This window comes from Falco rusticolus, chromosome 14, assembly GCF_015220075.1.
Source record: "Falco rusticolus isolate bFalRus1 chromosome 14, bFalRus1.pri, whole genome shotgun sequence".
In the NCBI taxonomy this organism is placed as follows: Eukaryota; Metazoa; Chordata; class Aves; order Falconiformes; family Falconidae; genus Falco; species Falco rusticolus.
The window spans coordinates 20,382,752-20,946,944 of record NC_051200.1 but is presented as its reverse complement, the minus strand read 5'-3'; the positions used below and the strand labels follow the sequence as shown (position 1 = coordinate 20,946,944).

At 38.2% G+C, this 564,193-nt stretch overlaps 2 protein-coding genes across 5 annotated transcripts; one reads left to right on the top strand and one right to left on the bottom strand.

The window, feature by feature from the left end:
• Positions 1 to 37,968: 37,968 nt before the first annotated feature.
• CHM (CHM Rab escort protein) lies at positions 37,969 to 108,361 on the bottom strand. Its single transcript, XM_037407967.1, has 15 exons — positions 108,022 to 108,361; positions 95,753 to 95,819; positions 86,875 to 86,947; positions 85,549 to 85,673; positions 80,885 to 81,260; positions 78,915 to 79,031; positions 78,120 to 78,240; positions 75,469 to 75,694; positions 60,132 to 60,209; positions 54,127 to 54,231; positions 53,005 to 53,068; positions 51,980 to 52,076; positions 48,226 to 48,318; positions 44,729 to 44,895; positions 37,969 to 40,042 (listed from the first exon to the last, which is right to left on the bottom strand). Exons 1-15 carry the CDS (start codon positions 108,344 to 108,346, stop codon positions 39,848 to 39,850), a joined length of 2,229 nt encoding a protein of 742 aa, XP_037263864.1. The 5' UTR covers positions 108,347 to 108,361; the 3' UTR covers positions 37,969 to 39,847.
• A 19,769-nt stretch (positions 108,362 to 128,130) lies between these two features.
• Positions 128,131 to 438,982, top strand: DACH2 (dachshund family transcription factor 2). Of its 4 annotated transcripts, none has more exons than XM_037408398.1 (12): positions 128,131 to 128,725; positions 287,690 to 287,805; positions 337,382 to 337,513; positions 366,347 to 366,502; positions 369,298 to 369,470; positions 381,039 to 381,174; positions 383,113 to 383,193; positions 419,707 to 419,852; positions 420,382 to 420,529; positions 424,514 to 424,633; positions 427,697 to 427,762; positions 438,108 to 438,982. In XM_037408398.1, the coding sequence occupies exons 1-12, from the start codon at positions 128,247 to 128,249 to the stop codon at positions 438,143 to 438,145; spliced, it is 1,791 nt and encodes a 596-aa protein (XP_037264295.1). In that variant the 5' UTR covers positions 128,131 to 128,246; the 3' UTR covers positions 438,146 to 438,982. The 4 variants fall into 4 exon arrangements, with proteins under 4 accessions (XP_037264295.1, XP_037264293.1, XP_037264292.1 ...); XM_037408396.1 differs by lacking the exon at positions 438,108 to 438,982 and adding an exon at positions 435,752 to 438,101; XM_037408395.1 differs by lacking the exon at positions 438,108 to 438,982 and adding an exon at positions 435,752 to 438,101 and having other exon boundaries at positions 424,514 to 424,657.
• The last annotated feature ends 125,211 nt before the right edge of the window (positions 438,983 to 564,193 follow it).

Here is a 564,193-nt window from a genome sequence, read left to right as displayed (position 1 = left end):
CATAACAGCCAAATGATAGTCCTACCAGCACAAGCATTTTTACTGAATGTTATGCACTGTTTCCCACACTTTGCAGTGGTGTTATATTTGTTATTTAGAACAAGCCCAGATTGTTCCTGGAACTGTGCCTATAGAAACTACTGCTGTAATGTGTTTATATGATATATAATTATAGGCATGCTGTAACCTGTCCATAGCCACTGCAGAACAAGTTGCATTATCAAAAACATAGACCAGTCCCTGGATTAACTATTCAATCTGATATATTCCCTTTCTTCAGTAGCTAATGTCAAAGAAATTAAATGCACACAGGTTATATTTTTGAGCTTCAGTACAAAAGATGGTAATTATATAATATTACAAGCCAGTAATATGACATTCAAAACTACTGAATACTCCCTAATGCAACATGGATTTCGAGCCACTAAGTCTGAAGATCAGGCCAGTTAGTTAACGTCAGACACTTGCATTTGAAAATACTTGCCAAAACACCAACAAGATGTAGGAAGAAAGATGGTACCACTCACCTACCAATGGAGTGAGTCACAGCATTCAAGTAGTTAAGCCTAGGTGCACAAATACAAGTACTAAAATTTAGTTATAAACCTACCAAACAACAGATTATTATAGGTATTACTCTAAAGTACTGGGTCCAGATAAATAAATCCATATCTTTATGTACTGTCTTTAGTACATATTACCTGTAGGGAGAAAAATCTTTATAGAAAAAACATTTGAGTTAAACAGAAAAGCGGAGTATATGAAAGTTTAATTATTATTATATACTTTGATGTACCTCACAGGTAGACTTTAATAACCGTTTAATACCTGGTACATTATATTTTTCTGACATCAAACATCTAAACTGCTATTTTCTTGACAAAAATTGTAAATATATGCCTATAATTTTCTGTTTATGCATCCTTTTTACCCAATGCTTTTATTCAAGCCAACAAGTGCTCGAGAAGAATTTTAAAATCATTGTAATACTTATGAAAACTTTTTATCCCAGATATTAAATATCTCTTTCTTACAGGATGTCTAAGAGATTTATAAAACATTGCTTAAATAATATCTAATGAACTATTTTTTATATCTTATTGTATAGCCTGTTGCTATATACATACCATAACAACAGAGTTAAAAAGTGGTTCTGATAGTATTTTTGCATTTGCTCTCACATTTACAGATAAGCCAGAATATGAAGTGTAAGAGCCACTGCATTCAAAGTGGAGAAGGACAAGCAGGGTAGGATCTGGTGTTGCACTCTGATATTTTATTTTTGCTTTACAAATTTTATTTTGGATTAGATCCAAGCCTAAAAGATTAATTCTGCAATTATGAAATGGATATGGTCAAAATAACACAAGAACAGCTGGTCTCACTAAAATGAGTTACAGATGGCAGAAATCTTGCAATGGCAATCTTAGAAAATTTGGGGGAAAAATTGCATGATCTGCCTTATCAATTCTCCGATTGCATTCCTGCAGATGTGGGGAAAACAACTTCTACTCTCTCATATCTGACAACTTCTAATTTGTTAGTCCAGTAATATTTGTGTGTGTGAATTAAACATGATTTTTTGATTTAGACTTGCTCCACACTTATAATCAAGTGCAAGAAATAATTATACAGTATTTTTGTATGGAGTTCCCATAGTGTTTTCTGAGACATACAATAGTATTACATCATGGCATCAATAAAGATTATATAATGAGAAAATACAAGCTGATATCTTGTACTGAGTGATAAAAGTGGAAGAAGGAGGAAGTAAAGAAATACACCAAAAAAATATCTTACTGAGGTAATCATAATTATAAGGGCATTACAAGACATGTTTGATATTTATTCTTCCACAGATAAATTCCAAAAGAATTGCACAGTAGTACCTCAATTCTGTGCTCTTATAGCTGCAGCTCTTCCTTCCAGATTCTATGTGGACTGTTATAATACACAAAACTACATGATGTTTTTGTAAGGAAAATAGCTCCATCATATAACTCCTTTTTAAAAATTATTTGTACCACTGCATGGTGTTCTTTTGAAGGATGTCTGTCTTGCATTTTACTATTAATGACATTTGAACCCATATAGGAAGTATAATGCATGTAATTTCACTAGAGAATGTTACTTAATTACAAGTAAAACCAATTATCTCTTAATTACATTATTTTCTGTTTACAAACATGGTTAATACTGTCTATTTAACACATCTAGCTTTATTCTAAACATTAGTAACATCTCAATATGTAAAGTATTATAAGCCGTTTCTACCAGCCCCCCCTGTTATTTGGGTATGCCAGCCGGTAAGCATGGTAGGGCCATCATTACCATCGTAAGACAGTGAAGATTCTCTAGCTGATAGGAAAATGTGTGTATATGGGATCATCCTTTTTTCTCTCCAGTTCTGTTATGAATTTCAGGTTCTCAAACTAAAACATTTCTATCTACTCCCTGCGCTTTATTACAAAGTGCAGAATTCCATTTCAGGAAGTCCTAATAGTAAACTATGGTTTCTCATATAACATGCTCTGGGCAGAGCTGATCCCACCGCATCTCAGTGCCTTGAATTGGGTGACTTTTGATGTCCTTTTTTCTATGATGTGGAAATATGTAAATATAAATGTATGTATGTGCAAGTATGAATTTTTAAAATAGATTAGGCAAATAACTTTCCGAAATATTCCCTTCTCCCCATTACAATCTTTGGCAGTGTGATCTTCTCCCAACTCTTTTGTGAGTGTTTTCAGGTCTGAGGGGGCACATTCTGAACTCAGTGACATGGCAGTAAATACTGAGTAACTGCCCTGAAGTTAATGGAATTACTCCCATCAGAACAATGTAAGTCAAAATTTTGTCCCTTCACCATTACAGAGGCAACTGAATTTTACCAGTCAAGTGAAGACAGGGACCTCTTTCTAATTATGTTTTATACCACGAATACAAATGTCGTGTCCTCCTGGTACATCCAGAGTATTTAACAGCAAGGTACATTTGTTATATGTACTACAGGAATAAAGAACAAAACAAAAAAGCCCACCTCCCACGTTCTTAGACGCAAGTAGGTTAGCAGTGCTAAAGCTGTCCTGACTTTCTAACTCTGCCCTTTGAATAATTCTGCTGACATGCTCCGAGGGTTCACATGAACAGGGATACATAGTGTTGGCCCTTCGTGTAAAGGCATATTTAGATACAAGGTCATTCAAGATAATTCTGCTTATGAAGACGACTGTTCATTTGAGTCAACCAATTTTATAATTATGTGTTACTCTTAAAGTGGAATTTTGGATGTTATTTTCTTTGATATCTTTATGACTCATACTTCAGTTGAGCAAAGCAAGCTACAATTTGCTAATGCAAGTGTGTACAAATTTGAAACTGGTTAGGTTGGGTGTGTCTGCCTATAGAAACATACATTTTCTTACAATTTTCAATAAATATTACTGGTGAAAAATTATCTGGCTATATCTAAAAACTTCATCGTTTGAATACCATTCTTTAAAAGTTATTTTAACTGGGTAATAGCTGAGGTTCAGAACAGGAAAACTGCATTAATTATGAAAAAAACAGTAACTGAGTAAGAAGTTGTCTATCTTGATCAGGTCACATAGGTTATATAACCAGTTGGCATCACTTTACATACTTTGTACATGCAGGCCTGCTTTCCCTATGGAAAGCAGGGGGCAACTGGTTTTCATTTGAGAGAATGAAGAAATTACTCTTTTGTTTTCCTTCGGGCTGTAGCTCATAGTTTGGAAAGCTCCCTCTACCATTCTGCAAAGACAAAGGGGAGCACAGCCCACAGCTCATTTCTGTTGCTGTGTGGAACGCTGCCAAATCATTTGCAGGGATTCATAGTCCATTTTACGTAGACATTATAATACAAGTTAGACAAACTCACCAGATACAGCAAAGACTAGTAGCATGTAAACAGTTATGGCTCTGCTCTCCCATTCTGTGCTTGTGGGGCTTGGCTCAGGCGCTGGAAGAACAGACAGGGCACTCCTAATCCGAGAAAGGGCATCTCTGGAGCGTAAGTAACATGTATAATGCAAACTGCTTTGGTTTGGCAAATTGTAAACTGCTTTGGTTGTGCTAACAGCCAAACAAGTCATCAGCAATCCCCAGAAGGTGAGAAATAAAAACGTAGTTTGATCCAAATCTATTAGATCCAAGTAGCTGTCTTCTAGCCGAAAACCTAGACTGAAATCTTTCTGCCCTCCCCTCTAAGCTGTAGCCTATTACTAATTCACAGCTGGAATGCAACTGTAGTTATCACTATAAAAAACAAATTCAAGACTTTTTGGGGAGTCTTAGCAACAGACGGACTTTGGGGAAAAAATACAAAAATGCAGTTTGTATCTAAATGTAGGGAACTATCCCCAGTGCATTTACTGGTACTGTTTGAAGTCCCAAGTCATACAGTTGCAATATATTATATGAGAAAAATAAGGCTTACAAATCAATATGTCAGCTTCCTAATTCACTGCTTTGCAATATAGTTTGTTTATAATTTGTAAATTTATAAATATGTGGAAAATAATTATATCATTTGCTTTCTCAAAATAAATATGTTTTTTCATCTACCAATCCAAATGTTTCTGAAGAACTGAGTGATTAATATCATATCTAAAACTGTGATAATTTTAATAAACATAAAGCAAGATATTGGACTGAGTATGACTCCAACTGTGAGTGATTTATAGTGATAAAAATACACAGATGCCATCTGTACCAACAGAAGAACGCTCATCACAAATTTGTCTTGCGGTAACACTTCCCTTTCATTTATACTGAAATGAGCGCTATTTTTTTTAAATGATCCTGACAGTAAAATATGGCCACTTTTAAAATCAGTAACGTAACTGTAGGAGGAATACACTGAAAAACTATGAATTAAAATACTCATTTAGCTTGCTCAAGGCTTCCATGGTGTATCATTGAATGCTTACCAAATATTAAGCTAACTTTGCCAGACTAGCTATGCTAGCTTAGTAGCTGCTTCCATACTAAGTTTTTCTTGGGTGTAACACCCCTTACCCCTCCCAAAGAAAATCAAAACAAAAAATACCTCAACCAAAATGGCAAAAGCTTTCAGTTCAGAACCCAGCCTAAGTCATTAGTCTGACTTCATCAGCTTGCCTATGATACGTTTGCCAGCATCTTTGTCAGTTCAGCATTAAGCAAGAAGGCCATGGGGTATGCACCAGGGAAACTAGGGCAGGTAGTGAGAGCAGTGATAAATATCAGTCAACTTCAAATACTAACAGCAAGATCAAAAGAAAAGTAGAATTTAAATAAAATCTGCACACAGAGAACTTCATTAGCAGCAGTTGCAGAAACAAAGATATGATACCCAAAGCATTATTAATTTATAACCATGCACCAGACCAAGAGTTTTGAGAATGGTGAGGATTACCAGCACTCCTACAAGTGTAATAAACCGATAGCAAGTGCAGTACGCAGGATGGGCTCTAGCCTGGTCCCCCTGTTGAGGACGCACAGCCACAGCTGTGCTGTCTTTGCCTTGCACTCTCAGTTCTGCCTTGACTTTGACTTTCACTGGAACTAGTGAGGAAAGCAGATTACATATGTCCACCACATTTAAAAACATTTTTTACTAGCACTGGCCTTAAGGTAGTGCTATTCTGCTTTGGGTTCTAAAATATGGCAAGAATGTAAATTAAAGAGCAAAGTAAATCTGTATTTATTTCTGATTTTTGTTCTGCAACTGTGCTTCCATCCCCACTGCTGGCAGTGCTCCAGCCCTTCAAAATTTCCTTTGTATCAAAAGCTGACAGATTTAACTCCTGAAGACTACAAGCTAGTTTTCTTGTTGAAATTTAGGAAAACAGAACAGCAGTAACAGCAGTCATTCAAACATACTTCAGCAGGTGGCAAGCCTGTTCACTTTCAAATGTTTATTTCCCCAAAATCAACACTTAAATGACATGTCCTACTGACACGTCATAAAAAACACATTCAGATCTGACAGACACGTGGAACAAACATGTGCCAGGGCCTGAGGTTCCAGAGTTCCTACACATCTGATGTTTAGGATATTTTTAATATCTCCTTCTTTACTGTTTTAAACTGTGCAGAGTTTCTTGGCCTAGTGGTCATTGTTAGTCAGGTTATGTATTTACCTCCTTGGAGTTAGACTTGAGAATAATTCCACCTTAAGCAATTCACCACATGCAGATACAGCCAACAGTAATGGATAAGCAGCAACTGTTGCCACAAGCTGAATCACTGAAGCTGCCTCTTTCATGCAGATTTTACGATTCTGGTGTCCAAACAGGACCCATACTAGTGTGCTACACTCAAATCCAAGATCTTTTTCCTCCTTAACCAAATTGTGACATTATGAAGCATTCACTTACCAGCTGGCCAGTACGCCTTTGTTCATGAGACCATTTGTTCATAATTTGACATTACTGTGAAGGTCCTCAGTAAATCTCCTAAAATGAAGTGCCCTGAATGGAACAGAAAATCCAATTTATCAAGGATTAGGGAAAGATGTAGTTAAAACTCAATTCTTCATAGCTTTTTCTGTAAGATACCTAAGAGCTTTTAGATTCCTTAGAGATGTCACAGAAATGCAAAATAAGTTGACTGTACTACATAGAAGACAAACCTCAGCAGTTTAGTTTCCATCATTTAAGCCTTGCTACTCATTCTAAGGGGTAGATTTTAAATTCAAACTTTGATTCATTATCAGATTTTCCGCACTAGTCAAATACCACTTACAGGCTAGGAAGACATGCAAAAGTAGCTGATACGAAATTATTTTCCCTAATGACATTTTCTTTCTGGATGCAAATAAAAATTGTGTAAAAAGGTGTATCTGTATAATACAATTACATGGCTTGTATCAAGTAGACATGATAAGTACAATTCTAAATTAAATAACTGCACATGAAAATTCTATGAAACTATAGTCCTGGTCTTTAATAATCCTCATTCACCTGTCAGTTAGCAACCAAGCATTATGGACGTTTCTCCATTTAAATGTCAAAATAATGCAAAGTTCTCTCTAAAGTAGAAAGCATTTACTCAGCATGGTTGACAGTTGATTTTTTACTAATGTTAATGGAAAAAACCCCAGCAAGCAGTAAACCTTTTTCTATAAAAGGTGCCTATATATGCTTTCTATTGATGAAGGAAAAGTTGCATAAAGCTTAATGCTGTCTATGCTGCAAAATGCTTTCGTCTAAACTTTTTTCTCTTGTGAAAAGGGATGGAAGATTGCTTCAGGTATCTGCACTTATCAATACTCCCATACTGAGAACAATATAGCAGGAATAATTTACAAATGTGTCTGAAGACTGGGAAAAAAATGCTAATTTTACATTCTCTGCTACAAATTTACAGAGATGGATTGCATCTGTGTACCAACAGTTTTCAATACTTTCATACCCCCAAATTAACAGTATTTGTGTGAAAACATCTGTACAGGAAAGAACAGACACTTGAAAATAAATGCTACACTATGATTTGCATGTAAAACAACTCATACCTTGAAGAGTAAACAAAGTTAACAAATAGTTTGTTTCTACCTTCTGAAAAAGCAAAACAAATGTAATAATTTGCTAATCTATAAAATTTCATTATAGCACTCGTTATAGGTATGTAATTCCATGCTATTATCAAAAGTTATACATCTCAGAAGTACTGCTGGGTCTCAAATCTTGTACCCATTTTACATAAACTTGTACTTGCTTGGTTACTCCATAGCTCCTACAGACTTCACCTTTTATCAGCAAATGGACACTTTTAATACTTCTGTTTAAAATCTGACAATTTTCATTTACTTGAAAGAAAAATGCCTAATCAAAGCACCGAACATAAGCAATTGTGACATATGGCTCCCCAGCTGGGAAAGTGTCTGACCAACGTATCAGCAATTTGAGAGACAAACAGCCCCATCAAATACCCTTTCATCAAGGGACAGGTGCACTGGGACAGAAGCCAAAAGACCATGCTTCAAAGACCCAATTATTGAGCAAAACCATACGAAGGCAGCAGGTATTGTTCCCCCATTTTACAAACGAGGTTACTGAGAGGTTGGGACAAGAACCCTTTTGGAAATAGCTGGGAAGAAATCCATATGTCTATTATGACAAAACCTATTTTCATCCACTTAACTGACACTCAGAAAAAAACTCATCCAAATGTATGTTTCTGGTTACGCAAGGCATGCAGACATTTACACGTCCATCACCAGCCTCTGTAAATATTTAGCTTATCACAAACTTACAGTTTTTCTGTGAACATTTCGTTCAGGCTGGCTGGAGTCTGTCCTCGTATTTTAGTTGAGTTTGAGACCACACACCTTTCAACAATGTGATGCTACTTCCCTCAAGGTTCAATGAAAGCAAACCTGCTGTTAGGAAATATGGCAAGGAGATGGTAGAGAGGAACGTGAATCTGAATATGGCAGTGGTTGGTAAGAGACCGTCACAAATTAAGTGTCGTTGTTTGTGGGAAACTGTGCACAACAGAGAGCAAACACCCATGAAGGCACAGAAGGCAGGGACAGGACAGGTGTGAGAGAATGAGACTGCAAGCCCTGAAATAAGGAGTGTTCAAAAAAGAAAATTATGTGCAGAATAATGCAGGGAGACTGTAGGAGAAAACAAAGTGTGGGCAAGATGAGGGGGAAAAGAATGCACTGGATTGCTGGGACAATGAAAGAAAAGGAAGCAGAAGAGGACAGTGAAAAGGAGGGGAAAGAACTGCAGCTCAATACATCCTGAGATGTATGACAAGCATACAGAAACCGGACCTCAGAAGCTGCAAGGAGGCCAAAATTTGGAATTGTGTTAAAAAAATGAATATAAACTTCAACAGTAAATGTAAAAAAACCAGAATGATCACAATTTTTCCAGAGACTCGAAACCTGGAAAACACGCCAAAATCAGTTTCATTAAAATGTATGTCTTAAAATCAATCTTAGTATGATTTTTTGAATTTATGGAACCAGAACTGTCTCCCTTCAAATGTATATAAAGCTTTCCAAGTAACTGAATAAACACATTCAAATTCAATCCCGGAGCATATTCTAAGTATCTTGGACACTGTCAACAGTCTTACAACTTCTGCTTTCAGACACAAAATGTTTAAAGCACAATGTAATAATTGTTGTATTCTGATATTATTCAAATCACATGGTAAAATTGATTTTCATTGCATATATCAGAATAGTTGCTAGTTAGAAAGTTAGAGAACACCTCCCTCTACTGTTCCTTTCTTGTAAAAAATATAATGCTGCTTAAGTAGTTTTAGATCACAAGCTGAAAGTAGAAATACATTTAGGATAAGCAAAAAGTCTGTATTCTTCATGTGACACACTTTCTGTAAAAAAAGCAAAACACTAAGTACACTAACCTCCAACTCAGCAGTAAACCATAATCAGACGGAAGAATTTAATCTGAAAAGGAAGAAAACAACCAAAAGGCATAGTGAAGGGCATACTGTCACCTGGATTTGGATAGAACCAACCTATCAACATAGGCAACATAGCACCATCAGTGCATGAGACACTCAGGTGGAACAGTCAATGTTTAGCTTGTATTAGTACTTCAGAAATACACGTTACCGTTCTCTTATGTGCTTAAAAAAAAAAAAAAAAAAAGTGCACTTATTTCTATTCTGCCCATGTCTATGTTTAAGCTTTGGATTTTAGGGGTCAGCCAGCCAGCTGTATCCCAAGCCCATAAAAACTCCATTCCAAGCTACAAGAATTAAGCTTCAGGAATTAGTGTAATCAATCGAATAAGGGCATCGGAGAACTGCCACATTGCATCTATCTGAGTATCTCATCTTTATAATGCCCAGCAGCAAATCCTTAGGGAAAGAGTGAACAGAACAGGTTAGACAGTGGTCTTTCCTCAGGTACTCTGCCCTAGCTTCTGACCAATATTTCATGTAGACTGTTGTGTATAAGAGCAACTGCTCAACTCTGGCTTCATTAATTTTACCAGTCTGTTTTGGTCCTTTTAATCCTTTTAACCTTAATCACTCTGTGCTAAAAGTTCCACCATTTGTGAAAAAGTATTTCCTTTTCCTTGTTCTAAAGCATCACATTAATAATTGACTGCTTTTTTGGTTAAGTGAAATAGTGAGTAATCATCTTACATTTACTTTCAATCCCTTCTTCATTATATCGAGCGTTACCGTATCCCCTTTCTGTCCTCTCTCTCAGGCTGAACGACCCTCAGCCATTCATGCTCTCCTCATACAGAAGGCGCTCGTTCCGCTGTTGGTCTGTATCGTGCTCTGGCTCTTTTCCGGTCCCACTACATCATTCTGAAGCTGAGGTGACCAGCATCAGAGTGTTCAACATACAGACACACCTTAAGCAACTCCAGTGGCACAATGGTGTTTCTCAGTGCTACTCACAAAATACATTCTAAGTCCACCATTGATTCAGCTGGATCTGAAGTTCACCACAAATGCTAACTTAAAATAAAATCTGAATAAAACATCCACACAATTTAGATGTCTTTTTCAACTCACATTTAAGATCAGTTTGAATTTTATTTTGCTTGTCTATACCTATGCTTTGTCTGTGATCAAAGTCAGGCCTAACTGTAACAGTCCCTGAGCATTCTCTCTCTTTCCTAGAGGGGTAAGGCATGTTCCAGCAATCTACAATTAACCTTGGGCAACAGAAGACAAAACTGTAAGAGATTAACACCTATTGGTACAAATTAATGATTAGTTTTTCCTGTAGTTATGATTATGTACCTTGTAATTATACTTCATCTTAAAATTCAAATATGAAAAAAAAATAAATATAAATACCAAAAGTAAAGGCCTGCTCCCCCCACATTGGTTATACACTCTAACAAAAATGCCAGTTCCTACTTGCAACAAACCATTCTTTGGTATCAGTAGGAGTTTTCTTTTTTTTAAGACATTATGTTTATTTATTTTTGAAATCACAATATTAGAAGTACAATCTTTGCATGAGCTAAGGTAAGTGCAGGCTTCCTATTTAGGACGGTATACGCCGTCTCACTGTCAAAAAACAGTTTTGAAAACGTGTAAGTGCTACATATGCAGGGTTCTTTTTTTTTTTAATTAGATTTTTATTCAGGATGCCCAGAGGCAACTCACACTTATCAGCTGCAGTATCTGCAATCACCCAGTTATTCTGCTAACTAGTAGATTACAAAAGAACAGATTTTGGTCAAGTGAAAGTGCAGTATTAAAATCCTCTCAGTTCTGTAAGTGCAAGCAGGCTGGCTTCTGCTGTGCTAAGCATTCTCAAAACAATTTCAAAAATAAGCCAAAAGAAACAGGATTTGCTGTGTACCTTCAGGGGTAGGAGATGACTCATGTAAAGAAACACAATCAGCAGCGATATAGGCAGCTCTTGTCACAATTTTCTGCTCCAAATAAGCAAAAATTCATCTCTGGATAACTGGAAGGATTTGTATTTTTTTTCAAAAGTGAATGAGAACAGAACTTCAGCAACTTTACCTAAATGTTCTAAACAGTGGCATTACAGATTGATAATATTCTATGATTGAGTTGTGGTTCACGAGTAGTTAAAAGCTAAATTACAATACTTGTCTGCTAGCTTTTGCTTTGTTGCTATGTTAAGGAAGGATATAGAGACCTGTTCATCATCCTTAAAGGAAGCAAAGAGACTACATTTAAAAGCCCTTCGAATTCCTGGTACTTTCACTTGTGAGGTGCACAGAGCACAGTGAGGAGTTACTGCAGGCTGGTTTAGCGGGCTGGGACGGGAGGGTGCTGTACAGCTCGGGGGGTGGGAGCGGTGCAGCAAGCCCAGGAGGCTGTGCACCTGCTTGCGTAGAGGGAAAAAGGAGGTGTGCAACTCAGTGGCCTAATTTTCTTGCTTTGATAGCACATCTATGTAATAATCATTGCTGTTTCATAATGCAGAATTCCTTGTTCGTATATTTTCAGACATTCAAGACAACTCTTACTAAAGAATAAAACCAAAATTTTGCCCTTAGTTATTTTTTCATGCCACTAGCTAGCCCTTTCAATCTGATTATTTGCTGTTGAAAAAGTTAAAAAGCAGTTTTCAATATTCTTTGTGTCTGGTCCAACTAGTTTTTTACTACAGTATTCACAATTTACTTTATTGTAAGAACTCCATTAAGGATTTCTGCTTGCTCCTAAGCTTTTCCATGGAGATACAGAGGATATAGTTGTACAATGAACTTATGACTTGTGGCCCACAATGCAATAAAGACCCTTTTTTGATATTACGTGACCTAATGTTTTGTCAATTTTGTTTCAAAAATCTATTTATAATTTAGTCCCTTCAGTTAACTATGGACTGAATTTCAGTCAATAGACTATGGAACTAAATTCATCATCGGATGTTGATAGTTATTTCTGCAAGAGGTAAGTATACACACTGAATGTTTTTAAATTATCTATGAATATCAAAGAGAAATTTTAGTCTAATCGGTGCTCAGTCTTTCATTATCTAAAGCATTGCAAATTAATTTGAAACACTGCTACAGAAAATAAAATCAATCATCCCATCTACCACAGCCAGACAAGTAACATCAAAAATGTTTTAGGTGTAATACATCTAACTCACATAAAAGCTCATCAAAGCCCAAGTTACAATTTTTTACTTACTTTTGCCTTTAAAAAAACCCCTCAAACCAACCATAAAAGCAGACAGTCACAAATATCAGTGTAAAATGAAGTTCTTCATCCTCTAACTACTGAAATATTTCAAATGTACCACTTGTAGGTCATGCTTAATTGTCATCACTATAATACACAAAAGTAAATAAAAGTAAACACAGAAAATAATATTAAAAGATACACTGAGTGCTATATAATACAGTGATAAATGTGTAGGATACTGTTTAACCTGTGTTTACAAGGAGTTACATTTTCTGTGTGGTTTAAACTTATGTCACTCAGAAATGTGTGCTTCTTCTCACAATTCTCTGCAGAAGCCCCTGGCCCCTTCCCGGCAGGTGTCAGTGTAAGGCAGCGCTGCCAAAGGGAATTCAACCTCTGCTGCTCAACTTGGAAGAGCAGCAAAAGCAAAATAGCAGGAGATCGCCTGATTTCCTGGTAATGCACAACTATCAAATACATTAACAAAGAGAAGCACTGATTTATTGATAAAGAGCATACAAAACTGAGCCAGCATTTGGAATAACTGAATTAAGGCTATATAGAGCTGTAAGACCAACTAAGGACCAGAGATCATCCAAAGGTGTGAGGGTATACTTACAAATTTTCCCAAGATTTGACCAGCTGTGTCCAGAGTCCCCCCTTGCCCCAGAAGTTCAGTCATTCTTTCCCCTGCTCTTTTCTTCGTATGTATGAGGGGAACCCCTGCACATACAGATACTAACATTTCATGTTAATTTTCTTAAGACAATAAACTATTCAAAAACAAAACCTAAGCAGCAGAACAATACTGTACCAGCAATGCTAATTTAACTTTCTTGTCTGTACAGATCATCATTCCGTACTTAATGATGTGACCTCTCCCCTCCTTATTAGAGCACAAAACGAAGTGTGCTCATTGAGGCAAATATTCAATATTTCTCTCAGTCTTTATTACTCTGTATGAAATTCCCTACTTCATTTACTCCATGCAAAAACTGAGAATAGAACTGTCCATTTCCTTGAGGTCTTTTATTTGGAATTGATTCTTAACGGTTTTCTTAAAAGTACTAATTACCCTATACACTCAGCTCTCCCAGAATATAAATTACATTATGAATCCCATTTGATAAATAAATTGAGGCAGAGCAATACACCCCAAAACACAACAAACCATTGGCAAAGCAGAACTGGGACTCATGTTTACGTTTGCCTCTTTTCAGAAGCAAGTATTTACAACTCGGACTAAGTTCATTTGCAGGCCCAAGAAGTCTAGCACTGTGCATCTCCCAAGACCCCTAACTAGATTGCTCTTTTTCTAGGGGACAACCTGCCAAGGCTGAAGCCTTTGCTGGGTACCCTATGAGAAGTCTGTTACAAGAGGAGGACGTGACAAACTTCCCTTACAGTCCCTCTGGGGTTGCTGAGGGTTGTTTTTTTTTTGGTTTGTGTAGTGCGCTGGCCGCTTCCCCGTAAATACAGGGCTGTTCTTACAGGCAACAAACTTGCAGCATAATCCATCTCTCTCGCTGAAAACTAGTTCCCTGCACACAGACTAAGAAGGCCCTGTGCTACAAGGTTCTTATCTTCACCTGTATTAACAGAAGGAAATAAACAATGCTTATACAGACATTTCCCAAATAACAGCTGCTGAACTCTGCAGTTTAGCCTTCTAATAGGTTGGACTGTTTTTATTAGTTCTTTCATTTTTTTTAAAACCAAAAGCATGAATAAATCCACCAAACAAAGCATCTTTATCAGGATTTAAGACGCCGGGTTGATAGCCTTCAGCCTTTGTATCACTAGCTCAGCAAAAGTTAACTTTAACCTGTTGGTCCAAATGCTAAAGCGGGATACCCCAGTAGCCTCACATGAAAGCACAGCCAAAGACAAAGTTGTGGCATGTTCCCTGTTAGATGCAGCATGTCTTGTGGATGCTGCATGTCCCACCTCTCAAATGCTAACTGGCTTAGCAGTTAAGTAGCCAGGAGGCCAGCTATTGGAGCCACAAGCAGGGGCTCTGTCCGGCCAGCTTTGCTCTTTCTTGTAGCTGCAGTGGTTTGGTCAACAACTGGATTCTGTCTTTTCCCAAGAGGTGCTGGTTTGCTGCATGCTGTGGATGCTGCCTTGGTAGGCTGACCACTTGGGGAACGCAGAAATTTTGCCACGCTATCAGAATTACACTGAACACCATGAGAGTAGCATGAACAGTGTCTTTTAACCAAATAGCAAGAAACATCTCTCTACACTTTTTATCACCAGGATGGCCTTAAGGTTAGGGCACATCAAAGGTAGAAAAGCTCTTTCATATTGGAAAGCTCTTGAAGATTACCATCAGCTTCCCTTATCTGCCAATAAGTGCCTGATGACCTATTACCTCTCCTTGATACTGTGTGCTTAACTAAGAGCTGCTCTTTTTGGAAAAGCAAGTTTGGGGCTAGTTTTGAAAAACTGCTTTTAGGACTGCCAGGCCAAAGAAACCATTAAAAAAATAATCCAGGGGAATTCAAAGGCAGGCAGTATCTCTGTTGTTGTTTTTAAACATTTTCCAAGCCACAATCTATAATCTCCTTTCCTATGACTATCTCTCACTGGATGCAAGATGAGAAAACACAGAAAGCACTGTGCTATGCCAAAGCTTTTGCAATTAAATGATTTATAGATAATAAAACAATAGATAAGTTATAGATGTTCAAGAAGTTACTTTATGTTAGCTGATTACTTTACACAGCCTGGTCAAGATTTACCATTTCAATGGTACTTTTAAATAAAACTAGGACTTCCTTCTTAAACTCTTTCCTTTCCTTGTTATAACCAGGAGTTTAAAAAAAATTCTTCCAGTAAATATGATTATAAAACAAATAAACACTTTTTAAAAAGCCCTTGTTCGAGTCTATGATCAAATGTGGAATAATTACATCAAATGAAATTATGACTTCACTGAATCCAGTATTTTTTTCTATAGGCCTTTTATGCTTATATGAACTAACTTTAGTGTTTGATAAATTTTCTTTTCATATAAAACTGTGGCAATACTTTCAACATTTTTTCCATTAAAGCATTCAGAATAAAGTATATGTTTTTAATGTTATATGTAGCATATAAGGAACAAAAATCGTGCAATTTTGTGGCCTTATTTCTACATAAAATTTAGAATAATTTATAGGATTTATTAAGACTATAATTATTAAAAAATCAAGGCAAGCTCAATTTTAAACATTTATGGAATGTGGGATCACACTGCCTGTAGGTAGCACACAGAAATATTTATTTTGTGAAATCTAGTAAAAAGAGTTTGGAGTTATTTCTCAATGCTAACATTACACAAAATTTGCAGTTCTGCAAATAAAACTCACTTTTTTATGTTGTATTGCAAAAAAATCAAGACACACATTGTGAACAAGACTTTCAGACCAATTAGGCATACAATTACATGTGCAGAAGGCATGCACAATTGTGCAGCTAATTTGTGCATGAAATTACTTTGATTGCACATACTAATTGGATAAATGTGTGTGCAAATGCCAGTAGTCATTTGTGCTAGCAATTATCCAATGTGCATACATAGTCATGGCAACTGCATGCATAAATTAGATGCAGTCTTGCATACCTAACTGGTCTTGGTTTTTAATCAGAACTCTTTTTATTTATTTTTTTTTTCCTTCTACCAGCTCACATGGACACACTATTTTTGGAAATTTCATACTTCTTATCCAGATGAACCAAAGCAATGAACATCAGCATTACCAAGTAATCTGATTTTTTAATGAACAAGAAAAGGAAAAGAAGGGAGTTCTTTTCTAGTGATACAGCACCTTGTATCTTCCTTTGATAAGGGAGAAGATAAGAGAGATAAAGTAGTATAAAACATAACAGGAACATATAAGTATACTTCATGACACTTACCTGAATAAGAATTGCAAAATTAGTTTGTAGGTTGTAATTTAAAAATTAAGAAAACGTGAAAAATATTCTGTATTCACATGGAGGTTTTAAGTAATCCTTCCAGATGTGACTACCATGCTCGCACACTTAAGTTCAGAGTTCACAATCTTCAATACTAAAATTAAAAGAGATTCTTCCATTTAAAAGTAACGGATTGGAATTAAAATACATATCCATACATACATGTAACTAGGTGTCCAGATCCTGAATCAATCCTTAAAAGAAACAGTTGTTTACATTCTTCCTTTCAAATCTAAAGAGCTCTTTAAACATACATAGATAGATAGTAGGAAAATGTCTTTCAATAAGAATGGGCTATTCAAAGGAGTCTAGTGGAGTTTTAAATTCAGTGGGAGAAAAGTTCCATAAAGTACTTTACAGCCTTGGAAAATCCTAATCTAAACAGATATTAAGCAGCAAAGGGGGAAAAGAAAAAAAAAGAGTGTAAGGGTGAAGTCTGGGGAAAACCTCTATTACAAATCTACCAAAAATACTAAATCCACAAAACTGTTTCAGGAATTTTAAAGGGATTTTTTTTTTTTCTTTAGTCAAGCACGTTTATTTTGCTAGTAGAAGGTATGTTATTATGAGTCTGTTTTATAAATGAGTAAGCCAGCTTCCTCCCTCAATCTTCAGATCTGGTCATACTCTTTTAAAAATAAAAGAGTGAATGTACAGAACAGACCAAAGGGTTCTAGAGAAGAGCAACAATAATGATCAAAGCTACCAAAAAAACCCCACCAACCCCAAAACCAAAAAGTGAAAAATAGGACATTTTTCTTTAAAGTTGAGATGAGTAAGAGAAGACATGATTAAGAGATGAAACAGCTAACATTTAAGAAGGTAAATTAAGTGCTTCTGTTTAGTTTCATAATGGAAAGTGAAAATTGAAAGGAAGTGTATCTAAAGGTAAAAAACTCCCACTCTTCTTAAACAAAACTGAACTATAATTAATTTGGGAAATTCATTGCCAACAGATATCACAAGAAACAAGGATCTTACTAGTATTAGCATGGAACTACACATCTCTATAAAAACTGCTAACATCTGCAACTGTACCAATTAATTTTTAAGAAGGTTTTCTATATTTTCCTAAAATGAAAAAACCTACATCCTTTCAAGATAATTTTTTTCTTAGAAGATGATTGTAAGATATCAGTTTAACAAAAGCCATGCACTTAATAGAAAGCGTTTCTCTGAAATGTCTCCACACAAATCCTACTGTAGGTGATCAGCATGGTAGCTCAGAGGAAAGGTATCTCCCCAGCTAAGACTTTCAGAGAGCTGTGCATCTGATGGGAGACCTTGATGTTAAAAATAATGTGTCTTCAAAGTATTCACAAAGATCCATAAAGCACCTCTGCAGATTTCAGTATGGAAGCATCTGATACCAGCTGTGACTGACAACAGGATAATACAATACATGAAAGATTCATATAATCAAGAATGACAACTGTAATCTACTAGCAGTTTGTCTCCTCTGCAACTTTTTCTTTTTTTCCTTTCCTTCTAAATAGTGGCTATCTCATAGCACATTCTCCCCTCCCTATTTCTAGCCTCTTTTAATTCTGTCTCCCAATGTTGTCTGGTAATGTTCTGCCTAACACAAAATTATTTATTGTACCTTTAAGGTAATAATAAAACACTCTCTTTTGGTGTTAACTTTCAGGTCAAAGAAGTTAGGGTAGGCGAGGCTAGCTTATAATCTGATATAACACATTTCCATCACAGTCTGTCAACAGTCCTTATGCCTAATATGTGGCAGTTTGAAGATGCAGACATATTCCATCTTTTTATAAACCACAGCTTTCAGCATCCCTTCATCCACTCACGTTTTCTTTAAAAAAGATGGAGAACTGAACCAAAACAAAGTTTTCATCTTATGGGTAGATGTCACTAAGTCTAAAGTTTCACTGAAAAATCACTCTAATCCAATAGTGATTAAAGAGTTTAAGAATTCCAGGAACACACAACAAGTTTTCTTACATGGAAGGCTATATGCCGTTCATGAGGGAAAAGTGACAATTTTGGCGTTTGACAACTCAGCTCAAGAACAAATCATTTCATTGCTTAGTTTAGTACAGTAATAGCAGTGTTTGAATCCACTGGAAAAGCACTGACCATAAGTAATTTGTCTGATAATCATTTGGTGGTGATCAGTATATCCATACAAGATTTATTATATTGCTGTACGTTAGCAGAGAATAATAGTTAGCAGGTACTTACAGCAATTAAATATTCTTGTGGTTAGGTTTTTTCATTTCTCTGAATTAGTAGTTAAGGACACTGTAGCTGTCATAAAGATTTGAAAAAATACAAAAATATAATTATTAGCTAGCTATCATTCCTAAATTCCTAAAAAAAAATATGTCATTACAACTAGATCTAACCTGAAAAGCTTAGATAATGCCTCTTGTAAACTAAGTGAAAAATTGTAAAAAAACCCCCAACTCTTACATAAGAAATACTGAATCTGGGTTTATGATCAAGATTCAATGCATTAATATTCCTAGCTGTCACTGAGGAAGGAAAAAAATGTATCTACATTGCTGAACAGCTTTAAAATTCTACTGTTAAAGGCAGACAAAAGAACTAGAAACAGCTTAAAACTGATTGTCTACTTATATTCTCCTGAGCAGACCCTTATAATTATTCCACTTTGCTGACTAAATAAATAGCCACTACTTTTCTGAAGGGACAAAAAAGCCAAACCCAAACCCAAAGCCAAACCCAAACCTCAACTGAAAAGAACCCAATGTCAGTTAGATATATTAAACTCTTTCATGCCTGATAATGCCTTGGCACATTGTTCTCTCTTGTGCTATGAAAAAATAACTACAAATTGCTCTCTAAACATTTCTCCAAACCATTCTCAATGCTACAGGCCCTCTGCTATGTCATCCTGCATGCATTTCTTTTGCAAGCTGTAGAGTCCGGGTCTGTTCAGTCTACCCTTGTAAGGAACCTGCTCCATACTGCAGATTATTTCCCTGTCATCTTACAACTTCTTTGGTTTTCCAAAATGCTTTTGGAAGTAAGGGTATTTCTGAGCCAACTCACATGTGAACTTGATAACTAGAAAGGACTTACTTCAGCAGAAGAGTGTCTTCATTTTTTGTTTTCTGTTTCTTAAGTTTTACATTTCTCTTTCTGAGTGGCCACTGGGCATAGCGGCAACACTAGGCTGACAGTTGGAAAGAACTATCAAGACCTCAGTCTCGATGGTTAGAACTGAGTTACAACTTGCATCCTGAAAACGTACTTAACGTTTTCCCTCCCATGCACAGTTTTTAGTTCAAGTGTTTTTTCCTTAAGTTGAAAACTCTTGATTTTATGGGCTACGCAGCGATAAATCTGTGAACTAAGCTAGCCTCAGATACCTACGATACCTATATCTTACGTGATTTTGGGCAGGTCACAACCTCCTTGTTGAGTTTTCTGTCCTCACAAATTGGGATATTGGCCCTATTTATGAGGTCTGCAAGTGTGCATCATCCTACAGATGTGTACTAACAACAGTATTATAAAAACTCTATCAAACTAACAAACTATGCTATGTATTAAGCTCCATAATGTTGAAAGGAGGTGGGAGAGGAGGTATTTGGATTTTGATAGCTTTTATATCATAATAAAGATGGAGAGATAGCAGTTTTGGAACTTGTTGATATGCATGGAACTCCAGAAGCTCCTGTTCTTTCACTGCATTGCATCTATCATGGCTATTCTCTTCCAAGACATAGAAAAATGATTCAGCAGAAATTGAAGTTCCTCATTTCTATGCTGCAAGGGCTCATATTCATTTTCAGGGCAGTTCACAGCCTCAGAAAGATAGTTATTGTTAGCACGGACCATTCGTGAAATCTGAGATGCCCTGCTGAGGACACTCCATCAACAAAATCACAGTTATCCTGCTCTTGTGTAAGTGATGCCCTGCTGTCCTCACAGCCTATTAGATTGCCCCAAGAAAATGTGTCCCATGTCACTTAGTGAACTCTGAAATTTTCAGCTGTTTGCTGCCATCAGGTGTAACACAGTTCTCTCCCTTTTTTTTCTCCAGATGGCAGTGTTCCCTGCGTACAGTGAAGAAAGGACTCTAAACTGGTCTGTTACATCTCTACTGGTAGAACGAGCCCTTTAAAGTGTTCAAAATGCTTATGCCTTTACTCAAAAGTTCAGTGTTACAACCACCATCCAGTTCTAGCAGAAGCAGGAAAGAAGAATTCAATCCTTCAACACAGATTACAAGAAAGTAGTGGTTTGGGGTTTTTTTTTAAACAGATTAATTTTTAACATTCCTTCCATGTAAATAATGTGAAACAACAGACGTAGTTAAAATAAATGTCACAGATAGATCTTGTGACTGTTTACAACTACAGCTGCAGACATTGTTTTTCTTGAATTTTGACCTTTAAAGTGCTTGTACAGAAAAGACAAGACTAAGTGTCTTGGGTTTAGTCCTATGTTTTCATCAAGAAGACCAAAAGACAGTATGGAGAATTTGAAAGCAAAATGAAGTAACTATGACAGTGACCAACTGCAATATCTATCCCCCCTTTGTTTTGTATTCAGAGAACTTTGTATTTCTCTCCAAGTGTCAGCCCTGAGCCATAATTTTGTATGTATCCAGCTTCAAACCAGACTATACTTCAATTTGATATTTTTTTCCTCTGGAAATATGTATTAAATGGTATAAAATGACACAGTTGTCATCAGAGCCAAAAGCCATCTACAACAGTACATACAAAACTTCTAAAAACATTAAAACAATAACTGATATAAACGCATATTTTTCTTACATTCCAGTTTAGGAAGAGCTTGCTTCTTTAGGCAATCTGACTGGAAAGAATAAAAGGAGAGAGGAGAGGGCTATGTTTCAGTTTAGCTTCACTTCAGTGACTTCTGTTTCTCATTTAACAGAAAACCTCTCTCAGTTCTGCTCAGTTTCTTGCGCTCTTTTATGCCCATCAGCTCTTTCCCAGTCTAAGTAAAAACAGTTTTGCAAGTTGTTGTAAAAGAGATTAAATCACCACAGCAAATAGTTTGGGCATTTTCCCTTCAACTCCTCCAATTTCTCCAGAGAGAACTGCTGTTTCAAGGCACTGTTTTTCTGCACCCATTTTTCAACATACCTCTTCAGTAAATGAAATTCCCATGTATTTTTAAGAGCAGAATTTCACTTTAAACGAGCTATTCTGATTTCTGTGTCACAGTCACTGAATTTCAGTCTTTAATTCCAGAAATGTATTATATGCCTTGGATGGGCACATACTTTACAGTAAGGCAATTCAGACTTCGAAGACTTCTTGAGAAAGAAAAGCCATCACTCTGTCTGGTTGCTTTATTTCACAGTTTTCAGTTACGAATTTACTTTGCTTGAGGTTCTAGTCCTTGCTGTGTTTGTGTTAAAGAGACTTAAGTACACAAACCTTGATCCAATGAAGTTATTTGTACTCTAACAGTTATCCTATTAAATCCTTTTTTAGTAGCTCAGCAAGCCAACCTTGAAGTCTCTAATTTGCAGGTGTTCCTCTAGCCTGACTCATATTTGAAGCTCTTCTCTACATTCTGTAAGTTCTTCAACACTGTTTACAATTTAAATACTAAAATTAATGAGAACACACTGCAGAATCAAAACTGAAAACATACTAGCATCAGCAGTGCAGAAAATAATGTTTGTAGTATTATCAAATTTATCCTATGTTACATAGTATTTGCTTGGAGTTTCTGTTGAGTCGTTTACTACCATTATTTTTAAAGCCTTTTCAAAGTCACTTCCTTCCTGGACATAGTGTCCATTCTGTAGTTATAACCTATTTTCTCTGTTCTACAAGAATACATCTGACTACAGCAGCATTAACATCTAGTTTATTATAATGGCCAATGCTTACCATTACAAGCTGTATTACTATGCGTAATGGCTCTGTCCTTGTCAATGCTTATTAAGCCATAATCATTTTGTCAGTGGCAAATGTTCTGAGTGGTAGTACAATATTTATGTTACATTATTGATAAGAATATTGAAGAACATAATACTTTTCTATCCTACCAAAACTACTGCCTTTCAAAGACCATTTCCCATTGTTAGTGCCTTTGTGAGGTCTCTTAGCTGATTTAAATCCATTCTACATGTATTCTATTCATAATACTCTAATAATTTGTTGTGTTCTAGCAAAGCCAATGACTTGCATCTAAAATACATATTACATCTGTACAAATACCTTTATGAACATTAATATTGAAGAATGATATAAATTTAATCTAATCATCCGTGTTATCACTAATACAATGCTGACTATCAAAAGGAATGGAAGACAATTCCCTACAAACTTTCTCTTTTCCATTCTTTGCCTGGGATTAGTAGTTAATCAGCCTGTAAGTAATTCCAAACCAATCACAAACTCTACTATCAAACAAAAGCTAGAAATTAAGTCTGGTAGAAAAAGAGCAAATAAACACTTAAAAAATACCTAATTTACAATGATGGGACTCATAAAAATCTGAAACATTATTGCTAAATATTTATTTCTACTGTGTATATATTAGATTTTAAACAAGGTGCAAAAATTAATGGATCACAGTAAAGCTAAATTTTATAGGTTAAATTTATATGTGAACAGTATTTCAGAAGTTAAGAATGCAACAAAAAAAATATCTGTTAGAAATACTGCAGACAAGACAGGTTACATGAGAATAAGCAAGAAGAATTTTGCAAAAAGTTAGAGCAGAAGTAAGATTTGAAAGCATTTTAAGAATAGAACAAGCAAGCTTCTTCCTAAAAAGTTCTACACATTTCAAGAAAAGCTCATTGAAGCAAACTCACTAAGCTTGTTCTAAAACCAGAATTGTATACAGGCAAAATGGGTACTACAGATAAAATACAAATTGAACTACTACAGCACTTGTATATGCTATTCAAATAAATATAAGCAATTAAAAAAAATATTGAAAGAATTCCTTCTTCTATTTAAGATGTAACTTTCTTTTTTTGACCAGCTTTCAGTTTTATATTAATCCTACTAAACTACTGCCACTTAAATGGCTGTGTGGGATGAAACAAACCTGGTGCCCCGACTAAGAGATAATATTTTCATATAGATTAAAAAAAAAAGTAATGCATTGAAAAGTCTGAGAATTTTGTGGTATTTTTCTGAAACATCTAAGTGTTCTTTTTCATTATCTGAATACTTACAAAATTGCTGCTGAAAAACAGAGTTAGCCAAATCCTACCCAGATGACACTACACATACATGTATTTTCTCATTCTCTTTGATGAACACCAAGCAGACAACGCAGCCATCTGGTCAGGGAGAAAGAAATTGTGTAAAAATGAGATATGCGTGTGTAAATAAAAGATTGATGAATGAAGCCCTGAAAGCTGAGATGAAAGTGAAGCAGAACAGACAGGTAAATCATTCTGATACTTATGTTAGTGCTGAAATTATGTTCCTCTACTTTCTATTTTTTTTCTGCTGACAGCAGTGCAGGTGACAAAAAATACTTTCAATTTTGCTGCTGACACAAGTGCTGGAGGTTAGCAAACTGGTTTAGTTCTACTGCTGAGAAACATGCTTTAGTCAGGAAGAAGTGAGAAAGTTTTGTTGCTTCATTTTTAATTACTTGTGATGTATCCACACATTAGTGTGATGATGGGTATTCAGCTATGAAGTTTCAACTTACCAAAGAGCAATCTAGGATGCTCTTTTGCCAAAACTGAAGCTGAGTTTAGAAAAATAAAACTGTTCTTCAAGTTTAGAAAAATAAAACGGTTCTTCATCTCAAAGGGCTAAATCTATCTTCTTGTACAGAGTTTCAGAAATGTTTTTAAGTTAGATCTCTTCTCTGACAAGTCTCTGGTGTTAAAAGTATGTTTAAACAAACATTAACTTCAGCTAAAATAACACTGAAAAACACCCAAGTAACTCTTTACAGGCAAGTTTCACCTAGGAGCCCATTAGACTGAAAATGTAATTAGAATCTGTTTTTTCACATGAAACCCAAATTGATATAGTAGCTAATGAACAATTAGCTTAGAACCTGAAGAATCCCACTTGATGTAACTCCTATTGTAGCAGGAGATAAACTGACTCTAACCCCCACCCACATTCTTATTCATCATGTAACTCAGTGTTTCCCGATCTTCCTGTTCACTACAAGTACTCTGCAAGTTCTTTTAAATGGTAGTTTTACATTTGGGCAATGAAAAAAAGATGGTGGTATGCAAAAAATGCACTGCAACTCATTTTTCACATAAATTGCCATTGTCTGACATTACAGAAAGCTTAGTGAGTACACCTAGAACTACATCACTGTAAAGAGAAATAAATGTTAACTACTCATCTAACATCTGAAATACCCACTACTCAATTTGTTGGGGGCCCAATACATACTCAATATATTGGACATTGTATGAATTTAGAGCCAACAGCAGTCTCATTTCAGTAATCTTTTGCATAACTTTCATGAAGTAGACTAATTTTGTAGATCAGCAGTATTAATCTTAGTTTATTATGTATCTTATACTGTGTTTGATACTTATTGTAAATTATATAGCCATGCAAATCAACACATTTAAGAAGTTAAGCCTTTTTGATTGACATTTTCATATTCTGTGGATATTGGTTCCCTTATAGTTTAGGATAAAAGACATTTTTTGAAGAACAACTTAAGCCAAATCTGTACCACCTACAATTTCAAAGACGTAGAAGTCTGAAAATGAAGGTACTCAGAACTTCAGAGCTGTAAAGTGACAGAATTCAGTCCTTCTGGCTCAAAAATCACAGGCCTCTAACATTAGAAAAGACTTTTCCCAACAACTGTCTGCAGTAGCACATCTGCTGCAACTGAGCAGCTCTGAGTCAATTAAAAAAAGCAAGAACATATACTATGCATATCACTTCATTTGCTAGAATAGTTCTAGGGGTAAAGTTTTCAAAGGCAGAAGCAAGTATTTGATACCAGCCTCTTCTCTGACTGAAGTCAGGCATCTACTTATAAATTAGAACTTTGGAAAAAAAATCTTGTATTTTATGTTTTTTACATATTAGATTACAGCACTTACTAACTATATTAATTATATAAAAAAAACCCAATTACTGACAATTGTTGCTTAACAAGGTTATCAAGATGACCAAATATATCATAGCTAAGCCTATGAATAACTTAAAAAATATTTCTTAAACTTACAGCAGTAGTAGAATCACAAAAGATTCAGAATGCGTACAATAGTTTTTAAAATACACTGTTATAGCAATTGTTTGTAAAAACATTTCAGTAAGGAGTGCATATTTCTTGACATAAAATGAATAAATGTTATTTCCTTAGAAGCACTCATGTAACGATGATCATAAGAAGAGGGCTTAGCTAAAAACTCAATTCCACCTGTGCTTGTTATATACGCTCCAAACTATATACTACCAGTAAAAATGGTAAACTTCAGAATATGAAACCAGCATTTCTATCCATACATCCATTCTGAAGGTATTATGTTCAGAATACAGTATTACTTACGAACAAGAAAAACATTTTTAAAATTACTGTTAACGTTGGCTAGAAGAGTGTGTGTGTATATATATCTCTATCTCACTGCACAGAATGTGATAGTGTTAACGAATCCACAATGTGCTTGAGGAAGTTCACATATGTTACCAGCACCACACCAAGAAGGAGAAGACCTACTGTTAATAGCTTATTTAGTGCATAGAGCTGCTTACTCAAGACCTTGGCACTGGGGAGAATTCTGCATCCATTGTAATCACTATCTATTTTTATTTTGAACTGTTATGAAAGAGACAACAAAGATAAAACCATGCAGAAGCTTATTACTGAATGAATTGATGCTATGGAACAGTGAAGGGCAGCTGTCACATTGTACTCCTTACTGACACATACAACAGATAGCTGTGGATGACATTTAGCAATGCATGAAAGGCCAGAATCACAAAAGAAAAATGACATCCATGGATGTCAATCAGTTACTGCCTCCTCAAGTTTGTATTTTCTTTTAGGGTTTTTAATGCATTTTCATCTTACGGTAAATATCAAATGTTGTCTTACTTTTTAGACACAACATGCATGCTCCTTTCATGCTGCGTCAACAGGAAGCATAAATCTCCCAAACACTAAGAAAAAATATGTGTCCTCATGAGTAATTGTTTAAGCTTTTAAGTACCAAACCCCATGTGCCTTAAGAGTTCATTCACATCTATGACAGGGAAAGAAATACCCAAGTATATACACGCTCCCGTGCTTATGATCGATACTACGACAGCTAACAGGCTTTACCTTCTTTTCAGTAGCTCCCAATCCTACCACACATGCTGCTAAAAAAACAGCTGAGAAGCCCCAGAACCCTACTGCAAAAGCACAGAGTCCCTCTTTGAGCCATGGCTATGTTTCTGTCCTTGCCACAGCTTTTCCAAAGTGTAAACATGGAGTAACATTTCCCCCCTAAAAATAATAAAATACACCTAAGATACATCAGTACAAATAAACACTACAGCTGGTTATATTTAAAGAAACAAAACAACCTATCAAAAACATTTTACACTTGGGAATAGATATTTACCATACTATCTTCCATCTATGTATTAACGTCTGTGGTAATGGAAAGCTCTTCAGTAAAATGTACCAGAGACTCAACCTTGATAGAGAAACGCTAGAAGTTCACACAGATTACTATAGAAACGAAAAGTATGGAGTAACTTATCTCTAATTTTAGCTAGAAGGAAAAACCAGGAACAATGCTTTAATGTGGGCTTTATCTATGGCCGTAGGGAAATCAATTAACATCTTCAATTTGGTTTTGCTAGTTATAAACCAGATACTGAAAATCAGTCATCACATAGAGACAAAGATCAGAAAAATGTTAGAAGTAGAAAAGAAGCATAATTATCATTAATTTTGTGGAACGAAAAGAGAATACTCTCCTGAACTTCCTGAAAACAAAAATGAAAATGATTATTTCTTTTGAGAAAAGAAATGGCAAAACACATAATTAACCAGTCACATTATTGAATATAGCACCACAAAGTTTACTAGACATTACTGAAACAAAGAGACACAGTCACTACCCTGAAGAACTCAACACAACATAACCAACTCAAACAAGAGGCAGGCGACAACTGAAGTAGCAAGGGCAGGTGGCTGCAAAGCTGCAAAGTTATCATGTAAGGACTGGAACACAGCACAGGAGGAGTAACTACACACACACATACCCCCCCACTAGACAACACAGTAAAAGTTATATCTAGTTTAGTTCATATCTTGAATTCAGACACATAATTATACTAAAAAAAATTAGTAATCTTGTGAGTCAGTTTTAACAGGGTATTCAAAGCTTGGGATAACGCATGAAAGGAAAATGAAGAAAAAGGATGAGTTGGATCAAGCTAGCGTGACTACAACAAAAAGAATAAGCAAAAGCACACAGAGCATACAGGAACGGGAGCTGGACCTTGCGCAAAACTTAAGAGATTTAAGTGGCTACGTGCCAAGAGGCGGGAAGCAAGGCAAAGCTTCGCAGTCACTTCTATTGACAGTAACGAAGCACCCAAAGACCTGCATTCAAACAGCCCAACTAGCCAACACACACGGTCACAACCAAAACACGCTGCCATCCGTATGAGCAAGAGCCTGAGTAACAGCCAGCCATGCTTTGAAATCAAAGGGTATGGGTAAAAACAGTGTATTTTTTGGTAAAAGGAATTGTACTTCAAATGTATTACATTTCAGTCAGTGGCAGGACCTCCAAGACACCAATTCTCCAATTCAATCTTTTGTGCCCCTCAGTCTCCCAGTTTGAGACCATTCACACAACTGAAGGTCCTCTGGTTGGTCCTTGAAGCCTATCCTTCGACTAGGAGGGAAAACTTCGAAGAAGCATCTAGGAATAGGGCAAGGGAAAAGCAATATAAAGGTGACTGGAAGAAGGAATATATTAAACTAAATGATACTGAAAAGCTTGTAGCTAGACAATGCTGAAGAAGAACGTAGGCTAACGGGATTTATTTAGCCATTTGCAGTCTCTAGGATGGCAGTGACTACAGGCTGAAAGTGGTTCAGCACTCCTTTTGCTCTTCCTCTGAGCACTGTGTTCAAACATACACTAAAAGCAGAAATGAAGAATGAAGGTGTCCTCTTTCCCTTATTGGGATTTCTTTCCTCTCTGAATCAAAGACAATTAAAAAAATGAAAGTCAGAACACATGGACAACCAGCAGCCTGTCAAGTCTTTTGCCGTTTTCTTTTTCTCTGACTTCTCTTATCCTCTTTTTGCTCACAAGCACATGAAAAATTTAACAGAACCACTATGAACAAGACTTGTTTATTTATTTAGCTTTTGCAGATTATACAGTAAGATGAGAAGTGGTCGAGAAGGGGATGCAGCCTGGGTAGAAGACCAAACAAGCAGAAAAACTAAACATCATAATCTGATACTGCAACAGTTTCAGATAAATGTGTTTTGATTATTTTGAACAACTGCTTTCAAAACAGGACGGGTTGTTCAAAAGGATGCTGTAAAAATGTATTTTACATTGAAAGGCTTTGCGAAATTATATAATCTGTAAAAACTGAGAAATTTGGCCTCTGTTTGCTTTCCTTCCGTTCCTCAGTTATTATTGCCTCATTATACATTCATTTGTAGAATGTTTTGGCAGACATTTACTATTGCATAAATTAAAGTCACTGAATCTAGTTTTGCCTACAGGTCTTTATGAAAATACCAGCAACATTTTTATTTGAATGTCAAAGTTTGTCAACCATTAAACTGATTGATTTTTCATTATGCAACTCAGTAGAAGCAGCAATCTCTAGTCTGGATGCAACATTACTCTGAGAAAAATACACATTTTTGAAAAATCCTTCCTACTTACTGCTTATTCTTTTTTTTTTTTTTAAAGTGACTTCACAAAGGAACAATGTTTTAAGGCTGGCTTCATACATATTGTTAATTTACCAGCAACAGATATGATGCAATGAAACAGAATTAATACATCTGTGGTAATCCAAAACTTCCAATAATCCTTTAAAAACTTTTCCAAGTGGCTTTGTAAGAAAAGCATCTATTGATTTCCATAAGAATAGGCTTAAGCCCTGCAGTGTGTAGCTACCAGAGCATCCATAACCTCAACCAGGCTCAACACTAAAGGAAGCTCCTTCAGAGAGCAGCACTGCTGAAGCGTTCCTGGAGAGAGCCTCCCAGCCCAGCACCACAGAGGTGCAGGTCCAGTCCACAGAACCATTTTCTTAGCTTAATTCTTACACTTCTTTTCAAAATCATCAAAGATGACAACCACAGAAGTGCCTACAAGGAACTCAAAACTCACCTCATATTACTCTAAAAATCCGCAGAATTCCAGGCTTTGCATCCAGAGTTGTATGTAGATTTCCCTGTGCAGGATGAGCTGGTCAAGGCCGGTTCATCACCTCAGCTCCCATGGCGCTGAAGACTGTGGGCACAGGCAGAACCCCCAGTGCTGCAGCAGTACTTTTTGCTTGGCTGTGACCATCCGTGGCCAGAGAAGCCATTATTTATTGACTGCAAAGCTTCAGAAGATTCAGAGGAGCCACCCAAAACCCCAGGCCTTCACTTACACCATCCTGCATAGTACTGCACCACAAATTTACTACTGGTTTACTACTTCGTATTTTCTCAAGAAGGAAGTGGCAAGGTCAGGCATAACCACCTAGGAGGACGGGGGATTATTCCTCCCTCTGAAGGAACCGAATATGTACGGGACAGAAGAAGCCCCATGAGGGTGAGGTGGATAGGCGAGGGGTGCCATGTCCTTCAGCAGGGCAGCCGAGTGCCACCCTCCTCAGCCCAGGCCCTCCTCAGCGCTGCTGGCAGGCACGCCTGCCCCCCCTCACAGGGCCTGCCCCCCGGCACAGCCAGGCACGCCAGCCCAGGGCCCCTCACGGCCGGACACGCCAGCCCGGGGCCCCTCACGGCCGGGCACGCCAGCCCGGGGCCCCTCACGGCCGGGCACGCCAGCCCGGGGCCCCTCACGGCCGGGCACGCCAGCCCGGGGCCCCTCACGGCCGGGCACGCCAGCCCGGGGCCCCTCACGGCCGGGCACGCCAGCCCGGGGCCCCTCACGGCCGGGCACGCCAGCCCGGGGCCCCTCACGGCCGGGCACGCCAGCCCGGGGCCCCTCACGGCCGGGCACGCCAGCCCGGGGCCCCTCACGGCCGGGCACGCCAGCCCAGGGCCCCTCACGGCCGGGCACGCCAGCCAGGCCCCCCGGCACAGCCAGGCACGCCAGCCCAGGGCCCCTCACGGCCGGGCACGCCAGCCCAGGGCCCCTCATGGCCGGGCACGCCAGCCCAGGGCCCCTCACGGCCGGGCACGCCAGCCAGGCCCCCCGGCACAGCCAGGCACGCCAGCCCAGGGCCCCTCACGGCCGGGCACGCCAGCCCAGGCCCCCCGGCACAGCCAGGCACGCCAGCCCAGGGCCCCTCACGGCCGGGCACGCCAGCCCAGGGCCCCTCATGGCCGGGCACGCCAGCCCAGGCCACCTGGGTCGGTGAGGGCAGTTGGTGGCCTCCAGCCCCGCCTGGTGAGCACCCACCGCCAGCCTCGCTGGGAGGAGGCCACAGCCTCTCTGTGCGTCCTGTGAGCCCACGGAGCACACACCGCTTCAACACCTCTCACCAAACTCCACTCCCACCACCAGCACACCCCCACGTGTACGTAATGGAGGGAGGCAACCAGCAGCACCTTCTATTCATCTTCTTTACCTCCTATTATTTCCCACTTATTCAAGTATTATTCACTGGCCTGGCATCATTAAACCTCCTTGATCACGTTTGACTCACAGATTAAAGAGTGTAGAGTACACAATGAAAAGACCCGTTTAATTACACTGGTACACGTTACAAAGCCTGGAAAAAGAGGCCTACAGGCACACATAATTCAAGCTGTAAAAAGGGGAATGAAATAAGAACGTGCACAGTATGTTTGCTGTATACTTACTGTATCTATAAGTTACATACGAAAGGACAACAGGTGAAATACTATCCAAAATAAGGCCATAACACAATTTTAGGAGTTCCTTGAAGTGTACTTCATTCACATTTTTGTCCGCTTTTATTTAAAATCCTTTCTAGGAAAGATCATTTATGCAAATAGGATATTACCAATGCTTAGAAAAAGGCTGTGTAGAAAGAAATCCGTGGAATTAGTTGTCCATACTAAAGAGATACCATGGAGTACAGAATTCAGCGGTTATGTTGGACTTTATAATCACAGATAAAGCACACATCCATATTTGTGGTAATAAGCTGAAAGGTGAAGCGCTGCCTAATTACCTGATTTATGAGCAGTATCACAGAATAAAATTTGGATAAGATTTTGATTACTTAAATTCAGTGTCATAACTCCAAATGGTCTTCAAGGAGGAAAGTAATTTCAAACTTCAGATCTCAGTTTTCTGAGATTCCTGCTTAATTCAGTCTATTTCTTTTTTCTTTCTCGAAGGAAAGGATGAGTTAGGCTCTACTAAAAAAATAATAATTGATAATTAAAAAAACCAAACTCGTTTAGTGCGTGTAGGAGTATTTTTCAGATTCACTGGACTATGGACAATGAAACTGAAAGCTAATGCCAGGTTACAGTAACTTTATTTTTAATTTAATATCAGTTGAAAGCACCTTACTATAAAGAAGTTGTGACTTCCATTATGTCTATAAATAGGCAACGTACTGAATTATCACATAGAATGTTAATGACATTAGCATTAAGTCCTAATTAAACAATGAAGCAATATGTATTACAATCTGCCAGCAAAATATGCATAATCAGAAAAAGATTTCAAGAAAAGGTGTAATTTTGTGTTATTTTTATTAAGTGGTAAACAAAGAGTTTATACTGATTGGTGAAACCTTACTTGTGAAACAGAAAATGTCAGAGATGGAAAAAGGGACTTAGCTGACAGAACATCTGCTATCCCAGTCATGCTATAATAGTTATATTTGATTTTTTTTTCTCAGAATCATTTGCACCTCAAGTATTACTGCTATCCATTTTTACAGTTATCATTAACACTGCTCATTTTCTTTCTCAAATACATATTACTTTTATATTTTATTGACCTCTCAAAAGGCTTCAGAAAATACCTGTCACCATTTCACGTCTTTTTACTATGACATTAAAGGGAGATGACTCAACCAGGTTCACTGAGGAAACCAGTGCCAGAGCCAAAAAATACACTCATTTGTCTGAAATCCCAAGTTGATACACTACCCACCGCTCGCTATTACTCTTCATTTGAGTACTGCTTAATCCCCTCTTTATTACACTTGTGCACATGCACGCATTTACAGACATCACTTCAGACATTAGACTGGAATAGGCCATCTGAAGAGATTTGATGCAAACCAAATCCTTAAATGTATACTCTATGCAGTGTGCATTTCAAGTGTTATCTTAGCAGAGATGAGTATGTCCTTAAAATGTAACTGAGAGGGCTATTAGCTTTTACCGTGCTCACATTTTCATTTTAGATTCAGACAGAGTCTGGAAGGTAACCTAAGGCTTCCTGGCTTAAAACTTCTATGGAATGAAAATGCAAGCATCAAGTACAACTGTCACCAAAGTAAGTTATTTATCCTTAATAGCAGATAGCATTTTTGTTGTTTTTCATAAAAGCCTTTTATTTTTCTGTCATAAAAATATATGACATAATAAAAAATGTACCATTTTAAAAATTAAGTTTTATCTATTATTTCAGCATCCAAATATAGGGCAGGAAAACACCACATGACTTAGGTAATAAGTTGCTCTAAGAATCATAGAGTGGATTCTCTCCAGATAATCTATAATCTAATAATTACTCACTGAAGGTACTTAGCTAGGGTTTACACAGATTTTTGCACAGGACAGAGACTGAATTCACTGGATAATTTATTCACAACAAAGGACTCAACCATGACTTGCAGTGACTTTCACGGTACTGAAAAGTTCCCAGAGCAGAGAAATGTTTCCTTACATTGGTCTGACAGCCGGTCTCTCATCATGATTAAATGGCTTTCCCTTGGGTGAGCTCCAGAAATATGCTCAGGTTTGAAACAGAATAGATTCTTTAAAATTCCACATTGGCTGTTTGAATGTTTCTTATGTGCACACAGTCTGAACAGGAGTACAGGACTGTTTGGATTTATGATTTCTTAAATAAAAGCTTAATTTTTGGGGGGGTTGTTTCTGGTTTTTTTTGTTCTTTAAGAGAGAAGACTCTTGTAAGCTATCTGTTTCTAGGCTCAAGTTTCCAGTATGAGGTCAGCCAATAATTAAAAATCTCGTTCCTCAATCTGGACATTCAATTCAGGTACAGAATACCAGCTCACTAACAAGAAGGAAGTGGTTTTATGGCTTGTGAACCAGACAGATGAGCAGTCTAGCATGATGTTATCCAGATGTTTTATCATTGTGCTAATACGACTTACTAACCCCAATAGCTTCAGGATAACCCCAATAGCTTCAGGACGCAGACAACCACCACTTCCAACAGAAAAGCTTTTTTAAGTCCAGTTCCATGCTTAGAGCAAAAGAAAAGGAATGAAATAAAGCTACTAGTACTCAACTACAGAATAAGCTTCCTGAAGTTGGAGAAGCAAAAAAGCGGCTATGAAAGCTGAAGTCACATTCATTAGCCACCAGCAGTGTTTGCTATTATGCAGTAACACCTCAGAAGAGAAGCCTCCTATGTTTCAGAGGACAGGTGGAGTGTCCATAGTCTTTGGCACGCACCACTTACTGAAGTCTTAACCATACAGACTAGAGGAACAGCACTAAAGCCTTCTCCAGAGACCCAAATATACTACAAATTATGGGTTGGCACTCCAGAAATAAGTATGAGATCCTGAAAATCTGTATCAAAAAATGCAGGTTTTCTGAGATTTCCTAAAAATCAGCATTATCTGTATGTATTAACAGCACAACCTCCTCGCGCCATGCCTCTCATGGTAATCAAAAGATTAGACTGTCACTAAGAAAGCATTTTAGTTCTACTTAATGCTTACATCTTTTTGAGTAAAAAAATTTTTTTGACAGGTAATAGGAAAAACTAAAATCAAGTGAAGACTTATACCTCCAAACTGAGTATACTGGCCAGTTATAAAACTTGCAACACTCCCAAAGCAGCTTTTCCCCAAGACTGAGAAGACACCTACATAAAACTGCCACTTGAGCAGCATTATATACACTGGAGTCAACCACTGTCTATGCAACCATTGTTTAGTCAAATACATCTGGGTCTTGATATACACTCAGGTTGATACCTTCCATCTTTTTTGTCAATATATGCAAGTAGCTTTAAATATACTGTCTGTTAGAATTGTGACAGGAAGAGTATTTTCTATTAAAGTCTCCTCTGATCAGAACTCCCATGCAGTCAACAACTGCATCTTCCTGATACTTCACTGTCAACTTTCTAAATCTCAAATGTCATGGGGATTTACAGCATTCCTGCCTGGCTCCCCCATCCAGATTTTTAAGAACCATTCACTCTTACAAACAGGAACTGGCAGCTTGTAAATAAACATAATGGTGGAATTGCTATTAAGCTCTATTTCTACCAAAAGTAATTTTTTGCTAGATATGAAGCTGACAACATGAATTCCACATGGTTGACCACTTCCTACTACTTGCCTCTACAGCTAAAAGTATCCCTCTATGGTAACTTTTTATCACATTAAAAAAGTTATTCTTGAAATCATACAAACCTAAGCTAAGATTTCCATCTGATTATTGAAGCAAACTTACTATTAAATTGGGTTGCAATAAACGAACATTTTGTATCAGTGTCTCAAACTTCCAGTGTCACAACTACTTTACATCTTACCAAAGATACTTCGCATTAGTGCTTACCCAAGGAATGCAAGCAATTGCCCTGCCACCACAACTCTCACACACATTTCTGATAGTTTTGGTAACAGCAGGTAATTCTAACTTTTGGACATTTTACAGTGGTTCATTTCTGCAAAAGTTTAAATGATAAACTTTTATGAGTTAAAAATTTTGTCGTAAGATTATATAGAGGCACACACACAAAGTTAATTAATACTATTTTAAAAAAATGCTGTTAAAAATTGTACACACACACAAGTAAATTAAGTTCCATGACGTGATCCCAGTAAATTGCTCCCTTAATTGGAAAATTAGCAACTGCATTAATTGCAGTCACAGAATCCTAAGTAAAAAAAGTCAACAGCAGACAACCCACCAGAATCTGCAGAGCTTATTGATAATTAATGGGTGAAGAAAACATTCATTATGGCAGGAAAGCTAGGAGAGTTCTCTGGAGCAGCTAAGTTAGTTCTGACACCAGAATTTTTACTTTTTAAGGTAAAGATTTACTACTGATATAAAATTGTCAAATAGGTAAGAATCCAAAACGTACTGCAGAGGATTATATAAAAGATCTACTGTAGTACCTGACTGAGCAACAAAGAATAAAGAATAGATAAACATATCCACAGATAAAAAAACCCAACCAATACTCTTATTTGTACTGCCAAGTCCTCAGTGCATGAGCCAGGTGTTACTCCACTTATGTCATTCCAGCCTTGATTAATTGTTGTTGCCTCATTCCTAAAAGCACCTACATATTTTTTTATCCATAGTCCATAAACTGTTAGAAATTGTGTAGAAATCTCACATAGCAAAATGGGAAATAAAAGTGCAAGAGTCAATTGATTTTGGAGCATGAAGGTTATGACAAACAGCCTCCATTTCATCCTCCCTCCCTGTGTAACAATCTTGCTTTAGTTATTTCCATTTGTCTGTCTCTCTTCTTCCCACCACCCAAGGAAAGTGGGTAGTTCACATATTTTCCCACTCCCAGCATGGAAAAGTGTTGTTGAAATTAATTTTACCCTTTTAACAGATTATGGATTGTAAGTGACCTAGTCTCTTATTGTATGAAACCAGTATTTTAATACTTCTGAGTTGTCATTAATCAATATTTCACTTGCAAACTGTTATTGAAATTAAGCTGTTGCAACTCACAATGCTGACGTTAAAGGGTCTGGAGGGGAGAGGGGCCTAAAATACAGCGAGATCTGAAGCAAAAAGAGCCACGCAACCTCCTGAGTACAGAAAGTGAAACTGATACTAGCTACTTCAAAAGAATTGTTAGAAGAATCTACTCTGACAAGACTTGGAAGTGTATGGAAAATATAAAACACAATATAGAAGACTTAACCCCTGAAAATTCCCCAAGTTCTCTTCAGAGCATTTCAGTGAAACGGCACAAAGCAAATGCTCCACCATATTTCCACATAGGGACTGACAGCGCTTGGACATTTCTGAATCAGCAAGTCTAACATGAAGATATTTTTTTTCAGGGGTCAATTTTCCCATTGATGCAAGGAGGATTTACACATGCAAGTCCCATTAACATTAATAGGAGTTACCTACATAAATCCCCCTGCAATGATAGGAGAAAAGACCCCATAGTCTGCAAGGATCCAAGTTCTAATGATTACCTGTCAAATGGTCCTAAGCATCATCATCACCAAAAAAAGCAGACGTAGCAGCTTCATGGCTGAAAATACTTCCAAAGGAACAGTAACTAATTGCAGTCCCACAGATAAGGCAATAGAACAGCAGAAGGGAAAATGGCATAAAATTGACTCTTTGAATATTAAGGGTTAATCCAATTAACCAACTCAAAAAGAAAGTACTCATTAAAAAAGGAATTCAAACATATCAAAGCACGTCTTAGAAAAAAAAGGTGTGAATATTGTATGAGCTCCAAGGTGCTTGAAGGATAATACAGCTACTTGTTTAAAAATTCAATTAACCTTATCTTTCTTTAACTTGATTTATTAATAATCCTACTGATAAATTGCCAGTTTTTAAAAAGTCATGTTATCTTTTGAATACATCCTGTATGACAAGCCTTAAAAACTACTTCAAGTAAGCCTAACCCTTACACTGTATGCTTAAATAATTTAAAGTAAGAACAAAATGCATTTCAGTGCATGATTTCTGTAAAATACAAAGATCAATAGTCTAATCTACTGCTATTGCAAGTGAGCTATTGGGTACTCAAGTACCATAGGAAAAACATTTTATGTTTCCATTCACCATACGAACAAGACATGAAAACAGTTTTTAAGCAATCAATGTAGTGTAAAGTCATAGCCTACAACTTGTGATTATTCCGTCTTATCTAAAATCAAATTTGCAATATTTTCAAACTTTGCTTCACATGGACACAAAGCACTAAGATACTACTTTATACACACATGCTAACTTACATCAACATACTGTCACACATATAAACTTCAATCTTATTACAGATGTCAACATGATGAAAGTAGACATCAGAATTACCAGGAAATCTCAGCTAACAAATGAACTGCTTTTCTTGCGCAATTGAAAGAAAACACAGAAAAATGCACTTGCAAGCAAACCTTTAATTTTCATCAAACGATTTCCTTGTAAACATAGAAGATGAAAAATTCAACCATGATCCCTATTATTGAAAGACAAACAGGGACTAGGTCCTCCACTTAGCTCTTCAACAGATCTGTAGATGTTTGATACAATTACCATATACTCATGCTTTCCAGTACACATAAAAATTACAGCTAAATTAAAAGGCAGTCTGCTTATTACTATATATAAATAACTGCTCAATCACAAGCATCCAAAGATAACTGTTGTTTAACACTGGGAACATTTCAACGACATAGTCTTCTGAGGACTTTGGGATTATACATACAATGGTACCTATCCAATAAACAAAGAACGTAAACACTAAGAAACGGGTTTTGAAATGCAAATTGGACAATGTATTATGATGCAAGGCAAAGTAAAGTTAACAGTATCAGTTATGCTGTAAAAAAATAAATTAACCTTTATGGCATGAAGCTATTTTAAAGGCAGGCACATGCAATGCGAAACTGTACAAAAGCCTGGGTGTGTCAAGTTCAGGCAGTGCTGAAAATTGATTACTCAATGGCATTTTTTATTTACATACAGTCTTTACGCACTGCTAGAATATCTACGTTCGTGTATCAGTTTAAACCCCGACTCATCAAAATCCACCGATCTCTTTATTTAGATAGTCTGCTGAACTACTGGGTGTACATTTTAAAGTAAATCTTTAAGTAAATCCTGAATATTTTTCATCATCTGAGTACCTCATTTCAAGCACTGTTCAGATGTGCAAGTTTATCATGGTCATTTACAACAGCTTTCTCATTTTGTAATTTTTCATATAAACTACTTATAAATACTTCAATAAATTTTATTATATAAATGGTTTATGCTTTATCATTACAAAACACATAATTTACAGCTACTACGCTAATTTTAATCCTATTAACCAGGATCAATACAAAACTTTAGAATGATCAGCTGAACCCTCCTCCTCCCCACCACAGAAAACCTCATTTAAGGATCACCTGAACTTCTCAGACACCATACTTCAAAAAATTAACCTCTGGCTTATTAAAGGCCCAAACACTGCAAGAAGTCCAGGGAAACGTAACAACAGGTACAATCCATTTATGATTTTAAATTTTGTTGGGAAATTAAGTTTAAACTATGCTATTTTCCCAACTACAGTAAATTATGTCACTAATGATCTATTAGATCTTACTGAAAAAAAATATGATGTAAAGTAGTTTCATATGAGGAACATCTATTACATTATACTTGCTTTTTATATTATGGCATCAGTTTCAAAACCGTACAAGAAATTCTTCATTATACAAATTAAATATTACACCTACTACATATTCTGAAGCCATTCCAGAACCGCCAGTATTATTGCCTTTAAGTTCCATTCATAAAACCACTCTGAAGGACAGGTTGTGAAGCTCACCTTCAACTGTTTAATTAGCACAAATCCAATGATTTTTAGCAGAACTCTGATACGTAGTATCAGAAGATCATCTTCTGACTGGTAAGCAAACTTGCACATTTTTTTTTCTTGTCGGTTTAAAAGATGGAGGATTTATTCCAAGATGTAAATCAAAACCAAATTATCTCAGCAAATCATGAATCCTATTTTAGCATTTTAAATTCAAATGCTTTGTTCTGTGTTTATTTAGCTACAAACACCCCACGATCTGGTAGACCTAGACTATTTAGAAATGTCTCAGCTATCAATGAAATTATTAGATGAAGAAAGATTATCCAAGCTAAGGAAAGTAAGGCAATTGCAAATAATACGGCTATGGGGTTTTTAAATCTCATTTTCTTACCCTTCCTCCCTTACATTTTAGTTTGGGTCAACCTCCTGTTCTACTAAGAGAACAACGCTAATTCATTCTTCGTTATCTTCCTTCTTAACCGCAGTACCACCTCTGTTACTGCTTTCCTCAGTTGAGGATTCAGGAGAATTACTGACTCCAGACTCTTCTGATGCAATCTCATCTTCATCATAAATAATATCTTCTGGATTTGGTGGTGGTGGGCAAAATTCCTCTGTAGGAAACATTTCTTGGAAAATAGTCTCAGCCTATTCAGGAAAAAAAGAAGCGTAAAATAAACTTTACCTTGAAATGTAATACCTTGCAGCAATAGTTTACATATATTTAAGATTAACCTCTGTTCTTTCAAATCAATAGTGATTTAATACTTCGACAGTATTGTAAACACAATTACAAAAGGAAGTCCACTCCTTCTCGCAGTCCTCAAAAAAGAAGCAGCAATCTATTTTTTTACGTTGTTCTACTAGGAAAGGCACAGCATAGAGCATTAAAAAATGCTGGGTACTCTACATTGTATTGAGACCAACGAAGATAATTTTTTGCCAGCAAAATCATCTTTTCCACTATAAAAATATCCCTAGCTGAAGTCAAATGCAAAGCATGGGAAAGATCTTGCCTCTTTTCTGGGAGAAGAATCCATTTCCCATAACAAGCAAACCCTGGGTGTCCATCTTAAATTTGAAAATTAGAAAACAATTTCCATTTCTTTTTTTCTGAACAGCTCATACATAGCTCAGCTGAGAACTATTCTCTTCCAGTGGAACATTATAATTAAAAATATATACTTGTATGCAATACATTTCTAACTTACTCAAAAAACATGTCTATCATTTCAACGTATTCTGTGCATACACCTATGTGCACGAATTGTGCCTTTCTGAAAAGAAATGCATAAGCAACTATTAGATAAAAATTCAGTTACTCGTTAAGATATAGCTCAAGGATTTAATTTGCAATGCCACTTAACTCTTCATGCCATTGAGGTTTAGAAATTAAGTACACACAAAAAGTCAAGTTTTCTGACCACTGCAATGAAAGATGTTAAAAAGAAATGTGTTCTTGATAACATCAGGGTAGTTATTACAACATATAGAATACAACTACAAAACCTGGGAGAAAATGAACCAAAAAAATGCCTTTAAAAAAACCCACAAGAATGCAAGGAGCTTTGTTAAAGGCAAAGGAATATTGCCTCTCGATTTTGTCTGTTCAGTAAACTATGCCCTAAAGACGACCTGTGATGAGAGCTCCCACATAGGCAAGAATACATTTAATCTTTATATTCATACCGCTACCAGACACTGCACTGAAAAAGCTGACAGTAGGGTCAGTTAATGCCAACTGCAAAGGCTGATTACATGATGTGGAACCCTGGACAAGAGGGAATTGTTTTCAGATTAATACATCATTGAGCATGTACCAAACAGCTTTCTGTGATAAACTTCACTGCCCACCAGCAGTGGATTTGTATCACCAGCACATGGATGTAGGACTCCATTATTAACTGCTTAAACGACCCTGTCTACTCTCAGTTCAATTTAATTTTTCATTCTGTGTCCTGAATGTCACTCTTCCATACCCACTTAAAACTCTTTTAAAACTATTTATATTAGTATATAAAAAAATACAAAAAAAAATATCTATTCTCTACTTCAAAAACACGGTTTTGTAATTTCAAAACCTTGTCTAGTAAGTCTAAGGGCCAAGGAGATAAAAATATCCCGCAGAAAGTATACAAATTAACTTTTTCAAGGCAAGAGAAAGACTTTCTATTTCATGTCTGCACTTGTCCTTGAGACTCCGAAAATATACTTCAACTATTATTGTATTTAATAGAGTACTGAAGAAAAGTGTCATTCTACACTACACGTGTGACAAACTAGAGCAGACAAAACATTTCCTAAGTAGTTCTCAACAATTATTTGAACTCCAATTAGTCAGCAAATATCCACTCCAAAAATAGTCACATAATTATGAGGTGGAACATGGAAATACTCAATACGTTACGCAGGACATCATGGCATTCATTATAACTGAGGAACTTCATAGTACAGAGTGCTTTCAGGTCTACCAATTTTTGAAGTTTTATTCAGCTGATGTAGAATGACCAATAATAATACAACAGCTCCTTTGTTATTACACCTTGATACTTATTGTAACTAATTAAGTTAGTAAATAGTTCCTTCAATATTTGGTAACTAAGTGTACCAGCTTTCAAGTGTGTGGATACTCTAATTTAATAACTGTTTGAATTTGAATAAAACTCTGTTTTGTTACTGGTTTACTGTATCCCAGCTACATACCCTGATGGCATGCAGACAAGCTGTATGGGCATTCATAGCAACTTTTACAGAGAACACTACCAGACTCACAGTAGTTTGAAATACAACACATTTTACTAACGCCGAAATCCTTCCAGATATAGAAAAAAACATAAACAGGTTAAAGGACAAATATTGCCATGCCAATTCTATTGCTTCCTCTTATGAACATGAAGATGCCTCAGAAATCTGAACTCCTTCAAGGAACATACTACTACTTTAGGACACAATAATTTGTGCCAGCTTGTAGCAGCTGAAAAATAGAAAACTCAAAGTCAGATGCTTTACTTGACCCATACATACAGAATTTAATGGAATCGTAAATGGCACATTTTATTTAGCCTATCCTCAGAGTAAGTAATTGCAGAGATCAAAATTAATTCAATATTTTACTAGCAATTTAACACTAGATTAAAATAAAACAAGAATCAAGTAATTTCTATACTGAGCTGTAGATGGCTAATCATCTGTAAAAGTTGTGGCGTCTTGCCTTCTAAATAATGTCTCATCAATACAAACAAACAGCATGGCATATAGAAGTCAGCAATACTAATGGTAATGAAAACGTAAATCAGGGGAAGTATCATTAAAACAGTAAACACAGAACTGATTAAAGGAAAATAATTCAATTTTCCAAGGTATCTCCAAGACTAACACACACAGTGATTTTTTTTTATTTTTTTTTTTAAAGTGTTCTGATACATGAGTTTGTAAATATTTAACGTCTGAAGATTTCCATCCCATTGCTAGGAAGATGAAAGTGATTTGGGCATAGAAGGCACATCAGCTTACATGTGCTTCCCTCCTTCAGCTGTCTAGAAGGTACATGCAAGCTGTGTGGGAAGGGTGTATTCAAACTGCAAGTTTTGCTTTATCTTCAGCCTGTCCTTCACTTGGTTCTCACACACGCCCCTCACTTTTATTTTCCCTTAGGACTTTAAATTATAAAAATGCTGAGATTAAAATATTTCTCACTCTAGTGACAATTTGTTTCAAAATTTAAACCAGGTTCAAAACCATGTAGCCTCTACCTGCTCTTTCTGATTGTTCCTCCTCTGAGATCTGCTTAACATCTATCTCACTGATGGTCAACAGATTTAACGCAAAGGCTAACTACAGCACCTAAAACACAGCTTGATCTGCAATACCATTACTCACTGGAAAGAAAAAGAGCTCTTAAGGTAAGACAAAGTTGAATGCTAGGAAAGGTGGCTGTAAGAATTAGAAATAGGCTGGGTTTTGAATGTATTTAAACAGCTTTTAACTTGCACTGTTTTAAATAACAGAAGATCTCATTTAGAAAAGAACTCATTCACCGTTTAAAACTGCTACCATAATAATTGTTTTGCATTATTTTTTGTTTTTACAGTTCTTTATCCTCTTGGGAGGCAAATTATTGCCTTATAAAGCAAAATGAAGGGTACTATTAGCCCTTAATTATACTGTTCTGACCCTACAGTTCAAGCTATGTCAGCCTTTCCACTTTAAAAGCTTATTTTTAAGAGGTTTACGACTTTGTCATAAAAAATCCTGCAACTGGTTAGAAGATGGCATGCACATTCTCTGAACATGGTCATTAAAAAAACAGCTTTAAAAATGACTAGTGCCAGTTAATCCTACAAAGATGTAAAAGTGTTCTTGGGTTAGCTCTGAAAGCACCCTAACACCGCAGGGACTGCTGTGGTAGATTTGCCTAAGAATTTACACCTTCATTACCAAGATGGATCTCTGAATAAAAGAGCAATGGAGAAGCATTCCCGTAGCTGCCTTTTGTTGAACAAGTTGTGAGCTACATATTCTCATGATCGTCTTCAGCTTAACAGTAGCAGAGAAGGCACAATGAGAGGTACGATATTAAGTTCTTTGTGAATTTCCACATAACTACCCTTGAAAACCTAGTGTCCCTGCAGATTCTGCCTATTGCCAACACAGAAGGTGGCCATTTCACATTCGAAGCACCAGTAGTTTAAGTACTGCTATGCTATGCCTGCTACTAGGCAAGCTGCCAGTAGTTTTCAGCTCAGGATTCTAGTTAGCAGGAACTAGCTATGGTAGACACACGCAAAGACTGAGAACTAAAAATCAGAACCGAGTGTGATTTGGTGCCAAATACTATGTCAAGGTCACAAATAGAATGACATTCCCCTCAGCTCCTTCAGAGACACAATTACACCCTAGTTTTTAAATACAGTGATACTAAGGCAAAGAGAAGGTAAACTCAGACAGATAGCTTAATAGACCAGATTAGTAATTCTGATGGGTTTTTTCCCCCAGTAAGTTTTAGGTTTGTGACTATGTGCTGTAGGTATTAAAATACTCTGATGATTTTTCCAACTTGAAACTGCAGACAGGCTTTTCTGACCTTTAATTTTGTACCGCTTCTCTACTACTGCACCCACTCTTTAACCTTACAGGTGAAAGACTACATATTCTGGGGAGTTATCATCTATATTTCCGACTTATTTGACTGTTTTCCCTTTCCACAGAATTACAGCAAGTAGCCATTCTACTAAGATCATCTTCAGGTACTGCTGTCTTCTAGGTTCCCTTTATTTGACTTCCTTAAGTCTTTAAAATTCAAGTTCTGCAATCAAAAAAAATGATCTGCCCAACCTGTTTGACAGCACAGTCATTTCCTAAAGCAGAGTCTGGTCCAGAACAGATATAAACATTTGAAGGTAAGCCATTGTATGATTTTTTCTCAATTCCAGAAGAATCTCTCATGTTGAAGTAAACTGCCCAGAGGACTCTAGGTTTTTGCAGTTCTTCATTTTCAGTCTCTGAAAAGAAGAAAAAGTGTTTCCTGTTATCATTGTCCAGGTGTAATAAGGAAAATATGTAATCCAGCATACTAAAAGTCAATTCATTAACATGGAATTACTGTAATAAAGTAAATTATTTTTCTTTAAAAAGCCAATTAATTTTGGTTTCTTTTCTGAGGTAGTCTTTCATCATACTTTTCTTTTACAGCTACAGGTATGTAAACTATTTATTCTGTACAGACTATACCACATAAGAACCAATTATCACCTAAAAGCATACTAACAAGAAGCTTGGTCTAAATTTAACACCTTTCTACTTCATGTTATCTAGTTTACTCTGGATAAACTCCATGAGCATATGACAGTCTGAACAAGTCCTCCACAGGCTGTGCCAACTTGAGGCTATTGCATTCCATGCGCAATGGTATTTTTGATGTACACTTTCCCCTCCACCCTCATTTAATAGTTCATCTTTGTATGGGAACTCTTCTCATAACTGACCTTTGTGTGCTTTAGGATTGAACATCTTCAGGCCAATCTAAGGAGACTAACTATTGCTCATGGATTAAATAACAAGAAATTTTAAAGAAAAATCCACAAAGAATACCTCCCCCTCAGATTAACTGCAAATCAAGTATTACCAAACCCCAGAATTACCCTACTTGAGATGTGTGATATGCAGTTTGTAGAATCTCTAAACTGTGGAAATACTGCTAAATGAAAAAAAAAAAGATTAATTTACATTTATCTACATTTGTTGAGGACTTCTATTGTGCTACAAGACTCATTATGAATACAAAATGGTCATAAACTACACCTTGCTTGTTCACCACCTGTACCTTCTTGCAGTTACTTTGCACATTCACACAGCCCCTCTGTACACAGGCAGAAAAACCCCTGGGAAGATGAAGGTCACTTTTTAATGCTGCAGAATGCAATGGAGGAATACACAACATAGATTCTTAGCTTAATAGATACTATTTGTTTGGCGTATTTGCTGTCCCCTTTTTGGTATTTTACTTCCTCTAAAATAAATGAAGCTTGTAAAAGACCTTGCAAGATTTACTTCTTTCCAAGGAAGAAACTTCTAGATAACAACGGCATTCAAAACAGTATTTTAAAGCAGTTGAATTAGAAAAAAAGAGGTAAATCTATGCTATTCCTTCAGTACCTTTTTATAACTGTCAAATATTTTTTAAAAAATAGGTGCTAACCATACTGAACAGTTTGAAATATAAATTAAATTCATCAGCCTGTGAAAGCCTGAGCCCTAATACAGGGCAAGATGCTCTTTAATATATTTAAAAGTTCACATTGCTCATAAAAGTTACTTCTTCCTCATTTAGGCAGGAAAATGAATGGAGTCCTCTTCTCCAGGTGACTTTGCCTCTTTGACCTGCCATGGCCCAGTGCTCACTTTATCTGGTGATTCATTTTCAATAACTCCAACAGTATTTGTTCTGACATTTTAATTAAAATACGACCACTACCTCATCCTGATGATAAAAAGGCCTATGTGTCAGTGAAAACTAGCTTTTCAGTGCCTCAGTGCACCTGAGGACCCCTATGATCACAGAGTTTCTACAGAAGAATTTCAGTCAGGTTCTAAACAATATATCATTTCAAAATTGGATCACTTTAAACATTAAGATTAATGCTAACCCCCTCAAATGATCAGAAGACACTAAACTGCAAGCTAATCTTTTCTTCACCAATTGAGTCTTTGAAACACATGGCACTGTCTTGAACATTTAAGATATATGATAAATATTAGAAGTTGGAAATTAGCAGGCTTTAAATTAGCAGATATAAACATGAAAAGTGTTTGCAGCTCGTCAGTGTAATAGTTTTCTATTTACAAACCCTAGCTGCATTCTACATATTTGTTTTTTAAAGGCTCTTGTACTACAAACCTAGTAAAAGATTTACATCTTTGAGACGTCAAAGATGCCTTTCCTGTAAGCAAGCAAGAAAGGAAATGCACGTTATTTACAACTTCCTACTAAAAGCACTTTGTTCTCTAACAAAACCAGTAAGATATCTGCTTTTTCATGAAAAAGTAGAGGGGAAAAAAAAAGTAAAAATGGAAAAGAACACAGAAAACCAAACTTGTGAAAAGCAGAACTCAACACTTCATGAAACACTGTTCTTGGTTACAGGGCCCTGAGAGGAAAAACAGAAAATTCTATCTGAATTCATGTTATGTCTCATGAATGAAGCACAACAGCAAATATTATAAGCAAACCAATTACAAATATTATAAAATACTTCCACATCTTATCAACTTGTGTATATACAAACATAAACACTTCCACTGACAGCTAAGTATTGTTTTCTCATAGAAGAACTACGACTTACTGTATTGAAGTATGTGCACACTACAATTAAAAATGCTCTGCCAGGGTTAGAACAGAGCAACCTCTTCTATGTGAATACTAACTATTCCATGAGCATCTACCAAAAATGTGATTAAATTTCAAAGACTTCTGTGGAACTTGCTCAAAGTATCTGAGGGACAATTTCTTTCTAGGCAGCAACTGCTTTCTTTGTCAACAGCTGCTTTCCTCTGGGACTGTGAAATTCTCCATCTTGAGGTCAAAGCTCATGCAAGTAGCTGGTAAGGTTTCCTTCAATTTAGGGCCAAACAGTTTATTATTGGAGATTACCAGTGATCTATCTTCCTAATAACACTGCAGTGTGTAAGAACTTTAAGCTTCTACTGCTTAAAGCAGAATCCAGACTATTTCAACTAAAAACAGCATACAAGGAAGCACCTGAAGGTAATAACAAAAGGATGAGCAACAGTCTTAAGAGTGAGTGAAGACAAAAGAAACCCAAGAAGCTTACAGCACTGAGCACATCTGGCAGCTGGAGGAGAAAAGCAGTTCACCAACTTTTGGGGGTTTGATCACTTTTGTTAGGGATACCCAAGTGATAGAAATCACTAAGAACAGGACAGCATAAAAATCCAGATTCACAAGTATTTCATTTCATTACTGTACCTTTGGAAAGTCATGCTGAGAAGCAAATATGATTCCATGAAAAAAGCCTGAAAAAGTCAAAAGTTCCTAGACACTTACAGCCATGGCCCTTGTACACTGAAGTTAAATCACAGCTTAAGAAGACTTGGAACATTAGATCATGAAATACAAAAAATCTGACATCTGTCTAATCAATCTCACTCTCAAAATAGATTCCTTTACTTTGAAATGCTAATATCTAAATAGCAGCTCACCATATGCTGACTCTGATGACAGATTCAGATGTTCAGTAATAGATACTTTAGTTACAAGGGTAAAATGATTTTTTGCAAAATAATCTCTTAATGCTTTAGTTATTTATTTTTACCTTTTTCCATATTTAGAATGAATAACTTCTGTACAACAGGCTCTAAATCTTCCCTAGCAGTTTTAGTTGATGGACAGGTTAAATGGACTAAATCTGTTAAAAGAGAACACAAATTACAATCACCAATATACACATATACAAATATCATTTATTACAATTTTTAAAAGGCACAGCAGGCTTTTAGAAATCACCGCTCTTCATATAAATTGCTTGCTTTAAGCCAGAGGAGTACTGTATTATGGAAACATGTATCGGAAAATGATGACACGAAAAGATTTTGGACCGCAAGAACAGATCTGTGGAACTATAGAATCAAAATTCACCTTACAGCATGGGCAAATCAATGTCACTAAATCCAATACTGTATTTGTGAAAATCCACACTTTTGCTTGAATAACGCACATTTGATATTAAGATTTCTTGCTCATATACATGTTTGCATGAAATTAAAGTTGATAAACAGATTCCTCATGGAACATATTATTCCTTTATTCTGTTTTTCAAACTATTGAAGTTGCTGACTCCTCAGAAAAGATAATCATGTGATGCAGCTCTTAACCTCTTTTCTGGTCCACTGGTCTCTATTCAGATAGAGAACCAGCTACTCTGCTGCTTTATCCACCTGATTTTACATCCATTCATTCAGAATGTAAAAGCCTCATCTTAAAGCTTTTCATACAACCACCTTACCGGACTCATTTGCTACTGAATGGTCGTCTGGGAACTTACCAGCAGGTAAGTATCTTTCAGAGGATCATGAAGACTCTGTACAAAGTTTAAGCCAATTAATTTTTAATTCATGACCACACATTTCTGACCAGTTTAACAGCAATGTATAGCTATGGCGTTACTTTCATAGAATCACAGCCTGGTTTGGGCTGGGAGGGAGCTGACAGCCCCCCGAGCCCCAACCCCCGCCAGGGGCAGGGACACCTCCCACCAGCCCAGGTTGCCCCCAGCCCCGTCCAGCCTGGCCCTGAGCACTCCCAGGGATGGGGCACCCACACCCATATTTTAACTCCATATGACATTTTTCTCCTTTCACTCTGAAGCCTGGCTACGTTTGTGTCATTACCTACAAGTACATTGTACATATCTTGAATGACTTCCTGGCTGCAGTTATGCCACAAAGTTTTGACACTGACTCCAGAAGAACAAGAAATTTAACACTTCATGCTCCTCTTCTTTCAGATTACACACACAGAGATTATACTCAGATTTTTTTAACTATTTAACCGAAGCCAAACCTTCTAAAAGGAATATGTACTAAAAAAAGTAAAAGAAAACAGGTGATGATAATGAAAGCCTCCCTGTAACCTTAACTAAATGTTAATAATGGCAAACATGGTAACACAATCTATTCTTTCCTCAAAAAAACCAGCTATAAATCCCCAAAGTTCACATAATTTACTTTCTATAAAGTCTTTTTTATTATCTTTAAGGTTATGACTATGAGTCACAGTCATCAGTATATATTTTGATTATATTTGATTTACTGAAGTATAACTGCATTAGTTACAGTGGTTGCCAACATTTGTCTTCAAGTAATTCTTCTAGCAAGAAGAACGATGAGTTTAGTCCATGATTTCATCATTACAGTCTCAATTTTTAGGGCAAGTGAAGGAGTTTGGTTCCACTCAACTGGCAATACAGATTATGTGCCTGTCATTTATGCAGTGTGATCAAAGAGTAGATGTATTTGTATACTTATCTTAAATAATTGTTTGAAGGAGAAATCAGTCAGGTTAAAACCCATTTACAGATAATGATGTAAAAGTTAAAAAAAATTATGAAATATGCCTTATAACTAGAACTCAGCTGTACCTACAAAAGAATTATATTATTTCAATACATGAAGACAAATTTCATTAAGGAACACAGTACCTTCTCTTCTGAAATGAAAAGAATTTATGGAGAAAAGTAAATAACAGAAATCTTAATTTTTCAGCACAGCAGAAATTTGCATGAAACTAATAATTTATATCTACTTGAACATCAATCCCTTAGTTTCACTTCCTGCTGTATGTATTTTGTGAACCCTTAAATAACACGAATCAGCTATTTAAAGGATAAATATTAACAACATGTTTTATAACACTAAGTTCTTAATTGCAGATTTATCTTTTTTTATTATTTAAGTATAAACTTTGAATGACTTAATTAGTTCCCTCTTTTTTCATATGCAAAGAACTGAGTTCAAGCCTAGGTAACAGTAAAACAAATTGGTTAGTATTACAGTTGCTTATTTTTTGTTAAAAAGCATTATGTCAGGTAACCTCTAATTCTATCTATGTTCCATAGTGTCCCAAATTGTTAATCTATTTAACAGCATTCAGAAGAAGAATTTGCAAAGATAAATAAATACTCAACAAGAACTTTTTTTGCTCATCTGTTTCAAGTTCACATAGAATACCAACAACAGTCACAGAAAACTGTTAATGGAATACTAGAATGTTCCTTCTAGAAAGGTGATCTCTCATATTTTTAGAATTAAAGAACCTAATGCAGTAGACGACAACAACAAAGTTCTTAAAGAATTTCTGTAACTTCACTCAAATATATCATGATGCATTCCTTTCCTCCAGATCTCATAATGGGACATAATCCCAGCTCTACCAAAACTTTCAGAAGATAAAAAGCCCCCAAATACAGTGTACTTCAGGTACTTCAATATAATAGTTCAGCTAAGGTAGTTTATTTTCAAGAAAACTTGATGACAAACTACCAGTAAGATTCACATACTTTAGAGTATTTTTTAAATCTACTGAAGGAAAAATGCATTATTGTGTAAATGAAAATAAGTCTATTAACCTAGTTATTAGTTGTTCAGTATATGCTGATTAAGAAAAAAGTAGACACTGCAGAAGAAACAAGAATATATGCTCCAAAATAATCTGCTAGAAATAATACTGAAATGTACTTGATGCTTATATTGAGAACCTATCCTTATGAAAACAAAAATCTGTAGCATTTTTCATGAGGCCACACAGTCCTACAGCATAAAGAATCTCTTAGGTTTCAAAGGCAGTCTGAAAGAATTAAAAAACCCCATGCATCTATGTTAACTAAGATCCCGCCTTTTTGCTTACAGTTTTTTTTTCAGAAATTATTTGAGAAAATACTTTGGTGGGTTTTGGTCATTTAATTATAGCGGTAAGTGAAATTCTTGGCAGAAAACTTTACAACGAAAACATTTCTAAATGTTAAACAAAAACCTTAATATTTTGTCTTGAAGACACAACCTTAGCTAGTTATAGTGGGGAAGAAAGTCTGCTACAGCTCTCCACTAACCTTATCTGCCACTCTACTAAAACTTCGGTTGTCTTAATCTTGTAGAATAAAAAAAAATGTTGAATTCTAATATTTTATCTACAAAATAATACAGCAGTCATAACAAAAAGCTCTTTGTTGGTGCTATTTTATAATGACTGTACAGTAAACAAAATACTGTCCCAGTACTAGTAAGACTACAACTATCAAGCTTATTAGCCACATAACTGTTAAAAGGAACATTTGATGTTTGATTTGTTTGACAATAAACAACAATATACTTTATTACTATGAAAATCACAATAAGACTCTAAATAAATAATGATCATATGTAGTTTAAAAAAAAATGAATGCAAGAATTGTAGTACGATCTCTACACCATATGAAACAGCTCAACTGCTACAGAATGAAGACAATGGACTCTTCCTCTCATTGACACAGTCAAAGGGAAAAATAGTTATGATTACATACACCTTGTACTTACAAGTGTCCTTCATGCATGTCATGGTTGAGGAACACAACTCAATGATGCAAACTGCTGGTTTCCCTAGATCCACTGGAGGCACTGTCAAAATGGAAACCTATCAGCCAGAAAGAGTGGCTTATGTTAAGGCAGAGTAACACGGAGGATGAGTCAACCAACACAACTCTGAGTAAAGATGAAAAATAACTGCAGTTTCACAATTTTGTTTTCTGGTTTATTATAACAATTTGTGCAATCAATCCTGCAGAATTTGAACATTCAAGAATTTCTACCCAAGTCAGCAAGGGCACCTTTGTTAGGAATGTCTGCAGCTGTGGACCAGAAAGAAAACCTCCTATCACAGACCTTTCCAAAAGTATGACTGTTTAGAAACTCAGTTGGCAAAGAGACTGTAAAATTGTGAACACTGGGCAGAGGAATGTTAGGTGGGGACGACTGGAGTGCTTTCATGCAGGGCTGATAGTGGCAAGACAGGAAGACCAGCCTACCCTGTCATGTGTGTTCTTACTTTGTGGATCCTGCTTAACCCTTAAGAATACAGGAAGTGTACAGAAGAAACAACCCAGATTAAAATCCTTTAAAATTAAGGTCTGCAAAGACTGATGAAGCAGAAACACTTAAAGAACGATCTGAAAGTATACAGTAAGAACTCTGAACATCAAAAGTGAATGTTAAAAAAAACCAAAAGAACTTTGAACGAAGTTTAGACAAGTAAATAACAGTTAACAGAATACTAACGGTAACAGTTTATTAAAAAGCAAGCAAAATGAACTGCCTTTAAGACAGCAGCTTAGAAACTCTGTTAATTAATATAGTGAGAACCAAACAGGGAAATGCAAGTAATTGAACTAAACTAAAATAAAATTCCTGATATTTTTAAAGAGATTAAGGAATTAAACAATTATCAGTACAGAGAGCCGACTAAAAAGCTGGATTCAAGCAGAAACAAAAGCGTTAATTCCTACCAGCTAAATATTAATACACAAAAATCAGAAAGAGGTAAGTGATACAAAATTGATACATACCTGCTGCTCTGAATCTGTGTTTAGTACAGACTGATCTGTAATGAGCACTGCTCTGGAGATCTGCCTACAAGAAAATAAAATAATTATGGAATTTCACAAAAACATAAAAAAATGGCAATTTGGATTCAAACATGATACTGTGGGAAGGCTGTTTAACCATATAATCTTTATTAGTATGATCGTTAGTGGGATATTTTACCTGTTGCTGAAGCAGGAACACATCTGGAACATTAATGTAGTATTTTCAATGACAAAAATGATGATGAATGAATGAGCCACTGTAATTATATAAAACTACCTGAATAACCTTCTAATTTTTTAAAAGATACTTGGTTTATCTGATCAAGATTAGTAGCAGCATATTACATGACTTTTCATGTTACAAACGTAAAACCTTGTGCTCTGTGCAGGTTCTGAACTGACTGCAACAGAACACAGATGCATGCATTTTGCTCACAGATTCAATATGAAACATGGAAAATGTATTTTGATTACCATCTTCCATAACGTCCTCTTGATGGAGTCAGAGCAGCAATGCCTACTGCAAGGTTTTAAAATGTTTGGGACACTTTGGATTAAGGGGAAATACACTGGGACGGAGTTCATGAATTTAAGTTTGTAATCCTCCATTGCCTGTCATTATTTCTGCACTGCACCTACTACTACAGTTTTGCTAATATTTTATCTGCAATATTTTGAAGACAAAGGCAGTACACATCCAAGCTTTTGGCAAGAACAACAACAAAAAAATCACGGAAAACAATTAATTTTAATACTTTTCTAAACCTGAAGAAATTTAAAGCAAGAACCACAATAGGCATCTCCACCTTCCAAACACTTTTTGAAAAAATATGAAATCCCTAATGCACTTAGAGCTATTGGATTTTTTTTTTTTAGAAGAAAAAGGGGAATATGATTTAGAGGACAATTTAAGGAAACCTGAAGATAGAGATTATACAGTACATCCTCAAGTATATCGTAGAAGAGAAAAACTAGGCACAGAACCAAGCTGTACTGCGAAGATAAAGCAGGAGACAATAATCTCATAAGAGTTTAACTTGCAGGGTACTTTACACACTATTATTTAAAGACATTTACTATGTCTACTGTTTTATTACATACCTGTAACACACATTTGTGCATATGCTCTCTGAAAGGTAACTATCTTCCACAATAAAATAGTTAGCATTTATTCTTTGTCCAAAATGATCCACAATAGCTTTGCATCTGTAAAAAAAATAATTAAAAAAATTAGTAAATTTAGATATAAGGTAACAAAAGCATATGTAAGTTTTCAAAATTGAGTTATATAGCACATTGTTTATATCTTTCAAATAAGTTAGCTACACATTTCTTTAACCTGTGAACCCCTGAAACAACTGAAACTGATAACTAAATCCTAGATGTATACATTCTATGGGGTATATACAATCTCTTACATGCAATGCTATTATAGATAATGATATCAGAACATTAATAGATCTATCACTTTATAAGGAAAACTAAATATAAGCTAATAACACTTGCATTTGCTTTTATGTGAAAACATCATATGTTTCTTACCTCAAGATACATGGAACAGCAATACTGTGAATTATTTTGTAGATGCTACTCTATTGCAGTGTTGTTTTTTTCCCAGTCAGCAAGCTTTACCAAAAACAAGTTTATTTTGACAATAATATTTGACAAATGGCAAATTAATTTAAGAGATGTAAGGAAATGTGTGCATCAGACTGCTCCAAGAGAATTTCTCTGAGCTTCTATACTTGTGCTTAAATATACTATTTACCTCTAAGTTACAAACAAAAGGATTAACTAAGGCACACTACTTTAAAAGCAACACAAACGTTCTTGATAGGGTTTGTCTTTGAATATATACAAATTGTAACCCAAACACGTATCAGTCTGCCTCAGGCAAAACTTCAAAAAAGTAAAAAAATAAACAAACACCACCCCCCCAAGACCCTTCCTGAAAAATCTTTCTCAACGCAAAGCAGGTCAGAACAAAAGGAGAGTAACTAAAAGTTGAGATACTGCTACAAAAATTTTCAGAAGTGTAACAAAACAGACTAACGCTCTTATAAATGGAACAGAAATGCAAACCACAGGAAAAAAGTAATTCAGAGAGTTTAAAGGAGAACAGGACACAATTTCAGATTTCAATGGGAAAAATCTCTCTGAAAGAACAAACTTCAGATGTGTGAGACTAAACCATACACACAAGAAATCAAAAAGGAGGCTGCATACAGATAGTAACTACCTAAAAACTACTTCTGTTGCTGATTCCTATACGCCTTGATCAGTGTTCTATTTAATTGCATGTATTTTCCTCAAACCCAGACATTGCAAACATTTTTAGAAACCCCTACAGGTTTCAAGAGTGCCTATCTTAATGAATACTTTTCCTATCTAAAGTGCAAGGAAAACGCGTGCACTACATTTTCTTTCGTCATGGCTTGTTTCCATATCCTAAGAATCTTTAAGGCCCAATACAGATTTCTAAAACAAGATTTTAAGGTTTTCTACAATATCAGAACATTTACTGTATAAATAAAGCAAATTATCTTCATTTAACTTTTACTGCTTGGTGTATAAAAGTTACTGCATTTTTTTTTAAGATTAAATTCTTCTGAATCAGTATGTCAATGTTTCAGTCAATTTAATACACAGGATTCGAACCAGTAAATTCTCTCGCACACGTTTACACACACATGTGCGTGGGAACTTCAAAAGAAACTAAAGGATGCCCAAGACAGAGATCTCTTACAGATTTCAATGTGGTTTATCATAGTGCAACATTATGCCTGTATCAGTAAATATCTGACATGCAAGTTCTGCCTTATGAATAAACAGCATTTCTGTAACTTCCAAGTTATTCATTAGCTTCTGTGATCAAAACAATCTATAGAACTAGTGAAGATGAGAACCAAACCTAAGTAAGTAAAAGCAATCAGCTGCCACTAGCTTCAGTAAACCAGTTGCTTCTGTAGCCTGAACTGAGACTTGAAAAAGGGTGCACACATTTATAAATTTAAGAGGTTTATGACAATTAAGCATGTTTTTGTAACACTAACTTCTAATGCTGATTTCATAGGAATCTGGATACTGCATGTATAGCTATATTCAAATTCAACAGAACTTGGAAACAGTACTTAGGAGTCTAGTGGTACAAGCATGGTTTAACTTTGAACATGTAGTATTCTTTTTACAGTTTCAATGACACTCTATTCAACATGTGTTTCACTTCCAACTTTAAGAAGTTTCTTCATCATGTTAACCTAACTGACTTCATTCTCCAGCACTCATTTGAATACTGCAAATAAACAAGGAAGTCAAGCTGCTACAGTTCATTTCTAAAAATAACCTTTCTCATTGTTTATGAAACAATTTCCCCTGCCACCCCCCTACACATTATCTAAGGGGAAAGGTTGATTAAATGTCATGTTGCATCACTCAAAGCCAGCAAAAGCAACTACACACTTTTTATTTTCCTGTTAAGTGCTGTTTCCTCTCCTTTGTTCAGGAATAGCTATCAGGTCGTATGTTTGATAAGATTTTAAACAGAAAGAGAGATAGCACTTTTAATTTCAGTCTCCACTTCACTTCAAAGGATGATGCTGAGAAAATTTCTTTCAAGTACTGCTTCCAAATATGGAAAACACTTATGCACTGACATTATCAGGTCTCTGTCATCTGATATGTGTTGCGACAATGAATCATACAGAACCCTCCATTGACCTTCTTTCAATGTGTCTAGATAAAAGGATGAAAATTAGAATCCATCTCCTTGCAGTGCCACGAGTTATAAATGTACTTTATAGGGCTCATTATCCAAACTAATGGACTAAGGGCGACATCCTTGAAATGGACTTACCAGCACTGACAAAGCCAGTATGCAATATTTCAAGAAAGATATGTAAATTACTATGTGTTTGCTATATCTTTTTATTACAGATGTATAAATTTCCATTTATCATATCTTTCCCATTTTTGAGACAGAATTATGTAATTGAAAACACATGTAAAGTCTGACCAACATAAAATGCCTACCATGATTATTAATGTGATCCAGGTAATTTAAAATACTTTAAATTTTATCATATGTACTCAAAAAGGTGACCTACAATAAACACGGAGAAAATAATAACAGAAAATTATCATGCATACATTCACTGTGCTTCTTCCTCAACCTAAGGAATATGATGTGGTTTTTATTTCCTAACAAAGCAGAGTTCTACCAAGCTCTACCAAGAATGCAGGATGTTCTGCATACGTGTTAAAACAGCAGACCTAATCTGATACAGTATGTAAAGCAACAAAAATTTTAAAGTGGATTACCAAAACCTTAAAATAAGTTTCTCTAAAAGTTTCTATGCTTTCACACTGTCTTCCTGATTCTTATTTTCATAAACTGTAAAAACTACTATGGTAGAATGATAAAAACAGTTGTATTGCTGGGGATGAAATCTACTGTTCTCTGTATATACAGTTATGAGTAGTAAAAAAGTGAAAAAGCAATTCAACTAGATATTGAATGAGGGTTTATTTATTTCTTTTGTGCTGGAGAGAACATTAGCCATGTCTAGAAAGGATTTGGAATAAATTTTGGTGATATTTAGGGACTTCAAATTAAACTGAACTAACACCAAATTTTAGAAGAAAATCAAGGTGGTAGCTGTAAGCAAAATTTTCCTTAGATCAACTAAAGCAAGAATATTAACAACAGTGAAAAATATAACTGCACTAAGGTATTGATGAAGCCTGGAAGCTTACGGAAGATGCTTATAAAATAGTAACGAATACTGCACAATTTGACTAAATTTCTACTACTCTAAGTTTAACCTACTTGTAACCAAACTGCCTCAAACTACAGACAGAGCTGTACTGACGACGAGATAAGAATTTGGCTATTACCAACTACTATTACCAACCTGTTGACTCAAAAGCTCAGTAACTCATAAATATCCTCATTATCAATTTGATAGCTAGTTTTTATTAGGCAAAACACTGAAGCCCAAAGTCAAGGGGAAATTAGAGCTGGTGCAGGGAGGGAAAACACAGGAAGAAAAGAGGTAATACAAAGAAACAGAATGAAGGCCAGGAGACCGTGATGACATTAGCAACAAACTGGACAGCTTGCTAAGTAACGATCTAACAAAAATATTTAGCAAATAAAAGCAGTTTTGTATTCAGGTGACCAAAAAGAAAATCCAGAGAAAAAACTCAGCTTTCTGAGTGACATTTTTGCTCTGGTGAAGACGATGTTCATGACTTTGTAAACTTACTAGGGAAGGAGTATGTTGTACGATCCTTCCTTCACTGCTGAAAATGCTTTTTAAAAAAAATGTATTTTGAGCTTGCTTGTGTTATTTTCATCATCTCAAAGAATTCTGACACTTTCCTTCTCTTCTATACATTTTTTTTGGTGCTTACTTTTATTTTGATGTAGAAATGCTACTTGGTAAAATACCTGCCTTGAAACTATGGGAGACCTAAAGAGCGACAACAGAAGCAGGCAGGTGGTTCGGAGGAAAAGGCATGTCACTAGACTTGGGAAGCTGGATGTGTTGTGCTTCTTCATATTCAGCATCAGATAATGACATTATTAAAAGACCAATGCTTTTGGAATAATGAAAGTCTCGTTAAGTCTTTTAAAAATATTTCAGTAATTCTCCACCTCAAAAATCTATCCTTCGGTTTTAAGCAAAAATGGCGTAAGTAAATCACTAAAGCAGCCTAATAGCCTAAAAAAGACACCTGAAACCTACCTGGAACCCTGCAGAACTTAAGAGTCAAAACATAAAAGCCGGCTAAAGGAAAAGCAGCACTCCACCTTTTTTGGAATACATATAACCTTAACAAAGAAAATATTAATTTCAAAGGTCTTCAGAATGTGCAAAAGAAGCTGCCAACTGGAGCAACCAGCATCATTGGCCAGTTAAGATCTCCATAAAGCTGTTTGGAAGTTGCTAACAACTCTAAGCTTTGTCCCTCTAAAAGAGCACATTAAATACTTAAACATTATTGAAAAATACACTGCCTACAGTAGAAGTTAAATTATTACTGTTAAAATAAACTAGATATTGTCAAAGGGGCATAATTCATTTGCACATGAATCATGCACTTAATACCACACATGATGAAATACTATCACATTTGCATTTCGAAGTCTAAAACTGTGCAATGAATTTCAGAACCTTAAGGAACTGAGAGAAAGATAAAATCCGTTGCTTATAGATTTCAGGGAAAACAGACACTACGTGACCACGTCATGACAAATCTAGCTGCAAGTACCATGCTCAAAGAATCAAATGTGCAGTGCAACTGGAAAGTAAACACATTACACTGATCATTTGACTACTAATTTTCCTAACAGAATGTTACTACCCATTTTTTAGCTTTATTTCCAAAATTTTCTTCGGAATGTTTTGAACTTTTCAATTACAAAACCTAAGCTGAAAACAGACTCTTAAAAGAGCTGAAGTCTGCAATTAGACTAATAGCTGACAGAACGTACAGGACAGAAACCATGACAATTTACAGATGTGAAAAATGCCACTATGGGAAAAACTATGAGTTGATTTTTCTTAGTTCAACTTTAGACCTGCCTACAGGCCTGGTATTGTTGTAAAAGAATTTATCCTAGGGTAAGAGGGCAGCATAGTTTATGACAACAATCTACCTAAAAACTCATTAAAGTCTTTTCTCTTGGAGTGACATGCATTATCAGCAAAGATTAATCTGATGAGTCTTTAGGTGAGCTCCATTTTTAAAAATGCAATAACAGAGGGCTTTGTTGTCATCTGATGAAAATCAATTAGAGTAGGTAAGGCCACAAGGAAAACTAACATCACTCATCACCAGCCCCCCGGCAGCTGAAATGATTTGTCTTCCAAGCTTGGGTGATCAGGAGCTGTAGTAATATCACAGGGAAATTAATTTAGTTTCTATATTCTAGACCCACTTTCCTTGTTCTGGAGGACCTATACACAAATTACTTTTAATCAAGGTTGATGTGTTATTAATACCAAGGAGGATCTTTGAAGAATCATTTTTTTTAAACTGACTTAACACATCTTTCATCTGTATTTTGTACATAAACAGAAGGTTACTTGTATTACCCTTACCGTCCAGATTCTTTGTCCACTACAAGGCACTGCACAGGATGTCGGAGACAATAGATACCACCAAATACAGCACACAGCCTAGAAACAGATTAGGAAAAAATAAAGGTTACTCCTGTCATGACTAATTGTAATCAACGCATGTTTCATAAGCAGCGCAAAGTACTGGTCACGCTGTAGTACATTTTTAATGACACGTCTTAACCTCTGAATCTGACAATCAAAAAATAATAATAAAAAAAGCACATCCTATAGTTTCTGTAAAGGATATGTTGTTAAATTTTTTCTGCATTAGCATTTATCTTAGTCACCTAAATTGTTACATTAGCTTGAGCACTCATTCTCTGTTACCATCTTCAGTCATTCAGGACGGAAAAGTACCTATTTACTGAAAACGTGTAGAACACTTTCTGATACTGTGACCACACTACCTTGGCACATGGTGTAGATGAGAATGTAAGAATGCACGATAACCATACCAACCTCCTACTAGGATTCCAAGTGTGATTCAGAATTTATTTCTCTACTCCTACAAAACATACTGTGGGAAATTCCTTTACTACAAGCAGCTCAAATTGAGGGCATTGAGAAGGGCCCCAACAGAATGAAGACTTCTTAAAATCTGAAGATGGCCTTTCACAAACAGTAATTCTTCCAGGTTCTGCTATGATACAGTTGCTTAAGATATTCGGTGCAGAGACCGAAAACAAAAAAAAATTCCTAAACAAAAAAAGGAACGAGCTTCACAGGTCAGTTTTTCAAAAGCTAAAGAATACCAAGCCATTTCACAGTTTTCCACTTACAAACAAAATCCAATACCTAACCCAGAGAAAATTATGCCACCCAAACATAAAGCCAGTATTGCAACTCATTTGGTTTTAAATTCTAAGGAGACACAGAATTTGAAGAAACTAGATTATTACATTTAAAGAATAAGGCCCCCACGTGAAGTCAGCCCACTGCAAAATTTCATCACTAGCCAGGCTGTATCATCAGCCCCTTGTAGGTATCTCTGACTCAAACTCTTCATCAGATGAATCTGTCCCATGCACAAATTCTGAAACTGCTCCAGATGAATCTGTCCCATGCACAAAGTCTGAAACTGCTCTCCCGTAAAGCTACCCAGTAAAAGTTCAGCTGCTCTGCTGATAAATGCGGTCCCATCTTAATCCCCACATCCTAACTTTCCGTATCTGCCAAACCCCAGGCTTAATCCCTGGGGATTACTTTTCTGTTGATGTCACACACAAGGTCAATTAATTAAAAAAACCTGAAAGTTTAGTTTCTGCAAGTGATGCCTAAAATTTTTACTGGACCCACATTAACATTGAAATAACTAGTGATATCGCTACATTTAACATTTTTTTTACTTCTTGCTCCTGAACATTAGCCCGCACTTCAAAATGCTCTCAAGCAAATATAAACTACCAATAATCTTTTTGTTATACTTAAAAAAATCCTACTCTTAAAACTTTCTGTGAGAGCATCACAATGCAGAGAAATTCATGATCTTACAGAAACAGGATACGCGTCAGGGATTCTCAAAGACAAAGCTGTGAATTAAGATAAACTTCAGTCAGTTTTTTGTTTACAGTGCATTATTTCAGAGGTATTCTTATTATAAGAATAATACAAAATGAAGAGGATAGAGTTCTCTAGAACCTGGTGCAAGAAAAGGTAAACCAGTGAGAACACTTTCAAAAAATATTCTTAAAATTATGTTAAAAAATAAATAGTATTTCTCTTGAAAACTTCCAGTCAGCATGGAGATCACTTAGTGGAAAAAGGCAAAAAAAAAAAGATGTGTCTGAACCCTTACATTACAATTGCAAGTTTGGACTGTATGCAATGTCTGGTCTATTATGGGAATCTTTAATGTATTTATTTATTTATTTATTTACTTATTTAGGAACTTGCAGTGGTTCATTCAGATCAATTAGCTATTAGTGATCTCTTCTCATGTATGCTGAAGAGAAAGATCAAACATAATCTGCATACTGACATAAACTGCATATCCTTTTCTCAGAACTGCTCTATAAGAGAGAACTGTCAAATGCTATCCAACGAAATTTGACAATTCTTCCTTTCTTTTACAAGTTAAATACATCTGTGTTCTTCTTGTGGTCCCCATTATTCAAAAGTAAATAGCTTCTTAGAAGTAAATCATAAACCAGCCTGTAGCACATCCAATACAGTGACACACTGTTCCATTGTACCCTGTTGGAGAAGGACATTGAGTTTTCTGAGTTCCCGTGATTCACCTGAGCTTCGGTGTGACCCAGCCATCTGATGTTCAGCTCACAGATGGAAGGACAGAGCTGAAACTGGGAGAGCATAAAAATTAAAAATTACACCTGCTATTCCATTAATAGAGTCTGCCTAGGTATTGTATTTAAAATAAGAATGTGTAATTTTATTTCTCTTTTAGTAGAGTATACATGGTAAGTTAACAGATTCATGTGACTACATTTCTAATACCCGCCCAGCATGAGCTAGGCATCAGACTAGCTAAAGCAAGCAGTATGAGAAAGGCAGGCTGGTTTGGTGGAATATCGTTCTCCCAGATTTCTGGGATGACAGCAGGATTTTCCTACAGGTTTTTTTGGTTTGGTTTTGGTTTTCTTATTGATTATTTTATTTTGAAGTTAAAAACCTTCAGGTATTGCTTCATAAGTGACGAACTTGAAAAGAAAACTTTCATTTTGCAAACCTGACTTCTTAAAATGGAATCCATATTGGCATTCAAGTGTCTTACCAGGTAGTTCGAAGACAGTGCAACAGTACCTTCTAAACTGCATGGATGGTGAAGCATGACAAAAGGCTTAAGTGCGTTACCAGCTCACATCACTTCTGAGTCGTGCTCCAAAAAGTTACACTCTAAGGAAATGTCAGCAGTATCACCTACTACCGGCTGAATTGGAAAATCCAGTCCCCCAGAAATACCTCTTCTACCCTGCAAAAGCAGGGAGAATATACACCATGTTGAATCCCAACCCTGGTTGTCTGGAGATTGTTGAAGATGACACAAAGGTTAAACATCCACTGAAGAGTTATTATAGAGCCTTGAGCTACAGGCTTATTATCTCTAATGCTGCAATCAATGGCTTCTTGCCTGACAAAGCATGTATTAGGATCTTTTGAACCAACTCGGATGAATTTATTTCATATGTTGTATATAAGAACAGCACTATTAACTTAACTGGAACTAAGATTTCTTTGTTAAAAACTATAAATTATATTTTTCCTTTGACTTCAACCACAGTCAAGGGCTTTTTGATAGATGCACTTTATTTTTCTAGCACGCTTCCAAAGAACTTTGCTGCTTGGCTGCGCAAAAACATGCATTATTTATTTTCAAGACTAGCCTGCTATCCACTGGAGGAGGGCATGACCTGCTTTCACAGTAGGCCAGAAGAAAACTTCTCTTTTTAAATGAAAATGGAAAAGATTTTTGATTGTGTTGTGTTAAACAATTTCAAAAAGCCAAAATACTTATTAAAACAGCCTAGCATGAAAAATTACATGATTAGGAGGAACTTGCCAAAATGATTTAAATATAGAAATTGAAATATTAAACTAAATGGCACCCCAATAATTTATGACAGAGTAAAATCATTGTGCTAACATTACTTTTGTACAATAGGCTACTTAAGATGATTTGACTGTACTTCAAGTACAAGGCAACTCTTTGATACCATTAACCCTAAATGAAAGACATTTAAACTGATATTACTCTTAATTAACTGGCAACTGCCTACACCAATAATTCAAGTTTTGCTGAAAGACAGCAACAACACTGTACTCAACTTCAACTCTGCCCTGGTGACATCAAATCATATTACAGCTAAATTAAGAGTTGTGAAAATTTTTGGCCTAGTAGCCCTCCATCATACGCAGCCTTTAAAATGCCATTTCAGTTCCCATCAAGGCAGGAATCAGCAGTTGTGATTTTTAATACAGCTGTGAAACAATAGGACATATTAAAGGCTGAATTTTTGACAGCATATTCATGATGATTTATGAGTTTGTATATAATTTGATTATTCTATTAATTTTACTGATTACTGATTCAGCTAATACAGTGAAGGTCACTTACAAAATATATCTTCATTACATTTCACAGAAGTAACTGCCTCCAACTAGGTGTTTTCTTTAATTAAACACTAATGTAACAAGAGAGAAAATAGGCTTCAGGGTTGCTGCGTCTGTTGATACAAGAGGAGTTTATTGTTTTGATGTAATGCTCTCTGATATTAATTGAACAAAAATAGAATGTCTCTCCACCTGACATCCTGATTTTCAACACAGAGATACCAGGCACCCTTACATTACAGACTTACCCTTAGTTCATTCTGAAACTACACAGAATTGGAAAACCATATCACGCAGTTTCAAACCAAAAAAGTAAGTTTTATTTCTAGCATACAGTTTGTCTTCTACTTTCTAAAATGGATGGAGCAATTAAAGAAATTAGTATTTTTCTCCCCAACTGTACAGTCTTCTGTAGTAAAAAGTATTTGCTTTTCTCCTTAAAGATTAATCCTTCATGTACAGCACAGCAAGGTTTGCAAAAAGATCAAAGAAAAACATGTCAAGTGCTGAATTAATGAATTGTTTTATTTCCATTTATTTTTCCACACAGAGCAGGCTGTCACCTGGTTCTTACGTTAAGCTCTGTTTCCTGAAAGGTCCCTAGAACTTCAGCATTTCCTACAGTATTGTTGTATGTTCTAAAAACACTGACAAGCAGAATACAGACAATCAAATCAATAAAATGGCTACAGAAAAAAAACCCTAGGTAGTTAATTTTCCCAACAGAGTTCCCATAAAAAAAGTCAAACCTCAGCATGTGCACGTGGATAAAGACAAAAAAACCCCACCCAAAAAACCAAGGAGCAGCACCAAAGAAATAAAGATGATGATAATTAACCAGAACTGTCCTGGTATTTGGAGAGCTATTGGAAAGGATAATATGTATAATAAATACTTAAAGAAGCAAATCAGGAGTCAAATATTTTGACTTATTCTTGGAGACTGCATTTGGCGCTTCTGTGAAATGTAAAAAAGGTCCTGAAAAATTACAGAAATCAGCTTAGTTTCTAAATCCAATTAGCAAAATTACGGTTTTAAAATCATCAGAAAGTTCTTGCACAGTTATTAACTGGAATTTAGTTAACTTGCAAATAATATTTCACAGGAGTCACAATTGTGATGCCTATACTCATACAGCAAGATCATTTCTTTCACCAGATCCTCACTTCTGTCCTAGCATGGCAGAACAGAAGGGCTGCGACTGGCTAAACAGAAGCCCCGTGACTGCGAAATGCTGCAGAAGGGGCTGCTCTAATGGCCGAGCTCCCAACCCACACAGTGGTGGAGCCGGGAGAACAAGGACTTCTGCTTATTTCAGTGTCAGCGAAGTCTTTTCATGGAGAAAGACACAGCAGGCAGGAACAGAGACAGCCCACGGAGGAAGTGCCACGGCTGAGAGAGGGGTTGACGGAAAAGAAAAAAAAAGTAGCTCAATCAAGTATCATTTTATAGCAGATTTCATATTTTCTTCTAGGGATTTAAAACCCAGCTTTAATTTTAAAACTAAGAAATCGCTCATTTCTCTTGTATGAAATTTAGACAGCTACATGTAGAAATATACATTCACATACTGTGACGAATTCTAGTAGAGCATATAGTATGTGACAGTAACATAGGTGACAAGATAAAAACTGGTGTACTTGATTTTGTTTAGAGCACTAAACTCAAGAATCTGGGTAATAAACCTACTTACCACTTACCTCAACATGCATTAGACCCTCTCTGCAATTTTTCCATAATTACAAAATAGGGATAATTTAAATCTATTTCATCAGAGTCTGGCAAGGATTAATACTTACTATTATTATCTGAATCGCCAAATCTGCAGTGAAGTGCAACTATTTCAAGACTTTTAACATCTGAGTTCCTATTAAGTGATATGCAAGTTTAGGGGTTTGGTAAGTCAATGCTGCCTTTTATAGGCTCAAGATTCCAGTTCTGTTTTCTGAAACTCCAATGTTAGAACACATTGCAATAAAAACCTTAGCTCATCATACATTTTTACGTTCCTAGACTTCCAGTGTCGTTTCATGCACGTCTAGATTTATTAAGGTGTTTCTAAAACCTGAGAAACTTCTGTTCACAAAAATAAGACCATGTTTAAACTCTCAACAAGTTTAAGCTAGTGCTAGTTTAAGCACTTAATCTGTTAGCAATTTAAGCACCTACAGCATTAGCAAGCCAATTACTAACACAAGAGCCATGTTACTACAACTCCTGTAGAAGAGTTGTTTAGAGAGTCTAAGTGGTGGAAAAGTAGCTTAGTTGTATTGATTAATACATTCTCAAATAAAAAAATGAAAGAGACCAGTTTATTAATAATGCACTTGAAAGTCATTAACACCACAGAAATTTTCTGTAGATACGCACACTTGTTAGCCATCCTCCTCTACAAGCATTCAACTACAAAACTAATTTCCCATCTTCCACATTTAGAACAGAACAAAAATCCTTGTTTAAGAAATACTGAAGTTGCACAAATATGATAACAGCAAAAATAAAAGTGCCAACACATATGTGCATGGTATTTTACAAAAAAATTGCTTTGAAATAGCAGCTGCTTTATGCCATTTCTGAAGCAGAAGTCTACTTCTGAAGTACAGCACTGACTGTGAACAGAAGAGTTCTGGTTCAACCCCACCCTCACCTGGGCTTCAGCAACGCAGCCCGTTCAGCCTCTGCCTGCCTGAAGCGTTCTGCAGGCTGTTCTACTGCACACAGCTGCTGATTCAGCAGATGCGACATTCTCTTTTTTGTTATATATCCTTACTTTTTGTAGAAGGAAAATTTGTAGAAGTAATATCTGATAGATTAGACCTGCAATCTGTGAGACAGCGTACAACCCACCCAACTTCAGCTTCCTGTAGGCTCCTACTGCCGGTGAGTAAGGAAAAAAGATGCTAACTTCATGGGAAGCACACAGGGATCATACACCCTTGAGAAAAACCCTCTCTACAACAGGAAATAAAAGAACCTCTGCAGCGAAAAAAAAGAGAAGACATTTCACATAGGATTTTGAAAGCAAATGTTTTTGCAGAAGATTAACCTAATTTCTTGGTTTATGAGAAAAAAATATTAAATGTGACATCCTACAACTTGGAACACTTAAGAGGGTGAAAACGTATCTGTGCAAGAAGTAGGTCTTCCAATGCTCACGAGGAAGAAAAACTCAAGCGTGACCACAAACTCCTGATGACTAGATTACTTCCTGGTAACAGGTCTCTTGACCAAATAAATGGGGGGGAGGGGATCAGATTTCTGTCAAACTTCAGATTTGCTCTCTTGAACACAACTGCTCTATCCAGAAGAAAGTGTGTGGTGTTTTGTTTGTTCATTGGTTGTTTTTTCTTTTTTTAAATAAACAGTTGGGGATTTAGCCTTCTTGAATAAAGTATTTAGAAAGAACGATAAATTTGCTTTAAAGCTTACCAAATCAACCTAACAAGTTATTCATAAGAAAATCTCAGGAGAAGTGAAAATGAAGAACATATTAGCAAACATAACTCACAAAGAATTATGAAAATTTATTTGAGTAAAAGCATAGCCAGAAAACGTCCCATAGAGCTATCCAGGGAAAAGTACTGTTGCTTGTTGAAGCAACAAGTGATATAAGTTCTGTTTTAGAATAAATTTATCGTGCTTCCAGAAACTGCAAAGTAAATCCAAACACTATTCAAAGATGATGACTGATGTGATAACATATGAGGCTACTGTCTTCTCAGCAAAATTCAAAATCTGAGGTAAAAAATTTGAGACTAGGTCTAAAATAAGTAGTTCCAGAGCCATGAAGTTTTATCAAGATTGTGAATCACAATGTAAAAAGTGCCGTTTCTTAAAATAATGATATTGTTAATCCTAAATAGTTTGTTCAACACATTTACTTAGTACACTTGCATCTTGCTTTACAAAATGATATAGAAACAGATCTCAAAGTGAAGTTGCTAGAAAATTAACTTGCACTTCAGTTGTATGGTGTATTCTCAGCTGAGTTTTGGGCAAAGACCTGAAATGAACTAGAGGATAAACATCACATTTAACCATACTGTAGCTGTACTAGCATGGCTGCTTAAGGAAAGTTTACCAGGATTTGAAAGAAAAGTTGTTTCATACTGGTTTATTAAATGGGAGAATCATACAAGTATTTCTCAAGGATACTGCAATTAACACTGCTTTGCAGTGAATCTAGGTTAAGAATCATTCTCTGGGATGCTAAACTCAAAACCCCCAGGTAATTTACATGAAAGTAAGGTGAAGATCCATCAGACAACATATTCCAGTACTTAATTAGCAAGTGTCCTAGAAATTACACCTAAAGCACTGTGGAAATTAGAAGAAATTACTACATAGCAGGAGGGGAATAAAGGAAAAAAAAAAAAAAAAGAAAACCAAAACCCAAAAGAAGTTCAGTGTATTCCACGCTACTGTGATGGCAGTTAACTACAAATGCATTCTGAAGACTGATGTCTATGGAACGTGGAAGTACGAGACCTCCCTGCTCTAAGTTCTATCGACCTCGCAAGAGATGAAGCTGTTCCTCCCACAAGGTCGTTCAGCTGCAATTATACAACAATTCTACTGTCAAAGAGGAGCTTGGAAGATTAGGACCGTAGGGCAGAGACACAAAAATGAGTGACTAGAAACCAGTCACTAAGCATTAGCTCATCTATAAAACCCATTTATGTGTTCTCTGCCTCCAGAAAAGACATAAAGATTCCAGTTATCTTAACCCACAATGAAATTCAAGGACTATTTTACTAATTCAGTAAAGTTTTGGAAGCTACCTCTCTCTGTCTTCTACTTTAATGAAAAAAGACTCTGCTAAATTACATTTGCATGGACATCCCAGATCTGCTCCAATAATAAACATTCATATCATTTCCATGGATCTTCTGATAAAGCTGTAACATATTTGCATGCCTGAGTCATAATTCTCAGGAAGAATATGTAAACCAGAATCTGCACATCCCCACACAAGCAGAGAGTAATTTACTTGTGAAGAGACTGTTAAGAGGTAATACCAAATAATGTATGAGATATACTTCCTTCTATTATTATAATCATCTTAATTATTAAAGCAAATAATTACTGAAATACCATCTCATTACAGCATTTATACTTCGTGCTTTTAAGTTCCAAATATGCTCGTAAAATGAACCATGAATGACCAAGAATGAGAGTAGGATAATGTAAGTTATTTTCAGCCTTTTTTAATATGTAGTGCTATGTTTATTTTTCCTATACCAGAGGGTATAGTCTAACCCCTATAATACAATTTCTTGACTGAAAACTTTCCCATCCCTACTTAGGGACCTGAATTCAATATACTTTGACAACATTTGTATGATTCAGAGTATCCCATGTGATATATTCTAACAGTTGAAGGCCTTCACAAGGTATAAACTTCTGAAGAATGCTGTGTTTCTCAACAGTGAAATAATGAGCAGAAAAGCTCTCATAATGGTAAATATTTTTTTAAACAAAGAACTGACAAACATCTCACTGAAAAGATAAGATCTATAATGGGAAGGTATTTTCCACGTTTCATACACTTAGAATGTATTTCACAACAAAGCTTAGTTCCAAATTAAAAGTCTTTCCCTGTCAAATTCTGAGAAATAATGTGGGCAAGGACACAAAAGCATTCCATAGCTTTATTAACGACAATGCTCACTGATCTGTGAATAACCTGAAAAAAATGAAGATTATTGAGTTACTTTACCAATCTATCCATCCATCACTAGAGAACAGGTCTCAGAATGATGGATTATCTCACTTCCCTGATGTTTATCCCAAGAAAGAGTTTCTCCTTAGAGGGAAAAACAAACAACTGATCCTACAAACAGTTATGCTAACTAAGCTTGCCCATTTTGCATTCATCTGCCAACACAGTGAAAAGAAATATATTGTTTGTCTTAAGATCCAAACTACATAAAAAAGTTTTATTATTTCACTGAAATGCAAGTGAAAACAATTAAGAAGAAAGCAGCATTGCAGCTACTCTTACCATTCAGTCTTTTAGTAAAAAACAGGTAATACAGCAAGCTGTTGGTAATTTCAGATTAAATTTTCAGGTCCAAAGAAATGGAATAATCCTAAGTGATAAAATATATATCTGTCAATATGAAAATTATGTATTTTAAAATGTAGCACTGAAGTAATAACTCAGATACAGCCTATGTTTTTTAAATCACCTATAATTCTTTCACACTTGCACCAAATTGCACATATACTAAGACTCAAATCTGTCATATCTGATTGTCACAAGGAATTAACATTGCTTGAATTTCTCATTAATATGCCAAATCATACAATTAACATACAGAAAAGTCATGCATATTGCTTACATATGGAGACATGATACTCATGCATAGACTCAAATGAAAAATATGTTGCACTGAATTATTAATTTATCAATTCTAAGTGCTTCTTGCAGTCACGCTTCCTGGAGTCCAGTCTTGATTTCAGAACACTAAAACCTTCCTACAGATTATAACAGGGACATAACTGGAAATGTTTAAGTACCTGAGACTACCTCAGAAGCTTCAAAATCTGCAGCAGGTAATAGCTCAAATATAAGGATAAAAATTATTCATTTTTGAAATATATACAGGAACCTTCCAAATCAATCACACAATCCATCATATCTCAGCCTGAACTCTTAATCTTCTTGTAAATATAGGGACTGAAAGAGATGAACCGTCTTAATCAGATCTTTCCACCATCACAAAATTACTACTGTCATTGTCACAAAATGACTAATTTCAGCTAGAGTCTGTAACAACTACTAAAAAAAAAGTTAAATTGCCCACCGAATACATACACAATGTAAAAGTTCATAACCTATTTATAGGAAATATAAGTCATTAACTGGCTACCCATAAAAGTCAGTGAATCACTAATTCCTATGACAAAGCATTCTACCGCCTCGGAACCTACTACCACAACCACATCTGTTAATTATTGGATGACTTAACAAAGAGAAAAAAAGACACTATGTGTAACCCCCTAGAACATTTATGAGAAGGCTGACGGCGTATGTTCCCCAATTCCCTCTAAAATTTCAAGTGGGAAAAAAATGCACTATTACTTTTCAAAAACTCTTGTTTCCATTTGGATGTTTGTATTTGCAAGAGTCCATAAAAAAAGAATCTGAAGCCAAACTGAAGAGAAACTATGCACAGTCTCCCCCAAAATTCAGTGTGCTCACAAAGCAAGCACTGGAAAACATCACCAAAGTGAGGCCCCAACCTACAAGTGACTTCTCAGCTGTCATTCATTAACCAACACTGGTCATGGGTGAAGAAATGCACAACTGAAAGCTTCCACAAAGATTTCCCTGCAAAGGAAAACTGAAAATAAGAGGCATGTTTCACTGAGGTGAACCAAGTGAACTATATGAAACAATATTTGAAAAACAGCACTTGCAAACACTTCTCAAAACCATAAAAACCTCCAGTTTTTACTTCTGAAAACTGCAAAGGAGATTCCAGTTACAAAAGAGGAATTTTGTACAACATGCAAAAGCAAATACGTGCTTGTATTTGACAGCTACTTCAGATTTTTAAGTCAAGTATCTTCTTTTCCCGGTTACAAAGGAAATTTGGAAGCTGATAATTTTAACATTAACCTCCTACATCAGAAAATATTTGGGCTATTTCCTAATATTTTCTAAAACAAGACCAAAACATCAAAATCACAGTAAATATTGTAAATGCTGCATCACAGGGACTTTATAGTTTACAATGGTGCCCAATTACAGTTTTTCTTTAGTAACATTTTTCAAGAAAACAAAAGCTGTATTACAGATTTGCCACCTACATGCTAACAGCAAACTGCAAAGCATCTATTGATTTCCCTCGCTGCCTTACTTATTGAAGTTTTGGCATCTTATGTTCACCATATCGAATGTAAAGGCTGCTTTGATTTTCCTCAAGAATGAGCTATTACTATATTTATTTTTACTAAACTTAACACTACTACTACTTCACTAGAAAGTAAGAGACATAACATTTTATACTAAGAAGTCTGAACCAAAGGAAGCTGTTATACAGGCCAGTAAAGTTTTGCTGCTTGTCAGCTCAGCACAGCGTGAGGCTTCCAATGACCTTCCTTGTACCACGAATCCAATTTATGGAGACAGAAATCTCACATCTGTAGCTCGACATATTGGGAGGTACATTACAGCGATATAAAAGTTTAATTTTCTCTCCTAAACCATACCTGTTTAAACCAATAAAGAACTAACACCGCTTTTACTCACTCAAGTGTCGTCAGTAGTTATAAAACGTTGTACTGTTTATGCAGAATTCATTTAGAATGCAAGGATGTGACTTACAAATGTCTTTGACTCATTCACATAAATATGCATGCATGCCATTTATAACAGTAGCCTTGATGAGAACACACAGTGTAACTGGCTGCGAGAAACGCTTAAGAGGTTTACATTAAAACAGAATATAGAACAGTGGTTAGAAATCACAGAACAGGTGACACCTTACTCTGATAACCTGGTGATAAAAACTGTAGGGTATGATGTATAGGTTGTGGCATTACTTTACTATACAGTCTCAACAGAACCGCTCAGTTTTAACAGGGCATAATATCCAAGGCAGACCACATATAAAACCTGATTAATCTCCAAAAAACCTAAAATTGCCTCCTAAATTGTTTATTTAGAAACAAAGACATCCAGACTTTATTTTCTATTAGAATGGTTCTAATACAAACCTTTTAAAAGTATGATTACTTCTTGGGATGTTAGAGTAATTTGTTTCAACTATTATAATACTGTCTTTATTTTAACACTTACAATTCAGCAAGAAACGCTTAAAATATAACAATTAATGGACATAAATAAAAAGTTCTGGCCATCTGAGGAATTCCTGTGAGCACAGAATGATTTTCTGGTAAGAATATTTATAAGACTTCTAGACACCATTCCTACTAACTCTTGAAATAGACTGCTGTTACAGACCACAAAATCGCATGAGCTGGCTAATAAACAAAATAAAGCCAAAGGGCTTTCAAGAATGTGAGAAAAATTAGATTGAGAAGAAACTACAGTGGGAAAAAAAGTAACTACCATTCTACTTACAGCTTTAATTATTGAATATACTTTTTCCCCCAGGTACTTGAAGCCAAAGATCTAACCACAAAACTTGTGCTACTCTAATGGCTCTGATAATATTTGGATTTTTCAATCTGTTGGTCACGTACCGACATCTGTACAAATACAGTTTAAGGTACAGATGAAAGGCTATTGACAAAAGATGTTACCAAATAACATCTCTATTCAATGTAGTACAGAACAATGCCTAGTTGTCTAATGAACTCATTGAAACATTAGGTAACATACACATATACATCATACAGGACAATTCCACATGGCCTTCATTAGTTGCTAAGGCCAAATAAGACCTTCCACAGTACGACCAGCTGCTGGTGCCAACCAGCTACTTTATAGATGCCTTCCACAAATTATGACAACTATTCCAGAATGTTTCTATCTACATACAACTGCATCCACCCTACACACTGCCAAATGGGCTCAGGTTGCTAAGGCCATTCTTCCAGCAGTAACTTAAGTACCATTACAGAGAAGAAAACCAGAGTCTATCATACAGACAAGACAGGAAGATAATCATAGATTCATCACCATAGAATGGTTTGGGTTGGAAGGGACCTCACAGACCATCCAGTTCCAAACCCCCTGCCAGGGGCAGGGACACCTCCCACCAGCCCAGGTTGCCCCCAGCCCTGTCCAGCCTGGCCCTGAGCACCCCCCAGGGATGGGGCACCCACTCTGGGCAACTTGTTCTGGTGCCTCACAACCATCACAGTAAAGAATTTCTTCCTAGTATCTAATCTAAATCTAGTGTCTCTCAGTTATAGCGTGCTGTAAACCAGAATTTCTTAATAGTAGCACACTAATAAAAAGCAGAACTTGTCTACCAACCAAGAACAAAGCAGGTAAGATTTTGCACCGATTATTTAAATGAACGATAAACAAATACATCACTCATAACAAAATGGCCTCACCATGTAATACTGCTTTTTTAAATAAAGCTAATGTTTACTTCAGACCAACAGGTTACTACATTATAAACCCACATAGAGCAGATGGAAAGGCTGCTTGCCAGCAAAAGAAATGATTAAAAAAAACCCTCAGCCTTTTAAAAGCCAGTTGAACTGTTGGAAACAACTGAAAATTAAAACCGCCCACCCTCTGCACATGTATTCTTGATGGTCCCCAAAAGCATCCATCAACAGCTCCTCTGCTAGAACCACAATCCCTCGCACACCTCAGGAGTCATGCTAAAGACTACATTATCATTGCACATAGTTCAAGTAAAGGGGATGAAGTGGATGTTGTTTTATCCTGGAATCAATAGGGTTTTTTTGTTTTAATTACTTTCTAGGGCTCAAGTAGTAGAGAACATATGGCAGCTCTAAGAGGTTAAGAGGTTAGAATGTAAAACTGCAGTCTGTATACGGCTCAGTGTGAGAGGGCTTCATAGTCTTTTCTGCTGTACAAGTCACAAGTGGAAGCTTGTGGTCTATACAGATTTACAAAATGATGCCAAGAGAATAAGGACATGATTTCACATCAGTTGCGCTGTTTGTGTAAGTCTATGATGTAAAAAAAGGTGAAAGAATTATGTATTTTTTCATTCATTTCATAAAAGGCACAATTCTTCTTCTTTCAGAAAAATCCAGTTCATTATTAAGTATCTACCCATGAATGGCAGATGCACTCTCAACATTAATCAGTAACACATTGAAAACATACATCACCCTGTAACTTCCGGAAGAGTAAAACACAGATCTTCTTAATCTACCAAAATACAGTCGTCATCCTTTTGGAAAGACATCACCCCAAGTCTCCTCTGACAGTTTTAAAAAGGGATAGCTACAAGTAAGTTAAATTATCCTTCCAGTTTCCTAGTACTTCCTACCACAGGCACCCACTACAACAGCCAGCTGTTACAAGCTCCATTTGTCATACAATGAAAATTGTTTCAAAGTATTAGAGGAGCATAATTTCCAACATTTTTCTTCTTTTTTTTCCTTTTCTTGTGGGGTGGGTGGGGGCGGGTGGGGAGGAGGATTTCATAGCCAATGAAAATGTAAAGCGAGCAAAATCAAGATGCAATTGTTAACATGAAGATTCCTACTGAATGGTATCTATTAGCATTAGGTTACCAACGATTTTATTTTTGGAGGACACTATTAGAACAGTGAAGCTCACCTGCAGAAGCACTGCGGGATCTCTCCTTGACCATACAGAGGAAACAAAAATGGTGTATTGCCATAGCGGCCAAGGCACTGAAGAAATTTTTTTGTTGCCTGAAGACCCTCAAGAACACTGCAGTCAGTCTCCGAAACCATTGCAATAGAGTGAAGAATGAAGTGCTGCAAGCTGGGTGTTAACTTTCGTGTTCTTAAGAACTGAGCAAATGTACTGTTCTCATACTCTGAGGAAAAAATAAATTTAGGTAAAGGGTATAGTATAGCATTTGTATCTTCTCATACACTTTAACTTAAACACTTTTGTATTTAAACAAAAGGAAATGAGTTTTTCAAGAAACGTCTTGCTGAAAATGGATAATCTAAATCAATGAAAGTTTAAAAATGTAGTCCCAGAAAGTGAGTTCTGAGAAGACAGAAATATCACTCCATTAAAATATTTCAAAATAATGCAAACCCCTTGTAATGGGTCTCCAACAGTCTAGAAGGCAACCTCTAAATATGGCCTCATCTCTTCATTGGTGGAATTGATCTAAACCCATTTCTCAAAGATGTGAGAAAAGTGAGCAACTGTGGACAAAAATCCTCAGAAGTGCCTTGGGACGCAGTTGCCTGTAAATTACCCCAAATGTTATACCTGAATGACAGCCATTCACGAACAGTACTGCTGCATCCATACTGGTATGGTAAGAGTGTATATGTATATGCAGCCAAGCCATTCACATGAAGTTTTAATCCAAAGATGAAAAGGTAAAATATTTAGTTCTAATTGATGACTTGCTCCAACAAGCAAGTATGGATCAGACACAAAGATCACAGGGATGAGGAAGCGTATCTCCCCTTTAAATTAATACTATTGCTGACACATTTTGAAACTGAAAGAAACACAAGCCTTTTTGAAGATGTTCAACACAAGTATCGTACGCCATGGATACATGTCTGAAAAATTCAGTTATCTTAATAACTAAATAAACTTTTTTCCAGGAAAAGACTGTATTTAAGCAGTATCATACTTTCACATTATTCAGAAATCTGCTTTTAAGCTTATTTCAGTCATGGATAAATTCATAGGTAATTCAGAAACACTTCTATCAATGGTGGGCTAGTCTTATCAAGTTATATATTCTGTTCAAGATTCAACCACTGTTTTATTACAAATGTACCTTGCTATCCTGTGTGCAGCCATGCAGCAAGTCATAAAATCACAGGGTTTTTTTATCACGCTAAAAAAATTCTCAAGTTTTTCCTCACTTCAGACTTTTCACATAACTCCAAATTTTACAGAAAAAAGCTTAAAAAATTTTTACACTATCATGAACTCTCCCTATTAAAAGTCTGCCTTCCCACGAATGTAATGATCTCGCCGAGAGCAACTTTAAATTTCTGAAGTCTTTACATTAGACTAATCTAACTAAAATTATTCCCAATTACTTGCCAGGCTATTTTAAAAGGTAGGAACAAAATCTGTTTAACTATCTCTGCAAGTAAAATAAATTAATGTCATTTAGGTACATGAATCAATGGATTCATTTAAAATTGATGTGGCGTCTCCTTTTTTTACTTAATAAATTTTCTAAACACCACCTATATTCTCACGCTGAGCACCTCCATTTCTTCCAGTGGCAGCAAACCTGAAATTACTTGTAATCTATAAACCACTTCAGCCTAATGAGTTTTTTTCCCCTTCAGGATTTTCTGGAGTTCATTACAGACTCACTTTCTCCTAATCTTACAAGATTGTTTTCAGTACTGACCAATTGTCTCTTCACATGCTTAAAATATTTTTCTCTAACGGTTTTACCTAATCTAAGGGTCTTGTTTAAGTAATCAAACCAGTACGTCAACAATTATTTTTTTCTAACACTAGATTCTTTCAAAAATACTGCCTAGCCAAGCCACCATCAAACTACAAAAGCACCGATATATTTCAGTCTGAAACTTATGTCAATAGTTTTAACTATTTTTCTTCCCTCATTATTTCTTTTTGACAGATTTTTCTTTTTTTGGCTTGGTTTCCTTTCAGACTCCAAGAACTGAGAAGAACACTTCATCCTTTGTACCCTGAAGTACATAAACCTAAAGCACCTTTCTTCTGTTAGCCCATTTCCCTCTCTGACCTGATGCTCATTATTCTTTGCACATTGCAGCTCAAATCTATTCAGATTTTCTCTCGTTTAAATAAGCCAAGAGTTGAGAAAGGCACTTTGAACTAGCCCTCTAAAACTAAAAGGCATTAAATTACATTACTTTCAAAGCAAAAAAAAAATTCATTTTCTCTATTTCTCATTTTGTGGCAACATATTGTGAAGATTCACATATTATCCAAAACCCCAGAAAAATCAGATACATCACACCATGTTAAAAAATACCTGGGAGTGGGGACGAAACACCTAAAAATGTGCAACCATGTTGCAATATATAATTTTGCTGTTAAAGAAAAACTTAAATAATAAATGATGTGGGAACTAGAAGAGCATGTGCTTAAGTAGAAGAATTTAACATTGAAGTGAAAAGGTCATAAAAAGGTCAAAGCATACTTTGAAAAAGAATCCATAAAAATAAATTGCATGAAAACACAGGAGAGTTATCAACATTGTGCACAACTGAATGAACTCGTAAGAAGAGAGTGTACACTGTTCAACGAAACACTACCTTGGTATTCATCAGGGTGTTGTTCATAGTCCAAACAAAATGTCAAAAATTTCATTAGCATTCTCTTTTCCACCATACTGAGCTGTCTGCTGTTGAAGACATCTGCTCTAGAACAAGGCACCTGGAATATATTTTTTAATAATTTCAGATACTTTCCATACTCTGGATCTGAAAAGTATCAAGCAACATTACAGATTACCTAACAAATATTTTAAATTACTATTTTTATTATAGTTATTTTCTTACATATTTATTTCCATCATTTCCTATTATAACTATACTAAGTTACCAATTTTCCACAATAAAAATATTTTTAAATCTTTTTCAGCCTCTTCCCATTTTTATTTCCCTTCAATTTCCCTTGCACATCTTACTGCAGAGTTAATCAAAAGAGTTGCAATAATTAACTCTGCCAAAATCTTTTGTTGCCATTATCACACCAACGACATCTCTTCTAAGTAGCAGAGACGCAAATCAAGCCTATCCTACAAATCTTAAAACCTAAACCCTACAATTCTTTAAGAATTAACTGCCAAGTCAACCATGGTCAAAATATTTGACATGAAGCAAAGATTTATGTCAATAATATACTGGAATGGACTTTCTTATTTTAGATTTTTTTTTAAATTATATGTAACACATAGAAACACCTTCTCATTCCAGAAATGAAATAAAAATCAGAATCTTAACGAAAAACACTAGCTTATTATTACAAAACTCTCAAGAAACCAATTTCAAGTTTCTTGACTTGAAAAAAATGGTATTAAACATACACAACACATTGTTTTACAATACCTGTTCTACTTTTCCTTCTCGAAAGGCAAGAATTCGTGTCGCATTTTTGAACTCCGCATATCTGCTAACATTTGACTTAATCAGAAGGTCAATTAACAGACCTCGGGAGTAAAGCAACTGCACAGTGAAGAAAAAGAGAAAACAGTGAGTAAAGAAAAAGTGCTTACATTGGAAGAAAACAGTGATACCAACAGTATTCATTTGTAAGGTGCTTTCTATAGCTATTTACAAGTACACACCGTGAAATAAAAACTGAAAAAAGAGCTTCAAGATGTAGTATGTGCAAAGTAATATTAACTGAATGGAAGAACCATACAAATGGAGGAGACAAAGCAGTGCACAGCAGAGAAAGGGAGAAGGTGTCAGCCTACTGCTCATTTAGTTTTATTAGTCTGGCAGTCATAGCCTGGGACAATTTTTTGCATTGTCATTGTGGATAATTTCTTGGTATTGTATGCTACATATCCTTGAACACCGTATTTTATAACCTTCATTTCCCAATATCGGTGAAGTACATGACGCTGTCTGCGTAAATCATCACCAGCTGTTCCTTAAATTACCTGAAATGATAATGCCACATTTTCTAAATGTAAATTCCTTAAACATGCAGTTAAGATTCAGTCTTAATATTCTGTTATATTAATTTATATTCTGTCTACCTTTACTCTTTCTATAAGCTACAGATATATTATGTAATACTGAAGGGACAGAAATGTAACTACTAACTCAAGACATACGCCTGAACTGAAAAGCACTGGAGATTAGTTTAAACCTGCTTCAAGTCTTATGGCCTTGAGTAACAGAATTTGCACAATCACACAGGAATTTTCAAGATAAAGGCTTACTGGAACACCAACAAGGACACTGCGAGGAAGTCTGTCACAGTGCCAGAGAGAAACCAACACCAACTACTAGTCTTGCCCTGATGCCCACACTTCAGTCAGATTTTCTGGAATTCATTGCAATTAACACCATGTAACACAGTGGCACCAAAAAAGCATAAAAAGGATACAAAATAGCATTATCTGCTAAACCACTATACACTCACTATTGTTTTCATGATGTCATTCCAATGGTGCATGGAAGAGTTATGTACCTTTGGAACACAGAGACAGTATTTGGAATAGTGCATTTTGTACTGTCTCCACAAAGAATTTAGTAAGTTATCGAGGAAAGGCTTTTTTTCCACCAGTTTCCAGAGGTTCGCAAAATTGTTTCGTGCAGAATATGAAAAATTCAGCATTCAACTTTGAAAACACTTCACTGTACTGCAGAATACACAGATAATCTAAAGCACAGAAGTTAAGAAAAATTTCCATTTAACTTGCATTTGCTTGGCCATATTCATATACTGTGAAGTATGTAAAAGGCAGATTTTACAGTTTAAACAGTATGACATTATGTCAGGTTCTCAGTAAAATGCCCACTAGTAGGAATAACTCACTGTAGTCAGTGTATCTTATGGATTAACTAATCATTTTTTTTTCCAATATTACTACAATTCCGTGCTTTAGTCTGGGTATAGAGAGGAGAGATAATAAGTTTCACAGGAAACCCTAAAACCTAGGAAGCACTCCAACAGAAAATTATTTTTCATTTTAAAGACATCAAAGATCTAAATGTAGATTGATTTTTCCCTGCCTAAACATATAATTTTTTTAATGGTACTATTTTGCAAGTGCAATGTTGCAGGTATTACCATAAGTGCTAAATTTCAGGAATTTTATCCTTATGGACATAATTCTGAGCTATGTTTCATGGTCTCTTTGGTTATAAACAAACGCTAAAGAGCATATATGAAATAGCTCCTGTTTGTTTTAAGGCTACCAATTCTTGCTTACTTCTCAGGAGTGTCTTTTTTGCCTCAAAGATACTGTGTCAGCCGTCCTCAACATTAATGATTTTTTTAAAATTTCAGTATTTTAAGCAAAATAAATGAACTTACATGAAAACAGTCATTCAGTTCCTACCTTGGAAACTAAATCAATATTAAACCTTCTGCCTTCTCTAACAATTTGGGAATATGTAATTTTCTTGCGTTCTTGGGCAGGAATTTCTGAGGGTGCAGCTTCAGTTTTTCCAAATTCCAAAGCGGACTCGCCTAAAGCCACACTGCGAGAACTTTCATTCTCAGAGGTTATTTCTGTATCGTTCCCTTCCACTGGACCTGCAGGCTCAGTGCCTGTAGCCTTTTCTGGTCCCTGGCTCTCAGGCTCCGGTACGGCACTCTCCGCTGCTGGGCACTCTTCCTCCAGTTCCTGAGCAACCCCCTCAGCACCAGAGGCTCCAAAGACAGGCAACTTTGTCAACGCACCAGCTTCTTCAACATCTTCAGCTGAATCCTGACTGATTAGAGACACAAGGGGAAGAAAGGGGGGGATGGGTTGGGGGAAGAAGTCTTTTAAAGGGTCTTAAAAATTTGTTTAAAGTTTTGAGACAGTGCCAGAATGGAAACCTCAAGTATTTCCAGGAAAAGCATTAGAGAATTTCTTTATTCTGGCCAAATCAGGTGTACCACCCACTACAGAATTCTGGTTCTTTGATTGCAAAGCTGTAATTCAAGTGAGGTATTTTTATTAAGCAGAAAAAGAAAACAACCAAAAATGTGGGTTCTTACTTTACACAGACTCAAAAGATGGAATGAGCTTATGATGAAAATCAAAACTCATGTGGGTGAAACACAATACACAGCTACATAAAAAAAGAAATACAATATTTTAAAACTGAAACAGTACAGCAATTTGATTAGGTTTTTCCTGTGGATTAAAAAAAAAAGCCCTTTGAAATTGAAATGCAAAAATGCACTACTAAAGTCATTAAGCTCAGATATTTTAAAAACCAAACTCATGGAAGAAAACAGAAGTGCTTTATACAACTGAGCCTACTTTGCCTCATACTCTCATAGCAAGTCTGTAAGAGAAGCACACAATTTTGACCTGAAGTTTAAGTAAAACTTTCAGATTACTTTTTCAACTCTGACCTTGCATTCTAATTAGCTCTTCTAGTAAAAGTCACACAGAATAAAGTTCCCTTACATAGCAATGTTATTTTTATGCAAGTGTTACAAATTTGTGCATAGCAGATGAAGGCAGCCAGTCCAAAGGAGGGACATAACCACAAGCTTAGTCTGTATAGTCCATTTGCTTTCCACAACACAATTTTTTAAAATTCCTCTTATAAAGCAGATCTCCACTTTTAATCTCATCTACTCTTTTTATCTTGAACTTCAATGACATTTACCTTAGAAACTGGTACTTTTGAACTTAGGATTTGAGTTTATACTACCAGCTGAGATGAATCAAATCAACGTCATTGTAAGTGAAAAAAGTTCAGCAGCAATTTCATACTATCTTTTTATCTTTATACTACAAGCCATTAATGCACTGAATAAACAATTTAATCTTGGCTGAAGACTAACGAACTATGATTTTAAATGTGACCTGCAAACATACAGTACAAAATTTCAGTAACTAACAGGATGGTTAAAATTCACTGAACAGCAAGCAATTACCCAGTATACATATAAAAAAACGCTCCCTTGCACATCTGTAGCCTTACAGACAGAAGCAGGGGGCAGGATAACGAAAACCCTGTATCCTTTAGAAGTTGCTCCTCACTTATGAACTCGGGGAGCTCACGTGGGCTCATGAAAATAAGAGTTTGGAATAGGTCTCTCAGCTTATGCACAGCCACCAGGAAGCGTTTATTCATGAATGGGGTAACATATTGCCCTGGGAAATACAGGAACTACTATAAGGAAGCACTAATGAAAGAGGTCTGTACATCTGTTTCTGTACATTAATTATGTCTTCTTGCTTCATACTGCAAGCATTAAATAACTATAAAATATCAAAGAAAGATAAGCGCTTTGTCAAATGTTCTTTAAAAAAAGCAATCTCTACTAAAAATACAAATGAAAGTCAAATTTTGGGGTTCTGTTCGGATGTTGGGGTATTTTTAGGAATTTGTAACACGGCATTTCTGAAAACTGCCAAAGCTATTGCCATTAATGCAGTAACTAAGAATGTAGCTTTTATTTAACCCATCCTGAAGTTTTTCGTAACACAAAAATTCAGAAGCAAGTTTTCTTTCAACCTTCAAAGCTCAATGACCAGTTCAATCTTCTATCAAACATACTTAGTACTTTCTAAATAAAAGTAAAATTTGGATTCAAAATACACTGTATTTTTTCTACATCACTCTGAAAAGCAGTATAACAAAAATGTTGTATTTACATATTTTAAATCTCTACTCAATTCCCATTAATGAATACATAAATCTGCATGATTTGCAGCTGTACACATTTTATAATGAAAGTCTAAAACCAGTATATAATCTAAATTCATGACATCCTTCCTATAGGAACAAACATCCCTGAATAATGCAAGAACTGTCTATAAAAATTACTCAAATTGAACTTCTGTACAGACAATTCTTCTCCTAATTCAGAAAAAAATAATACATCTGCAGACAAATTGTTGTGTAAATTTAGAATATTATCTTCCACCATTCATCAATTAATGGTACTAACAAAGGAATATCTTAAAATGAATGTGTCTTATTAATGCCTTGTAACAGCAACCCCTTCAGATAGGTCAAATGAAAAATTGCCAACCAGCTGGTTAATTTATTCAGCACAGGTGTTCACTATTTATTTTTCAGCCATTTGCCTTTTTTCAATACAGCTTGTTGTAGACACAGTATTCTTTCCCTTTGATGGATGCACTTTGTTCTAAGGCCATTCATTTCAGATTTGCACTGTGTATATTATACTGCTACCCAGCTGTTTATTCTTTCAAAATAAATGTTTAATGGTTACTTCATAGGAGTTATAAAAGTTATGCAAAAACAACAGAATCCAGCCAGAACGTGTAAATTGTCAGAAACACAATAATTGACTCTTTCAGAAGTTTTAAGTTACTTTGGAAAACTTTTTCTTTGCTAGGCTTATTAATCTTACCATTTTACCTCGTAGGCTTTTGCATTTTTTTGGTGATAATCAAGAAAGACAGCGTTATACTGCCAGCCTAAGTTAAATGCTTGACGGCAGAATCTTCTACTTTGTCCTCACTCAAGTATTATGCTCACTTCCAGAAAGTGTGAAATCTCAGTGCTAGAGGACTAATTTTTGAGCCAACCTTCAGTCAGTGTTGCATCTTCTCAGGAAAATCGTATGCACAGTTAAGAGACAATGAAACCTTTAATCCAATTTAGTACTGATTCCGAACAATATTTATTATGCAACAGGATTCCAATTACAATATTCAACTGATACTGCTTTAAAAGAAGCATAACATTTTATCTGCATGACAGTCAAGCAGCCATTACTGTGCAATATAAGTTAGGAAAATTCTGAGTCTGTGACCTTCAGATTGTATTACTGTAATTCAAGCTGTTTTTTTCTCTTCCTACCCATGATGTTTACAGAGAGCAAGACATGTTTCTGTATTCGTATCTGTCAATGTTTCATTTAGCTGCCTATAATATTATCTAAGGGATTCAAGGTTAAACTTACATTAACTATCCCAGAGAACCTTTCAGGAATTCAGAAGAGTGTTCAGATCAGTGCAAAATCCAAAAGATAAAAATTATTAATAAGCACAAAGAAATAGTTCAGTTTTCAATTAAGGCCCATAAAATTTCCATTCATTGTTACTATGCTTACGCACCGTTCAACGCTAGTGCTTCACAAGGTTACTTTCAGCTGTTCCTTGGGTTTTCAACATGGCATTGTGAAAAGCTTACCTTCTGCATGACTTATCTATAACAAGCTATCTTACTTCCATTTCAAAATCTAAACAAAAAAAGAAATTTGTATTCTGAACTTCTGCAGATGCAGATGTACCTCTATGAATAACTAACTAGAAGATATTTACCACGTATCAGTCCTAAGATGGCACGCTATTCTTCATGTGCATACGCAACAAATCTTCAGAAAAACATGTATTTCAAATTAAGCATGTATTTTTTGCACACTATATGTAAAGAGCTGAGTTACCTTACTTCAGAAACAGAACAAAGGTGATAGCCCCAAAAAGCTAACTTATTACGTTACCGGAGCCTTTGACCACGCATTTCCTTCTAAAGCATCATGGGTAAGCACTGCTTGGTGAGAAACTTAAATCCACTGAATATAAAAATGACAAAGCACTTTAGCACAATTAAATATTTTATAGTTACAGTACCACTGTCCATTTGTGTTCCTATTCTTGTGTATTTAGTTCATTTTACATGTACTTATGAATTTAATTTTTTACTATGAGAACAGCAGCTTTTAGCCAAATTAAGAATGGAAAAATTTAATATATGGCAATGCATAACTTCCTACTACTAATAATATCTAGAAACACACTTGTGTTTTCTGCTTAGAAGAAAATTATCAACTCACCAAGTTGGCCAACAAATTGCATTGCATCCCGATAAGGTCATTTAAGAAGCATCAGTTAGCTTCAATGAAGTGCAAGTGATTTCAATAAAAGCAAAAGGACATTAAGAACATTTCAGAGATCATGGTTACTTTTTGAAACAACATGCAATATGGCATCATGGTGAAATGCTTGACACTAAAAGTACAATATGATTATTCACCTCTGGGCATATAAAATTATTTTTGTATTTCTGTATTTATACTTACTCGCCAAAACAGAAATCTTCTACATGTTGAACAGTTTTATCCTTCTTGCTCAGAGGAATAGCTTCTTCATTCTCAAGGATCAGTTTTCTCCAATCTTCACATTCATCATTGGTATCTGCCTTTTTCTTACAAAGACAAATTATAAAATTACATTTTGTACTGTGCTAGCTGCTCTTGTACTATAAATCTCTGTACTCTCAAATAACGTGTTGTACCATCTTGTATTAAAAAAATCAACCAAACAAACAAAAAGAATGATCATAACTGTCTTAATGCTTTTTCTATTCAGGTTTTTTGAGTTACAACAGTTAGAGCTGGTCACTTAATTACAACATGCCAACATTTTTACTACATTACTAGCTCTAGTAATCCAAAAATACAGTGTTAAAAGGAATATGTTTTAACGGAGTTGAATATAACTTTGAACACAATCCAAAAGACACGTTTGCCACAGCCAGGATAGCGCCAAATTTTGTCACAAAATTTTCAAACAGAGACCATGTGAAAAAAATATGGTGATTTGCACATTATATTGATTTGTCCATAGAAGAATCTGTAAATTATACAACAGAACCCTGAGAATATTAAGTTCTGACACTGAGCAGCTCCACTGATTACACCACAAGGTAGCACTATGTAATAAAAAGGCATGAGACTGAACTGAAAAAGTTCCATCTTCTCCAGACCAACAGGCTTGTAACGCTTCAGTAAATAATACGAACATCCATTTGCTAATATAGTCCAAGTGCTCAATCTCCTAAATAAATATCCTCTTCAGAAGATTTCTAGTGGACTGTCATGAATTAGATAAACTTTGGTCATTGAAAAATACACTATCAACATTAATCTTTTTGTCCTGGTTATAGGACATTTCAATACAAGGATCCAGTAACTACCTTTGTCCCAGTTAAAAAGAATCAGCTGAAAGCACACAAGAAAACCAAAAGGGACTGAAACATCAGAGAGAGGGAAATAATCAAACAGGAAATGGAAAAGACCAGCTTATCATTTACAGAAACTGCTGGAAAAGGAATCGAAACAACAGTTCAGTTGCTTCTATATAAATTCAGGAACCCAAAAGGTATGACTGAGCACTAGACTGTTTGGTCTCAGATAACAGTATTAATAAACCAGGCATATCAGTCTTAGAAAGCTAGGCCAGATGGTTAAGTCTTAACCAGTAAAGTTGGAAACTAGAAACCTCTTTCATCTGTTAAATTACCAAAGAGAAGGAGCATTGTGGTAGTATGTCTCGTAATAAATTATGCAAACAAACAAGATTTAACGTTAAGTAACACCAAAAGAAATAATTTGGGAAATTTTTACCTGATTTTCTTTAATCCAGGACAATAATCCTGAAAAACTAAAGCTGGCCCAGTTTCCACCATAGTAATTTCTCCTGTAAAGAAAAAACAACAGTGAAACTTGATGGACACAAAAATCACAGCTCTTCCACGTTTAAAAGAAAAAAACAACCACGTTTGAGACACTCAAAATGTTTTCCATGACAGATTTTACAGATACAGAATATAAAAATGGGTATAACGTTTCACAACTCTTCACGAGATGTAAAATTTCCATTTTCACTCAATTGTATGCATCTCTGACCAAACAGACTATCATCCAAAATCAAAGTATCTGCAGGGTAAAATGAATAATGCTAAGAAAAGCACACAGGATGCTATGAGTAAAAGAAGAACACAGACAACACTGCTTCTTGGCCAGGACTGACTCTACACCTCTAACTCAAACATGTACATCACTACTTATGTCTTTACTTAGTGTGGAGCCAAGCCAACAAGTCTGCCAGTTTCAAGTGCGTTCTCAGAAAAACCAGTTCAGGTATTTTGCATCCATACCGCACTCCAGAGGTTCAGCTTCAGGCAGGACCTAACAGCTTTGTCACACCAGCACAGCTATACTGCTTCTAATTGAAGCTGATCTGGAAGTTAATAGAATTGTACGGCACATCACTTCTAAATGACCAGTGCTTCATCAGGTGGCTATGCAAAGGAGGGTTAAGTAAACTGAAACGAGGTCCAGACAGTGGAAACCGCATCTCTCTTATCCACTATGTCAAATAAAGGAAAGTTCACTCCATTATTTATCTACTGCTTACAGAATAGATTATGCTTATTATAGACTGTTAAGATGCTCTGGCAAAATTCCTATTAAACTGCATATACTGTAGGTGGAGCCAAAGGAATTGATTTGTACAAAACGATCATACCACCCCGAGTAATTCTCAGTTTATATTTACCAGCTTCTTTCTTGAGAACTATTAGTTTATTTCTTTTGAATCACATAAAATTAATAGTTCTTCTGTTAATGAAAGACTCTGTTTTCCCTTTTAAAATTTTTTCTATCAATATTTCTCTCAACATCAGTTGGATTAATTAGCTTTTGTTATCATGCATAACACATCTTAAATATTTGACAACTCTGATAGGAAAAACTAATAGAGCAATTACATTTTAAGAAAACCACTAGTTCTTGCAAAATAAAAAAAGTCATTTCAGGATTTAAGTGTTTTCTGGCACCGTATGCTGGCACTTCAGAAGCGTGAAAGGTATCAAACATATCCTCCTGAATGGATTATGAAGTGTTACTGTATACACTACACTAAAACGAAAAACAACAACAAATTTAGGGAGGAAGTTTGTATTTTACAGAACAGTGTGAAAACTGTTAAATTAAGTGAACTTAAATCTTATCATAACCTCCTCCACAACTGAATTGTAGAGATAAGTGTGATAAAAGTGAAAAATTAAATTCAGGTTTGATTCTACTGTTTATGATGGGATGGTTTTGACAAGGCTTATCTGCACTGACAAAGACTTCATTAGGAGTGTCAGCCCCTTTACAGTACAAGAGGCTGATGCTCTGTACCATGTTGCTTACTTAGCATATGAAGGACAGATGTCTGCTAAACAATGCCTAATTGCTCCTGACTAGAAACTGACCTAAAAAAGTCTTTCAGCTACTGCAAGGCAATAGTGAAGAACATAAATAGGACATCTTTTGCAAAGACAAACAAAATCCAGCATCCACTGAATTAAGGTGGCTTCAACAACAGAACATGGTGCTTCAGGCTGGGAACTGGGTGGACTGGGTCCATGCTGCACGAGAAGGCAAGCAGTCAACCCTGCAATTTGGATATTCTAAGCAGAAGAGCTCCATGGGCAGATCCCTTAAAAACCAGAAACTCCAATCATCTGTAAAAAGGAGTCCCTTCTTAACGCTTTGTATGAATAACATGGGTGAGGCATACAAATTGCTGCTATTGGTAGCATACAGGACACAAAGCAATGAGGATTAAATATATTAAATGCCTGATTCTGTCAGATTTCAATCTGTAAAACAGTAACTTTTAGGAGCCAACGGTGCAGTTAAATGTCTTGATTCTTAAGATTTGACTGAATAAAAAGCTGAATATCCATATATTATCTGCGACTTCTGGGATTTCCAAAAAACACAGCCATGAAGATTTATTTTTAAGGAAATCTGCTGCTTTAGTCACAAGTTTCCTTGAATATGGAATACAATCTGGCTGTCAGAGCAAGCAAGGCCATTGATCACAGAAATCACAGAAAACACCTGCCTAAAATTAGGACTGGGTTTCTTGAATCTATACCAATATAAATTCATGCATATTTAGAATATTTTAAATTAAAACTTTCAGTAAGAGAAATGAATATGTTATTTTGACAGAAAGTTACAGAAGTTTATTTGTGAGCTGTCAGACACCTTTGATGTAAACATTCCTCTGTTCTTCAGGTGGATTTTCCTTTGAAACTACTTTTTTTAACCACCATTGACGTGAATCAATCTTTTCAACAAAGCACTCTGTAATGCTGTGCTGAAGCTCAATCAGTTTTGAGAGGATGGTATGGCCTTTCTCAAATGGAAAATGAATCGCAGCTGTCCTTCCTTTCCTCTGGCATCTGAGCGCCTTTCCCAAGTTATGCTGTAGCACCTCAAATATTAATCTTCTCTTGAAGCATCAACTTCCAGATTTATTTCCCCTGGAATTTTAATTAGTTTACCCCGCATTACATGATGAATCAGAATGGCTTAATTTTCTCATCTGAAAACACTTACAGAAATAGGGTATACCATACATTATTACCGACACAATGAGCAAAGGTTTTAGAAAAAATCTTGAAGAGGAATTCTGGAAAGAACTGACTAATGGTTTTAGAAGTATGAGTCCATCATAACCAAAAAATTTTGTTGTAACTGCCCTGAAGATGAACTGAGGAAATCCTTAAAGTAATGCTCAAGTTCAAAGCCTAATTAAAGCTAAAATACCACCCCAGTATCTCAAGGACTAAGTTCCTCTCCTCTCTTTCTGTACTGGCCAACTAAAGGATGGATATTTTCTCCCTTTTTTAGGGCTATAATTCTATTATATGCTAAGTAAAGACATGAAACATTTTCAAGGTGTAACAACAGCGTTAGAAATCAATTTTTCTACCAAGTTAGAGCACACATGTTTTCTTTTTCTACCATACATTATTTCCTAGATAGTATTTGCTCAAAACTTCTACTGTATTACCTGGACTTTCACAAAAATTAAAACATTGCTGCTTTTAGTTCATACTCTTCAAATCTTGAATCTGTAGTTCAGAACTGCTGAAGCCATTTTTACAATGTTTTGGAAGTGTAGCCCAAGTACAGTTTCACCTCAGCAAATATCTTAATTCTCTCCTCTCTTATATTAGTTTGTGGGGTTTTTTCTCAGTTACTAACACCATTTTTTCTTCAATACTTCGAAAGAATTAGCAAATCCCAGTCCAGAACACTGAAATTGCAAATTTTTTCCAACTGATTAACATTCTTGGAATCCAAACCAAGAGAATATCTAACACGGCCTTTTGAAGACAGACTCCAATTTGAGAAATTGAAGACTTAGGAAAGCACAGCATACACAACAAAAAGTATTTCATGGACTATGCCTGTTAAAAAGATGGCCTTTTCAGTGCCGTGTCTTAACAGCCACGGTATAGCAAAGCTGGTGATGTCTGAAGGAAAGCTGCTGATACCTCACAATTGCTCCCAAGAGCTCCTGTATTTGTCTGTCCTGCATTTGATCTTTCAGTAAGAAGTCTTGAACCATCAGAGTAGCTGTCTTCTCCACAAGAATTTACTGCCACATCGATTTTAAGGATCTGAACACAAAACGACTTATGTTTCAAACCCATACAGTTTCACATGCTACCTATTAAGTACACAGTCACATGTATGAAAAATTCCCATTCTGGCACAGAAGTCGTGTCTAGGAGCATGAGAAGTGGACTATGCATTCTTGCCTTCCAAGAGGAAGGTTTAACTCAAAGTTCTCTTGAGATCCTTCTGCTCAATAAAAGTGATGGTGGCAGTCACTTGTACTATATTACATTATATCCTGGGATATGAACATGACTAAAGGTAATTATCATGGACCAGCTAAGACCACGTTTTACTCTCTAATACTTTTCTATTAGATAACACCCCAAAACAAAATAAAAATAACAGCAACTTTTTCAAAAAAGGTCAAAATTTTTGCCTAGGTTTCCTTACTTAAAGGTAAATAATTTTATTTTCCTTGCAAGAAATTGACCTGCTTTGAGAAGCAACCTTCTCATTATCTGTTTGCTGTGCCTACACTGCTACCTCACTTCACAGAAGTTAAAGATCAAAAAGAAGGCTGTATGAAGACACAGGTTGTATTACATCATATATTTTACAAGTTCCGAAAAGAAGTCAGACAGATTGTCTAGCAAGAAGTGGAACAAACTACAAAAGCAGGTATCTTGGAGGAGGGAGGTACAAGGAGGGTGCCCAGTAGGCTTTTGGATGCTCAGACGGAACAGAATTTAGACACAAGGAACACTCAAGTACTCTACAAAATAAGGTCAAAAAATAAAGGTTTCAAGTGTCAGGAAGCAAGACATGAGAAGTAGACAGAGCAAAGTGGGCACAAAAAAGGAGTTACAATCCTGGATCTTGACACTCCTTTGCCTTTGAATTATGCTCTACATGGAAAGATAAATAAGTCAACCAGGAAGGATGTAGACAAGAAAACTAGTCTACAAATGCTATACTCTAGATGCTGAAAATTGAGTAAAAAATGTAGCTAAACATACCTCACCTCTAATTGCCCCATCCTCAGTAGCCAAACTAGTACATAACTATATATGCATATAATTGTATGAAGCAAATAAGCAAAGGACCAAAAGTAGAAAACACAGCAAGCTATCAGGAGGAAGTCCTATGCATATGAACAATTAGTATGAGAAGTATATTCACTTCAAGTAATCAACTTTTACTCTTGATCTACCTTTCTTCAGCAACTCCAAGTTTAAACTAAGTGCCAATCTCCACATTTTAAATTGCGAATTACTTTTCTAAATCACTTAACAAATATCCTTGAAATTTCACATGTCAACAGCTCATTAATATCTACAGTAAATGTAGCTCTCTGAAAAGAACCACAGATTTTATGTTTATTGAGACATAGCTGGCACAGAGAAATAGAGGTCCTTCAATTACTATTTGGCAGAAGCTAACTTTAGTTTAAAATCAGTCTACAGGAATTTATGGCAACACTGCAATGAAGTGACTATTTTGAATAAGATTAGCTACTGTTGATGGTGATGCTTGGACAGTGTTTATAAATCAAACTTAGACCTTAGTATTTTATAATAGGCCACTTCAAAACTATCTTGCATAATCACCTATGCAGTATATTATGATAAATTCAAACATGGCTGAAGATTAAAAGTAATAAAATGATATACACAAGGTAACGAGTGCAAGTAAACTATAAACAAAGACTTTATCCATATACATTTTCTATACCTTCTAACAACTCAGACCTTTGCAGAGAACAAAAGATGAATCAAAGTAGCACGCTTAACGAAACCAAGTTTTTCAGTAACTCCAAATCTTATTTTTTTACAATCTGAAAAAAAATTAAGCTCAAAATCCTTCAAGAAGGAAACAACTTACACTGCTAAAAAGTTACATTCTGAATAGAAACAGGTTTTTTTCTTGATGAATTTTCAATTATACTGTTACTTTAGTAAAACGAAACTTGAAAATTCATCTAGAAATTAATATATTAAACTAGACATATAGTGGATAGAAATAAAATGTTTTAATCCAGATGAATCTCTGGCAAGCTTTCTAAGACTTAACTTTTGACTTCAAGCTCAAATGGCATCAGGGTGAGGGTTTTCCATTGGTTTTGGTAGGCTTTTTTTGCAAGAGTACTAACTTAAACAGGAAAAGCAGACGGCTTGAAACGCTTCCCTATTTATGGGGAGGGGGTTGTACAGTATAAACATTTCTTTTTCTCTTTTTTTTTCTTTTTTTTGCCAAGATATGGATTCTAGACCATGATTCAGTGAGCACATACACCCATTAAAATGGCAATTATTAATATGAGAGAAGAACACCTCTGTTATGAACACCTTCCCCTGACCTTAGCCTGCATTAGAGTTGGAAAAATAACTCCATAGGAGAAAGGAATCAAATGTGGAAGCCTTCATTTTCATCATAAAAACAAAAGCATATGTGAATATAAATAAGCATATTTAAGTGAAAACAGTAATAAACAAAATATGTATTCCACAGTTCTAATTGCCTGCTTCTCTGAGTTTTCTGAAAAGCTCTTCACTATAGCTAAAAATAGGCATGGATAAAAGAAATCAAAATTCCAGTGGCTAACCATTATTACGGACTTTGATAGCCAATGAATACAAAAAAATGATGAGAAATGGTTCATTTAACAAAATCTATGTAGTCTACCAGTAATACATGCATTAAGCTTAAAATCCAAACATAACTATTTTACTCATTCTATATCTGCTTGTTTTAAAATAAAGTGTTTAATATTTTGGTTAGCAATCCCATAGCTGATTTAAGAACTACCATACCCAAATGTCTGACATTAACATACCCTTACACATTATGCATGAGGTCTTTATAGTAACTTCAGTATCACTACTATGTAGTTGCATACTTCTTTAAAATTATTACAATCTTAAGAGCTGTCTGTTTCAAATGAATCATTAGTTACATTAAGTATGGAGCATAAAGTACTGTGTACTATTTCACTGTGATGTAAAATACGAGAATATTAACCCATTTAAAGACTTTCTTCCTTACAGTTCCAAGGAGTTTTCCATAGGTTCTGAAAGTAGTCCGTAGTGCCTGAAGATTCATTAATGAGTTCTTAATCCAAATGCCCTCCTATTGATAAAAATGACTGACTGAAGTTAATCTCCTGTCCTTACTCCAGTCCGAGACAGGAAGCCAGAGACTTTGTGGGCAGCACAACAGCAAGCTGAGCAACTGCAAATTGTATTTCACGCAACCAAGATAGTGAGCTAGTCTTGCAAATCTTGAAATTGCATATGATTTCAAACCAAAAGTTAATGTCTGAAAAATGAATGGGTCCTTTGAAGGGCTGTAGGCAAATGAGATTACAGAAGTTTAATCTTGAACCGATGATGTTCAGAGAAAATGAACAGCAGAAAGCATATCCTTTTTAAGGTTTTGGTGCAATACAAAAAAAAAAAACAACCCTAAACCTTAGGAGCTGTACACAGAAGTACGCATCATAAAAATTTTCATAGAAGAAAAAGCTCAAAAACACGATGTAAAAATAAAACACTATGCCAACCTTGCAATCACATTGCATCAGAATCATTCAGAGAACATCTAAGCTCACAGCACTCTTGCTGCTACCACCAAGTCAGAACTGCCTGCCACACTGCTCTGCTGAAATCCAGCTGGTTTCAGCTAGAGAAGAGATAACAGGTTGACTGAAACTAGTCTCCACATAGACTTTTACTGGTTGTTAACAGTTATGCAGAAATTTGTTTAACCTTAGAAAATTATTATTCATTTTAGGCTATGAAAACATTTAGTGACAGCAGCAGTGCTTAGACGCACTCCTTGCTTCCAGCTTATGACCCTCTCTCAAAATGCTATTAGGCCAGCAAACCACATAACTGCACTAACAATGGGACTGGAAAAGTAGCAAGGGCACAGGAGCCAGCTACAATAAAAAGCAGTAGCAAAGATGCAAAAAAAAAAATTAAAAAAAATTATCTGGACAATCATAACTTCATCTGACATAACGAACTACAGCAGGCACAGCGCAGGTGTCTAGTACAGAAACCTCACAAAATACATTGCATTTGTTATCTTCTAGAAAAACACAGACAGTAAAGCAGCCTCAAGAGCTGCTTAGTAAAGATCGATTGTCTCAAAAGAGTTATGAGACAATCAGAGTTTTAAAGTGCTATAGGGGAGAAAGGGGTATTTTAAGAGTTTGTCTTGGTCAGCTCAGGCTCCAGCATTTGATCTCAAGCTTGCCTCAGAAACCAGAGCTCTAGACTTGAGTCATGCTACTAAATTTTGCTGAGCAAGTGTACAAATAAGCCAAGGTTCAAAGATCCTAATTTTTTTTTTAAAAAAACAGTGTGCATTGTAATGTACAGTTACACAGTTTATAAAAAAAATTATTTTAACTTTTGCTAATAGGTAAAGTGAAACATTAATCTCTTCAAAGGATGCAAGGAAATGTGCTACTCCAAGTGCTTCAGCAAATTCTTCCATTTCGAAGTTCAACAGAAGTACTTTCTGAATCAACTGATTTCAGTGGTATTCGATACTCTTCCTAGAAACTGCTTTAGCATGGGATAGAGAGAAGACAGCAAACAAAGAGCAGCACTGTGTTCATCTCCTGGCCTTATCGGCCAGACTTCACTCATCTTCATTCTGATAACAATTCAATGCAAATATACTTGTACTAACTTCTCTAGGCATTGACAACTGATACAAATGAACTACTATTAAAACATTTTGTCATTAAATGATAATGGCTCAGGTAAAAATTCTCACAAAAGCAGAATGGGATAATTTCTGTCAGGAATGATGATAAAAAAGGCACTAAACCTGCAACCATTCCTGTCCATACAAAAGGAGGAGCCATCCTTGACCATATGTTCCAAATTACTGAGCTAGCATGCAAAAACTGCCTGTTTTATTGATGGGAAAGAAATCCCCCAAAATAAGGCACAGACAAAAGTATAAGATCCCTTGATGTCAGAAGAACACAAAACACAAGTCCTGAAGGGCACGCTGACATAGACATAGATACATTTCTAGCCAGTTTAACTCTTCAAAAGGAAAATTATGAGTAACTTACGCATCAACATGAAGAACTCTCTGGCCACTTCTAGCACAGGCCGCTGCAATAATAGATTCAGGCAAACCTGAAAGGACACATGTGATTTTTAGGACTTAGTATGCTAATATATATTAAAAAATGAAACAAAGTTAGAACTTGGTCAGAAAGAGGCAATTCAAACACTGCAGTGAGTCACTAGAATTGTTAATACTCTCATGCTACTAAAATAATGAACACTATTTTGAGCTATTAACATTTTGCTATGACCCTCCTGAATGCAACACTTTTTTTTTTTAATAATTGTATGGCACGTGTCACTTGCAGACACTACTACCTCTGAATCAAAGTTTATCACCAGTGTCTTCTCTAGACACCTTGTTATCATGAACAGATTGAGTACTTGCCAGCATAACAATACCCAAATTTTAATGGGATGGCCTTGTAACTGTATCCCTCCTGATAGGGACAGGTATTATCTGATGGTATTTTTGTGTATTTTTATTCACTTCAAAGTGGCCACATAATGTGGAGACTGTGTAACAACCCATCAAAATGGTGTTTTAAGATTAAATATATGATAATCTTAAATATAATATTTAAGATTACATATTACGATTGGTATCATAAATATACGATAAATATACATGCTGCATGCCCTGGTATATTGTCCAAGGATGCACTGGAAAGTGTGAGGGTATAAACCTGCTGGGATGGCATTAAATGACTGCTGAGGCATCACGGTGCAGTGTCCTCCAGACCATCTGTTGGCAAACATCTCTAGCACAAACAGGTCTCAGAACTGTATTTGGACTTTGTTTCTGATTGAACTAATTGGTTTGCTCCAAAGGAGTACCCAGGAACACACTCAATATTCTGCATGCAGACTAAGACCTGAGTGTAAACAGAAAAGCTAAGCCGACAGCACAGGTGCACTTTCACTTCACTTTTATGGGTACTGTTAGGGACAGAATGAATGCAAGACAATTGTACTTGAAGTAGTACCCCTACCAACATCTCCCACGTCCTGCAATTATGCTCGGTCAAATCAGTATGTTTTCACTATACGTGGAAAAGATATACAGTAAAAACCAAACAAACGAAAACCAACCATCCAGAAGGTTAGTGACATTCCTCTACCAGCAATACCTGCTTGGAATGGCACACAGTTGCAATTGGAAGTTTAATAAATAAATGAGCCTGTTCTCTTAACTTCTACTCCCACTCACCAGATTTTTACATGCAGAGTTAGATGACTTGGATTTCTGACTAGCTTCAGAAAAGAAGTCTAGCTTGCTATCTAAAAACCTGTATGGCACTTGCTTTGCTGAAATCTCCTTTTAAATGATCTATTGGCTGTTTAAGCAGGTAATTCAGTAAAAGTGATTAAAATTCTAAGGGATTGGTATTAGGAGACAAGCTACATATTCCATTAAGGGATTAGATTAAACAATGTGAAAGGAGTGTTTCACTGATACCATTCACAGCTCAGCACCAGAAGCAGCTGCACTAGCACAACTGAAGAGAGACAGAATGGAAAGTAGGAAAAGCAGACACGGTAGGGCACAAACTTCTTGGCTAGCTTTACGTCAAACATCATTTTTGTGAGAATCTCAGGCCTGCAGTTGTCCGTTTCTTCAGAGAGAATACTGCCTTTACAAATTAATAAAATGGCAGCATGTTGCCAATCTGATGATTCATTTAAAACACAAAACGCAATATACTAAAGGTTACTGGACAGCTATTCACTACTTGTAAGGTATCAGTTTTCACTTACCTAGAGTAACTAACTGTTAGATTTTAATGGGATGTTAAGTACAATTTAGCACTCACAGAGACAGAAACTCAAATGGTTGAGCTGGTCTTTATCAATTCTAGAAACTGAAATGGAGTCCAGAAAACACCTAGAGTGACTTAGATACACAAGACCGTAACTCCTTAAGCCAGTAAAGGCAAACACCACCACCAAAATGAAGAGATTCAACCTCTCTACCCTTATCTTTGGCACTCCTGACCTCCTTTCCATGTCAAGTAGATGGTCCGGTTTTGGCAGACCAGCTCCATGGTGGTGTTGATAGTCCAAAAGTATAAATGTTTGGATCAACTGAAGGAAGGAGGTTTAAGACAGGCATGACAAATCTTCCAGGAAAATAGCTACAATTTCCCTGCAAAGTTTTGGCTTCTAGCACTTAGTATTTTGAAGGATTAAAAAAAAAAGAAAATCCCTTTCTGAACTGATAAAACAGAAAAAGATACAATCGTTTTGCATTGCTGACCTTCCACAGCAAGTGAAGGCTTATCATGGAATTAATCGCTGGAAATAATGCTTTCAAAGAGGGATGAACAATTGCATCAGTTCCTGGGATGTTTGTTTCACAGCCTAGATAGGTTGATAGTCTTTTGAATTGAGATTTTGAAGTAAGAACTCAAAACACAGACCATTCTGAACAAAGAGACAAGGAGGAAATACTTAACTGCAGCACACACTTCAGGACTGTCACAAGATCCTGAATGCAAACAGCTTTATTATGTGAACGCAACTCCACATCCAGCTGCCCACCGAAAGTGTTTATATATACACTTCACTTCTCTCCGTCTATAAACTATCTGGAATAGAATCTACAACTACTATTTTGTGTGTAGATCCTGAAAAAGTTTTTCTTTCCCTCATTTGGGCACAGAGAATATTACTCTAGAAATGGAATTGAGAAACTTGTTTCTCCTTCCTTATTGAGAAAAGCCACTGAGAAAGTGTTGTAAAACATCACCATTGCTGCCTGGCTGACCAGGACTGGAGTTATAGCTACTAGGGCATAACAGATTGCTTTAAGCTTGATCCAATTGATACCGTGTTGGAGGTCTGTTCTTCCATTAACCTTGGATGAAATTGTTCCCTGAATTAGCTTCCTCGCTCTTGAAAGCTGGTATCAATTTTCTTCACCAACCCTTTGCTTCTAAGATACTGTGGCCCCCTGAGTACCCACTGAACAAGGAAGTGTAAGAAAGGCAAGGCCCATGCATTTTAGCTTTTGGAGAGGCTCTTGCAACACCATTTATTATGTGACAAAACCTCAGTAAACCAAAGAAATAAGACTGTGCCTTGGCACCAGTTTCTGAATTCTCTTCTCCAACGAAATAAAAGCACATGGAAAATATGTAGCTTTGTCAATGCAAGTTACTCCTACACATGATCTGGACTGCACCATGGTTACTTTACAAAAGCCTTTTCCAAGACAGAAGGCTCTGGCTCTGGTAAACAGACCATTGTAAGATAGTTACAGTCCCCCTCTACTTAAGAAAAAAACCCCCTAACTTGGAAAAGCCTCCTTAGAGAAATGGTAGAGGTTTATTTAATGACAGCACGTGAAGCTGAACTATCTCCTACAGGATACTGACACAGTTGTGCAAAAACAGGTTCCCTTCTATTCAGTATCAGAGAAATATATTCTGTTTATAAATTGTTCCTATTTGGAAGCAGTTTCCAATTCTGAACTTTGATTTGTCAAAAACTCTAAGATGGATTATATTCAACTTTTGAAATGAGTTCAGATCCCAGCCACAGGGGAGAGCAGACTCCAAAACTTCTCACAATTTGTTTTGAAGATAGAGGTTACAAATCCAAACAAATTTTAGATTTGCAATGGTATTGGCAGGAAATAAGAAGTCGGAATAGGAATTGCATGATCCAACCACAAGAAAGCAGCAACAGATCCAGACTTCAGTACGTCATACATAAACATCTGGCAGCATAAAAGGGATTTACACAGAAGAATAAGGAGTCCGTACAATTCTTGTATCAATTTAGTATGCTGATTCAGAAGTTCTTTGTATTTGAGGCAGAATCAATTCAGAAATAGCAGTGCCTGTTATCAAGAAGTATAAACACCTTCTGAGCTTCCCGGCCCTTTCATATCCCCCTTTGCATTATGTTTAACGGTCCTGCACCTCATTTCTCTTACCAGGAAAAGTAAAGATAAAGAGTTTTCCTCCATGAAGGAAGACTCATTAGTACCAGCTGAAATGTCTATCACCATTCCTTAAAGCCACTGCCTTCTTCCTCCACTCACTAACATCCATTTATCAGACACAGTATTAGGTAAACCAGCCTCTCTGGCCTTCTCAAGGAAACATTAATTTAAAATTTGAGTGAAGTAGGCCATTACATCTGCAGACAGATATAAAAATAAGTATAAAATTAGAGATTTTACTCATTAGTGATCTCTGAGTCACTAACGTCTCTTAGAAGGTAGAATTTCATAGGTACTTCTTGATACCTATCACAAATGTGATGCATTCGCATGAATCCGTGACACTGCCTCATTGAAATACACGTGCGAAGTCAAAGTGAACCAACTACCAAGTTTTCCTAGTATTGGTCTGCGAAGAGTGCCGACTACATACTTGCCCTTCTGGGAAAAAAACAAAACCAAAACCAAATGGCAAGCAGATGAAATTCTAACAAGCTTGCCCTAATTAGACTAACAAACATTGTGTCAGGGCTCACTTCAGCATGGTGAAACTGAAGATAGTCCTACAAACTTTTTTGTTTCTTAGGCTATTCATATAACACATTGGAAACCGCTGCAAGAAATTCCAGGACTATATCAGAAACAGTTGCAGCACCAGAATGAAGTAACCCAGCAAGCAGACAGTATAAACACTAGGTTCATGACAATCTTATGATGAAGAATACAGTTCACTTTTGATAGCACTAGTTTTCACTGCCAGCTGTCTAAGCACTCTCTCTATTATAGCCTTCTTGGATACATAAGAGGCAGATTAATCTCAATAAATCTTACAGATGTGCCTGCTGCAAGCTGACCTTGGAAGTCTACATCTCGTTGTTTCCAGCAACCTCTGACCAAGATAATCTCCACTACACAGATTTTTGGACCCTCCCTAGGAAGCAAAATCAGTCATACTTTCATTTTCAAGAATAACATGTTTTACAAGTAAATAAGCAAGACATATAGGAATTAGCTACACATTACATACAGTCATCAAGATACCGATTCTACTTTAGCTTCAACATAGCAAAATTAAAATTAGAGATAACTGCTAAGATAATTATTTTCTTCAGCTTTAAAAGCCAACTGATTTTAAAAGCTTTACAAAATAATGAAAAGTTGCAATTCACCTCTGTGTAATCAAAAATGAATTTCAGGCTTACACATTGTGCCTCTTCTGATTAGTGGCTATACATAATGCTACAGCGATGCGCTGTCTCTTCAAGTGACTTTAAATGGATACATTCACTGCCCCAAGCAATTTATAAACTAAACAGCTTCATATATGTGGAAGCATCTTGGTTCCCAAGTTGTTCACTGTAAACTATTTCCCAGTTGTCCGGCTGATAAGCTTTTACTGAATTACACAAGCTTCATCTTGAAAAGGTTTAAATGTTTAATTTGCTTCACTGCATCTACTAAATAAATCACAAGTGGCTTTTCATAATATAAAATGTTGAAGGGAAATATATTAAAAAAGCTGGAACATAGACAATTTCAAAACAATCTCCTGGAGTCAGACAGCTGACCAACTGCAATAAATTTTGTTTGTATCTGAACTTCTAAGAAGAGAAGAGCAGCTGACTGGAGAAGCTCACTACACAATTTTTGTGATATGTTTCTGGTATATGTAGAACATAAAAGGCATTTTATAATTTAATTGCAAACAAAGTTGAACTATTTATTGTATCTATATTTTAAGTTAAAGCTAGCTAATTAAAACTGTAATAGGTTTTATTAATTTTATTACATGCTTGTATTGTAGAATATTAGAAAATATTTCTGCATTACAGAATATGGTAGTGGGATAGAAATGACAACCCACTAAGACAAGTAAGAAATCACAATTAAAAAGTTTCTTCTCCTAAACTAGTAATTCTATATAGTTATCTGTGTGCCATCAGAGGAACATGGCAATGAAAAATAGCAAATCTCACAGTGCAAATAAATGTTTAGAAAAGGAACACAGACACTTATGCTCCAAATAAAAATTTAACTTGCTACTAAAAATCATGCTCAAAGCAAGCAGTGTCCTCTGAAGGGGGGTGGGGACAGTGCACTTTCTGATTTTGGCTCCAAGTTACAACAACCCAGGAAAATTAACATCAAAGGTACCAGAAAAATAAACATACATGAGATCTAGACAACAGCATGAATGCAACACAATTTTAGTTTATTAATCACTTACATAAAAATTGTATCACTGGATGAATCACATCTTTGTGTGGCAACGTTCTACCTATCTAAACATTTTGCTCATGGAACACCTAAGACACTGAATCAAGGTAACAGATTAAAAAACTAAAAAAAACAACCTGGCATACCACTTTCTGAACTACAGGTGTAAGCAGATTACTTCAAGGTGAGGAATTCTGTTTACTGGAAAGCAACAGCTGCTTTACTTTTCACATTAGAGGCCTACCTTCCAGTAGGAGGGTAATTTTTGAATAAATATCAAATATTTGTACTGTTATACAAACACATATTAAATACATTTCCTTAAATTACATATATTAAGGAAGACAACAGTTAAAATCCAAATGATTCTTCGTGTCTTAAAGAAAAAAAATGTATTTAATAAAGAGGGTTTTAAGTAGACTTCCCTAGCACATACTACAGCTATGAGACTAATCTTTGGTTTACAACCGATAGCAGGAGATAAATAAAAAGCAAGGCACATATATTAAAAGTTCTGTATAGTAAGACACACAGAAGTTTTATTTTTACCCAAGTCTTCTAATACTTTCACTTCTTCTTCTGCCTCCCCACAGGAAGATAGCTTGTTCTCTTTGCTCCTTATACATTTTTAAACATTTCATAAAAGAATATTTAAGAAGTAAAAAGTTTCTCCTACGTTAATAATGCCATATAGTTATCTGTATATCAACAGAGGCTCTTAAAAAACGCTCAAAATGCTCTGCTTGGCTCTAGAGCAACCTCTGTGCACCAGTGACTTGGAAGGTTTGAATCATCAGCTTTATGACCATTCTCCAGACAGTGGAATGACATTTTCTACTGAGGACAGACAAATGTGTCATTTCAACTAAACCTGACTCAGACTAGAATTTCAAAGTACCTTGCTAAGACTTTTTCTAAAGGAGTTTTTCACCTTGATATGCAGATGACCTACCCTGTATTTTTCACAGTAGGATCACAGGAGTACTACAGTCTTTTATTTCGTTAAGATCAGCAATATAATCAGGAAAACCTGAAGAACATTAACGGGCTGAGAAGGACAACAGGAGGTACATAAAACAGTGAGTTTTCTTACAAGAGCAGGGAGGGACATTCCACAGTATCTAGAAAAGAATTGTATCTGAGACATCAGTAGGAGTCCAAGCCTCCAAGAAGGCTATCACAGCAGCTCTGCTACACAGAAAAATTCAGAACAGAAGGCATGCCAGAAAACAACCCTTCAATTTTAGTCAGGTTAAAAAATAAGTCAGTAAGAAGATAAAGGCATGTTTACATTTAGAGAATACTAAAAAAATAAAAGTTGGGTGGGGAGAAAATTCTGAGTCAGTGTTCATTTTGTTTGACACTTACATGGACATGTAATGACTTATTTACAAATTATAATAATAATAATATGGGTCCATTTCCTCCTTCCAGATATCACCATTATATAGTCAGTGCCACTATATTAGTCCACAACAACCACTGACATAAAAAACTATCCATCTTCAGCTGGTTTTCCATCTAGCTTTTATTGTAAAACTCTAAATAGCTGCTGATGTAAACAGACTGTGTATTTATATAAGATAACGTAACTAAAATATCAGCCCAGAAGGTGTATTAGAAAACATTTTAGGTTCATCCAGCACATCCTAAAAATATCCTGCAACAATAAAATCATTAGGAATTATTCATTTTTCCAATTCTTTTTTAGAATCAATCTTCAATCTTAACTTCATAATTCACATACATAATATTCAGTTTTTTCATGGTATATTTTAAAAATTGTATTAGTATCTGGAAGTGATTTTTCCTAACACTATACTTACATAAGATAAACATAAAGTACTTACACCACTCCCAGCATATCGAACAATAAATAATAGATTCTCCTGACAGGACTTTGATGACCTGGCAAAGCCCGAGTGCTTTCAGCCAAAATCATATGAAACCATAAATCACTCTTTATTTTATAGAATATTTCAAAATGGATCCCTGCTTTCTACCTTGAAAGTCATTTCATGTGTTATTTATAACCACTGAAAACCAGAATGGAAAGAAAATTGCATAGAACCAGAAAATTTACTGTGACTGCTTTTATAAAGAATAACTCCTTTTTAGAAAAAAATTAGAATTACTGGTAGACAAACTCGTGAATACAACCACCCTTTAAAGAGCCATATCCTTCATTTTACAACTTCACCAGCAGTTAATACAGGCCTTCCACAGTACCAGAGACAAGTTTAAGAAGTTAAAACTGAATAAAATCCAATCAACAGAAAAAATTCAAAGGTGAAGATGACCCTGCATCGTTATCCACACCACTTATAGATATGCACAGCCATGTTGCAAATCTTTGCATTCACAATAGTCCCTGCCGTAAATTCAACATTGCTGAGTGTTCTGCCTATGAACTTTCCTATCTGACAACCGCCTAAAGACAAAAGCTTTGCCACTGCCTCCTAGCTCTGAGTGTCATTCTCACATAGATGCCTGTTTTCTGAGATAAATATCAGGGAACTCATAATGTTCCCTCTTCCTACAAACATACTACCATTTGAATGCCTGCACTAGTTTAAGAGTTGACCCCACAAAGGCTTATCAATATAGAACTCATTTAAACGAACACGAGTAATGCCCACCTTGAATTCCTCAAGCAAGCACTTACATCAGCCCTTCAAACCTAGATCCTACAGGCTTTTAGACAAAAAAAAAAAAAAAAATAAAAAAAAAATCACTGTGTTAGCACTTTCCAAAGAACAGACCTTCCAAAATACCAGAACTGTTTTGAGGATTAACGATACTGCGCAGTATCTGCTTTGGCAGACAATTATCCAATAAATCCATTCCCGTTTGGTTAGTGGGCAACTTGACCATAGTACTACACTCAAAAAGTAGGAAAGTAGGGATATGAGAGGGATCTAAGAGTGACCTCAAATCTGCCACAAAGGGGTGGAACAAAAGAACAGTATCATAACAGCTTTCACCCTCATACTGTGCTACCAGCGAAAACCTTAAGCTATGCCCACCATTTTTATGTTACACGATAATCTAGTTTTCTTTAGAACTATAAATTCCCTGACGGTAGTGAAACTTTTCCTGCTGAACTCACCAAGCCAAGTATTTTTATACTACACATCCATCTTGCTCTAAACTTGCCCACACAAGAAAATGTTTAATCTGGGTTAAAGAGAAGTAGTTTCTTCAACAAGCGAATTTACTTTTCCCATAGAAATATTGATGAAGTAATTGAACCTAAGCATTAAATGGAGCACCAATGACTAAAATTTAGTGTGAGGTTCCATTTTCATTAAGCTTACTATAGGAAAACAGTTAAATGAGCCTGAAACAAAAACAAATTCAAAGCTAACGTTACCACTCAATCTAATTACTAAAATTAACAGAAGCACAAAATATAAAACCAGAAAAGGCCACACATGCAGAAAAAATATGCAATTACTACCATGCAGTTAAAAAGATCATTAACACAAACATTTCAGTTATTACAATATGACAATTAAATATCCATAGGTACACTCAGCACTGGTTATAGCATTTGAAAACACAGAGTTGAAGACAAGGCTAAGATATTCCCTCAGGAGTCATTTCCCAGAAGAGAAGACAGATTAAAGTTTTTCTTTAAATAACTTCCATAAAAAATAAAAAAGTAGTCAACAGCATTAGTCACCATTTATGTATGTTCTTAGCAAAAAGGAATGCAAAGAAAAGACAAAATAACTCCTAAAATGCAGAGTTCTGAAAATCTTGAGATTAGGTACAGTAGTTGTCTCCACAGGTAGGCACAAATGCATCCTTTAATATAAATCCATGCCACCACCACCAAATCCAGCAATATTTCAGAGGAAAACTTTAGCTCTAAGAATTCCCTTCCCCCAACATCAAAGCTCTAGTATTATTAGCTCATTCTAAAGCAGGGAAGACTGTATTTGATGGCTGTCGCATGACCAACTCTCGCTGGAACAGACAGTTCAGCCAAAAGTGCTGTTGCTGGCGAACTGCCAGTTTCAGGTGAATTCTTCTCCCAACATGCCTAGGCTTGCACAATCTCGTCCATCTGTGACATCCTACCACCAGTCACCGCTCCTCCGCAGTGAGCAGCCTGGTATTACTTAACACACGCATTCAGCAACTGCACCATACCATGGGCCACGAAAGACAGCACACACGAGCAGGCTGCCACTGCCACGATGCCCTTGGCCTGCACTCTGTGCCTGCGAGACCCACAGCACGAGGGCTGCCAAAGCAAGCTGGATTACATTCTACCTTCACCAAAAATTACAAAAGCTCCAGAAACAAAACCTGGCAGCAGGTTTTTACTTTTCCACTGAATCATGACAAGATGAAGTTTTACTTTATGTAAGTTAGAGTCAACTCTTTTAAAGAGGTAACACCCTCACTAGCATCCTTAGTAGCTAGAATAGGTACTCCTACTCCTTTCACCTGCTAGTTTCCTTAGTAGCCAGAATAGCTAAATAGCCTAAAGTTTATACTGATTTTATAAACCTCTGAGTTTCCTTTAATTCTCTGTATCACTGCATCATCTACATAACACTATTTTTCTCATGACAGTAAAGACTGAGTTGTCCTCAAAAATAACAGAACTCATGCAATTTTTAATATTTCACCCTTTTAGTTAGCCTTTCATTATTTACCATTCTTCTCACACACTCAAAATATTCACAAATCTGAACACATGTGAAAATGTCAGATTATTAGGGTTTCTGCTCCATACAATAGGGTTAAGAACAAAGAAAGAAATCTCTTAACTTGCTCAAGAACCTTAACTCTGCATTTTTAGTAGAGTTATGGCCAACAGTGGAGACAGTATGTTTTTAGAATCTCTCACAAATTTGAGAACCATATCAGAAATCCTTTGAGTAACTATACATACACTGTAAGGGGATAACTTCTTTCAGGTAAAACATTGAAAAGAGCAATTACACCAAGAAACTCACTCATTCTATTCCAAATCTCTAGAAAAGTAGTCCTAAATCTGAAGGACACAATTTGACAGATCAGTGAACTCCCAAAACACAGCTCCTAATTTCACAAAGGAAAAGAGTAACATTTAGAGAGGTCTTCCCTTTTGTGCTCCAACCAACATCCTGAGCTGACCACGGGAGCTCTTCATAAATGCAAACAAAATCTGAGTGTAAATTTTGGACCTATAAACATCAATGTGTTTTAAACATTTTAACACCAGAGCTCAATGCTGAATTTAAGGGGAGGAGCTGATGAAGACCAGGTCAAGCCAGGCCACTGCCACTGGCTTCTACAAAACATAAATCAATTTCAGTACTTAAAGATTATTATGATATGCAAGCAGCAAGTGTCTTCCTTCTGAAGCAATATTTTAAAATTTGTCTTGTAGTTACATGTTGTGGTATGTTTCAGTGAGACATCTCACATCTCCACCATTATTCACCTGAACTCAAAACAGGATGAACCTGTACAGAATAAAAAAAAGTGCGGGCAGCTCCAGAAAGTTCAGTTAAGTCTTTGATACGTGCACTCATTCCTCATATACTGAGAAATACGCTTTAATGCGGAGGGCTCAAAAAACCCCAATGTTTTGGGTTATTTGTAAGCAGGCATAGGGATTATCAAGAACTTGTACAAGAGAAAAGTTCTTGTATTATAGAATACAATAACAAAAAAATTATCAGCATATATGATATCTACTGCAACAACATGGAGTTTAGCTCTTCAAAACTATATTGTGTGCATAAAACCAAAGCGGGCCGGCAGGAGCCGCGGCGAGCACCACTGGCGGTGCGGGGGGCCGGCGAGCCTGCCCTAGCGGGGGCCGGGGCTCACGGACACCCCGCTCGAGGCGCAGCCCCGGACGTGCGCTGCCTCCGCGCCATCTCAGTTTCTCACCAAATCCTGACACTGGAGTCTCAGAAGCGAGCCCAGACCGGCCTGCAAGTCCCCCGAACACTGCCCGCGCAGGTACCCTCGGCAACCCCTCGCCCCCCTCGCCCTCGCCCCGCCCCCGGCGCCACTGCCTCCTCTGCGGCGCCGGCATCCCGCCACCCCCCGCCCCGGCAACCCAGCGTAGCCCACCACCACCGCGCCATCTCCTACCGGTCCCTATCACCACCACATCAAACTCTGAGGGAAGGTTGTCCGCCATCTTGGGAGGGGCGCGGTCACGTGCCCGGCGCTGCCGGAAATGGAGGGTGCCGCCCGCAGAGACTTCCGGCCGCGCTGGCGAGGGCTGCTGGGAGTTGTAGGTCGGGGCTGGGGGCTGAGGGCGGCGGGCCCGCCCAAGCGGGAAAGCTTCCCGGCAGCGCTCTCTGTGGTGGCATCCTTCTTTCTGTGGTCTCACAGGGATGGCTGTTTGCTGCCCTTCTGTATAAGCGTGCGGAAAGCTCCAGTCTGCTTCTGGCCTGGGCGGCTTTTTCCCCATCGTAATCTTTTCAGGTAACATGCCACAGGACAAGAGGGCATGGCCTCAAGTTGCACTAGGGGAGGGTTAGATGTGATATTAGGGAAAAAATTCTTTACGGAAAGGGTGGCCAGGCATTGGGACAGGCTGCCCAGGGACGGGGTGGAGTCACCATCCCTGGAAGCACTGAAAAAAATGCGTGGATGCAGTGTTTAGGGACATGGGTTAGTGGCGGGCTTGGCAGTGCTGGTGGGCTGATGGTTGAACTTGATCATCTTAAAGGTCTTTTCCAACGTAAAGGATTCTATGATTCACAAAAAAACATGGGTGAAGGGCCACCACCCCTGCCCTGGGTCTCACCCTGGCAGGGCGGCTGTGCTGGTTGCTCACTCACCAAGCACCAGGCCTTGCCCTCCAGCCCCCCCGTTCCTCCAGCCCGGCTCCATCCTGCTGACTGGCAGTGGGTGCACAGGCCTTACCACAGCCTGCCCATGCTGACATGGGCCATGCCAGTCACAGAGCTCCTTGCCACCACCACTGGGCCGATGATGAAGGCATTAAGCAGCAGAACCGAGCCCCCTGATACAGCACTTCCCATGGGCAGCCTGCATGACCCACCAGCCCCTCGGCCTGACCACTCACCCAGTTTCTTACCCATCTAGTTTTCAGCTGACCCACAGAGCAAGCCCTTACCTTGGATACAGGAATACTGTGGGCAACAGCAGTGAAGGCATACAAGCTCCTAGCATTGATGAATAAACTTCTGAAATACAAGGATATGGTTGTATTCCACCTACTTCAAATGCAAAATTCTCCAATGCAAACACCTGTATATTTTGTACATTTTATGTGTCAATTCCACTGAAGTTTCTTGGATGAGCAGTTCTTCAGAAATTCAGAATAAGTTCCATTTTTGTTATTTCCCCCTGCATATGCAGTGTTTCTGAAACTATTCTATGTTTTTTTCAATCTCACTGATCACTGCACTTTCATTAATATATGCAAGGAAATATTTCCCTTACTATTTAAAAAGAAGTCCCCTTAGTCCCAACTGTGATAATTTCTTTCCTTTATCCACCATGTTGAAGACAGGTTTTAAAAGAGTGTATGAGTTCATCTATTTCTAGTCATCAGTCTCGCGTCCTTCCTTGTTAATTAACAACCATGTTGGATGTTGGATGCTACTTCATTCTCTGCATTCCAAAACCTCTCTTTTCTCAACCCATCAATTAACACTTTTCTTTCTTTCCCTCTCATGCCTTAAGTCACACTTGCTTTGCCTTTTCCTTCGCCTTGCAAGGAAATGAAATGGGAATCGGGGTAAAAACCAGAATCTGCTTTTCCAGAAGAGCCCCTCCTGCATGACCAGTCTGAGTGAAAAAATAGCAAGAATAAAAAGATGTATTTGAAAAAGCCAGATACAGCAATGCAGGCAAAATAACCTAGCACAGAATACTTGTGCCAGAATACACTGGAAATTTCTAGAAAGTTTTGCTTTTTATTTTGCATTTAATGGCTTATATGGCTTTAAACTAATCTCTTAATATTATTCATTGTGCGTGATTATATTAAAGTCTTAACACCTTAAATCAATAATAACAATAAACCAGCTAGCAGACTGTTAACACCTTATTACAAGCTCCTTGTTCACATAGCAAAAGAATAGTGAAAATAGTATAAAGTGACTAATGGAAACCAGAGACTGCTTCACCCCCACGGTACTGCCAGACGTGCTAGCACAGAGTGCAGCACAGAAAATAGTCTAGCAGGAAACATCAAACAATGCGAGAACAAAAAATGCATAGATACAAACATCAGTACTTGATTACCATGCTAAAAAATATGTAACGGAGAATATCAGTTCTTATGGATTCAGATATAAAAGTAGTAAAATCAAATCTTATGTTCCTTATATTTATGCTTTCAACCATGGCACTGAGATTTAAAAAAAATAATTCCATTCTGCAGCTTCTCTCGTGCAGTTCTGTAAATGAAGCTGTCGTTTCTACTTTTAACCTGTAACAACAGAAGTTTAGCTCCAGAATTCTGAACATGCTGGATCATCCTGACCTAAATGTCTTCAGATGAAGAACAAAGCTTCACTGTATTGCTTAGGTCAGATAAGACAAATTCTCCTTGCACACCCTTTTCTTACTGAGGCAGGCATACTCATGAAAATATAATTTCATTGTGAAAACCTTTTGTTAGTGTTTAGTATAATTTTAGGACTCCACCAGAACAGAGGTATTTCACTGTCAATGTCTTTCTGTTTCTGAAGTGCTGAAGTATTTATCCCACCACAAAATGCTGTTGTTTGGTTCTTTGAGTTCCTGTTAGCTTCATTCATAAGATGCAATCAGTGCAATCCTATTTCGTGATGACAGTCATTATCCACTGGACCAGAAATTCTTCTTGGTACTATTTATTTGACAAAAATGATTATTCAGGATCTTTAACCACAAGGTTTGTCAGCCCTATACCATACAAAAATATTTCTCTGTACTTACAATTTTAATGGCAGCAAATGTAGAAATAAAATATGTAAGTATGAATAATTTTTATGAGAATTTCATGGACCTTGAGAAAATGTCTTACCATGTTTTTCTCTTTAGCTATTTAATTGCAATGTCATAGTAACAGAAAGCAGCATACCCAATTCTGCATGGATGAATAAGCACATTCAATAAAGAAGATTTAACAGAGTAAATCAAACACTGGATTAAACATTTTCTGCATAACAGACCACAAAATGGGCATTCATTTTACCAATAGATCCTCTACATTAGAAACAAATAGAAATGCACACCAACGTAATTAAACTGCACATCCTGTGGCCTGATTACAGAATTTCCCTATATTTTGTTAAACTAGGTCTCATCAATCAGAATTGCCAAAATGCATTCAAAGATGCATACTGACAAGACTAAATGTAATTTTTAAATCACTTGTATTAAATACATTTGGTTTTCTATGTTTTATGAAATAGTTCGCAATCCTATATATAGCGGAGAATTCATACAGCATTTTTAGCAATAACAGTTCAGAAAGACACATGCAAAGATCAGTTTTAAGATTCCACTTTTAGCAGTTCTAAATACTTCTGTAAGCAACTTTTCCTGTTTACTTTTTTCTTTGTCCTTTTTTTTTTTTCTCGCCCAAGCAAAACCTCTCATAAAAACATGGGGTTTTGCTTTATAGCTTTGATTTGTGATTTTCACATATTCATAGAACTACCTTTGTTACTTTGAAGTCTGTGTAGTAAATAGCTAACTTTATCAAAATACTTTTCGGAAACATAGTAATTTTAGCACATGTTTGTGTGTTGCTGAAGTTATGCATGATTGTCATATAGTTTGCTGTTATGAAACTGTCACTCAAGCATGCACAAAGTAGATTGTTCATTAAGTACAGAAACAGCCACTCTACATTCAAGTTGTTTGTAAAAAAATTATTTGTTTCCAAGTTTATTCTATACTCTGATACACATTTATTCTAACATCTTCTTCGTTACCACTATCTGCATTGTTCTTTCTTCTTGTTGCAGTTTGCAGTGGTCAGTCCCAGTCATGACCATAAAACACGTTACTTGTGTTTTATTAGTGGCATTAGACCCTGAACTGCAAATTCTCAATTGTATGTAGACACTTAATTCCCATGGATGGTACGAATGCTCCTTTGATACAGTAATATTGGCCTTGGTAGATCAGTGAACTAAAACATATTTTAAAAACCCTGAGTAATTAATTCCACATTCTCTACCTAAGGAGCACTGAAACTAATTTTGAAGTTGCCCTTTTGATTACTAAGATGTGAGTAAATTACAGGATTGTTTATAGAGAGACAGGGAAAGAGAATCACATTTCACTCTCCTTCTGTAAGCATGCAAGGCAAGAAGTCTATTTTTCCAATCTCTAATTAACAACATTATGCAAAAATTCTGTAGTTCTCTCATTGCAGTCAAAACTTTCTTGTACAAAGTTAGCACAGAGGAGAGAAAAAACCAGGATCATAGCTTTCATTAGGCTGTTCTGCCCAGCGTAACTGGCAGAATATGGAAAGAAGGCTGCTCTACAGCTTCATTAAGGCCTGCGTATGAGTTGTTTTACAGGCTTCCTAAACTACAGATGTGCAGGATGAAGGAGATAGTCTTTGATGTAGCCCAAAAGTTCAGTTATTTTTTATGCTACAGGCTAATATTTAATGCTTAAAATAGCTGATGAACCTAGGATGATGACTAATATGCTGCAGTTTTTATTGCTTGTCTCTTAGAGATATGAAGGAAAAGCTACTTTAGGAACTGGAGACCTGGAGAGCTACTGGTAGCAGAATCAGACTGTATCTTGAGTTACATTGACCTAAAACCATGTTATTAGTGCATTATATGCAATATATACTGTCAGTTCATTTTTTTATTTGTTCATATTCTCTCAATGCTCTGTAACAGTGGCTAAAATATTTCAGTATAACACATGAACTTTTATTGCTCTATCTTCTTTTATAGTGGGGGGTTTTTTAGTAGCATTTAGGTATGTTTGTAAAACAGCCTTTTACCTTCCTAATTTTCATTCTGCATCTTTTTTTCTTGATAAAGAAGTGTACTTTTTAGGACTAGCTGAAATACAGACAGAATGGTGTAAATTATTTTTGAAACTGAAATAATGTCAATATACTTAAACAAAGGACCAACACTTCTTTGTACATGTTCAGAAAAAAAATAATCGGGAGTCTGTGACCGTGTTTTGGGTTTATAAATTTTAAATTTTTAAAGGACTGTGTTCCTTTTCATAAGCTTCCTTCACTTCCCCAGTGGACCAAAATGTGTTCTTTACCTATCTAGGAGGTCCTTGAGAAGACACAGTGGTATTTCTGGCAGACGTTTCCCATCACTTTTTAACACTTTTATTTCAGTCTTTACACTGTATATAGATTACCAGGTTGTCTTATTCAATTGAACAAAATAATATGTAACTTATTACCATTGTGTCATCATTTTGTAAATGACAATTTAATTGATCCTTCAAAGTACTAGAAGCCCCAAAGTCCAGATTGGTCAATAAGATGGCAAAGTCAGTTACCTGAGAAAATGCTTTCCTATGCTGATGTCAAGTTACTCTTTAAGTGGGGAATATCCCCACTGCATATATATATAGGAATGGGCAGCAGTCTGTTTCTGCCCGGCATCAATGAAGAGGCTGATATAAAACCCAAAAATGTGACCTAGAAATACTGTGGACTAATGCAGGGTAAGTTATAGGAGAAAGCAAGTGCCAGAACTTAAAGGTACTTGAACATACATAGCTGAACCTTATCTGTGCTAGTAAGGGTTTAAATTAAAAACTCTCAGAGAATATATGCATTTTGTATCTGTACCAAAGTATGTTTGTAAAGCTTCATTACATGTTCTAAGAGATAACTTGGCATTTTTAAAATATTCTTTTAATAACCAATGTATTAGGTGTTTTCTCATCTGCTGAAAATAACAGAACAAAATTTGACATCAACAATGGCAGTGTAAATTGTGACAATTTAATGAAATTCTGCCATTATAAAACAGGATGTTACAAAGCAGAGTTTAATGCTTTGTGTCCTAGAAATTCCATTATTTGTATATTCCAGCATCTAAAAGTCTTGGTCAATTACGGTATTTCAGAAATTGCCAGCAAGCAACAGACAAAAGAAACTGATTGGGTATATAGGACTGCTATATAAAGTTGTGCAATAAATCAAGATTAGTAAGTATGGACAAGTGTGTCTAATGGTATTCAGTTACTGCCTTATTTCATTTGCAATATTACTTGAGGCAGTTTTTATTGCATAGTAAGGTTTTCAGACTTGTGTTCTCAGGCTTTAGGAAAAATGTACCTTTTCCAACATCTGGAGACTGTAGCTTATGTAAGAAACTAATACCTTTTCTCTGGAAATATTCCTGTTCTTCCATATATTGCACTTCTTTTAGTCATCTCTTTTGACTTGTTGCCAACTTATGAATACAGATTCTTTAGCCATTAGGCCACACTCCTACTTCATTATAGTCAACAGAAATTTTACCATGCGAAGTTCAGCCTCTCCATCATGGTCTTTTCTGACTGATTATCAAACAATAATTACGGTTAAAGGTAAAATGTATATTGCTTTAAACGTGAGAGAGGAGTAATTATATCATGTCACTGTATATATGTATTTAAAAACGTGCCCATACAAATACTGAAAAAAACCCAGAACTGATCTGGGAGATGTATAATACAGCATATGAAGAAAAAAAAAACCCTCCAAAAACCCAAAAACAAAGACCCCAACAAGCCAACCAACCATGGAGTGGAAGGTTGTAGTTCCTTGTTTGAGGAAAATGGCAAATGTAAGATTCTTGAGTATTTTTTAAACAGTAGTATTCTCTAGTCCTGAAAATCGTAAATGACACATGGCTGAAAAGAAAAGAGAGAATAAACCAAGACAGTAAGTTCTGAAACTGATAGAGCTCCCTTAGGAAACTCACCATAAATATTATCATATAATTAAAAGGGTTTAAACTAGTCCATAAAGCTAAGTGAATTGATGTGTCTCATATGCAGTATTTTTACCTAGACTTCACCAGAGAAACCATAAACAAAAGACTGTAAAGGCCTCAGATGAAATGAGTTCTTGCAAGCTCGGATTCTTGTGAAGACACTCTTATCACCAAGGTCTCAAACATGAAACCGTATCCAAGAGACACCTAAAAGTTTGGAGTGATAACAGTGAGGGACCCATTTTCAGGTAAAGCAAGCTGTCAGTGACAAGCGTAAGTTAAAAGAAGGAAATTAAGTATAATAACTACATTTGAAATTATGTAAGCAGATGAATAAAAATGATAAAGCAAACGTTATTCTTGCTTCGAGAAAGTTTGTGTTTGAGGCTGAATTTGCCTCAGTTCCAGTGCGCTGGGTCCATCAGTGCTCCACTTGGAGCTCTACATTAAGAGCACAGATGTAGTTCAGGCTTTACAGCTGTAGTGGTGAAAACTTATTAATGTTACATGAGGGTACATACAGCCAGTGGAGGAGCTGCCAGACCCTCTGACTATTTCCCTTTGAAAGGGCATATATGAAAATAACTGTCACTTGTAGGAAGGTGATTTTGGGAGAAATTTTTGGGTTTAGTCACCGTAAATAGAAAGCCATCAGTTTCTACAGCCATCAGTCTTGTTTGAAAGAAACTGGAATATGCGTGATCACCTCTTATTTTTTCATAAGTAATTTTACTAAAGTCATATACAGCAAAGGCCTCCTTATGAAGCATTTCCCTCAACGCTACAGTTAAGTAAAGTTTTGTATTTAAAATATTCTTTTTAGGATTTTAAAGCCAAAGAACAGCAGTAGTGGTCCACTGAAGTGTTTAAGAAATTTAAAGTCAGATTATGCTCAGCTTGCCTCACAGAAATGAGAATAGGTCTTGTTTTTCTTACAAAAGTTGTAAACTGGTGCTAGACTATATGTAGTGATGCTTTTTAGAAGTCAGAAAGGACACTTATGATTTAACATCTATTTTTCATTAATCCAAACATAGTACACTCCATTTAAATGCTAGCTCTTTTTGTGCAGAAAATAAGACATCCGCATTGTACTTATTAAACTTTAATTAAACTTTATATGACTAGGAAAAGAATGTTCCTACTGTAAACATTATGTGGGTCAGCTATATTAAAGTATTTCATGCTTTTTTATAAGATGTTTGCGTTTTAATCTGGTTTAGGGGACTGCAATTGAGCGTTTCTGTAACCTGAATTGCACCACCATTGCCTTGATAACAGGGTGTTCTCCTGTTTATGCATTCTTGGAGTGATAATGCATAAAATGGAAACAATGGGAGGTCAAATCTGGTTGTAGTCTGAGTGAGAATTTTAGGTTTGACTGTAACAAATCATAATGCATAGTACTAATAAGAAGACTTGTATTAGTCTTAGCATCACCTTTTTAGGGTAAGATCTAGGCTTGGTGGCTTATGTAAGAAACTAATATCTTTTCTCTGGAAATATTCCTGTTCTTCCATGTATTGCACTTCTTTTAGTCATCTCTTTTGACTTGTTGCCAACTTACGAATACAGATTCTTTAGCCATTAGGCCACACTCCTACTTCATTATAGTCAACAGAAATTTTACCATGCGAAGTACCAGCGAAGTTGTCAGTCTTAGCAAATGTTTACATCCTAGATCCACACAACACACACCTTACAGTTCTTTGAGAAGGTAATTTCTCCAATAGTGGAATTGCTCATTGTTCCCCAAAATCTGACTATTCCTAGAACTATAACCATCTCTCTCTCAGGGCAATTCTGTATCACAGACTCTCCAAGAGGAGGGAGGAAGGCTTTGAGCCATTATAATTGACTTCTGCTCTGTCCCTAAAATGACTCAGAAACTCTAAAGCAGAACTAATGGGAATGTAACGTTCACTCCCCTTTTTTGTATCTACTTAGCATCTTGTGAGTGGCACTACCTGCTACATTTGATTAAGTAAATAAAAGGAAAGAATAGGCCATAGCTCCTTACATTCTGAGGGTGCTACGTGAATATTAATTCTATACAAAGTATATAGACCCTTATATCGACCCTTCAGTTAAGCCAGAAGAGACAGAATTTTTTTCTACCACTTCAGAAGAATGCTATGCTGTTGTAAATGTTGAGGCAGATTATTAGGAAGATTTGCAAGAATAACTACTTAAAATGGTCACATTCATTTTAAAGAAAAGAAATATAATTGGTATTTGCATAGAGGAAAATGGATGAATTTAAATTTTGGTTGATTATAATTATTGTCATCATAATCATCATCATTATCTTTGTATGTCTAAATGACTGATTCAAAGAAGAATTTTAACACATTTCACATGTCAGTGTAATTCTTTTCTGTTTTGTGCTTTACTGCTTGGGTTTTTTCATTTGCTTTTTTCAGTCTGAACTTCTCATGGAAGCTCTTATAATCTTTTTAAAAGGTGGGAAAATGTTTCAAAAGAAGTAAAATCTAGGAGTATCACATATGTATTTTTCCCAATAAAATTTAATCAAATTGTACAGAAAAACTGATATATAGATACTGTGTGATGGTACTTCAAAATGCTTTTAAGTAAGAGATTTAAAACAGTAAGGTTCTACTTGAGTCTGGACTGTTTGACGAGGTAAGGGATGATAAACAGTGACAGTTACAAATTAGGAGGTGAACTACCTCAAATGGTAGTACATTCAGATGAAGATACTCAAATTAATAAATCAGAACTGCATTAGTTAGACATTGCGCTCCTAAAGATTTTCAAAGTTACTAGTATTTTTTTATATTTCACTACAAAGTATATCGATACAGCTGATATTTAATTATGTATTCCATGTAGTAGTTACTACAGTAAAAAGTGTTCATTCTACTAGTAAATCCGTATCGTCTCAGTTTATCAGTATTGGCAGTTATGAGGAGTTCAGATCCACAAAATCCATTGGGGAAAGCATTTTCTTTTTTACTGAGTTTATATCACATCAAATCAGAGATGAGCAACCAAGACTGCAAATGCCTTATACTGTGCTTAGCAAAATAAATAAAAGTTCTGTAATTCCTATTTCCCTGGTAACTTTGACATTACTATGAAAAGCATGCATTTTGCAACAGAGGGATCATCACAGCTGGTGATAGCTACAAGTCTTGATACCTGGCATCTTTGAAAAACAGGACTTTGTTCTCCCGTAACTTAATCTTTAGTGTTAATTCATTTTATTTGGTTCCTTTACTCTCTAAACTTTAATCGAAACTACTATTAACATGAAGAGAACACTCTCCTGAACTAAAACTTGCCTCCCTAGCACAAAGTAAATCAACAATGTGATTCTCCCTTGTTTTACATCAGTGTAGTTCTTAGCCCTGTGTGACCATGCAAGCCGGAAAGCTAGCATTTGATTTTATGCTGTCTGGTACAAGGCACGAAGTGTGCAGTGGCAAATACACCTTTATTATCTGGAATTTAAGCCTCTGTTATACAATTGTTTATGTGCTGTGCACATCTTTCTCGGTGGTCTTAAAAGTCTGTAAGTAAACAACAAAATTAGATGCAATATTGCTAAAGAGTACATTAATCTCAAGAGAATACCGTTATGTGCAAGAAGAATGATTTAAATCAGCAAAGCGCAGCTCCAAAAACTGCTTTTAAGCCTTCTATTAAAATGGCTGGTATGAGTAGCCTCTTCCACAAGGACTAGTAAGCCAATTCTTAAGAACTTGATTCTGACCAGGGTTACCATGACTTGTGAAAACAATTGCTCCCTGCAGTCTTGCAGATCGTAGTGTTTCCTGATAGTCTGTTTTCATGTTTTCCTGCATGACAAGTAATTCCCTAAATAGGAATAGGGAAGATATATTCTAGCAGAAACCTTATTTCTCTTTGTAAAATTAAATTTTAGTGTCTTTTTCTTATTTCCTTGGGATGAACCGAAGTATATTCATGCCACTACACAGAAAGACCCTAGCAACTTTTTAAAAACCTGCTTTGAGCTGTAAATAATCACAGAATAGATGCCACTGACCAAGATACGGACTGAGTGAGAGAGAATCTGTTGTAAGGATTTCCCTGAACTGCCTGCTATTGGAAAGACTCACAACTGATGAGTTGCAGCACAGATACGTAACACCTCTGGCCAAAAGACAAACTTCAAAGTTTTGACAAGCCTTCTGTTTCCTCCCTATGCCCAGGAATTTGATTTTTTAACATATACTTTGTATGTAAAAGGACTGCACTACAGGATACTGGATTCAAGTAAGTTTCTCTTAATGGAAAATATCTAGCAAACCCAAAATTCTGGGCTTACTTCATGCACTGAAGTGACAACAGTATGTTCAATCAACATTAATTATTAAAGTTACAAAGAATATTGGCATCTGAAGCTCATTCTTGCTCTATCACTTCTTATCAGTTTTATTTCATTCTTTTGCTTACATCCTTACTTGGAGATTAAACAATATCTAAAATGTAAAAGAATTCACAGTCCAAAAATATTTTTTTAATTTACATTTTAGAAAAAAAATTATTTAAATTCCAAGGTCCATATTAAACTATGCTTTATTCTATACTGGTAGACTTTGTGGAAAAAATATGGACGATCTTGTCATAATATATTTAAAGTAATGATGGGTATAATTTAATCAAATGGTAAAACACTCCTTTAGAAAAAATTCTGAAGAAATGTATTTGCTTTACATATTTGCTTTACAGTTTTCCTCAGTGCAAAATACCCTAAAATTCATGGCTTTGTGATGGTAATGAAAGATATCAGTAGTGGTCTCATAGGGTACTGAAAGTTTTCAGCGTTATAAATATGAGTAAGGATAATATTTAAGAACTCAGACTACAGGAGTGTTATTCATTAAATAATAATGCTCACAGGTGTTTCGACTTGTACTTTCAACTCGTGGCCTGATCATACTTATGCCTCCGCAAGTTACCAGTAATTCCATCAGAAAGCCAATGAAGTTAAAGTATAGAAAGCCAGTTTTCTGTATATAAGATCACATATGTCTTCGTAGGTTATCAACATATGTCACATCAACCTTGACATGGAAGTAGGGAAGAGGAAAAAAAGTAGAGAAAGTCAATAATGTCTCCTGAAGATGAAGACACATTTTTCATGTGACTGTTTTTTACTTTATCCAAAACCCCACAGAACATACTGAGAATTATTTTGAGAAACAAAAGGTCAGGTTAAAAACAAACCCTACTCCTAAATATTTGATTCTGATCCCACTCTGTATTCCTTTGACCGAAATTCAGAGAGACTCAGTTCTACAGTGGATTCAGTCTCTCCGCGTCATGCTTCTTTAGCAAGGGTGAAATAGTAGAACGAGTCCCTGATGAGGTCTTTCCCTCCACTTCCTAGAAGGAACGGTAGCTACTTTCATGAAATAGTTACTTGTATTCAAAAAAACCCACATTAGGTTCATTATATTTTCTTTCAACCTACTTAAGAATTCTGAAAAAGCTTGCAGACAGTGGCAGTAAGGCTTCAGGACTAGGCTCACTCATTTGGGAGTTGAAAAATAGATAAGAATTCTGAGAGAAAGGCTTTTGCAAAGTCTACGTGAAATCAGGATTTGGTAGTTGTACAGATTACTGGCTTTAAATTCCCTGTATCTCCTAGACTGTCTTCTAAGGAGTTATTTAGTTTTTTTTTTTCTTCTAAGAAGAGTGGGAAGTAGAACATCCTGGACTTGGCTGCAAACAGTTTTCAAAATTAAAGCATTTACAAATTGTTACTGTGCATTCTAAATGAAATGTCTCTAACATTCTTAGGCTTGTGGTTTAGGGATCAAAGGTTCAAAACTGTGTGTACCAGCTCAACCAGTTTGGACCAGTTCCATTGATTTTTACTTAAAACTCCAGACTGATTTGAATAAGAAATGGCAGCATAGATTGATAAAACTGTATGGCTTTCAGAAGAAATGCAGTATACAGTACCATAAAGATTGATATTAGCAGTGCAGAATACCCATTGATGCCAATTTCTGTCAATACAATTTCTATAATTTGAGGACAGTAAAACACTGAAATGTTTAGTAGTATCTGAGGCAAAAATACCATTCACTTCCATGGAAACAGAAGCAAGCCCAAATTCTAAATACTAAAATATTATCTGTGTCATGGAATATTTAAATCTTTATTATTTCATTACTAGTTTAGACATAAAAATATCAAAATATCTATGGCATTTTAAAATACGGCAATTTCTTAATATTTACTCTCAGACTTCTGAAAGGTATGTACTCCTGAGTGATGTAAATCAATTATCCCCATATGTGTGAAACGCTGTAACAAGATCAATGAGACCTGAACACAAGGAGGCATCTTAGGATAACAGCTGCAGATGCAAGCATTCTCTGGTAAAAAACCCAAACAAATGAATACACACTGCTCACCCTTATGTTTCCCCATCCCCTGTATAAAATCCCTGCATTATCCTTTCCAATTGTTAAGTGCATAAGGAGACAAACAAGTAAGAAGTATCAGTGCTGGCAAAGTACAATAAATGGTCACTCTTAGAGCCAAGGTAAAAGGAATGCCTTACATTCCATTTTGAAATTTGTTTTTGATGGGACTTAATGGTCAGAGTATACCTGCAACCAAATACTGTATAGTTAATGGCTGTATGGAAAACTGCAAAACTGTCTAAAATATTGGTTTTAAAGATGAGCTCAAGATAATTACTTTGACAATAATTCTGCCAATTGGATTTCCACAAAGTAGATTCAATAAAATACTAAAAATATTTATTCAATAAATCAATTACACTCCTGACTGAGTCCGGATAGCTATAAATTGTTTTCTCATTGATAAAATTCTGTTTATGAAAACCTATTTTCATGGAGATGACTCAAGGTTTTTATTGGGAAATGCTTTGCAGTTAAACAGAAAACATAAGAACTAATGAAAGGTCCACGTGAGCCTTACAAGTTTAAATAAACAAAAAAAAATATTACTTTTTTATTGTTGCTTGAAGTAGAACATAATGTCCGTGCTTTAAAATACCAACAAATGTGAAGAAAAATTAAGTACCTTCTTATCCCACTAGATGGTGGTGCCTTCAGATTAGGGCTGAGATGCTCAGACAGTATGGGAAAACTTTTGCTTTCTTTAGCTGACCTGCAAATACAGAGAGTGAGGGATGAGGTTATTCTTGTTCCTCTGGGGACATTAACAAGCATTCAGGTAGACTGACTTACTGAATATATTTGAGTACATAGTATTGTGATCATAGTGGTTTGCTATAAAGTGTGGTTTAACTTCAATACACATCTAATTGTATTAATTTTTCTTCCAGAAGAAGAAAAGGTGCAAGCAATATTGAACCTTAATGATGATTGTACCTTATGTAACACAGCCTTATTATACTAACGTCCTGCTTTTTCAATTTTACTGCTCGCAATCCTCAAAATAAAAATCCAGGTGAAAGCAGCGTATCATTAGGAACAACTGCATCTTGTGTTCATCTGTTTCATTTGAACAACCTTAAAAGTCTCACATTTTTATACAACAAACGTACTCCTCACTTTAAGGAGAAAGGTATTTACACATCATTGAGACGGAAAGTGACAGCGTCTAAGCATCGAAAGGCACATCTCTTCAGTTAAAACAGTCAAATGAAATTTTAATGTATAGGAAAAGTAGATGGGACCTTGTTGAGAGTATTATTGTGCTTTTCGCAGGTTCCGATAGTATATGGTCAAATCCTTCATGCCTCAAGTAAAGCTTGAACCGTTGAGTTCAGTGCAGATGCTGTGAAGAGAAGAGCTTGTCTCAAAGGCTGTGTCTGTTGAGGACTGTCCCAAGACCAGGCTGAAAATCGCACTATTGTGCAATAAGGAAGCCTACAGACATAGGCTTACACCCAGCTGGAACATGATGTAGAGCATACAGAGTATTAAATGTATAACCACTGCCCCGGGGCTAGCCAGCCATCAGTCACGCCCAGGCAGGAGGGCTGCAGTGAGCCTAGAATTTCCTGGGGACATGGCAAGCCGTGTGGACAAATCGTTGTATGCACATGGCTGCTCCAGAGACCATGCTCTCAGATTTTTGCAAAGGTAGTCAGTGATCAGTTATAGCAATTTGTGAGACTTGCACTGAAAAGAATAAAATCATTCTGAATTGGTTTAATTTTCCTTAAATATTATGATGTACATTGTAGTATGAAAAAATTAAGATTAAAATTAAAAGCTGTTTTCTGGATTAAGAATTCTGGTAAGTCCTAACATGAGACTTTCCAATTTTTCTTTTTAAAGGTGGTGTAATGGTACAGAAGAGTTAAGGATGTCTGTAAGTGTCTTGGAAAAGACAGCATTAATCAAGAATCCCAGACCTCTATTGTAGTCATTAGTTGTTGTTGCTCAGTGTATTTTACTTCACATCACCCTGCTCCTGGGTGATCACCCAGTTTATAATACCTATAGCCATCTAAAAAATAACCTTCTTTCTGGCATAGTTTGATTCATATTTATTTGCTGCGTGTTCCCTTCCACTTATTCTATTTATAGAATTACAGAGTCACAGAAGGGTTTGGGTTGGGCTGGGAGGGAGCTGACAGCCCCCCGAGCCCCAACCCCCGCCAGGGGCAGGGACACCTCCCACCAGCCCAGGTTGCCCCCAGCCCCGTCCAGCCTGGCCCTGAGCACCCCCAGGGATGGGGCACCCACAGCTGCTCTGGGCAGCCTCTGCCAGCGCCGCCCTCACAGGGAAGAATTTCTTCCTCCTGTTCTACTCTCACTTTCCAATTCCCAGATCTGCAACTTCTACTCTATTTCCTATTCCCTTTGCAAGCAACGTACAACAGTATGAGTAGCACTGAAGGGCTGAGGTATGTCAAATCAGTATGATTTCCAAGCAAAGATTACAGAAGCAATAGTCCAGATACTTCCGCGTAAGAACATCACAGCCAAAAAAGGCTTCATCTGCGACTTTTTGATGAGCACCTAGCAGGGAAATTCCTTTATATATGCAGAGGACTGAGGCAGAAAAATGGATATAGTAATGGATGTGGATGCTCGGTTCTTTTGTAGAGTGTTAATTATTTTGCATGTTCAAATCTTCCCTGACGGTACTGGGGAGAGAAGATCCCCTCTTACTTTCTAAAGAAAGTTGGGTAGGATTTTCTGAAAGCCTGAAGCAGCAATATTCACTCCAATCACTGTTACTCACTGCCATTAAGGGTTGAAATGCAGCATTTGCAAAGAGTGCAAGTTCCTTTATTTGATCTTTTTGACTATACCAGTATAACTGCCAATCACAGGAAATACCTCTAATAACTATTCCTTTTACTTAATAAGGAATACCGCATCTTTAAAACATTAGAAACAGATGTCACTGCATTACTTCACTGCTGATGTATGTAATAGAAATGACACACTAATTAATTTAATGCAGTATAAATGTACTGATTATTTATCATGGCTGACAATAAAATTATGAAAACATTCAATTACAATCACTGGTAATTCATTATTTATTGATTCTGCATTATGCACACATTAATACAATACATTTAATTGCGTAAGAGAAGGGATCATTTTTCTATTGATACTTAGACATTTAGATTTATCAGTTTTATTTAAAATCCTTGATGTTTAGGTGGGAAGTTTTAATCCACTATTCCAAAAAAACCTCTGCTGAAATGTCAGAACTAAATTGAATACAAGTGTCAAGTATTAATACATCTAGAAAAATGTGGGCAATAAGAATGACATAGTAATTTCAGTCTCTTCTTTTTCTCAACGTCAGTGGCCTGCATTTGTTAATCTAATCATGGTTACTCTTTCCCAAGTAAACCAAGGCATCAAACACTAAACTAGCAAATATTTAATGATGTTTTTACTTCCTTTTCAAACCTTTACTCAGAATTAGCCGTATCAGTGGTTTGCTGATGATATAAACTCAAAGTCACTAGGGCAAGTTAAAATCTTTAGATTGGGCCCCATGTAATTTTTTTGCTAAGGACTAGGAAATTATAATTGTCATGAGGACTCCAGTCAGGCTGGAATTCAGAAATTTCATGTTGCATTTTGCTACGACTAGGGTGCATTATAAATGCATCTTTCAGTTATTTTTTTCATCTTTCATTTTGGGCCCACAGTTACCTCTGACTATGTTAACATTTATCTCCCCCCCCCTTTATTTTAGTGAAGATCCAAGTTCTTCAATAAAAACAAGCATTTTCTCCTATAATCTACTCACATTGGACATACCTATATCAGGTCTACAGAAAAATGTCTTTATACTAATAAATAAATAAATAACTGCAAATCTTTACATCGCAGTATCTGTAGAGTTCCTTTTTTTATTATCCTGCCTGATGTTTGGCTACAAGTAGGCTGAGCTAAAACACCAACATCACTATTAAGCTTTCCAGTCTTCTAGAAAAAAAAATTATTTTTAATTAATTCCCTACTACTTTACTTTAAAAGCTATCACTATTTTTTATCATTGTCACCTCCTAGCCAATTGTGACCCATCATTTTCTCTACAGGATCCCTGTCAGCCAGTAGCCACATTTATGCCACCTGACAAGAAGTAATTTCCAGAACGCTGTTGACTGGCCCTATTTGGAATGAATGGGGCTTTCCTCTCTTCTCCTGTGTCAGAAAAGAGCTCTTTCACATTTCACTCCAATGGGGCATATGTAATGATGACAAAACTAAACAAATATAACAGAACCTTTGCTTGACATTTTGCCATACAAACATGGCCCTTTTTTATATAGGGCTCATATAGAATACACCAATATTTATATAGCTGATAGCGTCAAGAGAGGATTTTGCATACCAGTCTAAAAGGAGCAAAAATACTGAAACTTTAATTTTAAATAAATATTCGAAAATACTTATTTCAGCTATAGGGAGGCTTACTAGTTTGTACACATTCAAATTGCATACTGCTGGACTCCATTCAAATAAACCATCTGGATACTCTATAACTGACAAGATATTACTCGATGATTGTTAAGCTCTAGTAACTTTGTCTTGTCTTTAATAAAATCAGAGAAATAATAATATTCATTGATATAGTTGATTTGTATATGCTTAGTTGAACTGGACAGCTGCCTGGTATTAATTCTCAAACCTTGAGCATTTTCTTAGTTTAAGAGCAGTTCTTCTGTCCATGGATAGTCACCTCTCAAGGGTACTGTTTTTACTACAGCCTTTATGATTTTATATTGCTTCATGCCACTCCAACTTGCTGGGTGTTGATGCGCAAGGCTTCCTCTGGCCTTGCAAAAATTCAGTCTTATTTAGAAATATGTTTAGCTTATGGAAGACATTAAAGTCAAAAAGGAAAAAGATTTCTCACGGTGGAATTTGATTGTCACATTAATCTCGAAGCAAAAAATGTCTTTAAAAGGGCAAAGCCAATGAGAAATGTTTGAATCTGATTTATTAAATCTCCTAATAGCAATTATGTCCAGAAAATTAACCCCAAAAGTTTCTATCTGAAGCCAGTTATTTGTTATTTCTATCATTTCCAGTATATAAAAACCTCAGATGAGTTCAGGGCTCGATTGTATTAAACCCTTTACTGAAGTAGATAGATTGGAAGCTCTGCGGGACAGGGGCTAAGATTTTGATCCTAGAAAGATGCGTGAACTAGTTTAGGAAATATGGACATTCTTAAAGAAAGTTTTTCATTTAAACCTGATGTGAAAATTCTGCCTTAGTTTTAGGCAGCGAGGGTAGGTGCCTAAAAAAAGTGGCTAGTCTTAGAACACGTGTATAATCAATGGAGAGAAAGTGAGGTTCCTCCAGAGTGTAATTTCTATCATTTAAATTAACAAATATAGCAATTTAGTTAGCATACAGTCATCTCCCCTCATCTAAAATGGGATTACTCATAATGCACAAATATTATACTTTGCATAAAGGGTGCCTAAATAAGCAAGCTTAGCAAAAGGAAGAAGATGGCATACATAAAGAGTGCCATCATGGAAACAGTTGAAACGTGCTGTTGATATTGCTTATTTAGTATTCACTTGAAAAGTTTTGTTTATACTTTTCTGCTTGCTTTGTTTAGCCTGAATGCTTTAGCAGGAAGCTAACAGAAACCCAAACAAACAACTAAAGAAAAAAAAACCAAACAAAAAGGGAGTGAAGAAGTTAAAGGACTAGGAAAGAAGGAAAGATAAAAGGTGGCTGAAAAAAAGTGGAAACAAACAGGAAAGAAGGATGTCGATGTAAAGGAAGAAAGCGCAAAGGCTAGGAAAATAGGGTCTAGTGTGGGCACACGGGGAGAAGCAGCCAATACCCAGCCTAGCCAGCGTGTCCTGCCTGCCGGTGGGTGTCTGTCTGTCCGGCCTCAGCTCCTTGGTACCGGACCTGTCTGACCGTCTTTCGGGTCCACTTGTTCAGGGCACAGGGATGCACGAAGCTGAGCGGTTCTCCTGCCAGCTGGCCTGGTTTGGGGAAGGAGCGGCAGGGTCTGCCCGGCTCCCGGGGCCGCCGGTTTTACTTGTCTGCAACTGCCGGAGGGGCCATCTGGTGCCGCGGGAGCGGCCTTACCGACGGGCGCGGGCAGGGCCGATGACATCGTACCCAGCACACGACCGACGCCGCGCTAGAATCTGGGAATTTCAAGCAGTTACAGCCAGACCTCCCGAGGCCGGAGTCCGCCGCCTGCGGCCCAGCACCAACTTCCAGCCCCCGCCCCGCCGCGGCAGGGGCCGGCGTGCCGCGGCCCGGCCCCGCTCCGCCGCCTGCTCGCCCACCGCGGGCGCCGCGCCGCCTGCCCGTCCATAGCCGGGCGCGTTATGTACCTGACGGAGACTCGCACCGCTGCCGCCCTCCGCCCCGCCCGCCCCTCCGCTCCCTGCGCTGCGGCGGGGCACAGGTGCTCGTAGCGCTTGGGCACGTAGCGGAGCGCAGCGACCGCTAAAAACTCCCTGCGGCCGGGGGGCGGCCCCGCACCTACAGCGGGCCGGCCGCGGCCTTGCGCTGCGCCCCCCGGAGCGCCGCGGCACCCCCCGCGCCCAGGGCGAGCCCGCCCAAACTTTCCCGGGCCCGGGCGCACGAGAGGGAGTTTCCAGCAGCCCGTGAGCGGCGCGCGGCGGGCGGGCGCCCCTCGCGCACCCCGGCCCGGCCGGGCCGCCCCGCGGCCCAGGTGCTGCGGCCGGCGCTGCCCCGCCCCGCCCCGCCCGGTAGCCACTCGCCGAGGCCGCGCTGGAGGCGGGCGGGGCGCATTGGCTGGAGGGCGCTGTCACTCTTCCCCCCCGGCGGCGCTGGGGAGGGGTCTGGGCGCGCGGCTGGCGGCGGCCGCTGCGTGTGGGAGGGCGGGCGCGCGGCTCTGTTTTTAGTAGTACCGCACAGCGCGCGGCGAGAGTGCGCGCGCGGGGCGCGGGGCTGAGGCGAGCGAGCGCCGCGGCGGGGAGCCGGGCTGGCCATGGCTGTCTCCGCGCCGCCCGTCATCGCCGCAACTTCCAGCGGCGGCGCGGGGGGCTCGGCGGGCTTGTTCCGGGCGGACCCGCTGTACTCCAGCCCCGCGGAGTCCCCGCGCCTCACCAACAGCCTCGTCAACAGTTTCCTCTCCGCCGGCAGCGGCGGGGCCGGCGCGGGCGGCGGCGGCGGCAACGAGTGTAAGATGGTCGACCTGCACGGGGTGAAGGTAGCCTCGTTCCTCGTGGAGGGGCAGGAGCTGATCTGCCTGCCGCAGGTCTTTGATCTCTTCCTCAAGCACCTGGTGGGAGGGCTGCACACGGTCTACACCAAGCTGAAGCGGCTGGATATATCGCCCGTGGTGTGCACGGTGGAGCAGGTCCGCATCCTGCGGGGGCTGGGGGCCATCCAGCCCGGCGTCAACCGCTGCAAACTCATCACCAGGAAGGACTTCGAAACTTTGTACAACGACTGCACCAACGCGAGGTGAGCCGCCAAACTTCGCTCTTCCTCCGCGCCGGCCGCCCGGGGCCGTGCCGGGGGGCGGGGGGGGGCCGCCGCGTCCCGTCTGTCGGTGTCCCCCCGCTCTCCCCGCGGTGGGGGGAGGGGGCGCCCCTCGGGGCGCCGGGCCGGGGAGCGGGAGGCGGGCAGCCGGCCCGGGGAACGTGCCGGGCTCCCCCCAGCCCCGGGGTGGCCGGGGCCGCCGGGCAGCGGAGCGGGGCCGCACGCCGCGCTCGGACTTGTCCCCCGGCGGGGAAACCGTGCAGCTCCGCACGCTCCGGGGGCGCCGCAGAAGTTTCCTCCCTGGTCTTCCGCGGACGCTGCCGGCTCTCCTCAGGGCGGCCGGGGGCCGGGCGCGGGGGGCCGGCGCCGCTCGGGCCAACTGTTGCCGGGGCCGTGCCGGTGCGTGCCCCGTGGCGCTGCCCCCAGCACCGTGGCGGCCGCAGCCCCTGCCCCGCCGGTCGGCCCGCCCGGAGCGGGGTGTGCGCCCGGGGGGCCCCGCTGGGCCCGTACTGGGGTCACAGTCCCGGCCCGCGACATCGCAGCCGCTGCCTTTGGAGATCGTAACGATCGCGTGAAGGCGGGCGCTCCCCCGGGGTTCGCAGGAGCGGGGTGTGAGGGGTGGGGGCACCGTCGGGCGCAGCGCCGCCCCGCACCCCGCCCCGCACCCCGGCCGTGCTCCTGCCCCTGCCCGGCGGAAAACTTGAGCGCAGCCGTGGTTCGGCAGCGCTTGCGGTGCGGGTCTGGCGTGCAGCCCGCAAGTGTGCAGTAACTTTGTTTTTTGCGTCACGAGGTCTGACTGCTTAGCCTGGACGTGTTGGGTGGGTTGGTTTGGGTCTTTTTGGGTTTGTTTTTGATACTGTTTTTAAATAACACCTTCAGTACGTGCTAATCTGGGGCCTGATCCTGTCCTCGCTGCGCTGAGCCCAAGCAGAGCTGACGGCCACTCGCCCATGGCGGTGTGTGTTTTGTTTCAGATCACTTTATGTTACAGGTGACACTTTAGAGAAGATGCTTGCGCTCGGTTCCTAGATCAGTTCATTTGAAGTAGGTGCTGCCTCTCTGCTCATGTTGCATTTCTGTAATGCCTTCTCCTGCTGCATGTTTATCTGGCTGCCGTGCACCTCTGTGACATCACGGTGCTGCCTTGTTAAAGTGATGGCCTTATGAGTAAGGTCTGAGACTAAAGTTATTTGAATAAAATTAATGTAAGGTTACTAAGGGACACGTTAAGCATGCAAGTGCTTCTCTGAAATGTTTCTGAACTGGACTAGCGTGAAAGTTAACCGTTGAAGAAGTCAAGTCAGTTTCATTCCTGTGACCGTGCCAAAGTTTCTCCTTAGGGGAATACAGGATCTGATTTAATGATCCAGCCTTTAGGTGCAACCTCATGATTTCTGCTCTCTTACAACCAATGATTTAAGATCCAGAAATGCTGAAGTGTTAAGTGGTTAAAACGTCTATTTCATGACGTCCTGTCCGTGTCCGTGTCCCGTCCCCCCCCTCCCCCCCCCCCCCCCGCCCCGCATTTGACAAAGACTTACGGCCCTGATAGGATAAGAGAGTAAGTAATGAAGGGAGGCCACGGGAGCTGCGAGTGAGGAGCCCAGTGATGCTCCGAGAGGGTCTGAAGGGAGCAGTCAGTGGAACGAAGACCTTGTCAGAGGCTGAAGATACGGCGAGAGCACTGTTGAGGGGGGATCTAATAGGGCAGAAACATGTCTGAATGGAGTCAAAGCTCTCGACTGAGAACGTGCATTCAACACGTGTGTAATCACAAACTCTCCCTGCCTGGTTATGAAAACATTGTGTATTTTTACCTGTTCAGGAATAGCAGATCCCTTTACATTTACTAAAATATTTCTCATTTACTGAAATACTGCTCAACCGTTGCGTCTGTCTCTTGAAAATGTCACTGGTTCAAATAACGGACCGATATCAGTGTATTTTGCATTCACGGTTTCAGGTGTAACGTGTGATAAGTGTTATCAGCACATATGAAACTTTTCTCAAGTACTGTAACTTAACAATGTTAATTGTATCCCATCATGCTAATTGAATGCTTATTTTTTTTACATTTTATTTACAGGTTATTTTTTTCCCTTGAACAACCCATACTTAATGGGAGAATATGTTGGGTAAAAATAGCTGAATACATGAGTGATCTAGGTTTTGTTTGCTGTGAAGTGACCTGGGAACCACTGCAGTGCATGGTACCAAACAAATAAAACATGGCATAACTGTTTCAGCTATACATGTGGTATTGAGGTTCTGTACCTGGGATGGAACGTCTTGAAAAAATGTGGTCTTTTAGAAGCAAAGCCTTCGATGTGTATTGTTCCACCGCATGGCTCGAGTATTACTTTCAACTCGGAATATCATGCGTTGCTCTTGCAATATATACATACATCCATATCTGTTTGTTTAATTTATTTATAGAGATTTAGGTATATATTTGAATACTGTAGAAATACTGCGTTAAACTCGAGAGCTGCCAGAAAAAAGCAGTAAGAAATGCTGGCTATCATTGTTCTCAGTGTTAGCTGACTTCTGAAAGTCAACATCTCATATGTTATTGTACACTTTTAATTATATTTTTAATTGCAATGTGAACCATCTAGAACTGAAATAAAGAGAAATTCTGCTTAATTCTTTGCATTTTTTTTTAGCTGGGCTTGTCTACAGAGCGCATAAGAGCTGCAGAGATATACCTGCAAGCGAAAGTTGGGTTTTTTTGTATGTTTATGATATAGGTGACTAGTGTAACATACATCTGGCATCTTTGACCTTTGCATTTTTTTAAGGAGCACACATAATTTTCACTTATGTGTAAACCAAATGTTCCTAACTTTGGTTGTTGTTAGCCATTATCATGTAATCTAATTTGGAAGCAAGGTTTGTAAAAGGAAACTAACCGTTTGTTTCATTACAGGTAGCATCTTCAAGTGAATATGAGTACAACATATTTACAGAATTTGGTTAATGATTTGCAATACCTTAGATTATTAATTATGGACGTGTGTTTAATTTTAGTAGTGAAGCATAACGATTACTTAAAGTGTAAAACTATAATGAGGTTTTACTGAAAGATGAAACTTAATGCTGTAGTGAGAACATTCTTGTGATACATCACTTCTTAAAATCGGATTTATATGACTATGATTATAACCTGTTCTACAGGGTTTCTGTGTCTGGTGGGTGCTGCTGGTTACTGAAAAAGCATAGTATTGGTCTGGATTATTCAGTAAATAGTAAGAATATTTCCCAGAAAACATTTTTTTCAGTACATGGCTTATTTTTTGTGCTTTAAAGTATCCAACTAAGCTAATATTTTTGTATTACACTGGCTATTCACAAACAGTGAAAGGCTTTGGAAAGGAATTTAAGCAGTAAACGCAGACATTTTATTTTATGAGATAATGAGGGTCTAGTCATGTTGTCTATTAAAAGCTATCCTATAGTCAGCAATACTCTGTCTTTTATTAGGAGAACGATGTCAAGATTATAATTAAAGCAATCCAGTCATGTAGCTCTGCACAGAGCTTCCTTGTGTATTGATTTTTAAATGTGGACATCTGATTATATAAACTTCTTTGACAAAGTTAATATTAAGTATGTGTTCAGACTTGGCAAACTTGTGAATTTTTGAAGTGCTAGCATGTTTAATTACTCCCCCCCCCCCCAAAAAAAAAAAAAAAAAAACAACCCAAAAAAAACCCCAGTTTCTCAGTTTCCTTTTCTTTGGAGAGGAGACTCACTTAAAACGTTCTCGAGAGAGATCACAAACACCGTGGATTCTGCTAGAGATGCAGAAAAGAATTTTTCCACTCTCAGAGCAGATTAATTATACTTTTGGAAAAATCCCTTTCTTTTTGGACATCTTGAAATCTGTGCTTGTACAAAACTACTAAAATACTTGAATATTTTCATCAGATGCATATGTAATCTGGAGAACCCTTGATTAAAATTCCCTTCTTTTTTCATAGCAATAGAGCTCCCCATTTGAAGTGTAACATGCTTTTCCTCCAAAATGGAGTATTTGTATGTTTCCTGCATGTGTATATGCATAATACATATGTAATTTTCTACTGAGACTTCTACAACTGAAAAATACTCTGTTTTTGTAGCAAAGACAAAAAAGCTAAACAATTAGGTATTAATGATATTCTTGTTGCATATTCAAAAGGTCTTTGCAAGCATTTCTTCTCCTTTTTTTCTTTTCACCATTTCAACCTGCAGAACTCTTCACTGTCACTTCAAATCACACAATTCTACAAAGATAAAACAACATTTAAACTCATTTGCTTTGGGAGGGAAATTGAGCATTTGCACCCAATAAGCCTGATTGTGGAACTGCATGCAAATTGTGTTTTGATTTATCTCTTTTGCACTTTTTTCCATTTGAATTGATCTTGCATTAATTTTGCCAAGCGGCTCTGTGAGGCTGCAGATGTTGCCCTGTGTTTAATAAATCAATGAGACAGATCTGAATGAATCACTTCAGATGGATTCTCTGCTCGGTTTGATGTCTAGATGTTATTCTTAGCTTGTTATCATGACAGATGCATTAATGTTCCCATACACTGCCAGCAATGTCAAAGAGATTGAAGCTTTTAAAGTGGCGGTATCCCCTTTTCCCCTTTCTGTTGGAATAACTAAATTGCCTTTAGGAGTAGGTTGAAATACAAATTTAATCATGGCATCGTTGTGGGGAAGATGCTAAACTTCTAATCATATTATAACACAAAGCCAGGCAAATACAGTTTCATACAGAATGATTAATTATTCCAAAAGAGTGGAGATCAATATTAAAATCTAAACATAGGATAGCTCCTTAATAGAGTAACCACTTTCTCAGCATTAATATTTCATTGTAATAGGAATGATCCGAATAAATAATATAGCAGTAGAACATGTTAAAAGTGTTGCTATAAATAGAATATCATTGTATCCAAATTGATTACAGGCTGAAGTAAGGCTTTCTCTTTTCTTTTATTTTTTGTAAAAAAAAATAAAAAAATAAGTTTTCTTTTTAAGTTAAATACATCTGGATTCAACATCTGTTAGGTTTAAAATACAATACTTGGTTTTTATGTTTCTGTTACTACTTACCATTTAGTACTAGATATGTTAGAAAAGTTGTCGATCACCATCAATTTCTGATCTGTATAGTCTGGTATCCATTATCTTGGAGCAGAACCTGTGGAACGCAAATCATAAAAGAGACTGGAATGTGTCTGTGTGGAACAGTTCTAAATTCTGGAAAAGATTTCACAAAGTGTGAAGTACTCTGCCATGAATAATGAAGATCTATTTCCCATGTAGGCTACGCACAATTTTTAGTGGCTTTTATTCCTTAGCATTTATTAAACCACTTGTAATCTTCCTTGTTTTTCTTCAGAAGATGAAATAGTATTCTGTGAATTGCTTCAGTCATTTTGTTAAACCTAATCTCTTTCTCTTTATGACACCTTATTGTAATGTTAAAAATTGTCGTGAATATTCCTTTTCCTTATCGCTCCCCCAAACAGAAGAACTTTGACTTTTTGTCATTAAGGCTTCTGAGAATAAATTGGAGAAACTGGCTGTAACAGATCTAGATTTATGTTGGCATTCTTGGTATTCTTGCTCCAGTAGTTCCAATTTGATAAGGGAAACAATATATGTAATAGAAATTCACAGTTTATTCAAATGAGTTTAAGCTTTAGCATTGTTACATTTGCCTTTCTTTCACCAATATATCAATGTGTGGCAATAGCATTATACTTAGAAAAGCTCCAGAAGTGACGAGCTCTGTAGATGGGATGTAGTTCTCACACTGGGGCTATGGTTGGGCACGCAGCCTCTGTGTGTTTGTGCGCTTTTGTTTCAAAGGCAGGTGAAAATCCCCTTCGGTAGAAATGAGGAACACGGCGAAAATCACCGAATTAGAACATAGTGTTACGTTGTGTGGCAGTGACATTAGAGTGAGAAATAGTATCTACCTTCCTTGGTATTTGCAGAAAGTATTTAAAATGAGCATTCTGAGATGTTTTGCAGATTTCCATCTTGTTTATTTCATCACTTACAGGCTGGAGTTGGTGTTGTGTAAGAGCTGTTTTTCAGTGTCAATATTAAAAAGGTGTTCAACACTGGGCCGTGAAGTCCCTGTTTTGACTTTGCTGAGGTGAACCTTTCATGTCAGTGGAAGTTTGCCAGAACAAGGGCAAAGAACGTATGTTTCTAGGATCTGAGCCCTTCTCATCATAGGTGGGACATGTTTACTTAAAACTCGCGTTTGGAAGAATTATGTTCCTCCATACGTTTTTGGGTCTAATCTTGTTCTTGCTGAATGTAGGATCTTTAAACTTTTCTGTGCCTGTTCCAGAAATGATACTTTTGGATCTTCTGAAGTTAGGAACAAAATTATCCAAATACGTAGTTTAAAATACCTAGAAAGTTCCCATCTAGTTTCTTTTATAAATTTTTGTGTGATTGTCAGTGTAGTAAAACCCTGTAGGTGTATGTAAATGCAACACTTTATAATGATTATTTACATAAACAATACTAATAGCAAAACCAAACATAATGAGGATACTTCAGAGTTATTGCTGTCTGACATGCTGCTTTGGTGTAAGTTAAGGCAAGATTTTTATATGTTATAATTAAGCATGCATTACCAAGCACAAGTACACTAGTTAGTAATGATTCTTAGTAATTTAGATTTATCCTGCTAGATATTAGAACTGCCCCTTGGGGCTACACGATTTTGATCTTTGTTCCCTCTTGGTCAAGCATGGTTATCCGAAGTGACTTGGTAATGGGGTTTCCCTTCGCCCCTCATTCTACAACCTGTAAGAAACACCGATACCTATTAACCGATGCACTTTGATACCTGCCCCAGCAGTTGCCAATATCTGAATCCTGTAAAACACGAATTCATTTGCTTTCTTTTTGGTAGCACAGCTATGTTGTTGTGTTGTGTGTGTGTATGTATAAAATTTATTGTCGCTAGCAAACATGAGGAGATTATATTTCCTTGTCAGTACATCTTGACCTGCTAAGCCCATTTTGCTCGTTAAAATATATTGTGTCAGAGCCTTTCCTGACTCAGTTACAAATACCACTTCCCCAAAAAGTAAGAACCTGAACAAATGAATAGTGCTTGCTTTATTACTGTACAGTGGCTTAAAGTTTCGTGTTTAGCAGTGTATATTGTTGTGTATATGTTAAGGTATAAAATGTTTGATTGCATTTGTGTCTGATCTTATCAAGTTTCTGGAAATTGATATCTGGTAACAGCATTTAACCTACATCTAGTCTATCTGCTGTCTATGTGATGGGCTAAAAAGAAAAAGTAGTATTGATCTGTCGCTGAATTAAAGTTTGAAATCGGCAACAGCATGAGCACAAAAGGTTTTTTTATGACTTCTCAGCTTGCCATTGATCTACCAGTTTTATTGCATTCATTATTTATTAAAAGAATTTGCAAGCTAAACATAACTTAAGCTAGTTTGCACACAGGGACTGCACTTAGGAAATTGAATGGAAATTGCATTAGAGATGAACATCTGTGCTATTTTTCCACTCGTGTGTTTATGGGTTTGTATAAAAGGTGTATTGGATTAACAGTTATAACCATTATAGCTTGCAGCAATATGTTAGAACCCTAAGCATTTAGTAGTTGTTTAGGAGGGAGACTCTTTTTACTTATACTAAAAAGTATGGTAATGCCATCACAAACAGTTCTTTTATTGGATTATTCTTTATTAATGGGATTTTTACTAGTAATGTGTAAAACTTGAGGTATCTAGCTGTATTATGCATGTGTTCTATTATCTATGCTACATAAAGCTCCATTAATACTGTGATTAATTGAAGGTTTCTAGTGACAGTATTAGTTAAGGATTTGGCACAGACACTGAAGTATTGAAATGAAATGTATTTTATAATACGCGATAGGAATGTAAGTACTGAAAAGATCCTTAGCACATGTTCCTCCAGATTTTTGATAGCAATTCAACTGTCTCTGTCCTTGAGTTAGATAGTTCTCAGTCCTTCTTGAGTTAGATAGTTTCTGTGATGTGTCAGTGAATCAGGTGAAAATTTTAAATACTTTGGTATCTTTTTCCACTTCAGTTAACAAGTTCAGTTGCCCTCCCCACTAGCTGTAGTTGTGTGTGACACACATAGTGTAGGGTAAACCTGAAATTTTGAGGTCATCTCCTGTATTGATTTTAGATTTTTTAAATTGTATTTTATTTTAGTGCACTCTTCCTATAAAATAAATTATTTTGCTTCAATACCTGATGGCTAAATAGGGAAAAAGAAAGGAAAAATTACTTTGGGGGTTTTGGGTGAAAAGTATATTTTTAGAAGCAAGATGTTACCTATTTTATTTGGTCTAAAAGTATGTACAGTCTAGTCTGTTTATGACTAGAATGTACTGAAGTATGTAAAGTTCTGCATCATCAGTGCACTTTCAGTTATTCTATTCAAAACTCAACCTGATACATCTCGCCAGCTTGTAAGGCTGTTAAGGGTTTCCTGTGCTGAGAAGCAGAAATGTTCCTCATGCCCGAAGGTTGTGCTTACTCCTTTGGATGCCACTTCTACTTTTTTTGAAAACTTTTTTTTTTTTTTTTAAATTAATGGTCTCGGTAGAATGAACCCATTTGACTCCTAATAGTATTTGAATAGAGGTAGGTCTGATTTTTAGTAGAAAGAATCTCAATACTATTTTTCCATATAATTTTTCACTCACTTTTACATCTTCCTCACTGTTGTTCCCAGCCATCGGCTCCTGTGATCATAGTTTCCTTTCAGCTACCCTGTAAATAGAAGTTAGATACGATATGGGATTTATGTAATTGATACGTACGCACACATGCTGATTGATGTAATATACGTGCATATCTAGTGCATTTTAAGCTAAGTTTTGCTATTATTCCAAAGCCTCTCTCCCAAACCATGGAAATAACTTCGATTTTTGGAGAATTTTGTATACATAAAGTGAGAGGCTTTGGACTAATCCAGAAATTTAGTTTAAATTGCATTTGCTATCAATATGAACTAAATTTCCTAAATGAGCTTACATGGCTATATGAGCTATCTTGCTGCCCTTACTTAAAAAGGCTTGATTTTTTTATTATTATTATTATTTTTTTAATACTTGTCATAGCCATGTAAGTGAGTAACATTCTGAGCATGTAATTTTATTTCTGTCTAGTCTGTGGCAAGAGAACTTCTAGCTTGGGATGCCATTGTGGTACTTTCAACCAACACAACTCGAGTCATTTTCCTCTCTTGTTTCCAAACCTGTATGGGCAGTGGAATTAGATCGCTTTATTTAAAAAGTTTATCAACGTTATTTCACACTATATGTGTACAGCGTTCCAGATCTAATGTGTTTCTCAGAATCCCAGAACTGCTGAGGTTGGCAGGGTCCTCTTGAGATCATCTAGTCCAACTCCTCTGTTCAAGCAGGTCAGCCTAGAGCTGAGTGTCCAAAGCTGTGTCCAGTTGGATTGTGAGTATTTCCAAGTATGGAGTCTCTCAGCCTCCCTGAGCCACCACTTTACAGAATAGAAATAACTGTGCTGAGGAAGAGAGATTTTATTAGCATTTATTGGGATGACTGGATTATGTGGGAGATGTTGAAGGTACGAGTGGATGTCATGGCTGCCCACTGACATGGCCACTGCCCCACCACCGAGTCGCTCAAGCAAACCAGTACAGATGGATACTCTGCTGCTGTGTTTGTCTTTACCCGAGCAGAGTGTGAGTTGTAACCCGCTGAGCTGGCCGTGTCATATTCAGATTTTGCTTTCTCTGTCTCACAAATGTTTCCTGAAATCCTATATGGGTGTGCTGATGGGGCGACCTGTGTTATTCCTTACTGCTATCTGAAAAGGAATATTTGTTTGTCTGTAATTTAAATAAAAAGAAAAAAAGTGTCTGTAAGAAAGCTCTTAGCACAGCCGTTGTGCCAGTAGGGGGATTTAGTTACCTGTATGTTACAGTAATTTAAGAGTTGCTAATTAAAGAAGGTCAAGCTAGTTTAAAGAAAAAATATTTTGAGCTTCATTTAGAACTCCTAATGAGTATATTTAAAATACTACACAGTATGCTTTTTCATACACATGTAATGGTTGTTTTTGCCTAGTAGAAGTTTTATGTGATACCTAATAGACTGCTTTTAAGTTAATCAGAAAATGTCCTGTGTCTGTGAAACGTTATCCCTGTTGTTTTTTGTGGAGTTGATGAAGGCACTTTGCTTCTGTGCTGCAGGTCTCTGGAGCTGCCTTGTCTTGTCCTCAAACTGTTAAATGTTGTGTGCTGAAGGAGAGTCTTCTAAAAATCTTCTGAAAAGATCTGAGATAATGCTGAAAAATAGAAGTAGGAAAAAAGTCTTTCCAATGAGACTTAATACCGTGTTTAAAAAAAAACCACCCAAACCCAAACAAAACAGCAGCTCAGCCCTCCCCACCCCCAACAACAAAAAACCCCAAACAACAAGGTAGTAAAATGCTGGTGGGTAGAAAACAGAATATGAATACTGAAATGGGACCGGTGGTAATGATCTCACTGTTGTCTTGTCGCTGTTGCATGAGCTTGTTACTGAAATAGGTATTTGTAGGTCTGTGGAGTGTTTTGTAGGCTTGTAAGGCTTTATTTGGTGTTTTTTATAGGGCAGTTTATGTATCTGATAGGTGTCATCTTAAAATACTTTGAGTTGAGCATATCATAATTAAGAGATCATTTTTACCTGCTCCATGGTAGTTCTGACTACTTTGGAGAGAATGAAATAAGAAAGTGATGTGTCGGTGCACTTTGTGCTTTTGTTATGAGACTTGCTAAGTATTCCATATGTACTTCTGCTCCCCTGCTGCATTGCACATGTATGTGGCACAGCAGCGTGCTGCGCGCCAGCTCTGGCTTTACCTTTGTGGAAGGGGTGATGCACCATGCTCAGTGTCGCAGCCACAAAAGTGCTTCTTTTGGAAGGAGCCCTCAGAAGAGATTTGGCTGGAATGGTTACTACAACATGCTGCAAGCCTTGCTCTCCCATAGTCAGAAGTGCTTAGGAAGCTTAATTGATCCTGCTGTTGTACACTAGAACTAAGATTTCTTGTCTTGGGTCAGAACCATAATCACTGTCGCTTCTTTCTACTCAGTTTTTATAAATTGCCTTACTTGTTGCACAACTGATCTTTGGTTCAAACAAATCTGTCTATTCCTGCTGGAACTCCAGGAAGTTTCTGTCTTGCAGTTTCATAAAACACTTCCTCTTGCATGTTAAGCTAGAGGGCTTTTTGATCATTCAGTTATCTTGCCTTTTTTAAATATATTTTCTTCAAAATCTTACTCTCCCCCTGGCCCCAACCAGCAGTCCTCTAATAAACTGTTTGTTCCACCTTCTCAGTTGTTAATCCTTAAAAGTTTACAATTTTAGGTTTTATTGTTACTGACTGAAAAAATTAACCCTTTTATATACTGGGAGAAGGTATTAATGTCAATGTGGAAACAAACCCCCCCGCATTTGTGATATATTTATTGTAGACATCTCTACTGAATAATGTAGTGACTGTTGCAGAGTGTTTCAGAGTATGGCAATAGGCTGTTAAATATGTTTTTCAGAATTCTTGTTCTCTGAATTAAGATACGACAAGTGGCTGAGTTCTTAATGCTGGTGTATTCTGATCCAGATAGAAACTCCTTATAAGAAGTTTTTTTATCCATTCATGTGAAATTTATGATAGTATAAGCTCTGGATTTTTGGGGTATTTCCAGACTTAGCTTAACAGAAGCTTAAACGCCTGGCAGGGCTGAGCATCTCTGCTGCTAAGTCTGGCATGTCAGCCAGCTACGTTAGGGTTTTCCTCTACCAGGACTGCATTTGATTTAAATGGTGTGTTTTATCAGATTCCAAATCATTTTGGTTTGGTTTGGTGTGTGTGGGTTTTTTTTTTTTTTTGGTAGTTAGATAGGTCTTGTTGCATTGATTGGTTTCTCTTAACCTACAGCAAGTTGGTCTGTTTCTGTGTACTTTTCTGATGTTTGTCAGCCAAACAAAAGTGAGGAAACTTGCTTATCCTGGTTGTCCTGTACGTGCATGTTACTAAAGGTATGTGAATGTTGTCATGCTCCCAGTGCCTCTCAGTTTGCTGAGGTGGGTGGATGGTTTGAGGAGGTGCGGGGATTTGTCTGTGGCTGTTGTGCTGCCAGTGTCAGGTAGTAATAGGTGCTCCATCCATCTGCTTTCTAGGGGGGACGACAGGGAAAGACACAAGAACATCACACACAGCATGTTGAGCTGACCTGATGCTGCTGGCTCATGGTGAAGTTGTGTCTCACAAAGTGTAAACCCTTAATAGAAGCTGGTTATCGATTTGCAGGGAGAAGGAAAGGAGGAACAGGGAGGCTGAGTTGGTAGATGCAGTGTTTGGGATTTCTGAATGTTAAAAGGCTTGGACTGCAGATAGTGTGCTACAGCAATTGTCCTTCAGCACCTGCATGGTCAGTCGGGAAGGGTTGAAGTTGTTATGCATTGTGTGCAATAGGCTGGTATAACCAGAACGTGTTAGGATTGCTGCAAGAGAGCTGGTGACGTGTATGCTGCATGCAGCATACCTTGAATTTACTGCAGAAATCCTTGCTGTGGCCATTCTGTGATTATCTCCACCCTCCCTGTCCTCTGCAGCCACAGAAATTCTCTTTGACACCTTCAGGTACTTGTGGAGGTGTGGCTACACCACCTCATTTTTCATGTCATCTAGCTTGATCTGTCATTGACGATAACAACATGATAACTAAATACATATAGCATTCCATTGTAGGCAACTGCAGGTTTCATTTGTTGTGTGGAATGGTCACTGAGTTGTCTTTCAAGTGTAAAATGTTCCTTAAGATATTCTTGACTGTATTTTGATAAGAAGGTTTAGTAGATCCTCTCGCCTTGTAAACATATTTTTTTTTCTTCTTTGTTTTGGTTTTTTTTTCACCTCTGAGCACCTATTTTGGGGAAAGTTGTTGGTTTGGAGGGTTTTTTGATGCTGCTGCTCATTTTTCTGCTTGCTGATTAGAAGTTCTTTTTTGGCATCCTATGAACACAGAGTAGTTTATCTGATGATGTCACGTCATTTCCAAAATAATCCCCTTTGATGTCTAGTGTTACGAGAATTTGAGTGGTAGTAAACAAATCCACAGACAATAAGTGGGCAAAGAACACTTTTATTTAAGTGCTTAGGGTGATTACTTGACTGTTCTGTTACTTGACTGTGGGAAAAACTGGAATCTAACTTTTCCCGCTGTTGATTTTTCATAATGCCCTATTCCAAAACAGTGGTTTCAGCCGGCCTTTTTTCAGAGCAGATAGTGTTTCTGTTCAGTTCATTGTGTACCTTGGAGTGATGCCGTTGAGGGTCTTAAAACATAGCTGGTCAATGGTGGTCAGAAACTGACCCAACTGAGTCCTGGGATAGAAAGAAAAAGGTCCAGGAGATTTAACACTGAAGGTACTTTAAGTGTTTTTGACTCAGTTGAAGAACGTGTTAATATTTGGCTCTAAGCTTTCTGTGCAGCACTACAGAGGAGACTGAATAAACGTGAAGGCTTTGGATCTCATGGGAAGGAGGAGATTGCTTTGTCCTTTTGACCTCATTGCAGATGAAATTCTGCAATGGAACCGTTACAGAACCAGAGTCTTTCAATTGATTTTGGTGGTTTTGGATCAGGAGCACAGAAAGCAATCAAAACTTAAGTGCATATCCATGAACTAATCTTTAAGTCACTTTGGTCCACACCAGGAAACATTTTCTGCAAATTCAGAAGTGGAATAATGCAAGAATCCTTTGGAAACAAGTTGTATCCCCTGTATATAGCTAATATCATGTTTGAATAGATTTTAATTACTCTCAAGTCCATGTACTCATATAGACAATAAGCACACAGAAAGTACATAGTGGAACCCCAAAACACTCAGGTAAAGAACTTCTGTGTATTTGAATTCTTGTGATGAAAGGCACTACGCAGGCTAGAAGTAGTAAAGAGTCAGTAAATGTGTGCTTGTGTTCCCTGGTAAACTCTTTCCAAGAATAGGGGATTACAGGGGGTTTATGCAAAACTGTATAGAAATTTTCACTTTTCTCATTGTGGAATGTCTTCACCAATGGTGATAAATAGAAAATATTTTTGGTAGAGTGAATACTATGAACTTATTTACTGTGCATATGTTGTATGTTGCTGATATTCAGAAATCCTTTCTTAGTCTCCAGTATATGAAATACTGTTATGCTTGATTTTTATTATTTTTAATCAAGGAAGCGGAATTTAGTATTTCAAGTAGAGGTGACTGCATGTGAAGACTAGTGGAGAAAAAATACTACGCACCTTAACTTTTTAAAAAGTAGGAAACTGGTAATTATTATGTGCTTAATAAGCATGTACATATTATAAAGTTTACAGTATCATAGGTAGCATCCTGGATATTCAGTCAACTCTTGATTTATCCTTGCAGGTACAATTCAGAAAAGTCTTGATTTTTGATAGTTATTGATTCAAGTTCTTGAACATGTTAAAATCAGTTTGTTCTATGGTAACCGTCCAGTTGAAAATGTATTTCAGGAGAGTATTTGAAACGAGTATCTAAGAGACTTTACTTCTGGTCAAGGCCTGTTGATTCTGTGTTCCAAAGCAGTAGCAGTCTTGCAAAATGCGAGGAACTGTTCATCACTGGTATTCACTAATGGAAGTAGAAAAACTTTTAACTTTTCTCAGGCTGAGACTGAAAACGTGATAAAGGGTAAACCACCAAGTACCTGTATTTATGAATACTGCACAGGTTTAAATCATGGTCAGTGATTAGCACTTTACACACGCACCTGATTTTTCTGGGAAATGCTATGCGCTTTCTGAACGGGAATGGCAGTTGGTGGACTATTTATTACTCATTCTGGTTTTGGAGGAAAATTCGGCCTTCTATGTCATTTAGACTTTGTGACATATGTAGCCTCCCAGGGCCTAATGACTTGTCTGCAGATGGGCTGTTATTTATTACAGTCATGTAGAATAAAATTGATTGTCTTCTAAAATTAATTTTTCATTTGCCTCCAGCTCTGCTTTAATAGAGGACACACAGTTGCCTGTTTGCAGAAATACTGTTTAATCACATTAATATCTCAGCCCCCCAGGCCGGTGAAGATAATTGTACAAACGAACAGCAAAATCTGTATCTTTAACTTCTTTTTATGATTAAATTATGCAAATGACTTATCTCCTGCCCTTCTAAGCACTAATCATCTAATTAGGAATGATGTGTTAAAGGGATGGTTTTGAATCAGGAGAAGGGGAGAATGGAGGAAGCAGAAAATGGGACCTGACAATGAAACTGCTGAAGGTACTGTAGTGGTACAAGATAAAGCTGTGTATTTGGTCAAAGAGCAATAATAAAGGCTTGTTGTGCTATTTCTAGTCTTGCTTTAGTGATCTTTTTTTTAACAGTTTAATTCTTCTGTCCAATCTTTGCCCATGATTTTCCATATTAACTTGAAATTAAATGATTAAGGTTCAGGAATTTAGTCACTTACTATGTTTTCTTCCAGTTCTCATAAACAAGATAGCGCAAGTGTGTCTATTTGGCTTCACTAGTAGTGTGGTTTGAAAGACAGAATGCATGTATTGGTAGGTGTATTTTTATGAAAGTACTTGTTCTTATACTTCCTAGGTGTCCTGAGCCAATCAGATACTTCTATTCACGTATCTCAGTCTCTCTTTTTTGAATACTTAACTGTTGGTTAAAACCCCCTGAACCCTTGTCTTCGAATATGAAATTGCAAGAAGTGCCCAGCTAAACAGTGGCCATATTTTTGGTTAAGTCCTGTGCCTACTTTGGGGATTCCTTTGAGATACGAGTGAGACTGCTTAAATTTAGATGTTTAGATGATCATAAATTTATATTGAGCATTTGTATGCAGCAGAATCATGCCTTGATCTCTCCAAGGGCGTACAGTCTTATTTTCTATGTTTTCTATTTTGTGAGTTGATTCTGTGTGTGTGGTGTGGGGTTTTTTTGGGTGGTTTTTTTTTTTTTTTTTAAGTCATTCCTTCGTCAGATCTTCCTGCTTAAGGTGCTTTCCCACAGTGGGTTCAAACTATTACTGTGTTACTACTGTTGCTAAAGGTACGAAAAACCAACTCCTGTATTGGGCAGTAACACTGAGAGTTTGATAACATGTGACTCGTGTTTTCCCTCTACTCAGTTATCAATGTGCTTACTGTATGTGATTAATTATACTAATAAAATAAGAATGTTCTAATATTCTAGAGAATAAATGAAGTCCTGAGTATTTCTACATGAGAAAGTATTAATTGCTTTATAAATATATGAAAAAGTATTAATTCATGAGAGTATATGAATTCATAGAATACCTCATACATAACCAGAAGGTCCACATTCCCTAAAAGCAGGTTACAGTCCGATCTTTCAGACAAGATACATCCTGTAATTTTTTCTACAGATCTGGTAAATGCCTTCGCACAGTCAGCTCTTGCCCTTTGGAAGTATATATATGAAGCAGTGGGAAAAGGTTTACTATTTATGACATGATCAGTTTTGAAAGTTTGAGGGATGTGTTACTTTAAACATATGCCTTATTCATTAAAGGAACCTCAACTTCCCTGCCTGTATGTATGACTTGTGCTTATGTGCTTGTATGCGTATACGTACATACACACACAGGTGTTTACTGATATCATCTGCGAAAAGTTTAGTAACTTCCCCAGGAAGGTGGGAAACACTGTTTTAAAAAGGTGGGTACCCCACATAAATACTGAGAGGCCAAAAGCAATGATGTCAAAATAATCTTTTTGTTAGTGATTAGGTGTATTTCAAAATGTATGTATGTGTTTTGTTGTTAACAACAACAACAACAAAAAAAAATCACACAAATCAAATCTGAAAGCAGTTAAGATGGTGGTTGTGGTAGATAATCTGGCTTTTTGGTGTTATTTTTGGAAGGTTCAACATAAAGAATGCAAGTTCGAACACTGCTTTCATTTGTGTGACACATACATAAATTGCTGGTGGAATGTGTTCATAAACACTTTGTGGTTGAGGAGGCTGCATCTCTTTCTGTACCTTCCAGCAATATGATTAAATTAAATCAGTTCACATCTATCTTCACATGTATTTTCATCATTGTCACCCAAAAATTCTTCACAAAAGGGAAGATGAGAAGACCAGTCCTTTTGGTGTGTTAAATGTTGGGGCTTGCTTAGAATGGCTAATTCTCTGTATGCTGAGATGGATGACAGTCACTAAAAATTCTAGCAGCCTTTCTTAACACAATGCCCCAAAAGTGATGGTTCATCAGATTGTGAAGTCTCTTAAATGTGAGAGATTTTTAGCCAATCTTGACCTATCTGCGTGTTCTCAAAACTGCTTACTGCCCATGCATGGCATATTTAGAAAAGTTGAGATGAATGTGTTTCAATTACTAAATTGGTCTTGTACTTGATGAATGAAAGGATTATACCCAAGTAAAAGGAAGGACAGTTAATACCTACTTCTTTTTTAATCTTCTTCCTTCCTTCTTTTTTCTTTCTTTGTTTCATAATAGTTTGATACATGGAATAATCCACCCTAAACAATATTGATGCTGAAAAATGGGACAGTTGAACTAGGCATTTCGTTTGTATCAGTGAGGAATATTTTGAGGGAGAGTCTGTTGGATGGCTCTGATTTTCTGTGTCTCATCTTGCGTTATTTCTTGGGTTTTGTTTTGTGGCAGTGATTCTGAATGCTAATGAGATGATGGGTGGTCTTACCACAGCAAGTAGTTTTCAGGTGACTGTTTAGGGGGAGAGGGAAGTTGCTAACATGAATTCACAAGCCTGTAAAAGCTTTTTGCTTCATGTACTGTTTGTACCTCCTGGAATGTTTACTGCTTTTGAGGAGGTTATTCTTAATCTGTGTGGGATGTACTGTCTTTACCTTTACGAGCGTATGTTCCTCCAAAGGAATGCTGTAATAGAACCACCGATTAAAAGATCTTTCAGTTGTGCTTGGGATTTATGCACTTAAAACACTATTCAATAGCTGCTAATTTCTCTCATGCTAAGGGAGTTCCTGCTTGTAACAGTTACACAGATATAATAATCTTTACAGCAGTTAAGATAAAGGCTATTTTAATATTAATCAAGTTTGAGTTACATATTAAATTAAAATAAATTATTACACAAAACACTAAGCCATTATGCAGCTGCAGTAGTATCGTAAAGCAGGGTCCTCTATCAGTGGTAAGGTCTAAGCCAATTGTGACATTTGGGAGCAATGAGGATTCTTACAGAGGAATAGTCTTGAGTAAGTTGCTGGTATGTCAGATAATTTCAGGTTAGTTTAGTCTAGAAATCCAGATGCGTTCCCCTTTTGTGGTCTTATTGTGGGTTGTGGTAATTGAATATTTTTGGAGAAACATAATTCTGTCATTGAAAAGAGGTTTTGGCAAATGTTGAGAAATAGTAGAATGTTTAAATATTCATGGCTCCAGGCTGTCAGTCTACAGTATGTGATGCACAGTGTCTGGAATCATGGATAATATGGTACAAAGCCATGTTCGTCAGGTTTCCTTGACTTCACAAATATACTGGGACCAATCTGTCTTTACCCATATGGGTGAAGCTCCAGTTTGCTATACTGAAAACTATATGGGTTTATGCTTTCCATAGCAGTAGGATGCATGCTTCTTAATCTCTCTTTTCAGAACCTGGTAGTGGATGAGTGTGGAAAGACACACTAAGCATATTGGTGTGATCATATTGATGTATTTTCCATAGCCTGCTGTTTCTTAAAAGCTAAAATCTTTGATCTTGGTTTTCCATGAACTGCTGAACTTCTGCTTTCAGTGACTTGGAAACATTGAAGAGGTCAGCTTTCTTGACTGTGGACCTGTGATTAGCTGTCTGTGTGTCGTTATTAAAATTGTAATATTGAATGGTTTTCACATTGCAGCTGTATGAAAATGTTGTGGGAAAGGTGGTGTGGTGGGACCCAGTGGGAACACTGGGAGGATGTGTATGTCCCCTTTAAACTGTAGAGGTTGTACATAGGTTACCCTTTGAGTATATATTCTGCTGAATTAATCTCTCTTGGTCATAGTCTGCATATTTTAAGAGTCAGGAGAAATAAGCAGTCGTTAAAATAATTAGTGAAGCATAAGAAGGTAAAGTTGGAATTGCAGCTGTACAGATACAGACACATGGGTTATACCTGTTTAGGAATTGTTCTGGTTCCTGCAGTGCTGTAGGCTTCGGCATTTACAAACTCTTGTTTTCAGCCATGTAAAATGTAAAATAAAAAAAGCATCAATTGAGAAAACTGACATCTGATATTTTTGAAGTAGAAACTTTGGCCAGTTTCTAAGTTGGTACGCTCTTAATAATTCTTTGTATGTGCAGAAGATACTTAGTATTATTATTAATATCACAGGAAACTAATACCTAATTTTGGCAGTGGACAGAGTGATTGATTAGGGGGTAGTGAGACCATCTTTATGAAGCGTGTGGGTACATGTGTCTTTTATTTAATTGGTTGCTAAGCCTTCCAACCCTCTGCTAGTAAATAGGATGAAATAGTAATGGGGCACATCAATTTTGGATCCATTTAAATATAAACAGATTGCCTGAGGGCTCTTTATGTACTTTTATTCAGAAAATACTGGTATTAGACATATCACAACAGGATCTTGTCTCTTTACCTTTGAGATCAGGCTCGCATTCCTGTGTCTATCAACCTGTATAGGCAGCCTGCCTGTAAAGTTATGTATTTGAATAATTATCTAGTTAGCAAGGATGTAAATTATCTGTTTTAGTATTTCTTAACATGGAGCAGTCAGAAACAAGTGATAGGAATTATTTGTAAAGTATATAGAACAAACAGAAAAATGTCATGTGACTGTAGATTCAAGGTGCTTTCATCTTGGGTATGGTGTGATTCTGGTCTCCTTCCAGCTGTCTGCCAAAGGACACAGAAAAATAAAAATCATAGAGGGAAAAAGAAGAATGATGAGGATGATATGCAAAGAGCAGCTCCCATATTGCATGAGGAAGGGTGGTGTAAAGCTGTGTGAAATGACAAATGGCATGGAGAAGGTGAGTAGGGAGTCATTGTTCATTGTTTCTGCTAATGTAAGGAGGACATGTGAAATAAACAGACGTTAAACCAAACAGAAGCAGGTGGTTCCTCAAATACACTAAACTCCAAACTCTTCACTACAGGATGCTGTGAATGCTCAAATGTGCACGGATTTGACAGGCTAGACAAATTAGTGGAGGAAGATTCTCTGAGAGGCCATGCACAGAGATACTACTGGTCAAAAATTTCCAGTTACTTAGTGCAGGGAAGTGTTGATAAATGCATATAAAGTTTGTGTTCTTCTCTACATCTGCAGTCAGCTGCCTTTAGCCAAAGGAGGAGGGAGGGGAGATGCATTTTTGCTTCTTAGAGGAACTGCATGTTCTGGATTTTTTCTCGTTACTAATCGTGAGGTGCTCTTGAAAATTTTGGAGAGGACTTGAGGTTGCAAAGTGAGGTAATTGTGTTGAAATGTAGCAAATCAGAACAAATGCCAGGGAAACAGGAAACTCATTAAATGTGAAATGCGCTGAACACCCACAGAGCATGGGGAATTTCTTTGTGCGTATGTGCACATATGTGATAATGATGCTGCCACTCTAGCAGCCACTGACTTTATTTTCAGAGTATTTGAATAGTATCACTTGCTTCAAGAAGACTGGCTATGTGTTAGTGTTTTGCTGATTTGAGGCCTAATTTCACCTGAAAGTCTTTGCAAAACCACCCTGGCTTCCAGACTGAGATGCTTGCCTCTTTGTGAACATTGTAGATACCCAGCAAGTCATCCTCAAAAATGACTGTCCCATTTATGATATAATAGGTGGCAGAATTAAAATTGTCATGGAAGAAAATAAGTTTAAACTAGGCATGTTCACCTGTTTAATTTGTTGGATGATAAGCATTATACTGAATGACATGGGTAATCCTTGTTTGCAAGCCTTTGGTTCCTAAATAAACAAAGGTGTACGGCTTGCCTAACTAGATGTAGTTGTTAGCTCAGTATCTGGTAGATACCTGTTCTGTAGTGAAATATGTGATGTCAGCTCTCATGAGTTCCTTTAATCCTGCATTTCATTTGCTTTCTCTTGCATTTTTAAGTAACGGCATGGTCCTCTTAGCCAAAGCTGCTAGTTAGCTTTAACGAGAGACCAAATTTCTGTGAATGACAACAATGTAAATTTTAAGATAAATCAGCTGTGACGTATGTGTTATCAGTTGTAGGAATTAGGAATGCAACATTTATTTCACCTGAAAAAAGTAGTAGTAATGTCCATCAGAAGAATAGCATGATTATTGGCATTGGGTTATAAAACTTACTGGTGGGTTTAAGTGTGTGGGTAACTGAGATCTAACTGTCTTTCAAGTGGCGAAATCAACATAATTTGGAAATAAAAGTTTTCTTAGCTATGCCCTTTACTGTGTAGTGGAGAACGTAATAATAGACTTCACTAGTGAAAGCTCATTATATAATGAGACATTCTACTTTCGATCTTAAAATAGGTCAGTGAGTTCATTTTTTGGGGGGGTGAAAATAGAAGTACCACAAGAGTGGTATGGATGGAGAGCCCCTGTGAGGGAGAGGTGAAGCCTTTCAGGTGCCAGTGCTTTGGTAGCTTCGGAGGGTGCAGTTTAGCACCCTCAGGTGAGAGAGGTTTGCGCGTTCCCATTCATCTCCTCCTCCTCCTCCCCTGTCTCCTCCTTGCTTCCACTCTTCCCTCCCCTCCTTCATTCAGAAAAATTGACATCAGTAAATGCGATGCTTTCCACCCCTTTTAGGGGTACACGCCCTCACCCCCTTCCCCTGCCAAGTTTGTTCTAAAGTTCAACTCTGTCTTACTAACCAGACAGCACCATATGGATCACTCAGGTCAGTAAAAACAAGAAAGCATTCTGACTAGCTTTTTAGGAATCTATTCCTCTGTAAGTAGTAGGTTAAGCTCACAGTATTTAAACATAGCGGAAGATTTCTATTGCTGCATTTGTGTTTGTTGAACAATCAGCTTTGTGCTAGTGATACTCTTCGTTAAACTGCAAGGAGGTAGAAGGACTAGCAGGCAGGAGAAAGCATTTGACTTGTGGTCCCAAATGTTAAGGATCCCATTTTGTTTATATTATTTTTTCTAGTATAACCTTAAATTTGCTGCTTTCTAAATGATCTCAGAATAGTTGGGAGGACCTTCTTTGTAAACGTTCCGTTGGGACTGGCATTATGCATGTCCAAGAAACAATTTTTTAGTTTCTTTGATAACTTCAATAAATAGATTTAACTCTTAATTCTGCTACCCTTAATCACATAAGTGATAGTGAGCTACAAGAAGTAATGAGTATTCAGAGTCCAGTGTTTTATAGTGACTACAAGAACTTTTCTTCGTGTGTGGATAACTGTTTCAGGACTTTTCGTAGGCAGTGTTTACTTCCGCAGTTTATGGCAGGGAGAATCTAAACACCGTCCTTTGAGGCTTTGATGCTCTTGCTGTACATATCCCAGGTTGGTGTTGGGATGATTTGAACACTGGTCCCAAGATCCTTTTTAATTAGAAAAACACTTCAACTCTGCTTCACAATCAAAATGAAACCAGCAATCTGATTAGTAAGAAAAGCTTGAAAATGATAAATGAAATCCCTTCATAAATGAAGGTTGTAGCAAAAGGAAGTAAAGAATTGAGCTGCAGACAGGCATAACTGCTTGACTTGTAAGTGGCAATTTAGTGTTTTGAGCTGGTTTTACAAATACATCAGATTTGTCACAGAACCATAGAGGAGAAAAAAAGGAACTTCTGTATTCTGGAAATACAGTAACGCTGATTAATATAACAGCGCAAGAGGGTAATAGCAAAAAGCAGGAAGGGGAGTGAGGAGAGGCAAAACCAGTTCATGTTTACTTTAGCAAATGCACCTGACATAATAGAAATTCCCTTGTGATCTAGTGTATGGTACTTTCTTGATCCTGGTGAAGCAGGATGGAATAGAACAACATGTTAAGAAATATTAAGGAGAAGGAAGCAATGATTAGAACAAAAAACTTGTAACTCGAGGTTCTTAATCTTGTCTTCTGATTTTTGGAGACTTGGAAGCACCGGCTGGTCAGTAAAGGAGAGCTGGAACGTTGGGTGTCCTCGGCTATAAAAACACAAGGCTTCTGCGGTCCTGGAGGCTGGCAGAGAAGGGGATGGGGGTTAGGGATTGTGGTTTCCTCCTCTGCGCTTCTCCTCTGCTTTACATCTGTGTCCTGTGAGGAGCGCGTATTGCGGCTGTGACACGGGCCCAGGTGGTACAGAGAGCTTGGTAAATGGATGCTGGTGGGCATGCAGGGAACAGCTCTGTAAATCTTAAAATCAGTATTTGCCAAGTGGTAAGATGTTATTTAGAAATAAAAGTAGACAGTGATAATTCAGTGAATTTTCAATCTTATCTGAACAGACATGGTTACAGATTTAGCAATGGCAAACTGAATCATTTTTTTGCATTATTAAAAAAAACCCATCATTTAGGCAGATGATGCATGTCTGAATTATAGAAAGTGGAAATGAAGAGAAGTGGTGAGTGCTTTAGGTGCTACTGTAGTAAAAAGTTTAAAAGAAAGGATGCAAAGCTATCTGGGAGTGTCGACAATGTGATTTATTTTTTTTTTAACTGCCAACACTGAAAAATTCTCCTTTGACAGGATGATACATTCACCTTCAGTAAATGATTAAAGTTATTAAAAAAAAAAAAGCAGCAACCACTGTGTGTGTGTCTAATACCATATATAGTACATACATAATAATCTAGAAAAGTAACTTATGTCTTCCATGATGCAGTCTTTTGAAACTGGAGTTACTCAGAACTTGGTTTAGACTTCAAAAATAATTTCTTAGCAACAGACTGATTTTTTTAATAGGGCAAGATATGATCTCTAAAAGGAACAGTGTATCTCCATAATGTGTTTTCTCAATGAATTTCAGATAATCTATTTTACTGAAGAGAGTTGGAGACAATAGGTCATCTTCTTTCTTCAGTGCTGTGGTGGATTTCCTTATGTATTCCTTACAAATTTTATCAGTGAGATTTTTTTTTTTTTAAAATATGTATGGAATATATGTAATGTGCAAGGAATACATTCCAAAACTCCTCTTAGCGGAGCAACTGTCCTAGAAGAGTAGTGGGAAGGGTGTACAGAGGGTGTTTAGGTAGCCTGAACAACGTTGTATCATTATGTGTCCTAAGCCCACAGCTAATCAAGCATGAGCTAGTTTGATTTTTGGTGAGAAACCTTGTAAGAAGGTGCTGTGCCTGGTAGAAGCAGTGATTTTTGTTTTGTTTGAATCAAGGCAGAATCAGTCTTGCTTGATGGTCTGGAATGTGGCTAATAGAAGTATCTTCTTTAAGATTTGCAGAACTGAAGGGAGTTTGATTATGGTAATCAAAGAATTTTTTTATCTGTAAAAATTCCGAGAAGTGTGGTATGCCTAGACAGAATGGTGTGGCATGGATTGTTGTGTGATAAATTATTATTTATTTTAAAATACATGCACTATATTTATGCTATGTATGTATAATTCATCATATAAATTAAACAGTTCTTAAAAAGGATGTTCATTAAGCGTAACAAAGTTTTATTTGCATTTCTACTGTTGCAGTAATATCAGGATTTCCCTGAGGTGTTAATCCTCTCTGGGTACTGTATGTTAAACTGCTGAGGTAGTTCATGAATCTCGAATAACAATTTTCAGGTACTTGACAAAAAGCATGAAGATCAGATAACCACAGATTCAGATGGAGAACTATCGAGTGTTGGGGCAAGATGTGTGTTTCAGTGGCTGGGCTTGAAAACTTTAAGACAGAGTCGCTCAAGGTCAAAGGGAAGTTCAAGACATCCAAGAAACAAAACCTGGAGAGGTGGCACTTTCTCATACACTGAAAATACAACTGTGTAGACAGAGAAACTTTAACTAAATAAATCTATATGGTAGCAACTCTCTATTATGATGGTACCAAGGTGAAAAATACTTTCCGGATTTATGTTTTCTTATGTTTTCATCATAACAGTCTTACATTTTACTATTAGTAAGGAAAAAATAATTTAAAATCTCTTTATTCTCCTGGTACTAACAGACTGTAGCTGGGGCTGTTGTCTTTTTCAACCTCTATTATGCCTGAGAATCTAAGTGTGAAGCATAATGAGTTAGTAAATTCAGTCCCTGAATCTTTCCCCTGAATTAGTGTTTTCAAGTATTCTGACTCTTTATTATATGCAAACTCAATTGCAATTAATAATAAAAGGCCAAACAAATTGAGCTTGCCACATCTGTGGTCAGATTAAAACAGGATTTTACTTTATGATATTAAAGCAACAAATTATCGATGCGTTTATAGAACAGGCAGATCGTCTTTCGCTGTACATTCTGATTTTATTGTTTATAGTTCCGTGACTATCCCTACATAATTTGCATTCTACAGATGATGTAGACTTCTGAAGATTTTCAACCTGGAATTTGTATTTTCTTTTAGTGGTGAGAAGCAGAGAAATAGGGAACAACCCTCATCATTTATGTATCATGACCCAGCATCTCGGAGCCTTGGGCTATTATTTCAAAATCCAATATATTCAAACTTTGGCCTCAGAGAGCAGTAGGATCAGTACACAAGAACAATAGAGTGATAAATATAGATTTTTCATTAAGGAAAAGACTATATCCTGTCATTTTTGAATCAGTGTTCAAAAGAGGATCTGAGAATTCATAGTCTCCTATAGGCTTTAACGTTATTTTTGTTGCGAAAAAGGGCTTAACAGCCTTTTCATGTTACTGTGAGTGAGGCATCAGTGACACACAGAAATAAAATTTTAATATATGCTAAAGATCCACTAATGCTGTGACAGTAATTTAATGCAAGTCAATTTTGAGCCATGCATAATTACAGGTGTGATGTGGAGCACCGCTCCTTCTGAAGGGCGGCTTGCGTAGAGTGCCGCAGATCCAGTTGCAGTGTGGTTGGCTCGCTGGGGTAAGCTTCAGTTTCGGGAGCTGGGTTGCCTTTCTTCACTGACTTCTGAACTAGGAATTTGTTTTGGTAGTCAAATTATACGTAGTATAATTATTTGTAGCACTGAAACTGCGGATTTCTAGTACAAAAGTTAGGTTACTGGATGGATAGCATATGCTTTTAGGCGTATGCTGTGTAAATGTACATATGTACATGTAAGCGCACCACCCTCACATAAGAACAGGTGGATCTGCTTAAGTTCTAGAAATTGCTGAACTTCTTGTAGCTGTTAACACATGCTATATTCTGGGAGACTTTCTCAGATTGTTAGAAGTGTTTTTTGTTTTCATTTAAACAGATTTTTCAGTCTATTTTCTTAAATAGAGCAGCTGTGATAGTGTACAAACAATCAAAATTTATGCTGAGAAGTAATTTTTGTGCTGTTTGTTTCACTCTCAAGGAAACAATTTATGTTCCTGTTTTGAAGCCAACAGCCTAACAGTTGTTATTGGAGAAAGCACCAAACTGCAAAGTTTAGTTTTCTGCAGTAAATCTAAGAACCCCATGATTTTCACTGGGCTCAAATAGCTCAAAAAAGGCGATTGATCCCATATGTTAATATCTGTGTACCCACTTAAACACATGTACTTCAAATGTTAATGTAAACAGTAATACTGGGAAGGGTTAGGTATGTACTTTGTACATATGTGGTGATTATATATTGCTGTTGTACCTTTTTTAAGTTTACCAGAAGAGACCTGTGTTTGATTTGGGGGGGGGGAGAGTGGAGGTGGAATGATAAACTATGGACTTGCCTTCAGAGTCCTGACGGGGTGATGCTTTATTCTGTATTGTTATCAATGCGAAAATAAAATTACAAAAATAATATTATTTCAAAAGTTTTCTGCTTGCTTTTAGTTGACAGGTCTCTAAGTGGATATAGCTTTTTCCACCTGCAATCAAATGTAATAAACTGTCTTTGCTGCAGAAGTCAAATTCCTGGAGAAAAAGAAGTTGGAAGCTCACACTTACACCATAAAACCTTGTTTATTGCGACCATCAGTCTTCGAAGATATGCCCCACAATGGGGTTTGGTAAAGCCATTACAAGGTGCCGTATGAGTTCCATTTGCCTACAGTAAATAGAATGTCAGAAGTGTCAGGGGGAAATAAATATCGGGCTGGTTAAAAGGGAGCAGAGATGGCTCAAAGCATCATTGAGAGGATTGATTTATCTGGCATGCTGTAATGACTGCAGATGTGGATCTGTTATTCTAGATGAGCAATGAATTTGATGAGCTGATAACACAGGGCCAGAGAGGCCTGGTTTTAATTACTGATGAGGAATTTATTTGTGAAGCACTGTGATTTACTGAGGGTTTGTTCTGTTATTGACAGGTGACCTTGGGGCTTTTCTCTTTTGATGAATAAAAAAAGCGGCATTTTTTAAAGGAAAACTGTTTTATCAGTGCTGTGAATACAGCGAGGTCATTTTAGATAGTGTATTGTCTTTCAAACCATCTTTATGTATAATTATTTTTTGTAGCAGTTGTTAATTGCCTCTTTCATTGAGATTCTTGTGTATGTTACACTTGCTACTTGAGAGAGAGTAGTTTTGGTGCAAATCATTGCTAGCAAGCATACGTTGCATAGAACTTTTGTGGTAGAGATCTTAAAGCAAAATTATCCAAGTATATGCTACTGGGTTGTTCAGCTTTTCAACTACCTATCTCATCGAGCATGCATTACTTTTCTGATTTTCCTTACAGGCCACCAAGGGGAGGAAAAATAATCTGAAAATTGTAATGAATCAAAGGGCTTTTCTCTTCAATTTTGTTTTTGTGGGTTTTGTTTGGTTTTTTTTAGGTAAACATACTGTCTTAACCTTTGTAAACAGCAATTTGTTTAAGTTTTCATCAGGATAGTCTTTTTTTTGTTGGGTAGAAAATTACTGACATAGCTATTATTTTTATACACTTATTTCACTTTATTTTCTCCCATAGGATATACTTTTTGATCTGTACGTGCAATGGGAATTTTAGTATTGACTTCTGTGATTATGCTCTTAATTCTGTAGCACACTTGCAAATTGCAGCATATTAACATCAGGATAAATCGAAGTAGTTTCTGTCTAAACTAGCAGAGCTGTGTGTAGGTACTGCAGATGTTTTCCAGTTTGTATGTATGATTTGCTCTTAAGTAAACATTAAAAAACTCAAACAACTAAATAGGAAACCATTTGGAGTTGGTATTTGGTACATGATGTTTTGATGAGTATATGTGATAATCTTCTCGTATGTCAGGAAGAGGTAGGTACTGGATCAGGGAGGTACTAGACCTTCCTTTTCGTTTTCCTTTTGTGAGCTTCACAACAGAAGTGGTACTACCCAGAAACATTTTTTTTACAGCTTTACTGTCAACAATTTTCTAGTAGGGAGAAGGCTGTTAATTTAGTGTTTACATTCAACATGGTTTCTGGAAATAAAGAGACTTTTCTGTCTTATCTAACCAAAACCCATTATTCATTTGACCCATTTACACCACATGCTATTCAAGCTACTTAAATGTTACTTTCATTTATTGAAGCAGGGAATCAACAGCTAATGGAATAGGTGGGGGCAGGCAGATGTAATACCTGTTTTGATCCAAGGGTGAGGAAATCCTTTAGCAAATAATGCCAATTAATCAGAATTTTCTGAGGTGGAAGGAAGAAATGGGAAGATCAGTAAAGTCTGCACTGTGTACTAATGGGCAGCTAATACTGGCTGGAGCTCTGAAACATCCACCCAGCAAAGTATCACTTCTAGTGAGCTGTATGGTATGAACCGAAGGAAGTACAGTGGGCTGGATAAAGCATTATCAACACTGTAAACAATGAAATTGAATACAATATTATGTGTGCTTTATTTGTTTTAAAAACATGAAATAAGTGTTTTCAAAAAGTGCTTTTATTTGGGTTTTAGTTTCTTAGGCTTGTTTGAATTTTGTTTGAATTTTTCATATCAAAACCATATTAGAAATGGAAGAAAGGAAGATAAAGTAGAAAGAAGAGAGGAAGAACGTTCCTTCATTTTTATATGAGGACTTCTTGAGATGGTAGAAAAAACAAAAGAAACAAAGATTACTTGACTAAATGCAGAAAAAACCAACCCCAAAACAAACCCACCAAAAGCCCCAAACCCTTTAAAGCAAACACCTTCTCCCCCTGCTGCAGTTTTTCTCCCTTATTCTCCCCTTGCCCCCTTGCTTTTTCTGTGTTTTTTTTCCAGGGAAGGGGAACAGTTAGCTATTCATGAATAACACGTGTCTTATTATAAAAACATGCAGTGTTTAGCTCTAGGGATAGTATTTCAATTAAACGCATCTGACAATTTTAGATCTACTCATGACTTAAATATTGCAATTAAGCAAGCTGCAGTTAACAAGAGTATTAAATAATGTTCTGTTTTACAGATCTACTGGTTTTAGGTCTTTTTATAAACCCGATGTGTATTTTAAACCAATTAAGTATATTTAACCTGTAAAACTGAGTATTTGCTTAAGTAACAACAACAAACATTATCTCCACCTTTTTTGTGGGACTTGGTTTAGTTTGTTTAGAGAATACTTTGTGCATTAAAATGTGCGTAGCATATATTGCCAGTGGAAATACTGGATTTTAGGCTTATGCAATGGCTTAAATAGTAGACAAGGGCAATGCAGGGTTGTAGGAGAGGTGATTTTTTTTTTTTTATTTTGTTTATTTATTTACCAAGAAAGGTTTGTGGTTAGTATGCTGTTGTTTACACTATGGTTTCTCAGCGAGTGTCAACACTTGCAGATACTGTTAGTACTTTAACAGAATTAATACAGCATTAAGCCTGAAATATTTTGGGTCCCATTTCAGTTTCCTGATGTTGTGTTTTTCTTTTGGTTTGTTTTGTTTTTCCCCAGTTTTTATGTCAACATTATTATTGAATAAAGCTGGCTTGTATTTCGTCTGCCCCTGTATTAGGTGTCTTCTGGCGTTTATGGGTGAAGAATGGCTTCAGACCTCTGGAAAGCATCTTTGAAGCAAATGACAGTACATTTCGTTATCTTCTTCAGTTAGAAGCACTGGCTGTATCGTACGAAGGGGCTGCTTTGCCAGGTGTAACAGCAGTGAGGAATGGTGGTCACTGACAGATGCATGGAAAGTAATGGGAGCTGCATGAATTTCTAGTATGTTTTGCAAAGCAATCTTACGGTTAAATAGAGAGCTAGATACAGGCTCAAGAGGTGGAATCATGTCCCCAGACTTGCTGTGAAGTTCCTGTTGAACTCTGTATTGTGAAATTGTTATCTTTAGGGAGACAATGAGACTGACAAGGTTTCAGTGTTCTGGAGTTACATAGTTCTTTGTTTCTGTTCAGTGTCCACAGCGTTACCCTGGGATGCAGGATGGTCATACTAAAAACTGATGGTTTGACAGAGAAGCACAGGATGCTGTAAAATGTCCTAATTATCTGCTAAGCAAGTAATATACTACTTCAGAATAGTATGTGGGACTTCCCTTGTGCTAATAAAGTTAAGAAGTGTCCGTATGTGGACTTTCAGCAAGGATTTGGGCTTTTACGTAGAGTGATTGCAAGCAGTTTGGCCTGGTACGGGTTTGTACCTGCTGAGATCAGTTGATTTTTGTCATTGATTACAGCAGGAGATGACTGCATCCCATGCTTTCAAGCAATTGCGATGCTATTTATAAAACTTGTTTTTTAAACGCAATTTTAATGTAGCATCTTAACATGCAGAATAAACATAACAGATTTAGCTGAGTTGGAAGTTTTTACAGCTTCTGTGGGACTAGGCTGAACTTCCAGACAATGCTCCAGAAGATGCATTCCTTATTGCTGCTTTCCCCAAGTGCCAGTCTGTGTTTTGTGTCACTGTAAGTGGCAAGGATGGAAGGGACAAATAAGCTGTTGCACAGAAACTCTGCTCGATTAGACCAGGGGTTTGTTTACTCCCCCCCCCCCCCCCCCCCCCCCCCCCCCCCCCGCCCCGGATCATTAATGTAGTTCTTACTTCAAGGTTATAGTCTGCTTCTGAATTTTTTCTTGCTCTTGTAGGACAAGTTCTGTGATAGTTGTGTGTGTGAAAGTAATTTTTTATAAATTTGGCATTGTAAATTACCCAAGATTTTTTCCTTATTCCATGCCCTTCTGTAAAAGCCATTTTACTCTTGTGTCAATACCTGTGATCCAAGCTGTTGGTATAAGGGAGTTGGTGCCTTAACTCTACTTTCATCTCTGTGTGGCCACTTTGTGATTAGCATTTAATGCCTTCAGCTTCATTGTGTGGATTACTGACGCCATCAGTAAAACCAGCAAAACTTGTGAATTCCAGGCCGCTTGGTAGAGTGTAAAAGGAAGCTGTCTTTTTGAGAAGGAAATACAAACTCTGGTCTGACTTGGAGTGTCTGTGTAATGACTGGGTTTTTTTAATTTTATTTTTTGATGTTGTTGGTTAGTTCTCGGGTTTTGTTGGTTGGTTGGTTAGTTGGTTGGTTGGTGATAGGGCGAAGCTGAAATGACCACATGTTGCTGTTTGCCACTACAGTTTCCTGGCAGCCCTCTGATGGAGTGTGCTGCTCTGTGCTCCAGGAATTGACTTCTGAGGAAGAAAAGGTCACATTTTTCTTGCATTAAAAATACTATATGTTAAAATGCTAAAGCTCACTTTTCTGATAGGCTGATCTTAGGGGGTGTGTGTGTGGGTTGTGTGTGTGTGTGTGTGTGTGTATATAGTGAGTGCCCTATTTGCTAGGCTGTGCGGAGATGTGTACCAATGTGTAAACTTACGTTTTTGAATTGCCCTCTACTGTTACTGCATGACAACGTGCAGGATGTAGCAGATGCAGCAGAGGGCCTGTGAGGCAGATAATCAAAATGATTTGGAATATTAATGTCTCAGTAGCAGTATCTTACTTGAAGACAGTCTGTAAATGGATATAAAGACTCTACTATGAATTTTAACAGTTACTCTAAAAATATTTGTTTTCCATTTGATTTGAAGTTGTATTACATTGTATTTTGTTAGATGATTTTTCTAATGTTCATATGCAATTTTATATACACACACACTCAAGGTAATCTAGTGAAGAGGAAGCAGTATTTGCTTTTCAAATGTTTAGCTCACAATTGCTGAAGTCTTGCCTGGCACCAAGACAGATTGGGGATCTGTCTGTGCCTCGAGCCAGTTGCAATCAGCCATTAATGCAAGTTACTGCATTTGTTGTAATTAATGTAGAAGCCACAGAACAGAAATTAAAACTTGAAAAGTGTGTTGAAGCTAGAGATGCTGAAACATATTTAGCTGTTAATATTTGGTGGGTTGGACAGTGCTGTTTGAACAGCCAGTTGATTTCAAGATGGAGTTATTCTTGGTGATCCCTTTGTCCTGTGGGATAGAACAGTATTTCAGTTTAGCAATTCTCAGTATTTATATGAAAACTGTGAATCTGGAAGCAAACAGTATTATCTCCTGCTGAGAGTGGTGAGAGTTTAGGTAGTTGGAATGAAGAGTGCTCATCCCATTTAACTGAGATACGTAGTAATGTCTTAGTACAAAGCAGGGTGGCTGCAAGATACAAAGTGCGTAAAGATAGAAAGTCCATATTTAAATCAGTGTCAGGTAAAGGACTAAGTGCTCATTTAAAAAAATGTACAGCAGTACTTTCTTTAAGAAGTTGTGATTAATCTTGCAATGTTAACTTTCTGATTGTATGACAGTATGGTAAGGCACAGACATTCTTAATCAGCGCTGGTATCTGAAAGGTACCATGTGCTCTAAAAGTGCTCCAAAATGAGCAGCTGAACTGTCTTTTCAGTTACATGTAAAACTAGTTCTGGTGTGACTCTGAAGTCACTGGTGGCTTACCAAATCCACAGTTGTACAGAGTGGAGCAAGTATGGCTCATGTTGTCTGTGGAGTTTTATTAACACGATAAAACTTGTTTCATCTGGTTTTGTCAAGATTTCTGGTAACTTTTGTGAATGGTATAATTTGAAAAAGGGTACAGGAGTGCTACTTGCTTTCTAGCATTACCTGATGTCCTCTCACGTTTTATTGCTCTATGGGTAGTTGTTTTGTAGAAATTCCAAAATACTCTTATTTGCACAGTTAATAAAACTAGATATGTTCAACTTAATCAAGTTCTGTATCTGATTCAGAACAGTGTTGAATATGAAATATGTGATTGTAGTTCCTTCATTGTTACAAGATCAGATTTTTATCATCTGAAGGGAATAGTGACCTTGCCCAGTGTAGGGAGAGGAGCTGGGTTGCAGTCTTCATAGCTTTTTGATCTCAAATTGAGTAGTAGTACATGCTTCTGTACAAGATACTGGCTTCTGTAACACACCAGTAAGTAATTATAGCACTATATAGGCAGAATAGAGTCAGTTCTTTATAAATTAAATCAGTAACCGATACTTAAAGAAATCATCAGATGTGGCGCCGTACAAAAGCTGTTTGTGGTGTACCTGCACTCAGGTTTGAGCTTCCTTCTTGCTTCTGTTGAAGTGGAAGGTGAATATTTTCTTGATTTTATAGTCCTACTCTAGTTCTCTTCTTACCTGTATGAGACCTTGATTTTTAAATGTTACGGAGATTGTATTCGTGTACCTTCCATAGAGGCAGAGACCTGCAGCTGATGTTTTTTCTTGGTGCTGTATTGATCATTGGTATTGTTAGAAGGTGTGCAAGATCACTTACACCTTCAAATGTTGCTTTATTTAAAAAGAATGTAGAAGCTGTGCCTTGATGACATTAACTAGTGTGTTGAGGGGACATAAACTAGCAGTCTAGAAGATGATGGGTGTCTGTGTGCTTGCCATTATGATCTGTCTTTTTTCCACATGAAGATTGCATTTATTCACAGGTGCTGTGTACATACCTGGCTTCATTAAAACTGGCATGGGTTCAGCATGTGTGGTTTGTCAGGAGATAGGTTGTTGCACTGTCACACATCGGTAATGCTGTTGTAGTGCACGTCCCAGCCTAGTGAGGCATTCTAGAAATTGATATTTAAGGAAAAATCAGGTTCAGGTTTAGTTTGAAATTAATGTTCAGACTCTTGGTGGGGAGGGGAGAATGGGGGGTGAGAAGCACTCTAACTGAACACAAATGTGTGGTGTAACTGGGTTAGAGGTTCTTTTAATTCAGTTTACAGTGTTTGTAAAAGAGTGGTACTTAAGAAAAATAGGAGAATGCTTATTTAGTTTCTCTGTTGATAGATTTCTATAAATCTATGTCATGAAAAAGAATTGTAATTGTTTTTGGATTTATCAATCTATTTTACCAAGCATACCTGTAAAATTATATTGTTCAGTGTGGTGTTCTTTTACATAATTTGAAGTGAATAGTAAAACATGCAGTTTTGCAGAGATCATCTTTTAACTCTGGTTATTGGCATCACCAGTAACAGCTCAGATGGGATAAAGCAGCTCTGTTTATAGATACTCTCACACTCAACATAATCTCATGTTCCACGTTTTTTGTCACTACATGAAAAGTAATTTTTGGCTGGTATCATTACTTTGAATTTCTTTTAAGTATTTTTTTTTTCCCCTTGTGGTATGATGAAATAAATGCTGTTTGAATAGTTGAACTTTGCCTGTTTTTGGAAGAGGAAAAATATGTCAAAATTTCAGGAGCAGTTTTGATACCTTTCTGGAAGAGAAAACACAGAAATCTATTCCTTTGATTTATGAGCTCATGGTGTTAATGTTTGAGCAGATACTGGATATTTGTAGAAATATCTGTAACTCTTGAAGGTTTCACAACTTCCATCACAAAACTGTGTTACTATGGAAAAGTGGTGTTCACTCCTTTGACAAGTGTGACACTTAACCAAGGAATAAAAATAATACAAACCACATAATACACAAACTGAGGAGGGAGTTGTCTTGTGCAGACAGTTTGTTGACACTTTATTGGAAAAGATTTCTCTGATCTGCTTGTTGGGTAGAATCAAAAATACATGTGAATTGGACAGAGTTGTGAATATTTTGTTGGGGATGTTGCTACATATACTTACTTTCTAAATTGAGGCATAGTTGTTTACAGGTTCAAGGCCTAAATGTTAAACAGATAGACTGTCCAGCCCTGATGAAATGCCAGTAGCTTGTTGGAAAAAACAGAATTCTGACAGTTAAGCATTTTTTTTAGAATGGATGTCTTTCTTCACAGCTTTCCATGAAGATGCTAAATTGTAAGGTGTGCAGTTCTTTCAAACTGGAAAAAATAGCATGTCTCTATTTTTCTTTTTCTGTTTAAGATTGTTTTCCAAACATGGATGCAGTGAAGACAAAAATGTGCATTTTTTTTCTTGGCATAGGCTGTCAGAAGTGACATTTGTGAAGGTTTATTTCTGCAAAATACAAAAATGTGCTCATAAATTTCCCCCCCCTGTTTAGAGTTGGCTGCAGTTGAGCATTTGGTGCTTCCCCCCCTTCCTAAAGGTTTGAAGGCAGGGACATCAGTGTTTGCATATAGGGTGCATATCTGGTACACCTCATGTAGAAAATAGCCCAAGAGATTCTTCCTTTGTTGTCCTTTTCCTTGTGATGGGGTCTCCGTTTAGGGCTGTGAGCCAGGCCAGCTCAGTGTGGATGTTTTGGAGTCTTTTGGATGTGGACATGAAGCAGTTTGCCTGTCCTTTGCTTTGCAAGAATTCTCTTTTTAAAAAACAAAGCTGTAGCTATGAAGTAGCCTGTTTGTCCTAAAACTTATGAAAAGGAGGGGGAGGGAGTGCAGGGACCCATCTTTATAACAACAATCAGCCTTTGTAAGGTTTCATTCCAGGCTAATGGCTGGTGAAATTGTTCTGGGTAGTTAAAATGAAATGAAATGAATTAAAGAACATGAAGGAGAGCAAGCAGAATGGTTTATTGCTTTTCTTTGAAGGCACAATAGCTATACTCTGTCTCTTTTTGTTACTCATATCTGTGTGGCGGATATTTAAAGTCAGGGTTTTGAATAGCATGATGGCTAAATGAGGGCTATAAATCGAGGGCTATGGTGCAAAATTCTAGTGCTAGCAAGTACTAAAACACAATACCGAAGAGGCTGGGGTCTAAAATTGTTTTAGACTGATGAATATGCAGACATAAACCTAAGAAAAAAATATATATTCCCTCCCAAAAAACCTCTAGAAAGCACTAATGATCAATTTTTTAAAAAGGAAAACAAATATTTTAAACACGTTAATGCTTTCAATTTATGCTGGAATGTTGCCGGTATTTCTTTAAAAGCCTGAAAATCCATACTTAAGAATTTTAATTAAAAGTGTGAAAAACATGTAGTCAGATACTTTTATTGATGGAAAACGTGAAAACTTGAAGAAGCTGGTGTATAGTATTTCACTTATAAACCTACAAATTTAGCCAAAAGAAAAAAAATATTCTTTTAACGTGTTAGCTTGCTGATAGCAACACAAAAGTTTCTCAGATGGGATAATGCAGCTTAGAAAGCACCTGGTTTAAGACTGTTGTTACACAGCTGAAAAAATACAGTGTTATATCAGGTTGGGGTCACGTTTGTCTAAGAAAAACTAACAAGAGGATTTCTATTGTCAACACAGGAGATGAGCAGTACGATAACGGCAAATTATACTCTCTGATCCACCCCTCTGTTATAGAAGTGACTAGAGATTAAAGCCTCAGCCAGGAATTTCATTACTTATATACATTTTTCACAAAGGCAATATTTGCAAAAATACTGGTAAAGCAGGGTCAGAAATTTTCATGAAAGCATGAGATCATTTCTGACTGTGTGTGCATGTGCATATATATGTGTGTACTACTATAAGCATCTTTAGAACCAAAAAAGATACATAATGCATCTTTTAAAGTTAGTATATGTGCCTAGGCCTTAGGTTCCAGAATGTGAAAGTGGGTGTTTGCTAGTATTTAGTTCCATGTTATGGAAGGTTTTGGTTTTGGTATTATTTTGTTTTTGGGAGGGGTGTGTGTTTGAAAACATAGTCTGGGAACTTAATTTTTCAGGCTTTTGATAAGCGGTATTTTTTGTAGTTGAGTCTCCATGAGAAATGGGCTGCACCGAGTCCAGCTTGCTCCTTGTCTTCCCCTGGCGAGCTGGGACCTCTGGTGCTTCACCGCTCTCCTTGTCAGTCCCAGAACAGGTGCTCTTGTGTTTCTGCTCTGAAGAGGTTTCTCTGCTTCCAGCTGCTGTCCTTGCTGTGCCCGGGGCTGCGGACCTGGCTGGGTGCAGCTGACCTGTCGCAGAGCTGTGAGGTGCCTCTGTGCTCCAGTTTCTCTAGGTGTTTGCAAGTCCGTGAGCGTTATAACCTCCATGGAGCCTGCTGGAGCTGAGCTGCTGCACTGGAGTAGACGGGTACCATCCTTCCGGCTGTTGAGGTCACTCAGCAGTGTGGGTGGGCTTCCATTCTCCTCACCTTTTCTTTTCTCACTGAAATTAAAGGCATTTTTCCTAAACGCTTTTCCTTTAGTATTTGTGTATTTAATAGTGACTGTGTATGTCTCCAGTGAAATGTAGATGTAGCTAATCTACTTTTAAGTGAGCTAGATAGGCCCTTTGCAGCAGCCGTCCTGCAGCAGTTCATTGCTCAGGGCTGCAGTACCCCTGGAGATCAGGGAACGCGTTACTTTGCCAAGCCGTGGGTACGCTCAGGCTGCTGCCTGCACTGGCTGAGCACCATAGCTGTGGGTATTTATACTGGTACTGTGGAGTCACTGCAGTGTGGACACCGTTCCCGTAGAGCTACTATGTGTGCTCAGAGAAGGAGAGGAAAAAAAAAAAAAGGTGGATGGAAGACAGACCTAGTAAATCATGGTGTGGTGCTGCGGGGTGTCTGGTACTTGATAGCTCTTGTTCTGTTGTGGGTGGACAGCCAAGCTGAAGGATGCGATGTGCTCCTGGGTTATGCTGTCTAGACTGGCCTGTCAGCGTGGTGAGAGTTGTCCTGTGAGACTCGGGTATGATGGGTGGCACCGGAGAGTGATTTTTCATCTCTAGGGTGTGCAAGTATATCCGTCTTAGGTAGAGAGCCAGCCAGCACCGATACCAGTTGCCTTCTCTTGCTAAAGGAAGCCTACTGAAGAAAGAAGATAAACTCCCAAGTCAAGTTGGGGCCCACAGAAGTAAGAGCAGATGTGGCATGTATGACCAGTAAGCTAGATGAGAGCTGAGCTGCACCCCACTTACTGTACCTCAATTACTGATGAACTGGTTTTAGCTTCTCACTTCCAGGCAGAGCATTAGGATGACCTATCCAATTTTATCACCAGCAAGTATGATAAACTTTAGAGCTTTGTTAAAAGAGTAATTTGGGGAGTAGAAAGCAGGAATCTTGGTTGTAACCTGAGTGTTTTGCAAGCATGAACTGCTGCTCAACTTGATAGAAAGCAGCACTCATATTTTTATTGTGTGTTAAGGAAGTTCATCCATCAGATTTAAGGGATGGATTAATTCCTACCCTCTGGCTTGCTGTGAAATTGCCATTTGGCATTACCCATCTATTATTGGAGAACACTTATTGCTGCACCTGGCTTTGTTGTTTCCTTTCCTCAGAAGTTACTATGTAAGGTATTTATTTGCAGATGCTTTATCATCAATAGGAAGTATCAGAATGTGACTTCAAAACAAGGGATTGGCTTTGTGTTTGGTGGGTAAGGAGTTGGCACACGTGCTTGCTGCCATGGCTGAATACTGGCATTCTTGTTTCCTACTTGGGGAAGCTTTTTACAAGTCTGAGGTGTGGTAGGTGACTGGCATCTGCTTAGACAGACACCCAGAAAGCTTTCTATAGTTATGCACTTAAAATTTTCAAAGAACAGTAGATACGGATCCATGAAAATTTTTATTACATCCATACAAAATGGCTCGTTTTTTACTGACTGCTAGTGTATTTCCATAACAAGTATGTTACATTAGGATTGTGTTTACTTTAATAAAATTCTTTACTGCTTCACTCTGTATCTGATCTTGGATAGGAATAGTTTGCAGGACAAAATGAATGAGTAGCTTTATGCATAATACAAGAGTATCAAATTAATCAAAACGTAAGGTGCTTTCTGCTTTTTAATACTGCAAGCAAAACATTTAGTCAGAAGTTAGTTGCGTTGGCTGCTAAACAGATTGTTATATTAAAATGTGTGTCTCCCCCCCCCCCGCCCTCAAAAAAGGTTTGCCTTGTTTATAAAAAAGCCCCACCTCCCCCCACCCTCTACGACAACCCTGTTAAGATCATGTAGCTATGGGAAGAATGCAGTACTAGCTTGTATGTTTGTGAGGCTTAACTCTGACTTGGGGAAGCTGTGACAAATACTGAGGGCTAGTGAAGACAAGGACAGTGGCTCATGAGTTAGGTTTCTTGGGTTTCTAGCCGGATTCTTCATAAGTGAAGGACATTTGACCCATTGAACTAGATCATTGTCTTCCAGTTTTCATTGCATCTGAAAGCTATTGCTGATGTTCTGAACAGCTGGTGGTGGAAAACTGAGCCATTTCATACTTGGGTGCTTTTTAAAAAAAGAAATAAAAATGAATAAAAGCTTTCTACAGACTATTGAGCAACTGGTTTGGTAGTATACACCACAGTAGTTAGTGGTACTGTACTGCAGTGTAGCACTGTACAACAACTGATACTTTCATTTCAGTTAAGTGAAATTCTTGAGGGAAAAATGCAAGTAATACATGGATTAGGGTCTCCACCTCTTCCTTTTTTTTCTTTCTGTTTTCCTTCATATGCTTTGGATTCTTGTACAATTAGTCTTTGTTCAGAAACAAAAAAGACCAGGATGCTGCTGCCTGCTTCCCTGAAGTTGCTTGCCATATTGCTGGTACAGCTGTTGCCTGCTCTGTAAACCAGTAACTGAGGTGAGAGGCTGTTTTCTGTTCTCTCTGTCCCGAGCCATTCAGGCTTTTCAGCTGTTTTATTGTTGAATTTTGTATAACTAAGAGCACTATTGCCAAAATATTTTTCTGATGTGTTCTTACTGTTGATCTCTACATTTTGTAGGAGTTTGATAGTTCATAAGTAAGGACAACTGTGATGTAGTGTTTGGCATTAACATTTTTAGACTATGGTTAATGATGAAATTCTGTAATGCAATGAATTCATAGTAATTTAACGCGGAATAAGAAACTTACAATATTGATCTTTCTGGGTTATTACATTTGCTTTTAAAGGTAGATGAAGCATTAACACCTGAGACTGCAACATTGATCATAACATTGTCACTGTAAAAGCCTAACGGCTGTCAGTTTACTTCAAAGATAATATAAAGAGCAGCCTACCTTTAAATCAGGTGATTAACTTGCTTATCCGTGCTGAGGCTGGAAGATTGTTTCCACTGAGTTTCAGCAAAAGGAAGATTCACGAATGCTGCTTTGACCACGCCACAGGAGTTCGCTAATGTTGGTGGCATGGATTTTCTAATCGGTGAGTGTTTCTCAAGTAGGCTTCCCATGATGAATACTCTGACCTTTTCTTAGGTGTCGTGTTGAAAACCAGTTTCAGAAAATCAGTTTGAGGTGTGTAGGTATAGAGGTATTTCCAGATTTCATCTTTAGAAATGTTTGTGGTGTGGAAGACTGACTTGTAAATGTCACAGGTTGCCACTGATGCCTTTCGTTAAAGAAAAAGTTACGATGATTTTGGGCTGGGCAGATGGGCACCTGTAGGGTGGAAAGTGTTGAGAAGATATCTTTTGTAAGTAAGGCCTATTTTCAGTGTTGCAAATTTCTTTTTATGAAAAGTCACTGTTTGCAGGTGGAAACCTTTGCTTTAGCTTTGTTATATATTTCTAATTCTGCAATGATTGTTTCAGTTCTGATAGCCTGAGTATGTTCCTGTACTTCCTTAACTGTCTTTCAGTAGTTTTACCTGTTGATTTCAACAAACAGAAGAGTTTGTGTTTTCCTTGATTGCTATGTTCTTGATAAAATAAAAAAGTTTTTGAAAACCTGTCATAACAGTCTGAGGTTTAGATTTACATTTGTAATTAGCTCTAGGAAATTCTAAAGGAACTTTGACAGAAGAGGTAAATACTAAATTTATATACTGTCTGCTCAAGAATGAGAAGAGCTGGGTTTCAGTGTATGACTCTTGAAGGCATCTCCCACACTCTTCTGCTATTTTTTTTTTCTTCCTTGTACTGTGTTTGTCTTTTTTTTATAAGTAGATATATAATGAATTTAGGGAGTGCTGGGAGGGCAGGAAACAAGCATTTAATACTGGTAGTAATACATATTTTGTATGCGAAACCTTCAATTAAGATGCAGAAAGTAAACTACATCAATGAAAGAAGTTAGTTTAATACAGGATTTGAAAATGGCTGATGAGCAAATATTGTGGAGAATTTGTGATTTCCACTCCTCTTTTGCCTGTCCTTCAGGAGCCCTTGAAGGTACGTGACAACCTTTAAGGCTGGGTGTTGATTTTTAGTATCTAATAATGCAGTAAAAATCTAATACAGTAAAATGGGTTGCATAGTTTAATTTTTTATTTTTTTTTTTTTTTTGCTTTTAAGGAGTTTAGCAGAAAGCAATTAGGAGAGCTCATTCTAGTGGCTAATCAAAATCATAAACCAAAGCACAAAATAAAGGCAAAGTATAAATTAGTGCTGCTGAAAAGATGTTCCCAAACCAGCTGTGCTTACATACATCAAGTTTACATTATTAACTACACCATTTCTCCAACCAGTATGTTGTCAGCACAGTGGAATGAAGCCTTCATCTTAACCCATTATTTCTTTTCATAAAAACTAAAATAACTTCATCATAAAATAAGATGGAAAATAAAGTCACGTAAGATGCACTGTTGAAAATGTGCAGTTGCATTCAAATGTATTTGTTTAAAAAAAAATAAATGGTGAAACTGCATTTGAAGAGTTTGTTTAAGAACTGCAGAGCTTGCTGAGATAAAGATGAAAAATGTGTGTGGGAGGTGGCGGTGCGGTTAGCCCCCGGGTTGGGGCTGACAGATCAGTCCAGAAGTGGCATCAGGGCAGGGAGACATCAGCTTCAGTAATGGAGAGATGTCTGGTGGAAAGATTGCTCTATCACGGTGATGGGTTCCTCACATGTTATAAATCTAAGATTGTTCTTTCCTGCCGCAGAAATGAGCAGCTCTTTCTCCTTCCTAGAATGAAATGTCGAATAGTGAAAGGAACAGAAATGAAAACGAAAAGTGAGGAAAGTTATCTTTTTAACATAAATCTCCTGTGGAAACAGTATCAGACCCATTAGTGATTTGAAAAACAGCACTGTGCCAATCTTCTCCCTACGCAATGAAAGAAACAAGCTGCTTTATGGTATCTCCTCTCTCCCTTCCTTGGTGCTTTTAATCTAGGTGCAGTAGCAATGGACTGCTCTAAATTTCTGTGTGTGAAGACAGGTCCAGAAGAGTGGTGACAGCTCAGGGAGCCACCACCTGTGCAGCAGTGAAAAGTTGAGAAAAGGAGATCCTGTTCGCTGTTTGCAGATAGCGGAATGGAGTGAGCAAGGTGTGGTTGTCCAGTCCCTCCTGCCCCCAGAAGAGAAGCCCATGATCAGCAGTTTCCAAAGAAGACCCAAGAGCAATGAAAAATGATACTGTGGTACACACCGTGCCTTATCACATTGCTTATCTGCTTGGGTGTCTTGGCGGATTTTTAGGGTTAGCCTGTGGCATGTAAGCAGTGCCTATGAAAGCTAGCTCTGAATGCAATCAAGGTTTTTTTTTTTTTTTTTTTTCCTCCCTATTGCTGCTGGTTTTGCATCCTTTGTGTAGCTTAGTTTCATCTTGTACTTGGTACAAAGAAAGTCTGTAACAGGGTTTTCTTTAAATCCTTTTGAGTTCGTTCAGAATGTTACAGAGCCCTGAAAATAATGCTTGTGGTTGTGTTTTTCTTAGATGGAGGCAAAACTGGTTAACCGATAGGTTTTTGTTGCCCTAGTGAGAAATTACTTGGATCCTTCTTATTCCTCAATAAAGACAGATACACAAACATAACTTAATTTATCTTGGCAAATTTATATGAGGTTTGATTAAGCTTAGGTAGGTTGTCAGTATAGATTTCATAGTAGGAGACATGGATATTTATATGTAATCACTTATCTAACTTCCAAAGGGGAACTGGAAACAAAGTCTGTTATATGTAATTCAAACCAGGCGGAAAAGTAGATAGTTAGATACAGTGTAATGTGGTTTTCCATTGGTAGTTTGTGCTAAGCTGACTTGATAGTTATATTTGATAAGATTACTGATTTTTCTATACACAGGAAAGACTGCCTCTGCTATCTGGACTTCTGTAGAGCATGTAGTATAGGAAATTCCTGGAGAGATTGTAAAAATCAGGGAAAAATGTTTAAGGATATAAAATTTGAAATTTATCAGGCTTAAGGAACGTTACTGATTGCATTTTTAAGGATTGTTTTGTGGCTTGGCTTATTAAATATTTTAAATGGTCACCCCTGGCACAAAGAGTGAGTATGTAGTAATGCAGTTTGACAATTGTAAGAAGATATTGTCAATATATATGAGAATAAAAAAGACAGTTTGGTGACTGGAGTCACAGAAATGCGATAAAAATTAGTAAACTATAAGACTGCTAAATCTGAAACACTAGGCCAGAGAAAATGCTGTAGTTGGTGGAAAGAGAAAGACTAAGAGACCAAGAGACAAGTGAGAGAAAGCATCTGGTTCCTATTAAAACTCTGATGATTAAAGCTGTTCCAGGTAGGCTCTTGCTAGTGTCCTGAGCAAAGACATCAAGACTTGTGTCTTTAAAAGAAGAACCACTCTTATCTAGATTATTCTTGTTACCTGGGATTATATTTGGCTTTTTATGCTCTGCTTGCATCGGTGACTTGCTGTCAGGTTGCAGTCAGTCAGTCGGTAACAGACGATGTGCGCCTCGATGAGGGCAGTGCAAAGCCTCGGAAAGAGCTTGGAGCACTGTGTTGAAACGGTTGTAACTCGACCTTAACAACTTTTATCAGTCTTGTTAAAGGTTTTCAGATATAGTTCCTTACTGGTTTTTCTTCCATACTTAGAAGTTTTTCTGCCTTTTTTGAACCATGTGTACCATCTGTTCTGTTTTAGTCTCTTAATCGACTGTATTGCCTTCGTCTCACCTGGTGTTCCACATTCTTGTACACACTCTTACTTGTTCTTGCCTTGATAGTTTCTTATTTGTATTTCTTGTTCTGTGTATTTATTTTTACATTGTACTTTGTCTTTTTGTTTGTATCTTCTATATGTTCTGGCTTTTTGACAAGTAATCATTTGAATCCCTTCTGTGCTCAGTGGGATGCTCGGCTATGTTAGATGTGCATGCACAGTCTTTCGCCTCCAGACTAAACCTCGGAGTCCTCAGTGACTTGTGTTTATAGGGGGGGAGGTTTTGTTTGTTTGGTGTTCTTTGGGTTTTTTTTTTTTCATTTTAATTCCTCAATACAGGAGATGAACTCTAGAATATTAGCACTATGTTGTTTATCTTGCCTTCGTACTTCTACCTGCAAAAGAGAAGAGGAGGAAGCACTCAAGTTGTAGTGAAATAAAGGGACAGCTTAATTCCCATCGGGCAGCATCCCAGGATGGTGAGGGTGAGGCCATGCATTCACATGCAACCTCTTGATTCTTGTGGCTGAGGTTGCATGGTACACAAATAAACCTGAAAGGTTCCTCGCAGCCACCCAGCAGATGAATGTAAAGTGCAGGGAATGGGAAAAAGAGTGTCACAGAATGGTTGGTGTTGGAAAGGATGTCTGGAGGTCGTCCTATCCAAACCCCTGCTCAGGGAGTGTCACCCAGTCAGGGTGCCCAGAACCATATCCAGACAGCTTTTGGGCATCTTCATTACAATATTTCAATTACCTTTACTCTTAATTTCCCTTATTTTATTTATTTGGCAATGCATATAGTTCAAATTCTTCACGGGAGAGGAACAGCTCCAGTGTAGAACCTCCTTCTCCATTGTTTCCCTCGTGTTTTTGGGGAATACCTACATTGAAGCATATTGCGTCTGCATTTTGCGGTGAATGTTGTAATGATTTGTACAATTTCTCAAAAAAAAAAAAAAAAAAAGTGGTGGTGGTGGTAAGTCCTGGAAAAACCCTGTAAGAATCACTTACAAATTGGTGATGGGGGATGTGCATGTGTGTTGTTTTCCTGCAGTTCTGTTGCGTTCTGTATTCGAAGTCACATACAACGAAATTACCTGCTGTGAAAATATATGGGTATCTAATTTAATGTAAGATTTGACTCTGGGAAGTTGTGATTGATTACACCAATTGATTTATAATTCAGAAACATTCCAGTAGCTTGTTGTGTGTACTGTCCGCTCTGTTCTCTGGATTCTGCTCCTTCTTTCAGCCATAGGACGTAGGCTGCAGGCTGTTACTTTTCTTCTTCGTGTACCTGATACTGCTAAAACTGGACAAACAGTGGTGGGTGAGAAATAGTGAATAGTAAACAGCAGCTTTCATGTTTTGTCTTTTTAGACAATTGTTTTAGAAGTATTAATCTAACTTCTGAGATCTACACACAGCTGGGGGTTGTTGAAATACTCTGGAAATAAAACCAGCCCAGTTCTGCTTTGTTCACCTTTCTGTTTGCCAACCTCTGCTGCAGCTGATCAGCCCTCCTTTGGCACGGTTCCTTTCTCACCAGCTTTGGGAGGTTTTCCTGCTCTTCCCCCCAAGTTCTCAGGTTAGTAATGAAGTGTTGTCCTCCCATAAAAATGTCATAATCCTGGAATGATTTAAAGTGCTTCTGGATCTGAGATTGATGACACAAGGAATAGTTTGCTGTAATACAGTTAAAGGCATGGTCTGGTTGCCAGAACTAGGAGTCAAGGAACTTAAGCCTCATTGCTGGCCCTATAAATGATTCGTGCTGTGACCTTGGACAAATCACCTAATCTCTTTGTGCCTCTGATTTGCTGGTTGTGAAATGGGTATACTAATGCTCATGTAGCTTCATCAAGCACAGTGTGAGGAGCGCTGTGTACAAAATAAATTTGCCGTGAGGGGACAGCTTAAGTCTATAAATTCCATATGAAGTAAAATTTATCTGCTTATCCGAGTTTATCTTTACTGGGAGCCTGGGAACAGAAGTGCATAAAATTGTGTGAGCTTTGTCATTGGTCTTGGCTATTTCAGGATCTCTTCCTGCCCTGGAATCGGAAACATGATTCCCTTGCAGTGTGCATTTTCCATTTTAATCCACTGGACTTCACTTGGTGTATTTTTCAAATTTATAGTGCCTGTTAAGCAAGCAGGTTTGCCCAATGGGCCAGTTGCTGTGTTTTAAAGTACATATTTATTATATAATCGATTTCACTTTGCTGTTCTAATATTCAGCAAGGGTTCATTTTTCCTCTGTTATGAACCAGTCTTGTGCTGGTCTCCTGCATGGCAATTGTATATGTAGGCTACCTATGTAGACCTGTTAGAGGTAAAAAAAAAAACCAAACCAAAAAAACCCCACTCAGGTTTCATAAGCAAACAGAATCCCCTTTACTTTTGTTGATTCTTAGGGAATATTTGTTAGTTTCAGTAGCTGAGGATCCTAAGAAAAAAGTGTTAGTATTATGACTTTCAGAATGAAGTATGTGTCTGGCTGCAACAGGTACTCCCGATGAATGTTACTTACCTTGTGCCATGGAATCGATGTATCTGTCTTAGTTGCCTGAAGGTAAAAAGTTTCCCTTCCCTTTTTTTTCTTTGTTAGTACCTTACTGACTAGCCTATTGGAAGCTATAAACACACGTTTGCCCGTGTGCTGTCATGTAACATCTATTTTGGTTATCTTTTGAATACATTCCAATTTTAGCACAAAAAGATCTCTGCATTGGTGCTAGCAGCTAGGGAACTTTCATGATCCTCCAACTGGATCCCCCCTTTTTGTTTATTGGAAAGGACTGGAAATACACAGTAATGAAATTAGATGTAGTATTTTAAGGATTATGTTCAATTTTTCATATATCAAAGAACTTAATCACAGAATTTAAGATAAAATGAAATTATTTTCCTAGACTATTGAGGAGTTTTTGTCTAGACTGTAGGAAGATTTTTATTACCGTTTAACCTTACCATTTGAATCTTTTCTTCTTCACGTTTTCTTTTAAAAGACACATTAAGAGGAACATATCAGACTGAGAATGGACATGACATTCAGGTTTAAAAGCGGAGTGTTTAATGGAATAATGAATAAATGGAAACAGATTTGTCTGTCAAAAATTAAATAGGAGTATTCTTTGATTAATATCAAAATCTAATCTAAAATAGTTTTAGCCATTTCATACAGGTGACATCTGTGCTTAAATATAATTTCCTCTCCCTGTTCTGGCATGACTGTTAATTACTTACTCAATGTAGTTCAACATTTAGTTAATAAATATGTCAAGCTTTTACCATGGTGTTCTTTTTGCAGAGTTGTGAATTTGCAATTAGTTTTAGATTTACTACATGGTGACAGACAGTGCTGTATAAATAGAGGTTAAACACACAATTTACATATTAATTTCATGATTCATTTATTCAATGATTTATGTGGATATAGATTGTATTTAATCTCTGTGCTGTAGTTGTTTCAGGCATGACGAACAGAATCACTATACTGGCGGAGAAGTAATGATGTCTGTATTGAGGTACAGAAAGTAAAGAGGAAAAATAAGAGATTTTTGAAACCCAATTATTCATTAATCTCAATACTTTTTGAGAGGCTAGTGAAAAGCAATAATAGGTTTCTGAAGCATGTATATACAGATACATATACATGTGTACACATGCACATACATATACACTGAAGTGTTTGATAGTCCATCTTGTCTCTGTAATAATGCATATTATTATTAGGTAATGGTTTGTGCCCAGTTCTGTTAACTCTGGAAGCCAGGAGATTAGTCACCATCTTCTCATTCTGGGGTTTACGCTGCATGTGTCCTAATGGGTGTCTGTTTTTTTCTGACATGTGTGCATGTGTGCTTATAATTAAATGTAGGCTTATTATTGGCTTCTTCAAGTCTTTGTATCTACTTCTTGTGGTTAATGTATTTGCAGCAGCTTTCTCCATTTATTATACTGCAGGTCCAATATTTTTTATAATTTTAAAAGGGAGTTTAATGAATATTATTTTATCTGTAGAAATACCTTTTTTTTTGATCCATTGCTTTTAATTTTGTCTGTTTTATTGAAGGGAAGAGTGATGTGCTCATAGGTGAGATGAGAACTTCAGAAAATTCTCTGCATGCTCCCATTTTATATTTGCCTATTATAGATACACGGATACATAAATTGGTAGAGGAAGTATTTTGTAAACATCATTAGGTTTATAATTACTTGAGCTTACAGACATGTATTTCATATTATGAATTTACCAATTTAAAGCATATTTTTGGTTGAGTATTGTTTTCCTTGCTGCCAGTTGTGAGAGTATAAAGGTCTCTGAAGTGAAGATAGATCTTTGACCTAATTTAGCAGATTATGGCCTTTAAATGGACGTGATACACTTAAAGCACTGTTGAATTAAATCATATCTGATTTTGGTGCTGTGCTTGGTTCCTGTTCCCCCACTGCACTGTGTGCGTAAATCCTGCGTGCCTCTTCTTCCCAGGCTGTTGTGATGCAGGGGGGAGGCTCCACCTTCAGCGCGTTCCTGAGCCCCTCTAGACAAACGGTGATTGAGCTCAAAAAAAAAAGTAGATCATAATTGAAACAAATAAACCAGCGTCGTTGAAAACAGATTAAGAACCTAAAACTAAAGACATAATTACTCCTTTAATTCATTAAGATAAATGGCACTTTATTAGTTGCTTTTTGAAAAGATAGAAACCTTTTCCCTGGGAATGCTCAGGGTACATCCTTGGCTTCCTTTTCTCCTGCTCTCTGTGCTGTGCTGTCCTCCCGGCATGTTCACGTACATGTTGCACAAACATTTCAGTTTATTGTTTTTGGAATAATGCTTTGATTTTATTACTTAAGAGACTAAAAAGAGGCGATGATGAGGTGAAAACAATGTATGAATGATGCTTTTATTCTGAGGTAACTAGGTGATGGAGTAATAACTACTGTCAGTCCAAAAGACTTTAATTTCAGAATTTGAGGGGTGGGGCGAATCCCGTTTTGCTGCAAGGAGTTGTAGCAGTGTGAGTTGTCTCCAGTCATTGAGCAGTGCCATTGTAGTGGGCTCGCATGGCAGGGTTTTGGTAGCCGGGGGGCTACAGGGGTGGCTTGTGTGAGAAGCTGCCAGAAGCTTCCCCCATGCCCGATGGAGCCCATGGCATCAGCTCCCAGATGGACCCACCAAGGCCGAGCCCGTCAGCGATGCCGGCAGTGCCTGTGGGACAGGGGATTTAAGAAGGGGAAGAGGTTACGTGCAACGGCAGCTTCAGCTGGGGAGGGGAGTGGGGCTGTGTGAGAGCATCGGCCCTGCACCCCCCGGGCTGGGGCAGGGGGGCTCCAGGCACCGGTGGGGCAGGCCGTGCCCCCAGACCGTGGGGAGCCCGCAGGTGGGGGGCGGGGGCGGCAGGGACTGGGTGCGCTGAGCTGTCGCAGCCCCGTTCCCGTCCCCCTGCCCGCTGCAGGGCAGGAGGGAGAGAAACCAGCAGTGAGGTTGAGCCGGGGAATAAGCGAGGGATGGGGGCGAAGGTGTTTTAAGGTTTCGTTTTATTTCTCCTTATCCTACTGTGATTTGATTGGTAATAAATTAATTTCCCCAGGTCGAGCCTGTTTTGCCCGAGGTGGTAATGGCTGGGCGCTCCCCTTGTCCCCATCCCGCCCCACCTTCCGTGCCATCCCCTCTGCCCTGCCCGGAGCACGGAGCGGCGGTGGTGGGCAGCCAGGGTCAGCCCACTGCGGTGACCTGCAGCGTGCCCATGGGGGAACCACGACGGAAACCTCAGGATACCTTCCCTCCTTCCAACAGAAGTGGGAAGCATAAAAAAACCAACCTTGAAATTGAATTGTTTTGGATTAAATGTCAAAGAAGCTGCACGGGGGAGAGCTGAAAACTTTAATCTCGTAGGTCCATGCTTTTTCTCACATGTGTTTTTCTGTGAATTTATGTGTACCTGAGCATTCAGGCATGTGCAAGCACACACATTTTGGTAGTATTTCTATTTACTTACGGAAAGGGTTGCAAATGTGTATTGAAGCAGCCATTTCTGCTTTTTAAACCGAGTCCCTGAAATATGTTAGTAGATGCAGAGTGCTGGAACCTCACTTCTAAACCCCTTGAAAGTGTAATGTGCTGAGTAGCTGACTGCAGGGAGCAGGTGTCAAACAATATTTAAATGACATTCTCAACAAAATAAATATTGAGCTGCCCTGTCACTTTGGTGGGAGAATAATCTGCTCAAAAAAAAAATCCCATTCATTGTAAACTGCCTCTGACATTTGTTCTTCAGGAATTATTTGCAGTTTATCTTCTGAGCTAGAGCCTTTTATCAGCGCAGCAGTTGAACTGCAGTGCAAAAAAAATGGTAATTGAGTATTTTATCAAACGCTTCCAACAAAACGGACTTTGCAAGTCGTAAATGAAGATTAAAACCATTGTTGGCAGGGATGAACAAATTGGAATGATTTATTATCTGAAACATCAATATGTCACTGCTCAGAAATAAAATAAAAAGAAACAAACAACTGCCCCCCTTCCCCCAAAATGTGCACTTAGTCTCAGCCAAGGGATGGAAGGTAAATACATGTTTTAATTATTTGTGCTAGAGAGGCTGTTTAAAAAAAAAAAAAAAAAAAAGGCATCATCATAATGGCACAGCTGCTGTGGGACATTATGTGAGGAAAAGAGACGGTAATAAGAGAACTGTGTCAAAGGAAAGCAACTCTGAATTGTGTACTTCAGCTCTCCTGATTACAGAAGGAAGATTAAATATTATAAATGGGGCAATTTGACAAAGTGGATTTACTACTTGGTTTTAACACCTAAGGAGCCAGTGTTTTTAAAAGAGATTTCAATTTTGTGAAATACCTTTAAAAATAATATGAGAGTATGTTACATAACTGTCTTATTTATGGAATATAAATAGTTGCACGGTGAGGACTAAAACAAGCGAATCTGTTACGAGCTCTGTATCAGTTTCAAATTACAAAATGCAGGCCATGAGAAGAGTCTTGCAAAGATTATAGAGTTCAGGGATTTTATTTTCTGTGTATGTTCGTAAACCAGGAAGCTACATAGGCTTAGTCTAGGGACTCGTTGACCCCAGTTCAGCAAAATTCACTCCCTTTGGTAACACAGTTGCTATCTCTGCAGTGTGTAGCTGGGTAGGCATCAGTAAGGTACCAGGGTTACTCAGTGATGCCATGTTATTACTTTTTCTCTCCCTCCCTTATTTTTCTTTATTTCTTTACATAGACATCTTGCTCCTCCTTCAGCTTGCACCCAAGTACAAGGTTGTAAGCAGCTCGGGGTGCAGCCCTGTCTTTATGGCGCTGCATATGGAGCTGGCAGGTAGCAGGCACGTCATGGTGGGACTGCAGCCGTGGGCTGGAGGAGGCAGACTGGCTCTGTGGGGATGGGTGCTGCTTGCTCAGTCTCTATACACTATAAGGTACCTGAAGCTTAGGGAAGGTAGGATTTTCAGAAATTGTAATATATACTTGCGCAATTTCTAATTTGTTCTTAATCTCCTGCAAGCTATAACTTTTGTGTTTCCCAAAGATCTGTCATTTGACCAAATTTAAGGTCAGTGCAAAAATATTTCCAGAGACACAAGTTCTAGTCCCTGCTGCAAAGAACTGTAGCATTTCCAAGTAAGACAGTTGCAAAGTTTTAACACTGGAAAATGTTCTTGAATAGAATTGCAGTTTTTTCATGAATTTATATTCAAAAGTGAAAAGAATTTAAACTGTTAGTATTCCCAGTTGGATGGAATTGTATAACCAATTGATCTTATATAAGAATGATCTTAATATGGCATTTCTAATTGTGGTGAAAACTGTTAATGGATTTATTACCTATTAAAAAGAAAGAAAAAACATGTTCTAAGATTGCGTCTGGGATGAGTGCACTTTTTCTTGGCACTTAAATGCCATAAAATCAGGGAAGATGGTATGAGTATAGTCTTTGAAACTATGGTTTAAAACAATTTCATCCCTTTTTCTTACATTGGACAGGATCAGAGGATTTTGCTTGGATCCTTTGTTTATAAAATATCAAAATGGTTAAGGAAAATTATTTTCTGGTAGCTTACCAGCTGCTATTTCTATTTCTGAAAGGTAATCACACCGTTGAAACTTTCTGTATGTTAATAGATGTAGAGTCATACTCTTTTTACATCTCTTCTTTTTGTTTTCTTGATCTTCTTTCTCAGTGATGTGTTTTTATATTGAACACTGTATTTTTAAAGGAAGAAAAAAAGGCATATGGAGGAAAAAGTTAAAGGTACTGTTCTGAGAACAGGTTTGCCTATTGCTGGTGTGTTTTTATTATTTGAGAGGTAAAACTTGTGTGCTAATATTCTGTGTATATATTGCAGCTTCTTTTGCATTGAATAAAGGAGACAGTTTATAAACAACCCCCCCCATAAAACTAAAGCCACACACAGATAAGCAAAACAGTGGGTGAAGCCTTGCTTTAGCTTAATTTTTGACTCAAAACTACATGGTTCTTGCTTCTTCAGAGCAGCAGAAGTCTATGTTTTACAGAGGCAGAAGGTGGCTGGGGAAATCGATCTGACTGTGCCAGAACAGAAAATTATGTCGGAGAAGACTTGACTGCCTATCTCACACCTTGTATGCGAGGGAAAAAGCCATGGGCGAAGGAGCATGAGGCTGACTCTGACGGGCGTTCATGCTGGATAAACCAGGTGTAGCTATGTGGATATCCTCCAGGTTCATGCTTTAAAGTGGAGGCTTGGTCTCGAGAATGTCTGATTCCAGAGAACATATTAATGAATCATTTTTCCTACTTCATGATTCCCGAGATGGCAAAATGAAGAGATGAAATCAAAAACGTCCTTGATAATAGTAAATCTTGTTCCCAAGAGTTCATTAAGAACGTCAGGTGTCAGGGTTGGTCAGAATCCACCTAAAAGCCAGTGGTAACGGGAGGAGATGCACCGTTCCATGTGAAGCTGTCTAGCAGAGCAGCTCTCTTTGGGGAAACTTGCACACATTTTCAGTTCAGAGCGTGGGGCCGTGGAGCGTTACGACACAGGTGTCAGAAATGTGCGAGGAGTGCCAGGTGTGTCGGTTCATCTCACATCTTGATCTGCCATCTCCAGTGTAGTTTGCAAAATCAGTCTTGGTGTTCTGGCTGTCGTTCTTTATGCATTGCTAATATTTTTAAGAAATGACTGAGTAGTAGAGGATTAGCTGAAAGAAATACTTGTCTACACTTTTGAAAGTGTGGCTGTGATACAGCCTAAGGGCAAGTGAGTGATTAAACCTTTCTATACTGTTTTCTTCCAGTACAAACATTGCTTTTTTTTTCTGTTATCAGGAGTTTGCATGTGTGATTTTCTTGTGTGTATTCAAGGAACAGACTCGTGTCTGTTCAGCATGATGTTGTGCACCCATTTAACAAAACTTAGATGTATTTACGCCTGAGAAACTGCTTATTTTGTTTTATTTTGTTTGTTCTGCATGATGCTGATCCTTGTGGGCTGAAGGATCTTTATTCTAGTATGACACATCAGGAATCTCTTGATTTTTTTTTTTTTTTTTTTTTTTTTTTGCTGGAATATTTAGGATTTCAATACATGAATGTGCTTTTTGTGACAACCTACTTTCTGTGGAGAACAAATTTGCCTTGAAAAACAAAACCGCTGAAAAACTGTCCTGCAGAATCAGGCTCTGTATCTCACCAGTCAATCTCTATAGCTGTTTCACTTCAAAACCGTTTTGAAAATACCCAAAACAGGATGACTTTTCTCCTTCACAATACATGTATTTTAAAAATTGTTTTTGTAGGCAGATGGGACAAAGTATCTTCTGCAGGCTTCCCAAGTTATGTACGGTACTCTTAATGTATCTTCTGGTCATTGTTTTAACTGAGAAGCTGAAGAGATTTGTTAAAGATAGATATATCCTGCTGTTCCTGTATGTTGCTGAGGATATAATAAGAAAATAATGTTATTAGTTTAAAAAAAAAAAAAGTTTTTCAATATGACATGGCTGCCTATTGGTTATTACTGGCTTGATAACTGTACATGCTCACCATCAAACTCATAAGTGGCGGAGAATAAGAGTCCTCGAAGTGATGAAAACGGGGGGGAAATACTACTGAAGAATATAAACCAGAGGGATTTACTGGGTTTATGGGAGGAGAATGGGGAGGTGCCAGGGTAATTGAGGGGAGACCACCAGTGTATGTATAGTTTGTGATGTACCTGACATTTTATATCTGTAGCTTGGTAAATGTGCATAATTAATAGTGGAAGTAAATAGGAACAATTCCCATGTAAGTTAGGCACTGGGAGGGAAGGATGACAGAAGATGTCATGTCTCTTATTTATTTATTTCTGCCTGTCACAGAATGATTTTTTGTGTTAGATTACTGTGATGGTAGTGGTAGCAATTTTAGCAGCATTAAAATTCTCTATAGGAAATACTGATGACAAGCTTTTTTCCTTAGCGTGCTGTGTACAGAGCTAACGTGCATCTGTTTACAGCCTAATCCTTTCCATAATAACTGAGTTGTATCTACCAAGTTGTTGCTTCTCAGTAAACCTCTGGCATTTTATAAAGAGATCTAGGTACCTTTCAGTACCTTGCAGTAAAGGTGGTCCCTGGGAATTGCTTGCCAAATAACTCCTCGGTATACTGTACATATTTTTTATTTGTTGTAATAAAGGTGGAGAGGCTGTGTACCATCTGTATGATGTTGGTTGGAAGTTTGTTTAAAACATCATGTTCCAGAGCCATTTGGAGTTCAACAGAGATAATATTCCATCTTTGCCAATTAAAAATAAATAAATTTCCAGTAACGTAATATTAAGGTTGGAAAGTATTAAGCTTTTAGTAATTGGGCAAGTGCCAAATTTGGGAAATATGACCCTTCACATACACTAGTTACGCAACTGGATGATACTTTCTTAATGAAGCTACTCTTCCATGGATTTCTGAGTGACATGTGATGTGTGTAGGGAAGCTGTGCCTGTTGAAGTTGGTGTGCTTCAGGAGAATTGCCTGTAGTGTCTGCTCTGTACCTTGGCAGAGGGGGCCGGAGGGCTGTCTTGTCAGGACCAGCCCTCTGGAACCAGTCCAGAGATGGAAGCAAATTGTGAGTGCTGATCTCCATCCGTAGTTGGCCCTAGACCTCATAAAAAATAATTGATTCCTTAGCAACCATACTTAAAGTATGGTATATATACTTGCAGTGTATATTGTGAAAAGGTCTACGTTGCATCAGATTCTGCACTGCTACTTGCTTCATTGTTTAGTTAAAGAAATGTCTTTGAATACTGACAAAGACTTGCTGACTAAGGAACATTTTGTGTCTAACCCTGTAAATTCCATGTGTTGTAGCCATTTCTACATAATAAATTGTTCATATCGTAGAGTTAGAACAGTTTGACAGGCCTGTATGTGGTGATTAATCTTCATCATCACCTTTTCCCTATTCATAAATTTAGTGTAACATAGTTTATATGTTGGTAGAGGTTTAATTGTTACCCTCCAGAAATTAGAATGGGTGAACTCTTAACTTCCTATCCCACCTATACAGCTTCCTATACCACTAGCTTAAAATACACAGGGGGAATAGCATTATCAAATTCACAAGGCTCGAGGCATTCTATGAATAGTATCAAAATGTGTTATGCTGGCTGAATATAAGGTAGCTTTTGATTACATTTAGCCCTTCTGAGTCAACATTTTGCATCGAGTTCTAATATAATATGTAATAAAAGAAATGCAATTAAAATAAATTTTTATATACTTGTTTCTTCAATCAGCATTTTTTTTCTTGGCCCCTAATGTCGCAGTGACCTTGAATTTTGAGCAACTAAATAGTAGTACCCATTAAACTTTATTATCTTCCTCTGCTACCCAAGCTTAAATCAAGTGCAGGATGAAACTGAGATATTCTGCAGGCTAAATAAAATCAGGTTGTTACTTAAAAGTTTTAAGGGAGCTTCCTTATTGTTCACCTTCTGATGTAAATTTTATATAAAATGTGCGATAATTAGAACATACATGTTAGGGAAAAATAGCATTTTATGATCTGGCTTAAACAACTCTGGTCCTTTTTGAGAGCGTGCTCAATTATTTTTGGGAAGTTAGCTTGGTGTTTTCCAAAATCAAGAAATTATTTTTGTCTCCTTGGAGAAGAATATTCAAGAATTCTTTCCATAGTCTGAGTGGCAATGATTTTCTTACCTGGAAGAAAAAGCTTCATTCATACTTAATTGTGTGATGCCCATAGTGCTCTAAGAGCTGTTCTCTTGTTGGCTTCTCTTGTGAGCCTGTCTGCAACAGTAGTAGGTTAGCACTGGTTCTGTTCATGTAAATTTTGAAAAAGCTGGACAGAATCTGTCAAATTTGGTCGTCTTATGCATCCAGGTCTCCTGATCTCTGTGGCATACTGCTAAGTCAGTCTAATATTAATTCTTTGTCAGAAAAAGGTGACATTGAAATAGTTCTCCCTAGGCTGTCTGTGAGGATGCTGTTCTATGAAGCAGTGGCTGTGTGTGTGTCTTCCTCTGGATTTCAGAGTTGTGTGATTTCCTGGAGGCAAAATTTATGGTTATGCTGTTGGGCAGAAGGTGTCTGAAACGCTCCAGCTTCATGGTACCAAACCATCTTCAGACACGAGTGACAGAAATTCACTGAACAGGTTTGATGCTGAACTAGTTACCAAAAGCTGAAGAAGTTCTTGTATCCCCAGCTGAGCCTCATTTTTCGAAAACCAGGAGGTTTCTTTTTTTTTAAAAAAAATCGATTGTAGCCTTAATCTAGTGGACATCATGGAAGAGAGTTAATATAGCAGTAAATGTTGTGAAACTTCATTTTATTATGCAGTATATGGATGAAATAAAACCCTGTGTGCCACGTTGAATTGCACTGTATAGCTGCAATTTTTACCTTTTTTCTTTTTTCAAGGTAGCCTTTTATTAGCTGCTGTAGGAAAAGAGGTAATTGCTTGAGGGATCAGATTTCCATACAGACTCCTGTATTCCAGTGGGAAATGCGTAAATAAATCTGAGACACAACAGCATCTGGGATAATATCAGGCAAAATAAAATGGTACTGACTCCCCTGAGTCCAAATAAAAATGCAGCGAACAGAAATTCTGTTGTGTAATTGCTATTAGATGCTCTCTGTGGTGGTGGTGTCTGTGTCCGTAGTGGTGCTACTGCCCTCAACGTAATACGGCAATCAGTATTTTGTAATGTCCATATGTGTGTTCAGTGTTGAGTAGATGTGAGGAAACGATAATTTTGTATTTTCTGGCGTAAGCAACGTGATGCTAGAGCTGGAGGTCCACTGAAGCCCCAGACCCGCTGTAGGACACTGGTGAGCAGCTGGGGCGCACTGGGAGGCTGTGCGCCGTGGTTCCCTGGGGAAGGTGCGTGGTGGGAGCAGGGCTCTGCTCTGCCCCCAGGCAGGCACCAGCTAAAGGGCTTCGGGACAGGCAGTGGGATGCCTGCCAGGGGAAGGCGGACAGTGGAGCTGTTACACTGCTCCTTCTCCCTTGCAGGTATTTAACCTCCACGTAATAGATTAATATCGCCTCTAATGAGACTAATAAAAGAGCAGACCTTTCCTGATTTTTGTCAGAGCAATGCTGTATGTCTAAAATGATTTATAAAGTGAAAAGAGATATTTCCCCTTTATTACAAAGATCTTAGCTCTCCCTCCTGCAGAGTCTTCAGCATTATTCCCCCCAGGTGCGTGCATGATGCCCAGCCACCCCAGCCGTTCCGAGGCGAGCCTCCAGTCCTGTTCCAGACACCCTACCTCAGTTTTGAAACAGGCTCTTGGTAGGTGATGTTCAGTTAAACGAGAGGTCGCTGCTTGTGCTGGAAGCTTCACTCAACCAAAAATATTTTTCATAAGTTGGACTGGGCTACAAAAAAAGACTCAATACTTAATAGCTATTTTTTACCCAGTTGGGAACATATTAAAAAAAAAATAAAAATCCCCAAAGCTGAATTAGAGCAGGAGTTGGAGCATGATTTTTCTTCTCCTTGAATAACAAGACCTCGTCAGGTCATTTAGAAATGATAATGCTAATTGTGTTGATTCAGGCTTAATGTATTGAGGACTCTTTAAACACAGCTAATTCATATTTTATTATTTGCTCTGTAGGTGGTATATATGTATGTGCAGAGTAATCACAGGGGTTTTATCTTTTTTTTTTCTTTAACTTTCTGAAGTAGAAGAAAGGACATAAAATTACAGTATCTGTAGATCTCAAAGGAGTCATTTGGGTGTAGTATTTCTACTGGACAATGGAAAAATGTGTGTTCCTAATTTCTGTGTTTTCCATTGGTAATGTAGAATGTCAGTTTCTATATTTGTACTCTAACTAGTACGAGGCTGCTTCAATTTCATACTTAATGTCATTAAATACGTGGAGATTTTCAGAATTTTCCATCAGAATATGCTGGTAGTACAGAAAACACGTTTAGGTGGTGTCATATTTTTGTAAATCTTTCAGAAAATAGAAAATTCTAGACAGGTAGAAATCTGAAAGTTGCAAAATCTGTGGTGAGGTTGGAAAATCATTTTTAAGTTATGGACATGTTTAATTATTTTATACATTTGGTAGCTGACTCAGATCACATTTGCACCAGAGAGTAAGTTACTCTGTGTTAACAAGTATACAAGAGAGATGGATTTCTTGAAGTAGTTACTGGGTCTTTTGAAGTGAGAGAAAAATCCATAGGGAGGGCATGAGAATGACCCTGTGCCAGGAAGCAAACAAACTAATTGCTTGATAATAGTGATTTTGGGTCTTGGTTGTGCACTGATGTCTCTGTGTGCTGCCACTGATTGGCATTGTGGTAATGCTCTGTGCTCTCTAGAAGACAGAACGGAGGAGGCTGAGTGAGGAGAATGGTGGATATAAAAATTTAACAAACTATCCTTGCTGTGAATTTTTAATGGTAATTCTTCTAATTAAAGCCTGTAAACAGCTCAGGTAGGTCATTTACAGACAGTGTGTATCAAAGAGCGTTATGCAAATTGCAATTTGAATGTGAAGGGTTTTTGTGTTGATGTTGGGAAGAGAAGTCAAAGGTGGCCTGAAGAGAAGTCAACCAGCCAACTCAAGGACTTGAGGTATATTTTGCACCTTTTTTTTTTTTTTTTATAAACTTACATGCAGAACATGGTTGTTATAAGAATGGCTGTGAAGCTAAGTCAGTATGTTCCATACCCAGAGTTGGGTCCTTGGCTTTGTGGTAGCTTACTTCTGATGGTCTTCATCTTTTCTCCAGCCACCTCCAAAAAGGGCTTTTGTTTTCTCTTCTGAGAAATTGTCTCCAAGAGCGCATTTTACTTGGAAAAGGCTTTGCAACTGTCCCTGTTGGGTATTAGAAAAGCAGATGATGCAGGGAGGCTCTCTTCCTTTTCCTTACCTCCCTGTGGTCCCTGCTGGGCAGGTGTAGCCTAGCTGACAAACAGCAGTGCCCAGCAGGTCCAGGGGAGATGTATACGAGATTGGTGCGGAGACAGGACTGTTTTATGAGCAGTACAGTGAAGGACATACTCATTTTTATCAGTAGTTCTAGTACCATAATATTTTTGATTAATGGAATTGGTCCTGGCTGCTGCTTGAATCTCAAGTTTGAGTGAAAACTCTGTGTGGAATGTGAGGACACGAGTAACCAACCATTTTATTTCTTGCAATTTTTTTGTCTGCAGCAAAGTTAAAAAAGCACAAGGCACAGGGTAAAGACTTTATGCTCTTGCAGTTGTGCAGAGCAAGTTCAAGATGTGGATGATACCAATTTATAAGGCTGTCAGTCAGACATTGCATTAATTACAAATAGGCAAAGATTTCACAATGAAACAAACAAGGTCTTTGACATAAATTATATCCTATCATTAAAATATTAAAATATGTGTAATTATGGTATTTAGCAATGTTATTAAAATTATAATTAATAGGAGCCTCAATAATACTACCTTTTCTTGAGTGACTTCACATTTTGAAATGCTTTCTTTTATCTTTATGTGCATTTTGGATTTAGATATCCTATTTAGATATTTTTATACTCTTCCTTCAGGGATCATTATTCTAGTGCATCATGTGCGGAAGTTTCAAGGTCAGCATTACTTGAACAGTTGTAATAGTCCCAACAGAAAGATAAATATATATTGACTAAGGCTGGAGCTTCAATTCTTTCAGTTGCTGAAGGTCAACAGCCCCTCTGAGGTGCTCTCCAACCTTCAAATGTCTATAGGTTAAATCACTGATGAATTACTGCACTTTCCTAAATGAAGGAAACATATTCTAGACAGAGGCAGCTCATAGCATCATGCCTGTTGACTGATACAGTCTCAAATAACTGAGAGGAAACGCTTTTCTCAGACTTCATGGAAATAAGTGCAAACCTGAATGTCTGAATTTGGTGCATCAGAGCTATAACGGGGAACAAAGCTGCCATTCTTTTTCATATTAAAATCCTGTCCCTTGCATGCTGTCTACATTGAAGTGCATTTATGATAAAGTCATTTTCACTAACTTTGAACTAATTGGTAGCAATCACTGAAAGCATCAGTAGCTCTGTCATCGAGAGTCTGCAGTGACAGTATTTTGTCTCAATATTCAGAGGCGGATTTCCTCAATGCGCTGCTCTTCCTGGCGTCCCAGGCACAGGAGAATATACAAACGGGCCATGCTGTAAGCGATGCACAATCTTCTCCTTCGCTAAAAGTATTTTGAAGGGTGGAAGTAATCCTCTTACAAAGCACTTCAGACCGGCACGGTGGGGTATAGTGAGACTAAATGAGATATTTGGCTTTGCAAATATTCCAGCAGTATTCCAGAGAATATGATCTGCAAAGGTCAGCTTGAGATCGCCATGGGGGAAGAATAAAGAATCTTATGTTGTAGCTATGTATTTTACCTCTTAGCCTTTTACATAAGCAAGCAGTGTCAGATTGGGATTTGGACGTTTCTGCAAGTTTAAGGGGCTTTAAAGTGTATTTTGATTTAATAGTATCTTAAAATGTCATTTCAAAATTAGATACTCTTAAATACTTCACTGTGGAATGTAATTTGAGGCACGTTATCCTGGATATTTTCAGTATTTTAAATTTCAGTTTGATGTTTAGAGTATGCATACAGTGAAACCCTTACATAAATTTTAAATTAAAATGTTACCTTTCAGAAGATCTGTCTTAAAACAACTTCTGAAGTCGGAGTTGTTCCACACAGGTTTTCTGCTGCAGTTTTAATAGAGCCTGTATCGAGAGGTTCAGGTTGACCTGTAGCTGGTCTAGAATCAATTGGTTTTTTTTTTACATAGACCAATATCTATGCGTATATGTGTGTGTATATATATACACTTTATAATCTACATAAAATACTTTATATTGGGATCTTTTTTTATATTATTATTTTTATAGCAAGCTTGCTTGTTTCTTAATAAAGTTGAAAACGCTGATATATTTATCAGCAGTGTAAATGTGTTCTCAAATATAGACTGACTATGTCTTATAGCCAAAATTTTGACATTTAGGGAAGAAGTTAAGCATTGTAATGTCTGTAATATTGAGCAGGCCCACAAGTTGTTTGGTGACTGTTTTTCATGGTAACTAGTAATTTTTTTGCTAAAGAATTTTAAGACTTTAATGCTTGACACAACAATGGACCCCTTTAAAAATTGTGGTGACACTGCCCAACGCTGCAACTGATGACAGCCTGTAACACAACACCTTGGAACTTTGGTTGTTGTTGGTTCGTAGTGTACACGGCTATTCCCGGATCTCCTCTGTAAATCCCGTATGAAACTGTACGGGCTCCTTGAACTCTGTAGGCTTCATTTTGCCTATTCCTAAGGAAGTGCAATAACATCTTTCAACTGGTGAAACATTTTAGCATAAGAAATCTGAAATAAGGTTGGTGACTTCTGTTTGGAATTCCTATCATATTCACATGTGTGAAGGTGGCTTTTAGGTTCCTGATTTCCATTTTCCAAAATGAAAGTGAAATAAATTTTATTTTCGAGAAATTTTAATTTTCTAATACTAAAGTTAAATTTCAAAAGTAATGATTTACCATTTTTAATGATTTCATTGCATATTTATGTAAATATAGCTTTTATGTTGTTTCAGTGGTTGAACAAAATACAGCATAAGACATCTCAACTTTATGTCGACCATAAAATTACACAGTATACTGATAGGTACATTGCATTTTCTTTACTGTCCAAGTAAAAACAACCTTTTACTCTTTTTACTGCTCCAGTCTAATTCCAAATTGTGTTATTTTTCAATCTTTTGTCATTTGATCCTGATGTGTTATGAATTTGAAAGTTCCTCTTTTACTTGTCAGTATAATCTCTCATTTTCTTTTGTTGAAGCTTTATACTTTTTACACTGAGCTCTCCCCTGCCACGTTGCTATGTAATTAATAGCAAACCAGTTGCAACTACAGTATTTGATACGTAAGTTTTTCTTGTGCAAGCATATATATATTTAATATAATTTCTGCAAGAATAGGTATTTGTAGCGTTAAAACACTATAAATTTAATATGGAAAACATTTCAAGAAATCTAGCTGTTCTGATGGCAAATGAAATTCAGCTCAAAAATACAAGTCAGTATAGCCATTATTATTTTGTGGTTCAGAGGAATTTTATATACAGTGAAAAACTGCAGAAGCTTACCCCACATAAATGATTGTAACATGCTGGGCACCATTGTTATACTTTCAGATTTCTTTCCCAACTTTTCATTGTGCCTTTTATTAAATGCCCTCATTATCTCAATACAACTCTTGGGGTTTGGTCCAGCAGTCTGTAGGAAGATGTGTTGCGGAAATGAGAAAGGGAGGTTAAAAAGAATTGGGTATCAGCAAATAAATTTTTAGAAATGTTTACATTTAATAAAAATCAATGTCACAATTTTATTTGCATTCAGTCTTCTGTTTTTTTTTTTTTAAATGAAAGTTGGTTCCTGTACATGTACAAGACTCTTAGATTTGAGAATTTTAAAAAACATCATATACTGTGAAATTTATGAAACTACTCCGCACATTGGTAACGTAAGTCTTTGATAAGATTTGGATTGCAACAGTGTACCCATAAGGGGAAATTAGGAAATACTGAAACCAAAGAGTGTGTGAGCAGATAAGTATAACCTTCTGTTTGTGCTTGTGACCGTACATTATTGTCTCAACTTCTGACTCATTGGATTCTTCCTGAAAGATTAAACCGCAGGCTTTACAGTTTAAGTGACAATTATGTATGACTACTAAAGACTTGTAAATGCTGCCCAGTCCCATTGAATAATTTGGTACTAAACGTAGCACAAATGGGAAAGAAATTATATGGTTACAAGCTGGGTTTAAAACATGCTTCCAGTGTACCTAATCTGTGTGACCTTTAAGTTGCTGTGGAAAGCCATTGTTTTATTTTATTACCATTAGATTTCACTATTGTTGTAACTTGCTGCATTTCAAAGGATGTTTCATGTTTTATTAAAATTTGATTTGATGTGTCAAGAAGAATACAATCTTCATACATTTGTTTTTGGAAAGGGTGTTCCTCTGTTATTAACGTTGATCTTTAAAATTTACACTTGTTGGGGATAAGATCCCATTCAAAGGGAGGTAAAATTGATTTAATCCTGACGTTGCTTCCTTTGTCCTTCTGAGCTACAACAAAGGTTGCCAGAGCAGAGAGGGATGAAGTGGGGTTGGTCTGTCCTATTGCACGATTCCATGGAAGGGCAAAACTGAAGATGACAGTGGTGGTCATGAGTGTTTCTGATGGCTTACAAGCATGTCCTTTTATGAAGGATTGTCCGCGAAAGGTTGTTTCACCTTGCTGTCTTCAGAAAAAGCTTATGTTTGGTGAAGAGAATAGGGTTGCTGCTCTATGCCCTGTCTCACTGCTCATCTTTGTACCTTTTTGAGATCTTTTTGGCACTGGTGCCCCTCCAGCCTCAGTTTCGCTGAGGATCTGTTGTGCCAAAAGACCATCTTTAAGGTGATCTATGATCAGATAGATGATAATTCATGTTGCCTGTTCTTTTAAACCGGCTGTAAATGGGGTTTCTGTTGAGTTCTGGGAGTCTTCTGCTATGTGGTCCAAACCATCAGAAATGGACTCTTTTGAATATCTCCTTAAACATTCCTATCAGTGGGATCTCGTTGTAGTTACCAGTATTGATTCTAAGCATTTTTATTATCTTACAAATAAAAAACTGACATGAAAGGGGAAAAAAAACCATAAAATCAAACCAATTTATTTCTTTAAAGACCTAAATGCTAATAAAGAACAGCATAAACTCCTTTAATCAATCAAAGTTGTCACTTAAATGCAGTAGCTTGGGCAGAGGATAATGTGATTTGGCAGAGTTTTCACTGTCTTATAAGTACCAAATATAGATTAATATATAGTTCAAAACACTTTAATTTTTAAACTCTTGTCTGTCGTCTTCACTGCTGAAAAATTATTCTTGAAAAATAAAGAAACTGCCCTGTGGTCAAAGATAGTCTTAACTACCTGTCAATCAAAAGGAGAAGTTTGTTGAGACATTTAATTACAAGATAATGTAGTCATCAAAATCTCGTTGTGGTAACTGACAGCTCATTTTGGACTGAAAGCGTACAGCTACCTCCCCTGAGGTCAGAGATGTTCCGAGGTTAACGTAGTAATGACAAGTCCTTTATTATCACATTATGACATTGAAAAAAATGGCAATTATACTAATAAATTAATAACAGTAATAAAATGACAGTCATAATTGCATAATATACATGTTGTCAACGGCATTTTTGTTACATGGCTGGAATTCATATTTTATCTGCATATCTTTACACTATATTAAATTTTCCCAATGCAGTGCAGGCAAGCAATGGCTTCTGAAATTTCTGAAAGCCTGAGCAGTTAGAGTAACTGCTGTAAATGAGACTTTAAGGCATGAGTTGTTTTTCACTTTTATAGATTAGAAAAAAATGATGAAATTGAAGAATTTCATGTTTGACTATAATTAAATGTTAGGATTCGTTTTAGCCATATCCCCTAAAGAAAATATAATGTCTCTTACCAGATATAATAATAGATAAAAAACCTGAATGAACAAGACATGAACTCTGAAACTGTTGCTCCTCAGTTCCTAAAAAGAAAATTAAACCGCACACAGTTCAAGCGTACGCTGTAGATCAGTGTGGAAGAGGGCCGGTGCGCAGGACCGCGATGCTTTCCCTTGCATCCCGGGACCGGGGCAGCAGTTCCCCTTTTACTTCCTAGTGAAGTCCAAGCCTGCTGGCCTGGGGAGTGAGCTGGAGGTGCTTCTGGTTTCCAGCAGACAAGGGAGGTTGCTTTTCCTTTTGTAAATAGGGAATATCATGGTGGTTTTTTTTTTTTTTTTTTATTATTCAGAGCCTCTTTAAATCTTTGCCCTAGAGTGGGGTAAATTGCCTATGGACAGGACCGAAGAAAGAGGGTGGGATTAAGATACTGTTGTTTTTATTTCAGTGTTGGTGAGTTTTCGTGATGCTGATACAAATTAGGTATCTTCCAATATGATATTTACCCATACGTTTTGTGTGCATATACCCTTACTAGTTATACAGTTACCCTAGTAAGCACAGCTTCACCCATTTATCAGTCAGCAGTATGTTTTCTTTCAGTCCTAATGCAGCTTTTTCTAGCATAATGCTGACATCTCTGTCAGCTTAAAATTAATAGATGGCTCATACAGTTGCAGCGGGGACAAGTGCGCTTTGTGTTTTGGTCTCCTGAAGAGCTCGTCTGAGCCACTGGCTCACCTGTTATTTTGCCCATGTTTTCATAACTACTCTGCTGGTCATTGTGAACAATTTTGAAGTGATGCAGACGTTCAGGCCTTTCATCTTTTCCCCGATACTGCAAAGGATGTTGTCCTGACATGCTGTATTTGTTTCAAAGTGTTTTAAGCTCCGTCTTACGGGTTTTTGTGAATTAAGCTCCTTGTAAATTTCATCTCCACTCTCTTCCCTTGTTTATTTTCTTTTCACAGCAAAGTGTGAAAACACTGTGGGTTGACCTGCAGTTGTTCTTTGATGAATTTGAGCTGGGCTAATTCTTGCTTCAATTCCCCCCCTCCATCCCTTTTTCCTTCTGCTTCTTTCCAGATTTCCTTCCTTCCCACACTCCCCCGTAGCATCATCAGTGCTATGAGGAGAGCTATATCCTAAGCACACTATATATCCAAGTGATTGATTATCTTCTTTAGGTGCTGGAAAACTTTTTTCTTTCCCTCTCCTTAATGAGAGCTGTCCTAATGCTGGCATTTCTAGCTCCATGGACACATACTCTGACCAGTGCAGCTGTGGACTGTGCAGGAGCTTGTACTGGTAAGAAACAAGTTGCTGAGTGCAGTTCAGTGAGAGCTTGTAACAGGATTCTGGTGGTTGAGATCGAGAGGGAGGATGTCTCTAAAAAGCAAAAGTAAGAATAAGGACCAGGTTATCTACAAAAATAATTTGGTAAAGAGAGAACATTTGTATGACTGTAGTCCTTAGATATGGACAGCTAAACTTTCGTGCATGAATATTAATGACAGCTGTTGTTCACTGCGTTTTATGCAACTCCTTTTGAGCTGTGAATGGCTTTCAAATTATTTTCATTGTCTGTAGTTAAATATTTTTATTTTATGTTTTGCCCAGTCTGTGCTTTATCTCGAATTTTTATCTGTAGTTCTGTATTACAGTTTTAGGGTGAGAGCCCTACAGTTGTTCTGCCCTTCAAATTATTTCATGTGAATACATAAATACACCTCTTCTTGTACAGTTACACAAAAAGTAAGGAAAGGCTTAGGGTACGCTCACAATAAGGCACTGTTATCCTGAGAGAAATCCTGAAATATTGTTGTTTTTCCTTTGATTTTCTTTGGAACCTCCTTGGAAGGAAGTAGCAGATAAGGCACTATCCGTGTCCCATGATGTGACATGGAAATCTGCTGCTGTTCCCTAGACTGTTTGTTCTATGGGACTGCCTGGAAAGGCAAATGTAATTTGGGTTTAGGGGTTTTTTTTATTTATTTAAAATTTATCTAACCTAACAAGGAAAATACAAACTGATTTCTATCACATATAATTTTTTGATAATTTAGTTAAAAAATAACATTTAAATCAGATTTACTCAAAAGCTTAAATAATTTGATTACGTTTTGGTGAACTTGCAGAGGAGTCAGTATGTTTCCATAACTCAGAACAGAAGTTTCTTGGAAGGGTTCAACCTGCACTTACTTGAGTGTGGGGAGATGCTAAAGTTTTACAATAAAAGACTTGCATTTTATTAATATGGGAGAAATAATCTGTTTCCCCCTACTTTCATCACAAACTTAAGATGGGAGCAGACACCAGATATGGAAAACTTTGATTTAAATTAATACTGATTTGCAGATATGCAAAATATTAACTGTATGATAATCCTGGTATTTCTGTAAAAGGACAGGATCTTAATGATATTGTTATCTACAAATATGTTGTGACAATATTGCTGTTAAGCAATATGTAGTATCAGAAAAGCTGTGCAATGAACATGTAGCCTGTATAAAAACTAATTCTGCTCCAGACACAAAGTTTTAGTTTCTTTCTTCCTGTTCTGTATTTGAGCAGACCATTTTCTTTGGTGGCATCTGTCCCATGCCATTCCCTTTATGCCTTGTGTGCTATGTCACCTCTTGGGTATGCTTAAGAAAGATCACCATCTGTGTACTGGGAAGGAGGGGCTTGCCCTTAATGCTGAGTTTGAGATGTTCCAGTACCAAGCACAAACGCAATACGGCAGTAGCCAGAGAATAATTCATTGCTTAGTTTTTCATGTATTTGGAAGCAGTCTGTAAATAATATGTAACAGTCTGTACTTTTCCCTTTTTAGTTTTTTTTTTTCTGAAAACTCTTACAATTTCTTCTGAAAGGGGTAGTATGTTATACATGAAGAATCTCTAAATGACCCATAGAGGACAGCTTTTACTGTGGCAGAACATATTTTATTTGTAGGTGATCCTCACCCTGTCCTTCTTTAAGAAAGTCCATCAGCTGTGTTATACTGCTTCATTGGAAATAAATAATTGACTGTCACGTAGAATGAATAAAGGTGTGTTTTGTTGTTTGTTTGCTTTTTTTTTTTGAGCTCTGTTTAAGAAAAAACAAACCCCAAAAGGAAAAAAGCAAACAAAAAAGTGAACCAAACTAAGCTTCTAATGCAAGTTAGGGTTGGTGCTGAGTATTTTATTTTTTGGTTTTTTTAAGACACATTGGATTCTTAAATTTTGTTGCTTTTCCCTCTAGCCAAACACATTCTGCTGAATGGTTTTTCAGAGTAAGAACCATAAGTTACTCTTTTCCCTTTAATGTTGGTGAAAGTAGTTTTTGAATTAGATAACATCATAGAAACCAAGGAATTTAATGCTGAAGTTACATGAGTTGTAAGTAGTATGTTAGCTATATAATTCCATATTATTTAGCTCAACAAATTATAAAATGCAAGGAAAATGAAAGTTAAAACTATTGTTTCATTAATTTATTAATCTAGTTGTGAGAGTCTGACATGTTTCAACAATTCAGGTACAGTTTACACAATATGGCTACTATTTTACTGTTCATGTGTGTGTCAGTAATTCTCTGGAGGTACTGATGAATATCAAGTACTTAATTCAGCTGAGAATTTCTCTCTAGTAATGGGTAATTTGTGAGCTTAAGGGGCAAGGTTTTTTAAAAGAACCCATTATTCCTAATTTTAGTTTGTATCAATGACGATTTCCTATTACAACAGAAGTTAAATGTGAAAGGTCCTTGTATTTGAAAGATTATCCGAGTTCAAAAGGAATGTAAATGCTAAATATTACTGAGATGGCTGATATTCATCCAGTTAAAGAAAATGCAAAAAACCCATACCACCTTTTAGCATATGAAAGTTGGTATCTGCTTTGTATTTGGATGTATTTGCTGTTGGTAAGAAATCTGTGCGTAGTTAGTAACAAATAACTTTCATACCCACTAATGCTGGACTATTAAGCTGCAATTTTCTGAGGGTAGTTTGTTGATGTGCCGTGTTCTGCTTTGGCTGTTGGTGTCTCAAGTGAAAGTAGATTTACTTTTTATCTCTTTTGGTTACACCGTACTGCAGAGGTTATTGCTGCAGGAAGGGACACTTGAAAATGCGTAAATGACAGGTAGAAAAAAAACCCTGAGAAATAGGACACTTACTTGAAGCACAGGATACTGATACAGATAATGCCAAGGTAACTGGTTTTAAGTGGAAGAAGTACATAATAGTTTCTGAATTTATGTCAAGGAAGATAATGTACATCATTTAGATTACTAACGGAAGGCCAAGATGTTTGGAGCATGCTAAATAGAAGTTTTGTGAGGAATGACTAATAGTTCAATAACTATAAAGCATAACTAATAATTGCATGGCATCTTTTTATGCAGTGATGTGATACAGATTTCGGGTCTTTTTAACATACCAGTGACGTACACGTATTATTTCATGTATTAAGACTTCAGACATTAGTGGTGCAGTTATATTTACAGATGTGTATATAGAGAGATAATTTTGTAAGTCTATATAGTTATAAATGTATTGAATCTACTGGGATTTATTTGTGTCTGGAAGGACTTCAGTCAATAGACATGATAATATTTTTTAGATGCTATTCTGGGACTGCGTTGTTAAATACGCTAGAGTAGGCAACCATAACAGCTTCCCGTGGCCCGGCTGCCTGGGGCTGCAGGCGTTAAGCCCTGCCTTTAGCACTCGGGGCAGACCAAGGGCGTCCTGTGCTGGGCGCCAAAAGGCATTTGGAGTTCTCGGTTGTTATAGTTTAGCCAGAAGTTGACAAGAGCCCATGTGTTGTGTCAAAGTCTGCTATAGGGGGTGTTTTTTATCTGCAGGGTGTCGTACATTGCAGAAGATACCCGTTTTTAACTGGGGAATACTGAAGTTCTCATATAATAATGAAATGCATGGAAGCAGATCTCCACCTGGAACAGACTGGGCACATCCTGAGCCTCATATTTCATTAATTTACATTACTGAACCAGACTGTGATGTCTGCATCCAATTTTCATAGCTGTGATGCACTGATAATTAAATGTAATGTGTTTTGGTGTGTGTTTTTTGTTTTTGGTGGTTGGGGTTTTTTTTTGTTTACATCAGTTTTCCATAGGTACAGTGATTACATAAGGGATGTGGCAGCACCATTCCTGGCATGTGCAGGGTGAGTCACAACCTGTGCTTTTGCCTACATCCTTCTCCTGTGTACAGGTCATGCAGTAACCAATTAAGTGTGTAGAATCTTGTTCGCATGTAAAGTATGATTAGTTTCTTTAATGATTTTTAGTTTCTTTAAATAAAGGAAGGTAATGTCTTGCTAGTTTTACACAGACCTGTTATTGCAGATCTTCCGTTTCACGAGAAAACCAGTTACCAGTTTAATGTGACATTGCAACAGTACTCAGAATGTTTTGTAAGAGAGAGCACGTCAAAGGCAGATAAACAGAAAGCTTCACCCAAATTTTAATAAGCATATTTTTGTAACTGAAGAAGTCAAAGGTCACATGCACGTATAGGCATTTTGTGATACTTACTAGTTTTTCTTCCTGTTGCTTTTTCTTTACAATAGAGCTTTTGAGGACTTTATAAGAGTATGTTCTGATTTTAATTGTGGAATTTGCTTTCAGAAAACTTGACATTTGTTTTAAACATTCTGATTTAATACGGTAAAGAAATTAACCTTGCTCAAGACTAGTTATGTAGAAATATACAGAGGACTTGATGTTGTATTGCTGATACTTCAATCTACAGATAGAAGAATTCCATTGTAGGTGAGAAACTTGGTGTTTCTGTCAAATGTTTTGTCAGGCTTCTGAAGTCAGTGGGTGTTAAACTCACAATTCTTGTCATCACAGATTCAGAAGTTTTGCAATTATGTTTATCGCTAGCATACCCCATGCAGTGTCCCTTTTTCCTGTTCTATTTTTCTGCTCTTTAAAACATTTATACTGCAAGAGCTTATTGATCTTCACTCACAGTATGTGTGTATTTGTCTTTTCTGTATTTGATTTTAAACAAAATCAAGCACAAAGCTCAGAATTTTAGAGCTTGTGACTTTCAAGCTTTTAATCTCATGTGAATGTCGCAATGATACATGTCTGAACTGTTATTTGAAGTACTTTGTGGCTTTAATGCTTACATCTCTATGGAGAGACTACAGAGTGCTTATACATTAGTGCTTCTCTGGTTTGCTTAAAGTTACATGCCGGCCTCGTGCTCGGTCTGGGCATGTGTAAACAGTTACACAAGGGGTGAAAAAGATGCAAAAGTTATGGCCTGTTGTTCGGATTTTTTAGACTTATTGGAGACAGCTGGCCACCTTAAAAAAAAAAAAATAATGAACTTTCCTTATGTTTATTAATAAGTATGAAGTTACTCATTTTTACTGTTGTAAGTTTCTTTTTGTGTCGCCAATTTGCTTCTCTCCATGCTGGTTGAAGCGGATGTGTTCCTGACATTGCTGGTCCTGTGTTCACGTGGGTCAGCTTCAGATGAGGCAGAATTTTCCATGGCAGGTTTGGGGCTGGGGGAACCTTCTGCAACAGAATTTTCAAATAAATCTGCTTTGTGCATTTTTTTTTACTATATTGCTTCACTTGTAATGGGAGAAAAAAAACTTCATAAAAATTCCCTTATTATATTCTCACTTGTTATTATATAACCATTGTTTTACTTGGGACTTATTTTATCCTTGTTACCTGCATTCCTTTCTGTCTGATCTTAATCTTCCAGGATGCCCTTTTGTTTTGCTTTCTTATTTTGTTTGCTTCATTTCCTTTCCTTCCTTTTCAGTTTCATCCAGGTAGTCCTTTATTTAGTGAACAAGGTTTGATGATAGTGTGAAAAGTCTAGTCCTTGGAGCGCACTGAAAGGGTGTAGGACTCATCAGCAAAGGTGCCCTGCTGACAACTGAGACATGCACATGCCTGGCTTCTGCAGGGGGGAGTATGTGGCTGGTGAAGTAAATACTGGTGAAATTGCATGTAAACCAGAGAAAATAAAGTTTTGAAGCTTAACACTTCATGTTCCCTTTTCAGCTTTAATTTTTAGAAATGTTGAGAGACCATGGTAAGCATCAACAAATCAACACTACCTGCCCTGCCCCCCCCCCCCCCCCCTTCTTGTTTTGTGGTTGTAATGCAATCTTGGTCGGTTTTCATTTGAGTTAGAAGATGGGGACGTTATGTGCTTTTGCTTAGCTTTTGAGTCATTCACCTCTGATTTCTGAACTGCAATTAGAAATAAACTTCTTTCTTGCCCCTACTTTTCTTTTTGTATTCTAGGGTAGCAATTAAGAAGAACTGGGTGAAGAGGTTACCATTTTATCCAACTCTATTACTCTGACTGATGGAGCTATTAGATAAAGGCAAACTGTAATTCTTTATTACCTGCCTGGCTCATTTCTGCACTTTGCCCTGGAGAAGAGCTGCATAAAAGATCAGAGTGTTATTGAAAACTCCTGAGCAAATATTGAGCAACTTGCTTGGTCACTCAGGTAATGACAGAATTTCATGGAAAGGTAATGTGCACATGTGGGTGATGCCCATTTGTTTGGGTAAATATGTGGTGAGAAACTGCTGGCATGGTGTAGCTGAAGATGGCTGTAGGAAAGAATAGCTGAGAACACTTTGTGTATGATAAATACGCTTATAATTAGTGAGATCATTAGCATGGACACCATGTACTTAAGTATTCACAAAGAAGTCTTTAAGCTAAGCAGTTAGCTTCACAATGAAGGGAAGAGACAAAATGAATTATATACAGCTGAATAAGCTTTTCAGAATCTCCAAGGAGGTGACTTGTCTGTTGATGGCCAGTGGGGGTCGAAGAGTGAAATAATTACTTAACAGCGTGTAAACAATGTGAGATGTGAAGTGTGCATTTTTTTTTCCTTTTCTTTTTCTTTTCCCTTTTTTTTTTCTTTTTTCTTTTTTCTTTTTTTTTTTTTTCATTGAGAGAGTTTCTTGTTGCGATGGCTCCACTGGGACAAGCAGCAGAGAAATTTGATTAAATGGATGCCTGGGGTCACGACCCTGTCTAAACATGCTGCAGCTCTCAGCATTAATCAAAGAATGTTAAAAAAAAATTCTGACCTTGCTGCATATGAGTATTGGTGAGCTCTGAATGCAGCCGTAGATGGATAGAGGGCTGTGTGTGGCTGTGTGAGTGGCCTGCTTACAAAGAAGAACGGAAGAGGAGGCAGGTTTCAAGGACAATGGCAACCCATCATGTTGTTTTAGTTCATGTTATGGGACTTTCATGTGATGATAGACCATCAACAGCGGTGAAGTTTGGAGATCCTATTAGAATGCAGTTGGGAATGCAGCTTTTTATGATGAACTACTGCTGCTTGAACCCTGTGCATGGAAAATATTTATAGCTCAGCGATACTGTGAGACCCGTAGGTTCAGAAGGATTCTTGGCCGCCTCCCCTTAGTTTAACGGCTCTGCAAGCACAGAGAAAGCAACTCTGCTTGGTAGGAGCAGTCAGGATTAGTATTGTGCTTCTTGTATATGTGTGCATTCTTAAAGAGTTCTTGTGGTAGCATGGTGAAAGGTCTTGATTTTTACTGAGCAGATTACATAGTAATAGGAGTTACAATGAAACAGAAAATGAGATGTGGTTCTAAGTCCACAGGTGTTTTTTTATTATTTATATTATTCTGGATTCCTACCTGAATACACCTGATCCATTTTATTTAGTTCTCAGTACCGGCAGTTCTCATTGCAGGCAAGAGTATTTTGGGAAGACAGTTGTCAAATGGGTTGAGTCTCATTAATGTCCAGTTTTGAAAACAGTCCAAGGCAGGGGTAGATCTTCCATTTATTTTTAAATTATTTAACTGGGTGTTGGAAGTGGTGTAATCACAGTAGCATACAAATTTTTCACCTCTTCCCCCTGCTGTAGAGTGGGTTGCTACTTCTCTGAAATGAGTTTTGCAGTATTTTGTTGTGGTTTTTACTTCTATCAGATGTGAAAGACACTACGTAAAGAACAGCATTGTGCATAATATTATAGGCTGTGAATCAGAAGCTTGACCCTGATTAGTAGAAGTCTGTGTTTTGAATTCTACTTCGTCCTCCTTTGGACAAGTATTTAGAGAGTGCAGTCTGGCAGTCTAGTGCAGGTGAACCAGGTAGTAAGATGGTAGAGATGACACCTGGAAACTTAACTTCACTTAAGAGGTAAAGGCACATCAATAGGTTTCCAAGGCACATGACTTAAAATTTACTTTTCAATGACATCCGAGTTCCATTCTCTACAAGGATTTTCTTGGATACTTCTTTCTTAGAGAAATTGGTAAATCAGGTGGAAATTACTTGCGCCTAATCAGAGTATGATTTAAGAGCAAATAATACGCTAACATTGATGTTTCAGGAAGGCGAGAGGACAAGGGAAACAACTCCATGTTAGAGGAATCAGTTTGGTCTTTCTTCTGTCTATTGTTCTCCCTAACGGTGTCACTATTGGAAAAGATTCCATTAATGGAAGCAGCTCCCATATATTTGCATGTTGGATTCTGGTCAGCAACAAATGCCTGAATTTTACAAATGAGAAATTATTAAACTATGAACCGGTGTAAATACAGTGAATATATGTGTAGAGCATCTATACGAAGGAGATAGCCCAAAGTTTGGAGATGCCTGAAATAGCTGGATAGGGAAAAGGGGTAGAAGAGATCGCATTCAGTGCTGCAGCAGGAACAACAGATGCACAGTGTGAGCTGTAGAAACCTTCAGCTGAAATTTAAGTTTATTTTTAAAGTGTACTGATTCATTGTGGAATTCCTCATGGAACATGGACCTGCATTCATGGGTTTGAATGTCATAGCTTTGCATGAAAGGCCTAGCAAGGCAGTTTTCAGTCAAGCTGTGCTGTACAGCATGTTGTTGTGATAGAAGGGTTGTAAAAATCAAGCTGAATACTTGACTTTCAGTATTACAGAATAATAATATATGAAAATCAGTTTAAAAGATCATGTATGTACTCTCAGGCAGATTGCCTCTTCTGAGACCTAGCAAGAACCCCCAGTTTTAGAGAGGTTTTAAATGACAATGTAATCACTGATAATAAAAACAAAACCTAGTCTAATTGTTGCTGATTTCTGCATGGCCTTGTGCAACTGAGACCAGTAACATAAGAGTGTTTGTTACCGTTATTTTTGTTACTGCTCTTGGCCTTCCTGGTTTAGTTCCTACCTTCTTTGAAATTCCTTCCTGAACAACTAAATAACACTGTCTTAGCTCTGGACCTTCTCGTGGGCAATAGTAACTTTTGGAAATTCACCGACTGAAAGAAACTTAATGTTTGAACAATACCCAGCAATGCTAGTGACTTGGGTGTTTTTTGGAGTGGAACCATGAAGAACTTTGAGAAGCAGAGGTGCAATTTTTTACCACGCTACCTTCAGCAGTTTGGAGGGGCAGTTGAGGTTTCACACAAAGGTAGCATCAGCTGTGTATAGCTGTCATCTAGAACGTGGCAGCAGGCGTACTGTACTGCAGGGACTGCTCTGTGGGCAGGCGTAGGAGCTGTTACGCAGCGGAACACGAACGCAAGGTGAACGTGACTCGGAGCTAGCCGTGTGCTAGTGCCAGTGCCTACAGGGGGGTGTGTTTTAACCCCAGCTGTGACTTCCCTGTTTGTGTAGGCAACACCTTCCTGTCTGGCCCTCCTATGCCATCGTCTGTACATCGTACCCTTCCAAAATAAGCTGTGTCTCCATTTCCCTGCTGGGTTAGAGCCAGTGTTCTTGGTTCTTCTGCTTGCGAAGGGACCCAGACCTCTTACGCTTCCCTGTTCTTCTTGTGTGTTATCTGACCATCTCTTCTGCAACTGAAGAGTAACGTTGAGCTCCAGGTACAAGACCAGCAGGAATTGTGACACAGGGTGGATTGAACTGGTGGTTTCACAACAGCTCTAAACAATGCTCAGAATACTGTACAAAGAGCTTAGGGCTTTGCTTGGCCATGCAGGTTGGAGTCAGAAGTCGAATGTTGCAGCAGGTAGTCTTGGGTTTTCCAAAGAAAACCAATCCGCTTCCATTGAAACCAGAGGTAGTATTTATGTGATGGCTTTCTTAAGAAAAGAGTTAATACAGCAGCAGGTGTTTTTCAAAAATCCACCTCCGTTTCCCACCTCCTCAGCCTTTAAGCCCTTTTGAAGTCCTTGAAGATATATGGACAATTTACGATAATAAAGGCAAGCTTTTGGGTGTGCCATGATGGACCCCAGTATTTACTACTGTGAGAAAGAATAATTAAATTTTAAAAAGTTTCTTTTATACCAGTATCATAAAATTCATTGCAACTGTCAAGTGTGATTGTTGCTTGCAGTACCCGGGGGACCGTTACGTATGGAGCCTTCTGGGGGGGACAGAGTTCAGCTTGGTCAGATAACTTCTAACTGTGCACTTCTAATGTATTTGATTTGGGTGCAGTTAATCTCTGCGTTTCTTAAATTACAGAGCTTCTAGGATAATTATTTCATAATTGTAACTGTTGAGAAGTTTTACATTATTGATGAACATTCGTGATGGTTTAGCTTTATCTTATGCTGTTTTTCAGCTGTGATTTTGGCTGGTACTCGTTACATATCTCTGTATTTGCCTGTATTTGTCTTTCAGAAATTGCGCAGAGGGTGACTGCTGTTGAACTGAAGGTGACAGCAGTCATAGCGTTCATGTCAAGCTGTTTGTATTTTTATAATTACAGTGCAGAAGAGTTTTGTTCATTACAGAGCAGTTTATTCATATATAAATACCTTTCTGTAAATGTGTCTGAAAAGGAATTAAAAAAAAGTCGTTGGACATCAGTGTCCTTTTACCATTACCCTATGACAGTCATACCACATTATGCCATAACTAACTCTTGTGGACTTACCATTTTTAGAGATTTTTTTGAAATAGGGCTTATATAACTTAAAATAATAAAAAATATTTTTGTTACTCACTTTGGAAGTGGTGTTTTACATTCTAAAACAACTGAAATAGACAGTGACTTTTAAATACCTTTATTTGGCTATGTTAAATGTAACTTGTGTTACTAAGTTGAAAATTCCTTTATCTAACACTGAAAATTCTTTGCACAAACAGAAAGGTGCTTACTTTTGAGTAATAAAAATAGAAGAGGAGAAGATGACCAAGTCTCAAGTTGTGCACATGCATTTAAGGCTAATTTAATGTGATTTTTTTAATTATTTTTTTTATTTTTTTTTTTTTAGCAAAACTAGTAGCTTGGGTAGGAGTTGACTGGTTAAATTAATACAGTTAGAAAAGTGTTTGTTATAGGTTAAGAAAAAACACAATAGTTATCAGTAAAAGTTTATAGATGATATTTTTCAGAGACTAGTCTTGTGTATTCAGTGTTTCACATCATTATATTAGGCTTTGAAGGCTTACTGTAAACTAAACTTGTTTTTTTCTGTAAAGGTGAACCGAACGAATGTGTGGGTGGGGTTGACATACCTGCAGACTGCAGTCCCCAGTTCTGCACAACGCGCTCTGTTGTAGCCGTACTCCAGATACATGGGGAACCGTTCCAGGGTTAAGAGTGGATTTTTCTGTTCTGCCTCTACGATGCTTTCTCTGTAATGAGCTGGCCAAGAAGTGTGCTGGTCATGGCTGAGGTACTTCTGATGGGTTGTTCTGTTCATTCTGGGCTGGACTGACACTGCTGATTTTTTTCATTGGTCTTCAGACATCTGCCTGATGGTAAGAAATTTTGTTTTAAAGTTACACAGACCTATACTTCCAACTGAGGCAGTCTTAAAATGGTCTCATGATCTTTGCTATTGCTTTTTGCTGCTTGGGTCAGTACTTCCTCCGTGCCCTCCTCTACTTTCATCTTACTCCTGCAACTCTGCTTCTGTTTGCTGTGTTCTGTAGTACCGTCAGAAGTGCAGCATGCAAATGATGTTTTGTTGGTTTTATTCTGTTCTTCCCCGCTCCCCCCCCTCCCCCTTGACATAACATTTCATGCTATTTTTTTTGCATTCTCCAGTCAACTGTGAGTGTCAAATGGGTGATTTTTTGGATATGCAAATAAAGAAGATGGAGCACAAGTACAACTTTTTGGTCCTCCCCTGAAAGTTTTTAGCCAGGACTGAGTCATGTAGTTAGACTCACCAAGGGAAGGACATTGTGTGACTGTCATGAGAAGAGGATGGAGGGTTCCATGTTGCAGATGTTGATTAAAATAAAGTGATTCCTCTAAATATTATAGTTTTAGAGTACAAATAAGATCCATATCTGTGTGTCTTTGTAATCTCTGCACACATATTTAAATACAGAGTCTGGAAGCCATGGTTTGATGGCCTTTACAGGTCATGTGTTTTTTCAGATATTAAAAGGAACTTAATGAACAGCATACTTTTTAACAAAATATTTTGTTAAATAGAGTTAAATTTATTCATCATTCTTGCTGAAACAATTCCACAGTAAATATTTTAAGTACGTTTCTTAGGGAACACAATGGGCCATCTAGACTCAAGTCACACTGACAACACCAATAGGCATTGCTCGATTTATGAGAGCACTGTTTACCCAAGAATGTAGAAATTTCCCTTTCTAAATGGGACGGCCTTATCTTTATTATTCCAGTGCCTTTTAGTTTACAGTTCTGCTGTAAGCAGTGTTTCAGGAGCTTATTTCAGAATTCCTAAATAAATGAACAGACAAAATTAATGCTTGGTGCTAGCAATCTACATTTTATATATTGTGTGATTGAAAGTAAGCCTTGCTGAACAGCACAAAAGAAAAATGACAGTGTACTATATTTATACAGTATTTATGTGATAACAGAAGGTAAATTGAGCTTCTGAAAATAAACCTTGTTTACAAATCTAGGTGTTTTCTTTTAAAAAGGCAAGCCAAACTGTGATGGCAATGAAAATCCAGTTCCAGGAACATCAAAGAAACCTTCCCTCTTCTTTTTAATCAAATTTATGTCAGAATGGATATAATTGTACATCATGTTTACCCAATTTATGCAAGACCACTACCAACCTGCACATATTGTAGCTGCTTTGTAAATGCTTGCCTGTCACATGAATGGGAATAAAGCCAATTTTTTATTTGCAAAAAGCAGCATTCCGTTGCATAAACCAGATAGTCTAATGCTAATTGCGTTGTCTTTATCCGGATGTCCCCAGGAAGTACAACTTCCATGCATTAATACGGATGCAGGGTCTTTGTGTGCAGAAGAAAAGTTTTCATTATGTTGTGTCAATAGTAACTAGAAAAACAGCTGATGTGAGTTCAAGCACACAGCATTATTTTCTTGCTAAAATAAAATTCTACAAAGTATAGCAGCTGATGGGAGCTGGAGCGACGTGTACTGTTTCCATCTTAAGATAAGAATCTGATAAAGAAAACAGCTGATGTAAGTTAAAACAGAGTGTACTATTTATATGCTAAAAATAACATTTGGAATGCTTTTGTGTTATCTGTGCTGTCTTAAGCAGCAATTAATAATTTATTCTACCTTTCTTAATCTGATTTTCTCTCTTTATCAATGGACCTTCACTGGGAAAAAAACATTGTGACAACTCAGTAAGATTCTGTGATGGGATATGCTTAGGTCTCTAATTGCTAGGGTGTTCTTATTTTAAGCATGCTGCTACTGCAGTACCTCTCTCATCTGCAGCTGAAATGTTACTTGATGTGCTTTTCTCAGTTCTGTTTACTTTTGCATGTGACTGGTTCCCTATCCCACCCCCTTCATCAAACAACCCATCATTCTCGAGGGTGAACTCTAAAAAAAAAAACCAAAACAAACCCAAAACACCACACACACACACACCCCCCCCAGCAAACCCACAAAACAACCCTAATGCTTGCTGAACAAAATGGATGCTTTCAGCTGATTTAGGGAAAGTTTTTGGTCGTGGAATGTATATCCTTAGCCACACTTTAGAGTGATTAAACATGGAAAAGCTTTCACCAAACTTTTTAATTTTGTGCATTTTCTTTATTTTCTAGGATGTATACCAAAAGAAGAAAATTACTAAAAGATTTCATGTTTTCCTAACTTGGCTTTTTTCCCCTCAGGAGTGCTTGTGCTGCTTAAATGCATTTTGAATTTTCCCAGGCTTTTGAAACAAGCGATGAATCAGCCAGTGCAACAAGGCGTGCATTTAGGACTCGTGGCAGCCTCCCTATCCATTCCCCGCGTCCTCGGCGCAGGGACGCGCTCGCACGGTCTCTCTTGTTACAGCCTAACTTCAGATGTTTGTCTTTCCCTAATTAGATACACGTAATCTATTCACCGGGTTGTGACGTTCTCTCTCCCTTGTCCTCGCTGTCTTCGGCCAGACAATGAGCACAAAGATACAGTAGGACTCGTTTTCTCATTATTGATTTCACGCACCAGCTGGCAGCTGTTTTAGCTTGTTCGTTTTTATAACCCTCTGGGCAACTTTTTAGAAGTACTTTTCTTTGACCATCTGCTAAATGCAATTGGTTTAATAATTAAAGACTTGCCATCCCTTTTCAGATAAATACAAATGCTGTTTCTGCAGCTGAGAGTTCAGCATTTTTGTTTTAAGCCTAGGTGGGATGTTTGTTGTCAGTGCTGGGAGTGATGCAGTTGCTCCGCTGATGCAGTCACAGCTCCTTCAAGGATCCCGTCTCTCATGTGAATAACAGGGGGGAAGGAACATTTCTGGGGGTTTATTTCACAACACAAACTGAGCGCAGGGTGTGGGAAGGAGGGGGTTGTGTCCAAGCTCTGCCTGTTTTTAAGTCCTGAGAATTCCCAGTTCTTGCATCTGTGCAGATTCAGGGAAAACCTCTCCACCAAGTGCGTAAACAGTGTATTTCAGTCTCAATTGTGTCTCCAGTGCGGGTAATAAGGAGCAGAAGCGTTGGGAGGTATTGTGGCTGTGCTGGTAACAGCAGGCTCTGGTACCACCGTCGTCTGCCCCTTCCCTGGCTGGGGCCGGGGTGGCGGCAGGAGAACCCTTTCTCAGCAGGAGCTGGAAATTCTTGGAAACTATAAAAGCTTCCTAAGTTTTCTGGTACATTCAGCTGCTTTTTTTTCTCTTTCGTTTGATGAAGTGACAGGGAGTGAGACACTGGTGTCTGTCTTACTGGGACTAATTTGAGATACACTAATATAAGCGGTATGCTAAAGTTGTTTCTAAAAAAAAAAAAAAAGTAGTACTTTTATAAAAGTAAAAGCAAAGAGCATAGGACACTTACATGAATGGGTCCCTTGGAGCCCTTGTTTTTTCCATGTTGTGTGCTTCATAGGCAGGATGTGTAAAAAAGATCCAACCTTAGTTTGAACTCATCTTTATGCTGTGATTAGATCTAAACTTTCCCAGGATTCCTTCAAAAAGGGCTGCTGAAAAATCCTTCTGTTTACCAAACAGTTTACCATTTGTTTCAGATGTACCGCAAAGCTGACCTGTAGGATTACTCTCTTGAGAGGTGAAAAAGGGTAATTCATTTTTTATGTTCCTTTAATCTTGGAATTCTTTCAAGAACTTGCAGTGCAGGAATTGCAGCATTTTATTTTGCTGTGGCATCATTTATTCACCAAACTTTATTTGCTGCACAATGTGTCCTTTACAAAATTGGTTGAAAATTTGTGTGGAAGAAGAAAGCCTATCTGAATTTGTGAGGGTTTTTAAGTACAATTGAATAATAGTCTTTTCTGCAGAATGAAAAAGGAAATAGTCATATGTTTTCTTAATAAGATGAAAGATATCTGTGTTTGCTTTGAGATTTTTATGTTTGTTTGTCTTAAAAGTATTCCCATCTTTAATATTTTTGTACTTTACAAACATAATCTTGTTCCAGACAGCTGTGATCTCTGGTCTCCTCTAATTCCTAAAGTAGACAAGAGCAAGTCAGATTTTCCAGAGTATCTGGCTAAATATCCCCTGAAATATAATTGAACTGAAAGTGAGTGCTTACAGTAAAAGTTCAGATTAGAGTGCAAAGTTTGCATGAGAAATTCCTTTCTTGAACTTAATCCTGTGGTGGTTTTCATATGAAACATTCTCATCATAGATTTCATGGTTGTAGTATTTTTTTAGATTGCAACAAGTATGCACTAAGCTATATAAACCAGGCTGTGCTTTGCATAGGTATTTTTCTTTCAAACAAACCTCCACTACTCTTCATTTTCTGCTGCTTAATTTCATGACCTGACTCTTTTTGTGAGGCTGTTAATTACAAGCCTGTCGAACTACATATAAATGTGGAACGGGCAGAGGAGATAAATATAATTTCTTGTATTTTTTGAGATAGCAAAGTTGACAAAATCAATGACAGCTGAACAAAGCACATTTAGGTCAAAATGATGTTTCTCTTTAGTAGGCTAGAATTATTCTTCCTTGAATGCCCTAAACCTCTTAAAGGTTTCACAATACTTTGTATAGTTCCTTTGAAGCATCCTTTTCCTGTGCTAAGTTTAGTTATAAATGAACTGCAGACTGACGAATGGTTAATAGGCCAAGGCAGGGAATTCAGCTCAGGATCAGGCCACGAGCTGTGGTGCCGGCTGTCTTGGGCGCAGCTCTGCTGTGGGCAGAAATCCGGTCCAGTCCCACCATTCCTGTGACGGTTGCAGGAGGCGCCGCATTTGGTTTTATCTAAATACGGTGGATGCTCCTTGATTTGCTGCTAGATACTGTTTACATTAACTTACTCGGGAGTGAGGGAGAAACTGCTCATCCTCTTCCTCTCAGCGCTCATCTATGCAGACAACGGAATGCTTCCTTGTTCCTCCTTTGTAAAAGAGGTTAGGAAGGAAAACTTTTAAAACCATATATACCCTGGGTCTGGCTGACTTTTCCCTGCTTGGGAGACGCACCCCTTTCCCAGAGAGAGAAGGGCAGAAGCCCCGGGTGGGGTTTGTGGAGCAGTGCTCTGTAAGTCTAAATCTTGTGAACAAGTGGGTTTAGTGGGGTTTTTTGGTAGCATTTTACACCCAGCTTTCCTCTCTGTTGGAAGGCAAATTATTCATAAAGAATAATGCAGCCCAGAAATGAGTTCAGGGTCTGTAAATGGAACAGTCATCATAAAATGCGTTTGTGTGTCTGCAGTTCCCAGGATAAATATTTTTGTTTGTGCTAAGTAACGATGTAACATTGGTACAAATCCTGAAAGCAAGAAAAGATGTTTCATAAGTTATTTTTTTCTTTTTTTTTTTTTCTTTAGAAAAACTTACCCAGATTTTTTTTATTCAGAAGTGGGTCTTGTGGTTGCTGGGCTGTGGGGTGGTGTTTATGACAGGCAAGTTTCTTTGGGCTGTGGCTATAGACAGCTGTCTCCTTGTGAAAATGGACTTCTGGCTCTGAGAGGCGGTTTGAAATGGATGTCGACATGTGTAAATTAATCCAGTTTGTCACGTACATTGGAGTGTGGTAGAGAGGGGCGCCCCCCACCCGTCGCCCCCCAGCCTTCCTCTTCAGGCTGTCCCCTTATATAAAAATATAGGCCGAGTTTTTATTATGCTACAGCTAGAGTCATTAGGTAATTACTTAATTGATCCTGTATGGGAGATGCCTCACATCTCTGCTGCAGGACTCTGCATTGTGGTTCAACATCAAAATGTGAAAGGATTCATTCTCTGCTAAAATGTGCCTTTTTTTGTACCGTGCCGTTGATTGCTTTCAGATGGTGAACCAGAAAGGTTTTACATCCTACCGCACTTCTCTCTAAAGGCTGTCAGTAAAAATGGGATCTGCCTGTGAAAATACAAGTCCTGAATAGCTCCTGTGCTTTGAAAACTGGGATACAGGCTCTTGAACGGAGGAAACCATTGATGATGCTGTATGCAAATACACTAATCGTTTGGTGTCTCTTGGTTTGTCTGTAGTCTAATAGTAACATTAGTACTTACAAATAGGATTTTTTATCTTATTAATGGCCTTCAATGAATTGAGCTCATTAAGTGATGGTCTGAAATAGGTCTGATTTTGCCGGCTTTGTGCCTGTCTCCATGATGGTGCAATACGTTGTGTATGCCCTTGTTTTCAGTCGTATGGAATGACTGATGCTCTCACCTACATCTAAAAACAGTCAAGCGTTTATTGCAGATATAACAAGCTGGATTTTTCCAATCTCACCTCTAGCTTGTAGCATTTCTGCAAGCAATTTAAAGTTGATTTTGGTGAGATTTAATTGTACAAAGAGTTCCTGTAGGCCAGAAGGGGAAAATAAACACTTTGGACAGGAGGAAACATAGATGGTCAGTACTCTGTGATAGAATCTTAGAGATAATATGAAATAAATAGTGTATTGAGGAGTTTTCTAGGGAATGTTAACACTGTGTTTTCATGGTTTTTTTAATTGCTCACTGCAAGTAAATTGTTAACTGCAGTTAAAGGCCCGTTTTCAAGAGAGAATTCAACTCAAGTGAAGAACCCATTGCTCAAAGTAGTTCATGTAAAGATTTTATTATATCAAAGCATGAGGAATGCTTTTTTTCTAAATACTGTACATTTTGATGTATTATTTCAGGAAGTTTATGCAGGTTCAGTTAAATTAGTAAGTTCTGAAGACCCTTTGGAAAAAAATGATGAGCTGGAAAGACACATAAATAAACCCCTCAGTAATCTTTCAGGATAGAAAGAACAGCTTATTTGTAGATCCATCACTGAAGTTCTGTAACACTTTAAAAAACAAACAAAACCAAAAAACCCCAACCCCCAAACCAAAACCAAACCACCTTAAAAAAATTCTAAATAATTTATTGGCATTGTTGATTCTTCCAAGTGAGCAAAGTACATAGTGGAGAGGAAGTCTAGATAGTCGTTATTTGTCTTTTTTTACATGCTTCATAATTGAACAAAATAGTTTCTTGAAGATTGTTTCTATTTGTTTGCAAGTTATGTCAAATACAGCAAGATTTATAGGTGCCATTATAAATCCATATTGATTTTCCCAGTCAACTGGGAGTTTACTTGAAAAGTCAATCATTAGTTGAATGAGTGTCCAAAGCATGTTCTAGTTTCTATAAGGAGTTCAAGTTTTTAAGCAAAAAAGAATATTTCAAAAAGAAAATGTGCTAGGTTCTGAGTTCTGGCATGTGAAGTTCCATATTTTTCATTCAGTGCTGCTGATGTAGTCATGTGTGTTCTGCTCTGAGTGCATACCTCTGGAAGCAATGCTTGAAGCTTCATTATTGTTCATGTTTTAATTCATTTGGATTCAGTCTTGGAGCTTTCCTTGTATGCAATCGTTTACTGTCTGACCCTGAGTATATTTATATTTAGCCCTGCAGTGATTCATTGCATTGTGCAGCGTGCAAACACCGATGAATCAAAAACTCTCGGCCCTGAGGAACTTGGAAACTAAATGTACAAGACAAGGGATGATAAGGGGAGCGAGGTTACATGCAGAGTGAACAAGAGAATGGCTGGTAATCGTAGTGCCCTTTTCCCCTGCTAATGCCTGCAGTTAGGATTTAATTTTAAGCAGTTAGAGGAGCAAATGAGATGGGAGACCCAGACAGGAAAGATGCAGGAGAGGAGGGTGAAGCAGGGGGTTTGGTGAGTTTAGGCGACTGTACTGCAGGGGACGGAGTGTTGGAGGAGATGGCCTGTGGCACCAGGGAAGGTGTATTTGGAGGCTGTGGAGAATCCAAATGCTGATTTCACCCTTCATGCTTAACCTACTGTACAGCTGTGCTACCTACTGCAGCTCTTTTGGTTTCTTTGTTTCTTTTTGCAAAGCAGCATGGTAAAGGAGAGGGGAAGATGTTGTGCGGAGGGGGAATGATGTAATGATTCCCATTATCCCATCTTGCGTCCTTTCCAGTTGGGGTAAGGCTGGATTTGGGAGACTGGAGGAGCTGAAGCTTTGCAGGATGTGTTACCTCCTCCTGAGATGCAGTCCTGCAGCTTGTCCTTGTGCGTGCACGGTGTCCTGGAGCCGAGCAGAAGGTTTTCGGCTTTTTGTCATGATTCTGTTGACAGTTCCTTTCTTATGCTTCAGAGAAGAGATTTCTGAGCGAGGAGGTAGCACCATATCCACAGGTTGAGTAGAATGGTTATAATTAATTGATGATACATTCTCCTTACACTTACTTTCATGGGCACCTTATGGGATATCTACATTAATGGATTGATCCCGTTTAATGTATATTAGTAATTAAAGAAAATACATTTTTAAGAGGCAAGGATATATTTAATTTTAATAACTACCTTTCCCTGAATCACGAAGTCTTTGCACAGAACTCTAATGGGTAACATTAGTCAAATGTGTGATAGATCAAATTGTTAAGTATGAAGGGTGTTGTTAATGTAACACAGAAGAGAAATCTTGTGAGGTAACTCCGAATAACACACAGAAAGAGTGCATTCATCATGGTATGCTGACAAAACATCTGAGTAATGATGGCCATTAAATCTTTTGTCATGGCTAAGACATGAAAAAAGAAAACAAGTTAAAGTGTGAGCCATTTAGAAAAATTGCCATTTGACATGTAAACCTTTCTGCCTCTGTGTATTCATTTTTATATTACTGAATGAATTCGCATTTTAGAAGGATATTCGATTTGCCTAGCAATTAAGGGGGAAAAAGGTGGATTTAAATCTCTAGTTAGTCAAACATTTAAATGGAAAGAGCAGAGCTTTCTTCCTTTTTTTCCTCCCCCCTCCTTTTTCCCCCCTTTATCCATGAGTTTGGTTTTAACACAGTTTAGAAGGGGAAAAAAGAAACCCACAACAAAACCACCAACCTACAACATTCAAGAAGATTTTACTTACTGGTTTATTTGTTTTTGAAAAAGCTCCTGTGTCCTGCCATCTGTATTGCCTTTGTGTGACCTTGTGTGCGAATAGGTTTTAATTGGGCCGCCTTAAAGCTGGGAGAAGGGAGTGACTCAGAAACTGCTCTTGTTTCCTCTAGAAATAAACTTGCAGGATTTTGTTTTATGGCATTGAAAGACAACTTTGAACAAAATTCAAGCAGAAGTGGTGTCCTGAAGTACAATTTCAGTGATTGTACACAACTGTAAATATCCAGGCCTTGCTGATGCTTGTGTTGACAGTTGACGGTCTGTGTTTATCTGTCTGGGCACGGATGTTTTTGTTGACTGAACTGTGAGTTTATACTTCAAAGGCAAAACCTAGTCAGGTTTCTGCTGTAGTGAACTTTCACCAAAGAGTTGTTGGGAAACAGTACATCATTAGGCTTGGTCCTCTCCGCTCTTTCTTAATACATCTCTGTAGATGACAAAACAGTGTGAGCCCTGAGCCCAGAGGCCCCCTCCCAGACTTTGCACCCCCCCAGCAGAAAGAAGGTGGATGGTGTGAAACCAGCCTTTCTGGAGAGGAGAAGGGACCAAACCGGTGTAGTTTATACAGCTCTAAACCTATATATGGATTTGTAGAAGATACTGTTTGTTTTTTACAGGGAGTGTGTCCCTTCCAGTTTAAATCTCAACTCTGGCCCAGGAAATATTTTTATTGGAGAATAGCAAAAATAGCACAGATCCACCAAATGAATTTTCTGTAGCGTCAGAGATAGTTCATTGTATTTGGATATGCTGTCAGGGTATTGGATGTAAGGTGTGAAGTGACCCCTGTATTTTTTTTTTTTTATGGTTAGATATAATCTCTACATTTTTAAGTATGGATGATGTCTTTAAGTTATACTTACTTTACATCTTGAAAGTAAGAAAAGCCTGTAAAAGCCTTTCTGAGCAAGGTATGAGATGCTGGGAGAGGATAGGATATCTGTCCTGTCGGAAAGCGGTGGCCATCCCTCTCCATGGCACTTCACTCGATCAGTGATATGTGGCATTTAGTGGAAGGCATCTTACTCTTTTGGTGACATTGCTCTTAATTGCCCTTTCAATTTTATCTGGTATAGGTCATGAAAGACCATGGTTCTGACCAAGGACACAGCAATGGCCAGAAAAGTTGTAATTTGTGAAAAAGCCACTTTTTTTTTTTCCCCCTCTGATACTTGCTTGATGTTCCTTTAGCTTACTTGAACACGTTGCTTTCAAGGAGAAAAGGATAGCGTTTCAAGTAGTTAAAGCTAGGAGAATATATATATAATATCACAGAAATACTTTACTCACCAAAAACAAAAGAAAGTGTGCCTAAGCAGTAAAAGGCAGAATAGTAGCAAATATCCCTTAAAAGATTCTGTTAGACATAAAGAGAAACAATAGCAACTGAAATCTCTAGAAAGAAAGAAAAAGAATTTTGGAGAATCATGGAATCAGATTCTCATTGTTTTCCCTTTCCCTCCAAAACCACGTTACCCCATCTTGCATTTTTGGACTGCATGTTGGTGTTAGTAGCCATCGATGCTGAGCAGGATGAGTGCTTTGGTGGAGGTCTCTTCAAAGTTCGGGAGCCGAGGAGCTCACGGCTGTTGTGGTTCAGTGTGTGTGCCATAGCTGCTTCTGTGGTATTTTCTGCTTAGTGTCCAGTCTGGCCGCTTCTGTGGCATGTTACCTTCACCTGAAGAACAGGAATACTGCGGAGGGTGTTGACGTTTCCTCCAATAAATGGCTTTTTGTGAAAAGAACATCCATAATGAACCAAGACAGGAAACCCATGAGAAATTTGAGTTAGGGTGTAATCTTTTAAACTCAAAACCGATGCCTGGCAGCACAGAGTAATGTGGTGTGAGCAATGTCAGAAGTTGAGCTGCTTGTGTACATTAGGATATATTTAGAGGAACTGAATTACTTCTAGAAAAAGTTTTAAATACGGAACTGCACGAGAAAAAGGTTTGGTGTGTTGTTTTTTTTTTCTTAATTGAGGAGAATATAAACTACTTAAGCGTAAAATTAAGAGTGTCTGAGAAATTAAACCGGCAATGCAGTCAGTGTGAAACTAGCAGCAGATGACAGACTGTGACTGCAACCGTCTCAGAAGTGGGAGACACTGGGTTGACCAAAGTATTTTGGAAAAGAATCGGGGCAATGTTAAACCTCACTTTCCCTGTTACCGTATCTCAGCTTTAAGGTCTTACACCAAGTGAAACGTGCAAGAGGATTTCAGGAGATCCTTAGATGTGCTGGTAAGGAATAACCAAAGAGTACCCTGAACGGTAGGTTGTCCATTGTTTCCAGGTGTTGTTTGTGTGGTTAGAATAGGAGCTTGGACAGGTGTAAATGCTTGTGTGATCACGTGTGTGAATAAAGCAGTGAACTGGCAGTATTAGATGAAGTCACTGCAGTGCTGGGCTCCCCAGTTGAGGAGAGCCAGGGAGCTGCTGGGAGGGGCCAGCGCGGGGCTGGGAAGATGATGAGGGGCTGGAGCATCTCCCCGGTGAGGGAGGGCTGGGAGAGCTGGGCCTGTCCAGCCGGGAGAGGAGGCGGCTGAGGGGGGTCTGACCAACAGGTACCAGGGGCCTTCAGGGCGGGGGCCAGGGGGACGGGGCCAGGCTCCCGGCAGTGGTGCCCAGCGACAGGACAAGGGGCACCGGGCACAAACTGCCACACGGGAAGCTCCTTCTGGACACGAGGAAGAGCTTTGTTCTCCTTCGCTGGGGCCGTCCCCACCCGCCCGGTGGCCATGCTGTGCGGCGCCCTGGGAGGGCCGGGGGCAGCCGCGGGCTGGGCTCGGTGGGCTCCGGGGGCCCCATCCAGCCCCCACCACCCTGTGACTCCCTGTTAGTCGGTAAGAGAGTATTTCTGAATTACTATAGCAGAAATAAGGTACACTGAAGAATTACAGTAAGAGAAGTAAAACCGGGAGAGTGCCCAGTTACTCTGGTGCCCAGTTACTCTGGTATGGTGGCTGAAAAGCCAATGGCTAGTTCTCTAGATTGTATGAACTTGAAAATCATCGGTTGCCGTTTAGAGGATGTTGGTGGGATTGGCATTTTGTAGCAGCTGGTTCCAATATCACATTTTCATAACAAGATAAATAAGAAGAAAAAGGTGATGTTGAAATAAAGAGTGTGTGGTGAGACATTCTGAAGTTGATAGAAAGGTCTCTCAGGTCACCAGAGTGTATCCACACAAGCAATGTTCTGTTATTATATTAAGAGGAAATGAAGCAAATTACAGTAAAAAATACATTTAGCCAAGAAAGAATTTGTAGCAGAATTGTCCAGATGGTGTATCTTAACCCTGACAGCAAAATATGTTAACCAGATTATGAATTTAGACATCAGTGATATAGGAGGGCCTGTTTGGAGCAATACTTCTGTGGCTCAGAGAGCCCCTGTGGGAGAGATGTCATCCCAAATGGCGTAGCTGGTGAGTCACTGCTCTGAGACAGCCCAAACCCATGACCAGCACTAACCCTTTAGTATTAGTAATTAAATCATTATTGCGTGTACGTTTGGAGAGAGTAACCCAACCAATAACCTTTCTCTGGAAAGGAACTGTTAGGTTTAAGAGAAACTCCTGTGGGGGTGGTGCTGAGAGGGGGAGCACTGGTGGCCCTGCTGAAGATACTGGTGTTGTGCAATGAGCAGGCTGATTAGAGATGACAAAAGTGAGCAGCCTTTGGGGAATGCACAGTCCTGCTTGAAAATAAAAATCTTCCAGATGACTTTGAATCACTCCAAGTTATACACCGTATACAATCCGATAAACTTTGCCCCTTTGCACAGCTGCTTATTAAAGGTCTGGTGGCTTCTCAGAACAGACCCTGCGCTCTTCTGGCTGAGCCACAGCGTTGGTGAGTGTCTGTGCTACTGAGCACAGTGGGACTCAGTCATATACAAGTCGCTTAGGCTGTCCATCGATGCCTGTGCTTCTTTCCTTGATTTTAAGCACCTACCAGTTTAGCTCCAATTGAACTGAAGTCAGAAGAAGAGGAAAGAAAATAATTTCAAATTGCCTTTACAGGTATCTTCTTTCAGGTGTTTTCTTTTATTCTGATTACATAAAATGTATTTACCATCTGGTTTTCTGTCGAATTTTTTGCAGTAATCTAATACTTTTTTCAGTTAAGTGCTAAGAAATTTATACTATTTCTGGCAGATCCATGTGTCTTCATCTTAATAGGGAAATGCAGCACAGCTTTGCAGTAGGTGGGTTTTTTTATTGGTTGCTTGATAGAATTTCTTTAAATGAATGGTCAAATTTTAGTGGTGCAGGTTTTATTTTAATGAACACAGCTTTTTCAAAAACCTGAATTTGATATATACAACTTGGAAACAATTGCAAGTGTAACTCATTCAAGTTTATTAAGTTTGTTTTAGTGTAATCCCTTCTAAAAGGAAACTTAAGATAGCTTTGAAACATCAAACTGTGGTATTTCATTAGCAGTATTTATGGAGTAAGGAAAGAAAGGCAGGCCTGGAAATTCTGCAAGCTGTTAGAGCAGAGTAGCAGCCTCAGAAGAACTGAAGTGGATTGGATCCATTTAGGATTTTGAACTATAGAGACATCAGCAGAATAGCTGGAAACACACATGAAACATGAAGAGAGGAAAAAAATGGAAAGGAGAAGGGGTACGGTAGCCAGTAATGGAATAAGAATATTAGGAATATCGGTAAAGGTTATGAAATCTTCTGACCTCACTTAGGATATTGTTTTTGTTCTGCTTACCATATTCTTTAAAGATGTAACATTTGAAAAGGGGAATTTGATTGACCTTATGACTAAAGATAGGAACTCTGAAGAGAGGCTAAAATCATGAATTTCTATAACCTTTAAAGAGCAAAGGTTGAAAGGCATTTAATTGAAAAATATGAAATCTCCTGAATTATATATCAATATATAACTCTCCTTCTTTTATATCAGAAATTATTATAAAAGGAAGACTATATGTCAGTTGAGGGGCAAGTAACTCTGCAACCTCTGCGCGCTTGCTCCTTTTGCCTTTTCTTTTTCAAGCACAAGGTCTAAGAGGCACAAAGAAAGCAGGCTTCCCTTTCACTTTTTAAATTACCAAAGCTGATTTGAAAAAATATATAGAAGTGTTAATAAATGAATGTGGAGGGGGGAAACATCTGAAAAAGTCTGAAATTACTCTCAGGTACTCAGTCTTACTGATCCTCACTGGAGAGGGTTGAGAGGATTCTTCTGAGTGTGCCAGGAGTGACAGTGTTGGTCAGCCTTTCTGGAGCATGCACAGGCGTTGAGGATAGACCAGAGAAGTGTCAGGGGACTCAGAGTATATTTTTTGTGTGTTGTATATATAATGTAGCTGTTTTCCTTCCAGTAGGACATAAAAGGACATTGAGGATGTGGGGGTGTTCTGATGGACCGATGTGAAGTGGGTGCCGTCAGAATGTTGAGGCCAATGCAGAGGACCATGACTGCTGCTCGCTGCCGCTTTGTTCGGTGGTTGCTCTGCGTTCGTAAATGTGTGCCAGACAGGGTTTCGGTAGTTGGCTTGTGGTCTTTGACAGGGACCATGGTGTAACTTCTCAGGAGAACTTGCGGGATTCAAAGTTCCCAGGGCAGAGAGAGGTTCCACACCCACTGGATGGCCACGTTCAACTGTTTGCTCCTCAGGAGAAATGCTGCAGTCTGCACGCACATGGCTCGCTCTGTCTGCGAGCAGAACTTTCCCTCTGAAATGGCAGTGGGAGATGAACCAGCTCTGGGGAAAGCTTTGCATCACAGTTGTAACCTGAAACTGTTCTGGAACTACCAAAACACACCATTTAATTTAAAACTCATTACGCACTAAACAGGCTTTCAGAGATGGTGTAACTAGATGAGTTTTACAATTGTACTATTCAAGAAGTATTTTGTCTTATTATATAGTATTTTAGCTTTATTTAGTCACTGAGGAGATCAGCATGAAAAGATAGGGTGGTAAAATCGAGGATGCCTGAGTCTTTGAAGGCAGATATACCCAGAACCCCAAGATGTATTTATGGCCTCATGTTTGTAATTTAATGGTTCAAACCTGAGAGTTTGAACTCCAGGTTTTTTCACATGTAAAAACATGTTCTGTGGTTACTAAAAAGGAACAGTCTTTGTGGTAAAATGCCCAGGCCCAGGTCAGTCTGCGTCCATCTGTGACAGATTATCCATGAACCGTGTTTTATAAAGTAGCTGGTAAAAATAAGAAACTGCTAAAAGGGAGGGTAAGCAGCAGCAGTGGCTCATCTTACTTAGTTTGGTAGTCATTCCTCAGCAAGCGACACCAAAAAAGAACTGAATCTGCTTAACTTTGCTGTTACCATGTAGAAATGAAAATGACTTTTCTAGGAAATGAAGAGCTCTAAGTGCATACACTCGGTATTGCCCTTTATGTTTGATAAACGTTGTTTCTTGCACTGTTGATTTAATGGAGTTTTTGCCACCGACATCACTGTTTAGATATAAAATTTAAACATGGTCGTATGAGTGTAAATTGGGCAGCTTTTAAATGCAGTTCTAATGTGACCTAGTGCTCTGCAGTAGCTTTCTTATTTGCCTTATTCAGTATGCAGCCACATTATTTAAATGTTTTATGCCAAGAGTGTTAGGATGTTTTTATTGTTTTGTATTTGTGTAAATAACTACCATTTTGAGAAAGATGTCTGGTCACTTGAGCTCGTGTATTGATTGAAGCTTACTGTTGAATAGGATCCATGAGAATGTTGAAGGTCCCATTAGAAAATACATAGCTTGATTTATACTTGATGAGAGCTGCATTGATCCCATTCACACACTGAAACAATTATTGATGGAATCTATGATGAACAAGTCATTCTGGTTGTGATGAACATTGGCTTCTAGCAGACATTTGACACTAAACCATGAGATTCTTCGTTGTTACGGCACATCTGAGAAAATCATTAAGCTTTTTGAAGCCTTTACAGGCTGGGTCTAGGAGTATTATTTGCATTAAGACTCATCAAGTTCCTTTCACGTCAGTTTTGGTTTTCTTACAGGAGTGCATTAGCAACTTTGTGTTATCAGTAGCCGTAGCATATATTACAAGCAGAAGGATAAATGCAGCTCACCTAATCATCAGCATGTGCATGTTTTCCCTTTGCTGACACTACCGAAGTACCCTATGAAAAAAAGCAGAGCATATTTAAACTGTTAAAAATGTGCTTATAGTATAGTGAAGGCAAACTGCAGCAATTCTAAAGAAAAGAATTGGAAATATTTGCAGTTACAAATTTTAAATTCTTCTCCTGTGTTCCTCTTGTGGAAAGGAGGGTTGAAAGTCAGAAAAGAAAATACCTTTCTAGGGCTGTTTTAAGCAGGCTTATGTGACTGGGAAGAATGTATACTACCTATTTAAGAAAGTATGGTTTTGTGTATTTTTCACACTGCAAGTCGCAGGATTTAGCTGAGAGTTCTTACAGTGGAGGCAGATTTTCAAGTATTGTAACAGTTTTTGCAGTCTGAAATGAGGAAAACTACCTGTTAGATTAAGCAGGACAGTCAGTAAGCACTCTCCCGCACTGTTCAAGCCATCGAAACGGTTACGTAATATTCTGTAAATGATACTGAGCTGCTTGTAAGCAAGTATTTGCAGCCCATTTCATGTCATGGAACACAGAGGAGAGAAAGCTGTCCTTGCATTATTGGTGAGTTTGTTACTTCTGTCCATAATCCAAAGTATTGTCAGATATACCTGGGGCTGTGAAATCTGCTTCCAAGAGAAAACAGGAAGATTTTGTCACCGCCCATAGATTACTGGAAGACAAAAGCTAGTAAAATCAGCAATGCAATGGTTAGAAACTGGTCCAGCAGAGGAATATACTTTGTCTACTTAAAGATCTGAATTGATTTGTGTAACAGCCTGAATAATGAATGCAGATTTTTATTTCAGTCCCCTGAGTGAATGATGCTGTTGCACTCACTACAAACTCTTTCTTTCAGCCTTGCTTATGATCTTTTAAGTTAAATTTGCTGGGTATAATTTTAGATTCAGGAAGAATGAAAAAATGACATCTTAACATTTTTTAATAGTCTTTTTTGAAAGACATTGGTAATTGGTATAATGTTATATGATGGAGAATAGCTTGCAGATTTACTGCCATTCTAGTATTTAAGTCTTCGCAGGTCTCGGACCCAGTGTGCTCTGGCATGCAGGCTTACTGTCAATCCTCTTGACCTTTTCGCACTTGCCATTTTCTTTGTTTTTTTTTCAGTAAAGTCATGTTACATCTAATGAAATAGATATATAAGTTAATACTCTCTTCTTTCCAAGCAGAGTTACTTGATATTTTGCTCCTGAAGTGCATTTAAAAGTCTCTTATGCAAGCAAAACAGTCATACTTTGTACTTCACATGCTGGGTAGCTGAGCTGTGAAGCCCCTTGCCAAGAGGTGTTGAAGGACAAGCACAAAACTCATCGTCCTGTATCTTCCATGTTCCAAAACACACACAGACGCACATTTTTTCCAATATTCTTAAGGACCAGAATTTTGAAAGTCATGAAAAATGGTCTTAATGCTAGTAAGTTTTGCATTGGCCTACATCAGAAATGCACGAGGTAAAACACGTTAAAAAGGATTATTCAAACCCACAAAACTTTCCCATTAAAACCAGCTGTGTTCAGCAGTGGTTTTTGCTCAGCATCACTTTCATTAGGTAACCACTAGGGATGTACTACATGCAGAAGAATCAAATTGACGGAGCCGACTCAGACTTGGACTTGCACTGATGCATTTGCAGGATGTAGTTCCTGAATAATTTAGAAATCAGTGGTACAGAAGAGATGCAGCTCAGTAATACAGAGTGCTGAAAAAGTTACAATTTTTAAAATTACTATTTTATTTAAAACTTGGACCACGCCTAATTTTGAATATTTTCTGTTTTCTTTCTTCTGGTTCTTCTTTTTCTGTTCTTCTAGGACAGAAGCTCTGTGGTGGTGGTGGTGGGGAGGGGAATCGTGGAAAAATACTACTTCAATGTAGAAGATGGAGTAAAGGACTAAAAATATCCATTTTTCTTGCAGTACCTCTGAAACCTGCTCACAAGTTTTGTTTAAGTGAGAATGTTTTGCAAAACTTTCTGGTTTCAAAAAAAAAGTATTATTTTAACTAAAATGAAAAGAGTTCTTTAACTTCATGTTTTCAAAATATTTAGGATTTATGCCGTTTGCATAGCAAACAGTCAGTTCAGAGGGAATTCAGGGACTGTGTGCTCTGAAACTCATTAAGTTGGCATGTTGCATACCTGCCATGATGGATAAGAAATGCATCTCTGGGTAGTTAGCAGCTTGCTCTGCTAGTCTTAGATTATGTGAGTTTCTGCTGCTAAATGCTCAAATCTGCCCCTTCCCCCAAAAATGTTTGGAATAACTGAGTGAAAATCTCTAGGGAAGCTGCTTTGGTGAGATGTGGTATCAGTACTAAATGTGTTGCAGTCTGTACAGAATGCCTGTTAAAAGACATGATAAAAGCAAAGTGGAAATGCTAGAGGGTTTTGAAAGAGGCATCTTTTTACACATTGTCACTCAGCATTAAAGTGAGCTAAAATACCAGTATATTATTGCAGGATAAAAGTTGTGGGGTTTTGGGTTGTGTTTTTACTGTTGTTGTTGTTGACTGAGCTATTCCTGCAAACACACTGCAGGTAAAATGGTGCTCCGTTAGCTTCCTGCGCCAAGAGGCAAAGCAGCATTGGGTGGTACTTGGCAAATAAAAAGTGAACTTGCATTTACTACACTTCTCGCAATTTTATATTGTATAGCATCAAGTGAGTGTTCCATATAGATCTTTTCAAGTATATATGAAACTAGAATAAATTTAGTGATGTTACTGACATGACCATAATAAAATTGATGAGAAAATTATTAAAAAAATTGAAGGGTGACATTGGTGATTCTCCACATCGTTTAAGCAAGAGTAAATACAGAGGAAAGAAAAGTCCAAAAAATAAAGTTCTTCAAGAAATAGTGAGCTACTGGGTGGTGGTGTGGTGTCAGGGGAAGTGTACAGTGTGAAATGAAATGTTAGATTTGAAGGCGTTTGGACTTCTGAAGTTTTTCAAAAGAAGAAGTTCCTTAGACTCTCAGCTGTTCCTAGGGAAGCATTCTTGGCATAAGTGAATTAATTTTGAATAGTAATAGGAGAACATTCCCATCGTTAGGGGGTTCAGCCTTGCAAAGAGTGAGCCTTTACATATCTTTAACCATTTGGAAAGACAGATATTAAATGCCATGAGTAGGCTTCTATTTGGGTAGACTATGTAGAGAAGAATAATCTTAGTAGGACCCACCTGTACTTTATACGCTTCAAATTTATGTCTGTTCATCAGTGCTGCATGAATCAATCGCCTTGAAGTATTTTAATACTACTTAGTTACACTTTTCTTCTAACACAGAAGGAGAAGGTTCCAGTGTGCTACCAACATTGCAAATGAAAGTCTCCCCTTCAACTCACTGCTGCTGCAAAAGCAAGTAGTATGTTAGAAGAAAATATTTTGAGGAAATAAATATTATTCAATTAAAGGTGCTACTTTTTGTTTAAAGTACGTGCAAGTTAGAAAATATGTAGAGTGTAATACACACATGCCTGGAAAACGGAATATGTGGACTGTCTTGGCTGATTTCTCATTGCACCTATGTCCTAGTTGGAAATACTGTGCAGAAGAGTTTCTGTGGCTTCCTGCATCTGGGGCTGGCTCTGCCCTGGTGCTGGAGCCTGGTGCTGCAGCCGTCTCACCTGAGGACTGTGCCCACAGCTGGTGAACTCCAAGGCTGCTGTATGACCTCCCCTGCCGTGTCTGCCCCATCGCTCGGAGGGGTGCGGGGAGCGGCGTGAGTAACAGCTGCTGCGTGAAACTCAGTCCGCATTGCATGGTGTCCAGAGGGGATAACGACCTGTGTAGGGGCGAGCTGTGTAGGGGCTAGTGCGTCTTCGGTAGCATTTTGGTTTCAGCATTTGGGTTGAGCGTGTGTGTACGGATGGTGTTTTTTTTCTGCAGGAGTGTTGTCTGGTTAGAGAAGGTAACCTGCAACAGCAGTGTTTATCAGATTTTCCAAAACTAATCATTTTGATAGGGCATTGAAATGTAGCAGTGCGAGTCTACGCAGTGTAAAATGAATGCTTTGCTTTGGCTTTTTTCAAGGGAATCTTTACCTGCTCCCCGTTCACGTATTCAGGTTTGTACCACGTGGGCAGTGGGGAATGACAACAGATGTGATTTCTAGGGAGAGGTTTGATGAATGAATTGAAAGTTTTCATGTGCTTTTCTTCTTCAGCGTTGTTTAGTAATAATTTTAATAGTCCTATTTGGGAGTGCTTTATTAAGGGCTACAGAAAAAGTGTCACACTGATGATTCTCAATTCTAAAGAGAGTTTTCAAATATTTTTTCATATTAAATAGCGTGCTAAATGTTATGGAAAGTGAAACATGTCATGTTTAATTCAACAACGCAGCACTATTCTGCAAAGCAGGATCTTCTTCTCGTCCTTAGCACTGAGAGTTTGTTCTCTGGTTTCTATGCCATGAGATAGTAGTATTGTCGACTTGCTACCGCATGAGCCGTTTTTTGCTGCAGTTTAATTATTTACACCCCCACCCCCCAAAGGCAAGAGGACAGTTCATTCCCTCTAGATGCAGGACATCTCATTTCCTAATTACTTAAACTCTCTCCCTGCCCCTGCCCCCCGCCCCCCCCCCCCCCCCTTGCATTCCAGATGCTCACAGATGAGAGGTCTGTTATGCGATCAGGCATATTTGTTAATAAGAAAGTAACTTAAGTAGTTACCATAACAGAAGTTGATTTGACCTGCCGATATGCATTTTTGCAGAATAAACAAAGCCTGTTATCTGAGATTTTATTTACAAGGATCTGCTGAAGTGATCTGAGATCCGCCTTGTTTGCCTGTCCTGCCCTAGACCTCAGTACATAATCTCACTGTACTGCTGCCCTTTTGACATCCAATTGCCCTTTCCATCAGCATCCATCCAAAAGCATATTTGTCTCAAAAGGAAACAATTAAATTCCAATCTCATACAGAAAACCTTTACTTTTCTAAGAAAGCATAGTGAAGTCACAAAGTCGTACATGACTGGGAAGCTTGGCTAAATCAGAACCATAAGTCATTAGGCCAGATTAAGCTCCTGCCAAAATAGACACCAAGTCACTGATCTCGACGGTATTTTGTCTGTTTGTATTAGTAATATTATATGCACTTAGTTTATATTTGTTTTTCCATTAAATCCTGTAGTAAGACCATGTCATAATGTATGTGACAAGTATCATCAACATGCAACAAGTATGATTGGTGAATGCTGAGATATTTCAAATATGAAATGATCTACTGGTTATAACTAACTATGACAATGGGCTGAAATGACTGAATTCCATGAAATTCAGTTTAAACAATTTTATTCTTACCAAATACCTCTGTATTTTATTTCACTAGAATCTTCAGAGTTGCGTTGCAGCGTTTTTTCAAGGATGGCAGTACACTGCTGTGCAAGTGCGGAGTACTGCACAGAAAGAGTAGATCTGCTGCTTTCAGTGTTTGCACATCCTTTTCTGTTTATAGATCTCCAAACCATCCCATCTGGGAAGCATCTTTTTTCCTTCACACAGAGCACTGAATTTTGGCTGTAGTCACAGGCTGCATGGTTTTGGATAAGTTTTGAACACTGTGTTTTCCATTATCTGTGACTGCAAAGAAGTTTTAAACAGCTACAAATAATTCATCATGTATAATCAGTAGTGTAATTGAGTTACGCTCTTTTAATGTAGGTTTGACAGGGAAGCAGTCCCTGCATCTTATCTGCAAAGTTCTTCATGCTGATGAATTTACTAAAGGGAGTTTTGTCACGGGTGGCTCATACTAACTTGCTCCAGGAGCAACCAGGTAAATATGCAGAGTGGGGTTTTCCCAGCGAAATGCAAACTCGGCTTTGGGCCCTCCTAATTAGCATCAGCAAAGAAGAAAGATAATGGAGAAATTTGTGTGGTACACATAGAGTAGAAAGTGGTGTAAAGTGAAATATTTTTTTTGGTTTGGTTTTTTTTTACCTTTAGCTGTTAATATCTAGCTGTCACAGTTGTATCTGTTGATTATACACTATAGATGAAATGTTGATTATATTATCAGAAGTAATGTTACCATGAAGAAGAATTCAAGTTTAAGGGACTAATGGTTATCAACACTTGTTCTAGTGTAAATGTGTACTGTATAAATATATACAGCTAACAACGTCACAGTTTCTTCCTTGGTTTGCTGTTTAAAAATGAAGATGTTTGTAATTTGACATTTGGAAGAAGAATGCAGCCTGGATGGCCACTGACCAGGTTATGAACTGTGTGTTCCTACCCACACCAGTGAGTCTGCAGCACAAAATGGGGAGTGAGCTGGGAGCAGGCTCGTGGTTTTGCTGACAGCCCACGTCCTCAACAGCAGCAAGCTGAAAGTTGGCACCGACAGATTTTACTCCTGTAGTTGTTTGGCAAAGGCCTGTTTTTATCAGTGAACTTCAAATGCACTTCCTACCTGAGAGAACTTGAAACAGTGTAGTTTGTCATTAATTAAATCTCCTACAGCTACTGTTTAAGATAGAAATGACTGAAATGACATTTCCAAGGATCTGGTATGTCAGTGACATTTCCCTGGGTACCACTTCTCTGCAGGTGGAATTCCCAGGAATTATTCAAGGCCCATTACTGGTATGGCTAGTTAAATCCCAGTCCAACCTGATTTTGATACTCCTCCAAGTATGTAGGCTTGAATGCTTGTGAATTTACAGTGTTTGAACAACTTTGGAAATGTCTAACTGCTAACAAGAGTTACTCTGTTTTACTGAAAGGGCATTACCTGGTGCGTTCCAACCCTGCAGAGCTAATGGACTTGTAAGCTGTTATCTGCTAATTGTAGGATTGCAGCTTGCTCACCTGTGCAGTCTTTTTGTTCGCTTTAAGACCAAAAAGTGTGCTAAATCTTTGGTGGCTGAGAGCTAGACAAGCAGCAGTATCAAAGGGAGCCTGCCGCTACAACTGGTAAATTCACTAGCGGTAGCTTAGCTGGTGATGCCACATGAGGTACCATTTTTTCCCCTAGCAGCATTCTTTTCGAAACATATGTAGGCTGAGAAATATCTGTGTGCATATAGTTATTAGGGGAAAACGTTTGTCTGTTTAACAATTGAAATCACAAAAAAGAATATAAGTGCTTTCCTATTTTATATTCAAAGGTAAAGCAAATTCAGCTAAGTGAATTTAAAAAAAAATTGGTCTTACAATAATGAGGTTAATTTTTCCCAGCTCTCTGACTGACAGTTTAATGGAGATTTTATTGTGTTATGTTAATGATGTCATTGGAATATATATTTCTTTGTTTGCATCTGCTACTAATAGAGTTAATTAATATTCTGCTAGTTTCATATAGCTTTTTGTACTAAATGAGTTTCTTTTATTCCTTGCTCCTTTGGCAGCTGAGTCCTTACAAAGGAAAAAGTTTGCAATGTTCTGACCAACTAAAAGTCCCTACAAATAGAAATGCACTTTGCTAGTGATACCTTCTACAAAACAATGCTAAAATACTGGTGTAGTACATAAGCCTTTTACCACCCTTGAAAACCCAGCTTGAACCTTGAGCTAGTCATTTACATGATGTTTCCTTGGGATTACCTACATTCTTGTCCACTTTGACCTTGTAATTTTGCTCACAGTTGGAAATGTAATGCAGAGTGACTAAGATAATGTTGTTTACACAGACTTTAAGTGGAGTGACATTATAGTCAAGCAAGTGTCACATCACCCAAAGTGAAGGAAGACTTAATTACCATAATCCTGTGAATACTAAAATTCCTTAGCCATGTGTAGCATAATAATGTAATGTTCTGTGTGTTACATTTAATAACCTGAAGGTAGTGTATTAACTCTCTGGGATCTTTTAGGTTTCTTAAACTGAAAGCAAACAGATTTACAGCGGGTCAGGAATAATTCTGTGGTCGCTGTAGGTCCTTGGTGTGTTGCATTGCTAACAGTGTACCATCTTCCTTTAAATGTATAGTTTGACAGAAGGCAAAACAAAACTGAAGTGACTCAGCATCTCTGCCGGTGTCCTTGTTGATCCAGTGGGTATAGTCTCTGCAGGTGATGAAGGCTAAAGTTCATTAAATAACAGGAACGGTAGGAGTGAGACAGTAATAAAAACATGCTGTGTTATGGCAAACATAACATGAAGTGGAGAGGAGTGTTCAATACCGCAAGACTGGAACAATCCATTCCTTAAACCCTCCAACGATCCTACCTTTTTGCCAGTAGTCAGTGGACCAGCCTTACGTACTCAACCAGAATAAAAAGTGAGATCTTAAATGAGTATATAATCATAAAAGGCAAATCATGAGCAATTATCGTGCTTAGTGAAGAACTGAAGTATTTGTCATCTTCTCTTCTGAGCAGTATGTAACCATTTTATAAAAAAGGAGTTATTATTCTTAATATATGTTGGTTTTATTTCAGTAACACTGAGTAGTACTGCACTGCCTACTGCATGCCTCCAAACACATTTATCCTCAGAATCAGACTATTTAGCAGCTGAAGGAATGCCATTTAGACAGTCCCAGAGTACGGTGGATAGGTCTCTTTCTTTTACTACTTCAGAGCTCAGAAGGTTCTCCAGATCCTGCCTGGCCCATCATCCTGTCGTCTGGGCTCTACGCTTCTGTGGCCAGTAGTCAACAGTGATAGATGGATTCAAAAGCACAGAATAACCCAGTGTGATTTAGTATTCTTTTAAATGCAAGTTTTAAATTTGCATCTTACTGAGAGTAGCAGATATGATGGTGGACCTTTGGAAGGATTATGTGCTTCTAAGCAGAAACTGCTTTTTTAAATACCTGCTAGCGTGTAGTTCAATGTCTAAGTTTAATGTCTAAGGTTTGGTTCTCTGAGGAAGGGAAAACAGTACAAATTTACAGGAAAATATGAAAAAGTTGGACATGAAAGAAATAGTATGTGCTCCTAGTGTAAAATACTAGCGTTCAAACAGGCAGAAGTGCTTGAGTAGTGAGTTTATACCTGGAGTTGGTTTGTGGTGGCACAAAAAAGCTTTTCACTTTACTTACACCAGCATGTTACCTTGATGCAATTGCCTTTAATGGAATTAATTTTATTTGTGGAGAGGGGATGGGAAAGGAGGGTTTCTGTGTATTTGTAAGGATTTTTAAAAATGGTTGTTAGATTTAAGGATGCCCTGTGGAAGGAGGGTGCAAACAATTGTTGCATGACCTGTGTTAAGGTATTACAGCAGCCTTCGAAACATGTTCCTCAGAAGTGGGTTCCCTTCCCTGGGAAATGAGATGAGGCTGTAGGGGAAGACAAGACGATACCCTGGTGTCATCTCCTGTGGTTGTCCAAGAAGGCATCTGCTTCTGAAGAAGCAGCAATGTCAAAAGGAGCAGAGGTTGCCCTTGGGTGTGCAGCACGTCATGCTCCCTCCTCACTGAAGCCCAGCCTGTCCTTCCAGGCTGGTGTGTGCTGCCCCTTCGGTTCTGTGCCCCTCATCACCTCTGTCCTGTGAAAAACTGAAGGGGGAAGGGGAGGATCAGTCTCACAAGTATGTCCACAGTAATAGTGAGGATCAAATCCTCTACGTGCTTCCAGGAAAAATGAATCAAAATTTTGAAGAATGAAATGAGTACAACAGAACAAACTGTTGGCAGTTGTCCTGGCGCATAGGGGTCCTTTGCTTACTGGGGTGGTGTTAGTCATACGTGTGCACTGGAGGCATGCTAATATATAATAATTTTCAAGATATCTCTTTTTCTCCTGTGTAGTTTCCAACCGTTTTGTGTGTTCAAAATACAGTGCTAAATGTCTGATCAAGGAAAATAATGTAGACTTGCTGTTTCTCAGATTGTTTTTGTAAAATTAAGGTGTGCTTATTGCTGCTGATTGCTAGAGGTCTTTCCTTGCCCTGTAGTATCCTCTTAGGGTATTAGGAGCTAAATGATAGAAGACAAAACAAATGCAAATCACAGAGAATGTAGATTATGCATGAGAAAAGTTTTGTTGTTATGGGTTTATTTAAAAAAAAAAAAAAAAAAAAAAAAAAGGAGGAAACTTCCACTGTTAGCAGCAGTTGCCTGAGCTGTGCTGTGCTCATTTATGCAATCATGCACTCTCTCTGTTGGCAGAATAGGATGGTCTGGGGCTGCCACTTGAATATCTGAAAGGGGGCTAAAAAGCTGTGGAAAGCAGGAGCAGCATTTCATTAAAAGCCTCCTTTGCGGAAACGCCTCTCCCAGCCCGCGCGTGGTTCGGCGGGTGCTCCTGCTCGACGCCTGCCTGTGCGCAGATTAGTTTTCATCGCTTCAAGCTGACCATATTTCCCTTTGAAATCAGGGCATCGGAGCTGTAACCTTGACACTGTGGTAATGCAGAAACCCTGCTGCACAGCCAGCGAGCTGGTGCTGGCGAGCGTGGAGCACCTGTGAGCACAGACTGTCGGGCTGGCGCGGGGGCCCCAGGAGTGCCGAGGCTGCAGCTGCCGGGCTGAGCGGCAGTTGGAAGCGCTTCCTCGCTCCTTCTCGCCAAGCCCCCCGAGACCCACTAAAGGGTTTTAACTTTCTTTGGATGTATAATTTTTGTTGATTAACAGGAGTTCTGGGAAGGAGCCCTTTTGTAAAACTGATGACAAGGAGGAGCTGCCTGGGGCAGAGGCTGTCAAATGATCTCCTTTGTGACTGCAGTAGTGCAAATATTACAGAGGAACCAAAAATCCCTTCCCGCTCCCTGGGGGCGGCACTGCTCGAGCATGAAACTCTTCATATCACCAGAAATGAATCTTGCAGGTTCTGTCTTCGCCCCCCCCCCCCGCTATTTCAAATTACAGAGTTTTAGAATATGCAAACTTGACAGTATCGTTCTTTGGAGCAAAAAGGTCAGAGACTATTCTGGGTATTAGGATGCTGGATCTTGGCTTTCATCACTGCTCAACCTCAGACCTCAAGTAGGTTTGTTTTCCTAGGTGTCTGATAGTCACTGCTGTCATGGCTGGGAACGTTTTGGGTCCAACACATCTTGGTTTTCCTTGTAGAGTTTTCACACAGTCTCCTGTATTGTTACAGAACGGCAGAGGATGGGAAAGGGTTTTTTTCCAAGGCATCCACAAGTGCTGGTCATGAAGACCTGGAAAAATGGTCCGAGTGGTGGCTGCTCGGGATGTGGTAAACATTGTGTTGAAAAACATGTAAAGTTCAGTTTGGATAAAATCTGGTGATGCTCCTTAAAGGAAGCAGTAGAGGCTTGACTGGAAGGGCAGTGTCTGGCCGCTGGCGTGTCATCGCTCGCGTCCGTTTTGAGGGGGAAACGTGCAGCATTTCTGTTTCAAACATTGCACAGTATAATGTGAGTTACAGTAAAACTGAACCGTTTTTTCCATCATTTCTTTTCCTTTCCCATAAAAGAACCCTCCCAATCGCTTCAAAAGAAGTATTTTTGGAAAAAGGGAGATACAGGTACGTAACAGCCTGATTGTGTGCCATGCAGGGAGGGGAGTGTGGAGTTTGGGGGGGCAAGAGCCCCGGTCGGCTGGGGGGGGGAGGGGGGGGCAGCGCTGCCCACCCTGCCTGCGCTCAGGGGCGGCAGCCCTTGCAAATCCCTGCAACTGCAAAACTAATTAGTGAAATTAAGTTGAAAATGCTGTAAACAAGTGAAGTTGTTATTCATTCCGTGCAGCGCTACAAATGTGGGAGGACATGTTAAATGATAAATTAGGCATGAACTGCTTTAATCTGTAAGCTGAACATGCTAGCGAAGGGCCTGCATTTGTAATTAGTATTGGGGGCCACAGGAGAGTGGTGCCTCTTTTAAAACAGTGACAGGGAATTGATCAGTTTAAGTTGCCGTGGCAACCAGGAGCCCTCCATCGCTTTCCCCACGTTCTCCTATTATGCTGTCCCCACATTTAGAAATATATTTATGAACTGTAAAGATAAACTACTCAATAATGCAAAAGAAGCTACGATGCTCAAATGCCAAACTGATGGGGGCCAAGTGGATGCCTGACTACCCGATAACAAGCTTAAGTGTTCTGTGGTTGTCATGACATTTCTTTTACAAAGCAAATGATGTCTGCAAAAAAAAAATATCTTAAAATTAGCCGAAAATGCAAATCTCTTTATGAGGCTGTCACCTTCATAATAACAGACAATAATTGATGATTTATGAGATGCCACCATAGCAACCAACTCCTTTGGCACCCCCTGGTTCCTCTTATACAATAGGCTTGAGCTCCTGTGAAAAAGTTTCCAGCGCAAAGCTCAGGAGATCTTTCAGCGTCTTACTCCATTCGATCTTCCTAAATGAGATTTGCAAATGTTGCAGGGATTTTTGCAGTCATCCTACACATGAAGGGACTGAAGTACCTTTTGTAAAAGCTGTGAAAATCATGGCTGAAAATAGGGTGGTTTTGATCAACACCTTTTTAAAGAAATCAATAATTTTTATTGGCTAGTCAAGTTAGAATGGAAGCTGGGATTAGGTCTGTGCTGTATGCTTGGCTTTAGTCCTTTGTCTAATATGCATATTTAAAAGTATTGGTTACATAAATCAGACCATTTGTTTGCCTACTGGTGTCTAATTTAAACTATTACAGAATAAATGATGTTTTATTTGGATTGTAATTTAAATGACAGGAAACGGAAGGCTTTTATTTACAAATGTATGTTCAGATGTTTGTTACATTGTGGCTTGTTAATCTGCGGTGTTCTTCGTGAGAAATCAGTGCTTTAAAAAAAAAGTGTTTAGACTTTATTACTGTCTTTTGGAACTGATAAAATCAAGTTCGGGAGAATTGGGGTCAGTAGGCTTGGTTGAAGGTCATATGGCACTAAGAGGCTTCAGGCTGAGCAGTGTCTTCGTGTCCAAAGGCCGTATTACTTGCTCTTCTATGCAGGACTGAATGGCACGAAAACCCTCATACCACAGTTCTACATCACTTTGTAAAATGCGAGTCCCTAAATTCTGTCCCAAGAAAGACCAATTTAATGTTGAGGGAGAAGAACTGATACTGGCAACTTCTGCTTAAGCTGGGTTTTTTCCTCTTCAAAATTCCTCCCCTCTCCCTGCCATTAATAAATGGAGGTTCCAAATATGCTGTTTTTAGTGCAGTTCTCTTTTTGTATTGTATTGTAGCAGGAAGAAAAATCCACCGATAAGAAAGAGCATTCAGAGGAATACTTTAATTTTCAGCCCATATCTGAAGATCCATACTCTTCACAACGGTTCCAAAAAAGTAATAGAAACTTGTTCAAGTTAAGAATTCATTAGCTTTCCCATTCTTTTTTACTTTGTCAAATATGGCAATTAGAGCTGTTGGTTCCAGAAAGTGATTTCTGGTAAATAATGTCTTTCAGTCACCCTGCTTGGTATATAAAGAATAAAAGAGTAAATAGATGGAGACCCTCTATGTTGTTACTGGTTATATCTAGGCGGTCAATTTTATGTTCACATTTTGATACTTTTTCCCATTGTGTAATTGAAAATTTTTGTAACTTCGTATGGAATAGCTTTTATAGGATTAATTTCTTTATATGTGTGATGAAAAATACATGGGTGTTTCTTTAGGTATTTAGGAAGAAAACAAATAAGCTTGGTGGCTCCCCCCCCCCATTGCTGTGTCTTTGCCTCCTCACCCCTAACTTCAGCAGAACGTGCTTCTCTTCTGTTTCTGCCGTTGACTGCTTCAAACCAATAGATAGACAAAAAAAAAACCCAAACCCCACAACATCTCCTAACTTTTTGTGGATAACTAGGTTTGAATGCTGTGAAGAAAATACGGAGTAAGAACAGGGAGTAATAAAGGCTGTTATCGGTGGTGGTCAGTGCAAAAGGGGTACGATTTCTGTTGCTGGACCCTGGAACACACAAAAAGGAGGGGTTTTTCAAGTGTTGATGTAGTTTCAGGAGTATTGTGGGCATTTTCTGTGTTCCTCTGGAACTGGGCTCGGTGCGGAGGTGTCCTCATTAGCATTTTACAAGCATTGTGTGTGCAGCAAGTGTAGAAATTGCAGTAAAATTTTTTGCAGTGTATTGACCTGAAGTGCATTTGAAGTTGATAAATACCAGCTGTTCAAAGAGAAAATTAAATAAAAGCAACTCAAAACTTACTCTGAAGTAAACAGGTGAACAGTATGTAAGACAAAGCAGTTCCCCTAAGGCATTTTTAGTACATGGTCATTATTTAACTCCTGACTGAAAATAAACAATGCTGACAGAGTGTGTGTTGGGGGGCTATGATATATGAACAATGTCAGTACTGTAGGCTGATAACCTATAGCTTGACATCCTTATCTATAAACTTTGACAGATATGTCAGTTTGTTATTGTCACTTTATTAACTTGCTTCTATGATAGCAGAAGATAATCTTTCACAAAGTGTAACACAGCTAATACTTTGCTAGGTAAAACACTTGGAAAAATGTCAACAAATTTTGTCCCCCCCTGCCCAGGAAAATCCTTTACAGTTCATTACATATTGAGACAGTATTTTGCAATATGGAACAGTTGTTTGCATAGCAGCAGCAGACAATAAACTGTTTTGTCACATTAAATTATTTATGCCAGAGTCATCCCGACAGTCTCCCTTAAAAATATATATATATATTTATATATATTGCTAGGAAATGTAGTTGTGGCTGCTCAAACTGAACACTTGCTTAATAAATTAATATTTTGGTCTTGTGATTTTTAATTGGAAAATAACAGCTGTTCCTAGTTGGAACTGTCTACTTTGTCTTCTGGTGGTTTACAACAGAGCTGTAATAAAGATTTCACAAGCCTTCTCACTCGCTGCATCCCACTCCCCGCTACCCTGCTGGTGCCATGGGGGTGAGCGAGGGGACAGAGCTTGAGCTGAAGTGGCATCGCAGCATGTACAAAAATGGTTCTGACTTTTTTTTAAACTTCTCTCAATCTTACTTCAGCATGTTAGTATGAATTATACTTCCAAATGAGCATATTTTTTTTATGTTCTAGGAAACAGTTTTTTAAGATTTGTTTGAATCTGTAACTTTATCCAACATCTGCTGCATCACTTCGTGCCAGACTTCTTCCTCTTAACTCCTTGCCCCGTCTATCTTGCACTTAACAACGCATTATATTTTCAAGGCTGTATATCCATGTGCATTTACCAATGAAGGAGTTAGAAAATGGTCCTTCAAATGCTCATACATTTGCTTATTTCTATACAAAGCAGTAAGGGAAGTACCAGCAGCTGGTGCCCACAGCACGCTGTCAGTGTACATCCAAGGAGCTGTGGTCCTCTGGGGTGGGTTGGTGGGGAAGGGGAGTAGTTAAGGGCAGTAACAGGACAGCAGAACTAAGTCGCACAAGCAGCCAAAATTACATGGTTTTGGGGTGCTTGTGTTGTTTGAACAGCGGTCTCTTAACATCACTCTGCGTCTGTGTGTGCGTGCGATTACTTGAGATTTTTAGACACAACATCAGAACCCTCAGAACTTCTGTAATGTGCAGCCAGTGTTGCCCATTAGGGCCCTATAGTTACTGGACCGTCCAGACCTGCCGTAGGGCCTGGTGGAATACTGTAGCTACAGCATGCTGTGGTCAGCTGGGTGAGGCAGCGTTGGAAAGAGGCGAGCGCCTTGGGCCGTGCTTTTCGTTGATGTTGCTGCAGTGGAAATAACCGAGCTACACTTGTCTTCAGAGACACTTGTTTTCTGCTAGTCTTTCACAGCTCACACAACAGGCTTTTCTTCCCTTCTCTGCTCCAACAGCAGTGCTTTACTTCTTTCAGATGCCCTCATCTTTCATCTTTTTCAGATTTGCTTTCCAAGTCCTAGTTTTCCAGTCCTGTAAGGTCTATTCTTGCTCCTCTGTACTCCAGTTATCCTGAAATTAGACCTTTGTTCCCACCGTGGTTTTTAATCTCACATTCCAGTCGTTTCAGGTGTCTCCTTCCCAGGATGCGATGCTTTGTCCCCAGTCTGTTTGCAGACCCACCTCCTCGGGGTCCTTGCCACTGCTGGCTGTAGCCTCAAGCTGAGAACTTCACCTGCTTACCTTGAACGTTACTCTGGTTTCTTCTTGCCTTGGAAAGGTTGGCAGAGGTGGGAGATAATTCCTCCGTGTCTTGAAATGTTCCATGTCTTCTGCAAGCTATGTTTCAGGCAGGGAGGAGCTGCTGAAGTTAACACTGAGAAGCCAGAATAGATTTGGACAAAAAGGGGAAGGCAGAATTAAGGTGACAGTGGGTTATGGGGTTACTGTTGATGTAAGCAGTAATTTAGGAGAGGAGGAGGAGGAGATCCAGGCAGAATTTAGACTAGTTTAGGTAGAAGGCCTCAGTGCGCTTTGCTGTGTAGAGGGAGTTGACAGTGCTAATTACCCATGTGTAATACTGGGAACGGGCAAGGGGTGTTAATAAAAAGAAAGTTCAGTTTAGGGAATCCCAAATCAGGGTGGGAAAATACAGAATTCCAGAGTCTGACAGCTTTTCAAAAAATAGGTGTTGTGAAGGTGCCCCAGACCCAGATCTATTCCTGCTGTGTAGAAGTCAGTATTATGAAACATGGGAGTGGTAACAGAGTGTATGTAAAGAAGATGCTGTCGCTATACTAGCAAATGACAGTGTTTCTCTCTTGCCTCTTTTTACAGAGCGGTTCAGTGAGGTTTTGTCAACATTTTGTTACTGATTTTTTGTAAGAGACGCTGCAACCAAGCCTGCCCGGGCTGTATTACTGGAGCTTACAAATATTTATTGTTTGGTTTTGTTATGGTAATGGCATTATGTAGTGTAGCATTATTACTTCACAAATTAAATAATTTGTGTTTCAAGTTAAAGCTCTACTGAGGAGGAAATAACAGCTTTTATAAATGGTCCTGTTTTTTTAAATGAATTTGTATATAGATGCTGATATTTTTGGAAAGTATGATGCAGAATAAACTCTATTTTTAAGGAAATATATATGGCATCAGAGAAAAATCTTGTAGCATAACATTTGGTCTCTTTCTTCTGTTCTTAATTTAGGTAAAAGTAATGTTCTTAATTTAACCAAATACAAGCTTTGTATGGCCTATAAAAAATTAAACCATTACAGAGGAGAAGCTCCCTGGTTGAGTGGCTGTAATGAAACATAACTTGAGGAACACAAAATCCTAATTCCTCTTAAACAGACAGAATTCTGTGTTATGTTGGTAACGAAACAAAAGGGTCATAAGCAGAATAAGAAAGAAGTTTAAAATAAGTAAAAAATTGTGATTGTTGATACTAATATCATAATGCATTGTAATCAGTATAACTCTTTAGATATTTTCCCTGACTCTGGCTATTTCTAGTGCTGCATCAGTTCTTCTGCAGCTGCATTGCAGACATGCTGCCAGACAATTTTTGGTAGACCCTTGATGACTTTACTACTATATCACAGTGTCAGCTGCATGACAGCAGCAGCATTCCTGGATCAATATTATATTATGTCATTTTGTGCTGTGAAAGGGAGCTGTATAAAACTTCTAGATTTGGTTCTTTGGAAATGTACAGCTGAAACTAAAAATGACCTGATAAGAATCTGCAGCAGTAATGGTGTATGAAAATGAAAAGGGCTGGATGAGGGAAGCAAGTGTATAGGAAAACAAGAGGGTTGGGGCTTTTTGATGCGAGATAAGAAAAGGTAACGCTGCTTTTACATATTGGGTTATATCGTTGCATTCAGAGATTTTAACAAACTGTAGATAAGGTTATCGTATCTTTGAATCCACTAGATTTTGTGGCATTTCTCAGGTAGAGTGAGACTGTGCACAGTCTGTTACCAAGTATTCATGCAAGAAACAGGGCAGTTATACCTATCCATGTCAGTTTAGTGGATCAGGAACTCTCTGACAGTATGATTTGGGAACTACTTTTTTTGTTCTCCTGATCTCTTCCTCTTTTAACCTGTTGTTCAAAACAAGTGGAAGTATTAATACCAGAGGTAAATAATTGTGTTCACTAGAATGCACATCCTGAAAAAGCTGATGTGCATGTTTACATACTAGCTTGCTAATGTAGTCACAATGACTCTAAACTAGGATTAGAGTGGGATGGCAAAAACCTGGAGGTTAGTATACATAGCAACAACTGGTCAAGCCTTTGCAAAACCAGCGCTGTGAAGTTACTGTGAATGTGTTTAAAGCAGGTGGAAGCAGCAGGCTGGTGGGTTGGTTTCAGATTACCTTAAAAGTTGTGTTGTAATCTAAGTAGGACAGAGAAAGAAATGGGAAAACTAAGAAAAAAAAAATTAGTGTCTGAACAAAATTTATGAGAGTTACGAGAATATAAAGAGAGTTGATCAGATAATTCACATATCTAGAGTATTATTGTAAAGGATATGGCTTGTTCAGGAAGCAGAGGAAAGAGATTTTGCCTTACAGAGCGGGGCACGTGCACTTGCTCGGAGGTCCAGGCTACGGAGGGAGCTGGCAGGGAGAAGAGCCCTGGGTAGGACGGTAGCCTGCACTTAAAGGCCACCGAAGCAGGAGGGATCCGTGTGGATTCAGGTAGAATAATCCAAAGCACAGGACTTTGTGGTAACGGGCAATTTTTCCAGTCCAGACATTCCAGTATGAGCTAGAATGCTTTATAAAAGCTCTTTTTAACATACAAGATAGAGAAAGCAGCTTTAAAGCAAAGGGTTTGGGGTTTTTTGTTTTGTGGGGTTTTTTTTGTTTTAAACTCAGGTTTTCGTGGTTTAACCCTGGCCGGCAGCTAAGCAGTTCACAGCTGCTCACTCGCTCCCCCCTCCCAGTGGTATTGGGAGGAGAATCAGGGAAAAAGGTACATCTTGTGGGTTGAGAGAAGAACAATTTAATAATTGAAATAAAATAAAATCTAATAATGATAATAACAGCAGCAATTGTAATGAAAAGGAAAGAGAGGGAGAGAGGAAAAAAACCCACGTATGGACAATAGAGTGGCCCACCACCTGCTGACCGAGGCCCAGCCAGTCCCCCCACAGCGACCGGCTGCTCCTGGCCAACTCCCCCTGCTTTACATACTGAGCGTGACATCGTATGTATGGAATGTCCCTTTGGCTAGTTGGGGTCAGCTGTCCTGGCCATGCTCCATCCCAGCTTATTGTGCACCTCCTCACTGGCAGAGCATGGGAAGCTTGAAATGTCCTTGATTTAGAGTAAGCACTACTTAACACACTGATGCATTAGTTGTTGCTATCAATGTTTTTCTCATGTGAAATCCACAAGTGCAGCACTGCACCAGCAACTAGGATGGAAATAACTCTGTCCCAGCCAAACCCAGGACACAAGTGTAACCAAGAACCAGTTGAGAATGTCAAAGTGTAATGGAAATTGGGTGAGAGTGGCTATGAAATAATAGCGCTTACAAGCTATAAGACCAGTAGGAGAAGAAATAAATGCAGAGAACACTGCCCTAAAATTATGCAGGCTGATGTATTAGAATTTGTAGGAAAGAACTCCATGGCAGTAGACAGGTAAAATTTTCAAGGAACCTTGCAATTCCTTTAAATAAAAGAATATGGGCCTAAATACAAGTCATTCCATCACAGAGGGAAAATAGCAACTATAGGAAGAGGTCAGGTTTGCTAAGTTAGGAATCTTTCTGTGTGCCTCAGAAGCAGTATGCTGAAGAGGGAGATCAGTGGAGGCAGTTGAGTTAGAGCAGGATAGCGTGAACCTGTAGGGGCAACTATCAGAAAGGCCAAAGAACCAAGTGAGATGCAATCAGCAGATGCCTTCCAGAGTAAAGGTAAATCATTCTACATGTCTGTCTTGGGAGGAAGAAAGCGAGGGTTGATGTGCTGCACTGTGAAGGGAAAGGTAGCAACAGATGGTGCTGGGAAGACACAGGTCTTTCATGTCTTCAGGTCACCTGCAATTAAATGTCTAACGCAATTAATAGCCTTGACAACAGTGCAAGATCTAAACTTGAGTCAGAAAAGAAGTGTGACAGAAAGCTTATTTAGGGTAGATGCTTTCAGATCAGCTGGGTCTGCTATAATGTAGGTAAGGAGTGGTGGATGAGGTGTCGGAGTGATTAATGGCCAACTTTGAAAAGTCATGGAGGGATGAGTGAGGTATCAGGAGAGTGGAGAGAATGTAAGAAGAGGAAATGCCTTGGAAATTATACACCACTCAACTTTAGATCAACGAGAAAAATACTGCAACTAATAAACTGTTTGTGAGTGCCCAGGAGGTAACAGACAACATGGATTTGTCAAGAGCGAATTATGTCAAACTAATCCAATTTCCTTTTATAAAAGAGTGACAGTCCACAGAGGACAAAGGCGAAGCAGTAGATGTGATGTCCCTAAAGTGAAGGCTTGTGATGGTGTCTCACATAGTGTGGAAAATGCAGTCTAGGTCAAACTAACAAGGATGGATGCAAAACAGGTATGAAAATTGTACTTGGGAGAGTACTTAACCAGTACTCTGTCAAAATCAAATGCAGGGGGAAAACTGGGAGCACAGCAGTTGTGTAGATGATCAGTGTGCCATACACTGAATACAAGTTGACAGTTTTGTGGCAGTGTATTGGACCAAATCAAGGGAATCCAGTACAACATGCATCACAACTGTAGAACACTTCATGTAGAAAAAAGCAGGTAGTAAACCAATTAATTTCAGGTATCTTCTCAAAACTCATGTTACCTTTACTAGTTAACTAAGTAGTATGGAGTTCTGCCTCCATAATACTTTGATATTTAGTAATACGTTGAAATTGAAGTATTATTTCCTTCTCTTCTGATGCTTTACTTTTTCTACTAATGAGGGTATTACTATATTCTGCCATCATAGTTCAGCTCCTTACGCCCATTGTAACTCCGGTTGTCAGGACCACTTGGGGCTGCTCCGCCTGGGGAAGGGAAGGCTCCGGGGAGACCTTGTGGCACCTTCCAGTACCTGAAGGGGCCGACAAGAAAGCTGGGGAGGGGCTTTGTACGGGGGGGTGCAGTGACAGGGCGGGGGGGAATGGCTCTAAGCTGACCGAGGGCAGACTTAGGGCAGATACTGGGAAGAAATTCTTCCCCGTGAGGGCGGCGCTGGCAGAGGCTGCCCAGAGCAGCTGTGGGTGCCCCATCCCTGGGGGTGCTCAGGGCCAGGCTGGACGGGGCTGGGGGCAACCTGGGCTGGTGGGAGGTGTCCCTGCCCCTGGCGGGGGTTGGGGCTCGGGGGGCTGTCAGCTCCCTCCCAGCCCAAACCGTTGTGTGATGACTGGGATGTATTGCTCTGATGTTAAGCACAGTGGCTTCATGATCTCTCAAAACTGCTCTGCATATAGCAATCTTTAATTTCCCTTTCCCAATCCAGGGTGGGAGAGGGAAGAAGGAAAAAGAGAGACCCCTTCTCTTCCTGACGTGTTTCAGGCCTCACTGTCTAATACAGGGCATAGTGACGCTCACAGTGTTAAAATAGCAGCTCAGGAAAAACGAGCCTATTAGTTCTTTGTGGATGTTTTATTCAGAAAACACAGCTCAGTCAAGGTGCTAAAACAATGTATCTTTTTAAGAATACATAACTTTTGTTACTCTCCTTGATTACTTATGTTGCCTAATACTCAAGAGGAGTCATTCCACTTAATGAAGATTTTTAATAACATTAAAAGACTATTCATTCTTCCCTTAATGTGACAGGTTTTTACCCCTAGGGGATGACCGGGTATAGATTAGAGTTTAAGGGCAAGTTTCTTTGCTAGGTCATCCTTCGTGGAAGGACCTAGGACACAGAGGAACTTGCCCCCCATGTTTGGTATAGATGCCCACTGGTTGCAGAGCTTGGCGAGTCCATTGGGTATCCTTTCCCAATCATGTGACAGGAATGTGTGTGTCTGTCTAGACTGAAGCTGTAATTAATTCTAATTATTTCCATTCCAAATTTATGAATTATACCAGCCAAACTGCTTTTTTCTTTGTGCCAAATGCTACATGTCGTAAATATTATTATTAGGGCAAAAATGAATCTGTTTGCACTACAAAGGAGAGTAGTAGCAGCAGTGATTAAGGTAGGGTAGCACGATGAGTTTGTATCCACGTGTTACTATTTGCACGGACAGGATAAAAAGGAGTTGTTACTGAACTTGTTTTGAGAAAGACAGGATACTTACAGTACAGATACTGCGTAACTTGTCCAGGCTTTTGTCTTCTTGTGTGCAAAGGCTAGCAGTTATGTAGAGCTAAGCTGTGACCCAAGGATTATGGCTCACACTCAGCACCTAGGCTGAGTTTTGGATGTTTATTTCCTGTTTACTTTTCCTCCAAATTACAGCCAATATTTTTTTTTTTTATTATTATTATTTTAATATTACAGCTTAAAGTGTTGCATTGCCCAGGACAGTATCTTAGACCATTTCAGCTTGATTTTTTTTTTTTTTTTCCCCCCACTAGTGGCTTTCTATGTTTATAGTCTGTAGAAGATGTAAAAAGAGGAGGTTCTCATTTTCATTTTGCCACCTTTTTCCAAGGGAAATTGCAGAGGACTGTGCTTGTTAACAAAAGAAAGAGTCTGATTTTAGGGGCTGCAAATAATTCCGTAGGATGGGATTTAAATCACTGTCAGTGGAAGGAAAGTGTGTTTATAATAACTAAAATCCCACATGTTCATAATTGACAAAATTAGAAACTATATGCACGATTTCCCTGTAGAGAAGAAAGATAATGATTTTGAAACCTTGTTTGTTAGGGCTTTTTAATATACTGTTATTAAAAAGGAAAAGGAAATCTGGTATTTGCAGCGGTCTATACTCTTACTCATGTGGGAACTTCAGATAAAATAGTGGCTTCCTTTACATGATTTGTACATCATTACAAATCATCGTGCTGCATGCTGTTTCACAAAGGCTGGTTGGAAAGCATGACTTTTTGTCGGGATATATTTGGATAGCTTCTTGATTTATCTCCCAAAAATTAAGTTGGTGTTGCTGGAAGTACTTTATTATGTTGCCAGGAATACATATTCTAGATGTAATATTGTATTGACTTACATGCTTTTTCCATAAGTTTCCAAATCTAATCTAAAAGAGCATGATTTCCTCAATATTTAGAATAGGAAACCCAGTATTTTCTAAAAAGGAGACACTCTGTACCTACTGTATTTTTAATGCTGTCTAAAGAGATACACCTCTACTCCTGCTGCTCAGTCCTAGGAAAATACTAATTTTGTAGACTTTCATGCACTGTTGTTGAAAACACTAAAGGGGAAATAATGCCATCCTGTTGCCAAACGTTGGTTACAGGCATTAATATGATACGACCATTCTGCAGTCGGCATGCTGTAGGGACACCAATAATAGGTAGCATGCAGGTGATGAAATAATACATGTCTTATGTTTTCAAGATTTTTCTGCAGCAGTCAACTTCAGTAAGAGTTGATGCAGTAGGAACCATGGACATTTCAATTTGCTTTCTCCAAATGGTAGTTTTTGTAATAAAAAGTGAATTTTAATGACCAGGGAAAGCTCATTTGAAACAAAGCAAGCCGTCTGTTAGTTTTATTTTGATTGACAAGCGTGCCAGGGATAAACTGTTGGCTGACACTAGAACATGCCTCATCAGAGCAGTCTACAATGTCCCCAAAGTCGGCTGAAAACGTTAAATAACATAGAGCATCAGGATCTTGGAACAGTTTGAGCGACAGGAAACAAACTGTTTTTTGTTTTTCATTTGGTCTGTTTGTAGGTACAAAGAGGAATCTGGTGAGTGTTTACATCTTCCCATGACATTTTGCACTAATACTGTTGCAAACAGATTACAGAGTAGAATATTAAATAAATACCACAAAAGGAACTCCTGGTTTTCAGTTTCCCCTAGTGCTGAATGACAGTAATCCCCTCTGACAAAAGAGGGTTATTGCCATTAGTTAATCCTGTTATGTAGTTCTCTAACAGCCTTAACACACATTGATAAAGACTGGGAAAATCTAAAATGTCAAACTAAGAGGCCACTGATCATCTTGACCATAAGGCCGTAGTAGAAGCAACCCAGAGCTGGATGTCTGTACCAGCAGAGTATTTAACTCCCACATCTAAGCTGAAACGATGCGTTTGAGTTGTAGGGTGCACGTTGTTGTTAGCATTCCCTGTTGGCACAATGAAGGGAGATTTCAGCCACCTTCTGCGAATGCTCTGTATCAACCGGAATGTAGGTAAGTAACAACAGGCAGGAACTAAACCTGTTTAGATGATTTTTCAATGTGCTAAGCCCTGCCAGAGCACATGAAGTGAAATCTGCAACATGCAGGAGTTGTAGCTGAATTGTTGGTGTTAAAAAAACAGTTTTGACGACTGTGTGTGTCTTAAGTGCTCCCAGTAATACTAAAGGTACAGGTAAGTCACGGGTCAGGTCATTGTTTTTAAAAGAAAAAAGGAATGGAAAAGAAAAAAAAGCATCTGTGAACAGTTAGATCATCGAAGTTGGGGCTTGCAGCGAAACACTTAATCTTTATAGTTAATTTAAAATTATTTGTTAATTTGTAATCTTGTACACTAGTGCAGAAGGTCTGTTTTGGTCAGTAGAGCCTTGTCTCTCATGGCTGCCTTCAGTTAGCAGCTAAGACACTGGAGTCAAGTGAGTCAGTTACCATTAATCATCTTTGCTACCGTAACGAGGAAGAGGCAGTTGCTTTGTTGATCCAGTACTGTCTGCTGCTTCACAACGATATTTCCTAATAAATTAACTTCACATGAGGATGGTTTAAAGCGTATCCACCATGTACGTTACGTGGAGATGAATGTTTTAATTCCATCCTGTGAGGTTGAGGATGCTCCTCCACTTACATTGTGACTTTGAACTTAATTAAAATTTATTAAGATTGGAGTGATTTGTGTGCTTTCCCTGTTTCAGAGCATGTGACAGGTTTTTTTTAAAGTTGTTGCAGATCTGAGTGAAACCTCAGCAAAACTGCTTATAAGTATATTGCAGTGGCAAGAGAGACTAATTTCTCTTTGTTTTGTCAATGTATGTCAGTGCTTTTCAATAAGAAAATACAATGGGAAAATTGCAGGACAATTAGAAATGTTGGGCACTGATATCATATGCATATCTGTCAGTTCTTTGATAGCTAATATTTTTCTAACTAATTTTCAATAATCACAAGTTTGGCTCAACTAATTTTCACAGAACAATAGTGAAGTTCTTATGCAGCACATAATTTAATATCTAACACAGTAAACTCATTAGTAGGTGACCTAAACATTAAAAATGCATTTATTTCTGGCAGTTTTGAATGCATGCAAATTATTTTCAGAATATTTGCAGATATTTGGAATAGTAATTTCAAAACGGAGTGTGTCTTCAGACCTCAAGTGTTTGAATCTCTTTGGGGTATCCAGTAGGAGTAGTTTTATCTATGTTAGTCTGGGTTTTTTTCTGAAGACCACATGATGTGTGGTAAAGGAGAGGCAGTTATGTTTTAGTGATCTAATCTATCAAATCACACACTGATTTTTTTTTTCAGAATATTGGAAAGACTTTAATTACTCTGCTTTTTCTTTTAAATAAGCCCATGCTGAAAGCCTGTAGCTCACGGTGCTGCTGCTTGGAGAGTGGCTAGCCATTTATTTCTAGTCATAGCAATTGAAATCCAATATTTATTCATTTACCACTCAGTAATATATTTGACAGATGTGTTGAATAACTGAGTAAATTGCTGCCTTTAAACTGCTAGACTTTTTTTTTTTTTTTTTTGGCATTCACAGTCTCTAGAAACCCTGCTGATAATATAGTAGTTACAATATCTACAAATTAAAGTAGTTGAGATGCTGCTTATTGTTGTGATTATGGCTGCAGGTTGGATTTTTTTTTTTTAATTGCTGATTCAAATTCACCCTGAATCAGCTATTTCTGAGAGTCAAGTCAGTTCAGTGAATTATGTAGAAGTCAAGTCCATAATGTTACCTTTCTAAAGGGCAGTTGACTGGGTGTTTTGAACCTGCCAGAACTTTAAGCTTAGAGTGATGCAAGTAGGAATCTCAGAGTTAGCTCTCTTAGCACTTTGTACAGATAAGGTGTGTCTCAGTTTCTTTTCAAAAAATCCATTCCTGCATCCCAAATATCAGGATGCTGTTCCCTGTAAGGTCTGCAGGGGCGAGCTCGGGTGCTCTTCTCTGTAAGGACTGCAGAGGTGAGCTCAGGGTCTTCGAATCAGACAGCAGCAGGACCCATGCAACCTGCCCAGTGTCAAGGGAAGATGCAGTGTGGTTAATGGAGGACGTAATGGAATGAAGAGAGAAGAGTATTGGAGGATGTTGGTTTTTATGAAGTCAGCCCTGTGATGCTAGTTGAAGAATGCAATTTTGTCTTTTTATTGTGAGTCAGATATTAAAGATACCTGTATAAAAGGTCTCAGGACCACAGACTGCAAGATCACAATCATAACGTAAACATAGTGCACACTTTGGTGTTCAGCTAGTTGTAAAACTGCGCTGTGTTTTGTATTTGTGTTATTGATAGAGAAATTGTAAGGTGGAGGAAAACGGTGTAAGAAAACCTTTGAAGTAACTGATTGTATTTATGGAAGTTATTCTCACAGACTAGTGGAAGATTGATTTGCCATGGTTTTTTACTGGGTGTCTTACACCACTGCACCTACATCTGCTTCCTTTTGGTTATAGGTACTCTGTAGGAAATACAACATAATTTTATAATTCAGTTTCTTGTGAAGAAACTTGCACTGCTGAAACAATTCTTGGTTTTCTTGAGTTATTTGCCTAAACAGTGGATTTATCCAATCTCTGTTGACATTTTGTGTGAGACTCCTGTGATGGGGTAACCACATGAAGGCAACAGGAGCTCTCGTAATGGGAAGATGCAAAACTTTGCAAACAGTTGTGACAGATTTGTCATTAGGCATCGCACTCTATAACCATAGCATTTTTTTAGGAATATTTCTTGCTGTCCTCTTCATTGCAAAAATTAATGGTCTTTAAGAGAGGTGAAAGATTCCTTATCTTGTTATTTTTCCTGGAAGTGTTAATTCATCACTTCTACTTTTTCAAGACATAATGGTAAAATGGAGAACACCTTTCCATGCTGGCTTCGTTGCCAGTCTTCTGTAACCAGCAGAACTGCTGCAGAGTAGCAGGCATAGCTGACTTTGCAGGTAAATGGAAAGATGTAACGAATAATTAGTTTTGTAACTGGATCAGCCAGTAGCAGAAAACTGATGAAAAGAGTTTTTTCAAACTTTGATTGTTCTTACTGAACTATGATTAAGGCCCTTCCCAACAGTGAGACCGTTGTTAGCTGTTCTCAAATACTAAATTGATGTCAGACAGTAAAGTCTGAAAATTTAAATACATCTTAACAGTGTGCTGTAGGCCACGTTTATCTAAAGAAGGGCTTCCAATGAAAGTGTTTTACTTGTCTGCATTCCCTGTTCGAGAGGGAAATTGGGAATATCAGCTTACCTTCAAAAAGATGTTAATCTGAAATAGACTGGTTTGGTTTTGTTTTTAATCTGGAGGTCATTTTTTGGCTCAGATGATGGGTTAAGAACATTAATGGCTTCTGCCAAGCATTAGTAGAAACAAAGAGAACACACAAAATGGGAGTGAGGTTCCCTTTTCCTCCAGGAGTGCTGCAGGTGATCTGTTCTCACAGCGTTTTGCAGAAGCACAAGAGATGCAAATAAGTGGGTGCTGATGAAAGAGTACATTTTATTTTCTCACTTAATCTCCTGCCAGAAAAGCTTAATGGTATTTTAGAGTTGATATTACACCTCAGAAAAGGGGTAATGCATCTTTAAAAGCTAAACTACATCTTCTTTACTTTTATCAAATTCTCTATAAATCTTTCATGACAGTTTATTTAACAAAGTGTCATTGAAACTGTATAGATGATTGATGTGACCCATGTAAGATCAACATGAAATGTTTGTAAATGTCAGCAAAATGTGACCATCTAGAAGCAAGTAAGGATGGCGTTGCTGTGAAAGTGAAAAACAAACAGAAAATGTTTATCTTATTCTTTTCTTTCTGGCATGAAATTACAAATTCAAAGAAGTAGTATTATATGATTTTTCTTGGAAATCATGCCATGAAGCGGGGAGGAGGATCAAAATTTGTCTTGACATTCTGTGCTTTTACTATCCATTTCTTTTACAGGGGATAATAGTTTCTCACCTATTAAAAAAATTTCCAATTTCACTTCTCAGAAGAATAATATTAATTTGGATAAAAAAAAGTAATAGAAATTTGACCAGAGTCTGAATAAACTAGCTTTATTCAAGCAGCTCCTGTCATCAGAAGAGCTGGAAAGAAGTCGAGATTCCCTCAACCTGCTGCTTCTCTGAAGAATGCTAATAACACAACCCCAAATCTAACGGTACATGTGCATTGTCACTGAAAGTTTCTTGAAGCTGTTAGGCTGTTAACTCTGTACCAGTGCCACACGTTTGATTCTTGTACAGTTAATTAAAAAAAAAAAAAAGGATTATACTGGAATCCTCCTGAGAAACTAATTTTTGGGGTCACCTTTTTGATCTCCTTTGTTCTGACTTACCTTTTGCCAGGATCCATGGGATCCAGAAACCAGTGACTTTTAGGGCTCTTCAAAGCACTTTGAATGCCCTGGGGCCTTGTATAGTAGCTCATGGGACTCACCAGCATTTAACGGCTCATCCTTCATCCTGCACAAAATTGCAACATATAGCATCATATGCCCTGCAGTTCTTTGTGGTTTTGGAGGGTGTTTAGAGACAGATAAAATTCTGGGTCCTTTAGGATGTTTGCAACAAGAAACTTCCTGCTTGTTACCTTGCCCTGAGAGGAACTACGGAGAGGTGCTGCAGCTGAGCAGTGCTATACCTTTCCGCATGAGCCAGTGAGCTTTAGGTCTTTTTTTACCTCTTTTGGTGCAGCAGGTGCCAAGGTACAGCCGGGCTGTTACAGATCCTCTGGAGGCAGTGGGATACCCGCCGCCATGCCCAGTCCCCTCTGGCTGTACGGCACGTGCGGTGCCACTGGACACTTCTTACCCCAGCACTATGTACGGAGCTGCTCTGGGAGCAGCGCGCTCACCTCTCTTCAACGTAGGTGTCTATAAAACATCTTAGAGCTCTGCCATCAGACTTGCAGCTGATGCCCAGTTCTGTATGTTCTTTATGGCAGGTATGATCAGCCCCTAGAATCTGAAGGACCCCCCCCCCCCCCCCCCCAGATATATCGGGAGTTGTAGGCATGCAGATGTCTATATGCACGTGTAGTCCCCAGTTTGTGTCTCAGCTCGGTTTTAGTGCAAAACACCTAAGATCTTAGGACCCAGGCAGGGTCTCTCTCTTCATTCATAACCGACCAAAACAGCTGTAATCCTTGTGAGCAATGCTGCTCAACATGCTCCAAAGGAAGTTCGTGAGAGCTGGAGATAAAAACAGTTTTGGTCAACAGCCAAAGAGCATCTGAGCCTAAGCTCCATGGTTTTTATAGTATTGCAAAACTTGCCTGTTTGCCAAGACCTTCCCACGGTAACCAAAGACAAGGTACAGCAGCTCACAAACATATTACAGAAAAAAAAACCTGAAGGTGAAAATAAAATCCATTCTGGTGTCCACGTGGACAAAAGCCTTTGCAAATTACTGTAATGACGTGATAAGATACTGTGGTGATAATCTTGTAAATCAGGCATGTTTGTATTGCTTTTAAATTAAACTAAGATGACATCAAAGGAAGGTGATTGAAAAATTTAATATCTAAAGTGGGAGACACAAAATGAAACTGAAGGAGAGAACAAAAATCAAATACCATATGCTAATGCATTTTCAGATGCTGCACGATGAACTAAGCGTGTAGCACAGACGCTGTCGTCAAATTAGCCAGTATTCCCTTACAGTGTTAGCGATTTACCGTGTACTGCAACAGCGCCTCATTACAGGCCGTTGTAGGGTAAATGGAGACTCTGCCGCATTTCTGCGGTAAGAACAAGACTATGGGCTGTTACAGAAACCCGCTCATGTCAGAAGCTCGAGTGTCAAGTGGCCTTACTGGGTAACAGGAAGCACTCAGCTTGTACTGGTGCCGCTAATGACCGCAGTGCCCTGCTCTGGAAGGGAGTACTTCAGGTGCACTTAAACCATTTTAAAAGATACTTGAGTGCTTTTGGAATCGGCATTGAAAAGTTCTGGACCACAGTTTAGTTCTGTGTGAAGGTTCGTGTGTGTCTGCATAAACTAATTTAAATGGAAGGTTGCTTAAGTTCAAGTAAGCATGTTTGTGATAGATAAATGGTTAGTGAACTGTGAGAAAAGCAGTGTGTCTTCGTTATTTGAAAATTGTCTTCCTTTCAAACTCACCTACATTTGTGAGTTAATTTATTTTAAAATCATAATTAAATGATAATCTAGCATATAGTTATTAAAAATACAGTAAGTAGCTGGAAGATAAGAAGTGTGGAGAGTTTGTGAGTTAGTTTGTTTCACGCTAATATTATTAACTGGTAACTACTAAGAAAGGTATAAAGAAAGGAATAAACTAGAAAGGATTGCCTAACAATTTATAAGTAAATACAGAAGGCATACTGTTGGAAGTTTGAACAGGCAATCAAAGGAGCTTTGGTGTTGCACAGTTGTTTGTAATTATTCAGCTTCCCTTACTTCCCTGCCTTTCCTCCCAGTCCCAGTCCGCCAGAGGAACGCCTCTCTGTGCACCAACTGGATCCCTGCATCTCACTTGCACAATGAGAGTATGGTTATTTCTTATAACCGTGGTAATGAATATGCAAATATTAAATTAATTGGCAGTTAACAGTTTTCTGTGCTTTCACAGCACAGAGAATTCTGAGCTGTTAATAGAAAAGCAAAGAAACTGAGGCCCACAGGCAAACAATATAAAATTACACTTTTTTGCATTTGTCCTTGGTGCTGTATTTCCTCAGTATGATTGTTTCATGTGCTCATAATGTTTTTCTGTGAAGCTCCAGGAATCTCTTACAAATTCACTTTTGACACAAGTTCAAACAAAAAAATCCCAACAAACAAACCCCCACATGCGTTCCAATAGCAGAAGCTTTGCTAAGTCTACGGAAAAGGAAATGATGGAAGAAAATCAAAAAGAATTTTCTTTTTTCAAACATCTTCAGTATATGGGATGGTTCTGCTCACTTCCGTGGCTCCTTGTACTTTAATGTAAGGTATTGGTATAGAGGTGTAAGGAAGATTTTGCTACCTGGTTTTATGTACAGGTATGCACACACACATCGTAATAGTAAGTGCCTCAAGCCTTTTCATTTTTCTGTTAAAGCCTGCAGTCAAAAGTAGGGTTGTTATTTAGTCCTGATTATGCTCCATTACCAGGAAAAGCTCTGATGTTTTTCCTGCAATGCACACAGTGTGTGTCAGACTAACACAGGTCAGAAAGCTGCATAATTAGAAACAGGTAAAGGGCTGTCGTGGTTGTACAGCATTCATGTATTTGGGTGCATTAAAAAATTGATGTTTGCATTTAGACGTGGCCTTTTATAAGCATCCGCTGCCTGACTTGCCACTGGTGTGCAGTATATGCATTTCATTCTTTCTTGAGTGATTTGGGAAAAAGATAAAGCGTCCTGCGTACCGCGGAAGCAGTGCTGGTTTTTTGGTGTTTGACCATATATATTTCTAGTACTTCTAACACAGATGAATGGTGGGAATTCTTTTTTTTTAGCATGGATGTGTGCCCAGTCCCAAAACCTTAACCTTTCTCTAAGGGAAAAAGGGAATTTGATCTCTAAAATCCCACCTGAGCAGTGGCTTCCTATTGCACTTAGTTTCTCTTAATTATATAGAGCAGGTTGTCAGTAATATTTGAATAATAAAGATTAATTTCTTTAGTTTTTTCAGCTAAAGGAATAAGTAGAATGAATGAATGGTTGTGATGTGTAATGTGTGGTTCTGCTGTGTCGTCTTATTACTTTCTCCATTCCATCCTTTGCATACATTAAACATTAAATATGTAGAAATTGTTCTAAAAAGTGACTGCATAGTGTTTTTCCTCAGCAGAAAGGAATACTGATGGCTTGAACTGGCAGCCAGCCAGTTCAAAATCTCAGTGGAAATCTTATAGCTAGCTTAGACTTTAGTCTTTAATCGAAAAATTAAAATGTAAAATGTGATTGTTTGAATCTTGAGAAAATTGAAATAGTTACAAATATACTTTCTTGTCATGGTTATACAGGTAAAATGACACATTTCTACAAATTATTATTGTTGATGTAAAAAGTACGCATAATTTAGTGACAAGTAGTTTGGACGTCTCAGTTTGGAGAGTTACTTTGAAGGGTACCCATGGGGGTTGAACATTAGTTGCGTATTTTTTTTCCTGGGAGAGAAATACTGAAGGTGAAAAGCAGCAAAGCTTTTTGTGACAGAAGCTCCAGGATGATGTACTTCAGGAACCAGAGGAGCCGTCTCCTCTGATTTGAAGTTATGGCTGGAACCATCTGTCTGTTTGAACTATCAGAGTGAAATTGTAGATGTGGTTTAACATTATTTAAATTTAAAAAAAATCAGTTTAATGTTTATATAGTAAAAATCCAAGGTGCATTAGCGGATGGAAAGCTATTAATTTGGAACAGTTTTCATTTTCTGTTTTGAAGCCAGATGTTTGTAGGTGTCACCTTCCAATCTAATGAGTGCTTAAATGGCTTTCTCCCCCGTCTTTTAACACCACATAACTTCATGTGAAGAAAAATCAATTCCCAGAGGCCTGCGACACGTGGACGTGTTTGATAAATGAGAAATAGTCAGTGTCACTTGCTCATAACACACCTTCTTGCAAGTGTTTAAGGCAAACAGGTATCATTAAGCTAACAGGGTGATACTGATCTTTTTGTGAAACACCAGATTAAACTGCCTGTGATTTAGTGACTAGATGGGGCAGCCGCAAGCATGGGTGTTGTGTTCACCAGGGGTAGTGAACAAGGAGTGAATTTCCCAGAAGTCCGTTATTTTTGGTTAGGAAAAAGGGACGACGTGAACATTGAGGAAAAATGGAAAAACCAGGGTGGATCTAGGTAGTAGTGACAAGATCAGCGCTGCCACCAGCTAACGTGTGGGATGGGGCGTGTGGGAGTGATGTGGGTCAGAGCTGAAGATGTCCCACGGGCAGGGGATGGAGCTCCCAGCGTGTTTGCTGAGCTCAGGGTTGACTTCAAAGGCTGCTGCCTGCCGAGGCAAGCTGAGGGGTGCTGGGCAGTGACCTTTCTCTGTGGTTTTCATCTTTAACATCATTTGAGAGCCATGATTGTTTCAGTTCTTCCCTGTTAAACTGTATGCACTATTCACAAGGTTCTCTTACTGGGTGCAGGATGAATGGAGCTCTCTGCCAGGTTCCCGTGCGCATGCACACACAAGCCAGAGGATGCCAGCTTTCTAAACTATGTCAAACTTTAATTAAAATAAACTAATTATTTAGTAGCTACTGTGGGACAGATGTTCTTGAGATTTTTTGCAATGAACTGTACAACAGCAAGTCAGGGAGACTTTCAGGACTGTCAATATTATTAATTCAATTAATGCATAAAGTCATGTAGCATTTAATGCTGGTTTTGCCTCCAGTGTATTTGTAGCCTCTCTGTATTGATCGTCTTACAGACTGATTGTAGGATATGTTCTGTCATCTTTCAAGCAGTGTATATAATCACATTTTAATAGTTATACAGATAAATAAAAACAATTTGTTAGAAAAATACTTTTCCATTCTAAATTCTTCACTGTTCCTGCTAAGTACAGCTGTTCCATAAGCCGCAGAGCTGTATATGAATATCGCGTACAAGATGAAGGTTTCTGGAGGGGTAGGGGAGGATGTCATTGCACACTGTGACTGACTGCGCCGCTCCTGTGTTGTGACAAGTCATCATGTAACAAGCACAGATAAGTGCCCCGCCCAGAGTGAAACGCCATTATTATATATTCTGTTTATAAAACACCACTAAAGAAAAAGTGTCAGTCAATCAAGAGTAGTGACATAACTTACTGCGATGGATGGGTTGGTGGAGATGCACCATGCGGGGTGCTGTATGCATCGGAGGAGGCGACGGGAGGCAGTCGCATAGTGAAAGGACTCCAGACCTCCCTGTGTGTAACAAGTGGGAGTTTTCATGGGTTTCTGCCTATTTAAACTGGTTTCTTTAAAACCGTTTCTTACACAGTGTATAGCATCTCGTATATTTTTTTCCCCAGGACATTATACTAGTACTATAGAAATCTGTTTGTGGGTTTTTTTGTTTGTTGGGTTTTTTTTTCATCCTGAGGTGTAATATTTATAGTCTTGAAGTGATGACTGATGTTGAAACAATTACTTTTCCTTCCGACCCAGCAGTTTCTTTAAAATTCAAGTTAAAAGAGAGTTAACAGAAGATAGAAGGTTAAATCAAGGCTGTTAAAAAGTGTGAACTTGAAAATCTCTTTCCCAGCAGTCCGTTATGTCAGGGTTGCTTTCTTGTGATTTTAACAATCCCATTGATTGTTTAGTTGTCAAAAGATTTTCTGAAGAGGCAGGAACTGGCTTCTAATATGAAAAATAAGCACAATAAACCTCCCAAAATAATAAAAACAAAGCATCTGAGTCTATGGAAGAGGACTTAACTGCATTTTCTTTTTCTTGTCTGGGTCTCCTTTGAAAGAGACAAATAGCTCAATATGCAGGGCATATGAAATGTTGAAGAGGGATATCTTTGCATTGTAAAAGTGAATTTAATGCTTGTGAAGGATACTGGAAGGATGCTGAAGTGTTCTGTTATTAAAGAAAAGTTAATAAATGGACAGCATCGTGCTCCATGATTGCCTCGGTACATCTTAGCTCTTCAGCAGAGGGGTTTCAGAGGTGTGAGATAACCAAGTCACTTCTCATCGGTCAGAGAGTCATTGAGAAGTTGGTGCTAACAGCAACTGTGGTATTTATCCTTTGTTCTGTTAACTCGCTTTATGCAAACTTCTAAAAAAATTAGGAGATAATCACAAATTTTTATGCATTTATATTTTACGCAGTTGCTTTAGTAGCAACTAATAGCTAAATGGAAACTGCTTAAAGTAATTTTTTAAAACATGGAAGAACATAAATAATAGGCTAGCTTTAATAACATAATGAGAAGAATACAATAAATGGAGCAAAGACTCAATGACTGTAAGAGATGAACAGTGGCTTGGTAACAAGACAGGGTAACAAGTGGGTATTGCATTAGCCTTTCACCTTTTGAGATTTGAATGTAAAGCCCAGTTGAGGCTGCAGTTAATGAAGTTGAATGGTTTCACGCATTTTATTTGGTGCAGTGATCAGTGCTGGCTGTAAAAGGTCTCAGGCTGGTCTAGCAGGTGTGTTGCAGGTCAGTGCTTAGTTGCCAGAGCTGTGTGGAGTAACTTACAAAACGCTGCCTTCCCTTGGCAGGTCTGTCCCTTGGTACGTTTGTAAACAGTGTGTTAATTCAAACAAAAAGAACCCAAAATACATTTCTAGGAAGAACAAACAGCCAGAGCAGCAGCGTTGTATTTTGCTGTTGCTCTTACCTGAAGCTGCTGCCATGGCTGTGGGATGTACGGGAAATCATCACCGAGGGACTGACAGGGAGGCGCGTTCCAGAGACTCTGTGATCTACAAATTAGAAAATAATATGAAACTTTGACTGATAAAAATAAATACGGAATGGAGGTTTTATTGAGTCTCCCCCCACCATTATGACAAACCATTAAAAAAATTAATCTAATTAAAGCTACATATATTTAGCCGGTTGTTTTTATTAAAAAGTCTCATATGAAAGGAAGAAATGTGTTTCACAGATTAATTTTCAAGTCATAAGCTACCTTGTGTTCGCAGTGTTAGATGCTTAATGAACATGGATTAAGCCTGAAAAAAAAGAGCGTAAAACTGATTTAGAAGCAGGACATTTAAGTCAGTATTGGGTTTGATTATTTTTTTCATGTAGTTTCTGAGCCTATAATTTGCATGTAGGTCATGTTCTCATGGTTTCTCAGAGGAATTCTTCATTGCAGCCATAGCCATCCTGTCATCGTTTTGACTGCAGGTGTATGAACAGGGAAAGTGATACCGGGCTGTGATGTATAGATACCCATGAGAAAGTAGCTGTGGGGCTGAGGGGACGTGGTTCGGAGAGGCAGGCAATGTCAGGCGTGTTGGGGCACCGCGGCGTGCCTGCTGTGCTCCGATGCGGGTACCGCTTCATACCAGTCCTGCCGTTGGGGTATAAAGCAGTTGTAAATACATTCCTATTGAGCTGTAAATAGTAGTGATGGTTTTAAAACAGAATGTTCCATACGTATATATGAGCCTTACTTATCTAAGAATATTTTTAAAAGCTCGAGAAAATTACTGGGAGCATTTCCTAGGCCTGAATGTGTTACTATTTGAGAATATGCAGGAGAGGGGCTTGGCTGCCTCCAGCAGAATCAGGTGACTTGGTGGGTGTTGTGTGAAACTTCCTTCCATGGCATGAAGAATGTTGACTCTGATCTGGTTGCTTGAAGACTCCCCAGAATGATCTTCTCTAGCTGACAGATTGAGCTGAAAAGAATCCATCATGTGCAAGCTGGGTGTCTGTAAGTGTGCTCGGGGCGGTGTGTGACGGCAGAGGAAGATCAGCCATATGGAAGTGGCTTTCTCCAAGGGACCAGCGGGTGCAGTTGGTGTGTCTCGGTGCGCCTGTTGGCACTGTTGGCAGCCCCGCTCCCTGGGAAAGGCATTGCTTTCAAACATGAGTAATTGATGAATTGTATGTAATATGCAAATGTGAATGCATAAATCTCCTGAATGACAGCTTAATTTATGTGAGCCTTTAAGAATGTGGGATTAGATTTTAATTAAATATCTTCAAAGGCACCCTGACTTGCTCAGTTTTGTGGCTACTGTCTTTATGAGAGTTTACGAGGGGACAAAATCCTGATTTTAAGCGTATTATTTACTGTTTTTCTAATGAATTGTCATTGAACAAAAGCTATATATATATTAATGCATTTATTTTAGAGACTGTGTTAGATAAATCTCATGACAATGATAATCTAATCAAAGTGCCATGAAGCTTGTTTGAATTGAAATAATTAGTGCAACTAGTTCACTTGTTCCTTTATGTTTAAAATAAGTGTCCAAGTTAAAGCCAATGTAAAAATTTAATACTTCAAGAAGTACCTTAAACTTCTAAGAACAAGTATTTGCATTTTATTCATTACTGTTGCTTTTGTTGTTACCCTAAATGGGATGAATTGATTGCTTCTTTTAGGGGTGTTAGAGCTAAATTCCAGCATGGCTGCCTCAGCCAGTTTATAGCCGCTGCAGGAGATTATCTACATATGTAGAGCACTTTGGGGTACTAGAGTATGAATAGTGGGCACCTCATTCCCTTGATCCAGGAAGGGGCAGATTATCCTGCCCTGGCCCCAGCAGATGACTTCAGCAGTTGCTGAAGTTGGAGCAAGCAGCAGCAGTTCAGCTGGAGTCAGCAGAACCACAGGCGGTACAAGTGAAGTGCATCCTTCGGTGTATTGCTGGACCAGATTACCAGTCTTGAAAAAGGAAACCCTGTAGGATTGGAAGAGGATGTAAGAAGACAACAAGATACTTTTGCGTGGAATTTAAATATGTGTAAACATCATAGTTAGACTTGAATAGTGCCATAGTCTTAAAATCCTTTTTAAAAAGAGGGAATTAAGCTAAACAAAGTAACCACTCCCTCTAGCTTGATCAGTTGTCTAAAATGATACAACAAAACTTGGTATGCTACCCCTTCATAAAGATCTTTCATTTAAGCAAGGAAAGCCATGGTAAATAATGAATGTCAGCATGAATTTGTAGAATCGTGTCCTGAAACACTGCTCAAAGCAGGTGAAAGTTTAGGTAAGGTGTATATGATTGACATTTTGGTAAGCAGTTTTAAAATTTTTTTGGTTTTCGTGGCACCCCAATACATTCAGAATTAAATGTGTTCATTAAAAATGCTGTTACACACATTGTGCTAGTAAGACCTGATAACATTGCAGAGGGCAGGGGACAACACGGAGGTTCCTGCTGCGTGCCGTGGATAGTCAGTGGTTTTTCATCTGCAGGACATGAAATTATGGTTTTTCACAGAAGAGAAATTTCTTTATCTCAATTACATTTTTCAAATTCAAACAAAACTTGATTATGTCTTTTTTAGAAACACACAAAAAAGAAAAAAAAAGGAAATTAATTAAAGTAGGTATTCAAGAAGATGGTGACAAACGTTTTAGCATGGCCTGTTGCGAAAGCAGAAGTGGTAATGATCTCAAATAAAAGAGGGTAGGTTTAGAGCAGATGTAAGACATTTTTTATGATGAGGGTAGTGAAACACTTGAGCAGGCTCCCCAGAGAGGTGGTAGATGCCTCATCCCTGGGAGCATTCAGGGTCAGGTTGGACGGGGCTCTGAGCAACCTGAGCTAGCTGAAGATGTCCCTGCCCATGGCAGGGGGCTTGGACTAGATGACTTTTTAAAGGTCTCTTCCAACCCAAACCATGCTATGAAGCCCTTTATGTATTTGTCGGTAGTAGTTCCATGTGCATTGTGTACCCCTGCTCACACCCACTGAGTTGGATCCTTGCAATCAGACCAGAAGTTCCAGATCCTTTTTTTTTTTTTTTTTTGGGGGTGAGGAACTGTCTTTGAATTGGTCGCCTGCCCCACCTTTTATGCAGGCGAATACTCCTGATGCAGGGGTAGAGCAAAGATCTCTCTTTCTCCGTCAGCAGCTAGAGGAGAGTTTTGGGGATGGCATGAAGGTGTTGGCACTGACTCTTTGCATCCAGGGAGAAGCAGCTAGAGGAAAGGGCAGGGGCTTTATTTCCTCCAGCGTTCTAGGTCTTTTTTCTCTTTCTTCTTTTGTCTCTTTGATATCATAAATACTAGTTCAGGGAGAGTAGCTGGGATGAGGAGTTTCCCAGCAGTGGGAGGATAGGCTTGTGGCTGTGTGGTGGATGCGAGGCCAAGAGCAGAGTTTGGGGGGTTACTCTAGAGGCAAATAGTTTTGAACTACTGATCAGCTGGGGTAGATGTTGGTTAGAAATGTTAATGTGGAAGGAGATTGATTTTGAGTCTTCCATTATACAGGTTTTGTTTTGAACCACAACTTTATTTTTAGCTGTCTTAATTTTAATTTTCATACCTAATGTAATACAGTTGCAAAATAGGTCACTCTTCTAAATTCAGTACAATCCACAAGATATGCTGCGTTTTTCAGTTTTTTGGTGCAATAAACTGCCTTTGGTCAACTGTTTTCATCGACTTCCTGCATTTTGTGTGTGGTGGTTGGAAAGATGTTCAGTTATCAGCATTAGAGCTTGCTATCTGAAAGTATTGGCTGTTGCCTAAACCAGGATAACAGATGAAAGAAAAAACTTACAGTTGCTGTAATTCCATTTTTTTTTAATGCCAAAAAGTAAGAACAAACTTCAGTTTTGCTGCTTTTTATTATTGAGACTAAGGACTAAGAATTCATTGAAATAGGATTGCGGACTGCATATAACAGTGAGAGAGATCTGAGTTAACACTTCTGGAATCAAACAGAAATATCTCTTAAAAATATTGTTGGTGAAAACCATCACCCTATTGGGGGGAAAGACATGTGCTTGGAAGGAGTTGCCAAGAGTTTGAGAAATAATCTCACGAAGTGGTGCAACCGCTGAGTTGCAACTGGTTTTTAGTATTTTTTTTTTACTGTTTTTTGTAGGCAAATATTTGTAATAGTTTTCACGGTTTTCCTATTTTTTTTCTTACCCCCCTTTCCCCAGATTCTTTTGCACCCTTCTGAACCTTCTGTATTTCTCAATATCTCCCTTACATGGTAGGATCTGTGGGGAATATCTGAAGGCAAAGTCTTTTGTGTACATCATTAAATTTTCTGCATTTGGACACTGATGGATAATGTTCGCTAGATATTTTATTACTGTATTATTTAATTATGTTGACCTGTTCCTATTAGATTAATGTTTCCTGTAATTACGGCTGCATTTTAAACTCCAGCCTTTAAAACTTTAAAAAATAAAATTCCAGTGAAAATAACCATATAGATAAGGGCGTGGTACTGAATTCAGTTTCTTTCCGGGCATTTTTGGTTTTGAGTTGCTAAAGATCAAGAGCTATTTTGAATCACAAGATTGAAAAAGTAAAGTTAAAAATACCCTAAAAGAAGGCTAGTGATGGAAAATTTAAATATACAAATATATAATTGTTAAAGGTAAAATTCAAACACAGAAAAAAGGCCAGTGCATTTTTTTCTGAACAGTTTTTTGTTGATTCTCTCATTTTGAATGTTGCCCAGTGCCTTTTTAGTTTGGAAACAGTTTGGGTCAGGGGCTGCTCCTTTGAGAAAACCCTTAGTTGAAACCTGAACAAAAATACAAATTTTAGACTTGTTTACAATATGATAGGGCTGAATGTCTTTACTAAAAACTGAAATGCTAGAAAATTATGGCAAAATTTCTTTAATTTTAATTTAGACTTTAAGGTGCACATCAGTCACTGTAAAGTTGGAACTGATGGCCAGTTTCATTTTCCTCTTGTTACCAGATGCTCGGGTTTTTTTTCTTTCTCTGATATTAATATATAGTATGTTGAGAAAGCTTATCATGAAACAACTGTGGGCACAAGTGCTTGTTTCTTCCAAAGAGTTTCAGAAACAGAGGTGTGATATATTTAACTGATTCAATCTCAGCGTCAATTTATAAGGCAGTATGCATGTATTGTAATTAGGTCAAATTGAATAATTTATGGTGGTTTGAAGTTTAATTCCATTAAGAAATGCACACAAGGACAAACCTGGAGTTCTTGCTTGGTGCACAGGTCTGCAAAGAGGATTTCTGTCTGTTGCTCCCAGGAGCTTTGAGGGTTACAGCATTTATAGGGTCAGTCATACTCACAGAGCCACAGAAGGGTTTGGGTTGGGCTGGGAGGGAGCTGACAGCCCCCCGAGCCCCAACCCCCGCCAGGGGCAGGGACACCTCCCACCAGCCCAGGTTGCCCCCAGCCCCGTCCAGCCTGGCCCTGAGCACCCCCAGGGATGGGGCACCCACAGCTGCTCTGGGCAGCCTCTGCCAGCGCCGCCCTCACGGGGAAGAATTTCTTCCCAGTATCTGCCCTAAGTCTGCCCTCGGTCAGCTTAGAGCCATTCCCCCCCGCCCTGTCACTGCACCCCCCCGTACAAAGCCCCTCCCCAGCTTTCTTGTCGGCCCCTTCAGGTACTGGAAGGTGCCAGAAGGTCTCCCCAGTACATCATTCAGGTCAATGTTACCATTTCTATCAAACTGTACTGTAGTAGGGATCTAACAGAGCTAACAGGCTTTGGTCCACAAGGGAAGGGATATGCTTTCTGAGGTGTGTGATCACACTGAACCTATTTATAACTGCCTTTAAATTTTTTAACGTAAGATGTTTTCAACTTGAGTAATTTTAAATCATTTTTATGCCATGCAAAATCATTATCAGTATTAGAAAATTAAAAATGAGCATACTCTGGAAAAATAATGCAGTATTAAAAGTGAAGTCCATTCCCATTCTTTAGGAAAACATGTTTTATGACATGGAAAAAAAAATGATTTCAAGGCTTCATAATTGCCCTCCCCCCCACCCCAGGGAATGCCTACATCCAATGACAATAAAAATCAATGCGTAAATAAACACAATGAGAACATGCTTAGCAAGCACCAAACTTGGAGATTTCATGAAAAAAATTTGGCTTGCAATGAATTGCTGAAAAAATGTTCTTGTACGTTTTCCTTTGAGATTATAACATTGCAACCTAAGCAGAATTTCATCCCAGACAGATTTTATGTGATTTGAAAAGAAATGGTTTCTGATGTATTTGAAAAAGAATCAAATTATGTACTTTACACTTCTTTTAATGTCAATTAGTCATGGTAGAATAATGCTTTAGAATAACTGTGCTCATTTAAGTTTCACTGGAAAATAACCGGCAAATAACCTTTTCAGTTAGCTAAGGAATTTATTCTGTCGTTAATATTTGCTTAAGGAAAAGCTGTACAATTAGAGCTGAGAAGCAGCAGCGGGGAATACTGAAGGAGAAGACTGAGAGTGTGTTAGCATCGCTGTTACCAGAAGGAAAACTGTTTGTTACGCATCGTTACAAAGTAATGCATCCAGTGCAAATTTCTGTACTATACATATTTTAAATCTAAAATATCTCTTTGTATATTCTGAAATAATGACCAGAAGTGTGGCATGGTGAAATCTCTGTAAAAGCTGTTTTTCCAAGTTCTGTAATCAAGGCAGTGAAACCTTAACCTGTCGTTTCACTTTCCCAGTTCTGCTCCACAGGTGGCCTGCGGGATTTGGGGAATTCTGTGCCTTTATACCGTTTCTGATTTAAAAATGATAATTGCTGATCTCTGAAGTGCCATTGGACCAGTAAAAAAAGTTGCACTTTTTGCTGGTATGTGCCAAGATCTGCTTACATGTGTTGTTTTATTTTGAACACTCTTTTCACATCTGCTCTTTACCACATAGAATATAGTAATGTAAATCTTAATCTTTCATTTTAAATCAGCTCATTCTTATGACTTAATAATTTTGACTGCTGTGTTTTCAATTCCCTCTAGCTTGGTAATATCTTTGTTGTAATTAAGTAGCTTGGAAATGCACATGCAGTTCCAGGTATAGCCATACAGGAGCAGATGAGTTAGGGCAGTTCCTTCCTTTTCTGACATGATGCTTCTAGGCATGCAGCCCAGCAAAAATTCAGACATTTTCCTTGTTTTATCACATCTGCCTAATTTGCAATCTTTTATAACACATAAATGTCTCTCAGTATATTAACGTTACAGATGTTGCCTCTTTTTGAAAGATAAGTTTTCCTTATTTTTTATACTTCATTAATTTTGCTTTTAAAAAAAATCAAATTATTTTTTAATCTTCTTTTATTCATGCAGCTCTCACTGAAGGTTTTTGTAAAGTTTCCCCTTTCCTGTCAATGCCGTCTCTTCTGTGAGGCTTTGTTTATACTTTTCTGCTTTCCATTTAGAATGTGTATGAAGATATTAGATTGAGTTAGAGCCAAATCAATCTATTGCTGAATCTTCAAGGTAGCTCCTCTCCATACCATCATTTGCTCTGTTTCAGTCTGTGACTGCTCACGTGCATACTAATCTTTTATTAGAACAAGGCACTCCGTTAGTTGATTTTTCTTTTTAAATTACAGTCTAAATGTATTGCATCTTCTTTTTTTCCCATGTATCAATTAATTGTGCAAGTTGCTTTCTAGGAGGATTTTTTTTTTTTGCCTAATGGCAATGCAATTGTGTGCTCTCGTCAGCCAGAGATCGTTTTCTTTATGCTTCTTTAACGATTTATCAGAAGTAAAGTTACTTCTTCAGGTCAGTAATTACCTAGACCTACATAGACTGGACACTAACATAGAACAGATTGTTATGCTACCTTATCTGGACTCCTTTAAAGCATTTCTCCAATAAAAGCTATTTTTAAAATTAAGGGAAAAGAACCCATTGGCCTGGAAACTACATTGCTTGAACTCAGGTTTTGCTTGTTTGTTTTTAATAGAAAGGGAAATTTTTAGTTAAAAGTAGTGTTCAGAAACAATTCTGCAGCTGTGAATTTTTGCACTAAGGTGGTGAGTATGTTTTTATGTATTGTCGATACAGAATTGAAGCAGTCCCCTCATGATTTCAGTTGCAGCACAGGGTGAATTTTTCTGTTTGTAGTTATTTAAGTGTCTCTGTAATACAGGCTTTCAAAGACAATCCAAATACCTCTTGATGATAAACACTGCTACCCAACTTCAGTGAAATTTGTAAGATTATTATGTAAGAAAATTCTAACTAAAACCCCACAAAGTTGTGCTGGTGGTGTCAGAAGCATAAGCAGTGATTGTGGTTTTGGTGTTCCAGACACGGTTTGTGTGTGTTCCAGAAACACTTTCTATTCCTGTGTACATATACATTGGTATATGCTGTGGTATATTGGGGATAGTTAAAAGCGGTGTCACTGCTGTCTGTGAACTTGCCTTTGACTTTGATCAGAGCATCTGCAGTATTGGAAACAGGATAAAAACTTACAGTTGTATGGAAACTGCAGCAGGCCCTCCTGTCTTGGTTTCAAGTTTTGGGCAGCTGTTTGAGAAGAGGGTCGCTCAGAGTCCCTGACAACCCACAGAGCCGTTGTGGTCACTTAAAGATCACAGTTTGTGGATTTTTATGTCTCTTCATTATTTCTCTAATTTGAGATTTTCTTTGTGAAAATGTAAGGACCCAGTGTTCTTAAAGAATACCGAACTATTCCTTTTTGAAAGTGTGCATGCTGAGTGCTAGTTGCTGCTGTTGCTAACCTGGAACAGGATCTCTGATGCCTGAGGTGTGGGAGAACTCGCACTGGGGCAGCTGGTCAAAGATGGTGTTGCTGTTTGTTCATCTTTATTCATCTTTATCCACCTCCAGAAATAGTGCGAGTCAGATTTTGTGTGCTTTATGTAGTTGCTGATGCTAACTTAATTTCTTTTTCTAGTAACACTGAGAAAAGATAGCTATTGCTTGTTTTCTGATTATTTTTTTTAAAATCCTACTAAAACTCTTGAATTTCAAGGAAATAAACGTGTATCTAAAATGATAGAAATTGGTTATAGTGGGAGACACAGAATTATGTGAATAAGAGCAGTCCAGATGACCATCGCTGTTCAATTAAGTAAAGAGTTTAATTTATTGTCAAATCGGTCAATTTATTGTGTGATGTATTTGATAATTCTCCTAAGTTAATTAGCTCCAAGCAGATATTTTATAGCCCTATGGCCCGTCTGTAAAATAATGTAGCTGGTTTGTTTTCAAATGGGAGAGTAGTCTCATGTAATTTCTCTACAGCTTTAAAAAATATCTTAATGTTATCTGGAATAAAGCTAAGCTGGAAATTCTGTCAGCCATTTAGTCCAAGGTGATTACACCAATTTGAGAATGTCAACAATTACACAGTACTCATGTTTAATTAGTAAAAGGGAAGCACCTGTATTTTTAGAGGAAAAGACTCCAGGATTAGACTGTACAAATTCAAGTTGTAACAAAAGACAAAAATGAGCATATTATTCATCCTTGGGGAAAATCAGTCACTGGATGGGCTCTGTTCATGGAAAAAATGCAACAAATAGTTCTTTTTGCATATGGTCTCTCCATGCTTTTGTACTGATGCATATCAGTAATGGTGTTTACAAGTCCTTTGTCTGTCCAACAGCAAAACAAAAAAATTAAGAGCAGTTCTGGTGGTTAGACAGACCTGTAACACTCACTTCAATATCTCAAATTTTACACTTGACTTATCATTCCAGACTGAAAATGTGACTTTTTATTTATTTTCTTTAAATCACTTTCTTTAAGCCACCATCTGGTTGAGGCATTTTAATAGGCTATATTGCTCTAGGAGTTTTCTTAAGACCTTTCTTTGGCTGTTAATTGCACATTTATAATTATGTTCTTACAAAAAGATAAAAGAGTTTTGAAAAATTATTCTTGGCAACATACCTAAGGTGAAAGCCTGCTGTTTTAATGCGTAAATTATAATGTGTGCCGTTGTGAAGAGTGGTTTTGTGAAATGCTCAAGTAAGCGCAAGAATCTAAGAGAGCTGTCAAAGAGTTTGCACTCTTAAGGGGCTAATGTTCCTTGAAAAACAACTCATAATATGCTGTGCCTGAAGGCTAAATGAGTAGTTTAAGTTAAACACAATCACTAACTTTCTGGAAGACAGATAAAGAACACAATTGTTCCTCAAGCAAAGTTAGAGAAATGAAAAAAACAGCCTCACTTTGATGCCTGTTTAAAATCATTAATTTTCCTGTGAGCTAATGTAAATCAAGGATTAAACAGAAACTGTTACCATCTGACCCTTATAAACTAAACTTCTGTGTGGCTCATCTATTTGAAGTCAAATCTACCCATACATCTAAACAGGAAACTGAACGAAAACATTTTTTCTTTTCATTTCCTAGATCCAGCAAACTTTTTCAAAACCTATTTCCTTTTAAAATTTAGTCTGCATACTTACACATTCCCTCCCCCTGCCCTCCCTTCCCCCGGCAGGGTTTTGTAAATTTCCTACCGGTTACTATACAGAGTAGTGTGGAGTAGTATAAGGGGGCGCTCTCTGGGCGTAGATGTTTCTCTAAGTACCCATCTTTGCAGAATGGTTTTGGGCTGTGTGAGGGATCCAGGCTCATATGTGGGCTCCTGGGAGCGTACATGTATCCCGGCTGTGGTCTTGGATTTCATGGCTGTAGAGCAGCTAATGCTGGGGATTCAGGACTACGATTTCTACCTACAGTTCAGGGTGATTTCCACCTTGTAGATCTGTATTTCTCTGTCAATAATGACATTGATCTTTAGAAAATACTTTGAACTCTACAGATAAAATTACTATATATTAGATTATTATGATTACTGTTATTTATTTGCTGCAAAGATAAATGACACAGCTCTGTTGCTCACCACTTACATTTGACATTTGTTGACAGTTTAAAAAGGTGGTAAATACCTACCAGAGATTGCTGTCATCTGTCATGTTGGAGAGATACATAGTGCACGGTTTATAGAAAACACCTTGTTCAGTGAATGTGTAGTCTCGTGTGTGCATTCATTGGAAAAATTCTCATCTTAATGAATTAACATGCTGTATGTAGCTTCTTTATCAGGTGTTTCCATGTCAAAAGATCATCATTTCATAGCTGGTCAGTTAAAGTCTCATACAACTTTGTGAGTAGTTTGAAGTCAGATTCTTCACTCTTCTGCAGATAATCTGACTATAAAGGCCGGGTACTGACAGTGGAGAATTCACAGCCCTTAGAGGTACTGAACCGTCTCTTCCCTTTTGGTCATGTCTCTGTTTGGCCTTCCTAGCCCCTTGCTGCAGGATTATGTCCCCATATAAGTTGCTTACAGCAGCACTGTCGCTCTTTGTGATGCATTATTCCTAGATAACAGATATGCAACAACTTCTGGCATTGCGCTATCATATATTGAGTTTCCAGAGAGGCTCTATGTGTTTACTGTAATCCTCATCTTTGGTAGAGTTACATGGATAGCTGATACCTGAATATTTCATGGAAACGAATGCGAGGTATACAGTGTTTTTAAGCTGTGTTGGTGGTATTTGGTACATTGCTTTACATGGCCATTTTGGTTGCTTACCATTGTTTCTCTTCTCTTCTTGCGTGGCTGTAGCCTAAAAAGAGGGGAAGATTCTAAATGGTTTTAATTTGTCACACACCTACAAAATAATTTTGAGATACATGCCTGTGCAGTCCCGGTGTGGAGCTTGCACCTGGATCTTTCACTGTCTTGGTACTCATTATTCTGCCAGTTTGGCTATGAAAGTTGTAGTCCCACACCTGTGTCCACCTGGTGCAAATACCCTGAAGAATTCTCTTGTCTGCTCTTTAGCAGTATAGTTAAACCATGAGTCCTTCAGGGAAATGTCTCTCCCTAAACAGAATCATATATTCAATATGAGAGGTGTTTCATATTTTTTTCTCCAGTAACTGGATGAGGAATATAAAGCCCATTGCTTTTGAAAAGAATTCTCATGCATAAGCAGTAGTACAGAAGCTTTTTCTTTAAAGACAGTGATAAGGAAGATGATGCTAGAACAGCAAATTCCTTCCATTGACAAAAGGGGTTCTGTTATAGAAAGAAAATGTAGAGGGCCTTCTGGAACCATAATAGTTGGCACTTGGCAATACACTTGCAGCAAGAAATCTGACCAGAATTCTGTCTTAATATAGTGGCTACGTGCTACCCCACTCTTTTTCTATAGTTCACTCGAGTTAGTTGATAATCTCTTCAGAGGACTGATGGGGAGAATGAGCCTCAGAACTCTGGAGCTGGCACTTATCGAATGTACAGCATCAAAACAAGATGTAGCACATGTCAGACCGGTCACCTTCTGCAGAAATGCTATTTTCCTTGGTTTTGCCGTTGATCAAATAATAGTTGTATTCATCTGTCACTTCATTGTCATATAAAATCTGTGTATCTCGGACTGGTCCAGTGGAAGAGGACAGCAAACTTACTCTGCTTAAGAGGATAGTGTTACAGTGTTAGAGCGTGATCCCACTTGCATTGAAAGAAAAAAAGGGTTCTTTTAATGATTTGGAGGGCAGCAAGATAGGACTTAAATGAGTTTGGCTGTGGACCAGATAATTCTCCTTTGTTGATGTTAAAACACTGGCCACAGCAGTGATTACAACATAAGAATACAAAAGAGGCTTTATTTATACTGTACTTTTCCTTTCATGTTTCCAATCATAAAAATAAATACATCTTATTAGAAAAGAAAAATTTTACTTGGTTTGCTTTGCATGCTGGGAGGCATTAAGTATTTCCCGTTTTTAGGGGAAATGTGTCACTTGCATTTAACTCAGATAAAAATAAATGAAGATAAAACTAATTTAATTTTAGAATATAATTTTTTTATTTCTTGAACAACTGTTGTTTTAAAATGGATAGCCTGCTGAGAAAGAAACAAAGCCACTTCAACAAAGCAGGAAATCAATAACCACAAGAAAGGCTAAAGAAAATTAATGCTTACAGTGTGAGCAAGTGACATAGAAATTATTTTCTGGTGTAAGAATGGTAATAATAGAAGGCATATGGAATGGATGGAAAGCATGGTAGAAATATACATAGAAAAGATGTGTTCTTTATTTATAAATAATGACCTCTGTGTTACAGTATTTAAACTTTGAAGTGTCTAGATGGTGATTTTGCTTCCTGATTTCCCCACCTCCTAGTCCTAGGTAAATATTTATGCTTGCAAAATGTAGTAGGCTGGAAGCCATGGAAATGTATGTCTTTCATTTATCTCCAGGAAATCTGGTTACAAACACTCTTTTACTTGAATTCTTTTAGTCTTTTTCAACAGCTTTTAAAAAACCGTCTTTAGTGAGGAGCAGTGAATTGTGAATGTGACGTATGGTTGCAATTCTATTGAAGTTGGTGGCAAGGCTGTATTTGCCTATAGTAGGAGCAGGATTGTACTTAACACAATCCCTTGCACAGACCAGCACATATCTTACATTTTCTCTGTCTTCTTGACGCCAAGTTAAGTGTCGATTGTTCAAACTGAGGGAAGCAGAAGTGGATGCTCCTAAGTTAACACATACCATGTACTTTCTGGGAGAGTCAAACCTTTCAGTCCGAAGGGGGATCTCTTAAAAAAATCAACAGCAGGTATGGCTTGTCTGATAAACCATTGTATCTGCTCTAGGAAATACTTTATTTCAGGAAATCCCCAAACCTGTGGATAACTCCTGCCACTTCTCAGTGTCCTGAACTGATTCTGGCTTTTTCTGTAGTTGGCTCCTCCTAGTTTGTCCTCAATGTATGTGACAGTCTAGATGATTAAAAAAAATGCATTTACAAAATGGCATTGTGTTTGTTTGTCAGTGGCAAACAAGTTGTAACTGTGGTGAGAAAGGTTTGTGAGTGTAGCTTTTGGTCAGAAAACTACTTCTTCAAGATATGTATAAAAAACCCAAGTAGTATTTGAAGCTCAGTAGGAGTTGAGAGTAATTATTCTTGCTTGGATTAGATACGTATCTGTTAGACCACTTGGGAGGGAAAGGGTAAATGTTACTGGAGGAGCACAGGGATTTTTACCAAGAAGGGAAAGAGCGATGCGGTAATCTCTTAGGGGAAGGAATGATACCTGCTGCTCACAGAGTGCAGCGGGGAGAGGCTGGAGAAGAATTGGATGTCATGGTGTCCTTTTTGAATCCATGTTTCTGGTAGCCAGCTGAGTTACAGTTTCTAGTTGAAACTTACTCTCTCATACAATCAGCTCTGAGATTGGCCACATTCAGAATCAGAGTGCAGTGTGGTTTGTTTACATGAGCATTTCAATCATCTGCTATTACCAAGAGTTTTAATCAGGTAGTATTTCTGTGTCTGCGTGCGTGCATATGTGTGTGCAAAATATGGCATATTTCTAGCATTACTGAAGGGTAATGCTTTTTTAACATAGTTGAAATTACTACTCTGGTTTTATACTGAGATAATGGAGAAAAATTCAACCATAAATTTCTTGTGTATCAAGGTACTCCTCTGCTGCCTCTTCTCCAGCCTCAGCTGCCTGTGCTGACCCATGAAGCTCTATGTAGTAGCGACAGTCCTGATGCAGTGTTCTTCAAGAAAATTCTCACCTTTTGCAAGAGTTATGTGGCAGCATTGACTTATGGTACAAATGCACCAAGATTTTGCCTCGGATGCAAACTAAATTTATTAGCATGTTGTTTTAATCAGGGTTTGGGCAGATTCAAAATTATGTTGAAGGTAAGATCCCTGATCTCTTTTGGAGAGGTTTTAACTTCAAGAACTGTTTTTTGGGCTTTAGGGGGTGTTCCTAAGCCTGTTACTAAAGTCAGAGTCTGAGTTTGGGCAACTTGTGAAGGTGGTACCCACCAACCACCATCACAGCACTTCTTAAGTACCCTGCTGCTCCTTACAAAAGCTGTCCTTTTATCCCGTGGTGCTGAGGCATTTACTCCTTCGTGGTAGTATTACTAACTTTTCTGTCTGGAAAAATTAATTATGGGTACTTATTTTAAATTAATTCACTCACATGAAAGTTTTTAAAAAAGGAATCAAATTATTTTCTTTCGAGTGGGTTTTTTTGGGGGTTTTTTTGGTTGTTGTTTTTTTTTTTAATGTATTTATTTCAGTGTCGTGCGTTTGAATATCCCTAGTACCAGCAGAGGTAGTATCACATACCTTGATGATCATTTTTAAGTCACTGCCAGGAAAAGTGATGTGAATAGTTGTTGGGCCAGCCGCAGAATTCACTGTTTAGCATTTATCTTCATACAAAAAATTTCGTCTTTCTAGAAGAAAGCTTTTGAAAAAAAATAAGATCATAGAAAACATGGTCGGTTTGTTTGCTTTTCTGCGTTTATAGTTAAAATTAAGTCTTTCTAATGGCCTTGCACTGAAGTGATAGCCTTTGGGTATTTGCTGAAGCCCGCCTTGCGGTGCCCAGCAGCACGGCCTGTGGTGGGACAGGGCAAGGATGGGGGCTCGCGCTGCCACACGGCGGTGGCCATCTTGGCCAGGGCCTGGCTGGGCCCAGTGGGGCTGGCCCCGTCTGTGGCGCCCTGGCCTCTCAGGGGGCCGACACCGACACCTGGGCACCTGCGCCCAGTACAGAGTGAGGCCTCAGAAGCATTATCTTTTGATTTGCTGCCAAAAATATGAAGGTGTTATTTGTTCAGTCTGTAACTCCATGCATATGGAGAAAGTTCCTGTTGAATGTACTTTTCAGAGGGGTGTAAAAAGGTAAGAAAATACCCTGTGGCTCAAAACAGAGGCTTGACAATACCAGCAGTGAAGGTTGGATTTTATATTTATTTTTTTTTTAAACTAGTAAAAAAAATAAATACTGCATGATCAATTATTGGGGGGGGGGGGGGGGGGAAGAATACAGCGGATAATCCATCACTTAAGGCCTTTAAAATGAAAATGATATGGCTCTCCCAAAACTATGCTATTATCTTTGAACATGTGAGCCTGAATCAGCATTACACACTCAGCAAGGAACATTTTTTTTAGCTCTCAGGAGAGGAGTCCTTTCAAGTCCCCCCAAAACAGAATCATGGCTAAAATAACGGCTAAAAAAAAGAGGGAAGATTCAAGACTGGACTTACATTGGTATTGGTGCTTAGTGCCACAGAGATGTCTACCAAAATGTCACTTGAGGACACATGAAGGGCAAGAGGAAGAGCAGGCAGTGACAGCATCCCCGCTGTGGTCGAGATGGCTCCTCAAACGCACACAGGTATTTGGTAGTTGCCCCTTGGAGTCCTTGCTACATACTTGTATTTCCAGAAGCTGTGACTAGTGTAACCTCGAGCTGAAGGAATGGCGTTTAGTGTCCTCAGAGAAAGGAAGGACGCCAGTTGGCAGTGTTTTGGTGGTTCTCAGGTCATCCTGGTCAGGGATTTCCCCTTGTGCCCGGGGGGGGGGTTTACTGTCAGGTGGGGCTAGGGTAAGCAGGGACATTCAAATGTGCTCAGTGTACGGTTCCATTCATCTTATAATAACAGGAAGATTTTAAAGAGAAATGTAATGTGAACTTTTGCTTCTGCCCTTTTTGTATTTCGTGGTCTTAAAGGTTTGTGTTTTGTTGTTTACAAATCCTTCTCCCTTTGTATGTTTGCAGTAGAAATAACCTTGTCTGTCTCCGTAGCTAGCAGATCAAACACTAACAGTCACAAAATCTGGAAAGGTAAAAAGGTGAAGCAGTGTAGCTACTTACTTATACCGCCTGTTTAACTTCATACTGTTGCAGGACCACCAGCTAACTGAAAGGGTATTTTCCGCGTTGTGAAGGTTAACCCTCAGATGTTTACTTCTGAGGGTTACAGTCACCTAATCATAGGGGCTCCTTTTGACTGCTGTGAACAATTCTTCCTTTCAACATGGATATAGGTGCAAAGGGTGATACAGAGAACTGTTTCTATGTTCTTTGATTTATTATTCTTTAAAAGGTGACTTGCTATTTTAAAACTTTGAGGAGTCTTTGCAAAATTTTGAAAACACTGAAACTTGTAATGCAGAGATTAAAACCACTTAAAGCAAGAATAGTTTCCTGTTGCATCAAAGTTGAATTGCTATGACAATATTGTACTGCCACAGTACAATACACCACTGTTATGGAATTAGCTATCATCTCATGTGGGTTATATGATACTCAGTGCTGTAAATACATCAAGTCTTGTATTAGGCTTCTGTCCATAGATAATAGGCTTAAACAGTCACATTTTTTACACGTTTCATTGAATTGAATCTTATTGAGATACAGCTCAGTGGAAAACAGCAGTATTTCAAAACCCGTTCTTTGTAATAATGTTCCTCTAAATTGGCATTGAATTCAGATACAGGTCAAAAGTAAAACTTGTAAGGATCTAATATAATTCTTTGTAATAGATAGTGATTCCCTGCTTGGAAAGTATCCATGCAAATATTTGTAAAAGTATGTATGTGGAAACTATAAAATAGGCTTGAAAAGTTTGGTGCTAAATTAACTCAGATGAAAGCAGATTTATAGCTCCTCGGTGTAATGGCGTATCTTTGCACTAGGTTGGACTGTATGCTGCAATATATGTGATGTTCAACTACATTAGTGAAAGGGAGTCACATCCTGCCCTTTCTCATCCAGTTTTTAGTTCAATACTATTTTTTGTCTTTGAGACAAGCCCTGAAGATTTTATACAGGTCACTTTTTCATTCATGTGTTTCCTTTGTAGGTAAGATTTAGGCCGTTCACTGTCACCATGAAGTGCTTACATGTTCCTTTTGCCACGAGACAGTCCATGATTCAGTCTCGCAGTCCTGGTTTTGGGACCCACATCTTCAAGGAGTGATGGCTGGGCTGAGTGATATTCTGCAGCCTGGGGTAGAGCCTGCTGACAGCCCAGAAATTGAGCTGTCAGTCAGGGATGCAAGCCCATCAGGCTCTGAACAGACATGCAGTGAGTAGCGGCAGGTAACAGAGACCTGTGTGGTCCCGTGCGGTTGTCCATATGCTGGATTGAGGCTTACTGAAAGAGAATTATTGACGCTTTCTGTGGCTTTTTGAGGAAGGCAAGCCGTTAAGGGCTTGCCCGTGTAAAGCCTATTCTGTCTGTGTCTTTGCTAACATCAGCTGTAGGCTGTTCAGAGTGGAGCTGTGTTTGTTCCCATTCTGACCACAGTGCCCACCTTGTCATTTATTTACATCAATGCTGAGCTTTCACATACAGGTGAAATAATCCTAAAAACATCTTCAGTGGCTTTCTTCTACATACTGTATAGTCAGATATTTTAGGAAATGAAAGAATAACCAGGATGCAAATTGCATAACAATACTGCCTGTAATCTCCAGTGGTTCACAGTTTTCACTGGATTCAAAATCCAAGTAGGACTACCTGGGTAGCTGAGCCAAGGTTAGCAAGGCTCATTATATACTTGGCAATATCTCTGGCACTTTCACATTTGGTTTAGTTGGACATCTTGGGTGAGCATTGTTTTGACAACAAATCTGTAATTTAGATTTGTTGTTTTGGGTATGTGGTTAGTGGCGTGATTCCAGCACCAACAGGCCCCTTCCTGAGAGGTTTAATCTAGGTAGAGTGGGTAACAATAGTAGTAAAGACACAGCAGCAGGAACTTTGTCCCACTGGGTATGATCTCAAGTTGCTAAATGAACTGCATTTTATTTTATTATGCATTTATCAACTGTGCCACTGCATCTTTGCTGCTACAGTTAGTATTTAATATAGTTATACTGAATTTGTGTGTGTATACATATTATGTGCTGTAGTCAGCTTTCAGTTTCATTACTGACATACCCTTAAATTGAGCTGGTACAGTGTGTTACATATGTAGGCCTTTCATCTTGTCTGCAGCTGTGAATCACCACAATTCTGAAATTCAGTGATTTATTCCCCTTTTTCCTGTGACAAGTGTTAGTCGACAGGAAAAAATTAACAGCAGGAATGTTGAGGTCCTTTTTTATTGGCAGGCACAGTCATAAGTAATTCAGAAAGAGTTATTTAAGTTTTAGATCTCAATGAACCAAAAATTCTTTTTTTGGTTGGAAACTTACTTTGAAATGCCTTTCTTAAGTAAGAGCCAATCACTTCTTCTCTCTTGCAACTAGACTATAGTAACATACGAATAGTAGCAGTTCAGGTAACTCTTCTGACCATAGACCCAAACTCATTTTAAATAAATAATCAAATGATCCTGTAGACCTTAGTCAGGATAAATCTGTAAGACACGTGTCTTATGTATGGCATAGTTTTACAAAGAATATTATCTGGTATTGACTCTTTCACAATCTTAGATTTTTAATATAGTACTCTAGCAGTGCTTTTTAATATATCTGTTTTAAGAAATTTATAGAAAGCTCGTTTAAATGTTGTATTACTTTTTTGCACAGTTAAAAGCAAGCACAATTACTGCAAGAGGAGACTTTTGCACTTCTCAATTCTTAGTGCTTGGACATTATTATTTTTTTTTTTCAAACTTTTCTAAACTTACATATCAACTAATTAGAGAACCTCAGCTTTCAACTATGAAACTTTGAGGAAAAAACCCAATGCCGCTCTTTGCAGTCTCTCCTGGCCCTTTCTGAGAAGAAAAGCTTGGAAGTGTGATTTTTAGAAACTTAAGGATTACACAATTAAAAGCCAAATAAAAATGTGCAAAATGGAGCTTTAAACATAAGAATTTTATTTATCCTTATGATTTCAGGGTCATGATTTATGAACATTTGGGCTTAGAAGTACTGTAACTAGGTCAAGTAAATGAAGTATAAAATAGCTTCACAGTTATACTTTCTGTCAGGTGAGTTGTCAGCCCTTAAATTGTCTGTTCCATCGCATTTCTTTCTTTGACAAATAAAAAATTTAATGAATCTTTATCAGGAAGATGTCAACACTGGTATCAATAATTGCAGATGTATTTGGACTTGGTGGCAAACGTGGAAACAAAGAATTTCCTGTGGGCTAGAAAAGGGAGAATAAAGCACAACACATTTCATCTCCTCTCGCCAGGCAGGTGGCTTTCTCTGGCTTACCAGGGGAGCCAGCGCTCCCAGGATGTACCAGACATAGCTGTCATCTAGAAAATAAATACACAGGTGTAATTTAGAGAGTGATAGAATAGAGAGTTTCTCTGCTCCCCAGAAGATCTTCAGGTGGCCAATTGAGGAACATGCAGGGTAAAGGGATTTGGCTCGCCTGACTTGCAGTACTGCCAGCAAGGTTGTCCGTAAGTCCTGTGCAATTTGTAAAATGCTATATTTGCAGAAATTTTGGGAGCAGCCTCTTTGTTAAAAAGTGTTGCATGACTTTCTCTTAAGCAAATGAGAAAGTGCAAGTTTAGAAACAAACATGCTGGAAAACTATGCTGGGACGGTGGTTACTGTTAGTTCAGATCAAACTGGAAGCATGTCCTAGGTGTAGGGGCTGCTTTCAGTTTGGTTCAGGGACTTCAACAATGGCTTGGTTGATGGGAAAAAAAAATAAAATAAAATGCTTATTAAACTTAAAGACAGCACCAAGGTGTGTGTGCTATTTCACACACGTTGGAGAATGGCATTAGGATGCAAAATGATCTTGACAAAATGGAAAGCTTGTCTTAAATAGATTTCAGTTCAGTAAGGACATAGGTGGTGTAAGAAAAAAAACTAAAGAGTCTCAAGTTACGCTATTTCTACCTGTAATCTAGGGATAAGGTATGTACCTTTGCTGTTTGTAGCACATGTTCAAGGAGTCTGAAGATCATGGATATAAACACTATGTCTTTAAGTTCCATCTGTATGTATGAGTACTTCACAAAGGCAGAATATGACAAGTTCTCAAAAAATACAATGTCTGTAAAGCAGGAAAATATAAAATGGTTTCCATGTCTGCTGAGTAGGTGGCAAAAGGTGCCTTGTTTAAATTAAACAGAGAACTAGGTTTGATGTCAGCCCCCGTTTCCCCAACAAACCTTCCCTGCTCGGACCGCTAGCCTAAGCATTGGTGTGGATTTGCCTAGGGGTGTTGTGAAATCTCCAGCACCGACCATTTCCAGAGGCAGGCCAGACTACTGTTTGTCAGGAATGATTTGAGTGTGCGTGATCCTGCCTTGGGGCAGAGGTAAGAGAGAGCCGGTGATCTTTGGAGGCCTATTTCAGCTTTATGATTCTGTGGGTGAACCCGACAATGCTGATAGCCCAAATGCTGCTGCTCTTGAATTTTGTTGTTGCCTCACACTCTGATTCAGTGTGACTGACAGCTTCTGTCATATACATTGCTATAAAGCATTGGGGTAACTATGGAACTGGTGTATTTAGCAAAAACCAATATCCAGCTGTGTGTGTGGTGGTTTGGTTTATTTCTGCTGTGTTGTATTCTCAGGCAGTTATCTGTATGAGTGACATGACTTGGGCTATTGCTAAAAGGTGATTATGGCAATAAGTCCAGAATGTGAAGACCTGGAGGAGCATTTTAGCCTCTGCTGGTGCTGTGCTGAGTGCCCTCAACACCACCTGCCTGTCCTCCCAGCCCCTGGGACCGGGGCAGGCAGGGCTGTTCAGAGACCACCTTGCCTTGTCATGTCCACCACCTCACACCGTTCCCGGGGGAGGGAGGTGGAGGAGGAGGCAGAAAGCATTTGGCAGGTGGCTGTCTCAGCTCACATACTTGATCGTTGCTCAGCATCCCCTCTTCTTATTATTCATAGTATTAGTAGTTAGCACTGCACCTGGTCTCAGTGGGGTGAGGAGCTCCCTTTAAATGTAGAGATGAGACCAGAAGCAGAGGATAACTGGGAATCTGGAAGAAAACAGAGGATGGGAGGGAAGCAGTTAATGGTAGCTAGAGTCTGAAGGACAGAAGTGATGTGATAGGTGGGTTAAGAGCAGAAAATTAGAAATACTCAGAAAGCTGGACAGTGGTCAAATGCAGAAGAGGTGGATTGGATGAAGTGAACTGAGTGGGATGGGAACAGGACTGGTATGAAAATGAAGAAAAAAAAAGTTGGAGGTTGTGTAAGCTGTGGCTAAGACACCTTCACCCCAAGGACCAAACCTTATGGCGGTAATTTCAGGAGAGTACTGTATGTGGACCTTGGTGACAGGCTTGGTGAATTGTGCTTCCAATTCTTCCGCGTCACTCTTGAAAACTGAAAGGAATGGAGATCATAGGTGCTAGAAGTGCTCCTGGCCTGGAAGGGAGAGATTCCTTCAGGTTGGGAAGATGTAGCAGAGCTGCCTGGGGCAGCCTGTTTTACCTGTTCGGAGTTTGAAGCGGTACCCAGTTCAGACGTCTGTGCATGTGAAACCATCTGTGGGCTGTGAGCTGGGACACCTGGAGACTGCGGTGAAAAGGGAAAGAGTGGCCATATGGGGGGGGGGGGGTCAGCTGGTGCAATTGTCGCTTGTCACTGCTGCATACACAGCTTGTGTGGGGTGGGTGTGTGTCTGAACTAACCAACGTACTGCTTGATAAGGGAAGTATATGTGATGTTATTTTGGTCTTTATTGACTTCTACTAATCCATGATTTTCAGGAAGAACACAGTAATCATGTACTACTTTCCATTCTTATTAATAAATAAATATAAATAAAGATGTGATATTGCACTTTAGTCCTGACTGAACAATTCAGTGGTATTAAGGAGTCTCTTTCTCTAACAATAACACCAATTCATGATGACAGAAGAAAGTTCAGATCTGTGATGCTTTAGGAACAAACTTCCACTGACGTTTTCACTCAGGGTGATGTTGGGGACCTTCCTTACTGAAAAACCCTGGAGGACTGAGTGGGAAGATTCTGTTTTGGAATGTCAGAGCTTTTTTCCACAATGTCCTTCTGTCTGGTTAAGTGAGAAGGGACCACACCGAGCCTGTGGAAGATGAGCTGTGGCTCTCCTCATGCCAGCATGGGCACTGTTTTATGAGAGTTGCCATAGGGACCAGGATCTAGTTATCAGCTCAAACAACTTCATGTATGATTAATGTTAATTGCCCATTTTGCATGGATGACTTTTTTCCTGCTGCTGAATTGGCTCTTGTTGCCTTTGATGTGGCTGGCGATCCAGTGTCCTGCAATAGTTAGACAAGTGATCAGTTTGCCAGCACTGAGAGGAGACAGAATCAGGTTGCTGCGAGGTCAGGGTTTGCTTCTCTTCTTAAACACTGAAAGGTCAAGTAGAGTTTAACTACCATTGGCATTTTTGAAATGTTGTAATAAATGCCAGAGCAAGGAGATTATTTCAAATCCATGCTAAAACTAAAAACCTTAGGATAATAGGAAATAATTTTAATGCAATTCACTGATACTACATTTATTGGTAAAAGCTTCAAAGAGTATCTTTCTCAATCACTAGGAGGTACTTCATGATCTTTGAGGACAGCAAAATTTTAATTTGTGATTGCTGTTCTAGTTTCAGGAAAGCAACTGAGATTGTGGGCTTTTGTTGTTGATATGCTTTTGGGTTTTTTACTTCTGAGTACTTGCACCAGTTACTGCCACTATTTACCAGAGCAATTTATGCAGCATGTCACATAGAACTTCTGTATTTCTCCTTTAAGCCTGATAAAATATGTTGCTATTGAAGAAATCTGTAATACATATGAGAGCTTCCTAAATCACAAGTCTAGCATATTTTTATACCAAATAGCTCAAGCCTTGTGGAATCAATAATTAATTTATTAACTGGATATCTTGAAAAAACAAAATCAGCAGTCCTTGCTAGACTGCCTACTGCCAATTCATAAATAGTTGATGACAAAAATGAAAAGTGTAGAAGTAAAATTCAAATCTTAACGATCAAAGTACTGGGTACCTCATCTATCACAACTTGGAATAAACATATCACAAAATGTGTCATATCTCATTGACACTGCAAAACATAATGCTTTCCCTTGTTATCTAGCTAACTGCCAAGTCTACAAAGTTTATAGGCTGCTAAGATAATGTGCTGGTGGTAATCCACTTCAGTTGCAGAAATATGAAGTACTGTTGAAATATATTTCTACTTCGTTTATTCTTTGCTCTCAAGAGGATAGGATACTATTTCAGTTCCTCCCAAAGAAGCCCAGTGAATGAAAAGCAAAACATCAGGATAAATTATGCTAAATGGTGGACTAGACCCCAGAGGAAATCACGCTTCTGTGGCACAGTATTCCTCCATTTATCTTACAAATGTTACATCTAATGTTAATTTTGTAAAGAGAAAGCATTCAAAGATTCATCTGATCCTTTAAATAATAGTTTTAGTGTTATAGTGTTATTTGTCAAACTCATACCATCATAACTTACTTTTCTAGTTTTGACAGACCATTCATACAGAAAATGTTTCGGGCTACTAATACATAACATTTTATTTCACAAAACACAAATAACCTAGTAATTAAACTCCAAAACTTAACAAATAATTGCCAGCAAGCAATTACCATTCAATTAAAGAGTAATTACATGGTTATTTGTGCCCTGTAAAATAAAGCATTACTGAAATCAGTAACGCAATCAATATTTTAGCAGAAACAGGATGCTGCAGTGATGGACCTTTCAACCTGTGCTGATTAAATTGTCATCCAAATAACAGTTTCCTAGTTAAATCACCACATGTTTATTTGTCTTGATTAATATGCAAATTCACTTCTGATTCTAGTAAATCTTCTATATTTAAAAGCACAAAAGTAGAGCGCTATCATACATCAACAGTGATGTGCTGTATGTTTCCACTGATTAATTACATTTCACAAAGTGTTGATGAATTTGTGGATTTTATGAAATATAGTTGTCTATAATAAGTGTAAAATAGAGTTACAAAAGATGGAGCTGATCAGTAATTTTAACAAAATCACAAAAATAGCTTTATTATATGTTTTGATTCAAATTAAAAATCCTTCGGATGTCTAGGGAGTATATAAAACATTGAGAGGAAAATAATAAAATTAACCCTCAACAGGAGTGGAAAATAAAGGAAAAACAGACATTAATGTGCGATTTCTCACCATTTTTCTATATAAATTTTAACTGTCAAATAAATACACTGCTTAAAACTTAATTTAGTCTCTGACAAATTTAATTCCAAACAAAATACAAAAGTGAACAACATGCAGATTAGTTAATTTTTCTCTTTCAGAGTTAGTGATTTGGCAGGGGTGTGGTGGAGAAGGATGACAAGGATGGCTGTAGAACCTTTGTGTAAATACAGGTGAAACCGCAAAACTTCCAGTCATCTTCACTTTCAAGTAATTGATGGCCCAAGGGCTTTTTGCTTTTGTTTTTGTTTTTGAGAGATGCTAATAGAATTTAACCAGTGTAGACTTTGAGCTGGCCAATTTATTTGCATTTATTTAGTAAAAAGAATAAAATTACTAAATTTATTAATGAAAAACAACATTGCACTTGTGTTTTAGACTCCATGGTCTTTGCTTGTGACTAACTTTTGTACTTTTAAATGTTTTTCAGTGATAATCTATCAACCAGTAGTTTCTCACTAAAGTAACATCTAATTTAGAATTGAGTCATTTTCCATTCACAAAGACCTATTGATAACAAACACAAAGTTTTTGTAGAGGTTTTAGAATCTCAAAGAAATACATTTAAACTTCTTTGAGGCTGATTGTTCCTGTTTATGCTTCCTTTGCTCTAGACTTCTTGAATATATAACTTTCTTGAATTAAATAAAGGTGAAGAAGAAAATGCAATAAAAGAGCAGTGTGACAAAAGATTAGGAGAAATATCATTTAATAAAGTTAATTTTTATATGCTAATGCCTTTAGTATTTATATGCTACTACTTACATAATCACAAATAATGTCTTACTCTCCCCAAATAATTCTCCTTGCCTTACAATTCATGCTCAAGGTATGTATTAGCAGTTTCCCCTGAATTACGAAGATTAGATATGTTCTAAATAGTAAACGTGCCATTTGTTGAAATTCTGGACTTTGTAAGATGACAGGAAGCGTGCTAGGTAGAGAGTATTGAGATAGACCAGTGTGATTTCATTGCTTGGTGATGTCAGCCCTAGTTCTGACAGGAGCGTATCTACAGCATAAAGTAAATCCTAGAAAAATTTTGAATCTGCTGCTGGTTTTGTTTCTCTTGTATGTATCTTATTTTTAAATAAGATTTAGAGCAAACATTTATGTCCTGTCTCTCTGAAATTTCTGGTTTCACATTTAACCAAAAATGCCAGAAAATCTGTTTCTAGCAAAAACGAGACCAGAAGCATTGGGATTCAGATATGCTACTGAGGTGCTTTCTGTGAGTTCTGGTGTTCTTCCAAGCACAGTACCTTGGTTCGTGATGGGTGATAATGGTTGCTGGTCATATCCAGGCAGTCCAGCTGAAAGTGTGAAGTACCTGCCTGCAGACTCAGCGGCAGCATCTCAGGGTGCTGGGTTTGGCTCTTGCTTCATTTCCTTGGTTCAGAACCAGGCATACAGCATTGAAGGTGTTCACAGGCCAATTACAGGGCATGGTGTTAAAGACCCAAATGGTTCCTTCTCACAGGTGTTGCATGAGTGAAAGTCAGACAGCTATAAGTAGCATCCAGCCTTTTTTTTTTTCATTTCAAAGCTAACATTAAATTGGCGACAGTGGACCTTGATCTATTTTGAATGGGTTCAGCTGGGAGCAATTCCATTCAAACTGTTATGCCTACAGCTATGTAAGACCAGTATTTGGCCCCTTGTGGTTAAAGCTTTATAATAATACTCACTAAAAGGGCATGAATATGTTAGAAGTATGCATTATTTTTTTTTCTTCAGAGACTATTAAACCCCTTCTCCAAAAGGACCACAATCCCAAAGACACCAAACCCCAGAGAGAACAGTGCTGTGTTTTCTCAGTGGTGCTTGTGTTACTTGTGTAAGTAGGCAGGATATAAACGCAGTCAGTGGGGCTCTGAAAGGGGGCTGAGTGAGTTTTGGTATGAGCTTCTTTCATCATCTCCTAAAACTCTTCTAACCCTGGGCATTCTGTACAGGTCATTGCGTAACCACAGATCGGAGAGTTTCACTTCTGCTGTAGTATGTGCTGTGAAACACCGCAAGAGCTGATCTGGTGAACCTGTGGGCTATGTGTTGTCTACTCGGTCAACAGGGTCATTGACTTAAAGTGCTGTCGGTGCAAAAATTGCGTAACAAGGAACGAAACTCCACTGTCTCTCCTTCTCTTCTTCTAAAAACTGTTTATGAAAAATCATAAATAAAATGTTTCTTCATAAAATCTTTTAAAACTGTTTATTTTGTTAATGTTGTTCTTAGATTAATATCTACATATGGAGTTTTATGCAAAAGATTTGTTAGTATTTGAGCTTGAGAAGAGAATGTTTTGTAGTTTCGTTGATTCGGTTCTCCTGCTGCAGAAAGCTGCTAATTTTAGGGGGTTTGTAATTTTTTTTTTCATTGTGAGTGCTAGCTAAGCGCTTGCACGTGCATATGTATAAGCACAGGTTTCTGTAAATCAAAAGAGCAACGATTCTTTTTTGTTTAAAACTCTCATGTACCAGCCTAATACTGTCTGTTAGAAAATATTCTTGTGCAGTGGATGATTGCAGCAGATGATTTTAGTAAAGAATGGTGTGTGCATGTAACTTCCTGTGAAGCTCCATCACTCTTACTTTAGGCTTACTTGATTATAACCTAGTGAGTCTAGGGTCTTGTAGAAGCCTTTCCACATAGCCATCATAGTATGATAAACAAAGCATAAAAAAGAAGAATGGGAAAAGTACTGAATAAAATGAAACTCAAAATGGACAAACCTGGAACTAAAAAGAGGGGGGGAATAGTTTTATAGAGATAAAATAATAAACCAACAAAATGATTTGTGCTACTTTGATGTACAGTAATACAAAATAACACTAGCACACTGTGAGAAATGAACAGGTTAATGGTACCTTTGTGTAGTGTTGCTAGAAATTGTCTCCATTTAATCACAGAGTTTGTCTTACATTGATGGAGGGCTTTGCCACTGTAAGTTGATAGAGTGAAGTTTAACTTACATTTCTTTGTGAATTAGAAGTAATTTTGGAAATGCTTTGTATTCAAATCTCATTCCTTGTTACATTTTAGTTATTTTGTGCAGTGTTTTGCTATGTTTTGTCAAAAGCTGTATTATTCAATGGAATAAAATTTGTTTTGACCAAGGAGAAGCAGCAGTACTTTTCCAAACATAAGGAGGTTGCATTTTTATTAGCTGGCTTGGGGGGAAAGAGTTCATTCAAATGGTGCTTTGGTCTGTAAATCTCTGTATTATGATGGCAGCTGTATAGGATGATTATATGTATGCACTCTGATGTAAGGCATAAATATGGTAGTTGAAAACAATAGTTAAATATAACAGGTCTGTAAGCAGACCTGCAACATTTTGTATTAGAAACTGCAATTGTAATTGACAAACTGGTCAAGGGACGGTGAGATTTTTGACAGGTTGGGCTAACATTCTTGGTTTAACCTGCCTGTAATAATTAAAACCACCAGTCAATCCATAAAGATAAGTAGTCTGTTTAAGAAAGCTTAGTGTTAAATTATTGCTGCATCTTCAGAAGTAGGCAGTTATCATCCATGATTTGGAAGGCAAGATTTAAGACTGTGTTGTATTCAAAGTTTTAACTTCTTTAGGCAGCACAACTTTTAGTTTTCTGTGGTGCAGGTGTGTGGCATAGATTTTGGAGCAGTTACTGCTGTGACCCCTCTCCACCAGCCACCTGTAAGGTCGTGGAAGCCCTGCATAGTGGAAAAGCTTGGCTGCTGTATGAATAGTAGAGGTACAAGTGGAAGTGCCTTCTATGAAACGGTCTGGTTAGCCAGGCTGTGCTGCCCAGTCAGCCCTGAGCTGGTTCATAGCAGTGTCTGGAAGCAACGTGGCTGTACTCGTCCAGCATGGGGGCTGAGCTAATAAATTCTAGCACACACAGTCTGAATAGCTCTGGCATCTCTATCATTGCATCGTTAATTCACAACCATAAACCGTGGCTTGTGAGCAGAGTAATGCATCTAGTTGCATTTTCAAGACTTTACATGTGAATTACCCATGCACGTGAATTTCTTGAGCTCCATTTTACAGACAGTAATATTAAAGGAAGATGCTATTTAGTGAAGTAAGGGTATAATAGGGCTAGAAATATGGATTGCTTTCTTTCTGGTCTTGTGGTACAGATTAAAAAAACCACACCTTTCTATTAATTTATGTGACTTCAAGCTCATGACTGTGTAACCATAGGTGCTGTTTGGCAGTTCATTGTTAGTTCATTTGAAACCTATACAATTCTGATATGTTTAATCAACTTATTTTTCTTTTTTTCCTAGGCAAGAATTTCTAATGTATTTTTTGTGTATCACTGATGGTTCGTATATTTTATACAAATCAATACCATGTGTAGAAAGCAGATATTTCAAAAAGAAAATACGTTTTCATTTATCCTCTTATTTCATCAGCTCACGACCAGGAAGACCCCCCAAGCGTTCGCTAGGAGTTGCAATACAAGAAAATGCACGTCTTCTGCCCCATGGAGTTCCAGGCCTCTTATCACCAGGACTTATCTCTCCAACAGGTAATAAAATCCATCAGATGATCAGCCTCATCTCTTCATACTGCACAGCAGTTAAAATAAACTAATATTGATCTAACTGCCTTGTCCTTCAGGGCTTTTTCAAGCTTTACCAGAGGTTACATTATTGGATTTTTTGAGTGTTCATGAAAACTCTGTTTTGTATCTGCAGTGACTGAAATCTAATGGATTTTTAATTTAGTTCTTTATTAATTGTAATTTCCTTACAGGAAATTCCATTAAACATGTTATTTTAATAAAAGAAAAAAACCTGAGAAAATGAACTATTGTCTCAGAGAGCCCTGTAGCATGCATTACTTCCTTTCAAATGCATGTGTATTTTAGTTCTCATGGGATATGAACAGCGTGGCTAATGTGTATTGTATTGTAACATCGTTAATATATGCTGGGAAAATACAGAAATGCTTGTACAAATTATAGAAGAAACACTTGAAAAGCAGATAAGTCCGCATTGCCACAGTGGATCGTACTTTAATAATCTGCATTCAGCATCATAATTTGAAAAAACTAGCATGAAAATATGTGGCATTATAAACAAGCCCTAAACATAATTTAATGCATAGTATTTTATTTCACTTCATTAATTTATTAATAAGAGTTTAAATTAAATCTTGTGCTATCCTGATGAGTGTTTTATTTTTTTATTAATTGCTGTGTGCTAAAAGGAAGTTTATTTTGGTAGTAAAGCTATATTAACAGAATATATTCATAAAAGTAATTGTTTAAATATTCAACAGACTTAACAGTTGTAGGATTACGGTCAAAGTCCAGTCTAAATATATTGTATCTTCATAATAACCACACTTAGTGAAGTGTTTAGCAGGATATAAAGTCATAGAACATCTTACAGGGAAAGCAGGGTTAAAAAAATTATTGATAAGGAATACAGTGACTTCTGTCTTGATCTTGCAGATTAGTCTGCTTGCAGAACCTGTTGCACTGCAACTAAGTGCCTCAGCGAGTCTTGGTGTTCAGGGGAGTAATAAAGTTAAGATCTTTAATTTTTCCTACGACAAGTGTCATGAGGACTTCACAGTGAACCGATAACTTTTATTATTGTGGAAGTGGAAATGAACTTTTCTTAAGCAATAATCACAGTAAGCTTAACTGAAGTAGTTAATAAAGCATTTTGCTAGAGCCAGGTGCCACGGTTGAGCTAGTGCAGCTTCATGTACTGTTCATATATGTGGCAGGGATCAAGAGCTGTGTTTTCACTCTTAGGAGCAGTTTGTAAATGAGGGGTTTTTCAGTAGCTCTGTTGTGTTCTCAGCGCAGGAATTTCATTGATTTGGTGGTATTTATGTTATTACTGATAGACAGGAAAGCACAAGAACCACCTTGCATTGATAATTTCTTCTCAGAAGTCCAGATTATTCCATATTACTTTCCCACGCTGACTGTGTTGCAAATAGGACACAAATGTGCAAATAGGACATCAAATTGTGCAGACAGCCATATTGCTTTAAATTGGGACATATTTTAGGATGCAGTCTGCTGGGTATGGACAGTAAAATAGTATCATAAACACATTCTGTGTCTCACAGATATTTTGAGTATCACAGAAAAAAAAAAGTTAGATTTCTTGACCGTTGTAATTTGTTTGGAGCCTGAGGTGATGACTGGGATACAGCCCACTTTATTCAATACGCGGAGCGTCGCATGAGAAGGTTGGTCCTGGGAGGCTGTCGGTCAGCCGAGGCCCAGAGTGGCCGCTTTTCTGACCTTGGGAGCCGCTTGTGAAAACCTCTGTGTGACCCAGCACCAAAAGTCACAGACAGTGTGCCTCAAGCAGCTGAAAGGGAGTTTAGCGAGCAGCTTGTAGGCGGGAGAAAATGCACATTTCCAGAGTGTTGCAGAGTCACTGAGGGCCCTGGACAAGATGGGTCCCCACAGATGAAGCCACTCTGCCGCCAGCCCACAGCAGGGCAGCTCCATGCTGATGATCTCTGTAGTCTTGTCACTCAGGAATCAGAGCTCCTGAAGGTTTTAAGTAGTTTTATCTTGTTCATAAAGAAAAAACACTGTAAAAGTTGGGGGAATTGCTGAGTACCAAAAGGTGCCAAAAGAGCCACTTGTAAACTCAATGGGGATTTGAGCTGTTGTAAAACTTGGAGTACTGGGGATATGTCGTCTCCATTAGCTTTATACCTATTTACGTTTAATTACCAACTGCTTTGCTCTGGTTGCCTTCAGTACTTCTGCAATTGGATTCTTTCCTTTTGGCTGAACTAAGAAGAGAGTAGGTTTTAACACTTCTCACAGAATAAAGTTTTTTCTTCCAGACTTCCACGTGGGTGGATAATGGACTGGAATAAAAGTTGCAAGGATTTTAACCTGTTGTCTACTGGCTGAGTCATAATTTGGTTATTTATGATCTCACTTGCATATAATTTGCTGTGGTTCTGACAGTTTTGGCACACAGAATTTGTATGTAAAACAATCTGTTTCCTGCCTGTGGCTGCCCCTGCTCAGTGACCTGCCGGCTTAGCAGAGGCTTTCTGCACAGAGCACGCTCTGCTCCCAGGTGGTGTTTCAGACACCTGTGGGAGAGGGGCAGGACTGGAGCAGAGACTTGAGGAGAGTTTGCAGTGTGGTAGGGCTGGGTCCATCCCTTCTAGTAGAGCAGATGCTGATAGGGAGGCGAGAATGACTCTTTACATGTTGGTGACTTCTTTGGTCACCTGCTTCCTCTAGCTGCAGTGTAATTGCCCAAAGCATTCCTTTTGGCTGTCTTCTTGTCCGCTCCCTGATAATCTTTGTGTCAGATTTTGCCCATTCTTTCTACAGCACGGATATGCAGATGGTCATGTTAATTTGCCTACATTGTTCTAAAAAAAATAATAAAAAAGTCACACTTGCTGTTCTTATGTGGCTACATATTTTCAAATTCTTATTTTCTAATGTGTCCAACTTGGCATCTGAGTTGTTTTCTTTTTCAGATAAGCTTATTTTAGTTACAGACTCCACATCAGCAAATGCAGCATGATTCATTCATCCATTTCATTTTTTCATTTTTACCTCCTCTTTCGTCTTCTGTCAAGTTGAAGTGAAGAAGCTGGCGTCCAGGCTTGCTGTTGGTTAGATGGATAGGTCTCAAGAAGTTGCTGTTCTGGCTGCAGAGCTCACAGATCTGTCTGTAGTTGGTATTACAGAGTGATGATTAGTAACTTCCTGCAGACTCGAGCAAGCCATCTGTGTTTCCACTCCTTGAAATGTGCTGTTATTTTCATCACCCATTTGGTTTGTGTCAGCTCAGTTTACGTGGTCATTTTCACATAATAAACAGGTAGTTAAATTAGGCATACTGCATTTCCCAGTGTAGAGTGTAATTTTTTTACAACTACTCTTATACATAAGTAATTTGTGAAGGGGCTATAAGTGAAGCCTTGACCTTTTTGAAATATTTGTAGGTACCTTCCACCTTTGGGTAGCGGGAACATTTGAGTTACGATGAGACTAGAGCAGCAGGGTGGTTAAAACTGCTGTAATTGAGAAAGATGAGGTGGCGTGTCTGGGATGCATGCTGCCAGGAAGGGCTTGCGTAAACAGCACAATAACCATGCCCAAACTGCGTCTTTCAAGAGCTGATCTTTAAGTACTGTCCATTTTATGTTAAGTTAGGAAAAAGTGGTTTTCTTCTTGTATTCATGTAGGAAATGTGGAAATCAGCGTGGTGCCCTTGCCTGCTGTGAGGGCAAAGGAAAATCCTGTATGTCACAGAGCAATGGTCATCAAAGGCTCAGTTCTTTAAACAATGCAGTGTGATGAAGTGACATTAACAAAAAAAGGCTTTATCTCCTGTTAATGTATAAGTCTTTGTCATCAGTGTATCTTAGCGAGATGGTTGGGTCTTCTTTATGGAATGGATTCTCAGGGAATTTTTAGGGTCTGAAGCAGTAGTTTGCTGTGTGGAGAGAAGCTGAAATCCATTATATGATTTAAGCCAGCAGCTCAGAAAACTGTTGATATGGAATGAATCTGAAAGAGTAGTTGGATCTTTTGACCATTATCTCTGCCAGCTTCAGTCCTCCTACCCTTCATTTAGGTTGTCCCCAAAAAAGGTTAGAAAACCACTGTACGAAACCTTTATTGCGATTTTTCTCTATTCAATTTGTAGAATGGCTACTATTACTGCAATAAAACCATTTTGAGGGCTGCTCCATCTTGTTTTCAAGATTGGGCAGGGTGGCTCGTGAAGAAAATCATCCTGCCACTAGAACTTTCTTAGATTGTGGTACAGAGCACAAACCTGCTTTCTGAGGCAGGTTTTTTTTCCCCCAGGTGGCAGGATGACATCTCTCTGCACGTGGGCTGGGAATCACGCAGCTGAAGCTGATGGGGTGCTGGAAGGTCTGGTGAGGCTAGGTGCCAACGAGATGGATGCGTGCCCATTTAAAACAACACTGTTGCCATTTTACATTTCTGAGATTTCTGTCTGGAGCTGTGGGCAGCCTCGTAGGGCTAATACGGTGTACATTGGCAGGGTACGTGCGGTATGGGTCTGCGGGTAGATCACAGCGAACATTTAGGGCTGAGGGATGCTGAGTGCTTAGCACAGGATGGGAGGAAGCCTGGCTGATGGGGATTTGGGTGTTAGAAAAGGAAAACAGGCATTTTCAAATGGATACTGTTTTGCTGGATGCGAGGTGGGAGGATTCAGAATTTCAGAGGTTAGACAGAGGCTAACCCCCACTTGATGACTGGTAGGGAGAACTTGGAATGAACTGTGTACAGAGGCTGTAGCTGGTGCTGCCACGAGCAGGCAGGATGTCTGAGGCCTTCCCTGGTGTTAATACCTCCTGATTAAATCTGCTGCCAGCATCTATCATTAGCTCTCTGCTGTTTTGTTACACTGGTCTGCCCAGGTGACAGAAGCAAACCACCTGCATTTCCAAATGTGTAAGATAAACTGCTATTTTCATTATTGGTTTCACCTCCTGTGAAGTTATCCTTTTTTATTTCATAAACACACAGTTAAAATAGACACTCATAGTCTCATTAGCTGTTTGTCTAGAGTTCTTAAGAAGATAATAATTAAAATATTGCCCTGTTTGTACAGATATTAATGCTTTTTCTGTGTAGTTTTGTCTTATTAATAGTTAAGAGAAGCTGTTGTGAACTGAATAGTTTCATGTAATTAATATTTTAGTGAAGTTAATATTTTTAATAGATATACCAAGTCACATCATTGTGGGACTCAAATAAATAAATAGTGGCTTACAGGACTATGATAAACTGATGTGCAGAGCTGCCTGCGGGGCCTCCCTGCTGCCATTGACCCCACAAATTGTCTCCTTATTTCCATCTGACACTGGTGCTGCTCCGGTGCCCGCCAGTCGCTCCCGGCTGAGGAACTGTAAGATGTGCTCAGAGCCAGAAGGACGGAGCTGCAGGAGCAGCAAGGATGTTTGCTTACAGAGGGACACAGTGGGGTGGAGGCAGCAAATCTACTCCATATTGTAGCATTGTCTCAGAGACTGAGTTTGCCAGAGCCAGCCCCTGAAGGTTTGCCTCTCTGTGTTATAAAACCTGCTTCCAAGAAGGAGCTGTTACTTGAGGAATAAGCATTCACTGAGGGTCACTTTACAGAACATCTATTGACCAATTCCAGCTCTTGGGGTGTTTGATGTAGGGCTGCTGTGGCTGGCAGCTGCTGGCAGGAGTGCTGGAGCTCCAAGAGCAGGGAGCAGGTGACGGTAGTGTTAAGGGAACCCTTTCCTTTCTCAGCATACTTAGCAGGACATTTTTGTATGTTTACATCCTATTTCTGTGGCTCATTTCACTGTTTACAATTACCCCTTTTTTTTTTTTCCAGTTGTCATAGATGTCATTTTAAAGTTCCACTTATAATGAGAAACATATGCATGACTTCGTCATTGTTGGCATTACCTGGCTTGGTAGAAATTACTATTTTTAATCAAAGGCAAACGTACTGATTAAGGATGCCACAACACTGCTCTGCCTATGGGGAACGTTAACAGTTTATAAATTGTTCTTGGTGACAATTCAGTAGTGAATTACTTTGATATATATGGCTAATAAATTAATATGATTAAGTTAATGAGTAGTACAAGTGTTGCCAAACTCCACTCGTCGGGCTTTTAATGCTGCTCCACATTTGCAGCTCTAGCTTCCCCCTGTGGTGAGAGGATCAGTGCTACCTACGCACTGTCATCGTGATAAATGGCATATCCCACAGTGCCCTGCACTCCATCTGGTGTGTCCCCAAAATGAGAAATATTTTATACAAATCACACACTCAGAAGCTCAAAGGACTGTAGAAAGATCTATTTTTTCAAACAATAATAAAAATGCATACATCTCTTTAGCAACTCTTCATTTTTACTGTCATAATGAATGCATATAGCTTTGGGAAATGAAAGCTCGTGTGAGTAACATAGGAAAGTTATCCACTACACAGTAAAGCTGACAAATAAGTTACATGCTCACTCTTTTATTTTATCATGAAATGTTCTTAGATAAAAAATGATGTTAGAACATCTATTTAACTGGATTTTAAAATTAAAGACCATGTATGCTGCATGATTGAATACCACCCCATCTCATGCCAGCAAATTTCTATGCTGAAGGGAGCATGAATTTGAGTGAATGAAGAATGCAGGATCATATCATTACTCTTTAAAATACAGCTATTCAGTAGAGTTCTGATGATCTAAAAACTATACTTGGTGACTATGAGTCCCTCTGTTCCTCTCTTTTCTCTTTTAATGTTATCTTTCTTTAGGGATCCATTTTTAGTGTCTGCTTTATCTGGGTGGGATACGTTTTTGACAAGTGAATAGTTAAAGCTGTTGAGAATTTACTGAATGGTTAACCTTGTTGTAAATTTAATTTGCACGTAGCCTTGGCTACCAGTTATTGCTAGTTATTGTCCGAGAAGTGTGAAACTCAGTAATATACTTTCACTTTTAAGCATTTGCACAGATTTTTTTTTTTTTTTTTAATTTGATCCTACTGAGTTCCTATGTCTTTTGAGACAAGGTTCAACTAAAGTGGTCACACTGAGAGAGTTAAGACTATATTGTCTTGACACTCAGGTTAGGTCTGTGCTGAATTTGTCTTGATTTGGAGGTGGAAGCGAACCATTTGAAAATGTTGGCTGAAGTATCATAGAGTTAGTAAAATCAGTAAGTTTTCATCTGTTGGTTTTTACAATCTGTGACATTCTTTAGTACCAGCTTTTCTGTTAGCCTTGTGTCTGATGACATTGAGGTCTGTAATGATTGCAATACCCGTCTGCTTCTCTCTTTCACATCTTTAACTGACTTTGAGACTTTTTTAGCTCTTTTAAGTCATCATTAAGAAATGTCTTAAAGTCAAAAATAGTATCAGGGTGTGTGAAAGATTTCAGCACTCTTTGTTTTCTGGAGGACTGTTCTAGTGATAACAACACTATTGTAATTGAATAGGTTTTGTTACGTTTTATTTTCCCTTACAATAAGTTGAATAAATAGTTAGTCTGAAGTGGTTTCCATTTGGTACCTTTAACCAGTATCACAGCAAGTGTGTTTAATTGCCTTGAGAGTGCTTGTGTAAGAATCCTAGGCTAACTGCACATTGTACAGTCTTGCATTTTAATATAGCAAGCTCTTTTTTGGATTCACTGAAGTTATATTATCATTGAAGAATTTTTACATTCATGCTAATGGCTTATTGATGTAACTGGTTACAAGGCTCATCAAATGCACTGCTGGTAGGCAAATAAGCATCTTCAGATTCTGGGCTGTTACCTTGGGTGGCATAAGGCGTATTTGTGATTCTCCATTTTAAAAGCAGCATATTTTATGCTAATAATAGAAATTGGACTATTATGGCATGCGACATCAGAGACAAGGAGCATAGATCCTCACTGATAACCCTGCTTTCCCTTCAGATTTATCCAGCGGTATTCCAGAAGATCTGTTAAGCTCAAGATATCTATACACACTTGAATTTTTATTCCTATGACTTTGAGAGGTAACTCTATAATTGTTTAAATAGATACAGTTGTAACTGGCTGAATAATACATCTCTGGTTGCAGAAAAAACGTCGATCCATCATCTATTTGCAATGCTAAAATCTACTGCATTCGCATAAATAATATTCTCTTAAAATGCAGCGTTCAGATCTGTATTAGATTTGAGTAGTGTGGCTTCCTAAAGGAAACCTTCATAAGGCTGTATTTTAAAATACAAAATTAAACCAAAATTCTTGGTTTAACAACACTGCTGTAAATTGTTTGGAAAAAATCGGGAATAAATCCCAGTGCATTAAAATGTAAGCATGTACTGTACCTAAATCCAAGTATTTCCGTAGTTACAATTCTGGTCAGGTATTACGTACTTTTACTGTAATTTAACAGCTGTTGTGCTTCTGTTCTTGTCATACAGACCTCTGGAGTCCTAAACAATTAAAATACTTAAGTGTGTTTTTAAGATTAGGCAAAGAAATAATCCCATTGATTTGGATTGGATTACTTGTTTGCTTAAACGTAAGTGTTTTGCTACTTACTGCGGTGTTTCGGAGAACATGTTCTATACAGATTCTTTTGCAAAATTGTGAATGCAGTAGGTGCCGATGGCCTAGTGGCCTGCATTCTACTTTTTTGTGTGGACTAGGGTTTGTGAAAAGCAGCAACACATCTTTTGAAAAAAAGTTGGAAAAAAATTAAACGAAATGGGTGCTGAATGGGAAATCACCTGAAAGATGACAGTTATTTAGTCTTTTTTGTCCACATGGAGCAGCTCAGAGTGATGGGAGTGCCTTGCACTTGTAGTGCAAGGTGACAGATGGAAATCCTGCTTGTCTGAGGGTGGTGATTTGCAAAACACTGGTTCTAGTTCTCTCTTCTGGAAATACTTCTTGTGGAGTTTAGGCAGCATTAAGAAATGGTAGAAGTTCTTCATTTGCTGCTGCTGATTTCTGGATTGGCTTTTCCATTGGTTTTCAGAGGGGAGAGCTTGGAACGCTGAAAGCAAGAGGGTAAATATGTTCAGACCAGGCAAAGAGTGCTGTGTGTGATCAGGAGAGGACAATTTGAGTCTGTCTATGTGAAGTCATGAAAAACTGCCCTGGTAATCTGGGAGAGAAGATTTTGGCATATTTTTGATTGATGTGCAGAGGACCGAGAGATGCAAGTTTCGCAATGAAGGCTGCCTCACTGTCCTGCCTGGAGAAACTGCTCATTTCCCAAGGAGCAGACCTTGGCTACGTAGAAGATACAGTGGCTGCAGTTGGTGTTTCCTCCTGTGCAAGAAGAATGTGCTCTTCTTTCAGCCCTTCCCAAGTAATAAAACACGATGCCAAGTGCTGACAACAAATTAAGATCCATGATGAAAAGGAAACATCTCTTACTGAGCATTTTGAAGAGCCGCATGTTTTTATTTTGAAGCTAGTGTAACTAAAATAGATTTCATTGTCTGATTGTCCTCATTAAGTGACTGGGGTCATATTAAGATTTCACTGGAAATGTATTTGTATTGGATAAACTATTTTATCATAGTCAACGTTAATTGGTGTAAAGAAAAACAAGCTGACTTAATGAGCGTAGTATCATACACCGTAGTTTTGCTGAAGAGAGAGACCTCTTCAGTTTGCAGAGAGGCATACTGATAGCAACTGGCGTTGCTGCTACCATGTTGTACCCATTTTAAAGATAAATGTTAGGACTGGAGTTCTGGAGGATTCAGTCCAGAAACTGAATTCATTCTGAAAATGCTTTGCAAAGAAATATAATTCCTAGAGCTACCCACCTCCTGTGACTTGAATATGAAAAGCTTTACTTCAGAAAGAGAAGTGTTTTATATAATACATGCCTGAATGTAAATGACAGACATTTTATTAGGAAAGGAAAGGCTTTATTAAAATATAATGATCTACATTGTTTTTATGTAATCTAATGAATTACAGTAAAAGCCTGAGAAATGAGCTGGAAAAGGTAGAGTACTCTCCCATGAAAGCGAGCTATGATAACCTTTTTGTAATTCTTTAACATGTTGAAAGAGTATTTCTACACAGACTTATTAAATTAAGCAAGGTCACCTTTTCATTTTATGAACAGATTTAGTTTGCCAGATCATGGACTTTGATTCTGAAAAACGTGGATGAATCATGCAGTAACATATGTCAAGTAGAAAATTGGTTATAAAGTGCTGAAATATTTTGATACACATTATATCTTCGTTTTTATCACTGCACAATTGTAAAAATTAAAATGCTTAATTACTGTTTTTCACATTTGCATATTCATTGAATGTGCTTTAATAATAATGATAATTTTAAATGGATTATATCTCTTGACTGGGGCAGTCTCGGTATAATATTTGCGTAAGGGGAAGACAGTATTCTTTTCAATAGTAATATAAAATTCTGTTCTTTTGACATGCAGTATACAATCATTACTTTGAAAGGTTAGCTATAAATAATAATCAGTGAAACTGGTCATATGCTTAAAGACGAGTACATATATTGCATTTATCAGTCTGACCCCAGCTAGTAAAGCAGGAATAAAATTGACATAGTCTCATGCAAGTTGTTCCTATACATTCCCAAATCTCTGCATGTATATTGTAGTCTTTTTATATACTATATATAGGGTGAGGAAAATTCTGTTTAACAGGTGTTACATAAATTTAATACAAAATCTTGCTGTAATAGTTTATAAAGAATTTCATAGTCATTTCTAATTTAGACAGAAAATATAATTTTTATTTCCAGCCTCTTGGAATTACGTTTTTTTCTGTAGTTGCTTCTGTCACCTCTTTTGTCTAAGTAATGCATAAGCTCATTGTTGATATTTGTAACAGAACTGAGAGAACATCCCATAGGTAGCCCCAAACTTCATGTAAATAAAGGAGTTAATGGCATAGATTAATTTCATATTGCATATATGGTTTCAAATATAGAGAGGTAGGTATATCTCAGTGTTGTTAACATCTCAGTAGTAGTTGCACACATATGCAGAAAACGCTGTTCTCGCTGCTCACGGCACGCAGGCGGGGTGCAGCAGAGTGCAGTTGACTTGGCCCTGGCAATCGCTGAGCAGGTGACTTGATTACACTGAAATCAGGCAGAAAATGTCCTCTTCTGGCCACTCGAGTGAATCAGTCAAATTATCGAGTGGCAAAACTAATTCTATGCCTTGGGCCATCAGAGCTGCCACTTCCTATAAGTCAAGCCTTCACTTAGTGTGAAATTGTTTTTTATTTTATTCTCTTTCATTTATTATGCTTATTTCAGCTAATCCACTTAGTGAATGTGAATTACCCAGTATACTAAAGCTGTTTCAGATGTGCAGCCTTCTCATGCTTTACTGGTGAAATATGAGGACTGCTCCCTTTTCAAGGCACTCCCAACTCTGTTATGACCTATACAGTTAAAGTAATATTTAAATTTTTCAGATGAGAACTCGAATAAGGAGAAGAATTTGAATATGAATTAAAATGAACTAAAAGTGCATATGGTTGAGCTTTCTTTTAAAAGCAGGTATAATTCAGATGGGTCACATTTTTAAGAACTAGAAACATATCTGCAATGAGTTGTAGGCCATTAAGGACCAGTTAGTTTGAAAGAGTTTGACGGAACAAATATTCCTTTGGAAAGTATTGAATATTGTTTTCAGCATTAAAATATTGCCTTAGATTCTGGCAGAAACAAAGCCAAGACCTGCTTAAAGCACTTGTACAGGTGATATACCCTAAGCAATACTTGGGTATATAATTCTGTCCAAATGGCAATTCCTCATTTGACTGTGCCCTCTGGTACACAGCATTAATGTTTTCCAATAACAGAAGAGCAAAACATATGGAGTCTTGTATTTCAAGCAAAGAAAAATCAAAAAGAATAATGAGAATAAAAAGTAAAATGCCTGTGGTGATGGGCAAGGGAAGTTACTGGGGAGTTGCTACAGCGAAGTGCATCAGAAGAGAAAAACAAAAGTAGCCAGAGGGCACCTCGCATAGGCATCTAGATACAGGTTTCCTGTATGTATAGGCACAATATTATGTAGATTGCGTATGTATCATATGCTAAAACAAAAAGTTGTGAACCAGGAGAAACCAGATATATTGTTCTAGCTCTTATTCACACAGTGCTTTGAGCTGACATACATCTTGGGCAGTGAGGGGACTTGAAGGGTAGAAGGAAGTAAGCAGAGCCTCAAAAAGAAAAGTTGAAAGGATCATACTGTGATTAAGATGGATGCATTGCTGACAGTGTCAGAGCAACAGCTGCTAAATCTAGGAGGCACTTGAAAGAGTCTCTCTGTTTTGTTATATATGAAGTCAATAGGTTATTTGGGCTAAGAACACCCTATTATTCAAATTCAGCTGACCCAGAAAGCCTTGCCATCTTTCAATGGCAATTCGGAGGGCTTTGCCATTTAGACAGTGGTTTTGGTATTTCCCAGTACAAAATTGTTCTGTGTAGTCTTGTATGACATATGGATGTATTGATCTCACTTTTTTTTTCCTGAAATGTATTAGATTAGTCTGTATAAGGCTTCAGAAGGCTATTTTGCGTTTGCAGCTGGGTTAGATTGCTGAAAACTTGTGACCAGCATCTCTGTTTTCAAACCTATTAAGCGTCAAGGAAGTGTACCATAAATTGTTTTGGCCTTCCTGTTTTGAAACTGCTTCACTAAAATTTCTAATTACAGATACTGTTTCTTCACAGTAGCTTATGAGTCCTATATATTAGCTAGGCATGAGTCCTAATCCTTTTGAGAATTTGTGTTCATTGATGGAAAGTTTTCACTGTAGATTGTGCATAGGAAAATATTCTGAGAATAGTTTTTTTGCCCACTGATATGGATGTGTCCTTCCCTTTCTGATTTGTCTTTCTTGTTCTCCATTTTTCATTGCATCATATTACTCTGCCTTTCCTCTTTATTTTTTTGCCCTTGACTTTTTATGTCCACACTACAGTTTGTGTTGACCTTGAGGTTGCCCTCAATTAGCTGAGCCATTTCGGTATCATGGCCCCACACCAAAATCCTCCGCAACGTGCTTCTGATTTGAAAAGCAGAACCATCCTAGAAACTGGTGTGTGACCATTTTTCTTTTCCTTTCAAGTTAGTGTTTATTTCCAGGCAATAAAGGGAAGGAGTGATACAAAAGAGATAGAAATCGGAAGCAATAAATCATAGGATCGCTTCTGGTAGGTTTCTTGTGCTCGAGCCTGCAGTGTCTGTGCCACCTGCAAAAAGAGGAGGATTAGGAAAGACTTGGATGGGAGAGATAAATCTTATTCCTGAAAGTTCAACAAACCCCTCAGGATCCAGAAGGTGGCTGCCAGGGATCAAGATCAGGAATCTGATGAACAACGGCAGACAGCAGGTTAGGCAGGCCTTGTGTTTGACCTAAATAGGAGGAGGGTGTTGGTGGCTGGATTGCAGGACGGTCGGGGTTCTTTGCTCTGCCATTGATGACAGAAACCCCAAGACCCTGCTTGTACGCCTCCTCCTACGGCTGCGCTTGGTTGCATGCCCTGCCCTGTGTATGGAAAGCCAACGCTGGCCAGTCTTCTTTGGCTGTCCCCTTTCTGTGCTGGAATTTGCTCTCTGGACAAAGTTCGGTACTGACAGCAGCTGGCATCTAACGGCTACATAGGGAGTGGGTTTGGCTTGTGAGAATACAGAGATGAGGATAGTTTGTATTGTTACCATAAAAGACATGGTGCAATCAAAGGATGGCCTTTCATCTCCTCAGGTACTTTCTGTTCTTTTTTACCATTGATCAGGGATTTTTCTGTTTTTCAGACTCGGAACTATGAAGCTGCAGTGCTCCAAATCTGTATTCATGTAACATATCTCTAGAACTTCTGTGCTGATACAGTAAAAATAACAATGAGGTTGAAATATTTACTAGGTAGTAAAATACTGGTTAGTTTTAGAATTTACTACCTGCGTATCTTGAAGGCTAAGGTGATTAGCCACTGTGTTAATTGAGGAACTAGTTGGTCTTGGCAGTAAGCTAATTTTTTCCATTTTGATGTTTTCCAGCTCAAGTTCATCATATTGATCTTTCAAAGAATGGGTGAACCGTGACATCTAATGTTATCTCTCACATGTCACTGGTGTATTTTTGCTAGATGACAGCCAGTAATATAACTCCAATACTTGTATCTTCTGCATCATCAAACCCTGTTTTTATACATCTGCTGTGAAGTAACAAACGGAAATTTTGTAATGGATTTTGTGGGATGGCATTCAATTGCAATTGGAAGGACTGTTAAATACTGTGGCGAAATGATTTTTTCAGAAATACCAGACAAAGGACTATAAGAATCTTTTTTAAAATGTGCTCAAGAAATAGAAAATTGCTTCAGCCATATCTTCGATTTTTTAGGGATTTTTTCAACTTTATGTAGGTTTTATATTTTATTTTATAAAATAAGTTGCTTTTGTGTGTCTAAGATCACACAAGTTATCAAGATCGGAGTAATTCAAATGTGTTAGGTTTTGGCCTGTGCTTTTGTAGCAAGATTCCTTCAACAAGAAGTTGAAGTAAAATTTAAACAGCTTCCTATTAATTTTTATGTTAAATCCCAGATTAAAAATTAAACTTCTTCTGAAGTGAAAGATGTATGCAGTGTTGGTTATTCTTGGTTTAACCGTGACTCTGAAGATTCATGGGTTAAATTGATAGAGTACGTTGGTATTGATACTGATACTGTCATTCCAGACTTCTAACCACGTATGTATTTTTACTGTTGACAAAGTAGTCTGTGTTTGCCTGTGTCTACACACAGAAACGGCATGAAATCTGTGATAGTTCTAGATCACTTTTTCTCCAGCACTTAGATCATATTCCCCTGCGTGAATTTGTTCAGATCTTAGTAAAACTGGATTTCTAGTGTAAATGCTTGTGATTACACTTTTACTTACCTTGCTTGGAAAGATTGCAAACTCTGGGTTACCGTTGCAGTTAAATGGACTCGCTGAGAACAAAGACATAACGTTTTGCAGCATTATTCATATTAAGGGGAATTCAGGGACTCGTGGCAACACAACTTCAGATGACGGTAGTAGTTACTAGGGATAGGTCAGAGCTGGTCACATCTTGGTTTTAGAAGGCTTTCAGTAAAAGCTGTCCATCCTGAAATGCGGGTTGGTATTTTGCTGGTGGTTGTACATGGACAGAGCTTGGAGACGGACTGTGATGGATGGAGCAGGGACTCGATGCAAGGTCTGGTTCGTTAGTCCACAGTGTCTCCTCTTTTACATGACATTGTGTGAGAAGGGGATGACTTGGCTGTAGTAACAGTTTTAATCTAGGTCTTTCATAGCTGCTGCTGATTATGAGGAGGAGGATTTTGCTGGCATAACTTTCTGGCGGAGGGTGTGGAAATGACTGCGTACCTGTGAAAACAAGAACTTGTGGCATGGCTAAATGTTCCCAGGTGTGGCTCTTACATTCATTTGAAAGTACACCGGAGCGTATTATTTTCTGTATTTCTTTTTTGTTCTTTGCTGATAATTTTATTGAAGAGAATTAGCTGTGTGAACAGTATCTATAAGGAAAAGGGAATTGAAATGTCTTCCTCAGGTTAGTTTTAATTTTGCATAATGGATGAAGGAAGATGAAAGGCCACCTCTTCCCTAGGGTTATTTAATATTAGAACTTGAACCTAATTAAGGTTCAAGGGGTTTGAAATCTTGATTTTGGTATAAACTTTTTTAAAAACTGAGAAATGTTTAAGGCACTTCCTAGTGGGGGGTGCATGGCTCTGGGCAGGAGAGTGGTCTGGGGACTCTCTCTGGATCTTCTGGCATCCAGTCCCCATCGTGCCATTTTGTGGTATATTTGGGTGCTGTATAGCAGATACCTGTCTTCTTGCTTCCCGTCCTCTAAAATGATGCCAGCAGTTGGATTACACTATGTGGGGAGTGAGAAAGTTGATTAGTCAATAGATATTAAATATTTAGTTGGTGGAAAATGTGTATAGTACATGAAGCCATGGTTATTAGTCACGTCTTTAATAAATCTTGCACTCAATTTCAGGGCATTCTGCCTGCATACAAATAGTGAGAGCAGACTTTTACGGTGAAATTCTGGAGAGCTGTCGTAGATTAATTAGAGTTACAGTCTCTCAACATTTGTATTCTATTTGGGATGTCACTTCCAGTAAGCTTTTTAAAAATGTAGTGGTGCAAATGGAAAAGTTTCAGCAAATACTAGATGTAACAATGAAGACTTTTGTTCCTCATGAAACTATTTCTTGATGTTTCCCGATAGATTTTCATTTAAACACTTGCTAATCCCAGAGCTCTGACAGGCAAGGCCTGCTGAATTAGGCCAACCACTGCTACAAATAGCTACTGCACATGAAACAGTAATCATTGCTTTCCAGTCTATTATTAGATTAACTTCATAGGGATTGCTTTTTTCTCCTGTGAGTTGATGCATAAATGACATGCTTTACCCTCCAATAAATCTAACAGCAGAGTGGCTATGACATGATGTTCATACTCCTTAGTCCCATGACAGATTATTTTTGATGGCTGCAGAAGTTTACAGCAGCTTGAAACCATTAGAATTTAAAGGCATCATTGAAATTTTACAGCATACCTGACTCAGACACAACAGGGCTAGTACTGAGCGAAGTTTGTGACGTATTGGCTCCACATTGTGATTACTTGTCACAGGGAGTCTTACTTAGTTATACTGATCCCCAGCTGTCGTTCAGAGGAGGTAAACAGTCTTATGGCACTGCACCTTTGCAGTCTCTCCCTGGAGAGCGTACACTTCTGTGCATAATGTTCCTGTGCTTAAAACTTTCACCTGGAGACAGTCGTAACAGTTTGAACACATGTGGAGACTGTGTTATGCACACACAGTAATACTTCATATACTTGCATGGATGAACAGTGCAAAACAGTTGAACCTTTGTTGCTTGTTAACCTTTTTAAAAAATTTTATATTGCTGATGGTCAATCCATCCAATTTTCCCCCACTTAGCAATAAATAGAGGTTTGCATTGGTAAATGATCAAATTCAGTTTTAGGAGCACATATGTGCTTTTCATAGCGTTCTTTTTTTTTCCAAATTTAAGAACATTTTTGCCTGATGAAACCTAGATAAAGTTTGCAAAGCTCAAGACTCTTCAAATCCAAGGTGTTTACTACTATTTATATCTCATGCAAATGACTCATGTATTTGGCTCTGGTTCTAAGCTGTGTTTATCTGTTGTTTCATACAGCTGTCTAAAATCAGCAGCTTTTGGATGTAAGAATCACAACTATAAAATTGCTATCTAACTTAACAGGAAGATATACATTGATTTCCAGTGATTTGTATGTGTATTTGCACATACCTAAATAGCATCATATCAAAATGAGCTCTGTAGATATCCATAAATCTCTCAATAGATTTCTATCCATGCAGTCCCTTAAAAAAAAAAAAAAAAAAAAAGAAGTCTTTTTCATCTAATAGTTTTGGTTTTCTGTTCTGGACAATGGGAGTGAACCTGCTTGTGTTCTTAACTTCTGTCCCATAATAGGAATGTGAAGCAGATTCAGGTTGATGAATCTGGTATCAAGTAGAGAGCTAGTCTTAACACAGATCTACTGTAGCCTGACAGTTTTATATTTGACAAATATCCTGTTTAAGGAATGACATCATGGAGAATAAGATAGGAAGATAGTATAAATGACACATACTGTTGATAGATAGATAGGAAATTCTCCAAATAAGGCGTGATGGTATTTTCTGTAATTGGGCTGCCCTATTTTCTTTAAAAACAGAACAAGCCAAATGTTTAATAGTTTCATGGGTTGAATCTCTTAGGGAGTTGGTTTTGGAAATGGGTTCCCAGTTCTGCATATATTGTGGTCACAGGCTAGCTTCTTCTGCCTACTGTTTAGTATAACTGTCCTTTTCTGTTTGAGAGAGAAAATAGAACATGAAGTGACAGTATTGTCTGTGGAATTCTTAAGCTCTGTAGTTTTATATATCAGTGTGCTTGTAATACGATCTCGTTAGAAATAGGACAGATATTATTAGGGTAAAATATTTATGCCTTAAGAGGAGAATACTTTAAAAAGATATTGAGAAGGCATTTGGAGTTTCCAAATGTGATCTTTCACTACAGAACCTTGAGCATTACAAGCTATGCTTATTAAATCAGAGAAGAGAATTAATGCTTTCTGTGCCCAAGCATGTATTAAATTTGGTCTTCCTAGAGCATCTGGCAATTTGATTTCAGGTGTTTACAGCATTCTTGAACAGTCTCGTCTCTGTGCTACTGTTTACTTGTGTATTTGAATACCTGAGCTGCCTTAAACTTAAGTCTGGTTGCGGTTGGTCTGCACACTGTTATTACAGCAGTATAGACAAGGCTGAGTGGTTTTTATGGGACTGTGCTCGGCTACGATGTCTGCAGGAGTGACCTCCTTTCTTTCTCTCAGTGAGGGTATTTCTACCTTTTTTGTGATCTTAAGTTTTATAAATGATGATGAAATTATAATCATTTAGGCTCTGTCTCACAAAACCTGCAGATGAAATAAAAGGTGCTGACTATACAGGGAACCATACAATTTCAGAATTAGGCCATTTTTCTTCTGACTTGTGAGAATCAAAACTGAGGGGAACTGAGGATTAATCCATTGTTGATAGCCATATGTGTGTAACCTTGCAGCATGTGGTTTGAATCTTCTCTGCACCTGTAGTATAACATCTTCCTCATGCTACAGAATAATACCTTAACTAAAACCACAGCAGCTTTCTAGTGACTTCAAAGAAATGAAAAAACACATTCAGGTTGAAAGCATTTTATTGTTTGTAATTTTTAGCATAGTGCATATTAAATGTAATAACTGATGAGTTTAGTAGAATAACCTCTATTACCATATGCAAGAAACATGCTTCATAAGTTATACACATCTTTAAGAACTGTTAACTTTTATAGAATTTGCTGCAACAAATCATTCTGGGAATGCTGTATACTTGTGTTTTCAATTGAGGTTCCAACATTTGGTTGAAGTATCTTCTGTGCTTCTATCATCTCATAATTCCCTTCAGAGAAAAGAGAGAACAATCTGCAATGTTGGGTGGGAGAGAATGCTAATTGAAACCATGTAATAAAAAGGTAATTTAGCAAAACTATTAGTTTTTGGTTTTTTACTATTTTAAGCCTATTATTTTTAAAATTACTTCTGTATTAAAAAGGCTGTAAAACTACACTGAATGTCAGCACATTGCATCTTAATTCTCATTTTCCTTTGCATGAATAGTAAAATCTTTATAAATTGAGAACTAAAATTAATTGAATAAACTTCAGTTGAACATTTTTATGCTTCTGTTTGAATTAAAAAAAGCATATTGTAGACTTTTCCAACAACATTTAATGGTTTCTAACATTGACCGCACCTCGAACACAGTACAGGAAAAAAGTGCTGATGGAGAGAAACAAAAACCAAGAACAAATGTTAATTAGCGTTATATGATTTACAGCTGTGTTTACTGCCGTAATGTAGTTGCTAACACCCGTATCTATTGCTAGATGATAGTTCTCCATCCAGTAAAGAACCGTTATCAGCAACTGTTTTTTTTCAGCCTTACAGCCAGTGAGTTGTATCAGTTCAGCATAAGCCTACCTGGAGAAATGGACTACAGGCTTGACCCAGATAACTTTTTCCCCACCCCAGGTCACTTTTAAGCTGAATTGCTCTCTCTGTCTAGTTCCTACAAACTCCTCACAAGGAGAGACTTCATAGTACATTGATGCTACAGTGAACTTGGCAACCAGGGAGAGTAGTGGCAAGACTGGCGCAGGAGAGCGGAGGGCTGCTGCTGTACACGTAGCAGCTACTGGCTGTGGCTGTCCTAGCTTAACACAAATAACGATGGGGTGTGATCGGTCTGGCTGAGACACTGAACGAGAAAAAAGAATCTGTAGGTTAAAGTGGATCCCAGATGGAATTGGTTGCTCGTGGTTTGGTAGCTTGGTTTTGGGTTTGGGTTTTTTGGAGGGTTGTTGTTGTAGAAAGCCAGTTGTTGCTTTGGGGTGTATCAGTAATGTGCAGCTGTGCTGGTGGGTGCATCGCAGGGGAGGCCTGTGCTGCAATACTGGGTGTAGAGAGAGGGGAACATCCCACGTGCAGAAAGAGGTAGTTTCTCAAGTCGTTAAGGTTTTGCAGTATCTCTTATATTGCAGTAATGAATTCTTTTTGTTGTACACCTGGGCTATACAGCACAAGATGAGGTGGAACTGGGCTGTGACAAATAGTCACTGGAAACCACAGAGGAAGGCAGAATGCAGAATATGAGCAGCTTTTCTCTCTGGAAGGTACCAAATGCTTCTTGAAACAGCAAGGGTGCTGTTTGTTGGTTCTTTTTCTAGTCCCTGAGCTGGAAGCAATGTTACCTGCAATTTCTGAGCCAATACAGTGACTTAAATATTATTTTATTATATTCCCCTGCTATCTCTTGATTGTTATTGGATGGCAAGCTCTACAAGTGGCTCCTTTTTTTCTGAAGTTCAAAACAGCTACAATCCATTTAGTGTAACAGAAATCACAAAACAACCCAAATATATTAATTAGAGGACAAACAAATCAAAGATGTTACTTTCAGTCACTGTTTCTTACAGATGAAAAATGTTGTGATAAAGTGTTAATCATGTTCTGTAACCCTGTAACTTCCAACAAGTTTTATGATTCTCAGGAAATCCAACATCAATTTCAAAGTATCAAGTGACTGTAGCAATAAATTTAGAAAATAGCATTTTGCAAATCCAGGATGCTCGTATATAAACAAAGTATTTTCATATGAGTATATTAATATAAATAGAACAACTGTTTAGCAAAACCCTGTTATTACTAATGACAGTGGATTAAAAGATACAAGAATTCATTAAAACTGATTCCTGACATTCCTGATCTGAAGACTTGGGCTCAGCAAGACATAGAGTGGATGAGTGCTGATTTCTCAAAGCATTAAAAAGATTTCTGAATCCATAGGTAAAAGGTATCCATTAGCAAACCTGATATTAAACTAAATTACAAGATACTAATTGGGAAATTCATATGGCAATTAGAATGATCTAAACCTTTCATTTCTTGTTGATCATTATTGTATTCTGTAAATCAATACACATATGTGTTTAAAGCTGCCAACTCATTGATGCTTGTGAACTCCTTTTGCATCACGGTGTGGTGCTTTAAACAACATTTGCACTTACTTTTTGAAATGACACTGGGTCCTTTGAAAACAGTGTAAGTAGTTTACTGCATGTTTCCATCTATGAATGCTGTCCATAGCTGATGCCAAGGTAAGAAGATACAAACCCCATAACATGTAGTTTACTGTCCTTTCAATGGCAAGGGACTTTTTTTGCAGTTGTCGTCTTGGCATTTCAATTCACCTCCATTAGGCTCCTGAAAATCGGCAGTAACTGAGGTCATGGCACAGAGGAAAGTAATTTTTGCCACGCTGGCCTGTGCTTGCAGGAAATGATGAAACATGATGTAAATTCCTAATAGTTACTATCACATTTCCACCCCATTTGACTTCGGGCCACTTTGAGGGGCCTGCAAGAACCTCATGGGCTCATCATATCTTGATAACCCAGTTGTAAGGCTAAGCTGAAGAATGTCCTTATGAATTTAAGTATCTCAATCTATATTGCCCAAACTTGGAGGTTCTGGTATTGTTTTTACATATTTTTTAAGTTTTATAAGAAAATACAAACCTTTCTAAGGGTTTAAAAAAGAAATTGAGCACCTAAGTCAACTGCAGAACATTTGCTGGAAGTGTGACTGCATTTCGCTGCCTACACACTGCTCCTGCAGCAGCTGCCAGTACGTGCTAGTAAGACCTGTGAGACGTTCACCGACTCTGAGACTATGGGCTTGGGTTCAGCCTGTCTTCTAGGTGTGGTCGTTAGAGGTTAACGGCTGAATCTTCATGCAGCCCTCATTATTTCATCCCTGCAGAGAGCAGTTGTCCCCTCATATCTCAAGCTGAGATGTTTGGGACACCCTTTCTTAACCCTTTTCAGTCAGGTTAATTTAACAATTTAACATATTTTTTGAAACAAGTTGCAGAGCTACTGCAGGAGTAGCACAGCTGGCACATCTGACAGCAGTGTCATACAGATGTTGATGATGTGTGTTTCATGGGCATCTAGGTGGTAACCTCCATGGTCAGTAACACTGCAGCTGAAAATAATAAAGTTCCTTTAACATCAGTCTCTGCTCGCCAATTTGGGTGGAAGAATGCAGTCCTGTTGCTCTTGTTCCATTTGTGGGGGTTTGTCAGGTACCGAAGTACCATCACAATCCTGCTTGTTTATGCCCTTTGCTATCTGGGATGTTACAAGTAGATACAGCACAAGACCGTGTCTTCCGGAGTAGCAGCTGTTGCAGAGTAGGATGTATTAGGACATACCAAGCTGCTGGAATTTTCTTTGTCTTAGTCAGTAAAAAGACTATAGAATGAAAATAGTTTGTATATATTGCTACCCCAAAATATATTACAGTTATCTCTAAAGAAGCTCATTCAGGATTTTTACAAACATCGGAAAACAGCAAACTACAGTAAATGAAATGCTATATATTCAACCAGTAAGTAACAGAAGTAAATGATCTATAGAAATATATAATTGTGGATTAATTGTTTTGCCTTCTTGTTACCTTTTAAAAAATCTTCTTCTAATGACTCTGTGCCATCTCTTAGGATTCCCATTGACACAGCAGTAGCAGGGCTAGAAAATAGTGTATGTAAAGCAAGTTTTGCCCTGTTAAAAGATCTGAACATTTCACATTTTAAATATGAAAAGTTAGACATGTGCAGAAAATTCTGCCATTTCACTGACATCTTTCTCTCCAGTGTTCATACACACATGCCGGCGCACACAGGGTGCAGTGCTTCATATACCTTCGCCTGACTGCAAAGGGAAGTGACATGTGTGCTTCCCTAAGCATACTACCCTCGTACTCTTCTAAACATGTTTGTGCTTGTGTGTGTAGGCATACAAGCGTGCACGTGTATCCACACACATGTCGGAGCGGTGTTGACACGGCTTTTCTATTTGCTATCAGTTATAAATGCTGGGATTACCTGGGCGATTGTTTTCGCAGAATGCCATAATGTAATCTCAAACCTAATACTCCAACAACCATGCACTAATTAAAACTGCAATTATATTTTTGCTCAAACAAAACGACTTAATAAACATTATCACAAACTGTTTACCCTTCCCAAAAACAATTTATGCTCACTAATACAATTTCCCATTAAAACTGCTGCCAGGTAAATTAAAAACTCTTGAAATAGTAAGTAAGTGGGAAATTAATTCAACAGTTTAATCTAGAGCTAATAACAGTTGCAAGCTCAGAAAAAGATTGCTACAGCGGGGAGTTAATTAACAGCTTATTCCCCATTTGATAAAAGTAATCCACTCTAATTCCAGTGTAATTTACCTCAATGTAATATAAAACCACAAGCTGCTTCTGGTGCTAGTAATTATTAGCCTTGTCCTGTGGCCACATTGACAATAAAAGTCAGCAGTATCTTAATAATACGAGGCAGTCTGCTAAATGCCCGCAATTAAAGATGTAACATGAAATCTTCAAACTGCAACAATCATGTATATTGCTAAACAGACTGGAGGTACAATTTCAACACAAAGCAGCACATCTAATTGCTACCCCTAGTTCTAATAAGCAGGTGTGCCTTTCAGAATCCCAGGTTGTTCTGCTGCAGGCAGTTCTGTCCAGTCAATGCACCAAAGAGACTATAGGGTACAGGTTGCAGACAGGTCTGGTTGTTGTTTCAACTTCTGAGTCAGCCAGTGTGGATGCATTTTTATTATTTTCTCTGTCACAAAAATTATATACAAAGTTTGGAGCTCTTGACCTGAAATACCATACTGGGATCATAAATTCAGTGTGGTTCTCTTGACCTTGGCTATATTGGAGTCTGTTTTCCTTCCTTTTCTCTTTTCATAAGGTTAAAACCAAGGGTGAGATTTTATACATTTTTTATATATATGGGCATACACACATACACAAACATGTATGCAAATATACAGGAAATATGTTTTGTTATAAGTTTTCTTGTTTGATTCCAGCATGATATTTTCTGATAATTGTTTTGGTTTGCTCTTGAGTAATCATGACAGTCTATCACTAGGGAACTCTTAACTTACAAGCATTGCCAGATTTTTTAGTTTGTTTTCTGCATATCGGGTAGATACCCTGGTTGGCTTGCATGATGTTTTCTTAGCACTTTTCCATTGTCACTGATTTAGAGATGTCATGATAAGGATAAGTTAGTACACTATAATCACTATTTAACTTAAGTGCATGAAATTAATGACCTATTTTATCATATAAATGCTGATACTTGAAATAAAAAATGTATGGCCTTATTTTAACCCATTGGTTATTAACAAGGGGTGAGTGGTTTTGATTTTCTGCTGTCATCTAAAGCATTGGTTTACAATATCGATGTACTTGAGTAACTTCCTTCTGGGGCTGTGATGGATTTCTCAGAAAAAAATGCTTGCTGGGACATGCTCCATTGGATAGCAATTGCTAAAAATACATCTCATGTTATAATTGTGGGGGTTTTTTAATTATTCTAAGCAGAGAAAGAATTAACTTCAAAGGCTAACTTTGAAAATATGAAGCACAGGTTCTAGGATTGTGTGCTTGTGTTATAAAGGTGTCAGAGCTGGTGACAAAGATGCAAATGGTGACTATGGTGATAGTTCAGTTACAGATTTGGTGTTCTTTCCCACATGTTCTTCAAGAATTTTGAATTTTCTTGCATTACTGCAGAGACAGACATATTTAGGACCAAATTAATGCTTTTAGTGTGTCTGGAGATCTGGTAGGATAGTCTGCATAATGTTACTTTTCTGCTGGTGCTGGTTAGCTAAGGCAATAACACTTTTTGTCTACATAAATGTGGTTCTTTCTTATTTAAAATACTGAGGTTATTTTCAGGTGGAAGTTTTGCCTACTTTCAATACTGATTTTTAGTTTGACTGAGTAATCAGCTTTTGGGAAGAAATATTTTCCCAAGGGGAGCTGGGAAGTACCACTGTGCTGTACGCACTTTATTGGCAAGTAGCTTGCTCTCCTTCGTTGAGGCTTTTTTTAAAATTATTATTATTTTTTTAAAATCTGTGAGGATGGGTGAACACAAACACCCAGTGGAGTGAAGCTGCCATCCTTGCAGATACTCAAAATCTGTCTGGATGCTGTCCTGGGCAATCTGCTCCAGGTGACCCTTTTTCAGATTGGAGGGGGGCATGTAGGACTTACATGATCTTCAGAGATCCTTTCCAACTTCAGCCGTTCTGTGGTGTTTCTTAATGCGCTAGTGTTTCTCCTTAATCTAAAAGCAATTTATTGTTTTAAGGTTTCTCTTTCAGGTTTTTTCCATCAAATAATACAAGGTAAGAGCTACTAACTGAAAGAAACACAGGAGAGTGGACTTGGACACATGAAATGATGGGGTTTTATTTCTGATAGCAATGATAAGAACTCTTAGGAGGTACTGTTACTGTCTGACTGTTGCTACACTTAAACTGTGCTACCCACTCCCACTTCATTTATTTATGTACTTTGCAACAATCAAGTCTATCAAGTTTAAACTTAATTTTACAGTTCTGAGTTTGGAAGGGTTTTTATATTTTTCTTGTTATCTTCAGCAAAATAAATAATCCTGCCTGTAAAGGAACTTCTTCCCTGCTGGCACAGAAGTCATCCATAATCTGTGTTTTGCCTATGTACAAAATCTCCAATATGAGTGAAGTGATGCTTAAAATTCTGTAGGTCAGAGATTGAAGCCCAATCATTTTGGATGCTCAAACTAGATAGACCTAGAAATGAATTAGCACACCTCATCAGCTGCTCATCCTTGCTAATGCAGTCTTCTGTGCTTCCATCACAGTCATTGCGTCCATGCTATCAGTGATGTAGCAGAGCCGGGGCAGACTTAGAGCAGGTCTAGGACAGCAGCTTGAGCTGAGTTAAGATCAGCCCTAAATTATGCAGGTTGGGGAACTGCTTTGCAAGGCAGCTTGGGCTGAGATTTTGTAATAGCTAGGTAAAGTCTTAGATTTAAATATGATTTCACAGTTGAGTAATTTGTATTTTTTGTGTAATTACATTTGACAATTCAGGAGAAAAACATGCAAGAAACATCTGAAAAAAGGACAGTTTGGTATTCTCATTGCCTATTCTTCAAACATACCTGCAAGGTTATAGTTATGAAAGTTTATATATAAATTAGTAGAACATTCTGCAAGAGTATGGTACTCTGATAGACGTAATACTTCGTATTAAAATTTGAACTAGGCGGTGTAGGGTATGATTGTGAAGGGCTGGGACTTGGAGGAGAGACTCAGGGTATTGCCTTATGGTTGGAGAGTCGACTGCAGAGACTCCTCCCAAGCTGTGGTTCACCTGTTGTGTGGAAATGGCCAGAAGAGCTGCATGTCCACCTCAGAAATGCTGTAATTTATAGATTAAAATAAACTGACACCAAAACAACCTGTGGTGCTTCATAATCCTCTGGTAACGGGAACTATTCCATTGACTGCTGAGTCAGGCAAGTCAGTGCAGGCAGGGGGAGTCCCCCCTGCCACCTGTGAGGTGACAGTCTTAGTAAAATTATGCTGTGTTTGAAGAACAGAAATCCTGTTCTGCATCATCCTAACATGCTTTGGCAGGACACCAAGAGGCAGCAACTGCTGAGTCAGAGGGACCTGTGGCTTGTGCAGGCTGTGGGGCATGGGGGACGCTCACGGGCACATCCCCAGGGGCGGGCAGGGCAGGAGCAGGTTGTGTGCTGGGCAGGGGGGCAGGGGCCCTGAGCTCTCCCAGAACCACCTTCTGGCTGTGCAGGTGGGTGCCTGCAGTGCTGGCCCCCGTCACTGCGCTGCAGACCTCAGCTCAGCGCCCCGTGAGTGTGCGTCCCATCCTCTGCACAGACACCTAGCGCGTGGAGCAGAGACAAAGAACATGCCTGCCTACAGGGTACAGACATCAACTGGCTTCGCTTGCTGATGCACCAGCAGTATCGTAGTCAGTCTTAAGGTGTATTAAAATAACCAAAAGGACATAACTAGATTGCTACCTGAGGCATGGTTTAACTTGTCAATTGTCATGGATAAATGTGGAAAGAGCCCAGCCATCAGGGACGCAGGTTTTAACCAACACCTCTTGCCTGTTATAAATGTACATTTCTGAAGAACAGATACATTTGGAGAGGGCATGTTCAACTAAACCCAGTAGACCATTAGAAAGATTTGTCCTTAAAATATTTAAATTCCACGACAATATTTAAAATTTGAAATAGCTGTGTACATAATTCTTGAGTGCAAATGATCTGTTTACACCCACGGTACACAAAAATAAAGTTGTGCCATATTCCCGAGAGTTCACAGTTTGCAATGATTCTGACTCTTCTACAAGAAATTTTACACTCAGTAGTGTAAATTTGCAGGGCAAGTGCCAGCCTGTGGACCTGGATTGCTCTTGGATTGCATGCATGAGTAAACAGAGATGTGTTAGAGGACGGTACTGCCGATCTGTGTAGGCCTCTTGTGTAATCTGGGCTATGAAATTTCACCAAATACTCCTGTGTTAAGCCTGCGCTTCTAACGAAACACGATCAGTATTTGAGCGGCACATCCAGTCCCAGCTCAGAGACTGAAGATATGGAGAATTCATCCCATGCCCTGGTACATTGTCCCAGTGTTTATATATTTGTACTGTTAAAAATTGAGCTTTTTTTTCCAGTTTGTGTTAAACTTTCTGCCTATTGCAGCAAATTCACTGAGCTTGATCTCCACGGTCAAGTGCCTGCCGTTTTTCTTTCATCTGTTGCCTTTTTCCCTCACTCAACCCTGAATTCAGCGAGTCGGTAGCAGATGTACCTAGTGACCGGGAAGGTGTTGGGCCGTGATACAGGAAGAGAAATCCTGTTAGTGATGTCGGTAACGAAAGTGGCTGTGGGGTACGGCGACAGGCAGTGGGGGCAGGGACTGGCTGTGGGAAGGAAGATTTCAAAGCTGTATTTCCAGGAGAGAGCTAGGTAATGCAATTCGTGATTTATACACTATTTAAACTCATGTTTGCAGTCATATAACTTGTTAGCACATTTTTAGCAAGTAATTTATTTTCTTCTACCCAGTTTGTCTGGCCTTTCAGACCACTTCCATTATGCTAATGTAATTAATATACATTCTAAAAAGCAGGATTACGGCAGTTTATTTCAGGAGTGTCTACTTTGCTTTTTTAGTTCTCTTTCCCATGCTGTCACTCAACATTTCACAACTAATGCTAAAAGAACCTGCTTTTCTGCAATTCTTTCTGGCACGGAAGGGCTTTCCTGTATTTCTCTGCCTCATTGACTCTCCATCTCATTTAAAAATCTTTGCTGAAAATACATCTTTTTCCCCTTGCATGACCCTCATAATTTTTATCTCTCTCTGCTGTTATTTTAGTACGTAATTTTACTTTTAAACTAGCTGATGGCCCTTCATTTGAGAAAGGGCAATCAATAAATTATGTGCTGATTGTGGCTATTCTTCATCATATTTTTGTATTTCATTGTCCAGACTGTAACAGCTGATATATATTTTTGTTGTACTTTTTCACCTTCTTTAGGGTATCATTATTCTTGGCTTTTAATAATTGAAAGAAAATTCAATCTTTTTCCATCGTGAAAGAGGGAGAATGAAGGAATGAATCTCTACCTGCTAAATATCATTTATATCAGTGAATGGCCTTGCTGAGGAAACACAAGCTTGAGCAAACTCAGCATGGGTTGAGCAAAGAAATTTAATGGTTTTAATGAATAATTTTTAGTTCACGTCACTAGATCATCAACTAGCAGCATCTAGAGGTAGTAAATGTCTATGAAAAACTGACCAAGAATTTATGAAATTCTTTTTTTGTGAGAACAGAAACTATTTTTGGGGGAACTTCTGTGATGGCTTTAACAAGAAGTGTTTTTAAGACCCACCTTGATCCTTTTTCCCAAGATGTGAAGGGGAGCTCTGCATCTTTCAGGGTAACTAACATTTGAGTGTGCAGACCAGCGTTTGGAAGGTTTGGCTTCATGACTGTCCTTTTGCTTTGGGACAGGTTTGCATGAAGAGGAGGATACATCCATGGGATGTCAGTCTCTCCTGACCCAGAGGGTATTTCATTCATTACTCCAAGGACAGCTCCAACAGGAGAGGGGTGGGAGATGATGGTGTAGCCCAGTGTTGCGCTGCTGTCTAGATCTTCAGCTCCTCTGTGTACGTGCAGAGGCAGCCATCACAGGAACACACTCACTGTGTCTTGGCCAGCCTTGCTTGTTACCCAGGGTTTTTTGCCTCTGACAAAAATATGTTTTTCAGTTGCAAAAACTTCTTTATCCACAGGTTTTTAAACAGGTTTTGCTCAAATTTTGTGTGGCTTCATGGTTGGGTTTTTTTTTTTTTTCAATGTAGAGAGTGTACAAGTGACTATAACTACAATTTATAATTAATAGTAAGTTTGCAGGAGTGAAATTTAGAGAGAAAAGATCCCACCTACAGTAAATACGCTCAGTTTTGATAACACAGAGGTGTGGGTATGTGTGCAGGTAATTGAGTGTAAATAATACTGGCCTTTACTCTCAAATGTTTACAGATATTTCTTGTAGGTTAGTTCTCTGGTCCCATTACATGCTAATTAAGGGGGAAAAATAGAACTCAATAACTTTGGCCAATTTAGATAGTTTTTCTGCCCATGAAACTCCATTTTTAGCATTTTTGTCAGCAGTTGTGATTCTTCAAAAAGGCAATCGGAACGTGTATGATGAGAAAAGTTTTTCTTACTGCCATTTTATCTATTTTTTTATTAATTTAAGATCAAATATCTTCTTTAAGTAGCACCACCCATGTATGAGTTATTTTCCCAGCTTTCAGGAATGGTTGGTGCTGGTTCGTCTTCATGCTGTCATTTGATAACTAAATTGTAATATGTAAAAAAACAGGAACATATTCTTAGGTCATCTCAATGCATGAATCCAATCTTGTAAAGATTTTCATTATGGTTTGAGGGATGAGATGTGCATCTTACTTATTTGCTCATACAGATTGTAGCTGCTGACCCATTCATCAAATGCACAAGTCCAGGCCAACAGGAATGATGTCTCCAAGAAAGATAAAGAGCAGAAATTTCAAATGAAAGACATTGTTCCTTGTACCAGCTCACCTCATCTGCCATCACTTGTAATTGATATTATCTAGCTTGTCATCTGCCACTGTGTCTAAGAACTGCATACTGTGAGAGCAGCTGGGGAAAAAAGGGGTAAATAGGAGCCATAGAGTTTAGAAAATACAATTAGGGGTATTCCATTTCCCAGGTGTTTCATGTGCTGCTAAGGGAGTGGTGGAATATTATTTAGAAACCTTTCAATTGTTTCAATCTATCAATTTCTGGAAAAAAACCCAAAAGAGCAAGCAGTAACACGTTATCGGCGAGGGAATGTCAACAGTCAGCCAAAAACAAGTACAAAGAGAGACTACCTTGCAATCTGAAAATGCTGATTGCACTTTCTGTGAAGCCAACAGCAAAAATATGCTTATTTTCTTTCCTGCTTTTGGTAAACAGCTTAATTAATATCTCATTGGCTAGTACTATGCCTGCAGAACTGCAAATGAATGTGTTCATGTTTGACTGTTAGAACTCCCAAATTTTTGGAGCTGACACTGAATTTTGGAAATGTAAACTAGCAAGAACTTAGTATGATACATTTTCAAACTCCTTAGCAAATTAAAAGGGCAGCTCTTACAGCCATAAACATTATTTACTAACTTTTAAATATACTCACCAATAAATTGCATCATGAAACATGTCAGTGTATCCAGAGTACCCCTAATTGTGCCAGATGATTTGGTAATAAATAATCAGTGCCAGACTTTTAGCCAGCAATCTTGCAATACGAAAGATTCCTGCTTTTCGAAGATTACTTTCCAAGTTAAGTTACCATATTACAGTTTGCTGAATTGCAGGAAAAGGTCTCTCTTATTGTTGGTCCCTCCCATAGGATGCCAGTAAAAATTTGGTATGGAGTATCTCAGGAGCGAGCAATGTACTGGCTGTGCTGTAGCCAGCATCTGCAGGAGATGTGCAGAATTTCTGAGCTCTCTTTCATGTTGATTATTTACTTAGATACTGATTTCAAGATACGTGACAACTTCTCTTGCGTGTTTCTTTCTTTTTTCAGAGTATTAACATGAGAAATCCTGATAAAATAGCTTTCATTTCTCTGTAGGAGAGTTTGGGTTAGCAAGGAAAAGGAAGCAAGTTGCTGTAACTGCAACAGTACTGCACTTAAAATTTAGTTCTAACTGTCCTGAAATCTCTTCGACTTGGTAGTAATATTGTTTGCTAACTCCTAAAAGTGAAGAGCAAAAATATTTATTTTAATGTTTATTTTTATTAAACTAGACAGCATTATTACTACCACAGATTAAAGACCTGTAATGTGACTTTAATATTGTTATTACATGTTAATGTCTTAGGATAGCGCTCTGAAGATGAAATAGTTCTCATTTACTTTTCACCATAATGAATACTAATGTGTCAGGGGACAGTAGACATCTTTGCCTTCTGTTCAGTTTGGCCAAATAGGAAAGACAAGAACGGAAGACAACAAAGTCATCTGTGAATGTTGTGAGTAAAGCCAGTTGAAATCTAGTTGTACAGATCTCCCTCTCATTTTTCTGTTTTGACTAGATAAAATAAGAACAGACAGTAGGTTGTCCACTTTCCAAGATTTCTAGTGGGAATTATTCCTAATAGATTTGTTATTTCTACAGTGATTTACAATTCAATTTCACATCATTATTGGTGATGTTATGCTCATCCTATTATGAGCTCTTTCAGGAAGGGAAAAATAACTCATTTCCTGGAGAGAGTTTCTTTTCTGTACTTACAACTAGAGACTAAATATTTTTGCTCAAGAACAAAAATATTTAATCTTCTGGACAAAAGTAATGCTGTCTTCAGTAAATCCCTATACCTGTCACAGGTGTAACAGAACAAAATATGATTTCGTTACTGTGTACATAGGAATACGTCTCTTTTACCTGTGGTTAAAACTGTTCAGGGCCATTTTTTTCTAAGTTAGGAGCCTGTGCTTAGTTATCAGACCTTGTTGCCCCTTTGAATTCACAATGGAGTACCTTAAATCTAGTTTATAGTAAATAATAACAGGGACGTATGTGAAAGTGGTTACAGATTTTATTTTTAGAGTCTTAGAATGTTTTTCTTGTGGCCACAAAAGTTACATATGAACTTGGCACCTGTGGTTCCTTTTTCTCACTTTGCTTGACCTAAAGGCCTTCACAGATGCTGGGTAAAAGAGCGCTCTTCCTCACTGATGCTGGCATGACTCAGTCCTGATTGCAGAGGTTTGGGATCTCTAAGGCTTCCAGTCAAATTCGCTGTCTGAAGAATTGGCAGAAAGTTTCTGCATGCTTTTGTCCCACATACATCATCGTAACACAGATACTAAGAGTGTGGTTTTATAGAGGTGTTACTGCTAAGCACCTGAGAACAGCAGTGAAATTCATCGGATGCAGTTGTATTTCATCTCCGCAGTTTTGAGTGCTGCCGAGTCTGGAACATCCTGAAAATCAAATTCAATCTATGTCTAGACATGCATGTAATGTGAGGCTGATTCTTTTCAGTGTTGTGGATTTCTTCCAGCAATAAAAAAGCAAAATACAGCAGTATATGTCCTACTAGGTTTTACATTATTTAGGAGAAAACGGTTCTATGGGATGTTTTAATCATGGAGCTAGTTAACATATTTTATTTCAATTCAAGATTTTTGTCTATGATGTTAGCTAATGGAAATTATTCTTTTAAGAAGACTTAACATTTTATCTCAAGCATAAATGAAACAGCAGCACAGTGCTGCTGCCTGCCCTTGCCTGTTACTGCAGGGTCTCTGCACTGGCAGCAGGACTCGGTGGCGTGAGCACACTGAGGACTCCTGTGCTGCCTGCGAGGAGCGGCCGCTGCAGGCAAGCCTTGGGTTTAGGTCTCATGCACCTTTCTGTGACATTATTTTTCTTTAGAAAATGTCTGTATTTAAAAAGAAAACAAAAGAAAACCTCATAGTGATAATTCTTGGTCTCTGCCTGTTATTTTTTAAAAGGTGCAAGTTATTGATGTCTCCATAGCAGATGGTGTGATCCCATGATGCCTCTTATAAAATATGATATATAAGCATATATCTCAATAGTTCAGTGTTCGTAATATAAATCAGTCTTATGATATGTTCCAACAGATAAGCCTGATCCTTTTATATTCCTAAGGACCAAATTAATCAGGCACTTTTTTGCTTAATTTTTGCTTTATATTCTTATTATTTTATTTGCTAGAAGTTAATCTTTTATCTGTAAGCACACTCACCCTCTTTTAAAAAATGAATTCATTTTCTTGCACAGAACCAGACACAGATAACAATGAAGAGTTTATTTCATTGTTTAAGCAGCATGTTATTATAAAACTTGAGCCCACCAGCAGAACAGTTGGAAGACCCAAGAGATAACTTTGTTTACCATACATCTGAATTATTTGTATAGTATTTTATTAACTGGTTTCATTTTAAAATTTTTTCTGTCATTCAGCAAATTTCTATATATTCCATATAAAGAAGTGCTTTCTGATTTTGAGCTTCTTCCTTCAGAAATTCTAGTAGCAACAAATTCCATAGTTTAATCTGCAGATAAACTTACACCTTCTCCGGGAAACGTGTAAAATGCAAGATGTAGATTTGTGCTGCTGGGCAGTGAAAAGGATGAGACGAAGACCTGTTGTGGTGATGACTATGTCTGCTGTATAATTAACGTTGTACGTTTTTGTATCCTTCAAGAAAAAAAAAGGGCTGCAGAATAGCAAGTGTCCGGCTCTTGAAACAGAGGAAGTTATTTATTGAAATTCTGTAGGCTTAATGTCTTAAGGGTAGAGAAATGAAAATAATCCTAGCTTCAAGAAGAATAGAATGTTGTCAGTGCCTGAAGTAATATAACTAAGAAGAGAAACAGGGCATGGATTCCACATTGGGTGCTGATTAACAGAATCTGTTGAGAATAAAAGCACATATATTTGCTTTTTATATATATCTATAATGCTTTTATTATATATAGATATTTTATTTTTTTATCAGCCCTCCTTGTGCAAGTGTATGTGTATATATACAGGTACATACGTATTTACTGTCAACTTTGAGGTTATCTTAAAACTCGCATCAACTGACAGTGGGTGCAATAAATCGCTGTGTTTCTGCCTTTCCCCTCTTCTGCATTTTGGTGGAATATAGGTGTTTAGCAGCTATCCTCATGTAGCAGGCAAGGAGGCTCCAGCAGTGACTGCCCCACATTTTTCATTTCTCATAGTCTGGTTCTTTTGCATCCTGCTTCTCTGTTGCCTGGAAAGAGAGGCAAGGGATGTGTACGCAACCTCACTCTAAAATGCACGTTTACACTTAAGCTAGTATCCAGCTTGCTTCAATGGCTTCCATCCTTCCAAAGTTCAATGTTTTCTGTCCTTGAAAACAATAATTTTAACAGTTCTCTGAACAGTTTTTCTGTGTTTAAAAATAATCTTTTTTTTTAGATTTTGAAAAATTTTCTTGCAATTTCTGTTCCTGTTTTAAGGCGGGGATTTTAAAGCATCAGGTTTGCAGTAGTGTAGATAATGCTGACTTGCATTGGAAGTTGAGTAGAACATGAATGATAAGGTTCCAGTTTGACTGAAGGTGTAAGTCTTTCAGTGGCAATAAACATAAGTAACAGGTGCTGAGAAACAAAAGAAAGGGTTTATTTTTGATGTATGGCAGTGTCTTGAAGGTAGATTTAGTACATAAAGGAAGGTGCCTATTTGTAATTTTTGAGAATGACCTAGCTAAAATATTGCTGGGTGCAGGTGTTCTGTACCTGGGAGAGTCAGATCTGAGCTTACTGGTTTTTCTGGCCTGCAGAGATCTTCAGTGTCCAGGTGTGTTCAGCAAATCGTACATATTGCCTCAGCAGCAGAAATATGGCGTGTAGAGTAATAAATAATAACAAAAAGGAGTAATAAACTATGTCCTTTAAAAAGGGGGGGGAGGGGGCTGTGATATTTTCCCTTTTTAGGAAACAAACAGTATAAAAAAGGAATGAATGAGTTATTGATTTGTGTGGTTAAATCTGTGGCTAGATGTTGGAGAGCAAATGGCTGAGGCTTCTTTCACCTTTTTGTTTTGTTTTAAGTGGCCCTTGAGAAAGGTGTTGTGATAACTGGAGAAGCATAAGGGCAGTCACCTCTTCCTTCCCTAGGTTACTTTTAGGGTTTGTGGTCAGCTATGTCTCTTTTCATGGTCATAAATACCTGACCATGTATCTTCAGAATTTCTCAGCTCCTTATCAGTTCTGTGTCATTGTTATAATATAGTAATATAAAAATTTGAAGGCAAGATCAGGAAGTTCTTGCCTTGTGTATAATTTGTGTATAGTTCCTAAGGCCAAATGTTTGCATAACACAGATAGGGTATTTTCTATTGTAATATATTTTGTGGTATAAATCATTAACTCCTATCAAAACTCTAAAAAGGCAGTTTGAAGCTTGGGGCTGGGATCTTTCCTGCCTTCACTGTTTTTTATCAGAGGAGCTGAGCTGGCTGGGCTGATGGAACTTCTTTTTAAATTTTGACTATGTAGCCATGAAGTGCTTGATAGGTTTTTGGAGTGCTTCTAATGGCTAATGATAATTATTTTTTTCTAACAATAGTAATAATTTAGACATATTGCTTTAATGAATGTTGTCTGATCTTTTCCTTTAATTAAGCAAGTTGCCTTCAGTTAGCAAACACCATTATTACTGCAGAGTTTGAAAGTAATAGTTTGGATTGTAGTCCGTTCTTCCCTTACTGCTATTTAGTTTACAAACTTGGATGTCCACAATACTTTTTAGGAGGATTAGATCTGTGAAATAACTTGGTAAAAAGATCTGATAAGGGACACAGTCATTTGTTTTATTTGAGTAATTCCAATATCTTTTCTCAGTGCTCTACACTTCCCCTGAAAATTTCTTGCTAGGAATACTAGTGGTCCTGATTTACCAGCACTAGTGGATAATAACTCTTAAATTTGCCTACGGTTAGGAAAATATATTCTGTAAATTGTTTATCCATATCTAGAACTATCAACAATGGTTGTTTGACCTGATTTCATTCCAGTAGGAAAAAAATCTAGCCAAATACTTAAAGAAGTTTTTCCAAATGTTGGTACATGTTGAAGTCTTACTGAAGATTAAAACCTCAGGACTTCAACCAATTCATTTTAGTCATGATACGGCTTAAAGTTGAAGTATTCTATAAAAGCTAAACAATGCCAAATGCATTTGGCTGAGATCAAAAGCCAAATCTATTTGTTCTCTTTCATCTTCAGTGTTCCATTTCCTAGGAGTGTGACCTTAGTCAAACATCTATTAAAGTTAGCTTTTGATCTTACTCCCTTTTTTTTTCTTAAAAAAAGAAGGAAAAAAAAGTCAATCTTTAAAATTTTCTTCCAGAGACAATCACACTATTGTGTTTTAATGTTCCAGCAGTGTGTGAGTAAATAGGATTCTCTGATGTATGTGATAGAACAGCGTTTAAATGGGACAATCATTTTTGTGTCAGAGACAAGAATCAAAAGGAAGCATTCTTCACAAGCTGTTAACTGGAAAAATCCCCCCAGGTCAGTGGAAGCATGTTAACTGGTCAGTGTGCTGCATTTTTTGGTCCTTTGATGAAAATGCCTTGTAATTTGATAACAGGTAGCTGTTCATTTGTAATACAATTTTCTCTTCGCCAGTCAAAGCTGCCTAGTGATTAATCAGTAAAAAGGTTAATTTTCTTCTCAAGTATGAGCAGTTTAGTGGCTTTTTGAAAGAAATAAGGACAGATGGGATTGTGGATACTACATCCTTTATTTCCTGAGTAGAATGATAAAGATGCTTCTTGGTCATCTGTAAGTTCCTGCACATTAGGGCAGCCTGTCTGTCTCTCACTCAGTTCTCGGCTTACGTGAAGTGAGGAGGTCTTTCCTAAATACGTATCGGTTCCTAAAACTATACAAAGGAATAAAATTACAGTAGAGAGTTATGTTTAACATAGTGAACTAGTCAATTACTAATTAATCCACAGTAACTACCCTATTAAACCTCCTCTTATCAATGTAGTGCCACTGCTAGGCAAATCTCAGCTACAGGATATAGTAGATAAATACAGAAAAGGTTTATTTAAAAGCCATATCTGTAGAAGAAACAGAATGTGTCTGTTTGATAAACTATTAAATTGACAGATGTATCACATATTAAACTTCTAAACCCAGAGTTAAATCCTTACCGGAAACACATTGGAATATTACCTGGATAAGTTTATAATAATATATAATAACCTATCAATGTGGGAAAAAGGCTTAAAGTACACTTAAACCTCTCAGATCTAAGAAGAGAGCTGCAAAGAGTACAACATTAATATTGAGAAATGGCTGAGGACTGCAAAGTGTAATAATTTTAAAGAGAGTGCATGCAAGGTGTTACCTATATAATGTAGACTTCTGGAAAAGCAAGATGAATAGATACCTGCAATGTTTGTGATGTTTTTCTGAATTGGCTTAAAAAATTTCCAAATCGTTTTGGACATAATTTATATTAAATGTATTTTTATTTTTAAAGTAAATTTAATTAATTTGACTTAAAAAAATGAGAATCTGTTTTAAGAACTGAATGTACTTTGACTACTGAAATAGTTGCACAAAACCTAAGCTAAAAATGTTTGTTGCCATAGTTTTGGAAAAAAATGAAACTGTTATACTGATGCAGACTCAGGAGTAAATACCAGTAGAGTTTATCTGTAAAGATTTGCAAGGGCAAAGAGGATATTTGCATAATTTTAGATTACTGAGTGTTTCAATTCAGTGACTAAATTATTCCTCTCCGTCTTGAGCCTGCATTTTGCTTGGAGGCTGCAAGTTAATTCAGCTTGACCAATGAGTAGAGACACATCCTTTTAAGATTTTAAAAATGGTGTAGTTCATCTTCTATGTGTTACTTTTATTCACCACCTGGAACAAGAAAATAAGCTTCCAGTCTCTGTCTCAGCTTTGAAAAATGTTCTTTACCTTGCATAGCATAAAATGGAAATAGCTATTCTGGCATAACTTCATAAACAAAGGTGATACTAACCTATTGGGACTAAATTACTTCTCTCCTGTGTTATTTGTGTAACTAAATGTGCATGAATAAGCTTCAACAAAACTATATGAAAGTTACTGAAAAACAGAGAGATCAGAACAATCAGAAGTAAAAAATGCTTAAAAGAAGAAGTAGTTAAAATACATACTCCTCTGTAATCATGTTCTGTACACTCTCTGGTTGTGTGATCAATAGTCATTAATTTATGCCCCAGAGGAAAGTACAGCTCTTTGTGTTTACCAGTAGTCCAAACATAGCTAGAAGTTAAATCTGGTTTCTCCAGCCTATGGGCTGGCTCCTCATTTCTCTTTTGCATTGTTAGAACTTCAGATATCCATCACCTGTTTGCAGAAGGTGCGCGAAACAGCAGCTCAGCTTTGACCTGAGGAAGTGTTTGGGCAGCATTTGCTGTGGTTGTTCTTGCCTCACAGAAATTTGCTGGAAATCTGCATGAAAGCTTGTCCTTTCCCAAGTACGGCCACTCGGATTGCTGTCCAAACCCTGCTGAAATAAAAACTAATCTATAATATCTCATTTTCTTCTTAGAAAGAAGAAATGTATATGCCATGACACACCACTGATGCTAACTCGCCACAAAATCCTAGTTAAAATAATCCATTCTAGTGAAAGGGACTTTGTAGCAAAAGCTACATTCTTGATGACTGTGAAGCATCGAGTTATAGCTGTGTGCATGGATGTGTTTTTCCACTCCCTGAATTTAAAAAAGTAGGGGAAAAACAACAGGTTTTGTTATGTCAAAAGTGTATAGAGAAAGATCATAATGTAACAGTAGGTAGAGTCTTCATTTGAGGAGGCAGAAATCTAGAGTCTAGTCCTTGCTCCCCATGCATTACTTTATTTGGCGTTGAACAATTAATAGAAAATTCATTTGGGAATATCAAGAATCAATGATTCCAAGAAAATTTAAGTCCTGTTCTTCACTATGCTCCACGTCTTTTGTCAAATTGATAGCAATAATAAATGTGGTAGGCTTTACCTTAAAGCTGGCTTGGAGCCTGTGTCACCGATTTCCTGAATTTTCACTGAACTGTTTTCCTTCCTTGCTGGGGAATTTTTCTACTTTACCACCATCCAAAAATATTTTTCACTGTGAATAAGCTGTGGTATTTCAGATGATCTTAAAGCACTAAGATTTTGCTTTCATTCAACAGCCAGAATTGGGAAGTGATTATAGGTCTCAGAAGACTATTCCATGTATTTATGTTCTTAAATGATGATGCTTTCAAAGTTGCATCTTTTGAGGTTGCATTAATTACGTGCCATTTGAAGAGGAGTGCATGGGCTCCCTCGTTCCATTGCCTGGATTATTGTACTTCAAATAAGCATAATATTTTTGTGGGTTTTATGAGCTGGCCACAAATTTCTCAGCTTTAAGTAACTAAAAGCAGTGGTAGCTGTGTTATCATAGCATTTGGTTTCTGTTCTGGCAGAGGTCTTGAAAAATTGCGTGTGTGGAAGAAGAACTGTGTAGTGGATGATACTACAAAGTTGTGTTATCTGGAGGAACCTGACTTAAACTTTACCATCTGAGCTAGCACTAGTTGCCACCCCAGCTGGCGGTCTATTCCCACTAATTTTGGTAGGAAGAATCTAACCTTAGCAAAAGATCCCACTGATTTTAGATTGATTGCAGAGGGATTGCTGTATAACTGGGGGATCGCAGTGGTTATGAGGAAGGCAGAATTGCATCCTTGCTTGAGTATTTCATCTGCACTTGCAAATTAAGCTAGTTTGAGTGTAACAAATACGAATTGTTTTCCCTCCTTCTAGCTAGCACAAACCACAGTGAAGAACAGTTTCTTGTTCACAGTATTTCTGCTTTTCATTTGCAAGCAGTTTCTGTGGTGCAGTTGCCATCTTGAGTAAAGAGGGAGCTCACTGCTGCTGTTTGTAGCTTGGTGACTAATAATGTGAAATTATTATTTAACATCTCAGGAAAGATTGAAGTAGTATTTCTCCACTCTAACACTTCAGCTTCTAGGAAAGGTTAGGTAAGGGATCTGTGTGTAGCATGATCCTCAAATGCCCAGAGCATTGCTCGAGCTGGTCCAGCTGAAGTGAGCAGTGGCTAGTAGGGGAATCACTCTTAACAGCAGTGCTGATCTTGACAGCATATTGAAGTTTCATCTGAAATACAGTAGCATGATGAATTTATGGAACTCAGTATTCACTTACAATCCTTAAAATATACCATTTTTTAAATTGCAATTTGAGACAATTGGGATGCAGCTGAGCTGTGCCATCTGATACAAAAACTGTATTTATATGATATTTTCCAGTCACAGGTAGGAAGTAGCTTGAAATCACAAAGATACCCTTATTCTCAAGAGACCTTACAGCCCAATTAATTTTACAAACTCGAGAGATTTGTGCCAACTCAAGATAAGCTTTCAGACTTTTTGTACTTAACTGAAAGCACCTCCAAAAACTTCAGCAATTTCTCCATCATTGCTGTTTATGGACAAGTGCTTTAAACCCACATAAATTGATTTAATGGGAAAGGAATAAACGTGGAGAAAAAAATAACAACAACTAATTCTGATTTCAGATGGCAGCACATGCACCATCACAGGCTTCGTGATGATAGAGAAGTTACAGAATGTCCGTGGTGAATGTGAGGGCTATTCTGTTTAAAAGTATTCATACTGTAAATTTAGGAGCCCAAACGTCTGAAGCCCAAGAGAAGGTGGCCATTGAGCCCGTTAGTGCATCCAGGGCCCTGGCTGCGTAGGAGCTTTCCAGGCTGGTGGGCAGTCCAGGTTGTTTTGAATTTAACTCAAGTAAAACTGAGATTGCCGACCTGGGCTGCATTGCCAGATGATCGTGCACAGCTCTGGCTGGGTGCCACTGCGTGCCGGTATCATTCTTGGTCCTGAAAGAATTTCTGCAGTTCCAGAAGCGTTGCTGCCCTGCAGGTTGTGAGGCCAGAGTCAAAGGGCTAATTGCCTTTTGGGGCTGATGATAACCACCACTGTATTCATCCCTGTGACTCCTGAATGTTTAGGACTTTGGAGTAAACATCTTTTTCCTATAAATGAAATTCATTAAATATATTTCTCTCAGGGAGGTAATTTAACATGTTTCTGGTTTAGTTTTTAGTTTTTCAGTCCTTATCTCAAAGAATTGTAATCTTTAGTCTGTGACAGCATTGGGAAAGCGTAAGCGGATAGTTTTAGAATTTGGATGATTATGAGCATTACTGTAACTTGTCTTATCCTTACTGACATCTGAGTCCTAATGCATGAATTTGTCACTCTTTTGATGTATGAAAATACTATTCAAGTATTCCACGTAGTGTAAGAGTTTTCATTTATGCTGAAAATTTTCAATGACATGACTAAAATCGCATCAGATATGCACCGAAGAACATACAAATTATGTGTATAAAGTGATTGTAATCTTTTCAACAATAATTCAGTGGCTGATGCATCTGTCTCATGTATGCCTCTGTCTTCTGAAACCTGCAGATCAAAAATGGGGTGGTCAGTCAATCAAATATGTAGAAGGCAGCAAAGGTCACGCTAGTGCAGCATACTAAAAGTATTATGTATTACAGTCTTGACAAATCATTCTTATGGCATAATTATAAAAAAGAGCAGAAAATGTCAAAAAATTAATCAAGTCTCATGAGACACGCTATAAGAATGAAGGCAAAAAATTAATGTAACCCTCGCAATGTTCTTTGTAGTTCTGATTTTTCTGTTTCCCTCCAATAAGGTAAGCTACAATTTTGTTTGACATGAGATACAAGCTACCTTTTTGGGTATGAAGTCATCTGTAAAATATGTATGTAGCTGGGTATTGCTATGCATCAGCTTGAACATGAGTGTTCATGCTATCATAGATTTAAGCACAAATTTAGGATTAAAATTTCTATATACATTGAACTGAGCCCCTTGGGTTGAAATGAGAAATTTGACAGGTCTTTGGTCATTGTATCTTCATGTGGATCAAGGATATGAAATATCTCAGGTACAGAGACCCGTTGGAAGGTGTTCGTGTCTTTCGGATGGATATCGGGGACAATGAGATTAGGCTATACAAAACACAGAGGTTGTAGCTGGGTTGAGAAGCCTAAATAAGAGGCAGCCATGAAAGCATCTGGAGAGCAAACTCTCCACGTATTTTAAAGTGAACCCCTAGATAGATATTTAAGTATCAGGACATTTTTCTACTGTCTAAATAAGTGTGAAATTAGAGGATGAGAACCTGTTACTTCTGTGAATTATTCCATGGAGTGGCAGGAATGTTTTGATGTGTGAAGGTTTTTACCTTGTTTATGCTTATGTGAACTTTTGCATGAAATTATATGTTAGAATTAAAATGTGAGCTAGCACACAGTGTTAAGCAGAAATTACTAGGGGATTGCAAAATCAAGTCATAAGAAATTCAGAAACATTTGTGCAACCCTAATTCTGATCCCTTGAGTGTTTGTCGAAGTCTTTAAATTACATTATCACACAGTGGGTTTTTTTTCCCCAGCACAACTGCCTGGTTGATGATACAGAATCGATTGACCTGTGGAGGAAGGAAAGTTGTATGATGAAGAGAACTGTCTGTAGGTCTGTCCCTATCTAGCTGTTGCAGAAGTGGAAGAAGCTTGTAGGGACACTGCAAAAGCAAAGAATAAGGTCTCTCAGATAAAGACTGTGACAATTCATTGCAGAAGAGAGCTGACTGGAGCTTCTCTGTCAAAGATTAATTTCATACAACTGACAAATATGCATTAGATTTGTTGGGGTTTTTTTCCCCCTCAGTGTGGTTCTTTTGCCATAGTATAGTTTTCTTGACGTTTTAAAGTGGCGGTATTTAAAAATTTTGGGCCACTCAAAATTTTTAACTGTTGTCTGAAATGTTTTGCAAAGGGTGATCTTCCATAGTCTCTGAACTTTCATTAACAGAATGTGTTTAGAGAATTAGTCTTTCTTTTTCACTTTGAAAAATATAGCAGTATAAGTACTGTATAAATACTTGAAATTTTTTTGTTCTAAAAATCCTTTTTTGCTGTTTGACGTGCTTTCCTTTTGCAAAATGGGAGAGAAGAACATAATTCTAAAATATGGTTGTAATATCAGAACAACTGGCTGCAAGTATCAGAACAGATGAAAGAAACTCAACTGTTGTAATACATTTTTTGGCTATTGACTACATTTCAGCTTGGCACTGTCAAATGGATGTTGCATGGATTTCAGTCTGGGCTCCAAAGTGTCCTCCCAGGGCCTGGGGTGAATACTCACACAACTTAGCCCATGATAAAGCTTAGCGCTACGGCGCTTACGCTGAAATCCCATCCTCTGCCTGCAGTGGCCAATTACTCACTGAGTTCTTTCCTTACAGTCTCTCAAATGTTTCACATTGATGGATTATTATGATCTATCTGAAATGGTAGCCAGGATACCTTTGAACAGCCACTGAAAATGTAACATGCACAAGAGCTAAAACTCTTCCCTGCAGTTTCTGGTTGAGTCAGTTTACAAAAATGGAAAAATTCTGCAATAGGTCTTACGTGTTTGGACTGGTCTCCAAACTGCCCTAACACTTAACTTATTTCAATGTTTTTATTCAATAATTTGATTTCACTGTCCTTTGTGTTAGTACCTGGGCTTTACCTACTTGTTTATCACTAAACAAGGATGATACATTTCAGCTACAGAGAAGCCTCCACCTTCTAATGTGAACGTGCGAAATAATGAGTAAATTCTTGCAGGAGTTCTGACAATGTAAAGTACATTATATGTGTTTACTTTTTTATTTATTTCCTTATTGAAGAAAAAGGGAAAGAAAGCATATCCTTTTCAGTCTTCCAAGGCCTAATTTATTGGATGTTTCAGAATTGTTTTTGCTATTTGCAATATGGTATCTCATATTAACATTTCATACTACCAGATGTTTCATTATTCCTGTTTTAGCACATCATACTTGACCCATAGCAGCTTTGAATGCAAACAATAAACAAGCCGGTGCACAATGCTTGACTGTTAGACTGAAATAATATGGCAAGGCTAAACTGATTTTCATATTTCCTTTTGAATATTATTAATTGCAATGTGTTGACTGTTAATTTAATTAAATGTTTTGTTTCAATATAAGACCATTCTTCAGTTCACTGACTCACCGTTTCATTTAATTAATTGCGAACCTCAAGATTTGATTACTCATAGTTCTGCTTTAGTTAATTTACTTGTTCACAGTTTTGACAGAAAAGCTTTCAAACTAATATGAAGGAGGGGCACAGCCTAACTAATTAGGGAACCTTAGCTAGTGTACAAGATTAGCAAATACCTAGGGTCACCTTAAAATGCACAGAGTCCTTGTATTCACCATCAAAATCCAGTTTTCAGTGGCTGGACATTAGTTAAACATGGGGGATTCAGTTGCATGCAAGACACCCTAGGTACCTCAGCGTGGGAATGTAATTGAGTTTTCATTTCTTACGTCTCTGAGAAGGCGTTTGCCAATGAGTAAGTTGTGATGTTTACACGACGCAAGAGATGCTGTCCCCTTGGCACCTGGTGCTCAGGGGAGCGGGTGGGTTCAGCACTGCCCCGCGATGGGAGACTGTCCCTGAAGAGGGTACGCTGTGAATGACCTTGGAGTTGTGATCTTTGGGCCATGCAGTAAAAATGGATTGTTGTTAAAATAATTCCAGAGATTTCACAGAGGAATAATCCTCAGAAGTCTTTTTGTGTGCATAGGGGGTATTTGAATAAACAATTAACCACAAATTTAAGAGGATGCAGACAAGGGATGGAGAAACCTCTCTGGTCTTCACACCCTCTCGAGTACGACAGGTACCTTGGCTTTGGGAGCCAAGGACATGCTCAGTGGGTCCAGCCCTCACGGAAGCAGCCGGGCGTCACAGTACTTCAGATCTAGTCCATCTCCAGCACCCCACAAGCAGCGGACCTTCCCCAGAGCCACGTGGCATGCCACGTTGAGTAAGCTGAGCGTTGTCCTAATTTGAATCAAAAACCTCAATTTGAAAACTGGTGCTTAGGTGTGTTTATACTGTGGCTTAGAATGCAGTTGCAGAATTTTACTTAAGTGCAACCTGAGCATAAAATGTGCCAGTTTGTGTGTCCTTGAAGGGTTATTTCAGGGCTAAATTTGTGTGTGGCACAGCAGAGTTATGCAGACTTGTCAAAGGGAGAGTACGCAGTGTTCTGACAAAACTAAAATTACGGACTGAAGATTACTAATGGCAGTTGGTTGTTTTGCCATATGCACGATGCAGGTGTACCTAAGCATACACCATCACAATCTGTTATGCAATTGTAATCAAGATTCATATATAGAGAGCTGACCCAGAACATGGCTCCGAGAATTCTGCATTAGCGCTGATGTGTCTCTCTTAAAGATCCGAGCAGCTCTGCAAGGAGCTGCTGTCCTTCCACCAAGGCAACTGATGGCTTGTGGGCTGCTGTTAGCAGGACTAGCTCCACTGGCCACATGGTTGCTAGCAGTTTTCAAAACAGATCCTTGCTACTGTGATGAGATGCATCCTTTTTTGTTATTAGCGTTGTAAAGTTTGTACGTGTTTGATAATAAGCGATACATCGTGTATTTCCTGGGTGTTTAGTGATTGATCACAGCTGGCAGAAGGTAACTGAAGGAAGAGAAATTTAAAGTGTGAACGGAGAGAAAAAAACCAGAAGCTTTGAAGTATGTAATCCAGTCATGTCGGTTTTCCTAGTGGTTTTTTTTTTTTTTTTTTCCTTTTTGTTTAGGTGAAAGTAGAGGGGTAGATGTATACGTTACAGCAGTTTTCAAGTACATTTTTCAAAGTGAGGTACTCAAGTGAGATTCTGCTGCTGATAATGATTCATCTGAGAGGATGGAAATGATTCTTCAGTTCTTTGTAGATCTTTTGATAAGTCAGTTGAAGAATAGCCCTCTTGACTACTCAGCTAACTGGAGCTCAGTCAATTACAGAAAGGAGTTTTATTAATAGTTAAATTAAATAGTAGCTTCAGTAGCGTTAGCTGCAGCAGTAGCCTTAATTGAAGATTATGCCAATGGGTGATTTGCTGGACTTTTTTTCCCATCATTTCAATCAGTAGCACACCCTTACTGCTGAAACCATTTGCTTTAGCCTCAACTTTATTAGCTTTCAGAAATGCCAAAGAATTAGTACACTGTTTTTAAAGTGCCTCATAACAGTCGGGTTGTGGAGCTTTTACTGCTATCACAATTCAAGTAAGAAATTATATAGACTGAGGAATAAGTGAATGAGAGTATAAAGGCTTTGTGCTGATACTGGACTTACAGGTAGTATTGGCTATATCTCGTTCAGGTTTACGCCTGACTGCTCGGGATCTTCAGGCTGTAGTGCTTTCTGCATTAGGACCGTGCTTTACTCTTAAACTTTTAATGCTGAATTAGAGTGACTTTGGTGTGGCAGATGGCACAGCATAGCTTTCTGATACATCACTGTTTTTTGGCTGTTGTCCTTATGGCAGCTGTGTCTGGTTAGGGAGCTCAAAAATGCCTGACAATAATTACCTTTAATTTCTGCAGGCGGCTTCATGGTGATTTTGGGACTGTGTTTATTCTTTCTTGTTTATTCCTTGGTACACTTTCTGCCTTCGTTACTTCTGAAACAACTGTTCAGTAGAAGTTATTTTGGTTGGGTTTTTTTGTTTTTATACAGTGCCCTGAATAATTTTGTCTTGTCTTTTCTCAGAACATTTTACTAAAGGTCTGAATTTAATTTGTTCTCTGTTTATCTCCTTAACAATAGTTTCTTTACCCTTTTGTATATTTAAACAAAGTAAAGTTTTATGACTTACAGTATCAGGAACCTGCATAATACTGACCCAGAGGAAAATACTTATCGGGATGTTGGTTCATCTATACATATTTGGGTACATACAAATCGTAGGAAGTTATGATAAAAAGACACATTCAGACTCCAGATTTTTTGTAACCTTTAAAATAAATGTGAATTCTTTGCAAATGGATTGAAAGTATAAAGTGAAGAGAGTAGGCTGTGAGTGGGTACAAGTTCTGAAAATGCCTCAGTGTGATGGCTGTACCTCAAAACTTGGAATTGGTTGTGGGATAAGGAGGAATAGTGCAGATGTGCAGGCAGGCAAATCACACGGTGCCTAGAAATCTTGAAAACAGTAAATTTCTCAGAAGACTTGTGCTGATGCTTGCTTTTTGAACTTCGTGAAAATAATGTGAAATTCACTCAAAGAGCAATCCCACTTCCTTTCCCTAGGAAAAAAGTGGAAAAGTTTATAGAGTGTTTTGTCTTCTCCAGAAAGTGTGTGGACAGTTTTATCATTTAACATGTATTCTTTGATGGATTAAGTGTTTGTGATATCAGCCAGACAGTTTGTAAAAACAGGAGTTTAAACATCTGGGGGTTTTAGCTGCTTGAGAAAAACCCTGTACATTTGCAAAAGAATTTTAAAGGATGTTAGACAAATAAAATATTTTTAAATAAAGAGCACTGTTACGGTATAGTGATCTTCTCTGTGAAATAAGGACTGCATTAAATGACCTAAAAGACAAGATTATTGATGATGTTTTCTGGACTTATTTTTATATATTTGTAATTAGTGTATATTAGTAATGAAATCATATAGTTTTTCAACGGTAAAACAAGTGCCTAATTAGTGTAGATAATATTTGTTAGATGTGGTTTCAGTGCTTCGGGAATATAGGAGTGTGTAACTGCCATTTGTTTTTGTGATTGTTGAGGCTCCTAGATAAGACAGGAGGAGGAGGAGAAGGAGGACAGACGGTCTGGAGAGACGAGGCTGTCTTGTAACCTGTCATCTCCAACTTACTGATATTAATCAGAAATACCTTTGCTGAAGTTAAAAGAATTGCGGTGTCCTTCTCTGATAATACATGTCCCTCCTCTATGCAGTTGGAGTCTATGGGTTGCTTGCTTACTTAAGTCATATTAAAATAATGAGAACTTTTGTGAAGCCTCATAACATAGGAGCAGCAGAGCTAATCTACATGTCAAATTCATAGCAGCTTTTAAAAGAAAGTATTTTAATTTATGGATGTGTGGCAGTATAGGATGTGAAAATTATTAGTTCACTTTAATCAGCATTTAATCTCTCAGTAAACAGTACTTTCCAGAAACAGCAGATTATTTAATTCTGTTTTGATGTATGATATCTTTGTGGGTTGATACAGCATGCAGCACCAACAAAAAATTATGGGTTTTTTGGTAAACGCAATTCAGTGATTTTGTGGAAATATGCACAGTCAATTACAAGATAGCTGATAATGAAGCATTTAGCTTGCTATTTAGCAAATGACAAAAGCAAGTCATACTATATTGGAAGACGGTAAACCCATTTAAACCATAACTGAATGAATAAACAATTTATACCTGTAGTGATCTTTTTGGTTACATGGCCTTATCCCCTGTGTTTTCCTGCAAGGTAGATGAGCTGCAGATAAGATATTTTCAGTCACATCTTGCCCAGAGTAAGAGTAATTTGATACTGTCTGAAAGAAAATTTGATCTCTTACTTACTGACCAAGTCAAGATGGTAACACTGCAAAAGCTTACTCTTGCAAAAAAAAATACTGGGAATGTAAATAATAAGAAAGTTATGGTAATGATGGTAACCTGTAGCCTGACACTACTCTGCTTCTCTTCTTTTACTATTGGAATTTAATCGGGGTTAGTCACTTGAAAATGTTCTACCACTAACAGCCCCTTAATTCTGTAAATTTGTGCTGGTCTTAATGGTCTCTTAAAGGTGGGATTGAGTTTGTGATTACCTGTATTGTACTTCTCTGACATTTCCAATGGAATATTTTCCAGTAGCAATAATGTTAATCCAAACCAACAGACTTCAGAAAAAGACAAAATAATATTTGGATATGTAATATAGTAGTACAGCATTGATTGTTCCATGTTAATTGGCTTTGCACTGTTGTAATTAAGAAATACTGTATTTTACTACTGTACTTGGAAATCTTGTAGCAGCTAAATAAGTCAACCAGAAAGTGATCAAAGTGACAAAGTGATCAAAGTGGCAGGAAACTATATTTAAAAGTATAATCAAAAGGGATGCCGTTAAATAAATATTTCTTTATGCTACGTGTGTAAAGAAAAAAAAAGAAAGAATTAAAAATACAGAATCCTTAGAATGGTGTACTGAAATAACTCAACTTTAAAATAGTGTTCAGAATAACATTGCATAATTGGATGATGAATGGGTATTGAATTTACGTGACTTATTCTCACTGAAAAGAATTTTCTTGTTCATATTTTTCAGTGCTGGATTGTGCAGTGTGATATTGCATTTAATTTTTTTTTTTTTTCCCAGGTCTGACAGCGGCTGCCATGGCAGAGGCTATGAAGTTACAGAAAATGAAGCTTATGGCAATGAATAGCCTTCACGGAAGTGGAAGTCAAAATGGAACAGAATCAGAAAATGAAGAACTCAATTCTAATGCAGGTAAAGTAATGCTGTGCGTGTGAGCCATAGGGAAGCTCTTAGCACACCTGCTTTTGTGCGTGGGAAACAAAATCTCTTTGAAGTTCTTGTGCTCTTTTTTTTGGTAAGCTTTGCTCTGCCAAAGTCAAATCAAAATTACTCACCCAATTTCTCCAGTATTCTTCCAGTTTTCCTCCCAGCAGACATCTTCATAAATTTTTTGAAAACTATTGATGAAGGGTTGTTTTCATTATGTTAGAATACAGACATTTTGAACTGCTCCTTAAATATAATTGTAGTAACAAAAGACTTCTCTATTGGCAATAATACACTGAGTCTACAGTTTTCCTGTAAATGATGGAAAGTTTCCAAAATGTAAGGTTGTTGGAACTCATTGAGTTCCACAGTTCAGTGGAGAAGGGTAAAGTAGGAAATGGTAAATCACCAACTTTCTGTTTTTCTGTGTTTTGTTCTTTCCTTGAATGGATATTTACAAACCACAGCTATGAAGGAAACTCATGATGAACGTTCGTTATGGCCTGCTTGGCTGGAATAACCTTGGGTAGAACGCACTGACACTGAACACGGTCAGTCTATAGTACCATAAACATTAGCGTAAACTTGAACTAAGCTCCCTGAGTCCCAGTGCTGTGGGTTCAAAGTTCAAGTCAGAAATGGATCCTTTGAAGAGGACATCTTCTTTGTTTATTGTAATGTCCTTTCCAGGTCAATAGAAAAGGTTATCGCCTTGATAGTGTAGAGAACCTAGAATAAGAGAGATCTGTTTTGACTCAGAAAGCTGCTAGATACCTATTACAACAAGGGCGGTTTCACTTGGACTCACTTTTTTTGACACAAACAAGCCTACAATACACTCTTACCATTTTGGAAACTTAAGCATCCTTTGTTTTCATTATCAATTCAAGAACAGAGGCATTGTCTCATCCCTCATTGCAATCAGATCTCCCATCAGCATTCACACGTCTGAAGTCACACATGCGTCTCTAAAGATGAAGCCGCTCTAACAGTTTGCTTGCTTGGCTGGTGTATAGTGTATATGCATTGTACCATCAAAATGGTAATTTATTAGACCAATAAAGTAGCAGCTGGGAGGTCTTAGACTCATTTTCTAAAGGAATAACTTTGAATTCATGACAAATTATGCACAAAGCAGTCTTTCCAATAGTGGTATTGCCTTTTGCTAATTTTGTGTACTCATCTGTATTGAAGAAATCTGGCTTCTAATTCATGCATTAAACCCTTACCCAGCTTTCTATTATGTAGGTTATGTATTTTGTATTCACCCCTCAGACCCTAATCAATTAGTGCATATTGAATTCAGAAAAAAAGCACTGAAAAAGCATATTTAGTTTCTGTAATTCTTATACACTCTATATAGTCCAAAATTAATTATGAAGTTTCACTGAATGCTAAGAAATATGACTGAAGGTAGAATTCCTGCAGAAAAGCAAAGAAGCTTCATACGGGAAAGATGCAGAGTTAGTATTAGAGTTTTTAAAAGCTGCTGTACAAAAGCTTGCTGATTTTAATGTTCGTGGGTTTGTGTGTTACCTGATACGGCAGAATTTGTGTACTTCGTATGGCGAGAATCTACAGTACATTAGTACTGTTATTTTAGCTACCTTGTTGACAAGTTTTATAGGGAACTATCATACCAAGCCTTTCGAAAGTATGTCAAGAGTATGCATATTAAATCAAAGTTCTCAGTGGTTTAACAATTCGGTGAGTTCTGTAACAGACTCAATACCAATTTAAATATTTGGAAAAATTCCCACTGACTTTAGCTGAAGTTTCAGTGAGACTCAAGTATAAGGATATGGTATCAGTTATATAAAGATGTTTTCTCAATTCTTTCCCTTTTTCATTGCCTAATTCAGTAAAATTTCCAAGAGCAAATTTGCTGGATCGAGTGCCGATGTTGATTACAGACAGAGAAGTAAGTCCTTAACAAAAAGAACTAATTGTATTAAAAATAAGAATTTCCCCTCTTTATAGTATCTGCAATGCCAACATTAGGATCATTTATGTAAAGCCTGGCTTCTCTCTTTATTGAAGGATCTTTTTTTAAAGGTTTACATTAAGCAAGTACAGCAGGATGTGTCAAGGAAAACAAAAATTAAAAGAATATAAAAACTTAACTATACATTTCACTATAAAAAATAACAGAGGAATTGTTAAACATTCACGACAGAAAACTCCTTGGTGACTGAGGTGGGGCACAAAGAGAGTAGGCATTTTGTTTAGAAGTTGATAAACATTTTCTAACTTTGATTCACTGTGAAGAGAACACCATGATAATTTTGTGTACATGAAACCTTTACCGTTTGTTTTGCTCTAGACTCTTACAGCTTAAATGACTATTAAAAACAAAATGGGGTTGCGAAATGAGAAAGAAAATGGAATTTTGAAATTTTTTTTACTAAGAAGAGGTAAAAAGGAACAGAGCAAAAGAGTCAGAAGCCTCATAAGTGAGAACAACATTTTATTTTAGGAGAGAGACCTACAGTTTCTTTGATTTGAGGTTGTGTTTAATAGCTTCTGTAATGGCTGCAACATGACTCTGCATCTAGATTTCAGCATGAATAACAACCTGTTCGTGTTTCATTTAGCTCCAAATGAGAAATTCTGTCTTTTATTGTTTTAGGAAATTAGTCTGTGTACTATTGCTCCTGGAACTTTATAATTAATCACTAAAGGTTATGGCTGTGGAGAGTTTGTGGGAAATAGATGTCTGAATGATTATAATTGTAGCTGTCAAATCAGAAATACAGCTATACAGAGCAGAGGACCTTTTGCTTCCTTTTACTTTTTTTTTCTTTTTACTGTAACAAAGACTTGAAGGGTTGCAGTTTTGCTTAAAAAAAAAAACAAAAACAAACACCTATAGAGTTTGGGCTTTTACCTCAGTGTTACACATTAACTTCCTTTGGCAAGCGTAAGATACCACACCACTAAATATTTCACATTAGGATGTGTGCTTTCCGCCTCATTCCGTAGTCTGTTAGATGAGTGGAGTAGTCTCTTGCTGTTGTTTGCTTTGAGTTAAAAATGTAATTGGTTGGTATTAAGTCCTGAAACTTTATTGCCAGATTTTTTTGGAAATGTGTCATTATACACAAGCCATTAGTATAATACAAAAGTGGTGAGGTTGTTTTGTCGTATTCATTTCAGTCTCCATCTGTGTCTGTTGAAGTCATTATGAAATAATTTTGGATTTGCTTCTTTAGTAATGCCTAGAATGTCACTTCTGTAGTTTCTTTGTGTGTGTGCACCTTTGATGATGGATTTTTTTCAAGAATTTCTGTATCTGAAGCCAGAGTTCATGCTATCAATTTGAAATCTGATCTCTAACTCTCAGGATCACTAACAGTATTTCCTCAGATACTATATTATCCTCTAGGAAATTACACGTGTGGAATTGAATCTTACAGGTGTGTCTAAGGAAGTGGGGAGTAAACGTGCCACTTCTTTTCCTGCTTCTGGTCCATCCAGTATGCTTTTGCTGCCAGGTCCTACCTCCCTCCTTTCTGTGATACTACTATAATCTCAGTAATGGTGGAGTTTAGTACTGGAATATTCTAAATATTTTTTTAAAAAATGATGCAAGAGACAACACTGAAACTGTGGAGAGAAAAAAAAGAAAAATACCACACACACACCCCAAAATTTGCACATATTTTTTAATTGAAGTAATGCATTAGTTCACAGTGCTGTGAAGAATGTTGTTATACATTTGAACATTAATGCCCTCCTTCCACTCCCTCTGCAGAAGAGAAAGAAATTTTTTTGCACCTTCCTACTCATCATATGAAGTGTTGAATATGCCTTCTCAGGCAGTTGAAAAATCTCCAGTTTAATCTGGCACTATAGGATCTCTGGCCCCACATTCCAGCTGATCTGTGCTAGCTGTTCCTTGTGGCCTACTGTCTTGTCCCCATCTTCTTGCAGCATCTGGGAAAGAAGGTTGAATCCAGAGAACCATGTAGTTGGGGACATAGGTGTCTGGAAGCGGGAGAAAGTAATCCCTCTGAAATCTCAAATTCCCAGTGGCCATAAGTCTTTATAATCCTCGTCCTCCGTTTTGGCTGCTGGATGTGGGTCCCTGGTGATGAGGCGGTTTGTTGATGGCAGGCAGTGCACACACCTGAGGGCTGCCTTGAGTCGGGAGGGTGGCCATAGCTAAGGCAAGTCATGCTGTAAAACATGACTGGTAATACGTGCCAGGAGTGATGTGGCCTTTCGTATTCCACGTTGGAAAATGAGTAAGATCAAGAGTTTGGAGCTGGCAGCTGAAGCCAGGTATGCCGGGTGTGTGTGCAGATCTCTCAAAGCCCAGCCACGTCATCAATTTTGCTGTTCTGTAGAAATAAGACAAACCAAACCAAACCTCTCTTTTTTTTGTGTGTTTATAAACACAAAAATGTTTATAAAGATCTTCTGTTTCATCATCATGCAATACTAGAATTAGGTGTAGTAGATTCTGGAAATTAGCATGTAATTGCCTAGGGAAAGTTGAAACTTATGTGAAATCAGAGCTTTTTTTTTTTTTTTTCTTGATAACATGGCAGCAGGTAGTTTGTACAAGTGCTAGAACTGGAACACGAAGGATAGATTGCGAAATATAGTATTGGTGATATTACCTGAACATCCTTTAAGCTGCATAAGCAAGGAAGGATCAGTGCATAGCAATCCGTGACAGTACCTGTTTGTACAAAACCTCAGTGCAAAGAATAAAGCAGTTATTTCCTTCTGTTGGCTTTTGGAGTTAGCATGCGTGATTTAATAAATGTGTTTTGCTTTCCCAAGAGAGATATCAAACAGTACTAAGTGTTTCAGTGGTATTTCCTTAGGAAGTCAAAATGTTATTCTGTATGTAGAGTCTTGTTGCTTAATTTCCAGACAAGGAGCTAAGTTAGGCAGAAAAGAAAGGAAAAACACCCTAGCTTTTGGCATATGAGGATCAGAGAAAAAGCTCTTCATAGGGAAAAAAAGAAAGTGTTATCTTTTTATCCTTTTTCCCCTTCAGTACCTGCCATGCAGTTTTCTCACAAATGCAAACATCCTTCACAATCTGTTTAAAAAACCACAAATACATCACTCAGAGGAATATTTAAGGAACCATCAGGAGGGAAAAAACTCATTGGTTTAATGGAATGCTGTCAAGGAAAATCAGCATCACAAACGACACAGGGGCAGAATTGATACTTTTGCACTGACATGTTAAAAGAAAATCCCATGCATTATTTAGAAAACCCAGAAATCTGTCAGCTGTATGATTGCCGAGTTAGCAGAAGCAGGAGGATGCTGCTCAAGTTGAAAAGAAATGCGTAGGCACAGATCCATATTGTAACCTTTCATGTTCTCCACCCACCATGAATACCCAGCTATTACACGGTCAGCATTTTTTAGTTTTTCTCTTTTAAAATTTTCAAGTGCTTGAAAAGTCAAAAGAGGTAGGTCTTTTATTCTAAAAAGCAGGATGCCAAGGCTGTTATTTTATTGTAAGAGTAAAAAAATGACAAGACCAGTGAACAGATTTTTTTTATTCCTTGAGTGCAGTGCAGACTTCATAAAGTCATTTTTCCTGTTGTTAAACCAAGTATTTTTGTGTTAAGTGAGCAGAGAGTTATTGTTTCAAAGATGATAATTTTATTTAAAGAACACAAAACATTCATGCCATTTAAAAAATATAACCAGTCAAAACTACTATTAATATTTTTAGAATCAATTGAAAAGCTAGTGAAGTATACATTTAATTTTCTTTAACTGTCCTTTTGCCAGGAGGAATATATACAGTCTTGAAGTAGGAGAGAATTTGATATGTTTTGCTTTTTGTGCCATCTCATCCAAAAACTCAGCTTGTTTGACTCCAGCCCTTGCAGGTATATGAAAACATTTCATCCTAAAACCTGAGATAGCTCTTTCTTTAGATATGTACCTGTGTTGGCCGTGGTGAGTGTGGAGGTGCTTGCTTCTCATGCTGGAAGTCGAGAATAGCACATAGAGGCTGAACGGGCCTCCCTGTCGGCTGGGTGCTGAAATGCCCATCGAACACAAATGTGTTGAGCACTGGGATAAGCAGGACAGACAGGAAAGAGGATGACAGTTTTGATGTGCTTTTTTTCCCTCAAGCATGCAGATGATATTGTACTGTGGGTATGGCTCATGGTATAACACGTATTGCACAGCCGATGGGACCGGGCTGGGCAAGTGATGGTCAGTGTCATGCAGAGGCACAGCCCGAAAGATCTGGAGATCAGAAATGAGTCCAGAGCACTCACAGCTCCTGTTCAGCCCATCAGTCTGGGATGGGTGTCTCTGGGGGAGATTGGGTTTTGCAGTAGGACTGGGCTGTGTTACAGCGTGTGGCTGAGAAAAAGAAAATAATAATTTCTGAAGCAATGAGACCTTGGTTCTGCAGGGTGACTCCCAGCACAGGGCGAGGGAGCGGCATGCTGAAGTCTGACGTACAAGTGAGGCTCCTCTGGGCAGTGCAGGCATGTATGGCCCACAGGTGACTGCAGTGAGGACAAGCTCTGCATAAGAGTGTTCATCCCAAGACTGTAATACTTGGAAGAATATTCGCGTAGTGATGAAGCGCAGCAGCTTTCAGGATGTGCTTCCGTACGTAGGTTTGGAGGTGTGGTTTCCTGGAAATGTCCTGAACTCACTTGCAGGGGATATCTAAGTAATGGGAAGCTTTCTTTTTCAGTGAAAAAGGAGTGAAAGGACTAAAAACATTTACCTAACACTGAGGCTTTAAAAAGCTTACCCATTGCTGCTTGTCAGAAAATGTCCATGGTTGCTGAATGATCCAGAGCCATGAATTCCTTGCAGATAATGTGAGTGAGGCTTTCCTGGAGTCAGCGACTGGTCGTTCTGGAGGAAGATGTTGATGTACTGTTTTCTTTTTTAAGGTACAGTTCCTCAGACATTAGCCAGGAGGTGATAAGCTGGTTGGCAGGTTTGGTTGTACCTTGTTTGTATTCTGCTGTATTCCCTTCTGTTTCTCCCTGACGGTGATGGCTTCCACGGGCCCTCTCAGTTATCCCAAGAACCCCGGCTCTGTGTCTGAAGCTGGGAAACAAGAAGCACGTGTATCTACTGCTTGGCAAATCGGGGGGGTTCTTGGAGAGCGAATACCTGTGTTACCCCACCATTGGGCAGGGTTTAATACCAAGAATTTTAGGATGCTTTAGTGAACCACAGATTCAGTGGAGGGCAAAATGGAATGTCGTTTTCATCCTGCAAACTATTTTAAGGTCCATTTCAGATAGATCTTAAGCATTTACCTATGAATGCATGTGAGTCTTAACTGTCTTTTTAAAAAGCATTCTTACTCATTTAAATATGAACAAAAAATATTTTCATCGTAAATACCATGCGATTCACACACAATGTTGATTCAATCAGCTAATACTTACATATTTGGATTGACTGACAAGCCGACTGAGAAATATGAAGTAGCTCTGGCTGTAGTTTTAAAGCTAATATCGGAATACAACTTCAGACAAATTCTGAAAATGAAATTCTCTGTGCTTTTCTCTAACTCTGAGGCATTATTTTCTTTGAGAGGAATTAATCCTTTCAGATTTTCGATGCTTATCTTCCACATGATGAAAATTAATTGATGTTTGTATAACATCATAAGCTAATATAACTGTTTTAAAGATAAGCAAATTTAGTTATTATCTTACATAGACCTCTTTCTAGAAAAGTTATTAAGCTCTGGTTTGTGTGCGTGCTTTTTGAGTGGGTAATTCTCAAGAGTGTAGTTTTATGGATTCATGACAATTAGATGCTGGTAATTGTTTATGAATGAAAATATATATTACTTGTAAGTTATATTCAACAGTTAACATATCACACAATCTGCTTCCCTCAGCATATTTTGGCTGTTATCTTATCTGAAGTCAAAGAACTGCTGTTCCTTTTTTCCAGAGCATAAAGTACATTTTTTTTTCATAAAGACAGAATTCCCTACAATGATTTCTAACTGTTTGCTGGAAACGAATTTAATACAGAAAATCAAGATTCATATCTATTAAAACAACAACTTGCTAACACCAAATAAAATGCCTCCGGTTGCACACAGTTGTAATCATAACAACCTCTCTTAGATTCTTGCCATATCTACTATCAGAACTAAGTGCAGCAAAAGATAAACCTAATGACAAAATGCAAATGGTATGGCTAAACTGCATAGAATTGAGAGCTTTCACATGTCTGTCACCTTTCAGATCCATTACAAATTTATAGTCTTAGAGTGCAGAGGTCTAAATCTTCAAAGCTTGAAAAACATGAGGTGCAGCATGAACTAATCTTCATTTTTTTCCCCTATCTGTCTTACAGCATCACTAATGGAGATGTATTTTTGGTTCTGACTCTGAAATCTGTTTGTAATTAGATGTGGGAATTGGTCTTACTTATGTACGAGATATACTGGAAATAATAATATGAGAGATGCTACCTGAGACCACTATCCTCCTAAATCTATATCATTTTTCATTTTATTGACAGGAAATGGGTTCCTGGAACAAAGAGATTGATTTTAAAGACTAAAAAAAATGTCTAGGAAAAACTCAACTGAAAACATTTAGCATTACTTTAAGAGTATCGCAAGAGAGTACATTAACCTTTTAACTTTATTTTTAATTTTAGTAAACAGTCTTCTTGTAATTGTTGCTTTGTCACTGATAGTCTTTGAATTAATGCAACAAAAGGTAGAGAACTTTAATTAATGACAGGGTGCATACAATTAAATGCATATCATATTTCAGAAGGCTTATTCAAAATAATTAATTTTGTCTGTTAAAACACTTTTACAGTCATAATGAAGGTAATTAGGAGTGGTGGGCACAGAACACGTGAGTGCAGGCTGAGTTCATACAGTCCCTTCAAAGTAGTTGGTCTTCACTAGGTCTTGAGGTCGTAAATCATTTTGGCCACTGTAGAGCCAAGGCTACGTTTTTCCTTGCTTATAATTTTCACATTTGTTAGTAGCAGCAGATATTGTGTGGTCAATATCACACCTGCTGAAGGAAGCAGGTAGCTCAGAAGTGTCCCTCATTAAGATGAGGTCTTGTGTTTCCCTGCAAGGCAGAGGAACTGCTGTGTGGCACTGTAGAGAGCATAGTTACCAGAAATCTACCAAATTAGGACTTTTTCTGCGTAAAACTTTATAACGACCAATCGGGTTCACTGCATTTTAAAAGGAAAAATTATTCCAATTCAGACATTGTAGTGGGCTTCTGTGACTGCCGAAGACATGACGTGAGAGGTACTGTTTGTGCCCTTTAAGGCAGCAGAGCTGCTCACTGCAGGCAGGCGCTAGGGCTGAGACAGCATCCCCAGACATCTCTGCCTTTCTGGTCTCTGATGCTAGTGGGAAAGGGAAGGAAAAAGAAAAGTGCGGTCCTGATCTACCTCTCTGAAATGCATTTTGTGTTTCATGTAAACCATGGTTGGATAAAAGCAACAAGCGATCCTGGGAGCATGAGCTATCAACTGGGGATATCGAGATGAACTCTGGTAATTAGGGATGCCAAAAATGCTAAGAGGTACACCTAGTGATTTGCAGATTTTCCACAGTGCTACCAAAGAACAAGAATACTGAAGTACCATGTGTCAAATACGTAATTTTTTTCTTTTTTTTCTTTTTTTTTTTGAGGTCCTTGTATGTACGCTGTTTCAAAAAATCTTGTCTACCTATCATCATGTTGCAGAAAATAAAAAAAACCAACCATCTTAACCAATGTTGTTTAATTTCCCATTTAAATATATAAGGATGTAAGGAATCCAGAACATAAAGAATTCCAGTATGTTAGGAAAAGCAAGTATTTTAATACTGATGAGTCAACTTGAATCTCACATTAAGGATATTTTAACAATAAAAAAGTACTTAATATTTTAATTACATTATAAAGTTTGAAACATTCTTGTTCTTGTTAAAGCTTACATAAGTTAGGATGAAAACTGGCTTATTACCTTTGATAAGGGCCACATGCTGAGAGTCCCCCAAAGGATGTCATTGATAGTGATGCAGCTGCCAACAGCAGGAGTCTCATGAATTATGATTTTAATCAGATTTTTTAAAAACGTCCCCTAACGTACAGTTAATTTGTTTGAGGTAAGAAATGTTTGTGGTGTGATCATTTGGAATATTTTCTCACTCGAAAGAGTAGCATTAATCCAGAAAGACCCCCATTTTAATAATGTTGGGTTTTAGTTAAGCATTCAGTACTAGATTTTTGCAGAGTGCCCTGAACTGACATTTTTGCAGCTGAGATTTGGTAGCAGTTTTACTTGCAACAGTTGGTGCTGTTTAAATGTCTAGCTGATTTGTGAATTTGATGAGACAGAAGTCACTGTGGTCTCAAGTGACTCTGCCTTTACTTGCACCCACAAAGTAAGAGGCATCCCTCTGTTCTGGAGTAGGGACTCTATGGGTAAACAGGACATACACAGATCAGAACCTTATTGCTTTTTATAGAATACCTTGACTATCTTGAATATTTATATTCAGGGTTTTTTTTCCTTTAATAAAGTTTTGATCTGTAAGAAAATCAGGATTTTGCATTTATTTCTGTGATTTTAAAAGTAAGCATCTGACTGTTTTGCATAATAGGTTAGGCTTTCTGCTTCATATTCTGTTTAAAAAAAGCTGGAATCCAAAGCTGTGAGTGACATTTTGGTAGAATTTTAGCAAGTACAGTCATTACCAAATTAAAAATAGATACAGGTGGGTAGTCTATGTTTTTAGCTCCTTTGAAAAAACCCAACCCATAACTGTATACAAGAGCAGCAATTTATCAGATCACTCCAGTTAAAACTATGAAAGCCCAGCTATGTTGTCTCGGACCAAGAGTAAATGTACCTGTGTATCACCAGAGTGTGTTAGAAATCATTAATTTCCATGGCTGCAACCTTTTTTCCTCAAATTAAATTATTGTTCTTAATTTCTTAGAAGTTTAATTTACATTAATAAGATCAATGAAGAATATTCAAACCTGGTCCATTTAGTCATGGAGAAGAAAATCTTGTTGGCACCATATAATTGAAGTTACTAATTTGTCCATAATCTAAAGGGAAAATACATGGATTTTTAGTATGTTTCAAATGTCATCTTAATGTGTTTATTATCTTGGAAATGTAACAGATACTAGTTTATCTGGTAACTCACATGTATTTTTAGGATGGCCAGTTTGTGTATTAATTTTTGCAGATATATGTTTAATCTTGAGAGGCACAGAAAGCACACACCTGACGGTTTTAGAATAGCAGTGTCTTCTCAAACTGTGCAGTTCCTGTAGCTGAAGAAGAGCCTGTAACGTAGGATCACGATCCCATGTTGTGGATAAACACTCTAGGCTGTACCCTGCGGTGTGGTGTGGTGTGCTGTAGCGTACAGATCTAGGTCAGGTGATAGCTGTACTTTAGTGAGGGCAGGGTGGGTTCAGGACGGGCTGTTCGCCCCGCGGTTTGGCACTGCCCCTGAGGCTGCTCTCTGTATTGCTGGCTGTGGTGTTCAGGATCGTAGGAGAACAGCACTTCCAAGCTTGTTTTCTCAGCCACACTCTCAATGAAGCAAGAACTCTGCCCGTGTCATGTCTGACATAGTTATCCAGCTTAATTTTAGAAATTTTATAGGCTTACTAATCATGGCCATTTTTCCTCATGTTTAACCTAAGTCATCTTTGTTACAGTCTTTCCTTGCCGCTTCTTGTTCTGTACAGCGTGGGTCTGGAGAACAATTTATTCCCTTTTATTACAGAACATGTCTTTTATCTAGTGAAGACTATTAGCGAGTCTCCGATCTGTCTTCCCTTCCCTGCATGAAACAAGCCTGCTCTTTTGGATGTGCCACATACTGGTGATTTTCTAGGTCCCCGGTCAGTTCTCCCTGCACTGCTCTGGCCTCTCTCCAGATGACTCATATCCTGCCCGTTCCCAGCCCAACACAATGCTTCGGTCAAGGCCGAGGCAGTGCTCGGTGCAAGTGTACAACAGGATAGGGAGGGAGAACTTCTCCCAGTCATGCATACAGCTATCTTGTATAAACGTGAGAAACTTACTCTACTGACATTTCCCGGAAGCAAGGTACTGCTGACCTGTGGTCACCTGCAGTCTGCTGTAGAGGCTAGATGTTCGTTGGGGTTTGTTGGGCTTGTTGTTTTTTGTTATTGTTATTTGTTGTTTGTTTTGTTGGTGTTTGGTTTTTGGGTTTTTTTGTTTGTTTTTTTTGCTGGAGAGCTACACGGGCAGGCAAACCCCATTCTGAATTTGTGAGGATGGCTATTCCAGCTTTTCATCTATCCTGACCATTTTTTCACGTTATATCTCTTCTAAATGTTCACAAAGGTTTAGATAAATTCAATAAAGATCCAGAGTTTTGGATAGATTGGTTAATGCTGCTATGAATGCTTGTGATAGAGAGTCCAACATACTAACATCTGCCCTTGAATGGGAAGCGTTTCATTTTGGTGAGTTTGGCCATTTTATAGCTCATTTTATCCTTACAGGTTGACTGGAGGTACATTCTGAAGGTAAATTAAAATTGATAGTTGAAGCTGAAAATGAACATTTCCTGTTTAGATCATGTGCATTTTTTAAGCTGTACAGAGCTATCTGCAATTAATGTTCTTTGTTGTATATCTTCTGTATTTACAGTATATTTGACAATAAAACCTTTTTTGACATTTAATCAGTAGCAGAGTTGTTCCGCTCTCATTATATATTCATGAACTTTATCACCAAGACAAGACATAAATGTTGAGCTTGCCTTTAAGATCAGACATGCATTGATATTTAAAAACTAGAAAATTGGGTGGGGTGGTGTCTGCTCTACATTTGCTCAATACAAAAATGAGAACAGATTCTTCTTTTTAAGATGCTCAGGCTACTGTAAGGATAGAGACAAGTGAAACTTTGGGACTAGTGAAACTTCCAGCATACCTGTATAAGAGCTGTATATTCAATTACTAATGTCATGGGACACGAGAGGCTGCTTTTTCTCCTTTTCCTGTAAGACATATAATATTAGTTTAATTGTGATTTATTTTCTCATATTTCAGATAGAAATTGGAAAAGCAGTAGGAAGAAGTGTCTTGCAAGTTCCTATGGATCTGTTTTCTGATTGACTGTCTCTTAAGAATTTGATGTAAGGGGGATTTTGGCATTTCATCCTTGAGAAATATTCCCACTCGTTTGCAGCACCTCTTGAATTTTTCTTGATTTTGACAAAGCAGGTACTTTTTGGAAGTTGAATCTAACTTTATTCTCTTCCTCTGTAAAATCTTAAATCCTGGGAGAAAAGTCCTTTAGAAAACACTAAAATATAGCATGAGAAATATTTTTAATTTCATTTTTTATTAATAACAAATGTATCTGGTTATATACTGTATGTTAAAGAACATTTCTGTGTTATTGAGAGATTGAACTTTAATAGAAAAATACTATCTAAACAGAAGGGCATCTGCATGAAACTTGTACGTGTCTTTTATTTAGGATAATCTCTAATGAGCCTCTCTGAATTTAAACTGAGTGATTCTGTCTGTAGAAGAAACATTTGCATTGCCCTATTGCTCGTGACTGACACTGATTTTCTATCCAACTCTAGCAGCTCTTCTTTCTTTGAAACTGCCTTGAATAATTGCAGCCCAAATTGTGCCCCTGTACAACGTAAATGGAAAATCCAAGTCATCAGATAGCGGTGAATCTTCAGTTTGGATTTTAAAAAAAACTTTATTTATTATATGTGTTATTGTACTGAAATAAATGGTTGATGTAGTTTTACAACATCTCACCTTCAAAATTTAATCATCTGCAAATGCCATTTATTTTTCATAAGCTCCTTCCATTCTAATATGATTCATTAAATATCCTCCTCTTCACACACACACACACACACACACACCCCCGCTGTTTCTTCATCTATTTTGGATGTAGATTCCAGGTATTTATTTCCCCTCTGTCTTAATGTATGTTTAGATTCCAGGTATTTATTTCCCCTCTGTCTTAATGTATGGTATGGTTGATGTAAAAATATTTTAAGATCATGTTCATATTATTTAAATAATTTCAAAGTCAAAAGTTTTAAATTGCAGATCTGTTCTGCTGTAATGTGCTTCTTACAGATTTGTCCTGGATTTTTTGTTGAGGCTGATTACTTCTCAAAAAAAAAAAAAGGTATTTTCAGTATCCTCAGTATCCTTACAACATATGTTATTTACAAAACATGTAATTTAGAAAATTCCCCTGTAGACAGGAGCTTCTCCAGTATGCCGCAGAAGGTTTGCAACTGGTAGAAAGCTGCACAATCCCACTCCCCAGCAGGAGGATACTTCCCATGCTGATGGAAAAAGTGACCCTGGCAGAAGGGATGTGTTACTTTACTCTCCGTGGTTGGTTGTAGCTGCCGAATGGCTCTGAGTCACAGTGCTTTGGGAATAAGGCAATTTCCCTTCATCCTGCTTTTGAGCGTATGTTTTGCACAGTCATCAAGAGGCTCTGTGGGTTTACATGGCTTTTTTCTGATTCAGTGTGTGCATTGGTAAAGAGGGAAGTTAGGAGGCTCAAGATACGCTTTTTTTAAGGGTTACTGGTAGCCAGTAGCCTGTCTGCAGATGCTGGTATTTCCTCTCCTGTTTATGTCTGCAGTTGAATGTAGTTTGAATTCAGGGAATGAACATGACACTTGAAGTGTATGTGTGGCAGCACATGAGGTATGTGACAATAGCATGGTCTAGATAGACAATTGCCTCTCAGCTCCTCTATTTTTACTTATCTTAATTGTATACATGCAGTAACTTCTAATTCAATTAAGACTAGCAATATTCTACATTAGCTTGTCTGTCAAAATCTGTGCAGTATACTATAAAGAAGTCATTAGTTTGGTAATATCAATTTAACAAGTTTTAGCTCATTAACCTTGACACCAGCAGTGCTGGAGAGAGGAACCTTTTGATATTGTTGTTCTCAGCATATACCAGGGAGCTCTGAAAATCTGTTGAAATCTGTGGCTATTATCCCCAACCATCAGCTAGAGCTGTGTGTTAGCTCCTTTATGCAAATACCCCACAGTAAACCACAAATTACATCTTTTCAAGTCAACTTTATAGATTAGAGTAGCGTTTATTCAGAAAAACTTTTTTTCCATTAGGAACTTCCTGTGGTTTTTAGGTGGTCCTTTAACAGCATTGCGGCTCTTTCCTATGTTTCATCTTTCAGATACATACCATTCCAACATCACTTTTAACAAGCTTACCTGGTGTGGCACATGAGTATTTGTCGTAATGTTTTAGTATGTTAAGTAAGATAGTAATTTCAGAAATACTTCTTCAGTTACTTCTTTCTGCCTTTTGCTTTTCTACTTCTGAGCGATCACAGTTGTCTTGGTAATAATGGCATTGTTTAGCTTTACAATCTTATATAATAGTGCTGTATGTACCAGTAGACAACAGGGAAATGAGCGATCATTTAAAAGTAGGGTACAAATAAATAAAGAAAAAACTCTAGCAGTCAGAAAGCAGTTGTTTATTGTATACTCACTTTTATACTCAAATTGGATGTGTCTTGAGTTCCAGAACTGAGACGAGGTAAAGCAGAACTCATGTTTAGCCTCATAATACAGCTGTAATCACAGAGGCGTTTGAAAAACAGCAAGGAGGGGTTCTATAAAAATGCAGCATATTTTCTTAGGAACAGCTTCACTTAATCCCTTGCAGTCATTGTGAGTCTGTCACATTTTATGATTCGGGGATGGGATTTTGATGTAAAGAGAATTAGCAGCCACCTCTGAGGAAGGGATATATGAAATGGAAGAAAAAGAAGATGGACTGAGACAAATGTTTTAATGTGGAAGTGGGAAAAAAAATGCAAGACCAACATGCCAAACCAAATATTTCATTTTCAGCTCTTTGTCCTATTCGTGCCAGTGTAAAATTTTTCATGTGTTCATTTCTGGTTTATCACCTGCCTTTCCTTTGTAGCTTGCTCAGTCAGCAGCTGCCTTCTGCTGCCTTTTAGGTTATGGAAGTGTTTTTGGAACTGCAACCTGTTCTGTGCCCAGTAACCTGTTGAAGTTAGGGAGCAGTTTTGATCCTTTTTCTCTTCTTGCCTGTGCTTCAGTGGGTCACTGTCTGGATTTTGGTCTTGCCACTGCATTGCAGTTTCTGCCCATTCTGAAAATCCCCCCTGACCGTTTTCCTCCTGCCTGGCCAGAGTGCGTGGCCAGCGGTGCCATCGCTGTGGGTGAGGGCCAGGGGACATGCTGAGACGTAAGATCAGGCAAGTCCTGCAGTTTGTTTCTCCAACGCAAAATAAAAGGCAAGTGCTGGGGTTGGGCATCGTTGGCTACAGCAATGCTGACATGGTCGGGAGCACCTACAGGGATGTGTATTTGGGCTTTGTTTGAGAGCGCTCAACCCTGTGTGATCCCAGGGGGTGGAGGCTGCCGACGTGAATGTGGGTAAGTGTGTCCAGCTGTGGGGCAGGTGTGAGAAAGCAGGCATTTGTTCCAGTGAAAAACCAAAGCTCTGCTCAATGTGCCTTGTTTAACGTGTGCACTGTACACGGTCAGCCACAAGATTAAAGATTAACTTGGAATAGTTAGATAAAGTGTCAAGCCAGAAGATGGGCAGCAAATAATTTTGCTCATTACAATGTTAACGAGAAGGGGGTTCAGTAAAATACCAGATGTGTAATACATGCAATTTGAATGTTGCAGACTAATAAAAAAAATCATTGCTTGAACTCTATGTTAAAAACTTTTGTTGTATGAAGGACCAGTTAACCTCAGCCAAATTTTCAGCTTCAGCAAGACAAAACAAGGTAGATTTAAACTTGAGTATAAACTGTTTGGAGGTTTTTGTTCTTCTGACACCTTTGCCTCATAAAAAGTGACCTATTTTTTGTCTTCTGTAGAAGTCTGATCCAAAATGAAAAATTACATTAGATAAAGCTAAACTGAAATTTTGGTTGACTTTTTAGTAGCAGGGAAGAGTACAGTGTTGAGGTTAAGAAAGGCTTTTTCATATACAAAATATCAGGAGGAGGCATTGTACTTTGCGGAAGTTCTGTGAGTTTGAAAAGGAATAATTTCAAGTGTTTTCGGCTTTGAGGATCTACAATACAAAGCAACTATGTTGAAAACTCATGCTACAAAATAAATACATTAAATTGTCATTCTTTTTAAGACACAACATTTTTCTTCCGACATTTCCCCAAATCCCTTCTATGTGTAAGAGCTGGGCTTTGGCTTCATCTAAAGAGCCTTTTTCAAGTAATCAATAAAATAATTTGTTAAAATAGCTGAAGGTAATGTGGATGCAGGAAAAAATACAATTTTATGAAGTCTTTCATGTCAGACCTCATTCAAATAGAATCACCTACATATGAAAGCAAAAAATTCACATGGTAGGTAGCTAGGCAGATATGTTTGTAAGCCAGCACTGCATCTGTAAATACTGGTTTTCTTTCTGAAAGGGATCTTACGTTATTTGACATTTCTGAAGAACTATGTTAGAATCTTGCATGAAACATATATAGTGGCATTTCTTGTGGCAAATGTGAGGTTTGTGTGTTTATGTTAAACTATGTAAGTGCACATTTTTCTAAGTGTGAACGTATCTCAATATATTTGAAAGAACTAGAAATCAGACTTACAGATTTGTGCCTTCTGATTTGGAGGTTTGTAGTCTGACCATGTTCACCCTAGATTTAAATACCTTTCAAGGTATTCAAGCTTGATTACTTTGCCTCACCTGAACAATGTAGCTTAAAAATAAAGTTTTTATCTGGGTAGCTGTCTTCATATTATATTTATGACTAAAAGTCTTACAAATGATAAGAGCTGTTGTAGAGTAAAATGCATATTGTTTGCAGTTTCAAGACATTTCACTTGAAGTTTTTTGACCAGTAATTTTAAAAGCTAGCACAATTAAAACCAGTGGAAGTCCAGCTGCAGAATGAGGGGCTGGACTTTTAAAGAATCCATAGTTGAGGGGGTTCATGCACTGCGGTTTGTTGTTTGACGAATTACATGGATAAAGGATATTTACAGGATAAGACACTGAATATAGGTATGAAAGGCATCTAGAATTGTAACGATCAAGGCTCCCTGTAGCACTGAGGGAGGCAGAAGCCTTCATCCTTTTTGGTCAAAACCACAAAACTAGCACCAGTGTTACATAGCACTGCCAAATGGGGAGCTGTGGCACAGACACTGAGCCATAGGTGTGCTCAATGCACATTGCTCTTTAAAAATCTTAACAGTGAGTATATTTTTTTTCTTCTTTTTATTTTTTTTTTCTTCTTTTTTGTAACTGAAAACTGCGTAGACTCTCAGAAGTGAAAATCATATATTCAAGCTTCCCAAACTAAAAAGCTTAGGGAAGAGTGTATTTGTCATTATGTTTAATTTGCACATACCTCACCAAAGAAAAGGCCAGGGGAGCTAGGCTGAGAACACAGCTGTACAGGCAGCTCAACTAATTGCCTCTCCATCCTCAACCTCATTTATCTTCATTTCTTCCCAATTATACCAAATTATCAATAGTCTCTGTTGCATCAGAGTCTTAATCCCCTTTATTCAGGCAGCATTAGATAGTGGCAGATGAATTCTTGGAGGGAGTCAGGGTAAACAGCCATGAAATGCCACCTCTGGCAGATGGCATTGCTCACAAGAAATGTGACAAAACATTTGGAATTTGTTACTAGGCATTGGTATGAGAAGGCAAGCTGTCAATATTTTTTTAAATGATAATCAAGGTGGTGCATACTTACACCACAAGCAGAAATGAATCCTGTCCAAAACCTCAAGCTTAGTTAAGTTCAGCTTGGCACTGTGCTGTTGTATTTTGTTGCTGAAGCCTCTCGCTTTTTCTTCTTAAGAAATATTTTCACTTTCTCTGGTATTAATATCAACATTTTAATAAAGTTTGTTCTGATTATAGTTGTTATTTATGGGTGTACCCAGAAAGTAATACTGATTTCAAGATAGAGAATGTCCTTTATGCAGTAACAAATTTAGGATGTATTTTCTTGAATAGTTTCTTTGGCACTGTTGGTCCTTTCCTAGAGGTTTGATCCTGCTCCTTAGAGAAGCTAATGCAAAGTGCCCACTGAGATTCATTGAGAGTTGCACTAAAGATGAGAGCACCCAATGGCTAGGTTTGCTGAATGAGAAAAATATTCTGAAAATCAAATATTGATTGATTACGTAAGATGTCTGAGTGCTGTGGTAAGTGTATATTCAGCTACTACTATGAGCTTTAAAGGAAGTATGATGTTGGCTGCTAATATAGTTCAGGATTTTTTTGCGTGTTATTTTTAGACTGACTTTAAATGAAATGCAGTAGAAGTCACTGCTGACCTTTTATGTGAATTAGGTTTACTCACAGGCTCTCCTGGTTTTGGCAGCATTCTAAATTTTTTGGAAGTGCGGGGAATCAAATGCCAGATACAGAAAACAGTGCATCTTCAGAATCGGTAGATACCTTGCCAGTGTTTCCTATACTGACCCAGCTTGTTGGAACTGTGCAAGTGCAAGTGTCTGCACTTCCTGACCCTTCATGGAAACGGGCTTCTGACAGTAAATCTCTGAGAGCCTCTACAGACATTCAGCTTCAGCACAGAAGGATGTTAGGCATCCCTTGTGCAACCTCTCATTCTCTAGTAAAATATCCAGTGTCTTGTGTAGATGCTTCAAATTACCAGGGGTTTGGAAGGTTGTCCAAGTGTGTATGTATACAGTGCCAAAGACTGTGTTTAATTCTTTCAAGCCATACTTTATATTACACAGAGTTCTTTCAGTATTAGGAGTTTTTGAAAAGATTATAAGTACGTAATTCATTTATGTCACTACAGATTAAATCAGAAGATTACAATTTGTAACTTCAACTGTTCATAATTATTTCAAAGAAATAGTAAATGATAAATTGTTGAAACTTGAATGATCTGATTTTGTACTGTAGCGTTACCTATCTACTGTGGATGTCAAGATGTTCTCAAAACGTCTCAATTGTTTTGCTAAGTTGTTAAATATGGGAAAATATTAAGTAATTAAAAAATGAAAACAAAATCAAAAAAGGCTTGGTTTGTGATGAGTGATGGTGTCAATGATTATCATCACTGGAATACGAATCCCAGTTCCTTGCTTGCTGGCTGCAGTTCTTGAGTTTAGAAGGATGCATGTTTTATCCTTTCTGGCAGGCAGCCCTACAAACTGTGTTCAAGATCTGAAAGTTAAGCTGTTTTATTTCTGGCTTGTGCATCATCAACAGTAATAAAAACATGACAGACCAATATTTTGACCTCATTTCCCTCTGTGAAATGCACGTGTTTCTGAAGACAGACTTTGGTCCTGCAGTAGAAAGCAGTTAATTTTTTCGTTGATGGTCCTAAAGCAGAAGAAATACCATGTTCTAATAGAGTATTCTTTTCTTTGTACAGAAAAATAACTAGCGATAAAGTCATATGCTTATTACTAAAAATGCTAGCAATAGGCATTAGGAGTGCAGAAGGGAGCAGATCAGTTGTGCAAGAATGAACCATAGTCTTGTGGTTACATTTCACAGCAATACTGACCATTTAAAGGCTGTCCTCGCTTTTGCGTCCCCCCACATCATGGCTGTTGAAATGATCAGTGCAGATTTTTGTAAGCCCACTTTTGCCAAAAGCACGTTCTGTAAGCTGTCAGGAGTAGGGGTCTCCCCGACCCAACTTCCCAGTAAGAATGCGAAGTTACATTGTCTGCTCCCTAGCTCAAACCTGCTGAGGTTCCTTACTGCACTACTTCAAGTGACAGAGAATAGAGGTCATTTATTCCCTCTTGGGAAAGGGGCTGCATATGCTTAACATGGACGTAGATCCAAAAGGGTCTGCCTTCTGAAGTCCCTCATTCCAAGAATAATGCTACACATTGCATAGAAGAAACTGAATAGGGTTTTATTACTTACTACTTCATGCACTGCAGGAACTAGAAGACGTGATAGGAAGGCAGCAAATGCCAGGTTAATCCCCCAAACACACCTGCGAATCCCGAGGTAGTTTTTCATATGGTGCATAGGCAAGCTGCGGAACTCCTTGCTACAGGGTATTGTAGCCATGTAGATATGCAAAAACCTGACATCCCGTTAATTTATTGGAAGAAAAGGCTATTAAAAGTTACTAAATTCAAGGAAAATACCTCTGTTTCAGGATGTTCCTAATCCGTAAATTGTTGGGAGATTTTTTTGTGGGTTTGTAGGTTTTCTCTGCATTTAAATTCTTCAGTAAGCATTGCTTTGGGCCCTAGTGGGAGAGAAGGTGCTCGGCTCGATGGGCGGTAGCTGTGCCCCGTCATTCTGGGAGCCTTTATTCCTTACTTGTATTGCCCCTCCCTCCTGCGATATCACAGCTAATTTCCATTTAGGAAGTGATAGCTATCTAACTGTTGATACAAAGATCACAAGCTTTTCCCTTCCCCCTCCCCTTCGTTATCACATGGTATCTATCAGGCAACAAGGGAGCAAAGGCTTCATTTATTAATTATCAGAGTGTTTCTCCAGTGTGTCGCATTCCTTCCTGGCCAAGAAGCAACTTGTTTTGATTCGTATTTATGCACAACTAAGTTAGCAAAAGAAGAGGAAAATGGATACAGGTAGCTAACGTGAAGAAGGGCTTTTGATTTTTAGTGCATTTTAATGCAAATTATTATGATAGTTTGTATCTAACTTTCTATAAATGTGATGCTTCATCTTGCTAAAGCTAACTTTAATACGGGGTGGTTTGATGGTGTAAGTTGAATCAAATGACCTATTGAGAAGTGTTTGATATTTTGAGTTTAAATGAAAATATTGCCACTTTGAGCAGTTTGTGTTTTTATCAAACTAGTCCCTTACATATTGCATTTTATTTTTTCCCTGCATCTCTTTGTTTTTCAACATTTTCCCTATTTTTTAATATTAGTTACTTGATAAAAAAGCCATCCATCTTTTAGCAGTTGTCTGCGTAAGACTGTTTTGTTGAAAAGTTTTGTTGCTGTAGCCGGTAGTTCCTCTACACTGGTCTTAGAAAGCAGGAGAAAACTCTCGGTCTTATTTTAGTAGCCATCAGCATTTCTGTGTGTATAATTTGAAGGGATGGATGTCCCAGTCTGTTAGAGAGAGAACAGGTTTTGTGCTCTTAGGAGTCTTCGACACTGAGCACCTGATTGCAACTGTGAGATTTTGGTTTGCCTGGACAGGCCCGTTGTAGAACAGCCTTTCTTTCCAAGGCAGCTGACATTCCGGTATTGTGCTTTATAAGCACTGTAATCACTGATCATAATTTGGGAACCTTAGGACACGTTTCATTTACCACCTTATTTATTTTTCTCTGTTCATTTTAAAGGAAGCAATTGATGGTTTTGGAGGGATGGTTCAGTTCCTAAATAAATATTACATCTCTGCTTTTATCTTTTAAAAAAGTATCCTCCTGGAATTAATCATTCTTAATTAAATTGGCATCAAATATTCAGACGTATTCCTAGTTATCTTGAGTATCCTGTTTGCTGTGAAATAAACTTTGCTTTTGCTGTCATTAAGACTTTTCAAAAAGTTTAGAAATTACATTCAGATTTCAGATGCCTTCTTACTGCATAATTATCAACAGATTACTTCACCTAAGTTCTGACAGACATATTTTTTAAGTATGACTGACTGATGGACAGATTGGGAATTGCTGAATTAATGGGCACATTTCAAAGCTTTGGCAGGGCTAAGCAGTAATTACATCTGCTGAACCACTTGATAAGTTTTTGGAAGTAGCCCAGTAAAGCCATCACTGGATTTCTTGAGTTTTAATATCTTACCCTATACACTCTCATGGCTCTCTTGTAGGGCACAATCCAGAAGTTGATACAGCCGAATACACATAGCTAAACAAATCAGTGCATTAAGGCTTTAAATGCATTGCAAATCTTCCATTTAGCTTTTCAGCTCAGTGTCATGCTTTTGGGGGCTGATTAAAAATCTCATTCCTATTTTAAAGTAAGAAATTTTATTTGTAATAGGCGACCACAGGAAGTGCCCACACTTGCGTGGGCTCCGTAAATATCATCTACTGCCAATATCAGGGACAGAATTTAGGGTTAAATGGGTCATAATCCTGACCCAGAACAGTTTTACGGTTTTCCGACAGGCAAGTGACAGTTTACCAGGAGTATAACCTGGGCGGTATCTTTCTGTTCTTACTGTAATGAGAATCTCCGTTTATCAAGTAGGATAGAAATTGTTTTCTGCTTAATAGTCTCTTCCTGGGCCATTCAAATGCTGATGCCATGAGAAGAGTGGACAGAAAGTTGTAGGCTGAAGGCTGAAGTGTGTAGGCTCCGTTTTCAGCAGAGGATATTCTGTGTTGGCCAAAAAATGACTGTTTTCCCCAGTATCGTGGTGAGATGAGGATATTGGTAAATTACAAAAATAATCCAAAAAATCAAAACCAAAAACCACAAAACCCAAACCAAACAAAAATAACAACAACAAAAAAATGAAACAAAAAAATAAAGGCAAATAATCTGGACCACCTGAAAACACTGGGGCTGGGAATACTGTCACATAGGCCCGGTTTGTTTTAGGAGTACTGGGGTTCTAGGTAAGCCGAAACATTTCAAAGGCCATGAGTAAGTGCTGGACACTTACTAAAGAAGTTAGAGGTGATGAATACTTGAAAATTACCACTGCTGAAATAGCAGTGCACTGAATACTTTTTTCTTTGCAGATCATGGTATGCCTAATATGCCCAACAGCATGAAAAATGTGTTTAAAAATAATTTTAGAATAAAATTGGACGGTGAAGATGGTATTGCTTTTAACAATTTGAGTTCAATTTTTCAGAAATGTATCACAACAAAAAATAAAATGACAGACACAGATTGCAAGAGTGTGGTTGTTCAATTCAAAGGAACCTCTGACAGAGTGGATTTCATTTAGCTAGACCAGACAGTTTTAAGGCTGATAAAATGAATTTTAAACCAAATGAAAAGAAACTGTCACCAAATGGAACTTTGATTATTTTCTGGAGATCTTTCAATACCTAAAACCACAACACTTAATTTAATTGTCACAAATGTATCTTCACCCCAAAAAGGTTTTTTGGATTCTGTTTGGAAAAACACAAATGCACATAGAGGTTAATTACTGGAAAACATACAGCTTTTAAAGAGTTACAAAATTACTGAAACCAAAGATGGGTGAGTAGCAGCATTTTCAGAAGAATGAAGCTGAGCTTCTCACTTGCATTTTATTCGACGAAACAAAATTTAAATGGAGGCACTTTGCTTACTGACATGTACATGATTGTAAATGCCCCTGCAGTGGGTCTGGGGGTACCGTGTATCTCATCAACAGCACATGTAGCTATTGCTTAGGCTGATTTGCCCTGCTTGTCCATGTTACCTGTGATTCAGCTCCCTGGGCGTCTGAACTCATCTGAATTCACTGTTCATAGGGACTTGGAAACAGAGACATACAGAATTTGGCCACTGGACTGTAAAATGGCATTAAGGGAATGCTTACCTCTCAACCGCATTTTAATTTAGAAGTGAATGGAGTGGGGTTGGTTCGTTTTGCTTGTGCTTAGTTGGACGTAAGTGCAATTCATGCACTCATTAAAAAGTTCTGTCAGAGAAGCTGGTAAGATGGGCAAATACCAGACTTTTAATTATTAAGTGTATCATAAATAACTCTTTCTCTTACCAAATCCACGTTGAGTCCGTCTTTATCTGTGCCCTTTGAAACATGTGCTGCGTTTCCATGTAAGCGTGTGCAGTGCGGGCAGTCTGGCCTTTTTTCTCATCTAGATTTTGCATTTAGCTGCCGATCTGAAAGCAGAACCATACACCAACATTTGCTACGTGGCCTGAACCGGATGGTTGAAGCAGGCCAGAGCTTTTTTAGCTGCTTTGCTGGGCAGCCAGTGCATTCTGCAGGCTTTTAGGATGGCTAGCCAGCTGATACCTCTGCCTTTTCCTTCCCGCTCCAGCGTGCTGTGCTAAGGAAACTGCAGTCTCAGTGCTCGCTGCTGACAAGCGTCAGGAGCTCGGGAAGATGGAGGTTCTTGTCTCTCTTGCCCTTTTTTAATGCTGAGTACAATCTGTTCTGGGACAAGATCAGCTAGAATGCAAACAAGATAAGGAAAAATTACCTTTTTGTCCTTTAGTTTTATCTGTTGGAGAGAAGGTCATATGGATAGTGGGTAACAGTGTTAAATGTAAAGCTTTTTGTAAAGTGTATAAATGATGTATTGGCATTTTGACAAATCAACAGATTTCTGAGTGCTCTAATACTATTCCTATGACACTTATGAATCAAGTTACTAATATTTTAAAATGAAATATTTTCTCATTTAAAACGAATAAAAAGCTATATTTCCCTTCATACACAAGAGGTAAGTCCCATTGCTGTTTTCTGTTATCTCTTTCTCCTTAGTGTTGTATGTTTGCTTTCTTCCATTTTTTTTGTCCTTTTTTCATATATACTTAAATAAAATTACCTGAAATCTATCTCTATATGCAGTAGTATGGATCATTGTTTAATTTTAGACTCCTTATCTGCTATATTAAAAACAATTAGAGCCTTCGCTACCTTAGTATGGACAAAAAAATTATTTTTTCCTAATACAAATTTCTTCAAAGGCCAAACCTTTTGAATGTAATGAGAGAAGAAAATTTTGTGTCTCATTTTTTTTTCCCCCTGTTGTGTATTGCGTGATTCATATCACAAAGTTTCATTTTTAGTTTCACCCGTAAGCTCATCTTACCAAAGGCAGGACTTAGAATCAGAGCATGACCTCTTTGTCTTATTGATGGCACCTGTTTGGACAAAAACTGGCGGTCAACCAAAATCTCCTGAAAAATTGTGACTAAACTTAAATTTGAAGTATTAACAAGGATTTACTTGTTGTAGAACACTTTCAATTGTTATGTTAAGAAAGAAGTTGAAAGTATGCATTGTTACGTATCTGTGTTGAATATGATATGCTGATATGCTGCCAACTGTGTTACTAATTAAGACAATGTGTATGCTCAAAAATAAATACCTTTTCTAGAGTTGCATGACAGTACAAGGACTGAGTGTATTACCATAGGTTTGCATTTTACATATTTGGTTTATAATGTGAATCTAGTTGTGGCTTACTATTAATTAATATGTAATTTTTTCATACTGTACGGGAATAGATACTGCAGGGAAGGATGCAAGTTTTCTTTTACAACTATTCTTGTTTAGCTGTGCAAAGGGACTGTGGGTAGGATAAATTGAAAGTGTCTATGGTAATAGAGCACAGGAGTAGGACCCGTGAGACCTGACTTCTCTTCCAGTTTCACCATTAGCTTACCAGGTAATGTGGAGGAAGTTGCTTCATAATTCTGCACCTCAACTTTCCCACTTGGAGATAATCATACTGCCCTTATGAAACACTTCACAATTGAACAGTTCTAGGTAAGAAGTTGTAATTATTACTTTCTTTTAGAGAGACTTGCTACTACATAGCATATGCAGTCCAGGTTAAATGATGAAGCTGTTATCTATGTGGTATAGTGCAGACTACAGGATACATTTCATTTAACGTGCACTTTTATTATACATCATACGCTCAGCAGTATTTTTTTTCTTTCTCTAAGGAGAAGTGATAGGGAACATAAGAATACAGGAATGGTCTGTAGAGATAAGTGTATTGCAATTTATTCTTGTGTTGCTGGCACTGAATACTGGAGCAGATTTACAAGTGGAATTTGCAGGGAAAAAAGTTATTATTGTCCCCATCTGCAGGGAAAACTGGTCCAGTGATTTGGACTGTACAACATAATTTAAATTCAGTTTCCTGTTCCATTGCAGGTTTCCTGTATTTCCTTAAGCAAGTCACTTTTCTTTGCTGTTCAATTCTCCATCTGTAAAATACAAATAATTGTACTTCCCTATGTTGCAAAGCTGGGCACAGAAAGCTGGTAGGGCACTCTGATACTACAGCTTCAGGGCCACAGAAGTATGGTGGGTAGGTGCACAAAGCTTTGGAAAGATAAGAGAAGCTTCCAGAAGTAAATAAACGAGCTAAGAGTTTAGACCACCTGTGCCTGGGTTTGGAAGTACCGGAAAAGAACAAACGGGGTGAGGGAGACTTTTAGATAAATAGTGCAGTGTTCTGTTTTCATTCAGAAACCTCTGACAAACTTTCTTGTGCCCAATTCTTGTGGCCATTGCCCTGGTACATGAAGTTACATGTACAAAAACTTATTTCTAACCAAAAAATTGATTCTCAGGTACGTCATGTGTTTTTTCAGGAAGAATAAAGTGTAAATGTTAAATTTACAGAAAAAGCATATGGAGAAAAGTCACGTGGTAAACTCTAATACTAAACATTTCCTCAGAAAATCTTTTTTAAATTACACATTTAACTTAAGGAATACTTTACCAAATAATACCACCTCTGTTTTACAGTAGTTAAAGTGAACGAACTTCTATACTAAGTATCAGTCAAATGTTATTTGAAAGAGCTGATATACAGTATATTTAATAACAAAGATGCTGACACAGCCGTAACTGTAGTACTTCTTCTAATTACTGCACTATGCCATGTTATATTATATCACATAGTATAATTTAGTGTATCTTTCTTTGTCAATGTATTACTCATCATTTTACAAATTACAAATCTTTTATAGGAAGGTAATTCATAGTTGGACGTAGTGCTAAAATGATGGAGTGTTTTCCTTTTTTCTGAATCATTGATCTTTCAAACTTTTGCATTTAGCAGTATTAATCATGTTTATTAGCTAAGTGTTGTCATAAAGAATGGAATTTTTCCGTTACTTTCATGTTCAATTAAAATGTTTTTTGCTTGCTGCCTCTGTGCTGCATCACAGTAATCTATTTACTTATTCTAATTGAAATTCTTGTTCATAAATCCAAAACAAAGTCAATACTGCAGTTACACGTTTTCATAACAATCTATAATCTAATTGAAAATGTGGGGCGTACCTGAGAAGGAGGGAGTGTACTTAAAATACCTTTTTACTCTATAAATGTTCAATCTAACTTTTGAAGGTGTTTTGTTTTGTGGACCAGATGTATTTTGGTATTCACTAACATGGTCTACTTCACCGCTGTTTAAAAGGAACTTGCTATTCAAGTGTGAACGACAATCTGTAAAATTGCTGCAGAACACCCTATTTTCAGAAGACCAAACATACTCTAGAGCAAACACGAGTGCTTAGTTTGCTATACTGTGTTTTTGTTGTGGACAGTAATTACTGTACATAATAGATATCTGGATTCTTAAAATTTAAATCTCTGAATACCGATGATTTCCACGCCCAACCTAATGCCCAGCACTGCTAGTGAGCACTGGCGTGAGCGAGCAGCGGAGTGCCTCTCCGGTGAGATTAACAGCAATGAGGGACCTGACGAGCCCGAGGGTTGGACACCTGTTAGTCTCTGGCAGGGACTGGGTGGCCTGATTGCCTTTGATAGCAGGAGATTGTGGTTCAGTGTCTCAGATGTTCCCTTTCTGCCTGATTTACTTAATTGTGACTGATGTTTACTTGGGTGATGTTATCCTTAACCATCTAGCTTTTCCTGTTTCCAGAAACCAGTGTTACGAAAGTAGATGATGCTGAAAGTTTCTAATCATATTTTCTGCCTGATGCGAATTAAATTATTTTATTTTTTAAAAAAATCAGTTAGAGGTTTCAGGTGCTGTGCTTGTGTTAGGTGCTTAGCTATGGTAAAGAGTATTATAGCGCTTTGCTAACCAAGCAAAATGTCTTTTAAAGAGAAGTGTATGCCATTTATGCCTGCTTTCTACCCTGTTTTGCAGGTGGGAGTGAATCCTCCTGGGATAAAGACAAGCTTCAGTCTCCCATTACAACAGGATCACAGCACAGCATTGGTCATCCCACACTGTCAGGGCAGTCGAGCCTTGGAAGTGCGCACCCACTCAGTCCTCTCCAGCAGAATCACCTGCTCACCAACAGTACGTACCGTGCTCTTGCAGGGGAAAAAAAGGAAGAAAAAAGTACATGGGGCCCTGCTTGGAGGCTGGGCTTGCATTCCTTCCCAGCCTCCTGGAGGTGGGGGAAATGGGTGGGAGACATGAGCAACAGGAGGGTCAGTCCTCCTGCTGTGCTGTCTGCTGCGCTTGCACATCATGTGCAAACCACCCTGTTTGAGCAGTCACCCACTGTTGGGTAGTCCTTAATTAATATTTCCATGGCTTGGACTGAAAGGGAAAATAACTGTAAAGCTTAACATTTAAGCTATGTGACAAAATTCCACTTCAGGTGAAAATGTGAACCACAAAATAAAAATATGAAAGCCAGGAATAAATGCAAAATGTCTAGTTAAAAACGAGCAGAAGCAATCCCTCTGCCTTGTTCTGCCTTGTGCTTTACAGATGTGGGCAAGGTCATCCATTGAATCCAGGTATCCAAAGACACTTAAATAAAATGATACAGGTAAAGTTTGGATTTGGAGCTTAAACCCGTCTCTTTAAACCCTTCTCTTTTCCTTGCCTTAGGATGGGAACAGGTGGAAAGCCAGCAGTTCCCCCTCTCCTTTGCACCCAAAGAGGGAAGGAAGGGAAGGGAAGGTTATTCCAAGAAAAATGTTCAGGATTAATATTTTAAAAATTAGTGAGAAGTGAAGTTAATTCTAACAGATGATGATGGATGAAAAATGAAAATCTCTGTTTCTGAATTCTTGTTGTTTGTTTAAGCTCTTCATCCTCAGGAGTTTTGAAAGTTGATTTTTGGTGTTAGTTTTAATGGATGAATCAAATTTTTGCTCCTTACACTGATCTAGGAGCAGATAGCTCCTGGTTACCTGTGTAGGGCCCAGACTCAAACAAATGAAAGCTATTGAAATGACCCTACAATATGGGTCTGCTTGGTTCATGGGAAGGTATGGACCTGAGCATTTTGGGTCAAGTGTCAGTGGTTAAGAATCACCAGGACTAAAATTCATTGTAATTTATCATTTCATTTTATATTCTTGCATAATTTAATACCTGTATGTATTTGACATGCAGTGATATTATGTTCTTTGCTGTTAAAGAAAAGTTTAGAAGTGTTTTCCAGTAGATTTTGTAGTAGGCAAATGTCTATAGGCTATTAAAGGGTTTATGGAATGTCAGACATTGTGTCCAATGATTTGCAAGTGTAGGATATATTTTCTTCATAGTCCTACGAAATGTTTGACGGATTGTGTCTTAAAACTGGTGATGTGCTGTTAAATTCTGTTTGTAGTTTGCATTTAGTTTGCATGTCAATTGGACTTTAAGTAGACATACAACTCAGTGTGGCCAGATGGTGTCTGGGAGTTTTGGAACTCTATAGAGCATGAGGAAAGATTATTGGGCTGTTAAGGGAGATATGCAGGGGAACAAAGGCTTATGGATGTAAGCACTGAAGGGGTTTGTCAGCATGGTTTAAAGTGAAGGGAGATGTACGTGGGCTTTGCTTATTACCTATCATAACTAATACTGGCATGGATCATAATATAAAATATATAGTGAATCACAAGACATCACAGTTGTTGATCATGATATACTCAAGCTAAACAGAAATAGTGTGGGAGCTCAGAATGCGTACAATTCTGCCTTTCATGGTGGGGGCAGTAGTGTTTTTATATTGCTGTAGTCAAATTGTATTGGAATAACATAAGCTATATCAGTCAATGATATTTTTTATTGTGGGTTCTGTCATATACCAAAATGGTGACTGGCCTTCTTATTTAAACGAGTTAAGATAGAGCCAAAAGTTAAAAAACTTCTAGAAATAGTTAATGTGAATAGCATATGGTTATAACTAGCTTTATGATTATGTTGTTTGCTACTTGTACCTGAATTTTTTAGTGACAATTTCTAATCTAAATTTCATTTAGAAAAATGATAACACATTTTGTCTGGCAGAATGAGTCCTATTTTTTCTGAAAAAAATAATTTTGGGTGCCCAAAGATAGCTGTCTTCAAGTGGTCTCTAAATAAATCTTAAAAGCAAAATAACCTGAAACAATTTTTTTCAGTGAATTGGTGTCTTGGTCTTCCTTTCCATTGTACTCGTTATTAAATACAACAAGTAATACACACGCTGAAATAAATGTTAATGAAACATGAAAATCCAATTTTTGCTAGCAGTAACATCACCTTTTTGGCAATGTCAAGAACTGCAAGTTGGCCCAAATGATTTTCATAGCTTCTTAAGTTGTTTGATATCCATAGCAGAAGACTATTTAAACTCACTTTTTGGAAATTAAAACCTCTGGCAACAATTTTAACCTCTCATTACATGTTCCAGTTCACAGGCTGTATGGTAGTTGAGTAGTGCCTGTAGTCCAGCACACGGCTTCCTGTGTTCAGGTAGTCCTGATAGAAAAATCTAGTCTCAGATTGCTGTGTATGTGGAGGAATCATAGTGAGAGGACTTGGTAGGAGTATATTGTCAGATAAAATTCTTAATAAATTTTAGTCTGATGTGCTGGAAAAACATGCAAATATCTGCATGTTTTGTGCTTTTTTTTCTTGGTTGTTCTTAATAGAGAGGTCAATGCAGCTGTATTACTTTAGAGCTGTATTATATGTGTAATACAAACATTACAGCCTTCTCTGCAGTGCAAAGACAATTATTCCCTGTGCAACATTAAAATTATTAACACATAGTAATACTGAGTTTGACTAGTCAATGTTCCAGTAGAATATAGGCTCTAAAAATTAAGGTGTTGGGTTATAAAATAAGGGACTGACACGTATAACCTGCCCATGCTCTCTTTTAGGGATAGACCTGCCGTTTATGATGATGCCCCACCCTCTGCTTCCCGTCAGCCTACCTCCCGCTTCGGTTGCAATGGCAATGAATCAGATGAACCACCTCAATACCATAGCTAACATGGCTGCAGCAGCCCAAATGCACAGTCCTCTTTCCAGGGCAGGGGCCTCTGTTATAAAGGTAAGAGTCATCTATGAGACTTCAAAAAATTAGCTTTTTGTGGCTAACAAAATCATTCACAGTGGCTTTCTTAAGGAAGATAACTGAGAGGCAGTGAGCTTGTGCTGCCTATGGCACACCTGGTCTGCTGTTCCTGACAGTGCTTCAGCCTGAGGAAATACCCACGAGTACAGTCAAGAAGTTAAGATGCTTTGCTCTATCTACAAATCTGTAATGTAATTAAAAACAGATACAAACACTCGCTAGAGGCTAGGGGAATAAGCAGTGCTGCATCTGGTAAAGCTCAAAAGCTATTCTAAAATGTTGTTTAAAATCAAACTTAATGTTACACTTAAAAGGGAATGCTATGGAACACAACAGCAACTCCAGGGCAGTGCAATTCCAGAACAAGTTAATAGCAGAGAAAATCATCAGAAGTAGCTTAGTGAGTATAGTCTTTAGTGGCCACACCGAAATTTCCTTCCGGCTGGATAAAACATGTTTATGCTCTGGAAAGGCTTCTTTCTGATAGCCTCTCCAAGCAGGTTGTTAAGAAATTTTTGTGCCTGTGTTGAGAGCTGAAGTCCTGCCACACGCTGAAAAAATATGTCAAGACAAGAAATTTTCAAAGTAGAAGGACATGTGAAAGATTTGTGCCATGGGATTCTCTAAAACACAGTGTGTCCTCTTGGGCAAAAAGGAAAGGTTTTATCAATCTAACTTCTGTGTGTGTTTGCACCCACGTGCACATTTCTGTTGACAAAACAAAATTTTGACAGCTTTGAAAGGTAGTTATTTTAGTCTATTTGTCTTTATTTTTAAATAGATGAATCTGTAGAGCTATCTGTTCTGGAAAGTACATGTCTTTTTTTTATATATTTATGCTCATTTACATTCACATATCCCCATCATTCTGGAATCCCAAAGTTCTAAGTTACTTTGTTCTAATAATTTGCACTGATTTAATGAACTTGATCTCTCATGTTTTTATTGTAAAACATCTTAATTATAAAATACCATAACTTTATCATTGAGAAAGTTGCTGTTGTCAATATTACAGACTAGCTGTGCAAACAGATTAGTTAGGATTGCCTTGTACTTTCTATTGTCACAGCCTGCCACTGCAGGAATTTCTGTTTCTACATCAAGCAGGGGAAGAAACTAGTAGTTCACATCCACATGTTTATGTTTCATACTTTTATTTACTGATATCAATGTACTTTCAGGGAATAAAGCAAATCTCTTTGGTCATGTTACAATAGCATAATATATTACATGTCTCTGTTGCTGGGGTTCTGGAGGTCTTCGTTTTCCTTCTGATCTTCGTCCTGGCCCTGAGCATCTCCAAAATTGCCTCAGTTTGTTTTTCTTCTTCACTGACAGTCCACTTCCAAATTAGGCCAAACGTTGTTCTTAATACTTTGAATATTTTTTTTTTAATATTTTGTGTTCTTGGATTCTGGGAGGCTGATAAAATTCGGGGGGTGGGCGTTCCCCAGTTAGAGACTATTTAGGATTAAGATCTATGAAAACTTCTCCTTATTAGTTAGTGTGTCAGCACAGTTTTTGACTGGGTGGGGGAAACATGCGATCTCTGATGTCCAACTATCCATTAGTTAATGCAAGTCACTGAATTGTTAGAAATTAATTGAGGTTACATTCATTTCACTTCATAACCTTTTCTTTAACTGTTCAGAGACCTCTTGAGAAAACTGTAACTTAAATACAGCAGTGGAATATTTGTAGCAGCAAGTAGACTGCGTAAACTTTGTTTATATATTAATTGCTGTCAGTATGTCAAAATGCAGATTAAATATGTATTTGTAAACAATGCTAGCTCTTCATAATATAAACTACGCTTTTTGCAAGCAGTTAGGTTTAAGGATGCTCTTTAGCAGGCCCTTGCTGATGCTAGTTACTCATTTACAGCTATTTTTTCCCCAACACCTGGACTAGAGTATACACAATCTCTCCACAGCAACAGTAGGTCTCACCAGCACTCTAGTGGGAGTTACTTCCTCTACGTGATGTAGAGGAAAATACACCAGTAGCTAATGTGACAGAGGTAAAGTGTGCATCCATTGCTGTGTTACTCTCACCTGTCAAGTGATGCTGCATCTTTCTCTCATTTGTTCCGAGTGCTGAAACTGTAGATGAATTTTATTACAGTGAGGCTCCTTTTTGTCCTTTCCTTCCCTTATGTACAATCATCTAGCTCTGAATGACGATGAATTAAGATGAAATCCTTCTACAAAAAAACATGTAAAATAAAAGCAATGCTGCAGTTGTTATCTGTCAGCAGTATTGCTTTTATTATTTAATAAGTACAAAAAATGAGCAGTTTTAGATAGGCTGCAATTCCAGCATCATCGCTGCTTAAAATGGGAGAAACGAATCAAACGTATTGAGTACGTATCTGTTTCCGTGCTCTGACTAAAATACCACTTGGCCTGTTTTCTATAGGTGTGAGAATCAGCTGCTTTATAAAGGTTTTGAATGAAGTCATTATGCTTTTTATATCACGTTTGCCATTTAGAAGTAAGCTGTTCTACCAAGATATGCATGATCAGCAAAGTTAACATTTAGTGCTCCAGAAAGAAATGTCATAACTATGAAACTTGATTTCTTCCTGACAGGAACACTATAAATTAGGCAGGCACAATGGCCAGGCTCACAAAACCTTCTTAGCTGTCTATAATATGATCTGATGTGATTATAGCAGCACCCGCTAGCAGTACTATAGCTACGGTTCTGACAGTACCCCTGTAATAAATCCAGTCTTTCAGGGATTTACTGCACATCTGAAAGAGCTTGCTGCGTTTCAAACTTGGCTCAAATGGTTCTGAAGAATCTGTATAATTGAGGATCTTATATGGCAAAACCAAAATTTGACAGAGCACTGACTTCACCACCCTCTCTCTTCTTGTATCTACTTTCCCGTTTGTTCTTTTTTTCCAGAGCTATTCTTCAGCTGGATGAGCTCTGCAGCCCAGCTGCTGACCTAGGTGTAGGATGCTTTGCCAGCCTGGTCTTGAGGACCAGTCTGGGGTCAAACTTAGCCTGAAGTACACTTGAGCCATGGTTTAGGCTAGCAACAGTAGTGAATAAGTGTAGTAGCTTACAGTCATCCAGCAGTTTTGTTCCTGAAACTCAGAAAGGGCTACTCAGCAACGGTATTTTCAGGTCTTCAGAGGTGATGTTTGGATGGGCTCTCTGTACAAAAGAGAAAGGATTTTTCACTGAGGTTCATAGAACAACCCAACTCCAGAGAGCAGTAACTACGTAACGTTAAGATTTTTGGTTTACGGTGGACCTGTAATGAACGACTAATTATGTAACAAATGACTATAACTGTTAATATGCATTGACAACATATTATACAGTTTATCATAAAGGGGCTGCTAAGATGTATGCTGAGAACACAGATTTAGGAGAATGCTGAAAACACACCTAAATCTTAACAGATCTTTTAAATTCAGTTGGGTCCAAAGGAGTTGAGATGTGACAGCACATAACATGGATGGCAAATACATGAAGAGGTGTCACAGGAAAAATGGGAACAGCTCTTCCATTCACTGACAGTACTTTTGAGCCTCGGAATCAGACCGTGCCCATATAACCACTCTCTATCCATAGTGGAATGAGGTCTCAAGCTGTGGATCCTCAAGCTACGTACAGTAAAGGCCCCAGGAGCGTTACGGTAGTGTCATGAAGCCTAAAGTCTCAGTTTATACAGGTTAAGCTGAAGGGGCTTGTATGAATAAAAAGATATTTTAGCTTACACAACTTCAGCCAAAAAGCAGGGAGGGCACAGGGAGAGGTTTGGGATAAGGACGTATAAGGACGGCTGGCAAGAGGCAAGTTTCTGGAGCTGTGACTATGTAAATCTGTGTGTATTCACTGAAAGGCCACTTTCCCAGATGACCTTTGAAACAGGTTAGTGGGAGATACAGTGGTTAGGGTGGGCTTGAAACTGGGGGAACCAAATCCGGAAAAGGGGCCTTAAGCTGCTCCTGTTTGTGTTAGATATCAAAAGAGTACTGAGAGTGAAGAGGCAGAAATTTGTCCCAGAGATTTGAGAGGCTCTTCTACTCTTTTCTCCCAGGTTTTCCTTGGTTCTTGTTCTATTCACCCCACATATTTTGCACTTCCCTTGCTCCTCTTGCTCATGTCTCACCCTTCCTCCTCCCATCTCTCCTCCTCCTCGTTCTCTCTCCCTTTCCTTCTGGCTCTCTTAACAGCCTCTTCTGAGCCGCTGAGAGATGTGCTTCTCCTGAGTAGGAGTATTTCTGCAAATTGGTTTCCTGCTGTCCATTTTTCTTTTGTCATCATTCCCTTACACTTGCTGTATTCGTACTTTTCTCTTACCCTTTCTGCTGTTATCCTGGTCCCAACTAGGAATAAATGGTGCATTTGTTGAATGCAGCTAGAAGACGCAGATAAAAAAAAGTTTAAATGTAATTGAAATGCTTTGTTAAAAAAACATCAAAAGAAAGCATTTTTATTTTTTATTTGAAATCACATTTCTTTCAGAATTTCACCCCAATGTACTTCAGAAACAAATCAACCCCCACCCTGTCCTCCCCCCAGCGTGCGCGCGTGCGCACACACACACATACCCCCCCAAAAAAGACATTTTAGGTGAAATTCAATGTTGTGTTTTGGTAGGGAAACTGAAATCTTGTACTTCACATCAACCCTACACAATTTCCATCTGAGTATTTTGGTCTACTGATAAACAGAACAAAGCACTATTTATACAGTGTGATCTAGACATGCAGTAGAGATTTTTGAGTCTCCTTTTGTTTGTGTTCTGTTCTTCTCCTGATTTTGTGAAATTGTTAAAGCGTTTGTAAAGGATGTATATGACATGATTTTAAATTCCCTAAAGAGAATACAGATGGGCTGTGTAATTATTGCTGAGAGGTGCTATTTTCTGTGTGCTGTACAACTCACATTCATAATATTTACCTGACAGCCAGGAAAATGTGGAGATCTCAGAATACTCTGAAACAATTCAATATAAAAATATTTCTCATTACAGAATTTATAACATATTTAACTTCATATCTCTCTGTGCATTCAGTTCATTCTGAATTGCTTTCAGTGTATTACAACATTTATAAAATAAAACTTCCATAAAATTTGTTATTTTTCTCCTTATTAGATTCATTCTGTCCTGTTCCATAGCATGTTCATTGCTGGCAGCTTCTTGCTGAAATGGGTACCAGATTATGTTAGGGGAGTGACATGTGAGACATAGTAGTAAATTTGCTTCTTAGAGGGCTAATTTTTCTGGCTCTGTCTGTAGCAAACAAGGAGTGAGTGTGCAGGTTTGTATCTTTTTATTCACTGATACAAGGAAACTACTGTGTTGGGAGGTGTTCAGGTCCCTACAAATTGTATGAAATATCCTTCTCATTTCTCCTCCTTTTAAGGGAGGCATATCCCTCTCCCTGCAATGCCAAGAATGAGTTACTTCTTAACACCAAGACACCTAGTTGCTAGGCTAAAGAATAAGTGATGAATACTTATTTTAAACTTGCAAGTAGAAAAAAATATGGTAGGAATCATCTCTTTTGCAGAGCTTGCAAGGAAATATTGTTAGGCCAAGCACATACTAGCTTTTAGTTCTGGCTCAGGTCTTTTTAATATTGGCTTAGTCATTTGCATTTGTATTTAATAACTAATATAGCTATAACATAGATTAGATACATCATTATCATCATTAGTCCTGAGAGTGCCTTTCTTTCATTCAGTAGCAGCACTGGGTGAAACAATTCATAGGAGCAGTGCAAGTAGAAAGTTTTCACTGCAAAATTCTTTCCAATTTTAGTCAATATGATGCTTTCAGATTCAAAGTGAAATGTAAAGGTAAAATCTTAATATACAAGTGAAGGTTGCCATAGTTTTCACAGTGACTGCTAATTTAAGAAATGGTAAAGAAGGAAGCTCTTGTTTGGCTGTTTACCAATACCATCTGATGAGCTGCGCTTTTCTGTTTGGCTGAGCAGCTGGCAATTAATGAATTGATAGGAAGTAGTCACAAGGTAATGGAATTACCAAGTGAACATCTGGTATTAAAAATCAGTAAACGTAGAAGAGGTTTTATGATTTCTTAAATTTGGTGGGAAGATAACTGCCAGTTGACTACAACTGAAATAACTATATATGCACAGTGATAAAAAATGCTTTTTAAATGGCAAAGTACGTATTTTAAGTGAATGACTTCCCGATACACTGCAAAAGATGAATGGGATCCAGCTGGCTTTCAGACATACAGATCCTATCTTAGTTTTTAGACCAGCTGTTTACCTTCCTCATCTCCAGTTCTTACAGGAATTGGAGATACTATAGGTAGGTCAGAAGACCAACAAGTCACCCATGCTTTTTGTGTGTGCCCGTTTCCAGACTGAGCTGATTCAAAATATAAACCTTACCACTGTCCTCTTGCTCAGAATGGTAACTCTAACCATCATATTTCTTGTTGGCCACTGTCTGACATCATTTCAGGTGTAACGCAGCTCATGCTTGCTGTGTCAGAATGATTCTTTTTCTTTGAAAAGCCTAAATAGCAATTACATATTGTTTTTCTCAATAATGCATTAGTTAAGGACTGTAAATTTTAGAACACTATTAAAAATGTTGTTGTTATTAGAATTCAAATAGTATCAACTAAGGTCAATTGGAAAGATATGTGTGTCGTCTTATTAACCAAAAAAAAAAAAAGAGTTAGCAATTCAGTTCTTTCCTAACTGAAATTGTGTTAACTTTTCTTATTCTTCTCTTTTATTGATGATGGAATTCACCCAGGGAGATATGAGCAGTGATATCACAGGCACGAAGCTGTGGTAGTTTTGGCTAGCAGGTGAGGACGTCTGCAGCCAGTCTGCTGGCTGACTGCTCCTGGCTTCACAGACCCCTCCAGAGAAATGAGACTCAGCTTTCTAGATATTTCTTTTTTTAATGTGTAGTCCATTTTGAGAATAGTGATTTGGCAATCACTATTGGGATATCACTATACTGGGAGATCGAGTTCTGGCACAATAATCATTCTAGTGGGGAACTAGTGTGCAAATTAATGTTGGAGAATTTATTCTGCCGGAGCCTGTGGAACTCTGTTTTTCCAACATGGTCCTCAACTCTGAATCTTTCTTACAATGGTTGAAAACTCAAAGACAGCAGAATCCCCATTTTTCCTTCCTTTCCATTTCATTAGCGAGGTCTGGTGAATTCCAGCTCTTCCGCCGCTGTAGAGCCCTGTAGAGTACAGAAGTAGCACCTCAGTTAAATATGAAATATGAAGATAAATGTCTGAATAAAATATCCGGGACTCAGAAAAACTTCCAAAACCTGCTTGTCAGCAGTGAAATGCCATTAAATCCTCTAGGAACTCATTAATAGATTAACATTTGGAAGAGTAATTACAGCTACATTGGAACTAGGAATAAGAAAAAATAAAGGGAAATCCAGCAACATCATTTCTCTAAAGTCTTGACACAAAATGAAGATCAATACTATAAAAAAATCAGAGGTTAGGAATTAAAGTCAAAATGATTATGTCAAAAATAGGTAAGCTGTTCATATATATTTCAGATAAAAGTAGTGTGGATACAACTGTTACGTAGTGTTTCATATTATTTGTGTGGAATACTGCCTCACAGGGAATAGAAAAAGGATACTGAGGTGAAATCAAGGATGTATCTGGAAATTGGGTGAGTTGATGACTTCAGTGCCGTTAACGTAAATCACAACTAAAATTAACAATGTCAAGCTTTGTAGCTACATTTTCTGAGCCACAGCAAGACACCAATCTTTAGTAAGACAAATATATTGCCCTTCAAAAGGATTAAATACTGCAAAAGTCTTTTTTGAGAATTTATGTTACAGCTCTGTAAAGGAAAGAGAAAAGGTAAGATAAAGTAGGTACTATAGTTGGATAAATAGGTGAGATCTTGAGGAATGTTTTCATTTTTCATAAAATTCTCCCAATCTGTAATTTTAAAATATATAATTCATTACATCATAACCTGGAATATGAATCTTGCAAATTTACAAATAAGAAGAAGTACAAATGGAGAAAACATGACTTCATTTAGAAATGCTTCTCTCTTACTGTGAGTATACCCACTGTAGAACCAGGCTGCACAGCAGTGTGCTGGTGGGAACCGAGCTGTTTTCAAAAGGCAAAAAAATGAATTATATGAAAAGTAACAAGGTTGTAAATACATAGATGACAAATAAAATGAAGTCATCAATGTGTAAAAAAATGTTAAGGATTTAGACTTGCGATTTTCCTATTTAAATGCCCTCATTGGTTTGTTACAAATAATGTTAACCCTGTGTTTGGAAAATGGTGAGGACATTATCACTTGTGTTCTCATTTGTAATGAAAAAGATTAACTTGCTGTGAAATTTTAACTAGGCTGAGACACAACAGTAGCTACCTAATGAACCAGAGCACATTGCTGTTAAGTAGCTAAATAGATGCATACTGATTACAGGACTGAAAAATGGATCTGTTTACTTGCAAAAAAAAGAGTCTGATCATAGTGTTAGTTATTATAGTAGGGGAAATTCAGCATCACATTTCCACACAAACATTTAGAAATAGACAATTTCTCAATCCATATGCAGTCTTACATGATGGTACTCTATCCTCATTTGTTGTATGTATCATACAGAGAAAATGTCAGCTTGTAGGGAAAACTGTATCTTCCCAGTACATGTAAATTTTTGTAACTGGTAACATGTTAGATGACATAATCAACTGATTCTCTTAGAAAGTGATTCACTGTGTGATTAAGAGTGACATTATTATTTGACACTTTTATTTCTGCCTGAAGATTTCAAGCCAAGACCCTGAGTTTGAAGGCAAATTACTTGAAGCAGAGATTGTTTTATAGCAAGAGACAATGGGGAATGCAGTTACCAGAAGGAGCTCGAATACTTTGCTTTTCCAAATCATCAGCTTTTGAATTACTCAAATAACTCCCATTTAAGATGACATATATGGTTGTTTGTGTGATATCTAAGTGTTAATTCATAGTCATATTTGTTCATAGGGGTTTTTTTGCAGAACAGTTGGCATGTCCTCTCCTTGGCTATTCATTTTCATGGTTGCAATAGACAATGAAATTTACTTAAACTATGTACTCTTCTGTAAAACTAATCATTTCAAAGTGATATCTTAATTGTAAATTGAGTACTCTTTGTGGTAAAAAGAGAGGAAATAGTGCCAAAGAGGACTGTTAAAATTGATATCCAGGAAAATAAAACTACAGTCAGAGTTGTAGCCTGTTAGCAGTAACCTATTTGGAAGCTATTATTTACACAAAGGTAAAAGATATATAGTATTTAAGAGCTTAGGATTGCATGTATGTGATTCATCATTTATTTAGGAGAATACTTTTTGGGGTAAGAATGTGACTTTTAAGAGCAACTTGATAAGCAGCCCCTCCAGAGAGTAAGTCTTGATTCTTTTACTTTCCCACTCATCTCAGCAACCTATAAAACCGCTCTTCTGGAGGCCGAGAGGAAAACAGGAGATTTTTAAGATCAGTGACTTTGACTGTTTTCCCCCAGAATTTGAAAACTTGTTTGTTTAAAACCATTCAGCTTTCAAAATTTTAGGAACTTGTGACTCAACAGAATAATTTTGTATCTAGTAAAACTTCAGAAACATTTTTAATTAGCATTAAAAAATACTGCAGTTAGAAGTCTTCCTTTAAGATTTATTCATTATTGTATGTTCATTAAATAACAGATAATCAGTCAAAACAGACCCATTGAGGATTAGCAGCTATGTAATAGATACACATCTGTTACATGATTTTGAGGCTCAGTTGTTATTTAATGTACAATAACTATCCTGTTAACAACACATTCAGTGCTACATTTTCAGCTGGTGTGATTGGAATAGGCAAAAGCTGCCCCTTGCTATTAGGAGGATCCTATCTCACATTCCCTTTGCATCAATCTCAAATGCATCTGTAAATATGAAGACGAGTGTGGTTTAGAGAGATGGTTTTAATGGGTAACAGAATATTCTTAAAATGTCGATCTTGCTGCCAGTGTTATTAATGAATTGCCTCAATAGTTTATGAGCAGAAGCTATTGTGCTAGCTATTTATAATGGAAAAACTATTAGAATATACCATTCTCTTCCTAAAGTTGTATTATTGATTTAGGATACTGTCTAGCAAAAGCTGCATAAAAAGTTTGGATGCTATTGAGTTTATTTTCAAAAGCGCATGGTAAATTGCCATGAAGTGGCCAGATTGGATGCTTTTAATGAAAAATCTTTGAGAATACATTAGAAAGGCAGAAAAAATGCAAAGTTCCTTGGAGACAGCTTCCTCGGATTACACCGTAATTGTGTTTTTTTTAATGAGGTGGGGGCACAAGGATCTCCCTTTTTAAGAAAAGAAAGTAATATTTCAGTTCTGAGTTTCCAGGGGAACAGATGATTGCTAGAGATAAGGGTAACTCCAAAGATGCAGTTTCTGGAATTCTGTAAATTCAAGCATCTCCTCATTAGTGTCTCTCCCTTGGAACTACACCGTCAAGGACTTGTAACAGGATTTAAAATATAAAAGGGACTTTAAGATAAGAATATCTAGAGTATCTGAGGCCATGATCTGTCCCTTACAAGAGTCTCATTTTTTCTTGGTCCTGGGAATGAGAATGAAGGGTACTGGGATTTTTAATTAATTCAGAAAAATTATGTATGTGGAAGGACTGGGTTGGAGGGGATGTCAGGTGGTCATATAATCTCTTGCCTTCCTCAAGACAGGTTGAATTACTTCTTACATCGTGCTTGTCTAACGTGTTGCTAAAGATTTTTACTAACAAGAATTCCATGTCATCTTCAGGCAATCTGCGATTATGCATACAGAGAACTGCAGAATTCCAATTTGCTAATTTTTTATAATTTCTTACTCTTTTTCTTCTCCTTACCTAAAATGCTATGTATATTTAAATTAAAGGCTAATATCGAAGTTTCATGTGCAGCTGTACACATAAGAATTTGCAACCATTCTTCCTTTAGTTAGCCAGTGGTGCTTTTCATGCAAAAGCAAAGTTTGTACCAGTGCCACAGCTTTTAAAATTTGTCTGGGCAGTACCCTGAGAAGATATTGATGTAATTTATGCAGGTGCACATTCTACCGAGTTTACAAATCTGACTGCATTTAGTGACAGTTCAGTCCAAATTGGAACAGCTCTGAAATGTGATACATGTATGTCAACTTTACTGTCTGTAGATTAAAAGTAGTTTGTGGAAAGAACAGGGATGAACTTTCTTTACGTTCCTGTGTGTGAAAAAATTAGAAATGAAAAAGTTATTAAAAAAAAAAAAAAAAGGTGGCCAATGCTATGTCAAGACACAAGGGATGAAAAGCTGTGCCCCAGTACATTGCGTGCAGAAGGCTGTACTCTGGGTGTAGGGGATTATACTGCTCTTCCACAGTCTGTGTGTCTCAGAAAGGCCATTTGTTAACGCTGCTTTAGCCAACCTCATGTTTTCCTTGAACTTCAGTGAAGTTTGTGAATCAAATTGCACAGACCTTGTTTTTTTTCTGTTTCAAGGAAAGGATTCAAGACAGCCCTTCTCCAGCTCCGTCCCTAGAAGACAGTCAGCGGCCCGGGAGCCATGCTTCCTCCCATCAGAGCAGCAGCGTGTCCAGCTCACCATCCCAGTTGGACAACACACCAGACAGAATTGGTTAGTGCTCTGCAGCCTGACACCTCCTCACAGTTACTGACCTTTAGAATTCTAGAAGTTTGTTGAGGCAAATATTTCTTTGCTGGGAAACTCAGGAAAGCACTCACTTGCTAAAAATACCCAGAAAGTTCATCACTGTCGTTGGTTTTATTAGGTTCATCACTATGCAGAGCCCAGCCCTTCAGATTCATTCTGTGCCAGCATCCACCCACGCACAGAAGGTACCACCCCTTCTCTGGTACAACCAGCTTGTCTTGGATGCTGGAGTAAGAAGGTGCCTCTGAAGGCACCTGGAATTGAAAAATGCCAGATACCTTTTTCTTTGTATGTATGTCAGGAAAGTCACAGGTTATATGATGGCTTCTCCATTCCAAAAACCTCCTCATGCCCACACATTGCCTCATCACCACGAGGCTGAGGGCTTTGAGATTTTTTTGTCTCTTCACCACAGCTTTCACAGCCTGTACATTATCGATCTTGTGTTTAAAATGCTAATTCTGTCTAGAGGAAGTTCAGATCCTATTCTTGGTGCTTCCAAGAGGGATCTAGGGCAAGTCAATTAACATCTTTTCACATCGGTGTATGTCAACACTGTTGTCTTCGCAGTGACTGAAGCCCAGGCAGGCATTACTGAGCTAGATTTAAATTATGGAACCAATGCAGTCCGTGTTAGTCAGTGTAGACTTCACTCCCACCAAATAACTGCTCAGCTGCTCGCTGGGATTTTGCAGTTTTGACTCTGGTCCGTGCAGCAGCATTGTGGCACCACACAGCACAGCAGGCTTTACACAAACTAGTCCGCAGACCCTGAACCACATTGCATAAACATATGCACAGACAGGGCAGAGCCTAGAAAGTAGATTCCCCTCAGCTTTTTCATATGTAAAATAGGGCTAGAAATACACAGGGCAAGAAATGTAACTTGCTATCACAACGGTGAAAAAGGGACTTGTGTTCTCACTGAAGCTTCTGAAAGTACTGTCGCTTGCTCTATTAGTAATAGCTGTAAGCTATATAATATAAGCTTGTAATATAAGCGATCTAATAAGTATCACACACTGCAAGCCTCTGGGCACTAGAAATGGTGCTGAAAGTTTTTTAAAGAAGGCTAGGTTTTATTCATGTTGAACCAAACATTTCTCTATGTTGAAGTCTGATGCTTGCTGTTGTAGAGATACATACATATACTTTGTATCCATATATATTTATATTTTAATTTTGCGATTTAAAAAAAAACCAACCAAAACTTCCCCTATAATATAGTAATGAACCTTTAACAAGTGTCTTCACTGGAATAACTTTAAATTATGTAATTGGTTAATTGCAGACAAGGAAATGTTTTAATCAAATAAGAACAAAGAAAATGGGCATCCTGAAAAATGAAATCCAGAAATCCTGAAAAACAGGCGTAATAAACTTAACACTGATTTTGCAGGTGTTAAGTAAAGGATTTGTTTCAGCACTACAGTGTATTGTTTTTTTGCTGTCATGTATGAATTTGGGTTACTCTTTGTCAATTTGTATTTTTTATTAAGCTTTCTGCTTTATAGATAATTACTAATACTTAAATCCTTAAATGTATTTTTCCCCAAAATGATGTCTGGGAAGTACTTTTCTAATTAGTTAATTTGAACATTTCATAAGAAATCACGTTCATCTCAGTAGTAATTTGGGTTCTATCTTGGTATCTTTTTTAATCAACTTGCGCAAATTTGCTTGTGCTGCATATTTTACTTGGCTCTAAGTGTTGAATTGGGACAGTGAAATGGTTGATGATGGACAATAAAAATAGTCAATTGCTTTAGAACCTATATAGTATGAATAAATGTTAAAATACCAAAATATTGACAAAGAGGAAATATAATGTAATGTTTTCCTCTCTTCGGACATTTTTTTACTGATCGTGTTACATTGCTCTGCACTCTTGATTTTTTTTAGCTATGCTGACCAACAGCAGGGAAGGAGAACTCATTGATCAAGAAACTGGGACCAGCCTAAAAAAAATACAAAAGGAGAAAGGTAAAACTACAGACTGTTTTCCATCTCAGGCATTTAATTACACGTATTAGGTATTTAATTCCTTTTTCTAGTATTCTGCATAGCAGTGGCATTATATTATGAATTTAAGAGAGCTAAGTGCCTAATTGTGATGAGTAATGTATCCAGTGAATTTACATGACATTCTTCTTAGGAAGTGTAAACAATCAGATCTTTGCTTCTCGCTGTTTATATAGTATGGTGCTAGTATTTTGCTGGTCTTTTGGCTCAATTATTTATGAAGTTCCTAGCAAATATTTGATTAGTCACATGGTATTGTTTCTTTGCCTCCAGGGGATGTGTGTGCAGACCAATGCTGGTACGTAGGTGAGGGAAATAAGCCATTTTTTGTATCTAATAATATTATATTACCTCACAAGAGAGAGGTAGCAAGGCAGAAGTGATGTCTGGCCTGTAATGCCTGGCCTGTAGGCAGGGAGGTGCCTCCTCTGCTCACTTCTCCCTGCAGTGGCTGGTGGGTACCGGAGAAAGCGAATACGCTGGGGTGTGCAGGTTCACCGGGGGTGTTTTCGTGGCATCCCTGGCTGCACATTGAAGAAGAAGAAAGAGCAGAAGCCTTTTTGTTTCCTTGCAAATAGAATAAAAAATAAATCATATTGATAGGTGAGAGGTTTATTCTGGCAGCACATACAGAAAGCACCATATAATATGCGTGCCTGGAAAAAAAGAAGATGGGATATAGTTAAAGAAATAAAAGAAGATGGGATATAGTTAAAGAAATAAAAGAAAACTTAAGGTAAGTGAATACTGGAAAAGTACCACAAAGGCATTTACTGAAGGAGATGTTAAGGTTTCAGAGTGAAAAAGATGTGAAGGAAAAGGGAAGTGACCAAAAGAGGAGACAATGTAAGCTAAATGTACTTACAAGTCTACTGCAAATACGAATGTTTTATCATAAATGAAAACACAAACTGGTGTATATTATGATTGAGGTCATTTTAATGCATTTTCTGAGAAGACTAAAAAGACAGGTAGAGACAATGTTATGAGCTACTCAAAAGAGAATTTGGAGGCTCAATGTGCCCTGTGGTTCCAGAGTTAAATAAAATTATTTGAGCAGATTCATGATTTTGTATGATCGGCTCTATTCCTTAGATATCTGTGACTGATCCAGTCATAGGTAGGAAGAGCCTGAAACTTCCTCCTTATATTTTCTAGACTTGTACTCCACTCTCTCTCTTCTTGGAAGCAGAAGAAGCTGTTTTCTATTCACTGGTTCTCTAGGCATTTAAGCACTTCCCTCATGAACCCCCAAAGAGCCCTTTTGTGCCATTCTGAGATAATTTTCTGTCTGGATCATCATGCTTAAGTCCTTCTCTCTTGACTGCTGTTGGCATTTATGGACCAACACCAGAGGCTCAACAGTTATCAATCATTCCTTCATGCCTAAGATTAAAAAAATATATTTCTGTAGTAATTGCACAGGTATTTAATCTAAAGCTGAAAGTGTGGTTGATTTTCTTTTTTTTTTTAACTGTGCATGGTTTCTTGCCACATGTTTAGTCATATTTCAGCAAACTAACTCAATATCCTGTGGGGCTCAAAGATGCAAATCATGTCGTTATTGTTAGTAGCAGTCCTTGTCACTCAGGGTGGATGAAGGAAAGTACAGTTTAAAAATCAGAGAAGACAATGCAGAAATCCCAAAAAGTGTGACAATAATTTATACCCAACCACCTGTGAACTCAATTCCCAGGCTCCTACTATCATTGAACATTCCTTGTAACACATAGAAAATCACAAAGATCTGATGCTAAAATATTGTGTTCCATAATTCACCTTGAGATTAACGTTCTATAGGTTTATTCATTTCCTGGTGTACAAGTTTGTGTGGTATTATCTTTCTTTAATTGATTTTTAGTGGGAAATAGTTCTTTATGCATGTTTACTTCTGTGTGCACTGAGGGGATTTTTTTTAGGATGAACTTGGTGCTTATATATTCACCTGCATCAGAAAAAGGTGCTTCAAAGTCACGAGACGTTTTAAATTATGATTTTAAAATAGAATACAGTTTCTGTTTCTCTGTTTGGTCTGCACAGGCTGTTTTTCTCTGAAAACATGAGAATGAGAAATTACTTCTTTTTGTCAAGTGAAGATGTAATTTCCAAGTAATTCCACAGTTCCAGAACCAAAACCTTTCTATGCCATTATAGTGGGACAAATGCTGAAATTTTAAAGTCACCAACACTGTATATCTGACAATTCCAAGGTGATTTTGCATTTGGCGGTGTGGCAGACCTCTGCTACAAGCACCCAGCAGCTGAGGGAGCGCCACTGTCTGTAGGAGAGAGCCACTACCCTGCTCCTGAAAATGCCCAGCCTGTGCGCTGCGCCCTTCTGCCACCCTGTGCAAGGGTGCTGGCTCCTCCTCAATGATTTGTCTCACTCCTGTGTCGATTCTTTGTTCCTGATACTACTGTTATTCTCTGGCAGATAAATATTTTGGTCTCTGGTGCACCTCAGATATGTTGAACGTTTTTCATAGATGTGGACAGTCACTGAAGAGTGTGATCTGTGCTGGGTTGCTCAGCAAAAAATATACGTGTAATTTCTATACAGAATGAGCTTTGTTTTTCAAAACCTGCCATTACTTTTACTAAGGCAGAAAATATATTTACCATGGAAAATATTTTCAAAGTTATTAAGAAAGAATGTAGTTAAAATAAAAGTATCAACATTTATTAAGTATGACAAGTAAGCGGTTTATACAACCGTGGCAAACATATGTTTTCACATCTGTTTTGAGTAATATCATCATGATTTTAAAAATGATTTATAGCTCTGCAGGCCATAAAATGCCAGCTTTGCTGTAAGTTGGAAGTTTTCAAACAACAAAGAAATTATTGAGGGTAGATATTGAAGAAGTTTTTGTGTATTACACCTTGATAAAACTTTACAAATCTGAGCACTCTGTAACAATTAAGAGAGCAACAATTGAATATTAAGTAACTAAAGTTTAGCAGTAGTGCTACTTATGTGAAATCTTAGCATAAAACCCCATAAAAAATATTGTAATTATTGTAGGCAAATGCAATGATATCCCTCAGGATACAGTTTTTGTTTTCCATGTCCCATTTTAAGTGATCTCAGCACCAGACAAAAATGTGCCACTTTGTTCTCGTCAAAGTAATTTCAAGGTAATTAGGGCTGAAAAGAATATGGCTTAATAGTTGGGTTTTTTTTTTTAAAAAAAAAGACCGTAAATATGAGATTGTTCCAATTATGTTGAGCTGTTCACATATGTTGGTGGGGCAGAATTTACGGAATGAGTGGCTGTCTCAGAGCAGAGGGGTTAGAGTCCGGTTACAGACCATACCTTTAAGCTTTTTGAAGGAGAAGTGCCATTAAATCTCAATTACTCCACATCCTTTCATCATCTTTTTAGGAAGTATGGTTAGGCTTAACATTAGAGGACAACAAAGTCAAACATCTTTATAAGTTCGCAGTTTTTGGTTTTTTTGTAGTACGAAATAATTATTATATTTTTGTTAAATGTCTTTAACCATTATGGCACACAAGCATTTCGCCGTGTCAGGGTGTGAGTGAAAACCACATGAAGAGTAATCTGCTTTGTTTTGAAATTGCTAGTGAAAGGAAACAGAAAATCCCTCAGAGGACATAGCCCCAGATCTTTACAGAAACTTAAACACAAAGTCTTCCTGACTATACTTACTTGCTGTGTCGTCTTATCTGCACAGTTGCTCACAGAAGCTAGATTTTTAATGAATCTCCTTCAGTATATATCCTGGAAAAAATCTCTTTTGTATGAGAAGGGATTGTGTTTGACACAACCCTGTATAGGCTTTATGGAACCCTCCATTTGAATTCTGGCTTTAGGAAGGTTAAACAAGCCAGAAAAGAATTTGGCCATGCCTTCCAGTCAGATTTAAATGCTGGTACAATTATTCTGTTTGACTGCATGACAAGGAATGCTTCAGACTCCTCATACAGGATGGAGTAATAAAAGGCACTGGCCCAGCTCTTGCCACAGGGAAATCAATGGGAATGTTCATGACGTCTTCAGTGGGAACAGTTTGACCAAAGCCTGATGTTTTGGAAGATTGCTCCACTGACTATATTACCAGTTCTTATTCCAGCCAGCACTGGTGCATGCTCGCAGGCTGCGCTGTTCCTCCCGGAGCCCTGGTGGGAGCTGGCAGACGCTCTGGCTGTAGCGGGAGGCCGGCCGGACCCTGGGCCGCTGCATGTTTGGGTGTTCACATGGGTGTTTGGGGCGCTGGCCCTGAGTGAACCAGAGTAAAATTTGGTAGGAAAATTTCATAAACGACCAGTATCTTCAGACTTAACTGTGGTTCAAGCGGTCTGTGAGTAGACATAGATTGTATTTGTTGAGGAAGTGCTTTACTCTGAATTTCCAGGAGCTGCTCAGTGGCGATGTTCCCCTCCTGCAGCTCAGCTGCCTGCTTCTTCTGAGCACAGATCTGCACTCAAGGGCTACGTCTCCTGTTTCCAGTAGACAGTAGTCTCCAGGACTGTACATCTGGCAGCTATCCCTTTTCATTTTATTAAAGAATGCCTTTCCCTTTATTACTTCAAGGAAGTGAGAATTTTGCATCATTTCTGTCAGCTGGGTGAAATATTTTCAGATGGCCAGAGAGTATGGTAATGAAAGAGTAACTATATTTATTTACTGTATTTCATTAGCGGAAAAGAGGGTTTACACTGTTTAAATTAATCATTGCCAAAGGACTGGGTTACTCGCTATGTGAGGGGAGGAGAACAAGCAGGTGCAGAACACCTGAAACAGCAACAGGCCCTGGTGGTGGGGGGTGTCCACCAGAGAGGGGACTTTTCCAACAATTAATCTGAAAGCATCCAGATGGAGAGTGCAAGGAATACAAAAACCAGCTAAGAGTACGAAGCTGTACCACACAGCGTGTATACAAAGTGTACGATAGGTGCCAGCGCTTCAAATGTTCCTCATGCTGTTTCATTGATGCGTCAATACCTGCATGTTAGAGATACAATGAGAAAAAACGCAAACAACTTTCTTCACAAATATGCTCATGAATCTTTTCTTGAGATACATGAAAAACTCCCCAAATTAGAAGTGAAGCCATGTTCCTTTTGGTATCTAAGTGTGTCTGTTAGAGACCCAGGGGTTATTTCATGGGCAGTGGCTGCAGTAATACACGGGTTTAAGGGTTGCGAAGGTTTCTTTTTCCAAAAACCGTAACTGACATGCCCAGTGCAAATGTGCACTGGAGAATTCAGAGATATTTTTGTATTTTCTGTCCTCTTAAGAATACTGAAAGATAAGAAGCACAGTGCTCTATTCTGGGTAAAGGCTTTTTCCACAAATTGTCTTTTTTTTTTTTCTTTTCTGTTAAATTTAACCTGCAAGTGAACTGACAACTGTTAAAACAGTGGCCTAAGAGTAGATGCGGTCTTTCATCGGTCAATCAAAAAACCCAACCCCATGAAACAAAGGCAAACTCTTAACACTTAGATTCACTAGATATGTAAATAGAAAATAATGGTAAAGCTTTAATTTTTGAAGTGTCTAGACTAATATCATTATGATTGTGTGTTTAACCATTGCTCAAATGTTTATAAATACAAGGGTGGTTATGCAAGAGATACCAATGAAGTATTCCAAGGTTGCATTGTTACATTAAGTTTAAATTAGATCTTTATTTGCAGAATCATTCTTAAGAATGCATTTTTTCTGAAGACTAAAATACCTACTTCATAATTATCTTGGCAGATTGACTAAGGCAGTTTCTTACATTGATATATAATTTATTAATTTGTTTTATTTATTAGATTTCAGTGACTTTAATGTATTGCTGTCTAAACACTACAAATTACATGTCTATATATAAAATAATCAAATTTTCTTTACTGAACAGGCTTTGGACTGTGTTTCATAGTAAGATATTCATGTAAGTCCATGGAATGAAATGAGCAGATAAGAACAAAGTAAGTCAGAATAAAGTAGCTGCTTTCCGAAGTCAGGGTGTGTCTTCAGAGTCACCATTTCCACTTTTCCTCCAGTACTGTGAATTGAGTTTTAGGTAGGTCCAACTTATTGAGCTATATCAGATTGGAAAGGCATAAAAGGGGAGAAAAATTGCTGATTGGCATCCAGTGACCTAAGAAAGCTTTTGGATTAGTCCCAGGAATCTTTTCCTTAGAGTTAGCACTTGTATTAGAACTGATCCTTCGAATTCTCTGATTCGTAATACCTCTGATGCAAAGTCATTAACCTGAAAACTGCAGTTGGTGACGTTCTTAATGTCTATGAGTTATTTAATAAGTTTGCCTTCAGTCCTCATTACAAGCAGTAAGATCTGAAAAATACGCGTCCTGAAAGGTTGCTGAATGGTTTTCTCATGTTACAGAAATCCTTGAGATCTCTGGGAATGCGCTGACATGGGTTCAGCCTCCCCCTGCCTGAGTGCTGAGCCAGGCATAAGCACCCAACCTGCTCCCCAGGAACTGGGTTTGTGCATTTGTGTGCCCAGGCATGGAACCATGCATGCCTGCAGGGCAACGGAAATCATCCAGTAAGTATTAGACTGTTGCCCCTTGATTTTTTTTTTGTACAGACAGTATATGTTACTGAAAAATCATGTCACTTCTAGCAAGGACAGCAAACCTACACCAAACACTTCTTCACTAGGAAGCTACTTACAAGCCAGTAATTTTTGCTTTCAGTACAGGTGTCTTACAAGAAAAGACACTTCTGGCATATTTCATGCATTTGATTTAGGCCAAAGTAAGTGAACAGCTAAGAATGCAAATTAATTGCAAATTTTTTAAGTGGTGATTTTGAAAGTTTTGTAGTATTTGTGTCTCATTCGTGTCTTCAAGAAATTCATAGAAGCGGCACTTCAAAAAATACAGGTTTCTTTTCTAAGGGTCCCTAATAGTGAGCTAGGCTTTAGAGTTTGTCACGTTGCCCGTAGATGGGTGTTATGTGTCAGTGAAATGCTGCGTGGCACAGTCACAGCCGTGGCCCTGGCTCCGGAACCTTTGCTTCAGGCAAGAGCAGAGAGGAGCAAAAATGTTCATGGTTGTGACAGCGATATGTGCTCCTGCTGTCAAAGAGCAAATCCAGCCTTTACAGCATGAGGGGACTTTGCTTTATGTAACCTGATTTCTGGAGACAACTCGGGAGAGCCGCAGGTGCCTGCGGGGGGATGCGCTGCATGTCTGTGCTGCTCCTGGGCCAGTGGCGCAGGAAAGCATGAGTTACAGGGAAGCCTTGGGGCGTGCCTAGCGCTGGTGGATTATGTTCTGTGCAGCGTTTTTATGTATTCAGGACATTTTTTCTAATTTGATCTTTTGAGTACCTTAAGATTGCTTTGTGGAGTGTGTCTGCCTTCTGTGTAAAAGTCGTGTTAAGATGGCGATGAAGAGCGCTCTTTTCCTTAGTGAGGGTGACTTGCCCAGAGGTTTCTGGTGGAAGGCTGAGGGCAAACCCATATGTTTATGTGCGTCTGCAAAGTGTGTTTGTACGTACTGCATTAGAACAAATATTCCTGATAATAAAAGTAATATTTCCTTAGTGGACATGTAAGATAGTCAACTAACCTGAGACTGGAAGTAGAAAAAGATTACCCTCTTGAAATAGATAGGTAGTCATGAAACCAGAATAAGTGTGGTGTTCATTATATTTCAGACGTTGCATTGAATTACATCGATGAAGTTACATGATACCTTGTTAGCAGAGCTGATATGACCTATATACTGAACTCAGAAGCCACTGGGGCTGCAGAACATAAGGAGGTCCGGACCACTGCCAGCTCAGGCTGTAATTTCAAGGAAATCAGATTTCATGTTCGATTGTTGGGGCAGAGGGCACCACTACAGTACTCTTCGCTGTGTTAGGTATTTGTTTATTAGAGCCATATTTATTTCTGGGGATGGACAGTTCTATTAGTAGCTTTTTCATATTATCAACTCTACCTCAGAAATTAAGTGCCTGAAAGAGTGGGAGGCCACAATAGTAAGCAATTGATATAATTCAAACTATTTTAAAACAGGCACTTTATTTTGAAGAAAAATGGCCTATTTTGAGTTCTTTCCATGAAACTCCCTGCACTTTTGAATAAGTTCAGTATTAATGTTGTGATGTTCTTTTAATGATTCTTATTAATCAGTATTTTTTCTTATTAAACACTATTATAATTAAACAGTAGCAAGTAGATGCATGGGTGAGATAGCGTAAGACCCAGCAAGTAAGTGAAATGTGTGTAATATATGTTACCCAAAACCTTACTGTCCTCCCACAGGAAAAAAAAAAAAAAACAACCAAAAAACCCAAACAGAAAACCACAAATACAAAGAAATATGTCTGGAAACCCTTTTTTGGGGGTTGTTTTGTTGTTTTTTTTACTTCTAGACTATGCTCAAGTTTTTTTCATATTCATGTTATTATTCTATATATCTCCATAAATGAGATAGGGAGAAAAATGTGCAAAATAACCAAGGAGTTGTCATGTTTCTGAAATGTCTCCCTGCTTTTCTTCTCACCTTACTTTAATCGCAGGAGCAATTTATTTGCCAAAAGGATAAACAAACCTTAAATAACTGATTGTGAGATTATCATTATACAGTCATTATACAACCCAGTAAGTTATGAAATAACAATGAGAATTACAAGGAGAAAATAATTATTTTTACACTAACAGTGACGTTCTATCAGGACCTGTCTCAGCAAGCTGGGCAGAGCTGGGAGGGCTGCCTGGGTCACTGAGGGGCTGGTGCCTGCTGTGGGGTGGGAGGCGAATGCTTACGTTTGCTGAGGATCTCCAGCTATGAATATTCTTCTTGTAGCAGGTACTTACGATTGATAGAAAGATGGAAGGAGAGACACCTGTGCCTTGCTGTATGTGGGATACCCCAGTCATTGGGGTACTCTGTGAGATGTAAGCTTCCTTCTCAAAACTCCTCAAGTTAAAGCAGGAGATTGAATCTGCTCTCCTAAGTGAAGCCTCCTTCTGTTGTGTCTCTGCATTGCATCTATCACACTATCTCCAGTTAAAGCTGTTCCACTTCATCTGAGTGATTAAATATTCATAAGAGCAAGCTCCTTAACTGGGTCCCTCGGCCTGCTGCATTACCAGCCATACTGTTCAGCTGCTTTGTGTCTTTTCTCCCCTCCCCAAACCCTTTTGCTGAATAATCCCAAACCAATAGTCTGGTGGTTTGAAAACGGGACTCTTTGTCTCTCAAGTGGCCACTCAAACCCACTTGGGGTTTATGAGGCCATCAGCCAGGGAGTACTGTCATCCCAGGACTATCTCAGATCCTCCAAACAGGGCCCAAGTTAAGCTTCACAGCCAAAATACATGTGGCCAGAGGGACCTTGGGCATAAATTTTGAGGGCTAAAGGCAGCTGTGAGATTGGTTGTTGGCTTTTTTTAGATATCACGTATGCCTCGTTGACACATTTGTGCCCAGCATTGGGACATCAAGTGCCTTCGTAGCTTTTCCTTGAAGGATCGGGCTTCTTAGACTGAGGCATCACTCCTATTTCCATATACCTGTGAAAATCAGCCACTAAGTAATCAAGCCACTTTTGGAAGTACAAGTTGGACTTCTGAGTAGTTTGGGGGTGTTGTTCATTTGTGATGTAATTGTAATGCTTAATCATGTTCATGAGAATTGTTAAAAACATATAATTTTCCCAAAAGGTTGTATTGCACATACACAGGCTCGCTTAGACTTTAACTTATTTAGCCACTAGAATTCTGAAATTCAAGGCAAATGAGTACAAAGCTAGAAAGTTCGTGGTTATTCCAATACAAAATTCCCCAGGCACACTTCTTTGGTCATGATTGGCCATTGCATGTTGCTCTTGAAATACCAGCTGATTTATTTTCGTCTTTTATTTTGTAGTCAGTGTGACAGTAGTTTCCAAAGCAGATTTTTCTTCTAGTTGACAGAATATGACAGGCTGTAACAAGTAGTTTAATAAATAAAATCCTGCTTCCAGGTGTATTTTGAGATGTTATAATCTATAAAGCATTGTACAGTTTTGAATCTGTCTATTTTATCCATCACCTGAACTGCTGTGCAGGATTTTGATAGCTAGGCTGGGCTTGTGTGAATTTGTTGATGCACCCTATGGCTTATTCAGGTGAGTACTGTCTGTAAGGGGATGCATAACTCTAAAACTTTTAATGACCGTTCAGTGGAGTGCCTCTTCTGGTGTGGTGGAAGATGCCTTTTTGGTGTAAGAATATGCTGGAGGATGGAACATCTTTGGTAGATGGCTGACCTGGAGCAGAAAACGGAATATTGTGTGTGTACACATGTCTTTTCACAGAGGTCAGAAAATAGGATTTACTCAGAAAAGAACATGTTACTTATACATCTGTAACCTTTGGGGACATTTTAGATGCTGTCAATTAGGAGATGGCCTGTATTTATTATTGTTGCCTTGGTTTTTGTTATTTTTAGAATCTAGAAAGTGGTTGTAATGAAGGTGCCCTCCAGGCAAAAGTGTGGAGAAATCCACATATTAAAGGAGGAGTTGCCGGAGCTGCTGTTTGACTTTTGACATTATTGTCATATAGCCTACAGCATTACAGGCAGAAGGGATTTGCATAGAAAGGAGAGCTTGAAATTACTCTATAAAAAGAGTATATTTATATATACTGAATTGTCTTTTATCTGGTGTATTTTAAGGAAAGCGTAATTTTTGTAAAATTAAAATAACAACAGCAGTGATATTAATGATTCCATCCTGCCATAATTCCTTTGTTTCTTTGTACAAAGCTTTTGATATTTAAAAAAAAAAAGCAGCCACCAATATTCAAAAATCATTCCATGAGTTCCTGAGAGAGAGTTTTATTGTTTCAAGAACATTCATTATTAAGCTCTGTATATACACGCATGTTGAAATCTCAGCAGAAAGTAAGTCAGGCACTTCTAGATTATAGTCTTATTCGTAATAAGAATTGTCTTTAATATACAATATAGATTTTCATCACCCTATTTTAGGATTAGTGTTTTGTAAACATCGCTGCCTATATAGCATGCATTAAATATATTCTAGATCAGGCTGGAGTTTTAATTTTACACAACTAGCAGTTCATATATCATCAGTCGCATAAAATGCTGAAGCTAAATGATCCCAAGCATCTGAAAAATATGACTATCATTCTGTAGTGGTTGTAGCTAAATTGACAGATTTTATTTTTTTTGGGGGGGGGGGGGTCAGCAATGAAATTTGTACTTTTCCTAAATTTTTTTCATGTCTCAAAGGCAGTGCATGGGGGCTTGTGCTGTAGACAGCAGCAAAGTAGCCGGGTTGGGGCCTCCCCTTTTGTATTGTGGTGGACTTCAGCAAAATTGTGTTCTGATATTCAAATGTGTAAGTGGAAACTGTTGAGGAACTGTTTTCTTCTGTGACTCTACAAGAATGTCTGTTCACATTTTCTCTTAAGAAAGTGTGCAGCTTCAAGGACTGTCGTTTATTCCCATATCTTCCCTCTCCTCTGAAAAGGAAAATCTCATCTCTCTGGACACAAAACTGCCTATCCTTCAAAATCCCCTTTTAGTATTTACCCCAGAACAAGAGGGAAATGAGAAAAAAACAATTCAGTTGGTTTCAAACAGAGAATAGATAATTTACTTAAAGTTTACTTATAGAAGTAAGGATATAGATAAATATAAAAACATGGAGATTGTGAGGTTCAGGGCAGCCTCTTCAGCCTTTTCCATGGGCTGTTCCAGCTCTCCCTTAAAAATCTAATCAAGGAAGAAAAAAGATAATTGAAGTGTCTCTTTCAAAGATTTGGCTCATCCTTTCGCAATCCCGCCATGGGTAGGAGAGAGAAGGTGACCTGCGTGCTCCTTGTGCCTACAGGGCAGCAGGTAGGCCGAGCGCTTGCCCCCAGCAGTGGAAGGGCAGCGGTGCAGCGCGCCTGTGAGCCGTGGTGCAGTGCTCTGCGGGAGGAATGCATGCTCCAGAAGTGGGGTGCCTGAGAGGGAGCCCCGCTGCTGGGATGGTTACACTGCTCGCAGCGGGCAGAGTATCTCAGGGCTTGTTACATGGCACTGCGCTGTGTAATACGGACACATCCTGGCTGATGAGTAGCTGTGGTGTAGCTTTGGAATGTTTGCATTGCTGAGACTGTTTATCTAAAAAGAAAGATTATAACAGAAGAAACCCAGAAGGCAAAATAATACATACTAAACCTTGTTTTCCAGGCTGTTGAATCAATTTATAGTAATATGTGAGTGAGCAGGAAGGTAACAGCATCTGTTAGCAATAAATGTTTCCTTTCCCGAGTTACCAAATTAGCTACGGGAAGGTGATTAGAAATAAAATATAATGATTTCTGATAGAAATAGGTAACACTGCATGGGCTTTGAGATAAGAACTTGACAAATGTGTAAAATAAATGCAAAACTGGTTTGGAAAAGGGGGGAGATTACCATTTCTATGTTGTGTGCCAAGATTTGTGCATTTCAAATGTTAGCAGTTGGCTTCTGTTCAAAACTGATAAATAATGATGTTTGTTGTGGAAACAATTATCCTAAAAATAATTTAAAAGGATTGTATCCCCTTTTTGTTTGCCTATAAAGACCACATTCAATTTATATATAGACAGAAAGAGCTCCACTTGCATCTATAAAACAGTTCTTAAATCATTCTAAATTATTGATGTGCACAAAGAACTCTTTCCGCTTTTGTTTGAAGTTTTATTTCTGCGGCGTTGTGCTTTCTAATTGTACTTTCAACTACTATGACATCTGTTATAGTTGTTTCAAAAACTTTCAATACTTTTCTTTTTTAATGATAGACAGTCTTTTCAAAGACAAACTGTCTTCATTTTGAGCAAGAAAAATAATTAGTTGAAAAAAGATCACTGATTTGGCCAGGGAACTCACCATTTTACTTTTTTTTTACAAGTTGCTGTTTTATACGATTCCAGCACCTACTCAACAGAAAGCTGGCCAAGAAGAATTCATCTCTGCAGCAACTCAGAAACCATAGAGCATCAGCATATGTCCTTTGCTTCCCTGAGGAAATCCAGGACTTTATTCTACCAAAAAGAGTACCAAGAAATTACTTCACGAACTGATAGTCTCTGTATGTCTAGCAGATGGATAACTAAGCTACTATTCCAAGCTGCTATGCCCAGCAACGTAGGAAATATGCTCAGCAATTGGAGATGAGATTAATCCTTAAAAGTCTGCTTAGAAATCCTTTTTAATATAACTAGTGATATGAATATGTGGTGCAGCAGTAAACTTAGTTCTAAATGTTCTATGACATAAATGCAATCTTACTGCTGACATAAAGGTACAGGAGGCATTTAAAGTATTCCAGATCAGGAAAACACAATGTAAAGATGTTTTCTGGTCTCTTTTTCAAAAAAGAATATTTTTCCCCTTAAGGTAGAATAGACTTTCAGTTCGAAAAATTAAAAGTCCAGGGCTTTGGTCCAGTGCAGTACACTGTGACTAACCTTTAAATCAGAAGTTGCCTAGAATTCATATCGTAATTAATACAATGCCAGGGGATTTAATTGACCACAAGATTAAACTATTGCAGAAAAAAAATATCATCCTAATCGAGAGTTGAACCCCTACCCTTTATGCACTGAGTGTCTGCTCTGCCACTTGAGTCATGAATTGGGGGTTAATTGACTGTCTAGAATCGCCCAAGGAGCAATTATTTCACATAATGGTGATAATACGTACTGTAGTAAGGCAGTTTTTAATGGCATCCTTTTTTCCCCCTGGATTTATAGGGAGTTTTTGAAGACAGCAAGGAAAGATGCTGGAGGTGGGGAAGGGAGGAAAGAGGTAAACAAAAATAGGGACTCAGGGTTTCCTTTCAGGTGCCAACCGATAAAGATCAAAACCCAGAAAAGGTATTGATGTGGGTTCGCAGTTAGAGTAAGACCTCAGCAGGTTTTGGTTGAGACCCCCTAAACTTGAGTGGATCACGCTCAAAGCACAGCACCCTTCCCCGTCTCTGTGACGACTCAGTGGCAGTGGCCTGCGGTAAGATCCCACCGACATCCTTCTGACTGCACCTGAAGGTTCTGAACTCCACTGAACGCATTTCGGTGGTGTTGGACGGATGATTAATTAGTTTTAGCCTGTGAGCCGTGTTTTGCTCTGCGGCTTAAATACCTGTGGCTGCGCCCTGTGAGTGTCACACTCGGAGGGACAGAAGCAGTGCAAAGGGGCAGGGACTTCCCCAGCAGCACAAACCTCCTGCAGCTCTCCACCATTCTCATCTTGGCAGCTGTGACGCTGGAGACGTGTTAGAGAGTGAGAGGTGTGTCTGCACTGCCTTGACGTGGGCAGTCCTGGACCAAAAAACTGTTTGTGGGTCACTAGTCACTTAAGACAACCTTGAACTGTGCCGGGCCAGCATTCAGCTGCTGCAGCACGGGGGAGGCTGTGAAAAAGCAGTGGAATGCTGACCCTTCCTCTGACCCTGGCACTTCAGGACTGGCACTGTAGTTTTTCTCCTATACAACTAACATACCCATATTTTGAAAGTATTTCTTCGAAGCCTGTGCATCAGGACTGAATGATTAGCTTAAATCTTACCTTGGTGTATGTGGTGGCAATAACATGCGGTGTGAATTCTCTAAGTACTATTTTTAATTTCTGTACCACTGCTTCATATCTACTTTTTATTCTCCCTGCACTCTATTTGATTTTTTCAGTATGTAATTTTGCTGCATATTTAAGTGCCTTCTCTTTTTCAGTGTTTGTGGATTGTAAATATAGATCCATTGATAAAAGTTCAAATTTGCAGCAAAACTACAATTCCCAGCTGAAGTTATTATAAGGATTTAGAAATAACCTGCAAGTAATCTTACATGAACTACTATAAAATAAAAGAAGGGTCTAGATATACTTACATTTTTAACATTTTATATTTATTTGCTTACATGATGATTAATAAAATTCATTAATTCATAGTAGATTTTTCTGCTTCATTAGTGCAAATTTGTAGAACTTTTCTAATTACTATTCTCCTTTGAAGAATAAATAATAGAGATAATATCAGAACTTTTTAGCTAAATGAAGACTTAGTTATGGATACAGTTAGGCATTTAAGTATATTCTGGTTGTTAAATGTTTTTATAAAAGTGCTGTCTTTACAAATACTTGAAGAAACAGAATTTAGGAGAAACTATTTTTGTGTGGAATTATCAAAGATATAAGGAAATGCAGAGAAGTGTAACTTTCATTTTGAAAATTATTTTTAAATCCTATGGGCAAGAAGGACTGACTGTGTAGGTAATTCATGCTTAAAAATATGTAAAGTCGCTGAATGCTTAGTGAAGTCTGACGAGAGGTCTGAAAAGGAATAGCACCCCGCAGCATTAAGGGTGCTCATAAATAGTAGTAGTTTAATTATGTGTTATGAACAGATACTTTCAATGTAGTGCTGTTTAAACATGGTAACATCTAAGAGCAGCTTTTGCAGTGTTACCAGTAGTTAGCTATGCGTCTGGCAGGCAACAGATCCCAGCTATGCGATGCTGTGCTGTGGGACATGGAGAAAGGCAGTGCTTCGCAAGCGTGGTGTGTAGGAGTCCCCACAGAACGGCCAGTACCCCCTTGTGCTTGCCGGCAGGGCTGCAGGGATGTGGCGAGTGGGGCAGCTGGGGTGGACGGGGCTCACTTCTACTGCAGCTCCTTGTTGCAGGGTGATGCGTTGCATTCACAACTTAACTTCTGTTTCACATAAAAACATATGTGCTCATATGTCTTTTGCTTACATTTGCATTCTGGTGAAAGCCAGGCCACCAGGCAGTGTATGATCACAGACCCATAGGTTTCTGCTAGAGGGTGTAAAGCGGTGCAGTCGGTTGCATAGAAAGGCAAGGCGACACAAGCATGGAAGCAGCGTTAAGGAGTCTGGGAGACGGTTACACATGCACCGACGAGCTGTTATTTCAAAGGTGACTTGTAGATATACACACACACTTTGTAACCTGCTTTATCTGCAGAAGAGATTTGAAAGATACCCTTGTGCTTATTTGGCATTACAGAAATATCAGTAACATAATCTCTTAGACTTTCTGTTTTTGCTGGAGGTGTTTTAAAAAGCTGAAAGTGTGGAGAGCAGGCATGGCACAAACTGTCTTCAGCTGAAGAAACAATGTTTGAGACAAAAAATTACTGTTTCCTCTTGCTTATTAAAATTAGAGGTGAACTGGTAAAATAGATACAACAAATACAAAAGAGGGGGGTTTATGGTGTGATTCAGATTTGAGTTGGGTTTTATAGTCACTTATTTTCATCTGGTCAGTAAAATCCTGGTGTAAAGACAGAGGAAACAAGATCTGATATTTCTAGCATGAAAAATAGACATAGTGTTTTCTGCAGTGTGAGGAAATAGTTGTCCCAGGTCCCATAATAACAGTCTAGGCTACCAAAAGCTGCCACCATCTGAGGAGGATGATAGTGAAGAAATAGAGTAAGAACAGCATTTCCCAGTGCTTCTGCCTTGAGAAGGAAAAACCCGGACATGTTCACAGTATGAACTGAGTGACAAAAGCAGTATTTTACACTCCAAGTGTGATTCCTTTACTGTTCTCACCTAGTTCTAACTTCTCCCCTTTAAATATAATTCTGTTCCACACTTTTCTCCACCTACTGTTTTCTAAGACTCGCACATGTCCCCGGTCCACATACACCCTCATCTTCAGCTACAATCTCTAGCCACGTCTTCCTCTGCCAATTCAAGCTCTGTCCAGCACCCAGCTTGCTTCCTGCCAACTGCCTTTTTTTTCTCTTTATGTCTTCTTTTTCTACAGGAAACAAATGCATATATTGACATAGAAATCTCCAAGGTCAGAAACCTGTTCAGTTTTGCTGTGGATTTTTAAAAATTTTTTTGTTCTTTTTAAATGAGTACTGCACCCCAAGAAAATGTTAACACTGTTAATGGCTTCTAAGTGAGTTAGATAAGTGTAATTGACTTTGTGTAATATCGCTGTCTGCAGTTGGTTCAGATCAACAAAATATCCAAAAGGCATCACGTAGATTGGCTGTGTCAGGAGAAACTGCTGCTCTCAGAAATTCTGGGTTTTTTCCAATAGAGACCTGCAGTTCCCAGGCCTGCTGTACAGCCGCTTGTTCGCATGCCTTGGTTTGACATTTGTTGGCAATTTTTTATGCTGCATGTGCAAGTCTGGTGCGTAGCTAAGGGTGGTACATCGTCACTGCTGTCGTAGGCGTTAGCACTGGCCTTACAAGCCAGGTGAGGTACATCCGTGCCATCCCTCCCTTTCTCAAGTAGTTTATTTGTAATTGCATTGCAAAATCACGTCTTGTACGAAGCCCCCTGGTAAAGGCCAGCGAGCGCTTAAGAGCAGTTGCCACTGAATCATTTGGATGGACTTGACCCTGAATCAAGGTTTCTTAGGTCATGGTAGAAACTGTGGATTGAATTTTCTTCTCATGTAAATTTGAACTAACTGTTTGGAGTAAGTGGAAGCCCTCTGTATTTTTCCTGGGAAGATCAGAAGCTATATATTGAGGGCGTTCAGCATTGCTTAAGGAGTACTTTAAATTATATTGAAATTACAGTCAATTCATTTCCCTTTGGAATCTTGCTTTTAGATGGGCATGGTCTGGCAAGCTTCTCAGTCAGTTAACAAGCAAATAAAAACGCCAGCAGCCCCCTCCCCGTGCTGCCATAAAGAGTCTGTTCTGCACGTTCTGTGGGGCTGTGGAAAGCAGTCGTTCTGCTTGCAGCGTGCCCTTGTGTGCCGCGTTAGCCGTCACCTTTCTTTCACCGTTACCGGAGGAAGTAACTGATAATAATCGACATGATTTCCCGGGCATAGTACATTCAGATTTTTATTACAATATTACCAGGACATATGTTTGTGGAAAGAAGATATATATATATATATGTATCTCTACGTTTAGTCTCAGAATATGAACTCTGTAGAAATAGTATATTACCTGCATGAAACTGAAAATATGGGTGACATAGTGTGCAGGAATTAGGGCCAGCTTTGCTTAGAAATCAGCCTGATGATGAGGTTGCAAAAGTTATATTTTCACTGCTTTCACATACTGAATTTATTAGCTTCTTGAAATTGATTTTGGATGCCTTTCATTTGCCATTGGGCTGAAGTCAAAAGCAAAACGATGATATACCACATTTTGCTCACTCATCTTTTTATTGCCCAACTATTGTTATTGAGTCAAAGACATTCAGTGTGTTTCCCAAAGGAGACAGAAAGCACATTTCATTTTCTTCTTAATTGACGAAAGTTTAACTGAATGGAAGTCTTGCAGTCCTCCGCTTCAATATGCAGGTGGCAGTTCAAAGGGGTTCAGGGGATGGGGCCTGGGACTCGGTTTAGATATGGGCTGAGAGCAGAAGCCAGAAGGGCTGTCAGACTTCGTCCTGTTTTATTTGCTTGGAAGGAATGGTGCAAAGTTAATATCGATGCAGCACTATGAAGGTGTTCAAGTGGTTATCTCTGGGAAGGTAATGTGAACTCAGCAGTATCATTGCTTTGATCTTTGGTTAAAGTCTTACAAAACTAGATTGCTGTTTGATTGACAACCTTGTCAGAGAGTGAATGAAGACTGACACTCCAATATTGAAAACGCAGTGTTTACAAAACTTAAAGCCTGAGTTTTCTCATGACACTGCTTCTTTTGTGGAAGACTGAATTTCACATTTATTTTTAAATAAGTGTGTGCCTTGCTGTGTGCAGCTAAAACTTAGCATTTCGGACTGCTGGCTCACAAATACTTCTTACCCTAATATTTGAGGCAGATGTGTTTATAGCAACAGTACTGTCACAGTGGGTTTGAAGAAGTAGGAGTTACTGTTCGAAGGCTTGAATGTGGTTGTATTTGTCACAACTGCATACCAAGTAATTACTGATCCAACATGTGGGTGATGGACACAAAGGTGGCAGGCTGCAGCTCGCTTTGGGCAGTGTGTCTGGCAGTTTCCAAGTGGGTCCAATACAAAGGTTCAAGGGTTTCCACCATATAATACTGTCTTCGGCTATTGCTTATTCCTTGAATTGTCCCCTCAGTACCCTCAAAGGAACAGAAGCTACTAAAGCAAGAGTTAATTTGTGAAGTAGATTTCTCCTTTCGTGCCAGTAATTGCTTAGCTGCCAGCCCTCTGCCAGTCATACCTCATTTTTTCTGGCCAGTTTTAAATACCTTGAGCTTGAAGTCTACCTTACCTTCTCTGCCACTTACATTTTTCAGGCAGACCTGGGCAGCCAGGTGTCAGTGGCACTGCCAGAGCAGGGCGTTGGACGAGATGACCTCCAGAGGTGCTTTCCAGCCTCCACCGTTCTGTGATTCTGATCATCTCCCAAATGATCTTCTCTCCTGACATAGCCTCGATGCAGTGACTTCCCACCAAACTTGCCTTTCTGCTTTGGCAGGTTTCTGACTTGGTCATGTCGGTAGGGTTGCTTCCAGCCCCAGTGCCCAGCCTGCCAGTTAGTGCCAGGCAGGCTGTTCTCCTTGGCATGCTACCTACCTGTACTCTGTCCATCAAAGGCTGTGCTCTGTGTACCTCTCCATGCTTTCCTAAATTTCTTCTTTAAATTGCACAAGATAATCTATTTCATTCAGCTAGTGAAAAGGGCCTTAAACAACTCACCCCTATTTTTATGTGAAATGACATTAACTGCCATGATTTAAGTAATGGTAAGAATGAACCAGATTGCGTATATTTCCACATCAAAATACCTTAAGCAAGGAAATGGCTTCCCAGAATGATAATCCTGTATCATCCAGAGGTGTTAGTGAAGAGACTATTTATATGATGCAGTTTAAAAATAGGCATCCAGAAGATTTTCACAGAGGGTCAGATAAGCTGTGCTATAGGGCGTGGGAACTACTTTAAATTGGCTTTACTGTCAAAGTCATTGAGACTGCATCATCAGTTTTTCCTGACCGTCTGATTCTCCATTTACTTCAGTATTGTTAAATTCTGAAAGAAGTTCTTTCCTTTCCTCTTAGGTCATATATGTCTTATATGAATACATGTGTGTGTGTGTGTGTAGCATTAAGTATCTCTAGACATATGCATAAACGCTTGCAAACTGATACATACACGATACAATGCCATATCTTTATCTACTAGGGTATCCTTTATGAAAAACTATTAATTAAAACACAAGATTAAAGCCCCTTTCATCAGCATTGCAGCTTTGCTGAACAAATCTTACTGTTGACCGTATTTTCAAAGTGGACATCTATAAGTCAGAGGAATAATTACCATTTCATCATTTGAAGTCTGCGAATGAGTGATTTCAGAATGAAAAGCATATGTAGCTATGCTGATTATGCAGAATAAATTATTTTCAAACTCCACATTTATATCAGTACATTTTTTATTGTTCAGAAAATGCACGTCCACGAAAAAACCCACGATCACCTAAATTTTGCTGTAAAATAATTTAAAATATATATCTAAAATTCCTTTTGGAAATGTCTACAATCTGCTTCCATATTGCAACACATATGGTAAGAAAATCTTGCTTGCAAGCCAGTGACTGCTTTTAAACAGTTTTCAAAATTGCACTGAATAATAGCTCATTAAAAGAAAGGTATGTTTTGTATTTTAAAACAAACAGCTTAACATTTTCTAAGCTATGACAAATTTAGATATTTTTTAATGTAATAAAAGGATTAGTTTAGCTGTCTTTTTTATTAATGTACTTAGGCACTGGTGGTATATTAGGAATACTTCTGAGTCATTCTAGTTCTGTCATATTCATTTCTATAGTCTTTAGAGGCCTCTGTGGACATCAAGGTTGTCGCTGTGGAAGGCTTTGTTCTGTTCTGTCAGTTTTTTCCCTTTCCCTCACTGCATGTACATACATGTACATGGCACATAACATAGATATTTAGGAACCAGTTCTCTTGCTGGATTTTGATAAAGCATTTCTGGAACTTGTATTTCGATTAAAGATTTACTGCTCTCCTTCTTTCTCAAACCTCATTTTTAATGGCCAGAAGAGAAAAGAAACCCCAACCCACAAACATGTTAAGCGAAATATCCATAGTACATTCAGTAATGGCATTTCCTTAAAGCAGATAAGTTACTGAGCCCCCTTTTAAAACAGGAGTGTTAATTTACTGTTTCCTTTCATCTGTTGAAATAATTACTTTTCTTTTTTGCCTTCAATAGTTTGTTCTGGTCGTTAACATTTCTGTAAAATTAAGTTTGAAAGGTGCTTTTAATGTTCAGATAGACTGCAGTGCACATTTGACTGCTAAAATCAACCTACTTAAGGCAGAACTAATGTTTAACACTCGCAGCTATTTGAAGTAGTTCACTGCCCAGTTTAATGGTGCTGCCAAGGGCAATGGTCACATTACTGGCTATTATATTTTGGGAGGTTTGTTATGCTGGCAATAAAGACAATCCATGATATTTCTGAAAACATTGGCTTAGATCTTAAAGACATCATTTTTCTACTAACAAGCTATAAACTGTAATTTCTTTGGGAGTAGCGGGCAAGAAGCACTAACCCCCACTCCTGGCCACGTACTGCAGAGGAGTTGTCGTTGCGTGCAGCAGCGTTAGTGTCAAGTGACTTTTGCTGCAAGCTCCATTGAAAAAGACAATCAAACTGTACAAAACCCACGGTGATGGTCAACTGCGAAGAGAGAAGTGATCTTACGTAATGGGAATTGTGTTTTTCGTTTTGTCGTGTACCAGGACAGTTTTAAAACATCTGCACTGGTAGGTGTGGGGTGCCCCTGGGTAGCCCAGCGGGACCTGATGGAAGCCTGGTGCAGGAGGGGGGAAGGGCACGGTGTGGAGGCAGCTTGGCTGCTGCATGGTGAACCGTCTCAGCTGTGGTTGTAGCCCAGACAGCAGCTTCTGTGTCACTGCATTTTTTTGTGGTTTTGAAAGTGGATGTCTGTGTCACGCACCGTTTGCAGTATGGAAATGTTCCTCCAACCTTGCACTGAGAGTAGACCTTCCCAATGGCCAAATTCACTGTAAGCCATTCTGCTGCTAATGCTTCCTCAATCTGTGGATTTAGAATGTAGGTCAAATAAGATTATTTATTAGAATCTTCAGGCAAATAGTACCGAAGACAATTTAACTAGTTCTTTGTGTAGTGGAGTTGATGGAAGCTTTGCTCAAGTCTTCTACAGGTCCGATGGGAAATGCTGAGTGTAGGGCTGCCCCAAGTAACCCAGGACAGAATGAGCAAATAGAGCGTATGCATCATCTCTATTCCTATGTGAGCTCACAAATCTATAAGAAAAGGGCTGCTTTTTCTTCTTTGATAAGCAGGAGCAGACAGAGAATTTAAAGATTGAACAATGTATCATCTCAACCAGAAAAAAAATTATATATATTTACTAAATAGTGAGTAAAATTTTCCCCTTGGCTAGTCTAGCGCAATTTTACAAGCCTCAACAATGCTGAATGGATGTTATTGAGAAGTGAACTTGGCTCGTTCTTTTTATGCTTTTAATAAATACCCAAGGGAAAAGCAGTTGTTCAAGGAAAATGAAATACAAATAAACATAGAATTTATTCTCAGTAGGCATTCTGGGGAACTTGGAGCTTGAGTTTTATACCGTGGTTTTTTTCCTGTTACTTGCAAGCAAAACTAAAATATTTATATAAGCTGTCAGTTCTCTAAAGCAAATTCATCCTTTTTAAAAAATAAAACAAAATATAGATTCAGTGGATAGAACAGAAACAATGTGAAACATAACAAATGACATTTCTGCTCCAAAGTACATCATTGTAATAGCCCATATTATTCTGGACTGTGGATACAAATGATTTTTTTTTCCACAGCATTCTGTAACAATTCTTGAGACACGATCATGCACAAAACATCATTTGTAATTATAGCAGTTTGCCATTTTCATCTGCACCATGCTTATTTCTCATTTGATTGATAATCCATGTACTTCAAGCTAATGAAGGTTCTTAATAGAACTTACATTAAGTTTGCTGCCACTTATTAGACATGACTAGTTTTTGCAACCTAAATTTCAGGACAACATTGGCATTTTTTGTTTGAGGGGAAAAAGAAAAAAAAATAATCAGCTGCTTCACAATGCATTTTTCACATAGATTCCTGGGGTGCCACGGAAAAATAGTCAGTGGAGAATGTTTATTGGTATAAAGAATTTAGACTGAATTTCATTTCAAATTAATCATTGCCCAAACCTTCAAAAAAATCTGTGATTCCCCAAGTAGGGTCCTGTGGTGGGTTAGAGGCACCTTTTTGGGTACTACAATTACTTTGATTACCAATTGCTTAATTTTCTGTATTATTACTATTACTATTTCTGACTTTGGGACTTCAAAACAATTTCACTTGCTTCGTCTAATAGTTGTCGGTTTAAACAAATCCTTTAAAGAGACTTCTAATGGTTCTAGCCTGCACTTCCAGCTTTGATAGCTTTGTTAGAAGCAATGCAGATTGATTTCAAGTCAGTATTTACTACTGGAGAGTATTAATCCAGACCTTATACATCATAAAGGCAAGAACATATGTCACTTTGAGAACAACTAAGCTGCAAAGGTTCTGCAGTACCTGAACAGAGATTGGCTCTTGAAAAACATGTACTTTATTTAATTTCTTAGATCTGTGGGGAAAACACCTTTCCAGGTAAGTTTCATGCTTCATTAGTATTTTGATCCACTGCTTGTTTTTCATCAGCTGCAGACTTGCACGTTTACATAAAGTACCCAGAAATAGCTTTGTCACTTTGGGTTGCGGTAACCTTTGTGAAAACTTTAGAGCTCAAACGGCAGCGTGTAGCATCAATATCTTTCAGAATTTTACAAAACTAGCTGATTAAATCTGATTTTAAATACTACTTTCAGTCTAGAACCCTGCCTTTTTAATAATCAATTAAAACATTGTTTCATTGTGTTTATTCAGCATGTATAAAGCACTGCTTGACATGTATTAGACCTTACATAGCAGTACACAGCTGTAGCCCATCCAGCATTTTCCAAATGAGTTTGCACAAGGAATAAAAGATTGCCATCTGAGCAACACTGGAGGGAGACAAGAGCAGACAAAAGGCAGTTAAGCACTACAAAAAAAGAAAAGACCCTGTTGAGATAGAAATTTCTGAGCAAATGCCTCAATTTCACAGGGAGATACTGTAGCAGGCAACGTACATTGATTTTAGCACATGAAGTACGTTGCATTTGGGATTCATTAAGCTTCATTTTGTGCACTGTCGTGAAATGGGTATGTCAGCTCCTCTCTCAAGTAATGCACAGTTTCAAAGCAAGGAGGTAGAATAAACCAAACTGAAAATATAATGTGCCCTGCAAAAGGAGTAAGCTGGTTTTAAAAGGAAAATGCTTTGGTTGCTAAAAGCCTGAAGTCACAGTAACAGTAATCAAAACCTAAACATTTTTAAAGGATTTTATGCTTATGGAGTTTTGAATATGACTTACAAACACCAATAAGGTCATGCTCCTAGCTGACCTGGTGGGAATCCCACTAGAAGGACTGATGGAGTGCAGAACATTATTTCTGTCATTTGGAGAAAATGCAGATAACTGATACTTTGTAGTTACTCACTTTTTTTACTGAATATGGGCGAGGTATTTTTGCTTTTGGTCACGATTGGGTTTTCAGCTGTATTTGCAGTAGGAGGGTGCCTAAGATGGTGCAGTTTTCTCTCCCCTCGTGTCTCTCCTCGGGAGCCAGCTGCAGAGCTCGATGTAGACACTTCCCCGCCTCTCCAGGCATCAGCTGCCTCATCTGCAAGCCACAGAAGCTGGCAGGTCCATGAAGCTGGATTTTTCAGCCACCAACCAAATCCAAGGCCAGTTTGAAATCTGTTGGTGAATGCGTGAGAAGTCTGGAGTACTGGGTTTCTGTGTAATTTGTTTTGGTTTGTATCTTGTTTTTAATTGAGAAGCATGTAAATCCAAGAGATTGATCCAAAAATCTGTTTAGTAGCTTTTATTTAGTAATGATGATGTGGCATTTTTTGTTTGTCTTCAAGTCTACTGTAAATTATAGTGGTTTAGAGGCAAGAGGTTGGTGACGTTTCTTAAAATTCTCCTGGAGTGATTGGTTTGCAGTGCCAGATCACGGAAAGAGTAGGATTGTACATACACATGGCTGGGGCAGGGGGCGTGGGGAGGTGCGGTGGGTCTTCCTTGCTCAGTTCTCTAGCTTTTGTGCTTTGCCTTCAGATGATATTAGGCTGTTACTAATAAAATTAGCTGAAGAAACAGGGCTTTACTGCCAGACTTTGCTATATGCCACATTCCATAGCAGAGCATAGCTTTATGTCTGAGGTCTTGGGCAGAGAGAAGAGCAGAGGAAAGATGTTGGTCAGTTGCTGGGAATTGTACTGCTGCACTGTAGTAGCAACCTGTTAGGGGAGACTGCAGGACCCTGGAATTAGCCTCTTGTGGTTTAAATACTTTAGCACTTTTTCACAAGTGATGTTTTGTCTGGGGTATGTACTGGGGATCGCTGCTGAAGAGGTGCTGTGCCTGAAAGGTGAGAGGCTGAAGCGTGTGGCCGCCCAGCTCCCTGCCTCCCCGCGGGCTGACCTGAAGGAAGAGTACAGCAGATCGATGTCAGATGGCTGCTGCTTTCTGCAGGAAGTTTTCCTTTTTCTTTCCTTTCCCCCGTATTTAATCTTTTAAAAGATCTCAGGATAAGTGGCAGCAGTAGACTTAACAGTTATTAGGTTGCAAAGTAGTGGATGTGGACTACTTGGTGGTTAGCTTACATTTATATACTCTGATCGCAGCTGCCATTTGGGTCAGAAAGAGTTTTCCCTTTTGATAGATCGGCTGTGTGCTCGGAAAACTTGTCTTTCCCCAGAGCATCATGTAATTGTTTGGTGGCGAAGAGTTGTGCTACGTTGCCATGGACATGCGGCTCTCCACACCGAGAGCTGCTGTAACGCTGATATATGTGAGCCTAGTCATCCTGTCACTGAGATGTAATACCGATACGCCAGGACAACGTTTCTATCAGAGGGCCTATTACTTGCCCTCTTAGCTGAAGAGGGGAGGAGGGCTGGGGTAAGCCAAATTGTGACCATTTCTTAGCCCAGGAGGCTGGGTTGCGTTAGGGTTCAGTTCTGTGACCTTTCCTACCAGCTGGAGATACTGGCACTGTCTAACAGCGGCACTTGGGTGAGGTGCCGCGCACACCGGGCTGGCGTCGCCCCGGGTGGGAGATGGGTGCGCGTCTTCTTCTGTGCACGACCCTGGGTGCTGCGGGCAGAGCGGGGGGGGGGGGCAGCCCCGTGCCCCCTGCCCCTGCTGTGTGCAGCTGGGAGGGCTGAGCAGCTGGTGCAAGGCTGAGTGCTCTGTGGAAGCCTGCAGCAGAGCTGTGTCAGGAATCCTACTGATACCACGTACAGCACAGAACTGCTACTCACCTGTAGAATTAAAACACTTAGAAAGTAAATTAAAAAGGGATGAATTTCTCATGCTTCTTAATAATCAAGGTTTGTAAAAATCGATGTGCAACTGCACTGAATTCAAACGCTAGGATATATAAGCAGAGTACTTCATTGCTGACATCTGAACAATTCATAATTCATTCAGAAGGCAACTTTTAAGGTAATCATCTTTCTGGGTATATTTTCCTGTTAAGGTAATCGTATTTCTCCTAGCGATCAGTTTTGAAAGTTGTCTTACTCCTCCAGTGCAAAAATCCTGCGAGTGAACATCCCCCAATTGCACTCATAATTATTCCTGATTAAAAGTGCCCTGGCCTGACAGCACCAGGGAAATTAATAGGAGATGCTTTCTACAAGTTTTAGAAGATGAGCAAAGACATACTCACTCCCTCTTAAGATTATTTAAGCAGGTGCTGTGGGAAGCCATTGCTTTTATAAGGCTCTTCAGATGTTTACAGCAAAACATTTTTTCCCAGTGATTGAATTTTTCGAAGTACTAAAATACCACGGAGAAATATGTTTCCCACCAGTTTTATGGCTCCCTGGATGCATTCTATACAAACCTTGTATCTGCCTGGACACAAACACTCTATTGCAAAAAGATATCTTGCCATTTTAACAAGCTATACTGCTTTGAAAGGATGCACTGCATCACCAGTGGGAATGTCAGTACCTTAAGAGTAATACTTCTTTAAGGGTACTATTTTATTAAAGCAGACCTCAGTAATTTGTTCCTGACTGTTATACACCCTTATTTTATTAAAGGTATTTTACATCTGTGGAGGAGATTACTACCACTCCTATTTTCTCCACTGCTTGGCTTTAATGGATGGTGTGGAATATAATATTTATTAAGCCTAAGCAGGGGAGGACATAATAGCAGAATTGTCCTTTATAACCTATTTTACACAGTTGTAAAATAAACCTTAATAAAGCAGGAATAATTATCCAGGAATATCCAGGAAATGGAGTGCTCTGCCTGCTTCAAATATTTGGAGGACTTAACTGCTGTGATAAGTGTGCTTTGAAAAACTGAACTCAACAGTAATAATGCTGGTATTAGTTTGGTACTATTTTAGAATATGTCGAGAGATGAAGTACCTTGTGTGTCATAATCACTGTGTTAGCATAAATCATATAATACATATATAATCTCTATATAAAATAATTATATATAGTGTATATATATTACAATAATCTGTGAATAATCCTATGGAAGACAAACATATTAAAAATGTAAAAATACTTACTAATTTTGAAGTTTAGAATTCCTTTACCTTATTCCGATGGCACCCGGAGCGCAGTGACTAGCTCCCTGGCTACCAGTTAGTTGTGCTGGTGATCACTAAGCTTTGCTGTCAGGGAAGAACATTCCTTACTACTCAGTTCTGTAGGCCTTTAGATTTGCTTATGGCCAGGGAGGATTTATGTTTACTGCCTGGGCCCCAGAAGCTTGACTCCGGCCTGGTTTTGCCTGACATTAGCAACACAGACTTGCACCCGGCATATGCACAGATGACATTTGAATAGTTGCCTGGACCAGGCAGACACCTTCAGAAAAGCCTTTCCTGGTGGCACATGTGCAGCTTTAGCGGGCAGGTGGAGTTAATCGGGTGCAAAATGGGAACACAGGCCCATGTGCCACACTGGTGAAAATTTGGTCCCACTAATCACAGCTATCTGGAAGCATTTATATAGTTGTGTGGGTTTTGTGAATAGGAAAAAATGGAATCTTTCTAATGAGATCTGTTTCAGATTACTAGTTACACTACCAAATAGTGCAATAAAGGGAGTAGATGATGAAAATTATTTACAAACACGTTGTATGTTTTTATTATGAGTGGAACATGAAAGAGCTTGCCTAACTGTGGAGGCAGGCGGCCTTTGTTTGGGCACACAGTTTTGCTTGTCAGCTCCGGAGCGCTGCGTTTACAGGCGTGCATGGTGGCAGCGGACTTGCCGGCAGCGGCGTGCCTCACGCTTCAAGGTGGCTTCGCAGACAGCTGCCAGCTTGGGCTTCCCAGTCGGCAAGTTACACCAACTGGGAGCTACCTGCCGTCCAGAAACCACGTAGCTGTAGTTAGCATGGCGCTGGGGTTGGGGTAGTACCCTTCTCCCTCTGTTTCCTGCCTGGTTTCCCCATGTGGGGCTGCTGGCTACATGCAAAAGCACGGTTTGTTCGTTGGAACACATTGCTCGCTGATCGCGGCTGTGTTCAGCCAGGAGCTGGCGGAGCAGGTACGATTCTGCCTGCGAGTGGACCTCGCCGTCTGCATGCCGGGGACCGATATTCTCCAGCCAGCTCCGGATGCCTGTGCTAGTAAGCTGACAGTTCAGTTAACAGACATTTCTTCAGCTTGAATACCATCAACCTGTTTCTGTTTATCCTCATCACACCCAGCCCGTGTTTCTTCACCTTCCTTATGCAGTAATTTTACTGTTTATTGTACTGCTTCTTAGATAGCTTGGCTTTTCTGTTTCTTGTGTGGTGTCTGTCCGTGGTGGCAGTCACTGGAATCTGTCTCAAAGGGGAAAAGGGAAGGATTTTGTTTTCAGTACCTAATGCAGCTTTGCAAGACACTGATTCCTGATCAGATATTCCAGGAGGACTGGGAAAGCAGTTCCTATCCTCCCCCATCCTTCCTGATTTCTTCCTCCTGTTGTCCACTTTGTATGTTGGGGTTTTTTTCCATAGATGAATATTGTGGAAATTATTTGGACTAAAGTTAATACATTAATTATCCAAGCTGACATTTTTGCAGTGTGTGAAAGGACAGGGTGGTATGTAAAATAGATGCACTAAGAACACCTACAGTATGACAACAAGTAGCAGGGTAATTGCTGAAAATGAAGTCTTTTCTGCTTTCCCTTCCCTTCAACATCTGTTGTTCCATATGGAGTCATAAATATTTGCAACAAAATAGTTGAAGAAATAATCTCAACATTAATAGGGAAAAGCTGAATCCGCCAAGAAAATTGAAGAATCTTTTTTTTTTTTTTTTCCTTGGCAAGTTCCTCCTACCCATCCTCATCTGACAGTTTAAAATCTCGGTAGAAGAATAGTCAGACTACATTGATGCTTAAAAAACACTATGAAAAAAACCTTTGTGAGTGTTAATGGGAGAGTTAGCTGAGAAAAAAATTATAATGTCTTGATAATAGCTATGAGGAGGATTTTGTTTATTTTGTTTCATTTTCCTCCTTTCTTCCATGCCACAGTAATTCTATTACTAGCCTCTCATTGAATAGTTCACATTTTCACTTTTCTTTATTGTCAGTAGAAATAATGCTTCTTGGCATTGTCAGGAATGAGAAGGTACTATTACTAGCTGAAGTAACTAGTTACTTTAAATTGCCATATGGAAAATGCAGATCGGTAGTACTTAAGCTTCTATGTAGAAGCAACTTAAAGCACAGAACAACTTCAAACGTGTCAGAATCCGGGTTACCAAAACCTGCCTAGGAGAAAACATGTATGATAGTAACACCACAGACAAACTATAAATTGTAAGTAATTGTTGTGAACATAAAATATACCATTTTTTAAGGCTTTTTCTATGTTTATTAGTGGCCTTAATTGTACTTATAATTCTCTTTAATGAACAGAATTTATTCAGGTGACATCAGTTATATTTGGTTTTCTTAATGTGGACATACAGAACTTCAGACAGAAGTTACTTGCTCTAGTTCTGATGTCTGGCTAGTGAATTGCTGCACCTCTCAGTTTCATTTTTTCATTATCACAAACCTAGTAGCTCATCTAACTCAGGTGCTTTCTTTTGAGGTTTGAATTAATAAAATATTTTCAGGTGTTTTTACCATCATTGCCGTGTGAACATCAGAGTATATTGTAAATATGTTGAAGTTATAAATAGGTATAATTTTCTGTGTTATTAATGAGGCTACATTGATGAAAATGTCAAAGCTGTGTAATTACACACCTCTTGATAAAGAGCGCACAGATAAAGACAGTTTGTAAACTGTAATTTCAGCCCTTTCTAGTGAAATTCTCTTTTCTTTGCTTTTTGCCTCCTTCCCCTATTCAGACACTAAGTGCATGCTTTGTGACGTCCTTCAGGAAAGCACACCCTCATCATTCCTGAGAACAGGTCTGTGGAAAGGTGGTACGGTTTGGTACGAGTTGCTTGTACAGTTTGCTCTCTCTTTTTTTTACTGCCTGGAATACTCCGTTTTCCCTAAGCTAGCACATTGCTCTAAATGTAACAGACATGGCTGTAAAAGACAATTAAAAGCGTTTCAACAAATACATGCGTGACAAAAGGAGGGGTAGGGAGAATCTCCATCCTTTATTGGATGCAGGGGGGAAGCGTAGTGACAAAGGCTGAGGAACTTCATGCCTTCCTTGCCTCAGTCTTTAATAGTCAGACCAGTTGTTCTCGGTGTGTCCGGCCCCCTGAGCTGCTGGAAGACAGGGATGGGCAGCAGAGCGAAGCCTCCATGGTCCAAGGGGAAATATCAGCCACCTGCTACACCACTCGGACACACAGATCTCTGGGGCCAGGCCAGGCCACAGGACAGACCCTGAGGGGCTGCAGCGTGTCCAGGGACGGGCACGGAGCTGGGGAAGGGGCTGCGGCACCGGCTGGGGGGGCTGGGGGGGCTCAGCCTGGAGAAACGGGGCTCGGGGGGGCCCCATCGCTCTGCGGCTGCCTGAGGGGGCTGGAGCCGGGGGGTCGGTCTCTTCCCCCAGGGAACCAGCGACAGGACAAGAGGGAACGGCCCCAGGCTGTGCCAGGGGAGGGTCAGGGGGGATCTCAGGAGAAATTCCTTCGCGGAAAGGGTGGCCGGGCAGGGGGACAGGCTGCCCAGGGACCCGGTGCTGTCACCGTCCCCGGGGGGGGGGCTCAAAACCCCCGCAGGCGCGGTGCTTGGGTTCAGTGGTGGGCTTGGCAGCGCTGGGTTAGGGGCTGGGCTTGATAATCCTGAAGGTCTTTTCCAAGCTAAATGATTCTATGAATCTATGGTCTACTTTTCCCCCCGTGTTGAAAATAATGAAAAGGTTTTATTAAACGCTTCTTTAGGACAAAATCAATTTATTTCAGAATGGATAGGTGAATACTAGCTTGGACATGGATGCTGTGAAGCAGAGCATAGTTGATGTTAGTGTTTTGAGATAGTTTCCAAAAGCTTTTAAGGCAGCCTGGAAATGTATATATAAAGATTAGATAGAGATAGTATTTTTAAAGTGAAGGTATTTTTGTGGCAAAGCTCAGTCGTGAAAAATGCTTGTGCACTATCAAGTTGTATCAATCATTTGAAAATGAAATAAAATCTGATTTAAAGCTAGTGTACTGGATTAATCAGCTACTCCCCAATTGCATTCATTGACCCTGTTCATTCAGGGACTGTAATTAAGAAAAACAGCAGTGGCTTTAAATTTGGCATCTGAATCACAAGGTTAAAGCAGTAAATTTCTAAGTTTGATTGGTGCCAGGTTAGGAGGAGGTATCTCTTTTCTCACTGATGAACAGGAGTGCTCAGCTCCTGGCAGAGAAGCAATGAGTGAAGGAGAGAAAGGCAGGCAGAGGTTTATGGAGGCTTTTCAGAGTTATTAAGGCACTGAAGACAGATAACCCTGTCCTTGCAGACTTACAGATACAAAATAGTTGAAATAAACAATGCCTCAGATTACAGGGTTTTCATACTTACCTTACTGTAAAAGAAAAAAAAATCTAGTTTCTCATTAAGCAATACAGAAATTGACAAGATTTAAAATTCAAGTAAGTTTTAATTTTTGGAAAAACTGCTTTTTGCAGTCAAAACTTAGAATTTGGGCCCTAATTCTGTCAAAATACCCATGTTCAGACACTGCTGCCTATTGCTGTTGTTGTGAGGTAGATACAGAACTGGAAGTCAAGGGACCTCTTGCCACTATAGAGATACATCGCTTTGGATGATCCTGGAAGACCTTTGGGTAAACAGTGCTATTTCAAATAAGACTGTATGTTATTTTCAAACATGAGTAGCACACAGAACCCAGCTGACATTGCAGATCCTCTGGTTTTATTTATTAGAAGTCAAAAAGGTCCATCAGAGTGTCTGTGAGCTGTTCTTTTGTAACTATGGGCCATTAAATATAGTCCCCATTACTCCAATATGAAGCTTAAAGATTTATAATTGTGGTAAATCATTTTAGTCCTTAGGTATCTAAATTTTATGCCACAGGCAAGGAAAAGGAGTGACCCATCTGGCACCTATGTCCAAAACCCACTTATTAATGCTGGCTGAAGGCTTTCTGAGATCAAATGTCTTGGTTAGTAACTAACAGATTAATATCTCTAAATTTTGTATAAATTGTTACTCTGTTTTCCATATGCCACATATTTATTTTATGCATGAGTTACATTCTGTAAACTACTTCAGGTGAATAATGCTTACACAGCTCCAGATAGATACATTTTTGAAGTGTTTGTGAAGAAATAACTCGGTGGTCTAACTAGTGTTAGACAAGATGTAAACTGTAGCTTTAATACTTCTACCTTGTTTTGAGAGGGATGTGACATGTCAAGTGTATCAGGTATATGAGTGATGGGTTTAAAAACATGCCTTCTGAAAGAATATAAACCAGCTGGCAAATAAAATTGCCTGTTGGTTTGGGCCGTGCACTGTCATGCAGGGAGCAATTCGCGTTACTTGTGTTCCCAGCGCTATGTTTAGTCCGTAGGTTGATGCTTCATTTTCCAAACCCTGTTTCTGCAACTTAGGCAGAAGACAGAAGATGAAATACTTCGGTATATTGGATTAAGAACAAGAAACTTTCTAGCAGATTTTCATGTGCTTTCCTGGGATAATATTCCACTCGCTGTTAGTGTTTACTGTGTATTTCTTTTCTCTGCAATATAATTCTTCCTTTCATCTATTCATCTGGATGCCAGCTAGAAATTAAAATAAAAAGTCTGCACTCTAAATGGATTCCTGAATGCTATTATAAAGCATGGCAGGTTTAACAAACGGGCTTGATAAAAGTAGTTCCCACTTTGCTTCAATAAATAGAAAGGTTGTTTGTGTCCTTGGTTAGATTGTAGTTGTCCTAGCTTTATTTCTTGCTTATTCTGTTGTACTATATGTGTGAGTGCAGCTTTTAGCATTTATATTTTTAGTGTTATTTAAAATCAAAATGCTTAAATCAACATCTTTTTTTCTATTAAAGAGACGCATTTGATACAGTCCACAAAAAATGCTTCCAACGCATGCCATTTTTAATTGCTTTACCATTTATGATTTCTCAAGTCTAGCTAATAAATTTCTGGCTAACTGCACTTACTCAGAATACAGGCAAGATGTAGACACCATTCAGATGTGAAGACCTATTACAAGATTGAAATAGATTTCTAATGCATTTATCATTCATCTTTGCAGAGTGTGATTTCAATCAAAAAAAAAAAAAGATGAATGGTTTGACAGTTTCCGCCCCTATACGCTAAAACATAATATGCTTCTTCTAGTTTTCAGCTATTACAGACTTTAACATGCAATGTGACCTTGGTCTGCAAAGCATGTTTGGTTAGCACAAAAACTTAATCATAAGAAGTCATAAGTAGAATCCTTCTTCTTTACTGCCCTTTTTCTGGGACTTGGAAATTTATTGCTTCTGGGACAGGTAGGATATGAACAATGGGCCAAATAGAGTCCAGGGTTATCTCATCTGTGTGAAAACTGCTGCTGAAAATCGATGTGACCTCTGCTACACTGTCATCCCAATTCCCACCCTCTGTGTCCTATTTGTCTTTTGGTAGAAGCTTAGATCTGTGTGCTGTCTCTATGTGTCTCTCTTGGGCCAGATTATCAAAATGAATCATTGCCTGCATACCTCTTATATTTCTATTTATTTTCCTGGTGTTGACTAGGTCTGATGAAATATGATTCTTTTTGCATTTGATCCTCACTGCAGCAAGCAGCACCTAATTTAGCTGTGTCTATCTCTTTAAAGAAGAGTAATACTATTTTGAAACTTCAATCTGCTGTACAGTAACATTACAAACCATAGACCATGCAACCTGTCTTCACAGTCAATAGTAATTTTCCTTTCAGCCAATTTAATGTTATTACTTTCATCTCCAAATAGTAGGGATTTCTAGAGATTTTAAAGCAGCTATAGTTTTGTTATGCATACTTCACGTATTACTTTCTTTTTCAGATGCCACTTCTGTTTAGTCTTGTGACTCCATGGCATAGATATTATTTCTGTGTAGCATCATATGCGACAAATAACCAGTTTATTTTCAAAACTCGGCCACTGATAAAAGATATTTAGATATGAGAAATGATGCATCTGAATTGGCACAAACTTTGTAGTCTATGTTACCAGAATTTATTTTTAAATGGATCGTTTAAATTACATGAACACAGCTCTAAAATGATAGCTACAAAGATGTGTAGAGGTTACTGGCTTTTGTTGTTCTTAGTCCTGAAGAATCATTATAAAGATGTGCCATTTAATGAATTCACACAGGGTAAACAAAATACTCCCTAAACAGAGATTTCAAAGAATACTTGAAAACTGCTAGTGCTTCTGGTTCGTTGTTAGTAGGTGTGTTTTAGAAACACAGCACAAAGTGCTTGCTGCTCAGTAGGTACTGCTGGAGTTTGTTAAACTACATACGAGTATTGCTGTAGAGACACCAGGGTTTAATTCATCGTTGTCAGGTTCTTTTTGAGGTGGCTTTTTTTTTTTTTTTTTTTTTTTTTTTTTTTTTTTAATAAGGAGACCTTTGAATATGGTGTGGTCTAATTGTAAATCCAGGCTTTAATATGACCAAGTCACTTGAAAAATGAAACTATCAGGACTGGTTGTACAGTTGCCCTTAGAAAACACTCATGTCATGTATGTGTGGTCAGTACATTAGTTGCAGGCTTTACTAAAAAGCAGTTGCTGAGAAGATACTCTTTGATTTCCGCAAGTGGAGGAACATAATATCTATAGACTGGATTTCCCTGGAATATCATACAGGATTTTAGGGGTTTTTTTACATTGCAGAGTTAAAGAAATTACAGAGTTTGGCTTTAAAGACTGCTAGATTTTTATTTTGTGGTTTTTAGCAATTAACTCGATGTTTAAATGAATACATGGGGAAGTAGTACTCATAGGGATCTGAGAGAAGGAGATACATTTACTATCCTAAAATATGTTTAAATTATCCTATCAAAAAATGTGAGTTCCTTGTTGATAGTACTGATTCATCACAAAATTTAAAGGATTTTTAAGAAATTATTACTGATGTTATTTCTTTCCAGACACACATTTCTACTGTCTGTGCACATCTTGATCTGTAACAACATGATCTATTTGAAACGAGTGGAGGGGGAGCTACGAGGTCCTGATTCTACAGTTTGTAAGAGATGCATCGCTCTAGTTTTCTGTGCAGTGCATCGCAGGAGTGAGGGGAGCGCTCTCTCCTCCCCGGCTGCTCCTGGGACCCTCGCCACCCAGCCTCTCGATATACCTCTGGTATAAACTGAGACAGCTCAGCAGAGCTTTTTTGGCTACTGTCTGTGACTAGAAAGGCTGACAGTAGCAAGGTACTTGTTAAGAAAACCTGTGCTGACACTTTACTGACAACGTGGAGTTGGTGCTAGCTAAGCAGGAGGGGATGAGTCAGTGGAGATTATTTACTGCTGAGTATGGGAAGGGTAATATTAAAGGAGTGAAGAGATGCGATACGTTTCTTGATCAGAATTTTGTCAAGGTTATAGCAACAAAAAATGCACATCACAGAATGGCAAACATTCATAGAATGGAGAAAGGTCATTCAGGTTTAATGAACTGCGTAATACTGTTATAATTCTGTAGTATAATTCTGTAGAATTTGAGATATAATAGTTTATACTCTATTAAAGCTGTGTTATAGTATTCGGTATATTTATTGTTGTTCTGTACTACTTTGCAAACTTACCTTAGCAACAATCGCAGCTGCCCAAAGACTGAAACAATGTCAGTTTTACTAATGCGCTTGTATTTTGACTTCCAGGTAAACAAAATGCTAGTTATTAGAAATTACATTTATCTATATTTCCAATGCCTTCTGATGTTGCTTTTAAACCTATCTTTACAGAAGAGGTCCAAATTGCCATTCCAATAATGAAACCAACCTTAGATAAAGTCCAACTGGCTGGACAGGCCTTGCCTCCTGGATTTCCGGCGCCATTTCTTTTTGCTGATGGTCTGTCATCAGTAGAAACACTATTAACCAACATTCAGGTAAATTATTCTCTATAGGGCCAGGCTATGTCATGATAGATAACGTGTTTCTTTTTCAGTCTCTTTAAAAAAGTTTCAGAAACTACATTGTATCTGCAATTCTAATTTCTTTTATTTAATGTAATGCTTAGGTTTCCACTGTCTGGCATTATCGGTTGTGAAAGGGTTCCATATGTTGTCTATTTGACTTAATAGTTGGCAATAATGGTCATATTAGAATTCACCAGTCTCATTATTCCTCTTCTGCTTCTCCCTTCAGTTGACCAAGGTCAGCAATGATACGGCACTCCGTTTGTAATAAACCGCATCCATAGGATGAATTAGCAAAAGCTATACTGAATGATTCCATGCCACCAGATTGCTCATATATGACATTTAGCTACTCCAGGTGCCCAGTTGCATTCCAGGTCTATAGGTTCCTGCTTTTAATTTTTCTGTTTTCCTGGAGGGTATAAAAGAAAGAAATGGATTAATTTTATCACTGCTGGAACAAAATGGTATTTTCAGATCTTACATTTGTGTGTTTTAGGGCCTGCTGAAGGTGGCTGTGGACAATGCGAGAGTCCAGGAAAAGCAGATACAGCAGGAAAAGAAAGAGTTAAAGATGGAGCTTTGTAGAGAGAGAGAGCTGAGAGAAAGCTTGGAAAGGCAACTCACAGCTGAGCTGCAAAGCAGAGGTGAGTGAATGAAAAATCAAGTTTAGATATCTATTAAATGTATAACCCTTTGGCATTTCCAGCTGGAGCTGTTGAGGACTTGGAGTTAACTGACATTCATACTTCAGTGTAATGCAGCAGTGGACTAGCACTGGTAATGAAAGATTTAAATTTAATAAAAACAGAATGAAGCACACTTTTCTGTAAGCAGAGAGAACAGTGACTGAAGGATTATTTCCTGGAGGGCAACTGGCCGCAGAGAGTTTTGGCAGGATCTGTGGAGGAAAGCTGATTCAGTTTCATGGCTTTCACATGTATTATTACCCATCCGCCTGTGTATTCCCAGCCCGATTTCTTCATTTGACAGCTTTAATTTCTTTTGTTTTCTGCTATTATCCTTCAAGCATTGAGAATCAGTCTTACTGTGAGAAAGATAATATGTCTGTAATTTGGGTATTTAGGTGATTTTTTTTCATTACCTTAGTACTTATCTAGCCCACAGTTCTGTAGTTCAGGAGCTACTCCCCCAGTTTTTCTTGTCGATAACTTCAGTGCCACAAAATAGATGGAACTACGAGAAACTGTCCACCTAAGTGCAAGACTTGAAGCAAATAACCCTAGATATTTATTTTTTTCTGTCAGTAGAGTGAGATACAATAGCGTTCCCCATATGGGGCCTTCTAAGACAAAACCATGACTGTTTAGAAGCTTTTGATAGTAACAGGCAATTAAATTGGTAAATCTGAATTTTTCGCTGTGATATTGCAAAGAAGGCAATGTTCTTTTTAAAATTCAAATCTGCATCTGAAGGAGAGGAATAGTACTTTATGTGCCAAAAGCTACATCTAGATTACATCCATGAAATCAGAAAGATAAAACTAGATAAGACCGAAAATGTAGGTGCCAAGGACTATCTTCCTGTGCGTTTTGAATTGAAATTAGGTGTGTAGAACAGAGCTGTCTGCAGCACCGAGTCTCAGTAAGAGGCAACAAAGGAGGGCGCTTCTAAGGCAAGTTGTGAAGGGTCAATAAATACTGTGGAAGGTGTTAAATTGCAGGGGGTGTTCAGAAATGTTGCATCACCCCAGCCTACGTGTGGATGAGACTGCTGTATTTCTATAAATTAAACCTGTCTCCCTGCAGGCAGACAGCACACTATGCACCTCCTGAGTTACATTTAAGTCAACAAAAACCTTAAGCCATGCGTAGACTTTGCTGGCTTATGGCTCAAAAGAGAATTTCACCAATAATCAATATCCTCAGAATTGTTTGTCTTTTAGGTCATTGCCACATGCACATCTTAATTATTATAAAAAGTCAGAGGTAGGCTTTTTCACATGGGTTGCTCAATTTTCCAGTGTTCTACAGATCACATTCTGACATTCATAATTCACTAAGTCTCTCAGAGATTTCCCATGTTATAGTATCCTTTTGGTTTTTTTCCCCTGCCTGGAGCATTCACAAATCCAGAACGATCTGTAAAAGTCAGTAAGAACTGAGATGAACAAGTGGTCACAAAAAGTTATGTAAATACTGTGGATTTTCCCAAAATTTTTCCAGATATTTTAGTAAATTTTCTAACAGTATTTTGTGACTTGAAATTCACAGGCATCTTAATATACAGGAGATTCAAATAAATGAGACTGCAAAATAGTGCTTGCATAAATTCAACTTTCATTTTAACAATACTTGTGAGCAATATTTGCCAGAATGTATGCACTAGCAAACTTGACTCTAAACAGATGGTAATTTTAAAAGGGCGTTTATGTTCAAGCTCAAACTCTTTTTAGTCTGTTAGTTTTACCTGCCTTTCGTAGTGCCATCACTTCTCCATTTGTTTGATTCCATAATGAATCCACGGCATTAAGTACTGCTCTGTGGAATTTAACTGTACACGTGAACTGAAGCAGCACAACACAAGAGCATTCTTCAATCCTCTGCACAAGCTGCGATGGGTTGTAGAAATGTAGCGCTTCCCTGTGAGCTGGGCTGGGCTGTGGAAGTGGTCTTTGACCCCTTCCAGAGCATGCTTAAAGTCTTCTCCTGCTGGTTCTGAGAAAGTACGTGGGCATCAGCCTCAGCTCCAACTAATCTTCCTCATGCCAATGAGACGTGCCAGCTGATGGCAGATTTCCTGGAACAAGAGCTGTGCCCGGGAGGAGCGTATTTTCTGGCTGCAGGATACACTCAGCAGAACCGTGGTGACGGGCCTGCAGATATCCTAGCAAGCAGTTTAAACCAGGGAGGGGAAGTGCAGGTCATGCAAAGAAGAGACACAAGAGAGTGTTCTTGCAGCACTGGTGAAAAAAAAGTTTAAGAGCCCATTAAAGGTAGCTTAATAAGGATAATAAGGACAGTCTGTTAGCCGGCAGGAGCACAGGAAGGGTTGTTGTTGGCAGAGGTGGATATTTTAGATGTAGTTCTGGCCCATGTAATGGTAACCTGGGGCTGGTGAAAAATAAGGTTAAATATGGGATTAAGATTCAGGATTTGAAAAAGAAAAGGCTTTTAAAAAGGTGCATTTTATTGGTTGAATTTATATAGGTGAGGGAATACAATCATAGCAATGTCAGCAGTTTTCAGCGAAGATATTGATCATCTGGCTACAATTAATACTATACAATTCTCTAGTTATAGTTTTAACTTTATTTATAGTTGGGTTTAAGACAGAGTAGTCAGAAATACTTTGTTTTCTGCCAAATCTAACGTGCCTGTACCAATGGCCTGTGGATGATCTTTGTCAAGGCACTGTTTCTGCTTTCTGTCTTTAAAAGAGATGAAATGCTGTAAAGTGCATTGAGATCTAATGCAGAGCTGTACAGGAGCACTGTATTATTGCATTGTTAGCTATATTAAACAGCCAGCTACTGAACAGCGTTTTACAGAGTGCTTCAGTTTGTAGGAGAAATTGCTAATGAAGAGAATATACTTGATTCACTTCGGGGTGTTATAAGCTTGTTTTCAACCTGCTTTCTATGTGGGAAGTTTCCTTTTAATTTCTCTCTGACGTTCTCAGCATACACCCAATGCGTTTTTGTTTCGCTGCTTTCTTTGGCTTTACCTCTTCTTTTCTCCCACTAGTGATGAAGTGCTAAAGTACTTATGTTACTCAGTATATACCCCTTCTCTACACATTTGATCTTTCATCTGAGTATGTACTCACTCAACCCATCTTCTCAATAGCCTTACACCTGGCTTCTGTCTTGAGCAGTGGTTCTTGTTATGTCAGTTATTCTGCTTCAAAATTAACCCAGCTGCTGCTCCATTTTTACCAAAAAAATGACCACCTAATTCCATGGGGTTTCACTCTGTACACCATTGGTGCTGGCGTTTCAGATTCTCCAACACTGCACACAGGTAGTTCACCTGGATAAATAAATTTAATTTCCTTTTAATGTTAATAGCCATTACTAAACCAAATCTCTGACACATTCAGAAGACTTCTTCCATCCATGAGGAGTGGTCAGGGAGAGACATAACCAGTGTGTTTGGATTATCCTTCTGGATAAAACTACTGGCAGAGCAGGGTGCAATACAGTTCTCAGCATCAAGGGAAAATATTAGAATGAAGGGTGGGAGATGGATTTAATTTTGAGGATATACATTGCTGCTGTTGCTAGAAATCAGTTTAAGCCAATGGTCTGGTCAACCAAACTGCAGAACTGTAGCTGGAATTTAGTCCAGGCTGGTGAAGTCTTTGTAACATGAACCACGGGGCTGGTGCTGAGACTCTTTAGGTTCTGGTCAGGACACTTAAATCCATGGGGCAGTTCCAGATCTTTAAGAAGATCTAAAGCCCTTTCACACTGTTCATTGTTTCACTACAGGATATGGCTTGGGGTGGGTGGGTTTATTTTTGTTTTTTCTATCAGTTTCAAGCCAGATTTCTGGTTTTTTCTTGAGCTGGAACTGGGCCCTTGAACACTGAACGTAAACTCATTTACTGTCACCATTATATATTAGTTGTGCTTTAACAGCCGTTCTTAAAATATATTTACATTTCAGCAACAATTCAGAAACGCTTGAAGAAAGAAAAAAAGGCAAAGAGAAAATTGCAGGAAGCTTTGGAATTTGAATCAAAGAGAAGAGAACAAGTGGAACAGGCGCTTAAACAGGCCACATCAGGTGACGGTCTCAGGATGTTAAATGGTAATGTCTTAGTTGGCCTTTCACAGTTAGCTTAAAATGATGTTTAATTAAGTGACAAAAAGTAAGATGATACACAAAGCAAATTTCAGAATGAAGAACCACAATCCTTTCCTGAAATAATTAAAAATCTATTTCAGGCCATGTGCTCTGGGTCATGAATTAAAAAAATAAATGTCTGCAACTAGAGAAACAGACAGAGCAGTTTACACAGACATGACAAGAAATGCTGAATATATTACCAGCAAAATCTGTTACGGTGCCAGCTAAGACAATGTGAAATTTGGTTCCTGTAAGGTTCTCTGAACTCTTCTCTCCCAGCAGATTCATTTTTAGAACTGCTGAGCTTCATTTTAAAAGCCGTTTGGCTAAAGTGTGCTCAGCCTCAGGATCCATTAAGTGTGTTAAATATGTATCAGCTTTCAGAGCTGACTAGGCTTTGAATACTTCCCAAATATTCTTGTGAAACAAAAGCAAATCAGTTTAATCTCCTAAACAGGGTGATTATGTTTTGGGTAGCGGGAGGATTTGCCTCTCCTGCTTAAGATGGTTCTGGCCAAAGCTTAGAGCTTCAGTTTGAATCTTTAAGACTGCACCTTGTTGAGTTTTAATTAATTTTTAGGTTCCATAGCTAAGGTTTAGTCTGTGCATCCCTACCCCGAAGTCTCTGCAGAGGCTCACGAATCAGAGTTATACTCCATCTCTGCTGCATTTGTATGTCGGGTAGCCTTTACCACAACTTTGTGCTGCCTGCTTTGGGCACGGCTAGCAACCGAGCCGTAATAGCATAAGGAGCCTGCAAAAACTGCCTGAACTGCTGAGTAAAAATAATGAGTTTAGCTTGTCTTGAGTTCTCAGTTGTGAGGCCTACCCACACTTTTTTAAAGTTAGGGCAAGCCTTGTGTGCGTGAACTGCCATCGCAACACTCTGCAGTGGACTGCGAGTTGTGATTTATCTAGAGCACCTAAGAGATATAAACTCTTTAAGTACGAGAGCAACATCTTTCAGAGGCATTCTCATCTGCTGGGTTTTATAGTCCAGCATATCACTGTAACCAGGAACTGGCTGGCTTTTCTGATGTACTGACAGCAAATAGTGGTGATTCAGGCATGGATATACAGCTGGCAGTTGCACCGTGATAAGGGACAATGACCTAAGAGAGGGCGGGTGGACAGAGCCAGCAAAAACCTCTTCACCGCCTCCCCTGGGTCAGAAAAGCACCCAGGTTGGATCCCAGAGATACAGCCAGCACCTTGAGATGAATGTCAGAAAAACCCTAAATTCCTGATATTCTGTAAGGTCATTCACCCAGATTTTGCCATTGCTGGTAAGCACCTGCCACTCGCATGACAGTTAGGAGTGCTCAGCAGTTCTGGAAGCCACAAATTAAAGGGTACCAACATGCCAGCAATGTGATTAACAGATCTTTACATCTGCTACTGTGGGCCTGGCTGCTAACATTTTGATTTGCAGGCACACTCAGGTAGTCATATATATGTTAGTGCCTGCAAGAAGCTGATATTTACATGCTAATCTGATTGCACATGCAAATCAGGTAGCTCATTAGCATCTTAATCCACAATTTAATTGCAGGTACAATTTTATGACAACAAAATGTGAAGGGCTATTTTGAGTATTTTTAATTTAACTCCGACGGTCTGTCTCATTTAACAGATGCTGTTATTAGTTAGCGATGACTTTGTCATTTTACACATATATACAACATGGACTCTGAAAGGTTTGCAAAGAAAGAGCCTTTTTAGATTGATAGATCAGTGCCCTGAACTTTCCTCCAAAACAGGAATCTGAATAAGGGAAACCCAATGTAACAGCAGTCACTCATAATTTTATAAGAAACAATTGTATACATGAAAATACTTTTTATTTGATGGTATAGATTTATAGGGCTATATAAGCATACATCACATGTATTTCACTTAAACATATATTGCTAAGATATTACTCATACTATTCTTCTGTATATGGACTGCACTTCAGTGGGTTGCCCTACTTTGACAGAGTTCAGTTAGGCTGCAGGGTGACCGTGAAACGGCATCTTTGCAAGAGATGCTGATGCTCGCCCAAAGGGACCTGAGAAAGCAACAGCACAGCTCTTCTCTACTTGAGAAAGTCCAGAACAGAAAATCTTCAGAACTGTACCCACAGCTCCCTTTCAGGTGTGGGCTTTTTTTCCTCACTATAATTTCTGAGTGCTGTATTACAAGGGAAGCAGATGTTTCTCCAGGATTTGAGGTGCCATGGATTCAAATCACATACCCTTCATGCTAATCCTTGTTGGCACGAGGTGGATAATGGCATCTGTTATCATAACACCCTGGGGTGTTTGAGGCCCCGCCCCCACCCCAAAGGACTGTGCATACAGAGGTATTATCAATAGGAAATTAAATAGGTCAAAAGTGCGTATCGTTATGAGACTCTCAACTTGGAAAAAAGACTACAATCCATTTTGGAAAGCTTTTCTCAGAAATCTGGAAATGTTTCACATAATATCACATATGTAATTTTGTTTTGGCTGATAATGCATGCTTACAACATCCTGAGCAGAGTCTTTAAAGTGCAGTTTGCACAGTTCTTATCTGTAACGTGCACTCATACAAACTGATAGGCACGCGCACGCAGACACGTTGACTGGCATTGGCTATATCCTTTATTCTGTACTTCGCAGGTGCAGGGCTAGGAGAGTCACTGTAGCTTAATATTACCACAGTTCCATTTCGACTTTTATTTTTCATGTGTCAGATGTCCTCATTCTCCAAGAGAATTTTACAGACATATTAATATAATGTGTTAGTTATTATCTGGTCATCAGACAAATGTGAAGCACATTAAAAATAATTCACTGTGAGACCAGTATGCACGTTTTGGAAACTATTTACTACTGAAAATTCTATGAAGACCAAATGTTTTATGCAAGACCGTGTAATGTGGAGATCACCCTAGTTTGCTATAAATATTTTTCTAAAGATGCATGAGAGAAGGGCAAAGGGGAATACATTAATCTTCAGTGTCTTGTCTTTCAGATGCTGGAATCCCAGATATGGAAATAGAACACAACGGAACCCAACATGACAGTGCAGCAATGCAAGGTGCAGTATGTACCGCATCCCATCACGTACATGTTTATCATCAGCTGTATTAAAAATCAAGTAAAATGCAGAATAGTTTTCATGCTTTAAAATAAACATAAATCACACAACTTTGTTTTCCTGTTCAATACAGAAAACCTTTGAAAGATCAGTATTTACAACACCAGAAATTAAATTTGTTTTAACAGAGGTGTGGGAAACTCATATTTAGCTATCATGCACTTAGTTCAAAAGTGATTTTACATATGATTCATCTTTTTAAAATATTTTACCACTGATCCTTACCTGCCTGTGAAGATCATAGGTGTTTTCAAAAAAATACATAAACCGTAGGTGGAAAAGGAAAGTCATGGTCACATTATGAGCAGTTACATAGTGCTCCATTTTCCTCATTGTTCAGTGACTGCAAATAGAGAACATCCATGTCTTGCCCGAGTGCTTCCCAAAGAATAATAACTGCATTCTAGCTACAGGCCTGTGAGGTAAGGGCGTTGTGTAATCGCCGGTTAGTGAAGCTGGGATACAGAGATCTCAAGGGTTATTTCCATTACCACTGGAACCCTATTTGAGACACGCAGAAAATCCATAGTCACATGTGATAAAATTTGGTCTGAGCAATTTGCTCTGGCTTTGGAGAAAGTTCGGCTTGGTGGTGTTGGTTTTCTGTTAAACCTGCCTCTTTCTCCCTTCCGTCTGCGCCCTGTTCCTTGCACACCACTCAGTTCTGTGCCTGCTACTGTAGCAGCCTGGAGACAGCTGCCTGTTTCAATGTAACTGCTGCTTCTTAGAGCACTTCCACCCTTTCTACCGAATCGTGTAATGGTAATGTGCAAAAAATAATCTGTGTTGATGTAACTAAAAACAGTCCCCTTCTGTGTAGACAGAAGAAGGGCTGCAGTACAGTTATAGATACAAACATAATTTCTAGCATTTCTCAACTGTTAAAAGCTTGACTTTGCATACCTCTGGTATGCATCTGTCGTCCATCTGTCATCTATACAGGAAAGCTTTCAAATATTTTTACTGCTGTCTCTTTGTGATTTTAGGTTCATATGCTATGTGTTACGAAGGAGAATCACAGCTTTATTGTAATGCATATATATACATATAACATACGTGTGTATATATACGTACACATACGATTAGAGTTGTGCTCTAAATACTGCGTTTGGAAGATCATTACTGCCAGAAATAATCAAACTATTGAATAAGCACTGGGGACACTTGTATTTAAATTTGACAAGCAAAATATTCCTAGTGTTTCTGATCTATTTATGATACCTGCTGAGATGAGTGCTCAGTGCTCTTCCAAGAAGATTCTGAAAGTCAAAGGTGCATCTGGACAGAATCTAGTGAAAAATTGAAGTTAATTTCAATTTTCAATTAATGAAAAAAAGTTGCATTTGGCTTGAATGTGTCTTCCCATCAAACACGGTTATAAATAACTGTGGGTAAAGTGATGCATAGCTGCTTGCAGTGACCGTTTACCCACTAGAAGGAATTAAGAGAGCTTTCTTACACTTCCTGCAGTCTATTGGTATACAAGAAAAACTCGTGATTTTATGATTTTTATTTCAGGTTTGTTTTCAGTCTGAACCCAACTACATTGTTCTTTAGTTTTACCAGGCTTTGGATCATGGAGTTTTTGTTCAGGTTAGAAGCCTGAACAAAGGGAGAGCTGGATATCCACTATGTTTAATGCCTCTGAGCTTGGTACCCCTCTGTGAAAGCAGAACACTTGTGCAGTAGATGTAAACCTGTCCTGTACTCCTCAATGGCAAAGCCTCTCTTGTCTTCACTGCAGTAATGAATGACAGCGTACACTGACGTCTGGGACAGTTTTGGTGTGGTAGTCATGTTCATATGTAAACATGTGGTGAGTTGAGCCTGGTTTTCACTGAGCACTCTCAGCTGATAAAAAGGTTTCTGAAGAGCTCTCTGTAGAGCTTGTTTAGATTTCAAAGTGTTTCTGTCCTGTAGCACCATCTCTTTCATTTTTATTTATGCTGATGCTGTAATATCTTTTTATTCTCTCTTGCTTTGATTACAATTTTTGCACTTGACAGCTACTGTTGCACTGCTGCCTTTAACAATTAGCGCACACTCCCTTATTGCACCCTTCATTTGCTGCCTTTGGTTTTTGGCCCTGGAAGGAGGAAGGGTCAGAACATGTTCCCAATACAAAGCTGTTTCCAAGCTTCTCTGTTGCACAGAAGAAAGCTTTAGCATCAATGCAGACCTTTCGTTTCCAGTTGTCAATAGCTCTGCTGGACAGAAATCTATCATTTGTACAATGCCTTTCCTTTGAAATTCAATCAGTTTCACTGCCAGTGTCTCCTTAAGATGGTTTAAAGGAAAATTACCAAAATACTGCACAGCCACCTTTCACAGTGATTAAGTCGTATCATATTTTATACTCATTTCTTAAAGTGATTTTATTAACACAAGCTGTTCATATACTGGGATTCTGATCTGCATTATAAATCTTTTCCATTTAGTTGACTCATTTCTCTATGCTCTGTATATTAATTGAACGGAAATTTTGTGCAGGCGAGACTTAAAACTTTTTTGAACTTCACAGTCTTAATACCTCCATCCTCTGTATGTATCCATCTTCTCATCCAGTATAGCTTGATCTGAGAGAAGCTTTTTAGCTGACAGAATAGAAAAGTAATAGTTGCTGCAGTCGTGAAGCCCCCTGCATAGTTGAGTGGTGCAGGAGAGGGTGATGCATTCACACAGATACCCTTCTGGTCTTGCTCCCATAACTCACTTGTGGGCCAGCAAGATAGTGCATCAACCATTTTATCAACCAATCTCCGTTTCACATAAAATAAACATACTGGGTGTCATTAAGTGCACCTTCAGATCAATGATTTTTGCAAATGACATTCAAGTACCATTCGAGTAGTGCATTTTTGCTGATAAAAGCAAATTAAATTAGCACAACTACAAGTGTGCTGATAAAAACTAAAACCGAACAGCAGCACCATTAGCTAACAAAGTAATATTTTCTCTTTACTGCTTTCTGCCATTTAGTTATTATCCTATTGGAAATCTAATTATAATCCTTTTACTCCCTAGTCAAACTTCACAGTTTTTGCAAGCTTAGCACTGACAAGTGATTTCATTACATTTGATTGCCCGCGCCCAGATTGACTTAACTTCACTCCGAGACCTAAAAGCCCTCTCAGTTTCTCAGATTCCCTGTTTGCACATTACAGCAACAGCTCCTTTAATTAATTAGCATGAACAGCAGTAACATGAACTGCTGAACAGAAAATAACATCATTTTATGATCGCAGGGAGACTTCTCCTTTTGCATGTTTATACCTTAGTTAACTTTTGTATTACTATATTTCATTGTTAGGGGATATTGGAACAATCAGCAAAGCAATGTTATCTTAAAATTTTAAAAAATAGAGGTTACCATAATACTTGTTGATAACAATTTACAAAAAATAAAAGACTCTAAATTTCAAGAAGGAGGCAGCAGCAAGGCAGGCAGAGTTTCCTGAGGTAAAAGTGCAGTTGGAAGGAAATGTGGTTCACGGGGCCTGCAACAGGAGCGGGACCCAGGGTGGCTGCTGCTGCCCTGCCATTTGTGAAACAACCTGGCAGAGATTTAGCACAAAACTCTCAGTAACTCTGAATAACTTCTATCTGTTTGCCTAAGATGAAGGACTGTTGAAGTTTGGAAGACGTTTTGGGTTTTGTTATTTTGAGAACTGGGCTATTTTTTCACTATTCTGATCTAACCAGTCAGTTTTCAAATCCAGCCTATGGTCAAAAAGGCACGAGAGGGACAGGAGAGAGAGAGGTGGTGGTTTTTAGAAGTTTAGCAACTTTGTTAGTGTATCAATTTATACCTCCAAATGCCTCAGTCCACTGAAACCAGGCAGGCTATGGAATTTCAGAGCACTCTACAATTGTGGGAGACAAATTCAGCATCTTGGAAATGCAGTGCTATTGTGTTGGTCTTGCTTTTACTGGAGAAAAAAAAATAATTATGTAGGACTGGATCCCTGTGGTAAGAAACTCTTGAGACTGAGCTAAAGAGAGGCCTGGTGTTTCCCTTTGAGCAAGTTCTTTGCAGTCTTCTTCATTTGAGTCTCTGTCCCTAGTGCCTGCCCTGCTCTGGGTGTTCTGAATTATTAAAACTCTACTAGTTATCTTGTTCTGTGCAATACTGAAATGTTTCTAGAAAAACTCGTGTGAAGTTTGTGTACAATGACCAGACTGTCGTATCCATGTGCACCCTGGCCATGCGCTGCTGGAAGCTGCTCGCGGAGTCACAGGGTGGTGGGGGCTGGACGGAGCCCACCGAGCCCAGCCCGCGGCTGCCCCCGGCCCTCCCAGGGCGCCGCACAGCATGGCCACCGGGCGGGTGGGGACGGCCCCAGCGAAGGAGAACAAAGCTCTTCCTCGTGTCCAGAAGGAGCTTCCCGTGTGGCAGTTTGTGCCCGGTGCCCCTTGTCCTGTCGCTGGGCACCACTGCCGGGAGCCTGGCCCCGTCCCCCTGGCCCCCGCCCTGAAGGCCCCTGGTACCTGTTGGTCAGACCCCCCTCAGCCGCCTCCTCTCCCGGCTGGACAGGCCCAGCTCTCCCAGCCCTCCCTCACCGGGGAGATGCTCCAGCCCCTCATCATCTTCCCAGCCCCGCGCTGGCCCCTCCCAGCAGCTCCCTGGCTCTCCTCAACTGGGGAGCCCAGCACTGGGCCCAGCACCCCAGATGTGCCTCACCAGGGCAGAGCAGAGGGCAGGGTCACCTCCCTCGACCCGCTGGCCACGCTCCTCCCGAGGCACCCAGGGTCCCACTGGCCGCCTGGTCACACTGCTGGCCCATGGGCAACTGGCTGCCCACCAGAGCTCCCAGGCCCCTCTCCGCAGAGCTGCCACAGCCCATACTGGTGCGTGGGGCTGCCCATCCCCCACCCCCCAGGGGCAGGACCCTACACTCACCTTTGTGGAACTTCATGAGGTTCCTCTGCCCAACCCTCCAGCCTGCCCAGGTCTCGCTGACTGGCATTAGCTGCTGACCCGGGGAAGGGCCCTCTTCAGTCGCTAGCCAGGAGGCTGCTGTGCTGGCTGACTGCGTGGCTCACCTGCTGGCCATGCAGATCCAGGGCTTTTAAACTAATGGGATCCCTGGTCTTGGTGTTTTTTCTACTTTTGGTACGCTGTTCTCCCGGCTCGCTCACCCTGTGAGCACATACACATGTGAGGGAGGAAGCTCAGATGTTGTGATTTACTGGAAACAAAAGGTGGGTAAAGGTTTCACCAGGGGGCTGTTGGGTGTGAAGGTCCTTTCTGTTCTTAACAAAGGGCTAAAACATTTATTCAATAATTCAGTGTCAGTAGGCTGGAATATTTCCTAAGCAGGAACCACTACGTTATCTCCCTGTCTGCTCAAACTGACAATAGCAATCCAGCATCTGCATAGTTTGTATTCAGTGAACATATTCTTGTCCTTGGCTATTGTTACTTATTAGAAATCCTATTTTCTGTACAAGTTCGCAGATCTATTAGCACAGATGTGGAAATATTTGACAGAGTCAACTCAGTAGTCCTAATCACAAAATAAATGGGGAAGAGACCCCAGAGGCACCTCGGCGAGTGTGCCGCATGGGAGGGTCCGGCCCAGGGACCGGGGGGGGGGCTGCCCCCCCGCAAGGGGATCCTGGTCAGCTCAGCCACCATCAGACATAGGAGGCTGCATCTCTGCCAGGGTAGAAAAGAGGCAATATGAAAGAGTGAGAGATTAAAAGCAAGCAAACCAAACCTGGTTCCTACTGCTGCTCTCGGAAGCAGCGTGCACAGTTGACATTCTGCCCTGCGTCCAGAGGAAAGCGTGCCCTGCTCACAGTGTGCTAGTGTTTTGGTTTCATGGCTCTGTTTGGAAAATAGAGAGAAATGGAAGGGAAAAGTTTTACTGGACAACTAATAAACAGGAAAAGCAATCAGTTTCACTGACTGTTGTCATCTGGCTGAGCAACTGGCCCAAACCCCAAGAACTTGCTGCAAGCCAGGTCCAGTTTTCCCGTGGTAGCAAAGGGCTCCTTTCCCGTGGTTTTCATGATTGCTGTGGTCCTTCCCCCTGGCAGGGTCGGTGTGCAGGCTCCTTCCAGACCAACTCCTGTTTGCTGCGAGGTTTAGGGAAAGAGAGGGGTTTTGAGGGCTGCCATCCACAGCAGAAACCAACTGCTCTCTGATTTGTCTTTTTCTTTCTGCAAAATAAGAGAGTAATTCAAACTAATTAGCCCCAGCTTTGTAAGTCAGATTTATTGTTATGGCGTTGCATTTTCCATGTGTCACAGCATCCAAAGCTCACCCTGGCTCTGATCTAACTGAAGTGTCGACTCTGTTTACATAGCCTAGGAGGAGTGGAGAGATCAGCTTCTGTCCAGATACTTGCAATATCGTGTAAGACTGATTCAACCCTTCGAGCTGTGCAGAGCCCCTGAGAGCGTGCAGCCTGGCACATGGCTGCCCTCATCCCTCCTGCTGCTCTCCTGTCTGCAGAAACAGCCACATCTCAGCTCTGCCTAACCTTTATTTTAGCAGCTCTCCCAGCTCCTCCTTCATCTAAATTGGCAAAGGGGGATTGTCAGTTTGGTATTTCATCTCTGCCGCTGGTATTCTCTGCAACATGTAGTGCTGGGCTTTATTTTTTAAATTGCCTGAATAATTTACTGTTACTGATACAAGTTTATCCTTGTTCTCTCGTTATGTAGCAGATCCCAAATTTCCTTTCTCCAATGACTTTCTCCTCCAGTTAGGTGTGCTGAAGTTACCTGAACAATGCTGGGCTGTAGTGGTGGGGGTTCATCGCCTCTGGCCCCCTGCAGTGCCTTGCTCCCCGTCCTGGGCTGGGCTTGTGCACCAGCCTTACTGGGCAGCATGCGTTTATGCAAGTCGTGAGGGTCCACGTGGAAATTTTGGTTTAAAGTAGTTTGATGGAAATACAGCTGAATTACTGACTGGAAACAAATGTATTACAAAGCAAGCTGCACAAGGATTCAGAAACTGCAGAGATGCTGAATAGGCTGGGAGTGGGGGGAAGTGAATAAATATGCAGATAGTAATTATTGCTTTTGGATTTGTGCTTTATACACACATTAGAACCTTGAAAGAAAAAGACAAACGATGATATTGTTGCTAAAAGAGAGTGCAAGAGATGAATGTACACCCTGGACTAACAACTCAGGGAAGACAACACCATCCTGAGGGAAAATTACAATTATTAACATACGCTCTGGCTTCCTGAGAAATTGTGAGATCTCTGCTTGTCTTATACATTGTGAAGGGGAAAAAAAATCCTTTCTAAATGTCTTGCTTATTAAGCCAGTCATGCATTTCACTGTAGGTTGTAAAGCAGTATAACATGCACAGGGGGCTCATAAGCATATTTTAGTGTTAGGGAATATCATTTATACAGTTTTTATATTGTCAATATTACCCCTAGAGAATGAGATTAGGCTTTAAAGTACTGTAAATCTACGCTTTTGCTCACCTTTGTATAATTTCATTTTTTAATAGAATGAAGCCCACATAAATGAATATTTGATTAAGGGATAAACCTAATAAAAGAATACATTTATTGCACACAGATTTATTCAAATCTTTGCTATATAATACAGTAAAATGCTATAAAATGGTATGTAGCTTGCAGTCAGCTACACTGAGGAGATTGTGAATATGCTTCAAAAAAAGATGAATTTGACAACATTGCATTGCCTTTTGTTTACAAGTGGTAGCACAGATGCTCCTAACACGTTAATTCCTCATAGGTGGTAGCTGTATGACATTGTTAATGTCATGGAGTTAAGTTTGTTGCACAGCAACAAAAAAGTATTTTGATTTCTGGAGAATAATTGAGAGCTTTATAAAAAAGGAAGTATTTAACTATGCACTTTCTGTTTACTGATCAATAATATCTCCTGGGTAGCTGCACCGTGCTTGAGCTTTGGCATTTACTTTCTCTCTTACAGGTGTTCCAGATACCTCCATTGAACTTCCCTTGAGAAATACAGGGAATAGGAAGGAAAAATTGAAACCTGTTCCGAAGTTTAAGTAGTCAGTCACTCCATCAGCCCGCAGTACCCTCAATGACCACCTCTTCCCTTATTTTGAAAAATAAGTTTTGAAATGCAATAAAAATATGAAGAATTTGAAGAAAAAAAAAAAAAGTGTTACTGATCTGTACTGATCCCATTTTTGATAAATAACTCTTCCCTTGAATGCACGTCTCCGGATTCCTCCCCTTCTCTTTGCAGACAGTCCGTGTCACCAAACGCAGCACCATACATGCGTGCACCTACGTGCTTTATATCTTACTTTACAAGCATCAAACGTATCAGAAGATGCAGCTGATGCCCAGTGGCTATGTAAATAGCGAGTAACGTACCTAATTTCTGCTGACTTGCATTAGTATTACACAGACTAATTCAGCGAGGACCACCTGGACGGCCCGGGCTGTGTAGGTGGTTAGGCCAGGAGATGCCGCGGTGGGTCGGGCTGCGGGGCCCGGGCCCCCACGGAGGGTCGGCGTGCGGGCGTGGGGTGCCGGGCAGGCAGGGCTCGGGCTGCTCCTGTGCAGGAGGCAGAGCTGGTGCGTTGCCGGCTGGCGAGAACGCGCTGTGGCAGGATTCGGCCGTTTGGGCTGGCAGTGGAGGCTGTGCATGTTCAAAGGTGGTCGTGCCAACCTGCGAGGCTGTCAGTGGTGCCCTTAGAAGGACAGCTTTCGTGTAAGCTGGATCGCGTGCAGCCTGCCGTGGGAAGGAGTCATGTGCAACTTCCTAATAATCGGGAGAAAAGGGGAAAATACCCGACAAACAAACCCCACAGTGTTCAGTATTTGCATTTCTGCTTACCTCCTCCCCGGGCTTTATTATTTGCCCCACTAAATTTAAGACAATTTTAATCAGCCAAAGGGCTGAAACTAATTTAGCCACTTCTTTGGAGGTTCCCGTGCTCCCAAGCGTTCCTCCAGAGTTGTTATGTCCCTGGCTCTTCCGATCTGTATTCTTGTTTACATCCAAAATACATATTAAATCATCTCTGTTTGGAGAGTCTGAGCCTCCTTAAAACCATGAAACATTCAATTACTAATTAGCTGTTTCCTGTTCCTAATGAAGTGAACATGTCGGATTTGGATTAAAATTCAGCTACTGCTCTCCTCTGTTTATGGTTCCAGATGTTTTTGTTTTATCTAGGAGGTTACTTTGACAGCTACTGCTAAATGATAAATCACTCATATTATAGCTGAAATGCATTTTGAAATTGAAATGTGGCAAACTTTGAGATTGCTCCAAGGATTAGTGTCAGTTAGCAGGTCAATACTTGTTCTTCCCTTACGAGTGTTCGGTATTGGCATATGTAAAACAGTAATGGGATAGATGTCAACATTATACAAAATGCTTCTCAATATTATGATTTTGCTATCATCTTCAAGATCAGTACTTGCGGGTTTTGCTGGGTGGATTCATGATTCATTGTATAATGAACAAGAATATGGATTCTTGTTAGCTTTAGTTTCCGTGGGCATTTTAATATTTATTTTTCTCTGGGCTTCAAGTTGCTTAATGTGAAAAATCACAGTTGATAGGTACTATAACTAGGAATATTGTTATGAAGGAAATAAGTGGCTTTCTGCTTGTTTCCCTAAATAAAGAAAAATAATTTGAAAAGAAATGTGGCAGTTTCTGAATGAAAGAACAGTTTTCCAAGAACAGATATTGATTTATTCTATTACATTTTATAATGCAATGCAATTTTGTTTTAACACACTGTTCCCTAGAAGGTTTTTGTGCATGTAATGATGTTACGTTGTAAAGCTGATGCCGTGTTACTTGGTCTGTCTTACGGAGGCAAGCAGTGCAACACAGGCTGCCTTCTGAAAAACAAGAAGGAAAATGAGTGCTCAATTAAAAAGCAAATGCCATAAAGGCAGAACATCCGAATCAAAGTATTTATAGCCTGTACTTGGCAGATGCTGGCTGGCAAGTGCCAGCACAAACGGGGCTGGTGGGGTTTTAGTCCCACTGGGCGCGCACACCTGCACCCTGGGCTAGGAGGTGCTCAGTGCGCCGGGAGCGGGTCACTGCGCTGCGGAACAGGCACCTCGGGGGCTCCACGGGGCGCTGGCAGCTGGTGCCCCTTCCTCCTGGGTAAAACGTGCTCACCTGACGGATGGCTAGGTTGTGTCACGTACAGATCCCGTAATTTGTCTTGAGGGAAAAAAAAAAAAAGTCCACTAACAAATAGGGAAACCCACCTAAGTTTCAGTTAACTATAATATGTGTAATTGACCTCTTTTTTCTTCTTTTTTTTTCCACCCCCCTCCAGAAAACAGAACATACATCAAACCTACTATTATGTACTGAAGGAAACACCTATTGTTGAAAAATGTATAATGACCACTATTTGAAGACTATATAGTTCATGAAAAACGTCCCTTCCAACCTTTGATGCCTTCAGTACTGTGTGAAGAACAGGATTTGTAGCATGAAACTTGAAGGACAATTTCAAGCAATTTACTGTTGCTGCATCGAAAACTGCCGTATTAAGAAATATTGAGACTTTTTACAAGCTTACCATACCAAACCAAGCCTGCTGCAACAGATCATTTTTAGGTCCCCGGAGATAGAAAGGAGTTTTAGTATTTTTAAGCACATACAGGAATTATTCCCCCTTCCCCCCAAAAAAAGAACTTTTTTTTTTTTTTTTCTAAGGAGCTAGCTATTACTGTATAGCAATGGCACAATGATTTTAAGCCACAAAGGTCCTCACTGGCTGTACATCAAACAAGTCCAGTTTGTCACTGAAACTGTTCAACATGGAGCTGTTTCGATTGTGTTTATAAATTAAGCTTTGTTTACTGAAGCAGATACTCGATATATATTACGTTTTAAAAAGAAATGTGTGTACATTTTTTAAAAGAATGATGTAAAAATTGTCCTTTCATTAGATGACCAATTCAAAAGTGTGAGCTAAACCCTAATAGCTGACGTAATATGAGGATTATAATTGATGCTTTTTTTTATGCTCAGTTCAGCTTGGCTTTTGGTCTTTTAAGATGAAAAAATGAATATGCAGTAGAGTGTTAGATAATGGAAACTTTTAAGTATGGTTTCTCTGTTGTACCATATTAAGTTAAAGTACACATTCTTTGTTAAAAATGTTCTTGCTAAAAATACAGTATTAAAATTTTTTTTGTTTGACTTTGGAAATCTTTTAAGGTTTGTTCTTTTTTGACTGTGAATTCCCATAGTTACTGTACTAATGCAAAACAATATTTTGCACTATTAAAAATACTTGAAGAAATTACTTAATAAAGAGGGTGGGTTGGTATTAAACATTTTCCTAATTATTGTATGTTCCAAATCCTGAACTTTGCAACTGAAACATTCCTTTCACAAAATATGTGACTGAAGGCTGGTTTGAGTCAAGTGGAATTAAGTAATGACCTGTTCACTTTCATTCATGGGTCAAAGGCACAATGCTTATTTACGTATAAACTCATGTTTATATATGCGTACTTATGTTTATGCACATGTACCCTGACTTAAATTGCTGTCTCTTAAAAAAGCCCTTTAAATAGATCTATGGGGAACATATTTCCTATGATTATGTATACTGCTATCTACATCTATGCATACAGCATTCAAAAATTTATTTTTGTCACTAGATTTTATTTTTTTTCTGGTTAACAGATTCCTGCAAACTTTCAGAGTGTAGCTTCACATTATGCTATGTAATAGAGCAGAGTAGAATCATCTGATTTCTTTATTCCTAAAAGAGATCTTTGAGTTTAAGCAGGTATTGGTTCAAGAAAACATATTGGTTTCTGTCTTCCAGGTGTTCAAACTAATTATCAGAATAGTCTTGCATTGTGCAAACATGGCTTATTCCATATTGTTTTTATAGCAGGCATTCTAATAACTGCATTAATCATGCTGCCATTGATCAAATAATCAAAATTTGAATGACACAAGGAAACAGGAGTGTTAGGAATTGTGAGTCCTCCCACACTCCTAATAAAAGCTCTGTTGCGAGTAAAACACTGCAGCACCTGAATTCTACCTTTGACTACTTACTAATTTTAGTTAGTGTTCCATCAGGATTCTCTGAAATGAAGGTTGGACCTTATGTCTGAATCTTAATTTGTGAAAAGGAGTTGAAATGGTCCTGAGATACTGCAGCGTTTCTGACTGACCAGGCTCCGTGTCGCTCCTGTGAACCGCAGATTTTGAAGAGCTCTTTTCTTCGCTGGGTTTCCCAGTACTGTGCATTTTAGAAAGACTTACAGTAACTACAGTAACTAAATATCTCGGTGTTTGAAATGGTAGCATGTTTGCATTTTTTCTTTAGTCTCCCTAAAGGCTGTTTTAGTTTGGGGTTTTGGGGTTTTTTTTCCCCTTCAATGGCTGATCTACATTTCTTAAGACCGCATTGATACTGGGTTGATGAGCACATCATTGATTTCTAATTTGCCCTTCCTAGAATAGTTTTAAATGTCAAAGTACTGGCAAATGAGATTTAGGGAACTGACGAACTTCAGAGGCTGAAGCTGTTGTTAAGTCCTTGCTAGGGAGCTCCTGATAAATATTGACAAACCAAGACACTGAGGTTTTTGTGTGTCAGCTCAACCTAACGAGCACGCTTGTGACTAACACTTGCTGTTGAGACACATTAAAGCCAGAACAAGCAACAGGTTTGCCCAGTTGTATGCGAATAGTTCATCTAAAGGTGCAGGTTTCAATTTTAATTTTTATTTATTTTAATTATTTCATTTTACTGCCTATCATCGTCTCAGTACTGTTCCAGATGACGCGCTCCTGCGCAGGGGCCTGGCTGTGTTCCACTGACCAAACGCCTGCACGCGGCAGCTCCCGACGGAGGCAGCGTGGCGGTGGGATGGTGGGCGCGCACTGAGGGGCAGCCACAGCACTGCGGCACCGGCGCTGACCCTGCCTGTCACTTATTTTCCCTCTGTGCAGTGTAAAAAGCCTCAGCGTAGACTTTGTCTAGTTCCAGGCACTGCAACTGCGCGTGAAAAGCAGGACAATGAGGAAATGGCTTTCATGTTCTATTTTCTAGGTCTCTGCAAAGCTTGTCATTCAAAGGCGAAGGAGATGGGATTGTTTACTGAAAGGCAAGACTAAGGGAAGAATTGCTTTCTTATGAAAAAGCAAGCTGTAAGGAGCAGGAAAGTAGCCACCTGTGGCCTCTGTGGGTCACAGGTCGGTGTGCAGGCTCTGGGACAGCCACGCAGCCTGCGTCCTCCTGCCGGCCCCGGGGAAGCGTGGCCAGGGCTGCCCCTCATTTCTCATGGACACAATTTCACCTTTGGCGATGGTTCTTGCCTACCTTGTTCATCTGGTCTTCTCAACAGTGGAACCACCTGGGTAGGGAAGTGCTGGAGAAACCAGACCCTCTGGGCCGGGGTGGGCTGCAGCGCTGGGAGCCCACGGGGCCAGTGCCGCCTCGAGGCTTTGGCTCTTGGGGTGGTTTACTTGGGTTTTTTTCAAATGAAAATGCCTGAGAGGAGCAGAACTTTGGCTGTGCCCGAGTCCTCAGCACCTCCTAGAAGTGTCGGGGCCCAGGGGGCATGAAGCTCCACTCCAAGGCAGCATGGGGGGGGGGGGGGGGGGGGGGGGCAGCCTGGCTCTTCTCCTGGTTGTACATTGCCTTTGCAGCGGTGTTACACCCATAGAGTTGCTGTGAGTGGGACACAAGGGGATCTTGGCTAAATGCAGGCAAGTTAATGGCGATGTATTTCAGCAATTCTGTGAATCCTGTGTAATGCAGCCGGCTATCATTGGAAACGCTAACAGAATCGATAGTGACCAATCTCAATGTAGAATCTGGATCTATAGTAATACACAGGGAGAACACTCTCCTTTAGAAATGCATGGCTGTGCATTAAAAGCTGAACGCTGGTTTAAGTAATCGCTATGTACAAGTAAGTGGCCCATTAATTATTTATTTGCAGGCTATTTTTGGTAACATGACAACACATGGGCTAGCCTAAATTGTTACGCATTTCCTTCGTGGCCTCAGCTGATCCCCACACCATGTGTGCCCACGTGCACAGGCTGAGCCCTGACCAGGACGTGGGGCCGCGCTGCGGTACCTCTGGCAGCGATGCTGGTGTGAAGGCGTCCTGCTTCCCCACCGCTGCGTCGGCTGCCGTGACTTGCCTGGGTGAGGAGAGATGGAGCAGGAAAGGAATTCACAGCAGTGTGGTTTTTAAAGCCAGGTCACGTGCTATCATCATTTGTTATCCTTGCAACAAATGTTTAGGCATGTTTTAGGCATTTAGGCATTGTAAAATCACTATTAATAAACATTTTCACTTGAGTTCTGGCTGCAGATAAGGGCATCTTTGGTGAAGCTGGGCTGGAAGGGGAGAAAAATACTTTACTGATGAATTTATAGATGAATTATGAATTACTGCAGTTTTATATTTGTACATCAAAGAAATCAATGGAAATGAGCCACTCCACTCTGAGCACAGCACCCTGCTGCAGCTTGCTCCCTTGCCATTAGGCTTCGTCCATTTCTGCTCCTGCTGGCCAGCTAATGCTGGCTACTTCATCGAGCATCCTTCGCATGAACATTGGAGTGTGGCAATCTAAGGTAAGGGAGAAAATTCTTTTTGGAGCTCATGTTTTTTAAAATAAAGAACTCCCTTTATTTTGAGTTCCAGTTAGACATACAGTGTGATTTTTACTGTATCTTCATTATGTGATTCTGTTGACATAATCCAAAATTATGAAAGTAAATACAGCACCATATATTAAAATGCTCTTATGATAACTAATACATAACGGATTGGATCTTTTGTAATATTTAAGATTTTTAAAAAGACAGTTGGCGTTCCATGTTTGAAAATACGTGCAATGCTTTTTCACATATAACATTGAAGGGTGTGTTCACCAAGTAGTAGATGGCTTTCACCATCTATCAGTTCTTCGCTTTGGCTGCTTACAAAGGGGGTTAGTTGGGAGAAAAGGAGTTGGTTTTGCTGTCCCTACCGTGTAACTCCTCACCTTCCTGCTCTCTCAAAGCTCCGAGGGCTGCCCTAGCTTCCCGGTATGTATTCAGTGGCTGGTGTGTCTGCCCTGCTAACTGCAGCTCTTGCCTGTAAGAGCAGTCCAGCTCTGTGCCGACAGCGCTGGGGCAGGCTCTGGGTTTAAGGTTTATCGGTATTAGCTTTAAAAAACACCACTATCTCAGATGGGTTAGGCCATATATACACACCTGCTGCTCCTGGTAACAGAGCAAGTGCCTGGTATTATGAGGGATGGTGGAGATGAAGCAGCTGGAGAAGTGGCAGGTTCACACGGAACTGTACAAAATCGGCCCAGCTCTGTTTAGTCATTGTGTGCTTCGGTCAGCGAGCAGTGAGAGGGATGTATTTATTTTTCACGAGATGGTCAGAAACAAGGCCATGGATTGAAACTTGGTCATTCTGAATTGTTAGGTGAAGACATGGTCTTGCCATAACAAAAGGTGCTTCACAGGCCCTTCATAGCAAACGCTGAGAGACAATGCACCTTACATTGAGGTTTTTGAGTGCTCTGGAAGCACACAGCCTCACGTCACCGCTGTGCACTGAGCAGCTGAGTGTGACAGTGTCACATGCAGCAGGGTGCAGGCGCCTTTCGGGCTGTGCCAGCAGCTGTCATGCCGCAGAGGCCGAGAAGTGGTGGGGCCACGGTCCCCTGGCCCCCACCTTTGCAGGCTGACTACAGGCACGGCGTGCCTGCACCCGTCTCATTTTAGGCTCTGGGCTTTGCCTGAAACTTTAATCTTATTACCAAAAGGCCACATGCCTAAAACGAATCATCCTCCGCTTCCACCAAAGTGGTCAAATAGAAAGGAAAAACCACTGGCATTAAATGAAACAAGATGAATTATCTAAAAAGAGAAGAATGAATAAACAGGAATGAAAAATAAACTTTAATTCACTCCAGTGCCAGTAGGATTTGGCATTTAACTTCAATCATATGTTTCATTCTGTATCAGGAAGAAATACCTGTTTCGTGTTTCCCCTGATGATCCCTGCCATTAGCTGAAAGTCTGTTTATTCCCAGAGCTGTGCTGCCATCAGTTGATGATGCTGGGGCACTTACAGAGATGTTTGGCAAGAAAAACACTTTATCATTCGTAACATTATTACAAAACATTTTTCTTTGTAGGCCAGTCCAAAGCAATTCCATATAAATTGTTGTATTCTCTTCCTTGGTGTCAGTTGGGTGGCAAGGTAGGGGAGAGGGGAACCACATCCCGGAAAGTAAGAAAACAGACAAAAAAAAGCTAGTAACTTAAATAACAAGGAATAAACTCCCTATTGGACTTTTTTTTAATAGTTCTATAAAAGGAATGGTACTCAGAGATTTTTTGGTGTCAGATCAGTGCTTTTCATTTTATGCGATCATTTACACCTGTGCAAAGTAAGTATTTGATAGCATTTGACAGCTGATTTATTAGCATTTGACACCTATATTACAATGTTGAAATGACTCTACAATGTGCAAAGCTGTGGAAAAACCACTGATTCCTTTCATGGCTTTTCCCTGGTAGTTTAATACTGAGATTCGATTCCAAAGGAAAAAAATAATTCCTCACACCCCGACTGTAATTCTTTATTTCTTCTAATATGTATTAAGTTCAGCACGTACTAATTTGGAAAAAAAAAAAAAAAAAGAAAAGAAAAAGAGAAGCGGTTGTGTTTAATTCACAGACCTGATTCACAGATGCTGACTCTGAAGCCAAATCAAAACCAGGTGATGCTCGTAATACTGCAAGGAGGCACCGAAGAATGAGTGGTCTGCTGTTGTGATGAGAAACACTGCGGGACTCAGGCTCTTTATTTATAACAGAGCTAGTAAGTAAATTGCCTATTTTTGATAGTTAATAGTTTTTCAAATAAACAGAAATGTTCACCAAATGAAAGTTCTGTTTTCACCAAAATTATGTTTGGCTTCTTCAAAGCAAACCCTTAAGAAACCCCAAAGCCACAGTATTTCTTTTTCAGTGTTTTGAAGACGGGCAGTAACAGGCTTTATTCAGAATCTATATAAGAAAGAAGGGGTTGATGGGTTTAATACTTTCGGGAATGTGGTGGAATTCTTGGTTTTAAAATTATTAAAATAGTTGCACCCTGTTGGAAAAAAATACAGATCAATATCACCTATGTGCATAAAAAGTTATTGGAGCTCTGAATTTACCAAAATAATAAAAGCCCTTTCCCCACCCCAGGAAATCAAGCCCAGTAAGCAGGATCGTGAGCAGGGTGGAAGGATGGCCTGACTCGTGCCATCCCATTTATCAAGTGTGCAATTATTTGAAATGCAATTGCCGATGTTCCGTGTTGACAGGATGTGATATCTTAATGAAAATAACAACAGTGTTTGCTCATCTGGTACCAGCCCAATTTCAAACAGAAAAGCCTCTCAGATTTCACACATCACAGTAGCTTTTCCAGCTAAAATAATGTGGTAGCTAGCGTAGCATGAATAAGTTAAGTATCTGTGAAGTTCATGGGCTGGTGAAGAGGGGGGACCAATTTGCCAAGCTCTGAATTACTGACAGACTGAATGACCCATGTCTAGTCTTGTCACGTTACTTTACATTACACATTGTAATACAATCCAGTGGAACATAACCTGGAAAAAAAATTACTTCAGCACTAGATTGCAAGATTTTCAAGGTTACAAGTGTGTGATTGTCACGGGGCCCACATTTTCTAGATCAATTATAGTGGCCTTTCGCTGGCACCTATTGATAAGGCGAAGAAAGCAGCCGTTAGCTTTACCATCACTCAGAATTAACCTCTCCCATTTTTACCAGTGTGTGTCTTCTGGTCTACGTGGCTCACAAAGAAATAAAGCTCCTAGTGCTAAGTGCCGCTGCCCTTTCCATGGCCACAGCGCCCACTTTGCTCTCCGTGCCCCGCTCGGAGCAGCCTAACTAGCCAGCTTTCATGAAGGGGAAGACAGTCCTAAATGTCAGTCAAAGGATAACAAAATTATTATTTTGCGGCAAGAAAAAAAAGCAAGTAATTTTACTTCCTTGGCATGACAGGTATATCCGAGGGGGAGAGAAGGAGACAAACCCAAGCTTTATTTTATGTATCCTGTACCAAATAAGGGTGGCAAGGGGAAATTATTAAAGGTACAGCTTGTTCAGTCTCAGGGATGGATTGATTTCCAAAGATTGTGGTTCCAGTGTAGTGCACCCCAATACATAAGGTACTATGTATTTTATAGTTGTGATTTAGAAACAGAGAACTGACCAGGAGTTACTACTGATAGCATCTCTCTGCTTAGGCATTTTGAAAATCAAAGATTGAAAGATAATGAAGATAACATCAGCTGCTGCAAATGGGCTCTGATTACTTTTGTCTTAAGTTTTATTAGGAATTTGAACGTGACATCCCTTCCTAATGAACACACCCACAGCCCATTAACGTCGGCGAGAGTTACGCTTATATGGCAGAGAGAGCAGATCTTTTAGTTGTATATGTCCAAGTCTGACACAGCTGCGAGCTCTGCGGCTTACTCAATGACAAGTTAATGAGGATTTACTTTGTGCTCTATGTTTCTATGAAAGTAATTCTTTAAAGAGCATAATGGATTAATATTTACTTGACAGCCTTTGCATCGTTTAGTCTCTGGTTTCTATCTTACAGTCTTGTAAGACAGAAAGATAGAAATAGATATTTGCTCACTCCTTACGCATCCAGTTTATTCTAGCTAGAACCGTAGCCAGCTCTATTCATTGTGTTGCCTTTCAGCTAGATGCTATAAAGAAAGGAAATTAATTGTTGTTAAACTTAGGTATGTAATAAAAAGAAAACCAAAACAATTAGCGCTGACTCCTGTCCACATCTTATTACAAGTGTCCCCTCCTGCCCCATCTCCTCTGCCGTGTGTGGGGGGTGTATGTGTATATGTGCGTGTAAAAATAAGATTACCTCAAGCTCATTACTGTCCACTGACAGGGTCCCGCTGTAAAAACTTTTGATGAATAGTCAGCATCTAATTCCTGAGTAATAAAAAAACCCTAAGTTGCTTGCAATCATTATTCCAAATGGAAAAATTAATTGTAAATAACTGGAAGTCAATTAAGGCTGGGTTCTGCCGGGTAATGCAAATCTTTTATAGTTTTGTTTCAGTTAACTGCCTCATTAATGATTTATAGATGTGTATACAGCTGTGGGAACCATAGCATTATCTAATGCACTCAGAGAATAATTACATATGAAAAGAACTACGCAGCTCAAGGGAAAAACTCAGAAATTACTTAGTTCCTTAACTTCAACCATATTAAGATGCAAAGTGTTTAGAAACCGACTGTGATGTTTTATCATATTCTTGAGGTTTTCTATTCTTTTTAAAAAGGGAAAAATAATTCTTTCTAAAAAAAAATTTGTATACTTCAGTATTGCACGGTACACAAGAATCAAGATGTCTCAAACTGAGAGTGTAAGCCATTTATTTATTATTTAAAAGCCTAAGTTATAAACCAGTCCCATTCCCTTTGTACAGGGACACTTTTACAGTTAAAAAAATCATGGGCATATGCATATATCTCCCTGATTTACACAGAGCTAGAAGTAATTCTGGAAAGATTTCAGGAGTCATTGTCCTGGGTATACAAATATATTGGGTTTTGTTTGGCGACACCATTGTTTGAAGGTTGAGGGTTTTGTAAAATGTTCTTTTCACTCATTAAACTTACTTCTAACAGGGCAGGAAACCTACAGTTTGCAAAATTTGCTGTTTATGTCTTACAAATTCTAGTGAAGTTATAAACTGTTGGACATTTGGAAGCACCATAGAGGACCCTTTGCTTTTAAGCCCGCTTTCTTACAGCTGAGCAGGTCAGGGTCTTTCTCACCAAAATCAGGCATTTGACACCCAGAACTTTCCCTGAAATTTTGGCTACATTTGGCTCTTTAACACTGCAGCCTCTCAGGCCAGGGCTTCTGGCATTGCTGTGAGCAAATTCTCAGTGGCATGGCTGTGGGAACAGGTCAGAAGAGGAGAGCGATCGCACCCTTTGGGCTCTGCTTCCCAAAATCATCTTCCATCTTCAGGCCTGAATGAAATCACCATCCCATGCTTTTGTCTGTGAAGTGACTCCAGGCCAACAAGGGTCGTCGTGGCCCGCTGCTGTTGGCTTGTTCTGCTTCAGGCTCCCACTTCGTTCAGTACCTGGTTGCTTTTGTGTTGAGTCTCCCAGCCCCACACCTGGGCCGCCTCCCACCTCGTCCCTCACTGAGCCTGGCTCTTCGTGGGTATTTCTCCCAGTGGTGCTGGCAATCGAGTTGCCTCGTACCTTGCTACCACTCCTCTCCCACCTGCAGCCCAGCCAAAGACGAGTGGGTTAGAGCATCCCCACAGTCCGTCCGTCCCCCCCCCCCCTTCCGCCCTTCTGACACAGCACAGCTCCCAGAATTTTGTTCTTCTTCTTGCTCCTCTTTTACCACAATCTTCAGGAGTGCTCCCAGCGCCTTCCTCTAACCCAGTGCTCTTGATTTCTTTGCTGAATCAGACGTGATGTGACCTGTCAGTGCTCCCTCTGACATGGTGTATGATTTATGGCAGGTACACCTTTTGCCTTAGATTTAGTCATATGAGAATCCTGGACCAGTTGGCTTATGTCTGATCGAAGAGTGATACCACAGCCAGGCAAGGGAAAAAAAAAAAAAGAAAAAAAAAAGAAAAAAAGCAAAAGCTGTCTGGGGTGATCAGACACACAGGTGGCTCCTTTGGCTTAAGGCAACCTCACGGACATCCCTGTGGATTTCTAGGCACAGAAATATAGAGCCTGGATGCGTATTTGATCCTACTTCTGCCTTAGCATATTCCTGGGGAAGAGCACGGGCTTGACGCCGCTTGGTTTGGCACAGCGTGGCCATTGTTATCTCCTGCTACCTCTATTTGCCTACATTATTTCAATAGAACTACCTCTTTCCATCAAGTCTTCCTCAACAGTAGCCAGTAATCTTTATGGCCATTTCTTAATTGCTTTTGGAAAAAGCTTGAAGGGGAAAAAAAAAATGAGGTAACGGATTTGGCAAACCGTCTTCTAATTAGCAAAATTGTTTAGTAATTGCTCTTGTTTAACTATAGTTTATCACACATTGCACTGCGAATTGAAAAGAGTTGAAGACATTCTTAATTCTGGTTTTAATATACTTTATAATCAAAAGGGTAAAATAAAGGCAGATCACTATGATTTAATGTATGGTGGAAGGCACGCAGAAAAGCTTTCCAGTCCGTCTCTGCCAGCTATTAACCATGCCTCTGTCAGAGCTAAGTGTTTCATAAAGATGCTTACTCGGAGATAAGAAGAAGAATGCAGATCAAATTTGCATCTCAGATCTTCTGCCCCTTAAAGAAAAACAGGGACACTGAACTGTGAACTGCAAGCAACGTTTTACTGTGAATTCCTTTACCATCTGAAATTTGACTTAGAGATTTGATTGCTACTTACAGTAAATCTGCCATTCAGCACATTCAGCATGCTGTCCCATGCTCAGATTTTGTAGATCAGCTCTAAGGATAAGCTAGAAGCCCCTTCGTTGTGACACAGGGACATGAGAGGCACAGAAGAGACACATGAGACCTCACAGGACTCCCCATCCCACCAGTGGGCCAGTGGAAGGCCCACAGTTCGTGAGATGACAAACTTGTTCCCTTTGCAGGCACAGCTCGCTTTCCCACCTGCTTTTCCCCTAATCTGATAAATTCTTATAACTGAAAAATCACAGCCAAATAAGCATTTATTTTGTTTCCACACTGCAGTCTTCATTTGAAAGATTTGTAAATCAGACATGAAAGTCACTCACTCCAGGTTGAAATCTGATGTTACAAAGATTCAAGCTGGGAAAAAAACCCAAAATAAATTCTGATCTATTATATTTACTAACATTCCAATTACGCTTTTCCATTTGATACAATTCTGGGGGAAGGCAGGGGGAAATGACACGTATTTATCAATGTGGTGTTAGGCTCTATTCTGCCTATATGCCTTTGGCAGTAACTTCAGAAGACAAATGCCAGACATAACCCACTAATAACTCAAGAGCTATTATTCTGCGTTGCAGACACCCTGAAGGAGAGCAGCCTCAGCGATTATTTCTCCTCCTGGATCAGATATTTGAAGTGTTCCAGTCGGATCAGTGTTTGCACAAAAATGCTCCCCCTTAGTTCTTATGACTTCTGCCGGCGTGGGGTACAGAGAATACAACAAATGCATGTAGTGAAGCCGACTTGTACAGTTTTTCAAAAATTCAAGCAGAGGATGAAAGTTCAGAGAAAGCAGCCCGGTTACTGAAACAGTCTCTTAGGTTACAGTAGCTACAGTTTCCAGAAACAGGTGAAATTCCAAGTTTAGCCTTTTCACCGTTCTGTTGCTGTTCATGTGACATCTGAAAAAGGAGTTGCTTTTCTTGCCTGCAATTTCCAAGTATAGAAACCTTGCAAGAAGAAACGAGCTATAACTAAAAAGGTAAGTGATTTCAGGAAGGTTGGTAAATGCTGTTAGGACTGATGCTCTGGCAAAGCACAAAGAAATGGCACAAACTGACTTGCCTAAAGGCTGAAGACGATGGGCAGCTGAAAGAGCAAAGAATATGTCTAGAGAAAAGGAGGAAAAGGAAAAGGATGTGTTTAGAAGTGAGGTGATATGGTGCATGACACAGTTAGTCCAAGCAGAGCTGGAACATTTTAAAGCCGTGCTTAGAGCTGAGCTTGCCTTGCTGTACGCCAATGCCTGCTTTGTGCTTGCAGCACTCTTGTTGGAAATCCGTGCAGATTATCTCCTCTCGGAATCGCTGTCGGCTGGACATTGGCACGCAGCCAGTTTGACAGCCAGTGAAACATTAAGACAATAAACAAACCCTAGCTGAAAACAAAGGCACGCAACTCTACTAAAATGCAAACATTTGTTTAAAAGTTATTATAGTAAGAGGCAGATACAGGAAACCAAAACATACTATGTCTTATAGCTACTCCTAACTCTGCTTTTTAAAAAATATTCACACACTCGTAACTGAAGAAAAAACAGTGGGAAATTAGGCTGTGAAAACCATGTACCAAAACATATCTTTCCTACGGTATATGTGAGAATTAAGGTTGAGTCAGCTGACACAGTTTAATGTTGATGCAGATTAAAATTAGCAGTGAATGAAACATATTGACTGTAAAGTAAAAGATGAATAGTTTACTATTTCCTCATCCCAACATTTTTCTGACATTGATATGCAATTCACACAGGTGAAAAACTATTTTGTGAGCTGTAAATGTGATTAGTCCTTCAAATTATGGCTAGTGTGTTTTTAAATTGGCCATGAGAGCACGAGTACGTGTACATGTGTGCCACATTTCTCATCATCGTTCCATGGATTGCCACTAAAATTTCATAATCTCAAAGCAATACTGGGAAATGCATAAGCGCTGTGACCTCCTTGAAGAACACCTAAAGATGCAGTTACTTTTATTATTTAGCTATATATATTATAACTTTACATGTAATGGCTAATTTTGAAAACAATATATGCGATTTCATGTTCCTATAGATGGTGAAAAAAAGTGTTATGTTGTCCTTAGAGCTGTTTCTCTCTTTCAACATAATACACAAAGCAGTAGCAGAGACAACACTAATAATGTGTACTAATCATAATAATTCCACAGTCCTTACTTGTGCTATAAATGTGATGCATATAGATTTTATAGTTGGTCCTGGTATAAAAAATACTGGTATAGTCTAAGATTTTAAGTGCATTAAGCTATAAAGCTATAACAGAAAGTATTAGGATAAAAAAAGATCATTTTGGGTCGCTAGGAAGACTTTGAAGCTATTAATTGTAAGAAAATTAGTAAATCCAAGTTCTAATGGCATTTCTTTTCATATGGGCTCTAAAAGAGTCTGAAATATCACAGCTGACAACTTTTCATAGTGAAGAACAAAAATTTGGGAAAGAAAAAACAAAATTCAAAGCTCAGTAATCTAGTCACGAGCCCTGAATCTGTCTGATCTAAAGAGAGGATACACACATCAGATCTGAGCTCTGCTTCACCCCCAGTGACCTTACCCCTTCTGTGGGGTGATGCCATAGGGCACCATCGTATCTATGCGTATATAAGGGGTGCGGGGGAAGGGAGGTGGGTGTGGGTCCACAAAGACCAGCACATGACAGATCCGCCTCGTGCTTATTTACAAATGGGGAAAGGGAGATTTACTAAGTGACTTGTTTAACACAAAATACAAATCTATGGAGGACTGTAATTTCATCAGTTCAAAACACGATACACTCTGTGTCCGCAGTCTTCCCAACTGATTCATGCCATTGGCTGAATAATAATGTTGGAGGAAGTGAGATACTGTGAAATCCAATATTTTTAAGATCTCCACTGACTCAATAGAAGCATAACCACCACTCCGTAGTTGAGTTACAAGGGTTTGTACCCAGGGGGTTCTACTCTTCCTGTTCCAGTGAACACATCGGTATTTTATTCAGTATTAACTGGAGCAAGAGTTACGGCTTGTATACTATTGTCCTTAGCAGTTCCTGTTAGCTTGGCCAAAGCTTAGCATGCTATATGTTACAAAACCATTTTACACTGGATTTACACTACACATCATGTCTAATTTGAAACTTCCATTTGAAAGCTAGGTGCTTCACTAATTGGCACGGCACTGCTAATATTCTTTGTAAAGCTGGACTAGGTTGACCACCTTGAAAAACTGTTCTTATCTACGCACAACACGGGTATTTTAGATGATCTCTAAAACTACGATCTATCCGAGCACTAAAGAAAGTACAACAAAGAGGCCTGTTTGTCTGAATGGGACTACCTAAACCAAAACCATGTGTATAAACCCATGCTGTATTAGACCCTACATTTTTGGGAAATAACAGAGAGCAGACATACAGGTATGTCTGTACATACAAAAAAGCACTAGGAAATGGTAAGATGCAACATGGAAACAAAAAATGAACCGACGGTCAGATTGTGTTAATATAAACCCCATATTTAGAATGGCAGGACTGCTAAAAGGCTCTTTGGACTAGGGGGAATGAAGTCAAATAAGGGGACCGCAAACTTCACAGTGAAGGTAGAGAACACCACTCACTGAAATAGATTTTTTTCAAGCCCTTTGGGTTTTATTTTCAGTGAAAGGTGTTTGAGCTTCAGTTGTGTCACTGTCCGTGTAACGGCTCACAGAGAGACAGTACCTCTTCAGTCGAAACCCTCCCCTTGTGCTTCCTCCATGCAGCTCCCGTGTCCGTCCCATCAGGAGTGCTCACGGTGCTTGGCAGCCAGCGAGAGCCTTGAGGGGCCAGGAGCCCGCTCACCACGGCTGACCGGCAGCACAGCCCTTCCATGGTGGGCTTCTCCCTGTGCTGTAGGAGAGGATGAGACAGTAAGTGGTGGCTTGGTGAGGGCCCAAAGGGAAGTGCTAGACCGCAGAAGCTCACGATGCCGGGAATGGTGAAGAGCATTCACTCACGTGTTAGTGCTCTTCCTCGGTTTCATGTCCAGCTGTTTGCTGCAATACGCTGTAAGAGAGCTCTTGGCTGGCCAACCCCAGGTTCAGTGGAGACATGGGTTCCCCTGGAGAAGTGGTGCACGCTGGTAGCAAGGCCACCTCTCCACACGCAACATGTCGAAGCTGTGCATTATTACCGTGCTTCATAAAAGGGTCCAGCAGGGCCAAGAGCTGAAGGAAACAAATCTACATGGTTTGAGTTGCTCCCTGGTTTGACATGTGGCAGCGAGGTCTCGGCTGAGCCTGCAGCTCCTGAGCTCGCTTTAGCTGCATGCAGTGCTTAGCCAAGGAACGGATTATGGTCCACAATCGGGATGGGAACCGATGGTGAATTTAAATTGCTTTTCTGTTCCATGGCCTCTTTGTCTTGATGGTTTAGGCAGGTGGGCTGTCTCCTGGTGGACAGTTGGTGAAAATCTTCCCATTAATTATGTCCAATATAGAGATGATATACCTGCATTGGCTGGGAAAACAACCCACACAGTTTAAGTTCAAGAAGAGGGTCTCACTCCATGCCCTTGTCCCTTCCTCCGTGCAGCGCCCAGGAGCGAGAGTGTCCCCGTGCCTGCACATCCTCAGCAGCTGTGATGAGGGGATGGCGACAGTCAGCGACAGCGAGGAACGACAGCAGTGCAGAATCCAAACCACTGTCATTTCAGTGTCTCATTGGTAATATTTCACTGAATTAAGGCGTTTTTGTGTGTCCTGCAGGCTATAGACAGGGCACACATGCACCCATTTACGGAATGGGAAAGGTGAAGCTTGGGTGGGATGGGATGGGTTCTGCTGGGCTCCAGTGCTGAAGCACGGCCGTATCTATAGCTAAGCTTTCAAAAAAGAAATGCTTACCCGGCTGTATCTGTCAGCCTTCCAGGGCCCAGAGACTAGATGAAAAAAATGGATAAAGATATTTTAAAAAAATCCCCTGGGACCATCTCCTGTATTTAATAAGGAAAAGCACCTTCTGTGCAGCCAATAAAAGTTGAGTCTCTCATGAAGATTTATACCATATTACACACTGAAATTCAATGTACAACGATACCCTTGTGTACGCAGTTGTCAGAATAATAATCTTTGTCTGTCTGATCAACTTATATTTTATGCCAACAACACAGCATTTAATATTACACAGTTTCAGAGGAAGAAAATATATTTATTCATGCAACAACTTGCCCAGTAGCTTAAACAGACAGAGTGAAAAAAAAAATAGCTTGGAGTTTTTACATTAACTTATGATCCACAATACAGATTTCTATACAATTTTAGCAATTTTATGCAGCAATATAAACTATGATTCTTAATCTAGTTTGCGAAACTGTCTCACTATTTTATACTGTCATGAGGAATAATACAGTTGGATATGACTGCTGGAATTTGCTTTTGGCATTCTCCTGAAATGAGGAGACTAAAAATACAAATGGTGATCAACAGCTGTTTTCTATATTCTGCATTATCATATTATGTGCTGTATTCTTAGGCTTTGTGTCTCAAATACATATCAAGAAACACTTCTAGAGAAGATCTACAGGGACTCCCCCGCAACCAAAGTACTCCTTGTCAGAAATTAGTAGCTCTTCAGGAGAGAAAGTCTACCCACAATATAGGGCTCGTTCCAAATGATGCAATGCCCTGCCAGGTAACAACACTTCAGCAATATAGAAAAGCTCTGTTGTATGTAGATCCATTAAACCTATTCTTCTAGCAGCCTGTGCAGAAAACTGACAGACTTTGAATGATTTATCGTTACCTTTTTAAAGGCATCTTCTTTTACCTTACATTAATTTTTCTTTATATAACATTACCTGACAAAAAAGAAACCTGGGGATAGAGCACCCCCCCCCTCCCCCCCCCAGCTAGCTAATGAAAAGGTGGTACGTAGGATTGGGAAGAAAAAGAACAGTGGATGGTTAGAAATGTATCTGTACCCCGAGGTGCACATTCATAAAACAAAACTGCGCACTCATAAAAGAAAGGTGCACTACAATCCTTTACCAGTACTACATAACTTTCACTTAAAGTTAGGCTTACGGCTGCAGAGGAAAAGGCAAATCCTTGTGAGAACATAACACAGTGGGTAGATTTCTTTATGGCTTATCAAAACTTTCAAAATCCTCTGGCCGGGCCGCATGCCTGGAGGGCAGCATTGCCTGATAATCCATTGGTGACTATTATTGAAACTTTTCCAGAATTATGTCTTTGTTGCATCAAGACACAACCCAAACTGCTGCTGCCTCCTAACAGGCTGGGATATCAGTGCCTAACGAACGTGACTGCAAAACACACCATGCCCGAGCGCACACACTCACGCGCACACAGATAATTTTTCCAGATCATTTTTAGCAGGAAGGGAAGCGGTTACTGACCTTTGTCGGCCAAGGCCTGGCTGCAGCTCCAACACATGGCAGACATGGGCATTTCTCTTGCAACTGAAAAGAGGAAAGAGCCATCTACTGTCATGGTAATTATCATAACCTTCCTAGTTAGTTTTCTCTAGACTTGTTTATATGTAAGAATTCATACACCGTGTCCATTTATATGAAATAAAATGCACATGTTTAATTATGGAAATAGATACAACAGGACAGAAATGTGTGTGAGAAAAACACACCTACAGTATAAGAGCAGAAAAAAGCTAAAGGAGGACACAGATTAAGCCCTGCTTCGTGATTTATAGGAATTTGCATAGAGCACGTTTGGAGTGCTTTGATCAGATTAACTACTCTATATAAAAGCAAACCAACACTTACAGCCTACATTATATTATCCCATGGGGGAAAAAAAAGTGAGTAACAAATGAGCTGGCCCCCAAAATAACGCAAAACATTCATGGATTGATAGTCTGAAACTATTCCAGAGAGGTGAGGGAAAGCAAAGGAAAATCAAAGCATCAGAAGGAAGAAATGCCTAAAAGCATAAAAGAGATCTTGCACAAGGCCAGTTTAACAAAGATCAGAGAAGTTATGCTGATTTACACCAGCTGAGGAGCTGGCCAGTATCTTTATGTTCTTGAATCTCAGACTTTAGAAATGCATTCAGTGAGTCATAGTCACTGTCTGAGAATTAGAAACGTAGATTGTGTTCAAAGTCCAAAAATAGATTTGATCTATTTTTATTGGCAAAGGAAAAAAAATAGCTCCCTTCTTCCTTCACCAGAAATCTTCAAACCAGATCCACACGATAGGAATGGAATACTTTTAACCTGGAGAGGTTTCATTTGTAACTCTGTCAAACGTACTTTTAAAATCTCTAAATGCCGAGTAACACAGCAGATTAACTACTGCTACAATAGGATTATGGCTGATACGATTGTATTCACACAAGATCTGAAGTTAAAATTAAAGATTATAATTCTAATAAAAAATATAGCTTCTTCATTGAAGAACAGATGTCATTATTCAACAACTGTCATTACCTAAATATGCTTTTGCTTAGTGGTAGCTTAGCTAAACTTTAAAAAAATACAGATTTCTTTTTTCCCTTTAAAAGGTATTCTGCACGTTTTAATGATCTATTTAAAAGATTTCATACACTTATATTAGCTTCCAAATATATACTGTGGCCCAAATATCTACATGCTGCAAATGCATTGCACATGAACATTTGTGCTTGTCTAACCAGGCACATTAAATTGAGCTACACAGATATGTGTCATGTATTCCCCTCGGATGGTTCAAGCATGCTGCAGCTACAGTAAAATATCACCTGCCACTATTGCTCCATGGTCCCAGTCCTACTCCTATGGAAGTGGAATACTTCATATTTAATAAATATAATCAGGGTTTGCTATAGATAGGGAAGAGCCTCAACAAACAAAGGTTGATTTTTGTTTGTATTTAGACATAGGCTTCTGCATTCACATTATTGGTATTTAGTTAGGTATATAGGTATTTAGTTCGTTAACTATATTTGTCATATACTTGAGGATGGTGAATCTCCAAACAGTCAAATTTTGCAGCTGGTGGAAAAGAAAATTCACTTATACATTTAATACAGCTGCATCTTAGGTTAAAATTGCATAAATAAAAATTTCCTGAGAGACTCCTTTATCCATTGGGCAAAATTTGGAAGATACCCAAGCATACATTAAATATTCTAGCATTTCATACCTCATACAGGGTGTCCTTTTATGATTTAATGAATTTTACCTATTTTTCTTTTCATAAAATTATTTGCTTATCCTTGCAGTGTACAATGAAAACCTAGGTATGTAAAATATGTATGTATTTTATATTTAACGTACAACAAAGTAGGTAGAAACAGAAACAGCTACTTAAAATATTTTTGCAGGGCTTTTTTTGCTATAAAACAAAACAGGTATCCTTGTTTCCTATTAATCTTTCTTGATGTATTCTATTCAGGGTGGCCAGCAAACTGATAAGATCTTTCCTTCAGATTTCAAAATTACTGAATCTGGAAATAGTTCTCATTTATCTCATGCACTGCTGAGAAAACAATCTCAAATCGTTGGTTCTACTGATGAAACTTCCTTAGCAACACAAGGGCTCCAGAATTATTTTTCAAACCCTGTCAATGCTTCCTGTGAGGTTTCCGTCACTGTCAACATTGAGCACTTCGCAGATGAGGGGGGAAAAATAAAACCAACCCAGAAAGCTGTGATAAATTAATAGAGGGTAAATTAATAGAGTAAATGGAATTAAGAGAAGCGGTGATAAATCTAATAGGGAAATTCCATAACAATAGTCCAGTGAATAACGTTTTAGATTTACCAAGTCTTTTATCATTTAGATGAGAATCTATGGGGAAGTGACGACATTACAATGGTGCTAAAAAAAGCTGGAAAACTGAGCACTGGCACCTGTGCCTTTCCCTGCAGCGTAACAGCCCGCGCAGGGGGCTGAGGGGGGCTGCCCCCAGGGAGGCAGGCGGCAGGACCCTCACCCCCCTTCTGCTCTCCAAGCCTTGGTGGCAACCTGGCCACCCTGGCAGGGGCCGCAGCTCCTGCAGAGCATCAAAGGAGCTGGCTCTGCTGAGCCCACGGCTGCTCCCTCTGCCTCGCTGGCACTTCCAGGTAGGACTTTCAGCCATATTTTCTCCTGGTATATTATATTTCAGCCATGGTCTAAACCTTTACCATAGTCACTTTATATTGATTAAGTCTCAAGTTTGCAGCTAGTCCCTTGAAACTAGACTTCAATATTTGCTGCTTGAGTCTGTAAAGTGTCAGCAGTGCAGGGATTTGGCTTTTAATGTAATTGGAATAGACTAGTTTAAAGCTAGTTTATTCCAGGTACCTCCAGTCTCAGGTTCGAGCGTGCTTTCTGCTGTGAAGATTTTTTTTCCTTCCCTGACACAAACGTTCACCCTAGTTCTCAAATTCACCAGTGCTCATCTGACACCTCGCAAGTTGCCAAATGTCTACTCAAACACTAAAAAACCCAGTTTCTGCTGAGTTCTAAACTAAAGTGTTAGAGGATAGCTGAAAATTAGCAGCAGCACGTCTATCTAGGGCTGAGCAAAAGACACTGAACATTAACACTTTGCTGACTGCTGCAAGCTGGCGGGGCAGCATGCTGGTTACCTTCTGCGGTGGTGCCCTTTGCTCTCCTCTGTCCTGAGCAGCAGCCCCTGATGCCACCAAGGAACGCTGCTCCTGTCCTAACACTTTAGGGAAGACCTGGAGGCAGAGGAGAGGCACCCTCTGTCAGCCTGAGCTCCCTGCACAGGCCAGTTGGATTTCACAGCAGAAGTGAAGGATGAAGGCAGCTCAGGCTTTCACCTCCCGAAGCGCCTGCTGGCAGTGCCTTCGTCCGCCGTCCCAAGCTGTGTCCCTTGCTGGAGAGGCACAGCTGGGATGGCTCAGCTTTGTCAGGGAATGGCCCAGACTTCTTTACTTTTCTTTTTCATTTTCCAAATTCCTAAGCATTTTTCTAAAGCTAGTTCGATTCATTATCTGTTTCACAGAGTGACTGTCACACACAGCTGTGTTGCCCAGACTGAAGTGGATACGTGCCGTACGCATGAAGAAGTGGTCAGGAAGGAAAGGAAATCACTGCTGGTACTGTACGTGACAAACCATAATATTCTTAAACTATTTGCCTTCAACTTTAAATCTTCAGCTACTTCTTGCCACCCTTCAGCCCAAGAATAGCTTGTTAAATTTCAAGAATAGCTTAAGAACTCTTAAAAATAACACTTAAGAATAGCTTCTTAACCTCCTTCTAAATTAGCTGAGTGCTCCTCTTTGGAGCCATTCTGCAGTGACATCAGACAGACTATTTAAAGCCAAGGAGATTAAATCAGTGAAAGCAGAACAGTAGATAAGATTTCAAACATCTAACCCAAATATCTCTGCACAAGAACATTGTTTGGATATAAGCTGGAAACAGGATACACAGTGAAGTTAAATAGCATCTTTCTCTAAAAAGTAGCAGAAAATGACATGGCATTTTCATCAAAAAAACATTAAATGTTCTTATAGTTTATATATGTATGTATTTCAGTTGGTATATATATGAGTAAATTCACTGTGCCTTCTTGCCCCACCCCATCCAAGGGTTATCTGAGACAGTTCTGAGGAAACAGAACTGCACTCCTTTCACCTTCCAGCACAGGATTAAGGATTTCAAATGAACCTGTCGCTGTGACAATAGAAACCCACTTCTTGGGTGGCCTCCAGCAGCGCGACAGGGGGACACCGGCTTCTGTAACACTAAATTCTGTAACGCGTGTCCTCAGCAAAACAGGCTCAGTAGTAACTCGACCTGTCCTCCGCTTTCTAATCTGGGTTTAAATAAGATCCATATCAGATTCAAAGGTTTGTCCTTTATCTTCAGACTACTTGGTGTGGGTCCATGGTGCCAGGAATGTTGGTCAAAGAGGTAGATGTAATTGCCTTCTCTGTTCCTCCAACACAGTGGCAGTTTAGCTTCTGCTAAACAACTGAAAATTAGCTGTACTGAGCCAGGTCCAGGGGAACAAAAGCCTTTAGGAGCTGAAGAGCACCCCAGACTGCACCACGCTGGGTTTACACTTCTCATGCACCACAGCTACACGTAACAATACGGATGTGTCAGGCAAGATGCTGACAGCCTGCCCCCAGTCTAAGACAGAAAGCCTTTTCTTGAAACCTGAAGTTCAACTGTGCAAGATCGCTTTTGATAAAGGACGTAAGAAGAAATGATATACCAGAGGTGGTCACGTACCTGGGGGTGCTGTGACACGACCATTGCATGTAGTAGAAGAGTCCGCACAGAACAAAACGTGCCTCAGGAAACAGATGCAATTCTGTTCTCCTAATGGCTCTTACAGACAGTTTTCAACTGACTTACTTGTCTCTAAATGGCTTTAACCAGGGTCTCAGAAACTGTAGAAGTCTAGAAGTTGTACTTCAAATTAAGAACATATTGACAAGATAATAAATAACATTATATGTACAATAACTGTTTTAGTACAATAAGAGCTTTCAGGTAGTAGCTGTGGTATTGAGTTTGGGTCCCTGCCACCTTTTAGTCACTTACGTAATGATGAATGTAGCCTATTTGTTATAGAGCAAATATACCATCATCTGTAATCACTGTAATCAGCCAAATATAATTTTTGGAACATAGCTAGACAAAGGAGTTCAGAGAGGCTAGTAGCCGTATGTTGTACCAGCCTGGATTTCAAATACTCTGCCCAAGATCCTCATCTACCACAGGCTGAACAGCAGACAAAAAAAATCTCATAGAGGTATATAATCATTGCTCTTTTAGCATATCAGCAGTCCCTATAGATGTTATCTAGTCACATGTATGAATGTCATAATGTCCTAAAAATATTTTTGTACATTGTGTTATAGAATTGAGAAGTACAGAACATACGCAGAAAGAGAAACTTATTGTGAGTAGAGTCAGACTTAGATAATTTAAAGCCCTTGGAATAAAAGTTACATTGATGAAAACAGGAGGAGTAGGAGGGAGTTAGCGAGTTGTTTAACAATCTTCCATCCTCCTCCTAAGTACGTAGTAAATGCTATTTATTTATTTGAATAGTTAAGAACTATGTTGTGGCTGCTGCCAGAGAGACAGACACTTCCTCCCCATACATAATTTAACCAATGAAACATGGGAAAGTACTCATGAAAGGTACAATTCAATAAAAAAATATATTCAATATGGAACCCTAGATATTACACTAGTCGTGTATGTTTTTTAAACTTGACCATTATAAATATTTCATATACAAAATAAGGGTTTCACACGGCAAAGTAACTAGTAGCTCCTGACATTAAGCAGGTTAGTTTGTTAGCTGGCAACCAGAGAAATTAAATGCAAGAAAGTGAACAAAGTTCATAGCGATTCCTCAGCAGAGGTAAGACACTGTGTATTACAGATGTCAACCTTTCAATATTTGGTATATTTCTATATTACATAAATAATAACCCATATTCTACCATTCTGTACTATAAATACATTGCATGAATTCAGATAAATGTTTTATATTGTTCCCTCCCTCATTTGTACCTTTGAAAATGTGCAGCTATGATTTATGCTTTTGAGGATGGCATAATAGAATTTGACATTTTCCAGCTGAGGTGTGGCCTAGTTCCAGCTCCATGCTTCATTACATTGTACTCCCTTTGAGAGGATGAGAAGAGTAAAAATAGCCAGGTTGTTAAAAATGTAAAAAGGCATAAACGAATTCTCGCCAGATGTCCTCTTCAATTGCCATTTTCATAAAATTATGGTTGTTAAACTTTTGCTTACCAAAAAACACTAGAAATCAATATATGCTATGAACTACGTATCTGGAGGGATTGTTCTCACCTCTCCAGCATCCTCTCTTCTTCAGATTCTCCCATAATTTAAATGAGAGAGGACTGTTGTTATTTAAAATAGTACCACAAGTACATATTAAGCAGAAGAAAACTAGCAGACACACACTAGGTAGAAGACTGAAGACTGAGGCACACACACATTTAGAGGCATCAAGAAAAAGAGCATTGGAACCCATGAGTTATTTCCTTCCTTTTCCAAAACAGAGTGAACTTGGAAAAATGCACATCCAAAAATGAGAAATGGCTCAACTGCCCGCATTACGCTCATTTCGATAACCCACGTCTGAGCTTTCATTACCCTTCTTCCTTGGGACCCGCCAAAGCGTGTTCCTGCTCCCTGGGAAGCTGTTCTGGAGCAGCTGCTCCCGCCGGCGCGTGACGCGGGAGGCAGCGAGCTGGGGCAGCGTGCGGGAGCAGTGCCAGCAGGAGCCCAGGGGCCGAGCCAGCTGCTGGCCGGGGCCGTGCCCACTGGATGGACAGCCCCCCTGCCCCAGGCTGCCCAGAAGCCAGTGGCTACCTGTCCCGCCAGGCACTGGCCCACCGACACACCTGCTCTGTGCCGTGTCTCCCCACAGCTCTCAGAGGTGCCGCTGTCCCTCCCCAGCTCGTGGTGTCCTGGGGCAGCTGGGGACCACCTATATACAGTGCCTATATACAGCGCCGCGTACCGCGATAGCATGCCTTTAACCAGGAACAGGTTATAAGGGTTACAAACACCAATTGCCATCTGCAAGTGAAAAAAGTAAATGGTTTAATAACTTCTAACATGCCGTCTTTTTGGCAAGGAGCAAATGAGAGGGTAAGCAACACATAAAATGTGTTTTCCTTATCCTGCTGGGCAGATTCGGGATGTTTTTATCTTAACATCAAAGCAGCAGGTTTTGGCACTTTCTTTACTTTTCAACCGTACTGATGTGCAACAAAGGTAACAGAAATGCCTCACAATTTGTTCAAGTCTGTTTTGCTGAATGCCACACCAAATTATAACATTCAAGTAACAACCCTATTTCATGGCTGTTCTCTCCCTGTAAGCTGAATGTGAAATAATTGTTTGGAAAGAAAAATGGGAACTGAGCCACTTGCAACTGTAAGGGCTCCTGCACGTGGCTGACTTGCTGGCTGAATGTCATAGCAAGTTTGGGATGAAAATTTTGAAAGTGCTGTTCTTTGGTCACAAAAGTTGTTACAAACAAGATAGCCAAGAAGAAAGACTTGCCAGCTTCCCTCTGAATGGCAAAAGGTTGAGTAGATTACTCAATGTTTGTCAGACTCGAGGTGATTACCTGTCACTGCACAAGGAAGTAAATAGTATTGACAGCCTTATAAGATCAAAATTCAACGCCTGCAAGGATATGCAGCTGCATCATGCAGCACACTGCAAAGACCTTCTGTTTTAGGAACCTTTTGGGCTCAATTGTGAAGAGTAGAAAGTGCAAACGACAGCATGTGAGTGCCAGAGGATGTTCCCTGCTGTGCAGTTCTGTCCGCGTTCTCCAGCTGCATCCCCTAGCCCTGCCAGAACACCTGAGTGATGCACTCGACAGCTACTGGCAACAGCCTGGGTAACTCTCTGCTGTGCTGCACTGACAGATCATCTCGTTCTCAGCCCGTTCAGGCATTTAACATGAAGCTGTATACCTGTATGTAGGCATGACCTAAAAAGCTTAAAAAAATAAATGATCATATGATTTTTTTAAAAAAATATTATTATTTTTCCCTGCACATCCTTATTAATCCTCAGAAAATCTCTGAGGAGCTGGCATTTATGAATAATCCCTCATGTAATCCTGCTTTTAGCTTCTCCAGGCCAGAGTGGAAGCAGCTATAGGAGAAAATCACAGGGATCCTGGACCTCCTTTGGAGTCAGCGACCCTGTTACTAATAGCCATGGTTTCTGAATGGAGAGGGCACCTGATCTGCTACAAATGCGGAGAGGGGAAAAGCGGAATAAAAGGAAGTGTCAGAGAACACTTAATAAAGTAATCTGGTAAATCTGGGCTGGAATGTGAAGAGAAGTGGGAATAAAATCAGAAAGAAAATCAGCGTGTGAATGGAAAAGGGAAGCAGAAATGGCTGCGAGAAACGGAGCTCCAGTGAGGAAAAGAGGAGAGGATGGGGCTTGTTTGACAGAAATAAGAGGACGGGGATCCTCAGGCGAGGGCTTGGATCTACCGGGCTGAAAGGGAACCCACTGGGCTGAGCAGGCATTGCGGCCTGGCGCGGGAGGCGGCGCGGGGCGGCTGGGAGGGGAAGCTGGGACCAAAGCATGGGGCGGGAGGGGAATCAGGCTGGTGGAAGAGGTGACACTGGCAGAGAGCGGGGAGGAATCCAGGACTCTCCCAAACCAGTGCAATAAGCAGTGTCAGCCAGGTGCACCTACCCTGACTGCAGCGGTGTTTCAGTTGCTTCTGGAATGGGAAAGCATGCTTGTACTGCTGGCTATTCTAACAGCTCTTCAAACAAAGGTCTCCAGTGCAGCTCAGCATCCAAGCACGTTGGATAAACTTGTGGTGGCGAGATAGAACATGTTCTAGATTCATACAAAAGGAATATCGTACATATATAGCTCTGTGGAGGAACAGAAAACAACAAATGGGAAGAAACTTCATAAAGTAGAAAAGGTATTACCACCTCCTTTTTGGAATGTGAAGATGCCATTGCAGACTATTTACACACCCAAATACGTTGTCTGTTTAGACAATCAGCATGCAGAGACACAGCAGCAGGACAACTATTCACCAATACGGTACCGTCCGAGCTGATTCAGAGTGAGCAACTCTATTTTCATTTAAATAAATATGCATTTGGTAGCAGATCTGATTACTCAAGTACTTCCATCAACTGGACATTTATAGTATCTGCCTCGATGTTTTCTTACAATAACGGTATCAGCTACGAGATCTACTGAGAACACTGGGAGGGGTGTTGCCTATTTGTGGTGCCTTTTTAATCTACAGCTATGCACATACGAACAGACCAGTAATATACCATCACCTACTACAAACGTAGATAATACAGTCTATTATATCAACAGTAGGCTGAAAATTACTAGTGGTTAAGAAATGGCCTGCCAACTCAACTACAGCCAAGAAACAGGTAACAATGATTGACATCTGTAGTTTTCATTATTAAATTACACAAGCCTGGGGTGGGGGTGGGGGGAAGGTGAAGCATTTTTAAGTCTACTCAGCAGAAGAATGCAGCTAATAGTCAAGTATTTGTCTTCAGTCCCAGCCTTTTACCGAGAGATTTGGAAGTTTAAAAAATATGGATACTTTTATATCTCATTTACTATAGGCTTTAGCATGAACTTCCTGTAAGCACAGGGGTCCATGGAAAAAATCAGATCTGCTAATTTCATGATTGTTTTAAAAGTAGTGATTGAAAACATTGGTAAGGAATTTCTTTCTTCAGGATAACACACTCAGAGGTAGGATCATTTGCTAGAATCTTAGAAAATGGTGCAAAATAATTGCAGACACATAAACTTCTAAAATGCAAATAGTAAATCATAAGAACATCCATATCTTGTCAGTCTTTGAACTGGCAGTGTGCAGTATTATTCTGCTTGTTTTAGAGAGAGAGATTACTTATGTTACCTTATCACATTAGCAAATCTCTTAATTAAAACTATATCTGTGTTATCATCTAACCTTCATTTCAAGTTGTTAGCGTGACTAAAATGACTTGTAAGATTTTAAATACAGTATCGTAAGCAATGATTTCAGGGACAAAATATCTATGATGTTAGAGTTGTTTATTAACATAAAAGCACAAAATAATTAATTGTTTCGTTCCGTCAAAATAAACCTTGATTCCCCGAAGGTTTCTTTCCAACAGAAAAAGCAGATCCCACCTTCCTGCTTTTAACTGATGAAAGCATTCATTACAGAGACAAAGGAAAATATAAATGTAAACCAAAATACATCCCACAAATCTTGCTCTGGAAAGCTTTACTGAAAAAAATCACACACTGACAAGGGAATTAAAGATTTCCTAGGAATGGCAGGGACCTCAGTAAAGATATTATAATGTGGCATTTAATGTTCTAGAGGGATTTCAACAAGTTTTGCATGGTCAAATTCCATTAATAAGTTGGCTTTCTTCCAAGGCTGTGTGTGTCCCTCTCATCTGCCATAGTGCCCTAACCGTAAGGAAACCTCACCTCACCTGCTCAGTCACATCTTAGCATTTTTAATTGCTTTTTCTTGCTCGTTACAGTACCAAACAGGCTTAGAAAAATCCTAGTATCTTATAATGTAGATTATGTGGGTTATTAGTAGAACAGTAACAATTTTGGTGGTGTCGTAAGAGGATTATAGAGCATATTGGTGGGGAAATGCCATGTGGATGGATATTAATGATGATGTGAAGGGGAATAAGAGAGAATCGATGGAACTGGGTTTTGCAAGTAACTATTCAGGGAGAACCACTGTTGCAGGGATTGTCACTACAGTGTTCTGTAACGGATGGGTTTTATTCTCTAGCTACGCTAACATTTGAATTATAAATATGTATTTACTGTTCCTTTCCTTTTGCAAAACTTAAGTATTTGCAGACAGATTATAACACATTCTGAGCAAGTCTGACTCACAGTTTTTAGCAGATGACCTTTAATTAGTGGGAAGATATTCTATCCATATCATATTCGTTCACTTGTCTTACTGGGCATTAGATGGCTGCTGTGAAGCATAAAGGATTTTTTTTGTCCTAATCCCTGTGATGTGACATGATTAATGAGATGAAATTCCCATTTGGAGTTTCCTACCAATCAATAGGCAGATGGGCAGTAGTGGATGTCGAACAACAAGACAGCAGGAGTTGCTTAAGCTCTTGCGACTTTCATAGAGAAAAAATATTTAGGGACATAATTTAAAGGAACAGATAATATCCATTTTTCACATTTTTCTCCTCCTTCAATAACAATATTTTTTTAATGTACACAGAAAGGCAAAAATGCTATCATATGCATACATACAATATTAAGTTAAAATGAGTATGCCTGAAAATCTTATGGATGTCATTCTTGCCAAGTGGGTATACTGCATTGGTATTGAAAAACCATTTGCAAAACAGCGAGTCCTATTTTTCTCCACATCCATACAGATATTTAAAAACTGATACATCAGAGAAGCCGACAGAATTACAAAACATTAGAATAAAGCCAATGTGAATATGAAATTAAGCCAGTGATTTGAATATTTTGTTCGTTTGGGTTTTTTTTTCTACTCCAGTGAAAAATAAAATACATATTGCACGTCTTACAAAATACACCCTTTTTTAGGAACGTCAGCATCCTACCCCCTGACCTCATAGTTTTTGATACCTAGTAATTGGCATATAAAATGAAATAAAAGAATAATCTTCTGTAGGTTATTTTTAGCTGTGAAAAATTTTGATTTACAATTGTAAGATCTGAAAAAAAATGTGATTAGCAGAATTAATTTATAAGTATGGGTAACTTATTAAAATATAATATATTATACAATTTTAGATTTATATCTCCCAAGGTTAAAAAAAAAAAAATGAGCTAAATACCTAAAATGAAATGATTAACCAAAGGGCAGTCCGGTGGATCTATGCCAACCGGATTAAACCTGAGGAAATAATGCAAGCTTACGAACAGTCACAGCAACAGGTTTCAGGAGACTTCATAGCACTCATGCTCCTGCTTATTTTCTTCTGGTCAATACTTCTCTGCTTCTTTTAAATAAGAGTATTGATATTTACTTATTTTGTATGTGTAAACAACTTCTATTGCATTTCCTTCTCATTGCCTTGCTCTCCCTCTCTCTCTCTCACAGACAAAGATGCACACAGAGTAAAATTCATAACACACTCTTCCTAATGAACAAACTCCCACTGAGCACCAAAGTGCTTAATGATGCTCAGCAGGCAGAGTTCTGCAGTTCCCCTATGTGAGCCAATATATAATCACACCACAAGTTAAAATAATATTTAGGTTGCCAAGAGAAACACTGGAAATGTAAGACATGCTAGATTTAAATTTTTCCAAACTTTAATTCTGTTCCTTTGTGTGTTCATCCAATGTAATTGCCGGAGGAAGGGGGGTGGGGGGTGGGGGTGGGGGTGGGGGGTGGAGTTACACTGGATAAAGTGTATGTGATTATGAAATTAAAATCTCTTTGCAAGACAGCCAAAGTAAATTTAGGCAAACTGCTTTAAATCAGCCTTCAGTAGTTTGCAACATGCTCTGTTTCAAACAGTTGTATGGATGTAGTACACATTACGTATATTTATCTCATCTTCTTTTCCTTAGTAATGTCTACAGACCAGATTCTGCAATTAATCAGCTTTGTAGGTATAATTCTACTTTCAATGAACTTTACAATTATTTAAAAAAAGTTTTTTGAAGTGGTCATTTATTAGGCGACTCTTAAATTAGAACTGGGAGTTAAAAAATTACCTGTCATAGACCATGTACAGGTACTCTCTAGGACTGCTATTCAAACATACACCGATTTATCCCTGAAAGTATAAGGCAAGCAGACCCTCAGACTGGATGGTGGCAGGCCACAGCTTGTTCCCATCTGCTGGAAAGTTTGGAAGTTTTAGTTGGCCCATTGAGACCCTGAGGTCCCCCTTTTGTCCTCACGCAGCTGGGGTTCTTGCTGTTCTTCCCTGGGGGGTGTGTGTGTGCGTGCGTGTAGCTGGTGAGCCCGTAAATGCATGCACTGTCCTGGCTTTCTCTCAGTTCCATGTCCTTGCCTTCACTCAGCGTGAGGGATCCTGGAACAGTTTATATTTTTGCAGGAGACATGTACATATACAGGCATTGTCTGAAGTAAGCTATGGCGTTAGGATGCAAGCGAGACTTACAGCCCGGTGTCCCGCAGCAGTTGGTGAGGCACGGCCTGGCCAGGGCACCCCAGCGCTCCCAGTGATCCCAGCCGGTGGGTGCCCCGCAGCCACAAGTGGTTCAGAGATGGGGATGCTCAATAACTTGTTGAATTTGCAAGAAAATAGCCAAGGCCAGGAGAGGCAGGATCAAGAGTCCTGTAATAATTTGGCAAAAATGCTGCCAAATGAGACCCATCTCTGCCACTGCTATGTCTCCCTGCCAGTGAGTGCTGTCCTTATGGGGACAACCAAGGGCACATCTGGAGCTACAGCTATTTAAAGGAAAATACGTAGGACTATAACGTGGCTGCTGTGTTCATAACATAGCACTTTTTCCTCATCTGCTCAGTGATGCTCCTAAAAGGCGGGCATGGAACAGCACTGTCCCGCTTGGGCTGTATTGTAAAGCTGGCAGATCAGCTATGGGCAGGGGTGGGCTAGGAATGGGGCAGCAGAACGTCTGTGCTTACAGCTACATGCATAGACATAGCGCAAAGGAACTGATACTTTGTTAGGTGGTTTAAAAGATTATTGGATTAGATAGAAGACAAGCAATGAATAGACATTTTAAGAGATTTAAGAGATAGTTGTATAGTACATCACACCCAGCTGTAAAGGTTCCTTGAAATCAGATAGCCAAATTCTTTGAAGTCTTACTTCATACTCAGAGTTGGGGTTTTTTTAATGAAAAGACAATATTCATTAGTGTGTCAGTTTTGCAAAACAATTAAGCATACTAAAACAATGTACTTAAATGTTTTAGTTATTTGGCAAGGCTCACTTATATGCGTGACCACTTGTTCTGATTTTTTTTTTTCCTTTGGATTCTGGTGCAATGCATGGTTGCAAATTGTTTTACACATTTCTGCTCTCTAGATTCTTGACCATGTGTGAGGATGCAGCAAGTTCTGTTGAGAAAGTTCACACTATGAACATCTTACTACTTTTTGAGCATTAGTGATACCTTTCCTGCTCTAAAAATAAAATCATTCAATTAAGTGCTGCAAATTTTCTCCACTTCACATTGATTTAGTTAAAACACTGCAAGAATCACACAGCTGAAGAGCTGGATATGGTAGGCAAGGATATTTTTTTTTGTTTCCCCAAGGAATGACACATTCAATTATATACTGGGGGTCTGATTTCCTAACAGGCTAAATTCAGGAAATACTGGGATTTAAGTCGTCTTTGTATTTGACCACAGTCTGAAGCTGGGTGGGTTCCCAGAGCCAACAAATGCTTCTTCTTCACTGACCACCCAGCCTCCTAAAATCCACCATTAAAGGCCAATGCTTTTTATACACTGCTCATTCTTTGTGTAGCCTACAATTTTCACCATGCCTAAAGCATGCAAGCTTTATTACTAATCAACAAACTTGTTGTGTATTATCTTGTGTATGGATTAATTTATTTACTGGGGGAACTGAAGGTTCAGTCCTCCTCCTGTTTCATGATCATTGTAACTTTTAACAGAATACAGGCACAGTGTCCCCACCGTTGATTATGTAATAGGCAATGATGATATAATTCTTATCATAATGTAACTGTTCAGTGCTCACATGTGATGACATCTTGCGAATACCTTTGAGAAATTCTATAAGCCTATCTGTTACTATACAGATTACTTCACCGAAGTGAGGAGGAAGAGTTCTCGCTGTAGTCCAACACAATAGATTTTGACCATAATGACTGAATAAACAAACAGTATGGAAAGGGAAGTTTCTAATTATCTTATTGATAATTACACATATAAAAATACATTTCTGTTTGGTACATGGATGTGTTGAGAAGGAGAGCCCATCCTTACTTTAAGGAAGTGCTCTGGAAGTGTGTGAAGCTGAAAAGCCCAAGTTCGAGTATTAACAACAGTGCCTGAGGTTAAGATGAATATTTATTGCAAACTTCTTTTGAGAAATGGGAACAGTCTAAGCCATGTCTCCTACATTAGTTTGTTTCACTGTAACGCAGGAGGAAAATACTAAATATTTTAAGGATTTTAGTAGGTAATATGAGTATTTTTGTAATGTAAGAGTATTTGGAGATATAATCTTGTTTTCAAAAGGAAATGGAAACTAGTTGCTTGGAAGAAACTTGTATTTATAAACATAAAGTTTTACTGTTATAAGGGAAAATGAAGGTAGTTGTAAAGGGAAAGATAGGCAATTGCTCTTAACTTCTGCACCATTAACACTTGTGCTGTGTGGGTGAAAGAATAAATAAGGTTTTGTTTTGAAGAAGCTACTTATGAGCTGGCAATTACAACTACTGCCTCAGGCTCCTGAAGTAAAAAAGCTTTCAAGTGCCAAACTCAGCTGAGGTTGCTGTATTAAATAGATGGTAACTAGAAGGTATTTCACAGGCAGAAACAGGCTTGCTCTGCCCCTGTGTAGCTAGATGACTAAAAACCACCTGAACTTTTTTAATCCAATGCTGAACGGACTTAAAAGAGCCTTTTAAAAGCCAGGGTACATCAGCCCGGGCCCAGCATTACTGCTGAGGTTCAGCACGTGCTGACTGCTCGTGTCGCTCTGCGGAGCTTGGAGCACGGGCACAGCAAGACTTCCTGCCAACAAAACCGTATGCAGACGTGCTGATAGCCCGACTGCGGTTCGACCTGCTACTGTGGTTCTGCTCTGAGACATGCAGGAGTCCGATCTGCTCCACGAGGGTCGTGTTTACGCCAGCACTTGCAACAGGAAAGGTTTCAATATCCATTTATTCTCAGCTTTTTGGATTAAGCCTACATTTATACTTCAGGAGTGTCAAAGAGCTTGTGCACGCACAATACAAAAAAAAGTTCTTTTAGAAATAACATCACCCTGTTGTGAAGAAACAACAGCTTGTCTGTTCTTATGGACTAGCCAAGACCACTTGGCGGTGGGGGAGAAGAGGAGCTCTCTATTTCTCTACAGTGACCTTTTAGGAGGCATTATCATTAGCTGCCTAAGAATTCACAGGAACCCACCTCTGTTCTCTTCTATGTCTACATAAAGCTACAGACACCCCCAGCTGTGTTCACTGTCCAACACTGTCAGATGGCTCTGAACCAAGCTCCAGCAGGTTGCCCGCTGCCTTAACTGGGTTTAAGTCATACAACCTAAATTATCAGGAAAAGTAAGGCAAAGGGCCCACCTTCAACCACTCATTAGTAAACAATAAAGAAAAAAGTAGAAAGTTCCCACTACAGTCTAGAAAATATATACTTACATATGATCTGTATGTTAAATACATATTACATATGAGTAAACAAGGATTTTGGTTTTATTTCATAGGCCTGTTTATAATACCTGTGAGTTTGTCAGTTTTCACATATCTAGCTTCCATAGGGGCACTGAAGTAGTTTTTTAAAAATAGCTACTTGAACAGAGTCCTATTATATATTTAGACAAATAGCTGTCTTCATTTTCAAGTGCATGAAGCATCCTTTGACTTCCAATAAAATAAACACAAAACGTCAGTGATTAATGCTTTTAAAAATCAGATGGTCTTTGGGTATTGAACAGATCAGCAAAGCAGTGCATGTGGAAATCCCTTTAAATTTAAAAAAATCCGCCCATATCTCTGTTCTGTGAGACAGACATACATTTAAGATTTACTTGCATTACTCTTACTCAAATATACACCAGCCTACTTTAGATATCTAGTTACTTCCCCACCAAGTAAAGGCTGGACTAGAAGACCCCCCAAAACCCATCACATTTAATCTTTTTAACTTAGTCATTAAAGATCTGAAGAACCAATAAGCCTTCCAGCTAAAAACACCCCTCCTTTCTAAAATGGAAGTTAATACATTAGGCTTTATATTCCTCAACAAAATAACGTCTCCTTTGAAAAACTAGAAAAGAACTGATTGCCCTCCTTAAGCCTGTCCATGACTTTAGAAAAAGGAAAACCTATAGTGTACCAAAACCAGGCAACTGCGAAAGTTGAAATTGTGCAAATCCAGCCAATTTCCCACTGGGCTTGCACACGCAGAGTTGCTAAAGCTCATTACAATGTAGCATAAATGGAGGTCTAATTAACATAAGAAACTGATCCAAAAGAAAATCCCATCAACATACATGAAAACAAACCTGATGTGTTTGAAATTCAGCCAACTACAAATTAATTCAACGTAGATTACATATACAGAGAGAAAGACTCCAGCAGAGTAACTGGCATTATATTGGTATATATGCCAGAAAGATTCCCTTTTACCCTGTATCCCGCCCCCGCACTAAGATGAATTATATTTGTGCACCATATGTTCCAGCAAGAAACGAAGCAGTGGTCAACCTCTTATTCTTGATCACTGTAATGTCTTTATAAATGAATTTGTGTTATGTCTGCTTCCCCCTTCTAGACTACTGATTCTGGGCCAAAGACAGCTATGTTGTGGTCTTGTAAAAGCCTGAGGAATCTAATTACTGGCCCCCTGAACTGTCATGTACAGTTACTGATGGCCTCGATGCTGGCATCCAGGCTGGTGCCACAGCAGCGTATGTGGCGCTGGGGGAGTACCAGCATGGCAGCAGGGGAGGACAGAAAGATGCCTGAACTGCGTCTGGAACAGGAACAGCCTGAGAGAAGCGCTGTGCTGGTGTGGCTATATACCCTGGTATCCAAACGAGTTTTGCTGTGAGCGCTGCTCTGTGCTGTGGAGCTAGCAGCAGTGGGAAGAGCAGACAGAGCTGACTGCAGGTATGTCTACAAACCTTTCTCATGCATGTGACAGCTAGCTGTGTGAAGGATGTTCTGACATAAACCTGATGAAAGAGATTTTGTCTGCTGCTCCAAACTCACAATACCATGTTAACTCTTAGGATTTGCTTCTATGAAATGTATGTGAAATAAAGGCGTGAATTCACAGAGCTCTATGTATCTTACAGAATTACTGCCCAGACTACCTTGACATGAACACTCTTACCACATCATAAGTGCTCAGATGAGCAATTGGTGTAGAACATTCAGACCATAGCCACTGACAGACCTGTTATGCCAAAAGCTTTCAGAAACATCATTTTGTCAGCCAAGTACAACCAGGTGCAGAGTACTCAATCACACTAAGTTATGGTATGGTACAAGTACCTGAGCCATATTATTTGAACAAAGCAACTCTGGAAATCCTGTTCCTACTCAGCCCACTGCTGTGTGACTGAGCAGAGGATATTTGTGTCTTCATGCTGGAGGAAGAGCCATTTTTCTTCTCTTTATTGCTATGGTCTCTAGATCTCAAATTATCTGAAATACTGTCTTAGTTAAGTTCATATTGCTCTGCCCTTCAGGTCATAGCAGATGCCAGGGCCAGAATATCCTCTAAAACACTGGCAGATGTTTGTTTGAGTGGACTTTTATAGGTCTGAAGCCTCATTAGTTGTTTTCATGACCTGAATACTAATTTAGCAGAGCAATTCGTAGGCTCTGGATCTGAATACTCAGGAAATTCTGATGAATTTCAATCTATGGGTACCAGTTATTATTATTTAGAATAATATGGATTAATTTAATAAATACCTTTTATATTAACAAATGTTCTGTGTAAGTAAAGCATATGATTAATGAAAATCCCTACAATGAAGCTAAGTATTTCAAGTCAAGATGTCCCAGTAAAAAATAAATTGTTGGGTCAAGTGGCAAATGAAAGATATTCAGGACTTGTAACACCTCATTAAAAACCATTTCAACTGCCCTAAGGCAAGATGTTAATACACAGTAATTGTCTACCCAGAGTGAATCTTTTTCCACTTACATGAATAATGCAAAGTAACTATTTAAATATGCTTGTTTATATCTTTAGCAGATTCACTATAGCTTAAAAATTAAAGACTAATTTTTTAATGTTTTATGCTACTATCACAAGTCCACAAAAAGAAGAAAGGAGGATAAAAATGCTCTCCTCTTCAACTGCAAACTTCACTTTCAGGAAACAAAGTATGAAAATACTTTAATTAAGATATCTGTGTATCCCAAGGAATTAGTACTGCCGCTACATCTGCATTCATCTTGTTGCTCCAATAAAACTGTAAACAAATAATAGGACACCAGTGATAGTAATTTAAACAGTGTGAGTGATGTCTATCACTTTACCACAGAAAATTACAAAATGTTTTCCAATTGCCTACGTAAAGTTTTGTGTGTGTTCAGCATTCTAACAAAGAATATCAGTAAGTAGTGGAACGAATATTGCTTTTAATGTAGGTTAGCCCAAATTCTGATAAATCTCAAGTACCCTTAAAATCAGAAAACAACCTCCATCTTCAACCTGTCTGCAGAAAAAGAATTCATGCAGCATTATCCCTAACAATAAATAAATGATAATGTTGCTTTCTTTGTTCTGCTACGTAGTGCATTCAGTCTTCTATTAAATGTTGATTGGCTCAATCCTACAAGCATTCTGAACTCTAGTGTGCTGGTCCTAATCCCAGGAAGCAAAAAAGCTCCAGAGACTGAACCTGAAATTTCCTGAAGGCGCTAACATAGGTGTAAAAAAGATGCTGGATTCCTTGGGGGGGGGGGGGGGGGGGGAGCAACTTCCCAAGGTGGTCCTGGTTGCGTCAGGACTCCAGAGCACTACTAAGGGACTGAGTAGGAAGGAAAAAATGATTGCTGTATCAGGGTAGGAAACATCAGTTGGAATCTTACTGAATAGTGAGGTTCCCAACAATGACAACACACATACTCAAAAACCCTGCAGAATCATCCAAGTTAGAGATAATATAAAAAATGTGCGATATTTACGACACATTACAATATGAGATAATGCTCTTAAAACACAGCACGCTGGGGCATACTTATAATATTGAAGAAAATGGTATGATTTTCTTAATAAAGTGATTTTTTTTAGGTTTAATTCAGTGAGTTTATTATGGTGCATTGTGTTAGTTTTATTGTGATTCTCAACCTTTCATGTTTTAAAAATTAGTAATGGAGTTACACTGACATCCACAAAAAAATTAGCAGCCATGCAGACAAAAAGACATATAAAACACAGTACCAAAATATAATCTCAGAGGTGCAATGGGATTAAACAGTTAAATTCAGAGCAGAACAGTTAAAATTAACCTAAGCCAGACAAGAATTAAACATTTCATCCTAAAGAGATATTCTGCAGGAACAAATCTTGTGGCAGATTTATCCATCTTGAAATAATGTTTTAATCATATGTTTCAGACTTTGAATAGCTGGAAAAAGGAAGTTTACATTCCTGCTTCGACTACTGTTTTATAAACTATTACTTACATTTTTGGAAAAACTGGAGTTCTTGACACTTTCTCAAAACTGATACTTCACAGGATATTTTATGAGAGTAGACGTCTTGAAATGCACTTAACAGTGTTTACAGCTTGGGCCAAAGAAATTTGTATCTCTATTGAAAAGAATTTTTATCAAAATACTTTTGGCTGCAACCACTTGATCAATGATGTATAATTTCTATATTCTAATGCTGACTGTAATTTGAAAACAAGACTCAGTATAGTGCTTTGGAATATTACTGTCGTATATGAAGATTTTATTTGCTATTCATGCCTAGTAGTTAGTCAATATTATTGTTTCTTGTGTGTCTGCTCAACTGTAAATAGCTCAAAGGCAAGATTTCTGTTTTGCAATCTAGAATGATTATTCTGTTTCAGTTGAACAAGAACGTGTTACCACTGGATTGAATTTTTCCATTAGCAAGAGACATAGTGTGTGACAAACACTACCTCAAAGCTTGTCATTCCCCAAAGCAGCACTCTTCAGAATCAAGTAAAATTTCCTGCTAATTTCTGGTAGTCTATCCTAAAAGGTTTGTATTAAGTAGCATACAAATATAATTCAAGTAACTGTAAATTGTCTCAATAAAGAACCTTTTATGCTCAGGAAAAACAATTTCCTTTAGTAACTACATAATCCTATTGACTTGTGTGGGTCCTGTAACAATAAGCCACACAGGGCATGAATCCATAGCGCCTTACGTGGAGAATTTAAATCTGTTGTGCTAGCAAACAAGCTGCCCTTTTAATTAGACATCTGTATATTTCACTGTCTATATTCTGAGCTTATGATCTAAACAAATCATTATAGGAAAAATAATAGGAGAACAAACCATGAGGTTAGAGTAATGAGACCAATCAGAATCCATGGAAATGATGGGTTAAGGACATTACCACAAAGGACAGCACAGAACAAAGGAGAAATATGCAGCCAAAGAGGACACTTGCCTCATCTCTAATGTGTTGACTCTTCACCTTTTAAATTAAATTAGATGTGTCAGGATGCTACTTTATGTAAGTGAAGTTTTTGACCTGTGCTCCACTAAAACTACAAGGGATAACAAGGGAACCCCAAGCTCAACAAGTAGATTCTTCGGTGTCATGAATCACAGCATCAATCTGCTGTGGAAGTTACCGCTTCCAAAACAGACAGACAATGAAACACAATTCCATGTTTTATTCCATGTACGAAGGTCCTCCCTACTATTTATTTTCAGTGTCTTATTGGACAGCCACATGTAATTGAAGGTTTCTAAACAGAAGTTGAAAGGAATAGCAAGTTGCTACTGTTTCTTACTTTCCTACGTGAATGGCATTTCTATGTCTCAGTCACCAGTAATATTTTCAGTCGTGAAAGCTTTCACCAAACTACTGTTACTAATACTATTTAGATTACACTATTAAAGTTGGAAGCTTCCTCTTATAAAAAGCCAGTACAAAACAATGTCTAATAAGAGCTCTTTCTTAACAGTTACTGATTCGATTAAACTTCCTGCAAAATGTAATAATTTGCAGGACTCTGCTCAAAATTTATTCTTTCCCCCCAAATATAGCAATGTTTAATTTTCATATTAGTGTCACTTTTATGACAAGTAATGGTGATGTAAACATGACTGAAGTTGTCATCTGGAAATCCCCCGACTGCCCAAGCAGGCAATGCATGCCTTAGTAATAGCGGAGAAAACCATCTGGGTTTGCACAGGTATTTTCAAAACGTAGGTATCAGTGCTAAGAATGGATAGCAGCTAAGTACTGCGCAGCCCAAAGCCCTCTGAAGAAACCGGCAGTTGTGCCCTCTCCAGAAACTGGCAGTTGTGCCCTCTTCCCTCCTGACATGTTTCAGCCTTGATTTGAAAGGTCTGCTTTTCAGACAAGAAGGCTAGTTCATGCCTACCATCCCCTTGGCCTTCCCTGCAGAGAATACCAACAAGAATGCCTCATCTCCATGTGATGGTTAATCTAGACTGTAAGCCCCTCAGGGGCAGAGATCACATCTACTTGTCTGTAAAACCTAATACGCACATATGGCGAAGAACAAATAGTAAAAAGGATCACAGGCACTATGTGACGCCAAGTTTTGTTTACCTTTCCAATGCGAGAACATATTTACGCCACAATTACTTTCCAGAATACTTAAACCTGAAAAAGCCTGTGCAGCTCTAGTCAAAACGTGCACAAGGGTGATGTGACACCTTGCAGTGTAGTAAGATGAAGTTTTATCCTCAGCCTTTCTGAAGCAAAAGTGTTCTGCTAATAGTGTTGGTGTTTAAAGGCTAGTTAGGAAGACCGAATCCTTTGTTTTATCCCAATGTATATCTGATGTGACAGCTGCTACCCGATTTAAGGAGAACTGGAGACAGTCCAAAACCGGCAACAGAATTTAAAGTAAAATGACAGAAGTTTTCAGTTTTCCAATTTTTTTCCCCTATTTCTTTCCCTAGTCAAAAAGTAGCATATAATAGCTGCACACTGTCAGCAATGCACTACTGAGAATTGTTAATCTGTGAATAGGGATCTGGAAAGAATGATGTTACTCAGCAGTGTGCTAATCACCTGACCACGGCAGTTAAAAACGTCTTCAGCACAACAAAAATGTTCATTGCTAGCAGGCTATCACAGGGTGGGTTTGACTATTCTGTTTCCAACTGGAGGTTGTGCCAGAAAAAGCTAGCTAGCGTTGCATCTTAAAAGTAATTTAAGCAAGCAGCCTGCTTTGGCCAACATGAAAATAATCTGAAATAATGCAGGTGAAAAGCTAAAAACTGCCTTCCAAACGTGAACACTCTCTGTTGAAATCATAAAGTATGCACATGATCATTGGGTTAGAGCAGGGAGCCAGCTTTCTGCCAGAGCTGGCATAGTAGTAGAACATTATTTGGATTCAAAAACTATGTTAGATAGGACAACAACATTGTCTTTATGACTCATTTTTGTCAGACTGGATTCAAAACTTATACCAACAAATTTGACATTTCATACTGCTCTGCAAAAAGCAAGTAAAATGAGTCCATGTTTTAAAACAGCAGGGAAGCTTCCAGTGCTACAATTAACTGGTAACATATGCCACTGCTGCCAAGAGGATTTTTAATCTCTTTAAACATTAATGTAGCATTTTTGCTTCTGTCGCAATAAGGCAGCCATCTGTGTTTGAACCTGCTGGGAAACTAGGGATATGTTTACAGAGAGAGAAATAGAGAGAGGCAGAGAGGGAGGTAGACATACATGTTTCTAGACCCAGCATCAAAAATAACAATTCAAACCTTTTAAATAGTATTATTAAGGTGTCACATAGCAGTAGGAAGATTGTTAAAATGCTCAGACTGCTCAATTTAAAACTGTACAAAAGAGTAACCCTCAACCCAGCACATATTGTCCTTATTTAATATACTTGCTTTTCTGCATAACTGTGTGCAGTTAATAAAGGATTTCATTGCAGACATTTTTCCTCAGGAAAATCCCATTCTATGACTTTGAAATAAACTACTTGTATAAAGTCAAGCAACAGCAAGAAGGTAAGAGTTCTGTAAATCTGTTCAGCATGAGCCTCTAAATCTGCACTTCTGTAAGTACTGTGTTCTACCATCAGGACTTACCTGAGTGGAGTACATCTTTTAAAGTGAATTCAACTCTCACAAAATATAGGACACTAAAAATTCTGTGCCTAGAAACATACGTCCTGTAATTACCTCTACAACCTGAGGCTATTCTGATGCAATGTCACATCATCTGTCTATCTTGGCCCTATCCGAAATGCAGTTGACCTTCCTTCAGCCCTACCAGCACTGCAGAACACTCTGCTCCGGCATTTCACCTGGTTTCACAAATGCCACTTGGTAATCGTGACTGTCCTTTCCCCTCCTCTGGGTCCTGGTAGGTTGAAGCCACTGGCCAATTTTAACTACATATGAGCCACCTTAGAGAGACTTATTACTCTAGAACTGCCCTGAAATGGAGCAATAGAAAGCCAGCCAAACTTCCCCACAGCAGGAAGGTCTTCAGCCTGCAATAACCAGGCAATCGAGGCATGTAAGGGCTCAGAAACAAGCACTGTCCCACCAAGTCCTGCTCTGCTGTCTGAGGAAAATGGGTAGTAGTGGGGATCCTCCAGGTCAAGTAGGACTGAGGAAGGAGAGAAACTCAAGTGCTGTGGGGTTATAGTAAGGAAGACGGCATTGAGACAAAGACATAGAAACCAGGCTCTCCTACCCATGTTTTGAATTTAAATCTTTTTTCTTAGGAACTAATATCCTTTGAGAACCAGATGCACAAGCTGACAGCTACCCTCTGCAAACATATACAAGGCTACAGATTCACCCATCTTGGAAAAATATCAACTCTGGTTTTGGGTTTTTTGGGTTGGGTTTTTTTGGGTTGGTTTTTTTTTTTTTTTCTGTCTACACTCCTTGGGATGACAGCCTTTGAGATGCAAACAAGTCTCCGGCGAAGAAGTGCAAGGGATTTGGCCTAAGTAGCATGCACTTCCCTCAAACCCACACCCTACAAAACCATAACCTTGCTTTACGGGAAGACCCCAAAGCAGCTCCCAGCTGCTTACAGGAACGATGGCTGCTGGCAGTAGAGCCAGCGTACCCTCAGCAGCACGAGCCGGCTGGATCCCACCCGGGCCAGCCACCCCACCGAGCAACACGTGGGACAAGCAGCCACAACAGTGGTTGCAATGCCATGAAAAACATCCCAAACCGAGGATGGATTCCTCGTAGAACGCCAACCCTGACAGATTACTGTAGGCTTTCTAAATCCGCATGGTTAATATTTTTAATTTGGTGAACTAAATTGTCAAGTGCTGACGTCCAACATCTTTTGATGAAGTTGCAGGTGCTCAGCAGTTTTTAAAATGTAGTCGCACATATTTGGGCCCATTTGTTTTTCCTGGCTACGGCAATTCAGGTGGGAGATTTTAAAGAACTTAAGTATGCTTTTTGCTGCTGGGTTATTGCTAGTTGCTGTGGATATATTGACTAATGGATGCAAAGGGGATACAGGAGTGGTGTATTGTGTTATTAAGAATTGTCAAGCAGGAGATAAACCCCCTTTCAAATGAATACGTGCACAGGTTAAAGTACATCAGCATGGATTTAGACACCACTGTATAAACCCCGGAGTAGTATTTTTGGCTACAGCACTTAATTTAGTTTAAATGTAAAATGGCAATAAATAATAGTTATTTCTCACACAGATAATTAAGTACCTAATATTTATGAAATACCATGTAACACACAGACCTCTGAAGTCTGGGAAAAATCTTATACCAACTTTTTTTGTGATTTATTACATCCTATATATTTCCTATTACATCCCGTATGTTACCTAATGAAAGAAAACCTATAAGAAAAGAATAATTTACTTCCTTATAATACTTTTTTTCGATTTTATCTCTTTTTGTTTAAAACTATCCTATTCTGAGCCTCTTCTTAGGTTTCCTGAACTTGGAACTGGCATGTGCTAGCTTGTATCTTTATTATTTGTTGAACTCAACCATTAAAAGCTAAGTGTAATGCTACCACAAACTAGGTCGCCTGCCAACAATTAAGCTCTGACTAAAATTGCGAGCTGCTTGATTTTAAATTACTAAATATGCATTTACGTATTTAAGACTTCCCTACATCTTTGGCCATTATACTTTAAAAGTATTTTATCGCAAACCAATTCTCTGAGAAAAAATCAGGGTAAGCCTGGCAGACAAAAATAATAGTAGCAAGACTAGTGAGAGAAACTGCTAAGAAGGACAGCAAAATTTCTGGCAATGACGGTATTTATGAGCCACCTGCACAGAAGCAGTGTGATTTGTCTAGATGACTCATCGCTGCATTCTTAAATATAATTTGCCTACCTATTTTTTAAAATTCCTGGGGTTCCAGCTAGATTTTGGTTTTGAGATGAAAGACTGTGATTGTCTTGGAGCTTGCTTTCTGCAAATTTTTGAGATAAATAATTTTTGTTCTGAAGCAGAAATTTTATTATTTTTATTTCATACACTCTTGCAGAATTCTAACTTCCCACAATCTCTGTATATAGAAATTTTTTTCCTGCATTACTGCTCAGCAGCAAAGAAAGGATGCTGACCCTACTTATACACATATATTCACTTGTTAAGAACATGAAGAATTTGATTGAGCTATTCATATACCCAAAGCTAAATATACATGTATATTTTTCCACACATAATTTGAAGGGTAACTACTAGCTAGCTAACTTTTTTAAAAAAAACACCTTTACTAGGTATTTAATGCAACGAACACCTATGGGTGATAGGGAATAGCAAAATTGTGTGATGGATTAATTAAGGACCAAAAATTTAACTTACAGAAAAATATTGATAATAAAAAGCTGAGCATGAAAAATCTGCTGATAAATAGCTGCTAAAACCTATTCGTCTTCAACAGTGTTCAAGGACATACCAACAGTCACTCAACAGCAAAAATACCCACAGAGTAATAATGTTCCATAATTAACAGAGGCAGTCCAGAGAGGCTGTTATTTTAGCACAGAAAACAATCCGGTCTGGCAGATCTGATTTGCTCCTGTTGAACCACACTGACTTACCCCAGTCACCTTTTGCACCTTCCACCTGAAAACAATTTCCATGCAGATTTCTACATAGTCTTGTTCAGGCCTAAGGTTGGGGCGTCCCGGCCCCCAGCTCTCCACACCCTCCTGGCCTCCAAGAGGGATGTAGCGATTCCACCTGTGAGTCCTACAGCCCCAGTCAAACATGAAAATAATTTCTGATGGCAGGAAGAAAAAAACTCTGCCAGGTGCGAGTGAAAGTTACCAAATATAAAGCGACTCAATGGTTGGCAGCAAACATGCTTGATTGCTTATTTTTCGGTAAGTTTTTCATCCTTGGCTAAACTGACCTCCCTTTGATTGGGAATGTCAACAGAAGCATTAAATAAATAATCATGACTACTTTTTAAAGGCATAAAAATAAACTTTATAACTTGGACTCAACAAGCTGTTAACAGGATGCTGATCTTTTACAGAACAGACAGTACAGGTGTTGGTAACTGCCCTCCCAGGAGGCCAAGCATTACATGGTTCTGTCGCAACTAAATCCGAGTTTTTCGATAATTTGTCAAATCAAGTGAGTCAATTTTCATGAGTCTACTTTATCAACTGCTACATATACCTCTGAAAATCTTAGTTTGTCAAGTACACCACCTTTCTCACTATTTCTTAGAAGTATAACACTATGTCCATTAGCACACGTGTTTTCCTCCTTCAGTTCTACTTATGCCTTGTCCCAGACAATGTTTAAGCTTCCTGGCTGCAAATGAAGATGGTTCAAACAGTCTGGCCAGTCTTTATTGTCATAATAAATCAGAAGCAGAATCAAGATTTTCAAAGGAAGTTACCTATGGAATTAACCTCCTCTGGTTAACTTTCTTTAAAGTCTTCATTCCATCTGGTGAGCTGAATTTCTTCACTTAAACAGGCTTCCACATTCAGACAGACAAGACAACTTGGAAGGACAGCAATGTTTAATGGGTATGCACAGTTAAACACAGCCAGGAGCGTAAGTACCAGCGTGAATACACTGGAATGATTCAAGATATAGTCCCTATTAATTTTTAGTCCAGAACTCTACCAGACTTGAACGAGTACAAGACAAAACCATTATTCTGCTCCTAATTCCACTACTGCAAATGTAAACTCCAGCACCACATACCTCGGACATACTCACTGTCTTTATATTAGCACTCCAGTGGGTTTTGTTTGGGTTTGGGTTTGTTTGTTTGTTTTGATTTGGTTTTGTTGTATTTTTGTGGTTGGTTTTATTATTATTATTACTACTACTACTACTATTATTATTATTATTATTATTGGTCAATGCTGCTTTCCAAAACCTAGTATTGTTGGCTCAAATATGAATTACTAATCTTCCGATTGGAAGTTTCCCAGTGCCATCTCACAGAACAGAACATATATTTTTATCTCATGCAGGACACAGCTGCTACAAATAACATGTTCAAAATCAGGTGATGACCAAATTCAAAATTAATTTCTTCTGTCATCAGTTCTCTACCATTGTCAGAGCTTTCCTTACACACAAATCAAAGTGATTTTCCCTCCCTCTCTGGATCAATTTCCTTCCACAATAAAAATCAATTCTCAGTCACTTTGTCCTCCACAGTCAAAGTCAATTCCCCTCACACTGACATACATATTCAAATACATCCCTCTGTAACTCAACGCCACTTAGTGCATGCACCATCAGCATCAATTCAACCCATAATCAAGTCCTTATGAATTGATTTGGTTTACCCACAGACAAACAAAATTAATCCCCACTCACACTTGCTGGATCAATTTCCTCATCCCAGCTGAAATGTGTTTCCCCTCCCTGACCATCCTGTTCCTCCCTTGATCACACAGAAATGCATTTCTACCCTGACTTGTGCCCTTTGGAAGCTCTAGTCTCCTTCTACTAGCATGTCCCTTTCAGTTTTTTATTGCAGCTTTCCCTTTCTTATTCCTTGTTCTCAAGTGGTAGAAGTCCCAGAATACATATTCCATTCTCCTCTTCCTTTCCTTTACATGTCTGTCGGGGGTCTCTTACACAGTATTCCTTCTTTATTCAGTGCTCTCTAATTTTCATACATCTGTTCCTCTTCACTGTGACTTCTTCATCCCTTGTTAAAACTCCACTACTTCTTTTCCTTAAAGCATCTAGTCTGATTTCACAGGGCGTAGATCTTACCACATCAGCTCCAGTAAGTGGCTGAAGCCTGGACTGAAGGCTGCTGAGGTATTAGGGGCCTTAGAATAACACTCCAGCCCTTTTAAGAAAGTATTTCAGCGACAGATCCCAATAGCATTATCATGCCAACGAGCGAAAAAGCCCAGCTCTGACCGGCGGAGCAAGAGTAGCTGCATTTCACTTCTACAAAATTGCAGAAGGCCTACTATGGGCAACGCCTTGGGAAGATATTTTCAGCTTTAGAAGACCTCTGAATATTCCTTATAACCCCTTAAACACCTTTTAATTTCCTTTGGAACACAACAGGACATGGTAGGCTTAGGAAGAAAACTTTCAAATCTACATATTATGCCTCTGTAAAACAGTCTCATTGAGCGTCTCAGAGTTTGAAAAAAACTCCAAGTGGCATTTGTTCATTTTCTCAACATAGGTTTAGCACAATCCCATTTCACTTTATTCTGTTTCAACTATAAAGATGAAAATATACAAATTCTGTTCATAGTGTTATCTTTTTAGTACCAATTACTAGTATCTTGACAAGTAATTCCAAAACATAAGTGCTGACAGAATAAAATGAAATAGAGTTACAGCCACATGTAGCTTGAAGCCTATTAATGTACAGGAATGAATTTCATTTAGAACTGTAGGATGTTCTCAATATCTGGCATATTTTCCTTTCAAAAAAACCCCATGCAGTTTAAGTTTAGTTAAATGTAAGTTGAAATACTTCACTGAATCAAGGATTCTGCCTGAACCTTTTCTTCCCTTTTATTTATTCATGTATTTTGCTCAAGGTGCTGTTACTGTCTTAGATACCGATCTTTTGAGATTTCAATACACAGCTCTTGGAAACATATCCCAGTTGGTGTAAATTGTCACAGTTCCATTAACTATCTCTCTGAAGTTCTCTCAGACCCAATCCTTCCCTTTAACAAATCCTTGTGGGATGTCATTTTTAAAAAAATGTTTTACAGATGGACTCTGAAGAAAACCCACCCACTCATCATATGTCTCTCACGGTGTTTTTATACCTTTTTGTGGATTTTCTTCCAGGCTTTTCTGATTATGTTTTGAAAATAATTGTTTTATAGCTCAAGAAGTAGGAAAATTGAAAAATATAAGGAAGTATTCTAGGCAATATCCAACCAGAGTTTCACTGTCATTCAGCTTTTGAGCAAAACTTCAGCTGGGTTTAGATAGATACGATAGAAAAGTGCATGCTGAAAACAAATGATATCAATATTCAAGTTCTGGTGTGAAAATATTAGATGTCATATAGAGAATATCTAAAACAAATTATATGGTCTGATGACGTTAATCTTGAACTTTATTTCGGTGCATAAAAATGGAAGACCTGCAACTGCAGTGGCTAGACTGTGTTAACGTGCTAATGTAATGTGATTCAAATTGTTTTGACAAATGCATAACGATACCAATCACAGAATTATACTTATATCTCAGTCACTTCCACAATACTAGTCTATTTGATACCTAACCTCAGAAGACTTTTTTGTTCTTTCTAGCAGAATAAACAAAGGGCTTTCACCTTTATTATTTTCCCCAAATAAAATTTATGCTGTTTTAGGAGAAAGTAATTTTATTAGTTCATGATTGTCTTTAGCTATTGCCTCTACCAGCATTTAAAAATTGTAATGCTATTTATGTGTTCTGTTTGTAATTAAACAGTGCAAAAAAGGGAAATGCTTTCAACGATCACCCGAAGCACAAACAACAAAACAAAACAGTTATTATGTTGGCGTGGAGCAAGTCATGGCTGACTGCTTTCCTGGAAACCTAGTGGATGAGGGTTCCAGGTCCATCCTCTTGATAAATGTATTAGTACCTATTGTTTTAGCACCAGGTGCACATGTTTGCCTACAAATTATTTTCCTTCTGAAGGCCAAAGAACAAAAGCCAAAACCCCCTAAACTGGAAAATAACTTCATCCAAGCCCATATCCAGGAAATCCAACACTCTCAGCTATATCACTCCAAAACCCAGGAAGACAAAGCAAGGGAACTGCTATATGTGTATTATGGAGAGAGAAAGGACAATATTTACTCAAGAAACCTCATAGTCTCACTGAGAGATTACGGGAAGCAATGCTCTTTCCCTTTACAGCAAATCAGTATGAGACTTATGAGCCACACCTGCTAAAAGATACAGGGGACATGGAACTAAGGGACTCTCATTTCTGACTGCAGGTTCACCCGGGAAAATTCCTGCAAATCTTTAGTGTGACTTTGCAGCTGCTGGCACTAACAGGGACATTTTCGTTGCACCGAGAGGCCTCACAAAAGCCTACGTAGCCCCCAACATGTTCTTAGCCACTGTCTTTCATTCATATAACAACCAGTAGTGAGGGATCTTCTGCCTTGCACTGCAGCTTCTGAATATGTTACTTTTTTAATTTGAGATCTATCTGACTGCCCATTTTTTTCTCAAGTACCGGGTCTAATGTTGTCTTTGATTTTAATAACAGTCTGATCTAATTATTTAGCAATAAGATAAAAATCTGATGTTTGTTTTATCGCTTATTTTGATAGAGGTCTTGCTGTACAGCCAGAACAATGACATTTTTGTGTTAGATGACTGAAAGCATGCTCCAAATGTAAAGTTACATGATGCTTTGTTTTTTCTGTTTTATTTTTTCCTCTCCAAAGACTTGGTTGAGAGACTACAGCTGAAGTGTTGCACCCATGTAGAAAAGGATCAGATTCATAAGAAGAAACAGGTGAATGGAATGGCATTAAAAAGTTTTCCTAGAGAAGGAAAGCTTTATAGGAATCTTTACAATTATCTTACTTCTGCAATTCAGATTAAATACATCCTTGCAACTCCTTGTGATCACATTGCATGATGAACGACAGATACCATTATCTGAAGCAATTTTGAAAAACATCGCACAAAAAAATCTACAGCAGATCTTCGTGCCCTAGGTGTTTAATGTCAGAAACTATAGAAAAGTCCACTCAGGTATTGCCAGTTTTCTGTAATTCTGGTTTTCCGGTTTTGATTTATTTTAAAGAATACTCTTAGAATATTCAGATAGAGTTTTGACAGCATACATAGAGTCACCTAAAGGTAGAAATTAATCCTCTTACACTATGATAGTACAACCAGCAGCACCACTGCTAATAAGGAGCCAGTATTAGTCAGGATATAACCAAATAAAGATTTTAGTTTAAGCTTTCATATTTAGAGACCTTCAAACATCTGACACTGTTACTCCTGCAACAAAAAGCTATTAAGAGATGCAAGGTGGATCAGCTGTACCATAAGAAATCGGGAAGGGAGACACTTATCCTGACAGATCAGAACAGTGTCAAATCTACCGAGCAGTCACTCCTCCATAGGGAAGTATTTAATTTAGAAAGGCCATTTCAGTGCTACGGGAAGTCAAAAGAACACAGCTCTCTCGCCTGTGATCCCTTTATGCTTAAGATCACACAGGTAACGTCAGCAGCTGAGAATGGGACAGCAATGCATTACAGCTGCCAATAGTGATCTCCACACACACGGTTCACCGATTTCTAATATAACCACTTTTTAGAAAACCTCTCTCCTGTTGAGGGGCACAGGCATGGATTTAGCATTCAGGGGTACAGGTACCAATAAACTTGTGCATTTGATTAGCTTTTACTGAAGTATGCTGCTTGGCTCAGTAATGACACAGTTTAGAAATAGATATCTAGAGAGTCATTAAAGTTCTAAGCCATATGGACATTCACCTCTGAGGCGGTGACAGAGAACTAATTGGGTGGAATAAAGTGGGAAAGAGACCTGGGAGCCAAGTTTGCTGCTCAGAGAAAACACAAGAAGAAAGGAATGGGAGAGGGGAGTTTCTCGAGAAGGGCAAGAAGAGGCTTTAGAAGTGAAATGTTTTCACTTACTTTTTTACCCATCCTGGTTCAGGTTGTCACCAGTTGCTCACCATACAGGGCCATCTCTCCTGTGAAGAGCCTCTGAGATCTTCCTCCTTCAATGATGAAGCTCTCGGTCCATAAGTCTCATTCCAGTCTCCAAAGAATAGTCCTAGGTAGGTCCGTGGGTAAAACAGGTGGATGTTTTCTCTGTGTGTGCTTTGAACCACCTCTGCGTATAGGGCCAATTGAGGCAGATTAAACAAAATGTAATCAAAGTCACAGCCAGAGGGCCAGTGGTCAGGCAGCCTCTTCTTGTGGAGGCTCACCATGGGGTTTAAATGAGTAAGTGAGTATCAGCTGGCAATAACAAGTAATGTCCTTCTTCAGTTATATGTAAAATAGAAAATAACACTCAGAAATTACTATTGCCTTCCTAAGTAAAATGATTTTGTGAAAAAAAAACAACCAAAAAAACCCCCCAAAAACCCAACCAACCAAAAAAAAAAAAACAACCAAAACCAAACCAAACAGATGCAAAAGAAGGTAGGCTCCAAAAATATCTCATACTTGGTGTTTGGGGTGGAGGAAACGAAAGAGCAGGGGAACATTGCAAGCTCACCTGAAGTGGAGCAGCAGAGAGCATGAAATGAAGCCAAAGCAATTAAGCATGTGTGAACTGCTGCTAGCAGGGAGGCTGCAAATTACTCACCTGTATGTTTGACTTTCTAAATTATTAAAGAATGTTGGGAAGGGAAATCATCAGTCTTGGGGGTGATGGGATCAGCCAAGTATCTAGGACCTCAGGCAGGGGTAGAGAGGAGACAGGAACAGTTTTCTGCCTTTAGAGGGGGTTTTGTCCCCTATAAAAACATCAGGGGAAGTAACAGCAGGTGAAAGGAAGAACCTGAGAAATAAAGTACGATTCCAAAGTTTGATACAGAAGGAGACAGCTCTCTTCTCTCCAGCCTTTAAAACTCACACCAGAGACAGACCGTCCTGTGCCGGCTGTGGAAGGCAAGGGATGGGTAGCAGCTGTCTGTCATGTGGAAGCAGTTAAGGTAAGGATGATGGTCAGCCCTGGCAGGCTCTCAGGTGAGGTGATGGAGACGCCTCACCCGAGCACAGGTCCAGCACCCCTCGCTGCCACAGGGCCCTGCCCACCACCCAGTGCCGCCACACTCACCCCGCTGTTACCAGAGCAGCGCTGGGAGAGGAGGCAGAGGGGAGTGTAATTCCTAATCCCCCTCCTTTGGAGGCCGTTTAAATGAAGAATTAGCTTCTGTCACAGTCGTCATCTCCATAATAACATAAAACTAAAGAAAACAAAGCAAATTTAACAAAAGAACTTGCTACATTCTCAATGCATTTCTATTTATGCACTACAATCTGGCTCTTAATATTTTAACGTGGAAGTGCTTCTGAAAAATTCATTTTTCTCCTACTTAGGGACTGTAACTGCGCCAATATGTGTTATTTTCAACTGTTTTCAGTAATACATTTTCCTCTCTTAATATTTGTCTTCAGGTATCGGTGTTAGCTCAGTTTTCCAGAGCTCAAAGAAGTGTGGAAATTTCATATTCCATTCAGCACTTTCTCATGAGATATGAAAAGAGTATTCATAGAAAGCAGTTGTATTTGGGTTTAACATTGTTAGCATTTCCTCTCATGAGGGATATTAAATAATTTCATGCACAACTGCTCAAAATATTTTTTAAACTTCTGTAAACATAAGATTGCCAAAATCTAACATATGTTATGTGGTATTTAATCCTCAAGAGGAACTGAAGGAACAAAACACTTCTGCTAAAGTAATTAATAAGCACCAATACAGATACCTAGAAGCTGTTCCATCAAAATGAATCATATCCTCCTCTAAGTCACACCCAATATTTAGCAGTCTAAAAAAGAAAATTCAATACACAAGAATGCTGGCTAAAACGAGTGCTGAAATCTTATGTATCGAGATCAAATCACCAAAGCTGTGCTACCTTCTGGTGCTCCTGAATTAGGAAAAATAGGGAAGTTATTTGTAGAAAATTAATTTTGCCTCTGAGAAATCTGTTTCGGCACAGCATATGAATCCTGTGGGGACTGGCGATTAAGGTTAAAGTGTATGCTAATGAATTATTGAAAGTAAATTAAAAACCAGGAGAGTTCCCTAACTCCATTAAATTTGTAAAGGTATTTTTAGTTGCCACTTACAGAAGTGACAGATAAGTCTTACTTTTTGTTTTACTGCAATTTACAGTATGCAAGATTCTCTGTGAAGTGAATCCCATTATAATACTTGGTAAGTATTGCAGTACTTCACATATTTTGTCCCACTATTTACTAAGCAAAAATAGATACAGCTTATAGTGAAGTCAGTGGATTAAGCTCAGGTCATGTGTGAATCTTTTTAATGGACACAGACTTCCTTGGGGTGTAACAAAAAGTTCAGTCTCTATCGGTTCAGTGGAAAAGCTCTTGCCCATAGTTACTGGGCAGTGCGGTCCAGTGTGGGCTACAGGAAAATGCTTCCAATCCAGGATTCACAGCCTTGAACTTTCCCCTTTCACTCCTTTCCCTTCAATGTGCTAAACAGGATTTACTCCATAAAACCTTTGTGAAGATGCTGTCGGTATTAGCAAAAATGTACTCTTGCAGATCAGGCAGACCACTTATCAAAGAAGAGACCGGATCCAATTTGCTTGTTAGGGTTGAAAATTGGACCTGCTAGCCTTGGGATGCTGTTCCACCTGGCCACAGGGGAGCAAGGGGAAAGGTATTTTTTCCTCCTTCTTTTAAGTTATGAAAGCACAGAGGAAATAATTTAAAATTCAATGAACTGGAGAAGAAACAATAGGGAGAGTCTGTATCTTAATCAATGAGGTATTTCATTGGATTACCATTGCTAGTTCTGAAATTGGAGCTGCTTAACTGTTTTACGCTGCACTGGATGAATGCTTAAAGTAAAAAGTAAAAATCAACTTCTGAGTCTGTATTAGAATCACGGGCCTTTCCATAGGTGGTGTCACTAGGCTATAAACTCATGCTCAGTTGCGTACTTAATATTCCCTGTATTTCTTTTTTTTCCACTATTTATCATATGAACATTTTACATATAAAATCTTAGTTATATATATATTATTTGTATTTTCACTGTTTATAATAATGTCAATATATTTTTTATGAATGGTTTTGATTTTGTTCTGTTTCTCATTTTAATGTAATCTTTCCAGTAACCTTTATTGAAAATATAATTCCTAATTAAAAAAAAAAAATGTTTGTTGACTCTTGGTTTTGATAATTCTTTTGATACTGAATACAGAATTCTGGATGGTTTAAAATATTATTAATAAAATTCAACGCCTTAGTAAAATAAAAAGCCTGTATTTCTTCATCTTTACAGGATAAAAAATGGAAACTTAGTACTTACAGTTTAAAATGTTGTCCAACTCAATTTTCATGTAAAACATTACCATAATTAAATAATGCAGTTCTTATGGTTCAGTTCCAGGAAGTTATTTCATTCAGTTGCCATTATTCAGTCCTCATTTTGGTACCCTGAATGTGATAGAAGTGCCATAGGAATGGAAACTTCTTTTTCCTTTACAGAAGGTTCCTCCAAATCGGTACTGAGAAAGTTGGTTGAACCACATAACTATCTGTTTCTGTTTTTTTCATGTGTGCTTCTGCTGGGGAAAAAAAAAATGTCTATTTTTGCAAAAACGATACATCAATGTACACTAATGATACAACTACTATATTATTACACAATCCTTCCCACTACCATCTCTGCACAGGATCTATCCCCATGGATCAGTCAGCACTCCTCTAGCTGGAGTTTCACTGCTTGCTTTAGAGCACAATTTAGCTCGCTCAATAAAGATATGTATAATTTATTTATTTTTATCTTTAGTTGAAGAGGCTTTACCACAAAGCAAAATAAAGTGGCCATGAAATTTTGGCTCATCAGCGGATGAGATGTACGTTAACCTAAGCTGCCTGTGATTGAACAGGCTGAGAGCAGAGCAAGTTTAATTAAATAGATGGAAGAATTTAAGAATCACATTAAAGAAGAGAAGATGAAAACCCCATGATGCTGAACCCTTTCTTTAACAAAGTATTATAAACCAAGTCTTTAACCAATATTATTTTTGCATCTTCTATGCAGGATGTAGTTCTGTAAAGTGTTGTTTTGAAGGTTTTAGAGACAAAAATACACTTTTCTATAGAAAAAATAATGTGGGAACTGCCTGCTAAGCTCCTTTCAACTACATCACAAATTTACTTTTTCACTAAACACAATGTATTTTTATAGGTGGTGGTATTATTTTTTTCTTATTTTGGAAACAACCCAGCCCTTCCCCAACATGAAGACTTTTGGATCCACTCGTCAAGCTCTATTTGACAAGCGGTAGAGGTCTAAAAGACGCAAAGTTCAAGAACGATGAAAATCGGCAGCTGGAAAGGAAAACCACCGTCTCTACAGAAGGAAAGCTTGAGAATTCCACATGACAGCTCTGTTTCACCACACAGTATATTTCAGCTGGGCAGCAAGCGCCCACAGCTGCTCACCCACTGCAGCATGGTGGGGTCACCTCCAGCCAGGAGCTGGGGGCTGCTGGAGCCCACTGACACCATCTCAGGGGCTGGTGGGCACAGAAGTACTGGGCACGAGGGAAACTGGTTCCAGGTCTTCTGCCCTGTGAATGTAGGATACCCAATTGCAAGAAATCAGCCTTCCCTGTCTCACAAGGTAGCTTTTCCAGGTTTTCATCACACAGCGATTCTTCGTTTGACACAGAGCTGAAGCTGAAACACTCAAAAATCAGGTTCTGAAAGAAGCCACACTGAGAACTTCACATTTTTCACAGCTCAGCAAACGCTGGCATGGAAAAGCTCTGTTAACGTGGTCCACATATCTGGGCTGAAAATAACACTTAGCTGTAGACATACACATCAAGACAGAGATGCAAAAAATTCCAAATATTTTTCCACATAAATTCAGAATGACAAAATATCATCTGCTAACACAAAACAGAATGAAAAGAACAAAATCTCATTTTACTAGGTATTTAAGCTCAGTAACTGTCTAAATGAAAGGGCATTTTCACTCCCTGCTTTTAAGAAACCAGAATTTATAGCAGTATAGTAGAAGTCTTCAAGGTCAAAGGGTATATAGTCTGCTTGCTGCAATATAATCTGACATGATAAATCATGTACAAGCAGCCAGCAGTGCTGCTATCATGAATTTGTAGAAGGAGAATAGAAAATGATTTTTACAAAATATTCATTAAACTATATAGCAATTTTCATTTTTTATGTGCTCTGTTTTACTGCTTTGTTTTTCCTTCACAATAAAAGATCTTTAAAAAAAGCCCTTTCTCTTCCTTATCTCTCTTCCAACAAACATTATGCCACAGAGAAAAGACTGCTAATAGAATAGTTTTAGAGAAAGCAGGTAGAGGCTTTCTTTGGGACTATATCACTACCATATAAAATGGACTTTTCATGAAGTATGAAAGAAAGAGTGACACATATTCAGTCCTCTTTTTTTTTTTTTTTCTAAGTTATGAAAACACATGTGTAACATTCCTGAGGACGATGGCAGAGAATCAGAGCTTTCCAAAATGCCTCAGTCTGCTGCTTGCTCTATTTGTATTTCACCCGAAGGAAGAAATAATTAGAAGATTGACAAAAAAAGTTATGGAATTCATTTAGTGCTAAATCATGCAGAGTTCTCAGGATGGTTAAAATCTCTGCTGAACCAGTAACGTAACATGGGATCACTTGAAAGATATGTTTTACAAGGTACAAAAGAAGATCCTAAACCAGCCTATGCCATGATTGAAGGCTGGGAGTGGAAGGGAATTTGAGTCTAGCACGTATAGTCTTTGGACTTTCAATACAAGCTTTTATGGGCAATAGAGACTAATAAAATTGCAATAAATATGAATTAAAATAGGAAAAATGCACAGAATCCAGTGCATTAATCAAAACAAAGCAGCTGAGAATCATCTTACTCTCAGACAGGATGGGATACAGAGAATGAGAGTGAATTCCATCACTTACAGTACTAGCTAACACTTAGTTGTACTGATAGAATTGGCTTTCAAGGTGCTGTAGAAGCAATGGTGCCTTTTTACCCCCTCTCCTCATGCAGTGACCCCTAAGAAGTCTGACTTTAATCCATTGATATGTGAGAGGGAATTTTTTCAAATTAAGAACAAGAAGTGGCATGCTTCTCATAATCTAACCACATTAGGAAAAATTCTAAGACCTCATACCAGAATGAATCATCTACTAGCAATTTTTTTCTCTTTTCCATTCTTATTTTAAATTTTCAGATGACATCATGTCAGCACTTTATACTATGTTCTACTTCATGTTCTTGGTCAGTTATAAACCAGTACTTTACATTTCTCTTTATGATGATATTTCAGTGAATTTAGATTACTTCTATCCATATTATTTTTTCAATGAAATGAGGGTAGATGGAGCTGGAGATAGAAAAGGGGAATGGGACTAGATCTCAAAGGACGGACTTGATCCATTCCCACTGTATTAAACAGGCTTTGCTACTGAATTAATTAAGAGGCTTTGAATATGGGGAAAGGGTTGCCTTGCAGTCTACTAGGAAAGCTTCTCCCCATCTATTTTTTTTTATTATTTCACTTCTTGTGTGTATTTAAAGAGAGTTAAAAATTCTATGCATTTAGAAAAAGAATGAAAAGTCTAATACTAACTGTACTTGTTACCTGTTGCAATTGATTGTATGTAATTGCTGAAACCATTATCTTTTTTGCTGATATTATCTGTTAAATTCTGGCACAAAACAAAGTAAATGAAATGTATCTTTTTTGTTTCTGTTTCATGAGAAATCCAAAGGAAACAAGTTAATTTCCCCCCCGCCCCCGTGAATTTTCCTAAGTACCTGAAAATATTTATTTCAGTAACTCAGAGTTTGAAATTGAATTAATTCCCTGACGAAATGGAAGAGGCTTATTTTTTCTCCTGAGTGTGCTAATGTTTTCAGGGAATACACCCTTTTCTCCTTTTAAGATCTGAATGCATTCTGGCATGCCTTTGCAGGCCTTACTTGGAATCATATAGTGACAAGACTATGCAATGGTGAAATGGTAGGAGCCCGTGGGCACAGACACCTGGACCTCATAGAATAAGTGGGTTGGACACAATCATGCCATGCGGCAGATATGATCTGTAAGTTATTTGGTGGACCATTTAAATTTAATAACACTTCAATGGAAAAGTCTTCCTGTATTACACTTCTAAAAAATTGGCATTGTCCACCAAATGTGGTTTTTATTTACAGGCTAAAAATAGTTGGGTTTATAAACATGATGGCTGCCTATTTGACTTAAGTGTTTTGTTTATTACTGTTATCTTTTAGGAACTTTAAGATTTGTAGCTTAAATTGTTTGTTAGCTTGTCAGAAAGAACTCAATTCCATTTCACTGTCTCTATTTTATGATATCCATAGCCCTCTTATTTGACACTCTTTAATGTTATTTCCAGTGTTAGCTGGTGCCTGTAACTAGCAACAATGAAAATCAGTAAATGTCTCATGCATTCAGGACAGCTGAGGCTATTAATGTTGGCCATTTACTTCTAAAGAACAAAACTGTTTGAACTACTTAGAAATTGGTAATTTAAACAAACGTATGCAGCAAAGATACTAATTCTAATATTTACTTCAGGAATAAACTGTTTATTACACAAAATCACTGATTCACTTACAGATATTAATATATAACGGCCAACCCCCCAGTCCACGAAACACTTGCCATTTCTATTTGGGCTATCACTAGTAGCATCAGGATTAAAAAAGGGGAAAGAAAGACCTCAACTAAATCAACCCTTCTCCTTTATTTCAGGAATGGCAGGAGTGAAATATTTATTAGCCGACTGTATAGATTTTGCACCTTATAGCCTGTACATGCTAACTCAGAACACCTGGGCCACATCACGATCTGCCTTTCAAGTTGCAACATCAAATGCACTGCTGCTCCACTCCCTGGGCAAACTCTAGCAGGACATCAGATTATGGATGTTAAAAGCTCTCATTTTTACACAAGAAACCTAGTAGTGGTACTTATTAACAGAGAAACTATTTTGACTCTTTATATGGTTGAAGCTTGAAAACATTATCCCTGCGAGGGACATATAAATGGAAATTAGATGCTGCTTTTGCCCAGAAAGCAAGCAGCTATCAGCACCATCGAATGTTTGCTTTTCCTTTTCTTTTTAATTCTTTGGAACAAAAAGGCCAGCTGGCATTATTTCCATTTCTATTGTTTTCTCAAGATTTAAAGAGTAAGCCAAACTCACAATTACCATATATCTAGATGGCAGACAGTCGGTGTGTAATAGATAAATCTACCCAGCATTGATGATTAGCCTTCAGCTTTGAGAAGATATCCTGCTAGTATTGCACTCATAATTTAATTTAAAATATATCGTATGAAAATTAAATGCACCTCTCAAACCTGCTGTTATTCTTCACTTTATTAACTTTTTTTCTCTCTAGGTGTGATTACACTCGTTGTAGTAACTGTGGTCTGCCATTTATAACTTTCCGTGTCTTTTGTGTCCAGTGAACTCGAAATAGCTCAGCCCAGTTCATCTGACCTGATGGAGAGGTGCCTTTACTATAATCAGAGGCTAACAGAGAGCATTAAATATTATTTTGAGTCAGAAAACAGAGAAGTCTGCAGTAAATGCAAGCTGGTATAGTTCAGGCTTGATTTACTGTTCATGTAAATAGGTTCAATCATGTCTTCAAAGACTGAATAATTTGCAAGGAAACTAATGCTCCAGTAGAATTTGTAAATTTTGGGAACGGTACTGTCTTACCATTCTGATTCATCCTCATAGGTCTCAGGGTCCCGTGCCATGTGAAAACTACGCAGGGACTGGTAAAGCGTCCAGCTCTTACACAGAAACTGTCTCAAATTCCATAGAAGAGGGGGGAAAAGTCCCAACTCATGCCCTAACTTCCAAGCTCCTACCTGTAGCACCCTGTCCTCAGGAACAGTACCCACAGAAGCAGTGCTTATAAATTTCACAGATGCCAGGACTGGCTGCTTTATTGCTCCAAACCCCTAACAGTCAGTGGTAAGAGAACAAAAATTTAAGTTCTTCTGAAACAAAGTACTTAATAGCAATGTTAAATTCTGCAGAATTAAAATGGTTGCTGAAATTTTTATGTTTCATGCTTTTCACTGGCAAACACCTGTACTTAACAAATAAATGCAGCTTGTTCAACTAACTTTAGAAAACAGTCTTTGAGGCAGACGCTTTTACCTTTGGATTAGAAGGCCTTAGAAAAGCAGGCTTTTAGTGGTAACTGCAGACCACAAATCAGTATGATTATCACAGTAACCCATTAACACCAATTCAGCAATTGTATCTTTGTTGCCAGCCTATAGGGCTACCTCTCCGCTGCAGATCTGACTTTTCTGTACTGACCGAAATGTATGTGGAAGTTGAGCTACGCTGCAAGTGCAATATGGTTAATATGTTTGCTATACCATTAATAATAGTAATGAAGAGGAATCCCATGAAGCATTTATATTTTAACATTATCATTCTCTTTGGGATTTAATGCAGAGGTTTACAAAACTAGAGCTAAGCATATATAAATGGAAAGGGAGTTCAGACTTGCTCACAACCAAAGATCTTCAAAGGATCTGGGGTTGCATCCCTTCACTTGAAGTAATGAAGGGGAAATCTGGAAACTACCATCTTGATAGAAAAATACATTGCTAGAAATCTTTCTCTTTTATATGTTTTTGTTAGTCATTGAGCAAATCAGTCTGCAGCTACTAAATTTCAAAAGTAGCCATTTGCTTTACAGAGTGACCACACTATGTGGATTCTAAGTATCAAGAATCTTTGTTCAAAGCAGTACAATTCCTAAAGAAAAAGCACTTTGTTGGTCATTACTGCAAAATTCTTTTCTCCAGTTGAAACCCGTGCCTGTTCACCTGGGAAGAATTTTAATACAGAAGCATTTTAAACGTTAACACCTACATAATAGCCTACAGAAAGTGCCTAATAAAGGCTGATTTACCACTGTATTTGATTAAGCGGTATCTCCATCTGCAGAAGGTAAATGGATTCTTAAATTACTAGGGATAATTAAAGCCCACAAACCTCGTAGACCCCTTGCATCAGTTCCTGTGCAATGGATAAGGCAGCAGCTCCACCCCGTCTTACTGTCTGCGTGTACCCTGAGTTATATAATGAATGCTGCCATATTATCTCTGAGTATGAAATTAAAGCCAATGCATCAGTTCAATCTCACAAGGTACCCTCCTTCCAAAGGCATTAGAAGAAGCTTAGTAAGTACTCTACGCTAGTGCTGACCTTGCGTGCAAAGCAAACATCTCTCCTTTTACTATGACCACTGAATCCACCTTGAAGAAGCGAACAAGCCCCAGAATACATGGCTGGATACATCTAAATCTGCACCGAAGGTCATGTCGTGACAGTTATCATGACGGTGGGAAAAAACTATTATATCAATATTTCAATCTTCTGAACTAACTAAATTCCAACATCTTAAAGAGTTACTGGTTCCCACATTTCACAGAAGAAGTTATCAAGACCTTCTTTAATTATTAAAATCGGAAAAGTAAACATGACTGTTGCTGTTTTCCCTCAAACTATCAGATATTTCTCTGCTTACACATAGTAGCAGTATTAGTAGCATACAGCTACACTGCAATTTAGACCTGACAGACGATTTGTAACTCACTCTCATAACTTGCGCAGAAGTTCTGGTCTTTGAAATGACTCCAAAAAAGGAGACAATAGAAATTCATAACAGAAGGATAACAATCAAAAGAGGTTGGGGGTTTTGGATTATATTTTTCATTAAATGGCTAAAACACTTAACAGCCCAAATGCTCCAGTATAGCTAAGCTGAGCTGAAATTTTAGCAGATGAATACTTTGAACTCAGCCAAACAAGGTTATTCAAAGTAATTTCACCTAAAAATTAAGCAAAGTTTAGCAGGTACAAGTATAATTGCTAGATCTTTATTGAAAAAACAATTTTATTTAAAATGGACACACCATCCTAAATTCAGTATTTCTGTATTAACGATACAGAGAAGCTGATTTTTAGATAGAATCACACTAACATACAGATTGTATTTTGATAGCACATTTTCCAACTCCACTTAAAACAAAGAAGGCAAGAAGAGATTTGAGGAATTTTGAATCCCGCTTTGCATGCATTAGTCAGTCTTCTAGAAAGACAAAGTGAGAAAAAAAGGGGCTATAAAATGTTTTCTTTTTTGATAATGGGAGAAAATTGTCCAGATTCCAATTTTGTTGTTGACTTTGCTGATAAGAAATCTGCTGTTAATGAAACCTTTGATGATAAATAATTTAACAGCAAAAAAAAGTGATTCATTGTCTTTTAATTTAATGCCAAAATTTACCCTTTTTGCTGGTATTTTATAAAAAAAGTCTGTTTCCCTTGAAAAGCCCCTAGGCAATAGTTTTAAAGTCTACAGAAAATAGAGAAAGGAAAAGGAAAAGATTTGGCAGGATACTAATATGAAAAAAAAAAATAAACTAGAAGGTTTAAGCCAAAAGACCTTAACAATAAATATCTATCAAATGTTTATTATCTTTAGAAATGCTGTGTTAACACACTATGGGCAAACAAGGTATTGCAGTGGCACTTACAGGTAACTCCACAGCTGTTACAACTATGGCACAAACTTTGCTAGATTTGGTTCCACAAAAATATTCCACTGCTGAAACATACCTGAGTATTATTGCAGTTCTAGAGACATGTAAAACTAAAAAGCAAGGCACTGGGTGCATTTCATTTAATTGAAATGGAGCAACTGAGTTAGAACCTCCTGGTCCTTAAAGGACAGTAGCAAAGACAAGCACATCTAGACTTAATTTTATGATTCTAAGGGTCTCCTGGATATGTGTGTCTTCGTTCATTGACTGTTCAGGAGACCTATAACAGTTAAACACCTAAGTTAGACACCCCAGCTCAGTATTGAAAAGTTAATTTGGGCCAAAGCAGTTTAGAGATCATCTTTACAACATGACAACTGCAACAGAATTGCGAACAGGACCTCCTCGAGATTCTTGTCAGAAAGCACAGAATCACAAAATCATTTAGGTTGGAAAAACCCTTCAAGATCATCAAACCATTCTATGATTCTTTGATTCCCTAAGGTCACATCTAGGGAATGAAGTTCCATGGAGGTGAATCTGTGAGAAAGCACTATGTACAGCACAAACAATTCAGCGTGTCCCTTCCTAACTCACCCTCGACTGCTGTGACGTGCCACCCCACGCTAGGGCTCCTGGTTCTGTCCGCCCCCCCGGCAGCCAGGCGCCTGCCCCCGTGTCCCCCACGCAGCACGGTCCCTGCCGCTGCGGCGCCGAGCCAGGGCTGCTGCTGGGTGAGCTCAGCCGAACCACACCGAGATGCTTACCCCGCGCTAAATCAGCTCAGGCTGGCTGATGTGCTCCACACTGTTTAGCTCTGTGGAAAACAATCCATCCAAAAAGAATTCGGTGCACATCTAGGTGGACAAAATCTATTCCATTTTGTGGGGGAATTTTCACAGTATATTTCTTCCAAGCAAATCTGATCAACAACTTTTGCCTGCATGAATACATTTTAGAAAAATAAAATAAATCTGAAGAACGATTGGCATATAAGCAGAAATATAAGGAACATGACAAATGAAGAATGTGTTGGAAACAGGTTAGTTTGGGTCTCAGTATTTCATGTCAAGGATTTAGAATAACTGATATATTTTTTTTTAATTATTGTTTTATGTAGTACCATCACTTGAGTCTTAACTCCAGAATGAGTGAATAATTAAAAAAAGCAAACCAAACACCACCACCACCACCACCACCACATCATATGTAGCTTAGCAGGAAAGGCAAAAATAACCACATTACTTTTTTGGTTTTGTTTTCTCTAGGCCAAGTGTTCTAGTGTTATGATTGAGGAATCCAACAGCTGTAACAGAAATTATGCAAAAAGGAAAAAACAAATTTCAGCAGATTTTAGATCGGAATAGACATTTAACTGCTATGTTCCCCAGCACTGAATGAATGGTGTTCTGAGGGTGGCAAACAAAATTAAGGTTTGAGGTACAACATGTAACATCACTACAATGTACAGTGATTCCAGACCTACTACACAGCAGAACTGCTACTGAAAGGAATTCCCGGTGCTTAGTCAAAACATTACTTAATGGACAGTCAAAGCTGCCTGAGAATCTTCAGTGTCCTGACTTGATATACATTTTCCCAAATAATTTCATTAATTTGGTAAACGATGCTATCACCTTATAGTTTACATATAATACATTTTACTTAATAATAAAAAAAAACAAACAAAAAAACAACAACCAACCCTGGGAGTTACTATGACAAGTACAACATAATTTGAAGGGGTTTACACCACTCAGGCACATTAAAGGAGAAACACACTCCTCAAGTCACATATGTTCTATTGTAAACTTTCAATTTTGCTCCAACAGATGGGATGGCTGAATTACAATGGAATCATTTATGTGTGAGGGAAACTGCAATTTCTTCTTCAGTCCATGTTTTATTTGTCATAGTAATTGATGCTGGATCTTTTGACAACAAACAACTTTTTAGCTTGTAGAATTTTCTTGTACTATGCTAGTAACACTGATACTGCTCCTCATGCTATGGAATGCCTATAGAGAGAGAAGACAGTAGAAAATGTAGCGCATTAAATGAATGACCAACGCTATATGCTGACCATGAAATGCAACCTGACATATGTTTCACTCAGTTCTGAGTTATTTTAGACTCAGTATGCCAGTGTCCTTTGTTCAGCCTTGTGGACTGACCTTGTGACACTGCATGAAGCTTGCTAACCCCTCTCTATACTTTCTCAGAAAGTGGCTGAGCAAGTCCAAACACAGTATGTCACCTTGCCATGTTTTTGCAACAGAGAAAAACAGTCATCTTTTGCAAGGGAATTAAGAATTTGAACATGATATAATCTTGTGTCTGAGACTTCCTGTATTATTCCATTTGCAAGAAAATTAAGAACTTGAAAATGATATAATCTTTGTCCGAGACTTCCTGTATTATTTCATTTGCAAGATGACATCATGTCATCTTTAGCTAACATGGAAACATTTTTACATAAAACAGTTTCAGCCAGTTAACACTTTTCTGCGACTTGAGGTCCTGAGGATATTTAAAAATATTACCCCTCTAAACAGAAATTATTAATTTAAAGCATACATAACTTTAATACAGTATTTTTCTGTTTTTTAAGATCTTTTAATGACAAGCATTCAACATCCCTACCCTCCCTGAAAATTCAATGGATATTCCAACTTTGTACTAAACTGCCTCAGAAGTATAAAGTGCTGCCGATCATATAAATCAGCAAGAAGTGTTACATACAATTAGACATCAATCAGAACACGCTATAGCAATTAAATACACCAATACAGCATCTCTGGGAACTTGTATGTGCAAAACACTGCCATGTAAATGATGGCCTGATGTACTTCATTCATGTACCAATTTAATGTGTTAAAAAATAGCACAAGTTTTGAAGGACAGGCACAGAGGAAGATATAGCAAATAAGAGTTAAGTCGCTATTAACTGTATATGTATTGAACCATTAAGTTCACTTCTGGATAGAAATATAATTATCAGCACATATTCAAGCCAAGAGAGTAAGGGACATAAGGATGTTCTTTGCTAATGCCAACACAGATTACAGAAAACTACTACAAAAATGACCACGTGACTGAAAAAAAGCCCAAGGACACAATGATTTTCCAAGTTATGCAAAAAATGCTGGGGTTGGTCAAACCCTAGCTCAAGTCTAGCTCAGACACACACAACTTTGAGAATTATATTAATCTGGATAAATTACTTCTACCAAAATAATACAGGAAAAACATGACAGAACTTCAGCCGTGTCCATTCTGACCAAAAACACTTTTTCTCTTGAAAGTGTTTAAATATCTTTAAAACTATTATTTTTGAAAGTTCAGAAATAGCACTTGCACCATTTTATTGTTACACCAGGAACAAACCCAAGCATCTCCCTACTCTGTCTGATGAGTGCTATATAGATTCCAATCTTTACTTTTTAGTGCAGCCTACATTGCTTGGCAACTGTTTCAGTAAGAGTGACAAAGGTGAATGAATGGATAATTAAGATAATAACTCATGAAGGACCAGATTCTGTTTGTATTAAATTCAACAGCAAGCTTGGCTTATCAGATCATAAATAAAGGTACTCCCATTTAAAATTGGGAATGCAACAATTATCAGTGGTAAACAAAGATACTCTGCTGTCATAAATTCTGGAAATCCAGTGATAACACAATGAAAAATTAATGCTATGACTGACACAGCTGAAAAGAAGAAGGATTTCTCAGCTGATTCAGTGAAGATTTAGGATCTCAAGTCTTTCCATTGCTTTAGCTAAATGCTTGGATATAAGAACATAGGAATCTATATTTGGATGGTAAGTTCTAAAATTGTACTAACATTATTTCAAATCTTGGGCTACCCATTAGTTAAAAATAGTGTAGATGTTACATCTCTAAGATCACAGATGCCTTGATTGTGCACATATTAGTCATTTTCCGTTTCCACAGAATTTGGGTATTCATCATAATTTTCCATTTAAGATGGAAAATTGCCTCTCAGGCCTAAAAAAGAAAACGCAGCTTCAAGTTTCCAAAAAAAGATACGCTGCTTGAACTCCAAACCTAGAAACTAAGTTCTGGACTGGTTCCTAAGAGAGACCTGCAGGTGTGAGCGCCAGCGAGGGGGTACTTGCCCGCGCAGGGGCTGGCTGATGCGTCTGCCAGGGTGTCACACCTTGTCCCAGTAGTCCTGGGAGGCCATTTCACACGCCTGCGTCCCACAGCCAAAACCGCTTGTAGCATAATGCATTCTGAATAACTCAAAGTTAAGCTAACAGACTTGTTGATTTACTGTTTTACAGTAGTAAATCACTGTCAAACAATGAAGACACATTGATGGTTATAACTCTTTTCTCTGTTGACACATCAATCTGTCTGTCATCCAATTCAGAAAAGAATCCATTACATTAATATGTTTCCACAGGCAAATTGAGAAATTCTGATTTTAATCTAAACATGGTGATTATTTTTGTAAATATCAATTTTAGCTTGTTTAAATTTCTTCTTATAAGAAATGAAATTTTAGTTTAAGAAATGAAACAGAGCTGAAAAGAAGGAAGTATTAGGGCAGCTAAATTACTTTTTTTATTTTTTTTAAGTAATATTGCTTCTGGAGAAGGTAATACTGTATAAAACAGAAATGAAGCTGCTACAAATGTTGTCTTCCTCAAAACTACAGTATTCTCATTCAGGAGGATACAGATGCACGAGATATTTTAGGTATGTTAAAAATTCACAAGAGGCTTTCCTTTCATTCATCAAACAGAATTAGCTGATACATATTTTTTCAATCAGATACATACTAATGCTTCATCAAATAAATAACAACTCAAAAAGGCATAATTCTACTGAATCAATGCAGCTGCCCCTGTAGGCCCAGATGGAGATGAAAATCATAGAAGGCTGAGAGAGAGGCTCCTTGAACTCATTTCCAACACCAAACACTGCACATTTTGCACAGAGGCTCTTTCTTTTCAGGTTCACACCTGCATTTGTGGAGGAATTTGATTCAGACAACCATCAGAACATGGGATGAATCTGAACTAGATCCATGAGAATTCAAGTTTTTGCATCTGCAGAAAAGAGTAAAGCATTTCATCGTATTTCATCTTCAAAATGGAGGTTTCTTCTGGTACAGACAAAATCACACCTAAACTACCTGAAATTAGGTTCTTTTTCTTCTGAAATTTTATTAATGATCTTTATATTTTCAGACTAATACTGCTTTCTGAAGATGATTTTAGTGCCCAGTCAGGTGTAACTCATTTAATCTCTGGTCCAGAAGTTCAAAAGTACTCTTCCCTAATTCAGTTCACATGGCTAGAACTTGAAAGTTACCTTAATGAGACTAATATAATTGTTTTCAGCTTTTTGAATATTTTCATTAATGACAAGGAAAAGCTTGGATTAGCAAAAATATCATGGACTAAAGGAGCAAAATAGAAATTATGTTTTTCAATAGACTGGATCACACAAATAACCTTTGCCATTACTATTTATGTACTTCAAGTGTGTCAAGAGAAGACAGCATTAACTTCTACCATGCCAGATATGTAGAAATGATAATTTCCTACCGATATTATTCTGTAGGCAGCTTCTCTGAAGCATTAGAAAGGTTATCTACCTTAAAAAAAAAAAAAAAAAATCATGTGTCTTAGTATGTCAGTACTATGTTGGCCTCTGTGTTAGCATTTTTATACAGTTGTGGAAGACCATGGTGAAAACACATGGCAATTTCTTATAGAAAAAAAAATGTATTACTGACTCGTATATCATTTACTGTGAAACTTTTCCAGATATCATAAAGGTCATGAAATTGTGATAGTTTCATATGAATGTTGGCAGATGTAATAATGTAAACTTCAAGGCTTGAGCAGGACAAAGAATTTATATTTGTCTGTAGGCCATGGTCTACAACTTATTTTCCTCGACATATACTTTTATCTTTATGCAAATAATTTTGAATTTCATGCTATTTATTTTTTGGGCTGTCTTATATCAGTTATATTTTAGATTACTACTCACTGCAAAATGCTTGCCATGAATATTTAGATACTATAGCTTCCATGGTATGCAACTGAGACAGAGAATGCATTTTTTTTTCTCTTTTAACCTAGAGGTGACCTGCCACTGGAATGCAGTTTCCTCTTTCATCATAGTTACTCCATAAAAACGCTAATAGCACTCTGTCATGCAACATTTAGACAAAACCCAACCAAACAAACAAAAAATCCCTCGCAGACTAGTAATTACATTATTACTCGGAAAACAAAGGGAATTTTCCTTTGTGGCTCAGATGTGGACACAAACGTAACAAATAATGAGAAAGAAATTTAGAGCATGTTTTTCCTGTGACACAGGCCTACAGCCTGCAGCCAAGCAATACTAGCATGAACCCGGGGACAAGTGACACAGCCCGGCAGACACTAGCTCGCCCACCAGAAGGGGCTGGCTGCAGCAATCTCCAACTAAAGGCATTTTTCAGATGCTTAAAGTTGCCTGCAAACGCTCAGTTTGGGCAAGAAATTGAAACAGGACAGAAAGTCATAGGAACTCTTAAACTTGTTTCACTCCGTGCTCAAAATCTTTAAAAACCTGTTGGTAATTGTTTAGCAGTGCTAGGTGATGAGCGTGGCTGTTATCTGCCTCGCACCGGCGGTGTGCAGCGGAGGCTCTCTGTGCTGACAAACAGAACAGAAGCAGTAAGCAAGCTCTGATTCCAACGGTGACTACAAAAACACAGGCAGCGAGGGACGTGTAAGGAAATACCAAGGCACTATTAATCAGCGTGATAGGCAACAAGCACAGCACAGCAGGGGCTGTTTCCTTGAGAAGTCTCGAGGAGTTAACCCCGCGAGGTTTCCCATGCCATGTATCCTGGGGGATGCGCGGGCTTTTGGTCCCTAAATGCTGGCTAGGTAGGATGTTGGGAGGAAACAAAGAGGACTGGTCTTCAAAGGGAAATTACTAAAACCTACTGAAAATAATGGAGTGAGCTCAACTGCCATACAATTCCAGAAATGTATAGCCATGCTAACAAAATTAAACAGTTAAAAGTGGTTAGAGGGAGCAGATATATGACTCTATACACTCTATTAATTGGAATTTCTGCAAACCTGAAACAGAAAAAGTTATTCCTTTTGCAGTATTTCTTAACAATTATTTGGGAATTTCCAGCTCCCTGCAGGCTTAAAGAGGTATCAAGAGAAGCATAAAATTATTGAATTAGTTTTCAGATATGTTAAGCCTTTTGGCTCACATTAAATCAATGGCAAATGAGATATGCCACATCTCTAAAAAGCAGATCACTCATTCACAATCAAAATATGACTTCAAAATATCTGGTATAAGCTTTTTTAAAATTCAAAATGTATCAATAAATTCAAAAGTCTTTTGATGAAGATTTTCATTAGATAAAAAATTCCACATGACAGTTAAATATGAATACTACTGGAAAGGATAATGATTGCACACATAATTTTCAGATTCTTTTTTTTTTTTGGCAAATAATACTAACTACCATAGGAACCACAAATAAATATATTATTTCTCAATTCATATAATTCTTTCCATTGAGAAAGGGAAAAATGGACTCTGTATATAATTATTACTCTATGTGTGTTCATGTTATGTTTCAATTTAAATTAAAACTTGCTTCAGGAGACTCTTCGGTAGTGAAACAAAACAAATGTTAGTGTTTCAGTTTTGCAGATATGATTTAGCATTCAAAAAGCACCTTTACAAACCAACTCATTCTGCTGCATTTTTTAACTTTTGTAAACAGATTGCAGAGAAGGAGCCAATGCAGATCTGGACATCTTGTATGTCATCAGGCACAGCTTTTGAGTTTTTTATTGCATAAGGGATGGATTTCTGACAACACATTTTAAAAATTGCTTCTTATCCAAAAAACGACAGGCAAGAAAATTACTCATGAAGAATAATCTTTGTTCAGTAAGTGTAGTCCCCCCACGTTCTTTGCATCGGCCGAGTAAGTTGGCTATGCGTGTGGAACACCATACGGATTGCAGGGGACAAAATCTACCCAAAACTGCGTGCCACAGGGTGTCTCCACAGCAGTTCGTGGCTTCTGCTCCAGTCCTTGGGCTTGGGAAGGAGCAGAGACATCTGAGTTTCCATAACCAGGGGTCTGTAACTACCAAATCTGTTTGGATAAGAATAAAGTCAGATCTTTTAGATACCTATCACTGGACGATGCAGTCTTGTGAAAAACTAAATTTTTTTTTTTTTTTTTTCAATAATTATGACATATGGATTATGGTAGTTATATAGGGTTTTAAAAAAATATGTTAGTTTTTCAACAGCATTTATTAAAGAAAATCATGAGTAAGAGGGAAAGCTTTTTTAAAAATATCAACACTGTCTAAGGAGTGGGAAACATTTGGTAGGAGTAAGTGGTCAATGCTCATCATGGGAAAGAATGAACAGAGTATTTCAAGGTTTGGTGTTAAAGCATGTAAAATACATTACATTTATAAATGTAATAACACTTGTATGAAAAAAAATATATTTCCACTAGTTTTTATAGTATTTTCCTAACAAAAAGAAAATCCACTCAGAATTTGCACAACTCAAAATTAATTTCATCAGCTGTATCAAGGGAATTAAACTTCTCACTAGTCAGATCCAAAGCAGTTATATTCAGTGCACCAGTGTAACCAAGAAATAAACATTATTATAGAATGATGCAGGAGGAAGATGAAACTATAGTGCTGAAAAGTGGATGCTATTTCATTTAAAACTTCTGCTTCTATCTGTAGTAATGGTCTCAGTAAGATGATGTAAAAAATTTTAGGAGCAATTAAAAATTCTTACCTGAGGAGAATTTGAAAAGACTAGAAAGTGTACTTCATAAAGCTGTAAAGAAGGATACATCGTACAAAACTCATACTCATTAATGGTATGTATGGAATACGCAGAGCTGCTTCCTGTTCCAGGAGCACATCTGAAGAATATCCAAATACCAGGTTGCTCCTCTCCACTAAGCTTGTGGTCTTGCCTGCATCATCTGCACTACATATTTAGTATCTCTGCTTTATTCATGTAGATTGCCTAATCAGATATCCTGCTTCATTTCTCTTCTACATAAAACATATACTAAACCCCTTCAGCACTTCAAATTCTCTGCAAAACATTTTTTTGTGAACATGAATTAGCCACAGCCCAGTGACAGCTCCCATTTCTTCATGTATTCTCCTTTCCTTTTTATTGGTCTTTGACCCTGCAGAGGATCTACAGCTCCTGGGAACGTGCCAGTCTGCAGCTGCGTGCTTCAGCCTTCATCCATGGCCTCACAGCCCCAGCAACCCTCTCCTCCAGCAGCCGTCCTTCGTTCCCAAAACAGTAACACCATCTATGTAGTAACTCCTTTTCTTTAAATACTGCTAGTGCTACTAACTGCAACCCCTTAACTACTTTTTTATTTATAAACTTGCTGCCCTTCTCAGCATGTTGCAGTAGTGTAATTAACTTCCAGCAAACAGTCTTCTGACTTCATCTTACCACTTGCTTTTCAGCCTCCACATAGCCTTTAATCCGTCTAACAAATTAATGCGTATCTGATGGTCAGAAACCTAATCCTGGCCAAACCAGAGGTTCTTTCTGTTCTGATCTTTTATAAATTCTCTGTTTCTCTTCTGTTGTCTCTTCCCTTCACATCCTCTTGCACAACTGTTCCACATTTGTTCTTTGTATTACTTGACACTATTTCAACTATAGATACGGAGTCAAAAGTTTACCTATCTTCTAACTTTTAAAAAAATAAACATAATCTTTTAAATATAGTTGACTAGCAATCATCTAAATAGAACTTGAGTTATACAGTGGTGGGGAAAAATTTTCAATTCTTGTATGGTATCTATCACATCTATGCCAAACAGAAGAATCAGCTGAGCACAAAATGAACTTTTTGTTTTCCAACAAATGCTACTTAGCTTCAGATCAGGCCTATGAAATCTCTACTTTTCCCAGTCCAATGGGAAAAGTGGAAAATAGTACACAACAAAATAATAAAACCAGCCTGGTTTTACTTAAAAAATACCCTAACACTGTGTCAACATCCTTTTCCAGTGATTGATGGAGTAATATGGAAGTACACCAAAATACCAGTTTTGCTGTCATTTAGAAAACAAACATATTGAATTCAACCAAAGAAACAATTGTACAGATAAAAAATACACTGACAAGGCAAGAACACAGTACAGTACCAAAAAGTATGGAGAGGTACAGAGATAGCAGTGGCATTCTGTTAGCTGCCCAACTAATCAGCAACAAAGTGCTGACAGGCCCTAGTAATGCAGTGGAAAAATGCAGAAGTCAGAGCTGAAAATCCCACAGGGCTTTTTAGGCCCTCCCTTCGATGACTGTCTTGTTGATAAAGATGTACAAGCTCTCATGAACTAGGGACACATCTCAGGTCACAGCTTTTGCTGAGCGCAGATGCATCAAGGAGAAGAGCGTGCTGGCAGGGCCTCGGCAGGCAGGCAGGCTGCAGAAGCTGCAGGGACAAGCATCGTGCCCTGGACCGCTCCAGCTCCAACAAAGCGTGCACATCTGATGCACTGTGGAAGGGTCTTCAGGGGCTAAGGTGAGGGCTCCAGCAGCAACCTTCAGCAAAAGTTCTTAATAAAGTAGCTGTTAGGAGCAGTGTGGATGTGACTATGACGAACCAAACCCAGAACAGTTTTCAGCATTTTTAAAGAAACTAACTGCTAAAATTTGTAATACGGATCTGATATGTTGCAGTAAGTCTTACTGACTTTTCAGCTACATTCCTACGAATAGGCCTTCCAATGCATAACTTTGGTTCAGAACTCCAGAAGCTATGTAAACAGAAGCATGAATTCTCAAAGCTGCTATTAAAAACACTTGCATTAGTCACAGCCTGGACAAGCATGAGCAAACCTAGACAATGGTCATGGCTAAAGATGGCAATGGCTGATTTCGGTAATCATGTGGACTTTTCTGTTCTTGGAAACCATCCATATGATTTCATATAGTTTTCCCTAATTTTCTATGCTGTCACATTCTTATTTTATTCCTGCCAGGTCAGGAGGGTGTTTGAGCTCTTTCCTGATTAATTTCATGGTTAATGTTTGCTAAAGTTCCAAAATGAGCGCGCAGTGCTGTAGGACTATGAATCGTCCCATAGTGCTACAATGTTCTTGAACAGTTTTGTTACTGGAGAGAAGAATATTTAACCTAGAAGGAATAAGGTCTGTAAAGAGCACAACAGAATTATCAGCTCAAAGAAGTCTCTGGAAAAGAAAGGGAACAGTCCACTAACGCTGTTTGACTTGAATGATAGCATGAGTTCAGAGAGAGTTATGAAGCAAGGCAGGTTAAATCAGAACGAGATACTATTTTGAACAAAGGCAGAGGCGATATCAACTGTGAGAGGCTGACAGTGAAAAGGATCTTGTGCTGAGGACCCAGGTTGTCAGACTCCCAAGTTAGCTTAAAGGTCACCTCTGAAAGATAGCATTTCAAAGGGCAAATATTATAAGGTTGCCCTCTCTGCTCCTACAGCTGAATTAAGGCTCCAAGAGCTCGACTTTGAAGGATAGCACTCTAGAGTTTTCCCTGAACTGGCCCCTTCTCTTGCATCATTTTTCTATGTTAGAAGACAACACTTTATGTATGTGCTTCAAGATCAGCAATGCAAAGAGCAAGATTACATACAATGATAAAGAACATAAGCATTTATCATGATGACTATCTACTACAGAATACCAGATCGAGAAAACTAGGTGGATGAGGTTTTTTGTGTGATACTGGAAGAATCACTAAAAATGAGCTTGTCAAAACAGGGAGATTTTACATACCTGGGTGTGTTGTAAAAAAAATAAAACACAAATTGGCCTTCAAATTCTTACCATCAACAACAGCTTTTGCAGCTGAAGGAGATACTTCAAGAAAAGCTCTTACTGTTTGTAGAGAGAAACTTGCTGAGAACAGGAGAGTTTTGGGCAAGCTGAATGAGATGGGAAAGTTCAGACCCTTAAAAAGGAAAGGAAACCTGCAAAATAAAACCTGTGAATTTTAAGCAGGCAGATCAAATGATCAATGCACTAAATGTGAATTACTCGCTGATCTCACATTGAAGAGAAGCACACAGAAAGCAGAAGTGAGGTGAGATGGCTAAAGGAATGCATAAAAGACTAACATGGGATTAGTCTCAGGACACAGATGCAAGAAACATTATTCAAGCAACACAGAAGTCATGCTGTAAGCACATCAGCAGTAGGAAAAATGCGGTTCAGTAGTTCAATATTCAATGGCATTATCAACAAATGACAACGTGCAGGATAAAGTTTTCAACACATGTGCAGCTACCTTCACACAAAGGTCAAACATGTAGGTGACTATCACAAATATTAACAAGAAAGAGGTGAAATCTCAGCTTAGAATAGAGAAATAACAGGTCAGAAAGCACTCCTTGAGCTAGACCTTTTCAAATTACCGGGACCTTCTAATCTGCCAGCTGGTTAACTGGATAACAGAATCTCAGGACAAGTAATGTTATCTTAGAGGACTGAAAAAGGACGAAGTACTGAAAACTTGACAATCAGCAATTACTGCCTAGAAACCAACAGGAAATGGGAAGTGAAGCTGGGAATTATAGGCAGATTCACTCTGTGATACATAATTAAAGACATTACTTGTAAATACTGGTAATAAGGAAATAAGCGGCAACAAACATTACTTTGTGAAACCAGCGTGAAGCAAATCCGCTTAATTTCATTTTATATAGCAATTCTTTACCACATATGACTTTAAAAAAATTAAGAAAATAATAAAAAAAATCTTGGAAGGCTCTAACTTTAAGAGATTTGCAAAAATTCTTGGTTTTCTAAAGAAGAATCTTCAGAAAATTAAATGCTGTCTTAAGAAAATGGAAGTGTTTTAGCTGAACATTAGAGACACCTATCTATAGGATGTGGCAGGCACCTGCAGGCAAGCGACTCCACATGGGAAAACAACAACATTGTGCAGAGATGTTTAATGGTCTTGAAGAAAGTGTCTTGACTTTTAAACATTTGCTTTTACCATAAGACAAGATGCCTCCTTTAGGATTCAAGACCATATCATTCTAGAAGTTTTTTAGCATAAATGTAGATTTATTTTTACATTGAAAAGCGACAAAATAAAAATGACATTGCACTGTCAGAAAATTGTCCTCTTAGTCCAAAACATTTTTCTAATTGTAAAGTCATCTTCTGACATCGATATAATTCCAAGATATTTCTAATTTACTTTTACTAGAGATGTTAAAAAGGAAAAAAAAAAAAAAAGTAAACAGAGGAAGATCCAGGTCCAGCACAATGTTTTATGGTAAGCACATCTGTGTTAAGTGAGCAGAGCAAGTGATCAGGAGATCACATAGGTGTCCCTATCCAAGGCAAACCCCTTCCCTACTCCAAACACCCCGTGAATCTCCTGATCGCTGTCTATTTCTTCTTTTCACAGTTTGATCACAAATTCCATTCTGCCCTTTGATAATTCTCTTAATTCTTTTTCTAAAGAAAACATATTTTTCTTAAACACCTCCTGCCTTGCAGTAATCATCTGGCTTCATATTTCTCATCTTTCTGTGCGATCTAGAAGTGTGCTTAGTCTGCAAAAGTAGCGTGGGGAGATTTTTAATTCCCTTTTGAAATACCTGGCACTCAGCATCATAAAGTGAAAGAAACTGAATTCTGTGGAATATCATTTAGTTTTGATACAATTTACTCTACATTGTACACTAACTCTAAATTGAAAATCAGTGTTTGATCCAAGACCTCTTTTCCAGAAAAGATAAACTGCAGACAAGATATCCTCTTTCTACGTTTTCTCACAAGTGTAGTCACTGATACCAGAATATTTGTCTGCCCCAATCTTAGGATATAAATGGCTTTGTTATTAACCCTCAGAGTTTCTGACCTTGCCACTTTTGTGAAATAATAGCATAAGCTAGTGGAATTTTCTTTCAAATGAAATGTTTACTCTATAAACCTGTAACTGCTATATTGCATTATATTTTTATGTTTATTGTTATGAAATGATGTTATTTGTAAGTATAATTCTGTAATAAAAAGAAAACAAGGATTTATGCTGAAAGAGAATGAAATTTCAGAACATGCTATAAAATTAATCTAATACTGGAAAATCATAAAAAAGTGCAATTACTCTATTTACAGGTGAAAAGGAAAAACAATTGCATACATAAAAAATATAAGCTTTATTGTTATAGTAGGAAGCTTATGAATATCAAAATGAGTGAAATCCTCTTACAAACAAAAGGGTTAATCTTAATTGTGCATAAGTTTTGACTATAACACAGACTTTATTTTAATGCTATAAAACCTTTTTCTTTACTCAAAAGTACCTTTGCATAATGAATGTTGTAGCTATTGCAGAAGTTGCCTGAGTCTTTTCCCATAAATCACACTGCAGTCAACCACAGCTCCTTTTGTTTTGCAAAGCTGATGCTCAGTCCTCTTTGATGCCATTCTGAAAGTACCAATTGGTACTGATGAAAGAAGCAGACTTTAAAAATTACCTAGTAAATATATTTACAGCCTTCAGAAGTATTAAAGGAGGATGCAATAAAGATACTTTGGTATGAGGATGGTTGGAACCACAGAATATTACACATTAAGGATGGAAGGGAGAAGGAGCAATTATGATACTGATTTATCATATGGTACCTGCTAACACATCTGGGGAGCTCATGGATTAAAGACTACCTTTTGAACAGTTTAAAAGAATGTAAAAAATACAGTCCACAAGAAACATTAACATTTATTTTTCTAGCAATACTTTCAGTTTTGGGCATTTCCTTCTTAGAGGAACTACTTTGGGAAAGTTTCAAGGAAACATTTGTTGCAACCCACTAGACAATCAATAAAAACCACCTGTGATTTTACACCACTGACCTCGAAGGACAAAGAAAATGCCTCCATGGGACACAATATTCATAATCAAGGGAACAGACAAATTTGAAAAGATCTGAAAGCCAAGTGACATGCTCATACAAAGTTAACTACCGAGTCACATCCTGTCTCACTCGAGTGTACTTCCACGGCATAAAGTAAAGAGAAAAACCCTCAAACTATATGTGGCTCCTCAAATTTACTCCCATGCTTATGTATCGTATAAGGAAAAAAAAGTTCTCTGCCTAACTTCTTAAGGCTGGGTACCTACATCCAAAATACTAACCAGCCACTGATGATGCTTAGAACAACAAAAGTGGCTGTTGTTATAGCCAAGGAATTTACTTGTAACTGAAGACCATTTGAATTTACTTGTAACTGAAGACAGTTCATTCACCAAAGTCAAACACTATATCCTCCTTTTGGAATTTTACTGTGCATAAAGATAAGAAGGAACCATATTGAGTCAAAGCAAAATGGAAAAAAGCCTGTGGAAAGAGCTACTTCCTGAACTATAGTAATTAAAAGCCTTGACATATCTATGAAAGAAGGGAATGGATAATCTTTATTATACTGTAAGCAAGGCAAATGGCAGATTGATATCCCTTGGCACAGGAATACGCTACTAAATATTTGAAGACAAGCTGTGACTTCAAATACCACATCCAACTGCAACTTTAATTTTTTTTTTTGCAGAAAAAGCAACTCATGCTGAGGAAGATATGGCTTATTTGAAACTTATTTACTGTCATAACAGATGGTGAAGACTAGAGAGAATATAAATGAAAAATATGGGGGCCCAATAAATGTCAAGGCTCCCAACTTGGTTTGTAAAATCAAAAGAAAAAAAAGAAAGAAGCTATATCTATGCAAGATACAAAAACTTAACAGAATAGATTAGCTTTTTAACATCTTGGAAATAACCATTTTTCTGCCCACACAATGTGAGATTAAAAATTGTACTGATGTTACAGTCACGGCCATCCTTAAAAAGTTATACAGCATTATCTATACAGATTTTCCATTATTCAAAGCTCCTTTCCAGGTATTTATGCCGAAACCTCTGGTGAGACATGAAAATTTTACCAGTTACGTGTAGGATGGTCAAGATAGTTCCCTGTGAACCCATGTGGCAGGGTAGGTTTGCTGGCCGTGGTTGTAAGACTAGGAGCCCCAGCCTGAGGAAGCAGGTCAGAGCTACAGCCAGAGCTACAGATCCAGGGCCTTCTCTTGACTGGGAATTTTCAAGTCTGGGATTCTCATTTGTAAACAAAACAAAATTTTGAAATAACAAAATCTTCTGCAAAGTAGTTTTATTCTTAATGCTCAGCCCTCCAACAATCACCTCAACCTCTCAACTTCAGAAAGAACTGAGGCCTCTTAGGACTCTCTAAAAAACATTTAGCATCCTATAAAATTGTACTTCAGATCCTCTTTGCATGAAAGGATGCTTGCATGAGGCATCCTTCCTTATTTTCTGAGGTACGCAGGTGAAATAGGAACCACAGAAGAATGAACCATATCCATTCACTTATGAAGGGAAACTGCATTTGCATTGTTACTGGGGCCATTATCTTGGCAATGCTTTTGATACAAAAAGCAAAGAAAATCAAGCGGAACTAAGACAAAGTGAAAATTATATTCACAAAAATCTGAAACAAATTGTCAATGTAAATTACATAACGAAGCTGAACAAGTATACCACATTGGAAAGCGGAGTTTTCAGTTATCCTGTGCAATGTATTAACACTCTAGTTCACATCAGAGTACAAAGCCAGCAAAAAAATGAAGACATTATTCTATATTTAGCTTCTCTGTTGCTGTTTTGGATCACCTAGATGACTAGAACATACACCACTTTAACGCAATATCTCATTTGCTAAAACACTTCACAGCTAATTTTACTTTAAATTTAGTAAAGAATTTCAGAACGAGGTAAGAAATGTATTATTAAATACCTTATAATGGCACAAAGAAAAATAAAGCTATGAGTATATTTTTATACAGTATTTCTTAATGAAAAACAAGGAAACAAACAGAAAGTATTTCAGTTTTTCATGCTGCTACCTTTTATGTTTTCTGTGCATTGTATTTGATTGCTGTCCTCTTGATTATATTCTCTGAAATACTTGTTTGAAGTAAGATACTTTATTTTAATAAGTGGAACAAAGCTTTGAATAGCTTGGTTCAAAAAACAGTTTTAAATGAAAGGAGCTGTTGCTAAGCACAGGGATCTTTGCCAAATACTTTTAAAATGGTTTATTGTGCCCTAGCAATCCTGAGATTAAAAACATCTCTTGAATTACAATGACACATCAAAAAATAAAATTAATGTGGGGGTTTTCATTACAAGAACTGAGCCTCTGTGTGTTATTCTTTCCATTAGATAAGAAAGAAACATACTGTGGTACATTGTTTTTGCTGTCAGAGTGAGCTTTTAGGCAAATATACAATATCACACTATATCCCTCACGGATTCAATCACGTACTGTACAAGATCTTCTATTAATTTAACTTAATGCTGTGGATTTAAGGGATAGACTGTATATTTTCACATATTTTTCTGTACCGGGGATGAGTTATTTTTAGACTCCATAAGTCTTCATCAGAATTAGAAGATTGCATTGCCTCATATGACTACAATATGAATAATAGTATTGCCTCACTCTGTAACGAACATTTACTTTTCAACAGTTCTTGCAGCAGTTACAGGACAATTGTTTTGCTAGGCTCTTACATTGCAACACTGCGGAGCATATAGATCTCATTGTCAATGAGAAACCTGAATGCAGGGAGCTAGACATTTTAAAGAAAAACAAAATCAATAGCATTTCCTAGCTAATAAAGATGTCTAAACCAGTACTCTTAACAGCATTGGCCTCCTAGTACACAAATTATGATTTAGAATAGGGAAAAAGGAAGCAGCGAAGACAAGAGAGAAAAGAGCTGCTAACTGATTTTAAACCAAACTTCATTTCCATCTCCTGAACTCCTGTTTTAGTTTGTATCTGGGGGGCTGTGAATATATGACAAACCAAGGACATAGCTCCGGGTAGCTCAAGCTGGGTATGAAAGCAGGGGCATGCAGATTGCTGGGATTTTTCTTGAAATCACTAACTACCGTGTTTTGCCCAACATTTCGTAAGATGCCAGTGAAAGACAGCACATGTACCTTGCCAGATAACATATGTACATTGGTACAGTATAGCTTTAGCTCACAGGTTTTATTTGTCAACATACTTTCCTGCTTTATTTCACAAGGACAAACAAAAATTATTCTGCCTGTTAGAGATAACAGCAAATTAAAACAAAACACATTTTACATATTAAAACTGAGCAAAATCTGAACTACTTAAATGGGCACACATAAAAACAGTAATGACTGGAACAAGCAGGTCAAATTACATTTGTCTTGTTACATACATAACACCTCAAGTTACTCAAATAACAAATGAAAACATGTCTAATTCAAAAGTCTAATTCAAAAGAACTGCCATGGAATCCTAGTGTGTATCTCACACTTTCATGGATAATCCACTATAAATGTATCTATTTGGGTATTTATTAACCCCAGAACATTTCTCGCTCAAAGAATTTCTGTATCACCTTTCTGTATCACTTGCAGATGATACCTTTCCTCCACAGAAATGTCACTGTGTGTTGTAAATTATTCAGAATAATCTTCTACAATTAAATTTGCCTATAGTCTAGTACAATGGATCCTCCTTACAAAAAAAGAGGGAAAACAAAAAAAAAGGAATTTCATATTAATATTGCCAAAGCTAGCACTGCACAAACTATGCAACAACTGACATGGATCGGCATCTCTTTGTGCCTGAAACTTGCAGAAGGTTGTTTCACACTCCCAAAGGCCTACTCACAGGACTTCACTTAAAGTGCATGCCTTTTTAAAAGGAGATATTGAAGACATTGCACGATGGTCAAGCTGAGAAATACCTGTAAATCTGTATTTTTAAGATGCCATATATTTGAACTAGAGACAGTCTATAGATAGCTTAACTTTCCTTCTTCAGGAGATCCCTGCTGAATCCACTCATACACATAATCGGGGTAATCAGGATTCTCATTGCCTTCAGTCATAGAGGACTAGGACCCCATTCTTCAATTCGTCAAGCCCACTCATCTCAGGGGGAGTCCAAAGGCAATGAATGCCACTAGGAAAAATATTCCTAAAACAGCCCCATTTGATTCCTTGCTCTGATAGGAAATAAGAAATAAAACACTTTAAAAATGAATCAGATGCCTTCAACCTTTGCTGAAAGAAGGCCATCACAGTTTATAGTGCTGAAAAGGTGAAAAAAAAATATAAAAAAAAGATGAAAACTATTACAAACCTTTACACGCCTCTTTGGGAAATATGTACTTTTCTGTTTTTCTTGGATAATGCTACATAACTCCAGATTTCTACAACACAAGGAGAATACGCAGTCCAACAGAAAATGTTTGTCCACTAGGAAAAGCATTTATTGGCCTCAGAAGCCAGATATCACCAACACCAAAATGCACCTTTATTTGGAGAAAGATGAAATGAATCATCATGACATTCTAACCTGCAAGAAGATGCCTTTTCCATTTCCAGTCTATTCAATAACACCCATTAAGAGAAGGAAATTGTGGAAGTTTTGAACATTGGCACTGGAACTCACAGACTATGGCAACTTTGTTTATTCCTATTTAGTTCTGTGGATTCTTGTTTGTTCAGTATGAAAGACATGCCATATACAGTAAGTCCAAGCTAATAATTTTCTCATTTCGTAAAAACCTTAACTATGTTAACAATTAAGGCATTTTTTCATCATACTGATTTAAAAAGGAGTTGACAGAACTGCATAACCAGTAATTCTCATGATCAACTTTCCAATATTCTCTACAGCATGAGATTAATTTTTGTGTTTGAATCTTCTTATGACAAGGAGCAGACTGTAATCTTTCCAGGTATGAAAAGATACCTCAAGTTTATAAATAAAAGATTGTCTATATGGAAATAAGTATTTTGAACAAATTGTGCAAGTGTTAAACATACCAGAAAAAAATCCGAGGCACCAAAGAAAGTGACTCTATGCTAGCAATGGCTTAATAAGAGCAAATTGTCCGTTGGTTACTCAAGATACATACTTCTAAACCAAAAGCAAAGCTTTTGGGGAAAAACTTATAAAAATGGAAAACAGTGGAGTTAACTGCTGAGATTAATTGTCAGGAGGAGATTTCTGTATAAATTGTCCTTACTTCAGACAACATTGGTTTTATTTTATCTCCTCAAGTAGCATGATAGCTTCTTACTAGAGTACTTGGCTTAGAGCGTATTTTTTAAATTAAATTTCAGTTATAATAAACTCTTGCATAGATTAAAGCAAAGTATTATAGTGGTACTTTGTAAATGATGTTAATTCAGTGAAGAAATGTCGTAAGTTTAAAGTTTAATGTTTCTCTAATGATGGCTCTGTTAGTTAATTGAAGAAAGTACCATAGAGACATTTTTCCTCCTTTAGCAATTGCTGCGTTTACTAACGTGCAAGTACAAAGTAAACACACGTTGGGTACTGGAACCTCCTTAAGCCCCTCTGTAAATGGAATACTGAAATTTCAAAATTAATAATAAATTGAATTAAGTTTTCAGGCTGTATTTTATCTTTTCCTTAACAAAGCATTAGAACAGAGCAAGGGGAGCACGGCTGGCAGGGCCGGGGGGCAGGGCCCAGGCAGGAGACAGGCAGGGCCGAGGGGGCAGGGGCCAGGCAGGCCCGGTGGCCCCCGCCGCAGCCACCCAGCAGGCCCGCCGTGGCAGAGACCTGCCGCACTGCCCGGTTCAAACGCAGGCAGCGCACCCGTGGTAAAGCGCGATAGCTGAGACCGCCGTGCCCGAGGGCTTTGCGGCCCCTCAGGGGCTCCGCAGTCGCCGCCCCCGCGGGCTCCGGGCCCCTGCTGACCGCGGTGAGGCTTGGACAAGCTGGGAGGGCAGCGGCGAGCAGGCACCGGGGCTGCCGGCCACCCGCCCCTCTCCCGCTCCCTCTCCCGCTCCCGCTGCGCCCGGCAGGGCCCGGGGTGGCAGGAGCGCGAGGCGGCGGCCGGGCCCACGGCGCCACCTGGCGGAGCCGCGGCGGGTGGCGGGCAGCTGAGCGGCGCCCCTGAGCCCCGCCCATGCCCCGCCCCCGAGCCCCGCCCCGCCCCACCCCGCCAGTGATGCTCCGCAGTAGATCAATGGCCAATTTGTGTCAGCTGCGCCGCGATGCTTATTGCCCCGCAGCGTTTTTCACTCCACACTGGGCTCCACTCCTGCTTTTGTTCCTTAGATAGTCTCCATCAGTACTGATTTTCTGGTACAGCTGTCCATATTCCAGAATTTTACACCACATGCGACCATTCTTCCCTTCCTCTTACGTAACACAATCTTATCTCAGGGTCCCACAGTTGACCTAACTACCAAGGGTCTTCCTTCTAGTTATTTCTAAGATGTCACGTGTGAATGGTTTAATCTTTTTCATACAGTCTATAGAATTAGGTTAGCTCCAGAACATGAAAGTTGCTGCTTAGTGAACGTACAGAGAACAAGTGGGGTATATCACCTTCGGGCAGGACAAGTGCAGCTCTATAGCATTGCCTTAGGCAGTTACTGACTGATAACAACCTACAAACAATGCATATGTACCTGTACATATACAAAACTGTTACATGTAACTATATATTATTTACATATGATATATACTATAAATTGTTCAACAGTATAAACCCTGAAAGTTATTAGTCCCTAATTCAAAGTGAAAATGCAATATTCATTATGAAAGCGACCTATAAAGCAATTTCCATTCTACAAACATTTGGCAGATACTGTTTGGGAGTAACGTCACAGGACCCAGTTGAAGTGCCTTCATGCTTCCGAAGTTAACAACACAGGCTGCTTTTCTTTCTTTTGTACGAGCATTAATGGACCCTTAACTTTCCCTTGCCTGCGCAATGCCTTACAAAATACTGTGGTGGTCAAGTTTACCTTTATTGTACAGTATGGAAAAAAATTTCTGTACATAGAGACTTGAAAAAGTCACCTTGACTTGGACAGGGAAACAATTTTACCATTGTTTGGGCAATTACAAGAAAATATGCACTTCTCAACGACTTAACCAATCCAGAATATTTAGTTGCTTGAACAATTAGTTCAACAGAACAGAGCTCCAGCCATTGTATTAGTTCTGGCTGGTGACTCCAAGCAATATTACAATTGAGCCACGGGGCCTGAATCTGTTTATGGATTCCTCATCCATCTTCCCAGGCTCTGTCTACCTAAATCAGCTTGAAAGTTGAACATAACTGTATTTTAGGAATATATTTCAATCTATTTTTTACTTATACTTTTAGATATCTGTCTTCCTTACTGAACGAGTGAAATTAAACCAAAAGAAATCATACACAGTAAAAATTACTAAAATGATTTTTAAATGCTTCCCTTAACCCACTCTGTGTTGTGATACAACTTCCTTCTGTCAGCCTTTTTGTCCATCCTATTTTCCTTGTTTTTCATTAGTCTCTTTCCACATGATTTACATACTCTTAACTAAAATGATAGCTGCTTGTCCCTCTGGACATCTTGTATAAATCTTTCTGAATTTGGGTGCATGACCTCTTGTTTTTCATGGCCTGCCACTCCCCAGCAACACAGAAACCAAAGCGTGTTCTATCCCTTGACTGCGTGGTCTTTTCTTTTTTCCAGACCATTGGTCTATAAAATGAACAAAATTGGTCCTAATACTGATCTCCTTTAGCACTCCACTAATCACTTTCCTCTTTCCCAAGCCACTACCCACTCTCAAATACCTTTGTCTTTGATGTCTTGAAAGATAATTTATCTGTTCACATACTTCAGCTACTATAAACTATCAAAATTACAGACCTTGCAGATTATTCTTTTGTGTTTTTCTCTCTCAACAGATTTCCTAAATGCTAAGAAAATTATGTCTATGGACCCAATTTACATTGTTACTGCATAGCAATGATTTGTTAAAGATAATCAAATTTTTGTGGCTGCCTTTAACTGTAATATTCCAGGTGCTGCCACTGGGGCCTGGTATAAAAATAAATGGAGTATGAAAAAAAAATTAAACACAAAGATCATTCTATGCACTCATTTACCATCAAAGTTCAGGTAGTATCATGTCTCAACAGATCACCTATATAGAAAATAAAAATAAACAAAACCTAACAAACAGTCAACATCATATCTTACAATTAGACAGAAACGTGCAAGCATACGAATCCCTGCACACTCCTTTTTGTTTAGGACTCCAAGCCCTGATTCAAATTATAGCAATAATACATATCTTTATTAATATGTATCTTTATTGCTCTGGAAAGTATTCTGTTCTACTCACCATACAGTTATGGTCTACCTTCACTTCTACTACTCTTATTTTCCTTATTCTACTAGTAACTACAGCAGGTTTTTAGTCCTACATACCCAGCTATTTTCCCCGCAAAATGTTACTCCTCTGGGCTCACCCAATGATTTCCATGCTGCATTTCCCCAGAATGTGCCAGAAAAGGGCCCAGTTACAGACTGGTCTGGGGCGGCGAGCTGAAGGAGGTTCGCCCCATCATTAGCACAGGCTGATGGGGCATCTTATGTGGATTCTTGCCACCCACCACTATTCCAGCCCATCCTGCAGGGCCTTAACTCATAATGTACCTCAGTCTTAGAAGACTTTATAACATAGCTTCTTTTACAGCAACCAGCCTAAACAGTCCATTTAGTGAAGAGAGGTGCTATTTCTGTTGTGTACAAAGCCCATGATCCAGGAGAGATAACCTCTGTGCTTTCCTTGCACACACGAGGTCTAACTTTCCAAAGCTTGTGCCCACCACACTTGTACCTCTTTCCCCACACAAGGCTTAACGTACTCCAAAGACAGGACCTTTTTCCACTTCATCTTGTGGCTATGTGCCTTTGCCCATCATTCTCCCAGCCTTGCATTCAGTTATTGTGAAGCCCTCAGGATGCCTCACCTTGTGTTTTACTACACATGGGTTTGAAAAAGGAGGAGCAAATAGAAGTACCCCCTCTGCTTCCACACCCTGCAGGGGTTCCCACCTGTAGTGGCAGTGCCTCAAGGCGAGCAGAAAGCCTTGTGTGTGCTCTCTGCGGACACCTTGGCTCCGCTGCAGCAGAAGATGGGGCAAGAGACAGAGTACCTTTGGAAGATTCCCCAGCCAATACTACAAGTTATAAAAGCACACCAATGATCAAAACACACATGCATTCTGCTTCACCTACCTTGCATTCTAGCAGTATTACTTCCTATGTGTGTGGCCATCTGTGACCTGGCACAGTTCTTTAGGCAGTAACCAGGCAAAATTACATATCCTAAGGGCAGATGTTATAAGCACTCAATAGTATCATAATTTGTATACATTACATCTCAGGATGTCATAAGTACAGCTTCTTCTACACCTCACTTCTTAGCACTGAAGTTGCTAAGCAGTCAGCGAGCAGTGACACACTACCTCATGGAGTAACAACTCTGAATCATGGGTAGAAGTAAAGATTTCAAACAATAAGCGAAGAATATTGATGGAAAGGCATGCTCCGAGCTGCTGACATCCTTTAGCTATAAAGTAAAAATAAAAGCAAAATAAAGTTTGGAGAAAAATAAAAGTTCTGTTTTATATTTACTCTGTGCTCACAAAATTCCTTCTTTCTTTCCTTGACTAGTCAGAGACATAAAAATCCTATTACAACAAAAGAATTTGTTCCAGACCCCATCAAATGTCAGAGGCGTTCTGATAGCTAAGTGCCAACACAAGATAAAGATTAATAATAGTGGCAGCAACCTCCTTTCCCAAGACTTCTATAAAGAAAAGGGACAAAGAATACCAATGTAGCCACGTACACGCTTCTTGGCTGCTACCTTTTCATTTGTGTTGATTCCAGTGGAAGCCTTATCATGAATCCCTTGAATTATTGTCAAAATTCCTGTGGATTATAACAACATGGTATCACCACTTCAACCTTTTTCCCCTCAGGAGAAAAAAAAAAAAAGAAAAAACATTTAAAAAAAAAGAAAAGAAAAGAAAAAAAAAGGCTATGTCACAATGCAGAAATATTGTTTTGTATTCCAAACCAGTAATCCCTGAAAAACACAGTGACTATATGGATGTTCCTCTCATGCATAAAAAGATCCTTAACAGGCTGTCTTTACTCACAGGACCCTTCAACAGGTATTCCTGCTTATGTCTGGTAGTGATATGTATTGTAAACGTGTACACCATCTTATTTTATATTAAAACAGAAACAGATTGTTTCATATAGTTGAAATAACTGATAACAGAAGGCATAGCCATGCTAATTTATGTTGATCAGGATCTGTGCACATTTTCAAATCCTTGAAGAAAGGCAACTCTAACTTAAGCTGTTATGTCTAAAACCATCACATAAAGCCCAACTGGAAAGAGCTGAAAAAATAGCTGTGCAAGAAAAAAGGTACATCAAAAAATAGTTAAATTGTTCTCAACTTCAAAATTGAAGCAAGGTGATACTAATTTCTATGCAGAGATTGATAAACACCCCTGCATTTTGATCCTGAACAAGAATTAATGGATAGTTTAAGACTGCAATGAAAGAAGTGGTTTCAAGTAAGCCAGAAACTCTAAAGCCTAAATGAATTCAGGAGAGAAACGTACAAATACCCTATTTTATTTACATAATTGATGACAGAAGTCTTTTCCTCTAACAAATTCACAAGGATTTTTTCCTGCTCGCCTCAATTTCTACTCTCAGGATTACTAATAAAATAATGAACGCTGTCCCTGGCTGGTAATGGAGTCACACTACCAAGGTGTGTATACGAGCATTTTCTGTACTGTGATGGTATTACCGGTGGTAATTTTAAGCTCCATGAGAAACGAGACAACAAAACAATGTTTATCAAATGGGGGGGAAAAATTAAGAAAACATAAGAAAAGCAGACGTGGTGAGCAGCCTTGTGAAGCGTATTGCTGAGGGAAAGAATTACAAATGGCTATTTGGCAACACTTAAAAGAACAGGAAAATGCCTTTGCGAAGAGTATCAATGTTCTAGTATCAACGGCAGTGTCTGCCTCATTCCTGACCTCCTCTGAGTGCTGGTAGGGAATTACCGGGGGTTAATCCTAGCAAAGCAGCAAAAGAGGCAGCTTGAACAGGCACCGAAACTTAGTCCTCCACTAGGCTGGAACAATTAGGACAACTGATAACAGCCAAAACTAGTTCTTATCACTTCAAGAGTAAATTACCACTTAAGAGGGATCAGAAGTTAATATGAAATTCAGCAGCAGATGCTTTTTGCTGTGGACACAGACACACTGAGCTAGCCTTGGGAGACACTATTTCATTCATTAGTGTGAAATCACATTTTTAGATGGCTAAATACATATGGGCAGATACCTATACAAAACAAATATGGAAGCTTGGGCTTTTGCTAGGATGGAGATTTTCTCATCACCATCCACCACCTGCTTCACTACCACAACAGACTGGCAGAGTATGCAGGTTTATTTGCTGATTTTGAACATACTTTTAGAGTATCAGAGATGACATAGTTTTGTAAGTGCAAGGCTAAAGAACACCTATTCATGTATATATTACTAATGACTAAAAATGGTCAAGGATTCTTTCTCACCAAGAAAAAGTTACTTGACTAGAAGCTGGATTTCCAAGTCAATTATCAGGCCAAGAAAAACCTTAACATCTTAACTTTAATAAGTGTATTATAATAAAACCAAGAAGTCCCTAAGTATTTTTCTGTTTTTAAAAATAACAGAAAAAAAATTACTGACTGCCTAAAATCCCCTTTGAAACTACTGCCTTCATTTATGAAGAAAACAGAATTTTCTTTCCCTTGCAGTGTTTGATGAGGGCCTTGCCCTAGCTCTGCCCTACTACAGGAAACAGAGAAAAAGGGATTTTTTTACAGGGGTATTACATTAAGGTTTCAGTCGTTATTAATGACTGCAGAAATGTGGAACCTGGTACTACTGAAGCATAAGCAACATGTAGGTATTTCAGAAAAAGTACTAATAATGCCCTGGCTTGCAGGGGTGGGTGCAGCCCTGGTCAGATGGCGATGGAGTTGTGCCATCTGTACACAGATGGGGGCACAGTCTGTAAGGGGCCAGCTGCGCTGACAACGAACAGACAGCTTTTCTCTCCTTGGTACCTCCCTGCTCTCTTATGTCCTCTACTAGTAAACCCAGGGCTGACTTGTGTAAAGTTACTCATAGTAGAAAAAGAAAAGTGGGTATTTTCTATGCTGCACATCACTCAAGAAATCCTTGACAGACTCAGTATTTACAGGAGACCAAATCGTTAACTTTTAGAATTACAAATAGAGCATCATTCCATATGGTGCTACTTTTCAAATAACTTTCCTGTAAATCAAACCAAAAGACTGATTCATCAGCAATGCCACTAACTGTGTCCATGACATGCACTCAGGATCCTCACAGCAATGATGAAGTTAACATGTCCCAATAAGTGCCCAGTCTGAACTGTAACTCAATTCTCCTGTGTTCCTCTCTCACTTTCTTTTAAAAATTCCATAGCAATTTGACAAGCTTATGATTTTATTTTATTTTTGTGTGTTTTTTGGAACTCCTTGGCTTCCCACTGGCTCTTTACCAAGTGAATAGAAGATCCAGTCAATATTCAACCTAAGCATTTATTCTGTAAATTTTATGCAAACGAACAAAGACATCACCAGCTCTACTACTATAATGCTACTGTTTTAATCTCACTCTCTATTGGTCAGATATCAATTATTTAAGTAAGGTACCCTTATTTAAATTTAACATCTTCCTTCCATCAGCCTTGTCGCAGGACGCAGAGTCAGGCAGAATCTGGAAGTGAATCTGCTCTCGTGTTGCAGCACCATGCACAAGACCGCTCTGTCGCTGCTGAAGCCTGGCTGTGTATTTGCCCCCTTCCCAGGTGCATGCTGCGCTCACCCCGTACCGTGCACATCTCTGCTGCTCATGGGAAGCCTACGGCAGCCCAGGGAAGGTGCCGCCTCCATCCAGTTAGAGCATCCCACCTGACTGGGGCTGCAGCACCAACCATGGCAAACACACCTCGGGGCCTCTGCTGACATCAAGGACATATGAGAGTGTTTGGACACTCATAACAAATCAGCCAAAAATGAATAAAACAGGTAACATCTCTAATCAAGCCTCAGGGAACTTCATTTCATGCCATCAGAATTTTCTCTCTTCCCCAAAGATAGCTTCTTTTCCGGGGCAGCCACACGTTACTTTTCTCTTACATATTTGTTGTAGTCCATCAACAGTTCTGAGCTTCCCTCCCCATTGGTCTGTGTTCGGAATAGTTCTGTGTTAAACTTTACACCTATGGACTTCTAGCAACTATAGTACAAAACCTCTGTTTTTCGCCAACACCAATACCAAACCCCATTTAATGTAGAGTGACCTACTAAGTCAGTCACAGGATCCTGAGACAAACAGAGAGGGCTGGCTTTGCTTTCTTCAGCATCTCAGGCTGTTCCAACACAGGGACACGAAGTTGATACTTTTTTTTACTGAGAAATATTATACCTGTGATTTCTTAGCTTTCTAAAATATGAAGACTTTCCAAGAATGACAGAATAAAATATGATTTTTTTCCAATAATTTCAGTTGTGAATTAGTTAAAATTTACAGTATAGTAGGATATAAACTTTGATCAACACTGTAGCATCCACATAACTCACTTGGGAGGTTATTTCATTGCCATCTGAAGCACGTATGGAGAGACAGGGCCTGCTCTAATTACAATATTGTAGTTTTGACTGACAGACAATATGTCTACAATCAACTTATTTGAAAGCCATGTGTTGTGACAGTTCCTTGTCCGACTCCAAAGTGTACAGAATTGAGACGAATCAGTGTCTTGTTACTATACACTAATCCCACAATAAAAAAAAAATAAATCCTAGGAAACACATGTATACAAAGCAACAACATGGGCCAAGAGGCACCCCAAGCTTTTTTGTATCTTCTTCTAATTGTTAATATCTGTTGAGTTCTTTTAAACGTGGCCAGAGCATTTTGGGGGATATATGTTTTACAGTATTTTCTAATCATAATTACTGTTTCCAAACTTCCCAAACTTCATTTTGTTATTCTAAAACAAAGTAAATTTGAGTATGAAAAAATTAAAAACTCAATTTTTGAGATCACAAGAAAAAAACCCTTTGATATTATTACACATATTACTAATGCACACAAATATATAGCTGACGCTGAGACAATGTTTTTATCCTGACCTCACACAGGCCTGCATAAGTATAATTATTATGCAGCATAATATGACAGAGATATCTGTCATTAGTAGAATTTCTGGAATTTTGAACATACATTTCAATAGCCTAAGTGGACCTAGCTTGGCAATTTAGCTGACCCTGGAAAAGAGTGCCTTATGTTCATCTTGTGCAATCTGTCCAGTAACAGATGTACACCATTAAGATGTAAAGTGAAGTGGAGGAGGCGGGGAGCAGCAGGAGAAGAGTCAGGCCACTTAGCAGAAGAGCCATGAGTTTCAGTAGGCCGGCATGAACGTACAAATCATTCAAAACAGGTTTCAAGTAAACCTGTGATAAACAAATCACTATTTTTAAAGTATTGAATTTACTTTATGTTAAATGATATGTAAACATAAAAAAAAAAAAAAAAAAAAAAGGATCTACACTGTGCTTGTGAGAGAGCATGAGATGGGAAGAGAATGCAAAGAGATTTAGGTATAACAGGGGGCACTACTCCAGCTGAAGGAGCGTCGAGCATTCAACCAGCTTAAAAAGATACACCGGTGTCAGATGGAGAAGCTTTCCTCAGCACCGTGGACCTGGGTTGCCAGAAAGCTTGAAGCCTACAGGTGGTAAAGTTCTCCAGATTAACAGTTTGTATTGGTGACATGTTCAGATGTTTGAGTTACTTTGCCGTAGCAACAGACACAACCTGTCATATTATTAACTCATCTTCCTCATTACTGCAATGACTATACTGGAAGAATTTCACTGGATCTAAGCTCTGTGCTGCCTATTGGCTTCTGCAAAATTTTCTCACCTGTGTTTATTCAGTTACTACCAGAAATGTGTAAAAACAGACAAGACTTGCAACTAATCGTTTCTTAAAATGTTCAAAGTGCCACTTCCCAGGATTATTGCAACATAAAAATATTCATCATATCTGCCCACACCAAATGTTGATATAAATTATTAAAGGCAAATGTGACAATTAAGCAGATTTATTAGCCTTAATATATCAAGTGATTGCTAAATGACTTCTTTTTAAAGCTCGTCTTCTATGGGTTTCTCTTCTTTTGTTTTAGGTACTGCATTTTATTTATTGATACACATAATTTTGCGAATGAGCTATCCAAGTTAAATTTTGTAGTGACAGCATATAATTAGTGCACAAGCAAAGTCCATACAGATACTTATTAGCATCACAATAGCAGTCTCAAGAGAGGAAGAAAGTCTCTTTCAGAGTTTTCATTAAATAATTAACAGACAAAACCATCACTGTGACTGTTGGTAAAATGCGCCTTTATTTGCACTCTTAGTACATGGATCACTAATTGACTGAAGTTGAGCTGTTCATACCTAGAAGTAGCCTTTTTTGCCACAAGGCTGGCACCCACAGATGGGAGAATAATGACCGAGTTCCTCTTTCCCTTGCCTATGGCATGATGTCTACTTTATGAATAACAGAATGGTAACTTCCAGGATTGTCCACCAGGATTATAATTTTCATGTTTTCAGAGGTGTGATGGTCCCTAGCTATCAGTATATTAGAAATACAGAGAGAAAATGTAAAAATCCACTTATTATAATAAACACATATGAAATATGGCTCATTGGACAACTCTGGTGCTTACCAGAAATGCTGTTTATTCACCACATATTGCTTTGGATGTCCTTTATAAAAAAAAAAAAAAAAGAAGAAAAAAAAAAAAAAAAAAAAAGGATGTTTTCTTCCCCACCCCCTTACATGTTGCTCTGGGAGTTTCGATATTGTTTTCCGCTGAGCAAAAGGAAATGTCAGGGATAATTTTGATAAATGTGAGCTATCTCATATTTTCTGTTAACAAGTGCTTTGTGTGGTTAATAACATGCACCTGTGAAGCTGACTTTTCTTCTTTGTGTGACCTCAACGAACGAAAAAGAGACTATACGGTAAAAAGAGACTATACCTACTGCTAGGTCAATAACATTGATGAAAAGTCTTAATCAATGCAGAGATAAAATAAAGCCTTCTAACACCCACCCTACCCTACTTGCTGTGCCTCACCTTGGTTGTGGACTTATTCTCAGTAATTTTCTTGTCTGCTCATCATGGTTAGCTGGCTAAGTTCAAACCTGGACCCACAGGCTTTGTGCTGTGATGAACATGCCAAGACACAGCACTGAAGTGAGCACACCTCAGTAGCAGCCATTAGTGGGTAAGCGCAAAACCTTTAAATCAATACAAGACCTTTAAACTGTACCTCTACCACTTTTCAAAGGAAGCACACTCTCTACATAAACTACTGTGACAACCAATAATTCCTTCTCTCTAACAGACCCTTACTAGGAGGCGAAAAATGCTACAGCATATGATAAGAATTGATAATAATATGTTCAATATTTTGACTGTTATACTAATTTTGCAGTATTATTCCTTGTAGCTAAATGCCTTTTACAATGGAACCAGTATCAAATTGTAAAGTCCAGGAAAATAGTTCCAATCTTATTTGGGTTTCAATTAAACATATTTACCATGAACATATTACATGTTCCTCATGAGCTATCAGACAGCATTATTCTCCCTCAGGAATGCACTGTAGGCTTTTAAAGTTTTCTGATACTGTCAAAATTTCCTAGGTCTACTGTGTTAAAAGATGATTAGGGAACAGTATATTCCCTTCTTTTGCATAGGTGGTTCTGATTTTGTTCTGTTGTTCTAGGGACAAAACATTAGAAAGAATTACAGCCTGATCCTGGAAAATTCTAATGAAATAAAACATAGCACTTAGATTCTTTAAACATTCAGATTTCCTACAGAACATCTGTAGATAACCTTTGTCACAACTGAAAACCTTCAAAATTTCTATTTTGAAAGGTGTTTCATTTTTTATCGTGTAAAGGCTCCTGTGAATCTAGGTGAATAGTAATGTGTTTCTTTCAATCATTTGACAAGTACAAAAGAAGTCACTCTCCACTGGCTAATATGAATTAAAAAGAAAATTGTAGTCTATCTGATTTCTTGTAAGAAGATTTCCCTAAACAGAATCAGTAGAATTCCTAGTGACAAAATATTTTTGCTTTAGAAGAGACAACTTTCATGGTTTTAAAACAGTTCAACACATATTTGATATAAATGTTTCCCCATACAGATCCTAATGCTAAAATACGCCACTGCTAAAAGAAACATGTCCTGTACTATACTAATTCGCACACACTTAATCTCAGTCTATAAAGCTAGACTAGGATGTCTGTGAATCCTGACTGAATAGAAATCTGCTTATTAAATTAAGTGGCTTGTAGTCAAACTTTATTTTTATTCAATCTCTGCTTCTAGAATCCTCCAAGCTAGGTTGTTTTATTTTAGGAATGCTCTTTTAGTCAATTATTTAAATTGTAAAGCCGTACAAGCGGATGTAGTCTGTGGGGATTTGTTATGTACTGATGGGTCATTTATTTATTAAATGTTGGTGCTCTACGCCTGTTAAAATATTGGCATTCTTCCCCTTTGCTCCTTTTTTTGATTTAAGTAAAATGGTAGGTATTGAATTGAGTTAATTTACAGATTAGCCATTATAATGAAGTCTTATTTAATCATTAAGATGAGTCAAAAGAGGGGAAAGAGAAATGCGGCCGATGGAGTTTCTGGAGGAGTACAGCCATCCAGCAGCCAGGCATCCTGGGAGCAATCCACAACAAAACTTCAGGAAAGTCACATCCACACATTGGTTTAAACATTGTCTACCTGGGTTACTTTTTCTTCTGAAAGAAACGTCAGTGTCATCTGCATCACTCACTCTCCATCTCTCCCAAGGAAGTGACGCATAGTTTATAGCATAGCCTTACAGATGCATTTGATTTAGGTGCTGTAGTAAAGTGGAAGTGTCAAGGTGATTCATCTATCTGCCACCACTGACAGCTGTGTTACACAAAGCGCCTGTGTGGAATGCGTTGATTGGACTAAACCAGTAGGTATTCCAACATCAAAGGGACAGGCTTTCTTTGTCATTACAAACATAGCACTAGCTTTTGACCAGTGTAACAGATACAGCCTACATGTTGCATATGCCGAGTATGTTTTCACGATTCTCACGCTATGCCAGGACCAACAGTAGACAACACCCTCGTAAACTTGCTTGGAAAATAAATGGTGTTGCCACGACTAAACTTAAAAAAAACCAAACAAACAAACCCCAAAACCAAAAGGAAGTGATTACAAATATATTGGTTTCATATTAAAAACAAACACTTGATCATTATACCTTTGATCTGTCACATGTTTTAAAATATCCACTATGAGTTAAAAATGTTCAGTTAATTTAATTTTACTACAAATCTGCAAAATATCTAGTTTTCTTTCAGCCTGTTCCTGAAGTTTCTCAGGATATTCCCATTCATTTGTGGAAAATTATCACCCATTATCTATTCCGTGGATTCTCACTGCTACTTTTACCAGACAGCTACTTTTACAAGGTTCTCATATTAGTAAAACATTTCCTAGATACTACAATTCCGTAATCTAATTCCTGTCTTTTCATCCATACATGAGAAATGAACCTTGATGGTCAGGTTGAATGATAGGCAGGTATACATACATGTAGTCTGAGGTGTCATTTGTAAAAGAATGAATTATTAGATGAGGTAATGGGAGCAACCTATGATGATACAGTGTCAACTAAAGCTATTTATCCATCATAATCCCTGCCTTTATGGGTTAAAAATAGTTGTATATTCAAAAGTAATATGAAATTCAGTGTATCAGTTGTTGATGTGTCAGTAATCTATCTAAAATAGTCCATATTTTATCATAATATCCCAAAATATTGCAAGTTCATTTAATAGTGTGCTATGCTTTAGAAAATTAGGCAGTTCTATTTCAGGAAAAATGTTACCTTCAAATTTTTGTTGGTGTCCTTGTTATTTTGAAAAAGACGAGAGACTGAAATTCTAATATATGGGTGTTTAAAGACCTTCAGACATGACATTTTGCTGTAGTAATATGAAAAACAAATGCAAAGAAAAAATATTATCTTCATTAATGAAACTATAGAAATACTACACTCTAGACTAAAATGCAGCTTATGAAATAATAAAAGAAAACCTTTACAAATATATTTGATCAGCTTTGAAATATTAGCCCATAGAGAAAGTTTCAATGTTCATAAAGTTGTAGTCTACACATCCAACAACTTCTAAACATAGTTTATAACGAAAAATCGGATCACGAGGCAGCCCGTGGTTTCACCCCAAAGCCGGGAGCGAAGGCCTCCTGTCTTTGAGTCAGGGCTTGACACCGGGCTCTGCAGTCTTCGGAAATTTGATTTCATGTTCTGTTTCAGTTTTCTACCTGTAATGCCACACTTCCCTTTCACATAGGTTTATAACCAAAGGAAGAAACATCAGCCTCAAAACGTGTAAGTAACATCTTGGACTTCTTGAGAACCATGAAACCCTAATTCCTGAGCTGTTTACCAGAGACAAAGAGCTGGCCAACAATGTAGTATACCGGCACAATTTGATCACTAATTGGAATACATTAGGAGCCATCAAATTACTTCAATATTTTTTTTTTTAATTCTGAAGTGAGAGTTAGAAACCTTAAAATACTATTAAAAAGGCCATTTTCTATCTTGCCAAAGTAAGCTTCTAAAAGTGGTTGAAGGGAAATGAGGGACGAGTGGCCCGATGAAAGGACAAACATTGTAGGATGCAAGCACGAAAAGATATAGCGTAGGAATAGCTGAGAATTTGCATGACTTCAGGATCCAGTTTAAAGGCTTTCTCTGGCTATCAGAGGCTATCAGATGACCTAGCAGGACAGCAGTATAGCAGGTGTCTTACACAGGTCTACTGAGGTACGAGCATCTAGAGTATCTTGTTAGATCTCCAACATACTTGAGAAATGATGAGTACCAAGTTAAAACATTCATTCTCTAATATTTACCAGTTGCTCTACAGATCACCTGCTCCACAACTTCAACTCAAACTTTACCATTAAAAAGCTATGTAAACAAATAATGTAAATAATAACTGGAAAGTGATATTTCCAAATGCAAAATTACAATGGTCTTTTGGTAACAGCTTGAAACTGAGCAATTTCATTGTGCTTTAGCTCTTTCAATGAATATTAGATTCAGTCTAAGCAATTAGAATACTTGCATCATTAATCAGAATTTACACTTTAAAGCAAATAGCAAAATGTAATATGATGAAAAATTCTAATGCTATGTTAGAAAAATAAACCTGGCATTACATTTTTAGAGTAATGCTATGAAAATTTGATCTTGGTACAATCTAAAGCGGACACAGTCAGCCTCTGGTACACATGCAGGTCAGTCAGCAACCTCTCGGAGTCATTCTACACAAAGTGAAGCAATCAGGAACACTGGAGCCAGCTGAGCTTTCCCTGCAGGAATGGCTGTGCTACTGGGGTATCCACTTGCTAGGTACAGTGGCGTGACCAGCTTGTAAGTTACATTGTACTGTTACATGCTAAAATCTCACAATTGGAGTAAAACGACTTCACATGGTCTATTGAAGAACCTGATCAAGTTAATGGAAGAGACACCCATCAAAGGTTATCAAAAAAGGCAAATGTCTCAGTAACCTTTGGAGGGGAAACTGGTGACAGGTGGGAAAATATTCTGGAAAGTATCAGTCTGGCTTGCTCTAGTCTCATTATGAACGTTGGCCTAATCTTGAAGTGTACCCTAGCATAACGTGAGGTTCAGTTGCCAGTAACAAACCTGTGCTGAAATAAGAACATCTTGAGGGAAATCAGAAATTTTAGTGATAAGTAGTGATGATGACAAAATTATTTTTAGCTAAGTAAACGTGTTTCAACCTCTCTGAATGCTGGTTGTGAAGGCAGATAAAAGATATTTCACTGCTACGTTTACTATTTTTACCGCGACTACTAGCCAACTTACCGACACTCTTCCCTGTGATATTTAGTTTTCTCCTGAATGAACCAGAGCTCTTACATAAAGGGTCACTTTGTTTTTCTGGTCTGCAGGGAAAAACCCTTGCCTTAGACATCCAAAGATCAAGTATTCACAAGACTGCTTAAAAAATAGCACAACATTTGTATTTGCTCATATTTGCCTGTAAAAATATTTTCCCTGTGCACAACAGTTTAGCCCCAATGTTTTAGAAAGTAAGCATTTCATTGCAAGAATTCCTCTAATCTGACAAAGAACTTCTTTGACCCTGAATCTCACATGCAAGGCACTCTGACTATATACTTTGAAGTAGCTCAGTTTCTTAAATTCTATCTATTCTTTTATATCAAGTCATATTTTACTGTTCTTACATATTCCTTTTTATAAATGCAGAAACATTCAGCTATTTTGGAAAACTGGCTGCTTTTCTGCAGTTTTCTTTTGCTGTTGGAAATGTAATAATTTGCTGATACTTTTTTTTTTTTTTTTTTCTTTAAACTACTTGTGTCTCTACCTTGGTCAAAAGACAGTGGTTCAGAAATGAAAACCTCTGATCTGCTCTTTGTCTATCTAAGGAATCAAATCCAACATCTGGTGTACAGAAACAACATGCATGCATATCTTTCATGTGATTTTCAATGAAGAAAGCAATTATTCTGATAACCATATATCACATAGTATGGCTATTCAAGGAATTTAGGTAACTAAAAATCAATAAAATGGTGAAAATACTTAAATTCGTTACAGATATACTAACTGATATTTCAAGCTGATATTTTAATGTATTTTCAGTCTAAATATATTTCTGAAACACACCTTCCTGTATGCTCCATGAACATTCTATCTATGCTGTATGCATTGAATGGAACTTCAATCTCAATATTTTGCAAAGTGCCTTTAATTTTAAGCCACGGACAACTTCTCATTGAGACTAAAGGAAGGAAAATAATTTAAAAATAATTTTCTAGAAGTGATACTGATACTGTTTTAATACAGCATTACTAAAATTCACCACTTATCATGCATTTAAGGTCTTAAGTATATTTCTATTTAGTCATAAGACTTCAGCACAAGCACAAAAATAATTTCTCCACAAAGTGCTTGAAGACAACGTTTCAATAGGCTGATTGTAAATGTTTGTGTGTTAATTCTGTAGTATTTTTACAGCAATAACAGGCTTGTTTTATGGAAGATGTGCTGTAACTTGGCATTTGAAATAGAGATTGCAAAATATACACATGTATGGGAAGAAATCTGAACTCCAATGTCTTACTCAAAACCATGTCATCACAGCAGATGTCTTATTACAAAATCCTCTGACCAACAAATATAATTGTAAAAAAAATCTGTATGCTGTTCATTTACACAGAGATTAAGAACTGATCAGAATATTGCTGAAAAGCCTTTTTTAAACTTTATCAGCCTAATAGAGTTCAAATTCTTTAGTTTTGTTCCCAAAGTTAAATGTTTATCGTATTATTTTATTATGAACCCATGCACATAAATCATAGGCAGTAACTTGGGAAAAATTTACTTAATCTCTATTTTGTGGTTAATTTTGTATTTATATTGCTGAAATAAGAAACCCACCCTATAGTCCACGCAATGACTTAGGGATGTTTGTGCAGTTTTTTCACATTATTATCAGTAGTTAAAATGAGTGAGAAAGGAAATGCTTAATTCAAGCTGTAGAAACATGAAAGAGAAAAAAAAAAATCTTTCACATCTATTTTCCACATTAAAATAACTTTGTCTGTTTCAAATTTAAAAGCAAGTAATAGCTACAACACGCATTAACTTCTGTCAGCTACAAAGCAGTACTGACTGTTGCAGCCCATCGATACAGATTGCTGGTTCCCTTTTCTAAACTGAGTACTTAGGAGCCCAAATCCCTTCGGTGATTCTGGAAATGTTACACAGCATCCTCACAATGCCAAACCAAACCATGGCAGAGCTACATTTCATACTCTGTTTGCACATATATTAGACCAATCCTTTCGAGAACAGAGATGTGTTTTCATGGATGTTTGCACTTCGCTATGTAAATTCTTAACACTCAGCACAGCCAGAAAACTGTTTCCTTCAGCTGAAACTGATATCAGAGGGATAATTTTTGTTTTGATTAAAAAAAACTTTACCCTTTAAACGTGAGCCTTCATTATTTATGTAACTAGAAGTTCTACTGAAGTCATGGGTATTTTGCTTATATATAGACTGAATTGTAGTCGATATTTTTTTAAAAAATGAAAGCATTCTAATGAGATAATACTGCTTTAAAATAATATGCCACACTTTCTGGAATTAAAATACCGTAAATATTCTCAAATTTCAGTATAAAATAATCCAAATTAAATACTATTTAGTGGAACTCAGATCAGTAACAGTTCAATAAACAGGACAGATTTTGATTTTTTTCTTCAAGCCTGAGAGTTAGCATCATAAAAACAGAATTCTGCATTGATATAAGGTGACCTTCAGACACAGGCAATTGTCATTTAAGACTAGAGTGTTGTAAATGTAACTTTCAAATGAAGCTCTGACTATTATTTTTCTTTAATAAATGAAAAAAATACAACATCTGAAACCATACTAGAGGAAAATAAGACAAATTATACACAGGAAATATTGAACAAATATTCGTTTTCAATATTTCAATATAAAGTCCAAGAGTGTATTTCATCCTAACTGCTTTTACATCTGTGTAATAGGACAATTAATATGTCTTCCATGGATTACTTCATGGAAGATAATACTTTCAAGAGAAATTAAATATGGATACAACCTTCTGGCTCAAGATGTCCCTAAACTGCAGATTGCTAGAAGTGTCTCTGGGGAAAAGGCAGGAGTGTCTGCGTGCTTGCTTTGCTTTTTACAATATTCTGAGACATCCTTTATGGTCCAGTGCTGTAAAGAAAGGCTGGTCTGACACAGTGTGACAGCGGTTATGGACACCAGTCACTTCAGTTCTCTGCAAGGTGACTCTGGGGTATTTTTGTGCTATACACTCGTTCTTGAGAGAGGGAAGAGACTGAGAACAGCCTTTAATAAAGGGACACAGATGTTTGTGTTTATCACACCACCTGAGCTAATTAAAATTCTTACCTTTTTAAAAAAGAAAAAAAGCTCCCCATGGGAATGAAAAGTGGCTTTAAAAATACAGATGGGATAATGAAAAAAGATTATTTTGAAAATAAATTACTTGGTTTGGATTTTTTGAGTAAACATGAACATTGTGACACTGATGTCCAATTTGTAAGCTTGCTTTGTTTGGATCAGGACCTAAGGAAACAGGTTTGTTAGACAAGCTTATCAACTTTGCCTGGTGTTACATGCTAGCTTTGCAGCACCTTATGTTAAAAGCTTTCTTACTTATCATTTAAGAAAGAAAAAAAAAAAGAAAGAATCCTGTCCATCTTGAACCTATCAAAGGTGATATCCTTTCACAAATAGATATTGTCATGGTATTACATGGTATTACTGTTGTTACATGAATCCTTAAAAGATGAAAATCTTGTCGCGTATTTCCCAGATGTTCCTGAGCTTTGCCATATCCAGAGGGATTTCCGAGTGAGACCCACAAGAAAATACCAGTCTCCCTTAAGTGATCTATAGTTATACAAATTCCTATTTCAGTTGGAGGTACACCTATCCTACATTTTTTATTTCATGTTTTATTTTCATGGACTAATTGTTTTTGTAGTGAAGTAGTTAATGAATAGAAATTGAACACCCCTCCCCCCCCATATTTCAGTGAACTGCTCTTGAAACCAACATGTCAGATAAAAGGGGTGGGGGGAACTCCAAAATTCAATTTGTATTAGTTTTAGACTGAGATTCTTTTGTAGAGATAAAAGATAACTGTTCACAGATAGGTTTCTGTGTTTACCTAACAACTAACAAATATTTTCTAAAGGTCTGAGAATTTTCCATACCATCTTGATACAATTGAATAGAAGACCCATTTAGCCTAATGAGCATTAAGATTAAATCATTTACTCACAGATCAAAGGAGATTTTAATTATGTAAACGAGTTGTTCAGAAACACAAAATGTTCCATTAAGCTTCACAATTAATACATACAATATTTATGAGTTCAGACTTTTTCCTTGTTAAAAATTGATTGTTACATCAAAAAAGTTTCCCTAGATGCACTGATTGAAGGAAAAATATTTTAAGCCATAAAAGTAGCAGGCATACAAAAGATTTTACTGCCTTTTGCTTTTCCTTCTCCTCTTCTTTTCCCCCCTTTCTTTTTTGTTGTTGTTGCTCTAAGCGTCTTGTCACCAGATGTTCATTATGCGTACAAAAATATTGAGTTCATACAAGTAAGTACTCACAGCACGGGCATACCACACTGCATGCATGTCACTGGGGTCTCTAACTGGAACTGGTGCAAAATAAAGCACTTCTGAAAAATCTCCATTTAAGGTCTCAAAGCTTTTTTTTTTTTTTTTTTTAGAGAGAGAATTTTTTGAGTTTTTTTTAAGAATGACCTTGGATAAAATCAAACATAAAACAACTACCCCAAGGTCTCATCCTGCTTCCATATTCAGACAGACGTTACCTTTTGGTGGCACAAACAATGCTGCACATGATAGATCACTGAATCACTATATTATTTCTAACTGGCTAGATTAAAATAAATGCAAAGAAAACAAATGATTTAAAGAATGCTGATAAAACATGCAAGCTGGATTAGTTAAAGAGTAATTTATTTCTACTAGAAGTTCTACTTAGGAAAGCAAATCAAAAGAGTGGAAATCTGCTGACACTAAGTAATCCTGAAAAACACAAAGAACAGTTGTAGGAAAACTGATGACTACTTAAGAGGGGTGAAAAATCCATTCAAATTCTCAAGGCCAGAGGTATGCATTAACAAAACTTCCTACAAGATTATTTTCTACACTTAAAGCAACTCAGAAACTTCATTCAAAAAATAAAAAGATAATGGAAGAATACTTTCACTACATGTGCTGGGGAAAAATTCTACCCTTAGTTACAGGGTATGTTCCAACAGACTATAACAGATTACTGCTGTTTATGAAGATGCATCTGAGAACACAGACAGCTTTTAACTTTTATCAGAGTTAGAAGCTTAGGCATTAAGGCTCAGAGGCACTGACAAATGTGTAAAATTGTCCAGAATAGTCACTGAAGATTCCATATTAGATTTACAAGAAAGAAGCGTAAAATATTTAAATATTTTATGAAATCTGTACCATTGTGTCAGTGAAAAATTCCAACACCTTCAACATTCTGTCTTAACAGAGCAGCTGAAGCTTTATTTATCCTTTTTTTTCATATATTAGGAACTCATCATACTTTAGCTCTTTCGCTCAATATCATGATCTTATGATTGATCTTACTTATTTTTGGTTTGTGTGCAACTTGAAGTTGATGCCAGAGTTATTCTAATTACAACACAGTCAACAGAATGACAGAAATCTTATGTCCTGGAGCTCCATAAATAATTCAATAGAATTCAATAGTCCCTATTCATTGCAATCCCGATACATCCACAAACTTATGGTCAGCTATCAGATCTTTTCCACGTGTTTACCTTTCTATTGAATTATGACTGCATTCCAAAACCGAGTCATTTGCCATGCTCCTAATGCTCCTGCTTTTGGATACAGATGGCTAGTGATAAAAAGTTGAATTCACTATCCATCTATTCACTGTCTATCAAAATAAGTGTGAACGTAAATTATCCCAATCACTTTCATGCACGGCATATGAAAACTGATAAATTTGAATGTCTATTTATCCTTTTGGTAGAGGAAAGAATCAACTGACAATACTTTCAGTAACATCTCATCATTTATTTTTTCATCCACAATACTTTCCTTTAAGCTATCCCTTCCCCAGTCTGTATAGAAATAAACAAACTGTCATAACGGATGAAGCAGTAACTCTGCAGCACGTTTTCTCTTTCCACATTAGAGCCATAAGAACGTCAAGGTGGAGGTGACTGGGGAAGTGTACACTGTATGGTACTTATCACGTAGAGCCAAATCTGTGAAGTTATCACTTGTGGGTTTGTGTCTGCTATACACGGCTCTTCTGAAGAAGAAAGTGAAGTGCACAGCTGTTAAGGCTGCAGCTGAAAGGAGCTGTGCCATTAAGGGAGATGATGCTATGGGCTGGGTTCGATCTGTCTGATTAAGATTTTCCCAGTGGATTTCAGCTGACAGTCTCCAAGCCATGATCCCTTTCTGCACACTGTAAAACTGGGTGCATATTCACCAATTCATCGGTTTCGTTTTGGTGGGCAGCATGTTATTCAGACAAAACATATTTACATGCATCTCTTGCCATATGTTCAACAATTTTAAACACATTGACTCTAGCTCAGTGAAAGAAGTTAAGCATATAAGCTAGGTAGAAAAGGGTAGAACAGGGGGAGGTTTTGAATTGCTTTGGAAATATTTAAGTGATCTGAATTTCGTATGCGCATGACAGACACGAGAAAAAAGCAGAACTGGGAAGGTCAGGTGGATGAGATTCTAACAGGCCTTTCAATTGCCTTAGGGCTGCCTAATGTACCAGAGAGACAGGACAAAGTATGCCATCAGTGCTGCCTCATGGACTAGGTACCTCACCTCTGAAGTGCTGATATTCAAAACATGCCTTCCACAGTGTTTTTCCAGTCCACAGAGAATTAAAAGGAGCCAGCTTTCACTTATTGTGAGGTGGTTTTCTTCCTTATATGTTTGATGAAAGACAGAAATATTCTATCTTTCAAAAATACCATTTCATGATTTTCTGGGAAGACGGGTAACTTTTGGAGGTATATTTTAACATCCAGCAATATCCGCTGCAAATGCAAATGCATAAAAGAGCATTGGTTATATAAACTTGTGGAAATAACAATGACATATTTATGTCTTTCTCAAACCAAGGAATCTCCTGAAGACTGCACATAAGCCAAATACCTATGTTTTAGAACATACCAGTATCAATAGTATTATTCAGAAGTACAAAGACACTCGGAAAGAAGAACCACCAGATAGCAGAGTACATCTTTTCATTAAATTCAGACATCATCTTCTCTCATTCCTGCAGGATGCTGCACTAGTTTGGTGGTGTTTGTGTGCAGGGCAGTGCCGTTCCTAAACCACCACTGGTCTCTTCGTGCCCTATGTGTGCTACACGTGGCCTAAAGCAACAGTACGCTTCTCCCTACAGTGCCAAGGGTTTCTTCCAAGCGCTCACAAAACCTCCCGATAGTCCCAAACAAAATCAAAGACCATCACACACTCATCTTTCTCACATGCCAGAAATTTCCCATTTTTAATATCTATCATTTACATATTCCAGTTAAGTGACAGAAGGAAGAAATCAAAGCAAGAAATACGGTGATGGAGCTTTTCTTGCTGTCACTGCAAGATTTTTTTCTGCAGTATATTGTTTAGAGCTTTTCTCTGTCCACTCTTTTACGACTCCAAAAAAGAGCATACATCACCTTTACTGGAAAATGATTCCCTAGTTTAGCGGCTACCAGCACACAACAACAACGAAAGAAAAGAAAAGGTTTAATTATTTCCTAAGTTTTAGCCCATTAGTCCAGAAGAAACTCTGCACCACCCCAGCTGCTTGCTCTTTTTCTTCACGTATATATACAAACTCTCCTTGTATTATCTGCATTTGTTTACTCTTTAACCAGACTGAAAACTGTGAATGGGATAGATTTGTTTTAGTGCACTCTAACAAATCCTCATTTTATTCTTTATGAGGCAAAGACAAATAGGGGGGTAAGGAACTGAATAACATATAAAATGAAATTTAAAATGTTCACAACGCATGGATATATTCCTTAAAGCAAGCCGTTTTTATAACAAAGATTATTTAAAAGTTTAAAATATAGCAAAAGAGAAGTTATACTGAGCCTCCACGTGAGGCACATTTGAGCATTCAGGCCCATTGTTAACCCTTTACAGCAGCTTGAACAGGAAAGAAAACTCATCCACTGAGAGCTGCCTTATGCATGGGGAATTAAAAGGAACATAGCTAAAAAGAGGTAAGGCTACTATGAAATTTTCAAAAATCACAGCTGTTCAAACACAAATTGAAACTGGGTGCATCTGAAACCTGCCATTTTACTGAACGAAAGCAATCACCCAGTTTCTACACTGTTACTTTCAATTGGATTAGAACCAAGTCATGAGAACATTTTTGTGTCATTTGCTGCTCCCTAGTGGAGATAAAACACACTCTCAGTGTTCCAAAAAGGTGGGGGTGGGGGGTGGGTTGGCGCAAAGACCAATAGTTTGTAAATTTGGGGATATAAGGAAAACTCAGTTACTAGAGAAGAAAGTTTTCATTCCAGTGTCATACGGTCCTTATTACTGAAATAAATATGGGAACATACATTTACTTATAACTATTTGCAACAACAGTTTAGGGTATTTAGATATTTAACGTTATGATTTCATCTGCAAAAATTCTCTTCTAGATCATGGATCAGAATAAACTGATGTGTGACTCATTTAAAAATCCCAGTTACTTCTATTGCAAAAAAGAAATCTATTTGTAAAATACACTTTCTGTTCTCTTTCTGTATTTGAAACTGAAAATAGGTAAGCAGTAAAACTATTTTTCTTGTATTTAATTTTTTTTGTCTGTCATCCGACTCTAGGGTGGCTGGTGGTACAACCTTATTTGCTTTGGACAACTCAGGAATTACACTGAAACAGAATAAATACAGTGGCACAGCAATATTTACATGAAACCAGATGAAGTAAGATCTGTATCCAGCTATCTAGATGCCCTTTTGCAAATTTATTTTGAGAGTCCTTCAGTTCCTCCTCTTTTTTTCTTCTTTTTTTCCTATTATTATTTTATTTTAACCAAGAACTTCAAACCCACAGGCTCACAGACCCAAATACAATTACTTCTTTATGCACTCTTGACAGCTATGCTGCAAGATAATTAGAATTTCAAATAAATATTATCAAACCTGTGACGGTCATTCACCACGTTGGAAACCGTAACAATAAAGGAGATTTAAATGCATGGCCACAGACTGCTTGTATCACCTATTCAATTCTTTAAAACTGTCCATCTGAAAACCTGAAGTATGGGGGGTGGGTGGAAAGAGCACAGAACATGTTTTTATGTTGTTTACAGACTATTTTCCCTGCTGTTCTATGAAGGTGATTGGAACTCCATACAGTGTAGGACGCACTTCAGCACATGCACTACAAGTTATTCGTGGCTGATGCAGGGATGGCAGAAATATGTTTCATAGACTGGAGAAGTTTGCTTTGAGTTCCATTTTCTCTCTACAGTTTTTTGGTCTCATTTTGAACACATTGTGCTCTATAGAGGCTTCTGCACCCCTTTTTTGAAGTGCACTAATTGTCTTGTTTAGGTAACGGTTTTTCCTTAGGGAAAAAGAATTTTTTAGTGACTCTGTGCATTAAAATTATTTTGAAACATTTAGAATTTCAATGGCTGTTCCATCTTACACAACAGACCGCTGCAGAGTCAAACATTGCTTTCTTGAATATAAATTAAAAGTTCATCATGAAATCGGTGAGAATGATGCTTGCGTATCATAAACCAGAATCTGGCTCCTGTGTACTGCTTCAGTTGATGAAATACACTTTAAAATCTAGACATTTAATAACCCTAGAAGCCTGTAGTGCAAAATGAAAAATCACAGTACAAATCACATTTTTTGCTTAACCTGCACAACTTTACAAATGTGAGTATTCCTGCACTAGCATAGAGGCTTTCCGTTTGTTTTTGTTCCTTCCATGAGATTGATTCTCTAATTTCCTTGAGTGCAGAGATGGACTTATTTGCTTTCTCTAATCACAGAGGAAAAAGCAATAGATTACATACAACTAGAATGCATTTACAATCTCTTCATGCAATTGGTACAGCATGCGTATTTCTAGCTAATTCTTCCATTAAAATCACATCAGTGTTGCCAAGTCACCTTGTTCTCAAATCATATTGCTCGTACAGGTTTTGCTTTTGGAGGGGCAACCAAAATGCCTCATTGTACAATCACAATTCCCCAAGTGTCATATCAGCTGAAGTGTAAGAAGCTTCCTAGACTGTAACCAACTACACACTGACTCACTGTTGAGTTACACTTCAAGGGATGACTCTCAAGCATCTAGATTTTCTGTACCTGATTTTTAGATCAGTTCTAAATCAAAAGAAAGAAAATTCACAGTGGAAAAACTGACTCGAAAAATTTGCAATTGACGCTCAAGACTGCTCAGAACATTTCTTTTAGGAGTCAGACACTTAAATACACGTTTGGCAGCTGAACTGCTCAGAGACCGGGAGGGCTTTGTCTTCTTCCAGTCACACTCACAGACAGTTAGCTCACAGGTATTCACTGTTTCCACTCTTCAAAGCTGTTTTTTAAAGCGTGCTGTACTGATCATGTAATTAATATCTGACAGGCATTGGCTGAAGTATGAACTGTGTAATTTAGTTAAGAATTCCTCTACATGCACTCTCACTATAAGGAGGAAGGGAGTGGAGAAGAACAAGCCCATTTTGGATTCTCCATTATTTTTTCCCTTGTATTACTTTTAGAACAAGTAAGTAATAATTTATTAAGTACTTGCAAACCTAAAACTTTATCTTTTTTCACATTCATACAAAACAACTGTTTCTCCAGAGTCTTACTTGAAGGTATTTTGTTCACACAGACCTATCTGCCTTGTTTATTGGACTTTTCAGCAATTTTTAGACTTTGTTGCCCGGTGCAGTCATATAGAATTCACTATCGGCTTAAATCTAGCATGCATTTTTATTAATTATTTTTTAGTTTGCTTTTTTCATTGGCAGTTTCAGTAATTGCTATAATGTTATGCAGAGCCAGTGTATGTGAAAATCATTGTTTACTGTGAGCGTAGCTAAATAAAGCTTATTCAAGAATTCAAAACAAATTCAGTAAGAAATAATGGTAAAAAATAGAGAAAGGGTTAAAAAAAAAAATCAACCTGTACAACTGGAAGAAAAGAGCTATGCAAAACTTGCTAAAAAAAAAAAAGCCAAGAGGAGATTAAATTTGCCAAGTATTAAAACTTTTAAGTAATCTCCACACAAAATTTGGATTTGAAAGAGTAGTGATTAGCTGATCAAGAATGTTGTAATGCGAGGTCCTCCTTTCCCTACCTGTAAACAACCTACTAAATAAATAATAAAAAAGCAACAAAATCATCTGCAGAACCTGCAGCCACTGCCACACTTCTATCTCCCAGAACCAAGCTTATCTGCACTGAATTCTGTTGAAAATGTTTACATCTCCTCTAATATTACCTCCTACTGTTACATTTTAATCAGATTATAAATTACTGATTTGTTATATATTCTTAGTGCTTTCTTTAATTTGACTTTTTCAATAAATCCTTTAAAAAAAAACCAACCACACAACCACCAACAGCGACATTGGTTTTATGCTTCACTGTCAAACTGAGTCTTACTTGCAATATCATCCCTTCCTCCTTTTCCCTAAAATAATTACGATTATTATGAGTGATAGGTATTTTTCTGTGTGGGTCCACGCAATAGCAAAGAAAAATACTTATAAAATAGTATTTCATGACCATCAATGAAGTATCAGTATTAGGCACAGAAAGATAACAGAGAAACACAGAACAGTCCATCCGTGCTAAAAGAACTGTCCAATATCGCTCTGCAGTTCTTCCTTTAACAGCGTCACCTGTTCCATTCAAGGCTCAGCTATGAATAAAGCAGAATGTTCGTTTTCTGCTCCCATCCCCTTTCTGGAGGGCAGAAGAGGTGCCTCCCACATGCCTTTTGTGTGCCCAAGTACTTGATGTAAAATTGCCAGTTACCTCTATTTCAAAGGCCATATTCAGGAAGCCATGGTTTCCTGGATCAGTAGGTCATTTCATGGTATTTAAATAGATAAAAATGCATCTCAGATATAGCTATCACACTATGGGATGGACACAAAACAACAAAAGATCTGTGCACTTTTTATACAGAGGGAAATTCACCTAGTGTTTTAGGTGCTATCCTTGACTTCTCAGATATTTTTGCAAATCTGAGTGTTTAAAAAAAACCCAAACCTGTCTTGAAAAACAGGGAACTTTGTAATTGCTTTTAGAAGTAAAGAGTACTGAAGCTGAACATATGAGCTTTCAATCTAGATCTCATCTTTGCTGGTTGAACTGCAACATGAAAGTAATATGAAATATGAATATGAAAATTCTTGATCTAACCACTAGACGGAACAAAGGGACGCTCTCATCGTGGGCAGCACTGAGCGCAGCAAACTACAGCATCAGAACTGTCCATGGCTTTGTGCTGTTCTCCAGATGGTATTTCCTATAGCACATATTATTCACGTCTTACATAGGAGAGGTTTGGGTTTTTTTAAACACCAAGTCTTAATGAAAAATGGAGGTGTAAAGTTCTGGGTTTGGGACATAAATTTCTCCCCATTTTCAATTCCTGATCTCAATGAATTAAAAATCAACAGGTATGCAGGAGCAATGTTTGTGTTAGTATTAGTGTTACCTGCACCACAACATACTGGAAAATTCAAAATTGGCCTATACAGCCACCCTACACAGGAGAGCATGGAATGAGATGTGCAGGAAAGTGCAGGATAAATGTAGGCTTTTATTCATTTATTTCAAAAGTTTTAATAGTTGTTCTAAAGTGTACAAGTTTAAATTTAAAATGTAAATTCATAGTGATATCATTGACTAGATATGGTAGAATTAGTGCTGTTGCCAGTGATTTATTTCGTGTCACCAAGAGAAAAATATTAAAAAAGCAGAAAATTCCCATTAGTTAAAGCTTAGTGGCATAGCAAACAAATCCCATTATTAAGTGAAACAGGAGTTGCTACATATGTTGAATATATCTGAAAAGAAATGATAAACAATTAACAAGACTGCTCTAATGGAATGATAATGGCTATCAAGGGTAATAGCTAACCAGATAATAAGCAACTGACCTAATAGATCAATTAAATGTATAAGAAAATTTGTTCAGTTTGTCACAAGGGTTGGTTCCAAGAGAGGATATTCCACAGCGAACAGCCTTCCACAGGCAGGGGATGAACTAGACTTTTAAAAACTCTTGAATCAGAAATTCAAAAGGTAAGAAAAAAAACTTGAAAAACCCGAAGTGTTTCACTAAGTAAAGAAAAGTAGGACTATTTTGTAGGAAGTATAAAATTTCCTTTTGACCTCATGGAATTCAAAAGTCATTTTTACAGAGAAAAGTGGTGGTTTTTTTCTCCCCCCGCCCCCCTCACCATGAATATATATATTCTCAGAAAGCCCAAGATATGTTTGGTCTAAAGGGAACATTTAAATCCTTGGTACCTTCACTAAAGAAGCCTACACCTACATGCCAGCCCTTGCTGTTAAGTAGCTGAACCAAACAGATCTACTAGTGTTTTATTTATTTTGTGTATTGCAAGTGTATAGGCTGCAGTTTATCACAATGACGGCTAAATCTATCATCCTCTACCTGGAGCTGTAATAGGAATGCTCTCAAATCAACAAGTCTTTCCTTCAGAGTAACTGAACTGTAAATTGTCCTTGACCAGTCAGACAAACAAAAACAACCTTCCCTGTTAATCTGCTGAAGACAAACAGTTCACTGTCTTTCATCCTCAGAAGAAGGATGTCAGTGGCAATGGTGTTTTATATGTCACATCCTTCACACCATGCTATTCCGCTTTCAGGTTCAAAAGCTTAGTGAGATATTAAGAAAAAGATGCAATCCGATCTTTACAAAAGTAAATAATCATTTTGTTTCTAGGAACATGTGGGTTTTTTTAATGAAAATGAGGTTTCCGAGATCGTTAGAATATATTCAGGAAATACAAATTTTTTTTAGTAGAGAGAATTTCAAATAACATGGGCATACATGTTAATCTTGTATCAAACACAGGAAAATTTATATTCTTGTGCAGGATCAGGAAATTAATTTTATAAAATACAGTTACAGAATTATCTGGGATGATGTACATACTTCATTGCTGTAACTTTACAGATCAAATATATATCTAATGAAATTCTGGAAACAATTTTTATTTAGATTATTTCATCAGTTCCTTGCAGCAATTGAGTGCAGATATTTTATATCTCCTTATCACTTTTTGTAACTCTCTTTTTAAAGGTATTTTACCAAAAAACATTCCTGAAAGGCTCCATTAAAGAAATGCTGACACATTATGTTACAGTATGTTACAGTATCTTGGGTTCTATCAGTCACATTTCATTACTTTTACATAACATGGCTCTATTGATGCAACCTGATGTGACATGTCACACTGCAGCGTCAGCGACAAACTTTGACTAAAAAGTTTTTATCCTCAAAACAGCTATGTCTAGATGAAACACATCAGAAATTAGTACGCTTATTCTTTTATTTATCACCACAAATAAATAATTTAAATTAAATTTTTACCACTATGCTTGTACGTTAGCACTGAATAATTCCCTGCTGTATTTGTGCATAATATGTGCAGTAAAAACAGGTAGTAGTTACAGTATTTTACTACTGGCACATCTTTATTCAGAACATCTAGAGGTGCCTGGGTCAACAGCTTCCTATTTATTCAAATTTATATTGACTAGCTTCAGAAGGCAAAACTGACAAAATGATTAATTAGACTTTATAACTCATTGGCGGCCTCCAGTTTAATAGAATTAGTAGAGCTTAAGTTCATCTTTAAATACCATGACGGTTTTCATTTTAAAAATGTCAAATTACATTTTTCAGTCAGTGCAAAATACAAGATGACTTATTTCAAACTTACCGAAAACTAAAAAAGACTAAATAGGCACCGTGCTTAATATAGGATTTTTCTGACAATAAAAATGTTTAAGAGAATGGATTTACTTTTTCCTTTTTTCCATGTTAAGAAGCAGTACTCCTTGTATAGGTGAGTTGACAGAGTAGAAGGATACTTGTGTTTATAGCATCAGCACGTATGCATCTCTGATCTATTAAAAATTATTGAAACATGAATTTCAACAAAACTACTGGCATACTCTATGTCATGAAAGTGAAAAAGTTACTAAATTAGTGGTAATGATAGCATTTTGGTCTTAATGTAAAAAAGGTCTACACGACAGCCAACAGGGTATGTAACTACATGAAAGCTGTCACACATTGTTTTGTATGTCACCTCTTGTAAACTTTTAAAATTCAAATGCAGGTTTTGATGAGCCATATTTAAATAAAATTTAAAAAAAGTAAAATTTGTACTGAATAAGAAAATAATGTTTTATTTTTTCTCTTTATGCATCTTTATTTCCACCCCCAGATGCTATTACGTGTTCTGACATACAGGAAGACAGTAATGCTCACTATTCACAATGCTTTTGGTTTTGTTTGTTGCTGGTGTTGTTTTTTTTTTAAACACTTTCTATTCTAGACAAACAAGTTTTCCACTACCTTTCAGTTTTAGAAGGGGATGCTACCTTTTTGTATAAGTATGTATTAACCAGAGAGAGACATTATATTCATACTAATTAGCATTTCTAACTGATAATTTTAGAATAAGATGCATTAAGTCTCTAGAAGGGATGAAGTTTGGCAAAGGTGCACAGCTCTGCCGAGAAATGGTCTTAGAGTGCAAATCCCCATAATGCTAGTAATGCTTAGTTGCATGTTATTCTTTCAGGCTTTATCTAGCCCATTAGTTTTGATACTATAGTATTACAGGAAATATAAAATTCAGATTATGCTTTGCCCCCGGCCACTGAAAACATGTATTTTAAATCAACCATTGATTTTTATTAAACACCCTTATCCAATTGAAAAAGCCCACTGCACTAAAAAGTATTGCATGTATCCAAAGGCCATTTAAAAGGTGAGAAAATAAGGAGATAACGGAAAAATCAGCCCCAGTTTAGATGTCCGAGTAGAAATTTGGTCCTTTGAAATCTTGGAGATAGACATATCTGTATCTACATATATGAATACCTAAATAGGAGCTGCTGTCTATCGAATTCCTTCAGATTTTACTACCAAAAGTCTAATAAAACCAATCTTAATGTCCTTTTAGCAGCACAATCTGATTCCTTCAGAACTGAGTGCGCATTTGTAGTCTTCGTACTTCTTCCCACATACTGTCAGATAAACATGCAACTCATTCATTTTTTTTTGTCTAAATTGGTACAAACTGTTCATTGTAACTGAAACTGTGGCTAAACGTTCAGCTGGGGACACGTGTTCACTCTTTCTGTGAGCATTTCTAACATCACACTAGCCTTTATTCCTCTTTAGGGAAATGCCTCTCTTACATCCTGACCTTACCTATTCCTTCAAGAGGGAACATTTCAAGGTATAATGATGCAGAATTCATGCAAACATTAAAACTTGTCACAGACACACTGGCCCTTATGTTTGTGCATTTCCTGAAGAGCTATCATAATGTCACAGAAGTCACCTGCAGGCTTTTACATAAGTTTATAGATCCAATTACAGCTGATCATCCAACCTTCATGCTGGTTCTAAACCTAAGTGTTGAATTTGTTATGCATTTGTTTTCTTTATTAATTTCCTCTTTGTTTATTTTTGGCTTATGAATGCAGCTTGGCTAAGAAACAGGGATATATGTGTCAAAGTCATAAACTATTTCTAGTTAAATTGCTTTCCCAGAGCACATGTGATTATGCTTGCATGTATGACCAAATTGCAGGAAGAAGATTTGATATGAAAAATAAAAATATGGATTGAATATTAATCATGACTTGGCATTAATTCTAAACTTATTCCATAGTGTTTTACTCCAGAGACATCCTATATACAGATCACATAAAAAAAAAAAAAAAAAAAAAGATGATTTACACAACATAACGACCACATAGATTGATAGCATATACTAAAGCCCACTTAAACAATACTTGATGAGGTAATGTCTTTTAAGGGAGGTACTGCTGGGTAAATTACACAATAAATCTTATTTTTTTGCTGCATATTCAAGTTATATTAAAACTGTCTAGAATACATGAATGATAACTTAGTTTGCAAGAGGTATTTTTTTCTTTCTATAAGAGACTAAGAAAGAGTATAAAAGAAGACACTGCCATTCAAAATAGAGAATATGGGCATGTATTTTAGGGGGTGAGGTATTTGCATGAATAGATGTCACCACTCTCACCAAATCTAAAATTTATAGCACATTCAGTCCATGGAATTTAAAACCAGTTGGACTGCCAATATACCTGCTACAGAGAGGAACATACACCCAGAGGTAATGAGTCTTCTCAGCTGGGAAACAGAGACTACTTTATGTAAATGCTAATGACATGCTACCATGGTGTGATGTATGTTATAAAAAATAAGCAGAAGAAAAAGATCTGAAAATTCAAGTTGATCCAGAATCTGAACTGGAAAAAACTGACTTCTCTGTTTTTCATGCTGACCTGGCAGTGAGTAGACTGTGGGGAGATGCGCAAAAATTTGGGAGGGGATGCAGCTGGGACAGCTGGCCCCAGCTGACCAAGGGGATATTCCATACCATATGACACCATGTCAGCAATAGAGCTGGGGGAAGGAGGAGGAAGGGGGACAGGGACGATGTTCGGGGTGATGGTGTTTGTCTTCCCAACGAACTGTTACATGTGATGCAGCCCTGCTTTCCCAGAGATGGCTGAACACCCGGCTGCCCATGGGGAGTAGCTACCGAATTCCTTACTTTGCTTTGCTTGCGTACACGGCTTCTGCGGTACCTATTAAACTCTCTTTATCTCAACCCACCAGTTCTCTCGCTTCTAACCTTCCAGTTCTCTCCCCCATCCTGCTGCAGAGGGTGGGAGTGAATGAGTGGTTGTGTGGTTCTCAGCTGCCTACTGGGGTTAAACCACAACACACCAGGAAACCCCGTTCTCTCTCCCCTAACTCTGAGCTGGGTGAAGTGCTTCCCTGGGGAAGACAAAAAGTTCAGTTTCAATGGGATGCAGTGGACGACATGGAAGAAATGCCTAAGGCAGACTGTAACTGCCAGAGGAACTTAAACACCATGCTGCCAGAATCCCCCATCAGATAGCAAAGGGAAACTACAGAAAGATCTCCAAATGGGAAAGGGGAGGATCGAGATGCCCACGCTCTGCTATTTTTCATATGATTAACAGACATTAGCAAAGTCAGGTTAAGACATCCAGCTCCAAAAGGAGACTGAATGAGAGGAGGAGGTGGCAAACAGCAAGAACAGTCAGCTCATTCTAACATGACAGAATCTCGCAAGACCACAGGAAAAAATAAAAAAAGAGTGCGAAGCACAACAAGAAAAAAAGGATCCTGGAGTTAATGATATTCAGAAACCCCCACAACTAGCTGAGCAATACTAAAGAGATTCATTTGTTCACAGAGTTAAAATAGTTTTGACGTATTTATGCACATACTCTTTTACTTCAACTCTTCACAATTTACGAGTTTACCTTCATAGACTGGACACATAGTTTAAGCATTAGACATAAAGCATTAATACATCTGGCTTTTTCAAAAGTTTAGATCAGAAGTCTATAAAAATCTGATTTGTTTCCAGTCTTTTTGGAAGTTACTTAAAATCAAGAAACTCACTTAGATACAACACTGACTTTTGTTTTTTCATAAACTGATTCTTCTAAATATTTTTTAAAAAAACACATGGCTATTTATTGTTGATCCATATTTACCAGTCCTCAAAATTTTTCAACAAAAGAGTAGATCTCCATAATACAGAAGCTATTGGAATTCTAGATAACCTTATTGATGTACTAAAATTAAACTCAAAGAGAAGTACTTTTAGCATCTGTCTCTATTACATCTGTCTGAAAGTAAGGCATGCCACAATTATTTTTTTAAAAAAGTGTTTTCATTTTTTCCCAGAAAAAATTAGAAAATCTTCATCAATAAATGTACAGTTCACTTCCTTTTAGCCTTTTATTAAAAAAAAAAAAAAATTAAATGGCATGGTTTCTGCCTAGCAATACCAGATTAAGTGTAAAAAAATCCAGGTTGTGTACAGGAAGCAAAATCTCCCCAAATCTGCATCTTAGTACAAACGACATTCTCATCAGTTTTTGCAACAGTGAACAATGCCCATGAAGTTCAGAACATTCCAAGGCATGTAACACAAATTCAGTTTTATAACAGAAGAGTGCCATTTTGATGGGCTGCAACACAGACCTCACTGTAGTTCAGGTACTTTGAATTTAAAAAGATCCCATCACACAGAATACCTCTCATATAGCTAGACGTATATCTGCAACACAAATAGGCTTCCAAGAAACTCTTAGACATTAAAGAGGCATTAGAATATAAAGTTAGTATATAAATATTCTGGAAATCCAGGGAAAAGGTGCATATATATTCACACATGTCTAACTAAAAATTAGCCTTACTTCAATAATTGCAGTTGGTAGTTGTGTATGCAACAAGATTTGCATATATGATTCTATGAAACAGCAGGAAAGCTATTTCCAATGTAAAATTATACATTAACTTTTAGGAATTATTACGTTGCATTTCAGAACGATTTATACACCTTTCTCAATTATCAAAATTCTCTTTAAACATCGAGAATATTGGGAACAGACCTATTCTGATATACTGAAAGAAACAAAACAAAACCTACAGAAACCTGCAGTTTCAGGGTTTTTGTTTCAGGGACGTGGCATTTTCTGCTCCGTTGATGAAATTCCCTCATCATTTCAGGAGCTGGAAAGCATATTCTGCACAGACAGAATGGAAGTAGAAGAGTGTCTGCAGTGGCAGGGTAATTGAAAATGGCCAGGGTATCTGCGGGGCCCGTTGTGTATCTAAGGGTCCTCTATAAGCAGTAGTGACACATATAAGGAAACCTGTTTCCTCTGAGACTAAATGAAGTCTAGCAGAAATTTGCAGGTTGGGTTTTGATCATGAACCTAGTAAGTCAGGAGGGAGCAGGGAAATGAAGAAGCATAGGCAAACTTTGCCTGTTAGCAGTGAAATATTTGTGTATATATGTTATAGAAAATGCCAATAGACAGGTCTGGGGGGTTCTTCAGGAAGAGGTAATTTTCCACTTAAATGCATACGCATATTAACTTCTGTAGTACTGTGCAAATGAAGAAGGCAATCTATAAGAAACTTAAAGTAGGCATACTGAATGAGATTCGAAAGAGCCAATTCAGCATTTATGGTATACATGACTGATCATAGAACGATAATGAATAACAATATCCCTTTGATGTTAATTAGTTGCACTTGATAAGGCGATGCTAAGTGGGTTTACAACAGTTGAGTAAGAAAAAAATCAAAGCCTCAATAAAGCTTTCAGAATGCTAAAACCAATAAGGATTTTTTTAAAAAAAGAAAAACAATAGCACTACCAAGAAGTCCCTAATTCATTTGCTTGTCTAAACTCCTAGTAAGAGAAAAGATTTAATACAAAAGCAGAAACAGAAATAATGAAGGTGCAATTTTGCCAGAAATGTCTATGCCTTAAAAAAAAAAATAATAAAAATGGACAACCAAAACCCCAAACGAACAAGCCCTCCCCAACCAGAAACAACCGAAGAAGAGACACCACAGCACAGCCTGCAGAGCAGCAAAGAACAGATTTGATGGCATTAAATTCAAATGATGGAGTCAACAGTAAATGCAACACAAATTTATCTATAATTTTAACAAAATATAGATGTATGTACTCATGACTCGGACAATAGTAGTGTTGAAAAGGTGCATTAAGGCACAAGTTAGGCAAAGAGTAGCATTGGTTCCTCTCCTGTCCCCAGCAAATTCTACATTAAAAACTGTTTAGTGGTGGAATGAAGGACTTGCAAAAAGCTGTACAGCTGAACAGGGGACTTAATTGTGTTTGTCAGGCATCTTATACGAGAATTTCTTTTTCACGTTCCTCAGAAATAAAAATTACTATCACATTTTGTTCTCTTTCATGATATGGAGAAATACAGGCACTTATGCAAAAGAATTTTGGAGACCCACAAGAAGCGGTTTGGAAAGTGGTGCTGTTCTTGGTGTCATGGTCAGTGAGACTGTTTACAGCTCAGTCTAGACGCCAACAATAAAAAAATGCTCAAAAAATTGCAAATTAAGACTTTCAGGTTGATATGAAATAGCAAAGTTTTTTGTTGAAAACCACTTCGTTATATTTAGTGTATGCATTCAGTTTTTCTTTACATTTTAGGAAAAGTATCATGCAGTTGCACAGGCAAACAAGTAGTAGTACATACATCAAAATACACACAGGCACTTTTAAAGCTTTCACTTTTTCAGCTTTGACAATATAGTCACATATAAAATTTATGTTAAGTACATTTTCTGAAAAAATAGGAGGCGGTGAGACTCTGCTTGCTTGATTGTTTTGGTACTTCTAAAAATCTGGGTTTTTATTGTGTGATTAAATAAACTTTTCTTTCCACCTACCCCAGGACTCCTGCAGCAGTAAGAACAGACTGGATGATGCTGAACTTGTAAGTATTGTTGCAATATATTACTCTGTCCTTCCAAGTCAAATTGAGACATTATGCTTGTTGCACACTATTCAAACTTTGCTCTGCAGATAGTGCTATTAATTTATTCAATCATAGTCATTACTGTGGTACTTGCACGCTTCACAGATCCTGCTTTTATTATTTTTCAAAAGAGGTGCTGATGTTGCCATTACTAAATGATAAGGTGAGATAAAGAATTTGGAGCAAAAATATCAGCTAGTCTTGATTTTCCAGTTGACAATTTTCAGTAATTTGTACTATAAGGTACTGCCTGTTCAGACGTGGCTCCCGATGATTTCAGTTGCAAGTACTGAAAAAACCCCATTTACCTTAACATGTGAACCTGCACAGCCAGAATGCAAGGAAAACAAGTAGTTAATATGGCTAAAAAAGGCTGGAATAAGTGACTGGCTGGAATTACATGCTAACTCTGACACACTGAAGGCCATTTCAGCCTCTAATAGTTTTTAATAGTTTGAAATTAGTTTTTAATTACACAACAAACTCATTGGCATATAAGAAAACATTCATGCAACTAGACATAATAATGGATCTTACCTGACATTAAAATAGCCAGTGCATATAAATTGTAAAATTTTACATTTGATGAGTGACATTGGTACTTGGTATGTTACTTTGTTCATTTTCATGTCAGGATGAATTTCTATTATTTTCTTTTTCTCTCTTGATACACTAAACCATGAATAAGGTTAGTAACAGAGACAGAAAAAACTACAGATATAATATGAGCTCGCACAGGTTTGCACTCACAAATCTAAGGAAATGCCAAAAGCTTCTTGTCTAAAAGTTATAGAGCATGGCATCCTGAAGCAGCTATAAAACATAAGTCTATTAGACTTTTGTGCCTTAGCTTAACTGAGTAGACTCCTATGTGTACCAGGAAGCCTAACTTTTAGACAACTTAATAATACGTAACAGCAAGAATAAACTATGGTTAACGTGTGATCTCAGAAGTTAATGCGATAATACTAAAATACGGATAACAACATTACTATTTCTATCTTTTGAAATCCACATTGTACTTCCACAAAACCCAACAGTGCATGAAGAGATTGACTCGGGATGCTCACAGTCTAGCAACTCACTATTCAATTAATAAACACACCCTCTGCTCTTTAATCTTGTTCCTTTGCTGTTTGTGCAGTGTCACGGCCAGCCAGGTTTCAAAATGTTCAAAACTGGATATTCCTCCTTGTCACATGAGATTTAAAAATCCTGATTTCATTTGAAATTCAGAATTTCTTTCACATTTGAACACTTCTTCCTGAGGACAAGCAAAGCAGGGGACTCTGCTGACTTATCTCTAATATTTGATGCTCACGGAAAACATCTTGCTGCTGCAGCTTTCCTGCTTTGGCAGTTCTATGGGATATCACCACTAACTGTCACTAGTGTAGGAAAGGAAAAATACACATGTGGAAATTCAAAAGCAATGTAAGCACAACGGAACAAAACCATTCCATAAAAATTCCACTGTCAGACCACTGAGATATTTCAGAGAACCCGAACCCTGCTAAAATCCACTTTCAACCTTGGTATTATAGAAAACTTCTTCAATTTGGTTAATTTCATAAGGTTATAAAACCAGTTAAAATGATCTTAAGTATCAAGAAAAAAAATAAATTTAAGGTAGAAAAAGCCCATGCTTATACCGTGTTTAAATTTCTGATAGCTCATCATATCTGCAGTGATTATGTTTGTAGCATTACGTTGATCAAAACTAGGAAAAAATCTTAGGCCTTTTATATAAAGAAAAAGGGAAAAAAAATGGATCATGCATTGATTTAGGTTCTTGCCATCTGATAGCCTTAACTTCATCACTATGTAAGAAGATGGAGGAAATGATTTATTGTTGACTGTCATTCTTTCTGGAGATGAATAATCTTCTTCCTCAGTATTAAAGTGGCTTTCAGGCAAATCAATCAAGCATAGATCATGTCATAAGACTGTCTTCTGATGTTAATAAAGCATTTGGTAATAAGAAGCTTTATGTGTTGTATTTATAGACACAGAAATACTATAATATCCTTTTAAAAAGGGACAGTCTTGCCTGTGATATTGTTTTAAAATAACGTTTAACACATATATAACCATAAGTTTCTTAATTGTCCAACATAGACTGTGTACAAGTGAGCAACACTTCACTAAAATATTTTCTCAAATAAAAGCATCAAGTTCAGATGACAACAGTCAACTGAAGGTACAGATCATGTGAGTAATGGGCATCATGTAAATTAAGGTATTTCACTTAAAAAATTAGCATTCCTAGACATCCTAATGTTTCTACAAAACCAAAAGACTGCCTTTTAGATTATAAGGAAAAAAAGAGAGGGATCAATGTGGAACAGCATATACAGTTAAGGCTTGCTTTAAAACTGCTTCTTCTTCCATTGTATACATCATAAAGTGACAACATAATGAAATGCAGAAGTGAAGAACACGCAATATTGCCCAGTCTAACTTCAACACAAGCATAGGGTAATTTTCAGGTGAGGTATTCACAGAAGTGGGTAATTTAAATTATCTATGAATTCTTTCAAGTTACTGAAAATTCATTACCTCCATATCTCAAATAATAAGGAAAAATGACATTTACTTCAGAATTTAAATATTTAGAGGAATGGCTGAACAATGACTTATCTTATGGTCATCAAATTCAGTTTTGTAGTTGAACAATGAAAGAATAAAGAACTAGGACGTCAAGAGGCTTCTGGAAAATAGAGGAAGAATTCACTTTCTAAAACATAAAATTTTGACTTAAATTATTTGCATGTATGTGCCAAATGTTCTGCATTTGCATCAGCTCTGCAAGCTGATCTTGGTTGATCTTAATGGTTTGGACATGCCGTTCTATTATAATTTCTCGAGTAGAGGTTGGTTACTAGGGAATAGCTGCAAGTACTAAACCAAATGATTCATCAGAACTTCCTAAGTGGTTGCCTTGATCACGTCTGTTTAATGTTTACAGTGACATGGATATTGGGTAGGAGTTTATAGATCATGCTAAGAAAGCATAGACTTTTTCCATGTTGAACAGAGACTTTCCCTGTAGGAGTGAACAGTCTAGCTAGAAGACTGACGCCACAAGGAGATATGGTTAAGGCACAGTTAAAGTGACCATGTTAGGAAGCTCCTTGTAGTAGCACAAATAATTTTGAACCTCATATGGTGGGAAAAATCAGTTACTTAAAGAATTCAAAAAAATATTTGCAAGGACAGTGGAGTGGGCAAATAAATTGATCTGAGCAGCTGTGATTTTTATTCTCATAAGGAAACAATTTCATTGTTGCTAGTTCAAAGATTATGAGACTGCAGTGAAAATATAGGAAGAGATGATGGACTGTTTAATTTGGATGGATTTGGAACAATTACGGAGAAAGCAGTCATATCCCATTTAATCTGGTGTGCTGAAATTAATACGGGGGCAATGGGTTAAAGACATTAAATTTGCATTTTGAGTTGGTCAGAATGTGAACTACTTTTAACAGCACCTAAGGTTTTAATTTCTAACTAACATAAAGTAGCAGCACCTATAGTATTTTTTTCATAGCTGAAACAAAAACCGAAAATGTCATTCAGCCCAACTTTGAAGGGTTCTTCAAACTAGGAATGTGAGAACACTATGCCGGCACAACAGGCCTGCAAACATTTGAGTTTAACCTTACTTTGAAGTTTTGCTGCACTGTTTTGTGTCCCTGCAAAGCCTTACTTGGCTAAAAACTTCATTGTAATCATTTCATTGTAATTAATGCTCTACTTTTGTATTTATCTTTGCTATTTTGTTTTCCATTTTCATTCTAGAGACCATAGTGGAATAGGATTTAGTAGCCTTATAGGTGTGAATTTAGGCTGAAGAAGCCAGTTAGATTAGTTATCTGGTTATACTGCTGAGTTATTTGCTATCCTGATGGCACTGAATTAGATTGCTGAAGTACAACCTTTACAATCTGTCACTTTTCCAGATCTTTTAAGTGCTGTTGATATCATCCTAGAAATTTCAATCACTAGAGTAGGAATAGCTTTGGAAATTATTGATGTCTATAATAAGGTAATAAGTCACAGCAACAATGTCATTTTTGTATGGATTCTAGCCTGTGTAGATATTAAAGGAAATGAAATGGGAGATAAAGCAGTCAAAAAAGCTTTGCAAAATAATTCAGAAGTCATTGAGAAAAGAGAATCTGGGCAGTCAACAAACAGAAAAGCAAAGCCAAACAACTAATTCTGGCGGCTGAAGGTTAAAGAAGGGTAAGTTAATTTACAATGCAAAAATATTCTACTTTTGTGCCCAGCTACCAAAACCCACAGAAATGGCAATAAAATAACTCCCCAGAACCAGAGGGCATTTCTTCCTACATACTGTAAGGCAGACTAATTACACATATATGCTAGAACGCTTTTTTCTTAGATGCAAATCCTTTTCATATTCCTTTCCTAAAACTAACGTTCTCATCCAAGGCTGCTTCAATGTAAACTAATTACAACAGTGAGAACACTGTTGAGCAGTGTACAAGATTTTATACACAATTTAAGAAACCTAATATTTGTAGAAGTGGACACATTCTCTTATTTGAATAATTGGTACTAGACACAAATATAGAAGATCCAAGAAGAATGAAAAATCAGATAGTACCTTTCAGCTTGCAATTACTGGAGCTAAAACTGTCTATTAGGTCATAGGTCTATATTTTTCTCAGCTAAAGTAGAAGTAAAATATTAATACCATATAGTTTGCAATATATAGAATCATTTAGGTGGGATACGCTTTCTCTAATGACATTATTATTGGATTTACTTTGAGTTACTGAAAATCCAGTAAATAAAAGGCTGACTGAAGTGCTGTCAACACGATGTTTAGGGGAAAGAACATCACCACTAATATGTAAGTCAGAGCTGACCGTTCTCGCGGAATGTCATACTTCAATTATAAAATCCATTCTGCTGAAGCGAACAGTAATGGGAACTACACCGCTGCAGTCTGTGCAGATTTCCAGAGAGACTCCAGAACTTCACAGTGCCCACAGGACTTAGTAGAGCGCGAGGGCTCCGTTTTCAGGGAATAGCAGGCTTTGTCTGCAGGCAGGGCGAGCAGCAGCGCCTGGACAGCAGCTGCTGCTGCGGGACATGGGACATGACCTGCCGCCAGTTTACCAGGCATTCAACGACCAGGAAAACCCTCACCATCATTTCAGCATTTGTCTTTCCTGCTCTGAAAATATAGTTTACCTTTCAAGAGGGGAATGGAAACCGATGACAGTGCTGATCTATATTTAATCCTGAAGCTCTCCTACATCTTCTGTAGTGGAAGCACAAGTCCGTGCAAACTGAACAAATGACAGCAGTGTAACAGAGCTCACAGTAGCAAACTCCCAATCAAAACCTTTCGAAATATCTGACATAGACAAGTTCATATACACAAGAGCAGGAAAGATCTATTAGCAAAAGTGGAAAAATCCTTATGACTTACAAAATCTGAAGTTGGAGAGTATAGTAATGTGCAAATCACCTTTTTATAAATTGGTATATGTTTTAACAGGCGACCAAATGTTAATAAGAAGAAAGAGAAAAAAAAAAGAAAAGAAAAAAGGAAAATAAAAGGACAGGAAAAAGGAAAACTTGAAGATATTTTACCACCCTCTGGTGGCAGAATGTGAAATGGACGAGAACAAAAAGTTTTAAGGTGTGTATATCTATCAAGAAACAATTTTAAAAAGCCTCATTTTGTTTATTGCTGAATCATCCTAGATAATATGACACAACATGAAGAAAAAACTCACACTGATTTAATCCTTACAGCTACCTGTGTAGAATGCTTCCTACCGTGAGTTTTAGCTTCTTAAAATTTCAGATACTATTGAACAATCTGTTCATTGAAGATAATTTGAATTTTTAATTTAATATTAATCAATGAAACTATCCCAAATTTTTAAACCACATTCTATACTTAACTGAACACAATCTTTCTATCTCGCTTAAGTAGCAACATAAAGTTTAGTCAAGTCACTGATTTCAAATCCCCCTGAAAGATTTCAGAGCTTAGAAGATTGAAATATGTTTAGGATTATAAAATACATA

What these genes read in the sequence shown, in the direction of transcription:
- CHM (XM_037407967.1), bottom strand. Translation starts at nt 108,346, where the DNA reads ATGGGGAAAAAGCCGCCCAGGCCAGAAGCAGACTGGAGCTTTCCGCAC. An exon ending in AGAGTTCTTCATGTTGATGC is followed by an intron (nt 86,948 to 95,752) that starts GTAAGTTACTCA and finishes TTTTCTTTACAG; the next exon opens with GAGAAATTACTATGGTGGAA. An exon ending in ACACCCTGATGAATACCAAG is followed by an intron (nt 75,695 to 78,119) that starts GTAGTGTTTCGT and finishes TTTTTTCCTCAG; the next exon opens with AGTATGAGAACAGTACATTT.
- DACH2 (XM_037408395.1), top strand. Translation starts at nt 128,247, where the DNA reads ATGGCTGTCTCCGCGCCGCCCGTCATCGCCGCAACTTCCAGCGGCGGC. An exon ending in AGGACTTATCTCTCCAACAG is followed by an intron (nt 287,806 to 337,381) that starts GTAATAAAATCC and finishes TTTTTTTCCCAG; the next exon opens with GTCTGACAGCGGCTGCCATG. An exon ending in TGACAGTGCAGCAATGCAAG is followed by an intron (nt 427,763 to 435,751) that starts GTGCAGTATGTA and finishes TCTCTCTTACAG; the next exon opens with GTGTTCCAGATACCTCCATT.